Source organism: Coturnix japonica, chromosome 1, assembly GCF_054131305.1.
Source record: "Coturnix japonica strain WE chromosome 1, WE-NBRP24, whole genome shotgun sequence".
NCBI classification, from domain to species: Eukaryota; Metazoa; Chordata; class Aves; order Galliformes; family Phasianidae; genus Coturnix; species Coturnix japonica.
This window is the reverse complement of record NC_140663.1, coordinates 52,487,346-52,904,243: the sequence shown is the minus strand read 5'-3', so window position 1 is coordinate 52,904,243 and position 416,898 is coordinate 52,487,346. Positions and strand designations below refer to the sequence as shown.

The 416,898-nt window shown below is 40.5% G+C and overlaps 5 protein-coding genes and 1 pseudogene across 37 annotated transcripts; 2 read left to right on the top strand and 4 right to left on the bottom strand.

The window, feature by feature from the left end:
• Positions 1 to 7,833: 7,833 nt before the first annotated feature.
• BPGM (bisphosphoglycerate mutase) lies at positions 7,834 to 25,673 on the top strand. 5 transcript variants are annotated; one of them, XM_085520352.1, is made up of 6 exons: positions 7,834 to 7,917; positions 8,187 to 8,244; positions 8,704 to 8,796; positions 12,839 to 13,056; positions 14,478 to 15,130; positions 22,566 to 25,673. In XM_085520352.1, exons 4-6 carry the CDS (start codon positions 13,016 to 13,018, stop codon positions 22,742 to 22,744), a joined length of 873 nt encoding a protein of 290 aa, XP_085376478.1. In that variant the 5' UTR covers positions 7,834 to 7,917; positions 8,187 to 8,244; positions 8,704 to 8,796; positions 12,839 to 13,015; the 3' UTR covers positions 22,745 to 25,673. The 5 variants fall into 5 exon arrangements, with proteins under 5 accessions (XP_085376478.1, XP_085376481.1, XP_085376497.1 ...); XM_085520355.1 differs by lacking the exon at positions 12,839 to 13,056 and adding an exon at positions 11,426 to 11,919; XM_085520371.1 differs by lacking the exon at positions 12,839 to 13,056 and adding an exon at positions 10,047 to 10,161.
• A 2,348-nt stretch (positions 25,674 to 28,021) lies between these two features.
• CALD1 (caldesmon 1) lies at positions 28,022 to 272,843 on the top strand. 29 transcript variants are annotated; one of them, XM_085520186.1, is made up of 17 exons: positions 98,642 to 98,760; positions 107,436 to 107,510; positions 165,061 to 165,152; positions 186,464 to 186,575; positions 243,347 to 243,493; positions 244,667 to 245,645; positions 246,286 to 246,366; positions 251,126 to 251,274; positions 255,577 to 255,760; positions 257,561 to 257,701; positions 264,857 to 264,900; positions 264,999 to 265,077; positions 266,486 to 266,623; positions 267,568 to 267,660; positions 269,609 to 269,692; positions 270,026 to 270,059; positions 271,168 to 272,843. In XM_085520186.1, exons 4-17 carry the CDS (start codon positions 186,505 to 186,507, stop codon positions 271,197 to 271,199), a joined length of 2,256 nt encoding a protein of 751 aa, XP_085376312.1. In that variant the 5' UTR covers positions 98,642 to 98,760; positions 107,436 to 107,510; positions 165,061 to 165,152; positions 186,464 to 186,504; the 3' UTR covers positions 271,200 to 272,843. The 29 variants fall into 29 exon arrangements, with proteins under 29 accessions (XP_085376374.1, XP_085376326.1, XP_085376312.1 ...); XM_085520248.1 differs by lacking the exons at positions 98,642 to 98,760; positions 107,436 to 107,510; positions 246,286 to 246,366 and adding exons at positions 28,022 to 28,159; positions 52,712 to 52,828 and having other exon boundaries at positions 244,667 to 245,045; XM_085520200.1 differs by lacking the exons at positions 98,642 to 98,760; positions 107,436 to 107,510 and adding an exon at positions 52,717 to 52,828.
• A 1,240-nt stretch (positions 272,844 to 274,083) lies between these two features.
• On the bottom strand, positions 274,084 to 282,080 carry LOC107314935 (aldo-keto reductase family 1 member B10-like). The gene is made up of 10 exons (XM_015864786.3): positions 281,975 to 282,080; positions 281,147 to 281,314; positions 280,018 to 280,134; positions 279,251 to 279,328; positions 278,770 to 278,892; positions 277,373 to 277,479; positions 277,116 to 277,197; positions 275,929 to 276,012; positions 274,927 to 275,009; positions 274,084 to 274,585 (listed from the first exon to the last, which is right to left on the bottom strand). Exons 1-10 carry the CDS (start codon positions 282,041 to 282,043, stop codon positions 274,543 to 274,545), a joined length of 954 nt encoding a protein of 317 aa, XP_015720272.1. The 5' UTR covers positions 282,044 to 282,080; the 3' UTR covers positions 274,084 to 274,542.
• Positions 282,081 to 294,220: 12,140 nt separating this feature from the next.
• On the bottom strand, positions 294,221 to 296,032 carry LOC146762419 (uncharacterized; annotated as a pseudogene).
• Positions 295,803 to 296,984, bottom strand: LOC146762418 (uncharacterized; the record flags this gene model as incomplete). The annotated part of the gene is made up of 1 exon (XM_085536779.1): positions 295,803 to 296,984. A coding segment is annotated over one exon (762 nt), but the record flags the coding sequence as incomplete, so codon positions are not given.
• Positions 296,985 to 303,225: 6,241 nt separating this feature from the next.
• On the bottom strand, positions 303,226 to 315,586 carry LOC146762417 (uncharacterized). Its single transcript, XM_085514810.1, has 2 exons — positions 315,533 to 315,586; positions 303,226 to 304,606 (listed from the first exon to the last, which is right to left on the bottom strand). The coding sequence occupies exons 1-2, from the start codon at positions 315,584 to 315,586 to the stop codon at positions 303,299 to 303,301; spliced, it is 1,362 nt and encodes a 453-aa protein (XP_085370936.1). The 3' UTR covers positions 303,226 to 303,298.
• Between the last annotated feature and the right edge of the window lie 101,312 nt (positions 315,587 to 416,898).

The following is a 416,898-nucleotide window of genomic DNA, read 5'->3' as shown; positions in this document are numbered from 1 at the left end:
CCTACCGTGACTCAGCAAACTGGAGTTCCAAGGCATGGCAGGAAACTACTCACAGAGCCATTGCACGCTTCTGCCCTCCTAGCTGGGAGGGTTGGCGGGATGCAGGGCCTACCCAATTCCCTAGAGCCTGCAGCCCCAGTGTTGACCTGAGTTGACCTGGCAGAGCCCAGTATCTGCGTATGGGTGTAGATGGATGGTGAGAGACACAGGGGAAATCTCTACAGATGCAGACATCCCCATGGGCGAGAGGTGGTTTAATGCACAGTTCTGAGTGGGAACTGAGGCACCGATCAACCATGGCTGCTGAAGCTCATGCAGGGCATGCATGGTAAAGCTGAGAAGACAAAGGAGGTCCCCATTTTTATTTTTTCCAGTCTTGAGAGGACCATCATATAAACTGTGTGGAAAACTGCCTGTTCTTTTCACTTGTCATTCTTCCCAGTTTATTGGTACAGGCTACAGGCAAGTGGCCAGTGCATTCTTTGGTGAAAAAAGGTGACCAGTAGCAACATGATGCAGATGTCATTTAATTGGTATCACGGAGTAATGCATCCTTTTTGCTCAAAAGTTGCTCAGAACCCAGACGATGGACCAGGTGGTGTATTTTAATGTTTGTACACACGGGGGCAGAATTAAACCTGTGTGTGACAGCATCACTGCTATGGAATTTCCTCACCGATCTCTTAGCAGATTGAATTGTATTCTGAAGAGCTTATGGTGTGGCGAAGCTGAAAATCTTTCTTCCTACTGCCTTTTGCTAAAAAGAAAATAAACAGAAGATGGCTTCTGACTGTAATGAAGGTAAGGGATCAAAATTTTCTGTTACAGTATCAAGAGATATGGTGTGAATTTTGAAGAGGAAACTAGCAAAAAATTGCTAATTAACAGTTAACAAACTGATTTTCTGAAATGCCTGATTCCTTAATTGAGGGCACTAAAAACCTGTCATTTTTCCCTTTTGCCATTGGCACTGAGAATTAAGACATGTTTTCCTGATTGATCTCACTGGAATATCTGAAGGATGTTCTCAAACCAGACATTCTAAGAATTGTTACGTTTGAGACAGAAATCAGCTCTGTTTTCCACCTCCTGGTAGCCTGGCACTTAAACTATAACATCCCAGGGGAATGTTGTGTATCCCAGAGAAACACAGAGCCTGTTCAAAATGTGGAAGGGATGGATTTATCATAATTGATAGCACAGGAATGTGGTCAGGACCTCCTGCTTGTTTTGACAGTACCAATCAGTGGGCACTGTGGGCTGCCTGTGTATGGTGGAAAGCAGTGTGAGCAGTATGGAGTTGGGGTGTCAAGTACACGTTAGCAGCCAGAATCTACTTGCATTGGGATGTTTGCTATTGGTTCAGTGGGATTGGAGGAAGGTTTTCATTAAAAATTCCACCAACAGTGTCATTTATCTCTTTCTCCAGCCAGTGTAATGCCAGACTCTGTATTATTTTGCATATTATCCGTGGAGTCCTCAGAGTAGCTGGATGTCAGGATTTCTGCTGTGTGTTTATTTTCCATTGCTTTGTCCCCATACATACCCTTAGCACTTGAAGTACATGCATATTGCTTTAACTTAAATGCATTCCTACCTACTTCATTTGTAAATACAGAAGGCAGTCTCAAGTAAAATGATATCTTTCCTCCCACAGTGTTAGCATTAATTTTATAGCATCAGTTTTTGAAAAATTTTAATTAAACTGCAATTTCCTTGTGCAGGTTAGGACTGGTTTCTGTGGAAGCCAAGCATATCAACATCTTGCATGTCTTCTCTGAAGCTCCTAAGAAAAAACCTCCTGAGAATAGATTGGAGAGGTGGATTAATGCAAGACTGGCAGATTCATTGCTGGATTTTCTCTAGGTCAAGGCCTGTGAAAAGAGCAGGTGCTGAAGCAGCAGCAGAGCCGTGTATTCTCAGTTATTTTTGTGGAAGAGTGGGCTTTGTAGCGGAGGAAGTAAGCAACTGAAATCAAAGAAGGACACCATAGCCAGCCTCCAACCCAGCTCACGTGCATACTGAAAATTTGATCATTCCAGATGTATGTAACTGTCCACTAAGTGTCTGTGAGTATGCATAGTTATCAAAGGAAAAAGGTTTTCCTCTCTCATGTACACAGACAGGTTTTCCAAAGCTCATCACTACTAAGAACAGTGTTCTATTTTCTTTGCCAAGTGGAGGGTATTGTTCTCACGGAAAGATATTTTTGTGCTCTTTTTCAAGTTTTAGCAATTGGCTGTGTCTAGTTTTGACAAGAAAAGGAATGCTTAGAATGCCTTAAGAGTGTGGGAAGTTATGTTTTCCATTTGTGAAACGTGAAAGCGTTGACAGTATTTTCCTCATGTCTGATAAACAAAATAAAATGAAGCACTCAGTAAAAACAAGTTTATCTTGATTAGGGACAATATGAAAGATATCACTGTGTACTCCGTGCAGAGAGAGCTGAAAGGAAATTGCTATATAAGCCAAACTCACTGATAACGGGGGAGCCCAACTGTTTTAACTAAATTATACAGGCTTTGTGAATGCAAGGGCAGAGCCTCATGTGGTCTTTCTGCTGCCACACAGCAGGATCCATGAATGCTATGAACCTTTAGTGGAGGCTTGTGAGGTCGTCATGTCCCAGACCAGAACATATCTGTAACTTGAAGGGCTGAGTAGAGGTGGTGGCCACAGGTGGGTTGATGCAGAAGCCAGATATATTAATTTGGGCTGCATGTACTTCCAGCTGCCCTGATAATCTAGATGTAACCCAGCTGCCATAGGAACTGACTTCTCTGTGTCTAAAGTTTATGAAAACATGTATGTTTAAAAGTAGAGGAGGTGTTGGTCTGAGAGCACAGACCTCATTTTGCAGTATTCTTCTGGAGGTACTACAACAATGACAACAACAAACAGAGATAACAGCGCCTTATCAGATACATGTTACTTTTGCAAATGCCACTTTAGAAAGGGCAGCACCGTATTGCCTATGCGATATTCTCACAGATCCACTGAGCTGAGCTGAGCTGAGTAATTTATTTGGTACACTGTAGATGTGCTCCTGCACAGAAAAGGTAGAGGTGGCAGTACTTAATATTTAAAGAAGAAATTGACCTATTCAAAGTGTCAAATGCTAGCTAGTACCTAGTGTCTTTGGGAAGCAGAAAAGTTTGTCCTTTTGTTCTAATACAAAAGGGAGATGCTGAAATACAGGAAAAATGCTGAAATACGAGAAAAATATTTTTTCATCTGTGGGCAGCTAGAGCTGATGTAAATAGAGTAATTCCAAAGCAAAAAAGAATAAAAATCAGACACTGAGTGATTTAACTGAGTAGATTTCCATGTGAATAAAACAGGTATCACAGAATCACAGAATTGTAGGGGTTGGAAGGTACCTCTAGAGATCATCGAGTCCAACCCCCCTGCCAAAGCAGGCTCCCTACACCACGTCACACAGGTAGGCGTCCAGTCGGGTCTTGAATATCTCCAGAGGAGACTCCACCACCCCCCTGGGCAGCCTGTTCCAGTGCTCCGTCACCCTCACTGTAAAGAAGTTCTTGCACACATTCATGCGGAACTTCCTATGCTGAAGTTTCATCCCATTACACCTAGTCCTATCCCCACGCACTACTGAAGAGACCAGCCTCACCACTATGGCCCCCACACCTCAAGTATTTATAAATCTAGATCAAATCCCCTCTCAGCCTTCTTTTCTCAAGGCTAAAGATGAGATGAAAATTGGACTTAAAAATTCTATGAAGTTGGTTATCCTGCCTCCCCATCCAAGCATGATTTGTTTGCATGAAAGGCAAGTCTTGGCTGCCTTTCCACTCATGCAGCTTTTTCATAATAGAAATGGAGTGGGGGGGGGTTGGTAAAGACTTAATGAACTTGTGATGTACAGCTGTTGATTTAGGGACTTAACTCCCGAGGTTGCCTGGGAAACAGTCCTGTAGAAGAAAAGCATGATTTTTTTTGGCTTTTGTAAGTCAGGGGCAACACCACTGCATTCCTACAAGTTGCAGTAAGGTAGAACACTGTGACTCCGTTCTGTTCTTTATCCAACCATGGTCTCTGCAAGAGAGCCTCATACCATGGAAATTAAAGCAGCACTGAACAAATCTTTGATTTTTAGAGCAATTGTGAGAAAACAGACATACTAAACGTAGATGGAGGTAGCTCTCCATGAACACATCAGCAAGTTTCTGGTTAACCTACACTGTAACAAGGAAGGAAAATGTCTTAAGCAGCTCTTTAGAGATGAACCATTCAGTTTAATTGAAGGACATTAGCACAAGCAAACTTGAACATGTCTGTTGTGTGCTTGTTGTTCTTGCCATTCTCTAAAATACTGGACTTCCCTTTATTATTATTGCTGTTGGTTGTATTTGCTCAGATTCGCACGTACCATAGCCATGCTGTAGTATCAGCTCTGTGCAGTCTGTTTTTTACCTAACTTATCGTGCCCTGACTAGACACCACCCGGCTGCTTGCTTTTTTTAGAGGAGTCACTTTTGAATTATCTCTTCCTAGACAGTTTCTTACTGACGTCTGATGTCTGTGACACTTTGTTTATCATGGGGGGAGAAAAAAAGGGAGATTCATCATGAGATTTCCCTACTTTTGATATTGTTACAATAAATTAATCTGTACTTAAGTGAGCTTCCTCAATCTTCGGAATGTGTTTCTTGGTTTAAAAAGTGAGAACTGGTTGTGAGAAATTGTATTTTCTCAGCTGTTGGAATCTTGTAGAACTTATTTTAGAGTTCTTTTGGGATTAGGACTGTAAGGTGGGCTAGGAAAGTTGCAGGAATGTCCTCAGCCTTGGACTCCATGCACCTTCCTGTAGTGTCTAGGCACCTGTTGTGGTGCAGTGTTTAGCTAAAGGTGGCTCAGAGCTGTTTCCATATACTACTGTAATGGTTTTGAGGGCATGGAGAATGAAAGGTTTTCCTTGTGTATGTTTTTCCATATGTATGTTTTCAGCTTAAGATATGCAGAAATTTTTTTTAAGTTAACATTTCAGAAAAACAGATTATTATTATTATTTTCCAGAAAGTGTTCCAGGTCATATCCAGAAACTTCTTTCTTTCCTCAAAGCAAAACCAATTACTACTTCAGAATAAAATTACCAGGATCTAGTAATAGGGACTATATAAATTGGTTTCCTGGCTTGTCTTTGGAGTGCGATGCCCCCCATAGTGGCTTCCCTCTATCTGCTTTGCATACAATGAAATGACAGCTGTGTTGTGTTTTTCCTCTTTTCAGTCTTATTTAGAACTAATGATAAAGAACATTTACTTAACTGAAGCTATATTACTGGTGACCAACTCAAGCTTAGTTTAAGTGCTTAAACACTCCCCTTTTATTTGAATAGATTTTCCTCCTAAGCAATGGAGTTAAAGTGAAGCAAAGCAAAACAAAACAAATAGAATACTTTGCCTTCCACATGGCTTTATGCTTTTGGTTTTGACTAAATGAGAAAGAACTCAGTGGGGTGAAGCTATTTGTTTCCTCCATACCCAAACAGGATGAAAGCTTCACTGTATTTACAAAAGAAAGCATGATTGCATAGGGGACTCATTAAACAAAAGGTGAAAGAGGCCCTATGCAGAGAAGCTTAAAGACTAATTGGTGCATGAAGGAAGACTCACTACTCTGTAAGGTTTACCCCCAAGTTTTAGTTAATAACAGGCTTGGTTCAAGATGTGGTTGTGTGATATACTGGCAAATGGGTAGGTGTGTGATGAAAAATTACTGACGCATAGGTATGTTTGAGCCAAGAAAATGTTGAGAACCACTTGTCTGATGAATGCAAGATGCAGTGAGTGGCTGTAACAAAAAGACAGGTGTAAGACTGGTATGTCCTTACCCAATAAGCGCTCTCTGAGCTCTGGTGGAGCCTTATAGTGCTTGTGTTACAGACCAAAGCTCCTTGTGTGGGAGATGCATGAAGGAGTTCAGGCAAACAGGACTGTGCCGTTGTTTCAGGGACAAGGCAAACAGCTTCCAGTGTGTTAATGCATGTACATTTGCATGGGACTCAGCTAAACAAGTGGGTTTAGAGATCAGGCTTGGATGAAAATGTATTGATATCTTGTGGACTTGCAGCCTTTCTAGGATGGAAAAAAAAATGAGGGTGATTGAGATGGCAGCGACTAAAGTGGTCATTTAAACCAGATTAACTGAGTAAACTGAGGCATGAAGGCAAGGAGACTGAAGGCGTGGATGAATTCGATGGCTGTGGTATTTCAAGAGAGATATCCCTCTTGGACAGCACTGTCCTGACAATAGGGAAGTCAACACATGGTGTCTATCTGTCCTCCCTACAGCTGATTTCATCATGAAATGATGCTTGTGTTTCATTTGCACTGGGGGTGGTGGGCAGGGAAGTCGATGTAGCCAAAGTGACTTTAGGAGGCAATAGTTTGGAGTCCTCCAGGGGAAATAAGGGTGTATTTATCTCTTTGTATGGAGTACGTTGTACTCCCATACCTCTCTCAGTACAAATCTGGCCTTGAATGGAAGATAACCATCAGATAAGCAGCACAGAAGTGATTCAGCCCTAGAAATGTGGGAGAACAATAGTGTGGATAAATGCCTCAGAGAAGAGAGCATCTAGAACTTTTGTAGAGGAAAAACAGTCAGAGTGTTGAAAACAGCCTGAGTGTACATGCATCCAAAAACAAGGGAGGGGTTTCCTTGGCCACACATTAGTGGGGCAGAAGGAGTGGGCATGTTCCTGGCAGAAAACAAGGGTGGTAGGGAGGGGCACAGCTAAGGAGGGAATACACAAATTCATGCGGTATAGGAAAACACCTAAGAGGAAGTTTCGGAGAGGTTTCAGTGTTATTAAAAAGTATGAGGATTTTGATTACAGGAGCTTCTTTTGAAGGTGGAATTACTAAGGAAGACAGCTCGTATATCAAGTAGTGCTAAGCAATGAGCTCAGGACGTTCTGGAAATTACTAGGGTTTTGTGGCAAATACTGGATCTAGCTTTGAACAAAGGAACTATTGTAAGAAAATGTACCAAGGGCATAGAGCATCATCAGCAGAGAATGCTCCCGTTGGCCACAGTTCTCATCAGTCATTAATTTGCCTTTCCTCCCTCCATTCTGTTTTCTTTCGTGCTGCCTTGCTCAGCTTCTGGTCGTCCTTTGGAGTGATGCAGTTGCTTTGCTGCCCAAGCAGAAGCTGAGGTGCTGAGGGAGTTTCCTAGACCGCTTCAACTATAAACATTCCAGCTTAAAAGCATCTGCTACAGCCTGGAAGGGTTCCAGAGCAGAGACCCTGACAAACACTGCCAGCTGGCCTGCTAGATAATAGCTGCCAGAGGAGTGGAGCTGTCTGCAAGAGCCCTGAACAGGATGCAGCTTGGACTTGGAGCTTGAAATCATGTTGTTTGGCTGCTTTTGCCACGCTAATGAAATGAGCTTCGTTGAGGACTATTGGAGATAATTCTATCGACTGGCTGAGGCTCAGGTTGCAGCCTGGTGACCCGTGCTTGTGACTGCATCTGAGCACGTAAGAGGTGCTGGTAGTGCTGACTTTGGAGCTGCCGTTTGTGGTGGCTCTGGTTCTCCCACCATACGGACGAGCCCCACGCTCATCACCACCACACATCCCTGAAGCACGAAGCAAAAGAACCCCCCCGCCCTCCGACCTGCCCCTGCTTCCGGCCGACGCCAAGCTGCTGTGCCCGCCCACTCTCCCGCAACCGCAATTCCACTGGCTCCCGGCGGTGCCCATCCTCCGTGCCGGCCAGTCACATCCTCAGCTTCGGCCCAGGCGTCACGGGCGCGCGGACGCCGGGGGTTTATTAGGCGGCTCGGGGGACACTGGCTTTCCGGCGGCGGGGTGGGGTGACGGGTCGTGTTCGGAGCGCGGTTGTGGCGTTGCGGACTGGCCGCAGCCCGTTGCTGCTATCCGGGTGAGGCTGCTGGGACTGCGGCCGCCGATGTGATGGAGCCGCAGGGAGAGGGCGGGTAACGGTTGTGCGGTGGGGGCAGCTCGGGGAGTTCAACCAGCGGGAGGGGTTTAGGGCCCGGCCACCCCAAGGCGGGGTGAGGGGTGCGGAGATGGCCGGCTTGGCTGTGATGGGGAGCGGGGTCTGTGAGGGACGGTGGGGGCTGCGAGAGGGAGGCGGTGAGGCACGGTGTGCGCGGGGAGCGACGCTCTGGTGACCCTGTCTTTCCTTAGGGGAGGCCCGGAGGCAGCTGCATCACAACGGGGTGGCTTTGGTGGAGCATCGAGCCAGGTGAGCTTGTCGTGGAAGCTAAACCTTAAAGCCTTGCTGGGCTGATCGCTCTGCCGAGATAAGAGGTCATCCTGAGCAGCTATCTCTGATGTGCAGAGCTAGGTCTCCATAATGCCTCTGTGTTATGTTTGGCCCCGTTCTGCTGTCTGCATCCTTCAGCAAGTCCTGGAGTTTCTAGTAGTTTTCAGCACGGCAGAGCTGCAGTAATTGCAGTCTAAACGAATCTTGGGGAGCAAATGATGTCCTGCGGCATTAGGAGACAAATAACTTTCCTTTGTTGGAATAGCAGGAGTTGTTCATTTGCATCTTTTTGGGAGAGGGAAATGGGTAGCTTTCCCAGCCCATACAAGGGGTTTGTGCTCTGCTTTCTTCTAGCTCTGGAAGCAAATTGTGATTAGCGTAACATTTGCACTTGTGTTGTTTCTATGTGAGCATTGGCTGTTTGTTCCCTTTCTGCAGGTAGCTAACAGAGCTCCTGGTGCTCTGTGTGGAAAGAGTAGCTTGCAAGTCTCTGCTGGGATTTGTGCAGGTTATTCCTTTGCTATAGGAAAGGTGAGTAGGATTATTTCCATGTGTTGTTGCTCTGAGGCTTTTCATTTAAATGCTTCCATAAGTAGCCTGATATTTAAACAACCTGGTGTCTGCCAGTTCTCTCTAAACTTGTTTCAGAGTGGTGGTTTTGCTTAATTTTTTTTGTACAGCTGAACTGGAGTTTATTGTCCCCAGATGATCTTAAGCTTTAGGCTGAAGTACCCAAATAGGAGCATATGTGAACAGGTGCACCTCTATTGTTGGATCTTGTTTTTTTGCCTTGGGTCTGAAGGTGGCCTTGTGAAATGTACAAAGGATTTCATCTGAGATGCTGCTGCTTGTGTGAGATCACAGAAGATTGTCTGTAGTATTTACTAGTTGTTTGCATGCAGGTGAAACTGTGGCAGTCCTCAGAGGTTTTGTAAAGCTAAGCTGTAGTGGTGGTCAGAAGTTAGAGCTGTGGGAGCTGTTGCATTGTGTCATTGTGAGAATCTTCTTTCACATGGCAAGGCATCCTGTTCTGGAGCTGGTCAGTTTGCTAAGCAATGGACTGTGGTGTGTAGAGTGGTTTCCTGAGCTGTGTGAGCCCCAGGATAGCAGTGAGGACTGCCAGAAGCTGCCAGCTCTTGCAAGAAACTGATGAGGCTTGGGTAGCCAACACCAACCCTAGAAAAGGCAGCTCTGGGAAGTGCTTGTGATGGCAAACAGGGACAAGAAGGGTGTGAAGGTTTGTGTATCCTGTTTGTTTGCTGCAGTTTGTGTGGTTGTCATTGCCTAGATGGGATATTGGACTTAAAGGCTACAGCTCCAACTGGGTTGTTTCTTCCACCTACCAAACATGCCTGCAAAAGGTGTGCCCTGGTGGAGGACTGGCTGCAGGAAGTGGTAATAGGTCTGTTGCTGTCAGGAAAGATGAGGAGAGAGGCAGGTGGTTCCATATGTGTTCTGCCATGAACTCACAGCCAGAAACTTCCCCTCAAGATCTTACAGAAGAGAGTAAAGCTGAAAACACAAATTACAGTAAGGATCAACAGGAGCAAGAGGCTTTCTGCAATGTATGAGGTGCCCCTTAACTGCTGGACTCTAGGAGAAGGACCTGTTGTGTTGGGGAGAAGTAGGTGTTGACTAAGTCAGCTTGATCTGTTCCCCATATAATGACCTGTCCAAACAAGAAACAGCAATGGGTGGTAACAGTAGGGGACTTTATCCTGTGGAGATAAGAGGTGCCCTTTTGCTAACCTAGCCTGTTAGATTTTTATTTTATACTTTAGGGCTCTGATAAACCTGCTGGAATTGATGGGGTCTGTCCCTCAGAGGAGAGGAAGAGCATCTCTGCTTACAGGCTTGTCAAACTGATGAAGAGGACTTTAAACTAAAGCTGCTAAGGTGGGGGAACTTCAGTCCACTGGGCTGATTGGTTTGATGCCAGTGCCAGCAGCAGGTGCCCAGGGCTGGGAGGGTGGTCAGTGTCTTCAGGGAAACACCTGCAACACAAAGTAATTCCAGCTACTTCATCCAACAAAATATTTTCATTGGGAACCCAGCTTATGTGCCTCTACACAAATCATATGACTTGGGGGGGAAAAAAAGACTGGATATCATAGTTAAATCTCAGGGCTATGATATAATTGGCCTCATTGAGACATGGTGGAATGACTCGTATGCCTGTAGTGCTGGGATAGCACTCTTGAAGAGATTTAGGGAAGGAGATGAGGTGGGGTAGCCCTATGTGTTAGGGATTACTTCCACTGTATGAAGTGAGTGATGCTGATGTAAGGCTGATATTATGGTGAGGGTCTATCATAGACCATCTAGGTAAGATGGAGAGGTAGGTGTGATGTTATGTAAGCAAGTAAAAGTCTTACGATTGCTAGCCCTTGTTGTCGTGACTGCTGGAAGTGAAATACAAGGGAGAAGATCTCAGGGATTCTTGGTATGTGTGGATGATGCAGGTGATGAGTGAGCTCACTAGGGAAGTCACCTGCTGTTTGGGAGCAAGGAAGGACTGATGTGATGGTTGGAGGCTGCCTCAGGTGCAGCAATCATGAAATGATCCTTGGTGAAGAAAGATGGTTAGCAGAACTCTCACACTGAATTTCTACAGGGTACTTTTCAGCCTGTTTGGAGACCTGGCTGACAGAAGTCCTTTGAAAGTGGTTTTGAAAGGTAAAGTGCAGAAGCAGGCGATCTCAGGTGCTCTGAAAGTCAAGCTGGTGGGAGGGAAGTCTGGCCTAGCTGAGTAGGACTTATTTGGGAATTCAGGGTGGAAAATTCTATGAACTGTGGAAGAAGGAGCAGGAAACATAGGATGATACAGCTGTTGTCAAGCTGTGCAGAGATGAAATTGTAAGGGCCAAAGCCCAGCTAGAATTCAATTTGACTAGTGCAGTTAAAGAAGATTAAGTGATTCTGTAAATATATCATCAGCAAAAGGAAGATTAAAGAGAATCTTGACTACTTATTGGATGTGAGAGGCAATGCAGTGATGAAATATAAGGTTGGGATACTTAACGCGTTTGTTGCCTCAGTATTTTTAAGATCAGTTGTTTGCAGGGTACCCAGCCCCCTGAGTTGAAAAACTGACAGGGAATGAAATGAAGTCCCTGTTATACAAAGGGGTGACCTACTGTATCTTTTGTATGTTCTTAAGTCTCCAGGTCTGGATGGCATTCCAACTGAAGGGGCTGGTAGAGGTGCTCCACAAAGTATGCGCAGTAATTTACCTTTGGTCCTGGGTAGCTGGGGAGGTCCCAGCTGACTGGATGTTGGTTAATGTAACTGATCTGCAAGAAGTGTGGGAAGAAGGATCCAGGCAATTGCAGACCTGTCAGTCTGGCCTCAGTACCAGGGGAGATTATGGAACAGATCATTTTGAATGCCATCACATGGCATGTGTGGGACAACTTAGTGATCAGAAGCAGTCAGTGTAGATTTAGGAAGAGCAGGTCCTGCCTGACTAACCTGATCTCCTTCCATGACAAGGTGACCTGCTTAGTAGATGAGGTAAAGGCTGCTGATGTTTACCTGGATTGTAGTATAGTGTTGGACACCATTTGCCTCAGTATTTTCCTGGAGAAACTGTCTGCTCATGGCAGGTGAACAGGCTGCTGGGTGAAGAACTGACTGAATGGCTAGGCCCAAAGGGTAAGTGGAGTTAAAATCCAATTAGTGGCTGATCATCAGTGGTGTTCACTAGAGATCAGTCTTGGGGCTGATTTTGTTTAACACTCTTATCACTGATCTGAATGGAGGGTATTGAGTGCATGTCTGCTAAGCTTGTGGTCAATACTAAGGCAGGACTGTTGATCTGACTTGTGGAGGGGTTCTGTGTAGGCTGGATAAAAGGACTGCAAGTAGGCATGTGAAATTGAGCAAGCGTAAGCGGTGGATCCTGCATGGGTCATAACTTCGTGCTGTGGTATAGACTAGGGGAAGGTAGATGGAATATTGCCCCTAGCAGATGACCTGGGAATGCTGATTGACAGCCAATGGAACATGAGCCTGTGGTGTGTTTGACTGAGAAGGCTGATTATATCCTGGCCTGCATCAAAAATAGTGTGGCCAGCAAGACAGGGCCAGTAACTTTTTCACTTCTGTACTTGAGAGACCACACCTTGAAGTGTTCAGTTCTGTGCTTCTCACCACAAAGGAGCGTAGTAGTGAGTTTGGATGTATGCAGAGAAGACCAGTGAAGCTGGTGAGAGGATCAGGAAATGAGATTTAATAAGGGCTGGTGAAGGAATCTAGGGGTTAGTTATTTTGGAGAAGATGAAGTTGAGACCTCATTCCTGGGAGAGAGAATGGGGGTGGCAGATTTGAGAAGGTGAGGTGGCTGACTCTCAATGAGTTCTTTTCCCAGGCTATAGACACATCTGGGATTGCTCTGATCCAAGTGTGGTGCTTTGTGCTTGATCTCAAGCCCCATCAGGTTTACATAAATCCACTTCTCAAGCTTGTTCAGGTCCCTTTGGATGGCATCCCTTCCTTCTGTTGCATCAGCTGCAGCACTCAGCTTAATGTCATCTGCAAACTTGCTGAGGGTACACTCGATCTCACTGTCTAGGTCTTTGATAAAGATGGTAAAAGCACCGGTCCCATGGCTGTTCCCTGGGGGACACCACTCATCACCGGCCTCCACCTGGATGTAGAGATGCTGACCACAATCTCCTGGCTGTAACCATCTGACCAATTCCTTACCCACTGAGTAGTCCAAACTTCTCTCTCCAGTTTAGAGACAAGGATGTGGTGTGGGACCATATCAAAGGCTTTGCAGAAATCCAGGTAGATAACATCAGTTGCTCTACCTTTGTCTACATCTCTCCACTGTAGGCTACCAGCATGGTGAGGCATGGCCAGCCCTTAGTGAAGCTGTGCTTGCTATCTCAGATCCCCTCATCTTGCATGTGCTTTAACATAGCTTCCAGGAGGATCTGTTCCATGATCTTCCTAGACACAGAGGTGGAATATATACTCCTGAAAAGTCCATGCTTTTAAATAAATGTCCATGTTGTAAGGATGAGTGCTGATGTTGTGGTGGATGCTTCCCAAAACCTGTGTTGTGTAACCTGTACTACAGATCTCATATTTAGGGGGACCAAATTTGAGACACTTGGAGTGGGATTGAAGCATCTCCAACTGATTTCAGATAATGGAAGTTCCAATAGACATTTAATTTCTGGAAATACTAAGTTCTATATACAGAAATTAGTCCTTAGACTGGTTTTGAGACTAGACTCTTAAAGGTTGGAAAAGACCACTAGGATCATCTTGTCCAACTGTCTAATCTAGTACCCAGTGATAATACTACAGTCTTCTGGTGAGAGCAGTGTTGAGTTTTTCCTCTCTCTTTCTGTCCTTTCCTTTATATTCTGTGATATCCTGGGTCAGGGTGAACACATGGGGCTTCCAGGACTGTAGTGCTCTTAGATTTCTCAGATGTAACACAGTTGACTAGAATATGTTTGGCTACACTGGAAGAGTTTGAGTGTTTAGTCCAGTGCACACTGAGGACAACCCAGAGCTCATTTTTCCATCTTCCACTGGTGTAGATGCTGCCTAACCTTAAAAATGCATAGCTGTATTTAATGAGTTCAGAAAGTATGCCATGTGCAGCTGCAGCAAATGTAATAACATTAATCCTAGTTTATAAGGAGGGGAAAAAAAGGGAAAATGGCTTTAAAGTCTACTTGGTTACTGGCTTGTGCCTGCATTCCATCAGAGGTGGTGTGGGGCTGGGCATCTGTTACAAGCTTGGCAGCTCTGTATCTTTACCTCTAATGCCGTAATGAGTTACCACTACAAGTGAGGTTTGCTTTGTTGGTTGGGAACCACTGATTTGAGTGAGGTTCTCCTTAAGTGCTCAAAGGAAATCTGTAGGCAGGAATAGCTTGTGTGGATTAAGGTTGGGCTGGATGATCTCCAGAGGTCCCTTCCAGCCACTGGGATTCTGCAGTTTTGTGCTGTTTACCACTAATTAATTGGTTAGGTGGGCATGTCCCAACCAGCTAGGTGGAGAATGGTGTTTTCTGTATGTTTGAGGATGGAGAGAAATTCAAATCCAGGAGACCTCTCAGGTGAAAACATTTAGCAGAATCAGGCTGCTTTGGTTGTTTTGATCCTGATAGCAGTCTGCTTTTTGCTGTCATAATGCATTACAAGCAGTAATATATGTGGGTTGTGTTTGTATGTCTCCTTTATCCCAGATGCCTCATTGTTAGATGCCAGACCAGTCACCTGTGCCAAGCTGCAACCAAAATGACTAAGTACAAGCTTGTTCTCCTGAGGCATGGGGAAGGAGCCTGGAACAAGGAGAATCGCTTCTGCAGTTGGGTGGACCAGAAGCTGAGCAGTGATGGAATAAAGGAAGCTCGAAACTGTGGCAGACAGCTTAAAGCTCTGGGCTTTGAGTTTGACCTTGTCTTCACCTCTGTACTCAGCCGCTCCATCCACACTGCATGGCTGATCCTGGAAGAGATGGGCCAGGAGTGGGTCCCCATCCAGAGTTCTTGGAGACTGAATGAACGCCACTATGGTGCGTTGATTGGTCTCAACAGAGCAGAAATGGCTCTGAATCATGGAGAAGAGCAAGTGAAAATATGGAGGAGAAGCTATGATGTTACTCCACCTCCCATAACTGAGTCGCATCCCTACTATGAAGAGATATACAATGACCGTCGATACAAATGCAGTGATGTGTCTCAGGATAACCTTCCGAAGGCTGAAAGTCTAAAAGATGTGCTTGATAGACTCCTTCCCTATTGGAATGAAAAGATAGTGCCAGAACTCAAAAGTGGTAAAATGATCCTTATATCTGCTCATGGCAACAGCAGCAGGGCGCTGCTCAAGCATTTGGAAGGTAAGGCTCTTCCTCATCTTCTTACTCACCTGTGTGTAGTTTTGCATCTTGCTCTATGGCATGTGTTGCTCATCTGGACAGTGTAATGTTAAATGTCTGTGGCCTACAAAGAAGTGTTGGGCTGTTGGAGCAGAAATCAAACTGGGGTGAAGGGGATGAGGAACAATCAGTTGGTTTATTGTAGCTGAGGAACACTGCATTTGGTCCCTTAGCTTTCCAGTGTTCATTTTAAACAAGTGTATTCAAGCTAAATTTTCTAGTTAGTCTAGGTACAGCCTCTTTCATTGTGTAGGTTGTTTTTGCTTTTACTCAGCTGTTTTGTCAGAAGGGTTGAAGTCGCAGTCTGTTTATTAAACAAGCAGTGCTGTAATGCTGTAGAAGAATAAACTGTCATGGGTTGTGGGAGACATTTGTGACTACATTTGAGGCTTCATTGCTGATTCTTTACTTAAAAAAGCTGCTGTGACATAAAGTTCTGTAGAGGGTAGGTACTTACTAAAGCTTATGTTATTTCTGAATATAGAAGATGCCTACCAGTAACAGCTGAGCTAGTTGGTTGATTATCTGGGACCTGGAAAAGATGCAGCTTGCTGTTAAGTCATTATGAGTCTTCCTTCCCTCCCACCTCTTTATAATCATAGAATCATAGAATTAACCAGGTTAAAAAAGACCTGGAAGATAATAAAGTCCAACCACAGCCAAACCATAGTACCCTAATGAAATGACATCTAAAATAAGCAATTCTGAACTAGGAGACAGGCTACAGTAACTTCTTCATTGGTAGAACAGAGTTTAGTGACTGCACATGTACAAGAACAGCCTGTTAAAAATACAGTTGCAAGACTGGATTGTGCCCATTCAGTTTTTCCTAATCCTTTGTGTACCTCTATAGCTGTGACTGCCATGCACTTTTTGCGTTCAGGCATTGCTAGAACAGTCAGTGCTGCTGATGCTCTAGTAGGATTCAGAAGCCCAGAGAATGAGAAACCTAGCTGGTTTCTGGAACCCCAGAGGCAATGACATTAGGATGCAGATGACTTGGATGCTGGAGGAAGGCTGTTTCAGCCAGTTTTGATTGCAGTCAGCTACTCTGGAGCTGGTCCTGATGTAAGAGTGCTCAAAGCTTGTTAGCTTGTTGTTATTGTAACACCCACTGTGAACTGGGCTTTACTTTGCATGAACTTTCCATGATACACTTAATATGTGCTATCCTTAAGGGTAGCATCTCAGTTCCTGTGTCTCAGCTGGAGCTGTGGTATTTCTGTGAGAGATTTCAGTGAGAAAACAGGCTTCAGATGCCTTGAACATCATTCCTAAATGAGTGATTGGGTTGCCTTACTACTAAGTTAATAATTGAAACTGTAGCTCAAATTTTAATGTTTTCTTTCTACTTGACTTGATGAAATAACTGCAGTGTTTATGGAATGAAACTTCTCTCAGATTTCTCAGGTTATCCTTGAAGTTCCTGTTTCGGGGACTTTTCTTTTGAAACAGGCCTGCGGTTCTCTGAATCTGAATGTTCTCCTTGTTAATTGGTAAAAAGAGCTTGAATTATGGTGGTTTTCCACTTGCACACACACAAAAAAACCAGAGCGGCAGAATGTCAGGCTAACAAGGGTTTGATTGTAGGTTTGGATTTTGTTTTTCTCAGTGCTCAGAGTAGAACTCAACAGGATAAATGTAGGATCTGTCTGTAGGATGTCACAGTTTGTCTGTGAGATGATTTAGAAGGGAAACTGCAATGGTTTTGCTGTAAACAGTATTTAACCCAAACTGCATGGTACTGTTGTGTGCTCAGATGAGAAACAGCAGCTGCTGAGAGCTTGCTCTTTGGTTCCTTTGCTGAGTGGAGCTTTCAGAGCACTTTGCTTTATCTCCAGGTGATCTATGCAATGTTAGAGCTCACTGGCACAATTAAAAGCTGGTAAAGCCAAGAAATGGCTTTCACTTCATGCTGTCAGGGATGGAAAAGTTCTTTACAACATGTTCTTCCTCTGAGAGTTGTCTGTTTGCCAGTGCAAGTGTCAGGTCTCAGTAACTTTTTGTTCTGTGACACTGCGAGCACTGACTGACCTGTAACTTGCTTCTTACACAGTGCATTTTTCTTTCATGACATACCATGTATTTGCACTGAAAGAGCACTGGCAACAAGAAGTCAGTGAGGACGTGTAAAATAACAGCGTCAGACTCATTTGGTTAACATCATTTCTGAGTGCTAGACTTCCTACTGATTGTGAAAATACCAGTTGCTAGAATCTACTAAATAAGCTTCTTGGATGCGTGGTCTGTGTACAGGTGATTCTTATATGTTATTTGATACCTTCCGAGACCCTCGTAGCTGGCTCTCCTTGTGCAGACAGCATTAGTGTAAACGCTGTGCCCAGCTTGCCTTGTAAGACAGCAGTATAATGGGTGCTTGGCAAAATGCTGTGCTGTCCTTTGGTTTAGTTTTTCTTCCATTCTGACTATTTATCTCTGGGGTTGGTATTGAGTACCTCCAGATGGGGTCTTGTAGAAGACCCAATTGTTGCATTCCCTTCCTGCTGAAGTGATGCCATCTCTTGGATGTGGTGTGGTGGTCACTGAGCCTTGTCATGCAATCATTCAGGGGAAAACAGTTGTTCAGGAGGGTAGGGGTTATCTATCTGAGGAAAGATGTGGCTGCCTTGTGTTTGGCTGTTTGAGGTCACAGATAGGACAGCTCTGCAGCTGTGCTTGTGGGCAGGCTGATGAATGGGAAGATGAGCAGGGAGAGCAGTGCCCTCAAGGACTTTGCTTTTTTGCTCTACTGTGGGTCCATTAGTTTAAGTGCTGGAGCTGTGCATTGTGATTCCTGGGGCAGGCTTGAGTCCTCGAGGACTACCTAGTAAGGTTATTTTGCTGATGTTTGCAGGCTGATGTTCTTAAGGAAATGCTGCTTATGTGATTGTGGTACCCAGGGGCAGTTAAGAGAAATCAACTTGTTATGATCCATCAGTTCTGCTGAAAGATGTACTTGTATCTTCCTCTAACTCATCCTGTTCTCTGTCCTGTTTCTGCTGTTTTTCTTGAGCTTGAGCATTTGTATGAGCAAACTTGGCCTCTACTTTGGTGAAAACAGCAATAAATAGTTAAACAGCTATGGAAGTACAGCCTGAATCTCTGCTGAAGACTTCTGGGCATTTTTTGCCCTAGCTGTATAGGTGACAGGTAATGTTGGTAGTAGCAGATCTGATGTCTCTTTCAGCATGTTAAATCTTCAGGAGTTTATGGCAGGCTGTGATTTCTTGGCTGCATCAGAGTACTTTAGATCCATCGTTTGTTTTCCTACACAATCTCATTTGGGAGTGGTCTCAGTAATGACCACTGTAAAATTCAGGCCACGATCAAGATCAGTTCATGTAATGATACAGGAGGGAAGCTTGGCAGGCATAAGGGTGAAACAGATGTGGATAATATTCTGCAGCTGTGGCAGTAGCCCACCAGTCTTCCTTCTTGCCTTCAAATGTGCACAGTGACTTTAAATGCTGTAGAGTTCAAGAGCTGAATTGTAACACTTTGCCTATTTCCATGTTACTGAAGCAGGTCCTCTGCCAGCTTGCAAGCAGCTGGTATCCATTTAAGGAGGGCAGAATCTGGTCCGGGTTGTTTAACTTAATGAAAATACTGATGCTTTAGTCCGAGTTTGTGGGAGGGATACAAGGAACTGATTTGGATCCCAACCACAGAGTGGCAGTTCTAGACTGAGCCCTTTGTGACTGAATTTTAGATGTATGATCCCATGTGTTTTGTGAGATGAATCAAGTGTAGTTGACATGAAAGGGAGGAAGGGTGTAGCTGTTCTCAATAGCTGTTTGCAGGATGGCTGAAGTTGGAGTTGCCCTCTGGGTCCATCTGGTTCAAGCCATACTCAGAGCCCATGTCCAGATGGACTTTGAAGATCTCCAAGGAAGAGACTCTGTAACATCTGAGCTACCTGTGTCAGTGCTCCACACAGCATAGAAGTGCTGCCTTGTTTTCAGGGGGATCCTACTGTGTGCTTCACTTTGTGCCCACTGCATCTTGCCCTGGGATTGGGTATCACTGAAAGGAGCCTGGCTCTGTCTTTGCACCTTCCCTTCAGGTATTTATAGACAAAGATTCTCTGAGCCTTCTGTTATCCAGACTACAGTCCCAGCTCTTTCCTCCTTTCATTAGAGGAGAGATGAAATGCTTCAGCCCCTCAACTGTATCTGCTGCCCTTTGTTGGACTCTTTCCAGTCTGTCCATGTCTCTTATACTAGGTAACCTGGCAGCAGATGCAGGATTCTAGATGAAGCCTCACCACCTGTGTAGAGGGGAAGGATCACCTCTTGACCTGCTGGCAGTGCTTTACCTAATGCAGTCCAGGATACCCTTAGCCTTCTAGCATCAAGAACACATTGTGGCTTATGCTCAACTTGGTGTCCACCAGGACCACAGTTCCTTTTTGTAGAGCTGCTTCCTAGCTTGATACTCCCCATCATGCCCTGGTGCTTGGGGCTGTTTTTCCCCAAGTGCAGGATTTTGCACTTCGTGTTGAACTTGGTGACTGTTGACCTGTTTCTCCAGCCTGCTTGAGATCCCTTTGAATGGCTTCAAGGCCTTCTCGTACATCAGCCTCCCACTTTCCTCACTTTCACAGCTAGTGAGGTTATGCTCTGCTCCATCATCTATATCGCTAATGTTAGACAGGCCTGGATCCAGCCGCTGGGATATGCTGCTTGTTACTGGCCTTCAGTTTGTCCTTAGACCATTGATTGCCACACTCAAGGCTCTGCTATATAGCCAAGTTTTCAATCAAGAATTTAATCCAGCTCTTCAGAATATAGTTGTTTTTGTGTTCCTCAGATTGTAAAAACAGAAAGAAAACTTAAGAACAGGTGAGAAGGAGATAGATGCTGAACCAACTCTTGCAAGAAATGGCTTTGTGTGCTCATTATTAAACCTAATAGGGTTTGCCTGTTTAGGGCTTTGCAGAGTGCAAGTATTTCAGAGCACTGAATGGGCAAACAGAGGTGGATTTCTCAAGCTTGTAGAGTGTCGTGGAGAAATGTACTTCATAATAAATCTGATCAGTTAATCCTAAAAGATTGTCTACAAGTAAAAGTCTCTCCATTGTGTATTTCACACCTTTTTACAAAGAAGTAGCCTGTGATTTATCATCTGGTTCAATGAAATGAAGCTGGAAAGAATTAAATGAGTTAATTAAATCAATTAAATGAGCTGGGAAAGCTGGGAACATGACTTTGAAAGCACTTCTCTGTGAATTGTCTAAGATCCTTATAATGATCATGTATGTAATTGCTTCCTGCTGTACAGATGCTGTTAAGGAACGATGTTTAAAAGGTGCTCAAGAGATAACGTGGGAAGTATCTGCTTAAAGAATGGGTTGACTGGTTTGGTGTCCTGAAGGAGACTCCCTGAATGCTTTGGCAGTGTGTATTCTTGTAATTTTAAGTAGGCAGGACTTTAGTTTTAAACCTTCTCAGGAGAAGACTGATTCTAGCGGCCTACTTATCCTTCTTCCCATGTGAGATGTAATGTGGTTGTGACACTGTCCAGGTCAGGTGAAGTGCAAGAAAAGGTCACTGTGCTATAGTTACAGCTCATGAAGTAACTGGATAGCAGTTTAGCTTGCTCTTGGAATGACCAGAGTGGTAAGAAGTGATCTCCTTACTGTCTTCTTAGGCTGTTAGGGAGTGTTCTCTGGGCATTTTTCCTGCAACTGAGGAGTTTGTATGGCAAGTCTGATGGACGTTTTGTTTCCTGAGGAAAAGTGCTCTGCAAATACAAATTCAAGGGAGAAAAACCAAGTGCTTGCTGCAACTTGTTTATCCCAGGCTGTACTCCTGCTTTGTACATCAACACTAGTTGACATTGTTGTGGTCACTGTGTTCTGTATAAAGGGTAAAATGTCTCTGAAACCATCCAGCAACAGCTACTTCTTTAATCCAGCTTTAGAGCAAACCTTTAAATATCCTGCCTGCTGACCACATTCTGTGGTTAGCCTAAGTTCTCCTGTGTGACTTCATCTGTTTTGTTTAAATCTCTATGGTTTAGTCTGGGAGGCTGAATTTCAGAGGTGGGCAGAACACTTCCTAGGGCCAGATTCCCTGTGGGTACATGATGACATTTGAATGATAAAATCTGTGTTTAAGAATCCTGGAAATAAGAACTTGGACAGCTTTGGCTGCTTGTTCCATAAACCAAATTTCTTGAGGAAAAAATGCTTGTGCCCTGGTGAATGGATTCTGTTTTCCTCATTGACTTCTGTATAGTTCTAAACTTGATAGGCTCCTTTAATGCTTTTATGTAGGTCTGTGATTCTATTCATAGATGAATTATTTACCGTTTTATATAGATTGATTAGACTGGCAGAGTATGTGACTTGTTTTGGTACTGATAGCTCAATACAAAACAAGATATAAACATCTTGCAAGGTTTATCTGTTTTTCTTGCTCCCTTCTGAAATGAAGTGCTGATTTGCAGCTAAACTGATTTCTCAGTCCAACCAAAACAGGAATAGGTCACTGCAAAAGGTTTGTTTGTGTAGTCTTGTAGCAGCAGCATAAAATTACTGTCACCTCATGATTACTTTTGTTTTTGACCTGATGTCATACCACTGTGGCTAAGTGGCTAGACTTTGTTTTTCTATGTATGTGTTGGCTCTGCTTTTTCTCCTTGATGTGAAAATCAGTGGTAAGTTTACACTCCTGTTCTGAGAGCCACCTGTTTTGTCAGCTGGCTTGAGAGACTTTTTTTCTTGTTTTTAAGTCTAGTTCATGTGGAGTTGTAGTTTTAGAAGCTTAATAGTGCACTTTTTCTGAGTTATTGAAGCTTCTCTATTACACAACAGCAGACTTTCACTTTGGGAAATAAACTTTGGTCATTATTTCTTAAAAGTTAAGAGGAAAAATTAACCTTAGTATCCTGTATCTTTAAAGAAGATGTTTGTATTGACTGCTCCTGTTTGGCCTTTTTATGTTGGGATAATACATGTTGACTCTAGTCCTCTTGAATTTTGTGTGTATTATTTGAGAAGATGTAGAAAATCTATGCTTAAATTGTCCTATATTTAAAAATAGATATATCTATTATAATATATATATATATATATATATATATATATATATATATATATATATATATACACTCTCCAGGGCAGTCTCCCCCTCTTCAGTTCATGTGTATACCAGTGAGGAAGAAACTGTCTTCAGGTTGTTGGAAATTCCCTCCTATAGCTGTTCTTAGAGCACTAACCAAGTTGTATCTAGCTGGGAATGGGAACTGATCCTTGAATAGCTGCTGTTGCTGAAGGAGGCTGGAAGTACGTTCTTAACTGCTTTAAGACTGGTTAATCTCAGAAATAAGGCTGAACAAATAAGCAATTTGGAAGTTGTTGACTGGTGTAACTCTTGGTTTTTATTTTTGGCAGGCATCTCCGACAAGGACATCATCAATGTTACTCTCCCCACTGGTGTGCCCATACTTCTTGAACTTGATGAGAATCTGCGTCCTCTGGGCCCTCACCAGTTTCTGGGTGATCAGGAAGCTATCCAGGCTGCCATCAAAAAAGTGGAAGATCAAGGGAAAGTAAAATCTGCTGAGAAGTAAAATCCCACTGACTAACAAAGTTACTTTCCAAGTGTGTGGTAGTTAAGTGATTTATTTATAACTGCTAGGTTGCACTGTGTGGAAAAAATCTCAATTTCAAGCACTAATTAGAAGGGACAGTTGAGTCTGTTTGGCGAGTGAACCCTCTGTCTTTCAAAAACTGGAATTCAAATCTCAGCATGAGGTTATGGATACTGAAAAAGGAAATAACATCATTCAGGTAATGGAAACTTGTAGGGCAGTTTCACTCAGATCTAGGTTTTATGGTGGCCTGGGAGGGGAAATAAAGAGGTATGTTGTTACCATCTACTAGACCTGATCTGTTAGTGGAGGAAAAAGCACTGTACAGCACCATCTTACTGTGTTACTAATCCCAGGTAGTTACAGGTACTAACACTGTTTATCTCTGATAGACTGACATGAATTTTCTATCAATTGCCAAGCCAACTTTTTTCTGTATAAATTCCTTCAGTCTTTCCAAACACTTTCTATTATATCTACCCTTCTTTCTACTTTCTGTTATTTAAAGGTTCCTCGAGGCCAGCTCATGGTCCAGAGGTGAATTTTATAGAGATGCTTGGACTGTTAGAGCTACTACAATCTTTTACTACGCTATCATTCAGTTTTTAAGGAACCTAGAAGGTATCCCTCTTCCTGCACCATCTTTGCAAACCATTGCACAACTGTGTTTTGTTGGTTTGCAGTAGTGGGATTTAACTCAAACTTTAGCTGGAAACTAAGTACAAGTTTTCTTGCTCAGTGAGCAACCTTAACAGTTCTGGAACATAAATAGCATGTCCTGGAGATTTGAGAAACTTGTTAGAATTGTGTTTTTTTTTTTTTTTTTAACCTCAATGAAACTGGAAATATGAAGCCCCTCTCTAAGCTTTTCTGAGTTGCAAAGAACAGACAAATCTGTTTTACAGTAATAATGCTGTGGCACTGTTGGTAGACCTCTCTATTGGACAGAAATGCTGCACAGGACATGTAAGGTATATTACTAAATGCAGCTCATGTAGCTATCAAGCTTAGCAGTGATGGATGTTTTACAGCATCTGAAAGTGGTTTCCTATAAAGCTCTCCTCATGGTCATAGCTTGATTCCTGTTGAGTGTGACTGTAGTGCTTTGGGTACTAAGCTTGAACTGTGGGTGTACTGTAGTGTGTTCCAGTGTCAAGATAGTCCCAAATTCACTCTCTAATCTGAAACCATTGTTACTTTAATTCTAAATATGACTCAGTGATTCAACATTTGACCTTAATTGCCATTATCAGTATTTGAGCTGAATCAGTATGTTTTCAGCATAGCCCAGCTACAAATCTCAATAAGCTAATAAGTTTCCTTGGTATGATAGTATATATACTCTCTAGAAACCTTAGAATAACTCCTGTTTGCTGTGAGCAGTTTGGTAGCTAATTTTAAGTGTGAAGATGGCTTTTCCTTTGAGGAGAGCAGTGTGACAAGTTATGCTTCTGACACAAACTCTAGAGAGTCTTTCCAGGTCAGATACCAACTCATGCTAATGTGGCAGGAGCTCCATGAAAGATGTCTTTACTTAATAGTACTTTCTCTGACATGAACAATGCTTGGGCTTTTCTTGGGTTTTGTTTTAGTTGCCCTCGCAATAGGGTCAAAGTTACTTGTTTGTTTTTCTTAAGAATAAAGCTGGTAGTAAACATAAAGCTGGTAGTTTTCTTTTTCCTTTGTACAAGCCAGGATATCCATCTGTTTTTCTCTGAAACCCTGTTAGCGCCTTTCCTACTACTATATTTGTGATACTGCTTGACTTTCTATGTTTTTAGTTTTTTCTGTATAGTGACTCAAAATCTTAGTCGATAATTGGTGTTGAGTTGCACTGTTGATGACAAAACATACTTGTCAATGCAGTGAGGGAGGACTGCTGGCACTGGTCAGATTTTTTTTCACTAAACATTCAATTATGTTTATTACCCAGAAAAAAAATGACTTCAGATTCATTAACAAGACAACCCTAGCCACGTGTCACCAGTAGGAGCAGCATGTGTCAGGATGTGGGCTGAGGGCGTGATCACGTGCCTATATCCTTTTGGTGGTGTGGTATTACGATGTTGGACTTCTTGAGGACATGAGGCAAAGGTGGAATCCATGTGGAAACAAATCCAGCTGAACTGGGGGATGCCTTCTGTCAGAAGAAGAGCACTGATATCTGATCTCTTCTGGGCTGGCAATGGGGAATAGAAAGGTGGATAAGTGTAAAGAACATTCATGTTTCGTTTTGCAGCTGAAGTGATGCAATTGACTGAAAAAAGCGTTTCAGAGCCTTGGATGGTCGAAAAAGAGTAATGCGATGCTTTCAGGTGGCACTGTTTCTGTAGTGCTTCTTGAGGCAGGAATGGGGCTAGTGCCCTGGGGGGTTGGGCTTCATTTGCTTTCACTGTGACTCCAAAGATGACAGGATTTGGCATGCACATCTGGCAGCAATACCAACTCATTAAAGTATTGGATGGAACCAGCTGGAGACTTTCATCTTCAAGATGAATTCCAACACCTTGCACTACTTGTTTCTAAATAATTTTATAATTATCTGTGTTTTATGAATTAAATTTATATTGAAAATAAACCAGCTTTTAGCAGTTGTATTAGGAAGAATGCCTGGCTTTCGGGTATAACTATATTAGAGGAAAAGAGGACCTTGCTGTTGGTAGCTTTACAAATCAGTGGGTGGAAGACAATTTTCTCCATGTTCGAATATGCATTGGTGCCTCCAAGTCTTGTAAGGGTAGCCAGCATCTCTACAGTTGACATGAGGGATGTGGTTGATTTGGATTTTCTTACACATTTTAACTTATGGTTCAGTAGCAAGTAGCTCTAGAATTCTCTTGAAAACCTTTTGTAAATATGGTGGAGCTGACAGGTTCTTTATAATTCAATAAATGCCTCTGAAATGGAATTTAACTTGGTCTTTTGTCTTTCTTCCTTCTGCTGCCTTCCACTTTGTTCCCTTTCTAGGGCTGATAGGTAAATAAAGCTGTGACCTTCAGTGTTCTGGAGCTCATATCAAGCAGTCCTTGATCACATATCATGCGGTCAGATGGTTAAAAATAGAGCAAATACTGTCTCATCTTTGCATGCATGGAAACTGCTGAAAAAGAACAAGTACCTGTTTAAAATAGGGGCTTTTACTTAGGAGCAGCAAGTTAAGCATACTCAGTTTCAGAACACAAGCTAAACAAATGTTCTCTGTTGTACATTTGCTTTTTTTTGTAATAAGTGCTGTTTGATGTGTTTAAAACTGAGGCTTCTGAATGTGAAGCCAACTAAACTCTCTGGTGTCAGGCCTGCTGGGGGCTGTTTCTTACTATTCATCTTTATGTGGAAGACTTCAGATGATGTGTTGGGAGGCAGTGAAGGCCTTAAAGGTGGAGTGTTTGGATGGAAGGAGGGAAGAAGCAGCTGTATAGCTGAAATGAAAAGCATACTGAAGAAACGCATTTTAAAAGCTGGTCTTGTGATGGTATTGAGTCATTCCCATGCTGCTATTGAATGTTGTTTTAGTTACTGTGGAAGTGCTGCTAGCTATCTGAAGGTGTATTCCTACTCCCTTGCCTCCCACACAAATCAGCTTTTTTACTTTGCTCTGCCTTGCTTAAAATTTGTCTTTGCCAGTTGGCAAAGTTAATAGCGTGTGCCAGTTGCTGTCTTTGTTGTGTTGGCTACAGTCTTTCCTCAGCCTGAAATTGTCAGCAGCAAATAAAGTAGGTATGGTTGCAATGCTGCTGCTCAAGAAACCTCTGAGCTGTGGTGGAAGCAAACTCAAATTCAAGTGAGAACTGCAGAGGTTTGGGGAGGAACTAGCTGCCTTGTTATCTGTGCAAAACAGGGGCTGCTGCCTTTTCCTCCTGTTACCGTGGCCAAAAGTTGTAGGGCTGAATACAAAAGGGAATTTGCCTTTAACTTGGCACAGAACTTCATTCTCCTTTGGGCAGGCTGGCAATGACAGGAATGAAGTGCTTCCCCTTCCTACTGCCTTGTTAACCACCTCCTGGGTCTTCGTGGGGGTAGTCCAGCAGAATCTAGCAATCCTGTTGTGCCCTCGCTCCATAGAAGGTAGAGGTTCTGTTCTTGCTCTTCAAATTACGCTGACGGAGCAGGGGAGGGCAGCAGACACCAGGCTGTGGATATCACTGTGCCCAGAAGTCAAGCTTAGCTCAACCGAATAGCCTGAAGGTCCCCTCAGATCACTGTTTTTGAAGGGGAGAGGGGAAGCGACCTGCCAGTGACAATGTAGGTACAGCTGCTGTGAGTAGGACCCCCTGACATTAGAGGTGCTATCTGTCAGGTTGCTCTTAAACCGCAGTCATAGATGTGCAGAAATGTAAGTGGACAACAGATGGAGCACGTGCATTGTTGTAAGTGTGTGTAAGAAAGCAAGAGCGATCTTACACTCCAGTGTTCTTGCAGGGGGAGCAAGACGTTCAGTCTCTTCTTGAAAGGTAACGTATTCTAGATGAGCTGGCACAGCACTGTAGTGTTTCAAATGGTGCAGGTGTGGCTTAGATCAAATGTGGAATAAACTGCAGTCATCATCTAGGTTGCTTGTCAAAATTGATGATTAGTCTGGCTTTCTTCTTGCATCGTTAGCTACACGGGGCTAGGGAAATCAACAAGAGCAAGACTAGGCTGTTAGCAGGCACCTGGAGACTGGAACCACAATCCCAGTCAGTGACTGCACGTTAGTATCTCTGCATGTGTCAGTAGAGGTAGGGGGAAGTTGGTGTTGCATGAGAAGGGAACCTCAGCAATGAACCTTAAAAGTGAACCTTAAATTCCCTTCAAAAGTCCCATGCTTTAAATAAAAATTAGCAAGTGCCACATGGGACTTCATTTCAGCCACTCATATTCACTTCCCAAAGGACCACATTGGAGCACTTGACCTACCTAAGCAGAGCGAGTCAGTAAGTGTAGCTGTTAGAGAAAGACTTCTGCAAAGCTAATTCCCAGTCTTGTGCTGCAGTCCCTGGTGCCACTGCCTTTCCTAACATGTTGATATGGAAAAATGAATGTTAGTGTGATGTAAAACACATGGTTTTTGTTTTTGGCATTTGCTGTATACTTCAAACCATGCTGAGAAGTGCTTGCTTTGCTTTCTTATGCACAAATAAACTCCAGATTTAACAAGCTTTTCTAGCAACTAATACTCAATTTTCATTAGGCAATAATAAAGCAAACTTTCACAGGTTTACTTTCCTAGTTGAAAACCTTAAGAGATGTACTGACGTGAGAAGTCTTGTCTTTCAGTACTGCAAATCTTGTTCTGTACTTCGTCTTCCACGTGGTTGGCTCAAGTGATTTCCCCAGCAAGCAGCTAGGGATACCTTCTGTGAGCTGTAAATCCTCTCCACAAGCTGCTGATACATAGTTCCTGAGAAGATGAGAGTGAGCATCACCTTATCGCTGCATTGTGGATAACTGAAGTATCTGCACAGAGTGATAATTAAAATTATAAGATCATATTCCTCTTTGTTAAGAACTGCGTGCTTACACTTACAAGTAAGTTTTGTTTGTCTCTTCAGTCCTTGCTATGTTACATAGTTTTAGTTCTCCCTGATTCCAGTATGTGCTTGATCTCAACTCAATTACAGGTTAGCAAATAGAGTAGGCAAATGACTTTTATTAATATTGAGTAGCATACACTGGCAATACCAGACGCAAATATAGGCAAATAATGATTACGAAAATGCATGACTATTTTTATCCATATATAAATTAGAGGATAGATTGTTTTTCAGTATTTTACTAAACTTTTAAAGTATAATTTACATTATTAGTCATGTGTTTTGTTTGTGTCACAGTATTAAGCAGGTTGCATGCTAGCATGAATTATTAGGAGCCTTTACTAGGTGTTTTGGTATTTAATGTTATAAATTGTAGTTATTGTAATGTTATAAATTGCCTCATCACAGGCAAGTCCCTGATTTCTCCCATCTGTGAAAGAGGGGCATTCAGAACTTGCTGCCTTGTGGGGCTATTCTGCTTCCATTTGGAGTTGAGATTCTGCAGTGTATAAGTGGACTCATTTGGTAGGATGTAGAAGTTCCAGCTTGGGATTTGCTTCAGTACTTTGGCTCTTGTTTCAATGCATACGTGTGAATGAAGCTCTGTTAAATCTTTCTGCTCTTTGGAAGCACTTGCCTACAAGTGTATAGTAATGTCAGTGCTAAGCCTTTTTGTCCTCAGAAGGAATCTGACAGTCTGTGGCAGAAATCTGCCACTTCCACGGCTGTGCTACTGTTGTATTTCTGTCAGTTCATAATGATGTTGGTAAATCCAAACTTTCCCTACATTTGGAATAATACAGTAGTTTTCAGATGTGCTCAAACTGACAAATAACGCAGAATCATTAAGATTGGAAAAGACCTCTAAGATCATCTGGTCCAACCATTGCCAATATTGCCCACTAAATCATGTTCGTTAGTACCACATCTATCCTTTCCCTAAACGTCTCCAGGGACAGTAACTCCATCACCTCCTTGGGCAGCATTATCACTCTTTCAAGGAAATTATTCCTGATGTCCAACCTAAACTTTCTCCTCTTCTCCTGACTGAACAATCCCAGTTTTCTCAGCAGCTTCCTCCAATACTTGTGCTCCAGCTCCTTCACAGCTTTGCTGCCTGTCAACAAGCAAGGCTCCAGGGCCTCACTTTCTTGCTCTGAGGGACCCAAAAGTGAACACAGTACTTGAGGTGCAGCGTCACTACTGCCAAGATAGTCATCTCCCCAGTCCATCCTGACAAGCCAGGATGATGTTGACCTTCTTGGCCACCTGGGCACACTGCTGGCTGAGTGTCTACCAATGCCCACAGGTCCTTTTTGTCCATGCAGCTTTACAGCCACTCTGCCCCAAGCCTGTAGTGTTGCATGCAGTTGTGACCAAAATGCAAGACCCAGCACTTAGTCTTGGCCCCCAGAATCCTCTGTAGGGCATTCCTACTCTCAGGAAGGTTGTCAGTTCCTCACAATTTGGTGTCATCTGCAAACTTACTGAGGATGCACTCAATCCCCTCATCCAATTATTAAACAGGATGGGCCCTGATACTGATGCTGGGGAACACTGCTTGTGACTGGTTGCTGGCTGGATTTAACTCCATTCACCATCACTCTCTGGGCTTGGCTCTCCAGTCAGTTCTTTACCCTTACCTTTACCTTTCTTCCATCCTAGAGCTTTCCTCAGCAGCTCTGTGCATCACACCCCCATAGCACTTTCCTCAGCATTATGCCCCATTTATTTCAGAGCTGCTTGAATCGGTGCTTAGGTGGGAAGATACAGGAGGGAGTGCAGAAAGCATTTGAAAGGGACACGTATTCAAAAACTCCTGGGAGATGCTGTACTGTGGTATGGGTTTCCAACTGGATAACGTTTTGCATTTTATGGTCCTGTCTGCATTCCTGTGCTGCATTGGGGAAAACGAGGAATTTTTTGTATTTAAGTGGAAAAAGCCACCCATGTGAGAGAAACATTAGATGATCCATTCTTCTCTTAACTTCTCTCAGCTCATTTTGCTCTTTGAGTTACTCCAGTGAATCTCTCTGTCCCACAAGCAGCCATTCATGCACAGCAGTTTTCCAGAGTTGACAGTAGATCCTACTTGTGTAGCAGGACCAGTTGGATGTAGGGGGAGGGTGTAATGACCTGATGGATGTTGCAACGCATTTCAGCTGTGCATGAGCTCAGCAGCGCTACATGACAAATGGTTTTTACTGCTCTGGCTTGCCAAAGACTTCAGTTTGTGCCTCCACCACCACTGCAGAGATTTGTGGTTGCTCACCACCTCATGGATCAGGTCTTTTGTTAATGATGTCTCTGAGAACTTGTCATGCTTGCTTACGGACACTGCTTTATGTTAATTCCATCAGGACTCAAGGATAGCATGCTAGGAATGAAGAGGAATTGGTTGAGTTAACAAAGGGAAAAGTCACTAGCAGCAATATTAGTGGTGCTATACTAGGTATGCCTGTACTCCCAAAAGGCTAAGCTAAGGGCTGCTGAAACACAGTGCAATCTATTTTCCACTTTTACATACATTTGCATTTTGTTTTCATGGAAAGAAGGGAAGGAAAGGTTTCACAAAGCCTAGTTGTTTGCTCTTGGTTCAGGCAATGCTTGGTAGGTTTGCCTCCAATGTCTTTAAGTGCTGCACACAATAATTTCCACTGAAGTCAGCATTTCTGGAAATCCAGGTCACTTAAGTTGTCTGACAGGGTGTGGAGCCTGACTACGTGACCTGCCGCAGCAATCCAGGACAGTGTGGGAGGGAAGGATGAGGCCAGGAAGGGCCTTTCTCATGCAGGTCCTGCTGCTAAACAAACAGATCACGTGGCTTTCGTGTTTCCACTGATGACAACGGAACTCCTGACTAGAAATACAATGGCAGATTTTGTGCTTTGTGCTCATGTTTTGCTGTGTTTACCTTGGTTCTTGTAACCTGGGATCCGGATCCTTCTTGCAGGAAATGGTAGAAGCCCCACTGACAGCAGTGGGAGAGGATGAGGTTCCCCACGTTTTTTTTCTGCTGGATACAGAAATAAAGCAGCAGACTTTAAAATACAGCTACTACAGTTTGTCAGGGTGTTTCTTTTCGTATTCCTGTACCCTTCATGAGAGCATCCTCTGATGGACAGGCAGGAAGAGGGCCATATGTCATAGTGTGAGTAATCATCAGTTCTAGCTTGTTCAATCACATATGCAGTGAAGTTTAAGAAGGCATGAGGTTTCTGTTCCACCTTCTCTTTTGTATGGGTCCTGGTGGAAAAGTGGGTAACTCCAGAAGCATCTCGGTGATGTATGCATAGCTGGCCGTTCTACAAAACTGGATCTGGAGGAAGAGCTGTCTGCTGATCACAGAATCACAAGGCTGGAAGGGACCTACAAGATCATCTAGTCCAACTGTCCTCCCATTACCGTAGCTACAGCAAACCACTAAACCATATCTCAGAGCTCCTCATCCAGACAATCTTGGAGCTCCAATCCAGACATACTGATGCAGCACTTCAGGTCGTGTTCCTGATAACTCTGTTTCCTTTACTGATGGGACAGGCTTCCATTCTCCTCCTTGTTGGTGTCTGCGGTATAAGAATCCTTGCCTGAGTGAGGCCCTCCCTTGTCTCCTTTTATTGGCAGCAGAGTAACAGGCCTCAGGATGTGAATCATTGGACTTCTTTGTAACATTGCATTGAGGTGAAATTAGTGGTGTCTACCCTCCAGTGACTAAGGGAGCTCCAGTGTGACTAGGTTTAATGTAGCATCTGCTGTACAGAAGCCTACAGCTGCTCAGAGGAATCCCTCTTGCCTGATTATAACTGCTTTCTTTGCTGCAGGGTTGATTTTGGTGATGCATATCCATGCAAATAAAGCGGATGGGTACAAATATGCTCAGTTTGCCCTAAAGTTGGATTTGCTGTCTGTAAAGATGACCCTGCAAACTTGTTCTCTTGTATGGACTGATGATTTTGAATCTCTATTCCAACATTGATGTTTATATGGCTACTGCCCTTCTACCCTGTGCATGGTCATGGGACAGCACCAGCGTGCTTGGCAGGTTCATACGATGCCCAAAAATACCCATGGGGATGTATGCAGGCTCCCTTCTGGACTCACACCTCAGTTGCAGCATGAGCATGCCCACGGTGTCAAAAGATGCCTCGGGGACATGATGCTCCTCCTATTTTCAGGCTGTGAGTGTGTGAGTTGGAAGAATTACACTGGGTTAAGTGACTCAAGAGAGCAACGTGTCCGCATTTCTTCTTAGGAAGTAAAGTGTTTTACAGAATGACATTGTTCACATAGGGCAGTCCCCTTCTAGGGGGCACTGCACTCTCTTCCCTCTTTATCAAAGCGCTACGTGTTTTAAAAGTTCTTGTGTTGAAAGCTGCAGTCTGAGTAATGGAGGAAAAAGTTTGGGACTGCATACTTAGCTTCCAGAAAATGCCCACATGAATGTCTCTGATTAAAACAGAGCAACCACAAGGGAAATTCTCAGGACAGATGACTTCAAATTCAAAATAAAAATGTAGCAGGAAATTAAAAAAGAAAGACCTATGACCAATACCCATGAAGAATCATTTGACCAGTGTCTAGAATTCAGCTGCATAACAAATCGAGGCAAACCACCAAGAAATATGCATTTGTTATGGTTTTTCAGTTACATTTCTCAAGCCTAAACCACATTAAGTAAATAAAGCTGATTCAGGGAATTAGTGTATTAAGGTTTTCATTGGTGTAATTGTAACTGCAAAACATATTTTACAGTATTAATGTCAGCATTCAATCATTGCTTTAACTCTGCGCTCGGTATAATTGGATGCACCTGATAATTAAAAGCTCAATCCTGATTCCTTGATGCTTTCAGAACTTCCCTGGGCCTGTCAGTGACTGTCTGTATTTGATGTGTGAACAGCTAATAGAGATTTGAAAGCCGAAAACTCAAATTGTTCTGACGGAGATGTCTCTTTTGTGTCTGTGGGGAGATGGTGAATACCTACCTGTCATGAATAAGCAACAAGTCACAAACTGCCCCGTTTCAAGCAATGGCATGACTCAGAAATAATTTCTTAGGAACTGGGAGGTGAATCTTCTCCATTGGGTCACTGGTACGTTTGATCTTTTGTGTTTATGAAAGCTGTGTGGCACTGCTGGGTGCAGAAGCACACTGCTGCCACATGCAAAGTGCTACTCGGTGGGGCATCTGGTCACTGAAAAATGCAGAGGGGAAAATGATACTTGGTTCTCTTTATAAGCCTGAGAGAACAAATAATGCAATTGCAAGCCCAGCACCTTCCTCTGCTTCCTCTTCTCAGCTACAGGGAGCAGTGTGGTCACCTCTCAGCCTCCTCTTCTCCAGGCTGGGCAACCCAAGTGTCCTCACTTCTCCTTACAGGACATGCCTTCCAGCCCTCCTACTGGCTTTGGTGTCCTCCTCTGGATACTTCCACACAATATTTAAGGTGAGGCTGCACCAATGCTAAATAGAGTGAGAGAATCGCCTCTTGTGATTAGTTAGCCATGCTGCGTGTGTTTTGCTGGATGAAAATCTGGACGTGAGCTAACAGTACTGTATACTTGCAGCCCAGAAGGCCAAGAGTATCCTGGGCTGCATCAACAGAGGGCTGGCAGCAAAGAGAAGGAGGTGATTGTCCCCCTCTACTCTGCCCTGTGAGGCCCCAGTACTGCGTCCAGACCTGGGGCCTCCAGCACAGGAAAGATGTGGAGCTGTGCCCTTGTAGATGGGTGTAACGTTGGCTCTGTGGGGACCTGCCCAGGTGGCCAAGACTGTTGGAAAGGTGTTTAGAGGGATCCAGTTAAATGTTTGCTGATTTCTTTTCCAAATGGGATTTCCAGATATATTCAATGTTAGAAAATGTTTGTGATATTGAAAATTGAAGTTTATGGTATATGAGTGCACATATGCATTAAAAACATAATTTTGTGTATGTGACAATATAGCACCGGTTTTAATGGAAAATCATACATCTTGAGTACGCTATCATTACTCCATTAAAATTGCCTGCTTTGGTGTGTTTGTTGTTTGCACATAACAGCTTAGTCTTTTAAGTGATAAAGGATAACTTTGTTGTTTTCTTTTTTAAATGAAAGCTTTTTAGTACTTACCATCTCCCCACCCCAACAGCCAGAGATGAGTTGAATTTCTCAGAACTCAGGGTTCTTTTGTTTCCTGTAGGCTAAGAACAAGCATGAAAAACATCAAGTGAGGTGATTGTATACATGTATATAGCAATATGTGCATTTCCCCACCTTGCATAAGCTCCCAGTTTGACAGTATAGGGCTTCAAAGGCCTGTATAATGCCAGCATAGCAGTAACACCCATTGCTTCTTTATGCGGTGTTGCCAAGATTTTATTCAATTACTGAACATGTAAGAACTCCGCTGCTGGGCTGGTCCTCCTCCCCTAGAGCCCTATGTTTCTAGGGCCCTGGGGCTACTTCACTCAAAGTTAAGAGCTCAAGATCACAAGTAATAAAGCCCAAGTTTTGAATTGTCAGCTCTCGCAGGTTCAAAATGTATCAGAGGCAACAGGCCTGGAGTAGGACTGACAATTGTGCTTTCCTCATGAAACAAGGGAAGAGATAAAAAGGAGTAGGCAGAGATAAAAAGCAGTTCCCCAGAGACCAGAAGATAATGAATAAATGTACCCCTTCCCCTTGCATCACTCTAAAGGCAGTATAAAGTTTGCCAGTGAGAATCCAACCAAACACGAGTCGGAAACCCCGTCTCGTATTTGTTCAGATACTTATTGAGATAAAAGAGATCATAAAGCGGTTTGATGCTGCAGCAAGAGCGATCCTTTCCTACCATCTCCTGAGTGACTTGGAATGCTCTCAGCAAGCCCAGCTGTGCTTAGCTCTATAAAAAGCAGTCAGGAGCAGCATATTTAAAGAAAAACCAGCATGTGCTACTATTGTCAAGAGCTGATTAAGTTTTTTTGTTCCCCTTAGAGCATTTCAGAAGACCAAAGTGTTTTTTTCGTGGAGAAAAGAAATGAAATGAGAAACCGCAACTTTGGGGTAAAAATATTTTGTTTATGAAAACTGGAAATGATTTTGGGAAGTGGTTTTTAAAGATTCTTCTTTTAAATAGAAAATGGTTTCAAGAAAACAGGAGAAAACTCAGTTTTAAGACCAGGCTTCTTTGTCCGAAAGGAAAGAATTTTGTGAGGGGAAAAAAGAGGAAAAAATGATTTTGTAATCTCCTACAAAAATGCTTGGCCTTTTATTTTTATTTTTTATTTTTTTTTGGCATTTCTTTGCCTTTGTTTGCATCTTTTTCTGCATCTTAATTGGCGTAGTTCAGCCTTCCCAAGATGCATTGTTGTTTATCAAGGAATTGTGTTAAATACGTCATTCTTTCTGAGGAAGGTGGCAAAGAGGAACGTTGCTGTTGCAAAACAGCATTCCTGGGTGCAAGTCGATCTGCTAAAGCTCCCTGCAAGGCAGATAAATATACTATAGAATATTTTCATCCCACAAAGAATGTCTGCAATGAGTTGTCTTTTCCTTTCTTAAAAGTACACCACAGAAGTCATTGGGCCAAAACATTGTTCTCAGATCAACTGCTTTCTGCCTTTAGAAACTCTGTGTCTCTGTAAAATTTCGGATCTCCAAAGGCAACTGAAAGTTTGGATGATGCTGGACAGCAGGGTGGAATAAGCTGCTTTTCCTACACATGGTTGTGTTCTGGGCAGAAAGGTGACTTTTTCTCCTTACGCATCACCAAAGACTCACCCTGATTCTGGGTTATCAGATACTGGGGAGAAATGCAATTTATTTTGAAGACGAGACAGTCTCTCTTGGGTTTTATAACTTTCTGCACTAGTAGAGCCCAGCACTGCCCAGCTCTCTCTGAGCTGACATGACTCCATGCTGAACCCTTGGGGTTGGTAATAGCCAGCAGGACTTTATTTAATGACTGAAAATACTATTCCTGCAAGGGAGAACCACCCATACTTATTCAGAGGTTCCTATCATGCCTTCAGGTAAAATCCAAGGCAGCGTGTGAGGTGCACATGTACCACCGATGACTAAAAAAGGGAGAATGCCCTGCACAGCAGGGCTGCTCTGAAGAAGTGCTTTCACCACTGAAAATTACAGTTCCTCAGGAAACAAAGTTTGTGCGAACATGAGTTATAAAGGTCACTTGAAGCTCCTCATAATAGACGCTGTGACAGGAGGTTGTGGCAAGGTGGCAGTCAGCCTCTTCTCCCAGATGACAGTGACAGGATGAGAGATCATAGACTTAAGCAGAAGAGGTTCAAGCTGGATATTAGGAAATGTTTCTTTTCCAAAAGGGCAGTGCTGCAGTGGCACAGGCTGCCCAGGGAGGTGGTGAAGCCACTGTCCCTGGAGGTGTTCAAGAACTGTGTGGATGTGGCTCTGAGGGATGTGATCAGTGGACTTGGTGATCTTAGAGTTCTTTTTCAACCATAATGATTCTATGAATTCTATGATTCTAACAGCGTTCTTGAGAATGGAGACTAAGAAATAAACGAGTGGCAAGAGTCCTACCTAAAGCAAATATCTTTACTATACAGGTATTACCCAGGGAATCCCCCCAGTTATCAAACATCACTCAGCTACTTCAGCGTGACAATGGTGTTGCTGGAATAAACCTCAGAAAGAAGAACAAACACAACCTGTGGTTTTCTGAGTCTTGCAGATGAAGTTTCATGGTCCCACTGCTGAGATTCATCTTATAATGCTTGGCATGCCTTCTACTATCTAGATACTTGTGCTCCATCTAGTGAATAAATTTATTGCTCATCCTGGATCAGCTTTGGCTGTGGAGATGGCCTGGGGAAAAGAGATGCAATTTATGGATTCGACCTATGCAAAAATGGGAATTACCCAGGAAGATTCTAAGTTTGATTTTACTGGAAGGGTAAGAATGACAGTGATTGTAGCTTCCAGCTGCTCATTGACATGTCTTTAAATTCTTCTTAAAAGACTTGAGGGTTTTTCTTAATGAAGTTTCCCACAAAAATCTATTTGTGTTTATACTCAGTAGGTGGATTTACTTGTTATGTGAAGCAAATGAGGGGGAAGAGGTAAAATGAGAAAAGCTGGTTCAAGTACATTATCTGTATCTGTTACTGCCCATCTTTACTGTTCTTGTTCAGCAGCCAAAACACATTCCTCTTTTATAAAAGAAGGAACACAGGGGCACCAGCTCACAGCTCTTTAATGCAATAAAGTTGTCTGGAGATGTATGTGAGGGGCCCCATGCTGCTGGGCACTGATGAGAGGAGAGTCACAGTGTGCCAGCATGGAGACATTCCAGACCTGCTCTGGTGCCTGCTGAAGACCCCAAGAGGCTCAGAGAGGTCTGGGTTTGCTCCTTCCTTCTTTCTTCCTGCTGTCTTTCTGCCTCTCAGCCTGCTTTGCCTAACCTTTGCCAGACATCTCTTAGAATCACAGAATTGTTTGAATTGGAATGGTCCCTTGAAGACCATCTGATTCAAAGCTCTGCAGTGACCAAGGATACCCACAAGTAGATCAGGTTGCTCAGAGCCTAATCCAGCCTGACCTTGGTTGACTCCAGTGATGGGGCATCCACCACCTCTCTGGGTAACCTGCTCCAGTGCCTCACCAACCTTACTGTAAAAAACTTCACCCTTATATCCAATCTAAACCTTCCCTCCCTTAGTCTGAAACCACCTCCCCTTGTCATATTACAGCAGACCTTGCTAAAGAATCTGCCTCCTTCCTTCTTAAAACCTCCCTTTAGGTACTGAAAGTTCACTACCAAGTCTCCCCAGAACCTTCTGTTCTCTAGGTGGAACAGTTTGTTATCACATGCCACGTTCCATCTTTTCTTTTTCTCTGTTTCCACACTGAAACTGAGTGGGAAGTTGAAACAAGGGGACATGAAAGGAAAAGCCATGGTATTTTTTGCTGAGAATATGCTTTTGGGGTCCTGTTTGATACTCATGAAATAAAACAGCTCTTTCCCGTTTTCCAACTCTGGGCCAGACCCAGGAGCTTGCAGACCCCATAGTTGTACCCCATAGCCTGATCTACACTGGACACCTTTCTCTTGCTGCCACTTTTACTTTAAACCAGGCTCTTATGTCACAGAATCACAGAATCACAGAATTGTAGGGGTTGGAAGGGACCTCTAGAGATCATCGAGTCCAACCCCCCTGCCAAAGCAGGCTCCCTACACCATGTCACACAGGTAGGCGTCCAGGCGGGTCTTAAATATCTCCAGAGAAGGAGACTCCACCACCTCCCTGTGCAGCCTGTTCCAGTGCTCCGTCACCCTCACTGTAAAGAAGTTCTTCCGCACATTCGTGTGGAACTTCCTATGCTGTACTTTCATCCCATTACCCCTAGTCCTATCCCCACGCACTACTGAAAAGAGACCAGCCTCACCACTATGGCTCCCACACCTCAGGTACTTATAAACCTGGATCAAGTCCCCTCTCAGCCTTCTTTTTTCAAGGCTAAACAGACCCAGTTCCCTAAGTCTCTCCTCATAGGGGAGATGCTCCAGGCCCTTCACCATCTTAGTGGCCCTCTGCTGGACTCTTTCCAAGAGATCCCCGTCTTTTCTGTACTGGGGAGCCCAGAACTGGACACAATATTCCAGATGAGGCCTCACCAGGGCAGAGTAGAAGGGGAGGATCACCTCCTTCGACCTGCTGGACACGCTCTTTTTAATACACCCCAGTATGCCATTGGCTTTTTTGGCTACAAGGGCACACTGCTGGCTCATGGTCAATCTGTCCAGGTCCCTCTCTGCAGAGCTCCTCTTCAGCAGGTCTTCCCCCAGCCTGTACTGGTGCATGCAATTATTTCTACCCAGGTGCAAGACTTTACACTTGCTTTTGTTAAACCTCATCCGGTTTCTTACTGCCCAGCTCTCCAGCCTGTCCAAGTCTTGCTGAATGGCAGCACAGCCTTCAGGCGTGTCAGCCAATCCTCTCAACTTCGTGTCATCAGCAAACTTGCTGAGGGTGGTCACTATCCCCTCATCAAGGTCGTTGATGAAGATGTTGAACAAGACCGGACCCAGTACAGACCCCTGGGGGATGCCGCTAGTTACAGGCCTCCAGCCAGACACCGCACCGCCAACAACAACCCTCTGCACTCTGCCAGTCAGCCAATTCTCGACCCACTTCACCGTCCACTCATCTATCCCATACTTCCTCAGCTTTGTTATAAGGATGTCATGGGGGACATGGTCCTGCTGGGTGTTGAAGCCTTCTGTCTGCCCCCATGGCCCAGGCTGATGGCCTTGGTTGGTGAGGTGGCTGGTGGGTGCCCAAAAGTGCTATGGGGCTCACCCTCCACCACCTCTCTCCTTAGTTCCTGGCTGGAAGCAGCAGAACTGAGAGCCATTTGCTCTAAGTGTGCACGTGTTTTATGGCGTGGTGACAACATGATCTGCACATTTCAACCAGATGTGATGGCTGTGTATCATAGTAGCTGCAAGGACGATCGACTGAACAGTAAGAGCCATTTTCTTTGGGTAGAAGTATCCTGATTTTATTTGAAAACTCCTGTTATTAGTTCTGAGTTTGCTTAAGCTCATGTAAGAGATATATAAACATATATATATCTCTTAAATATATTAAAAAACACCAAAAAACACACACACATAAACTATTTTGCAAGTATATGGCTTAAATACATAGGGCTTCCATGGCTGATGGGATTTCTGCTTTCAAGTGAAAAAAATAATAATTAAAAAACAGACTTTTATGTTGAAAAAAGGTTTATTAAGGAAAATTCCCTTCTCCTCAGAAGAAGCACAGAAAGATATCAGTCTTGTTTTGTGTATCTTATGGCCAAAGTTATATAGGGCTTACAGAGACTAGATGACTGCTTTTGCAGGGCATCTGCTGCTCTGTTTATTGGTCTAGCAATAAATGCCGTAAGAACAGTATCTGTGTGGTGCTCCATGTTGTTAAATATCCTTAGAGCAATTACTTTCCTCAGTACCAGTCCCCCATTTTTTTTTAACAGTAAGAATTTGTGTTATGAATTCTGGGGTGCAGGGACTGGAAGCAGTGGCACAGGAAGTCTGGTCTCATATTTACCTTTCCCTGCAGCTATGTCCCGGGGTAAGGAGGATGGAGTTGGGCCACTCCCACACTGAGCTAAAGGAAGCTAGTCAGGGCACAATTTTGTGTCTTCTTTATCTCTATTGACTCTGACTGGGTGCTATAACCCTGCTTTCCATAGCAGTGATGACAATATGATCTCAATAATAAATGCTGTGTGACGTTTACTGCCTTTTTGTGCCTACCCTTAGTCAAGTTTCAGGCCAGGCTGTTGGTTTCTCCTGCTCGCAGCTTTAGACTGATGCTGCTTCTTGGGTTCTCCCATTTTAGACAGTTTTTGTTATTAGTTGCTGTTAGGTTACTTTACAGCTCTGTGCATGAGGTGGCTTAGTTCATTTGTCAGCAATATCGTCCCTATGGACATTACAGTGGAAAAAAAAAGTAGGTAATTACTTACTACTTCTAAGGATCACGGGTTTTTCAGTTACTTCTGTGGTTTGGTGACTTGCACAACCTTCACAGTGCACAGTGAAAACATTATGTTCTTATTGTATGTATCCCTCATATGTGTGAGCCTGATTGAGAGGTTCCATAATCTTACCGATGGACTTTCATGAACTCCATGGTCTTCAACACTGACATTAAGAACTCTGCACTTGCACTCCTGATCTAGCGACCAGAAAAGCATTCGCAGGTAAAAAGATAAAAGTCAGAAATCTGCCTAAAGGAAATCAGAAATTCTGCTCAGGATCTACATCTCTGAGATAAGGAATCAATAGGGAAAAATAGAGGGAAATACACGTGGGGAAAAGTTTGAGATGAATCAGAAATTGTGGATATCTGCCTATGAAACGATAGTTTTACTATGATGCAATGCTAAATGCATTCAGACTGCAAAAGACAGGCAGCTTAAAACAGTACAGGAGCTGACTGCTGATTTTTTTGACCCTGCAGAAGAGCAATGAACATGCTTTGGTGAAGAGCAGCAAGGAGAAGCCCTCAGAGGAGAAGAAGCCATAAAATTAGCTGACTGCCTGAGCCTTCAGCTGAAGCACAGGAGCTCGTGTGGAGTCCACAAAGATCTGTGCCATTCCTGATCACTGCTGGCTCTGGCTGGTGCTTGAATACTTTAATAGGGTTAAGACAGAGGCTAGAGATACTTGGATTGGGAAGCAGTGTCAGGAGAGGATTAGCTGGGTGTTAGGAAAAGTTCTTATCCAGAGTGTGGTTGGGTTCTGGAACAGGCTCCCCAGGGAGCCTGACCCCAAGCTGCTGGAATTCTTGGACAGATGATCCTGGGATCAAATCTGCCCTGCAGACTAGTCAAGAGCATTTTCACTGGTATTTTCCGTGGGAATGGAAGTGCTGAGGGGCTGTTGAGGCTGTTCACAAGGCTGTTCATATGGTGTGTTCTGCTTGGGCTAGGCTGAAAATATCAGACAAATAAAAATAATTCAGGAAGAGATAATAGGTCAGATGTCCTGAAATGCAAGTCCTGCTGGGGGGAACTGAATCAGGACACATTCCTCTTGCCATGAAATATCTGAGGGAATCTTTGCAGACCACAAGCTCCATCTTTATTGTCATGTGAAAGACCCAGCCTCTGGCCACAAGAAGCAATCCAGTCTTCTGATCCAGACTGCCTGGGAAAAGCCAGTAGCTCTGCCAGGGCTTGGTTTCCCCTTGGGAGGCCTTTCAGCTGGGCTCCATCCTGCTCTCTCCGACCATGGCTGAGATGACAAACTCATCGCCCAAACTGTCTACGACAAATGAGTTGCTGGCAGAACCCTGTTTCATTCAGCATGCTTAAAAGAAGGAAAAAAAACCCATGTATTTTGATTTTCTCTTTTAGTATCCTAAACATTCCTTTTATGAAGACTAGATATCTAAAGACATTTCCTTATAAGTTCAAAGAAACTTTATGGAGTCCACATGTGATCTGAGTTGTGAAAAAAGTGCTATTTCTTAAAATACCATCAGGAGGGAAAATGCCCAGCAAGCTGACTCTGGAAGTGACTGATTCCAAGTGCCTCCTCCTCCAGCCTGCATGGCCACTGCTGCAGACAAAACTGTCCATGCTGTGGTTCATATTCATACTTACTCATATTTTGGATATCCTGATCTGAGGCTTATATTTCAATTTCTTTTCAGGAACAACATGACTGGAACCCAGAGTGTCTGGGAATTCAAAGATCATAACAACACCTCTGAATATACAGGGATGAGGAGGCGGAATTCCTTCATATTAGCAAAATCAGCTTGATAACACCCTTTCTTCCAGTTACTTGCCCATCTCTCTCTTTCCTGGCTGGATCTTGGCCCAATGTTGCAAGTTGCATCTCCAGCTCCATTTCAGTCTTCTGGTTCTCTCTGATGGGACCTCTTGGATGGACCTGAATTTTATTGATCTCTTGCCCTGTCTGGGGCTGTTGATGGATCCTGTTACCAGCCCCTCACCCTGCCCACAGTTTCAGCCCCCTTGGGAGGGCGCAGCCCGCATGGGGCTGGCTTCAGCTTCATCCCCACTTTGGAAGCAGCCTCAAGCTTGTTGCTCCCTGAGATCAAATTAGTGCCAGGACGATCATTTAGAACATGAAGAGCTAGTATTATTGGTACTTGGTTTTTATGCTTGAGAACATAGAGTGGATGGCTTTATTTTTCCACACTGTTTCTAAACTGTTAAACTTGGTTCTACATTTTTATTCAAGTGTTTTACTCTTTCAAAGAACTGAGTAGTGCAATTAGGCTCGGGATATTTGAAAGCAGTAGAAAATACAAATACTATTGGCAGCCTCTTGTTGTTATTTTTGCAATTTATTTAATTAGTAACTAAATTTAAATATAATTTTCCCACTCTGTTTTTTAATCCAAATCTTTAATGTTCTCCAGATCCACTCCAGGTTCACTAGACTGGGTAGAAATTAAGGCATTATTTTGGTCCAGGGGAAAATGCCATGTCGATTTAGGGCATTCCTTATTTACTTACTTTTGCTTTTTTTTATTTTTAGCTATATTTTGCACTGCATTTCAGTGTAGTCGTGTGTGTGTATTTTAAAATTATTTTAGACTTTTAATATTTATGTGGCATTGATTCTTGGCACTGAAGTTAAAGGCTGGAGTTGAGCAAGCTATGACATTACTGCATCAGCACAGCCACTTGAAAGTCTCTGCCATGTACTGAGCTCTGCATTTGTCAAAGCTCTCTTCAAACTCTCTACAGGATCCTACAAAATATGTTCAACAGTTGGGCATGAGGGAGAAAGAAAGAGTGGTGAGAATACCACTCACTCATTTACCTGGCTAGCTGTGGTCCAGAGTTTCCCTACTGAAATGCCAAGAGTTCAAAACTGTTCCCTGTAAGGGAAACTTCAAGGTGGCATCATGATTAGTAAACACGAAAAGCAAAAAATGTTCTTTTCAGTATGTTGTAGACCAAAGGGGCACCCTGCAAGAAATCTATTTTACTAAGTTGAAGTGCAAAAGGAATGATTGCCGCTGCTTTGTTCAGACATGCGCTTCCCTCCATGCTGCCCAACAAGTGCAAGTTTCTGGCTGGGAGGGAAACATGGAGGGAAAGTCTACATGCATTGGAAATGGAGATCCTTGCATTTCCCAGTTGGACTCTTTGTGCATTGAGAAGACATTCCAATCATCCTTAAAGTGGCGATGTTCTTGTTTCAAGGTGTTGTAGGTCCCAGGCAGTGGTGTCTCTTAGCTGAATGCCTTTGCTGATGTTGATACACTCTTCTCAGGTAAGACCCATGATCACTAGAGGGTTTTTACAGCAAAATGAAGGCCTGCTTGTAGCTCTGGTGGTCCCCATGAGATGCAACCATGGAAAAGAATGGAGGCCTGAGCTGTCTCTGTTCTTCTAGGGGCTTACAACAGAGGGTAGTCTTTGTGCATTAGGAGCCACAGTCTGCTGGCTGGACCTCACTGCTGTGGTGAGGCCATTGACGCAACTTAATGTCCTGGGTTACTGCACAGGCAGAAGAGCTGTAACTCTTTTGGATTCCACCAGAAAATGATGATCAGAGGGCTGGAGCACCTCTTTTATGAAGGAAGGTTGAGGGAACTGGGCTTGTTTAGCTTGGAGAAGAGAAGGTTCTGGGGAGACCTCATTGTAGCCTTCCACTGTTTGTATACTCTCTTTAAGGGAGCACATAAACAGGAGGGGGAATGGCTGTTTACAAGGATGGATAGTGATAGGACAAGGGGGAGTGTTTTTAAACTGAGACTGGGAAGGTTTAGGTTAGATATTAGGAGGAAGTTTTTCACCCAGAGGGTGGTGATGCACTGGAACAGGTTGCCCAAGGAGGTTGTGGATGCCCCATCCCTGGAAGCATTCAAGGCCAGGCTGGATGTGTCTCTAGGCAGCCTGGTCTGCTGGTTGGTGACCCTGCCTATGGAAGGGGGGTTGAAACTGGATGATCTTTGAGGTCCTTTTCAACCCAGACCAGTCAATTATATGAGAAAACTGATGTACATGGGGAAAAATGACAACTGTGCTTCCCAATTCCTTTCCACTACAAACCATGACACTCTTACTGATCTGGAGCAGAGTAAGGAGGGTGAGAAGCCCTGGTGGCACAGTAGGTAGCTGGCAATGCATGTTCACAGAATGGGACGTCTTTCTTGTTATTAAATTAATGCACAATGAAGTATTATAGATATTCCTTCTACATCTTAACCACATTTAGAGGGCTTGCATTATTAATGCCAAATATAATAAAAATGTTTTCTAATCTTGATTGAGTTTCTGGTTCTCATTTGTTCCCTGGCATCTTATGTTTCACTGCCTCTTTCCTTCGCCCATGTCTGTATTACTGTTCTTCCTTGTGTGTCTCTGACTACAGACACATGGGCTCTGTCCCTTTCAATAATTTTCTTTAGATTTTCTTCTCTTCTGGCGATTAAAAAATGTATTTTGAATTTTTGCTCTTCCTTTCCTTCTTGAACATGTTAGTTTATTTGCTGGTGGAGGGACACTGGAGGAGTATGTGGGGAGGATCTTTGGTTCCTCCTTCTGCTTTAATTGTCCATCCATCACATCCTATCACTTCCTCTTTTCTGTACTGTGGGAATCTGCACTGTGTTAAATACAGCACAATGTAGCTGATGCCAGGTTGTATTAGTCTGTGTCCTTTGCTTTTGGCTCACTGCAAAGATGGAGAATAACATGAGCCTTGCAGATTACTGGATCTACAAAACTCTAAGGCAGTAAAATATGTAGGAAGATCACGCGGTCTGAAAACATTTTTACTGAACTTCTTAAGGGAAATCTCCCTGACAATTTTTTGTTGTTGCTGCTGACTGCTGAGGTTTTACCCATGTAGTAACACTGTGTGTCAGCACAGGACCATGCCCTTACCTCACGAGAGATCCCTCAGTGCTTTTCAGGCCATATATAGGGATGGTTCTCTTACCTCTTGGGCAGAAGGCCATGCCAGCTGCACTTCATTGCAAACCTGGCGAGGAACAGGAGCACTCGTTTTTCCTCTTGAATGACAATGGAAACTCTTATGCTTGTAGAAATGTGGTTACCTCAGACATAATTCACGGGGCTCCCTCTTGGAAAAGCAACAGGCTGGTGAATGTTTAATAGCCAGAAATGTTCAGGGTGTCTGTCAAATGTTTTGGCTACAGGGCAGGCAATGTTTTCTTCCCTGTCCCTGAGAGGCCACTGGGGGGGTTGATTTAAACTAGCAATAAGCACACTGCAGGGCAGGAAAAGGACAGTGAGCTTCACAGCTGTTTGCCAAAGTATTTTATTCATTGGATGAGCATTTCTGACCCTTGGCTGATGTGCTGATGGTCACTTTAAATGCTGCCTTGTGGGTCAGAAGGGCTGAGACACTGGAGGTAATGCCGGTATTAAGTCTTACTCACTAACCATCTGCCTTTCATAATCAGTACCTTCCTGATGATTTTCTGTCCCTGGTCCTACTTTATCTCAATCAAAACTGAGTGTTTCAAAAGTTAAAGGAAGGTATTTGAGGACAAAATAAAAAATAACGAATTAAAAAGATAGGTTAATGATAGAATAATAGGACTGTAGAATCACCAAGGTTGGAAGAGACCTCCAAGGTCACCTCTTACAAATGTATATCAATTACCCATATTTCTCCACTAATACATATATTGCATGGAGTTGGGCACAAGCCAGAAGAGGTGGAGGACTGAGGTCTTCCTGTGACCAGGGTCACAGATCATGTCCCTGTGAAGATAGGCTTTGGTAGAGCCCCAGCAGCCCCAAGGGCTGTGCAGCATCTCCTCCAGCAGAAGGTGACAATGAGTGTCTGTATTAAGTGGTCTTGGTGGGAATAAGGCCTTCCAGTGCTTTCTGTTCCTTTACTGAATCCAGTACTCGGTGGTGGGCAAGCTTCTGAACAGAGAAGTGTGACCAATGGCATGTACCTTAGAGGTCTGAGGGCCCACCAGCTCTGCTCCATCATCAAACCCAGCTGGGGTTCTGCAGAGAGATGTTTCCTAGAAAGGGCTGAGAGTGTTTTGGTGGTGGTTGTGGATCAGGAGAGTGTTAAGTGGTGAACTGAGGACAGGACTGGGAGAAGCAGCGTGAAGAAAGGTCTCTGTTGTCTGTTTTGGTTAGGAAAATACTTTTGTGTTTGGAAGATGATCCAAGCCCTGAGGAGAAGGACCTGATCCAGGCTCTGTGGGTGGTGTCAGCCTTCCCTGGTTGCAGAGATGGGCCAACAGTTCACAACAGAGTGCATTTTTTTTGTGTGCTTGGTCTACTACAAAGTGCTTTTTCTTTTAAACCTTGACGTGTGCTTTACCCTGTGGGAATAATGATGTTTGAGCTGTTTTGATCGGCTCAAAATAGAAAACCAAACACGACTGAACTTGAGTGTAAAACACAGTGGTGAGCGCTGGCTGCACTGTGCTGGCCTCGTGATGCAGATCAGGCAGACAGAAGAAGTGGATTTGGTTCTATTTTACAACACGTGTTTAAGACAAAAGGAACATATGGTGTGTGCATTCACGGATTTGGGGTTCTACGTACTGGCAGATGCAAACTGTGTGAAACTGTTCCCTCATTGGCGAACAATGTGGCAGGTAAAGGGAGCCTTTAGGAGAGAGAAGCACTCACTGCATACTCACAATGCATCAGAGGCCCTCTTCTTTGCATTTATCTGCCAGCAGCCTAATTCCACAGAAACGACGTGTGTTAGCATCAGGCTGTCCATGTAAGTGTTTGGTCAGCCTCCCCAGTGGTGGTTCTGCAGAATTTGGGGGGCACCAGGATGCTTTTCACCATCCTGTTGAGCACAACACCTGCTGACAGGCCAAGGACAGCGGTCTGCTTGATTGAAAGGGGTCTTTAAATGGGGAATGCCAGCCCATGGTGTTTTGCATTTTCTCCCATAATGACTCAATTTTTCTGCTTACATTATGATGAATAGCAATTTGTTAGTTTGCCAGCCTTGGTGTAATACATCCTTGAATTAATGTGACAGGGGTTCCTGGTTTGTTTTTGTGTGTATGTAATTTTTAACTGCAGCTGGCAGAGTGGTAACTGGTTACTTCAAGTCAGTAAACTCAATAGTCTGCAGTATGATTTTCTCCATTCTTTCTTAAAGTGGTCTTGGACAGATATGTGAAGTTGCACTTTCAGAATGTCTGCTGGTCTGTGCTTCTCTGTGACAGCAACTTGATCTACTAGAGACTTAGTAGAGTGAGTACTGTAGTTATATAACTTAAATGAAAAGACGATGAACAATTTACTTCATCCTCCATAACCAGGAGATGATGATGATCAGCAGCTATACTAAAAAGGTAAGTTGGACTTCAACTCCTTTTGCTGCTGGTTGTAGACTTGCCAAGCCCATTCCAATCTGGAAATAGCTTGTTGTTTTTGTTGGCAATTTAGTGACCTAGTCAGTTCTAGACATCTGGCTGCTGTGTAATACCAGACCAATCTTTGCACCTACAATAGCTAGTCACGTCCAGGTTGGAGAGGTGGCTGCTGTGCATCATGAGGATCACAGCAAAGACTCATTTGTCTGTGCATGAACAGGCTGGTCCTTCATGTTGGTATCTGTCCTCCTTGACACTGACAGGCTTGCACTGTGCAGGCATAGTCAAAAGTTGGACTTGACAGTTCTTATGGGCCCCTTCCAACTCAGAATATTCCATGATTCCATGATTCCAGGATTTGTGCAGTAACATTTTGTGCACCTTGTGCATTGCTGAGGGTTGCAGCTGATGGAGTGGAAGTTCAAGGTACATCAATATGGGTAATGCTGGATTATGTTCAACCAACACTATGGGGTTTTGTCACTCATCTGCAGCTTTGAGTGTAGGTGAATGGTGGCCCAGAGCTTGTTTATCCTCCATTACACCAAATGAAAACTGTACAAATATTGTCCTTCATAGAAATGTCAGATGCATTTCCTGATGAGATCTCACAGGACAGGACAAACACAGTTGTTTGTACCTGACAAAGTTAAGAGATAGGAACTTTTTAACATCTATACTGCTTAGGTTCAAAAATAAATGCTAGTCTCCAGAGCGTGATGTGCTATCATTTTAAAGCTGTGAGTTAGTATTTCCATCCATTGTGTTGAAAACCTGTTGCTCTGCGGGGACAAAAACCCACAACTTTCTGTGCTCAGAGTGAAGAACAATACTCAAACAAAGACACAGCTTTTTCTTTTTCTTTTTTAACTTATGTTATCCAGACCCACCATGTAAAACATTTAAGAAATTCAGCTGAATAGAGAGCATAATGGGTGTTCATGTTGTGCTCTATCACTTTAAAATGCCAAATACCCTTGGCAGCCTTATTTTAGGTCATGTCACTGGGGAGAAGTTGACATCTAAGCAGGGAGGACCCAGCTTGTCGTCTGACGTGTTGCAGTATGGATAAAGCAAATAGTCATGAGTCCCCATGTAGCAGTCCTCCTTTATGGAGCTGGCAAGAAATGCTTCCTCTGCAAGTACCAGCTAAAGAGCTCAGTGTTGTTGTGGGAATTTCTCTCTTGTTTTATATTCCCCAAATCCACTTTTGGCACCTCCAGCAACTACAGTGTTGAAGGGATAAATGCAGCTCATCAGCAGCCTAATCCAAAACCCACGGATGTCACTATGACTTTGTGCCAGCTCTGGGACTTGGGTTTAGCAATGAGCCATCATCTTCTCTCCATGTGTATGCATACCTGTGATTTAACTCTTGGGTAGTACTACTATCTGCACCTTCTCCAAGGAGCACAACAGGGTTCAAAGCAGTGGGTTTTACCTCCCCCTCTCATGAGGACCCATCCTTTGTTTTCCTCTGTACTTATTAGCCAAAAATATATCATCTAAAGTGAAAACACATTCAATTATCTTAGTTTTATTCTGTGCAATGTTATGACACATCCCTTGGATATCTGCTTTGTTAGCTGTCCTCAAATTAGTGTCCTCTCAGCCCCAGACTGAATGCTCATGGGTCCTCCTGGCCCTGCTAGATACAAAGATCAGCACTGTGCATCCAGCCAAAACTGCAGCTCAGGGAATGCTTCCCTTCCCAACCTTCTGCCCCACGACTCATCTTCTCAGCATCTCAATAGTGGGTCAGTATCCCTGCAGCTAGGAGAGCTTCCTCTCCTTCTCTACTGCAGGAGAAGTGACTGGCACCAAATTTACTCAGTTTTAGCAGCAGAACATGGGGCCAAAAATATTGGGTCCAGGCTTGAAATGACTTGTCTATCCCTCCCAACCAAATCTGCTTTAGATGCTTTACCAAGTTAGATGCAGGTCTTCAATGTTATCAACTGGACTGAAGTTATGGTATGACAAGAGTCTGAACATGTTTTGCCCCAGTGGGCTGGCCACATCCTTCTCTCCGGATCTCAGAATCACTAAGGTTGGAAAAGACCACAAAGGTCATCCAGTCCAACCACCAACCTATCCCCACCATGCCTGCTAGCCAAGTCCCTCTGTGCCACATCCACATCTTTCTTGATCACCTCCAGGAATGGTGACTCCACCACCTCCCTGGGCAGCTTATTCCAATACCTTACTATCCTTTCTGAGAAGAAATTTTTTCTGATTCCCAACTTTGCTTTCCAATTTTACTCACTCCTGGATAAACAACGTCTCTTTAGTAGACCTGATGCCACCACAGGCTGAGCAAAGATGCTGCAGAAGGTGACTGTGTTCTGTTTCATGACCAGCATCAAAGAGCTGCATCTCTGCCATGGTCAGTAAACACGTGTGTGAGTGACTGAGTGTCCAAGGCCTGCTCTCAGGATTTACATCAGTGTGAGAGATACCAGGGTACAGCTCCTTGTGATCTGGGGATTTATGGAGCGGTTATTTTAATCACATGATTAGCATTTAGATAAACAGTCAGTGAGTAACCAAGGCATGTCCCCCAACTGTAGTGGGTCAGACACACCATTTAAGGGAAATGAGAGGGGAATAGCCTCATTCCAGCTCCAGGCTTATCCCAGAAGCGTTCCAGTGCTTGGCCTGAGGCACTGGCAGGGAGTGGAGACTTGCAAAACTCTTCACACATTTCTTCAGCAAGATAATTATGCAACTTCATTGTTATAGCACCATCTACCAAGCCTCACCTTTACAATACGCCAATGCAGTTTTCTCCAGTAACTCCTGTACATGCCTATGGACAATCAATATTCACATTAGTTATGCATGGAAGCTCTATCTTCTACTTTGTGCAGAAGAATGTAATCAGCTAAATTTGGCTTTGAAAGAAATCCTCATACTTTTCTCACTTAGATATTTGCATTTCAGAAACAGATGTTCCTTTCTTTCTTTTTTGCGGTCTCCAAGCAATCAGACTAATTATGACAGTGCAACAAAGTGAGTGAGTGAAGGGGAACTTTTGCATGCCTGTCAGTCAACTCTGCTCTCATGCCTGATCTAACTCTATTTCTGCACCCTGACATTTCTTTTCTATGCTTCAAGGTATAAAAGGTAAATGCAGGGTGAATTTAGGCATGGAGAGAATGGATTTTTGGTATCGTGATGCCAGTCTTGTCTCTTAATGCATGGAAATTGCTGCCTGGTCTCCTGTGAAGTCAGTTTATGTGAAGGTCAAAGTCTCACAAATATTCAATTAGGAGACCAGTCAAGTATGCGGGATTAAGTTGTTTATATAACTGTTTGCAGAACCACAGTATGAGTTCACAGTCAGGCATGGGAGCCTTGATTTCCCAGCTGATCCATAAAAAGGGTCAAACACAGTATACTGATAACCCCAGTACACTGACAAACTGACTACTCCCAGTCCAGTTGTGACTGGAGCTTCCAGTTCCAATTCCCTGTTGTTTCTCAAGCTTAAGCTGGAGGCTGATGAGTCTGTGGTATGTGTCACGTAAAAAAAATCAGACACTTCACCAGGTCCCACTGCACAGCTCTGTGCATACGTAGGCAGTTGGGTATGTATGAGCAGATTCTGCTTCTAGTGATCCATGAGCTCTGCCAGGGAGCAGTGTGGTGTGGGCTGAGAGAGCTGGTGAGAGTGGAAAGAGGCCCCATAGAATAAGATCTGAAAATAGGAGTAGCATCATCCTCAGAGTTTCCTGACATCCCTTTTCTTTGTTTCTACTTCTGGCACCAAACTCCTGGTGGAAGCTGGGGATAGCGCCTGGCATCAGTGAGCCAATAGGACTGTACCCAGCCCCAGTGTGCCAGAAGGAGTGGCTGCACTGAGCTTAGTAGTTTCTCTATGGGTAGCTAGCATGGCAGGGTAGGGAAGTCCCTCATGCTCTTGTATTTCTTAGAAAAGCTGCTTTGGACAGCTCATGGTTGTGCTGTTGAGAGTATGTGACTGTTGTCTTTTAAGGTGAGAGATGCTGCGTCAGTGCAATATATTACTTTTGTTGCTGTGCTTCAATTTGTTTTTAAGCAGAGGTATCCATACTGGAGATATTAATAGACTGAGTTGTCAAAGCGGGGATTCTTTGCTGCTCCTGCTGCAAAATGCTTACTGTATTCCTGTTGCTGCAGCGTGTACAGATATGTTACAGCCAGTACAGTCTGTTTTTCACTAAATGCATCAGTGAACAATGTTTAAACAGAGTTAAAAAAAAAAAAAAAGAAGGACTGGCAACAAAGAAATGACTTATCATTTGCAACTTTAAAAAGGAGCCTGCAGCTATACGAATCTGGAAATAATATAAACTTAACCCACAGGACTGTTGCATTGGTTTTAGAAGAGCTTACTTTAAAGCTGGTATGTGGGCTCGCTAAGAGACTGAGTAGTTGGCAAGGATGCTAACGATTTATGGAATGTGTCTTTGGAAAGGATTAAAGCATAAAACATGTTGCTTCTTACCAGCTCTGAGCTAGGAATATAGCTCTAAGGGGCAAGTGTTAAATTTTAAGAATTCAGTATGTAAAACTTTTAAAGAATGATTTTTTTTCTTCCCTTGTCCTAGTGCTTGGGATCAAATTCAGTCCAGACCGGATAGACTAAAAATCATTCCCATTTGACGTCCAGGAAAAGGTCAAGAGTTAAAGAAGTACTGGCAGTGGTGCAGCAGTTCCCAGCTTGCGTAAGTACTATTTGTGATCTGCCCAAGACAACAGTCAGCATTTTAGCTCCAAATGTCCCAAGTCTCATATAACTGTGTCTCTTCATTTTCTCCCTCTGAGATGCTTTTAAAAACTGCATTCTACCAAGTGAAAACACAATTAAAACTGAAGCTTGAGAAGTAGGTTAGAAATCTAAAAGCCCTATGAATTGGTCGGGAAACTTTTTATTTCCTATGTTCATTTGCCCTGTAATGACTCTGTCTAGATACTCACGCTCCAGTCCCTCACTGTGTCATCCTCTTCCTGTGCCATGCTCTGTCCTAGGCTCTGTTTGAAATGTCAGCAACACATCTCTCTAATTGGCACCATCTTTCTCTAAGAGAGATGCCCTATTACTAATGAAAATAACTCCATATTTTTCCCTGTGCGTGCAAGTGGATGTGTTGTTGCATCTGTGTGTGTTTGTGAAAAGCACCAAAAGAGGACTTGCTGCCAAACCTCACTTTCTACCCAGGAGAGAGGAGAGGCACGGTGCTGTTCTCAGCCCTAAGATCGGCCCTCAAGTGCTGTCACCCTCTGTGAAGATGGATCCACATGGGTGTGCAGAGGGAGTGGTCCATCAGCAGCACAGCTGATCCCATTATAGGCTTTGGACATCAGACAGATGCTGTAACTTATGCTTGATTCAAATTGCATAGATTTTGCCCGACAATGTGAGCTGCATTGGGCTGTGTCATATCTAAGTGCAGGGGTAGATCCAGAAAGCTGTGAAGCAGAATCTTCCTTTTCATCATGGAGCATAATCAAGCCAGCTGCTGCTAGCAGCATGGGAGCTGTGGTTATAGGGCATTTCACAGTACTGGTAGCCCTAAATGTTTGCAAAACTGCAGCCTCTTGCTCAGTGTGAGGGTAGATACTATTGGAAATGTGTCCTTAAATCCGGTTTGTGATATTTTACTTTTTTTTTTTTTTTAATTTTATTTGAGAGTATGTAGTATCTTTTGAGCAATTCTTTCAAATTGATTTGAAATGTTATGAATAACAAAATTCCCTATGTGAAGGCAGTAATGGATAGGCAGAAGGCTGCAGCCTGATGCCACATGTGATTAGGTTGAAAGGGAATCTGTGCCTTTAGTGAGTGACAGTTTGGGTTGAGTTTGTATGAAAATTGGTTAGCTTTTTTGGGTGTTTATTTTATGTCATATATGAAGTAAAAAGTGCGATCTGCTGAGTCTGGGCCATTACAGCATAAAGAGTATAAGTAAAGAGGTAGAATGAAGAAGCAGGCCAGGAGGTGTGGTGAGAGAAACAAAGGGAAAAAACTTGCCTTGGCTTACAGCAAGTGTATGGGAAATCACAGCTTGAACCTCTGATTAATCAGCTGAGGCAAGTGTTGGGTCAGCTGTGGGAGCACAGGTGAGAGTAATCTAGCTGTGCTCCTGGAAGTGGTGGACCTTGACTCCATCTCCTCTGAGACCTCATTTAAGGGCTGACCATCACTGAGGCAGCATGACTTGGTGACTGCTTCCTAGTGGAGACTGCCTCAGCTTTCTGGTCAAGGCATTGACATTGTTGAGTTTTCCTTTGCTAATAACCTTTGACTATTTACCACCATCTTGGTTAACATCCTTATATTAGCCACCCTTACAGCAGGATAAAATAATCATTTTACTTACACAAGTAACTTACTGAGGCAGTGTTATGATTCTTTTTTTTTTTCTCTTACCAGCAGATTCTACTGTTCTATTGCAGCAATCTCCTTTCTTCTGACATCTCTATGCAGCATAATGCTTTTCCTAGACACTTCTGTCATAGCATGTAGACATACTAAACATCTGTGTGCTATTTTTACTGTAGCATGTTAATGAACAAATAAAAATTGTTCTTAATGGAAATATAATTTTTGATCTACTGAGGAGAGTATGGTCTAGGGTTAGCATGATAGACATATTGTCTACTGGAGGTGGTGCTGTCATCTGGCAGAAATGACTGTGGCCCTCAGTATGGCTGCAAGGGTGTTGGGTGGTATGAAGAAAAAAGTTAGGTTTAAGTTCTTGAATCTTTCAAGCGTCTCTGTGTTGGTGGAGTTTTAACCAGCTATGATAGCTGAGAGTTCAGTGAGTGTTTATAAACACCTGAAAAAGTACTGGATGCGCAACTGTGGCAAGGGAAAGCTCTTTGAAACAGCGAACACCTGGACTGCACCAAAAGGCAGATGAAGGTGAAGATAATGCAATGTATTTGTGATACCTTAAGTGTTAATGTCTGCCTTCCTGCCTTCTGCATGAGGGATCCTGGCCTTGTAGAAATGTGGGCTACTGCGGCGGTGCTGACTGCATGCCCAGGATGGCTTGTGGAATATGCTCTTTGTGGCCTTGTTTAGACCTTTTTAGAAGGGACAACATTGGCAGGCTGAGCTGCTTCATGTGAAGCTATGGGTATGAGAACCAAACTGTCCTTTCTTCTGTAGAATTTATGGCTCCTATGACCCCTGGGCTCTCTGGAAAAGCTAATTAAAAGGGTCATTTTTGTGGTGTTTAATGGGAAATGGGATTGCTTCACATTTACATAAACAGAGGTCTGGCAGCAACTGTAATTCACTTAAACATAAGTTCTGAAATACAGCTCAGAAGGAGGTAATTTGTCTAAGATGAGGGCTTACAGATCTATGTGCTTAGATACAGAATATGTACCTTAACACAATGCTGAGTCACCAATTGAGTTGCTCAATTCCAGTACTTAATTTTCAAAGCTGTGTAAGGACAAATAATCTTTAATATGCCATTACTCTGCCTCTCTTATTGCTGTACAACTAATAATGTGAAATTAAATTAATTAGGTGATATCATTACCTCAGAAAATGGTTACTACTGTGCCTTTTCTAATATGATCTAATTATGGGTATTCTGGTTTATTTTGGCTAATGTTTGGGTTTGAGACAGTTATATTTAATGTAAAGAAATCATAAGTTTTATTGCAAAATCTGCTGCAAATAACTAAGTTACTTACCTGTGAAGGGATTTTGTTTATTCACTTGAGATAGCTGATATCTGCATGGTGGACGTGATCAAATTTGATCATTGCTGGACTTCTGGGTTCAAGAACCAAATCTAGATCTGAATGTTCAGGCTAAAAGATAAGAAATGGTAAGTGTGTCATTGAGCTTTTCCAATACTGACAGCACTCTACATTCCAGTATTTTGAGTAAGGCTCCATCTGTATTTTGTACTTGGCTTAAGCCAATGAGATTTAATATTTTTAATATTTAGTATTTTAAGTTGTCTGCTGTTGCTTCCCTATTCAGCTATGAACCCTTAGAACTATGTTTAGATTCTATTTTTTTCCCTACAACAGTAAGGTCACTTTTTTTTCCCCCCCAAGGAAATCGATAGTTCTCCAATGAGCTTTTGTCTCCAGGTGCTCTCAAAATATTGCCAATTATTGAGGAAACTGGAAGTAAAATGTTATTAGGCCTTCTGATTTCTAAGTTAGGACAATAGACCTGTTAAAGTATTTGTAGTTCCTATGGGAATAGTTGATATAGCCTAGAAGCCTGTGGGAATTGGGTATGAGGGTCTCATTTAGATCTTTTTATTTCATACATTAATTTTGGCTTTTTGAGTAAGCCGTGATTGCTGCAAAATGGGGAGTGTGGATTATGTCTGATGTTTCTCTATAGAACTGTCTTAATTTGTATTTTTGGGCAATATGGAAACACCATTTCTCCATTTAGTGTAGAGTGCATGTGATGGTCTGCTGACTACTGTCTTGATGTTTGGTCCTGCCTGTCTTCATGCGCTTTGTGCCACTGTGTCCTCTTCAGCACTCTTATTTTTTCTGTCCTGTGACACCTGAGAGCATCATGAATTCCCCACTGTTCAGTGTTCTGTGAGCATAAGAAGTACTGATTTCAAATCAGAGAGAGAACGTAGTGTTCTCAAATAGCTGAGGTGCTTGCCCAGGTCATGCAGGAAGATTTTTTTTTTTTTTTCCAAAAGCAGGAGTACATTATTGGAATCCTGGTTTTCAGGGCTCATTTACCCTGGGTATATTTTGCAGTCAGTTATAGAAGCATTCTAAAAATTGTTGAAGGCTTTCCTAAACTGCTTATGAAAACTGCCCATAGACTCTGTTTGCACTTAAGCTTTTTAGTCGTCTTTTGGCAGCTGCTCTCACTCCAATACAAAATATTCTTGGAAATTCAATATCTTGTTTTTCTGTTATTTAAATTATGTCTCGCCTTGTAGTTCGGTGGATTTAATTAAAGCATTTCCTTACACATGTGTTGTCCATGTGGACAGGGAATGAAAACTTAAACTAGGCATGTGTAATAATTACAACAGAAGATTGCTCCTTATTACATTCTTCAGATAAGATTAATGTTTATATTACCTGGAGGAAGACATAATCACATGATCTGGCTTTAAACACTTAGGTAACAAATAATGAACAAACATATCATGAGGAAGTTATGACCTAGTTTGAAAGTTTAGTAGTAAGAAAAAAATGGAGATAACCAGATATCTTGACTATTGTATAGAAACACTGTCAAGCAGTGTCAAAATATGGGATGTAGGCAACCACTTCCAGAACCAGTGATGATGGGTGCTACTTTTCAGGTGAAGTTCATCACCTCTACATCTGTTGGCTGGGATGACTGCTTCAGTGAAGTGCATCAGGTTGGTTTAAACGTGGCAATAGCTCTGCTTTGATAATGAAAGGCTCCCCTGAACTGCAGTTGGTCAGGGAGTGGTGTTAGGAAATGCGGAGGGAACTCTCCTGCATGGACAGAGATGGACTGAAAAGTTGATTCACAGCTTTTGACTACCTGCCCCTAGTCATCTTATTTTATTGTAAGATGTGAACACATAAAGAACCTTTCAAAGAAGTAGAATGCAGTGTGAATGGCAGCCAGCTGTGAAACCAGACTGGCCTGAGTTGCTTCCCTGCACTAGCAGTGCCTGAGCTGTTGCTATGTCTTCTCTGAGTTGTTTGCTCTGCACAGAGGTCTCTAACAGTGTCTCCAGGACTGGGCTATTAACCTAGTTAGGAAAGAACAACCTTCAAGGGATGTTTTTGATCTAACCCATTTTCTTTAATTATAGGGTTTTCTGTGTTCCTCTCTCTTGCTTGTTTAGGAGTCTTTAGCAACGTGGTTTTCATGCCAGCACTTTTCCAACTGCTAGCACAGCAGCTGCAATGCTTTGGTGGTGTTTTTCTGCCCCAAATCCAGCTGAAATGGATAGATTCCTTTCAATCTTGGGTCTTTTGATCAAGCTCTTCAGAAACTGAAAGCTCCTGCCTTGGGTGGGAGGCTTGGGGATGGTAGTGGGTACTCTTGTGGTCCTGATGTCATATTGTCTGTAGGTCAGGTCCTTGTGGATGAGAGCTGCTAAGACTGCAGCCTACCCTTGTGGAGCCAGAATTCCCTCAGGTGGGCTGGATTGTTTTATAGGCAAGGGGAAGTATATCTGTAAGTAAAACAAGCAAGGGTTGATTTTAGATATCTAGGGCTGAAGAGGCTCAAAATACTTTGGTGAGGCTGGGAAGGGAAGTTCTAAGGCTATAATCCACAAATAGCACTACTGAAAGTCAGCTCTTTCTTATGGGGAAACTCATCTTGTTTCCGAAGGAGTGTATGTGTTATCAGTATAGATGGCACTAGTGGTCTGTCTAGACTGCTAGCATCTCTTCAAATGGCCAGTATTGTATACATCAAGAGAAAGCTGCAAACAGAAGTTGTGGAATAGCTGCTTAGGATTAAGAAGTGACTGCTGTAAGTCAAATCTTTTCCCATCCTTGAATACAGATTTGTGTTGCTGCTGCCATCCAAGTAGCAGGAACTGCACTTGCAGGAATGTGTGACTATTTGAGATGTCTGAATCTTCCTCCAGTCAGAAACTAACCCTGTGACTCCATAGTGGATTTTGCCCTTCTGTTGGGTCTGGGGTGTTTAACTTTCTTCTTTTGCTCTCCATTCTGTGTGCTCTCTTAGAAAAATTACTAAGAAAAGGCAAAACAAGCCTTCACATGCTTAAGGTAAGACAAGTAAACAGTTATAATAAATCCAGTAGGAAAGTTGCAGTGGCATTCAACATACAGTCAAGAAAACTTGAAAACTGTGTAGCATGCTAGTTCAATTCGGTTTATGCTCTCTGTGAGCTGTGTAATGAGCCTTAAAATGTAATTCTGTATATTCTTCCTTCATTTCTAGCTCCAATTGTGAATATGGAAATTTGATGCTTCACATTGAGAAGTAAAAAATGGTTTACCTAAGGTTGAGAGTAACTTCTTCCTCAACTAGCTTAATACTTTCATCTCTACTTGAAATATAGTGCCAATCAGACCATTATTATTATTTACTTTTTTCTGCCCTTCCATAGTATCAGCGCAAACAAGTACATTACAAGCTGCACGGGGTACAAACAGATCCCAGTTAAATCTGGCAAGAATTTTGAGGGTAGAAAAAGTTGGAAGAACCTGTTCTATGCAACTGTGTTAGACTTTTGAAAACTGGGTTTCTGAATGCTTTGGACATTAAAAAAATAAATTGGTGGGGACATGAAAAGGAGCCTATTCACACAGAGGAGGATGTTGTTCACTTGGTATTTTGTGACTGTTGTATCCTTAGGTGACCAAACATACTTGAAACTCTCCTGTACTGTGAATATGAACAGAAAGGGTTTTTTTCTGTATGTAATTCTTGTCTCTGAGGGGGATATGATAGTGGTGATTCCCAGGGAGGCTGGCATCGCTCAGCTCTGGTTGCTTTGCTGGTGATTTCCATCAAGGAGTCATTTCACCTTTCTGGAAGGGAGCATCACTTCTGAAAGTGACTTTCTTGAAGTGTTTTCATTTTAAAAACTTTGGAGAATTTGCAGGGAGAGGATGCTGTCATTGCTGTGTAAGCTTTCCCAGCTTGAGTAACAGCTAAAACTGGTTCAGCTGACTCAAACTGCATGAAAAAGCAGAAGAATAATTGCCAGTATTTTTCCTAAGCCAATAAGTGAAAGTTGGCTTGATATCCAGAGGTGTTAAGTGACCCTCAATCCAATCTTATTCAGTATTTAGACACTTATCTTACAGGTGCATACCACATTCTTCTCACTGTTCTTACGTATATTTTTAATTCTTCCTGGTGTGACTGAATTACTGGGGAAGCATGTGATTTCTTGTAGGTGTTGTAGTTATATCAAGTACTTTTATGTCATGTGCAGCTCTGTCTGGTTTCCAGTTGCATTGATGGCACTAGATGATTTAACTCTCATCACTGAAATGAATGTGATTTATTTGTGATCTGAGGTAAGCATGTTATATGGTATTGGAAATCTTTCTCTTTCAGTAGTGGTGAGAAATAAGAAATAAATGCTGCCACTTTCTCATTAATACAATTACCATGTGCCATTAAACATGTGCTGATATATTTGAGAGACTTATATTATTCATTATGCAGATGCATTCATTAGTGCAGTCATCATAAAAATAAACAGAGGAGTGTCCAGTACAGGGAAAATTTCAGGGAACAAGAGCTCATATTATACAAGGTTATGATAAATGTCTCTTGTGGCATAATTCTAACTATTACCATCTGTAATTCCTTGTTGCTATAGCAACTTAAAGTAAATATTAAAAATAGTCTGAAACAAGGAAAAGGGGAGTGTCTGTCCTGAAAGAAAACAAGCCCTCAATGTGACCAAGCAATGGCAGCGAACAGGACTGGGGAGAACTTCAGGAATTTTAGCTCAGAATTTTCAATCTACAGAGATGGGTGGGAGAAGGATATCCATATAGTGTTTGTAAGCAGTTTTAGTTGTGCTACCAAAACCTTATCATATGCTCAGTGCTGTACTTGTCACCTCTTTTCAGTGGTAAACTAGAAGTAACAGTACTTTAACTTGTAGGAGATTTGTGTGTATAAATATAAACAAGGTTTTTACATTTTTGACAGATGTGGTTTTGTTTTTGTTGAGCTAGGGATGAACAAACCTTTGTGATGCAGTTCTTAAGTTACAAGCATTGCAGTTGTGTTCAAATGTTACTGTTAAATAGTATTACGGGTGAGTGGTTAGGCCAAGGAGAAGGCTTAAAATGAGTCCGCACTTTCATGTCAGGTCTGCTGTGTGACTGCTTAAGTTATTTAGTGTTGGAAAATGGCTGAATGCTCAAAAAAAAACCATTAACTTTGCTCTTTTATGCTTAAGTTGACTGGGGAAGCCCTACCTCTCTGAGTGAAGAAAAAAGCTTTGCATGGAAAGAGAAGCTCTGCTGAAGGGAACTGGTTGTTCAGGATGTGTCTTTGCTTTAGTTTAATTGGAAAGAAGATTTGTTTCACTTCCTTGGTGAGCGTTTCTACTCCTGTATGCTTATTAGCATTCCCTTTTCAGTTGACAGTCACTTCATGAGAAAACAACTTAAGATGTGATAGTAGGCAGTAGCAGGGAAACCTAGAGATAGCTGCTGCTGCATAATGTTCTGCAAAGTTCTATACACAGTACATATACCATGGTGAATTTGGTGCAGAAGATCTGTTTGGAGCTTGCTAACCAACACAGACCAGTACAGAAAACAGCCTGGGAATCCAGGCGCCAACAGCACAAAATGAGGGCTCTGTGGCTGCACTTATGGTACGTGAGACCAGAGGAACACAAGTCAGAAGTTTTGAGCGTAATGTCACTGATATGATAGGCAGGTTTTTATCTCCAGTCCTGTTTTTTGCTCTAAGACAGCAATAATGAATGTGAATTCTAAGAGACAGTGAATTGTAAAAGCTTGGATTTTTAGGAAGGCTCAGACCTATCAGAATTTTAACTTTTTGAGGTGTCCTTTGAGTTCCAGTTATGGCTACTGTATTGCTGAGTTTTTCTAGGCATGTTTCCCTCTGCCTTCTGAAACCCGGTGTAATCTGAGAGCTCTCTATATTTGGCCAAATTTTCTGATCAGTGCTGCCCTCGGCCTGCTGTGTATCTGGAAGTTGTGGACACTTCTATGGCACAAAACCAGGCTGACTGCACAGCTTCTGTGTGATGAGTCAGCGGCTCTGGAAGTACTACACATTGTTGACTATGCTCAAGGTAGCTGTTGTGTATGCTACAAGCCTGAGACATCTTAAACAGCAGGCTCACTGCCCAAACCACCCATACGAGTCACTTGGTAAGTCCAAGCCTTATCATTTGGCTGTGTGTTTTTTCCATTCAGCTGATCATGAGAAATGTGGCACTGTGTATGGTGCTGTGGTATGATCTAAGAAGTCTCTTCCAGTCTTCTCGGATTTGGAGAACTGTACCACTTTATCTTATCTGATGCAGCTTTTTCCAGGCTTGCAGTCCTAGTCCAGAGTAAAGGGGGAAAATGCTCAAAGGATTTCTTTTCTGAGGCTTTTGTCTTACTCATGGTTGATTCCCATGCCAGCCTCACACAGAGATCCCCAAATGCTATCTGACCCTACTTCAGCCATTAAAATAGCTTATTCAAATCTTCATCCACTTTACCTGGGTTGCAAGTACACCTTGTGCCAAAGGGCCTCTTTATAGGAGTTAGAACACTGTTCATCCTTGTGAGCTGCACTCCTGCAGTCTTTATCTTCCCCCCATTCAGCTTGCTTAGTTTGTGGGGAATCCATGCTCATGCTGAAGTACTTTCTGGCATGTTGCAGGATGGAAGAGTTTTCCAGGAGTTCAGGGAACAAGCCAACTGCTTGGAAGTTCTGATGGGAACGCTTGTTGGAAGGTGCATAGAGAATAAAACTTTCATGTATCTGTTTTAAATGGGCCATTATTCAATAGTATAGCTAGCTGAATGTGTTGGAGATGCATATATTAGCCTGCTTCCTTTGACTGTGCTCACTGCATGCATTAGCACAGGCTGCGTTCTTGGCTATCTCCTATTACTGAAGATATAATTTACAGCCTGCATGGATGCTTCAAGAAGACAGAAGGCTGCATAGCAGCCTGAGATGGAAGAGTTCACTTGGGGAATTTTATCTCTTTTTCATGATGGTGATGATATTTTTAGTTCAAGGAATAGGTCTTATGCTGATGTATTTTAAGCTTTTATGCCAATATCTTTATGTATTATTTTAGACAGTCCCTGCTGTAAAGGTTTCCAGTATCAACCACGTTAAGATTTTTGATCTCTCTGCTTCCCAAAAATTCCAGCGTTGTCAAATGTGTGCAGGAAGCTGATGGGAAGTTAAGCAATGTGCAGAAGACTTGACATAACTTCATCAGGATTTATAGCATTGGTATGTAGCTAGCTGATTATGTTTTTTTGGCTGAAACACCATCATAACTGAGATCAGCAGTCAGCAACACATATTCTCTATGCATCTAGAGAATTCAAATTATTGTTTTATGGGGGAAGTGATGGCTGTGCAGTTAGGTGTTTCCATCTGTGCAGTCCTCTATATGAGCACAGTGGTAAACACATAGCGTTAAACATGTTTAGTGCAGATGTGGGAGGTGAGTTAAAGTAAATCTTATTGTGTTTATGGTTCTGTTGTAAAATTTTAGTTCTTTGGAAACTTTGCAGAATTTTACAGAACTTGCAAATATCTGCTTCCTGGAGCTGTGCCTTGTTTTTATTGTAGCTGAGTGTTTAGACAGTCCAGAAGTTGCCCAACTCCCTGTTTGCATTGGAGCCTAACATCAATTAGCTATGAACTAGTGCAGTCCCCTTAATTGGAAGTCCTTACAGTGTCTTGTCACAGATAAGGGTTTTGCAACGTACATGTTTTTGAGCAAACTTAAGCCCTGTTTTGCATGAGCTGAAATTTATTCTGAAGCCAGTTAAAACCTCCTTGCAGTCCACATGCCTGGCTACATAGAATATATATGGTTCTGTGTGTACTTGAAAAACTCAAACAGAACTTAGTTTTTCTTACTGAGTTTGGTTTTGCAGTTAGAAGCTCAGTTATACTGTCTTTCCTCTGTGTTATTATTATTAAATTGAAACTGAAAGATGTAAATAACTACTTCCAAGTTCCAAAAGGCATTTCCTTCCTTATTACATCCCCTTAACTTTCCATCTTGTACAGACTGCAATAGTTTCCATGCTCATTCTTCAAGATCCCATGAATCTGGAGAGCTCATGGCAACTCTCATTTTATTCTGCTGAGTACTTTAAAAGTTGTAATGAGACTGTGGTGAAGTTAATGGGGCCTCCTGGTTATTCTCACAGTACTTGTAAAATTACTTGGTGTCATGACTTCATATCCAGATGATTGTATAAAATTAGGGATACTCTTAATGTCAGTTCTTGGAGATGGATGTTTTAATTCATTGGTGCTGTGAAAATACAATCATTTTATCAGAGAGATAACCCAGAGTTTTTTCAAATGCTGATGAATGCCATGCCAAGTCTTTTCTGTGTTCAGTAAGAAAGTTCAAGGCATAATGCGCTGGACACATGGGAAAAGATTATTCCTTGCTTATAGGTGATTGATGTACTGACACTACTATTATTTTTATTTTTTCCAGTATTCTTGGGGTGGAAAAAGCCCCAAACATTTCAAAACATAAATTAAGATCCTAACTAGGTAGAATGATTCAAAGTTCTATCAATTAAAGTTCATGAAAAGTATACATTGTACCTCTTGCAGAATATATATATAAACTTGAGCTCAGATAATGCTGACCACCGTAACTATTAGTTTCTGATCTATAATAGTGCTATATATAAGTAGCATTTCTGTTGCATTTTATATATAATATATATTAATATATATATTAATCAATAGGGAGGGGAGGAAGTGAAAAGTTAGCATGGTTTTAATAAGAAATGTTTTTGTTTTTACAGATATTTACTGCTTGCAGAACTAGGCAGCATTATACTGTTTTATCAGTGAGGCAACTTCAGATAACTTTTTATGGCCTAAGATTATCATTGAAACATACTCCAATTGTTCATGAACCACAGAACTGAAGGATGTGACCATAATCAGTGTTTTTGTACTCACTTCCAGTATTTCTTTCCTCTTGGCATGGGTGACCAACACTTTTATTTGCCTGGGCCACACTGAGTGAAGACAATTTGCCTTCAGTCACATCTGTGTAGGCTGCTCTGAAAGCAACCCTATTTTTTTTCCCCCATGGTAACTACAACAGGCACAGTGAGCACAGTAACTGATAAAGCAAATTCTTGACTACAAAAAACATTTTTTTCAACATAGTCACTGCTATCAGCTGTGCATTTGACCAGAAATGAACAAGCATGCTGTACTTGTCAAAACCTGCTCCAGCAGAGGGGTCCTGCAGTTGCCACTGCTGAGGTGCACCATCCACTATCTTGCTGGGCTGGTCTATGTAAATATTTCGTTAGCACTGATGAGTATCAATGGACTTAACTTTTTTGGCATGCAGAAATTTAACTATGCATGTTTGCTTCACAGGTGCCTCTGTGTCAGATGTCACTCTATCAGACTACATTTCTGCTGCCACCTGTTGCACGGCAACTAGGTGTTACAGGATACTGGTGGTATGGCAGAAGAGACTGAAGCTTCCCATCAACATACCCCTCTGACACTGTGGGCCAACATAATAAAATAGGAAGCTGTTGCAATTGAACAGATCAAACACCCCTTCTGGTTGCACAGGTGAATTGCTTTTGCTCTTAGGGCTGACTGGGTCCTTTCCCCAGGTGCTCATCAGTGGCTCAAGCTGTGACTCAACATTTCCCATACAAAGGCATTACTTTCAGAGCGGATCATCTATTAACTCATCCATTTATCAGTCACTTGTAATCAGAGGCAAATGTCATGTGGTCTCAGTAAAATGCTGGTCTAGTTTATCTCCATTGTAAGAGGCTACTGAAGTTGGGGTCCTTTTTGTACTTCTTGGGTTCATCCCAGGATGAGTATTTGGTACTGAAACATCATTAACAACCTCAGGTAAATAAAAGATTGCCTGGTACTGGCTAGAGATGAACACCTTGTAGATAGTGGTAATGGTATATTTTTAGACGTATGATGAGTAGGCACATAAACATTACAAGATGCATGTCTGTCAACAACTGATCTGTATGTATGCAACATGAATTCCTTGGACTGTAATAGATTCATCATAAGTCCCTAGTCAGAATATAGTTGTCAGTGCTGTCATACCCAGTATTAACAGGACTGAACTTCTAGCAGCAGACCTCCTGGCAATGAGCATTTTGACTCAGTATGACATATGCCACTGTCATCTAGCACATGCCCAATGTTGATCACTGTGCCAAGTCAGGACAGTGTGTCTGACCAAATGCATCTAATATATGGTCATGAAATAATAATTATTATTATTTCTGAGAGAGGAATGTGGGTTTTTTGAAAGGAAATTTTTGTACCTTTGTATTCTTTCATATTATTCAGGGTTGCCATACTGGCCCAGAAGAAACAAGTACACTGTCCATGTCTGGGCAGCGTTAGCTTCTCTGGGAAAGTGGATAGTGCTCAGTCTCTAATAGAAGCTGTAGAGTTGTTTGGCACCTTGATTGCCTAGTGAGGACCAGGATTTATTTTCCATGAAAAATAAGCTTAATAGCAAGTGGGTTAGGCTTAACATGTCCACACATTAATTGGAAAGTGAATGAGCTCTTAAAAATAAGTTTTTTAGATGTTAGGAAACTGTAGCTATAACTAAAACTAAGTACTATTGCAACAGGTTGTAACAGTTCTCTAATAAAAAGTATTGGCCATATTTCAAAACTATCTTTGGTTGTTGATGGTACCAGAGAATTACTGTGAAAAAGTAAATCCCTTAAAAATTCCTTAAAATGGCAAAGAATAAATGGTATTTAAAAATGTCTGACTTTTCTTCTTTATCTGAAATCCTAGATAGTGTTCTTAATCTTAAAGTTCTATTATGAGATAAGAAAAATATGTAGCTTTTAGCCCTGAAATGCAGACCATAGGAAAACTATTTCATAAGCTCCAGATTTATGCTAATTGTTAATTTGGCATGATTATCAACACCATGAGAGAAGTGGCAAGGTGGTCTCTTCCACCTGTGTATATGTTTAAACCCTTAAGATATCTGAGGCTGCTTTCTCAGAAGAACTCCCTTTTTTATTTTCTAATAAACTGTCAAGGAATTAGACAGCAGTACTTCTATGTAGCATGTACAGTAATTAAATCTGGAGCTCAAGGCTAACGTGGTCTAAGGAGATTGAATTAAGTTGATTAGTAGGAAAACGAACTATAATTTACAGAACTGATGTCCCCTACAGTATTTGAGTATTTAAATACAAGATTTTAGGAGAAGTCCATTTTCTTATATTCTCAATAATTTATCATTTTAACTGACACATTTGAAACCCAGTACAATTCTAGGTTGAAGAAAAAGGAAGTGGGATATTAAAAGATCTGATAGGCTGGATCCAAGCTTTGCGTGAATCTTTCTCTACAGGCTTTCATGAAATGTGGCCCATTGTAGAAATAGTTCTCCAATTCTCTTCATTGGGAATGCTGACAATAATTAATATGCTCCTATAGTGAAACGGACTTGGAAACCAAACTGAACTCAGCCTCTTATAATTGTTGAAGCCAAATGAAGAGTGGAAGATAAACAAATACTAGAAGAACGTAAGAGAATATTTATGCTTTTTTCTATTTTTTAAATGCTTCAAAGCATGAATAACAGAGATGAGGTAATAGTGGTGAGCAGATTCATTAATACTCCTTTAAATATGTTTGATAGTTGGTCTAGTAACCAGTCATGCTTTGTACTGCATCCTAGTGTGTGAGGACAAAGGAATCAGGAGGTTGAGTATCTCTTGTTGAAGTAGCAGTGCTAAACAAAACAGAAGTCTAAAAGTGCACCGTGAAGTAGCTTTTTTTTTTTTTTTTTTTGAAAGCTGAGCATATTTCTCTTTCATCAAGATTCAAATTCATTTGGAGTTGTTTCCACTGGAAGTATGTAGTGACATGATTTTGTAGTGTTATTGCAAATGGCCATTGTCAAGATACAAAAACAAGACTCTGGAAGTTGTCCTGGAAGACATCATGAAAAGATGTTGTCTTTCTGTATTATTTAACTGCAGTGATTCAAGTGATGCTGAATCCCTGCTTGCAGGCTGACTTTTGTAACCTTCTTTTAGCTTAATTTTTTTTCTTTTTTGGTAAAATATTGCTGTGGGGAATGTCTACTGCCCAAGCTGAGAATAGTTTTGTTGCTGACATAGTGGTGCCAGTCAATGATAATCCAACCCAGGACAGTTTTTCTATGGAAAAAGTACTGTTCTTGGTGGACTGTGTTAAGTACCTAAGGATAATCGTGTCCCAGGAGCAAAACAGCTTTGAGAAACTTGCTTTTCAAAATGTGATGGTGGGAGTTTACATAGATTATTTCTTTTTAGAACTTGATTTTTGGGCTTTGTAGGTGAATCCTTTTTTTTTTTTTTTTTTTTTTTTTTTTCATAGTGAAGGATGCCAGAAAACTTCTGTTCTGAACTCTTCTCCAGCTGTGATTTGCAGTGAAAAGCATGGAGTCCAGAACTCAGAACAGGTGAAGCCCCCACAGGCACAGAAGTCCCTGGTAGGTAACGTGCACTGAGAGCTGTCAGTGCAGAATGCTGTTGAAGCACTGGAAATAGTTTCTGGACAAACACCAAAAATCCTGAGTGTTTAAGTCAAGGAAAATCCCATTTACCTTGCAAGCAGCTTGCAGGAATAAAATGTAGAATCAGATCTGTGTTAAATCACTCTACTTATTGCAGTACACCCTGGGTAGGAAGAGGAACGTATTATCCAATCCTTCAGTGTATACATTCCAGAAAAACGTTTGTTGAATTTATTTATAGGCACTTGAATGGTGCTCACCATTGCAGTATCATTTTATTGCTTTCAGGGCATTCGTGCCTTTAATGGAAAAGGACAGATGTTTTGCCTCAGTTTTGCAAGTGAGGGCACATCACTGAAATTCCAGTCAGGCAAAAATGTTTTTCTAAAACAATTTATTTTTCTCCAAAGAATGCCCACTGTTCTGCAGCAGCTTTTGACAGCTTCCTCAAATGAAATGAAGTAAATGGTGATAAATTTCTGCTATATGTGGATTCTTCTCTTTGAAGTACTGTTTCTCTAGGTCTTTATTGATCCTGTGAAGGGCCGTGTGTGGTGGGAAGTTCATCTGGTTGGAAAATGTTAACTGCTGATGGCAGTGAAAATAGCATTTGAGAGAATTCTTTTGGTTTGTGAAGTTGAGGTGAAGATATTTTTAATAAATAGTTGATGGAAATAATGAAAATGACACACAAAAATTCTAAATACAACTTAATTGTAACCCTTGTCCCCTGTATTCTTAGAATTTACTGCTATTTTTTTGTTAGTTGGGCTACATCATAAGAAGCCCGAGTGTGCTGAGAAACTTGGCCTCTAGAGTGAGATTGCCTCTCAAGACTTCTAGGACAATTGTTTCAGTATCTTCATATTTTGGAAGAGGATGATTTTTCAGATGTAATACTTATTTCACTTGTTTTTGTGATTGTTCTGGTGTGAGATGTTAGCAGTTCTCAATGGAAAACATGATTTTAATGGAAAAATATTGCTGAAAGCCCATTCTTTCTAAATCAAGTTTTCTAACTGGTTGTTGTGGTTTAACCCGGTAGGCAGCTGAGTACCACACAGCCATTTGTTCAGTTCTCCCTCCTAGTGGGATGGGGAGAGAGTGAGAGTGGTGGAGGGAATAAATAGAACTTGTAAGTTGAGATAAAAATAATTTACTAAGATAGAAAGGGAAGAGAGAAATAACAGTAATGATAATAAAATACATATTTACAAAACAAGTGATTCACAGTGCAATTGCTCACCAATGTTTACAGTTGCTGCTAAGCAGTGTTGTACAGAGCCAAGGCTACTCCCAGCAAAGGGCCCAAGGAGCTGGGAGGAGAGAGTTTGGACAGCTGATTGAAACTGGCCAAAGGGATATTCCACACAATATTACATCATGCGGAAGGAGATTTGAAAGGGGTGGGAGTCATCTCTCTCCTGCTGCTTCGGGGGCTAGCAGAGTATTGGTCAGAGCATGGTGAACAGTTGTTTTTGCATCACTTGTTATATACATTTATGTGTGTAACTGTAACTATTATCCTTTTCTCTTTCTTTATCTCAACCCACAAGTTCCACTTTTTTTTTTCTTCCCAATTTTCTACTTCATTCCACTAGGAAGGACAGGAGTGAGTGAACAACTGTGTGATGCTGAGCCACCTGCCAGGTTAAACCGCAACAGTGTTTTAAATTATATTCTCTATTTATTTGGGCCAAAATTATATCTGGAATATGATTAAAAATGAGAACAGGAAAATCATTTAGGAAAAAAACAACACTTTTGCTGTTAAGTTTTTCATCTACATTTATTAGTATGCCATGTGTGGTCTCTGATAATTTAAAGGCCAACTGAAAGCTTTGACTCTCATAAAGCATGTACAGTGAGTGTGTCTTCTGATATATTTCTTGTAAAGTTTTGCCAGCTTTGAAAATGTTGCATCTTGCTTAAGAGCCTGAAGCTAGAAAGAATGTGTTAAGTAAATGATGCAATGGAAATTCAGAGAGACTTGTGGGAAGAGAAGGAATCTGATCTTGGGGAGCTTTCTGGTAATCCAGTCTGAGAAGAAGAATGACTTCTCAAAGCCATATTTTTTTAGAAATTCTAAAGTGAAATTCCAATTACCAAGGGTGGGGGGAAAAAAAAGGATGATAACTGACGGTGGAAGGAACACTTTATGGTCAGTGAGGGACAAAGCTTGCACTGGTTCTGCTGTGCTGTTGTGGGGTGCTGGCTGTTGTGTCTGCTCTGGTGGTAACTGGTGTTACTCGTATATACTCCTTGAAACTACCTACAAGAAGTATGACACTAAGTTGGGAGGGAGTGTTGATCTACCTGAGGGGAGAAGGGCACTACAGAGGGACCTGGATAGACTTGATTGATGGGCCAAGGTTAACAGCATGAGTTTCAATAGGGCCAAGTGTCGGGTCCTGCATTTTGGTCACAATAACCCCAGGCAACCCTACAGGCTTGGGGAGGTTTGGCTGGAAAGCTCCCAGACAGAAAGGGACCTTGGTGTGCTGATGGACAGCTGGCTGAACATGAGCCAGCAGTGTGCCCAGGTGGCCAAAAGGGCCAATGGCATCCTGGCTTGTATCAGGAATGGTGTGGTGAGCAGGACTAGGGAACGCATCCTGCCCCTGTATTCAGCATTGGTGAGGCCTCACCTTGAGTACTGTGTTCAGTTTTGGGCACCTCAGCACAGGAAAGACATGGAGGTGCTGGAGCAGGTCCAGAGAAGGGCAACGAGGCTTGTGAAGGGCTTGGAGAATCAGCCCTACGAGGAGAGGCTGAGGGAGCTGGGGCTGTTTAGTCTGGGGAAAAGGAGGCTGAGGGGAGACCTTATCACCCTCTTCCAGTATCTGAAAGGTTCTTACAGTGAGAGTGGGGCAGGTCTCTTCTCACTAGTGACAAGTGACAGGACGAGGGGAAATGGCCTCAAGTTGCACCACGGCAAGTTTAGGTTGGATATTAGGAAGAACTTCTTCACAGAAAGGGTGGTTAGGTACTGAAATAGGCTCCCCAGGGAGGTGGTTGAATTGCCATCCCTGGTTGTGTTTAAGAGCTGTTTGGATGTGGTACTCAGGGATATGATTTAGTGTAGCGTTTTTAGAGATAGGGTTCTGGTTAGGCTGTGGTTGGAGTTGATGATCTTCAAGGTCTTTTCCAACCTGGGTAATTCTATGATTCTAAGTAGTTTGTAAAGCAAAATCTGATTAGAATAGGGAGTCATGTATGTTCTTCAGCAGCTAACATCTTCCTCCTCACTGCATTCAGTGTTTTACTGTTCAGATAGATTTGAACAGTAACTTTTGTTCCTTGTCCTCCAAACACATTTTCTGCTAAGAGGTAGTGATGTGCCCCGTTACGTACACTGTAGTTAAATTTTGGTCATTATTTCATTTTGGACTGCTTGCAGAGACCTCAACCAAGAAAGTCAGCTGTAACAGACGTGCCTAGTAGTTTTGCCAGCTCATCTCATGTTGGTCATCAAGTGACTTCCAAAGTATTCACTGCTTTGGACTGGTTTTGAACTGTTTGCTTAAGATGGAAATATTTCATATCCTATTACTAATCCCCTGAGCCAGCTGGTCTTGTACCTCTGTGGTCATTATTTTTTAAGGAAAAATCATTTAAGTGCAGAAACATCATTCTTTGTTCTTTCATTTAGTTCCCCAACATTCTGTGCTATGCCAGAGAGCCTTTATGAAGTCTGGGGTAAAAAATGCAAAATTGGGAGACTGCAAAGATGTGAAGGTTGCTTTTCTTTCTAAACTGCAGAAATACACCACCACCAAGATAGAAAACCCAATGTATCTTCCAAACATATCTAATGTTGCATGCTAATTACAACTTCCTCCATGCTTCTGGAGTTCTGTAGTTTGTCTCCAGACTTGCTGTGCTTTTTGTCTTCAGGTTTTCCTGTTTTGCTTTTCACTTTTGTTAGTGCAAAAAGTGTGCTCCTCTGCAGCTGGGTGTGTGTAAAGCAGTACATTAGCTTCCTTTGAATTTCATAGGGAGCACGACAAATGCTTGTCAAAGGATATGGATGTCTCATCATCACAAAATGTGGGCTTCAGTAAGATTGACAGAGTGTTTCTGGTGAAAACAAAATTGCTGAAGAATGATTTAATGGTTGGGATAAGTTGCCCAGTGCTTGGAAAGTTCTTAATCTGTTCAGTGTTCTGCAGTGTTCAATGTTGCCTTATCTGTTCAATGTTGCCTTATCGCTTGAGCCTGGAGTGTAACTGTGTACTTGCCTTTAGCAATTTTACTTCAGAAGGTATGTATTTGTGGCAGTTGCAGTCTTTTCAGAGATAAGTGGGTTTCTGACAAACAACACATACATATATACACTGAGTCTAACTGCTACTTCAGTCTTCTCAGTAAAGATCATTAAGCTGGTACTTAGTTCAGTGTTTTGGGTAGCTACATCCTTGAGGGAGCTAAGAGGAACTACATAAGAGTGGAACAATATTATGGGAACTTGACATAACTGTCTGGAAAACATGTCTGGAAAGCTGCGGGTTTCTTTTTCCTCATATGCCTCTGTGTGAATCTGCTTTATTGCAATGCCAATAAATAATTTAAGCCATTTATATTAGACACTCAAAATCCTATTCATTAGGCTACTTTTTGTTGTACTGGTAGAAGTTGTGTTTTTTCTACATAAGGCTCTTATAAGATCTGAGTAGAGCTTCTCTAAGTGTCATGGTCTGTAATGGAAGAGATGAGTGATCTTATTGCCATGATACATAAGTTAGGGCAGTGGTAGCTTGTTCCCTGTTCTATTAAAGACTTTAGGAGTCATCTTTAAGCTTGTCCCATACCTAAAGCTCTTTATTTATTAAATAGGTATAGGACCTTGAACTTCTTGAGTAAATAGGAAACCTTTCTGGAGAGGGATTTCGAAACAGTTCCAAAACTAATTTGCATTTGAGAATCTCTTCTGAAAATCGTTATATCAATATAAAGTAAAAGATACTGCACTATCACTTAAAAAAAAAAAAAAAATAAAAAACAAATGGATCTTCTAGTATTTTGTGACTATTTTTGCCTTTTTGGTAATCTTTTAAGTTGTGATGACAATATTATCCACAGCAAATGGGTTTTTTTTCTGTAGCATTTGTAAGAGTACAAAACCAATGGTTCTCCACTAGTCTTTTTTCTTTTTTTTTAGCAGTGAATAAGTGGTGGGTTTATTATAATTGCTGCTTATATAAAAGTATATATAAAGTGCAAACTTTACATAGAAAGGGGTATCTAACTGTCCAATGAATGGTTTAATTTGTTATGACAGATCTTATATTTCTATCCAAACTGCAATTTTACTGTTTCCTCCCCCACTCCCATTTCATACACTCAGATCAATGCATGCAGTTCTCATTTGTCTATATACATCTGTCAGGTTTGTTCTACTACTATATTTGTCATAGTTGTCATCTCTGGAAACACTGGGACAATCTGTTCTGGGTCTGGAATGTGAGGAAAGGGGATCTTTATTTGCTCTTTTGAGTGAGAGACAATGCATCAAAGTCGTGTTGTGACAATAAAAATGTGTTAGAATTCCTGATGTCTCTAGCGATGTCTAAATATAGCTTAAAAGCCCAGGCAACATTTGTGGGGAGCTAATTAAAGACAGTATGGTGGAAAGTGCTAAAAAGCTGCCAATTCTAATTAAAAGAAAGTTATCTCAACAATATTCTTTAGTACTCCCAATTACTGCTTAACTGTTAATTACAGTAATTAGTGACTTATTTGTATTCCTAAAGACTTCCTCTAGGGCCTAACCTCTCTAAGTTTTGTGTAAGCTGGTGGATGGTATTACTTCTCACAGTTTCTCTCAAGGCTACAGGCTTACTGACCATCAAACAAGTCCATTGGGGTTTTTCTCTCTGCTTGGGCAAGTTCTGAAAGATCATTGCTCTGCTATCCTGATTTAAAAGTGATTTTGTATTCTTAGATAAGCTTTTGTTTGTTATACCTTCTGGACGTGTTGAAGTGCAAGTATGTCCTCTTCCCTCCAGTGAAATATTGTCTGGAATAACTTCTTGTTGTCTCTGTTAAGTATTCAGACCTCTTACTCATTTTTTTAATTGAGCAGGACAGTAGCTAAAATGTGACTGTACCTGTGACTTCATAAACTATGTTGCAGTACATCTGGAATTGAAAAAGGGATGTGAAGGCAGCTGTGATCTCATAGACTGTTCCAAATATTGAACAGAAGAATTTTTAATCTTTAATCAGCTTCTGTCATGGGAGCAACATACAGAAAATTACAGCTGCTTTTGAGAGCAAAACCTCTTCTGCAAAGAGGGTATTTCTAAGTTTCTTCCTAGTTTTATCCGAAATACTAAAAAATCAGAATACCTAGGGGTACTGATTCTCTACTCAAGGCAATATGTGAATGAAATGGAAAGAAAAGTTGTGTTTTCATGTGGAACTGCTCTGATGACTACATCTGTTTTCCATGGTCTCTTTTCACCTTCAGGCTTTTCTTGCATGTGATCAGAGGTGAGCCGGTTCTAGTTAGCTTTGTGAGGAGGCAGTAGGAAAAGCTGCAGCCTGACTTTTCGAAAGCATGTAGTTCTGTCACTTGTCAGCAGCTTCCTTTCCTCTGATACCCTATCCCTCTCAATCCTAGAAAGCCTCTTCCTGAATACATGATAGTATCTGTTCTCTCTCAAGCAAATGTCAGAAGTCCTGAAAGGCAGATGATCCTGTCTGTTGCCCTGATGGTCTGTTGGGATAAATGCAGGGAGTAGCTTAGAAGTCACTGTGGCTTTGCTGATTTACATGCAAGTAATATTTTCGTAGACTGTTTCCATTTCATGTCTGGGAAAGACAATGATTAATGTCTTGTATTTCCTGCTGATATGTGCTGACTTGATCTCTACTGTTTGTTCTAGTTCTATTAATCTACCCCCTGCAAGACTAAGCCATTGTAATAATTTCCCCTTCTAAATATTTCTCAGCTGTAATGATCATCCACAGCAGAGACATCTTCATCAGAACTATGAAAACCCTTATTCCCCAGACTTTTTCTTCCAGAAGCTGCTATTTTTGTTACTTCTTTCCCTGTTTCCTCTTCTCTACTTTCTTTATGCTTGCCAAATCCCACTTTGTGCTAATGTCATGAAACAACTGAAAATGTCTGTCCTCAAAATCATCAGTGTCTGACTGAATTAAAGTCTTTCAGAATACTTGAAACAAACTGAGAAATTTTTTGGTTGATATTTTATTTCTCTGGGTACCGCAGCCATCACTACTTTGGCTGATGTTCATCCTGCTTGAGTTCCTAAAGAAGTGTCTAGACTGACCTTTCTGTAGTGAGCAGATAGAACTTCCATTGGAAGTCTTCAGCTCAAAGTAGGTTGAATCATGGTCAGGAAGTGCTCATCTTTCACTTAAACAAAAATATCTAGGACAGCACACTGTGAGAGTGGGAGAGAAGGGCACATGCCTGGGATTTCACAGGGTAGATAAATCCTGCAAGAGCTGTGGCAACTGGAAATGAGTTTAAGGCCATAGAGTGGATCAGAATGCACAAAGCATTCTGCTTTTGAGTAGTAAAGTATCAAGCTGAGGCACTTCATAATTTATGGAAGGAGTTTATAAAGTTTCTCTGGATACGGGGATTCATGCTGCTTTGCATGTATTTTTATTTACAATAAAGATAATTGCAAGGGGAAGCCACTCTGATTATATACTCTATAGTTACGACATGCTCTGGGTGCAGAATATTTGAGTTTCCTTGCTCTCTGTGAGGCAGAAGCATTGTTGGCTCTCATGGCCACAGGGTGTTACTGTATTTGAACAGAGCATGCAGTGTGAATAATTGTGGGAAATTAGGAACAAAGAACATTTGAACTTCTGATAAGCAGTTCAGCTATGCACCAAAATGTAAACATTTGGCAAAACTGTCTGGCACACATGTTTCATATTTCAGAAGTTGAGTTGCAGTTTCTAAAAAGCTTAATGGCTTTGATGTTCTCCAGTTCCTCCAGGATCTTAAATGAATCTGAGGAATGAACTTTCTCTTCTAAGAACTTAGGAAGTATTTTTGGATTCTTACTTTCATCTTTACTAAAGCAAAGTGGCAGAGTGCTGGGATGGGTGAAATAGAAGAAACTGAAATACACAGAGACTGTTCAGTTTAAGGCTTACTAAAAGCTCTGGATTCTTGTCTGAAGACTGTTTCCATGCAAGCATATTAAAATTAAAGTAAATATGAACTGTCCAGGATCATTGGTCCTTATTCAAGTATAACCACATGTAAAACAATTTTGCTGACTAAGTTATGCATGCATCAAGCCCTTGCTGTACTTCTTCAGTTATGTTTACTCAGTACTTGTGTAAAAAAGCACAACATAATGAAACATCAGTTATTTTCTACATGAGAAAGCACTAACAACTAAACAAACAAAGTCTGACTCTACTGCTGAGCTATTACGAAAGAGTATTTCCAGGAAAGAACTGGCAAGTAAATGTGGGCAGCTTCTGCTCTACCAGCACAGGAGACCTGCTGTCTTGCTTAAAGCAATCAAACAAAAAAGTAACTTTGAGCTGGGCTCCTTTCTCAGTTTGTCAAACCTCACCTCAAGGAAGAGACCTGAGAGGAAGGAAATTTTCACTGCTGTTTGCTAGTGCAAACTCTTTCCTTCACTATATTGTTAAAAATAGATCAGTTTGATTTTGTGTCCGGAAGACTGACAGCTTTCCTGAATCCACAAAGTGCTTAAGTCTATGGAGGGTCAGCCCAGAATGATTGACATGCGAAAGGAGATATCTACAAATAAGTCCAGATACTTCAAATGCATTTTTAACGTAATAGGTGTGTTGTCTTAGATTTCCAGTGTTATATGTGGAGGAAATTCCAAGTAACAGCATATAGATGTTCTTGTATGAGTTATGTGAAATAATAATTAAGAGAGTCTTTCTCTAAATTGCTCTTTTGTTTGGGAAGCATTTGTAAGTGGAACCTCTAATATTTAGTCCGTTTTGACTCATCAACTTAGCAGCAGTGTCCTCTGGCCACAGACCAGGCTCACTTTGTGGGCTTGGCTACAGGAGCAAATTCCGGAAAATTAGTTCAGCATGTCAGTTCACCATGGACTTCCAGACTTCGGGGGGAGGAATGAATGGTGGCACAGTTCTTGTTAGGCCATGTGGATTCAAAACTGCCCTCTCATTTACACACATGCTGCGCTCAGGGGAGCTGCACAGGTGTATGTGAAGGCAGAAACAGGCTCTTTTCTGTTTGTTTTAAAAGCAGTGCAGATCTGGACTGTGCAGCCAAATCTGGACTGCTCAGCCACATGCTTTATGTCCAACCAGTAGCTAACTTCATACCTGAGGCTAGATTACAGAATATGTTGTTAGTTCAAAGTGTCTTTGTACTGCTGCCAAACAAGGAACTGGATGGTTGCTTATTCTCCAAATCAAAAATATATTGTAAAAAGAAACATAATGTAGAATTAGGATTGCATGGTTTAAACATTAAACAGCAGAAGAAAAAGTAAAGATCTCTGCAGTAGTGTAAACCAGACTATTTCTGTTACTGTTTTTCCAGGTAGGCCTGTAGTTTACTACTTGCTCTTGATGAAGTTGTTAGTGACTTTTTTTGTGTGATAGCAGGGAAATGGAACCTTAAAGTGGGCTAATATGAGTCAGTTCCAGTTTGTGACTGCAAACCCCACCAGTGCATCTGGTTTAGATTGAGGTTTCAACTGACCTGAAACAATCTCATGAAATGAAGGAATCTCTAGAGACTGTGTTTACCCTAAATGGCTAGGCCCAGTGGCCACAGCTTTGTTTTCTTCATGTGAAACATAGGAGGATGATGCTTGTAGTATCTTAATGACTATGAGCCTAAGAAATGCATAAGTCTGGAAGCTAAAGAAACTTTTCTTTTTTGTTTTTCTTTTTTTCCTTTTTTTAAAGTGGAGAGGTAGTTTGGAGGTATTGAAATGCAGTAAGTTTGTCTTCCTGTTAATGACAGTTGCATTTTGAGCCCAACCCTGCCTGTTTCTTCTTTGTGAGCCAGATAGCTGGGCTGACTTGGACAACTAGTTTGATTGGAGCCTAGCTAAAGCCAGGCTGGCTGGAACATTGACTGTTGTTCACACCCAAGAAAGGTCATAAATGAACTTCAGGACCTCCCATGAGTTGAATTGCACTAGTGCATATTAACACAATTTGAGGCACTGGCAGTTTTTTTTAAGTATGTTGGGCTCTTATCTATTAATGTCTTTCTGCCCATGCCATAAGTTGTTTAACATGCTTCTGACATGTGTGCTTTAGAAATTAGTTGGAGAAGTGTCAGCCCACAGACTGTTGTTGTACCTCAAGCAGTTGTAAATGCGTTTTGAAATATACAAAGCTATAGGTTGGCAGCCCTGTTGCTGCAGCCAAAATGGTCTTGAAAATTGGTCAAGAAGAACAAGAACAAATAACTACATTTGGCAAACTGTATTTGCAGATCTTATTCCAGACTATGGATTTGACAAACTCATTATTTAAGATTCCTGATTAACAGTCCAAGAAATGAAGTTTATGGTTTTTGTTTGTTTGTTTGTTTGTTTTTGTTTTGTTTTTTTCTTGCCATTCTGCTCCATGCTGCTTTATTTTCATTTGGAACAGATTTTTGACTCCTGAGGAGGAAAAAAGAAAAATTTGGGAAGAGTGATGACTTAAGCTCATGCAGCTGCTGTTGGATAGGGGTGACAAGACTCCTGAGTGGGTGGTGTAAAGGCCTTCAGGAAGCCAGCAGATTGTGGCCCCATGACTGCATATGGATCTCCATTCTTCCTGTTTATTTCTTATGCTGCATGTATTGGTATACAGGCACTTTATTGAAGCAGAGGGTGTGAGTATCTCCAGAGGGATGCAAGGATGCAAGAAGGCTTAAGCTGAGCTACTGTTATCTTCTCTGAGAAGTCCTCACAGGATCCCATTGGACAAATGAGAGACTTTTCTACAAAGTTTACTAAAAAGACAGAGTTGCCATGTCCCTCTCTGTCACAAAGAGCTCCATCCCCTTCCCCTATGAAATCTAGTTTGAAGCTCTGGTAATCAGTGTAGTCATCTTGCTCCCAAAAACACTTTTGCTAGTATCTGTTCAGTAGCATTCCATCTGACACCCACAAACCCTGTCTCTCCAAGGCCTGTGCAAGAACATTGTACTCAAAACCCTGAGGGACAGATGAGAACATTACTTGTGCTCCTGATCCTTTTAACATCTTTCCAAGGGGTGCAGAGTCCCTTTTAACGTTTTTTAGTTTCCTTACTGTATCCTCTTGTGACCCCTACTTGAGTGGCAACAAGCGGATAGTGGTAAAATGGCAGCTCTGACTCCCTGACATTTTAAGTCAGTGCAAATACTCTGAAAGAATAATTTATACTTTTAACCTCCAGAAATACGATGACAGACTTTACACAGCCCAGTTTTCTAGACTAGCAGTCTGCATCTTTAGCCTCTTTAGCACTTACATGTGAATCCCAAGAAAGAAGTGGGGAAAAATAAATAATCCAGGGCTTAGAAATCTCAGAACCATTCTGCTTTCCCTTCAGCAACACCGTGCATTATTGAATCATAGAATAGAATTGGTTGTCTGGGGAAGAAACAGCAAAAGAGCAGTTGTTAAAGAGGAAAAAGGGATCCTGAGAAAGTCCAAATGGGCTGTCGGCTGCCCTGCTTCTCTTTCTTTTGCCTCTTCACCACAGAAGATAATGTATTTTCTCTAGAAAGTGAGACAGTGGCCATTTCTCCAGCATGGTTCCTCCTGGACATGTTTATACATTTGTTTGAAAACTTGTAAAGGTTCCTTTACTTTTCTAATTAGGCAGTAAAAAAAGTTTCTTTGGAAGGGTCAAAAGACTTAAGCCTTTTAGGCAATTATTTTCATGGTGCAGTACTACCCATAATTTTGAAATGAAAATTGAAGCCCAAGAGAGAAAGACCCCAATAACTGGTTTAATATGAAAAAGAAGGGCAAGAGCCTGTAAGATCTGAATGCAACTTTTGTATTAATTCCTCACACCAGAGTAAAAAACATTCTGAACAGTAAGGAAGAGTTCGAAAAAATAGTTCTCCGGCCACTTCACTTTAGTGCAAAGTGAATAGTAGGAGCTGCGTGTCCACTTAAGAGAACACAGTGTGGCTTGGCAGAAACTGTTGTGCTCCAAAATCTGTAAATGTTTGAGCCTGGAAAATTTTGCAGTCACCTCTCTTGAGCAGATCCCCTGAGTTCAGTAGAGCTCAAAATCCTCTTGGGGGATTTCACATCTTTACTAATATGCTCTCTCTTAGATTGCTGTTCACAGTACTATACAATCAAGGTATTATAATAAGATGCCCTGATATTTGATTCTTTGATGCAGTGGAAGGTTGTGAAAGAGCTAACAATGTTGGTGTTCAGCAGAAGAAATAGCAGAAGAAATTTGATTTTATTAACTGAGTACATAACAATAATTAAAAGAATTGGGATTTGCTAACTTGGATGGAAGCTGCATTTGGTTTTCTATCTTTGCAGTCTCAAAGTATAGACACTATTTCCAGTGAGAGAGCCATGCTCTGAACTCTGTGAGTCCTGAATGCTGCCCTGGAGAGGTTTAAATTCATAGTGGAGTCTTGCTAGCTCTGTGCTTTCTAACTCTGTCACCTCCGTGTGCAGTGGGGAGTCTGGTTGGAGTTTGCACTAAATATAATGAGGCCTGAGTGTGACAGAGAAAAAACAAGGCAAGTGAAATGATGAAAAATAACGTCTCAAACACAATAAAATTGGAGGCCTTTAGAGAGCTGATCTTTGCCTTTCCTGGGCAGAATACATCTTTCTTCTCTTTAGAAGGCAAAAAAAATTCAGTGTGGCTGATGTCTACATGGGAGACCACCTGAGAAGTCCTATAAATCATGGAGAGTCATCCAAATGAGTTTCAGAAATGAATCAGCTTGAAAATCTACATATGCTGTTGATTTAACAGGAAGAGGATATTGTATCTAGAGAATTAGTCTGTCTATTCTTAGTTGTCACATTTGCGTGCATGTTTTATGAGGAAAGAGTCAAAGCTGAAAATAATCCCAGGAAACTCCATGCATGGGGGTGAGGGAAAACAAAAGTCCAGCTTTCCTTTGCTGAGGAGTATTCTACACCTTCAGAAGAGGGAATAGAAATATCTTAGTACAACAGGGAAAGAGTTCAGCCAGTTCCTCAGAGTTATAAAATCCTTCATCACTCACTACTGTCCCTCTTGATTTACACTTAAGGCAAGCCAGCCTCATTCAAGTGCTATGATAGCCAAATGTGTAACAATAAAAAGCCAAAAAACTCATAAAAGTTGTACACAGAGGATGTAACCAGCATAAACAGCTCTCTGTCTAACTCACAGAAGAGGTGTTTGGGGCTGAGCAATCAGCATATGTGGAGCAAGAAAATATATATTGTTTTAAGTAAGTAAATTATAAGCTATGCTACTCAATCTAAATACATAATTGCACTGTCCTCGGTGGCCCCCTACCCCTGATTTGTACTGGTCTCTGGTAGCACATGACAATTTTGACTAAAACTTTGGAGTGTTTCTATTTTGGCAAAAGGTACTGTTTTGGGCAGACAAGCTGGGTTGCTAAGGTACAAGGACATGGGAGAGACTGGCTCAAGTCTCTGCTCTCCTGCTTCAGGACACAGCTTTTCCTCCCAGGCTTTTCCAGGGACTGGACTCGGTTCATCTACACCTCTGCTTGGTGCCAGGAGACCTAGACTTCTGCTGCAACACAGAGGAAACACAATAGCATTAATTTGAAATGTAAATTTAAGCTTTGCTGACTGAAGTAATAATTCACCTGAGAGTTGCCCTTTTGTGCATATTCCCACTGAAATATACTGTTAGCAACCCTTCGCCCCTTGGATGCTGCTTGCTATAGGTGAACTACTGTTGAGTATCTTGGGGGAGCACAAAGACTTGTGGGAGAATTAAGAATGCTAGAGAAGTGGATTTACTTGACTGAGCAGAGCCTGCTGGCAGGAGGATCTGCTGTTATTCTCTAAATTAAAAATATTGGTAGATATGGTTTGCTTAGGCATACAGTCTGAAGTTCTTGACACAGTGCTAAAGGCTGCAATGATTAAGGAAATGTATCTGAGGCATTGCTCTTCCTACATCTTTCTCTACAGTGTTATTTGTACTGTTTGGGTAGAAAGACTCTCATGTGCTCACTGTTGTCCAGAGGAAGTGTGAAACAATCAAGAAGAAGAGCTATGGGTTTTGGTTTTTTTGAAGTGTTTATGTAGAGGATCTGCGCTCCTATGGAAAGACACAGAGTAGCTTAGTTTAGTAGCTATAAAACCTGGAACAAAATATTTTTAATAAGCACAGTTCCAATGTTTTAAAAAGGTGAGAGTCTGGAGATTGTCTGACTTGTCTGATTTATTCCTACTAAGCGTGAGATCTGAAAGATATGCTTTTATTTGTAAACATGCTCTTGTACCCACTGAAGACATGACAACACTACATTATATTGCTAGTTAGCTCTCAGCAACTGAGCTACAATGTTAATGGATCTCTTCCTGCTGATCTTTAAACTAGCTGATTCTGTGCGTTATGTTGGCCCATGATGTCAGAGGTGGATGTTGGTGGTATGGCAGTAGAGGTTGAACCTTCCCAACAATATTCTGTTACGTTTTGTTGCTGTGTGACAGATGACAGAAGAGGGGTAGTCTGACAGAATGGAGACTGACATGGAAGTGCGTATGAAGCAAAGATGTGTCATTGAATTCCTTCATGTGGAAAAAATGACACCCACCGATGTTCACTGATGTTTTCTGAATGTTTATGGAGACCAAACAGTGAATGCGAGTCCAGTGAAGTGGTGGGTGGTGTATTTCAGCAGTGGTGACAGCAGATCACTTCCACTGATGCAGACTGTTACAAGTACAGCATGCAAGCTCTTGTTCATCACTAGTGAAAATGCACAGCTAATGGTTGTGACGGTTAAAAGAGAGTGTTTTGTAGCTGAGAATTTGCTCAATTAAATAACATTATTGTGCTCTTTATATTGGTTGTGGCTTCTATGGAAATAAATAGGAGGCATTACTTTTGGAGCAGCCTCTGTAGATGTGGACCAACAATTCCTCTTCACTCATTGCAGCCCAGGAAAGCCCAAAGGTTAGACATCAATACTGTAGTGGTTTCTCTTCCGAGAGACATTATATGACTCTTTTCTTCCCTCTTGTCTACCCTGGGAATCAACTACATAACTTGATATAACTTGCACCTCTTTGCCATTACTGAGTCAAGGATCAGCAGTTTCCTTGAGTTAGGTTGGAAGTGGCCTTAAAGACCACCCAGGTCCAACCACCCTGTGTGGGCAGGGCTGCAACCCATCAGATCAGGCTGCCCAGGGTCCCATCCAACCTGGCCTTGAATGGGATGGGCCATCTATCATCTCTCTAGGCAGCCTGTGACAGAGCCTCATCACCCTCTGAGTAAAGGATTTCCTACTGATATCTAATCTAAATCTCCCCTCTTTTATTTCCAAACCATTCCCTCTTGTCCTGTTACTATCTGTCTATGTAAAATATTGGTCTCCTTCCTGTTTGCAAGCTGCCTTTAAGAACTAGAAGGCTACGATGAAGTCTCCCTGGAGTCTTCTCCACCTCCCTCAGCCTGTGTTCATAGGAAAGGCATTCCAGTCCTCTGATCATCTTTGTGGTCCTCCTCTGGACCCACTTCAACAGCTCCACATCTTTTTTGTGCTGGGATCCCTGGGTCTGGGCACAGAACTCCAGATTTGGCCTTAGGAGAGCAGAGCAAAGAGAGACAATCACCTCCATTTCTTTGCTGGCCACCTCTTTTTTGCTGCAGCCTAGGATACAGTTGGCCTTTCGGGCCACAAGGTCATCCCGTTGGCTTGTGTCAAGATTCTCATCCAGCAAAACTTCCAAGTCTTTATTTACAGGGCACCTCCCAGTGATTTCTCCCTGTCTGCATGCATAACTGGAACTGCTTTGACCCAAGTGCAGCACCTTGCACTTGGTCTTTTAAACCTTATTAGGTTCACGTAGGTCCACTTTTTGAGCTTCTTCAGGTCTCTTTGGGTGACATCCCTTCCTCCTTTTATATCTGCACTGCACTGCTCAGTTTAGTGTCATCGGCAAACTTGCTGAAGGTGCTCTCAGTCTCTCTATGTCATTGCTAAAGATCTTACAGACCACCAAGACGGACCCCTCTGGTTGCAGCCATCCAATCAATTCCTATTGACTGAATATTCCACTCTTAGGGATAAAGATATGGTGCTGGACCATGTCAAAGACCTTGCAGAAAACCAGGTAGATGACATTAGTTGTTCTTCCTTTTTCTACTGAAGCCATCACTCCATCACGGAATGCCACCAGATCTACCCTTGGTGAAGCTGTGCTGACTATAATCACCTCATCACCTTGTATGTACTTTCACATAGCTTTCAGCAAGATCTTTTCTGTGATCTTCCCAGATGTGAGGCTTACCAGCTTGTAGTTCCCCAGACCTTCCTTTCTGCCTTTCTTAAAAATCAGAACGAAGTTTCCCTTTTTCTAGTCACTGTGATTCTGCCTGACAGCTGTGACTTTTCAGCTATGTTGGAGGGTGACTTGGCAACCACATCAGCAGTTTCCTTCAGGACCATGGGATGTGTGTCATCCAGCGCTATAGACTTGCACACATTAAATCTCATTGAGTGATCTTGAACTTGCTATTTTCTTCACAGTAAGGATGATGAAACACTGGAACAGGCTGCTCAGGGAGATCGTGGATTCTCCTTCTCTGGAGATATTCAAGACCTGCTTGGACACTTACCTGTGTAGCTGGCTGCAGGAGGTCTGCTTTCCAGGAAGTTTGGACTTGATGATCTCTAGACGTCTTTTTCAGCCACTACAATTCTTTGATTCTGTGATTCTATTATAGTAGGAGGGACTTTGATCCCCCAACCTTTGCCAAGAGGTTTGATAGATTAGATGTCTTCTGCGGCTTTAGCAGATTTTGTACATGTCTTTTTTCATCTATGCACCTCCTAGTCATATTATATACAAACTTAATATTCCTGGTTGCCATACAGGCTAAACAAAGATTAGGAATAATTCATGTTGATAGCAACCCCGGTGTTCCTGTCTCCATAGAGTGGTTGTTTGAGAGTGGAATATTTACAGGCTATAAAGCCAGGAAAGATACCAGAGAAAGATGAATGAAAACTCAGTTTAGAGAGCATATCTGTGGGTGTGCAGATGGTTGCAACTGTGGTATATAGTTTGGGGAAGTTTTTTCCAGGAAAAAAGTACATACAAAACAAAACCGTAATGATGTTTGTTGGACAGAAGTGCTATGCATAAATTCTCACCATTGTTTAGATATGGGTAGGGCAAACCTGTGCATCAGAACAGATAGTTATGGGTAAGGCATTGCTTATGGCATGTAGTCATGGACCAAAGTTATTACTGAGTCAAAATTCTGTCTCCTTCCTTAACCATACAACAGGCCTTCAACCTGTGTTTGATCAGGTCTGCCCAGAGCTCGAATCTGAACTTGCAGCGGTGAGGTAGGGAAAGGGTGCTTGCAAAGACGCATTGCTTTAAACAGGAAGGACATACTGAAGCTGAGTGAAGGTCAAGTGACACTGGAAGCCAGAATGGTTATTATTAGGGGATACTGTGAGAAATGTAGACTGTTTTCATACTTTCTAAAAGCATTCATTGGTTTTTTTTGTTTTTTTTTTCAATCAGAGGGTATAAAATGTAGCTCAAATAAACAGTTATATACTAACATAAAAATCTATGTAGCAAGACACAGAAAATTCAGAAATGACTGACTGACTGTCTGTGCACCTGGTTGAGCCCAAGAAACTGCATTTTCTGCCCTTATACATTCCTGTATCTAATATTCATCTGTTATAGGCAAACAGAAAACAGAGGCTGGGGAAAAAAACTTGTGAGTTTTTCTTTGAGATTTCCTGCAGATTTCACATAAATTTATTTGTAGAAAATTAAGAGGAAAACATGATTTTTGATTAAAAAAGAAAATAAAATAGTATCAGTGGAAAGATTTTATGAAAGACGAACATTCTTAAAATATCCAATCTAAAATGTTTTCTGTGTGGGAAAGGGCCTCTCTCTGATGGTTTTGCCTTGTAACCGGGGGAAGCACAGCCAGCTGGGTTGTTTTTGTTTTGTTTGTCTGTTTTCACCAGTCTCTCATATGATGTATTCTGAGAACTGCCAAGCCCTCTCAGATCTTGGGTGGCCTGGGCCTGAAACAATAAGCGATCCCAGTTTCCCATACTGTTGTACTACGTAACTGCAAATATATAGTTTTTTTTTCCAGAGAGATTATAAAAATGTTCTCTCCCCTAGGAAAAAAAAAGAATCAAAATGTCTTTTTCTACTCCTTATGAGCATATGAAGTTCATATCTATAAACCAGAATTCGTACCAGATGATTTTTATAATCAGTAATAACTAAGCAATGGGGAAATTGATCACTGTACCAATTTAGTTAAACCCTTTCCTGGATACTAGTGAATGCTTATTCATATATCCTCCGTGATTTCAAAAAGAAGCTGTAGGAAACAATAAATTATTAATATTACTGTAGGAGCAAAATCTTTTAAAATAGATTTCTTGAGTTGTGTGTGAGTGTATTTCACAGGAATAAATTTCATCTTTTGTCTAAATATTATTGAGGAAGTTGTGTAATTAAGTATAACACATTTCTTTGGTATTAATCTATTTATTGTCTAATTTTGTATAAAGCTTAGTAAGGAGTTAGAAAGGATGTCACTTTCATATGACAGTAATTTCAATTTTTTATTTAATTGGATTTTTTTGGTCTTGTTTCCAAGTAAATTATTACATCAAGTATACTCCTGAAATGTTGGAATTCCCCATGAGGTAGAGGTCTGGGACTTTGACCAGGGTAGAGAATTATTTGCATAGCATTACCCATTCATAACATGGAACAAATATAGTTTTAGACTACCATGTGCTTCATTGGTGTAGGTAGGGAATGGAACAGTTTGCATCTGGTAAGAGGGGGAGTATGATTTCTTTACTTAAATCGCATTTGTTGGTATTCACAGCAGCTATTCACATCTTCAGATGGACACTGAGCACAGTGAATGCCTCTGGGATTCTGCAGCTGAGTGCAGTGCAAACTGAGGAGTAAGCACCGGTTATATGGGTTGACAAGAATAAACAAATCTTACTGACTTTATGAGTTCCTGACATATACTGAAGGCAATAGAGATTGAAAAACAGAGCTGTACATTCTGCTGAGTTTGGCTATCCCATGTCTGGTCATGCAACCAGAAACTTAATTGTTTTATTGTCTGCTTCAAGTTCTGTCAGAGGTGGATCTGGTGTCTATCCAATCTACCTAGACTTCACCAAAGCCTTTGACATAGTCACCTGCAGAGTTCTCTTGGGGAAGCTGGTAGCCCATGGCTTGGACAGTGCACTCTTTGCTGCGTAAATGCTGGCTGGGGAGCTGGGCCCAGGGAGTGTTGGTAGCTGGAGTTAAATCCAGCTGGCAACTGGTCATGAGTGGTGTCCCCCAGGGGTCAGTACTGGGACCTGTCCTCTTTAATATCTTTATTGATGACCTGGATGAGGGTTTGAATGCACTCTCAGTAAGTTTGCAGATGACACCAAGTTGGGAGAAACTGTTGATCTGTCTGTAAGGCCCTACAGAGGGATCTGGATAGACTGGATCACTGGACTGAGACCAATGGGATGAAGTTCAACAAGGCCAAGTATCAAGTCCTGTGCTTTGGTCATAACAACCCCATGCATTGTTACAGAGTTGGGGCACAGTCATTGGGAACCTGTGTGGAGGAAAAAGACCCGGGGTTGTTGGTCAGCACTTGGCTAAACACAAGCCAACAGAGTTCCCAGCTATCCAAGAAGGCCAACAGCATCCTGGCTTGTATCAGAAATAGTGCAGCCAGCAGACGCAGGGAGGTGATCGTCCCCCTGTGCTCAGTATCTTGTGTATAGTGACCAGTTTTGGGCCCCTCACTACATAAAGACATCGAGGCCATGGACTGTGTTCAGAGAAGGGCAATGAAGCTCTGAAGGGTCTGGAGCACGAGTCATCTGCAGAGTGACTGTGGGAACTGGGATTGTTTAGTCGGGAGAAGAGGAACTTGGGGAGATCTTACTGCCTCCTACAAGTCTCTGACAGAACGTTATGACAAGGTGGGTGTCAGCCTCTTCTCCCAGGTAGCTAATGAGAGGACAAGAGGGAATAACCTCGAGCTGTGACAGGGGACGTTCATGCTTGAGTATCTGAGATCTGCTTTGAACTAAAAGATCACAGCTAAATGCATCAACATGTTTCTGTTCCATGTTCAGATGTGAAAACCTCTTTAAAAACAAAGGCCACTTAGGAAACTAATCAACTGACTTTTTCTTGTGGTGTTATAGCGTGTTAAGTCCTGGAAAATGTCAAAGGCATGTGATACTTAGAATGATTGCAAACAATAGCTGTTAGTTAGGAATGCTTCCACACATTCTGATGCTCAGAAGCAGCTTTGTGTTGTGGCACGTGCATGTTTATCTTAAGGGTTAGAATATCATATGTGGTAGATGCTGGCAAGGAGGTTCCTTTTCTTTACCCTAAAGCATTTAACAGCAATGAAAAGACTTTTGTAACAGCAAGCATAATTCTTTATTTGTGCTGAAAGTTCATCGATTATTTTTTGTTTATGGAAGATATCTTTGTGGCTGAAAATAATAGAGATATTAACCATAACCCATTGGTGACTGGTTTATGTCATCAGTGTCTAAACTTGCAGCACTGGGAATCTCTCCTAATAGTGTGTGAAACTGAGCATTAGCAATGAGAAGAATGTGGTAATGGTGCTAACTTTGTAAAGAGCAGCATCTGTGTAATCCAGAGTTTCATGGAAGAATAAGTTATTTTGTTTACAGGAAAACTTACTGCTCTGCAAAATGTTCTTAAAGATGCATCTTTTTGTTGTTGTTGTTGTTGTTTGTTTTTAATAAGAGTGCAAGCTTTCAAATACTGCTTATTTTTTTTTTAGCTCTGCATGCTATCTAAAAACCCCATTTTGTTCAGCTAAGATGCTTTGAGAGGGATACTCTGAATATGTGAATCATGTGGGCATCCCCATGGTAATCTTTTGTGGTAAAATATAAAACTGAGCATGTGTGATGGTGAAGAACATGCTTTATATGTATAAAAATCATGTGACTTACTTACATTGCCATGGTCACACTGCAGTTGCTAAAGAAGATAAACAGCTCTTCCTTACAGCTGTTATTCAAGCTATCTGGGAGTAATCCTTGTGTCTACCATTATCACTGCAAAAAGGCACAGGAGCATTGCAGTGTTCCTTGACATTATATGCCTTGTCTGAGGAAGTGGTATCTGATGAGATACCAGTACCTAGCAAAGAAGAATTCCAGAAACCTGCTGAGAACATCTATTGGGGTGGACTGGCTGGAAGACTGCATAGAGGAAATGGACCTTGGGGTACTGATTGATGCTCGGCTGAACATGAGCCAACAGTGTGCACATGTGGCCAAGAAGGCCAAGGGCATCCTGGCTTGCATCAGAAACAGCATTGCCAGCAAGAACAGAGAGGTAATTGTCCCCCTGTACTCAGCTCTGGTGAGGCTGCACCTCAAGTACTGTGTCCAGTTTTGGGCCCCTCATTGCATGAAAGACATCGAGGCCCTGGAACATGTTCAGAGGAGGGCAACAAAGTTGGTGAGGGGTCTGGAGCACAGGCCATATGAGGAGAGGCTGAGGGAGCTGGGAATGTTCAGCCTGGAGAAGAGGAGGCTCAGGGGAGACCTTATTGCTCTCTATAACTTCCTGAAGGGGGGTTGTAGTAAGCTGGGGGTTGGCCTCTTTCATGTCATTAGTGATAGGACCAGAAGGAGTGGTTTCAAGCTACGGCAGGGGAGATTCAGGCTGGACATTAGGAAGTATTACTTCTCAGAAAGGGTGCTCAGGCACTGGAATGGACTGCCCAGGGAGATGGTGGAGTCACCGACCCTTGGGGTGTTCAAGGAACGATTGGATGTTGTGTTGAGGGACATGGTTTAGTGGGAGATATTGGTGATAGGTGAATGGTTGGACTGGATGATCTTTTAGGTCTTTTCCAACCTTGGTGATTCTGTGATTGTATGATTTCCACTGCACCTAAAAACAGAACTGGTGGAAGATAATTATGAGTACTTAAAAAAGGGCTAGAAACATAAATTTCAAGGGCTGAATGGAAATTGTTCTCCTAGCATATATGGTATTTCTAACTGATATCTATGCATTCCATACAGCTGCCAGTGCTCATTGGCTGTGAATTAGTCTTGAAAGAACAAGTAATGGAAAAATGGACTTTTTGTGATTTTGACCTTAAAGAATAGGAAAAAAATTATAGGACATTTACACTGGATGTTCATGGGTCAGTGTGTTGAGAATTACACTAATCTCTAGGAGTTCACAGAGTGCCATAGAAGGTGAACCTGGGCCATTCTGGAAAGGGAAGGGCCAAAGGGAAATTGAAGCCATTCAGGAGGTCAACTATTTTAATAAGTATTTGAGGAATTCTGATTAGAGGAGAGCCATAAGGTCACAGTGTAATTTTTCAGGTAACTGTGACCCCTGCCTAGAGATTTAAACCTAGTACTTTCAGTTCCATATTCTGACCAAGGAGCAGACCAAAGCAGATTTGCTTAAAACAACAAGCCACATTATCCATCAACCCCAACTATAGGATAAACTATGTCTATACCACTTGCCCAGCCAAGTGTAGAGTTTTAATCTCATGGAAGGAAAGTCATTTTGAAGCATACAGGAACTAGAGACCAGAACTGTAAGAAACATATGAGCTGTTACTACTCTTTCCTATATACTTCTGTAATTACCTCATCATGTGGTCTGCCAGGACTTGACTTACACAGATAATCAGCATAGCTATCTGCAGTTCAAAACCTCAGCTGCCCTTTGATAATTTCCTTTGAGAAATTCTGTTGTGCTTATTTGTCAGTGCAGACAATTGAAACATATTGGGAAAATTAAGGGTAGAAAATGCATGATGAAATATAAGTTCAAAATACAAAGCAGGAAAGCTCCTGTACCTGTCCCATTTTTTTATTATTTCATATTTAATTTTAATTTAAATGAAGATTTTACAGGAAATTGTCTGACAGAGGACATAACCCAGCACTCTAAAAGGGAAGCTGGGTGCGTCATCCAGGTTTGGAGAGGAGCAAATGTCATGCTGAATAATTAACACAAAACTGCAATCCCTCTTTCAAGACGACAAAGGAGCAGGGAAAGGCATTCCACTACACCACATTCTTCAGAGAAACTCATGCTAGGTTTCAAACCTTCCTAGGGTTGCAGGAGTGGAGCCATTCGTGTGAAAGAACATTTGTGTAGCTGGGGATCCCAACTGTGCTCCCACATCCTTGTGCTGTGGCGCAAACAGTGGGATCACTGCATGGAAAGCTGGCTCCCAGCTGAGATTATCAGGCAAAACTGTAATAGGAATAGTTATTGTTTTAGTGATCTCTTTCACAGCTTTGTGATGAGTTGGCTTGGCAGTCTGTCTTGCTGGATGAATGTTAGGGATTCACTGCACTCCTATATCCAAATCTTAGATTTGATTCCTAATATTACATACGCCATACTAATATGCTAATGTTTCTTCACTTGCCTCCTCTTCTTTCCACTTCTTTAATTTCTCTTGAGGCAGATGTTGCAGTTCTCCGTCTTTCCACTGGATAAATCTAAGGGCAGATGGAGCTTTTGGCTAGGTGGAATGCTTGTGACTGCTGTTGATGCTCTCTCTGTGCCTGCTCCTCTTTCCTATAGATTCCTTGTCAGCAGTGATGACAGAAATTTGGCTTTTCCTAGGAAGTGGCAAAGGCTTGCTCTGTCCAGAGGGACTATGTGGCTGGAAGATTGAAGGAGGGCTGTATTCTGACTGACACGTGTAACTCCATCTACAGAACCACTGTGCTGTTTTGGCACAGCTACAGTCGGCTTCAGTTGGCTTCCTATCGTGGCTCTGCTGTTGTACTCCACAAGCTAAGAGGGTGTGATGGAGGTCACTAGAGATTTCATTTTAAACAAGTTCATTGTTTTTTGTTCTCTCGTGCAGAACTTGCACAACATATGTGTGCTTAGAGTATGGCACAGAGCTGCAACTGGTTATTTCTGAGGTCAGACAGTGCAGCTCTGCCACACTGCTCATAATAGCAATGGGAGTGTGAAAATTTGGTCTCGGTGCTCTTGTGCCCTCCAATCTTCACTCTTTCTGCTTAGTGCTCTGCCTGCTGATATATCTGACAAGTCCTTTCTTCTTACAAATGGCATAAATAAGAGTTGAATATTTGAACAACTATATTGACTATATTCAATATATTGAATATTGAAGGGCCCATTTCTCACATTGTAACAATGGGTTATGTCAGAGAATATTGATTTTATTAGGGTGACGTTTGCATTACCCTAGTCTAAGTGAGAGCAGAATCAAGGCCAAGGAATATGCCTCACCCTCAAAATGCCCGTACCAGCAACTGTGCAATTTGCAGCTTGGCTGTGAAAGTAAGCAATGGCACCATCTTTTCTGCATGGAAAACAATACTCAAACTAAAGCCAGTCTTGCAAAGAAGGAGTGTATGCAGTGCCATTGTTTTAGAGCAGACGTACGGATTTTTTCTCAAATCAAAACAGTTTGAGAATGTGCACAATTTTTCTGAACACTGTTAATATCATTGCACATAATTTTTCATGTTTGGCAACAATGGAAAACAAGGGTGTTTGGGGAAAAAGATACACATCTGTTGTTCATAGCTTATGTAAGAGAAGTGGGCATGCCCTTCAGGAAAAGAAGTGTCCCTGAGGGCAGAGTTCTCTTACCATATGTTAGCCTACAGAAAAAGTGTATAAATGTCCTGCTTCCCAAAGCAGTCCAGAAGAGCTCTTTTTTTCCCCCTTTCCATTCACAAGCAAAAGTGCTGTGAGGTCTCTGTTCTTTGGGGGGCACTGTGTGCTTGTAGCTATGCTTATTTTTATACTGGAAATGTGCAGGTATTCTGTTTTCTTTGGAACATGGGCCACTATGCTGCTTGTTTTGTTTCTAGAAAGGTAAAGTCACAGTGTCCGTGATTAATTCTTCTTGCTGTGGGTAAGAATGTTACTTTCCAAAAGGTTTCAAATGCCTTTTTTGTTTTGATTATTCCTTTTAGTACATAAATATGCTATGCTTGGCTAAACCAAGAGAAACAGAATACCACACCAAGCAGAAATGGGCAGATACTCCACAGCAACATGAATGGGAATTACACAGAATTATATGCTTACAGTTTCATTTCTTTAACACAAGGTGAGGGAGGGCTGTTGGAAACTTTGGAGTGGTCCCTATTTTCATGGTGCAACACCTTCCCTATACAAGCAGCGTCTTCTCTTTCCTGGTGCATTTGTGCAAGCTGAAACCGGTACCACCTTCTGCCCTGCATTCCTTGCTTGGTTATCATGACATGATGCTTGATTCCTGCATCTTGAACAGGATTCACTGGTGTTTTCATGTACTGCTTATGTTAGGACACAGAAGACTTACACCTTTCAATAAGGAAAGAGAATGAATGCAGTCTGCACTGCCTGTAGGGGATTTGTGGCATTTTAGACAGAGGGGCTTCATACCTTGAGTTTTCTATTTATCAGTGGATCTCCTGAATCTGCCAACATATGTGATGTGAATAGCCCTTTGGAAAGATTTGTCTCTTCCATGGAACTTAAAAGAGCCCTAGGGAGACAGGCTGGCATTTGCGTTAAGAAAGATCCAAATCCCTTTCTTATATACACAGTGTAGTCCTTGTTACCATGTCTAAGCAGCATTACCCTTTTATTTCTGACTGATTTTATATAGCCCTGCCTTTGGAGAAACACTCATATTCCTCTGCTCTCTTTTGCAGTAGCTTTTTCACTTGCTTTCAATGCACTCGTGTCTTTGAAGTCTTACAGATTGTGCTATTCCAGACCAAAATATATTGCCTGAAGCAACACGTGTAAAATTTTCCTAAAAAGTTACCCCTGTTTCTCTAATATAGAAGAAGCCTGTCTGTGCCCAGGAGGTAACCATAAGGATGACCAAATCTGTTCACGGTGTGTGGGCCTCTCCCTCACGTACTTCGAGGCAGTCCCCCAGACAGACCTGCCAGCTGGGTGGCTTGCTCACAAATCAGCTTACTCACCTTCGTGTCAGAAACATGCAGCTGTGAGTGCTGCCATCTGGGCTATATCCTCTGTGTATAAGGTTCGACTGACTTCAGATGGGCTGTGGAAACAGCACAGCCATAGCATAATTTAGAATTCAGCTGTTGGGACTGGGCTAACCCACACTGTGCTCTCTATGTTATTGAGGGGATATGAGAAGATGTATGGTGGGGACAATTCATGCTCTTCACTATAGACTGCAGCAAGAGGAGAGGCGTGAGCTAGGCGGGATGTACAGCATGTTGCCTTGATGACTTGTTCAAGGCCATGTTGGATGGGGCCCTGGCCAACCTGGTCTAGTATTAAATGGGGAGGTTGGTGGCCTTGCCTATGGCAGGCGGGTTGGAGTTTCGTGATCCATGAGTTCCCTTCCAACCTGGGATGTTCTGTGGTTCTGTGACTGCTGTATTGTACTGAGGGAGGAAAAAAGCCAGATCTGATACAGAGTGTGCCCCTGCCTCTTGTACTGCATTGACCAGGGTGTGGAGACCATGGAGTGTAGGTTGATATCAAGCTTGGCTGCTCCTAGTGCTGACAGTTCTCTGAGTTTGCTTCCCATCTGACCCAGTCCCTAGGGCAGACGTGTCCTTCTGGGGACCAGAGTAGCTTGCCCATGTCTGTCACTGTTCTAGGGGTCATTTACTCCAGCACAGACCTCAGTGCTATGCTTCTAAGCCAGCCTTGGTCTTCCAGCCTAAACACAGAGCATCTGTGTTAGTTACAGTATGGAAGCTTGTTCCTAAAGGTAACTATTTTTGTGCTGTGAGCACTAGGACAGTTAGATCCACTGTTAGCTGTGGCAGCCACCCAAACATGAGATTGTGGGGATATGAGGTAATGGCCTAAGGGGCTGGGAACAGACTGGAAGAATTGTCCCCTCCATGGCATATTTGATGTTCCATATGTATCTTGCAGTATTGTGGGAATGTGCAGGAGTGGAGATATACCTACCTGGCTTTTTGTTTCTGGATTCCAAAATGGCAGCTGCACATGCTGCGGTGACAGTGGTTGTCTGGGACTCAGTGGTACTCAGCAACAGTTATGTATGCCAAGGCAAATAAATAAATAAAAATAAAAAACCAAGAAGTTCAAGAACAAAATGGGTCTTCATTTTACAAAAGCAAAAAGATATACTTCCCAAAAACCCTACATACTTCCCAGATAGAGAGAACAGATCTGTCTGCACAGCTGCTTCGGCAAGAGGGCACTCTGGCAGTCCCACCCTTGCCCTGAGTTATCATCTCAAGAGCTGAGCCATGAACACTGCAGGGCCTTTTCTGCCCATGATAGGAGCAGTTCTAATACTGATGCCTCGTTTTGGGGGCTTTCTACACTTGCTATTTCTTTTTCTTTTTTCCTTTTTTTTTTTTTTTTTTGTTTTACATCAGCAGTCATAAATAAGTAGTTGGATTCTGCAGACACAGAAAGGTTTTCAGCCTTGTGCTATTTTCAGCACATTGTGCTGTGGCACAAACAGTTTGATCCTCAGGGTCAAAGTAGAGGGGATAGGAAACTGTGGCTTGAGTGGCAATCTTGCCAGTGAGGGCAAGGACTACCAGGTTAGTTCCCTAATTTGTTGTTGATTTAGGCATATTATAGCTGTGTATTTACTGCAGGCATCTGCAGGTTGTTCCTGGTCATAGGATGCCATGGGACATCCACTAGAAATTTAGCTCAGCATTCTTAGTAGCTCAGATTTTCAAGAATATCCCCTGAATATCTGTGTTAGCTCATTGGTTTGGAATTTTTAAGGCTTGAAATCCAAAATTTCCCCAGGTGAAATTCAGCTGAGCTAGAAGGATGAAAACTTTGCTCTTCATGATGCCATTTCCTCAGGGCAAAATCAGACTTTTTGCAAGATTTTGATGGGGAAGTGACCTAGAATACAGAAGTCAGTGATGCTTTGACAGGGGAGCATCAAAACTCATGGCAAGCCTCTTTCAAAACACGCAGCTGCTTTCAGCCTTTAGTAGTTTATACCTACAAGCTCCCTGTTATAGTGGACACTGAGGCTGCAGCAGTTCAGTGGATGGTTATACAGGAGCAATAACCTTGAGGTACATCTAATATAGAATCACAGAATCATCTGAGTTGGAAGGGACATTTAAGAACCATCTGGTTCAACGCTTCTACAATGCATTCAATTCTGAGGGACACCCACAGGTAGATCAGGCTGTTCAGAGCCCCTTCCAGCCTGACCTCGAGTGTCTCCAGGGATGGGACATCCACATCCAGATTTCTGCTCTGCCCATTAGCATCCCTTAAACCTATTTACTCTTTAGCCTGGATTTTTGAATGTTTTGCTTTCTAAAATTCTAGGAAGATGGTAGGATCCAGTATGAATTTGTCGTTTCTTTCTAAGTAACGTTATTTCCTTTTTTCATTTGGTCATCAACACATAGGCTAATAATTTCTGTAATTAATAGAATGACAGAGTATATAGTTCTCCATAGTTTAGTAAATCCTGCAAACCAAGCTATATATGTACTATATGTATTATTCTTAATATTTAAAGCCATCACATTCACATAATGGGAGACATCTGGTATTACAAAATTTCCAAACGGTTATTGGAAAAAAAAGTGCCTTCTAAAAAACAGCACCTCTTTTTTGTTGTGAAATTTAAAATGATACTGTAAAATTGGAATTGCCTAGTGTAAATCCACAGAGCTTTGGCTCTTTAAATATTTTTTTGTGTTGTAAAGATTAGTTTACTGTCTGCGGACTGAATCCTTCTTGCATTACACATGTGACTAAATCCATGGGGCCCAGTGACCAGAAATAAAGACCCAGAAAGGCATTAAAATAGTTTAGCCTGCTCAGCTGCAAAGTCATCTTACACATATTTTCCCCCTAACTGGTTTTGTGTATGTTATTGTCAAATATGAATCTGCAGAATATCTCCTGGTCTGGAATCCTGTCCTCTGGAGCAGTCAGCACTTCTCTTTCAGCCTTGCTTAGCGGCTGGTACATGTGTTAGGGTCCGTGCACTGCAATAATTTTCACATTTCTTTTCACGCTCTCCTAATTTATGTAGCTCATTTCTTTCCCGCATCAGTCTGCATCTGTTCTTTCATTTTAAGCTGTCTGTGTAATTTGGAAAGTTATCAATAATGATCACAAAAGAAAAAAAAAAAAAAAGAAAGAAAAAGAAAATAGGATAAAAAATGATTCTAAGCTTCCTCTATTGACGCTAATGAAAGATACTGAAAAGTGTCATGGAGGATATAAAGATGTAAGGCTGCCCTCATAGTAAGTGAACCTGTTTAAATGTATAGAGAAATAACTGTATGTCTGGAAACGAAATCCCTTCATCCAACTACCAAGATTCATTGTCATAACTCTGAATCCCTTTTAAAGTTGCTTTTCAGAGCAGGGATATATTCTATATGTAACTTCTGTTGCACTGTTTGAAATGGAAGCAGGCTGTGGAGCTGCAAACCCATCTTTCATGTGTCTCTCCCACTGGTGTGTCTTAGCAGAATCAAGCTTGCACAGCAGAGAGTTTCTGTGTTCCCTCTTACATGTGGTGTTTGTTAAAAAATAAAATAAAAAAATCAACAATAAAGTTTTGCTATAGTGGGGAATTATTTATTTGATTTTTAAAAACCTAGTTCAGAAAGTAAATATGTTTACTGTGCTCCTTTCCATTCACTGTACTTCCTTTTTTTTAAGCTCCGTTTGTATTCAACAAGACAGCCTCTTTCTCCAAGATTAACATTTCTTATGATTGTTCCTGACAGAGGATTTACTTTCAGAGGCCCTGCTAAGGATAACCAAAAAAGGGCATGTAGCAAGACAGTTTTGGCAGCTTGCATGAATTTTCGGAGCTTTTTAGGTCTTGGTTTTCTGATGAGTGGCTTCCTGAGCATGCCTAGGGAATGACAGGCATCTCTGCAGGCAGGCTGAACCCACCTTGGCTTGTGCGTAGCCATTGGCTGCCTATTAGAATAAATTGAGGACAATGCATACCGCTGCCTGCCAATTGTAAACATAAGGGATATGTATTCACTTAGCATTGACTTTTGGGAGGGGCCAAAGCAAGGCTGTAGTTTTATTGAATAGGGCTGTGTGTGAGGCTGCTGGTGTGCCTTTCTTGCTGTGCTCCTGCCCAAGCAGCCAGTTATTCATTTCCTTCCTACTAGTTGAAAACTTTCCACCGCAGAGGTAAGGGCTTACCATACGTATTTGTTGGGGAGCGAGCCGGTCTGACTGTGTTTGCGTCGTGGCTAGATAAGAAGCATGCAAAACCTGACGAGTCGTGGAAACGCTCTGAGGTGCTCAGATACCCTTTTCCCTCTCCTCCTCTCCCTATTGCCCCTCTGTCTAGATGCTCACAGGGAGCCAAGGGGGCAGCTCTGCTGGGCTGTGCAGGGCTGCTCACTCTCTCACTGGTGGACTCCAACATGGGGCAAGGTGCCGGGAGCAGGGCAGGGTCCCGCTCTGCATGGGATCCTGCAGTGGGACTGTCAGTGGGGCAATAGCCTATCCTTTCTTTATTTTTAATTTACATATAAGAACGGAATTGCAACAGGAAGGTCTTTGGTGTGGTAATAGTGAATTGCTTTTATTTTGCAGCTTAATACCTGGGCTTGCAGACTGCAAAAGCAGCCTCCCTCTGTAACTGATAGAGTAAAGCTCTGGTTAGTGTAACCGATCCGATGCTTGCTGCAGCAGATGTCTGTCATGGAAGCCTTTCACAGAAATATTGTTGACAATAGACAGCATCCATTTTTGTTTTCAGCCTCCAGCCTGCACAGCAGCATGTTGCCAGAAATTTTATGTGAAACTCTCTTTCCTGCTAAAAGGGGGAGAAAAAAAATGTGCTTGGGTGGGACCAGAGCTCTTAAAAGTACTGCTCTGTGCTGGTGTCAGTCAGATCTCAGCTTGAGGAGCCGGTGAGCAGGCTGCTCTCCCTTCCAGCTCCTTTGCCATGGGTAATATGCAGCAAGTTGTGCAAGGCTGGCTAGCATGGTGCTCTCTGCAGCAGGGAACTTCTTAGGGAGAGGGCTGGGAAAAAGAAAGAAGGAATGATGCTAGTTGCAGATTGATACTTAGGAGAGACAGACATTGACCAAACTGCCAACCTAGCCAGCACTACAATTGGTTCTTCTCATATGTCATATGATATATCATATGGAAAACTGAACAGGAGAACTTTTAAAATGACTTTTTGTGGAATATTTATTGTCAGAGTATGCAGCTTTTATATAATTTTGCCTATCTGTGAACCCCGCTCTTGCTGAGTCATATAGGAGAACAATCTGTGAAAATAACCCATTCCCTCCTTGGCTGCAGCTCAAAGAAAACAGGCAGGCAGAGTGTTTTTTCTGTGAAAAATATGTACTTACAATAAGTCGTCTATTTTAGATACCATGCTGTGAATGATTGTGTTTGAATGGATTGCCATCAAAGAACTCTGAGACCCTGCATCCATTCTTTCTCAGTCTCGTTAAATATAGCAGTAGGCTGCTGTGTGAGCATCTCCAGATGAATGTCATACCCTTCTCTCCTGCCATCAAGAGAGACAGGGTCTTAAAGCTACATACACCCAAACTAATCAAGCAGACTGTTCTAACCTAAATTAAAAAAATGCAGCGATGCTTCAAGGAAGTAAGTAGTCCATTTGCCAAATTAAGTTGCCTTTAAAGTAAAGCAGGGCTGAGCTGTTCTCAAGTATCTTGAGAAAGTGCGGGTCTGCCTTTAGGAGGCTTTCTGATAGGTAGGTATCTTTGATAACAAGCCTTCAACTGTTAACATAATAGCTAAATCACTGCGCTGGGGGAGAAATACTTCATGTTTCCCTGTGAACAGGATACGAAATTGAAATAATATATACTTTCTGAAGAGTCCTCTTTGTTGCAGCATGTGATGACAAGTAGATCGATTCCACATCTTTCATTCACTAGATTAGTCTTGGTGAAATCAATACCTTCATTAACGAATGCAGGCTCTGATGCTAAGCGGGTCCTGTGTTGTTTGAATGCTCTCTGACAATGAGAAACTAAAGGGTGCATTAGGAGAGTAAGGGATTTTCTGCAATTGCCAATTTAGATGCTCACAACAGTTTTCTGACATGGGGCAGCCTAAGAAAAGAGTAACTTTGCTTGTGCTTTTCTTTCTTGCCTGGCACTGACAGACCATACAATCACGTCACTGAAAACTAAGTGATTTGAAAGGAAAGAGTGCCTCTGAGTGACACTAGAGGGAAAATTGAGGTCCATTGAAACATGATTCCAGGGCCATACATACACAGCAGGGAGACATGCTGGTCAGCAACCATTTGAACCTAGTGTTATTATCAGTGCTGTTGATTCCATGTGGTGAGACCAGAAGGGTGTGGCAAGGCTCCTCTAGCTGCCTGCTGGGTGGTAGCTTATGTTGCATGAGGAGAAAGATGCCAGGAAGTGTCTATCAAGAGCCATGCAAGGAGCCCTCTTTGTTTTGCCCTTCCCTGTGTGCAGCACTGGCCCATAGGGCAATCACTGCAGAGCCAGACACTGCCACACAGTAGAAGGGTTGGAGGACCATTTTTGTTGTGTGTGCTCAAATGACAACCAAAGCATAAATAAAATAAAATAAAATAAGAAATTAAAGAAAATTCACCCTGAATTATGTGCTTTGAAGCACCTCTTGATTGATGTGACCGTGGTTTTCCAGGCTTTGGATGACATGTGCAGGTGGAAGAGGGCAGTGCAACCCATATCCCTGTGGTGATGCTGACATTGGTTCAGCTTTTTGTTTTTTGTTTTTGTTTGTCAGGCAGGGATGATGGTGTACATAGGCTCTGTGTGCAGCTGCTGTACATGTCAGTCTGCATTGTCACATGTAAAAAACACTCCTTGCTCTTACGGATTGCCCTGGAGAAGTTTTGCATCCTAAGGGGAAGGTGAGCCTTTGCTCTCTTCCTTCCTTTGTGCAAGACAGATAGGATTTAAATGCCTTGGGACTGCTTAAATACTTTGATTTCTCAGTCGTTTCTCACATGAAACCCATCACATGGGGACCTCATGTTCTAATTTTTATTAGAGACCAGTGGAGTTGTTAACCTGAATCTGCTAAGGCAGCATCTTGGTGCATTCTGATTACTACATGTGAACAAAGAGGGACAGGAAACCATATATGCATAAGAAAGAGAGGGCCATACAGCAGCATTAGCTGTCCATCTGCATGGCTTGTCTGGACTCTCCTGGGTAGCTGAGAAAGCACCAAAAAAGGTAACTGGGCAGAATGTGAAGCATAGTCTTGTGAGACTCTCATTGCCTTTGCAGGGAGCTTTATGGGAACTTGCAGAATTGAACTCCAGTTATGCAAAGCTTGAGGCAGACAGGCCTGTGGTTGCAAAGTGTAGGAGTCCATGTTCAAAGAAAATGTCCATTCTTTACAAATTGACTCCTCTTAATAACTATCTCCTGGAAGCTCAAAACAGAAAAACTGTTCCTTGCTCGATTGCTTACCTGTAGAAGTGTTCATAAGCAAGGGTTGTCTTGCTGTTTTTTTTCCTAGTTCTTGTGTGGTTTGAAATGCTAGGACTGCTGAAAATGGATTTGGGGCACAACTGTGCTGGAAACAAGTCACCCATCTACACATCAGCACCTCTCCTCGGATGCTGGTACTCTCTGGGAGGCTGTGGCTGTTGCGTGCCTCCAAATGGTTTGTCAGCTGAGGCTGAAATTTGACTCAAAGGCATTTGAAGATCAGATTAGGTTTGACCTTTTGGGATGGAACACTGAGGTCATAGGATGGTTGAACTATATAACTATTTCTCTGTGCTTTTCCTAAAGCTCTGGTACATTTCAGCTAGCCCAGCGGGGAAGGACACACAGTATGTTGTAATTTGGGATCCCTCCCACCCCCAGGGGAGCTTGTTCTTACTTTTCTTGAAACGGATTAGATTAACAAGAAAGATTAGGGCATGTAACACTGTCAGCTAGCTGCTAGCCCTGCTACACTAGCAGTACTGTTTATTTCCAGAGTAGGAAACTACTTCATTTTTCTCCTTTGGAACTGTGCTTAGTGGTGATAAGTGGTGGGCTGGTAGCTGAGCTGCCAAGCAGATAGTAGCATTAGCAATCCCTCTTCTCAAGCATTGCTAACCAGAACCTCCCTATCAGAAGATCCTGCCTACAGAAGTGTTTAGGGGGTCTGTGCTGAAGCCAGGATGAAGTGCTCACTGTGTCTGTTCTGCTGACTTGCAGTAGCAAATAACTGGGGAAATGAGGGAAGGAGGGAAAGCAAAAAGAAGGCCAGAGCTCAAACTGCTGCAGTCATTTGATTTTTTTTTTTTTTCCTTTAGTCATAAATACCTGGTGAGTCACCTAATGGCTGTGTGTCTGTTTTTGAGTCTTCAAGCACAAGAAGATCCATGCCATTTTCTATGTAGCTCGTGAGGCTACCGAGCATTTCTAAAAAATTTCTAATCCCGTAATCCAAATTTAAGCACTTATTTTTGATTGATTTCAATTTTGATTGATTGAAATACCTTATTTTTAATTTATTAGTTAGAACGCACACATTTTGGCTTGTTTGCACAGTTACATATTCCTCTAGAACTGTTTTTTTCTGGCCTGCAAGCATAGAAACCCAGAAACACAGTGAAAGCAGTGGAAAGTGGGCCAAGCTCAGTTCCGTGAAACTGAGCTGAAATGCCTGGATGGGATTTCTCCAGTATTTGCAGATACGAGAGCACTTGCTGCATCTGAGAGCATCCTGTTTTCCTGTGAAGTTGTTGCGTAGACAGCAGAGTTGCAGGATGACAGATTTTGCTGGCAGCCTTGTTAGAGTGTCATTAGCTTGGAAGAGAAAATCTTGGCCATGCTGCTAAGCTTTACCTGCTTGCTCAGCTTCATGCTATGGGAGCGCTCAATGCTGTACCTCCTAGGGGTGGACTGCAGTGGGGAAAATGTGAAGGAAGGTTTCAGGCAATGGAAATCATTGCGTGTTTCCACACCCTCTTGTGTACAGAACACAAATAAAGAACGTTTCCCTTGAGACTTGCTGTGGAGGGTGTGAGGAGAAGTGTTACCCACCCGTTTGCACATTTTCTGGTTCATGTCCTTAAATGGGGGAAAAAAAAATAAAAATCCTTGGAATTTAGCTCATAGAAGGGTTATAAATAGATTTGTGGAGATAAGGTTTTGCTGGAAATACTCTGGCTTGGGATCTAGTCAGGAAAGTGACACTCTAGGCTGACAAATGCAAGGGAAAGGAGGGCTCTTGCTGGTGACTGCAAGATAGGCACATCCCCTGTCCACACTGGAAACCATTCTTCCTCCATTCATGTGGGGATCCGAGTGGCACGGCTAACTGTGCACCCCTAGGAGCTGAGTAACTCAGTGAGGGAGAGTTGCCATTTGTGATCCCCTCATGTCTGCAGGTCTCAGGATGTGCAGGAAGTTCGCTTCGCCTCCCACCCCAAAGCAGCAGTGGCTGCAGGGCCAGGCCGGGCCCTGTGGCCTGGCACAAGTTGCTGCCAGCAGGCTTCAAAGGGATCTGTGCCTATGTGGAGGGGCTGAGATTGATCCCTGTTTGTTTCTTATTTGCAGGGCTTTGATGTTCCCCTTCTCTTTCTGTGACTGCCACAGGGCATGTTACTAGCCTCTTCCCGCTTCATTCTTTTCTTTGACAGGGAGCTCTCTAATGGTGAAATGGTCCTCCTCCCTTCACCATTTTTTTTCTTCAGCTGCAGCGTTCACACCAGTAAAACCTCACTCTGATCCACAAGCAAAGGCAGGACTTTTCTAATCCTTTACCTTTCCAGAGCACATAGCAGAGCTTGTTGCATAGCCCAAATTATCACTGTCCAGTACAAAGCACTTGTATGAAGAACAGTTTCTGTCTGCATCTTTCCCCTAAAATAATGACCTGGTGATAACTTGTTTTCTCTCAGCAGTTTCAAATCCAGGGGGAGAATCTGGCTTCATTCCTGTCTAGTTAAAGCCCACAAGTTTGAGAAAGATTTCTTCAGGCTTGGCCACAAACTGTGGAAACGGGAGGTAGCTGTGTTAGCTCTGAGCTCAGGGGAAATGTTTGGCCAGCTCTCATTTACCTGTAGAGCTGAGCCTCTCTGCTGCTGGTGCTACAGGAAGTCATCCTGCACAGGGGCTGTGCTGTAGCTTTTGGTCCTGAGGGGAGAAGAGGGGAGAGAAAAGGGTTTGCTGCTGCTCTTCAGGGCTCTGGGAACAACAAAGCCCTATACATATGGTCACATCCTGCTATGGAAATTAGGGATTTCAAGCTAATTCAACCCACTTCAAATAAACTGGATTATAAAGACCGAAGTGCAACATTTTAATTGCTGTAAATATGAATAGGAGTTCTTAGGAAATTCTGATGATGGAGCTAAGCATTTCTGTGGCTTATGTATATTGCATTAACAAAAGCAGGCCAGCTGCAGAGTTCTGTTCTGCTACTCCCAGTAACTTAACACATGGGTTGTTTGAGTTCTGCTTTCACTGCACTGCTGAAAAGGAGGGAGATGTTTTAACCTGGGCATTGGCTAGTCTGATTCTAATCTTACTTCAGCAGCTGTGTGGTGATGTAAACCTTATTTCAGTTTTTAGAAATACATATTGGGTCTAATCTTAGTTATCATAATCTAAATCATGTCAGTTATTACAGTATAAATCAGAGTTAGTTTCAGAATCCATCTTTCTTTGTTTTGCTTTCTGTACATCCCCTGAAGGATGCTAGCAGCAGGGAACTGGTCAGAATTGTGGTAAGGAGAGTTCATTAGGAAATGATATTTCATAAAAGAGAGAATGCTGGTAAACCAGTAAGCCAGTGCAAATTCCACTGCTCATTTTCTCCCTGGTGATTAAAAGGCCTGCTGTAAATGATAAAGGCTGGACATTAGTTTGTTGCAGCCACAGTAGTAAATGTCTTATTCACTGGACACAGTATACAGTCAAGGAGCAAGGGCCTGGGACAATAAAAAGGAAAAGCAGCAACTGTTGTTTGCAGTTTGTTTGCTGTTTTCTCCACTGTGTGTTACGAAAAAGCACACTGTTGTTGTTGTTCCTTTATTTAGATCCATGCAAACAGCAGTAGGTTTGTTTTGCCACTTAATCTTCCCTCCATAAAACCAGACACACGAGCCTATTTCCTCTCCTTCCCCCTACACAACCCAAACAAGAAAAAGACATTTCCTCTACCAGTATAAATAAATGTTACTCTTCTGTATTCAGCGTATCTCTTGTGGGTTTTTATGACTATGGGCTGGGATTAGCAGACAAAATCTTATTCTCACCCCAGGTATAAAACAAGAACGTTAACAAAAGCAGTGATTAAATGCCAGTGTTTCAGAAACAGTAGTAGGATCACAGGAGTGCAGCAAATAGGAAACGTGTGTGCATGAACAGAAATGAGTCTGGGGGGAGGGCAGGAGCAGCGTGCTTTGAATGGGAGTTGCAGAAGGGCTCCCAAGTGATGTGTGCACCCTGTGGGATTTTCCTCCCAGCACATCAATTCCTGCAGTGAAACCCTATGCAGATGACATTAAGATGCAAAGTTGTTAGAACACAGTTGTATTTACATTCTTGCTTCTCAGTTTGTTTTCTTTACAGTTTAGTACTTACTCTGACATCAAAATCAAAGGGAGAAAATAGCCTAGTTGCTTTTCATTTCCCAAGGAGGATAGATAAGTAACTACAACAATGAAACTATACAGTGTCTCCTCCTTGCTGAAGATGAGTCTTACAAATACAATGCTTGTGTCATATTGATATATTTAGAGGTTATAGATGGGATCCTTTAAGCTGCTGACATTTTGATGTAAACCCATAAGGGTTTTCATTGTTGGCATCATCCAGTTACTTGTATTTTGAGTATGTTTCAGCTGTTGTGATTGACTCTTCAGATGATGTAGTTGGTCACAGGACACTTGGCTAGATTTGAATTCATTCTTCTGCTCCTCAAAATTTTTATTCCTGGTCTCAAGAAATACCATGGACCTGCAACAGATCTGTGGTTCACCTTCTGTTTTCATACACATCTGGGCTTCTGCAGCTTCTAGTGAGTATGATTGATAATAAGACTTTGTCAGTGTTGATAAAGTAGACATACTTTCAGCTATGATGCTTTGTTTTTTGTTCTAAGAGAAAAACAATGTTGATAATACACTGATGTCTATCAGTTTGTCAGTTTATCAGTTCATCCCACTGGGAAGGCAGGGGGAGTGAGGGAAAGACTGTGTGGTGCTCAGCCACCTGCTAGCTTAAATCACCACAAACAGTCCTTTGTGATAGTTTCTGATACCTTCTTTCACTGAAAAGGTATTTGTTTTTTTTTGTTGTTGTTGTTGGTTTTTTTGTTTATTTTTTCTCTTCAGTGTATTGCTTTCTTAGAGATGAAACCAGTGCCCTCAACTTCATGAAAAGGATCATGATATTTTATGTCAGAGAGCTGGAGGGTACTAATTAGACCTACTCTGAGATGGCGTTGCTTTTCAACTCTGAATGGCAGTACTTCTGAAGAGAGTGTTATCATGGAGCTGTGGTTTATAAAGCTGATACCCACTGAGGAACCTTAATGTGGCTAAAAGAAGCCCTGACTGGTTTTAGCAGCCCAGTATTGTGATAATAATACAGATTACTGCTTCTGTTTTCTGGCTATTGAAAGGATCTGGAGAAAACCAATTTGGAGACCGGAATAACCAAATATCTGGTCTCTGTCATATTTCTTCATCCAGGATTTGGACTGGATTTGCCTTCTTTTATATTGGCTTGTAAATACCACCTAAATTAGGTGCATTATTAGAAGCTAATAATGGTTAATAAGAAAACAGAGAGCAATAAATATTCTAGTTGAAGAAATTTTTATTTCTTTTTTTTTTTTTTTTTTAGCATCTTCAGTCTTCTTGAACCCAAAAATAAGATGTGAGGCTACTTGGTTTTCCTTTTTTCTCTTTTAAGAGGCAGGTAAATTATGCATGCTTTGGAGTCATTTCCTTTCCTCTAGGAGATTTGTGGCTGAGTTTCATGTTTGTGCAGTCTTATACTGGCTGCCATGGAGAAGCTTTGCAGAAGTTAAACTCTGCTGCTCTGCATTGTACATGGCTGGGAGTTCTTAACTTGTAGGTGTCTTTTAGTATAGACTTTCAAAGATGTCATTTTCCAAGAAAATCTTTTTATTTACATTTGTTTATTAGAAGAATACTCTTCCCTGTGAATTGGCTTAAGATTTTTCAGTCTGTTGTCCAGCAAAGAATTTCCATTGTTAGTAATGATGCTTGCTTCATCTGTCAAACCAGAAAGCTACTGTCCTTCCTAGACCATCTGCTCCTACAACCCAAAAGGTGTTAGAAAATAAGCAGTAGATATTTTTCTGTTTTCTGTAACAGACATGAACTCCTTTTGTGGAGTCTATATATAGACAATTTAATTCTAATACAAGGGGGATGTTTTCCTTCTGCATCAGTGTCTGATAAATATCACCTCATGTTAGTAAGAAATGAAAGGAATTTACTATACGTGTGGGAAATAGGTTTTGTTATGATGAACAGATTGAAATGGTGACAGACTGTGAATCTGACTTATATGACAAAACAGTTACACAGTTGTGAAAACCTAGAAACAGTATGGTGAGCTGGAGAAAACATTATAATCTAACTATGTTATTTCTGTCTCTCCTGTGACCCTGCATGGCAATGGAAAGGCACTGATGGAAAGTCTGCTGGCATTAGAAGGCACAGAAGTGGTTTCATCGATCCTTGGTTCAGTGCTTAAATATGGCTGAGCCTGAATCTAAACCTTTAAATTCAAGGTTTTTCCCCATTTTAAAATTAAATACCAGAGGCATTTAAAATAAATAAATAAATGAATGAATGGATAAATAAATACATAAAATAAAATAAAAAGGAAATCCCAAACTGAAAACATGGGAAAGACATATTAGGTCATTTTGTCCCTTTCCCTGTACAGTGTGAGATGACTCCCTAAAGTATATTCACACGTGTTTTGTCCATAAACACCTCTGTTTATTAACAAAATACAATAAGCTGTAGTTTCTCAGTGAGGATTGGGATAGTTTGCTACACTTTCTAGTTTTTAGCAAGCGGAAATAGCTATCATTCTAAAATGTGTTTCTTGGCCTATGGATATTGCTTATATGAATTCAAGCAAAAAATACCTAATGAATGGAAACTCATAGAATAGTTAACGGCAGCTGGTTTTATTATGGACCTCTGACATGATCTCACACTAGTTTAATACAAATGTTACCTCACTGACTTCTATGGAACTGGTTTTCATTTGCAAGGGAGTAAATGGGGCCAAATTCAGTCAAAGACCTAGGGAGAGTCTCTGGGAGAAGGTTTTAGTTTGGGGAATGTACTTTACATCCACATAAAATATATGGGCATATCTGCACATTGTAGTCAATGCATCAGGCCACCTGGGAGATGCTTTGAATATCACCTGTGCAAATCCAAAATGAAAGGAAGGGATAACTTGCCAGGAAGGGCCAGAGAAGTATTTCATTTTTCTGAATGCTGGGCTTCCTGCTTACTGGATTTCTAATGTTGTGTTGTTTATTGTCAGTCCAGTTCAGACAAAAGCACCAGCTGTACAATTACTATGCCTTGAAGCTATCAAAGAAAGCAATGAAATAATAATCATATGTTTTAGTCAAACCTTTCTCCAGAATGGCACAATATTCTCCTAGCTTAGCTGAATCTTGCAAAAGTGTCAAAGGCATCTGTGCCCTGTTGTAACGAAGGAAAGCTTCAGAACTTCCCAAATCCAGCAGAGACGTTACTTTGCAGGCTAGGTACTAAACACCAGTTTACAACTAAGAGATGAGCATTACATTTGTGTAGTGTGTGAGGAAACATGGCTAAAGAAGTGACGGAAGTTGATTAAGAGTGGAGAAAGGCCAGGGACCTTGTTTCTTGCTGCTCAAGTTTTGGTGGTCCTGTTCCCTGCTTCCCAGCATAGCAGCACCTGAAGTTCTAATGCATGCAGAACCATGGTTTGCAACCTCTTTGTGCATACTTTGAAATATGTTTTAAGGTTTAGCACAGCTCCCTGGACTGTAGCAGGATTTCCCAGCAGCATAATCACTGGTTACAGATGATTTTTGCTTTACTCACTTTTTGAAATGGTTAAGTTTACAGGTGTGTGACAGAAAGATTCATTGTAATGTGGTCATAGTTTGGCTTGGGGCACTCCTGCTGACAGAGCAACACCATTTTAGGACTGTAGAGTTATGTAGTGTTAACTGTGTTAATTTTCATTTTTATTTTACTGAAGAAGCAGAATGATCATAATTAAGCAATGTATTGGCCAAAACTGGTGGGGGAGGAGTCAGTGGAGGATGTGAAATGCTTTAAATAGTCCTATCCACTTCTTTAAAAGTGAGCTCTTACAGAGAGTGGTTGGAAGTTATTTCTCAGCCTGTTACTGAGTTCTTGATGTTCCCTACCTGAGCTGAAGCTAGTGACATTGTCCACAAGAAGTGCAACAGCAGCTAGCACCCCCATGACTTCACACAGCATACTGGTGCGCCGTGAGACAGAAATGACTTCCAGCTGCGTTGCTCTGCCACATTCACAGTGGTAAGTTTGAAGGAAAGGCCCTTTACTTGGGAACATTTTAGTCTTCTCTGGATGTTCCTCCTGATCAAATTAGGTGCTGATGACAGAAATTTATAGGAGAGCTCTTGTTTAAATAGATTATATGCAAGTTTTATCCTGCTTTCTTCCAGTGTGCTTCTGTCCTTGAAGTAAACAAAGCCAACCTCCACATTTCCATTGCTGTTTCAGTACTCTTTAGTTGAACAGAGCTTGCCAAGTCTGCTCTGACCTGAGTACACCAAATGATACCATTTACATTGTAAGTACTTTCTTTGGATTAAAATGGCAGTTGTTATGTGGAAAGTCAAAGAAAGAGCTGGTGCTGCAGACTAGGACTTCTGATTACTACACCATAATGCATAGGTGTAAACTAGGAAGTGGTGCAGTCACCATCCCTGGAGGAATTTAAGGAAAGGGCAGATATTGTACTTAGTCACATGGTTTAGTGTGCAGTATTGGTGATGGGCAGACAGTTGGACTAGATGATCTCAAAGGTCTTTTCCAACCTTAAAGATTCTATGCTGTCATACCAAGGCATACTCACAGACCTGTTTACTAAACCTTTTCTCATAGCTCTTTGGACTGTTTGCTGGGACAGCCATATTAACCACAAAGGAAGAGATAAGTAAACAGGAAAATTATTCTGTGAAGTATGGTTAGAATTTAATAACATCTTAAATGTATTTATAAGCAGTAAAATGAAAGAAGAAGAATAAAAGCTTAGGGTATTGAATACAGGTTTATCTGTTGAACATTCTCCTGTGTGAAAGTTTTTATTGGCAAAAGATCTAGATAGATGTGGTCTAGTGACTTGGAAGTTATGAGGTGATGTCTTTTATTAGAAGCTGAATTCCCCCTTTGCTACTTAGTTAAATCCAAGGTTAGAATGTAGTGTTATGGTATTCCATCCAAGTAGTCTGGCCACCCTTGATAGGTTTTATTTTTGATTAGTAAAAATACATGGCAAAAGGTGTTGAACCACTTGCTGGAAACTTGCTGCTGCCAGAGACACTAACATGGTCTACATCTGCGGAGAGATTTTCTTTGCTTAATATACTGGAGATATACTTAGCAAATGCCCAATGGACTGAGCTGGCAGTATATCTGGTTTCAGAATGCAAATATGGTACAAAGTCTGAAAACCTGGACTTCAGCAAAGAACAGAAATCATGGATGGAGACATAGCAGAAGCTCAGATAGATGATTTTGCACCTTTTTTTTTTCTTTTTTTTTTTTTTTTTTTTTTCTTTTTTTCTTTAAAGTATTGCTTTATGGGTGTCAGGAATGAAGAATTACAATTTCATGTCGATATATGCCTGAAGCTGAGAAGAACAGTAGGATATATGGGAATAGTTGTACATCATGCAGCACTGGTGCCACCTGCTCCAAAGGGAACATAAACCTATCTCTGAAATATTAGAAAGAAAACTTTATGTACCACATGTGATTTTGCATTTATACAGGTGCAACTGGCTTCAGCTGAAGGGCTGTTTTGATGAGAGACGAAATGTCTCATTTATATCATTGATATAAATTACTTCTTGACATTTACGTGAGTGGTAGAAAACAAACACGCTCCACTTGTGTTGGTGTTCTTGTTGTGTGCATAAAAGAAGACCTGTCCTTACCCATGTGCATTTTCTGTAAGGATATAATGCCCCTATTCAGTATTCATAAAAGAAGGCAGTGGCTGCCCAGCTTGACTGCTTGATGAAGAGGCAGTTGCAGAATTCCACCCGGCTGAAATTGCTGATTTTTGCAAATGGAAATTGTTTATACATTTTTCTTCATTTAATAGAAATGTAATTAGTGGTTTGCAATGTTTATGTGGGTAGCATCAGCTGAATCTTGTTCCAATCCACTGAATGCTTTTTTAACATGACCTGCAATACACATCATGCAAAAATCTATCCACGATGTCCAAAGTTAAGTGCAAATTCCCAATGTAAATATGAAGTTTTGCCAAGCTGAATTAAGCTCCTTAGGTGGTATCAGGAAGGGCTTTGTTGGATTGTTTACTTTTTGCAGGGGGTAGGGGATAGAGGAGCCTATAAATAGAAATAAAATGCTATTCCACAACTGAGGGATTAAGTCTTGAATTAGACTGTTGTATAAAATCTAAAGACTGAAATAAAATCACTGCCCAACACTCACTTTTTCAATTTAGCAATCTCTAGAAACTCTCTCGGGGTACCAGCTGCACTCTCAGCAAATTATTAGAACAAGACAAGAGTGTCCAGCCAAAACTTTGGGGGTGTACAGCAGCACTAACAGCGCATCAGGTCTCAAACATGCTGTTTTGTACAGCAGCGGGTCCCAACATTATCCCAGATTTCTTCCTCTGTTACCCGATTGTCTTATTTTGTATGTGTTTTGCTTCACTCCCACTTAATTGATCAGATATTAATTCTTTTTTAATAGTTTCATAACTTTATAAAGCTTCTGGACAATTTATTTAAACTGTTGTGCTATTGTGCTGCAGTGTTTTACTGTTAATTGCATTTTAAGCCCCCACAGTCTCAGGAAATATTTACCACAGTTGAAGCTAATTTCTAACCACTTGTGATAGTACAGAATACATTTCTGGAAGTGACATAGAATGAGCAATTATTCCCCCGTCTGTCAAGATGAAAACTAAGTTCTTGTGTTTAGTAGAGTAGTAAAATGAGAGTTTAATTGAGAGAAAAGGGTACAACATAAGACCATTCCCTCTTGCCCTATTACCTGGGAGAAGAGGCTGACCACCATCTTGCTACCACCCCTTCAGAGAGTTGCAGAGAGTGACTCCTAAGCCTCTTCTCCAGACTAACAGTCCCAGTTTCCTCAGCTACTTATAAGACTGGTGCTCCAGATTCTTCATCAGCTTTGTTGCCCTTCTTTGGACACAAGAAGTGATAGGTACTCTCTGATTTATACTCTGAAGCATGGTGTTTCTGACAGCCTTTAGAAGTAATTATTCCCATACTGGACACACATACAATAAAATCTGAGATGCCTCAATATGACGCTTTTAGGAATTTTCAAGTGTCAGAGTTTGGACTGTGAGTTCTTTGTTGGCATTTTTATCAATGCCAGTTAAATTCTGTTTCAGTATTTCTACAAACAGCTGATGCAGACTTACCAAAGAAATGCATGCTTGGCATTCATTTTTACCTATCTGCATGTGGCCAGTTTCTTATAGTACCTGGTTCATAGTTGAGCTCATCCCTGGCAGCTGAAGGGAAGAGGACTTGAAACTTCACTTTGAATGCTTCTTTGCCATCAAGCAGTTTATCTGCTGCTGAACTGTATTGACAGAGGTACCAGATTTTGTTAAGAACCTCAGCTGTTGGCTCAGAATATTGTTGCTTGCGCATAAAATTATTTGTCTTGAAAAATGATGCAGCTCCTTCAATTAAAGGAGCCCACACATTTGTATGCTTAGGTAACTGCTGTGTAATTGTCCTGATATTGTTAATGTGATGAGGAAAAAGTGAAAACAAGACAAGGTTCTGTGAGCTAGCAGGTAAGATTCTGTAGTACAACTACAATATAGATATATATTTTTAAAGTGCATATGGTTAGCAGCTTTAAGCATGGTATGCTGTCTTTGATTATAACAGTGCTGAGCTTTATCTGAAAAGTTGAAACCTCTGATTCTCGAGTACATCAGTAAGTGAAACCTAAGCACATGTAATCTGTAAAAATAAATGTAATTACTTTAGCAAATGTATTACAGCTGGCCAGGTCTAATGTTAAGATACCTGTTTCTTATAGCTCACTGGTGTCAAAAGACAGAGGTGATGGCTTGAGCTGTGCTGCATAGACAGGATGGAGGAGAAAAAATATTGCTTGCATTCTTCTGAGCGCACAGTAAAATGGATTAAAGTGAGCTGTGGTTCTGGCCTTTGACATTTCTTCCCACTATTTTCTTCTGTTTAAATCATTTTGTTAAGAGTAGCTTTTTATTTTTTTTCCTGGTAAAACTGTAGCTAAATGATGCTTCAAAATTGAACACTAGATAATATCTTCAAGAATGCCTAAGGCCTCTGAAAGCCTTCAGTGACCTCCTTTAAGGTGATAGCGTTGCTATAGCGGAAACAAGAACTCTGCACTCCATTTTTCGTGCTGCTTTAGTTTTGCTGTATGACTTTAACAGACTTTTTGGCCTTGTCTTGTTTACTTATCTTTAAAAAACACGTTTCAGATTTCCATAGGAGTACAGGGTGAAAGACTGACTGCAGCAGAGCACTTCAGTATAGGTCAGTGACTGATGTGGTGATAACGATAAGTTCATGAAAGGCTGTGGAAGATCTCCATCTGGTCAGACCACTGGCATGAAGTGTGACTTATATGGGTGTAGCTCTCCATTATTCTGCACATTCTTCCCAGCAAACTTAAGAGCTGCTTCCTAGAATAGGTAGGACCTTACTCATCTGCTGCAACAATAGGCAAAAGTATACTTGTTCCTGGTCTTTGGAAATCTCAGAAGGTGGAAATCCTGTTTCTCACAGGAGAGTGGTGACTGGAGCCTTAATTAGCATCTACAAAGTGGTTAGATGTCCTTTTGCAGAAATGTGCCCTGGAAAGTGATAAGTGCATTGTGATATTGTTGACGGAAGTAATGGACACAAGAAGCAGGGGAAAGATAACACTGTCATCAGCCGCTAAGCTTCGTAGTTCCCGCTCTTTGATCCTGTGGGTTTCTAATTTATCTATTTATTTATTTTTTTTTCAGTATAGTTTTAAGTTCCTCTTTGCAAAGAACGTGCATTTCTGAAGTGATGCAGGCTAATTGAATTTGTGTGATTAATCCAAACAATTGGAATAAATTATTAGGTCTGATATTTGAATCCTAACTTACAGCACAAACTTCTCTTAGAACTGCACTTAGGGAGACTGAATAACATTTTAGAAGTTACTGCTACTTGAAGCAGAGTAGGTGACAGGGACAAAACTAGTAATAAAATAACAAGTTATTTAGCCCACTGAGCAATTAAATGACTTCCCTCCTCTTGGAAATACAATGCTATGTTTAGAATAGCCAAGGATTCTGGCATTACAAGCCAGCCCAGCAGAGGTGTGACAGCTACAGGAAAAGTGGGCTCAGAGAGACCTCCTATGCATTTCAGAGCTCTGTAAGAACCAGCTGTAACCTTAGCATTTGTGCTCCTGCAGACAGATGTCATCATCTCTCAGCACTGCACCAGGCATCACTCTCAGTGTGTGGTCTGTACTGAGAATGGGATGCAAGGAGTTGCAGCCAGTCCATCTCCTACCTCTGCAGTAATACTGTTCCCTGAGAAGGCTGTGGTGGCAGCAGCATAAACAATAACAGTAATTAAGGGTCCCCTGGCTTTTGCTGGGACTACGCTGAATCCTCTGATTCAGGTTGCTGCCTCTGTTTGCTACAGCCTTGGCTCTGGGACTAGGATGAACTTGACCTCTGCTGTGTTGGGGTTGAATACATGTCTTGTCCCTTTTGGGCCAGCTCCATGGGAAGTTCGTACAGGGAGAGCAAAACAGGACCTTTCTTGAGAGGTGGTCTCATTCTTGTGCTGACACAGCCTGGTCTCTCTAAGTGGTGTTTTTCTCCTGTGAAATGCTGCTTTGTGTGTTTTGGGGAGTTAGTAGTGACTCTGTGGCTGTCTTATAATCTCTTGGCCTCTTAAGCAGAGTCTGGAAAGAAAAGCTCCAGTAGAGGTCTAAACATGGTGGTGTTTTGTTTTGTGCTTTATTTATTTATTTATTTAAAGAAGAATAAATGTAGTTTTTGAGTAACCTACAGACAGGGCAACATCCCCGTTCTAAATGGTTCCCAGGGCATTCTGCATCTTATATGGTCCCTAAGTACAAACAACTTAGAATTTTTGTTTGCTTTCATGAGAAAATTAATATATCATGATGGGCAATGCATGGCACAAAAGCCAAACTACGCAAACAGCTGAGGATTTTTGTGTTCTTCTATCCGTTCATAGATTATATTTAGAAAACAAAGTCCTTTGAAAACCTTAAGGAATTTTGGCTGCCTTTCAGAAATGGTAGAGTTAAGTCAATAAAATGCTCAGAAGAGATTTTATGTCCCAAAGCATATTTTATCTTGACAGGTTATATGCTATTGAGAACTGTAGCCATGACTTGAAGCCAAGTTAGGAAAAGAACACTTCTGTTATAGAGCTGTGTTTGATGGGAATCTGAGGAGGAAAAAGGAGAGAATAGTGTGTGCTCTGAGAATGCCAAGTGCAGAAAGCTTCTCTAGGTTGAATTCCTGCGTTGATATTAATCACTGCAACTTCTTTGGCTTCAATAGGACCTTACTGATTTACATCCACTGGGCATCTGGTTGTTCTTGATTTTACACAATTGCTCTGGATCCATGAAACATGGGTTTTAATAGATGACTAATAGCTTGAAGTCTAAGATTTCTAATCTGTATTATTTATGTTTAAAAAAAAATGGGCAAATGAGGTAATGCCTACTGTCTGGTACTTCTGCCTTAGCTGCCTTACTCTGTTTCTTTGTACTGATGTGGTTTTTATGGATGTTTGCCCATCAAAGAGCTTGCTTTTATGCTATGCTTTTATGACTGAGAACAATAGGCCTTTTCTAGATAGGAGTTGTGTCCAGTCTACTGACATTAGAAAGATGTTTTATTGCCTTTTGTGTCCTTCCATCTGAAAGGAACATGGAGAGATAGTTCTGATTTGGGGGAAGAGAAAAATCTGCCTCTGTGATACCTGTTGAAAGAATCTACACATATCCAGGAACAAGGTTAAATAACTCTTTTTTTTTTTGAAGTGAAAATTGAAGTGGATTTGGGTTTTAAATGAAAGAATTACAGGGAATTTAATTTCATTCCTTAGTCATTCCATATATGTAAGTACTGGCAACACTTTTAAGAGGGGGTATAAGTAGTCTGATTTTAAGAGACTGCACCTATAAAACCCTTAGATGCTTTGGGAAAATCTTTAGTATTTTAGGGTAAGAAAACTGGATGGACCATTGGTAGCTGCTGACTTCTAGTTTTGCCTGTCCCCTCAGAAGTCTCACGTTTACAAGACCCAACACTTCTAATGCACAGAGGAGCTATTCTGTCAATATTTGTCAGGCAGCACCATAAATAGAAGTGTGACGACGAGTCACAGAACAGTTGGTACTCTTCCAAACCCTCATTGGATTATATGGAAAAGACTGGAATAAAAAACGAGTCAGACTTTGCATGTGTGAATTGCATCAGCATGGGCTGAATTGGTGTTCATTCATAGAAATACTTTGAAAAGATATAATTTTGTCTTTCTACTGTAAAATAAAATAACTTTGACTGTTATACTTCCTACATTAAAAAAAAAAAAAAGAAAAAAAAAGTATAAATTAGAGGGATGTTTATTTTTTGGTCCTCTGGAGTTTTGTCCTTGAAGCAATGAACAATGACTTGAAGTTGATAAAGGATTCAGCTGAAAATACAGCTGTTGACTGCAGCCTGGACGCAGCTGTTCAGAATTTAAAAACTTGAGGGCTGGCACTGTAGCTGGCATAAGTTGTCATTAGAATTGTTGGCTTTGTAGTAAAAGTCCAATTCTCAGTGGAAATCCATGTATTTCCAATTCTCTCCTATTTTCACTTGAATTTATCTTGTGATTTAAATATTTGCAGGGATTTAGTCACTTTGGAAATCCTTTTGTTTGCTGGAAGTTTCCCATGAAGTGACAGGACAAAATTCTATCTCACCCTTCTTCACCATGGCTGTGTACATTGGGCTTGAAGAAGGTTTCATCTTTCTCTAGATGCTTCCTTTTATCCACTTATGTTTGGTCAGATAAATTACGTTTGGTGAGAGGATGCATGGGTTTGTGTGGAGAAGAAATCTGCACATAAATGGAGATTGGCCACTGTTAAAGCATTTCTTCCCTATCCAAGAGGAGAAAGCAAAATATGCCTTCTGAATGTATCTGAATTAAAACAATACCTCTGCAATCTTTATGTTTAGTGTGTACTCAAAGCCTGTACTGAGGTTAATTACAGGGAAATTTTGGCAGGATTCAGAGGTATTCATTTCTAAAACTTCTACTGAATCTTCATCTTTCTTTGCTCTGATGTCTTGGGATCTTGAAAAAAATTTCATTGAGCTGGATAATTGAAAAATATTATAACATACCAGGTTCTTGTAATTTCAGGCTCCCACTGAGATGTGTTCATGACCTCTAGCTGGATGGCTCGTTTTTAGAGATATCCGTTGAATTAGACTGCATGATCTGAAGTGCTGGGACTGCATGGCAAAGAACATGATGCAGAATTGTAAGGCCAGATCAAGCTGATATCAGAGAAAATACCAAAAGCTGTTGCTGTCTGACAGCTTTTCTGTGACTTAAGGCACACACAACAGTATGTTCCAGCAGTTTTCAAGAAATATTTTTCAGTTGGGTTACTAGGACATATTCTTCCCTTACACCCACTTAAGTCATTCTAATCATTAGTAAATTACAGCTCAGGATTTAGTTACATCTTTAGGGAAGTATTATGAAATCTGCATTGTTTGGCCTCTGCAAAACTTATAACTAGAGGACTTCTCCTTCAGGTCTGTCTGTCTAACATCTTTCATCAGCATTGAATTCACTTAGTTTGTCATCCTTCAGTAACCTCTTAAGCATGCATGTTCAGTGAGGTTCTTTTCAGTGTTCCATTGAAAGTGAAACCTGTGGTGTTGTGGAAAAAAAAAAAAAAGGCACAAAGTCAGACAGGTTCCACAGGGAAGAAAGTGTTTATACTTATGCATATACTTAAATGGATGTGGTTATGGTTGTATAGGACATGACTGGCTTTTTATCTTTTGAAGCAACTTGCTGATTTTTGTGCCATTTGAAATTTCTCTAAATGCAGAACCTTCTATTGTTGGATTAAATTTTGCCCTGTGCTAAAAGTGTCTGGATAGTGTTATAACCTGTTATTCTTTTCTTTAAATCTTTGAAGTTGCAGAACTTGCACAATAGTATTGGCAGGTTAGAGAAAATCCAAAGCAAAAAAGATGCACAGAAAGCTGAAATATGATCAGTATAGATTTGTACAGGTGAAAGTTGCCACTGCTAGCAGATGAACGTGCTGCCTATATTTCTGTAAGTACCACTAAAATCATGAACAGATTTAAGTGAAGTGACATTCTGGGTGTGGAATTAGGGTTTGTCAGAAGCCACACCTCACCAGAAGCAGACATTCTTTTCTTGCTTTCACTGGTAGAGATCCAGATGTATGTTTTAAAATACAGTTTACTCTGGTCTGTACTCAAATAATCAAAGGCAGAGTATTTCTCCAGATGGGGATTCTTGAATCACCAGAACATATCTTCATTTCTACTTTTTGTTGTCTTTCCTCTGAAATCCTTGTCACTCAAGAAAGTTTCTCAATGTTATTATTTGGAATATTTTCTTAAAACAATACCTGTGAAGTTATTTTAGAGTGCTGATTCACTGCAGTCCTTCCTAGTGTTTTTAACTTTTCAGTCCCTTCTACAATAGTTCTTGATGTTGTCAAGCTCAAGGCAGTAATAAAATGAAGCAGTGAGAATATTGCTCAATACTTGATTGTCTTCTATTCTCTGATTTTCTTCATGGCAGACATGGCATTGGTAAGATACCCAGGTACTTAGTGTTGTTGCTCATATCGCATTTCTTTTAAAATATAATTCCATGCAAGCCTGCTTATGAAGAATGTTAGATGAATTGTGTTGACGTGAAGTTCATTTTCTGTCTAGGAAAAGATAGCCCAAACAGAGGCTTTTATCAGACTTCCCTCCCACTCTGAAAGAGTTCAGCTGTTAGGAAGAAGTAAGGACTACACACAGATTTTACACTTATGCAGCCACTGGACTTTTCTAGGGAGGCTGCTAGTGGGGCTACTTGTTTATAACCAATATAGTTTGGGGTTTTTTTTGGTAAAGTAAAAAACTGTCAGGGACATGTGTAAGGGGATTGTGTTCCACTGGCACAAGGCATTATCAGGTGTCCTCAGGTAGATCAGAAAAAATAACTCTGCAGATCTTTCTGGTAATTTAGCCCCTGCCTGCTTTTGGAAAAATACTAAAAATACTCAAAATACACACATAGTTGGATTTTCCTTCAAAATCCGAAACAACAACGGGTCTATCTAAAGCCTCGTTAATGGAAAATGATTCCCAAGGGAATAGAGTTTCTGGTTCTTTTCCAATAACTAAAAAGTTAACACTGAAACAGGAAGCACGTATCAATATCTACTCAGCAAATATGCTACACATTCATATAGCTAAGAGTGTCCAGTTGGCAGTTGGAATGCTCCAGGTTTTCCAGGTTCACAGTTTCATTATTGTGATTGAAACCTTAGGGAAAAACATAAGTACTTATCAAATATTTGTATTATCCACCCACTTGCAAATCATTTGCAAGAATGATACATTAAAGTTTTCATTGGGCTTACTTAGTGGTTGTGGAACCTGTGGTCTGTCCCTGTTTCGTATCTACAGTTTTTGGGGTTTGCTTTGTAATTGCTTCATAAATTTCCAAATTAATGTCTTCGATAAAGAAAAGTTAACACACTGGAACTAATGTGGAGCAATGTCCTTACTATGTCCCTTACTGAAAAAAGATCAGAAGGCTCTTACAGACTGGGGAAGAAGTAGGCCTTGGGAGATTTCTGCATAGAATCAATGGTGGGATATGTTCCAAGGTCAACAAAATACTCTGTGGATCTACTTTTGTAACCCATAACTCCCATAAACACTCCTTTCTGATATGGAAAGCACAACAGCTCCATTGGGATTATTGAAGTGAAATGAGTTAGTAAAGGACGGTTGGCTCTTACTGACAGCAGTTCTGTTCAGTAACCTTAAAGCACATGGCCCCTCTCGAATTCAGACGTGATTTTGGGAAACGTATCAGACACACTGGTCTCCCTTGAAGAGTTGTGATAACACACCAGAACTGAAAACCTCAGAAAAAGGAGCAAGAAGCAAAAGTTAAGGAGCGCTACTACTGGGAAATACTACAGCTGCTACTACTTATGATTCAGATAAAACACACAGATGATGCAAAGATCAGGATGGCGGGGGATAGTGAACAGTGATGAAGATAAGGCAGCTGTACAGTGCAATCTGTATCACTCAATAAAGGGATTCCATTCAGATAAATTGTTGTAATGCAGCCAAACACAAAATCATACATCCAGGAACAGGAAAAACAGAATGAGGGATTGTATCTTCTGTGTATGAACCATGTAGAAGACTAATAAAAACTGAATATTTGGTATGTCCTCAGGGAGAAATATTGGCTACTAAAAGACTGTATGATTCTACCAGAGAAAATCCTATCTAGTAGCTGGAACCTGAAGCCAGACAAGTAAATTAGACACACATTTTTACACTCGGGGTGGTGAATGACTGTAGGAATAAAGTTTGGTTGATTCTTCATCTCTTGATGCTGTTAACAAAATGTGACCCTGCTTTCACGTTCCAGTATCCTAATGTTTTTCTTCTTTCTGTTAGCTCAGTAGTCCCCTCAAGCGTGCTACATAAAAACTCACCTGGGGACTATGTGTGCACTAGGCTCATGAGTCCTGCTAGACATATTAGAATGATCATGATGGAAGCTTGAGTGTGTTGTAACAAAGGTACTGAGCTTGTATAATTAAAACCCCAATAGGAATACTTTCTTACAGTGATTCATAAACTGTGTGGTAGTCTCTGTCTGGAGGAGTTCTTACAAAAATGTTTCTAGAATTGTCTGGTAAGGTAAGAAACACAGAACAGAGTGCAAGGAAATAATGAATTCTTAAGAAAGAAACAAGAATATGGTGGCTGCAAAGTGGTTTGATGATTCTTGACATTAGGGAGCCAAAGACTGGATAAGCAATGTACCCAGTGGAGGGCTTTCTGAATGGACGCCTTCAGGGGAATGTTTAGGCTGAAATTTATGTTAGGTTTAACTGCCACATGAATGACTCACTAGCATATATTGGAGAAAGATAACATCACGTGAGAGATTTGTAGCTTTGCTACATCTCCAGTAAAAGAGCATGCCATTTTAATAACCGCTAATGATATAATCTCTAATTACAAAATGTTTCGGTAGGCACTAGGTACCTCATTGACATTGAACAAGAAAACATTATGTAATACTCACTTTAATCTACAGCTTATGAAGAACAGAAGAAAAAAAAAAGAAAAGAAAAGAAAAGAAAAAAACCCCACAAAAACACCACTTTGAGCTGTCTCTACATTTTATATTCTGCATTTAGAATTGTAGACATAGAGTATCATCACTGAGCGTTATGTATTTATCACTAGGCTCAATTAGTGACTGATGACTAACTGTTCCAAAGCCATGTGCAGATATGACTTAAAGCCCTTTAATGTTCTAACTTTTCTGTAGAAGTCAGTGCAGATGCATTTTAGTGTATTTTTCTTACCTGTCTTAAGATATCTCCTCAGTTAGTTGCCTTGAGGGTCCTTTTACATAATCAGGGTAAAGAAACTATCAGCTTAAGTCCCCACAGTTCACATCCTATATCCTAGATATAGCTAACATCACTTTTCATTTTTGTCTGCAGAATCTGCATGACTGACTCAGAGGGTCACATCAGTGTTTGATCAGAGAAATTGCTGTGTTTCCTTGTTTTCCTCTTTATGGAAATGGGTGAGGGAGCTTGGTGGGCTGAGTATATTGTATGGTGATACATCAAGAAGACTGAAGTGAAGTATAGGGGACTGCCAGATGAAAAAACAAAACAGCTTTAATTCTCTGTCAGGTAGAGATGGAAAGTCTGTGAAAGGTTTAAATGAGTGCATGTGATGTGGTAAGAAAATGGGGAGGATAAAGAAACATTTTTGCTGTGATGTTTATAATCCCAAGTGGTGTGGAAGGTTGCAAAGAAAAGCAACTACAGAGGTGAATCAACAGAGATTACCTTTTAAATTTATATTTATGCTCCTGTGGAGAGGACTGAAATAACAGAAATGTGAGAAAATAGTGGAATTTAGCAAAAGGGTGTAGAATTTGAGAGGAAAGATGAGAAAGGATGAAGATAGCATTGGAGCCCAAACTTTGCAGAGAGACAAGGAGAAGCTATAGGGAGTGACAATGAGGAAAGGCAAAGACGAAGATGGGTACTTTTTTAAAGAACCAGACTGAACTAGGGCCATGGCAAACACTAGGAAGTAACAAACAGTAGATGAGCTGAAAACTGAGATGGTAGATAAGCAGCTGAGATCAGAAAACTGAGGTTATAAAACACCTTCAGATTTTGAAGGTTGTTGTACTTCCGTTTGGATGTGATAATACTAGACTAGGTTTTTTGGTTTTTTTTAGTATATATATATATATATTTAATTTAAACATAATTTTCACCTGATGAAAAATGTGTTTTTAATTTTTAACATTAACTCTTCACATATCTGTTGGTAGAAAGTGATTAAGGGAGGAAAAAAAATAATCCAGTGTGTTGTAATGGAAAAAAAAGCAAGTAATAATGCTTTCTAATAGTGGAAAAAATACTGCAAATCACTTGTATGATGTTAGATGTGTTTTTAATGTAACTTTCCAGCTCCGTTCTCAAAAGTAGGATAAAGTAACAGAAAGTAGATTTGCCATCACCTGTAACTTCATAAGTAAGCTTTTATTAATAATTGTTAGTTAACTGAAAGGAGATGGGCCCATGTGTAATGTAGGAATTTGTCATCTTGTCTGTATCTTTGGAATTTTACTTCCATTCTTTACCCAAGAATTGGATGAGACTTAACTTCTTAATAAAACTCTGCAACATATTTTAAATCATCCTCATTTGACTTGAAGATATATTTTAAAACAAGCACTTGCATAAGCTTCTCTACTGCATCTTTTATCACCTCTTCTTGATGTCTTCCTGTAAATATCAAGCACTTAATCAGCTCTATGACTCTATGCACCTCCATGCAGGGCTGGTAACCCCATGAGTTTGTGAATATCTTGTCAATGACAGCTATGCTTTGGACTGTGCATTGTAGTATATATTACAAATATATACCTTTCCCAACTTTGTATGCTGATAGGAGCAATAACATGAAGCTGATTTGTTTTGGTGGTTTGGATTGGGTGTAATGAATGAGGACTGATCACATGAGGTGATGTTCTTCCCTCCATACTGTCAGCCAGATTTGTCAGTGTAGACTCAATTTTAAGTGGTAGACAAATCTTTTTCTGGAATTGTAGTGGGTGTTTGACACAGCAGTGGACATGGCTCGACAGTGAAAGAGACCTCCATTTATAATGAATATTTAATTCTAAGGGATGAAATGGAGAAAATAATAAACGTAGAAGAGGTGATTTCTTTCTGCTGTACTGTTTTTCAGTTCACATCGGGCTGTACGTGATACTTATTAGTGTTAAAGCTGGATTAAACATTGGATACCAACCGCAGTCCACACACATGGAAACAGAGAAGTGAATTCCTTCTTGATAGCTGACTTTAGTAAAAATGCCTTTTTGTTGAAGTACTACATGCATTTTACAAAGTTCATGTACCTCTGCAGTTTATTTTAAAAGATCTGAATTTATTTGGTGTAGATTTATTTCAATTATCTAATCAGAAGCAGACACACAACTTCTTAGGCTGTCAAAGGTATTCAAGAATGTATGACAATCTTCAAAGGAATGCATAAGATCTCGCTACACATCTTACCGTACATTTTTATAGAAAAGAGTTAATTAAATTTTCTTTCTGCCCAGAAATTATTTTTAGACTAAATTAAGTACATGGCTTTTGAGTAAGGCTATTGAGTATTCTCTTTTTCTGCTTTAGCTTTGTGACTGATTTAACAGCCAAATGCTTATCTGGATCAAAGAAATATTAATCAAAGGGGCATCCTTAGGCCTGTTATCAGCTGAAAACAATCTTAACTGCTAAGCATCTGAGTTTTAAAGCACAAGCACAACTGAATGTTCAATACTTTTTTAAATTTGCAGTGAAGAAACTTCAAGGAGGAAAAGAACACTGTTTTCTTATGTATGTTTCTACAGGCCTGGGTTTGCTGGGGAATGAGGTGACCATGCCACTGTTGTGAGCTCTGCCTTGAATGGCATGTGGTCCCAGTCAAATGAGGAATGAATTTCTTTATTATGGTACATCCTATTTCCCTACCTCCAAATTGGAACTGAAGCTTATTCCTGGATTAGTTCCTGTGGAGACTTAATTTATGTTCACTCTCTGGGAGGGGAGGGAAAAATGAGTGCTAGTTATCTGAATATACAGCATTCAAGTATGTTTTGCAGGGACGATATTTCAAGTTATTAGTCTCAGCAATTTAGATAAGAATGTGTACTTTACTATGAAAGACGAGGCACGGTATCTTAACATTAATACATGACACAGAGTAACCCTATGTGATAAAGTACCTAGATAGATAGCTCAACAAAGAGTAAATTAGAAATGCCTGGGAAGATATATGATGCCATTAGTGAAACATACAAATTTTTTTTGTGACACTAACATCTCTGCAGCAGCAGAAGCAAAACTGTACTTCCAAAGCTTTGTAAATGCTTTTCCTCCCCTCCTTGAGAAAGAACAACAAAGCACTGCGAGATCTCAGTGTTTCTGAATGGATAAAGTACTGCCTACAGTTAGGCATAATTGCCTTTCCCTTCAAGTTTTCTTCTGAATCCTATGACATATGGCTAAGAGCCACATTTTTGAAAAACACCTCTGATGTCAATGATAATAGTGGCAATTTGGGTGTTGGATTGCTCTTTGTTAATGTTTAGACATCTCTAGGTACCTGAGGACATTGCCTATATATTGAATGGGCAGAGTTAAGCAGAGAGGATAGCCTCTGAAGAAGACCTGCCAACAGCCAACATTAAGCATAGAGGTCTTCTAAAGTACATGTCTCCTTGACCACTTGTTTACAGAAGTATTGCCATTGTCTTCCGATTCAGAACCTGAGATCTTCTCTTTTGTAGGAGGCATCCACTCTTCTGCTGGAAAGACCATGCGAAAGGTGAATGACTTATCAGACAGCTTAGTGGCTTGCACATTTGGGGAATCAACTGAATCTCAGGCTAATAGCGATCACTGTGCAGGACAATTTTGCTTTGAGAGGCTGCAGACTTGTAGAGTGGGGCTTGCAATATCACAGGAGAAAGCAAATGTTCACAGAAGAAAGGAAGAAAGTACAAAATAAGGAAAGGCTCTGTTAGTTAGATTAGCTGACCAGGGGGGAAGCAGGCATGTGAATGATAAGGTTGGTGCTAGACACCTTAGCAGCAAATATCCTCTCTAATGGCTTCAGAATTAGAGGGATGGGAGAGCGACTGTCCTCTATGACTGAGCCTTTGCTTACTGCATTTATTACTATTGCTGTGACTAACTCCATTTCTTTCTTTTTTTTTTTTGTCATGCCCAATCAGGTTCTGTTTTGCATGCATATAAATTTAAGTTTGGGTCAGCATTCAGCTATGGAACATTCCTGGACCTCCCACCAATGTAGATGTTTTATTGTCTCATATTCATTATAATATAGAGATACGCAACTCCCATGGCCCTGGAGTTTGAAAATATTCTCCCTCACTATATGCCATATACTATATTTTGAATGTCTGGTACCCCAGGCTACTGAATGTCATGCAGACTCTGTTAGCATGCTTTGTCCTTGTGTGCTGAGTGTTTTCATTGCGTGTTCATTTTGCCACATGCTTCAGATTCATTCCAACTGAATGCAAAGTCAAACAGTGCAGTTGAGAATAATTCTAATGCAGAAATATTTCAGACCTACTTATTTTGACTTGTCATTGCTGGCAGATTTGAGAACTCTGCAGAGAAACTGTGATGGTTTAATCAAGTCGCCATTCCTCCTAAGTAAAATGAACTAGTTACAAGAAAAACCCCAAAACAACAAACATACAAATCTTGACCCTGCCAGTCTGAGTGTGTGTGCATAATTTAAAGTTCCCAAAGAGTCTTTTAAATTCACATTTTATACTGTCACAGTCATACGATGTAGAACAATAGTCTGGCTCTTGTGATCGGTCAAAGTTCTGTTTACGCTTTCATATTTCTCCTTACTTAATCTGGCAAATGGACACTCTTTCTGTCAAAGAAAAGAGGCCAAAACAAAGGGCAGTTTATTTTCCAAGCTGTTTTTGAAATGCCTTGATTCTTGGATGTCCAATTAGGATATTTTAGACCTGACTGTCATTATGCTGAAAATCAAATGCCATTACAATGGCTTAACACAGCCAAATAACTTAAGAGCTTTTGAAAAACTTCATCTAAACCTACTCATTTTTTGTTTGACTTCACAGAACAGCAAGGTCCTAATAAAAACCCTAAAACACGTTAATGTATTTTTTCTTACTTCTCCATTCTAACTAGAAAGAAAAAAATATGACCTTTAAAAAGCTGAAGATGAGATCACAGAATCACAGAATTTTTAAGATTGGAAAAGACCTAGAAGATCATCCAGTCCAACCATCACCAATACTTCCCAGCTAAAGATCCACTTTATTGTCCTTCTTGCTGTCCTCCATACACCTTTTTCTGTACCAGAAGCCAGATTCTGTGCTCAGCTTACATCCTTTTTTATGTGTGTATATCTATAATAAGCCAAATTCTGAAGAGTGGTGCACTATGCTTCTGTGATATCCACTTCAATCGGGAGTTGAATTCAGTGGGAGTCTGAGCTGCAGGATTTGGATCACTGTATCAGTGTGGGCTGTGTACTTCCCTCTCCCCCCTGGCTCAGTAATGAGGAGAATATCTCAGGGTAAAGAACTGTATTTTGTGAAAATCTAGGTAGCATTGTCAGGACCATAGTGCAGGAAACAGCTATGAGAATCGGTCTGCCTGATACTTCCAAAATCACTGGAGTGTGGAGCAGGGGGAGACCCATGGACTGAGTGCAAAGGATGAGACTTTGAGCAGCTTATTCATTTTTTTTTTCTTAATTATTATTTTTATTCTTATTTTTTGTTGATTCTCAAATATCAGCCTAGGATTACTCATGACTTATCACAGTTCTGACAACATAGTTCCACCCCACATTTTAAAGCAACAGTTATTCTTTGAGTTTATTGTTCCACTGATATTTTTCCTCAGTATTTCTATATTGTTTTGCTTTATTTTTCTGCCCTTGACATAATATTATGAACGGTGCTTTTTGGTCAACGGTATTGGTGAGGGCCTGACGAAACAATAATGTGAGATGCTAATGTCTCTTTTAGTCCCAAGTTAAGAGTCTTGTTACAGTGGATGTCTTTGGGTTTAGAATATTCCCTATCCAGAAAAGCCAGCTGATTGTGCTTTGAGCTCTGATAGGTCTTTCCCAGACTTGGGTTATCCACCTGTGAAGAATGGACAGTTAGTTTCAGTTACTTTCATCTCATGTGAGCCTACTTCACTGAAATGTTAACTAACTTCCTTTTAAATTACTTTTAAAGAAATCTTTAAAGGAAACCTTCCTTCTGTCAGGTAAAATAACAATGTGATCTGGCCGTTTGGCATCTCTTCTCATGTGTTGATCTCAGAGTTCTTTAGAAAGGAGCTTAGTGGTTTTTTTCCCCTTTTGTCGGTCTGAAAAACTGAAGCACAAAAAAGAAAAATGACTTCATCAACAGCGCAAGGCTGGAACAGATGCCAGCCAACTGCTTTGTCTGCTCTGCCACATTGTGCTTGGAAGGGTAATGGTCAGACACTCCAAGTAGTACCAAATATGCTACTAAAGCCATTGAGAGTTTATTCATCAAGGAGCTGGATGGGATGTGAATACAGGAAAAATACTTCTTACAATAATAAATCAGAAGCAGAGCAGTAGCAAAAATCCAGTAAAGGGCAGAATAAGATTAATTTTTAGAAAAGATTCAAGAAATAGCATAACTTGTGCTCTTTCATATGACATCTTAGCACGCACAACTGAGTCAGACAACCATGTTATTCTAAGCCACATTCAACATTCCTATCAGTAAATCTGCACAAAGGGCCCCATATCCATATCTTGCACAGTTCTATCATGAAATCTCTTTTCTTTCTTTCCTTTTTTTTTTTTTTTTGCTACTGCCTGGAATTTCATTATGAACCATTATTGATGTAATACTAAACCTATGGAATCTTAAACATGTCTTAAAATCTGTGGAATAAAGTAGACTCCTAACAGATAAAAAACGTAGTACCAACAGCAAACGCTGCATCTTTTTCACATGTTCATTTCGCTTTTCTTCTCCCCCCAACAATTTTTAGATCAAAATATCTCAAAACAAACTTTCTTCAGTAGATCCCTTTTCCAGTAAATGCTATTTTTCTTTTTTTTTCCCCTCTCCTGTTTCCAAGTCAGTATTTGCTTGTTCATTTAAATCCAGAATGTCTGTTATATGCTGCCCTCTTTTGCATGAACAGTGTTTTAGTTGCTTCTGGATGTTGCTGCTGTAGGCTCTTGCCTTTGTATTTTTCCTGGAGTTGAGGGATTCTGTGAGAGAGACTTTCTCACCTTTATGTTCTGAGATGTGATGCATTTTCATTAATATGTTGTGAACTGTACCAGTCTGAAGAAAAGAGTGAAATCTGTGTCTTTCAGAGGTGCCTGAATTGATAAAGGAGTGTATGATTTATTCTGCAGCCACTGGTGTGACTTAAATAGCTTTAAACTACAAAAATATACATTGAATTACTTGGGATGTGATTCAGGGATATTCTGGCTCCTCTGTGAAATTATTAGCTAATGCAAAATCATGCTTCTGTCAGAAACAGGAGTAAACGTTAAAGGATGTTCTTGCAAAGTAGCAGATCTTTGGCAGCCAAACAAGGAAAGAGCTGCCTGCCTCTGGTCTTCTGTAGCCTAAAGAAAGGCATGTGGGTATGTGCATGTGTTTTCTGTAAGTGCTATGGGGGTTATCCTGTTGGAGTTGTTGTTTAGCACAGAATCAGAGCTAGACAGAGGTATGAAGGCAGGATGTGGATTTGCACAGGGGTTGCCATGGTCCTGCTGTCTTGTGGGCCTTCCTTATCTTGGGCAAGGATGTGAAAAAGCATGGATCCAGAAGGCAAGAAAGCGTGTCCTGAATTCTCATGTGTGCCTGACTGCTAGGATCGATCAGGAGCTGTGCTAAGGAAAAATGACTCACTGTTGGCTCCCTTGCTGTAATGTGTGGGAATGAGCAGAGGCCAGGGCGGTCTCAGCCAGAGTGTGAACATCCATTAATGCTCACCAGTGTTCTCACTGCCATGGCCACTTGTCTAGTGGTTCTCACCCTTAAGCAACAAGCTGCAAGGCTTTGCCACTAATTTGCTGCCTTATCTCTGGATGTGCTTTAATCTCTACATGCATATGGCAGCGGTATGCCTCCATGTTACTGACACAACCCTCAGTCTCATCCAGCTCATAGCCTGTGCTGGATGCCTGCTGTCAACACAGCATTTGTTAAAGTCGAGTACTTGATGCTCAGTGCATTCTCTACTTGCAGAACTGCAGTTGTCCTGTCAGATGACCCTTGCTTTAAAAACCTAGTATCTTTGTGCACAAAGGCTAAGTTTCAGTGGTGTGGCAAAATTTTCTTAGGCAAAATGCTGGCAAAATTTTCATAGGCAAAATGATGTGTGGTTTGTATTATATACTTAACATCAGCATAGGCTGAAACTCCAGAGAATTAAGTTAAGCAAACAAAAGCAAATAAAAAGTTTTACATGTTTTATAATATAGATTACCAGCAGTCAGTTTAAATGTGCAGAGAGCAGTGATTAGATGTAAAACTATGACCCAAGGTGGAATACCCATAGAGCCAAGACTGAGAGAAGGGATGAGGAGTTCTGCATTGTGTGACTGAGTGCTAGAGATCCCTCAGAGCAGATGTAGCTTTAAATTCCACTCTTCCTTTATGAGTCTGATGACAAACTCGTCAAAAGCAGCTTTGCAGATTTAAACAACGAAACCAAACAAAACCTCCCTCCCACAAACCCCTGTCTCTTCAGAATTTTCTTTCCTTTGAGCTATAAATTCACTGCTGATATTGGCTTAGGAATTGGCTGTCTGCCTGGTACATTTGTCCCACAAAAATGTACAGAATCTCTATCTTTCTGTCTCCTACAAAGAAAAATACGAAACAAAGATGTCAGGGGAAAAATGTGTAAAACAGGACATGACCTTCTGTGAAGTAAAGACATAAAAGAATTAAAGGATATTCAACAAAAAGAAAAAGCCATTCCGTTCTAAAATGCAAATGTTTGTTGTTAACTGATTCCATAATTGACAGTGGCAGTTGGATAGGCAGATGCATGGTAGGAGTTTTAATCAGAAATGTCTGATTAGACTGTTAAGCAGGGTTCTGTCCATGCTTGCAGAATCCATGCATACACTTTTTCTTTGTAGATTGACAAGGAAATAAAACACAACCTGCTGCTTTCCCATCGTTCCGTAATTGCACATGGCATATTGTTTTCATCAAATAATTGTCCTGTAAACAAAAATTGTCAGAAATCCAGCTTCATTTTTGAGTTAGGAGGGGGATTAAGAGCTCTGCTTTGAGCTAGGTTATTGCTAACTGTACCTTTTCACATCAGCGGTGAAAAATATGGGAGAAAAATGAATGCTACTCTTGTTTAGGTAATAAACAACTCTGCTTCAGGTATCTTTAAATGCTGTAGAGAAGCAATTAAAGGATTTATTTTAATAGGTAAGGTAAGAGTGCAGAAAGAAGATACATAGCTGTGGTAGATTAAATTACAGTTTTCTTATTTTAATTATGTTTTTTCATAATATAAATCTTGTGAAAAATGATATCTTGATGGGAAATCTTCAAAAACACCTGAGAAAATCTATCAGTTGTAACCTATTTCACCTTTGTCACTGTTCTACCTTCAGCCTGGACAGATGTCAGAGTTGGGACTTTGCATATAAGAATGACTGACTTACTGAGAATTTCAAATGCACTTGTGTGTATATAAGATTCTGCAGTGTGGGTTGCTTGCTATTAGGACATAAAAGATGGGACCTCTGTCTGTGATGGATGCTGGATTTATTGTCCTCTCTTCGGGTGATCATAAGTGGAAGATGGTGTTGCTGACTGCACTGGAAGATATTTTTGTAATTTGTCTAATTTTAAATGTCTGTAGCCTAAATCCTCTTAGGTTACTGAAGTCTTTTGAGCTGTATAAAACCAGTACAACAAATTCCCAGGGCAGTCAAAATTGCTGGAAAGAGGATTGATTCGGTACATATAGCATTTTCCTCTGAATTTATGTCATACCTGATGTGGTTCTGATGAGCTGCTTGGCTGCTGTTCATGCTGCCTGCTTTAGTAGCTCCAAACCAGGGCTCCAAGGAGGTTCAGAAATTCAAGTTCAATTTCTATTGGTATTAAAATGCTTCTACCATAATGGGTGGAGTTGTCCTTAGTGTTTTGGCCGAGCTAAACATCAAAGGGTATGGCATTTCACGGGTGTGGCAGTGCAGGTTCTACAGTTTAGGTGGTAGAAAAGATCAGTTCACTCCTTGAATAAAGGACTTGAGCAGTTCTTGGTGTTATCTTACCATCTAAGTGTCCATATGATTAAAACCACAGAACAGGCCCAGTGGGATTTCTGTTCTGTGAGAGACTACAGTGCCTCAACCCACTTTCCAATCGGCACATAGCATCTTAATGCTATCACATACCACTGGGAAGAGGCCAGTCCATAGGCCCCAGTGTTAGTGATATAGGATGCGTGCGAATCCCTGCAGCTCATCTTTATAATAGCCTGAGCCTGATTCTGAAGATCCTGTAGTCACGCAAGTGAGGTGAGTACTGATAGGAGATAAGAAGCAGTGTAGCAGTGAATTGAGATGCTGTCTTCACTCATGTTGCCCAAGTGGCCTAAATCATTAAAATATACGCTCTAATACAATCTGGACAACCAGTAGGCATGGTACATGGTATAAAGCGCTACTAAAGTGTATTGGCAAGTAGGTGAACTATTTCTCTGCATCTTTTACTGCCTTGTCGTTAGCGTAAGCTTGTTTGCAGAGTCTTTCAGGAGAAAATTCAAGTTTTATTAGCTTTGACAGCGCAAATACAGACTACAGACTTTATGAATTGAAAATTTAATCATAGTTAGGAAATAAATGATGTAAAATATATTAACTTTGTCACGGAGCTTCACTGAAGAATTCCTGAACATGTGACATAATGAATTTTTTTTTCTTTTTTTTTTTTTCTTTTCTTTTCTTTTTTTTTTTGCTACTGTGCTTTGGACTAACGAACAAAAATGGCTCATGGAAGAAAAAACATGTACTTGGATGAGCATTTGTATGTATATCTTGGCTCTGACTCAGCAAATACATGCCTAAATTTAAGTAGGAGAATAATCTTGTTTCCTTTGTTAGGAGCATGCTTAAGTACCTTGTGAATTTGGGCACTTTAAGAAAGATGTATTGATGTTCATGTACCACAGGAAAGGAGCCAAAATGAAAGCCATGTAAGTAGTAGGATGTTCTTCTTGGACCAAGAAAGGTGCTTCTTTCTCTTTTTTCTTTTTTCGTTTTTCTTTTTTTTTTCTTTTTTTTTTTTTTCTTTCTTAAAACAATAGGGCACAACTTGTGTTCAGCCATGGTAGAGCACAGTGCTATGCAGCTTTTAATGTGGAGACTTTGATTCCTCATCCTCACATCACTGACATGCTACCTTAATAAAACCTCAATTGGCAGGCCTTGTAGAGTTGTAGTAGAAAAAGTCCTCAAAATTCCCTGCCCTCCCTGGCACCTCCCTCCCCGACCCTCCCCCCCTCAAAAAAAGCACTGTTTAGAGATTAAGAAGAAATGATGCAAAAATGAAAATGGCATCATCTATTTTCCAGAGTAATTTGTCAGATGTTAGTCAAATCTTCTGCTCAACCTAGTTAATCTTATACCCTCAAATATATAATCTAATTATGCTGATTAGGTGGAGAATAAGAAACATAAACTTTCTATTTTTGTCTAATTAAAAGCTGCTTGTGAAGTCAGCGCACTTTTCAGAGATCTTGCTTCACCTGGTTTAACAGAAAAACAAAATTTCTCTATACCTTGAAGTAGCTGCTTTTTGGGTGTACAGACATTTGGAAGTTTTCTCTTTTTGCCACCTTCATAGGTGAAAGCGAGTAGGAACCCCCAGAGGCCATGCGTAGTTTCCCTGCTGCCTTACCTCACTCCAGGTGGGATTTCTATGTCTCTTTCCCAGGCAACTCCCTCCAGTACTCCTGCTGAAGCATCTCTCAGGGGCAATTTCCAGTCTTACCATGCACACAGCTCAAGCTGTTATCATTTATTCTGGCTGTTACTTGGAGATGGCTGCTCTATTACTTCAACAGTCACGAAGTGGCTAAGTGTCTATAAACACAATCAACCTGCCACCAAAGACTGTAAGTGCACTCCAGCAATGATGAAGAAATAGACAAACATTTTTGCATTTTTGACTGGAGGCAGCCAGCAATCAAGGGACTGTGCTGGTCTGCAGCCAAAGCAAATAGGGAATTCCCTCAGATATTTTTTGTAAAATTAATCATGGGGCCATAATCAGGCTTGGCTCTGTATTAATCATTGCAGTTGGCCTATTAAAATTCTCAGCTTTGAGGCTGATGCTTCCCAAGCTGTTCTCAGGATTGCATTACATTGTGATTGGGTTACAGTCATGGCAGCAGGATCAGGTGAATGGAGTTGTTTTTCCTGCCACTCTTTTCCCTTAATTGGACTGAAGATTCATGGTGCAGAATTTACCAGAACTGCCCTTTCCCATTTGGGATTTCATTCAATCTCATGGAGAAGTTGCTGGAGAAGTAAAAGAGCTACAAGTCAGTTTAGTCAGTGGCACAACAGTGCCTAGTAACTGCAGCAAGGCCAAGATTTGTTTTCTGCTTTTTGAATCATCTTTAATTTAAATTTCCACAAAAACTAAAGATCGAGTGTGGAAAGAGACCATTCTGAGCTAGTAATTAACTGGCTTAATTTAAACATCAGAAAGATATTTTATGGTAGTTTTTAGTTGATTATCAGAAACTGGTTGACTATACGAAACTGCTGGATCAATTCCTTTAGATAGAATCTTAGGATTCTACGTATTATCTTTCAGAAGCAAAAGAGAAATTCACCTTCTTATGGCTCTTGTGGTCCCTAGATACCACCTTTAATTTGGGAAGGGTCATTTCTTCTCTTGATAAGGCCTAATTCTCATTTGTTTTTGTCATTAAACCTAGATATAATCATCTTTGTACACAAGCATCTGTTGTCCATGTAGGTGATTATTTCAGCTCAACAGCTATAATTGTCTTTATTCTAATGAAAGGTTGTGAATATGGAAACTATTATATGTCATTAAGGTAATATTGCTGAATATTTTAGCAAAGATGATGACTGTATTCCCTAAGTGTCCTGGTTTTAGTTTGATAGGGAGATGTAAAATATTTCTCCTTACCAGGTGGGAGGAAATTTGCCTTTCAGAAGATTGTTGCTTCAGCGTTTGATAGAAGACTTGCTAATGATAAACATTCTCAGGCTATGCTTATTTTATAATTGCTATTTAGTGCAAATTGCTCTGAATGGGGGAATTCTATTGTTCTAACAACATGTGAAAGTTATGATGCCGTGTGTAGCAAATGTTATTACCACGCTGATCCAAAAGGAAAGGACATTTATATAAAACAGTCATACAGTGCAGAGTTACAATGGTGACCACTAAGAAAAAACATTTAAAGATGTTTGAAACTTAAGTGAAGAAGCCAGCCTTGATGATGAATGGACTTGCATTGAATGCTTTGTCTGTCTTATAATGAAATTTTAAGACACCTTTGAAATGGCAGGCTTCCATCAAGGACTGGTTTTGGCTGAGACCTGATCTAGATGTTTTCTTTCCAGTTTTTCCCATGAGGGCAAGGCTTTGTGTGTCCCACTAAGTTAGATGATACACATGGTGGAGCTGGTGGCTGTCTACATTAGGTTTCAAAGAGTGAAGAGCAGACAAAACCTTGCCTTTCAATTATGTCACCTTTCAGTGCCATTATTCTAGATAGCTCTTTGCGATGACTAGAGTTCATCACAGCCCTCTTCCACCCTCACTCTGTCAAAGTCCTTAAAGCAATGCTGAGTTGATGTGGTTAGCTGTAACTTGCCTGTTCTTCTGAGCTCTGGCTATCACAGCTTGTGTTAGGAAATGAGGGCAAGGGAAGATGGTGAGCTAGGCTAATACCAGGTGTAATAGAAACCTAAAAGTGATAGTTGGACAGTGTAGTATCCCAAACCCTACTTATTTGCATCTAGTAAAGGCTTCAGTTTCAGTCTTCAGGAATAATTTAACCTTAAGCAATGGGAAACAATGCAATATTCTGTTAGTGAGTTGTCCTAGTGAAGATACATATGTGGAATTATATGTGGACTAACAGAGAGTTGGTTAATTTTGTAAGGATCATGTTTTGGGCAAATTCCCAGCCTTCAAATGCCTGCAGGCAGACTTGTCCATATTTGTGGTATATTTGAGGACTGGTGTGCCTCTTTGGGCCATATATTTTAAGAGGAAATGTTAATGGAAGGAAATTTTGCAGAGTAACAATCCTTTCTGAAAGGCTGAAAGTCTTGTTTTTTCAGGGCAAGAGATGAGAATCCTTCTAACATTTACTCAGTTATAAATAGCGATGGGCAAAGCTCTAAGGACGGATTCCTGGGAGATTGCATCAGGGCTTATTATTCCCAAAGCTGAATGCAGGCAATGATTTTCTTTAATTGTAGCATCTATTTTGGCATAGAGCTTTCCTTAAGTAGACAGCCAATAACTGTGATGTATTGTGATTTTTTCATTCCCTAGGTGCCTCTTATTTCTCTTCCTTCCCAAGAGAGAAGATGTGTTTTTCTTCTAATAGTAAATGGCAGTTTGACACTAGGGGAAAATTTATTCTGAATGTTTTGATTCTACAGCCACAGCAGTGATAATGTAGGTTATATCTACATTTGACCTGTACAGATGCAAGGAAAAACAGCGGCCTTGTGTAGGGGGAAGCATTTAATGGGGTGCAGTAGACTTTGCTGTTAAAAAACTAACTGGTCTTGGGCAAAAAAATGCGTTTGTCCATAGCTCTCTTTCCCCTCTTTCAATATAGGAGAAGAATGTTACTTTTTGTTGAGAGTAGTTGTTTGGGGAAAGAAAAATATTACATTACTCTCAGCTAATTACAAAATCTGATGATATCAGTGCTGTTAAATAGGTTAATTTCAGCTAGTTTACTTAACAGATGAATCTGCCTCCTACAGTGAAATTCAGCATCTTGCAGATGCTGTCTTTAAAAAACTCAACATGCAACTTATGTAGCACCAAAGAATTAACATGGAACAGAATGGATGCATAAGCCCTGTACTACCTCAGTAAAGAGTCTGAAAGGCAGAACCTTAGCAATACCTATATTTATAGACTCAAGGGTCAGCCTCTCCCTGCACACTGACAGGGCAATAATAGTCAGATGTGAAATTTAGAAAATAATTTAAAAAAAAAAACCACAGCATTTATTGTTAGAGAAGTATAGTCACTGATTTCCTTTCTTTCCATATCAGAAAAGAATGGTAATTAAAATATATTTAGTACTAAATCTGTTGACTAAGATCTCAACTTGTACAAAAAGAAATCTTTTTCATACATTGACGATGTGATTTTGTATAGGTACATGTTTTTCTCTTACTGTTTATTGTAGAGAAAACAAATCAAAATAAGCCTCTAGTAGTTATCAGGTGTCGTTCCAAAATCCTGTAGTGTGGCACATTCCTTTTTTCAACTTCTGTAAGACAGCTAATTAACTACTTACAAAGTTGGGGCTGAACTCTATAAAGTGCCCTAAAGCTGAGGGAACCAACTAAATATCCCACGGTAGTTAAGACTACCATGTTATTTACTGATGTACCCCTTTATTTCCCCCTGAATTTTATTCTTATTTCTAATAATATACTACGCCTGCATTTTGAACTGGATGCGGCCCACACCTAAACCCTGTAATTATTAGCCAGTATTAAAGAAAAAAGAATTAAAAAATCACAGGGACTGAATGACTGATTTGCTACTTTTTTGTTCATTGTTAGTGCTATGATGTATGCTATACTCCTTCCAACCAAGGGCATGTGGCAGTACTGGAATCTGATGTACAGTCACTTCTTGGGAAGAGCTGATGCCTTATTAATATAATCCATAAAAGGCTTCCAAACTTCCTGAAGCCAGTCCCCTCTGTTTCCAAGTCTGCATATGATCTCATAGGAAATGATGTGGGAGAGGCCGGCTAGCTCTTTTGCGTAATCAAGGTGGCATTGTTCTTCTAATCCCTAAAGTGACTCATTTGGCTTATATAAGCTCGGGGATCCAGTTTTTGTCTGTCGACAAATCCCTGTTATCAGAATTCACAATGATTTCAGTGGTGTTAGGCTTGAGAGTGAGAGGACTGAAGTGTGACTTAAAGACTTTGATCATGTTCTTCATTTGTGTTGTCATCTGTTTTTGTCTCATCTGTTTAAAAAAACCTAAACTTTGCTGCTCAGCTGAATTTGAAAGAGGGAAATGCAAACACGTAACACAAGTGGACAAGGTTTATTTTGCTGTGGGTTCACATGGAGGCGGATAAACAATCTGCACTGTGCCAAATCTCATAAATGGTGACAGTAGCAAAAAATGTTCATATAGATTGGATACTGCTGAAGCTGTAGTGTGTCCATTAACTGTGGATATAGCGAAAGTGTTTTCTTGCATCAGAGCAAGAGAATTGTGTAAACATCCTCTTTCTGCTGTGTTTACCTAAACACCAGAGTGCCTCATACTGTGCATGTTCTTTTATATCCTTGGGAAACCCAGGATTTCCTTAGTGTATCAAGCCCAAGAAGGGAAACACTCCAAGGTACTTCCATCTCTGAAAGCCTTGTATGGCAGCTAGCTTTAATCTTCATTGGCTGGAAAGAGAGAGCAAAAGTGTTCTGTGTTTTGTAGCTGTGTAGAAGTACAATTATGGTCTAGTTCATGTGAGTAGGTAGTAACTGCACCAGACTGAAATTACAGTGAGGCTAAACAGAGGGCTCTGTGGCACTCTGCTTACTGCAGAGTTGTTAAGTTTGGCAGTCAGCTCTGGGCTGCAGTCAAACGTTTTCTTAACCATATTAGGCTATATGGAAATTGGCCAACTAGCTACAGGCTTTTGATGTACTTATTGTTTGTGTGCACATATTTCATGTAGTAGACAGCCAGTGCTTTTAAGAAATTGCAGGTTTAATAAAATTTGTCAAATGGAACCCTTTAAATATTGCCATTAAATTTTGATAGTAAAAAGGGGCATTTCATAGGACAAGAGAACCAAAAGTTGACATTATTATAGCAGAAGTGCGTGACTCCCTTATGCTTTTCATCCAGATATCTTCATCACTCTGTAAATCAGATCTCAATAAAAGTGTAATAGTTAAATTTTAGGCTGTTGTTCAGGTGAAAAATGAGAGTGCAGTGAACCCGACTGACTGAGGCACAAGCAGACCTGTTCCCTTTGGCTGACTCATCAAGGCAGAGTGAACAAGTGGATCGGTAGCTCTTTAAACAGTTGCAGCATTTTCTCAGGTTTGGAAAATGGATCTTTTTCCATCTGAATGGGCTGTCCGCAAGGTCTACTGCTGCACTATTTTCTCGAGAAAATGGGGGCAAAAAGAAGAGTTTTTTAGTTTCCTTATCCCAAATAAGTTCTGACACGGGATCTAACATGTATTTTCATAATTATTCTTTGGGATAGTTAGAAGGGAGAGGATTCATTCACAAATGTCCCAGTGTGGTACGTGCTCATTAGTACACAACAGGATGGTTTACTAGTTGGAATGATCCTAATCAAAACTGATACTTGTACCAGGAGCAGAACAAAAGCAGTGAACTGGACATGTCTGTAATGCCTCGGGGTTATGGATGTCTGAAATCCCTCCAACTGGGGAAAACATTTTTTCTTGGGAAATTTCAAAACTTCTTTTTGACTAAAAGCATCAAAATTGTTCCCCCCCCCCCAACACACACACATCATTTAGCTGACAATTTTTTGGTTCTTAAGGGACTAAAATTCAAAAAAAGGAAATATTGATTAATACTATATCAAGTCTACATCCATAATATAGTATGTTTTGCTATTAAAATGATTTTTTGATCAATGTTTTCCTAATTTTCTAACATGATTCTACTATGTGTGATGTAATTTTTCACTTTTGCTTTACTAAGATGATTCTTTGTTCTAATGCTCTTCTAATATGTGCAGACAGTTGTCACATCTACTACTCAGGATTAAGTCAGGCGATGCATCCTTAGGTCTTTCTGATCTCTCTCTGTAGATTAGTCCCTCTCTGCTTGCTTAGCATTTTTATGGCTCTCCTGTGATCTTCCACGGGATTGTTGTTATCATTCAGGAAATGAGTTCTACAGAACTGAGCGCAGTATTCCAGGTGTGAACACCACAGAGCTGTTAGGACTATTACCTTTCTGCCCTGTGAGGTTGCCTTTATATTTAATACTAATACAAATATATTTAATATTGCTTGTTCTCTTTCTGCTTACCATTTTTGCACTGATTTGATATGTACTCTGGAGAACCTGAAATATACAAGTCTAGCTTTAAACCTTTTGAGAATTTTGATGGCAAAAGTTGACAACATTAAAAGATGCAGAAATGGCTGGAATGTGCCCCGAATTTGTAGCTAAAGTCAGGGCTATGCTGTTAGGAGGCTGGAATCATCGTGTGAGTTCTGGTCCTGTTTTGTGTCAATGGTGTGTGATCTTATACACGTCATTTAACTTCTTGCCCCCTGTGTCCATATGTGCTAGAAGATAACATAATAGTAGCTTCATTTTGTGGAGTTGCTGTAAGGGTCAGCTTAAGTTTGTATGTGGTCTGGAAAATGCAAAGAACTGGAGATGTAAAATATTTAGGCAAAAGGCTGCTACAAACCACATTTCTTTACCTGTAAGCTTAAGTTGTTCAGATTCGAGGAAACTGAGGAGTGCTATTCTATTCATGAATAATCATTTAGCAGCTTGTTTGCTAAAATAATAGAAAAAAATAAAACAAATGAAGATGATGAATGTTTAGAGGCCCGTCAAGAATATGGTTTAGCATATCCAAATTTGCTTTGTTAATTTGCCCAGTTGTTGCTTTTTATTTTGAGAGGTCTGCACAACACATACAACAATCAAGTGAAAATCTTGGAAAAGGACGCAAGCCTGTCTTTTGTTTAGGTGTGGTTCTATCAGTGCAATATTGTAAAAAATAAAAATAAAATGACAGAGCAAGGAATTGGAACATACATAGAATAAAATGTTAATTTTACACGTACTCTGAAATCGTATCAATGATGATATGTCACTAATGCTGCTTCTGAGCCTAGGCTGATAATCCATTCCCTGGCGCAGCATCTGGTTTTACTGGATTAGAAAAAACTGTGACATAACTCTGCTCTATGAAGCAGACACAGCCAAAAGAAAGATGAATGTTTTGAGATGAATAAGGATACGTCACACAGGGGGGAAAAAAGAGTTTCCTTAGAGATGCTTCAGGTGTGTATTGCTGCTTATAGTCCGGAGACTCAAAGATTACAAAACTAGCTGTGTGAATGTTAGTGCCCAAGTGTTTTTTGCTGTAGACTGGAGTCCTAAGTGAGGACTGAGAGGTGTCTGAAAGAATTGAAAATTCAAGGAGGATGTGTTAATTGCATCAGCTCTTAGGAGAGCAAGGAGGCTACCAGTGACAGTTCTGCTGCATTCCCCACAACACATCAGATTAAGACAAAATAGATAGAAGTGCTGCCTCAGTTCTGAATTCACTCCTAGGAAATAGGGAGGAAATGGAGATGATAGAAACATTTCTGTTAGTTCCTGTTTTATTTCTAGTAGAGAAAGGAGCTCCCCTGCTAAAGGATTTACCTATATGAAGTGAACACATCTGTGACAGCAGAAAGATGAGGTAGCTTGCCCACAGAGAATTCAGGTCTGTTCTAAGCCTGCATACAAGTTTGGATGATCTGGCTACAGCATAAACCCAATCTTCAGAGGCAACAAAACAGCAGGATATTTGAGGGTTTTATTTGTTTTTCTAGAGGTGAGCCAGCATTACAGATCTAAGATCTGGGTGTGTTTTGGAACCAACCTCTAATTTTATGTGTATAAAATGCTGATAGTTTGAATTGAATCTGGCTCACTTATGTTCTCCTTGGGACAGAATTACGGTGTTGCTTTGATAGTTTTTGTCTGAAAACCTTCTTTCATGGGTCTCACTGTGTCATGTAAAGTAAAGTGAACTGAAGAGTTACTAACATTTACATTGTGTTCAGGGGGAGGTCTTCCTAATGCTGTATTTTTTTCCCTCTATCTCTTCCAGAATTTTAGTTTATCAAATTCTTGGCAATGTTATTAGTGTCTTGGATATAAAAGATTTTGTTTTATGACTTAAAAAAAATGCGTAGGGGTGCCTGTGAAGTTAAGGGTGAGCAGATCTCCTACTCCAGAGTGTAAGCTGAATGCTGAGGGATTTGGAGAATAATTCACCTGTCTTATCCTGCTTGTTACTGCAGAATCGGATAGGTGAATCATGGCTTTATCTTCTGAATATTTCATAGCCACTGTTGGGATCAGGATACTCAGGTTGGTAAGGTAGCTGCTACAGTTGATATCTCTGGTGTTACTCTTGTGATCCAAACAAAACAAACAAACACAAAAGCCTGAAAAGGAATACTATAAATTAAGTATGCACACAAGTATGCAGTAAATTAAGTATATCCTCCTGTAAGTTTCCAAGACACTCAGATGAATACTAAAGAAAATGACAACTCTTATCAAATACACCACCTAAAGCAGTAAGCTGACAAGTGTGCTTGTAGCAATGAAATTGTCAGTTCCTAAAATCCCTTTGTCTTGGTGTGAATAGGCTGAATTTAGAATCACAACCTTGTATTGGAAGGTTCACGTGTACTCTTTAACTATTCATTCAAATGAAACCAAGTTTTTCTACTTTCTAGAAGAAAGGATGAAAAAAAAAAGTATAATTATAACTAAACAGTAGAGAAAAAAAATCTCTAGAAATACAAAACTAAGGAAACAGACTTGGAATTTTTTTGTAAAGAAACATAAATGTCAGAGTTCACAACATGTTTCTATAATCAAGCAAATTCTGTTTTGAAGGAAAAAAAGGTTTTAGCATTATTTGCCCAGGTGTGACTGTAACTGATGGGAACAAATAATCTGTGGTGCAACTATTGTACTAGGCTCTGTGTGGTTCAAGCTGATGTACTGAGAATAAGAGGCCTACTAAATGGATAAGCTTTTTTTTCACATTGGTAGCTTCCTATCTACAGTATTTACCTTTAAAAATATCAAACTTTACTTCTAAGGGTGGTAACTGATGCCCTGTAGACCTTCACTGTGCTCGGAAGAAGAAATAAATGATATTTTAAACTTTCCTATGCACTGATTCAGGACATCTGTTTTTATGTTCACCACCTTGTCTTTCTTTTTCAAAACATGCATTAAGTTTTCCATCTGAAATTAGGAATGTCTTGTGCACATTGCATAAGTAGACCATTTGAGCTTTTACAAACTGTTAATTGAAAACCATGGAAATGTGAAATAGGCTTCAAATTAGGTTTTATGTCAGGATCTCTATTATAATAAAGACACTGGAAACTATCAGTTTTATAAAGGTAAATACTTGTTTTCCTCTTCACAGTCTAACAGGAGCATACACACATAAAATATTTGCTTAATAATGTAATATCTTATTTGTATAGACTTAAGAAAATAAATCATATGCTTTCCTTTTCCTTTCCCACCCTTTCCTCTGGGGCATTGTTATTTTGTGTGCATATTTGATCTGAACCAAACCCAGGGAACTGAAACTCTTTTTTTTCCACTGGCTGGATAGGTTTTGGTCATTTCCCCAAGTCTCAGGCATGTCAGCCCTGTCACTTTTCTTTCCTCGGAACTGTCTTTTAATTCTTGTCACTGTTAGGAAGTCATAATGGATATTCAAGGAACATTTAGACAACACTAGAAGTTGAAGTCCCCTTTACTAGTAGGTTATGGTTCAGTGATGAAGTAAATTGTACATTAGTGCACCTAATAACTGGTAAGAAATATTGTAGTTGGATGGTATAATGCAGCTCTGGTATAAACTCTCTACTGGTTGAAACTGCTAGCAAGCAAACTGACAAGTTAATTTTATGCTGGCAAGATTTTTGGTGGATTGAGTATTGCCTATGTTTGCAAAGCTTAGATCTTGTATAAAAGTGTAATGCTCTGCAGACAAAAGGACAAAAATATGATCACAGATGTCTGAGTTTACAGTTTTTGATACATTTGTGCATAAACCTACTGATTTTGAAACCTGAGTCTTGGGTATCTAGTCAGCCACAGTTATGAACTTTATCTACTGCCTCCAGAATTATTGGTGAATTAGTGTATTCTCAAGAAAAAGTACGTGAATGATATAAACCATTCTCAGTTTTCATCTTGTATGAAGAATGGTTTCATCTCTGCACTTCAAGCATGTAAACACACATTAAAACCTTGGCGTATGTCGTTGATAGAATATTTGTAATACTCATTTGGTTATGCGGCATCTGTCTACTTATGAAATCTGTTCAGAATGAGGAAAATACACATGGAAAAAGGAGAATCACTTCAGGTGTTTTTTGACCAAAAAGAAGACCTCAGATACTAGTATTTTTTAGTCTGTGGTCTTGAATTTCATAGATATACCTGCTAGGTTAGTACTTCAGTGTTAACAGAAGTCACTACTTGTTTGTGCTTGCAATAACAACAGTGATGCTGGGAAAAAATGAGTTTTCTAATGGGATTTAGATAAAGTTGACTTTAGAGTTGAATGGTATGGCTCCTGTAGATGTGTCTCGGCCACAGGTTTTTTCCTTATTCTCTAAATATAAGTAAAGTGATGAAGTCTGCTAAAACTCACTGCCACTTAAAAAATTTCTGTGATGGGGTACAACTTGGCAAGTAGAGAGCTGGACTGCATCTTAGAAGATCGAGGTTATCTTGGACAAGTCACTTTCTCTTGGTTTTGGACCTTTTCACTCTCTTATGTGGGAGTTGAATAGCTTGTGTTAATTCCCTGAGATTTGTTCCTGTATTGTCTCGCTGAGGCTGAGCACACGGCAGCAGAAGGAGTGTTTCAGCATGTTGTTACTGAGCTCTTCATTGCTAGGTGGATTGCAGAGTGCTGGCTCGATTCATTCTGAAGCTTATATAGCAATGAGGCTGCCTTTTGGCTAGTACATTGGATACTGCCTATTTCATGGTTGGTTAGCTGGATTCGTACAGCTTTCTGTAAAACATGCAATTCTAGAAATTTATGGGTTTGAATGAATAACCAGTTACACAGGGCAAATGGTGCTGTCTCCGATTACTGTATGAAGGGAAGTTTGGGTTTACCACTAATTGCAGATAAAAATTAATATTTGCAAAGGAGACACATATGATTTATTTGTGTTTTCTGTTTCCATAATGAAATTTCCTTCAGGTTTCTGTACAGTCATTTGGAGGAAAAAGTGTAGGTCTGTGGCTCATTAGTTTCTGGTGGTTGTCACAAACCATTAATCAATTGCCCCTTTTACCAACATAGGCCTTAATTCAGCAAAGCATTTAGGCATATGCTTAACTGCAAGCATGTGTTTCAAAGCTCTTTGCTAAATCATGGCTTTAATGTGGTTCGATCTTGCCACATTTCCTTCCAAGTCTAAGGTTACCTTGAAATGACAGCTAAGGTGCCATGTACCTTCCTCTCACCTGTTTTTCTAGAAAGTGACAAGCAAAAGAAAAAGTGGGTAAAGTTTCCCAGTACCCCTTTTCCTCCATTCCCTTCAAATCATACCTCAATCAGAGGCTTCTGTACTTTATAGTACGGAGTGTGAAATGGTATCAAACCAGGAGCATGGAGGGCAAAATAAGGGGAAAGTAGTTTCTGCCTGATGGTTTTGAACTCTCTGATTTTGCTAAAACCCACTATGTAGAGGAAAGGAAAAGGTAGCACAGCTCTGTTCTGCTGTAACCGAGTGGTACCTGGTATGCAGACTTGCTGTTATAAGTCTAGATAGTACATCTTAGTCTATAGAGTATTTGTTTGACAGGTCAGAGTGGTTCTTTTTTTTCCCCTCTTGCATCACAAAGACACGGTCTTTGTTGAATCATCAGCGTCACAGTTTGATGGGCATAATTTTCCTTTGGATTTCCTCTGGAAAAAGGTTGATTGGTGCCACTCAAACTTGTTTTGCTTGTGAAAAACCTGACATCATCTCAGCCTAAGGTAGTATGTGGGAAGGAAAATGACTTCATTGATTTGTATTTCTACTTTCTTCCCTCTTAATTTGACAGCAACAAGAGCACATGATGGAAACCTGCCATGTAAGGCCTTGCCATGTACATGACACAGATGGAAATGGCAGCAGAGTTTTGCCTTTCACACTGAAGCAAAGTCTCCACTGCTCATAATGGACCTTTTTCATGACTCTAACATGCAGTCACTAGTTCAGCATAAAAAATTTTGCTTGCTTCCTTTATGTCGGTATTTTCTTTAAATTTATTCTGGAGAAAAGAATCTGAAATGCTACAATATCTTTATTGAGTTCATAGTTTTATACTCCACATTTGAAGAACTGAAGAACTGTTAATAATGAAAAACATTCCTGGACTTCAGACTTAACATCAGACCAGATAAAAGTCATAGGGCAGCAGGGGAGAAGGACAGAGGAAAATCCCGAGATCCCCACCCCTGATCTCATTACAAACCCTTTCCCAAATTACATGGTGGAGCTTGGCAGAGAAGTCTTCTCTTGAGTCTCAGCATACAGCTTTCTTTTGTTGGTAATAAAAGAATGTCTTTCAAAAGGATGTCTTTCAGAGGCTCTTCTGCAGCTTTAGTAATAATGCTTGCAGTGACTGTCTCCTTAGCTTGCTGTTCCTCTGGACCCTTAATGAAACTGTTAGTCTACCAGTGGTGGAAACTATCTGACAGAGACCTCTGTTGCTCCTCTAGCACTTGTTCCTGAGGCAGGAAAAAACAGACGATCTCTGTGGTGATTTCTTCAGTTTGGAATGTCTTCCTTTGGATTTAATTTTGGAAAGTTCATAAACAATGCTAATGGAAGTTCTAATGATTCTCAGTTTTCTTTCACAGCTTGATAATGTTGCTTGAAATTCCTAGTTTTTTTGTTTGTTTGCTTGTTTTCTTTTTTATTGTAGAAGAGGAGATTTCATATATGATGTCTCTGTTCTATGGTTTGTTGAGTACCAAATATTTGTGCTCCTGTCAGGATCAAAAGCTGGAGGCCTGGAGGCTTTGTGTAAGGAAAAGCCAGTCCTTTAGCCTCTTTGTATACCACTTTGAAATAGACATGTACTTTGAAGGAGACTGGTGACAAATGGTGTCCCTCAGTGGTCCATACTGAGACCATTGCTTTTTAACATCTTAATTAATGACACTGGCACTGAATGCACCCTCAGCAAATTTGTGGATGACACCAAGCTATGTGGTGTCGTTGACACGCCCAAGAGATGGGATGCTACCCAAAGAGACCTAAACAGGCTCAAGCAGTGGGCCAGGAGAACCTCATGAAGTTCGATAAATCCAACTGCAAGGTCTAGTGCCTGGACTGCAGCAACCCTCATTATCAGTACAATATGGGGGGGTATAAAGAAGGAGCACAATCCTTCAGAAAAGGACTTGGGGGTACTGGTGGAAGGGAAGCTGGACATGAGCCAGAAATATGCCCTCACAGCCCAGAAAGCCAACTGTATCCTGGGTTGCATCAAAAGAAGCATGGCCAGCAGGTCAGGGAGGTGATCATACCCCTCTGCTCTGTGCTGGTGAGACCTCACCTGTGTGCAGATGTGGACCTGTTGGAGTGTGACCAGAGGAGGGTCACAAAAATGATTCCAGAGATGGAACACCTCCCCTACAAAGACAGGCTGAGAGAGCTGGGGTTGTTCAGTCTGAAGAAGAAAAGGCTCCAGGGAGACCTTAAAATGGCCTTTCAGTATCTAAAGGGGGGTATAAGAAAGAAGAAGGCAGACTCTTTAGCAAGGTCTCATGTGACAGGACAAAGGGAAATGGTTTCAAATTAAAAGAGGGAAGATTTAGACCAGATGTAAGGAAAAGATTTCTTATGATGAGGTTGATGAGGCACTGGAATAAGGAGCCCAGAGAGAAGGGTACCCTGTCCCTGGAGACACTCAAGGCAGGCTGGATGAGGTTCTGAGTAATCTGATCTAGCTGTGGGTGTCCCTGTTCATTGCAGAGGAGTTGGATCATATGGCATTTAAGAGTACCTCATAACTAACACAATTCTATGACTCTGTGATACTTTGCTACTTAAGAATCCTTGCTCTAGTGAAAGCAGCGCCTCTGAAGAAAGGGATTATTAGTAGCAAATTGTTTATTGATTTGTTGAGATAAACTATACAGATCTATGAGGTGCTGATCATTTGCTGATGGTCCTGGAAACAGTGACTCCTTGGTTATCCATAGAGATCTATTGTTGTCTATGATGACATTATGCAGTGATGAAGGGGATCTGTACTGTGATTTATTTTCCTCAACTTTAAAGTAGTGGAGCTCTAAAAATGACTAATGAACCCTTCAAGGTTCATATCTATGACCTAATTCATATGTTTAGAAATCTTGTCTTCCTCTTAACTATAGCAGAAAGTTGAGGGTTGCTGATCCAGAGAGCATTAGAGGCCAAAGCAGAGACTCTGGACAAGATCCAGCACAAATAGCTGCATTCCAGTGAAAACAGAAATCAGATGTACAGTGCATATGATAGTTTAATTGGCCAATGCTATTTACCATATGTTAATTGCAAGTTGTATTGTAAATTATGAGGTTGATTATAGCAATAATTAGAACAGATTTGTGTAAGATGCTGAGCAGTTTAAAAAAAAAAAAAAGAAGAAGAAGATCTGGTAGAAACATTTTTATCTCAGTACTATTGAATTTACTCTTTACAACAAAACTTTATTAATGTGCACAGTCCATGTCCTCAGCTGCCGCAAACTGTAAATACAGGACTATTTTCCAATAGATAGATAGGTTATAAACTAAAGAACTGACCTGTTCTACTTTGATACTGCAGAAGACGATACGTTTTCTATGTTTGCATGCTATGTTTATGTGCAGCATATATTGCAAGATGTATCTGTGTATAGTTATCACAGAGCAATCATAACCTGAAGGGAACTGAGGAGATTTTGTAGTCCAATGCCCTTGCTCAAAGTAGGATCAGCTAGAATAGGTTGCATAGGCTTGTGTCCAGATGGGTGTTGAGCGTCTCCAAAGACGAAGACTCCAGAACCTCCCTTGTTAAAATTCAGAAAGTTTATTTTGGTCTATTTCTTCAGCTTGTCAAGGTTCCTCTGAAGAGCAACACAGCCATTTGGGGTATAAGGCAGTGCTTCTAGTTTTATACTGTCTGCAAACTTGCTGAAGGTGGGCTCAGTTCTACCATCCATGTCATTGGGGAAGATATATTGCACAGTATTTGTCTCAGTGTTGAGCTCAACCTCCAGTTGGACTTACCACAACCTAGTTTTCAATTCACCTCTGTCAAAGGGTTGTTATACAGTATAAGAGAAGTATCAAAAGCCTTACTAATACTGAGATAAACAACATCTGCTACTTTGCCAATCGCAGAAAAGTCTAGCAAAAATAAATTAGACTAATTTGTCCATGCTTGGAGTGGTATGTTGCCTTTAAATGAAAATGAGTGTAACAAAGTAAAAATTAGGATGTCTATACCAAGGATGATTTTTGTAGTTTGAAAGTGATAAAATTTTGCTAAATAATTTTTCCAAAATACAGGATAAATGTATCTCATTAAATTCTACGAGGCTTGGACATGTAACTGTCATTGGCAGTGCAGAATCCGGTTGGAGACCTATAACTAGCAGTGTTCCCCAGAGGACAGTGCTGGATCTGGTCTTGTTCAACATCTTCATTAATGACCTTGTCGAGAGGATAGGGGTCACCCTCAGGAAGTCTACTGATGATATGAAGTTGGGAGGATTGGCTGACACACATGAAGGCTGTGCTGCCATTCAGCGAGACCTGGACAGGCTGGAGAGCTGGGCAGTAAGAAACCGGATGAGGTTTAACAAGAGCAAGTGTAGAGACTTGTACCTAGGGTAGAATAACAGCATGCACCAATACAGGTTGGGGGATGTCCTGCTGGAGAGGAGCTCTGCAGAGAGGGACCTGGGTGTCCTGGTGGATGACAGATTGGCCGTGAGCCAGCAGTGTGCCCTTGTAGCCAAAAAGGCCAATGGCATACTGGGGTGTATTTAAAAGAGCGTGTCCAGCAGGTCGAGGGAGGTGATCCTCCCCCTCTACTCTGCCCTGGTAAGGCCTCACCTGGAATACTGTGTCCAGTTCTGGGCTCCCCAGTACAAAAAAGACAGGGATCTCTTGGAAAGAGTCTCCCCTATGAGGAGAGACTAAGTGAACTGGGCCTGTGTAGCCTTGAGAAAAGAAGACTGAGAGGGGACCTGATCTGAGTCTATAAATATCGGAGGTGTGGGGGGCAAAGTGTCGAGGCCAGACTCTTTTCAGCAGTGTGTGGAGACAGGACAAGCGGAAATGGGCAGAAATTGGAGAACAGGAAGTTCTGCATGAATGTGTGTAGGAACTTCTTTATGGTGAGGGTGACAGAGCACTGGAACAGGCTGCCCAGGGGAGTTGTGGAGTCTCCTTCTCTGTAAATATTCAAAACCCACCTGGACACCTACCTGTGTGACCTGGTGTAGGGAAGTTGCTTTGGCAGGGGGGTTGGACTCGATGATTTCTGGAGGTCCGTTCCAACCCTACAATTCTGTGATTCTGTGATTTATTTCTTCAGAAATCTATATTTTTGTTTCTACCAAGTAAGCTGTGTACTGACCAAGCCAAGTTCTTGCCTGTCAAACTCATTTTGGAGCATAAGAGCAAGGCATGGGTGGTCTGTGAAACTAAATAAAATCTTCCACAATTTCATGATCAAGGCTTTTCAATTAAGCCCCATTTAGTACCTTATTTTACTTTATAAGGGGCTAATAAGTGATCACTGGAAGTAAGAGTCAAGTTACCGAAATGACTGATATATCTTATGGATACCAGTGGAAAATAACATTGCTCATTAGTAATAACAAGCAAACCATTAACATGCTGATTTCTATTTAAAAATATATTCTAGCCCATTATAAATCATTTATGACTAGAACCTTGATAACTCTTTGTAGCTTGTTTATTCATATTTAATATTAATGTTATCTCTGTTTTGTCTTTTGTTACTTCACACCAAGGGTAGTACTGCTAGCATATTAATGGAGTCAGTTATTCTTAACAAGATATTGAAAATGCTACTCCTGGTGCATGCTAGCGGGCACAAGAGTTCTTGACGTTTGTCACCACACTTCCCTTCTACCACAGTACTGAGGATTCCTTTTGTGTTTAAATTGGAAAGAAGATGACATTCTGTGCATGTTTTACAGCCAGGCAGTCACCCAATGCCATGTGATAGTAACAAGCCTTCTAGAAGTACCAGCAGATATGCAGATATGGAAAAAAAAAAAAAAAAAAGAAAAAAGAGAAAAGAAAAGAAAAGAAAAGAAAAGAAAAGAAAAGAAAAGAAAAGAAAAGAAAAGAAAAGAAAAGAAAAGAAAAGAAAAGAAAAGAAAAGAAAAGAAAAGAAAAGAAAAGAAAAGAAAAGAAAAAAAGAAAAGAAGAGTATTTCATACAATCCAGTGGACAGCACAGGTTGCACTGAGAGACTGATTTATCTCCCTTCTCTTAAAGTGGAAGGAACTTGAAGCAGGGGAAATTGCTATGTTGAAGAGGCAAATTTGATTTATGTCATCTTCCAAGTGTTTGGACTTTTGGTCACACTCTGAGCTCTCAAACTGAAATAATGATGTCTCCCCAGGGATTTGTAAGGGCTTAGGTGCATCTGTTCAGAATTGTACCTCTCATTGAAGTAGTTCAACAATCCCTTCCTAGAAGAGACTGTTTGCATACCAAGTAAAAGCTGCATGTGTAAGGGCTAGCTTGAACTGGTTAGACTTTCCATGCTGTTTTTCATCTTTCTGGTCTAGGAAGGAAGCATACATAGATGGTGTGGACCACAGGCAGCCAGCTGTGGAGATGGTACCAGGGAGAACAGTCACAGGGCATCTGAAAAGAAAAAGCACTATCATGCCTGTTAAGAATAACCAGCTTGTCTCTGAATTGGGGCAGACATTTGAAAATGGTGACAAATCAATCTACAGGAAAATTTGCACCTATGGGAATAGGAATAAGAATTCTTTTCAAAATTGTTTGTCGTAAAACTAGGAGAGCTTGGTTTGCAATTGATCTGTCTCCTTCTGAATCTTAGGCAGATCTCATAGAAAAAGTGCAAATTGTTCAAGAATTGAGATTTCATGTCATAATGTAAATACAAATACCATTTACCACTTCTGAAGGTACTTGGGAAATATTTTCCTCTTCAAAAGAAAGAAGAAATTAAATAAATATCTACTTTTGAATGCTGTGTCTTGATTTCAAGAATTCCAGTGCAGTGACAGCCTTTAAGACTATGGCACATGTGGAAATATTATAAATTTTTCAGCTTTCTCATTGATGTTTAGATTCATCTTGAAGTGAGAATGTTGCACAGTTTGGGAGGCTCTACAGCAAGTAAATAGGTTTTTAACCATATATGATCTTCAAACATTTGGTGAAATTGCAGGTGATCCTACTTGCAGTTTTAATAGAGCACTAATGATAGTCTTGGGGCTTGTCTGAAGGTTCTGCTCTTTTTTCCTTTCTTCTCCCCCCCCGCCCCCCACCCATTATTTTAATTGTTTGTATGTAATTTATGGATGGATAAACAGTCTATTCAATCTCTATAAAGAGTGTGCTTTGTTTGTGGTTTAAAAAAGGAAGTTATCGGGAACAGGATTGTTATTTCTAGCATAGACAGCAGTTTATCAACTTCTGTCACATTTGTCACTGCTCTCTCTCCCTTTTCAGAGAATACCCCTGAGAGAATTTGGCATAAACCAATTTTGTGTTTCTAAGAAGTGATGCATTTTTGTTTGGTAGAAAGAAAGTTGCAATTTATTTCTGTTAAAAAGAAAAAAAAATTAGTAAAAAAATAGCTGGTTCACTATTTGACACACTAGGAGGCCTCCATGTAAGTTCTTCATTCATAAAACAAGTCTGAGACTATGTACAAATTATTTATTCTTCCTTTGTTACAATCAACCTATTGTAAAATAAAAATAGAAGCTATTCCTTTCTTCACAGGGCTGTTCCAAAACTGAAAGCTGTGCATCACTCTGTGTTGCAATGGACATCATATGTATGTCATTGACTGAAACTCACAATTTATGGTGGTTGAATGTTGACTGAAGTTGATGAGTGAGATATTTGTGAGTCTGAGTTGCAAGAATACATACAAACAGCCAGGGGAAGAGATGATGTATCACCTAAAACCTAATTTGTGTGGAATTTCAATTACGTTCCATTCAAGCCGGGATGCAGAGAGCAATGCTAGGTATGGAAGAAGTGGTTTGCTACAGTCTACATCTACTGCCCTGCTCTGGAACTCTGGATGGAAAATGCAGGGAGTTAAGATCAGTTCAGTCTGTTTCTAATGGGGCTGGCATAGCTGCCATTGCCATTACCACTACTAGATCAGCTTTGTAGACCAGTGGAAGATTTTGTTCTATGAGTCTAATAACCCAATCTCAACATTAAATTCACTTGGGAAAACTCATAGTTACTCGTTCAGTTGCCCCTCACCCCTTCCTCCACAAATGCGTTCTAGAAATAGATAATCACTCAGATGGGAGCATGTTATTAGCTTTTAGTCTTGCTGCCAAATGACTGAATTTGATATGTCACATAGTAGGGTAATTTCTGCAGCACAGAGTCGGCATGCTAGGCATTTCACTGCAATATCAAAGTCTATGGGAAAAAGCTGAGAAGCACTGTCTGGAGGAATTATGTTGGCCATTCCAAATTCCAGCTAAGGTATCCCTAGATAATAATTATTCAGAAAGTTTCTGCTCTCTAGTGGGTAAAAGTCAAAATAAGAAAAATATTTGAGATGATGAATGGCTTGGAGGAGAACAATCTAATTGTTTTGACGAAAGCTGTTTTGTCGATTACGCTCAGAGCTACAACACCGGCAGTATATCTGACAGTAAATCTGCTTGAATTCCTTCCCTGTTAGCATGTGGGCCTCTTTTCTAGATGCAAAATCAAACTATAGAGATAATCTGACCTTGTTGTTTGTAGAGGAGACAAGCAACACTGAGGATACAAAAAAAATAAGAATAATGTAGTAATATCATCAGTGTAACTCCATGCAGTTCAGCCAGCCTTAGTCTGTAAGATCTGTTTTGAGTCTCCAGTATGATGGCTCAGCTCTAGTTTATTGTTAAGCTCCTACCTGCTAGCTTGTTCTCACATTGGTCTCATTCTCTCTGTGCCAACTGTTCTTCCCACTATTTTCATCTTTGATGCTTCTGTATCCCTGCCATTCTTCCTCTGCTTTCTTCACATTCTGTTTCCCAATACCTTAGTTTTCCACTTTCACTACATTGTGTGTTTTGAGTGCATTGTTTTCCAAGCATTGGGCAGACTTCTCTCTGTAACTTTACCTCCTGTTCGCTTTTTTACTCATCTATGACTGAGAAAATTATTGCTAGTCTGCATAAAGTAGATGCAATTTGTGATAGGTGGGTTGGTCATCTAGGTAAACCACTGGGATGACAGAGAAGTTTCCTTTCTACAAATTGTGTTGTATCAAAACAGATGAAGCTCTACTGGTGACAACTTAATGTCAGTGTCACCATGTGACATTCTGGCAGTGTAGGTCTCTGCTGTTCTCCTCTGAGAAATCGTAACTTGGCATTCTCTGAACATGTGAAGCGAGGCATTGCTTTGTATGTGAAATACTTCAGTCCCATATTTCCATTTGGACTGCAATGTGAAGATGGAACATATTCAAATGGGAATAATATTCTTTGAAATGTGGTTTTGTTATATTATGTGGTAGGAGAAGTGAGTGGAGTGGGAGGGTATTGTTTGATTTGATATATTTCTACAACTTAAAGATCAAGGAAATCCTGAGGCTGACAGGAGGGTTCTGTTTTAAAGTAAGAAATACATAAAATTTAAGCATTGGTTCTCTTGAATTTCACTTAGTGAATGAACCATGATGTCAAATACTTGACTGTTTATTGGTCTAATGCAACCCTTATAGAAAGCTTTCTTTGCACAAATGGCATCAAGAAATAAGATTAATAAACTCTCTCTGAGTGTTGTTAACAATGAGAGCTGACAATAGAAAACATCAACTGGTTTCCCATGAGAAAAAAAGAAATATCAAAGGGCTGTAAATAGCATTCAATTTTCTGTTTGCCAGATGAAGATGGGACATGTGGATGGTTTTAAATGTTTTATCCATTTTGGCACATGCTTGCATTTTCAATGGCCTAACTTCTTGGCCTGAGACTTAAAAGAAATAGCAATTACAAGAAGAGCCTCCCACTCATTTAAAACTCAGCAGAATCATTGTCTGATATATCTGTTGTATCAGTGATATAACCACTCTTCTTAAAAAGGCCAACAGCATTTCTAAGTAACTTTATTACACATCTTTCCTCCTGGACAGATCTCTTATCTTTCATTCATATTTTTGAGTTTCTCTGTCCCCTGTTGTCTTCAGTATTTGTGTGTTTGTATCATGTGCCATTATATAGACAATAAAATAATCTTTCAAAGCTTTTGGTTTTTGAGATGTCACAGATCATAAAGAAAAGTAAAAATACAGTAGGAAGGATAGTGGAATCCTCTTCGGTAGTCAGAATAAAGATGTTGCTATTTTGGTAGTCAAATAATCACCCTATCGGGAAGAGTTTAACTGAGAAGCTCTTCTCTCACATCTCTGCTTTCATGCAGAGCTGCAAGTGACCCTCTGAAAGACAAAACTCTCCTTAAAATCATGTTTAATTCAGCTAAATTCTACTCTTACATGGAAATTGGTGTAAAACTCAAGGAGCCTGAAACACACTGTGTTTAGGTTCTGACACCTTTCTCTTATGTTTCGTTGCTGAATCCAATGTTGTGTTACTGCAAAAGATAACTAATTTTCGCAGAATTAGTCTCATCTCTACTTCAGTGTTTAATTACACAGAAAATATATATATATATCATTTTCTTTTGAATAATGCTGGTCACTAAACTGTTAAATTATTTTCATGTGCTTGTAACATGGAATAACATTTGAGTTCCAAGGCCATATAAATATAGCTATATGGTTTGTGTAACGGCAACTTGAACTCTCACTAGTTGCAGCAACATTTCTTTGTGAGTCAGTGTCCTTGAGACAAGACAAATATATTGCTCATCCTAATATGGTTTTCTTTCTGCTTCCAAAAAAGAATCCAAATCATAAAGGAAACTCTTTTGCAACCCAGTATCATCTCTCTCCTGTGCCTACTGTTACATTGCAAATAATGCGCATTATGCCACTTGGTTAGAAAAACCTCACATTTTGTGATGAACCCCAGATTTTGTCTGGAGTTATTGGAATCTGGTTGTGAGTTGGCAGATAATGACCATAGCTTCATAAAAAAATTATTTCTATCATCTTAGTTTTTGCCAATTCAGAATCTTTCCAGAGGTGCAATGGAATGCATAAAGACTTCATTGGGTACAAAAGCAGAGTCTCTTTCAGAGCCTCATCATTTTTCTTCTTTGGAGATTGAAGTTGTTTTCATCCAGATCTCTTCTGAGAACCTCTCAGAACTGAATAAAAAAATAAAGTATTATATTTCCTTTGTCAATTGAGTGTTTAAAAATGTGAATGAGTGATTCCAGCTAGATGCAAGCAAGTCCTACTCCAGAACAACAACTAGTCTGGTGATTTGCTATGCATTTTTCTATCCATTATAATGGTGCTTCTTTGATTCAACAAGTACCTCGGTTCAACTGAATCACAGAATGACTGAGGGTGGAAGGGACCATTGATCTGTCTGCTCTGACTCCTGCTCAAGCAGGGACACCCAGAGCACAAAGTTTCCAAGGAGAGTCCACAGCCTTTCTGGGCAATCTGTGCCAGTGCTTCAGACATGAGCAAATTGCATAAAAATGGGACAAACTCCAGATCAGGCCTGAATAAATTATGTGTTATTATTTGATCAAACTGGACTTGGAAGGGTCTGCTGAAACCTTCATTAAAAGTGCTGCCCAAAGACAGCCTTTATCAGTTACACACGTGCAGTCTTAGAGCAGTCATGAATGCTTGTATCGCTGGCAGTGTCAGTGCTGGTTAAAAATGATATTCTCTGATGATCAAGAAAGCAATAATATGAGAGAATGAGAATGCCTTAAAATTAGATAGCGCTGTGTGGTGCTGCATACTGACCTAAATTTCACAACATTTTTTTTCCTGCAGAATCTATAAATACTTTGGGAGGGAAGTAGGAGGGGCAGGAGAGGGAGGGAGGGAAGGATGGGAATGAGAATGAAATAAAATAACATTCCTGTTTTTCCCCTTCTTCTTCTTTTTTAAATGGAATGCTAACCAATCCCTTGGCAACAAAACCCATGTTTATTTTTAATTAAAAAATAACATAGCTGGGTTAACTTCAGTTTTCCCAGCTGCTATTCTTCCATCACAACAGCTCTCTGGCTTGTTTTCCCTTGCTGATTTCTTTCATCGTTTGCACTTAGCTTGTATGTGTTACATGGACTTTACGTAATATTTCCTACCATTGAAAATAAAGCTAGCAGTCTAAACAAGTAGCTGGAGCTCAGTTATCTTGATTCTCATCTACAGTACCTGAGCATGCCCTTCCTTTTGGAAAAGTAACAGGTGTGACCAGGATAACAACTTTTTTTTCTTTTTTTCCCCCCTTTTTAAATGCACACATTCCATTCTGTTTTATATGGCTGCCAAGTGAGGAAAGATTTAAACTGCATACTGAATTTATGAGTTGTAGTTCATTAAAATAAATGACTTGGGTTTGGAAAATTTCAGGTATCACTGAGCACACAGGTAGTGTTTGAAGACTGACGAGCAGCCTTGGTGGCTTTTGTTTAGGTGAGTGATTGCAAACAGCCAGTTTTTGTGTTTAAGCATTAGTTGGAAAGGTAGAAAATAGGCATAATTACCAGGCCTCATCCAAAAACTTAATCTCTTCCTCATGTCAGGCAGAACAGGAAGAAGTCGGGATGACAATCCATTTCTCAGCATGTAACAACAGAGCTGATGGCTTGTATAGTGAAAGTGCTGTCTCTCTGTAAAGATCATTCCAATTTTCTTGAGTGAATTAAAATCTAAGGTTTCTGTGGACATTTAGAGGTATCTGAGTATTTAGGAGTATCTGTTTTTTCCTTTGAGTTCAGATAGTTAAAGCTGAGATGGTAATGCTGTAGCATTAAAGGTTCACACTGGAGTGCCAGCAGCAAAGGGAGCTGACAGCATCAAAGCTACAGTTATTCCCAAACAGAAATCTGGCTGCTGGAAAAAAAGCTTGTTGGGTCACTGAAACCAAATCATGGAAGAAGACATAACTACATGTATTTATTGCCAACAGTGTTTTCTGTCAGAACTGTGTTTACAATGCATAATTTGCATCCTTTCCATATATAATATAGCCATTTAAAAGAAAAAGTTATTTGCACTGGTTGTTCTAGAGTAAGTGGCAGGATTCTGATGTACTTTATTTTTCTGTGAGCTCTGCTCATCTTGCCATAGTTAGAATCCGGAAAGGCAAGGATGAATGTGAATAATCCTAACCTGAAGAAATACTGCTACCCACACATTTTGAAGGTCCCAAGAGAAGCGAGATGGGAGATTTCTGGAAAAGGCAGCATTTGCTAATTTCCAGTTTATTGTTTTGGCATGTAATGCATTTGCCCTTCTAAAAGATGGTTTACTTTGGGTTAGCATTTAAAGATCTGATAGTAATCAAATAAAATGCCAGGTTGTGGTCAGATGAATGATTTGTCCCAAGTTCTTTATCATGGATCAGAGTAGTAGTGAAATCACATGTTTTGGGCTGACTCCTACTAGAATACTAGAAAATTATCTTAGGACAAAGGTGGAACTGGAACTGGAAAAACGAAAGTAAAAGGTATCCAACACAAACCCAAGACTTTCCCGAAGCACAGAAAGTAGAACCATATGTTCCCCTCCACAAAGTTTGGGAACATTCATTCTTTGAGTTTCATTTTGGCTCATTATAGAAATGTTCCCCGAGGACTAACCTAGAAAACTTGAATCAATTCTTCTGCACTCCAGGGGGACCATCCTCCAGGGACTCTGTTATCCCATCTCCAGTGAAAAACCCATGTGAAGGGAAGCCACAGAAAGAGGTTCACATGAACTTTCCCTGCTGAGGGAATGCCTTCATTTGCACAAAGCTCTTTTCTAAACTGCTTTATTTTTATGGGAGCTATGAGCTCCAGGATCCCCAAATAGTAACTTTTAGTGCTGGCACTAATCCTGTCAATCAGGATTCTTCTCAGAAATGCCATTAATTAGAATTCTCTGAAAAGTTCACAACTTGAGGAATGATCCCTGTGACTCCCTCTCTCCTGACGCCCATCCCAGCAGTATGTTCATTTTTGATAAATTAAAAAGACATAAAAGTGAAGAAAATTGGAGCTTTTGCAAGAGACAGCCTTTTTGTTATTACAGATATTTTTTAGCTGTAGTTCTGCAGTTCTTTTTTTTTTTTTTTTTTTTTTTAGCAAATTCCTTCATTTTTCATGTTGAATGATGCTAGCAGCTGTCAAAATATGCTTTAAATCAGTCAGTTTCCATTTGCTGCCTGTTGCAGTATTATATTCTGAATTATTGTGCGGTGATTTTTGTGAATTATTAATATTTGGATCCGAGATCTAGGCTTGCTGCAAACCTTTTCTAACTGGGACAATGAATCCCACTCTTCTTGCAGTTCTTATGAGAGCTGATAGCAGACACTTCAAAAGCTTTGCAGCAGCCGGCTGAGTGTATATCTCAGGAGATGTAGATTTGTAGGGAATCTGAGATTTCTTATTATCAGGAAATGTTTTCCTTTGACAGCATGTTATGTAGCAGATACGCCTGTGTGAACTGCCAGTGATGCAGGGGAGCTCATGTTCAATCTCCAGATGATCAGAAAGGAACATGGCAGGCTTTGATTTTTAAATTTAAAAATGCTCGTCCTTCCAGATCAAACTGAAAGAGAAAAACCTTCCCTGAATCAGGTTTTCTCTTCTGCACATGTTGCTGCTTTGTTGGTGGGACAGGCTTATGTGAGAACAAATGTTCTGGAACAGATTTGATCTATTCCTGCTGCCATTGATGTCTGTGTGACAGTGGACCCTGTGTTAAACAAGTAAAGAGCATAACCCTCTATTTATTCCTGTGCACAGAAAGTGCTGAACAAAGTAGAATGAGACGAGGATTCTGGTTTTCTGCTCACGTGGATGCCACTGCATTTGGTTAGCATGCACATGGCCAAAGAAGGAAGCAGGTGCTATATATGTGTGGCAGAGGATGATGTTCCAGCCTACATTTGCTCAGATGTATACATACTTTGCTTATTTGTTAGTTTCTACTTTCAGGAATAACTATGCAAAGAACTTGAAGTTTACTTACACAAGTTATGAGCTATATCTAGTCCTGCCTTTTGGTCACGTTTAACCTCAGTACTTGTCTTTCCAGTCTCATGCCAGGCTATGTAGAACAAAAGTCTAAATATCCATATATATCATTTTATCTAAAAGTTGCTTGCTTACACTGAGAAAGTAGTATTGTGTGTGGAACTGTGATTGTTCACCAGACTCTTAGGATGTTCTACTGCTGTGATCAGTGTAAGGAAAACTAGAATTTTAAGATGGTAGACAAGAAATATGCTATTTCCTGAAGCCACGTATATCAGATGAGTTGCTGTTGAAAGGATGTTAGCAGCTTGGCTGAAGGGAAAAGATTAATCTTTCTCCTTCACAGACTTTCTCACCTAATGTATGTGTCTGTCTGGCATTGTTTTAAAAAAACAATCATGATTATAAGCTCTGATTCAAACTGTAATTGAGAACATTCATTGTGCAGCTTTCCCAGTGGGATGCAATGTGCTCAGGTTCTCCCAGAGCCCTCTTCTGGCAAACAATTGTGTGTGCTGCTATGCCTGTAATGTCTGGAGTGGATTGTAAAGTGTTCAAGAAGTTGAACTGCAAAGAGCAAGTGAATGTTGGACATGGAATTCTTTCCCCCCTGCTATTCAGATATCTGATATATTCTCCAGTTAGACTGAAAGAGGCACTGCTCTGATTTTCCTCTTCTCTGACCTCCAGAGGTTATGATTGCACTTGAACTCTAAACTTCTTTAATAATATACTAATAAAATAATGTTATATTAAGTTCTCCAAGAAAACTATTGGATCATAAACTTCTAATGTGTAGTTTTGTCCCACCTGTACTTGGATTATAAACCCTTTGAAAGTAAGAAGTACCTTTTTGTCCTGTTGTCTGTATAGTACCCAGAAAGTTGGGGCTTGGCAATACTATTGCAGTTACGGTCCTTTGACTGACAGGGAAACTGATAACTTGAGGGTTTCTGCTGCTTTCTGGGAAGTGGAGATCAGATACAGAAAAATGCCTGCATTCAGAACATCTAAGTGTGTACTTTGCCTGAAGACAATCAGCCTTGAGCATGACTTTAAACTCTCACTTAAGTGTCTTGCTGCATGAGACTTGCTAGGTGTTTTTCTTTACTTTGCTGATGTCACGTACTGATAAGTTGCTTAGTGGTTAGGTGAGCTGTTCACAGGAGACAACGCATCTCATTTTATCTCTTCCTGGAAAACAAATTCCTGGGGTGCCTATTTGCATAGTAATGGATGTGTATGAGATTTCTTTTGCCCCTCTTCTGTTGACAATACTTATTTGGCAAAAACTCTAATGAAATTCCACCTTTTTGCACTTGTATATAATTCCCTCTGTGATGTCTTCATAAGAAAATAAACTATCTGTCAATCCTGAAATAAAAACTAAAAGGAGAAAAGGAGATCTGGAAGGAATGGATAAGCAAAGAAATACCTCATCTATACCATTTATTTAAACATGGTTTGCGCAAGAGCCAATGCTGTAGTCTATGGATGAAGATTACTGCTGTAACTGCATTGAAATTCACATTTAACAGCTGCTTTCTGCCTTTTCGAGGGGATGAGAAGGGATGGCAAAACTGATGAAACTAGATTATTCTCAGTGATGCGCGGTGACAGACTGTAGTGAATGGGATGCAAATTAAAAAGCAGAAGGTAACATTTAAACTTAATACATATATATAACTTCAAATGATAAAAACTGGAAGAATTTGCCCATAGAGGCTGTGGAGTCTCTGTCCTTTGAGATATTCAAAACCCAACTGGACATGAATCCAGGCAAGCTACTCAGAACAAGGAGTTGGACAAAGTGATCTCCAGAGGTGCCTTGCAACCTGGACTGATGAAATACTATTTTTAAAGACCAAAGGATCTTATCTAATTGATTGCTAATGCATAGCCCATTAGAATGGGTTACTTCCTTTGTTCAAAGAAATTTTGGAGCCCACTCTAACAACACTGAATAGTTATTTTTAAGGTTCTTCAACTCCCTCCAACTGATATTATTTCACTTTACTAAATGATTAAATATGTGATTGGGACTGAAACCCAGATGTGTTATTTCCATAACAGCTTCTTAACTATGTTGCTATTGGGTAATTTAGGATTGCTCCATTATATGTGGTACAATGACGAATGCTTCCTATTTGCATACCACACCTAGCTGTGCATTAGGTGAGTGAACCTTCAACTGAGCCTAAGTGTCACTCTGGAGGTTTAATTACATGTCCAAAGTGAACTATATCTTCACATAGCACATAATTATGTTGTGGGACACTCTGCAATGGGATTTTGCTGAATGTTTGCAGCTACTGGAAATAATAATGGAAAAAAGCTGCCATGGAGATCACTAAATACACAAATTCCACCTTTGACTCAAACACTTTGTAAGTTGCCAGTTGAAAGCTGGTGGAATATTTGTGGGAATCATTATTCTATGTTTTCCCCGTTCTTATGCTATACCCTAAAGATTTGCTATGGGCCACTATCAGAGACAGGATACTGAGCTGATTTGACCTTTACTATGTTACAGCTTCTCTTGTACTCTTAACACTCGTGTTGACAGGAAAGGACTGGGCTGTACATCCAAGTGCTAAAGTGTTCTTTAGGAAGATCTAGGCTAAAATCCATCCTGCAAGAGATTTGGTTCAAACCCTTCTGTAGCTCTAACCATTGAGCCTTTGGAGAAAGTGGAGCACCTGAAGAATGTATTTTTGGTAACTGAGCTCTGTACCTTCATTTCTATTCAAAGATTCCTGGTGAAAAGGAACTGATTTTCATCAGTAGAATAGAGAGGAATGAACACAAAGGTATAGCACAGTGTTTATTATTGGAGGAATTTTGAGGACTGAAAAAAAATTGCTATAAAGAACAAAAATATGCCATTTTTACCACAGAAAATTACAGTCCCAAGCATGTCTAAATCCTAGTGATACCTCTTGGATTGGAGGGCTTAGATTAATGAAGTCTGTTTTTTTACCTCAACTTGAGTTTCCTTCATGCTTAAAATCTATGGAAAGGTCTTGAATCCTGCTGAGCTTAATTCAGAAAAATGATGCTTTAGGACAGAACAAGTTAAAAAAAAATAACAGAAGAAGTCTTGATGACTGTAAGAAAAATTGTACATAAGCTGTCTCCATATTCTTTTTATTTTGTTTATTTTTAATCTTGAAATGTTTAGAAGAAAGCAAACAGTCTGTAGCCAAAATGCCTGTTATAACCAGGAGCACATGTAATGTATACCTTCACAACATTCAGACCACATCTGATATCTTGCAATGCATGAGGTGATGCATACTAAAAAAACAGAAATGGGCAAGAGTCAATTTTGCTAGTTGGTGAAAAAAGTGCAAGTGAATTCAGTGACTTGGAAGGGTTTTATGCTATACATAACCCTATTAGAACCCCGTAAGCTGATATAACTCATGCATTCTCCTGCTTACAAGCAGGATTAACCAGTGAGATGGTGGTGATTTGGAGCTCTTGGAGCTCTTCTCAGGTCTTGAGGTCTAGACATGTGCTCTTATCATGCTGTGTTCTGCTGTGAGATACATGCATTATAACAGTAAGCATCACAAGGGGATTGTGGTCTTTTTGATTCTAAGATGGAAATTTTAAATGAAATGAATCAAAATCTTGCTTTTGATCAACCTCAACATTTTCAGTAATATATATCACAGACATGTGCCTATAAAGCTTATGTAAAACCATTTTTTTTTTTAAATTACTGAATAGCTATTTACATCAAGAGTCCCACAAAGTCTGTGTTTCCTGTAATTAACCAGAAATTAATATGGTCCCACACTGTGACCTTAAATTGGCACCTCCTAACTCCACCACTTCTCTGGGCAGCTGTTCCAATGCCTAGGGTAGTCCACTGGAAACCTTTATCTGTTGTGGCATCTCACCACTAGTGTGGTGCTTTGCTTTGTCTCTTATTTGTCACAAAAGATTGTTCTGCTTAGCCTATATCAGCTTCACTTCTTCAAGAGGTTTTAGTGACATTGAGTGCTTTTGGGAAATCAGTCTGATTTGTCAATTTGTAGCATATAGATCTGTTGATACTGCGTTTCATCTATTTTGCAGAATTTTTTCCATTTTCTTCTATTTTCTCCTATTTTTATTTTATTCTACATATATTTAAAAAAAAAAAGAAAAAAGAAAAAAACATTTTTTAGGGTTTTACTGAGGAAGACTTTACAAGAGATATATATATTTTTTTCATATCTGCAATATGCTCAATGACACTCTTTGCTTTCGTTTCTCTACAGTGATCACCCCCAGTTTCTCGAGTCGGCGTTTTGATTTCGTCAGCATCTGGTTCTTTACTGAAAGGTTCAGAATATTTCCTGATTGCTTTCCTGTGAGTATGATTAAACTACTTACCTCAGACTTCCTTAGCAGAGGAAATTCAATAGTATTTCAGCACTTTTTTTTTATACTATTTTAAAACTTTTCTCTATTTTTTTCCCCTTGTGTGCTTATCTGCTTTTTCAGGGGCTAATCCAAAGCCAGTAGGCAGGTCTTGAATATTTATTCGTTTGGGGCCACTGTCGCCACAATCTGTTTTCAGAGTAGATGCTACAGGATTTTATTTTGAATTTTATCTTCAAATCCGAATCTTTGAATTTTATAATAATCACTTTGTAGGCATTTGGCTGTTCTTCTAGTAGCTATTTTTATTTCTTTGTTGGATTTCAGAAGGTTTTCTGCTTGCTGTGAGAGTCTTACATTGTATTCAAATCAAACTTGTCTTTTTGGAGCAAGCTTTGAGGGGTCCTGAGATTCCAGGAAACCATGTTTTCTGACTATTCCCAATATGTGTATCTTAGCTCTATTTCTTTTTCTTCTTTATGTGTTTATGATGTACATAAACTTCATCCCCTTGAATATATGGAAATTTTAGACTGAAGACATACAGACGATTGGCTCCAGGTCTAAGTCGTGCCAGTGACAGCAACCTGGTTGGGTCACAGATGATAGACAGTGCACCAGGTCAAGGCAACTCCCTTAGGTACCACCATCTTTGTTAATTCAGGGTACAGCAAACTTATTATTCTCTCTGCTGGGTGCCCATGCTCTCCATTTGCCAGTTCCACTTTACCTCTGCTCTGTTCCTCCTTTTTTTGGTAAGGGTAGCGAAAAGTAGGAGAGAAGCATGGCTGAAGACTGAAGACTTGTTGTGTTTCCTTTAATCTCCATTAGCCTCCCTTGATCAGGAATACTGGGCCTTAAGATAGTTGTTTTGTTCTACTTGGGGAAGCAAATTTAAGTTTGCATATGCTTCAGAGAAAGTTTGTGCAAGTGCTGAATTGTTGCTCTGCTCTGATTCTGTTTTGGTTTTGAGGCTTGTGAAGGTATTTAATGCTGAAGTCAGACATAAATTGGGCTTAACAGTTTGTCAAAAGTTTTGATATCACAGGTTGAGAAACTCTAATTGAAGACTGGCATAAATGTTCTAAAATTTCTCAGGAAACATTTCATCCAGTGAGATCACTGAACTTACATTCACATGTCCCAAGAGACAGAGACTCTTTAGCAGGGTCTGTGATGATAGAACAAGGGGAAATGGCTTCAAGCTTAAAGAGGGTAGATTTAGGTTGGACATAAGGGGAAAAGTCTTTTACGGTGAGGGCAGTGAGGCACTGGAACAGGTTGTGTAGTGATGTGGTGGATGCCCTGTCCCTGGAGATTTTCAAGGTGAGGCTAAATCATGCCCTGAACAACATGATTTTGTGGTGCATGTCCCTGTTCATTGCAGGGGATTTGGACTAGATGACCTTTAAAGGTCTCTGCCAACTCTAAGGATTTTATGATTCTATGATTCTATTCTATGTGCTTTCTTGGGTGGTGCATTCATAAGTTATCTAAATTCCTTAAAAATTTGATCCAAGGACATAGAAGCCATAGTTTCCACCCTCCAGAGTTTTTCTTCCAGCTCAGCAGCTGGAGTTGTGTTTGTAGACACCTGAGCATGAAGACTGTGGTGCTGAAACAAGCACTTCAGTTGTTCAAAACTGAGGCTTGCTCTTCAGTATATTTCTGACCAGGTGTCTTATTTTGATGCTTAAGTTTCATCTGAAAATATACTGTGCTTCAGTGATCGATTAATCTGGTCCAAGTGGAGGACACAAGAGGAGCCTGATCTGTTGATGCCAAAATCCCACAGCATTTTCACTGAACTTGTTAAAGTGTTTGAAGAATTCTGTCAAGAATAAAAAGCCAAACCTGATAGAAACTTCCACCCTTTACCTTCTTTTCCAAATTGCAAATCTGGCCAAATGGAAGGATAATCTCCAGGAGACATGGAAAATACCACAAAAATACCAGTAGTTGCCTTTAGAAAAATCATTGATGAAGATGGTGTAGACCATTACAATAATTAGGAAAAGCAAAAACAAGTATTATCTCAATCTGGAAATGTTTTTGTGCAGCACTGCATTTTTGAGAAAACAATAATGCCAATGGTTTGGAGTTTTACTTGTTTTAATACCAGGCAATCAAGTCTGGGGAGTAATAGTGTCCTTTTCTTCCTGATGCAGTTCACAGACCCATGATAATCTGCTGGCTGCCCTTCAGTGGCTGCTGAGTTAAATTTGTGGGTATCATTTTCTACAAGTCTTATCACTTGGAAGAAACTTGTAGCTAAGAGGCAGCTGAAAGAAAACCAGAGCATCATTTTGATGTTAAAAAGTCACGCTGCATTTCAGATTGAATCAAAACAAGTAAACCTGCTGCGACTTATCCAAGAAAGAACATTTTTTATTCTCCAGGAATTACACCACCTAAGAATTGTAAAACTGACACACTGAGTAGCAGAAGAAAAATCTGCTTCTAATAAACTTGCCAGACAGAGGTTTAAGAACAGAAGAAAGAAACAAACTGAACAAGCTCAAGGACTGTATGTAGGGGCAGATTCACTGCTGCGCTTGAAGTGAAGGGAGTGGAGTTGATTATCTGCATCTTCCCAGTAGGTAGGGAGCAGATATAGCTCGCTGGAGAGGATGTGGCAAGAGCATGCTGTGCTTTGGCTCTGTTAGCTGGCAAGGAGTCCATCAGAAACCTGTGCCAAGCACAGCTTAGGCGCAGCAGAAGCTGTATCTTACTGTCTTCTGTGCAATATTAACCTTCTAAGGCAGGAAATGCATGCACTGAAGGAAAGATAGGCTGGGAGCTGGGATTCCTCACTCTTCAACAACTACCCTTTCTCAGCTCAGTCACAGTAAGATCTCCTGCCAATTTTAAACTGCATTACAGGTGCTGCTGCTATGAAATTCCCAGGGATGTTGTTTGCTACAAGTACTTAGATGGGTCCTCTACATAAACTTTATCTCAGATACCAGGAGCCAATTGTTTGGAACCCAGATACTGGTACTACTGATCAGCATTAGGAAAGAAAACTTCCAAAACAGTATTTCTCTCTTCCAAGGATGAATCACAGAATCACAGAAGCACAGAATGACCCGGGTTGGAAGGGACCTCAAGTATCATGTAGTTCCAACCCCCCTGCCTGGCAGGGCCACCAAACATACACCTTTACTAGATCAGGTTGCCCAGGGCCCCGTCCAACCTGGTCTTGAACACCTCCAAGGACAGGGCATCCACAACCTCCCTGGGCAGCCTGTTCCAGGGCCTAACCACTCTTGTAGTGAAGAACTTCCCTCTAACATCCAACCTAAATCTTCCCTCTTTTAACTTAAAACCATTTCCCCGTGTCCTGCTGTTGTCAGCCCTTTCGAAGAGTTTACTCCCCTCCTGGGAGTAAGTTCCCTTCAGGTACTGAAAGGCTGCAATGAGGTCACCCCGCAACCTTCTCTTCTCCAGGCTGAACAAACCCAACTCCCTCAGCCTGTCCTCATAGGGGAGGTGCTCCAGCGCCCTGATCATCTTTGTGGCCCTCCTCTGGACCCTTTCCAAAATCTCCATGTCTTTTTTGTACTGAGGGCTCCACACCTGGACACAGTACTCCAGATGGGGCCTCACAAGAGCAGAGTAGAGAGGGACGATCACCTCCCTATCCCTGCTGACCACCCCTCTCCTGATGGAGTCCAGGATCCCATTTGCTTTCCGGGCTGCCAGAGCGCACTGCTGGCTCATGTTAAGTTTCTCATCTATCAGGACCCTTAGGTCTTTTTCTGCCGAGCTGCTCTCAAGGACAACTCCTCCCAGCCTGTACAGGTGCCTGGGGTTCTTCCGGCCCAAGTGCAAAACCTTGCACTTTGCCGTGTTGAACCTCATTAGGTTCACCCGAGCCCAGCTTTCCAGCCTGTCGAGGTTCCTCTGAATGGCATCCGTTCCCTCCACCGTATCGACCGCACCACTCAGCTTGGTGTCGTCAGCAAACTTACTGAGGGTGCACTCAATTCCCTCATCGATGTCATTAATAAAGATGTTAAAGAGCACCGGTCCCAAGACAGACCCTTGAGGGACACCGCTCGTTACCAGCCTTCACCTGGACATAGAGCCATTGAACACCACCCTCTGTCTGCGGCCTTTCAACCAACTGCTTATCCATCTAGTTGTCCACCCATCAAATCCACTTCCCTCCAATTTGGAGATAAGGATGTGATGGGGGACCATGTCAAAGGCCTTGCTCAGGTCCAGGTAAATAACATCGGTTGCCTTCCCTTCGTCCACCAACGCCGTCACTCCATCATAGAAGGCCACAAGATTAATGTGCTAAGGATGCTGTGAGATTTTTCTTGTATACATTTTGATGGTGTTTTTCCATCATGGGAGGAAAGAGGTTTGGTCCAGTTATTCTAGGTCACTGGGAAGCAGGAAGTATCTGAAGCTTCAGGAGAGTATCCTGTCTAAAGAAAATGTTGTAGTCTCAGGTGCTGAGGAGGGTAGCCTCAGGAGTGCCCCAGTGCTGTTAGATGTTGATCTGAACTGAGCTTGAACTCCTTGTGTCTGGAAGCTCCTCTATGTCTGTTTTCCAAGAAGAGTCTGATCTTTGCAGCTCTTTCTTACATAAGCACTGCAGACTCGTAGCTGTGAAGAGCCTGAATCTCCCTTTCACATGAGTCCCTTTATACAGCTCAGGCATTCTGCTTTGGCGATCTTAAAATGAGAGTAGGTGACATTTAAAAGCTCAAATGAGAAACAGGTCCCTTTAAAAGAAACAAAACAAAACAAAAACAAGGAAAAGAGAAAGAGAAAGAGAAAGAGAAAGAGAAAGAGAAAGAGAAAGAGAAAGAGAAAGAGAAAGAGAAAGAGAAAGAGAAAGAGAAAGAGAAAGAGAAAGAGAAAGAAAAAGAGAAAGAAAAAGAAAAAGAAAAAGAAGAAGATAAAGAAAAAGGAAAAGAAAAAGAAAAAGAAAAAGGAAAAAAAAGAAAAAGAAAATTGGCCTTTCCTGAATTGTTGAGTGCTGACCTTGAAAAGTCTCTGCAGGCAGACTGAAAGATTTTTAGGACAACAGATGCCCCAAACACAAGAGATTACCTGAGGCAAGGTATTTATTTTCTTAAAGAGATGTTTTTCCCCACTTTTTTCCACTCCGCTTGGTACCCACGTGACTGTCTTAGGCTCTATTTATATGTCACAGACCTGCAGAACCACTGTTGTTGTAATCTTCACACTCTTCAGGAATTTTGACTTAAACTTTTTTTTTTCTTTTTTTTTTTTTTTTTTTCCATTATGTGTAATGTAAAAGATTTCCATTTGTATTTTGAGAATTGGGGGGTTTTACGAGGGGTGGTGTTTAAATATGTTTTGAGAAAGGGGAAGGCGAGAAAAGCTGTCATCCATCAACTGGTATTAAGTCTTAACTTTGAAAGTTTGATACAAACTGAATCTGACTGTTAGCACAGACATGATACAAATTAGCTGTGACTTTATGATACCAGCTGTTTCTCTGTCAGGGTAAAAGGGCACATAACTAGAACAGCATCTTTTGTTGAAAGCAGTGTTTCCCTTTGTTAAACGTGGGAGCCTCAGGCTAAACATTGTAGTCCTTAGTTATGTGACATGTGCAGCCTGCAACATGTTCGTGGAGCTCTTTGCTGATGTTTTTCAAAGGCAGGGTTATCATAAGCGTTCTATTTTTGCTAGCTTTATCACCGAGAGATAAATCTCTGTCCAGTTTTTTCCTTGTGTTAAAAAGCGAGACAATCTAAGTGCTGTTTTCTTTCCAAGCACAAAGAAAACATTGAACAGGAAAAACCAGGAAAAGTCTGAAAAAAAAAAAAAAGAAAGAAATCACAAATCTTAAAGTCATATTGAGTTTCATTAATTACTTTCTATTCTTCATTTCCCACCAGTAATTTTTAACTTACCAGAATTTTCAGGATTTGTTGTTTCATTATAAACTAAGCCTACATACAGAATTCTTTAACAAGCTAACAACCAACAGCTGGTTATTTGATAGCAAGGGCACCAGAGCCAGCTCTGCACAGACACATCTTGGGTCTTAACTTATTTCTGGTGCTTAGTGGCTGCATGTAGCCTTCCTTGCATGTCCAGAGTCCAAGTAGGGTGGCTGCTGGGGAGCCTAGAGGATGGGAATGCAGAACTGAGGGGCTCCGTGTGGAAGCAGCCTGGGGTTTCCCTTGTTACCAGCACTCATAAAGCCCATTCATAAACCAAAACAGCTCTGAGCAAAAGCGCTTGTGTGATTTCACATCACCGTACATCTGTGTCCCTGCTGTGTATCTCTGTATGACCTTTACATATCCTCTGAATACTTCAGGCAACATAAAATTGGCTGTAGTGCAGTAACTAAACTGAAATTCTGTGATTTATGAAGCGTCTGAATTAATCTCACTTCTGCCACTTGACTAAGAGCCAGTAAATCATTGGTAAGAGTTCAAAATGTAGTATTACAGATAGCAGACATGCTCCATTTGAATGAATACGAATGAATATCAAGAAGGGAGGTAGGATATCAGTATACTGGTGTCTAATTAGGAGTATTAAGAAGGAAAACAGTTAGACTAGAATTACTAGGAGAAGCAAAATTTGTCAGAATATCTTATGGACATTCTTGGACTGATGGTTACTAATGCTGGTGTTACATTGTAACTTTAGGCCTACCAGCAACATGAAGGAAATTGCTCATTCCAAATTTTGAGTGGTTCTCCTTAAATAAAAGATGCTGCTGCTGAGGGGAAAATGGAGAATATAGAGAATAATTTCAGGTGCATGTTAGAATGATTTGATGGTATTTTGTCTGTGGCAGAAATTATCACACAAGTTCTGTACGAGCAGAGAAGCCTTTGCATAACTCCTACATGAGATAGAACAGAGGACAAATGCAAATGCTACCAAATTAGCAGTGAAAATATGATCTTTGGACATAGAATCGTAGCAGACATGAATGAAAAGGTAGAATTAAAGGTGTTGCAAAATAGTTTTACCAATAAACCTATTGGAATAAGCTTGAATACATTTCAAAAGGAAAGCTTAGGATGTAATGGCTGTTGTATTATTCATGCATCACTGGTGATAAATTGAAGCAGAAAATTGAAAATTCCAAGTGCTAGTAAAGAGGTCTTAGCCATTTCTGTTCCAAACGTGTACTTTTACTATAAAGCATATGTTTCTGAAATTATATAAAGTATTTATTTAAAATCTGCTTTACCGAGATAGTCTACTCTACCAGAGAACATCTTATTTTCATGAATGTGTAGAGTGGTAGGTCAACAAAGGTCCATCCATGACATTCAAATAACAAAACCCATCCATGAGAAGTTCTACATCCTGAATTGATTTTTTATGAGCTGAGTACAACACTGGGAGCACAGTGTTGGTTATGGAAACAGTCAAAATAAAAATGGGCAGGAGATGCTGAAGAACTCGTTTGTCAGTCATGTGCTGGGACAGTTCGTAGGAAAAAGTACTGTGTGGAAACTTTAAACCAGTGGCATTGTAGCAAGCAAATGATGTGCTAATGTCTGATAGCTGCAGAAGCCTTCATTGCTGTTGAGTTTTATACTTATGATGTCAGAACCATCATGGCACCTTTTACAATGTCATATTCAGACCATCTAATACTAGCTGCAATAAGATGCTAACCTTCAGCTCCCAGGATTTAAAATAACATTTTACTCTGTTAATAAATTGTTTGTAATAAACTAGAATTTTAGCCTCATTTTATACTCTGAGCTGTTGAGTTTTATTGTTTTGAACTTCAACAAAGCTGCCATATTTCACTGCAAGGTGGTCACATTCTGTAGTGAATGATGTCACTCAAGGATGACTTGGCCTACAAGAGTCCACTTTTGATTCAAATGGCAGATATAAGAGTATTCTTCATGCACAGTTCATGGTAAGGAAGGTTCCACTATGTGCCCACTGTTTTGCAGAAGCTAATCATGCAAAATGACTCACAATGTGTTCCATGCTGTTATTCCTTCGGGTAGCTCACTGCTACCCTCATTTGTATCTTACCTAAATTAACTCAGATGGGTCAGAAACTCTATTTTTCATGGTTGTTCAGTACTCCACTCTGTGATTTGTCTCTTTGGAAGCCTCTGCAAGCAAAAAAGGGTAAATTTAATCCCTGAAAAGGTAAATTTGATCCTTGAAAATGAATAAATGCTAAGGATTTGATTCTTCCACACGTACTGGTGCTTTAAACACTAGATTAATCCTTATGTGGCCAAGATCATAATACATGTCCTTTTTTTCCACCTCTTTTCCTTTCACTTTCCTTCTTCCACCAAAACCAAAACAAAATCTTCCTATCCTTCTAATTCAAAAACAAAATTATATTAAAAAAGAAAACAACCCTAAAAAAATCCCCCAACCAATCAAACTGAGAAAAAACCTGAAACTCCCTCCACAAAAAAATAAGGAAGAATAACATTTGGACTCCCTACTCAAACACAGCGCACATTGGTGGAAGAAACTGTGCTTAAAACCAATGATCTTGGACAGAGTATGGAAGCAGGCTCCAGAACCTACCATATCTAACCATATCTAACCTTGTTTCTGCTTTAATACCTTGCTTGAGGAAGCCAGCATCTATTCAGTGACTTCATTTTCAAGCAATATGAATCATAGAGCAACTGCACAAGCTCTGGTTAGGATATATTGTTCATATGCTTGGTCTTTATGCAGTGAGAAGAGAATGAAGAGAAGAAAACTGGAGGTCATTTGAGTTACAGCTACTTTGGGGGATTTTTTTTTAAACATTCCTTCTAACAAATGCAGTTTAAATGGGTTTGTTTATGTGGCGTGGAATTGGAAAGGCCCAAACTAACCAGGCTTTACACAATGTGGCCTTCTTCCAAATTAATCTAAAATATTTTAATCCCTCTGGAGTTTCTTTATCCTCCGCATCTGTGCTGTAGTGGAGACACATTTTTAACATTTCTATGAGGAAAATTACCTTTCTTTCCCTCCAACTGTATTCAGCAAGGTCAATGGAGCACTGTTATATGCTATTTAAACATCTGAGATTCATCATATCTCTGCACACCAGAAAGAATCATTATGAAAGGTCTAATGAATCCCGACTGCTAGCCAAGCAAGGGAGTCCCCTTAAGGATACTGGGCATTAGGAACAAAGAATACATACAAAATACAGTTTTTACATTTTATACAATTTAGAATTAAGTTGCCCCCAAAGAAGGGGGCAAGGAATATTTCTGACCTCTGAAACACTTTCAGTAAATCAAACTGTCTGAGCCAAATTCTGAAGTCGGTATATAGGCTAGGATCATTGCTGGGTGTTGAGGGGACTGCTCACCCTGTGGGACCAGCAGCTCCTCAATTGTGGAGGGGGAGATGTTTGGACTCCAAACCTGACCATCTCATTCTCTGGCTGTGTGCCTGTACTCGGTTTTAAGGCCTTTTGTTTTCTAGTTCAGTAGCAAGTTTACAGGACTGAACTCATTTCAATACCTAGGAGTAGAAATTCTGAAGTACTTGTGGATGTGTGGTGGTTATTATTAATTTTTTTTTCTCCTTAATTACAATTTAATGAAAAGTATTTTCCAGGCACTTCTTCAAAAGCCAGTGCTCTCCTTTCAGCTGCCAGTAGTCCCAATAATTTTGTAGTGCCCATAGTAAACAGATACAACTCTGACCTTTTGAAGGTTTTCTCTGAAATGCTCTTATGGAGGGTGTTTTTAGCTGAAATATTATGTAACTTATACTGTGCAGATTATACTAGGGCAGGTCTAATACCACAGTTTATTGTAGAATCATTCTTCCCATGAATACTGCTAGGTCACGAAGTTCAGATCGTTCCAACAAAGTTCAAATAAGCATTCAAACATCTGAAGGAAAAACGATATGTGGAAGGCCGCAGTTCTGAGAATTCACAGGGTTTTACTACAGATTTATTCACAGCACTGAGGCCTTGCGGGGTCTGCAGAGAAACTGGATCTTCTCTGCCATCCTGCTGGAGGTTCATGTTGGCTTTGTCCTTAGCCTGAGAGTGCCCTGCTTTTCCCAACTGTAACACACGGGTAATAGGGCAGGGTTTGGGTTGTAAGGAGGCACACCTGGATAATGATGGTACAAACAGAATCATACATTCAGATCATCACCTCAGGCTGTCCCTGCTTTTGAATGAAGAACCATACCTACTCCAAACACACTTTTCCCATCTTTTCATATAGTTAGAGGTATTTTGGGACCACTGCAAGCCATACAGTAATGGAATAAATTCCAAGTGCAGCAGGAGACCACATTGGAGGAAAAACTCTCCAAGTGCCAAGGGCATTTCTTTTACTTTTCTTACTGGGACTGGAAAATATTCCCTAAATAATACATCTGGATGTAGGGGAATGGAGAGGGAAAAGATGAAAAACAATCCTTTAAATTCAGTAGGAGCCTAGTTTAATGGCTTGTTTAATCTGCCAGCTGGCACACTGTTGACTTCTTGCTACACATACTTTAAGGAGACCTATGTAGTTCTTGGAACCAAGTTCATATTAAGTTGTAGAAACTTAAATATTAATCAATTGGCACGACTGCTTTTTTGGTACTTAATAGAAATCAAGAAACTGCTTAGCCATCTCCAGAGATATTTGTCTCCCTTTTTAAAATGTAAATGCTGTAATAAAGACATAAAGCAGGAGTTTAGCTAGTGAAAGTTCAGATCTGCCTCCAATATGTGCCCTCTCTGAAGTAAGTGTACATCCTTCAGACATTGTGGTCACATGTATTCCCTATACAACACTTCACTTTGGGCAATTTTCCTAATATCCTTTGTCACACCATTTGGTTTGAAAGAAATACATTATGAGTTTGAGCAAAGGAGCCTTGGCCAGGAGTACTGGTGCCATCTTTGTGTGGATTTTCATTTTCAGTATCTTGCAAGTGATAACATTTAACAGCTTTAAGGTATATTGTACATGTATTTTATGGGCCTATAAATGTTCATGCATTTGTTTTTAACCTTGCTTTGCGTGACTAAATATGAGGTTACGGAGTTGTGAAAGACAATGTGCTTAATAAACACAAGCTTTCCTACTTGTAGAACATTTGTGACAGTTTGGAAGTTGTCTTCCCTTCAATTTTACCCTTGTTTTTTTGGTTTTGGATAACACTTTGTACACATACTATCTGGCCTTGTGTCTTGGCGGTGAAAAAGGTGCCTTGCATGCCTTCAGTGCTTGGAACTGAGACTGTGACTGATCATGTGTGCTCTGTCTCTCATTCATTACTGGAAGGGCCTAACACTGCAATGAGAGGGGCTGGAAGAGCCACACAGGGTTTTTAATTCCTATGACAGAGATCTTAAGGAAATGTAGCAGATTGTGCATATACAGAGATTTTTTTTTCATTATTATTATTATTATTTTTAATAAAAATTAAACATTTTCCTTTCTGGACCACACAGATATGGTATGAAGCATAAAAAAAAAATAAATAAAAAATGAAGCAACTGTAAAATTTATTGGCTTGATATAGGGCTCAGGCATAACTTTCCTTCATCACATTCCTACAAAATAAGTGTATATGTCTGTCTGCTCCCAGCATTAAGTGTACAGGGTACTGTCAAGCCTCACTTGTCTTGTTTAATTGACTCAGAGCCAGCTTCTATTGAAAGTTTTGCCGATGCTATTTCCCTGAGAAGCAATGCACAGTTGCACAAAACATTAGTGATGTGTCAATGTTCTGCTGTCACCATACTTGCTGGCAACAAGCATCTATGCATAAATGTCTAGATAGCAGTCAGATTATTGTCAAGATTATTTAGCAGCTTCTCTGTACAAGTCTTACAAGGAGAACTGGAAATATTGTAATTATGTTGTGATGGATTTTATTCTGGTTTATGCACAGCATGTGGGTGTCATCTTGCCCATCAGTTTTCTGTTGTACCGAAGTCTCAGTGCTGTTGGCTCTTCTGGCTTGGTGGTGATGTTATGTCATTGTTCCCTGGCTTTCGGCTAAACTCAGTATGAAGATGGGTCTATCATATAAATACTGCATGCGTGAAATGTTTTGATGCGCTTCTATTTAGTGGTACCTTGTTTGACTTGTCCTGTTGAAAGACTTCGCATTTTTTGCTGCCTCTTTAAAGCTGGTGCTGACATCATGCCTCAGCTGTTAACTGAAATGACACAGAATTGCTGCTTATTAGAGATAAATTACTGTAGTTACTTGGCTGGAGCAATCCGTGTTTCATTTGTTAAGATGACTTTGAAAGTGTGAGCTGGAAAAGCCCACTAGAAAGTGTTGCAGCTGGATTAATTCCTAGTGGAGTTTCACAAATCTCCATGATGTTCTGCCATTGAATAGCTTCACTTTTGGCTGCATTGTATCCACCATGGGGGTACGTGCTATGTCTTTGCAAAGTAAATGTATAGAAATCAGGAGGGAAGATTAATTAATTAAAAAGAGCAACAGACAGAGGACATTCAGTATTTATCTTTCATTTTTTCCAAGGAACTGTTTGGGTTCCAAATGCTTAGTATCACTGAAGGGGTAACAAATAAGATCAGCAAACCAAAGAACTGAAGGAGTATTTCTTTTTTTTTCTTTTTCATTTAAAATTGCAGGGTTGACAACTAAGCCTTGGTATTGCTGGTTCAGTAAACCAAGAAACAGAGTCCTCAACTCTCATTAGAGTTTGCGATGCACAGCACTAGGCAGAGCTGAGCTCTAGGGTTGCATGTTTTAACAGGAAAAGTACTTGAAAAAAGCAAAACTAAAGCCACAGTAAGCTGGCTATATTGTATCTCCATACTATTTTCTATTACATTTTTATGACTGGCTGCGTAGCCTAATATATTGTGATTTTGTATTTTAAAGCGTTCCAGAAAACATGCAGAGTTTGCAGTCTGGCTGAGTGAATGTTGCTGTTGGAGCTTTACCTTAGACTTAGTTGGATATTTTATTATTTTTAACGACATTACTTTAGCTTCTAATTCAGGATCTGAGAGATGCAGAGAAAGACTATGAACAGAACGCTGAAGTGCTCATGAAACATACTTGGACACAAATACACAGTGTATTGTTGAAATACTGCATGTGGAGATGAAGGTCAGCAGAGGCGGCACAAGGGTGGCACGTGAGAAAAGTATAAATGAGAATGACAGAAGCAGAGTGGGAGATGTCAGGGAGGTGGAGGCAGGTCATTCTCAGTGCTACTGGTTGTTGGCCCAGATCATCTCCTTGCATGGGAAGGTATAACCTGTCTTTCTAGCAGAAAAGTGCACAGAGAGCTACACTCCTACTGCTGGCTTCCATACCAGGTCTGGTGTGGTAGAAATTCTCCTGCACTTGGATGGAGCAGCATCCTCCCTGGCTGATGCCTGACCAGCTACTAGTCCAGGCCCTCTGTGTACTGCCATTGCATTTTCCATCTTCCATGTAGCCTTGTCCACTTGAGCTGGGCCTAATCCGTCTCTTGGTGATGTTTGTCAGTTGTTTCCTGTTATTAAAAGACAAAATGGTTCTGGATGGAAGGTGTGGCTTTGGCACTGATTTTCTGCTCTTAGAGATTTCAGTGGGAGATGGAGGTTTCATCAGTCAGACCACAGATTTGTGGAAGAGGCTTCAGAAAAGGACAATACATGACGTGAGCATTTTTGTGATTATATTAACACAATGAAACTGAATGTCTTTGCTGATAAGAGAAGCTGAAAGATAAGGGTAGCTAGTGAATGACAATCCTCGAACCCATTTCCCAGTGTTTAAATGCAGAGAAGCAGTGAATATAAGTCTGAGTTTTTCTTGGATCTAAGCACTTTTACAAACTGTTTTGTAGATGTAAAATCTCTCCCATTTTAGAGTGCTCTGTCCTTCTGGATTTGGTCTCATTATCATTCCTAGGGTATCTTACTTATCATTAAACAGTAGGAAAGGTCAATGCACTTTTAAGCTGCCCTTTGTATCCTGTAGCACAGGATATTTCCTCAGTGATGACAGTATGAATAAAAATAATATTTTCTCACAAGTAAGCTTTGCAAGAGTAAAAGAAAATCTGCCTCTGTATGCACTGCACAAGTGCACAAGAAGACAAAATAGCCTGTATTGGCACAATTTGAGAGTACACCAGCCTCCAACATGCAAGGAAAGCTCACTGATTTTTTCTAACATATTACTGATAAACTTGGCCTGCTAGGATGGAATCCCGTCCTGACTGAGGTCTCTGGGAAATGTGCCAGGGACAGGACTGGGATTTCAACTCTAATCTGTATATGAATAATATTTCAGTATCTTCTGATCTTTGGGGACAACATATTTGAAATATTTTGGAGGATGCTTGATGGGGAGAGTCAAGGGTCAGTTCTTCTAACGTGAGAACCAGTGGTTATGCCAGTAGCTTCCAGCTAAGTGTTGTTTTTTTCCTTTGTCTGCTAGTGGGAAATGATAGACAAATGTCACTGAGGATTGGGGTGGAACCTGTGTATGCAAATCTAGATGTCAGGGGAAAGCTCTGCCTGGCCCTTATGTCAAAGTGCAGTAGGAGAAGGACAAGGGAGGAAGCAGAAGGAGTGGAAATGGCATATCCACTCTCAATCTGCCTAAGAGAGTAAAGACAAATGGACACTTTCCATTGCTACTGACCGACTCTGCATCTGCAAGAGTGTTGGTGTAGTGCAATGTTAGCAGCAGCAAGATAGATGTTTGCTAGCACTTCCAGGACTGCACAGCTCTCTAGCTTTCCTTTTGCAGTGCAGTGCAGTGTGGATATGAGATATGGACCTAAACATGTATCTAAGTCTTTAAAGATTGTCTCAATGGTACCTGACCAGATGTGTTTAAAGACATAAGTCTTTTATCTGCAGCTCCAAATAGTGAACTCTGTGGCAGGGATAATGTCCTATAAAAAGCTTAATGACAGCACTTCCATATGGCTCACTCTGCAGCAGCAGGAACTGACACTAGCAGAGATCAAGGGCCTGGATTGCAATGTGGTCTTGTGGGCTATCTGGACTTCCACCTAGTGTTCTTCAGACATAAAAAACATGGTCAGATGAAACAAAACACAGAATCGATTGGGATAAAACTGTATTCAATCAATTGAACTCTACCTTTTGACTTCAGTGAAGTTGTGCTTGCTGCTGAAATATCTGAGTAGCACTGAATACTCCTAATACAAAATTAAAAGGGGAGTGGGGAAAATCATTTCCAAATGCTTTCTGACAGATATTCATAGAAAACAGATTTAGTTGTTTTGACTGAACAGAGATTAAGGAACTTTAACTCTCTCAGATATGGCAATAGAATATTTGTCATACCTGCATTTCATGAATGCCAGATTAAACAAGTTGCACTTGGGCAATGAATGTTGCTCTTTGAGTTGCTCTCAGCTACAAAAAGGGCAATAAAAATTCTGTTTTCATATTTGTGACAAGGGACGCAGGAAAAAGAGGGCAGTGACTGTCCTGGAGACAGTGGATGTCATGGCATGTATCCAGCTGAAGCAACATACTCTTTGTATGGATCTAGGACAATTGAAATGGATACAGATAGGAAAATAGGATATTTGACTTAATGGGGTGCAACTCAAAAAGCTGTTTGCAGTCTCAAGTTCATGTAGAGATTTTATGAGACACTTGACCCTTTTTGTAAGAATACCAAAAAGACAGAGGGTGATATAGTGTAACTGTGTTTTGTGTAGCCACCTGATCCTGCAGTGAAGACAGGTTGGAAGTCAGAATCTCAGCTGCATGCACACAGAAAAACTGTGTAGCTGGGCCAGAATCTCTCCCTTTCTTAACCATCTGTAGGAAGGACCTAGAAAGAATTTCCCTTTATCTGTAGGGTGTGGATTTTCCAGTGCTATCTTTACAGTTATCTTTATCAGTTACACTGATAAACTTTATCAGTTACACTTCTGTAACAAAAAAAGGGCCTGTTTGTACTTTAAGGAATTATAGAATCTTAGAGGTTGGAAGGGACCTCAAGTCCAACCCCTTGCTACAGGTGCTTCCCTACAGTGCAGGTTGCACATGAAAGTGTCTGGTTTTATCTTAAGTATTGCTAGAGAAGAAGACTCCACAACGTGTGTTGGGCTGTGGAAGGGAGGTGGATCCATGTGGTATAGAAGAGAAGGGAAAGTTAGCAGAAAATCTTTCCTGTTATAAAGGAACCTATGGCCAAATCCCCTTGGTCCTCTCCACCAATAAAGCTGTATTCTGCTCTCGTTTTAATGAAGAATATGACAACCTGCTGAGAGGGAATTCCAGCGAGAGCACTGGACCATGAGCTCTCACATAGACTGTAGTCACTTTTCCATCTGCCTAGCAGCTGTCTGTATGAAGGGTACTCTGGGCTGTCACAATGGCAGACCAATGAGAAGGATCCTGCTGTGAGGTATGAGGCATGACTTTCAGGCAGTTTGTGCCTGAAGGCAAGAGGAAACCTACAGACGTTTCTTTGTGCTGGGAGAGAAGCAAGATGGCATGCGATTGCACAGCTCTGTCACCAGACAAGGCCAGCTTAACAGCCCAGTGCAATAAGCAGACACACTATATTAGGGAATGTGTTCTGGCTTGATGTTTCTTGGCTCTGCTAGGTTGAAGCTGGTGCACAGGCTTGGCATTAGTATCGTGGGTTGAGCACTAATTCAGTGTAATGGAAAGGTGTGTGGCAGATCTTCAAAGAAAGGCCTCTCCATTGGCTAAAGACCTGAGTAGCAGTCTGCATTTTCACTTCTTGTTAGGAGCCTGACTTATCCGTTTTTGTGGCCTGCTGAAGGCTGGGTTGTCTGCATCACCAGTGCTGGGGAGAGAGGGTGAGGACAGTATTACACTTTGGCCAGAGCAAGAGGTTATTTATCTCACCATACTGGCATTACACGGCTGTGTGGTAGTGTATGTATTTCCAGTTAGCCAAATTACGGCTTGCCTTCAAAATGTACTCTCCTGATAATTATCACTGAAGTATTTTGTCATATATTTTACAGTTACTGTGCATTCCTCTGATTTTCCACCTTGCTGAAAGCTGCAAGAAGACAATATTTTAAACTGAGTCATGAGATGAGACACAAAGGGGAGATGGATTTGCATGTGCGTGTTTTGTACCAAAGAGGATTGAGTGCCTGTCCTCAAAGGAAGCACGCTTCAGCAAGACAGTGAAAAACTCAATACATTTTAGTAATAAACACTAGTCAAATGAATATCAAAGGCAATATGTGAAACACACAGATGAAAAGGAGAGACTGGTATTGGTTTGGAGGAGTGCTTATGAATGGAGATGGTATTATTTGCATGGCACACACTTTGTTGTGAATCTGATTCAAGTGATGTGGCAATAGTGGTAAATATTGTAGGTAAGACACTTCTTTTTTCTGCCCCTTTTCAGTTTTCTCATCTCTTCAGGAAGACCACAGGCTTCATCAAATGTCCTGTGTTTCAGTCTCAGAATCAAAAGACGGGGACTCTGAAGAGACCCATTTATGTGAGAGTATGGAAAATCTGAAATCCTGGGCAAGAATTATGTTCAGTAGCTTCTGGGAGGTATTATATATATATATATATATATATATATATATATATATGGAAAAGATCAACATTTGTAGTATTTTTCCATAAGTACTTTCTGAGTCTGGTGGTGGAGAACTCGTAAGAGACTCCTTCAGTACTAATTCAATTGTGTAAAGGGTGAAATAGTGCTGAGGGTTTTGTTTTGATGTAGGTGCAGCAAAATGACAGTTTTTGTGGTGCACCCTTTTACTATGTGAGTGGCCTGTATTCTGGCGGTTTGTGTATGTATGTATCAGCGGAATGGAACTGATGATGGAACAGGTGAAACAGTTTCAGATGTCCCTTTCTATTTGCTGTAAAAAGATATCATTAAAATTTGATGGCTTCATGTTGAATTTGGAAACAAATCAGAGGAAAAAACAGGCAATATCAAAATATTTTCCATCATACTTCTGAAAATAAAATTTATACATTTACAGTGAAAACAAAGTACTATTTTCTTAGGGACAGGTTTCCTCTTGTGAGAAAGATGAAACATTTTTTGTCTGATACCAAATGATTAAAAAAGTGTAATAGAAGAAAAAATGGATATAAAGAATAATAATAAAAAATATCTTTGCATACCTTTATTGGGACATGTGAGGCCTGTTGCTGTTTTTGTTCCAATACACTCTCTATATTTGGGAAGATTAGACAGAGATGTTTTCACATTTGTGTCTGTAGGCAGGCCCTGGAGCTGTGTGGAATGCTGTGTTTTGACCCAGGATGTTTTCACTCATGACCAATTTTCTATTAAAAAAAGGAAAGAAAAAGCATCAAAATGTGTGCATTCCTCAAAATGGTTTGTAGGAAATACTTCAAATAATTGGTACATCCATCTATAAGCAAAGTGATTTTTTAATTTTCTGAGAGGCTAGAACACTTTGAGAAACTATGAAACTGTTTAAGAAACTATACTCCTTTTCAGCGGATACAGGAAATGTTTTTAGAGAGATTAATTGAGATGAAGTTATTGTCTAGTAATTTACAAAGGCTGAAAGATAAAAAATCATTTTGGGGATGACAGTGAACAGCACTGAGTAGCTGACTTCTTCCAGGGGACCATATGTCTATCTGATGACTCATCTCACACTGATATGGCTTTGCTAGCTGAAGGTTGGGCTGTTGACCTGACCTTAGTCTCCTGTGTATCTTCCTCATTTCCGAAAAAGTGATTTGGCTTGCGAGCCTGAATGCAACGAAGAGGTCCTCAGTCCTTGGAGAGAAGGAAGCACACTTTAACAAACCTGAGATGAACCAAGAGGTTTATTGATCTGAACTGTGTCAAAAAACAGGAAAGTGCTCAGAAGATGGAGGAAGTTCATTGCACCAAAGATCATTACCCTGTGCAATCTCTCTTGCACCCCTGGGAATAGAAGAGAATTAATTGAAACAGTTTTGTGTTGTTGCTTGTCTTCCTCAAGTTTCTTTGTGAGGAAGACACCTTGAGCTTTTGGAAATGAGAGCTGATGCTGAGGCCATGTGGAAAGGGTCAGAAGTGTTTTGGGCAGGGACACTTGAGGAAAGAATGGGGAGGGAACTGGGTACACAGTGCTGCACATTTGGAGAGAGAAGGAACATATCCTGGTCAGGAGAGGTGGAGAAAGGGCCATACCTCACTGAGTTAGAAAGGATGAAGGTGCACATAAGTTAGATGACAATGTATGTCTGCTTCGGCAACAGAGAGAGGAAGAAAAGTTTGGAACTCTCAGTGAGGCGCCAGCCTAGCAGTCAGCTCTGTTTTAAGGCCCCAATAGTGACTACCCTCCACAGAGCAAACACTGCTGCCTGATGCAGGCCCACCTCCTGCAGGCTGACCTCTATGCACAGAAACCAGGGCCCTGCCTGGAACTTGCTGTCTGCCATGTTCCATCCCCCCTCTGATCCTCCCCTTCCAGCTGGGAGAACCACATCGCTTCTTCAACATGTGTCCCTCTAGCAAGGGCACTGGGGCAGGATTTAGCTGCATGGATAGGCTGAGATGAAATGAGAGAATGACAGATTTGGTGTTCCTTGCTCTTCAAGGTGTCCAGGGTGCTAAGAGTAAACAAACACAGCATTAAAAGAAAGTCTTGTTGCAACCTGCTTTTTACATATATTGTATAATTGTTTATTAAAAATAAAATAAGAAGAGGTGCAGCCATTGTAAAGCCAGTATCAGATTTGCAAAATTAACATTCCCTTTGAACTTCTGCAGAATAACCCTGGCCAACCAAACACATAGAAAGTAACAACAACAACATTTTAAATCCCCCAATCCAGGAACAAATGAGAAAGAAAAACACCCCCAGGAAAAGTAAACTAATAAAATAATCTTCGCAAAACCCCAGCCCTCAGCAATGTTTTCATCTGGAAAAGGGGGACAGAGAAAGCCACAGATTCCCTTAAGTCATGGGAGGCTTCGCTATTGCCAGTGGTGGTTTTACGGGGAGGGCGCTTGGACGCTGCACGGCTGGGCAGGGTTCGAAAGCCGCAAGTCAGATCTGTATCTGCAAACAGAGCGCTTCAAATAGTTCCCAAACGCACCTTGGCTTTGTCTCCCTGTAAAGTGCAAGCAGTTATTAAGACCCCTTTGAAGGTTGGCCTGCATCTGCAAGCTGGCTGTGCAGCATTCTGGCCAGCCCCACACTGCTGGGCTGGAAAATGGTGGTGGTGGGGGGGGGGTAGAAGGGGGGCATGGGGGGTGAGTGCAGCGTGGAGGCTAGGATTGCAGAGGAAGCTGAGGCCTCCAGCCCTGCACAGGAAGCAATCTTAGAGCAGGCCTTAAATGCCAGATTCCAGGCAGAGTTTAACTAACCACTGACAGCTCTGTAAACAAAGCAGGGACAAAAAGAGAACAGCTTTCCCTTTTCTGGTAGTCATTTTTGGTTTGGGGGCTGCAGGGGAATTCTGTAATACTCCGCTTGATGGGATATAAACCAAGGCTGAAAAGGCTTTGTATATGAAGAACTGTAAAGGGGAAAATATTTCATGGACTAAATCATAAAGAAGAAGGTAGGGCATGGGGAAAACGCGTGGATTAAACTACAAAAAGATATTGCTACTTTTGTTTTTTTGAGCAAGATTTATATATAGCTTGGCTCCTCCTGGGTGGTATTTAAAAGCTCCGGCTTTCTTTCTTTTCTCTTTTATTTTCCTCCTTTTTTCTATTGCCCCAGCAACCACTTCCCCTCCCAATTTTCTCATTTTTCCTCTTTTTCTTTTTTTTCCCTATTTTTCTTTTTCTTTTCCTTTTTTCTTTTCCTTTTCTCTTCTTTTTCCTTTCCCTTTTCTCTTCTTTTTCCTTTCCCTTTTTCTCTTCTCCTTTTTCTTTCTTTTTCCTTTTTCTTTTTAGAAGGGGGGATGGGGACAAATGGACGGGAGCTAGCTTTTGCAAAACTTTTCATTATCTGTGCAATTAGAGAAAACAAGCAATCTCTTGTGCAGCATTTTTACTGCTTCCAGTAAAAACTGGAAGCTAGAAGTTAAGATCCTGCTGAATTGTTGCTTTTGTTTGTAGGAAAGGACCTGTGACGTTACAAATAGCTAGTCTGCGGCTAGCAGATGTATACAGTCTTTACTTAAAGCATGTTGATTTAATTTTAACTAGGAAACTGAGCTCAGGCATGGGCTATGTTTATCCTACAAGGCATTTCATTAATCTTGTTTATCTCAACAATACCGAGGAAGTTAAATTTTTGATAGAAAAGGAAAATTGTTACAGTGAAGTTCAGAAAGCAAAACAAAACCAAATGAACTCAGTTGTATAAATGCATCCATTGTGCTTTCTCTCTGATCTGAGCGATCATCTCCCTTTTAGATTTGGATCGTTTCAGAGCTCTGAACACTTGAACGCCCATCATGGATGACTTTGAACGCCGTAGAGAACTCAGGAGGCAAAAGCGTGAGGAAATGCGCCTTGAAGCAGAGAGGTGAGGTTGTGTGGAAAATGATGTTGGTGACTTGACTTTTATTAGCAATGGCTTTGAGAACTTTTCTTTTACATTCAAAAGTTTGCTGCCGCTAACTGAAGAGTCCTTGATAAAAACATGTGCCATAAAATGCCTTTATTTAATATCATAGGAGAAGCTGGACGTCAGTGGTGTCTGTTACCTATATCCCTCTGGGCATTATAAACTGGCTCCCAGTTATTTTGCTGAACGTGAACAGTGAAGGTGAACTATGGTAATGTGAAACTACTGATAGGAAAACTCAGACTCAGATGCTATGTGAGGGAGTGTTTGCTTTATGGAACAGATTTTATGTTTTTAGATGCTGAGCTAAAATTGCATGTTTTCAGTTGAAAGCTGAGATACCCTTGGTGGATGTGGTATAGCATATCTGTGACTTGTGTGCCACTGCTTTGCAATTGATATTATGTTTGTTGTGCCTGTCATTATTTATTTACAGCCACTTCAAGTGGGCAATATGGGCAGCATTTCCTATCAGTTATTACAGATTACAGCTTTACTTTGGTGCCGTTGAGAACAGAACTTCACACAGGCAGATGATGTCTATTTATGAAAAGAAGTGGCATGAAAATATTAAGAATGATATTTGTTGAACTTCCATTTCATATTTTTACAGATCCATTTGCTTTAATAATATTTCCTGTGTTTTACAATGGAGTGAGTAGAGAGAAAGTCAGGCTCTATTTTTGTAATATTTATTTTGATGTAAAGATTTAATGCAGTTTGTTAGCACTATAGTGATTTAAAAAAAAAAAGGGACTTAGATTTAAGCATATTTTTTTTTCTCACTTATGTGTTTGATTTTGCATATGGACTTCATTTTTCTTTTTTCTTGACTTTTCCATTCACTAACAAAACTATGGTGATTCAGGTTCAGTGTGCTTCAGACAAAATACTTTTTTTCCTAAGCATTTTAAAGTGAAATCAGAAGTCAGCAGAATGCAATACCAAATGTATTTTGTATGTTTGCACTGAGACTTTTAATAAAGTCTTGCTTACATAGCAGAGATCTCTGATGGACCCTGATAGTATCTAGGGTGAACTCCCAGACAGATGAGATGGAATAGTGACCTTCTTTTGAAAGCAAATGTTGCCCTGCAGAACTGGGCTTCTGAACTCTTATCAGGCTATAAGCAGAATCCATGAGCTCTGGAAGACAGCAGTGCTGCCGGCAGGTAAAGAAACTTACATGAGGCATGGTTACCAAAGGGAAATGAGGTAGTCTTCCTATGCAAAGCAGCATCACCTGGTTCCTAACTAATTCCGAAAAAAAGAGAAGAAAATGTGCCGTGTCACAAAGTGACCTTTTTATCCCAGAGGGTTCTTCTTCAGGCCAGTAGTAATATATTTTGGTTGGACAGAGTGGGAAGAATTTCAGAGCCTATGCCAGTGTAAGCCTGGCCTGCTGGTTAAGCAGAGCTTCTGCTTCCAGTGGTATCTGGCTTGCACTTCCCTTTGCAGCATTAATTTAGGCAGAAATGAGATGAAATGAAGGAAGGTGTGTGATGTTGCTGTTGATGCGGGCATAAATCCTGGGCACAGACACTAACTGGAAAAGAAGTCTGCTGTTTATCCAAGAAGTCAAAAATGCTCAGATGTATTGCATGCTGGAAGTCTGGTCTGAGACCCATTTACACTGAATGTACATTTACTGCATGTACATTCATTTCAGCAGATTTTTAACAGCACTGTATAATGAGAATATATTATATACTTCTATTACACTTCTACTCTACAAAAAACAACATGCTTTTAAAAGAAAGGCTAAAATTTTAAAGTTTATTGATAACTGCAACTGCTAATAGTTACTCAGATGCTGTTGAGGATTTTGAGATATGTAGTCAAAAAGGTATTTTCTCCCTTACATGAAAAGGAAGTTGAGAGGTGGGATAAAGTCCCAACTTACCCACCCATGTATCCTTTTGGGAAGTGTTTTTTGCAGTGGTTGGGGCATCTGTGCAGTTTTGTTGTTGTTGTTGTTGTGGGATTTTTTGTTATTTTTATTTTTATTTTTTTCTTTTTTGGTGTGTGTGGTAACTTTTGTGGAGGAGACAAAATTGTTGCAAGACTGACTGGAGGAGTAGGGTCTGTTTCCCTGATTTCTGCTCAGTCGCTGCAGAAGCACTCCATGCCCTTTCCCACATGTTTGAAGACTTTTAGCAATAAATTGCTGTAAGCTAAATCTTGCTGCACTCCCTCTGCTGCTGCCAACTTCAAGCATTCAAGTATTATGAGTCAGACCCCTTGAAAGTCACAAGACTGCTTTAAAAAATCTTGAGGTCTTAAAAATAATTTAGTCTGGCCTTTTTATTTTGGGTTTGCCATAACAATAACACGGCCTGACTCTGAAGTTTGGATGTGACTCTCAGAGCTGGGACTTCACGAAACCCACCCCAGCAGAGGCAAGGTTAGGGAGGATCTGAACATTGGTCCTTTTTGCACAGCAAATGGAACTGAGGGCCAGCAGGATTTAGGCGTTTATTAGCAAATGAATATGAAACTCTGAGTTATGCTTGGTGAATTCACATTTTAGGGATTTGTGGATCATTCTCACCTTGAAAAATATGACTACAGCATGTTGTGTACATGTCTATTCTTCTACCTTAAACCACAGCAATCTGCTGGCCAGACCTTCATCAGTCGGAACACATTTGGCTGTTTTGTCAAGTGAGAATAGTGTATTCCTGAAAAGCAGCACGAGGGCTGAAAATGCAGTGTTTGCTCTGAGCATCAGCACATGATGTGTAGGCTGTAACTTATTTCCTAGGTCTCCCAGAAAGTGTTTAGCCTTCTTTGAGTCAAACAGTAAATGCAGAAATGAAAGCACCATATCTAACAACAGTATTTGTAATTCAGTCAGCCGCAGTGACGCATTTTATCATTTCCTGGGTTAAAGGCACACAGAGGGTTTACCTTCTCAACCTGACAACCTGACAACCACAACCTCCAGAGATGGAGGGATGTAGATGGCTTAAAGTCTGTAAGGCCTCATAGACAGCATACTAGAGGGGGGGTGCCTTGACTGCTGCCTCTTCTGCAGGGCCCAGAGGCTGCCTAAGTCCTGGTCAGGGTAAATGTACCATCAAGTTCCCAAGTGACCATCATGCTAGAGCCACTGATGCCCAGAAACATATGCCTGATTTCTTGAGATGCTTATGGAGAATCCAGTCCACGTGGGCTAATGTTAGTCTTCGTTGTTGCTGTTGTTCCCCTTCCTTGCTAGAAAGCTGATGAAAATGATGGTGCTTTGTTGTGGTGTGTAGCCCTGGCATTATGGATTGGTCTGCTCAGGAGTGATGATGAGGAAGCTACCTTTGGCTTTTAAAGACCAACAGAATGGTTCACCCTTGGCATGTGCTTCCACTGTTAGTTTGTGCAATGGCAGCTCAGATATAAATTGCTACCAGTCCAGAAATCGTGTTTTCTTAGCATTTTACACTCTTCTCATTTCAAGATATCCTCCATCTCCTGGATTTCCCATATACAGGCTTGCCATTCCCACCCAGAATTATCCTCCAGCTGGATTTTTTTTGCTTTTTGTTTTTACGTGTTGTCTCTGGAGCTTCATCTTATTTGAAGTAACAGCGCAGACCGGTCTAGGGGCATGTGTCCTAAAACGGGACTGGAACCTGCCCCCAGTGTGTCAGATTTACTGCATGTGCTCGGGCTGCCAGGACTCTGCAAGACTTTCTAGACACAGACTGGGACAAAGTACATCACTGTTAACTGCTCCAGTCTGATAGCATTTTGTGTGTGGTTCCTACTACACAGCTGTGAGGGCAGGGGGAGTCAGACTTTACCAGCTATTTGGGTGACCTCTGGACCTGTTGTGTGGTAGAGCTGAGGCTTTATCCTGATCTTTGGTGGCAGAGAGAGAGAGACCTGCGCATGGGCCCACACTGGCTGAAGTCACTTGGAAGCTTTCCATTTATTTCGCTGGGCTCTGGGCTAGGCCCTACCTGAGTTATTCCAGCCAGATGATTTATGAGGCAATCTCAGCAGCAGCCCTGAAGGAGCTGGATGAACACACTGCCTCCCAGTCACAGGGTACATACCGTGCTGCACAGGCAAGGCTGTCACAGCAATGGTTTGTGCTTACAGACGAAAAAAAATCCCATCTGTAGCTGAAGAGAGAGGGGCTGGCTTTTCTCAGCAAATGCCACCTTCTTTTTGTGCCTCTTCCTGGGCAATAAAAGATGTTCTATGGCCATCGGGTTTTGTCATTTTGATATTCTTGTAGCTGACACTGGAAGAATTCAACCTGGAGTTGGCTAGAGTGTGCGTGTGTGAATCTGCAGTGAAGTACTGAGGCGAAACATTTCTTTTAGTGGGAGAAGACCTACTCCTATGACTTGCCCCTTGAATTCTCTGCAGAATAGCTCTCAGGTTAATCTATGTAGCACATAAGCCATGAATTTATAATTGGCTGACTTACCAATTCCCCAGCAAAGTATCTTCGCCTTTCCCTGGTATCAGGACTCTTTTAAACACTATACTAGCAAGCTGGTTGAATTTGCTTTCTTGCCACACCATCACCACTGCAGAATTCCACAAAGTCAGAGGGTCAGTGTCAGACTGGTCTCTGTTTAGATAACAACTGAATTTGAACCACTGCTTTGCTCTGTGTAATGCTCTTCCCAAAGGACTGTAGGTGGTTTCACAGTGAAGGAGAGATATGGGTCATCCTAGTATATAAATACAGAGTAGACAATTGGCTATCTAGCAGCAAATCTCAAGCCAGTAAAAAGGTTCTCTTTAACCATGATGTTGAGTGCTATGTTGGACCTCCTGACAGGAGCTAAAGGACTCATTTCCTTGCAGATCAATAAAGTATTAATAAACATATGCTAAAAAAGAGAAATTCACGTGTTATCTGCATTTACGCTGTAAATAACTACAAATGGAAGAGCATTTCATGCCATTCAATGCATTTGTTTTATCTCTTATTGTACTTGAATTAGTATTTATATCACACTGACTGTAGCAGGAAGCTGTGGTTAGGGTATACAGAGAAAGGTTACCATTAAGCTTAATGGTTCATTATGGCATTAATAACTAAATTTAGTAGGTAAGGATTTTTTTCTTTTTAATTATTTTTTTTTTTTTTACAATACGCAACAGTTCAATTGCAGACTCTCTCCAGCCTTTTTCGTAAGGCAATGAGGTTCCCATTTGTGAACACAGGTTAGGCAAAGTTCATAGAAATAACCTGCCTTGTGGATTGTGGATAGAGGCAGCTTGTAGCAAGCCAAAAGTCTCCTGGAGTGCTCCTATTGGCTTAGGTGAAGATGAGTATTAATATTAGATCAACACCGGATGACCACAAGCAGCTTTTGAGACTGCTCCTTCTTGTTGAAAGAACTATCTCTGGGATAGGGCATTTACTGAGGACAAATGTTAAACATTGTTGGAAGTTTAAAAATGAGCATAAATGGATACTTTTAAATTGTCTGCTACTTATTGAAACAGTAGGGGTTGACTAAGCCTGGATGCATTTTCATTGATGGTTTTCAGAGATTTTGCTTTGATTCAGACTTTTGTAACTGAATGAAGAGAATGATCTAAACAAGAGTTTACAAGGAGTGCATGCTTATGCATATGTAAGGCTGACTGCATATACTTAACAAAGAATTTCCCAATGTTCATGATTTATTTCAGAACAGTACTTCCAAAAATGTCACCCTCTGTCTTCCATAGGGCTGTGCTTTGTTTAGTTCAGCCATCTTTTGGTACTAAAACACAAGCTACAGTGACTTTATCACTTCGTGTTCTCTTCATATATCCTGAAGTTTCAAGTTCAAGGGGAATTGCTTGTCTTTCCATAAAATACCTTCTGCAATAGCTGAGACATGACATATTCTGCCCAGAAGTTAAATATTTTAAAAAATGAGTAAATAAGATTAGAAGTGCATGAGGATTGACTACAAATTGAGACAAAATAGTTCAGCTGTTAATCTGTTTTCCCAGCTACCTTACATTTCAGGACTGACAGAAAATATTTGTCAAGGTGAATTTGGCCTTGTGCATTATACTGATCACTGTTCCTGGAATTCTTGGAGCTCATTCTTAACACAGGTGAAAAAACCATAATTGATTCAGTGCCTCCTTAAAGCATGCCATACTGTTGTCACTCTGAAGTGAGAGTGAATATTAGACATATCTTTGCTATGGTGGCATTTCAGATGCCCTGGAGATAATAACCAAACATACACAAACCTGAGCAGAGCACTACCACTTAATTTTACAGTGACTGTGCATTTTGCAGGTTGTATTTTCTTTAAGTGTCCTAATAGAGAAGTGTTTTATAAAAGAAGCCTTGTTCTTCCAAATAGCTAGACATGAAGAATATAGACTTAACTGAACTAACCCCCCCGCCCCCCACCCTCACAGTTCCTAAGCAGACAACAAAATGGGCTCCTTAATATTTCAGATATTAATCCCATATGTATGTTAAGATTATTCTGTAATCTCTGTACTACATCTACCATAGCAGCTAGGCTTTTAGGAGGAGAGCATCCAGACAGCTGGCAAAATGCCACTTCTTTCACCTCTTTCAGCAAAGTGGCAAGTTTGCTTTAGAATCACTAAGGAGTGTTAGAAATTCTTGGGCGAAAAGCCCCCCCTTCCCATCCTGTAGCCAGCCAGCCCACCTACCCCCAAAAGAAGTCTATCCTTCTGTTTTCTACCATGTTTTTATTAGCTTAACTAGTTTAAAGCCTTTGATGAACTGGATCTTATTTAAATGCCTACTAAATGTGGGCATCAAGCCATGGGTTTTGGTGCTTGTTACTGACAATTTTTAGTATGCATATTTAAAAGGGTACCAGGAGTCATAGGACAGTATGGTATTTCTTCATGGTTTTAAGAATTACTGAGGCATAGGCACTGCATAAAGGAAAACATGAGGCTGAAGGAATGTAGCTGGCATTGTACATATACGTCAATGGCTGTCCTGTCACATTTATGTGAAAAATCTCTTTAGTATCTTATGTGCAGATCAACAGTACGTAGTCAATTAAGCTAAGAGAGACTGTAGTGTTCTTGCAGCTCTGTGCATCTGCCATTGTTTCTTCAGACACTGTAAATCATAACTAGCATCAGAATTTGCTCATACAGATGACTTCAGAAACTGAAAATGCAAAAAGCTACATTAACTCAATGTTTGCCTGAGGTTTGTGAAGGCTCAGAGACTTTGACCTTTCTGTAGCAGCCACAGACGAGCTGTGAGGTGCCTTTGACTATCTCTTTCCCTAGTATGCAGGCTGGCACCCTAGTGCCCCTGGCAGCATTTCCCATCCTTTGGCAAGGAATCATAGAATCACATAAATGTATCAGAATGCATCAGCCCATCATGGAGGTCACCTTCTACAAAAGCTTGGTTAACCCAGTATGGCAGAGACTGTGGCTACTGTACTTAAAAGAAAAAAAAAAAAAAAAAAAAAAGGCCAGAATAAAGGACATTCAGTTATTGATCTGGATCTACTTTCTGTCAGAGTCTTTATCAGATAGGGAAGTCCCCCATCTTCATTCATCTAGACACTCAGCGTCAATTGGCAAATGAGCCTGCAAGAGCCATTGCTAATGTTAATTAGATCCCTGGGCTTACTCCTGTTCATAAATAAAACAATTGATCTGTCTTTTTGTTCTAGACAGTAAGTATATGATCAAGCTCTCAGCTGTGTGGTCACTTCCCACATGTCCAGTGTCTGTAACCACCAAAGTGGAAGGGTAAATTTAGTTCACCACCACGCCATAGGATTGTGACTATCTTATTGCACAAATACATACACTTACAAGCAAGTTGGCCAAAAACACCCTGTGCATGTGGTGACACATGAAGAGGTGTTGAGTATAGGCTGCTGTGGATGGAGAGTGATGTTTAGTTTGCACTTTTGCTCTAAGCAGAAGAGAATAACTGAAAACCAGTCTCCAAAACTTAAAATTTCCAGACTTAGTGTACAAACGATCTCTTAGCTGTTACATCACAACACCTTCTTTTTAGTGAATGAGAACATTGTTATACTTGTTGCTTTATTGTATCACTATTCTTCCAGGCATACTGGGCTCAGAAAAGGAAAATAATTAAGACACAAAAGAAACTGCTGTTACTTCCCAACTATGATGGTCTTTCAAGAGCGACGTGAATATGAGTTTAGCCAGTGGGTTTCTAGGAGCATCTGCTTCTCAGTGTGACTTAACATTTTATTAACAGCTTTATGAACTGATATCTGAAATTAAACCAGAAAATTGGATTTCATTTTAAAAAGCTGAAGATAATAGAAGTCAAATGCTTCACGTGAATGGGCATCATATACAAGCACTGGTAGCTTGGGCACATTTACCTTTTTACTGTTCACTGCAAAGAACTATAGGGGGAAAATGTGATGTGTAAATAATACTCCAAATTGATTTCAGCTTGCAGAAGCATCACATTTGGTCAATTAGATCCTGCATTTTGGCTTTGTGCCTTTAAACAAAATTTTTGGTACTGAAGAGAAATGCTTATAAGCAGCTTTATTTCTCTCATGATAACCTACTTACTAGCTCACACTAAACAAAGGAAATCCTCCATGCCAGCAGACTGTCTTTGTGTGATCAAGCTCTTTCATGAGACATCAGGTGTGTGCACTTCTTGAGCAACTTAATTTATCTGCACACAGTTGCAGAAATATTCCTGCCAGAAATAAGGTCAGTGGGCAACTGCCTCACAGAAAAGATGTCTGCACAGTCTCCATGGATCCTGGCACACTGATGGACCAGGGACTGGTAACAGAAGTGGTACAGCTACACACGAGAAAGACAGTAGCTTTGTCAGCCTTGTGGTGGGGTCCTTCTCCTCCTGGGAAGCCGTGGGGGTGATGAGAAGTGGAGAAGTAAGCAGGATGTTTTCCTGTTTGTTTACTGGAAAGCATAAACCAGTGGGTTGTGTATGTGGCAGTTAAAGGTCAGTCTCATTGAGAATGACATTAAGAAAGTATAAATGGATGCTGTTTTTCTCTCTTTCATGTCAAAACCTGTTGGTGAGACTAAAACATGCATATTAATAATCTTTGTTGGATGGAACTTTGTTGGATAGTCCATTGAAAAATGGCAAGCAAAATTTGATGTAGAAAATCAAGGGAAGACTGTAACTCAATAGCTAGTTGTGACATTTTGCTTAAAAATGAACAAACGAACAGCAGTTCTGCCAGTATGAGACAGCATCTTGTCTACTGGTGTTTAAAGAAATTCACTCGAACAAGTAATCCTTCTGTGAGAGCTCTTTGTATGATATAAGCCTGATGCATATCATGGTAAATTTTTAAGTCAATTGAGTGCACACAGTGGAGAGTAACCACATGAATGTGGCTCAGGTTACTGCTTGTCATCCAAGCCTCTTGCAAGGGAGGTATCTTATTGTGAAACGATGTGGAAGAGTGAGCTCTTTTCTGTTTAGACAAATTTAATTCACTTGAAGTAAACTTCTGCAACTTCTATGTACAGACAAGGCCTTCGTGACTGCGGAGAGGCATGCTGGTATTGCAGTCCTCAATGAGGAACTTGTGCTGATCCTCAGGGTTGGTATTTTCCATGCAGATCTGTCTCCTAGCATAGTTGCTTTTGTCTGCTGGTGACATGAAGCTGCAGAGAAGTGGGAGGTATGTGTTATGGATGTGGAGGCTCAGATAACTGACCTTCTTCAACCCCTTTCAAGAGAAGGCTGGTATGAGATGGGTGAATGAGGTTTTATGCATATCTGCCAATTGCTGCTGACCTCATGTCAAGAAAGGCATCTCCAAGACTTGCTGTAAGCCTCTGTGGAGTTTGCAAATGGCTACAACTATTTCTGGTCCTGCAGCAGGCTTCTTGCAGTAGCTTGGACTGTTATTTCTAGCTGTTTCAGATGGGTATCCTGCAAAGATGGAGATTGAAATTAGAAAGAGAAATCACAGTTTTGCTTTTAAAGTGAGAAAAGCAGTGCAGGACTCTTGGAGAACGCATGCACCCACTTCCGCCTCTTACCACAAAAGGATTTCCTTTGCATAATAGCTTAATTCTTAGAAACATCATTTTTATATATTTACTTATTTTTCATGGAAGGAGAGATGCTTTTGTTAAGCAAAACCTTGACTTCACTGAGTAGACAGTGCTTCACAGGAGAAAACTGTTTTCATTTATAACATTGCCCTCTAGTAATAAGGACAAAATCACATGCTCTGTGTACCAATCCTGGGTATTTCTGAAAAGCATTATTAGAACACAATAGCAGAAAAGATACAGGGTTGGAAGCCATCTGTAGAGCAGAACTGCTTCCTGATATAGAAAACAACTCTTTATGGTGGTTATTCCATTGCATTTGTATGGCACATCATGCAATCCCTTGAGGTGAAATTCTCAACTCCCAGTCTAGTTTTCTCTCTTTTTTCCCTGAAGAAAACAATTCTGACAAAAAAATTGAAAGGAAAAAAGTTGTGTGTGCCTTTACAGATAAAATGGCTGGACAGATATTTTTACAAGAGCATGGAGTCCTCAGGAATAGCATTGCTACGGTTTGTTTGGAATAGGTTTCTTTTTACTAACCTGCACCTGCTAAACTGAACAGTTCTTTCTGCTTTACAAGTTCATTGTCAGCCCATACAAAATGACAAGCTTTTTTAGGCACGATTGCTCAGAACATTCCCAAGATTCTCCAGCTGGCTATTAGTTCACTGTCTTAATAAGGCAGCGCAATAGCCACAGAAGAAAAGGGGATGACTTTTCTAAACACTGGCTACACATGGATTCCTTTTATGGTCCAGCTTATGCAGTAGGGTATTCCGCTGAAGGTCAGCGACATGGATAACAAAGTGCTTCCCACTGCAGCTTGCCTTTTGAGCGCAATCATAACAGTGCCACAGCCTGATCTGAGATGGAGAGAAAGAAAAAGTTGGTAGGGAAATGTAGAAAAAGGGCAAAAGGACTGTGGAATGCTGTGTATTTTGTATGGATGCTATTGCTGCGTTTACCGTGGCTGCAGGATGAAGTTGAAAATGCCATGTGCAGAAGAAACGTGCATGTGCTGGGCTGGTATTTTGTACCAAAAGAAAAAAAAAGAAAAAAAAAAAGAAAGCCCCCCTGAAAAATTTCTCAGTATGGTTTCAGAGTTCAGGTCATCCCTCAGAATCACCAAGGGCAAATTTTTATGTCATGCTCATGAATATGGCTTTTCATTCTTGCAACAATATGGGATAGCGTGCTAATGACCTTTTCAAACCAGTGAGTTATGATGGCTGGAGGGGTTGTCTGTGCTGCAATGCCACAAGATGAATTAATTTAAGCAAAAGGGTTGTTTTTTCTTTTTAATTTTTATTATTTCCCTTCCTACTGCTTTCTCTCCATACAATCTAGTGAGTCTTTTCCCTTGTTAGCATGTAATCGTCTCACACTGGAAAGTTGAATAAGATCCTTCAGGGCTGTTGTCTTATTTCTTACAAAAATATTTCAGGGAATGAGTGAGTCATTTCAATATTTCTGAAGAGAAAGGATATATAGGCTATTAATTTAATATGAGAAATCCCCTACTAAGTAATGAAAATGTATCTCATCTTGTTTTGTCAGGCCTGAATGTATGCACAGGATATATATAAATTGGATGAAGAAAATATATCTTCAAGGCAAAACAGAAATGTTTAGGCATATTCAAGAGATCTGTAATCTAATTTCTCTTCTACTGATTATTGTCAGATGGGCTAATACAATACCTAGTAAACCACGCCAATGAAAGACTTTAATTGTGTCACCAGCTCTGACACTGAGAAAGAAGAAGCACTTGAAGGTGTTTCGGTGACTCACCTCTTAGAAGTTGAACTTTCTTCATCTGTTTTGCTGTTGCTTCACTGGCTCCATCCTGATTTTACCTATCACACTCTCATTATCTTTACAATGAAATCCTGATGCAGTGACTTTGATATCATCATAGGTCTTGCATGTTGATCCTTATGCTGGGTTTGAAGGGGATGTGATTTCTCAATTTGTTGGCTGTTTTATAGATATAATAATGGTTTTACTCAATACAAAATCTCACTTTGAGAACATAATGGCATAAAAAAAATGGTGGAGCAAAGATCACAAGACATGCATTTTGGTTAACGAGAGCTCCTGAACTCCTGTCAATGTCTGTTGATAACAGAAGAAATCTGAAATAGAAGTGATCATTAAATAATACTTTTTAAGGCAGAAAAGAGCTAGGTTGGCCCTCAGTTAAACTCAGAGGGTGAATTTAGTAGGCTGCATCTTTCCTTCATAGCTGTTCCATGTTATACTGCATTCACTATTTTAAAACTTGCTCTCACATGTTTCAGTCTGAATCGTGTTTTCAGAGATTGAGAGTGTTTAGCAATTACTCTGAATTTAAGGAATTGGTACAATGGAGAACAGAGATCATTTGTCCTGTCGTCATTGTACTGCTGGAAGAGAAAATATTGGTAAGATGTCTTGGTGACTAGGAATGACTTTTCCGTCACCAACCTGTCTTCCTTTATTTATTGGTTGTTCTTTCCTCTTGGGGAAGAACTTGGGCTGTACCCTGTCATCAATTTTTAAGCCAAATTCTTTATGGAAGTCAACAGGGAGTCCTACGCAAAGGGAAATGACATAATGTTGCCCTTTAGTCCTACCTACCGAGAAGCAGACGTGGGAAACATACACATTTTCCTAATTACTGAGCACTGAATTTACAGCATATGTTCATTTTCTATCGACATCCGGCAGCTACCCAACATATTGTAAATTGGCCCATTTGTATTCAAGACAATTGTTTTTAATAAAAATATTCTGAATGTTGTCCTTATTTGGATTACATATGGTAAATATTGAGGTCTTCACTGTTCTGAGGTGAAGAATGAGCCATTTTTATGAGAGACATTGACTGTTCTTAGCTAAAATGTCTCCTTGTCCTACTGGAATACATGATGAGTTAGTAGGCAGCCACACTTTACTCCAGCAATAAATGCATTTTGCTGGAATGTGTCTCTGTAGTTTGCAGTACACTTTTCATATGAAAGTGTGAATATAAGTTGATATCATCTGAACTGTCAACTTCTACAGGAGAGATGCTGCAGGTTCTGTGCCTAATGGCCTACTTTTACAGTGATGTTAAGTCGCTCCTCTGCAGGGCAGGATGAATAGAATTGCAGAAGGGTTTTAAAATTGAGACTTTTAAAATAAGATAATCAGTTTACTAGTTAAAATTCAGACTCTTAAAGTGCTTAAGAAGATGAAGGAAGTCTGTAAGCATAAAGAATAAAGATGAAATGCAGCCAGAGGGAAGGCTTCAAAGATAGCTAGAGGAGACTCCTTATTTCGGGAACGGTAAAACCATTAAAAATATTTTTACCCCTTCCATTTAACACTGGATTGTGTTTGTTATAGCAAAAGCTTTTTGTATATACTTCATATTCTTACTAACTGAGATGTAGACAGGTGTTTTCATCATCCAGGTAACATGATAATGCAATTCACTTAGCTTTGCTGATAGGGAGCTAAGAGCGATTCATTGACACAGCCAAAAACCCAGCAGATGGGATGGCCAAAACCTTTATTCTTGCCTATTTATCTATTAGATTTTTCTCCAACTTAAAGCTGCAGAATTTTGAGATTTTGGAGAATCACCCAAACCAGAATTTTCAGCATCAGCATTTTGGGATTGGTCATTTTTAGAAGAAGTCATGAAATACCATCTCTCATAGTATGCTGCAGTAATCCAACTCCGTAAGTTTTATGGTCGTTAGATTGCAGGGTGGCCTGCATCTGTTGATTACATTTACATAAAAATTCATGCACAGTTTTTGGCGTGGAAAGTTAGTTGCAGACCCTCTGTTTATCTCCTCCACTCACAGCCTGTTGCCTTCTGTGTGTTGATATGGAGATGTTACAGTGCATGTGGTGGTGATTTCCTGGGCTCAAAGTCTGATAATGCAAGACTTGTTAGATGTTGGGTGCTGGGCACTGAGGCAGCATGGGCTGCTTTGCACAGCCCTGCTCTTAATCTGCTAAATACTTATGGAGGCTGGAGATGAGAAACAGCATCTCCTATTAGCCCTTTTCCTCTGGATTTTATGAGTTTTCATGTGATATGGCTTTTGTTTAAGGCACTCGGAAGTATCTTTCAAGTTCCTGCAAGCTTACGGGGCACATCTTGAAAGGCCAGTTGATAGGGTACTTTAATGCATTACTGATTTGTCTGTGTGAGAGAACGATGTGGAAGGCATCTGCAGACTTGTTCTGGCCAAGACCAACAAACACAATGCTGATTTTTTTTGTGTGAAAGTAATCAGAATATAGGGCAGAAATCATACCAGACCCTTTAACTGAAAGTACTTTTGTGCCATTTGTGGACTGGATTCACCATTTGGGTTAGCAGCAATGGTCATATCAGATTATTATTTTTTCTCTGTTTTTGTCTCACTCTTTTTTTTTTTTTCCCCCTTAAACCAGAACCATGTCCTTGTTTCCTGTAAATGTGCCTTTGTCAGCACGGGTTTAGGCTGTCATAACACATTTTTCCTTGAGCTCCATCTTTAATCACTTACTTAGTGGCAGACCTGGGAATAGAAGCCATGCCTTAGCCACAAGACCATCATCTCAGTGAGGCAGAGAACAGCTGTGAGCTTTCCTACAGGGCAGCCTGGTCTTCACTTTGCCTGCAAGCTGCATTTCCAGCATCTCATAAACTAGGACAAAGACAGCTTCACCTTTTAGTATACAGAAGTGTGTCTCAGAATGCACAGAACTGCTTGCAGAGAAAGGGAACATGGCAGTTGAGCTTGTATATTTTTTGAACATTGTGAACAAATAATAAATTAAGACTTATAGGAAAAAAATAAGTCACTTATGTAACTCAACTCCCTTTGCTAGACTTCCTTCTCCCTAGCCATGCTCCCTATTATTTATCAATTAAATATGCTAGGAGTATTGAGCTACTGACCACAGAATTGGGGAGGGGGTGGAATAATGGTTATTATACTGTTCTAAAAGCCATAATACTGAATACCAGAAAGAATGAGAGTCAGATGTAGATGATGCTGTTGAGTTGCCATTGGTAGAACAGAATGTACTGTACTATCCAGCAATGGTTGCTGCGTTGTCTAAAACCATATACTATGACTGAAATGTCATGTCAGTCTGTAGTGTTTGTGTGGTTTATAGGCTCCTCATTACGTCGCTAAGATGTGTGCAATAGATTAAACTGCCATTAAAATTCCATGTCTCAAAACAGTTTATTTTGCTATGCTAACTTCCCTCTGCTTCCACAGAAGGTTACGTGTAAGTGAAGACTCTTAGCATTCGGGCAAAGGTTTCTGTTTGTTATTCCTTCTATGGACAAAATGCTTATTGATTTTGTCCTTAAATATATATATATATAAATGAATAAGAAAGAAAGAAAGAAAGAAAGAAAGAAAGAAAGAAAGAAAGAAAGAAAGAAAGAAAGAAAGAAAGAAAGAAAGAAAGAAAGAAAGAAAGAAAGAAAGAAAAAGGAAGTATATTGTTTTTTCATTGAGCCGTGTAATAGTAGGAGATCTTGGTGTCTGGGAGATAGAAAAATGTACTGAAAACTGGAAAAGCTACCTCAAACCTTTTTTTACAAATGAAAACAGGGGAGGAGGGAGTTCTCCACTTCCTGCAAGGTAACAATGAGCAACTCCAGTTTTCTTCAGGTGGAGAAAACTCTCTGAATTGGTAAATTGTTCCATTAAGAAATATGGGTAGAGCATGTCCTGAGACAGGGCAGAATGCTCTTTTTCTGGAGGAGAGGACAGGGATGATGTTATCACTATGAAATATGTGCTACTGCAACATGAATCTCTTCAGTGCTTGGGTTCTCTCTGTATTAATTAAATCATCCTTAGCAACCCTTCTTCTTCTGCTATACTTAACTTTAGATCAGTGGTGTTTCATTACTATCTGGAATCACAAATTAGAAACCAGCACCAGAGATTTGAACTGAATCTGAACTTAAAATTAGTTTAAGCTGTTATTCTTTTCTTGAAATGAAACTCAGTCCAAACCATTAATTTAAAATGTCTCTTTTTAATTCAAATCTTAACTTGAATTGAAGGAAGCAGAACCAAGCCAAACCAAAGCTGAGCTTAAAAATATACATAACTTGAACTTCATGATCAGTACTATACCCTAAATTCCTTTATGCATAGACAGTGAATAGAAGGCCTCTTGTCTGAAATTCTTGGAGAGTGAGTATGGCTGACTGAGAAGTGCTGAACATTCAGTAAGAGTGAGGCAATTACAAGTAACAACTCAGCTAATTGGCTATGGAGTCATTAGCATGTGTGATCCAGGCACATTAAGAGATGGATTTCATAGGGAGATCTAAGGAGGGAGAAAACAGTATCTCTGACAGGATACTGTTCCCCCCAAGATACAGCTGCTGGCCTAAGACAGGAGGTAGAAATAAAAGATGTAATTGGGAGAGTGTGCAGTGGGCTGTTGGTCACCCTCTTAGACCCATCTGATGGGACACGTACACATGTATAGGTGGTGAGGACACCAGCCTTTTCCTCCATTCATGTCACAGGTCTACTCTGCCCTAGAAAGAGCTTGGCAGTACCTACTCTCTGATACCATGAGGTATCTCTGCAAAATCTTCCATGGCTTTCAACAGTATATCTTCAAATTAATCACTTTTTTAAAAGTGTTTAGACTAGTTCAAATCTGGAGGCAAGCAAGACAATAGGGATATATACTGGTAATTACTGAAAGTGATCAGCCCTTCTTTCTTTCAAGTGTTGCATGTTAACCCTATCTGCTTTGTTCCTCTCTGTTCCCATTCTATTCTGAGTGCCAAATGCCTCAAAACTATCCATGTGTGCCAGCAGATGCTTACTTACTGCAGGTGTCTTTCACTCTCTGAAGATGGATGGTCCTTTGTGTTCCATTTTCTTTTAAATTTGAACAGGTTCCCCAGTTTCCCAGTCATTCCAAAAGGCCAAAACTAGTGGGAAAAAAAGCCCAAAATGCCAAAGAAAGGAAACTGAATACGTTTTTAAAGATTCTCCTATTTGATGGGTTCCCAGCAAATGCTGCCCACGTCACTCTACTCTGGGTGGTTTCCTAGCATTATGGGATTATACTCATGGCGCATGGCTTGACTGAGGGTCTCAGCATGGTCCCCTCCTGGCTTGTCCCAGGCACTATTTACACGGAAGTGCTGAGTAGCTTGAGTGCTCTTTATTTCAGTTCAGCTTTGCAGGAACTCTGACACTGGCCTTTATGACAATGGGTCTTTGTCTTGTGATAAATACTATTTTTTTTGTTTTCCTTTCCCTCTCCTTAGTATTTAATGGTCAGTTGTCAGAATCCAGGAAAGCTGTATTTAGATGGCATTGGTAACAGGTACCAATCTGGTTAGCTGACGCAAGAGTGGTTTATTTTCCATTTTAATAGTTCTTTAAACAGGTCGTGCATTGGTATACAGCTCCTTTGTTGGAATAAAAATCTTTGTCATAGGCTACAAGACAGCTAAAAATAGCTGTGGGGAGTATTTATGCTGAGGATAATCTCAAGAGAAGGTATTTTTAACTTTGCTTGCTGTTTAGAATAGGAAATTCTTTTAATGCCCACATTTTCCATTCCCAGTGCCATTAGCTTTTCCCCACCCCCTCTTGTGATGTGGGCCTTGCAATTTCTTTCTCCCTTTCATTTCTTGAGTTTAATATTATTTTTTAAAGAAAATGCTAACTTTGGCCTTTTGCAACTGTATGGGAATTCAGTTCATTTCATGGGGCTATCAGAATGTAAACGAGATATCTCACTAAGCTGTCACCGCAAATTGGGTAATGAATGAACACTTTATTTCTCTAGCACATGGAACTAATGTGCTTGTTAGAATAACAGTGGCCAATCTATTTTATACTCCCATGGAAAGTATTCCACTTTTTTTTTGGCAAGTTTGTATGAGCTGCTACTTATACCAATATTCAAGCTAATGCAGAGGGAGAGAGAGAAAAAAAAAGTACTGTCAGGCTGAACCATACATGTAACTTTAAAATATGGCTCCCAGCAAAACCCAATCTTACATGACTCAATAAATAATGGTGACCTACCTAACAGTCAAATGTTGTGTTGAGAGAAAGTGTTGGGTAGACTGTGGGCCAAATTCAATGCAGGTATAGGTTGACACAACTTAATGTGTAGCCTTTGAGAGGGGCTCATAGCTGACCTGTGAGCAGTTGTGAAGCCAAGATAGACTATTCTATTTTTTTTTTTTCCTTTAAAAGAAAATATATATATTGTTTTTTATCTTAAAAGAGACTAGAGCCTCACAGTTAATGGAAGTTAGGGAGCTTTGCAAGTGATGTATGAATTTTCAGCTAATTACACATTTCATGCTTGTAGTCAGATGAGACGTATCCTGTCCAGACAGGCAGACTTTTAAAGGTATTTCAATAGAAATTAGAGGTATTTCAATAGAAATAGAAAATAACATAGAAAGATAGAACTGCCTTGTGATATTCTCTGAGACCTCTGCTGATCTCTGCAGGGCCTTTGCAGAAGTAGATCTTCATATGCTCCTGACAGTGTCACCCATGCTCCCTTCTACTGCTGTCAGCCGCAGAGCATTTTTTTTGGCCTCTAGTGATTTTAAAGGTGAAAAATATATGTTTCAAGGCTCTCCTCCTATGTAGAGGTTACGAGGATAGGTAGGATCTGTGACCTATGAGCCACCTGCCCTTTTTGACAGCAGTGCTGGTATCTTTGTGGAAACTGTGCTTTTGACAGCTCATGTTACTGTCAGGTTAGGATACTGTGTATTTGTTGCATCAGTATGTAGGTAGATGTGTGCACATGCCCTGCAGTTCTGGAACTATGATACCCCTGACAACAGGGATGGCAGACACACAGCCTGCCTGCAGTGCTGACAATGAGAGACAGAGAGAAGAAACTTGGAGGATGGAAGAGCTTTTTAGTGAAGGCTGTACCTTGGCTTGAAAGGCTTGCCAAGTGAGCAATGTGACCTTCACAAAGGTCAAGGTTTCATTTCCCGTGTGTTAAGCTGTTTCCCAGAAGATAAGAGGTTATTAAACATTACTGCTAAATAGAAAGTATAACCTTCAAAACACTTGTAAATGTTAGGGAAACAAGCTGTCTACTTCCTGACTGGATAGAAGTTGGGTGCTCAGATAGGCCTTGCTGGAGAAACTGTGGTAAACATCAAGTAGTCAGGCCAAAGGACTGAGGTCTCCTGCCCAGGGGGAGCTGATGACCTAACACAGGCAGGTTTCTGTAGTCCTGGGGATGCCTTTGCTGAAAGCCATCAACAAGCCACATGGGGAAGAACCTAGGGAGTAAAGCTGATGACTGTGCTGTAAGCTCAGCTACCCTGGGAGGCTCTTGCCCTGGGTGGGCAAAACCTGTGGGGAGCAGCAACCAGTGGGATGCAGGACACAGCTTTGTTTCTTGCTCCAGAATCAGCACTGGCCACGATATTCCAGCAGCAATGCCAGAAACTGTCAGAATCAGCACAGAGAAAGCTGGTGGATTGCAGCCACGCTGAATTCTCTCAAGAAAAAGGCATAGGGAGCCTCATGAAATTTTTCTGCATGTGCCACAGTCTTGACAGAGAGGCAGCTTTGCTGAGTTAGCTGTCAGGGGTGCCAGGTGTAATGTGTCCACTAAAATCTGGCTGGAGACCACCACATTTCTCGCATTCTCATTTTATGGGATTTAGTCAGATTATTTCTTTTGCAGTTACCTTGCCTTTCTTATCTGATGAAACTGCGGCTACGTGAAATTTTAGGATTTTACTCCTTTCTCTGTTGTCTAGAATGTGACAAGATCAAATTTCCCCCTTCTGTCATGAACATTTAGTAGCTTAATTTATTTTTTACATGAAGTTTTTTCAACATAATATCCCTCCCAGGCTGCAGTTACGTAATATTCAAGGTCACAGTAATCATAACAGAATCCATCTCACTTAGTAGTATTGCACTCATGGAAATGAAAATACCCCAGCAGGACTTTTTTCTTTTTCTTTTTTTTTTTCTGGATTTTGCTGATGCACACATAATTTGTAAGACCTGATCTATGAATGACGAGGCTATTTTTAGGCCCATTGCACTGAGTTGTTTGTATCATCAATTTTCTTTTTTACTAGCAAGATGGAAGCAAAAGGCATGTTGTTTTAAGGCAACAGACAATAATGTAATGGCAGAATTTCTCTAATGTTACTGTTTTGCACACATACTTAGGGACTTTTAAACCAAAGTATCATGGAATTAAGAAGTAGCATGTCTACAAGTGTATAGGGCATAGGGTCTTCTGAGATGTTCTGTACTTTCATTTCATGTGCTCCCTCTATTTCTTCTGTCTCAGCAGCCTGGTCCTACACCTATAGTTTTCAGCCTTTATACCAGGAGTTCTGCTACAAGTCTTCCACTGCTGCTCGTGATCCAAACTGAACCTTCTACTCTTGTAAAAATACCAGCATTTTAATAGCAGTAGACATGTGCATCTTTGGATTGCAGCGTGTTGTAAAATGACAATATCATCACCACACTTTCCTTAGTTAAGAATGACTTCAAAATTTCTGTGGCAGCTTCCAGCTGACTTAGTGGGTTATAGCAATTGAATGGCTGTCCACAGGATTAAAGTGGGGTTTTGAAGAGCTTTTCTATGATGGAGGCTGAGTAGGTCTGTAATGTCCCCTTGCATTTCTGCAAGAAATCTGCAGAAGATTAGAGTTAAATCTTAGCATGTTTAGCCTGTTTTGATCAAACTTATCACAGTTTTAATTCCACTAATGCAACTATAGGAGTCATATACGTCATACTTATATGAAGAAAGGTTGAGGGAACTGGGCTTGTTTAGCTTAGAGGAGGCTCCAGGGAGACCTCATTGTAGCCTTGCAATTTTTGAGAGGAGTGTACAAACAGGAGGGGGAACAATTGTTTACAAGGGTGGTTAGTGATAGGACAAGGGGGAATGGTTTTAAAGTGAGACAGGGGAGGTTTAGATTAGATGTTAGGAGGAAATTTTTCACACAGAGGGTGGTGATGCACTGGAACAGGTTGCCCAAGGAGGTTGTGGATGCCCCATCCTGGAGGCATTCAAGGCCAGGCTGGATGTGGCTCTGGGCAGCCTGGTCTGGTGCTTGGTGACCCTGCACATAGCAGGGAGCAGTGCGGTCCTTTTCAACCCAGGCCATTCTATGATTCTATGATTCTATATGATTTCTAGCATTGAATGTATATGCCAGAAGGGGTGTGGAGAATGTTCTCTGTAGTACAGCAAGGTGATTGCATGCTGCGAGATGGATGGAAGCTGATGGAATAGAAACACAGACAAAGAAAAAGAGACTTTACTGACTGGTCTGTGTTGATGACAGCTGTGCCATCTGAATGCACAGGGGAGAGACTGCAAATTTCTGAAAATTCTGTGTTAAGTTCTGATAATTCTCCCTTTGAAACTTTTGGATAGCTCATGACTTTAAAATCCAGTGCAGGATCTTATAGATGCATATCATAGATGCAGACAAAGGTAAAGCACAGTAGAGCATCACAGTAACAGACTATAGCTATAATGGTTAATTTTGAAGGAAGCATTAATTTCCTTTTCCTGTTTTTCAAGTTTTTTTGTTTGTTTTTTTTTTTTTGTTTGTTTGTTTGTTTGTTTTAATGTGTAGGAGAAATGCTTCTGCTGCATAAACATTTTTAAAATAATGGCTTTAAGGGACATGACTGAGAGCCCGAATCCAAATGTTTTGCTAAGTACTTTGTTTAACTCTTGCTTCCTTATTTTTTTTTTTTCTTACTTTTTTTTCCCCCTTTTTTTTCTCCCATGCTATAATATGTCTGGAATAAAAATCAATATAGGGCAGATGCTGGCAAAAAACAAGGATAAAATAATATCTGCCTGTCCATCGTAAACTGTTCAGTTTGTCTGGCTAGTATTTTAGCCAAAAAGAGAACAAAAATGACAAGGGGGAGGGCATAGTGGTTTCTGTTCTGCTTTGTGTATTGTCAATACAATACACAATTAAATACAACTGAATGTTGAGCCTGATTTTAAATAACCTGGCTGAATTGAATGAAAATAATTTTCTGAATTCATATGACATGTCTTGGTCTCTTATGAGAAAACCAATGGAGTGGTTCTTAACAAATGGTACCAAAGATATGTCTGATTACACTTACTGTTTAAAACTTGGTCCTGTTTGTTTTAATCCTGCTTCAGCTGCACAATTACCACAGCTGAGGACCCTCAAGTAATGCTTAAATTACCTACTCAATGCAGGAAATTGCCTGTAGAGTTCTCTGCTTGACTTTGATCGTACGCACCCAAGATCTTTGTTTAGATGGATTCAAAAGATGGGACCAAATAATGGCTTTTCTCATAAGGAGTTCCTAGTTACCTTACTTGGAGATTAAATGCTGCTGATTTAGGGTAACTTCTGTGAAAGAGCTGCCCTACAGGACACTGCCATAGAAAGACAATGTATAGAGAATAGGTCTGTGCCAATGAATTTCCGTTATTGTGATTCTTCTCAGTCCATTATGCTGCTTACATCTGGATTTACCAGGTCACAAAGGACTGTAATGCACAGGCTCAAGACAGCAGAATGAAGGGTGCAATGGGAATCTGATATTGTCTTGCTGAAGCTCTATTCTTATTATAACATGCTTTTCTCCATCACTCTATGCTTAATACTTGTAGACAGATGTGGAATGGCATATTGCAGATTGACACAGAGTAATATGGATTCAGTGTACATGGGATAGTATTAGAAGCATGAATCATGTACGTGTGTGGGCAAAGAGTTTGTTATTTCTCTAGCAGGCCACGCTATGGAATTGTTTCTGATCTGCTTTATAGTTTCACATGCAAATTGCCCAGTCTAGTTTTTACCTCCTGAGTGGAGTTTCTACAGTGAGCCTTAATGTTGGTGAGCATTTTGACTGTGAGCCTCAACATTGGTGAGTCTTTCCTATACAACCTCTGGCTATCCATCTACTTTACCTTTGTATAATTACAACTGTACAGGGAGGTTAGTGCTTTTGGAGAATTTCACACAGGCAATTATCCTATTATATACTGGAGATAATAGGAGAGAAAGCTGGAAGTAACTTGTTGGAAGTGATGTAGGTAGTGTGTGGTGTGGGTTAGCAATAAATCGTAGTCCTCTCTATAATCCCTTCAGCTACTGTTTACTTTTTATGATAATGTTTGCTCTTCCTTTTATTGTGGAATTCTGGTGCATTGTAGGGGTGGGGACCGCAATAATCACTACTTAATTTAGTAGGTTTAGGTTATAAATGGTAGCTTATAAGGTGATAGGGTAGAAAATGTAGATTGTTGGTCCAATCCTCACTGGATTAGGGAACTCCTGAGAACATAGCAATGGACCACTGCCTCTTTGATGTCGAGCATGTGGTTGGGATACTGCCTGGTTTCTACATAGAACATGCAAGATTAGGCAAGGCTCTGTACACCCACTTCTTTAACTGTGCTTTTAAGGAAGGATCAAGAAGCATCTGGCCCTCAGCTAAAAAGTCAGAACTCAGGAAATGCCTTTGCATGTAGCCTTTGCCAACTGTGGTTTCTGGTATGTTGGTGGGTGGGTTCTAAACACGGCCATCTTGATAAGAAAATGCCTAAAGCCAGTCCCTGTTCATCAAAGGATCATTTTCTTTATCTTTCATTTCAATTAAATGTAGAGTTTCTAAAAACAAAAATGCACTGTGCTCCTCTGAGAATTGCATTTAACCTCTTAAGCTTTGTCATCTGCATCGTGAGTAGCCAGGTCACAGTCAAGGATCAAGTTTATCTTCCAAGATGAATCAATTTCTCTTGACTTTCTCTGAATAATTTTTTATCCCTGAAATTTTGAATGTCACATTTTAATGGTTTTTTTTTGTTTGTTTTGTTTTGTTTTGTTTTTCCTGAAAGATTTTAGAGGAAAAAATAAAAAAACAAAACAGAAGAGATTATAATGTTTCAAATATCATTCCTATTTTGATTTTGTAAATTCTAACAATGTAAATATAAAAATATTCTTAATTCTGGGAATTATTATGGCTTATATTTTCCTATGGAAGAATGGAGAAAGACAGTATAACTCTCAAATAAAATAATACAGATTATGTGATATTTTCCAAGTTTTGTTTTTTGAAAATTGCTTTTTCAAAAAATGTGCTTGGGATTCAAATATAGAAATGAGGACAAAGCTGGGTTCTGGGAAGGAATGGTGTTTAAGAGGAACATGTGTTTAAATAATACTGATAAGGATAAAATACTGGTAATGGATCACATGAAGTTTTGGTTTGTTTGTTGTTTTTTCTTGCATTCTCTCCCAGAAGTCTGATGTTTACTATTATTAACTTGTGAGGGGTCTGGAGCACAAATCTTATGAGGAACAGCTCAGGATGCTGGGATTGTTTAGCCTGGAGAAGAGGAGGCTCAGGGGAGACCTCATTGCACTCTACAACTTTCTGAAGGGAGGCTGTGAGGAGGCTGTGATGAGGTGGGTCTCGGCCTCTTCTCTCAGGCAACAAAGGACACAAGGAAATAGCCAAAAGTTCTATCAGGTGAGGTTTAGACTGAACATAAGAAGAAACTGCCCAGGGAGGTGGTGGAGTCACCATCCCTGACAGTGTTCAAGAGGCATCTGGATAGGGAGCTAGGAGATATGGTTTAGTGGTTTTCTGTAGGTATGGTGAAGGGAGGACGGTTGGACTAGATGATCTTGTAGGTCCTTCCCAACCTTGTGATTCTATGATTCTATTTGCATTCAAGTCTAGATTGGGCCAGCTGTTTTATTTATAGGATTCCTGGTGTTGTTGTTGTTCATTTAAATCCTTTTAAGTGATGCTGAAAGAGTCTTTGCACATGACGATGTTAGCATGTTTGCTGTTGGTCCCTTCCAAAATGATGGCTCCACCAGGTTATGCTCAAGTCCAGTGGAGACATGGCACAGGAAAAGAAGCCTATACAGCCACACATTTCCCATTTATCTTGGTTGTATAAATGCTGTGCTTCCCTTATGAGGGCTTGATGCATTGTTTTCCTGCTGCTTGGGCTGCATGTGCCACTGCCAGATCCTCCTTGCATGTACAGAAGGGTGGCTGGGATGCATGGTGGGTGAGGAGGAAGGGAGCAGGGTGTCCTTTGGGCTGCATCTCTTACTATGACCAACTCAGGCAGGCTGCCAGGGGAGAGCCACACAGGGTGAAGGAGCAACTTTCCTGTTCTGAACCCAGTGCCAAGGCGGGAACCCATTAAGCACCCACCCAAGAGCTGTTTGGCTTTGATTATGCAGTGCACTTTGCACAAGTATTGGTATTCTTCATGGTTTTAATGAGCATATCAGTAGTATGTATCTTGGCTCCCCTTCCTTTTTCTAAATACATTGGGGAAGCCCAAAGATCCTTGATTGGTTTCAGAGCACTTTGGAGGTTTTAGAAGCCCTTGCTGAGATAGCATCTAGCTTATTAGAATCTTAAACAGTCTTTTCAAGACATACAACATTAAAAATGATTTAAGTTTTCTTGCAGGACATCTTATCAATAGTTAATTATCTTACTTGTTGGCAGAGTGTGACAAATTCAGCTTAATGCTTCCATTTGAATTTTAAGTTCTAGTTTGGCATTTGAAGCTGATGGAATTTTCTGCTTTCTGTTTGACCAAATCCTGAAGTCTTCTTTTGGTTTTAAGATCAGAGTTTCACATTTTCAGAGCAAACAAATTAATGCTGATGGAAAATCTGCAAACTCTTTTTTTGTGTGTGTGAAAATAAGGTTGTTCTTAAGTATTAGAGATGTTTGAAACTCTGCCAAGTTTCTGAAAATACTTCTGATTTCTCTCTTCCGTGTTCTCCTGAGATGTTTAGTGGAAAAATGATTTTAATAGTTCTCAAGAGCTTTAGGGAGCTAAAATTCCTAGTGGCCATTTTAGAGCAATTTGGTAATGGTCTCTCTATGAAGATCTTTAAATGTCAGTCAAGCTTCTTTCAAGATGCTTTTTTTTTAAGCACAAGATTGTCAATTCTGCTATTTTTTTCTCATTTTGATGAAGATGTTTTTTGTTTGGAACATTGGCACCAGCTCAGTTGTATTTAAAACTGAAGTTTTGTCCCTTTGTAAATGCAAAGATGGTACTCTATGAACTGATTTGTCTCCACTTGTCTGTGCTTTGAAGTGATAGAAAATGTTCACTTTCAGAATGGATGTTGTTTAGACTGGAAGTGTATGTTCCTGCTATAATTACTCATTTCAGAAAAGAGGTAATGGTACTGCATGTGCGTTAATCCCTACAGAACATATAAACCCCGTAAGAACCCATGGAAAAGGAGATCCTGGAATCCTTCCCATCCCATAAAGTTTATTCATAAAACGTGATGTTCTGAAGCCATCTCTAAGTGCACAGAACATCGCTGTGAAGCTATAACTACAGCTCTAGAATAAGGTTGCAGCTTTTTTCAGATCTGAAGGAATATTTGCAATTAGAAAATGATCACGAGTCCTCTTTGTGGCTAGTGACTGACATTTCTTCCTGCAAGCTCTACTCTTGAATTTACTACTAAGGACTCTTTTGATAGCTGTTACTGAAATCTCCTTGAAAACAAATTTGTCAGCTGTTTCAGAGAATATGTTAAGTTTCTGTTTTGTCACTTTTAGACAATTTTTCCATCTTAATATCAGGAACAGAACAGGAAAGGGAGAGTACTGGTTAGTGGCAGGCTTCTTAGGATGTAAAACTGTCCCATCCAGCAGGGACTGCCAAGGGATTCCCTAGTTATAGTAATAGCAAAGGGAAGATGTTTTGCACTGTCTAGTGAAGGTACAGTTGAGATCCATTTTCCACTTTCTTGTTGAAAAAAACTTCTCTGGCTAGTGTAAGTTTGTGGACGGTGTCTTATCATACACGATTAATGCTGTGCTGCAAGTGCTACGAAACATAGAATAACACATTTGCTTTCCCTGCTCTCAGATCTCTGAGCCTTTTCTCATTTCATTACTTAGCTTCCTGCAAAACTGCTTGGATTTTTAACTAGGCATGTGGTAAGCTTGTGTGAAACACCCACTGAAGAGAAGAGGTGGGAATGTTGTCACCCCATTGTGGCTCGAGTGTTTCCAAGGCTACCCTCATTGTATGACCTCAATTTCAGCAGATCTCTTGAGTGTTGAGTTGATGGTTAGACTCTGAAGGATGGGATGTGACCCTTCTGTGTCAGGGAAATATGCTCACGTTGCAGTCCTGCAGATAAGGGACTTTGCCTGTTACCTGCACAGTGTTGCTTCATACCTTAACTGTGAGCACTGGACTGGAGGAGAAGCTTGCCTAAGTCTGTAAGCAAAGGTAAAGAATTGAGACAACCTCTATCTTAAGAGTACTGCCCAGATGTTTGTTTACAAATGCATTTCTTCATGGATGCCTTAACTTTTTACAAATGAAAAGCAAAACAGACATAGAAAATTAAGAAAAAAAGCCCTGTAGAGCATGAGGGATTACAGCAGCCCCTCTTTTTCCTTCATATGGGCCTACCTATTGTGTGGATCACCATTTCAGGCTGTCAGGGGAAGCCAAGGCTATGTATACGTGCCAGAGGCTCCAGTGGACCGAGTAGATCAGAACTGTGTGGCTTTCCTTGTGCTCTGCTACCTGACTGGCAAACAGCTCAGATACTAAAGGATTTAGGTCTGTTTTCCAGCACTTCCCATCCATGGTGCTGACGGGCAATGACGTGCTGGGTGGTGCTGAGGAAAATACGCTTTTTTTATTATTATTATACTGGACTTATTTAAGTCCCCAGATCATTATGTCCCTATGTGCATGCTGTGATGCAAATACTGAATGTTATGATGATTTCATTTTAGCTGCTTAGTGCCTTTTTATGTGTATTACCCTGCAACAAATTAGTTGTTTTTATTTTTATTGTTGAAGTCTCTGGAGTGCATGTGGCAGAGCCCCAGCTGCCTGTCTGCAGGAGGCACAGAGGAATTTTGCTGCACAGGGCAAGCTTTGCTCAGTGGGCCAGGTGCAGTGTGATTTGCTTTTTCTTTTCCCACTGCTTTCCTCTAAAACATTAGGCATGAGCCATAGCTGGAGGCAAGAATCCAGCCTTGATGGAGTGCTGTCCTGACTTGATATGACAGGCCTTGTGGAAGTGTTCAGCCTTGACCCTTTATTGCTTTCAAGAGGGAAATCCCATTAGATAACAACTGTACTGATGAAACTGGAAGCATTTGTATAGGTTTCCTAAGACCTGAAGACAGTGAAGAATTAAGTTTTTTTTTCTTTTTTACTCAACTCCTAAAAAAAAAAAAAAAAAAAAAAAAGAATTGTTGGAAAGATGGATGCTGTATGTATTTTGTTTCTTGAATAGTCTGCAAAGTGTTATACTTCTAACGTTTCATTTCCTATTTGATTCCTTCCTGGAAGAAGATGGGAAGGCTTGCTGCACTGGGAGAATACGTTTCATGAGTTGCTGGGTCATATTGGAAAGTGAAAATGGACTGGGACAGGAGAGCTTATGAGGTTTATCAGACAGCAGGAGCTGTGTGTGAGTCAGTCTGAAAGTTAGCCTTGAGAAACCTCTTGTGAACCACAGCAGTCAATGGATAACAGGGATGGTTCAAATCCACTCCTTGCCAGTTTGCTGAGGCGGATTTGAATGGAATGTAATGTATAACTAGCCCCTAATTTCCAAAGCATTTTTGTATGGATTTAGCAATCTGATTATTGTCAAACCCAATGACTGTCATATTGACGCAAATACCAGGCAGTATTTAGAAAATTTGGGAAAGGTATTTTGCCAAGCAAGGGAAAAAAAAAAAAAACCCTCTCTTTTAACATTCCTATAGGAGTCAGAAATACAGAAGAGGAAAAAAACCATACTGACGTATTGGCCATTCTAACAAAAATCATACTGCACTGGTCTTTTTTGGGAATGTTTTTTGAAGTTTTCCACTGGCTGGAGGCTTTTGAATGAAAGAAAAGAGACATCTTCTGTCTTCAATTAACTTTGTTAATGATTAACAGAGCAGTGCAGTATGTGTGGTGCGTTTTAATTAAATCAGAGGAGACATGATTTGGACAAGATTTTGGTTTCACTTTGAAAGTTATTAAATAAACTGACACTGTTTGCTCTCTGAGGGTTCCTGGGAGCATCCGGTTAGTCGGTAATCCCCGTGCAGCTAGTGAAATAAAGTTCATTCCAAAACACCTAAGGGCCATTACCAGATATTAAAAATGAACAAGCCATCCAGCCAGGAATTTAACTGATCGTTAATCTCTGTGAAGCACAGCCCTGGTCTGCGGCTTCAACTTAATACATTTAAACTAAGTTCAGGGACAAGGAAGGCCTGGGCCTTTTTGAGTTTAAGTTTTTCATTTTGAATGCCTCTGAGTTCAAGTGGCATAAGTGGTTGAACAGTCAGTGGCTACAGTGGATAGCTTTGCTAGCAGAGTTTATTGGGTTGTTTGTGAAGCTGAGGTTTGGACCAGGTCTTGGATGTGTTCACTGGTAAAATTTAGAGAATAATAAAACAGGAGCTCTTGATACAGGAATGTCTCCATAAATTGGCCCAGCAGGAAATGCTCTTCCCTTTCCAGAGCTGTGTGTGTGTCTGCCTGTGCACTCTTTATATAAACTATTCCAGCAAAGAAGGACCAAAGCCTGGACTCAGACCATGGCTTCAGTCTGAAGTGAGACAACAGATACCCTCACTGATTGTGGTGACATGCAAGGGCGAACAGGTCCTGTGCTTCACCTCTCCCAGCTTTCCTGTTGTTTATTGGGACATCTGCTAAAGCATGGGCATCAACCCATCCCCACTCAGAAGAAGAGTCAAAGCTGTAAATTCCTTCAGTTAAACACATGGATACAGTGTATTCTGTATGCCTGCATCTCACCTACCACATTGTGGCTCTTTCTGGCCTTTGTGGCTAACAAGCAATTAACACTGTTCAGAGCATGACTGTAAGTATGCTAGGTGAATAATTTTATATACAACCTGTTGCTGAAAGTGTTATTGAAATTAACTATTGCCCAAAACAGTTGAGTTGGAGAGATCTTGTACTGACACTACTGGACAGCTATTTCAACTTTCTGTTTTATGGGCTCTGCGAGTATTATGATGCATGGCTGCAAGCAGAAGGTCCTGCAAGACCACTCACAAGTTTCTGAGATTTGAATATTGCCCTTCTCCCTGTGAAAGCTGAAATTTATTAATAGCAGTTACTGTTCCAAGCACGCTACAGTTCAGGTATAAATGAAAGCCAGCAAGTTTTAAAATTTGCCAGCCAAAATAACGTATTGCTTTTTATCTCTGTGAGAACTGGCAGGCTTCCCTGAAACTTTGTAAAGCACAATGATATGGACAAGGAAGTGAGTGGGGAAATGGGCCCTGCCTTGTGTTGCTGCTCGAAGCTGGAGAGAAAAGGGTTCCTCTGAAGGGTGGCTAAGGGCTAGGAGACAGAGCCTGTCACTCAGGAGTGACGGTGTGGGAGCACGAGGACAACTTAAAGACAGCCTTGTGAATGCTTCCCTCACATGGGCTCTAGATGGGTCTTCAGTGCCTGAAAGTATATGATTCCAAGTGTTTAACATCTCAGAGGCTTCAGGCCCTCACATTATGATGTTCAGGTTTATGATTCCAATCCTGTTGAATTTGCCTATGCAAATAGTTCTATTGCCTGCTAAGTCATTAGCTACACGGTAATGTGTCTATGTAAGCATGCAAACTCTGTATGCATATGCTTCCATGATTTGCACCTGCATATACCCAAAACCAAGACTACATGTTACAATTTGAGTATGCATTTGAATATATATATATATATATATATATATATATATATATATATATAAAATGGATATATATATATATATATATCCATTTTTTGTGGCTAGGTTAAATATTAGTTGCAGGTTTCACTAAGGACATTCAAATTTCTGGCATTGCTGCAGTTTACATAAGCATCCAGGTAGAAATAGCTATGACTTACCATTTAAAGAAAAAAAAGGAGAAATAGATGTCATAGCTGCAGTATGGCTTCTTAATACTGAACTCTGTAAGACTGGAGAAGTCTTCCCACTGAGAAATGCTGATTCTTCATTACTTGAGATATTTAAAACTGGACCAGAATAAATGACTGTAAGGAGACAATTAAGCATTATTTGATAATGAAGTGCATAGTTTTATTTTTGAGTACTCAATATTTCCTCCAAGACCTTATGTATGGGTTGCCAGACTGTACCTACTGCCCGTGAGTTAATATGCCAAGTACTGTCCATTTGTTAAATTAAGTCCCTGCTTACAAGCCAGTGTTCTGATGTGAGGTCTTAGAGGAGGATGAATACAGATGCTTTTTGCCCTGTGAGATGCATTCACGGAGTTCCCTGCCGTAAACTGTTTGGGCATTTCAGAACAGACCTTAAAAGGGCAGACATTTTTTTTTTGCTCCATGAGAGCATGAAAGACACTGTGGCATCTTGCATTCTCCCAGAGAGGGAACAGTTAAAAATATTCTTTAAACAAGGAGCAGATGTTGATGTCATTAGAATGGATTTTCATGAAAAACAGAGTTCTGTTTCTCTTGCAAAATGCCAGTAGCTTTGCAAAGATCTCTACAAGTCTACCTACTTATTTCAGACTAGTGTCACGAAAGGAGAGATGTGCATGGTAAGCTGTTTACTGTCTCTGAAACAAATCAGGTATATTTTTGTAAGTTGTTTGCCTTCCTGTTTTAAAACTGCTTTGACTTGTGGAAAAACTAACAAAGAGCTACAGAAACCTGGGAGTATGAGATACAGAGCAAGAATAGTGGGCAGAGCATCGAAAGACAGAATCCACTGTCAATAAACAGTTGCATAGAGGAATAAGCTACATATGGGAAGTCATGATCTGGGCTGTGCATGTGCCTTTGTCAGATTCTAAATACACTCTAGTCTCAGAAGGGTTATTGAGATCAGCCCACTGAAAATTCTGCCTCACATACAGGAATGGTTAAAGTAAGAATAACAAACAAAATGTGAAGTGGCTCTCTGGATGACCTCTAGACATTCCTATTGTTAGTATGAGGAGACTTTGGAACTTCCCAGTAATAATTTCCTTTTGGAAAGCTCTCACGTCTCCTTCCTCCTCCTCATTTTGCTGTACTTAATGTTGACAAGCTATGAAAGGCCCTGTAGTTTCCCTCTTTGTTGTAATAGATGAGCCAAGACTCTCATAGAGCTGTTCGACTTGAATTCATTGGTGTGAATGACTTCTTTCAAATGCCTTAGTTTTGTTAGCGTTTGCCTTTTTCTTTCTGTTTTTCTTGCTCAAGGATCTTGGTGTTGTAGAGCAAATAGAAACATACAAAGAAAACAGCTTGTAAAACATGCATGCCCCATCACCATCGTTTTTTATCCATTAGATGCCCATGTAAATATTCAGAATGTTCTAGGGGAAGGTAATTTGCCTCTTGCTGCTCCATATGCAACATCTTCACCTCAGGGCCACAGAAGAGATTATACAGCCCTCTCTGTTAAGTTACTGAAGAAAGTAAATAACAAATATTTGACTTTAATATAATGTAATCATTAAGTGCAAGGATCAGCTCCTCCACCCCTTCTTTTAAAGGTGTTTGCAAGCATGGAATAATCTTGGTTTAAGAAGATGTCCTTGTTAAAACAGTGATGTTCCTCAGCTAAAAAGGGCCTTATGTCTTAAACAATGAGCACAACTCAAAGAACAGCTGAAATATCTTGGCCTCACACCAGTGCAGTGTTATGCCACTAAGCACAGGTTATCCCGGCCCCATTTGACAGCATGCTCATTGCCTCTATGCAGTAGACTTACCAGATCTGTGTCTAGAATTGCACATTGGGTCTTTAGACCTCGCACATGTGATACGTCTTGCTTATTGAAATCAACACTAGTGCTGTTGAATTCAAAAGCAATACTTGGTATGCAAACCTGCAGAGCTTTTCAAGCAGTTGCTGACAAGAGCACTTTTTACAAATGAATGCTACAGCCAATTGGGCAGAGTGACTGCCACTGTTTGGGACTGGAGCTTTTCTCACCTTATTTATCTTCAGTTCTGCAAAGCAGGCTCATGAGTTGAGGATACACTTGTGTGGTCAACGTTGATGACTGCTTAAGAATTCAATAGACAAAAGCTACCAGTTCTCAATAGCACTGTACAGATAGAAACTATAAGCAAAAAGATTCAATTTGGTGTCACAAGTCTTGCTTCAAGTAAAAAATAGACTGTGTAAATTACTTTGATTCATCTAGGCAGGAAGCACTCGTCCAGACTTTTCTAATTCAGAACATTATTTGTGATTTTAATTGGGATTCTTCTGTCTGTTCTAGTTTAACGAGAGTAGTTTAAAAACATTCTGGGGTTTGCTACAAGTGCTGAAGGCTTCTCCTGCTCATAATGACCCAATAAATAGGTTGGATTTGCTACACATAACCAGAATTTGCATGGCAATAGTGCCAGTGAGACTTTAAGAAGAAGTATCTGGAACTCTTCACACAATCACATTGGTCAAGCTAGGGAGGGACTCCTGGAGGCCACCTGGTCCAACCCCTGCTCAGTCAGGGCCACCAGGAGAAGGTTATTCAGGCTTATGTCCAGTCAGGGAATATTTCTTTGAAGAAGTACTGTAAGATATTTTAGAAAATAATCAGTTTGCTCTTATTTCTATCCCATGTGGAAGCTGTTTTGTTTGTGAGCCATGTGCAATAACCCCAGTAATGCAGAATGGATTGGAAAGTGTTTAGAACCCACTAAAAAATAAATAAAAAATCTGTTTCCATGACATGTTAAATAGATCTGTAAATACAAACCTCTAGTAGAAATCTGTAGGGCTGCTTTGGAGCCCAATCTGCAGCTTTATAAATATCATCTCTTGGATCTGGCATCTGATTAAAATGTATATTTTTGCAGAACAGTGATACAATCTCTGTTTAACTAATGAACTTCCAGAGGGAAGAATTTTGCTTCTGTAATTCCCCAATCATGAAATGCCTTTTCCAGGAGTCTTCTCAGGAGAATCCCTTCTCACCAGCATCTTACAAGAACTGTACACTTTTACATTGCCTTACATGCCCTACTTCGCTTATGGATAAGGTAAAAGAATTGGAGAAGGACTGCCTGCTGTAATCTCGTTTGCAGATCTCTTCACCATTACAGAAATAAAATTCATATTTTTCTCCATTTTCATTCAGTAGTGTATGCCTTTTCTTGCTTCTGCCCAGAGTTCCTCTGGGTTTTATACACTGAAAGACAGATAAAGCAAACTTTATTTTTAAACATACTCTAGAACAAGGATCTGAGTCTTCGGATAGTGCACATGAAAATATAGCTGTTTCTTGGAGTAGTGCAAACCTGTTCCTAAAGTGTGTGGAAAAAGCTGAGCCTTTGCACGAGAATCCTTCGCTTATTTGTGAAGCACAAAACTTCCTTTTTTCAACAGAAGTAATTGCTGGGAAATTGCAGAGAAGTTTTTTTGTTTTTTGGGGTGTTTTTTTTGGAAAAAGAGAAAAAAAAAACTAAAAATAAATTGGCTGCAGTATTTGAGCATCAGTGCCCTGTGCCAAGTGCAGCTGTAGGTTTCTTGCACAGAAACCTTCCATCCTCCATAGACTCTGGAAGAGAGCTGCCTCAGCTCACTCCAAGAGAAGAGTGCCACCTACTGAGCCCGCTCACTCTCTCCAACAGAAGGGCAAGCTTACAGGACAGATTTCCCTTTGGAGAATTAATCCATCCACACCCACCCCTGTAATTTATGAGGTTTAACGAGATCACAGCCTGGGGTGGAATGGCTGTGGGACTGCACAGTAAGCTGTTTCAGTTTACTCGCAATATGAGGGCTTGAAGAGGTATGAGAGCCAAGCATGTGAAATCACGGGAACTGACGGTGCCTCCATTTAAATTACTCTGTTTGCATTTCTGTTTTCTGCTTCATTCCCTGGATTAGATGGAAGAACAATGAGGAGAGTCTGTTACGATTGATTTGGCTCCAGACCTGTTTTTAATCCCATTGCTAAAGTCGAGATGGTTTTATCCTAACTGCCGTTGAGCTTGCAGCTACTTCCCACTTCCCTGGATTTGTTCCTGCTTGGCAGTCACCCTCTTGTCTTTTGAGCTACCTTATCCAGTGTGACCTTTCACAAGTCAGACTGGATGCAACTGCCTGCAATATGTTCGAGCAATGATTTATGATTGAAAAGGGAGGACTGTTTCCTGGACCATTGTTTTATATTCGGGTCCTCTCCCCTCATCATTTCTCCTCAGGCTGGAATGCAGTTTCCCTACAAGCAAATACTTGTGAAGGCAGCTCTGCGCAGCTCTCAGGCTGCTCCATGCTTGGACTGACTTACTGAAACAGAAGCACTTTTTTTGTGTGTGTGAAAGTTGGATGGGGAGCATGCACTGGTCGATCAAGTTGAGCAGCTGAGAAATCTGCCGGAATTTCTGTAACTGGACGTTCAGCCAAAGAGCATCTATTAGAGAGAATACAGCACAAAAGCTAATAATCATATGATCTTGGAGCAGAGGGGGGTGAGGAAGGGGAGGAGGATACAGGATAGATAATGAGCCTCACAATAGGCAAATAGAGAGTGTCATTACAGGAGCGGCAGGACCGGCCAAATGGTTAACCTGTGGGGTGGAAAGAGCATCCAATGAGTCTCGCATGCCTGAAAGGATAATGGCATTTTTATTATCTCATTCCACGCCCTGATCATCTGTCCATTTTCTCCCTGGAGCTGGCAGCAGTTTGCACTGATTCATTCGCTACAGACATGATCAGCAGATCATACTGCAGGCAGAACTTGTCAAGTCTTTCCAAGTGAGTTGTCAATTTATTTTGCTATCTGTATGGATTTAGCTTTTTAGAGTTGCGTAAGAAATGCTGGACAATGGTGATGGCAAAGGCATGTAAAAGCTGGAAGTTGGTTGAACCGGGGAGTAAGTGTTTGATGTAGACTGGGTTCTTTCGCTACTCTTTTTGCTTTGTGGTCTGAAAGAAAAGGCTTTGCATATGTGCATCGTTTTTTATCTCAGCTGCAGAATTTAAATTGCTTTATTCAGTGGCAGAAGAATGGGTTGGAAAGACTGGTTGCTAATTGGAATTGCTTAATGGGAAATTTACAGAAGTTTTGTAGCTTGTGTGAAAACTTTCTCGTAACTCAGATTGCTTAATTCACCGAGTAAATAATGTCCTCATAGCACATTCATTCCTGAATGTGGGAGGGAAGCAAGAGACAAAAATCAATTAGCCTGTGCGATGTTACCAAATAAATTATCTAGTTTATTTGGGTCTTGTTGTGCTGTTTTGTTTGTCTGCTCCCTCTGTTGTTGAGAGGGAAACAGGGCACTACTATCTTTACAAGATACCTTGATTTGTACAGTGCTGTTGTTTAACACTGGGGAGTAGTTTTCAAAACTGACTGAGATTTCTGGGTGCTACTTTTTGGGGATTCCAACATCAAATCTTGTGCTATTGGAGAGAGCTCAGAGATTTCTGAAACTCAGCCCCTTTCCCCCCTAACCCCCCCCCCCCGAAGAAGTCCCTTCCAGGAATCTGAACTCCTTTGTTATGATGTCAGAGTAATAAATAACAATTTAGCTTAAGAGCATGTCAAATAAATTTGTTTTTTGTTGGTCCATAGTGGAACACAGCCACAGGCTGCAGCAGCCAGCCCTCCTATACTGCTAAATGGGTGCAGAGAGTTGCCCAGGCAGAGATCTGTTTCCACCACCATGTACATGAGGGTGAAGCAAAGGAATGATTTTGGCATTGTGAGGCTGGTATGGCTGATGGAAGCCAGAACTCTTGGTATCTGATGTGAGGAACTGGATTCTCTGAGATAACCTTCAGACCCTTTCCACTGGCCTATTTTGCAGTCAGATTAGCTAAATCAGTCAGGGTCTGGCTGTTTTGCTTTAAAACCACTGCAATAACAACAAACAACAAGAGTATTTGGATATCCTTGCTGAGGAGATTCTTCTCCATTCTTCCCATGGGTGAGAGAGGGAACCAGCAATGAGCTGGCTCTGTGCCTTGCATGTCTCTGAAGCAAATGCTGGGAGGAATGTCTCAATGTGAGCCTGCTTTATCACCCGCAATTATGTTCTGTGAAGTGAATTCACTGAAGTCAGTGAAATTATATCTGAAGACAATTCAGTCTTTTTCTCATTAAACGTGACTAGCTACTATACCTTGTGTCTTGGGAGACTTGTATCCTGTAGTGGCTTCTAAACAAGAGCAGACACCTGACAACCAGGCATGGAGTTTCTTTTGTCAAGACTTCCAGTAGCATATCTGAAGAAGAACAGCAAATCTCGTTTGGGGAGAGGGCTTTCAAAAGAAATGAAATGCGTGGCCAAAATTTGGAAACTAATTTATTCCCTTTTAATAAGTATGCCCATGACCTCAGGCCAGAAGTGGGGAAGACACCTTTAACATTACCCAAAAAGGCTTCTTCAAAGCATAGCTCAGTGAAATACATGATGAAATACTGCCCTTCCCAGGTGGAGGCATAATGTAATCATTCCAAGTGCTCATGCCTTCTCAGGAGATTGCAATGCAAAAGAAAAGAAATGTAAAATTTCTTATAAGTTAACTCCCTGGAGACTCTCTAGGGAAAGGCAGGAGGCTGTTATTATACTGCTGTGAATGAGGCACAGTAGGTTTTCTAACTAACTTCTTGCAAATGTCCGGTAATGGCCCCTCTATGTGATAGTTTCAGCTGCATCATTCAAAGGTACTTTCTACACTCTTGGTGTGCTTGTAGAAAATCCTGTAATTGCTAAATAGTTGATTATAATCCTGTTAACATTTGATACACTGGAAATTAAAAGCAGAAGCTCTCATCAGTAGCCAAGAAATCATTCAGGTTGGCATGAAAATATAAAGACTAAGTGAATGTATAGGAATTGACTTGGCTATCTTTACTGGACACTAAAATAAGTACTTGCTGTGCAAGTTTCTAAAGAAAGCAGAAGTATTCTTTGCCAACAGGTCGAATGCTTTCTTCCAACCAGTGTAACTTTTGTCTAAACTTCACAGATTGTTTTTGTTGACAGTTGGGAAGTTGACCTTCACAGCATTTTCTGATTGGTTCCTCATATTCTATGTTCAAATATGTAATTCCCATTTTTTTTTTCTGTTTCTGGGCTAGATGGAGAGGAAAGATAGTTGACTAGTTGACTTTATTTTTAAGGAGAAGAGAAGGGTTGAGGAAGTTGGCGAGTTCTGCTCTGAAAACTGGTGCTGTTCATTTTCACTCAGAGCCATCTTTCTCTTTCTTCCTGATCTTTTCTGGTTTTGCATCTCATTTCTGTTCCTTAGTGGGGAAATAACCACAGTCCTTAATTTTTTAAAGCCTTTTTAAATATTACTGAGGAAAAAGAAGATGGGCATCATGTGGCTAAACACCAGATGTACTAAAATGCTAGCCTGTAGCAAAGCCTCTTCATCTCCATCTTAAAAACTGAGAACAGAAGTTTGTCTCTGAATGTGGCTCATCCCTCTACACCATCCTGTTCATTTTGAAGCTGTACAGATTATTTATATCCAGGTTGCATACCAGTGCCTGATGCTTAAGAATGAATTCAAAACATGTAGAATAACAGGTGAGTGCTTTTGATGCAAATACATTTATTTGCCTGCACCATATTTATGTTAAATGCTCTGGTAACAACAGTGTTTGTATACAGAGCATTAATTGTCACTGCCAAAGTGAGATACCTAGACTTCAGTGTGTGGTTTACACATAATCAGGGACATTGGCTGCTGAAGGCTGAATGTCCGTTCTAAGGTCTTGTTGATGGATTTAGGAACTTTCCTCACAGAGTGTCAGAAGAAAATTTCAACAACAGCTGAAACATTTCTGAATGACATTATCCTTTACAGCAGAGGAAACGTTAGGACAGAGAAAGGACAGTTAGGTCAGAAAACTCTTGATTTTGGCGGTGCTTTCTCCAGCACAAGAAAGGCATTGGGGGACTAGTGTGTGGATTTGGATTAATCTATGTGGTGTTTTAGGCACTTATCTGAGATTGAGCTCAAGATTTAAGCCAGGACAGTGCTGAGAGGTGTCAGACTTGACTTGATGCTGCTCTCTGGAAATCTAAGTGCCTGAGATGTGCTATGAGAGTTGTTTTTCATGCACACTAAATTTAGCAAAACCAAGAAAAATGTGGAGAGTACCAAGCAGAGCAGAACTGGTTGGGAATGGATCAGGTTCCCAGACTCGCTTTATCTAAATGGAACCAAGAGGAAATATATTTTTTATTAAAAATTACACTTTTGTCACTTTCCAAAGTGCAAATTATTGAGTTGCCTCTTTGCAAGTTTTTGGAAGAAAAGATTCTTATCTTTCAATTACAAACTGACCTAACCAACCTACATTTGGAAGAAAAAATAAATGAAAGATTTGCTACCTTCTTTTAGACTGAATTAAAATAAAACGAACCTGAACATTTTCCATATTGCTTTGCTCTGACAAGGGTTGTTTTTTTTCTTTCTTTTTTTCTTTTCTGCTTCAGTAAAACTAGAGAATTCAGTGCTAGTGTAGGTCTTAAATCCACATAGCTTCTCCACAGCCATCGTGTTGAGATAGGTGTGCCAGTGTGGGATGGGGGACAGCAGACATTCATCTTGCTGCTTCCTACCCCTGCTTCCTTCCATGCAGAACGTGCAGACCCATGCCTCTTCCTCCACCCTTTTCACATTTGGAACAAAACAAGAAGGTCCAGAAAGACCAGGGAGAAAGTATGCACTGATTATTTCAGGCTCTTTCTGCCCTTCTTTCCAATGTGAGTAGTGCAATAAATGCACTAGGGAATAGATACAGTAAACTAGATGATACAGACTCTTACAGTGAAATATCCAATCAAGCAAAATACCTCAAGCTGAATAATACTCAGCTAAAATTTTGTAACTTTTCACTCCTTTTGATTTTATTTTGTTAAAGAAAATGCAAAAACTTCCTTTCTCTTAATATTGTAATTTTCTAACGGTTGAATTGCTTTGAGCTTTGTAAGCGTTGAAGTTTATAAAGAGTTTTCTCTGACTTCAGTAAGGCTGCTTACATGTATAAGTCGCTGCAGGGCCAAGATTATAATTACATGTCTGTATAATGTTAGCCTTCATGCATTTATCCTTTCCAATTTTAATTCTCTTTTTTTATAAAATCTATGATCAAATTTTGGAGCCCAAACTAAGCTGATGTCGTCTCTTTTAATTTAGGACTCAGCCCTTTTATTCTCCTCCTGTGTTTCATTTTTATTAGTTGCTTTCTTTTTGTGCTGATGTGCAGCATATATTGTTAAAGCCACTCATTAGAGCCAGAATTTTATGGCATGGAGAATGTCCTAATAAGGGAAAAAAACTAGCTCTTTATTGGTGAGGTAAGAGAAATCAGGCAGCGGATAATTTTTTTGCTGATTGAGAAGGATAAGGTGCGGTTTGGCAGGTACTGCATTGGTTTGGCATTTGCTGACATGGTTCCTCTTTTCTGCAGCTCAAATCCTTTGCAGAGCAGACAGTCAGAGAGGGCTTCCCCCCTTCCCTCTTCCTTCTTCTTTTCACACAGTCGTGCTGTAAAATCTCTCTGTGACACACAAACTGGAGGTGCTAGTGATAAGCTTTTGCAAGCCTGACAACATAACATACCATAGTCACCTCTGAGCAAGATGCAGGCATGGTGAAGTATAGGTTTCTATGGAGTTTGTTATACATCTGAAGCATCTAAATGGTTTATGAAGTTGTTAAAAAAACACACTTTGGTCGAAGGTGTTAAAATCCAGCTTCCCACTTCTCAGACATCCATCATTGGAGGACAGTAAAAATTACAAGAGTTTGTTGACACTTTCAATTGCTCTGCTGTTTTTCTTTCAAACTTCTTTGAAGGCTCACATTAAATTCCAGGGATAAGCAATGCATCTCAGGCTTAAATAGAGGCTTCAGCACAGATCTGAACTCAATAGAACTCCTCAGGTTTTCAGCTGAGTTACATTGAGCAAAGCTGCAAGCAAGGACAGAAGCTGGTATTGAAATTCTTTCCTTCCTCAGTCTCTCTGTGTCTCTTGGTAAATGAAAGCCAAGTGCTGACTATGCTGGAATTCACTCTACTGCATCAGGAAGCCAAAACTGATGCAAAGTGGCTGTCCCTTCCTACATGGTGACCCTTGCGTGGCTCCTGGACTACAGGAGGAATAAAGATTTACCTACTAACTAACTCTCCAGATTTCTGTCACTCATTTATTTTTATCAGAGTATTATGAGTTTGATGCTACCCTTTGTGAAACATTTTTTCCTATTTTTTTTTTCTCTCAACATAATAATTTGAGAATACATTTCCTGTTATTGCTGAAGTTATTCACTGTAGGCAAAACATGTGAAAGATAACTTTAATGATAATAACGCAGAAAAGTAAACAGCGTTTGTAGCAGGGATTGGATGAAACAGATCATGTTAAACAAAATGTGCAGATATGCTGTTAGAAGTAGGTCATGCCCAAAAGGTTGTTGCACAACCATTTCATTTTTGGGTGTACATATATGTAATTTTGTCTGATATCTATTTGTGCTCAGACCCTTCCTCCTCAGTCAGAATCTCTTTTGAAGATCAGGGATTTGGTTGATTTTGCTGCCATCTTTTTTCTTTTTAATTAGCATCCATATTTTCCTGTATGTTGGCTAAGCATTACTGAGAAATACTTAGATTCTCATGGGGGAAAAAAAAATGACTCTAGGAAAACTTAGCATGCTAACCTGTAAAGATTAATTCTGCCTAAGCAGTTTAGATTCTGAACTCTGAGTCTCTTTCAGATCACTTTTGCTCTGCTTTCTATTTTTGTTCAGGAGACTCAGTCCTGGTGTGGAACCTCCATGTAATAGTTGCTGTATTGCACAACAAACAAAAAAAGGATTCCAATTATGCGTAAGAAAACGTCTCCTGACATCTTTGCTGTCCATTTTGAAAATTTGAGCAAGTCACTCTTGCAGAAGCAGTTTGTGTGCACTTCCTTCCTGGGTACTCTAAGAAATGTGGAGATCTGTTCTAGAGATGTATCCCTGGGACCAGCACAACTGTCACTACAGGATGTGAGATCTTGGCTTCCATTTGTCTTGTCATAGCCAAATTGCCTGCAAGTTTTTTAATCATAAAAAATATATTACATGTTTCTGAACAAGAGATTATTGGCTTGCCAAATTCCATCTGCAGTACATTCAGTGCTGGATTTGCTTCACTATAATTAAAGATGTACTTTCTAGCATCACACACACACACACACACACACACACACACACACACATATGTATATTTTGGTGTCCTGGAACCATCCTTACTACATCTTTTTTTGTGTAATTGAGGCGGGGAGTCAAGAAGTTTGTAACTGAGCAGTAGGACTGTGGGATGGATGAGCCTCACAAGGTACAGTTCTGTAGGTTTAAGTATCTCCAAATGACTCAGACCATCACCATACGCTGAAATGGCCATAAGAGAACCTTTGTAAATTTTGTTCATATTCAAGTGGTCTCTGGCTTTCCAGCTCACAGGATCTACAGTCGCCTGTCCTTTGCCATGTGTTTCCTTTCCCTTTCTCTTTAATTCTTACCTTTCAGCACTCTTTCTACTGTATGACATGATGTTTTGCAAAACCTGAATAAAATGTGCCCCATTCTTAAATTACTCTCAAGGAATAGCCTCACACATTTTCTGCTACAGCATTTTTCCTCTGTAAAGCAGGAAATTTTTAGGATCGTGCTTCCCAAGAAAGGAAATGACTGGCATGGATTCTGGGTGTGTATGATGGAGAGGTGCATCTTGGCCTTAGTCATCTGTCTCCTCCTGGAACAGGAGTGGTCAAACATAACATGTCAGCAGTTTTATTTCCTAGGGTTTTGAAAAGCCTCAAAGCCTAATTAACAGAGGTAACATCTGTTTCCAAAGTCAGCTAAGCTTTTACTTTAGTTAGAAAGATTAAGGCCGAGAAGTGTTTTTCTTTTTGTTTCTCTATGATTTACCTTAAAGCCTACAGTAACATAGCTTGGAAGTTCTCTGCAAACGCAACTTTTCCACAAGACTTGTTAACTTGCTAAAAAGCTACTGTAGTAATGCTATCTTGATTCTCTTGCCAGTCCTTATCAATATTGTCACGAAATCTTTCCACTGACAGCATATGCATTAGCAATAATACGAAGCCCATTCAGTTGACAAATATTTCTTTTTTTGCATATCTGATAGCTTCATTTGATTCTTTGTCATTTAGAGATAGCCATCGGGTTAATTCCTTGCTTGATTTCTTGGATTCTTCCCTTTTAGCCTCACCCAACACCCTAAGGAGTGATCAGGTGAGAGACAAAGTCCAGCTTTATTATATCCCATCTAGCTACATGCTTGTAGTCCTTGAATGAGAAGGATGAATGCTCTGAATGCATAAAACAGTGCTTGTTTCTGTTCTGTGTATGCTTCTTGTTGCTTGTGCAGTTCTGCTCTGGAAATACTACCAATCTGTTTTCTCAGCCCAGAAAGGATATGATTGTGTTCTTGAAGACACTAGAGCAAGCAGAGATTTTGTTGTTTAATGCCTAGCTTTTGGTTCTTTCCAGCACTTCTCAAGATGCATGACAAGTTCAGTGTGATCTTGAGTCCTGAAAAGAATAAAATAGAGTAGCTCATTTGGAATGGACCTTCAAAGATCATCTAGTCCAAATGCCTGACCTCTTCAAGTTAAAGCATGTTATTAAAGACATTGTCTAAATGCCTCTTGAGTATGAAACGCATGGAACATGAACCACTTTTCTAGGAAGCCTATTCCAGTGTTTGGCCACCCTCACAGTAGAGAAATACTTTAAAATGCCCAGCTTCCTTCATGCAGTTTTGTGCTCTTCCACACATCTTATCATCAGTATTTGGAGCAAAGCTTGGCAACTCCTTTTGCTTTCCCTCTGCAGGTCACCTCTTGGCATTTTTCCATTTTTTTTTGAGTATCATCCAAAGCTGATAGTGCTGCAAGGGTATGAGGTTGGGATGTTCAGGCTCGGGAGAATTTAAGGCAGGGCTCACAGGTGTGGAGGAAGAAGATGGAGACACCCTTTAAAGTGCCATTAGGTGCGAAGTGACACAATCTGCTTGGAATGTGCGAAGAAATTGGAAAAGGAACTGGAAAAGCTTCTGGGGAGCTGAAACGGAGGAGAAGACCCTTTGGGAGTTTTCTCTCTAAAGTACAAAAGTAGGTATTGGGGCTGCCCTTGAAATTCCTAAATATTTGGCAATTTTGTGGGAATATTTTGATCTAACTATTGGCGAAGGTCTGGAAAAATTATTGGTATACATTCATAGCTATACACTAACAATGACAATAGTTCTGTTTCAGATTTGTTTTAAGATGGCAGAAGCAACCATAAATACACCCGAGATTTGTCCAACTGGCAGACAAATGCCGATGTTTGTGTCTAGTTTTATGCCTATGTTTGTATTAGACTGATTGGTCTTATAATACCTTATTGGTGTAGGTAATATCCATCATGCCAACTTCTGAATCTCCAGAATGGATGATTTTTTTCACTGAACGCTGCTGTAGTCAAATGGGAACTGATGCACAAGTGGGTTTAAACATCTCATTTTTATTTATTCAGTAATCTCAATGAACTGAGTTATCGCAACAGGTTAGATCATGCTCTGAGAGCAGCAATTCAATTTTTCTTATTCTTGTCCCAATTCTGGTGCCAAATATTCTCCAGTTTATACTGCTATATCCTCATTAATCATATGTTTTATTCTCACAAAAGAGTATTAAACATAGACTTGCTATCCAGCGCTTGTTTCCTTGGCTCCTTCCAGTGCCTTTCAGGACACATAACTGAAATTCAGTAAGGACTTTCAGGGAAGGATAAAGCGGATTGCATCTCACTTGCAGTTAGCTTGATGTACATGCATGAATAGCTACTACAGACTGCTGGGAAGGAGATACTAGGATGAATCACAGCACATCTGAGTCAAGCTTAAGGCCTGTTCTCTGGTGGTATTATTCTGAAGGCTCCTTATGTTGTGTGAATACCCTTCCACTAGGAGCTCCAGTGACTCCCTAAAATGCTCTTCCCTCTTGTGGTTCGACAGAAAATGTTGCCCTTGAACCAAGAGGTAGTTTGGTAAGGGTTGCTGTTGATGACCCTGGCTCACATTCAGGTCAGTTCCATCTATTGTGTGGCACTGGAGATGGTGTAGTGAGAGCTACTGTGCACAGAACCTTTCTCATGTGATGTCTTAAGAGTTTCTGCATAACTAAAATCTCTAGGGTTAGGGCAGGTGTTTTCTCCCTAATCACCTTCTGGGAATTCCAACTCAACAAGCTGGCTTTTTGTACCACTTGAAGAGTGAGAAGCAAAAAGGATTGGCAGGAAACTCAGTGGTAGGCAGGTGATCTGCACCCCATTTTCCATATTTGCAGGCTCTGAAGTGTATCTTAGTTCACAGCTTGGTGGTTCAAGGGGCTGTCAGGCTGTGCGGAGGCACACTGTCCCATGCATGAAGCCTGAAGCTCTTTTGCAGTGGCATGGCTGCAAGTTTCCCTTAGGTAAAGAAGCGTTCTGGGCTTCCTTTCCCATTTTTCACCAGGCAAATCTATTTTAAAAAGGAAACTACTGATTTGGATGTGCCTGGAAACTGAAAGCACTGCACAGAGAAGGGACAGGCTGCCACTTGCTCAGCGGGAGCTCAGGGGAGGATGTTTCTTTGTTCTGTATGCCAGCAAAAATTGTCCCAGGATAATCAGTTCTGCCTGTGGCTTTCACACACTTCTGGGTGCAGCGATGGAAGTTGGCAAGACGTAGCTGTCAGTAATGGGCCTGGGAGGAAGAGGTAGGCCTACCTGTAGCAATGGCCTTTGGAAGCTGCTAGAAAGGCTCCCGATAACTTCTGCAGGGTTTGGACGAGGACTGAGGTATTGCAGTCAATGCACAAATCTTACCTGCTATGGGATTGAGACTGAAACAAGTACACTTGTCTATGTATGTCCCTATTTTTCCATTTCATAAACCAGCTTTATCGTACTAATAATAACCAGCATGCAGCAGTCAAAAGGGGTTGTGAGGATTAATTAACATTTGTAAAGTATGTTGGAACCTTTTAATGGAAAGAATTTGGTGAATGCCAAGTGCTAATATGATGAGGAAAGGAAAATAGGTATCAGTTTGTGTTCACTCCCGGAATGTAAAGGATTATCCCAGAAGCCTTGGCTCAAACATTATTTTTGTGTATTTAATGATGAATTTTTCAATTATTCTTTCCTTAAAAATGTCAATTTAGTCTCCAAAAAAACCTTCTTGGTGATGAAAACTTAATTTCTCTTGTTCTCTCATCTTTGGAACTAGATTGGCTTTACTTGAAGTCTTCTCACTTTCTTGCCACAGCAGCCCTTTGCAATCCTCTTCCCTGGGCTCACCTGGAATTTCTTTTAGCAAAATAATGAGAAGCAGCTAAAAGAATTGCATGACATCAAATTGATACTTTTGGGACTGGCACTTTGATTACAGAATGTTGTGGCAAAGGATATCATAACATGAAATGATTCTGTGGAAGCATCCCAGCACCCATAGGTAAAGGCCTGGCAGGTGCTGCTTAACCTCTCCTGCAAACCAGTGCCAGTCAGTGGTGGAGGAGTGTGAAGGTTGGTGTCTAATGGACGAACTAGAGTTGGGACGGGGACTGGAATCTCAGGGACAGGTTTTATATCTGATGAACACAAAGCAAAGAAGACTGACTGGGGCAAAGAACAGCTGTTTGGTCGTGGAAATCCTGTTAAATAGCAAACAGGACTTGATCAGTAACTTGCTGTGTAACTGGCAGTACCACTCAGCTCCCCCATGTTCCTGCAGAACTTATCTGTGTGGGGATATTTCAGCGTGAAGCATTTTGCAGTCGCTATTACAGCCTGGATCTGTATATGGAACTGCCGTTCCAGACTGAAAAATAAATGCGTACCTTAATAGTTGCTGTGATTTGTGAGCATGCTATATACTGTGGAAAAAGACTCTTGTACTTGTATGGTATCTTTGTAGGGTAATTTATGTGAGCTATTTGCACCCATGTGCCTTGAACATCTGCATGTATTCCATTGGAAGTCTATAGACCACAAGCACAGTCAGGACAAGAAAATTGTTATTTTCTTGTTTCCCAATTTTTTTTAATCGGGATATTTCCTATGAATAACTCATAATGCATAAATGATTTGTTAGTGAGTATTTTTAATGGGAGAGGTTTTTGTTGAGCTATAGAGTTCCATGAGGAGGTGTTCGTTTGTTTTTTTGTTGTTGATCTGTTTTTGTTTTTAACTTGTTTGCTTGTTTGTTTGTTTACCCTTTTTGAAGCACTGTGGCTTCTATGTTTATATTTCCAGTGTGGATGGCCACCTGTCACGACTTCAGCTTTACACAGACTTTCTCTAATGTTTTACAATGAATTGTTTGCTTGTTTCTTGTAAGTAAACTTTCCTGGAATAAGGATCACAGTGGAGCAGTGCAAGGGGAAACAGGCACATCTAAGGGAATGCTAATTGAAAGAATAAAGCCAGGATATTTTATAGTGTTTATGCGTGTATAGTTGCAATGGATACATGTCAAATTTCCAGCTGTCTAAATTGCGCAAGGCTGGTATACGATGTCTGCAAATCATTGTGACATTAATGTGCTGTTCAAAGTGCTGTACGTGACCTTACATATCTGTACAGGCCTGTTTTATGGAAGGGTTTTGTTCTTTTTTTTTTACCTTTCATGAAGGTGAAAGACAGATCAGGATTAACGTTCAGAGAGATGCATGGAATGTATCTAGCCCTAATCTTGTTAGCAAATGACAGGATCTGCGCTCATAATTCCTCCTCTGTCTCACAGAAAATGTCTCCTAATCACCTAAGTTGTTGACAGTAGGTTTCTTAAGTATCTGAGAAAGAGATAGATGCTTGTCCACGTTAAAAGTGAACAGTCATGAATTTCCCTTGAAACCTAATCTGCACCTGCACAGCATCCATGGATTGTGAGTATAGGGAATCAGTACTAGAAAACTTAAAGACATCTGATTTTAATTATTTTTTTTCCCTGTTTGCCATATGCTGTAGCGATGAACGTATTTGCAATGCTGTATCCCCCCTAAAGTGGTTTATTCCAGTTAGTATACAGCTTCACAGTCTGTTCTGTTTCAGTGCAAGTCTTTCTCTTGCATTTCAGCTTCTTTTCCGTTTGCAAGTGTTTGTTTCAATATTTAGTTTGCTGAGGTACGTTAAAGCTGTGCCCTCCTCTTGCATATTTTATATCAGGAAGAGTGAATGGAAAAAAGCTTATTCTGTGATTATCTGTGTGATTATCTGGTAAAATTACTTTTCCAGGCTCCTCGTGTGCCTTGTACCTTGTTCATGCAGTGTTCATGCAGCATGGATTTTGCTGCATATCTAAAAGCTACAGCAGAGATCTTCAGGGACCTCTTTGACCCTGAGCAGTAGTAAGTTAGTTACAATCTTGAATCCCCTGGGAAATATACATAGGAGTTTTGATGCTTCATGGAGCACAGACTAGTGCTAACACCCACACTTCTGATGAATCGAGCAATAAAAATAGCTATCTCTGATCATTTATAGTCATTTCAGATTATGCAAAGATGAGGGAGTAAACAGATAACATATAGGTAACTAGGTAACTAGGTAACTGTGACTTGCTGTCCTACCATTTCAATTCTCTCAAGCATGGTGGAATTTGGCTTTCCAGGTCCTTATGCATCATAGGCTAAGAAGCCATGGAAAAGGTTCAGTACTTTGACATCAGAGTTACTCACTCAGCTTTGGTGCTTTCACTGTCCCTGCTACCTCCTAGCAGATCTCTTTCCTTTTCCCTTCCTCTTCTTCCCAGTCCCCTGAGTATTTCTCCATCAAGCTTTATCTGCTTTCCGTTACCCAGGCTCCTCATCAAATCATTAAGCTGGAAAAGACCTCAGGGATCTCCTAGTCACCCACTGCTGCTGGCTGGCTCTCCCCAGCCCAGGGAGGCATATCATTCCAGTCCCCTTCCTACAGCCATATTCCCTATATGATCCCTGCTTCCATCTTCCCTGCCCAGCTGGCTCCCTGTCCTAGCTTTCTAGAGTCTCAGCTATAGAGTACTTGCTGACCTGCCCTAGGCACAGCTGCATTTCCATGAAGGATGAAATAATTCCTTTTGAGTTGGGTTCAGTGCTATTGGTAGGTGTTGTCCCTGATATCCATCAACATGCACTTTGTTTCCCTCAGGATTTACCTAAATGTAGTGTCCTGGCCCTTGGTTCTTATTTATGCCCTGCAAAACCTGGCAGGGAAAAAATGCCAAAAGAGATTCTGCTCTTTGAGAAGATTTGTCATCTTAGAAAAAAAGACATATTTCTTTTCAAATTTCATGTCTTGTTTTGACAGGATGGGTGGTGAATGGAAGTGTGCTGGAAGTTGATTGTGAGTAGGTTGGGCAACGTGATGGAACATTAGAGTAATATGCTATTTTTCTTTTCCTTGCCCTCATTTAAAGATCTCTGATAGATACTGAAGAGGATAACATGAATTTTGAAGGGATTAAAATGATTCTTGAAAGGAATGCAGAACTTTGTAGTTTGAGCATGACACATTGTAGGCACTGCTTAAAGGCGCCGTAAAAAAAAGTAAATTTCATTCCTCAAAACTTACATATTTTCTAAAAAGACCATAATACCCTACAAAAGAATGTAGGGGATCTTTTAAAAGTTGCAAGTCTTGATTTCTTTCTTCATTTTAATTCCTTCTGTCTTTAGTGAACTTTTCTATCACATTGGTTGAAGCTTTGCTTGCAATTCAATACAAAAGAGGAGGAGTTAGTCCTTAATTTTGTATACATTTAGTATGCTAGCAATTTGAGGGTATAAAAGTGCCTTGAAAGCCTTACTGAATACAGGGACCCAAAACCACAAGAAAGTAAATTTACGATTTGGCTTTGTAGCAATTGTGGATTGTATGTTCTGGGGTGAGTCCTGTCACTCCTTACTTATGCCTCAGCTAGGCAACATGCCCACTATTTTCAACAGGGAGATGCCTGAAATATTACTGGGTAAGGATGTGGCACAAGTGATACTGGATTTTATATGCAATAAAGCACTAGAAAATGGAGGTGGTGGCAGCAAGCAGCAAGCAATTTGCTACAGTGGCAGCAAATACCACATCAACCACAGTGGTACTCACAGCTTCCACATTTTTAAGCTGGAAGAAGTAAACTTGTTTTGTACGCTTCTTTATATTCAGAGAGACAGATTTCTGTGTGAATTCCACTAAGTGTCAAGAAAAGCAATAAAGAAGTGATAGTTATCAGCTAGAAGGAGGTTAGCCAATTACTTTTCTATCCAGTTACTTTTTTTTTTTTTTTTTTTTTTTTTTTTTTGCTGTTTCTGTGAAACTCCTAAATTAAAATGGGTTAAATACACTGGATATTTTCCTGACTGGTCAATGTCAAATCTATCGCGGTTGAAGGAAAACTGCTAAATATTACAGACTTCACATATTGAGAGAATTACATGCTTTTCCCTAGGACATTTCCAGCAAGCTCTTTTATCTAAATATAATATGTGTTGGAAGCAAATTTAACATTGTTTCGGTAGCAGAAGGTTTTTACCCTTCATGTTAGCGGTCCTGCATGCAATTTATGCTGAGGTATTCAGAGGCGATTTAGCAGAGTTATTTGGATGTGGTTGGAGAATCTGCTTGCATTTCACTTTATGAAACAGATCATCAGTTTTCAGCTATGAGGGAAAAAAAAAAGGCGCGTGCATGAGTCATTCTGCCTTTGTGCAGAACCATGCGGTGATATTTCAGACTGGCTCAAACTACAAGGCCCAGGTTTTAGGACCTGAATCTAAAACCAAAGCAGCAGTATTATCATAAAGAGAAGGCAGCAAGAAATGAGACAGAGCATTGGAAATCCTAGGCTGCAAATGAACTGAAACATACATTTTCAACAGAAACCAGTAATTCGGGAAGCCAGAATCTGTCCTGAAAGCTTCAGTGGCATCTTCAGCAGCGAAATAAATTCCCTGGTTACTTTTGGCATGAACTACTTGGTAATTTTTTCATCAGTTTGGAGTCATTTTCACTTGTGGTTATTGGCTTACAAATCACTTTTTATGTTTCTTTCTTTCTTTCTTTTTTTTTTTTTTTTCTCCTGGGGAAATTAGTTGAAAGGAGAAATTAGTTGAAGGGAGATGTGCACCTTTTCTTCCCTTAGCTGTGAACAAAACTAAGTATCAAATATTACCAAGTGAAAGAAACCACAAAGAAGAATACATGGAAGAATCCCGTTCCATTCCCATACTTAGCTCTTCTGTCATACAAACAAAGCAATAATCTTACAGTCAGATCCTTAACCAGTGTAGATCATCTGAAGATTCTGCATAGATGAAACAATAGTTTAGTTGTTAAAATACACGTTGTGTTATGTTTTAGACATTTTAGATCAAGGGTTATGTAGGATAAAGTAGGCTGGTAAAGGCATAGTAGGAAAATATGGATGCCAGATCCAATGGAAAGAAAATCCTGCTAACCCACTGAAAAGACAGTTACTCAGAGGGGGGAAAAATCCCTTAAACTTTTTGGAGCTATTAAAAAAACAAAGGATACTAGAAGCTGGCAATATGAAAATGATGTAAACGAGAAGGGACTACATTGAAAGGTGTGTCAGTCTATTTTTCCAAGAGAACATGTGCATACATTCTGTGGGTAACATGCCAAGTCAGGAATATTGGCTGCGTAGCTCTGGAGAATGCGTGGGTGAAAAGAGTAAAATTATTTGTGAGACAGAGATGAGTTGTGAAGTGAATGAGAAGACACGTATGTTCTGTAAGTGGAAGACAATTTTTAAGTCCAGCATAAGCCACAGTATCGTCTAGCCTGATTTTTGATACATAAGAGGTAATGGAAATTCACCAAGTTGTGTCTGTAATGAGCCCAAGAATTAGTACTTTACTGCAGTATCACTTCCAAAAAAGCATTCATCTTAAGATGAATATTCCATCATTTCTTGTATATTTAATCAACCTCACTGTTAGAAACATGTGCTTCATTTCCAGTTTAAATTTGTCTGAGTTTAATTTCCATCCATTGGTTAATTTTATCCATTTGCTGCTCCGATGTTCAAAGTGAAAAAAATGGTGCATGTCTAATTAAGAAATATGTGAAAAATATGGGTGTTAATAAGAGCATTCGTACACAACATTGCGCTCAGAACTGCGGTGGCATGTATGCATGTCTCCAGCATAATCCCCTGTTTTCACTCACTACATCTTTCTGAAACATGAGCATTTTGGATTGAAATTCTGCTTGCTCCATCATAAAAAAGAATCTTCTTGATCAGATCTTAGCAGAATGCTGGCAGCTCTCTTTGGACTATGGAGAAATTACTAGAAGAAATGGTTTTCCCCACAACTTCTCCCCCACTATTCACCGTATTTTTAGATGCAGCTTGAACAAAATACAGCTAACCTATGACATGCAAAGCTTGATAGAAATTTAATATCTTGAAAGCATGTGCATTTGTTGTCTTTTGGACGTAAAGATTGATCAGTTGTTTATGTTCGCATTTTGAAGCATGCCTATGATAACACAAATTAAATGAACAATAAAAAAATTAAAAACACATGGAATCATAAATAAAACTTGACCAAATATTGGCAGTGACATAAAAAGAACTCTCCAGAGTGTGTTATAACAGAGCCCATCCTCACCCCACCCATACTTACAGGAAGAGCCTGGGTAAATAGATAGGCTTTCTAAAAGTGCAGGAGACTAACAAATTCAGCTGCTATAGACCAAATCTGGCAGTGAAATTTGTCATCAAAGATATTTTACTGATATCTTCCCTCTACTGTCAATTAGGAGACACACAAGTGCAAAGATGTCAGCGCTGTGGTGTTAGGTAATGAAGGGTGACGTTCATAAAAAGAGGTTGAGTTTCATTTGGAGGTGAAGTAGTTTGATTTGGGATGAGTGATCCTATCTAGTGGGATGGACCACAGAGAAAATCAATCTGTAGCATATATGCAGGGTGAACCATAATTGCTCCCAGGTAACAAAAGTGTGAGGGAAAGAACTTGCCAAATAAACACAGTTACATCTAATTGAACAACACACTGGTCATTTGTTCTATGAATGCAAGGTGGTTTTGCAGATAATTGCAAAGAATGATTGGCATTTGAGTGAGTCATGGGAGAAAGATGAGACAGACTCGAGCTGTTTAAGTTAAAAATCTATGCTCTAAGGCTTTTGTTCTGTTTGAAATTTCCCCAAAGCTCAGATCCACAGTTTTCTTTTTCCCAGTCTCTTCTAGAACTGAACAGTTTAACCCTTCTTAAATTAGCATTGTAATAGGAAAGATTAATCAGGTTTAGCTTATGGCTCATTGAGGGTAGGTGCTGTTTCAAATAATTATATTTTTCTTCTATCAGTATCACACACTGTTTAGAACAGGGACCAAATTTTCCCCTACCTTCATAAATGCCTACTATAACAGGCCTTCAAGCTTGATCAGGAAATTTCAGTGCTGTCCTAACTCAGACAATAATAATAATGTAGTAGTGCTGGCAAGAAACTCTAAAACCAAAGTGCCTCAGATAATGTTTGAGCTGATTGGTGGTTTTAAATGGAAACTAGTAGAAGCTGGATTGTATGAAATGGTTTCAGCCTCACAGTCATAGAATCATAGAATGGGTGGGGCTGGAAAGGACCTCAAAAGCCCACACAATCTCAACTCCCCTATTGTGGGCAGGGCTGCTGCCCACCAGACCAGGCTGCCCAGGGTCCCATCCAACCTGGCCTTGAAACACTTCCAGAGATGGGGCATCCACAGCTTTTCTGGATAGCCTGTTCCTGTGCCTCACCGCTCTCTGAGTAAAAATGTCCTGCTAACATCTAAATTAATTCTCCCCTCTGCCAGTTTATCCCTTACATATCTTACCCTTGTCCTATCACTGTCAGACCATGTAAAAGGCGGTTCTCCAAAGGTGCACAGGCCAGCATGGATCATTTGATTTCCATGTGTTTGATACAGAAGACTGAGGTCCTGGCTTCATGCTTGGTTATTTGTTTACTCTTGGTCTGGGAAGACTTGTGATGCGGAGTCAGGGAGAGCTGTAGCAGTAGGAAAGGAAACCTCAGTCTTCTTGTGATCTAAAATATATAGTGGAGGGTACATGAATTTATATGCCTGCCTGTGTTTTACTCTCTTCATGAAATTAGCTTGTCACTCTAGGGAGAAGGGGAGTTAGCTAATTAAGGAAAGGTGAGCGATGTGCCAGCCAGCGTAGGGTGAATGACCTCAGTGCACAAAGACTAAGAGATCAGTGGGAGGAGCACTGTCATCAGATACCTGTGTTTTTCACGGGAAGAAGTGGTAGGTGTTGAGCTTGTATCATCCATTTGCTTTGACTGAGTTTCTCATGGAAAGTCAGTTGCAGTTCAGGTGACTGCTGAGTCTCTTCATAATTGATCGCTTTATGAGTTTGCTCATGGCATACTCATGAGCCTGCTAAGGCTGACCTCGGCCTACAGTTTCAGCTTGTTCTACTGTCAGTCTGTGATGGCTGTTCCCTATTTCCATGTTATTGAGAATGTTTTGTGTGTCCATGCTGATGAACAGGATTGGATGCTGTGATCCTTAAAAATGGAGCCCCTATCTCTGCTCTCCTCCTCCAGGAGAACACCCAGTTACACAATGAGGCAGTGTATATACAAGGATATTGAGGGAGATTGTCAGCTTTCTTAACAGGTGATCTATGTGATGTGTCCAAGGACAGGAAATACATATCTGCTTTCATTTGACATATTTAATGAGTACCATTTGGTGAACGTTGTTTGTTCAGAGTATTTTTTTTTTTCTTTCCTTTCTTAGTGTTCTGAGGAACTGGTGGTTTCAAAAAGGCATTTTAAAGAGGGTTTTTAAAATGGTTTTTCTCCTCACTATCTAGGAGGATTCTGTGTGGGTCCATAGAGTAGGATAAACACTTCATTCTCTTGTGGTCTCTCTGCAAAGATAGCTTCTGAGCCACTGGCACTGGGAACTGACTCAGTCACAGCCATTACCCAGCTGCCACAGGCTAGAAGCAAGGGTCTTGTGTCTTTATGCTGGCAGTTCATCACTAAACAGGTCATAGGCTTCTTGTAGACAGAAAATCTTTCTAGTGAATTGGCCTTCTGTGGTCACTTTGCCAGTACAGTTTTATTCTTTTTCTGTCCAAGACCTTAAGGAAATATTGAACCCTTTTGAAATCACTTATAAGCAACAGAAAGTATTTTCCCTTGCTTTCTCTACCTCATCTCTTTTTAATTCTTCTTCTCTCTTTCTTCCCCTTTCCACTAATGTAACCCTTCACAGCTCCTGGTTTTCACCTTCTTTGAAAGGAGCTCTTTTGCACAAAGAGAGAGTTGCAAGCTCTTGAAGTTGAGCATGAAAGTAACAACTGAAATCCTTCAGCGCTCTAAGGCCAAAGAAAGTTGTGCTGGATAAAATTGCTGTTCAAGGTCTGGCAAATAACTCATCCATGTTGGGCTTCCATTTTAAAGCAAGATTAGACTAACTGAATCTCTGCAGAAACTGTATTTCTTTGAGGAGAGAAAAAACAGTACTACAGCAAGGCAGTGGGAGAGGCTTGGACCTGTAGATTCTGATTCATGACTTAATCAAAATATTTTCATTTACTTTTAATGTTAAAGTATTCTTTCAATTGCAACTGTGGTTGTTTCGGCTCTGTGCAAGCAATTATTTTTTCTGTATTTGCATTGTAGAGCTGTTTAAGTGAACAACTACATAATTAAGGGTGTCTTAACCGTCATATCTCTCTTCTAGATGCAAAGTAAATGAATGCTCTGATTGGGTCTGGCACATGTTAGCTTCCTATTTCACTTTCATTGCACTAAAAGATAACAGGAATGCAGGCCTTTCACTTTATCTCGCGCAGTGATAATGCACTTTGCCAAAGATTTGAATGGGTCATAGGATTATTGGGATTGTAATGTCTTGCTTTCTTTTTCAAGTGGGATGAAACTAATTGTAATCATCTGTTGGGTTAGAAGAACACAATGAGTTCTCAGCCATAGCCTTTTATCCCAGCAGAGATCTTGAATGATTTAGCCTGGCAGGGCTCTGGGCTCACAAAAGTTTTGTAGGTGTCAGATGTTTGGCATTCAGAACTGAGCACTAAGAATTGTCATGCTTGTGTCTCCCCATTTTCTAGTCTCTCAGCTTTAGAATATTGTCAGAGTTTAAAACATGTTGTTATAGATTCTATGACTCTTAGTTAAGAGGGGTCTAATGAAAAGCTAATCCAATTTTAGTTATGGGACCCTGAGTGATAATCTGCTCAAACTGTTGAGTGCATCCTGGCAGGATCAGGATGAAGTCCAGCAGGATGTCTACTTAGCTATCAGGCTGCGGTCTTATGGTTTTGATGTGTTCTAGGAGCAAGCTGAAAGTGTGGTGAGGCTGCTGCCTTCACTATTGCCACTTTGTCATTTTTGTTTCTGAAAAAGAACACAAAACCAAGCCTTGAAATGAGAAAATTAGAAAATAAACTCAACAATTTATTTTCTAAACACCGTATGAAGCATCCACAGCAAGCCATACTTGCTGTGCTCCATTCAGCTGCTTTTGTGTGATTTTTTTCAGTCATGCAGTTCTACGTGCTACAGTCCCTTTATTCCCCTCTCTCTCCTGCTTTGTTGCAGGCTGTCCTACCAGAGAAATGATGATGATGATGAAGAAGCTGCCAGAGAACGTCGTCGACGAGCTCGACAGGAAAGGCTGCGGCAAAAGGAAGAAGGAGATGTATCAGGGGATGTAACAGAGAAATCAGAAGTTAATGCCCAGAACAGGTAAATGGTTAGGGTGTGACACGTTCCCAGAGCATCCTCAGGGCATCTATGGGGTAACTCATCTGGAGCTTAAAGAGGAAAATGCCTCCAATACATTCTGCTCTCATCAAAAGCTGATGGAGTTAGCTCTGCTTCTTACAAACTGAGATGGCAGTGTTGGCCTTCCAGTCTCATAACTTCCAGTTGGTTTAGTCTCACATACTAACAAATAATACATCCAGATTTCTATTACCTATAACACAACTGATAGAAGAGACCAGAAATATATCTTGTGATAGCAAACTAATAGATACTAAGCTCAAGCAGCATTTTGTTAAATAAAATGAGGTAAGAAAATGGTAACATACCTGATTACAGGTTAATTTTTTTTGAGAATAAAATAAATGAACAGAAACAACTAGAAAGAAGGAACAAATATGCATATAGGAGAATTAAAGAGCTGAATTTTGAAGAAGTCAAAAAGCCTCCAGGCGCTGAGAGTGAGATCCAGTCCTGATAGCTATAGGTGCTGAATGGCAAAGCTTAAATTAAGATCTGTGCTCATTCCGATCTCTAAGAAATTTATGTCCCTGAACAAATGATCACAGCTGCACTGCACCCTAAACTGCCAGGTTATCACATTATAGATTGTGCCTGTGGATTTTGCTGCTGAAAGAGATTAACCAGTTTCTCATAGAGAATGTCACTGAAGTAAGAAGGTATCTCGATTGTGTAGCATCTTCCAAAATCTAGTCTGTGCATGACAAGGAGTTCTCATGTATGCCTCTGGCCAAGCTGAAGGGGTGGGTTAAAGATAGATGATATCTATCATGTATTCTGCAGTAGGGTGCAGAGTGGGAGGATGAATTTTTCAAGGTTGTTTATACTTCATCTGTTCCAAGCATCAGGTCAGAAAGGTCAGTTAGATTTCTGGGGACTGCCGGTGCGGCTGTCAGAGGTTGCCTAGAAGGAAACCTTTCCAGTCTCTGACATTGTGAAATGCCACATTCCTATACGTGTAGAAATGTCAAAATTAATTCCCTGAACCATTTTGTTAAAATTTGAATTAGGCAACCTGCTGTGTTTTCAAACCATGGAATGATCTTACAGTGATATTATTTTTTTTCTAGAAACAGCTAAGTGCACGCATTGTTAGAAAACTTTTTTTAATGACAAGTTGTCGCTTTTGTGTAGTGTGGCAGAAGAAGAAACAAAGCGCAGTTTAGATGATGAAGCTGCATTGTTGGAGAGACTGGCAAGACGGGAAGAGAGACGCCAAAAACGTCTACAGGAAGCCCTGGAACGTCAAAAGGAATTTGACCCAACGATCACAGATGGGAGCTTGTCAGTGCCCAGCAGGAGAGAAGTAAACAATGTGGAAGAAAACGAGACCACAGGGAAAGAGGAAAAGGTTGAAACACGCCAAGGACGCTGTGAGGTCGAGGAAACAGAAACAGTTACCAAATCGTACCAAAGAAACAATTGGAGGCAAGATGGAGAAGAAGAGGGAAAAAAAGAAGAAAAAGATGCAGAAGAGGAGAAACCAAAGGAGGTACCCACAGAGGAAAATCAGGTAGAAAAGTCCACAGATAAAGAAGAGGTGGTAGAAACAAAAGCTCTAGCTGTAAATGCAGAGAATGATACAAATGCTGTGCTGGAAGGGGAGCAGAGTATAACTGATGCTGCAGATAAGGAGAAGGAAGAGGCTGAGAAAGAGAGAGAGAAACTTGAGGCAGAAGAAAAGGAGAGGTTAAAAGCAGAAGAAGAAAAGAAAGCAGCTGAAGAAAAACAGAAAGCAGAGGAGGAAAAGAGGGCAGCTGAGGAAAGAGAGCGGGCTAAAGCAGAAGAGGAGAAGAGAGCTGCTGAGGAAAGAGAGAGGGCTAAGGCAGAAGAGGAAAAAAGGGCAGCTGAGGAAAGAGAGCGTGCTAAGGCAGAAGAGGAGAGGAAAGCAGCTGAGGAGAGGGCAAAGGCAGAAAAAGAGAGGAAAGCAGCTGAGGAGAGGGCCAAGGCAGAAGAGGAGAGGAAAGCAGCCGAGGAGAGAGAGAGGGCTAAGGCAGAAGAGGAAAAGAGGGCAGCTGAAGAAAAGGCTAGGTTAGAGGCAGAAAAAAAGAAAAAGATGGAAGAGAAGAAAGCACAAGAGGAAAAAGCTCAAGCAGATTTGCTAAGAAAACAGGTACAGTAAACATTCTGCACCAAATTAAGACACCTGTGGTTTGTGAGAAATGTAATGCAAGAAAAAAATTTGAATTGAAATTTGCTCACAGATTTGTTCCTGCTTTTAAACAACTAACTCTCTTTGTCTTTTTGTTTTAAAATAAAACTCTTTGCTTCTGCTTAACACTAATGAGATGCATAACATGCCTGTCCTCACTCCGTTGTTCAGAGCAAACCTTGCACGTTCAGAGCTTTGCATGTTCTTTGCTGCCTTTTTTTTCTCAGTTGCTATAAGCAGACCTGATGAAGTAAGACAGAAGGTTGAGGCAGACACAACTCAGCACAAAATATTATCAGCACCTGGTAAACTGTGTGAGGAATGTGTGTGTTAAATGCAGTCACAAGAAAGGGCTCTCTGCTGGAACACGTGAGCATGATGCCATGCAAGTGAGAAAATCCCAGATGGGGGAATGGGAACATTTGGAGAGGGAGGAGGGAGCACGGCTGTACACGCAGATGTGGGCACAACAGCACATGAAGAACAGGTGGCTGCGCACAGGACTGGTACTTGAGCACAGTGTGGAGAAACAAAAGTGCTTGTAGAATGATGTTTTCATACTGTATTTAAAACAAAAATTATTGAAAAATCCATAACAAAGGAGGAAGACAAAGCGGTTAAAGCAGAAGCTAAAAAGGAAAGCTTACCAGAGAAGGTTCAACCTACCTCCAAAAAAGATCAGGTAATTTATAAACTATTGATTTAGTTGTTGTAGGGAAACTTGAGTTAAAAAAAAAAAGGGACCTGTAACTGAATATTGCTTGTTCAGCAAAGTACTCAAACATGTGCTTTACATCAAGAACATGAGCGATCCTGCTGAAATAAATAGATGAAGCTACCTATGTGCTTAACATTCAGTATATGCTTAAGTATTTGGTTCTTCTGTGTCTTTAGAACCAAGTTCTGTTTGTCTTAGAACAAATACTTCAGTCAAACTCACTTTTGTCAATAATGCAAGAATGGCTTGCACCTTAGGGATGAATTTTTCAGGACTGTATCAACTAGTCATCCTTCCCTGGTTTCCTCTCACTTTACTGTGAACTTTTCCCCTGTGGCTGAGAACTACTCTTAAAATAGTAATAATAATAATCTAGGCCCTTTGGCCACTTGAATATCTTAACTAATCATTTTCCCCAAAGCTGCAATAATAAAAAAACATGATATAAACTGTGCATACCCAAGATTCTTCTTTTGTTTTAAAGAGAAAATCCACAAAAATTACTGCATTGCATTTCCACTGTAAACACAGGAGCTGGTGCCATGGTGTTTTACTGTATGGTAAGTAATTAAGATTTGGGAACCATTTACACTTCAGGTTACAGCTGACAAACAGGGAACCATATTCAGTGTGTTTTTGGGTCAATGCAGAAGATACCAGAATAGCCTCTGATCCTGATCAGACATTGAGACCAATCAGGTTCTTACAGGTTTGCACAGGTATGGGTTCAAACTGGTTCCCGGGGTTCTTTAAGAGTTGCAACACTGTCTGCCTGTGAGTGCTGAGGGATTCAGAAGATCTTCTCTGTTGTCCTTGGTTGCTGGAAATAAACTTGATAGATTCAGAGCATGCTCTAGAAGCTTAGGTCCCCATCAGAGAGAGGTGAAGACAAATAATGTCACAGGGTTCTAAGTCCAGTTACCTGACATTTTGTCCATATTTTTAGTAGAATGCAGGTGAGATTGAAAAGATAATGTTATGAAGATGATTGGAAGAAAGGTTCCAAAGTGAGAGAGACTGGCAGTGTGCTAAAATAACTTAGTCAAGAAAGGGAAAGTGTTCAATGAGAGCTGTGAGATGCATCAAAACAGTGCTTTAGAAAAACTTAACAGTCACTGTACCCCAAATAACCAATTGTGAAACAAGAGGAACTGTGAAAAAATAAGGATTACATAAAAAATTGTTCATATGACAGAACCAGCCTGTAATATTCACTGATGCACATAATCTTTGAATATTACAATTCACTGTATAAAGAGGGCTCTAAACATTTGACCAAAGCTGTTGATTTTGGGGGTGGGAAGGGCCTGAGACAGAACGTCCTACCTGAGTTTGCCTGGAGCTCACTCAGCTGTCAGTGAGACTCCCATCATCCCTTTAAAACATGTCCATAAGATTGGATTTTCCAGGGAATCATCATGACATTTGAAAGTGACTTGTGATTTTAGTGCTTCCATTTTTGGATGCTCAAGTTGAGACAATTTAAGGGAATCTCCCTTCTGGTGCAGGGCTGCATGACCATCCACTGAAAGGTGAAACTTGTGCTGAACTTTTGAAATATCCTGCTCAGTTTTGAATATCTCAGTTGTTGCTTCTTAGCTTGTGAAGAAAAACTGACAATTTCAGACTCCGAACAAAGTAATGATCGGGTTCCTATCTCTACTCCTTCCCCTCATGCAAAGAGTAAAATTCAATGAGACTCATTTTAGACACATATATGCAATTAAGAGGATGGTGGTATGTTGCAAACAAGATCCCAGAAGGATTACTTTCTTCACATAACCAGATTTTGCTTCTGTAACTGTGCAACATGAGCACATATCTATTCATAATGTGACTACAGTCTGGCCCTCAAATGTCAGATTTAGATCAAACTAGCAAAAATAATAATAAAAAAACCTGTCTCCTTCTCTGAACTGCCCCACGATTTTGGGTTCTCAAAACTATCCTGGAAAGCTCGTAAGAACAAGCTTTCTCATGATGTGAGACTCCTGGTATTTCCTGCTTCTAGTTTGGCTAGACGTGCTGCAACAGTTGCTTTCCTCATGGTATTTGGGTCTAGCAGTTCACTCCAAATGGAAGCCCTAGACCCAGATGCCCTCAGCTTTTAAGACACTAAGAAACTGAGTGCAAGTAAGAGCTCAGTGTGCCGAATGGTTCCAACCTCAATAATCAATCCAGTGCAGTGTGATGTTGTTCAAGCTCTAGACTTAGAAATCTTGACACTCAAATGCTAGCGTAAGAGCCTAACAGGGAAGACTTAGTATGGAGGAAGATTAAAAAATAAATAATTTGTGTTGAAAATTAGCTAAGCAAAGCATGGTTTTGGCCATGTTATTTCTTGACTTGAGGCTCGAGATTTGAGGGAGAGTGTGAATTGTTTTCGGTTCAGGTAGCACCACACGCTCACTCCAAGTAGAATCAGAACAGTCCTTTTCACTAAATTCAGCAGAAACTGAATTGGCCTGTAATTCAGGAAAGAACCGAGACAAGGGAAAATACTTTATCTGATGTCTTCCTCTGGAGTGGGACATAATGGTTTTTTGTTCCTGTGCTAATCAATCACAGTTTTGGCACTAAAATTAGTAGGAGAATTATTGGACCTGAAAGCTGTGAAATATTTCTTTAATATCTTGTTCTATCATCTTTTTGAATAAGGGAGCCAAGCTGCATTAATGGTTTTCTCAAATGTGTGCACATTACCAAAAATCCTGCTAGCTTCTGAAATGCTATTTCCTAACCTATTATTTTTTAAACTTTATTGTTTTAAATATATAAAATATATGTATATTTTAAACTATATTGTTTTAATATTAGTTTTCTCAGCAATTTCAATTAAGATGTAAGAGATATGACTCTCCCCAGTGGACTTCAATACATCAGGCAACTGGAAGTATCAGCTTTTTAATGAGACTGAGAAAGGTCTTGATGAAAATCTCAGCAAAGGAAATCCTACGCTCTCAAAGTCCCAACACAGACATCCTGGCATTTGAGATCTTACAACAGTCAGTACTGCTGTTCTTGGTATCTCCCTGAGCTAACAGGCAGCAGAGTTTTTATTGCTGTGAACATGTCACAAGCTAGAATCTTGTTCACATTTGGGAGCACCCAAAAGTCATAGCTGTCCAGCAGCATACGCTAGACTCAATGAATAGCACTGGTTGTCTCAGCTCCTAGAAAACAGGAAACCTTTTCTTGGGGCAGCTAGCAATAATGTCCTTGCTTGCTAGCAGTCACAGCATCACAGACAAAAAAGCATGGCTATGGAAACTGAGCTCCCCTCCTGTCTGTTAAGCTGGTGATGCCAGGTTGCAGCTACAGCCCATTGGCGGGAGCTTGTAGGGAATGTCTGTGCCACTGCTGCCTGATCTCAGGACAGAGCAGATGTCTCTGTGGGTTGTGTCTGACATCCCTCATCAGCAGCAAGCTCACTGGAGCAGCGTAACTGCTCAGTACTGACGCGCAGCATGTGCCGCCTCAGCGTGGTCTGCTGTAGGTTTTTATTTCCTGATGCCACATGGAATGCCATAAAAGCAGTTGTGCTGCAGACAGGACTCTTATGGAAATTATTTTTGCTTTTTAATTAGCAAATGGGATGGCAAGAGATGAGAGTATTTTTTTCCTTTTCTTTCCTTTCTTGCTGGCTTCCTCCAACGCTGTAGAGCCAGGGAAAAGAGATATTTTTGGGATAAAGTTTTCCTCTGCTGCTGTTGAAAGTTTATTTAGGCTGCTAGTTCAGCTAATTTTCATCGTGGGAATAATTCTGCCTGAGGACAAAAGACTTAAGTCAATCTGTATACTCCGCTTCTTCTCAGCATCCAGCCATGAGCATGCTGAGATCAGGCTGTTTCTGGTAAATACTTCTAGCCCATAACTATAGGGGGATACTGAAAAATGAAATTCATGCAGTAAATATACTTGATTGCTCTTAAAAATTATAGGGTAAAAAATTGTAAGGATAGGGAGAATTTTTACTTTAGTGTTTCTGGAGAGAATATTTGAGAGAACATTTGCTTTTACATAGGTTTAAATATTTGAGCCTGATAACACTATTGACCATCCCCTGACTGTCCTTTTTGTCAGAGTGACTTATACTTCGATACAAAGATCAGCTTTTTATCTTTGTCATTATTCCTGTAGTACTGAGGCATCCACCTGCTGTGATGCAGGACATGCTAGCTCTGTGCTGTTGGCACTCCCTTGCTGTGCTGCAGAACAACCTGCCTACACCCAAATAGCATGAGCTTTGTTTAAGCGAAATGAAGGTTATAAATGATTTCTATTGCTCCAGTGCTCTTAACCAAGAACATATGAACAAGCCTAGCCCCAGAGAGTGTGCAGCCCAGGATCTTTATAGTCAGCACGTGAATGATGCTGCAGTAGAAGAGAGGACTGAAGAGACTAAGGAAGGTGCAATTACAGAAAGATGTAGCAGCCCAAGCCCCATGCTACCACTTGGGTAGCTGCAATAAACTTTCACAGAAGACTGGTTATTTTAGGTGTTTTCATTGTGAATTTGGATCAGAAAGGCAGGGTGATGGATGTTTGTATTTCTAAACTGTAAAGCTAAAAAGTCTACTTTTGGCTTACAGCACGTGATCATTTTGAAGACAGCTGCTGAGTTAATCACTTGTTCAAGGAATTCTTGTTCCTTAATTGATAATGGTAAAGCCTCGCTGTGACATCTTTTTTTCCCCTGTGATTTACGGTATCTTCTGAGCAGGTAAAAGACAACAAGGATAAAGAAAAAGCACCCAAGGAGGAAATGAAAAGTGTCTGGGATCGTAAAAAGGGAGTTCCAGAACAAAAGGCACAGAATGGAGAACGTGAACTCACTGCCCCCAAACTTAAATCTACTGAAAATGCTTTTGGGTAAGTTCCAGCTAAGCACACTGGTCTTTGTTAGTGTTAGAGCAGAGCAGGGGGATTTCTTGGGGTCTCCAGTGAATAGCCTTGTAGCAGCTGTGCGCAAGACTTAGGTTAGCACCATCAGAGGAGGCTCTAATGTTCACTTGAGTGCTTAGGTCTGATTTAAGGCTGTTGGTCAGTTTCCTAGCAGGCTGCCCTCACATTGTTACAGTGATAAAACAAAGTACAGAAAGCAGATGTAAATAGAACCTTGCTTCCTCAGTAGAAATGAGTGACTTATTTTTCTTTGCTGGACTTTTCCTCCTTGGGGGACATTTCATTCCACTGTCTGCATCTGTCAGATCTCAATAATTTTTAGTTACTCACTTGCTTTGAGTCAGAATGCAGATCAGTACGCAGCACAATTCAGTTGGTACCTCTTAATGGGTAAAGATTCTGTCTTGATTTCAAAGCAAACTTTGTAGTTAATGTTTTTTGCTACAAAAGTAATATTTTTCAGTTAGATGAAAAAATGCTTTTATGATTTTTTTGTTTTTTTGTTTGGAATCTTTTTTTTTTTTTTTTCCTATGCAGCTTTCTTTCTCTTGTACATTGGCAGAGGCAAAGAACAGGTTAAGCTTTCCATGCACAGTTAGAAATCTGTGTGGGGCAGATGGATTTTGCTGTTGTATCTCAGCACTCCCCTTGTGATTCTTCCTGGAAAATCAAACTTTCTCAAAATAAAATGCAGTTCAAAAGACCCTGGGGACACCCTGACCTAAGGCCAAAGGACAGCGAGAGTCAGGCAGCATGGAGATGGAGTAGCAGGAAATGGTCCTTCCTTAGAACTATCCTACATCGTGACTGGGGTCACATCATCAATAACATGAGAAAAGATGTCTGAAAGTATTTTTGTTGTGTTTTCATTTGTTTCACTTCCTGTGGGAGACGGGCTTTGGTGGCAACATGGAGATTTGAGTTTCCATTCCTTTTTTTTTTTTTTTTTTTCCCCTTTTTTCCTTCTTTTTCTGTTTTTCTTTCACGATTTCCAAATGTGTGAAGAAGGATGTCTAACGCAAGGCTTTGTTTAGAGCTTCCTTCTTGTTTTTGCATGAACACATCAGATACTCGTTAAGTAGCATTGTAACTTGGCTAACTCTCAGTGGTGATGACTGAGAACAAAATAGGGTAGTGGAGGCTAAAGGAAAATGTTATCTGCATCTCATTTGTTCATGTCAGTCAGAAAATTGCAGGGGGAAAAAAAAAAAAAAGGCTTTTTAGATCTTTCATTTCTCATCTCCCCTCCCACTTGCCTTCCTCTGCATTCTCACACAGGAATGCAAAAGTGCTAAATATGAAGCAATGCCTTTTTTTTCGTGTTATTCTGACATTTTTGGTTCCCACAAACCACTTCTTTCCTTTTCCTCCTTGTCTGAAAGCCGGCAACTGTCTTCATTTCTTAGCACCAAGGAGGTACTTACGAAATTCTTCCTCCACCCAGCATCTCAGTACTAATTTTTCATTGTTGACAGTAAGGAATGGAGATTCCCAGAATCCATTGAGAATGGAGGATTTTGGGGAGGTGGAGGAAAATAAGGAGAATTACTGCCAGTTTATTGTTTCCTGTTTCAGATTACGCAAAACCAGAAGCAAAAGGCTCCATGAGAATAAAATTAGCTAGAAAGCTGAAGTGTTCTCCTTTGTAAGGAGGACTCTTGAGGTCTCCAAACAAAAATCCTAAGACTTGATTCTACCTTTGTTTTTTCATGAATTAAAAGTAGAGAGTAGCTGCTGATTTCTTTGAGGCTGTCTGCACTGAAGTCACTAAACATTAACCTTTCTTGTGTACTGGTATAAAACAGAGTAGTTATTTGTTAAGAGAAACGGGGTAAATGTTATCTTCTCACCTCTTTTGAGTGTGAAGTGTTTGCCCTTGCAACCGATTCCTTTGTCATAGAATCATAGAATATCCTGAGCTGGGAGGGACCCATAAGGATCACTGAGTCCAACAACAGGCTTCACACCCAAAAATTGGATCATTCCGTCTACTAGAAGTGACTTGTTGGGTTTTTGGTGATCTGAAACTTGCAGGTCTGGCTGGGACAATGCAGACTTCAGATAGCAAGAACAACTAATTAATTAATATATTATGTTCCTGAGATGTTTGTTACAAAAGTTGCAACCATGAAATGAAGCAGGAAAACGTTAAAAAAAAAAAAAAAAAGTTTCTTAATGGCCCAGGCAGGATAGATGAATTGGATCTTTATAAACACCTTGTGCCCCATTAAGATTTGTGACTTTTTGTTATCTATGCAAATGACATTAGAAATATTTCAGGCCTAACCACCCAAAACCATACCTCAAACCACAGGAGCTGGCCCTCACTTTGTTCTCTGAGCAGCCTAAGTGAAAATTCAAACAGTCTACAGTGTTTTCTCTTGGTGCTTTACTTTTATGTATTTATGGTTTTTTAATTAAAAATGGACTTGAGTTCCTTACTCTAATTATACAGCACTATCTGATGCAAACCCTTATTAGTAACTACTCACAGCTACACGATGCTTTTGATGGAGGGTGATTTTATGGCTCCATTTCAATGAATGAAGTAATTCCATGGCAAAAACATGTTCCGGATTAGGAGCTAGAGCAGAAAAGGATTGTGATAAGGTGATTTTAGGGAAATATATACTATGTAGCTATAACTCTGGAAAATCGGGTGTGAGAATGTCCCGGGGATACAAAAGTTCACATACCTCTGGGAATTCTTTCCCTTTAGCTTTGCTTTGTGTTGTTATACATAGAAAAGACTTTCTAAAACCAAATAAACACATTGCAAAATAAATGTCAGGTCTTACCACATTGGTGTTGAACTTTCACAGATGAAGCACAACAGCTGATATTCACATCAGGATGTCGGTTTGGTTATGCTGTTTTACCATATGTTCTTTTAGTAATATAGTTTCCAAATAATACATTCTGCCCTGCTGCAGCTGAGTTTTTTCCCAGTCGGGTAATACCATGTGAGGGCAGAGTAATCTGTGTTAGCAGATCCTATTGCGATATTGAAACCACAGATAATTCAGCTCTGATCCTACAGTCTGTTTTATATGGCTAACCCCATCTAGATGAGAGATCTATTTGAATGGAGAGTGCCTTTGCAGGACTGGGTGTGATTCAGCAGACTGCAAATTTATGTATTTGTTCTTCATGTTGTCATCTCTAATCTCATCATCTCTAAGTTATTGTTATTGTTGGAACACTTGATTTGTTCCGTCTTCTGGCATTTGATTCCACAACACTCTGGTTCCATTAATGAAGTCATTAATATCCAACTTCTCTAAATGTCAACAGAACAGAACAGAAAGATCTTTTAAAAAAAATGAAAATAAAAAAAAAATCAGTAAGTACATTCCTTTTCTGTCCCTTATGGATAGCACACTGATACCTCTGTGGTACCTCTCCTTGTCAACAGTAACTCTAAACATACTCAGGGAGTAGACGTTTGACTAAACACTGTTGTGGTAATTGTTTAATTAGGTGATACTATCTGACTCTGTTGAAAGTATGCACTTCACCTATACAAATACTCTTCTCCCACCCCTCACTCCTTGTATTCTTTCTGTCTCTCATACTAGAGTTGGTTGGAAAACTTCTGGTTTTCTCCTGTGGAAAGTTGCCATTAATAAATAATTTCCACCTCCTTAATTAAAGTCATATTTTCCCTGGAAAATGTCAGCAAAAGTTCTGATGAATCTTTCTATTCATACAAGCTTGCAGAATCCAAGTGATAGGTGCTTTAAGTTACATAGGAACATTTTTAGGCTTTTAAAAAGGTTTTAGGTTTTGAAACTGTACTAGTCTCACCACTCTGTTTCCTTCTGTATCTGGTTTGGTCACTCTGACATTGTAGGCCAACATCTTAAAATAGGAGGCATTACTTTCAGAGCAGCCCTCATATCTCCTCATGAAGATGCTGATAAGATGCATCTTGCTGATGTTACCCGAGCTGTTAAATATGTAAAGCTTAGTTGTTGAGCTGTGATGTAAATGGAGGTGGCCTGAGATCTCACGCAGGGTGGTCTAGCCCCTGTTTCAAGTGCATGAGCCTGCTTCCTCACTAACAGTGGAAGGGAGACATGCTCCTCCAAGTGTCCCGACCTACCTGACACCTACCCCAAATGCTTTGAGTTTGACGGAGTTTGTAAGGAGCAAAAGAGCTTACAAAGAGTATCTCTGTGTTGCTGGTGAATGTGGGGCATTGGGGTTGGCTCTGGCCAGGATGGGAAAACTTACAGTGCATTACCTTGTCTTTCCTTTCTTTCCCAGCCGCTCCAATTTGAAAGGAGCTGGAAATGCTGAGGCTGACTCCGAGAAGCTGAAGGAGAAACAGCAGGAGGCAGCTGCGGAGCTGGATGAGCTGAAGAAAAGGCGGGAGGAGCGCCGGAAAATCATGGAGGAAGAGGAGCAGAAGAAGAAACAGGAGGAGGCTGAGAGAAAAATCAGAGAGGAGGTAAGTGTAAAGGACTAAGTATTGCTCTCTTAATTCCTCATAGGAACTCCTTTGCTTCCACTCATCTCAGATTAGATGGTTACTCTTTACAACAGTATCTGTACAATAATGACACCTCTAGACAAAGAAGTTAGTGAGGCTGGACATGGATGAATCTGCATTTAGCAAAAGGGGAAAATGATACCATGGGAAAGTTGCATGTAGGTGAGGAAGGAGTATGTGACAATGAAAGCAAGACCAAACTCAAACAGGCATACAGGGCAAACTGTGCTTCTCCTTTGTGAACCCAATACTGCCTGAGGTCTATGTGGGGATTTGCTGCTAGACTTTGCTTCATGTTTTGTCCTTTGTTTGAGCCTTATGTTTGGATCGTGTGCTCTTCCAGAATGGCTGTTTCTTTGCCTGTGTCAGGAGATGGTCTATCACAATGGATAGACTGTATCTCAGATATGCCATTGGCATTAAAATTACCCCATTCCTCTAACCTACAGATTTAACTGCAGGCGTGCTGTATTTTGTATCAGTCAACCACATCACATAGATTTCCAGTGAGAACCCAAGGTAAAACATTCAGGATACCAAGAAAAACTGCAGTTCTAGCCTCAAGGAAGACAAGGCTCTAATAATGTCTTAATTAGTCAGGATGCCATCTACAGCAGCTGCATATTTATACGCTTTTTGGGTAACATTTTGGAGGCTCTTATAGCCACAGACTTCTTAATTTATTTTCAGTGTCTCTTTGATGTTGCACAACTCAAATTAGAAAGGATGTGGCAAAAATTCATCTGCCGCAGATGAACTGGAATTCTAATGTTATATACAGTTGTGATGGGCAAGATCTCATTAGGAAGATATTTTTGCCTGTTTAAATATTGAGTACCCAAGCACATCTGTTTGCTTGTGCTTCCTTTGCCAAGAGACTTTATAAATAGAATCTTAAAATCTCTGGTGCATCATTAAGGAATCTTACTTGTTTGGAAAACAAATGGTGGAAGAATAATAATAGTGCTTGTAGATAAATGCCAATTGCTTTAACATGCTATGCTTTTTACAGTAGGATTAAATACATGCTGAATTGCACAGTGACTTAACTGTGTGAAAGACTCCGCTAACCAGCACTCACAATGGTTGTGCTTCAACTTGCAACTCTGAAAGTAAAAACTCGTTTTCTCTGTGGAGGGAAAACTATAAGCATTTCATCTTCATTTTTGGGGCATCTTATCAATTTTTTCCCACGTGAAATATTAACCTTGGTACAATTGCTAGAGAAGACTGAGAGAGAAACAATACAAAGGTGAAGCTTGAGGGTACAGAGAAACTGAATTTGGGAAGCAAAATGAGACCATGAGATTTTTTGGTTCTTACACCAGTTTAGACAAATAGCAATCTGTACAAGCTGGTTGACTAGTTCACTCGAAAACCTGTTTGCAGGTTTTTTCAGTTCAGCTGAGTGTTCTTCAGAAATATTTTTAAATACAAATACCTAAGTTTCTGACCTTGAGTTCTTAATGAAATCATGTTTTTATAAATGTGCTTTGTTCTCTGTAAGTGACACTGTTTGGCGGTAAATCTGCTGACATCGCTGTGAGGAGACATTAAAGGAGTATGGAGTAATTGTCTTCTTCACTTGCTACTGTGATGTATTGTCACCAGTATGTTACTAGCATTCAGATAGCATTCACTGAACTGTTTTAGCTAGCATAAAAAATCTATTCTTCGATAGTCTGACAAATTTTTGCAGGACAGCAAAGTCTTGTAATGGTGATGAAGTTTCTGAAAGAATGAATTAATACTTTTTAGGAGGAAAAGAAAAGGATGAAGGAAGAAATTGAAAGGAGAAGAGCTGAAGCTGCTGAGAAACGTCAGAAAGTGCCAGAAGATGGCGTATCTGAAGAAAAGAAGCCATTTAAATGTTTCGGTCCTAAAGGTTCATCTCTCAAGGTAACCTCCCTGCTATCTTCTGTTTAGTACCAAAAAATTAATGGGTGTTTTAGTCCAAAGCAACTACCCAACACCAAAGCACTGTGTAAATTACTTGATATCATACCTGGGCCAATGCTTTGAAATAGGTCTTAGCCTAAAACCTACAGCTTAAAGACTTAATTCATTGACGTGATTGAGGATTAGAGATGCTTTCTAAAAATTGTCTAGCCTGAGAGTTACTCAGCAATGTCAATAATGTCCAAAATGCTTCATCACCTTCAAGAGGAATTATTTTGGGAACTCAGAGTTGTGTTGCTACTCCAATTTCTCAATTTATTATAGAACTGATTTGTGAGCTGGGGCAGAAAAGATCACAGATGTTCTTTGTCGTTTTCCATATCCATGATTACTTTCTCCATTGCCATATTACTTTGTCTTTTAAGTATATTCAGCCTAAGTATCATTAGTTGAAAGTGTCTCATATGGGAGGTCTATGTTATGCCTAATCCCTCTGAAACAATATCTGGAAATACTGTGCTCAATTTCATTTTCTTACATAATATTTAAAAACAAAACAAAGTGTTCCCTTGCTGCAGGAATTTCTAAGTGGTCTTCTGTGGCCTGTATTATTTTGCATGTCAGATAAATCATTGAAATGATCTTTCAGCATAGAAGAGAAATCTTGGACCCAGTGAAATTATTGGGAATTTTGTTTTGGTATTTTTTCTAGTCTCTTTCTCAGCTCAGGTTCAAACTACAGTTCTGTTTATCATTTTGACCTATCTTTTTTTTTTTTTTTTTTTTTCTTTTTTTCCAATTTGAGGTATTAGTCAAATAAAAATCCAAAATGTCTGACAAAAAGGACCACTTAGGCCCAAGGAGGAAAATGAACTCGGCATGAGGTTGTCAGTTAGAAGCTTGCATCAGATCATAAATTAGATCTGCATGGGATGAAGAAATGCCATTCATGAGTGGCAAAGCTGCATTTTGTCAGAATGACATTTCTGCTTACAAAGTTCACTCCTCAAACTGATGTGGAGCTTCAGCCCCATATGGTTTTGGGTTCTGTTCCAGAAAATACAGTGGCCAGATACTTTTGACTCCTCAGGAACATCTGAACCTGAAATTTGAGGGCAGAACACATACAGCTGTAAATGAAGGTTGCCAAGCTTCACAACTCTATCCTATTAGATAAACCTGGTCTTGCAATTTTGGTTGCAAAAGGCTGTGTCAGGAATGGACACTGTAATTGCACAGCTTCTTCCCAGTCCTCCTGAGAGGGCTTTTTTCCCATCCTTCTGTTTATTAAGATGCCTTTTATGACATACGTTTGGAGCTTTAGTTCACAGATGACTCATAAGAGAGAAAATTATACTTGAAAACACATAATAGCAAGATACAGATCATAATTTTGGGGAGAGTGGGACAAAACAGTGGATTTGGCAGGAGGTTCACAGCTTTCAGAGAACTTTTGGATTGATGCTACTAAAAGTATTTTTAGAGGAAAGCTGGGATATTCATAACGTTAAGCATTTGAGGTTCTTTTTTATTTATTTATTTATTTATTTTTACCAATGGTAATTGCTGATGTTTTTATAGCCTGGTAGGTAGAAGATGTTTTGTTTTGTTTTGTTTTGTTTTGTTTTGTTACAAAAGCTGATATACGCAACTCTGTACACGCTTTTCTTTCAGTTTCTCTGGAAATTGGTGATCCTGTACATATTTCAGTCTGGTGTCTGTGGGTGGCCAGAATATGTATGTAATACTCTTGATCCTCATGCCCAAAACTGCTCCTTGGCCTTCTGTGGTCAGTAGCTGAGCAGAAAATAATCTAGTTTTAATTACTGAATGCCAAACTCCAGTTTTTAGAGAAAAGTGACTGTCATCACCTTTTGTTTCAACAGACTTCTCCAGCTGGCCTAACCTAGTCGGTGTACAGCCTTTTCATTTGGTTGTTATACACTGACCAAGTTATCTTTTGAGTGGTAAAGCATCTGGCACATATTTTCTCCCTTGATAAATGTATCGTCTGTGTTGTGAATCATGTGAGAGCCATAAATGCTCAATTGTGGGTGGGCCATTGGAATTAAGAAAGAAAAAAAAAAAAAAAAAGAGGTTCAGTATTAGAAGACTGAATGATGCATCTGCACATTCTGTCTTCTCCTAGATATTTTTCTCCTGTGTTCTTTCTGATGTTGTGAACTTTAGGGAAGAAAAAGAAGTTCCTAGAAATGACTTAGATGAAGAGAGCAGAATGTGTTTTTTACAAGGTGGTCCACTAGAACAAAGGGAGGAAGAGAGAAAGGCTGAAAATAGTATGGTGCATTATCATCTATGGATGGGGCATTAATCCATCAAGCAAGGCATGGAGTATCTTGATGAGCAGACTCAGAATTTAGAGACCAAGATATACAGCTCATCTCCATGTATTGCATAGCTCGTGGATGCAGATGTGTAAAGATACAAACATGGACTTAATAAAAATACATGTATTTAGAAAGTACTAATGTGATTATCTAGTTTGTCCATAACAGATAATGGTCTACAAGGTGCTGAACAACTCCTGTTGTTTTAACTGTTAAATACTTCCCTAAAAGCCTAGATGCTGTTTCAGCAGGACCACAGAGTGCACCACAGATGGTTGCTGTCATGATCAAAATGGGAGTCTGAGATGTCGGATGGAATTGAGCTCTGTTGTACCTAGAAGCTAGGTGACTGCATTTGAAGTAAACAGAATAGGAAAGGAGAGGTAATACTGACTGACATGGTACCTTCAGGGACTTTGACAGTTAATTTTAGGGGAGTTGCAAGTGCTGGAGCCTGTGCAGCATGGAGTCTTTCTAGAGAGGGCACAGGGGCTGAGTTTTTTCAGAGGGGACAGTAAGAAGGAAGGATGCAAAGTAAATATAGGCTAGATTCATTTGTAGCTTAGGGACAGAGCAGCTTGAATTTATTAAGGCTGTGGGTTCCCCAGGGGTTCTAGCTGCAGTACCAAACCTCTGTGCTGCCTCTGCTCTCTCTCTCTCTCTCTTTCTCTCTTTTTCTTTCTTCTTTTTTTAGTCTTCATAAGAACAGAGTCTCTGGAACCGCCTTTGCTGCTCTCCCATCCCGCTGTACCTGATACTCTCTCTAGTTTAGTTCTTGCAAATGGTGCTGCAGTAGAAGAATAAGATTTCCTGCCTACTCGTTGTGTTCCTTTAAGTTTTAGAGAGGTTAATTTCTCATGCTTTCTTTTGGAAAGAGCATTATTGGCATCTTGTTCTCTAGTTTAATCTGGAGAGAACAGGATATTTCAGTACTGATTCTCATTTGGTGATGGTGAGAAGCTTCATTGACACTACAGAAATGCAGAAGCAGTTAGGTGCTAAGTGGAGGAAGCAGCAGGAGGACACAAGGGCACTGGGGATATCTCCTGCTTTTGCTGCAGACATCTCCAGCCATGCATGGGCTGATGTGGCAGCCAGCTTTCCACAGGGCAGCACTGGCAACTAAGTAAGAAACAGAAATTTTCAGGCTTGAGATTATTTTATTTTTTTTAAAGACCCATCTGCTCATATCTCATTGTTGCTCAATATCTGAGAACTGGAGCACTGACCAGAAAGAATTAGACTCTGCTCAATCAGTGCTTTCGAGGAGATGATCTGTTCTTGGGACAGGAAAACAGGAGGGCAAGGGCAGGATTTGTGATGCTTGCTTTTTCCCTTCTTTGCTGCTGATAGTAACACTGTGGCCTTTCAGGTAGACTGGAGTAATAGTAGTAATAGTAATAGTCTTGTGCGGGTTGGAAGGGACCTTAGAGATCATCAAGTCCAACCCCCGGGATTCGAGCCTCTGTGCTGCAGAGCGGCACTTCTACCACTTGCGCCACAGGGGATTCAAACAACCGAGCCCCTGTGTTGCAACGCGGCATTTCTACCACTGCGCCACCAGGTCACACAAGTTGGCTTATTCTGCACAGATGCTGCTGAAAGCGGGAAAAAAGCCCAGCAAAAGAGAATGGGAGGCAAGGCTAAGGAGAAGCTATTTACTCCCAGAGACTACCAGCTATCACACAGAGTAAATTTCCACCAGGTTCTTCTACCTCTGAGACATGAGATGAAATTATAAGAAAGTGATTTCTGTTTTTATGTGTGTTTCCTCTTCCCTCTCTTTCTCAACACATAATTTTTTCAGTCTGTCCGTTTACAAGAAATCTTGTTGCATAGCATCCAATACGAAATTTTAAATTCCTAATAATCATTTAAAAACTATGCATCAAACAAACATTACTGGAAATATTTAGATGGTACGTGTTTCCCATGTCATTGGCTCAAACTGTGTATTAACTCATTCCTTTTTCATTCAGTTTCTGTTCTTGGAGGATGTACAGATGGAATAGAGCACACTTTGACTCCCACATTTAAACTGGATTTTTAATAATTGAGCAAATTCTTGCACGATCAGAGATTAAAATGCATCTATAAAATATTTAATATGTATAAATGCATTCCTATATTGTTGTGTAACATCTTGCTTAATTTATTTCTTGCCACCTGTGTGTGCTATCCCTGTTGAGAAAGGCCCCAGTCAACTGTAGAACTGTTTGTTTTACATTTATGTCATTGGTGGCTACTGCCATGATAAGGGCACCTCAAAGCACTGAGTAGAATGGGAACCATGGTGCAAGTCACTGCTTTGTAGTGATAACTGTAGAAATACAGTTAAATGGCTGGGTGCTTTTGTTGACACACAGCTATCATCAGGCTTTAGGCAGGAGCTAGTTCCTAGAGGGTTTAATTTCATCCAGATTTACCAGCAGAAGAGAAGGTGTCCATCTAGGTGTCTTTGTTGACCAGTCTAGGCTTACTTGGCAGTTGATAGAGTGAGGAGTCAGCACTGTTGGACAAGCAGGTCCGTCTTCCTCAGGGTGAGGTGAGATCTTCGATCTCTCCACTGACTATAGAGGGTAAAATGAGTAGTTTGGACTAAATGCTAAACTTTCAAGCAACTGAGGTTGGGTGGGAGAGATGTTTCAGGAGATCCCAGGTTCTTTTTCTCTGCTCATAGTTTAATTAGAGACTGGCAGATTGACTTTTCAGACTATGTGTGTTTTGTGCTAGAGGTATGGAAAGTATTCCACGGTGACAGAACATAGTTCCAAAGTGTTTAACAAGATTCTTTTTATTTCTTGATCTCAAATTGAGGAAATAACTTACATTTTGTGATAATCACCTTGTGTTCCCTGTTTGTCTTGCAGATCTATTTCGTAATATTGTTCACTGTATGTGTCAAACATTTAAAATTATTTGCATGGAGTTTGTGTGCTGTGCAGTAGTACATAACCTTTAGATATTGCTGTGCAGTCTGAATGTATTTGAGCTGTATGCTGAGTGAATTTGTGTGCACAGCTGTGTTTGCAATATATTCTTCTGTGCATGGCATGCAGAGCTTTAAGGCAAATGTTCTATAAAAGAAGCCCTTATATGAATGTGCAGAAAATGTGTTAGCCATCCACACAAGGCGTGTTCTTCCTCAGAAAGAGGATCATGTCCAGCTCTCACGACGACTTTCTGAGTACTCTCCTGTTTCCCTCTATTTCAAGTTTCCTTCCCCATCCTCCTGTTTCGAGCAGTTCCCACCCTATTTTTGATACCACAAAAAAATGCTCAGATCATTGTTGTTACCAGAGGGTAAGGAATAATTCCGCGTCTTTTTACTACAACCTCAGTAATTCATGTCCCTCTTCTCCATAGGCACAGGCTGTTCTCCTAATGCCTGTGCTAGCTGGGTTTTCCTGCTGTATAGAAATGTCTTTCCTTTATGAACATAAGAAGTTTCCATAGACTCTGGTGTTTAGCTTATTTTAAAAAACTTGTAAGATCTGTCCCCTTTGTAAGACTTCAAGTGGAATCTGAGTTGATCTGAACTAGAAGATGCTGTAAGTGATTTATAGTGTAGTTAACCGGAGCTCTGGTTCTTTGGGATATTCCTTACCACTCTTCCTACAAACAAGTGTTTCACTGATGCAGCTGGGGGATTTACTCCTGCATTCATCCAGACAACAGGAAAAACCAACAGCTCTGGTTGATACAACGCATATTTTGGTTACTGCTGTTTATGGCCCAGAAATCAGTGCTTTGGGAAACTTCGTACTATACCATAATTGCGGTGAGGCGATGTGTTTTAACATCGTAAATCCATCTAGTTGCTTTAAATCAAATTATTTACTTGCTTTATTGCAACGCTGACTGTGTTTCCCTTGGGAAAAACTAAGTTGCTCACTGTGAGGATGGAAGGGGAAGGGCGGCCGACCTGCATCCCTGTGTGTGTGCATGAGTGCTGCTGTGCTCTGCAGTTCCTCTCTGGTGTATTGCTGCCATCTAGTGAGAGTGAGGTGAAACAGCTGGTGCAAGCTCAGGCAAAAGCCCATCATTCTGCATCAGACTGCTTTGAGATGTTTTATTGGTAACTAAAATTCTATAAATTACTCTATAAATTGTATGCATTCATTAAACTCTAGAGGTGCTTTCGAGATTGATGTGACACTATCTGGAGAGTTCTTCTGGTTGTCTTCTTGGGCAAATTCTACACTGATGTGAAGAACATTAGCTTTTGCTTATATGATCTAAAGAAGGAAAACGTGTATGCCCTTTGATGGGATTGGTGTATGACTGGCGCATCTCATACAGCCTTAATGCTAAAGTGCACCGAGGAGAACCTTATAAAGGAAGGGCTCTTATTGCCTTACCTTGAAGGCAGAAGTGCTGCAGGAGTCATTGTTAAAGTGATTTGAGAATGGGCAATGGATGCTGAGAACAGGGAATCCCTAGGAGTATGACAAGGCTGATGAACAGTCATTTCTATCCCCTGGAGTAGCGTGTTTTTTCACTGTTAAGTGAAAGTATAGAGCCTGAGACAAGACATAGAACTACATGATGTGGAAGAGACGTGAAGAAGTTGATTGTTTAAAGTATTTCTGACCCAAAATGCAAATACATTCTTCTATATCTACTCCTAATGCATCTGTTGAGGCTCCTAATTACAAACCTCAGTGTGTGTCTGTGGTGATTTCTCTTGGAACTCATCGCTTTTAGACTGATCTTTTGTCATTTAAAATGGTGTTATATCCCAGCCTTGTACAAGTTGTCTGTCTATAACCTTTAAATTTGTAACTCTTGTTTCTTTCTCTTCTAGATAGAAGAACGAGCAGAATTTTTGAATAAATCCGCTCAGAAGAGGTAAAAAAAAAAACCACACCAACAAACATATTGTATATTCAGCCAAAATGTTTAATCATAGTAAGTAACAATTTCTTTCTCTTTTCTGCTCCCTGAAGTGGTGCAAAACCTGCCCACACAACAGCAGTTGTCTCAAAGATTGACAGTAGACTTGAGCAATACACTAGCGCAGTTGTGGTAAGTTAATTACAGGTCACAATGACTTTATTTACTAATGGCTTTTGGGCTTTAATAATCATCCTATATTTTACTGTTTAAAAATATCTTTTTTTTTTTTTGTCTGTTTCTTTGATTGCTTTTTTGTTTGTTTTCTCAAAGGTTCTTTTTAAAGAGACTCCAAAATAAAATGCTTGAGGCATGCCAATAATATGCCATATATATACAATTAAACATAGTCTTTGATTCACTTCTTCCCTTCTGGGCTACAAAACTTATTGCCTACTTTGTAAGCTTGGAGAAGCACTTGAAGGATTCAGTCAGCATCTCTTGAGTGACATCTGTATCCTGTCTCTTAGCAGACAGATGATAGTCATCCTGAGCTAATTTGCTTAGTGTCACTTAATAGCTTATAAGAGAGCAAGGAATTGGGACTGTTTTGCTTACTCTGCCACTTCAGAGTGAAAATCCTGGGCAGAACGAGAAACTTGAGTGAATTAGGGAGATATGAAGTGACAAAGAAGAAGCAGGATAATAATTATAAAGACAAGTAGAATTCAACCCCAGGTGTTTTCAGCAAAGAACAGCCAATAATGTTCTTTTAAAACAGAACTTGGGTGTTTTTGTTTGTTTGTTTTTTTCCCCTGCTCATAGTTCAAGAAAATGTAGTTTTTTATGTGCTTGTTTATGAAACACTTTTGTGAGTCAGTGAGTGCAGGTAATGTGTAAGCCATCGGTTAATGCAGCAGACCTGAGGAATTAAGTATAATGGGAATAAGAAGATTATTAAAAGGGATATTATCCTGGTAGCTCACGTAGGTTTCTCCTCCTCTCAAGACTGTACTGTGTAAAATGTACGAGGATTTTGAAGGGGAGGAGGAGACTATGTTTGGCCCACTTCTTTTGGTAACCATGCAAAAGCAAACTGCCAAAAAACCCTAAATTGGCACCCACCCCACCCCTCTCCTAAAAAGCCGACATAATTCCAAATATAATGTAATGACTTAAATTTGCCTCTAGAATTGCAGGCTGTGAGGTTATCTTGTTTGGGGCAGGTAAAGCAAATCTGATGACAGATGACAAAGTCACCTCTGCATTATAATTTCCCTAGCGATGTTAGTGAAAGAGGCATACTGATATTATGTCAGTATTTGAGTGGTGTGACTCAAAAGAAGACAAATCAAAACCTTGGATCAGTTGCATTCAGAGCAGTGCTTTTCTACAACCTTTAGAAGTGTAAATAATGCAAAAATGTGCATGACTGTAGTTTTCAAAGCCTCTTGCGTCAACAGTGCCTGAACAGTGGCAAATCAGAAAGAATCTCAATGGCATCTTTCAGCAGGGTCCCTTCTCTCCATCTTTGTGTGGTCATTGCTAGAACTTACTGCAAGTTTGGTTCTTAATGCCAACTGCCTCAATTCTTTTGCAGGGCAACAAGGCTGCAAAACCAGCCAAACCAGCAGCCTCTGACCTTCCTGTTCCAGCTGAGGGTGTCCGTAATATCAAGAGCATGTGGGAGAAAGGGAATGTTTTTTCATCACCTGGGGGAGCAGGAACACCAAATAAAGTATGTATTTAATTTCACATGGTGATTATACAGAATTATATCACGGGCTTTATCTTGTAGTTCGTGTCAAGTAAGCCCGTCTGCTCCTCTTGGTATCACTAGTGAAGAATTTCACAAAGGATCTTGAAAGCCTCAGAAGTCCACAGAATGATATTGCTGCAGTATTGACTGTAATGGAAGAATTTAGTAACACACTGTGATACTTCTGGATACTTATGGATAGTTCAAGCTGGGTACGAAGAAGTTCTTTGTGTTAGGAATGATTTTTTTAGGGACAGAGTAGGATTTAACAGACAAGCTACTGATGTTTTATAGATCATGGAGAGAAGCATTTGTGGGGCATTTATCTACTCTACATAAACTCTTAAGGCCAGATTTCCTTTCTATAAATTTATGTGAGCTGATGAGGATTCCTCTCAGCTGAAAAGCCAAGCCATAGACTAGGAATAAAGGAGGATACTTATAAAGAGCCAAGAACTTTTGGTAATTGGTTCTAATCTTTTAAGATTTCTTTAAATGATAGTAATTTTAGGCCAGTTAGCTCCTCTATCATATGTTTCTAGGAAAAAAAATTGTTTGACAAACAAAAATGTAGACCAAATAACTTGTTGGTGTCCCTTCTTCTTTAGGCTGTATTTTTTTTTCTCCTTAGAAGCTGAAGTTATTATGGAAATAGGATATTTGTGTCTAAGGTTTGTTTTTGGATTAGCACTAAAATGAAAATGATTCTGTCAGACCACATTTACCTTTAATGAAAACTAGGGGGAAGCAGTACTGTGTAGTTCATAGCGTCAGTGTCTTCAGAGTAGGCTGGATGACTCAGCCATTACTTCAGTGAGGATTTCTACTTTAAAGGGGTTTGACTTTGCTTTTAAATCCAAACCATTAAAAATATATCAAAACCTACTCTGAAAGTCTTCTGATAAGATTTTACTATTTTGTAGGAAACTGCTGGCCTGAAAGTTGGTGTCTCCAGTCGTATCAATGAATGGCTAACCAAGACCCCAGATAATAAATCGCCTGCTCCAAAACCTTCTGTAAGTTAACCTGCAACAATCTCTTCCATGGGTGGGTTCTCTCCTGGGACAGAGTTGGTGATGGTGCTTCCTTAATTGACTAATGTTGTTTAGAGGAACATGACTGCCCATCCTCTCCTGGAAGCTCACAGAGACCCTCCTGCTGTTAATTCTTGGACAGTCAGAAAAGAGGATAGGGAACAGGGCAATTCTCATCTTAAAACTGAAGTGTGCTTTAGAGAGACAGTGCTCCCTTAGCAGAGAAGGACATTTCTGTCTGTGAAGGCCTTGTTAATTCAGAAGTTACCAGATATAGACTTTGAATGGAACGCTTGTGCTTTGGCCTCTGCCCCATAAAAATTGTCTGAGTAATTTTGTAGACATAGTTGAAATTCTGTAATCCTTTTAGGGCATAAATGTCATTCTTAATGAAGGCTCCTTAGCCTGCCTATTTCTTCAGCAAGAAGCAGAGCAGAAAATGTGAACAAATTAGCTAAGTAAGAAAATGAGAAGCAGCAGTGTAGACAAGGAAAGGAGCAGAAACAGGTAATTGTTGGGTAGGTAAGGGCAGAGGTGAGGAACTGAGGCACTGGGTGTACAATTCCCCAAGGGGAACGGAAAGACATAATTCATTGTGTTAATGATTTAGCTTTGGTGTTTAATTAAATAAGCGGTTTCTTCCCATATCCTTGTGTAGTTTGTTTCTGCTAGTTCACATGCCCCTTATAAGAGATGTAGCTTGACATACACTTTCTTTATTCATGTGCTTATTTGTACCAAAGAACTTGCAAGTTGTGGTGTTGTCCCGCAAGTTCATATTTACTGATTGCTGCATAGAGAAAAGAAGTCATTATGGTGGCTCTATTTAATTACAACTGCTGAAAAACAGTACACAATTTGCCTCCAGATTTTCTTCTAAGTTTCAACTTTTAAATAACACAAAATTAACCTTTAGTTTTCTTCTCTGACAACTGTTTCTATCTGTGTCTTCATTTCCCTCTTTCTCAATAGATTGTTCTTTCTTCTTTCAATATCTCTGCTTGAAGAAACCTGCAGTCCTCCTCCTCTTCTTTGTGGGTCTCTTTTCTAAGTTGGTCAGGTAAAACTATCTGTAACTGACCTTGAAGAATGGAATCTGTGTCGTTTTTATTTTTTATGAGGCTAAATCTAAGGGAAACCTACAATTCCATAGTTACTAAATAACTCCCCGCCCCATTCCCTCACAATAAATAAATATTTTGAAGTATTTGAGAGCAGACATGCAGACAGTCCACTGCAGTTTTGCTATCTTGTTCTCCCTCTGTTACCGAACTCACTTTCTGGGGTACAGAATAGGCTTCAGGTCTTAACTGTATCTGATTAATCTGTAACTTCACTGCTGGGTTTAAATGCCTCTTTCAGAGATTTTTGTACATCACTAAGCGTTTTTCTATGCTAAGTTAGAAATCCTCGCGTGCAGAAAACTCAATGGACATTGCACAATGTAAATTCAGATGGACATGAATGACTAAGTTGTTAAATCTTGAAATATTTATTTAAGAATGCAGAGAAGTATCTGCTGTATTAAAACCTATTTTTAAACTCTTATTTTAATGAAATGTCTTGATTCTGATTGAACATACCTGAGAAAAACGTCCTTAGAATTCCTCCTTAACTGAAATATTATTTTTGAAGAATTATATTTTCCTTTAAAAAGTAGCTTTTCATGGTTCTGCCTGGGATGAAAGTAATACATTATAGCCTGTCTGTGAAAAAACAAATAGATGCAGCAGGACTGGACTTTGTTTTTAAGCATGTATACGTGAGGAGAGATTTATACTTGATGAACAATATAATATTGACCATTTGTAGATGCTCCTCTATTCTTCTTATGAGCAAGTCCCATTCAAACTTTTCCTCTATCAAATTAAGATAAACCTGAACTGAAGCTTTTTTGTTGTTGTTCTCTGACATTGATTTAAATATACAGGATTTAAGACCAGGAGATGTATCCGGCAAACGTAATCTCTGGGAGAAGCAGTCAGTTGATAAGCCAGCTGCTTCTTCTTCAAAGGTAACGTGAAATGCATATGGTTAAAATGTTGATACCTCTGTGTGAGGGTTTCTTTTGTGGGGTTGGGGGAGGCAATGTTTGCCATACTGTCAGACAGTTGGAATTAGACTTCTACACGTCTTGTGTTATTAATGTACCTTTTTATCTATAAAAGTGAAGTGCAGTGAGGCACTCTAAGCCATAGATAGCACGTAATTTTTATACTTCTATTTGGAAGAACTGAGTTGTGCTTGGAACTATGCCTTTAGCATCGAGATGATTTTACCCCTTATTATAAGTAACTACATTTTTCCACATTCAACTTTAATAAGGTGTTATTATTTTTTCAAACAGGTAACAGCTACAGGGAAAAAATCAGAGACTAATGGTAAGTAATTCTAATAATTCACCTGCCTATTAAAAAGAAACAAAATGTTGGCACATTTTTGTACAGACACTACAGTTCCAAGTTTTTAAAATGCTACAACTTCTTAAGGCTGATGGAAAAAAAACCCACCTTTTTCTCCTTTGCCAAAAAGGGGGGGGAAAGGCTCCATTGCAATATCACCAAAATATGGCTACTATTTTGAGAAATAAGCCTGAAATGTCAGGGAGGGCTGAGGACAAGAAGCTGTCCAGCCATGTTTGCAAGCATTGTGAGGGTGACATGGTATCAAGTTTGCTATAGTTGCAGAGCATCATTAAACTGAGAGGTCTGATGAACTGGATGGTCATTTAACTAATTGCAGCAAATACCAGGCATCTGGGAAAGGCTCTTTTAAAGGCTGCAAAGAGGATGGATATGTTTTTCACAAGTGGAAAGGGAGAACCCAAAGAGCACAGCTGTATTATTTCAGCCAAAATGGAAGATCTCAGCACTGCTGAGAGCAAGCCCTACATCTGATTTTCAGGACTGCTACACGGCAGTAGTGAAGCCTGCGGAAAACTCCACAGTGTTAGTGTTCAGAGGGTTTTTTCAGGCTGGCTTAGTGCTAGTGCAGCTCCGTCCCCATGGTTGTGCCATTGAGCCCTGCAGGAGCATCCCAGCTGAGCAGAAACAGCAATGCGAAGCTCTTCTCTAAGGTTGAGATGAGGGCTTCAGCAGAGGAATAGCAGCAGAAGGCTTTCAACTGTTGGATTTCTGTTTTACTGCGGACTCATAGTGTGTGTGCCCAGCACTGTAGCTTTTTATGGTAGCCACATACTCATGGCTTGGGAGCAGTAATGTGCTGGGTGCAGCATGCACTGCCTTTGTGGTGGGAAGCTCTTGGGCTGTTTCCCAGGGCTGCTGGAGATGAGGGAGGCATCACAGTGAAATCCTGCTTGCCTTCTTGGAGACCATCTCTGAGAGAGCCCAGTACCCAAGCACAGCAACATCCCAATCATGTCCTGCCTTCTGCCATGCTATGCTGTGCATTAACTTAGAGTCATGCCCTCTCTAGTTCAGAGATACGTTTGGGTTATTTCAGGTCATCTTTAATCTTTCTTTCTCTCAGCAGGTTTGAGACAATTTGAGAAAGAACCGTAGAAGGCTACTAAAGACGCTGGACCAATCAGTTGGGGAAAAAAAAAGAAAGAAAAAGTGCTAAATTGTTCTTTTTATATTTATGTTTATTTACCAAAATGTCTTTTTGCATTATCCCAGTTAAAACCATGTATATTAGCACTATATTTAATAGTCAGTCTAGACATTCATCATAATAGTACTGCCTTTGCACAAGAACCTTTATTCCTAAAGAAACCCATGCTGTGAAATATACAGACTCTCCTACTGACAGTCATAACTATGGATCAGAACAGTGATTTCAGCTGGCATAAGAGGTCAACCCAAAGTGCATTTAAAGTGAAGTTGATCAAGAAAGGTGTGCAGTAAACCTATGAAAACAATGGTTACTTTTGGAATACAGAAGTCTTTCCTTCTGCACTTTAGACTGTGGCATGGAATAAATATCCTTAGTTGACAATGTAATGTTTTCTGTAAGTTGCCCATGTCATGAGAAATACTGCATCAATAACTTGTTTAATTTTTTGTTTTATACTTTTTTTTAAAGTATCAATTTTTCCATTCTAGTTTAAGTTAATGCATAAATTTGGATGATTATCTTAGCTGACAGCGGTACTGATATTTCTTTTTGTTGTTAGTGACTAGTAATTGATTGCAACTTAGAATATATACACACATAGCTTCACAAAGTTTAGCCTAAAGGCACTACTAACAGTAGAATGCTTTAATACATGCTAGAGTATTATATTTAGTAATAAACGTACATAATTAGCCAATATCACAGCTTAAAAAAGATAAAGACAAAATCACACACTTTCTTATAGTAAGATTTCATAATTGCCATTAGAGGTATGGCAAGATAAGTATTAAAAGATTTAAATGTCAATTGCCCAGGAATGGGTAATTGAAAAGAAAGTTATAGTTATTAAAAGAGGAAAAGGTAAGGGTATAGAGGGTCAAAAATAGGTCACTTGTATAAAACATTGTAGTTTAATTTATATAAAACTACCATAATTAAAAAGTAAAATACAGAAAAGCACAGTTGGAGCTTGTTTCAAATGACTGTACACTAAATCTTGCCATTCATCAGTGCCGTACACCAGGTCCACCTAAATGAAGTAAACCTCTATCTTTGTAGTGCTTCTTTTTAACTCTCTCTCCCAAATATCTTCTTTACAGATGTTTTGATTTGTATATAGTAAACACATGGCTATAAGATGTCAGCTTGGTTTGAATGTACATGCCATACAGCTTAGCATTGACATCCTACAGTGTATGGATGGCAAAAACTGAGCAGCTGAAGTAGCCCCCCAAGTACATTGTTAACAGCTTTGTTGTGCATCAAAACTACCGGGTTCTCCCTTTCACCACTTCCATCTCTTACAGCATCTGACTTTTTCCTAATGGAGAGGAATGTTATATTTTAACCCAAAGATGAGCTCCCCTGCTTGGCTGAAACATCTTGTTTACATAGAGATGCGTGTAGTTATCTGTAGGGGGTGAAACTATGCCTGACATTGTCTATGAGTTGTCATGTTTTTTGTTTGGGGGTTTTGTAAACACTCTTCTGAGTCTTTCAAATACATTTGATAGCTGCAATAAAAATGATTTGTTCAAACGATGTATTCTGAAACCGCATTCACAATAAATGGAATATTTCCATCAGCAGCACCCTGTTTGTTAATGAGTAGGAATTGAAACAGTTGTGATGGAGATAGGAATCTCCTCCAAGGCCGTGTGAAACAAGGTGTCATTGCCACGAAGTTCAAGGGATGCATTTCCTGATGTACCACCGTGTACTGAGATCAGCAGCTTTGCCGTATGTATTCTTAAAGGGAGAAAAATAAAAGTCTCAATTATCACACTTGTCAGTGAGAAATGACATCCAGAAGTCAACATGCCCAGCAAATCAGGTACTTGACCTCATGGCATGACATCTGCGTCATGAAACGTTCTCTGTGTTTGTAGTCTTTCTCCTGCTTCCCTGGGCGAGGCAGCTCAGGGGGATATGTGCTTCCAAGCCTGGGCTGGGGTGATGCTTTTCCTTATTGCTGGGAAATTTGCTCCCATTTAATGTGGGGTTTTTAATTATTATTATTGTTTTTGTGAGAGCATGGAAGTGTGCTGGGCACAGTCAGTTTTGCTCTTAGGAAAACATTGTCATACAAGTGATTCCTGGCTTGTCCCCTGAACAGGCACCATGTCCCCATGGCATCTGCTGCAGAGAAATTCCTGTGATGGGTCAGTGGTACTGTGTGTTGTGTTGGCATTTTGATGTTATGGTGAAGAGATGCTTTTTGAGGCATCACCCAACTGGCACCTTAACTGTTGCCTTTCTGCAGCTCACCTGGCATCCTAGTCAGACTTTCTGTCATCAGTGTGCTGAATGCCACAGAATAGTCTTTTAAATCCAGCCTTTGCTTTGGTCTAGTATCATCTATCTGAAAATATTTAAAGCAATTTTGAGTCTACTTCAGTGCTTGCATTGGTGCCTTTAAATAATATATATATATTTTTGTATTTATCTTAAAGCTAGATCCTGTCTGGATTTATTGCTTGCTGAATGCTACCAACAGAACTGCAAAAATTTAATTTTGTTTGAGATTTCCAGAACTTGTGTTCTGCTGGATGTGTTTTCTTGTGAGTTATCACTGCTTATGTTTCTGTCTTTGCTTTTTCCACCTTTAATTGTACAAAACGTTGATTTCTGGTTGTTCAGAGGAAGTTTTAGGTACAGCTGTAGCCTGTTTGATACCTAAGTCCCAAATTAGGTTCCTGGGACAGGAGCCATAGGAGCCTTTCCTTCTTGTATTGAAATTTGAAAACCAGACTTCAGGCGTTTTTATCATGAACTTACATGGCAAGTCTAAGTGTCACACTGATGAAGTTTTGTGGATATTAAGACTTCTTTTTTTTGTTTGCTTTCATTCAATCTTTATTCATATAAAACTTTAAAGCATTAATTATTCATGCTGTAAAAATCACAACTACATAAAAAGCAAAGTAAATAAGCACCGCATTCCTCAACAGCCACTCGTGAGCCAGTAAGACTTGCCGCAGTGAAAACAACATTAAAAAAAATCTGGTTGCTTACAAGGGCTTTTTTCATTTGCTAAACATGTTTTCAGTTAAGCAAGAGAAGGAAAAACAGAAATGAGATGTTGATTTAAAAAAAGAAGTAAAACCAGATTTCAGCTAACCCTCTCAACAAAAGACCCATTGCCGTTGATGTGTTCTTTCACCAGCTAGCAGCATCCTCCTGAAAAAGGAGGACAAGTAACTGCTCTCAATGACTGTAGAGTACAGAAGAAGAAGTCAGGACTCAGCTGTAGAGGACATCTAATTTGGAAGGAGGTACGTGGAGGTGTTAATACTCTGCTTTGAATGGGTAGTCCTTGTGATTGGCAGACCTAAGAAGAGAAAGAACTTGGTTATTTAGGTAAAGTGTTAGACCGGGTGAATTCAGCTGCATTTCCCTACTGTCGTCTCCATTCTTCACTGCCAACATACTGAAGACTTGCAGCTGGTATCTGCCATTAGTTGGAGCACAAGCTTAAGAACAAGCATGTGCAAGGAAGGCCCTGAATGACTCTTCCTCCCGATGTTCATTCCAGCAAATGTCTTGTTACCTGACCTCTAGAGTTTTACATGAGGGCCCTCTCGTTTTTGTCATGTATGCTTTCAAGATACAGGGTATGAAAACACAGAGACAGACAGCCCTGGTGGTTAATAAAGACAATAAGGAACATACTGCGGCACTGGAATCGCTCTCCAGTTCCTGTTAAAGCTGAGGATGACATCCATCTCCTTTGCAGACAGCTCAAAGTCAAACACCTAGCAGAAAAAGAAAGAAAACAAGAAAACGCTCTTTTTACTTAGGTAAAGTAGTTCATAAACTAATCTACTTTATAAACTATCCAACTACTTCATAAGTAGTTGGATTCTATGTGCATCCTTCATTTGTTGCAACTTCAGTTGGGAATATACTGCACGCACAGTATGGGTAGTTGGAAAATCCTCTTATTTCTCAGCCAAACACCAATTTACCAATTAGTCCTTCCTCTCTAAAGTACTGTTCATAGCAGTGTCTCATTGTTGTAGGTGACTGAATGCAAACATCACTTTCATTTGCACTGTAATACATCAACAGAGAATTTAGGTGCTAAGTGCAGATTGTTCCATGCGTCACAAATACTGGAGCTGTCACTAAATATTTCTTCTGTAACAGAGGACTCCTGGGTACCAACTGCAGATCATTCTCTCACAGTTACTGTCATCTAAGGATTACTGCTGATGGTTAATAGGAGAAATGAGTCAAAATTTTGAAGCACAAACTGAAAGTAACCGAGATACCATCTTAAGATGTCAGATCTTCAGAGCAAGCATCCAGCTGACTCTGCCCACCAGGAGGAACCACAATCTCAAAATGAGACAAACAGTTACTGGGTCTGGTGGTTACAGTTAGATCCTTTTTGCCCCAGAAAAGTGGGCTCGCTAAGGGCCTGGGAGGGCAAGCTACAAACTCGGATTCCACTTCCAGCACTGTAGATCTCCAGCCTCTCTGTTGTAACCTATTTCTCTTTTGACATGAACAAGATGCTTTTCCCCCAGAAAAAAAGAATTATGCCTGGTTAGGTAGTACTAGGCCCCAATCTCTACATTTCTGTGCTCCCCTTTCGATGCTTCTCAAGTGCCACTCAGAAACATGCAGGAGCAATGGCTGTGGTTGCAGTAGTCCCAATGGAAGCCTCACCTGCATGTTTTCCCTAATGCGCTGCTCTTTGTCAGACTTGGGAATGACAGCCAAGTTCCTCTGGATAATGAACCGGATCAGAACCTAGAAAAGAACAAGAAGGATTATGAGCACAGAGTAGCCAAGGAAGCTATTCCAGTTTGTGTATTTTCTCTCTTTTCCTCCCACTTCTTTCCCCCTTTATTCACAAACAGATTCCTCTTTCTACACCTATGTTCACTTTTTGGAAGACTGTGAATCTGCACAGGACAGTTATGATGACCCAGCATTTATTTATGGTCTAATGAGAAAATTATCCCTTGTTTCTGGCTTATGCTGTTTCTACATCTTTGCTCCTCAAGAATTTTTCTTTTTTTGGGGGGTTGTGGAGGGAAGAAAACATATGCCTTCCCCCCTTATTGGGAAATTGTTGGATACATTTTTTTCCTGAACTGCCTGTCTTAAAATATGACTATGGTTGATTGCCTGTAAACATAAAGGATTTGTCCGAAGTGCAGTTCCTGTCCACCACTGGCAAGAACTCTCTGGTGGGACTAGCAATGAAGAAGAAAAATCACCTTGCATAAACGAGCAGTTTTCAACAATTCTTTGTGAAGATGAGCAAACAGCAAACAGTCAAATAGGCCAGCAAGATTTTTACTCAGAGGGTGGTGAGGCCCAGGCACAGCTGCCCAGAGAATCTGTGGTGCCCCATGTCTGGAGGCATTCAAGGCCAAGTTGGATGGGGCCCTAGGCAGCCTGAGCTGCTGGGTGGCAGCCCTGCCCATGGCAGGGGGTTGGGACTGTGTGGGCTTTGATGTCCCTTCCAGCCCAAGCCATTCTGTGATTCTATGAATAACTTGCTAAAGTAGCTGTAGAAAAGAGTAATGGATTGATGATTTGTAAGTAAAGCTTACAGGAGCAAAGGGGTTCTCAGAAGAAGCAGCACTTCTCTCTGGGAACAGAAGGAATCTTCCTAGGAAAGGGGACACCTGAGGTAAGTTCGCATCATTACAGATCAGCTCACCCAGGCTGAGTACTCAAGATCTCATAGAAAAGACATGGTAATACATATGAATGTCAGCAAGAATAGGGTCAGTACAAAGAGTCAAGTGCAGTTCAACCCCATTATAATGTATCCCTAGAGAAGGCAGCACCTGCAAGGACACTAAGGATGAGGAACAGTTTGCTCTGTCAACACCTCTTACCTGGGCAGGGGTTTTATGATGTCTTGCTGCAATCTCTTTAATCTTAGGATCCTCCAGTAGCATAGGTTCCCCTGGCTTGGCCCTATTAAGAACACAAGACAGGATACTGAAGGTATTAGGTTCTCTGCAGGAAGAAAGGATTTGAAACAAAGCAAAAGTAGATTTCTCACTGTAGCTGCATCATTTACATATTTTGTTGCAAAGATTCCAGTTGCAAGTGGCAGTTTTCTGTGTGGAGAGGCTGCCTGCTTTCTTACCATGGCCGATTAGGAGAGCCCAGAGGGCTGTATGCAGTCACGGCGATCCCTTTAGAGTGACAGTACTTGATCAGCTTCTCCTGGGTCAGGTATGGATGACATTCAATCTGCAAGCACAGCAACATGGTGGTTGGCATGGAGGCAGGCAGCACTGGCCTCCAGAGCATAACATTTGAGTCACAAGTGTGAAAAGACTCCCAGTTTTGTGATTAAAGCAGATCTTTTAAAGAAGTCATTCACAGCAGTGTGTGACAAAAATTAGGCAAATCAGTCTTCCTGAACTAGACAGCAGAACAGGACTGCATCTCCAGAGGGGCAGCTCAGAACAACTAAAGTTTCTGCTCTGGGTCATCCAACATCTCCTCAGGGAGTCGGTCTCATTCCTGAAGAAGCCAGGGGGCATGAGTTTCCCTAGCTTAGCCTTTCTGGATGTTTTCTAGACAACGTGCTGAATACAGAAACAAGCACAGGGCCTTGTGTGCTGCTTTGCTGTGGGCTCTCTGACCTTCAGAAAGTTGCTGCAGTCGGCTCCTTGGCTCCTGAAATTCCTACTCAAACACGAAGCCAGGATGTTCTTGCTTATCCCTTCTTAAAGAAGCATGATACAAAGTTTAATAACATTTCACAGGTGCATTATCTTTCCTGTTTTCCTCAGTGTGCAGCCAGTGCTTTAAAAACAGCATATTTGCACAGTGCTACTAGAATATTTTCCCATGTAAAAAAGGACTTTTGAATTTGTTGAATCTGTGAGCACGATATAAATGTTTGCTTCAAGCCTGCTTTTTTAAAATCAAGTTAGGTGAAGTGTTTTATGTTGGAAAAATAAATAAATGTAGTGAATGTGTGAAGGAATTCCTGTACATCACCACACTTGTGCAGTACCTTGGAGATTTGGAGTACTGGAGATTTGGCTGGTTATCCCCAAGCTGGCAGAATTGGGTCTGTGACAACTTGAGCTGTGATATGAGCAGTACTTGGCAGCGTGAAAGGGGATGCGCAGCAGAAAATTGTGAGGACTTACACAAGACCAGATCTATTTTCACTGTTTCCTGATGTTTCATAATGAAATATTCTCATCTGTTTCCTATTACTGCAGTATGAATAAGCCAAACTGTTCATGTTTTATATGGTATCATTCTCAGATGTCTACAGCATTACACACATGCAAATCTACAAGAAAAGCCCTTTCTTTCAAGACCTTTGTCAGGTAAAAGCCATTAGCACTGGTACTGTAGTGAAGCCCTGCGTATTTCAGGCAGCCTTCAGACAGCAAAAGGTGCCTTACTGCTTTGTGAGATTTTCCATGGCACCAAACTATTTAAAAGTTATGGCAGAAAACAGCTTTAAGAGCTGAAATGTAGCTTGAATATATTTAGGAATGAAAATCAAAGTTTTACCTGGTTAACTACAGGTTTGTATTTCAATCCTGGCTTGTTCAAGAGTCTTTCAATCTGCTCATGGTTAAAGTTTGAGATTCCAATGGCTTTTGCCTTGCCACAGTTCACCAGCTCTTCCATGGCCTAAAGGAAGGACGACAAACTTATGAGGTGGTATTAACTGTCTACCATGATATTTTATTTCAGTAATGCTATTGAGAAACCAACAAGCAACTCATAATAGATTAAGCAATGTTGCATTCAATTTAAAATTGAATCTTCGGTGCTGATAGGTTTCTCCTATTTATTTATAGTAAAGACATACCCTTCTTGCTCTTCAAAACTAGAAGAGGAAGCAGCTGTTTCTTTTCCTGGTTATAAAATATAATACTGTCTGACTACCCTCTGTGCCCAAACCTATTCCTTACTTCCACTATGTATCCACATCTCCGCTGTATTTAGTTTAGAAACCCACACAGAAAAAGAACAAACATTAACTTACCTCCCATGTGTCCAGAAAATCTGTATCACTGGGAATAATCATACCCTTGCCATCTTCAGGCAGCAGTTCTTCACCAGCCTGTAATTTCAAGGCCAAAGTCACAGAGATGTTGTGTTGAATTTTCAACCACATGCTTGATTTTTGACTGGAATTACAGGTCAGTTTCTTTAAACATATCAGATAACTAAAAATTATTCATACTCATCAATATTCTCTTGGATGAGAGCCATACTTCCACAAAGAGGGATTAGCAGTAAACATCTTTATGACTTAAGCAGGTCTGTTGAGAAGGGAACAGACACACCTCTACCTTTATTCCATAGTTTCTGTTTATTTTACGCTGGTGCAGACTGGGTGCAAAAAAACACCTTCTTTCTGAGTAATGTGTATTTTTTCACGGTTGGTTACTCCAATTCAAGCCAACACCTCTAGCTGAGATTTCACACAGATCTGGCCCAGTAGAAGGTTGTGATCCCAAACTGCACCTCATACACTGGTTACAATTTCCCTGAAGACCTGAGGTCATTAGCAGGGCTTCTAATCACAGCTATCTCACTCTAACAGAAATGGACAGCCAGACCCACAGTCTCAAACATACTGCTGCCTAGTTACTAACTGAATGCTTGCTCCTGTCGGGTTTAGGAAGGAGCAAAATGAACTGTAGCACATCCAAGCTGTGTAATGAAGTAAACCACAGCATAATAGAGAGAACTAACGAACTAATTCTACCCAGGCAAGGAGAAAAGAGGAATGTAGAGCATGACTACCTTGAATCCCATAGGGTAGTGCATTAGGTAGAGGTCAACATAGTCCAGTTGCAGAGCAGCAAGGCTCCTTTTGCACCCTTCCTTTACCAAGGACTTCTCGTGAAATGTGTTCCACAGCTGTGGGGAGAAACCAAGCTCAATTGTGACCCTACAGCTCTCACAGTCCAGATCAGAGAACAAGAACTCCCTTGCTGGTCAGGGAAGACAACTGCCTTCCCACCTGCTGAGTGCTCACTGAAGACAAGGATACTAATATTTTAGTGGTAGGATATGACAAATATAACACAAGTAAAGAAGTTAGTAGTGAAGACGGACAATCAAGAAACTCTCAGAACCAAATGCAAAAGTGTATTTGACACAGCAAGATTTCCACCAGTACAGATTATTAATATACACTTATTTTTTTACAGACCAAATTTCATGAGCATCATATGGCTACCCTCCTTCTGTCCCTTTGATCTGGCCACTGTGAAGACTGCTCTGAACTTTACTTAATTACTTTTGAAATGAAAATTTAAGTAGAACTTGCAAGTATTATTCAAATTAAAAACTGTTCTTTAACAAAAATAAAGAGTATGTGGAACAGCTTATCTATGCTCAACGTTTTACAGTTTTGTGCTATAAAACTAGAAACTGGGAGTTTTTTAGTTGATGTGTCCTCATTTTGTGGTAAGTCAGCATTGCTGAGACAAGGGAATGAGAAGAGGAATAAGAATACAAACACAAACTACTTCATATTTAAATTCCATACTGTAACTTTTGTTTACTTTCAGGCCTACATTTTCTGCTTGACATAATTCTCAGATGCCTTGCACACCAATAAGTAGTACAGAGTCTTTGAATTCAAACATCTGATTTGTCTTGTTTTCCCTGTCTTCCTAGAGAGCATACATATGAACCCTCAATAGGTGCAATAAAATTGTTATGATGATGGCAACAGCCATCTTATTTTTCCAAAGTTTTCACCAGTTCCTAGTAAAATTCAGTCAAAACTGAAATAAAGAATTGAATTCATAGCCCACAATCGTGAAATAAACACTAGAGAAGGGAACTTAGGTTACTTTATATATGAAACAAAGGCTTATCTTAGAGAAAATGTAAATGCACCAACATTCCTGCATCCTTATACCTTAGTGACAATAAAGAGGTCTTCCCGCTTCACAACCCCCTCCTTGATCTTCTGCTTGATTGCGTTCCCTATTTCATGCTCATTCTGGTAGAAATAGGCACAGTCGATGTGGCGGTAGCCAGCATCAATAGCGTGTTTCACCACCTCTTCCACCTTTCCTGGAGGAGCCTGAAAACAAGCACAACCATACCATGAAACCTCCCTTTGCCACTGGCCAGAACCCACTGTGACAGCTCTCCAAAGTTACCCTGTACAGCTGCTGCTCCCTGTCACTGGCATTTAAACTGAATTTTAACTTCCCCTTTTTGTAGGGCAAGGACTGCAGCGCATGGAGTGGAGCAGAAAGAAGTTAGTTTCTGCCAGACATTAGCAAATGGATTGAATTTGGTGATCTGCAGTGGTCCCTTCCAGCCCCTTTGAGTTCTATGATTGTGACCCCGCCCTTTCTCGTAGGCTAACACACTACCATTTCCCCCCCAGTGTGACCCAAGGAATTTTGTCACTTGCAGCCCTAACACACTAAGCAGCCAGCACTGGGACAGGCAGCCTTTTGCAAGCCACATTTTTCCCCCCTCCCAGCCCCTCCCTTTTACATGGACTTTCTCCTACTCTCGTTTTACTTTTTTGCCATCTTTCTTCACTTTCCCCCCTCTTGCCCCATGCCTGCTGCCTGACAGCCCATCTGTCCAGTTACGCCAGTGACGCAGCCCTCCAGAACCCGATTTTTTATATTTTGTCACTCCAACCCTCCCCTGCAGCCTTCCCCCCCCCCCCTCTCCTTTCTCCTTTTAACCCCTGCAGCACCCACAAGAACCATGGCACCACTACCTGCCAGGTGCCCAGCCCCAGGACAGGCATCTTCATCTTGTTGTTCAGCTCCATGCAAGGCACCGCCATCCTGTCCCCAGCTGTCTGCCTTGGCTCTACATGCCCATTGCCACCGCCACGCACTTAAAAAAGCCTGTCCAGGCTGGCCCCCGCCTTTCTCTCCGCCTCCTCCAGGGTTTCGTAAGGCGTGGGGCCCATGATGTTGAGGTTTTGGTTGGCTGCCAAGGATTTTTCTATTCATGTATGTTTTCTGTTGAAGTGGAAATGCCTTATTCATGGTGAACTCAGTGCTTTGCGTGACTACTCCTGAAGTGCTGTGGGCCTGAATAATGTTGGGAGAACTACTGCAGGAGGTGTCTTGCACAGATAGGCTCAGTTACTAGCAGAGACAAACGGTCTGGAACCTCCGTATTTTATTACTAGAAAAGATCCGATTCACACACTGTTCAGAAGAATTCATTAAAAGGGAGCATGAGCCTCTCTTTACCCAGTTTATGTGTTCCCTCTCTTTGCAGGATGGGCTCCTGAGTCACTCCCTGTGGGACCACTGGGGGATGTTCAAAGCAGTGGGTTCCCTGCACTCAGCTGAAATGTTGGCTAGCATCAGCAGGATGCCAGGGGCTGCAAAAATGGGGCTGTGATCACAGGTTGCCTGCAGGCATGCTTCAGTCTGATCAACCCACCTGATGTGGGGTCAGTACGCACTCAGAGTGCTGTCATGTGAAGGCTGCGGGGAGCATCCTACAACCACTGTACCTCAGTACAAGAGGCAGGGGTCTTAGAGGGCCAGGGTACGCAGCTGTCAGACAGATCCAGCAAAGGGCTACTTTACATAATGGCTGAGGTGAAACCCATCAAATTCAGTGGGAGGGTTGCCAAAGGAGAAATAGCAAGGGTTCACCTTGGTCCTTGCTTTTATGGCTCCAGATAGTTTGTTTCCTGTACTGTGCTTGTCACTATGGTATCTGAATGCATTTCAACAGCTGCTATGTGTGCTGACCACTTCCAAGAGTGATGTAATTTATTTATGGATTTTAATATGGGTTCAGAGACTTCATGTTAAGCATCAAAGCCTGGCTCCAAGTTTGCAGTGGGTTTTTATCTCCCTAGGCGTGCAGGAGGCCCCTGCCTCTTGGACTCTAGGGACTTTCAGCACCTAATTGAACCATAACTTTATCACATTTCTCAGAACAGATTTTCTAATCACCTATAAAATTGCATGCATTTTTGCTGCGTCTTCTAAATACTTCCCACCATAATTCTATATTATGGATTGAATTATTTCCCACATGTTCCTTTCACTTTCCCACATGTTCCTATTCAACGTGTTGGCACAACCACAGAGTCCAACTACCTCTCAGCATAAGTCCTTTCAACTTTTTCTAAATGCTCTGTGTTTGAGCAAGAACAAAAACAGACATAAATTCAGACACCAGACATGCATTTTAGTTGAAAAAGAAATAACCTCCTGAGGCTATTAACAAGGCAGTATCCATTTGCCTGGCCCCTTTCTTGCTGTGTGACCCCAGGCAGCTGTGTGTGGCATTCTTTCTCTGGTCAGCAGTGCAAGAAGCTGCTGTGGAAAACTGGATACTTCTGGCGATAGGTTCCATTCCTTGCCACAACGCTATTCTGCTCTAGCCTAGGCTACAGCCTCTCTCCTTACATTTGGGCAAATTAACCCACCTATCTAGTTCAGAAAGCTGATCCTACTGCCCTGTACCTTTACCTGTGTATTTACCTTTGGTAATGTTTCATTGCTGATTTTTACAAAAAAACCACATGGATATCTGTGGAAAGTACTATAAATGTGATATCATGTCAGTGCCTTACCTTAGGCATCTTGTACCTCTGCTTATCTTGCTATAGCCTCCTTGCTCAGTGTTGATCCCTGCCTACTTACCACCTCAGTCAATGACGCTCGGTCTAATTTGGCTAGCAATGATATCTCATCTGATATAATATGTTCAGAACTCAGCATACCCTCTGTGACACACTGTGTGGGTTATCAGTGATGGAACATAGATTATGGGCTTACCTGTGGTGGGGCTGTTGATGTCAACATATTTTGGGACTGCTAATACTTTGTTGCCTCTGGAGAAAACAGCCTCTTACACCAACTCTATGGAGATGGATCAAAAGGGAGTCAAAAGACTCCAGGCACTACTCAACAACAGGAGCTATGTCTTGCTGACCCTACTGTAAGCGGTGAAATAAGTCGAACAGAAAGGATCATGACTGTGTAATCATTTGAGGATCTATCTCCTAGATACTGTTTGCAAGACTACAACACTACCAACAAGCACTGCCCAGAAATCTACAGATTGTAAATGGTATGTCCATTTGGAAGTCATCGATGAAATAATGCTTATTACAAAAGATAGAGTATCTAGATTGCAGAAAGATACAGAAAGATAACACTTTGCTATTTCAAATGCTGTCAAGCAAACTGTTTCTGATTCAGGAAGCACCTACTCTGAGAAAAAGCAATAATTAATGGGGATATGGTTCACCAATGTAACATCCTACAGGCAAAACAGCAACTGGAATTATTAAACTGTGGCATGGGAAGTGTCTACAGGAGACACAAATTTTAACATAAAATCTGTCAGTCATATTACGAGTGAGCATTTTCTCTTTGTACTTTATAGAGAAACTGGTGCTAAGAACCTGTACCTGGGATGATGGTTTATCTACACTGAGCCAGAGCATCCTCAAGGACTGTTGATATTTATAGTTGAAGTTACTGTGTTATCGATATTGATGAAAATTTAGAAACCAAAATTTTAGCATGGTGACTGGTATAATATGCAAACAACTGACTGGTGCATTGAGTGGAATGGGACTGCTGGATTCCTGGATGACTCCATACAGATCAATATATAATACGCAAACTTCAATATTTACCAGTCAGATAGACCCAAATGCCATAATTTGAATTGTACTAATGGTCATAATTGTAAAAGCTGAAAGATTGAAATGTAGAGATTGAGATTGAGATTAGAGAATTGAATCTGGTTTGAACAGGAATATGATTTAACTAACATGCTTATCTTGCACTGGTCATGAGCCAACACAGCAGTTAAGTAATTTGCTTATCTTGCCAAAGCACTTGACAGATGTGGAGGTGTGCAGTTTAATGCTCAGATAAGGCCCAGAGGCTACAGTGACTGAGTGACATCTGGGATGAGGTGGAGGCCTCACAGCCTTATGTTGTTTCAGTAAAGATGAGTGGTTATACACATTATCCTTAGACAAAAAAGCCTCTGACCAAGTCTGGGACTAGGACTGGACCTGGTCCACCTAGACTGCTTTCTGAGGAGGAGTTTATAAAGCGAAAGGGTCCTTTCTGAGCCTTCCAACTCAGCAGAAGAGCTTCCCTTATTAGCCATGCATTAGATTCATACCCTTAATGTGACAACTATGTGTGCACTTTCTTCTTAAGATAAGTCTGGATACACTAAGATATGAGCACAGGAGTAATTCTCACGCTACGTCCTGTTTAACATTTGGACTAGTTGTGTCCTGGCCAAGAACAGCCTTGTTGGTACAAGCAGCCTGTGGAAGAGCAGTCATGGACATGGGTGTCACATTTCCTTCTGCTCCCCAGCTGTGCCTCCTGCTGTAATAAGGGCTGAACTCGGTGCATATTGGGGGGCTTTCCATGAAAAGGCAGTGACAACTGTAAGTGTCTGGGTCACCCAGGGGCTACCTGGATGAAGAGCACACATGGTTATTGCCTCTAGAGAGAAGCAAGGTGTGGCTAGCAGTCGGTAGGCTCTCAAGGGGTTGGAGTGAAATTTCTGGGGGCAAGGGTGGAGCAGGGAGAGGTTTTGGCAGCTCAGGAGCCCACATGGGTCTGGCTGGGAAGATCCGCTGGAAGTATGTGGTTACATGTCTAGGCTTTTCTGCTTAGGCTTTTCTGTTCTGTTTAACTTCATTGCTTTATTTGTACGGATAAAGATAACTGTCATCACCTGCAGCATTTTAAAACCTACCTTGAAAAGCCTTCAACTCTTTTTTCTTTTTCTTTTTGGCTGTGCTGGGTATGGTTGAACAATGAGACCCAATTACTTCAATCTTTCAGCTGAGTCATGGTGTTTGTGCTTCCTGAAAAACCTGGCAGCTCTCCTGGAACAACCTGCCATGTCATTCTGTGATTTGTAGTGTGTGAATGCAGGACATGAATCACCAGTAACCTTGTGAAGTGGGGCCATAGCTTTCAAGGCATTGTTGTCTCCTCACTGGATGTTCATTTGTGTTTGATTTTGAGTTATGTTGAGTAATGCTACTCCTGTAGAGTAACATTCAGGGTTGGCCTTTGACAAAACACTAAATGGAGTGGGCTAGCTTTCTTGATTGCAATAGATCTGTTGCATCAACAATGAAACAGCAAGTATGAAATAACAGTAAGAGGGTAATCATCACCGTTAATATTTTAATCAAATTTGTTATTTTCTGGGAGTCTAAAAGCCTTCTGGGCACCTTTGCAGAACTCAGCATAGGGGCACAGACACAGTCACAGGACGGTTGGGGTTGGAAGGCATTTTTGAAGGACACCTGGTCCAAACCCCACTTAAGAGGGGTACCCAGAACAGAGTGCCGAAGCTCATGTCCATGTAACTTTTGAAGACCTCCAAGGAGGAAGACTCCAAACCCTCTTTAAGTGACCTGTGCTGGTGCTCCACCACTCTCACAGCACAGAAGTGTGCTTCCTAATGTTCAGACAGAGCCTCCTGTATTCCAATTTTTCCCCATGGCCTCCTGTCCTGGCAAAGGGCACCACTGAAAACAATCTACTGCTGACATTTTTACACCTCCCTTTTAGGTATTTACAGACACTGATGAGGTTCCCCATGAGCTTTGTCTTATCCGGGCTTAACAGTCCCTTCTACCTCAGCTTTCACTCACCTAAGATGTGTTCTGGTCCCAAACATTCACCTGAAATCACTGTAGCTGAGCCACAGCCCTGTTAAGCCCTGGAAGGCCTCCAGTAGTGTCTGGACATGTTAATACTCAGTTTGCAACATGTAGGTGCAGGAGGGAACTTGACTACAGGAATTGTTAAGTATGACTGTGGTTTTCAAAGTGTGGCCAGCACCTGACTGGGTGTTTATCTGGTTTTGAATTTGTTCTACTGCAGAATGGCTGCTGTGGTCACTCCTATCTGTTGCTTAGCTGTCAGTCTGGCAAGCTTGTGTTTTGTGCTTGTTTGAAGATGATGAATGCCCTTTGCCACACTGACAACCAGTAGTCTGTTGTAAATCTCCACTCTGGGCGGGGAGGCAAAGAGAAGTGCCAAAGTTTCAGCCTTAGCTGTGCTGGAGAAAGGTGGGGTTTTCAGTGGGTCTGGACCTGTCACTCCACATTAAGTCAGGCTCCTCTGTGCATGACTGTTTTCCACTTTGTGATGAGACTTTTCAGGACACCACCTTTTCAGAAAGAAAGTTACTGGGAGATCTGCCAGCTTTTCTGGCTTGGTAGCACAGCAGAAAGAGGCTCTTTGGTATTTGTCTTTTCTATTGGTTTGGTGAGTTCTGGAAGACCTGATTCTGGGTTTTGAGCCCAGTGCACAGACTGCCAGGCCAAGGCAGTCTAAGTTGCCAGGCTCCCCAGCCCAGTGGGTTTCTTCATCCAAGCACTTTTTCCATGTGTGGTAGCAGAAGAAAACAGCAAAAGTGTACCATGTTACTGTGGAGCTTGAAGCCTTTTGGTTGGTTCATGCTCCATTTTGCTTTTTGATTACACCATTTTTTGACTATTCTACCTTTTCAACTATCTTTTTTTTACTAAACCCTGCAACATGGGTGGCAGGGAATTCTTCCTACCCTTTGGGATCTGCAGCAAAAAGTCTTTCCAAGTGCACGGAAGGCCAAGTGCTGATCAGGTTTAGAGATAAGTGGAAGTACTCAAGGCTGTCAGCGTTTTTTATGTTTATTTGCCTTTACAATCTCTTGACTATTTGTTGGTGCCAATTTAATGCAAACATCTGTTAGTCCATGCTAAGAAAAATTACTTCTTCATAGAAGGAGTCTGTTGCAGATAGATAGTCTTTTGTTTTGCTTCAGTTGAAGCGACTGAATTTGTCAATGGTGAGGCAGCTCCATGACAATAGAAGATAAGGCATGGGTAGTAGTGGTGATTACTTGAAATCATCTCACAAATACCTTCCTGATCTGAATGCCAGCACTCATGGAGAGATGCCTGCAGCAAGCACAAGCCAAAATAGCCTGGGAAGAGGAGGAGGCTGGGCTGCTGATTTTACATCTACATGTTCCTATATCAGGCCACAGACTAGGGTTTGCTTGAGAGAGAGATGGCCATTAGGAAGTACCTGGGTTCCAGGCTTTCAGAACAGAAATGATCCAGCAAATGGATTTCTCTGTAACAAACTTGCTTTCATTGAGAAATGTGAGTGGGTGGACTTCTCCTTGCTGTGAATCCTTTTTCGTCCCCATAGGACACCCACACACTATGGGACAAAGTTCATTTTGCTACTGTCCTGAACTAATGTATTTATCATACTTCTTTGTGCAGTTTCTTATCTTAAGATAAGTCTATTACCACAGATATGTAATACTCTACTTTCTGCTTGTTAAATATTTGGACAGGTGTGTCCTGCCTTAGAGTAGCCTTAAGATAGCCTTAGAGAATACCCCAAGTTGGAAAGAACACACAAAGATCAAGGATTCCAATTTCTGGCTCTGCAGTGCACCATATAAAATCCAAGCCCTATGTCTGAGAGCACTGTTAAGATGCTTCTTGAACTCTGGCACTTGTCGTCATGCCAACTGCCCTGGGCAGCCTGTTCCATGCCCACTGCCCTCTGATGCAGAAACTGTCCCTAAGCCCCCCTGATCAGCACCATGCCATTCCCTCAGGCCCTGTCATCAGAGAGCAGAGCTCAGCGCTGCCTCTCCTTGTCCAGAGGCCCTCTGGACTTCACCATCTTTGTAAGCCCTCCTTTGCATGCTCTCTCATAGCTGTTTGTCCTTCTGATATTGTGGCTCCAAACTGTATCCAGTGCTTGAGGTGAGGCTGTACGATGCATAGCAGAGCAGGACAATACCTTCCCTCACTCATTAGGCTGGGCCTAATGAACTCCAGAGTAGGTTTGGCCCTTTTGGCTGCCAGGGTACACTGCTGACTTGTGTTCAACTTACTGTCAAACAAAATCCCTAGTCTTTCTGCAGAGCTGCTCTCCAGCCTCTTGTCTCCCACTCTGTACATGTAGCCAGGGCTGCCCCATCTAAGTCGAAGAATCCAGCACTTGCTCTTATTAAACCTCATGGATGGTCATTGCCCAGTCCTCCAATTTGTCAAGATCTCTCTCAGCCCTTGAAGGAATCAGCAGCTCCTCCTAATTTAGTGTCACCTGCAAACCTTATATTGAGTTTTATATCCAGTTGATTGATGGAAACATTATAGAGAATTGGCCCTAAGGTGAACCCTCCTGGAATCCTACTAGTGACTGGCCAACAGCTATTTACCAAACAATTTTGGAACTGACTCATAATCCAACAGTTGTTTACCCAATGTCATTGTAGTTTTGTCTAGCTGTATGCTGGACATTTCACCCAGTAGCATACTCCAAGAAATAGTATTCAATGCTTTCCTGAAATCATTTTTGTTAATACTAAAACAAGGAGCCCAGGGAGGAACAGCCATGGACTTGAAGAGAATCTGTTCCCTGCTGCACCCCAGCCATGCCTCTGGCATTGGAGTTGTAATAGATAATGAGTTCTTTCCTGTGCTTCCTGAGGGCTTTCTGCAAACAGCAGTACAACCAGGTGTATGGAGAGTATCTTGAAAGCAATAACTGGTGAATGGAGTTTTCTACTTTTTCATGTCAAATAGCATCTTCTCTTTCTGGTGTTTGTTCAGAGCTAAAGAAAGTCAGCTTTTGACTATGGCAGAGTTAGATATTTATTTTATTGAGTAGTTCTGGGCATCTGTCGTTTTGCTGTAAGAAGAGCCTGAGTTGAGAGGTGGCAGGTGGAGCTGTTTTGTCCCTGATATTGGTTTGGTGCCTTTCCAGTCGCAATGGGCTAAAATGGGCTGCAACTCAGTACACTGCACTATGACATACCATTGATGGGAATATTGCAGTAAAATTAACTTGGGGGGAGGCAGGGGGGTGGTGGGGGAGAAAGGGTCTGGCTTGCATCTAGCATGGCCTTGAGTTTGGTGGAAGGTATTTCCTAGGGATGAAGGGGCAGACTGATCTAGCTCAGAAAGCTACCGAGTTCACAGGGAGTAGTAGTTAATAAAGTCTTCATGCTTCTGTTTTACCTAATGGTCTTATCTCTGTAGTAAAAAAGAAAAAAGGTAAATACTGTTGTAAATGCTCTAATAAAATCTCTTTTATTTTATGAGCGTCTAAAAGCCTTCCAGGCTTTTTTTTCAGTGCTCATTATGAATGAAGATCAAGGCACATTCACCCCAGTGCTATAGCTGAGTCACAGCTTGGAAGTCCTGCCAGGGCACTTGGCTGCACGCATCCTCAAACTGAAGTGTTGGGACTCACCCTCAGGAGCAATGACTCCATTGTCATAGCTCTAACTTCCATAGCATATACTATGGAATATATAGCAATGACTTCCAAAGCACAACTGTCACCTCACTGGCTGCTCACCTGCCACTGGTTTCTAAGTGCGTTTCCTGTAGGACAGTGGTGGCAGTCAGCAAACCTTTATTTCTTATTCTATTTTATTCTTTTGTTCTTTTAATATATGATCCATAGTTTAATATTATACATGCCAACACTCCTACTCTTTGGTGTGTTTTAGAATTGCTGTATTTTTTAAACATTTCTTTAAAAATGAAAGTAAACAAACCATAAGAACTTCTAGCAGGAAATATCTGCTTGTATGGAGACGTAACTTCTATCAGTCTTCTTTGCACCATGTTGTGCTTATGGATCTTGCAATGTCAATATAAAGCAGCTTGTCAGCAGTGATGAAAGTTGGTTATCTAAAAAGTTTTGACTCATTTTTGCCTTCTTGAATAAGGTGGACAAAACACAAATTTAGCGGTATGTCATGGATTCTTCTATGCTTAACAACATCTTTTACTTAAAGAAGCTGCCTTTGGGGTACCTCTAATTTGGTGTTTTACCAAGACCAAAATGGAAATTTTCACCAAACCCTGAAGACCAAGGTTAGAAATTCTTTAACATAAATCACCAGAGCTCCAATGAATCCAAAGCCAAGAATATGTCATGTTTCTCCATAAATGTGTACTTTAATCATGGAAAAGAGAAGCGTTCACTTCTATGAAGACTTTCTTCAGTTCAACAATTGTGCAGTTTGTTTGCTATTATGATTTCCTTACTGTTAGGGCACTTTATCACTTGTAAAACTTGAATAATCTATAAAAAGGGAATGGCAGTGCCTGGTCGTGGAAGAGTTTTGGGAAGCTGCTATGTGGGAGGAAATGTGCTTGCACAGCAGTGATTCAGATCTGTGCACTCTGAAACATGAACAGTGATTGTCAGACACGTCAGCTCAAGCTAGCACAGTTATTTTTGAATATGAATGGGTAGATATGACTGAGAGGATCCATACACTTGCCTGAGAAGATACTTGTTCACTTTCAGTATATTGTTACACGCGTAACCTAAATTTCTGATTTCTTTTAGGTCTACAGACCTAGCCTGCTGCACTCTTGTTTCTTGTCACATCCCTGTAGATGGAGGCCAGAACTGTTGCCCCAGGCTTCATTTGGTTTCAGTTTTCACAACTTTTTTTCCACGCAACCATTAATGCCAAAACCTTTTTCAGTAGGGCAAGCAATGTGAAACAAAACAAAAATACCTCTGAGACTGTACCTCAATCTTATCCCAGGGCTGCAGGCATAGAGACAGATTGGTCCCCAGAGTGCAGGAACTCAGGAAGTACAACTCAAGGCAAGGAGCCCTGCCACGCATAAAAAAATATTTGATTTTCTGTAGTCTTTCCCATGTGCAGCCTGCATGCCCTCAACTCTTTCACAGATTTTTGCAACAGATAATTCAGTTCCATTTACTTATGGTTCATTTGCAGTTCTTTTCAGTACTGAATTATGGAATTGTTCCTTTTAATACTGCCAGGAAAGTTAATAATATCTGAGACCTCAAATTAAGAATTAAATATGGGTATAACATTATATTACTCTGATAAATATCCATGTGCAGTAAGTACAAATTCAGATTTTTTTTTCTGGAAAGAAATGGAGGAAGATATGTAGGCATCTTTCTTATTTTATGCCAAAGTAAAAGTTCCAAATGTAGTTTTATGTGGGCAAATAGATATTATTTCTGATGGTGTTGGAATGATGATTTTCAAATGTGATGGAATGGTGTTTTTTGAAATATGTCACTGTTTCTTTCTTTTTAGTTTACATTTCCTTGCTTGAGAACTTCAAACAGGCAAGTCTATAAATCAAATGAACAGCTGGGATCCAGAGCAGGACATATTACTGCAATCTTGTGCATGTCATGAGCCCAGAAAATTTTCCTATTCAGTAAGGAATTTTCAACTTCTTCACAAATACTTTCCAATATTGCAGATTTAAAGAAATCATTATTGTTAACTTTACGTTTATTTTCCTCTGCAAACACACTTTAAGAATGAATAGTTACTTTCGTGATGCCATGATAAAACGAAGTATTCTGAAGACTCAAAGGGACCATTGTGTCCCAACCAAGATCACAGGGTGGCATGTGTCAGGGGCCCAAAAGGCCCCAGACAGAAGAATGATCCTAGGATAAAACAAAGTATTATGACAGTTTTAAGGGAAGTGATATTTGTGGGTGCAGCTGCAAATATCTTCTTTTGTAGAGAGATATGACCTTGGTAGTTTATCTTAGCTGAGGTGCATCTACACTAATGCATGCAGCATGGGCAACAAACAAGAAGAGTTGGAAGCCATTGTACAGCAGGCAAACTATGACCTAGTTGCTTGGATGCTACAAACTCTTCAGGAAGGATAGGCAAGGAAGGAGGGGTGGCGGTGTGGCTCTCTATGCTAGGGAATGCTTTCATGCTACTGAGATTGTGACTGAGGACAATAAGGTTGAATCCCTATAGGTAAAGATCAGAGGAAGGGCTGACAAGGCAGACATCCTGGTGGGCGTCTGTTATAGACCTCCAAACCAGGATGAAGAGACAGATGAGGTATTCTATAAGCAGCTGGCACAAGATGCACGGTTGCCAGCCCTTGTCCTCATGGAGGATTTCAACTTCCTTGACATATGCTGGGAGTACAGCATAGCGCAGAAGAAACAGTCTAGGAGGTTTCTGTAATGCATAGAGGATAAATTCCTGATGCAGCTGGTGAGAGAGCCCACGAGAGGAGCTGCCTCGCTAGAGGCAAACAGGGAAGGTCTGGTGGGAGATGTGGAGGTTGGGGGCTGTCTTGGACAGTGACCATGAAATGGTAGATTTCTCGATTCTTGCTGGAGCCTGGAGGGGGAATAGCAAGACTGCTACCTTGGACTTCTGGAGGGCGGACTTTGAATTGTTCAAGAGACTAGTAGGGGGAGTCCCCTGGCATTCAGTCTCAGCTAGTAAAGGGGTCCAAAATAGCTGGTTGCTCTTCAAGGAGGAAGTCTTAAGGGTTCAGGAGCAGGTGGTCCCCCTGAACTGCAGAATGAGTCAATGGGGAAGAAGACTGGCGTGGATGAATAGGGAGCTATTCTTGAGGCTCCGGGAGAAAAAGAGAATCTACCACCTGTGGAAGGAGGGACGGGCAACTCAGAATGAATACAAAGAAGTTGTTAAGATGTGTAGAGGGAAAATCAGAAAGGCAAAAGACCAGCTTGAATTTAACCTGGCCACTGGGGTAAAAAGGAACAAGAAACTCTTTTATAGATACATCAACAGCAAGAGGAGGACAAAGAATATCCACTCTGCTGGATGATGCTGGGAATGTGACCACTGAGGATAAGGAAAAGGTGGAGGTTCTGAATGCCTTCTTTATGTCTGTCTTTAAAAGTCAGACCACTTATCCTCAGGGTACCCTGCACTCTGACCTGGTAGTCTTGGCTGGGGAGCAAACTAACCCCCCTGTGATACTGGAAGAAATGGTCAGAGACTTACTACTCCAAATGGACTGCAACAAGTCCATCGGGCCGGTTGAGATCCACCTGAGAGTGCTGAGGGAACTGGCAGAGGTGATAGCCGAGCCGCTTTCCATCATCTATCAACGCTCCTTCTTAACTAGTGAGGTCACACAAGACTGAAGGCTTGCTAGTGTGACTCCCATTTACAAGAAAGGTTATAAGGAGGATCTGGGGAACTACAGGCCTGTTAGCCTGACCTCAGTGCCAGGGAAGGTTATGGAGCAGATTGTCTTGAGGGAGATCACATAGCATATGTGGGACTACCGGAAGATCAGGCCTACCCAGCATGGGTTCATGAAGGGCAGGTCCTGTTTGACCAACCTGATCTTTTTCTACGATCTAGTGACCCATCTGCTGGATGAGGGAAAGGCTGTTGATGTGGTCTACCTAGACTTCAGCAAAACCTTTGACACTGTCTCCTACAGTATTCTCCTGCAGAAGCTGGCAGCCCGTGGATTGGATGGGTACACTCTCGGCTGGGTAAGGAGCTGGCTGGAGGGCCAGACTCAGAGAGTGGTGGTGAATTTAGTTAAATCCGGCGGGCGACCTATCTCGAGTGGTGTTCCCTAGGGGTTGGTGCTGGGGCCTGTCCTCTTCAATATCTTTATTGTTGACCTAGATGAAGGCATCTAATGCACCCTCAGTAAGTTCGCAGATGACACCAAATTGGCTGGGAGTGTGGATCTGCCTGGGGGTGTTGAGGCCCTATAGAGGGATCTGGACAGGCTGGAGAGCTGGGCAGAAGCCAATGGGATGAGGTTCAACAACACCAAATGCCGTGTCCTGCACTTCAGCTACAACAACCCCGGTCGATGCTACAGGCTTGGGGCGGAGTGACTGGAAGACTGCATAGAGGAAATGGACCTGAAGGTATTGATTGATGCTCAGCTGAACATGAGCCAGCAGTGTGCCCAGGTGGCCAAGAAGGCCAACCACATGCTGGCTTGCATCAGAAACAGTGTTGCCAGCAGGAGCAGAGAGGTGATTGTCCCCCTGTACTCAGCACTGGTGAGGCCACATCTTCAGTACTGTGTCCATTTTTGGGCCCCTCACTGCAAGAGGCCCTGGAACATGTTCAAAGGAGGGCAACAAAGCTGTGAGGGGTCTGGAGCACAGGCCATATGAGGAGAGGCTGAAGGAGCTGGAAATGTTCAGCCTGGAGGAGGCTCAGAGGAGACCTAGGGGTCAGCCTATTCTCTCATTAGTGATAGGAATAGAGGGAATGGTTTCAAGCTGAGGCAGGGGAGATTCAGTTTGGAGATTAGGAAATATTACTTCTCAGAAAGGGTGGTGAGGCACTGGAATGGACTGCCCAGGGAGGTGGTGGAATCACCAATCCTGGGGGCGTTCAAGGAGCGACTGGCTATTGTGTTGAGGAACATGGTTTAGTGGGAGCTATTGGTAATAGGTGAATGGTTGGACTGGGTGATCTCTTAGGTCTTTTCCAACCTTGGTGATTCTATGATTATATGATTCTTGTATTTGCTAGGACTTCTTTGGCAGGAAGGTTGGGATATGTATTATACATTGGCCAATGGGGTACAAGATGCAAATGGAAAATGGAAGAAACCCTACAGACCCTGTAGACCATTGACATTATAAGGAAGCCATGACCTAGTTAAAATTAAATTTTGGATGAGAGATTATACCTTGCATCAAGCCCCCTGTCATCAGTATGACACTATAGTAGCGATTTTGAACAATCTGATGGCTGGAGAGGCAGTTGTCCACTAGAAAGGCATGACCAAGGGTGGTGAACAAGAGATTATAGAAACCTACTGGAAATGACCATTTTAGAAGAGTTGAGGTTGATAGAACAAGGCCAATGGATATAGATTAGATGTGATGGGAAGTTGTTTTACTGAGAGGGTGGTGAGGTGCTGGAACAGGTGGCCCAGAGAAAGTGTAGGTGCCTCATCCCTGGAGGTGTTCAAGTCAATGAGGGATGGGGCCATGAGCAAATAGATACAGCAAGTGATGTAGTGCAGGGCAACCTTGCCAGTAGTGGCAGAGTTGGAACTTGATGACCCTTGAGGTCCTTTCCAAACCAAGTCATGCTATGGTAAAAGAAAGAAAATGCAGTACAGTTTTGTAAAACAAAAGTCTATTGCAAATTTAATGGGGAGAAGCAGGTAGTGTACTCTGTTACAAGGTGAGCCAGGTGATGTACTCTATTCCCAAGAGAGCCAGGCAGTGCGGTGTATTCCAGAGAGAGCCAGTTGGTCTGGTATTCTCCAAACAGAGCAAAGAGGCATAGTATGCTCCAAGGAGAGCCAGCCTGCGCAGTATACGCCAAGGAGAGCCAGCCTGCGTGGCATATTCCAAGGAGAGGCAGCCTGCGTGGTACATTCCAATGAGAGCCAGCCTGCATGGGATGTTACAAAGAGAGCCGGGTAGTGTGGTATACTCCAAAAGGAGCCAGGCCGTGTGGTGTATTCCAAAAGGAGGCAAGCACCTTCTTATATTCCATAAACGAGGCTGTATAATCCATGAACGAAAGAGGTAGCATAGTCTATTATACACCAGTGCCAGGCGGCGTTGTCTCTTCCGTAGCACACGCAGGAGGCGTAGTGTGTGCCATAGCAGAACCAGGCGACGTTGAATTTTCCACAGAAGGCACAGGTGGGGTAGTATTTTCCATAAAAGAGGTAGGTTGCATAGTATATTCCAGGAGGAGACAGATAGCATAGTATATTTCAAGTACAAGAGGACAGAGCTGTATAGCCCAAGAATGGGCTGGCGGCACAGTATAGTCCATGAAAAGGCAGATGGCATCATGTACTCCAAGAAGGTGCGGGTGGTGTAGTATATTCCAAAAAGAGGCAGGCGGCGTAATATACTCCAAAGTAGATGCAGGCGGTATAGTGTATTCCATATACGAGGCAGTTGGCGTAGGGTATTCCAAAGAAGATGGAAGTGTGTTCATCTGCACACAAATTGTGTTTCTTCACAACACAATCCAACCTTACCTACCCTAATTTACCCCTCAGCCGGAACAGTGTTGAGTCATAAACTTTTATTTAATTAAACACTTGTTAATTGTAAAAAGAGGCAAGTGCATCTTCGCAAGCTGTGTCACAGTGGGTTAGAGGCACAGGAGCCCTCTCACAGTGGCAGGTGGTGCAGCAGCAGCCACCATGTCGCTGCTGTGTCACGGTGTAAGAGGTGCAGTGGTGGCAGCCATGTGGGTGCAGTGTCACTATTGTTCCATGGCAGGCACCATTACTCTAAGACAGGGGAGCTCATGGCAGCTGCCTGCCACAGAACGAAACTCTTGATGCTCCATCCTGTTGTCTGTGTTTCCTCAGACAGTGATTAAAAATAAAGTCAGAAGCAAAGGGGCTATTTTGGCCAACTGCACAGACTCTATTACTGATCCAGTGGTGAAAATCATACTCTGATAAGAGGCGGAGGCAGGGAGGAAGTGCATTGGTTACACCTACATAAAGGGGAGAGACCTCGATTCCACTTGGAATTGAAAATTAACCAAATACAGGATAAATATTTGGGATTTAGATGATCGTCCAATCAGCTCCTGTGCACAAGAAAGGTGTGGAGCTGTTGGTGTGAGTTAGAAAAGTCGGGAAATAAAAGGAAGAAGTCTGTAGAAAGCAAGAGAGAGATAGTCAACTTCACAGATTCCAGCATTGCTCATAGGTCAGACGTTGATCTTCAGTAGTGGTGGGTTTTGGGGCATTGTTGTTCGGTTGACAATGACGATGACTGTGGTGACCCTTTCCAATGGCAGTACAAACTTCTTTATGGGAAAGAGCTCCAAAGAAAAGCTTTCAAATGTAAAACTGTCCATACAGTGATGCCGAACACCACACGGTAATACCCACGTCTCATCTCCTAGATAAGTAACAGTCTTATCGCAAGAAATGCCTTGGAAAGCAGGCTTTGAGCCAAAAACAAAGAACGAAAGAACGGTTCAGAAACCCATCCCTGGAGGTGTTTGAGACTCAATTGGATGGGGCAGCCTGATCTGGTGGGTGGCAGACCTGCCTGAAACAGAGGGGTAGGAGCTTGATGGTCTTTAGGGTCCTTTCCAACCCTAGCCTTTCTATGTCCCTGTGATACTGTAAACTTAATTGAATTTCAGGTTACAGGGAAAAATGACCTTTGCATCCCTGTTCCCTGGTGAGAATTCCTGGTGGCAGAATTCATACTCTCCCACCCATTGTCACTTCTCCCTGGGCACTGGCTTGGATGATCCTCCATGCTCTTCAGCAATGGTCTCCAAGCTGTTTTGACTGAACACCCTGGAAAAGCACTACTGTTTAGAGATGCATGTCTTGTTGAGATAAGGGGAGGCTATTGTTGTTACTCAGGAAGGGTGAGGTTGCATCGGAACGTAAAAAGGAGATTTGGTGATCTGTAGTATAGTTTTCCAGTTGTGCTTATTGTGTCACTTACCTAGTATTTGAAACCACTGATGGATTTTGAGTGCACAACTCCCATTAATGTTAAAGGAACTGAGTATGCAGCTCATAATCATTAATTACTGCCACCAGTAAGGTGGCAGCACTCAAGGTGGAGGTTGAGAGGTTAAGGAGTATCAGAGAGTATGAGCAGAAGATAGATTTGTGATGTAACTCTCTGTGAAAAAGATGTTGTGGTGATACTCCTGAGACAGAGGTGGACCCACTGCCCTGCCATTGCTGATTAGAGGGGTGGAAAAAGGTCCAGGCTCAGCCATGTAGGCAACCACCATCACGACCAACCTCAGTTCCCCAGGAGCCTCTATGAAGTAGGTTTGAGGCCCTGGAACTCGAGGGAAAGGGGAGCGAGGGTGTGGTTGGAGGTTTGCCTGTATGGTTGTCTTGAATGAAGCAGTCGACTCCATGCCTCAAGACTGCCTCCACCCAGAAGAAAAAGGTTATTGTTGTAGGCAACTCCCTGCTGAGAGGAACAGAAGGCCCGATATGTTGGCCTGACCCTACCAGCAGGGAAATGTGCTGCCTCCCCAGGGCACAGGTCAAGGATATTTCTAGGAGATGTCCTGGTCTGCTTTGCCCCCTGATTATTATCCCTTATTGATAGTTAAGGCTGGCAGTGATGAAGTCGCTGAGAAAAGCCTGAGGGCTATCAAAATAGACAGACAAAGAATTTTGAATCTTTTTGTCCACAGGGCAATTTACCAGGCACCTAGCATGATGTCTGCAGATGGAACATGCCTGTTTCCAAGAGGTTAGAGGATCCCAGCCCAGGAACTGCTGGGACTCATTGAAAGGTCTTTATGAAGGGGGAAGCAGACAAAATGAGGGCCACTGGGGCAGAGCGGGTAGTTTGAGGGTTCATACCTGTCGCACTCCAATTTATAGGAGAGAGGCAAGGTTCTTTGATATATGTATACCCAGCGTGAGATTAAGAAACAATGGCTCAAATGTTGGTCCAGCCACTTTGTTACAAATAATAATCAACCGAGATGATTTAGGGTGACAGGGAAGGGAAGGCAGGCAATAGGAAGTTAGAAAGAGGCAAGAATTGTGTAAAGTGGGGTTAGTCACTTACAGGATCCAGCAGAAGTCCTATTGCACAACGTTCCGATGGTCTGAAGCAAAAACACAGGGGAGGAGAGCAGCAGCAGCAGCGTGGCTGGCCACAAGCAGCAAGTGAGTAGAAGGAAGAAGCCACAGGGCAAGTCCAGGAGCAGGCAGCAGGATTCAGGTAGCAGGTCCAGGGGAGTCCATTGGCAGCAGCAGAGCAGCAGCAAGGGATCTGAAGCCAGATAACTTTCTTGTTCTTCAGCATTAAGGGATCTTCTTCAGCATGCAAGTGTCAGGTTGTGAGGAATCTGATGTCAGAAACACCTCCTGTTCATGTTGTAAGGAATATGATGTGAGAAAACCTATCTTCATGGTTGCTGATCCCACTTGTAACTTCTCACTTCTCCTGCCTACCTAACATTCCTGTGTGCTTGGGTAAGAGTCATGTGGACCATCCCCTGAGATGGCCATCTTCCTTGAGATAGCCCACACAAAAGACCACTTCACGGCCATTTATCTGCAGTTTCTCTCTCTGTTGCCCCTGGCCTTGTCCATCTGTGTCCCTCAGACAAAGGATTTCTCAACCCTTTCCCAGGACTACCTGGACTTGTCCATCCTCAGCAGACTTTGCGGCAATAGTGCAAAGGCATGGCCTCTTAAAATACCAAACGTGATGGGTGAAGAGGGTGAAGTACAAAGGGATGGAAGAGGGCAGGGGGATGCTGTTGCTCTAGGACATCCTAGATCCCCTGGAAAGGTAGTGAGACAGAAAGCCCAGATAAAGCGAATTGATACCAATGCACGCAGCATGGGAAATCAGCAGGAGGACTTGGCAGCTGTGATGCACTTGGAAAATTTGGATCTTGTTGCTACCACAGAAACATGGTGGGATGACTGCCATAACAGGGAAACCACCACTGAGGGGTATCGGCTCCTTAGAAGTGATAGGCAAGGTAGGAAGAGTGGTGGAGTTGCCATCTATGTCAAAGAGAGAATAGAGTGTGAAGAGCTCCTTCTGAGAAACAGTCAGGAACAGGTTGAAAGTCTGAGTTAAAATTTGGGATGGGACAATTAAAGGACAGCTGGTGAAAGGGGTATGCTACGGGACACCTGGTCAAGGGGAGACTCCTGAAGAAGCCTTCTTGCTTTGGCAGCAGGAGGCATCCTGCAGAAGAGGCAGGAAACCAGCATGGCTTAGAAAGGACCTTCTGTGTTAAGTGAGGACAAAGAAAAGTACATACAGGCTTTGGGAACAAGGGCTTGTCACCTGTGAAGAACACAGGGATGCCATCCGGACTTGCAGACATTGACACAATGGAAGGAAGGGATGCCATCGAGAGGGATCTCCACAGACTCAAAAGGTGGTCCCATCTGAGTTTAATGAGGTTCAACACAGCCAGGTGCAAGGGACTGCACTTGAGCCGGAGGAATCCCAGGCATATGTACAGACTGGGAGGAGCACTCCTTGAGAGTAGGCCTGCAGAGAAGGACCTAGGGGTCCTGGTGGATGAAAAACCTAACATGAGCCAGCAGTGTGCTCTTACAGCTTGAAAAGTGAATGGTATTCTGTGCTCCATCAGAAGAGGGGTGGCCAGCAGGGAGAGGGAGGTGACTGTCCCTGTCTACTCTGTCCTTGTGAGGCCCCATCTGCAGTACTGTGTCCAGGTCGGGGGACCCAGTATAAGAAAGACAGGCAGATGTTAGAGAGGGTCCAGAGGAGGGTCACAAAGATGATCAGAGGTCTGGCACACCTCCCCTGTGAAGACAGGCTTAAGGGAGCTGGGCTTGTTCAGCTTGGAGAACAGAAAGCTGCATGGTAACATCACTGCAGCCTTCCAGTACCTAAAAGGAGCCTAGAAACAGGAGGGGAGCCAACTCTTTACAAGGGTAGATAATGGCAGGACAAGGGGGAATGGATTTAAGTTGCAGGAGGGAAAATTTTGGTTGGATATCAGGGAAGTTCTTTACCAAGAGAGTGGTGAGGTGCTGGAACAGGCTGCCCAAAGAGATTGTGGATGCCCCATCCCTGGAACTGTTCAAGGCCAGGCTGGATGGGGCCCTGGGCATCCTGTTTTACAATTAGATACAGAAGCTGGTGGCCCTGCCTGAGGCGGGTGGGGGGTCGGGGGTGAAGTTTGATGATTCATGAGGTCCCTTCCAACCCTAGCTGTTCTATGATTCTGTGATTCTTTAAACAACCGAATCGTGTATTATTAAATTTATGACAGCAGCTTAATGCCAATCAATGTTTTAAGCCCATCCCAACAAGAAGGGAAAGCAAACGAACGAATAGAGCAAGTTCTCATCCTTCCACGGAAATTAGATTGTCTTGGAACCTGCAATGTGAAGGCAGCTGCCTCAGGCGGCCCACCTAGCTGCTGCTGAGGCTTCTTCAAAACAAGATCCGTGTCTAGCTACACTGATGGCATGAAATAAGGGCCAAGGCCGTCTTACTGTTTGGGTCTCCTTGGGGGACCAGAGGCCATACATTGGACGAGCAGTGTATCAGTCCAAAAAGAATATAGAACAGGTCATGGATGTAAAAGATACTGGAGCCATAACATCTAAAACAATCCATCACGATTTCCAGGCATGTGTACTGTTATAGGAGGGTTTGGAGGGAAATTGATTCCAGTAACCCAAACTTCGTTGAAGTTAAGTGTTGGGCCCCAGTGCCCCAGCCCCCCAACGCCAACAAGGACTATAGCGTTTCTATAGCCCTGGTTCAGGAATATATATGGACAGAGTAGCCAGTGGGCTGAGTTATGAGCAATGTGAATGGTTATAACCCAAGAAGAGGCAGGTAATAGTGAGCTTTGCCTAGACAGCTGGGCGGTCTTCCAAGGGCTTCACACTTTGGGTTGCACAATAGGCCACTCAGGACTGGACTATCCATGCCCAAGCAATCTGAGGCTGAGACACACGGACTGATCTATGGAATGTGGTTTCTTTGCATCTTTGTGAGAAGAATCCTTAGAGAGTACCGCTGCTGAGAAGGACTGAGGGCTCCTGGTTAATGAAAAACTTCCATGAGCCAGCAGTGTGTGCTTGCAGCCCAGAATGGCTGTTGTGTCCTGGGCTGCATCAGAAGAGGGGAAGCCAGCAGGGCGAGGGAGGGGATTGTCCCCCTCTACTTGGGGGACAATTGTGAGGCCCCATCTGGAGGACTGTGTCCAAGCCTGGGGCCAGCAACTCAGAGAAATTATGGAGCTTTTGGAGAGGGTCCAGAGGAAGACTGTGAGGATGATTACAGGTCTGGAGCAGCTGTCTTATGAAGAAATATTGAGGGAGTTGGGCTTGTTCAGCATGGAAAGGGCAGACCTCATTATGACCTTCCAAAATTTAGAAGAGGTTTTAGAAACACATGGGAAAGCAACATTTTAGAAGAGTTGAGGTTGATAGAACAAGGTCAATGGATATAGATTAGATGTGAGGGGAAGTTGTTTTACTGAGAGGGTGGTGTGGTGCTGGAACAGGTGGCCCAGAGAAAGTGTAGGTGCCTCATCCCTGGAGGTGTTCAAGTCAATGAGGGATGGGGCCATGAGCAAATAGACACAGCAAGTGATGTAGTGCAGGGCAGCCTTGCCTGTAGTGGCGGAGTTGGAACTTGGATGACCCTTGAGGTCCTTTCCAAACCAAGTCATGCTATGGTAAAAGAAAGAAAATGCAGTACAGTTTTGTAAACAAAAGTCTATTGCAAATTTAATGGGGAGAAGCAGGTGGTGTACTCTGTTACAAGGTGAGCCAGGTGATGTACTCTATTCCCAAGAGAGCCAGGCAGTGCGGTGTATTCCAAAGAGAGCCAGTTAATTTGGTATACTCCAAACAGAGCAAAGTGGCATAGTATACTCCAAGGAGAGCCAGCCTGCGCAGTATACGCCAAGGAGAGCCAGCCTGCATGGCATATTCCAAGGAGAGGCAGCCTGCGTGGTACATTCCAAGGAGAGCCAGCCTGCATGGGATGTTACAAAGAGAGCCGGGTAGTGTGGTATACTCCAAAAAGAGCCAGGTCGTGTGGTGTATTCCAAAAGGAGACAAGCACCTTCTTATATTCCATAAACGAGGCTGTATAATCCATGAACGAAACAGGTAGCATAGTCTATTATACACCAGTGCCAGGCGGCGTTGTCTCTTCCGTAGCACACGCAGGAGGCGTAGTGTGTGCCATAGCAGAACCAGGCGACGTTGAATTTTCCACAGAAGGCGCAGGTGGGGTAGTATTTTCCATAAAAGAGGTAGGTTGCATAGTATATTCCAGGAGGAGACAGATAGCATAGTATATTTCAAGTACAAGAGGACAGAGCTGTATAGCCCAAGAATGGGCAGGCGGCATAGTATAGTCCATGAAGAGGCAGATGGCATCATGTATTCCAAGAAGGTGCGGGTGGTGTAGTATATTCCAAAAAGAGGCAGGCGGCGTAATGTACTCCAAAGTAGATGCAGGCGGTATAGTGTATTCCATATACGAGGCAGTTGGCGTAGGGTATTCCAAAGAAGATGCAGGCGGCATAAGATATTCCAAAGAACCTGCAGGTGGTGTAATTTATTCCACAGAAGCTGCAGGCAGTATAGTATATTCCTCAGATGCTGCAGGCACAGTACTACAAACAAAAGAAGCTTCAGGCAGCATAGCGCTTTCCAAGCAGAGACAGGTGATGTAATGGAGTCCACGAAGCGGTGGGCAGAACAGTATATTCCAACAATGAGGCCGGCAGCGTAGAATAATCCAAAAAAGAGGCAGGCAGCATAGTAGATTCCAGAAAAGAGACAGACAGCGCAGTAGATCCCGAAATAGAGGTGAGCAATGTAGTAGATTTCAAAAGCCAGGCAGCGCAGTCGTCTCCAAGAAGATCCAGGTGGTGTAGACAATTGCAGGAAGAGGCAGGCAACGTAGTAGGTTACAAGAAGAGGCAGGCAGCGTAGTAGATGCCAAGAAGAGGCAAGTGGCATCGTAGACTGCCAGAAGAGCCAGGCGGCAGGCAGCAGCCCTGTCACAATATCAAGCGTTGCTTGAGCATCTACCACATCACTGCTGTGTCTCTATATTCACAGAACAGGCAGTAGTATTGCAATAGAGCCATGCTCAGGGCAGCCGCCCTTGAGAGGGCAAGCTCAGGGGGGAGCCTATTTCTAGTGTTTGTTTCCAAAACCACACAGAAATAAAGCGAGAAGCAAAAGGCCATAGAAGGACCTTTTTAGACCCCAGTGCTGTATCCATTACTTATCCACAGGTGAAAATGTGTCATGGTTTTGTAATTTTGCTATCAGTATTGCACATCATAACATCATGTAAAGCATGTGTGTAACGAATGTGCAGCTCACAGAAGAAGACTACATATCCCAGAGAACATCACGGTCAGGGATATGTCATGGGACACTATATAATCTCACTTTGGGGCTGGACTCGCTCTCTTGAATCCTCGGAGCCAGGGGGGAGTGTGTGGGAGCTTTCCAGCCATTTTGCCTAGAACTACAGTAGGCCTCTCAGTTTTGGGACTCACTCTCCTATTTTGCTTGATTTGTTAGCCTTAATTTCGATTGTATTATATTTATTAATTTATATTTATTAATTTTGATTGTATTATATTGTGTTATCCTGTCTTTCGATATAGTATTTAGTAAATAAGCGTGCCCCCTTAGATCGTTGCCACTGTTTTCTAATTTCCCTTTTTTTTCCCTTTCCTTTTGGACCAGCAGCCCTGCGGGCCAGCTAGACCACTGTCACGGGCACAGGTAGATTTTTGATTAACCCATGACAAAATGATGCTCTGATAGGGCTCATAGGGAAAGGAGCTGGGGGGAAATGCACTGGTTACCCTGACATATAGGGGAGAGAAAGAGACATTTTGTTTTTACTTGGACATAAATTTGAACAAAGTTTTGGACAAATTGTTGGGACTTCCTTCAAAATTATCATCCCAGAGCAGGGATGATGGTAAGTTTTGTACTCAGTCTTCAATCGTGCCGTACGCTACTGCAATACACGATGGATCCTTGCAATTGAAGGTTTTACTGGAGGGGTTATTTTCTCTTTTAAGAAACTACCTGGCAGTACAAAGATGCATACCGCCTCCGCCTCTAACGGTTGGGCCAGAGAAAAACCTTGTTTTGCATTGCCCTCACTTTCCTACATACAAGGACTCTCAAAGGAACAGAGGCTGGGCTCCACTGGCTCATTTCGGCTCAGAAGCACACAACCCTTTCCTCTGGCTCCTCAGATGTGATGAAAGAGGAAAAGGGAAAAAGAGACCCCATGGTCTGACATATGAACTATTTCCCACAAAAGAGGAGGAAAATGGTGACTACAACACAACTACTCACCAGTCACATGCTGATGTACAGCCATAAATACTGCTGATCAAGGCCCAGAGAAAGCACAGAGACCAAGCAGCAGCACCAACTTCTGTCCGGCAGATCCAACTGCTGTCCAGCGGATCTGACTACGATCCAGTAGCTCCAACTGCAGACCAGCAGCTCCAGCTGCTATCCAGCAGATCCAACTACTGTCCAGCAGATCCAGATGCTAACCAGCAGATCCAATTGCAGACCAGCAGCTCCAGCTGCTATCCAGCAGATCCAACTACTGTCCAGCAGATCCAGATGCTAACCAACAGATCCAACTGCAGACCAGCAGCTCCAGATGCTATCCAGCAGATCCAACTACTGTCCAGCAGATCCAGATGCTAACCTGCAGATCCAACTGCAGACCAGCAGCTCCAGATGCTATCCAGCAGATCCAACTACTGTCCAGCAGATCCAGATGCTAACCTGCAGATACAGCTGCTAACCAGCAGATCCAACTGCAAACAAGAAAATCCAACTGCTAACCAGCAGATCCAACAGCAGACCAGCAGATCCGACTGCAGACCAGCAAGTCCAAGTGCTAAACAGCTGCGCACTGTGCTCAGCATTATGGTATCGCGTGACATAACAGGGTACGGAACAGCCCCGGCCCAATGGCGGCACTGCCCTGGCTCAGCCCCAGCCTTGCTCCACAGTGCTCCCCTTCACAGCAGCAGCTCCAACCCACCCAGTTGTGGTTTGTTTGCCCCTCTTCCGCTAAATCCAGGACCCTGCCTTCCCCCTCAGCCTGTCTCAGGGCCTTTGACCAGCACTGCTTGCTTCAGCAGTGCTCCCCGGTTGCGGGATGAAAGCAGGTTGGGATGGCAGCATTAAAAACATTCTGTTAGCATCCATCTGCTGCTTTGTGGTCTTCACCAATGGACCTGTGCCTCTGACGGGTGTTAGGCAGTAATTCAGCCTGCTTGAGAGGCTAACAGGCATGCCTGAGCCATGTGGGGGGCAAGGAATGCCGCGCCCCTTGGCCTGAGGAGCTCTATCCCTCATCCCTGCTCTGCAGAGCATTTGCTCTGTGCCAGGGTTCAACAGTTTGGCTGCTCTCAGCCTTTCCTCACATCTGTTGGCGTTCTGATCATTTTCTGACACACGAGGACACTAGAGGTTGGGCACCAGTGGGCTCTATGGTGTGGTGTGACCCAGCAGCCTCTCAGGCCCGCGTCATCCTTTGATGAGGGATGAGGGAGAGAACTGGAAATGAAACTGTATGAGTGGGAAGAAATAAAAAGCACCTGCAAAGACAGAAGACAAAAAAGGAAACCAAAACACAATGATTACACTATGTGGAGCCCCAGTGCACTTACTCAGCTCTGTTCATCTGCACACGTCAATAAATTGTGTTTCTTCACAACACAATCCAACCTGACCTACCCTAATTTACCCCTCAGCCGGAACAGTGTTGAGTCATAAACTTTTATTTAATTAATCACTTGTTAATTGCAAAAAGAGGCAAGTGCATCTTCGCAAGCTGTGTCACAGTGGGTTAGAGGCACAGGAGCCCTCTCACAGTGGCAGGTGGTGCAGCAGCAGCCACCATGTCGCTGCTGTGTCACGGTGTAAGAGGTGCAGTGGTGGCAGCCATGTGGGTGCAGTGTCACTATTGTTCCACGGCAGACACCATTACTCTAAGACAGGGGAGCTCATGGCAGCTGCCTGCCACAGAACGAAACTCTTGATGCTCCATCCTGTTGTCTGTGTTTCCTCAGACAGTGAGCAAAAATTAAGTCAGAAGCAAAGGGGCTATTTTGGCCAACTGCACAGACTCTATTACTGATCCAGTGGTGAAAATCATACTCTGATAAGGCTCTTACAGAGGCGGAGGCAGGGAGGAAGTGCATTGGTTGCACCTACATAAAGGGGAGAGACCTCGATTCCACTTGGAATTGAAAATTAACCAAATACAGGATAAATATGTGGGATTTAGATGATTGTCCAATCAGCTCCTGTGCACAAGAAAGGTGTGGAGCAGTTGGTGTGAGTTAGAAAAGTCAGGAAATAAAAGGAAGAAGTCTGTAGAAAGCAAGAGAGAGATAGTCAACTTCACAGATTCCAGCATTGCTCATAGGTCAGACGTTGATCTTCAGTAGTGGTGGGTTTTGGGGCATTGTTGTTCGGTTGACAATGACGATGACTGTGGTGACCCTTTCCAATGGCAGTACAAACTTCTTTATGGGAAAGAGCTCCAAAGAAAAGCTTTCAAATGTAAAACTGTCCATACAGTGATGCCGAACGCCACACGGTAATACCCACGTCTCATCTCCTAGATAAGTAACAGTCTTATCGCAAGAAATGCCTTGGAAAGCAAGCTTTGAGCCAAAAACAAAGAACGAAAGAACGGTTCAGAAACCCATCCCTGGAGGTGTTTGAGACTCGATTGGATGGGGCAGCCTGATCTGGTGGGTGGCAGACCTGCCTGAAACAGAGGGGTAGGAGCTTGATGGTCTTTAGGGTCCTTTCCAACCCTAGCCTTTCTATGTCCCTGTGATACTGTAAACTTAATTGAATTTCAGGTTACAGGGAAAAATGACCTTTGCATCCCTGTTCCCTGGTGAGAATTCCTGGTGGCAGAATTCATACTCTCCCACCCATTGTCACTTCTCCCTGGGCACTGGCTTGGATGATCCTCCATGCTCTTCAGCAATGGTCTCCAAGCTGTTTTGACTGAACACCCTGGAAAAGCACTACTGTTTAGAGATGCATGTCTTGTTGAGATGAGGGGAGGCTGTTGTTGTTACTCATGTTTTAGTAACGTAAGACCAAATATTAGGAATCAGTAAAGACAGAAGCCCTTACATTGTCTGTGAACCATTAATTAGGCAGTGGTGAGAAAGTGTTTAATTGGGGTACTTCAAACCCAGAAAGCTGTTGCCACGGTAGAAAATGTTCAGGGGAGGATGACAGAGTGAGTAGAATTCTGAGGAGACTGACTCGTGAAGATCAGGATGTGGATGTGTGTTTGACCAGCAAGGTGACTGCTGCATGGAGAGGCCCAGGAACTACAACTAGCAGGAACAGAACCATGTGAAGCGCAGGAAGGGTGAGGTTACATTGGAACGTAAAATGAGATTTGGTGATCTGTGGTATAGTTTTCCAGTTGTGCTGATTGTTTCACTTAGTGTCTGAAACTTCTGATGAATTTTGAGTGCACAGCTCCCATTAATGATAAAGAAACTGGGTGTCTAGCTCCAAATGACAGCTTTGTAACATTTATTTCTTTAGCGATCATTTCAAGTCAGGCTTATTGAATTTCTTGAAGGTGCTAAGGAGGTTACTCTCTGACTGTTGTGGGTAGGTGACCATGTCAGGAATTCTTCCGCATTTCAGGGTGTGCTAGCCTATGAATAGCCTTTCAGCTTTCTATGAAGTGTTTATGCATGTAGTTAGCTCTACACACCTGAATATTATTCCTGTAGGTATATCAATCACAAATGGGAGTAAAACTGGATGGAGTGTGTTGCAGTTAGTTTAATTTCATGGTTTGTTTCCTGATCCAGGTTAACCACTTGTAGTGTGAGCTGTGTGAAAGTTGTCTGTTTTGCATGATCCTGATTTGTCCCATCTGCTAAAACTTGATTTGTCTTTTTCTGGATTGCTCTGATATTCTGCAGAGCTCAGTCCCCTCTATCCATTCTTCTTGTTTAATGGACATGGAGTAGCTGGAGACAGAAGAGGAACTGGCATCTATCAGCTGGGGTTGCTGGTGGCATCAGGGGTTGTGTTCATGTGATCAAATGTTGTGGACAAGTAGAAGCCAGTCTGTAGAGCAAAACCCGTTGTGTTGAGGGCCTGCCATTCACCCTGTATGTATTTCAATGGCAATTTTGTTTGCTGTAGCTCTGGGCTGGCTCAGCCGAACCATGAACTGTACAGCACAGGTCCTTTTGGGGTATGAAACTTCCAAGGTGTGCCCCGGTGGCGCAGTGGTAGGAACGCCACTTTGCAACACTGGAGGCCCGGGTTCAAATCTCCCCTGTGGCGCAAGTGGTAGAAGTGCCGCTGTGCTTCACAGGAGGCTCAGATCCCAGGGGTTGGACTCAATGATCTCTAAGGTCCCTTCCAAACCGCACGAGACTGTGAAACTGTGAAACTGTGAAGCCCGCTCATGCTCAGCACTGCGTTGCTGAAAGTGTTGGATTCCAGGTGGAAGTTCTTTATTTAGAGGGTGGTAAGGCATTGGCACTTTCTGCCCAGTGAAGCTGTGGATGCCGCAGCTCTGGAGGTGTTCAAGGATGGGTAGGATGGAGCCCTGGGCAGCTGGATCTGGTGGGTGGCAGTCCTGCCTGCAGTAGAAAGTTTGAAATGTGTGGTCTTTAAGTTTCCTTTGAACTCAAACCATTCTGCAGTTCTATGATTCTATGTGGTTTCTATCTATACGCCAATTTGCAGCAAAAATGCTTGAGATGTGACTCTGGAGAACATTTTCTGGGTCTGTTACATTCAAGAGGAATCCAGCTTGTTTCCTCAACATTGCTTCACATTGTGAGTCTGAGTGCTGTGTTCATAGACAGGGGCAACCCCATTGCATGGGGACTCCCTTCAGACGCAGAGAGCTGACAACATGCACTCAGTAACACCAGTGTTACTCCTGGCTGCCAAAGGGAATTTGCCAGCAGCTGGGGGAACTGCACACCGTCCTCTCTGCTGCATTCCTGTCTCTTGTCACATCCCTGCACACTGAGGTGAGCACTCTTACCAGAAGCTTCATTTGGTTTCAGTTTTCAAGTTTTTGGGTTTTTTTGTCCTTTCAACCATTAAAGCAAACAATGTGAAACTAAACAAAAACACCCCTGAGACTGTAACACAGATCTGCAGATCTGTCCCTGGAGTGGGGGAACTCAAGGCAGAACTCAAGGCAAAGATGTCCTCCGCACACTAAATATATCTGGCTTTCTATAAGCTTTCACATGCAGCACGCATACGCTCAGTCTCTCTCAGATCTTTGCAAAAGATAATCCAGTTCTATTTACTTGTGGTTCATTTGCAGTTCTTTTCAGTACTAAATATGGAATTATTCTTTTTAACACTGTCAGGGAAGTTAATAAAATCCAAGATCTTAGATAAAACTTTAAGTATGGGTGTCACTGTGGTAATACAAGAAAAACTATTCTGAGCAGCAGCTGTAGAGCAAGATAAACAGCATGAGAACCAAGGACACCTTTAGAAGAGAAAAAGCAAAAGGAATGGCTCATGGCTCTGGTTGGATAGGTGTCCTCATGCATGGTTAAGGAGCGTTTGGAGAATACTGCATTGACATGTAAAAGTGCATGGGAAAGTTTTAAGGGTGGATGGGAAAGACAAAAAAGGAAAACTGTGAATGTATATAAGGGATGTTGAGAACTTGTAATAAACAATTTGGTTCGTTCACATCTGAGTCCATGCATCAGATGCTGAACATCACCATTATTTTCCTCTGATAAATATTCATATGCAGTACATACTAATGCAGAATTTCTCCAGAAAAGAGTAGAGAAAGATATGTAGGCATCATTCTTTCTTTATTACTGAGAAAAAAATTAGAAGTGCTTTAGAGAGATTTCAATGTGTGCATTGATGTTATTACCGATTGAGATAGAATTGATGATATTCAAATTTGTGATGGAATGATGATTTTGAAACACATCACTACTCTGCTTTTTTTTTTTTCTTTTTTTTCTTTTTTAGTCTTTCTTTCCTTCCTTGAAAACTATTAACATCAAGCTTGTAAATGGCATGAGAAGCTGAGGTCCAGAGCAGTATCTATAACTGCAGTCTTCTGTTTGTCCTGACCCAAGAAAGCTCCCCTAAGTACTCTTCCACTTGTTCATAGATGCTTTCTAATATTGGAGACGTACAGAATTCAATATTGTTAATGTTGCATTTATTTTTGTCTTAGAACAGAAGTATTCAGGTTTGACAACTAAAACAAGGGCCTTTGCACTATATTTTGCCCACTGGCTGATACTTGGTCCTTTTGGTTTTCTTAAGGGTCTACTTCAACTCTCATGAGGATGTATAAATATTTCTTGGATGATTTAAATAGTCTCATATAATCAATTTGCCATGTAGGTCACAAAGCTTTCCCTTTTCTCATTGGCATTTTGTTGTTTTGCTTCTCTGTATTCTAAGTTAGCTAATAGGCAGTCATGCTGCTGCCACTGTTTCCCATCTCTCCCCCACTTCACATCTTTAGGGAGCAAAACTGTAGAAGTGTAGTGTGTGCAGTATAAACAGTGTGGGTGAGTAAGATAATTTGTTGTTTTCCAGATTCTCTGTAACTTCAGAAATTCCACCATGTGTTGCGTCAGGAATTGGGTATTGTGGCACATGAGTAATTTCTGCATTAGGAGTACAAGGGCCAGGCAAAAACCCAGATTACAGCCTTCTTGTTTCTAGGGGGTTGGGATCAATGTTTGAACCAAACAACCAGGCACCTAGGTCATCTGTTTAAAACAATGAAGCCAGAGGGAGCCAAAAGTAAGCTTTGGCAATTTGGCACACAATGCTTTGTTTTGTTTCCATTGGTAATCTTAACTCTTTGCGTCTGAGTTGCTTTCTTAGCCTCTCAGAACCTAGGAGTGTTAACATAAAACAACGAGAAATAATGCAAAAATAAAGTGCAAGAATTCTGGCAGAATTATACGTCATGGCAAAATGTAGATTATAACTTGGCATGTCAAACAATAGAGAAGCTGCAGTTCTTCCACTTAAACTAAATACGGAATGTGCAGAAGTGTGTGTGCTGTTTGTAGACAGCAAAAATTTAATGTGCATGAGTAGTAAATGCGGTAAATCAATGCAGAAGGCAGTATGCACATACTTTTAATTTTTTCCTTTTTATATATTTTGTAGGTTCTTCTTCACAGGCGTTCCTTTGTGGGTGGAACACACGCTGCAGCAGCTGTATCATTGCCATGACTTTAAAAATAAATAACGAAAAGCACAGTTGCTCTTAGAACTTGCCATATTTTATCACATCTTTTCCTGACATTGTTTTCTTGTTGACATTAATAGAAGTTTCAAGATCAATTGAAAGCAGCTGTATATTTTAAACACATATTGAAGTCATCAGGAGAGTAGTACACAGTATTTTCCTGTAATATACTTGGTACTAGTCCAGTGCATCTTTACATCACAGAATTATATCATCAGTAACTGACTTTGTTTATATTTGCTGCAGTGTTATGTGTTAGTGGGGCAGATGTATCAGATTAAAGGTGCACTTCGATATAAAATTGGTTTTACCAAATTCATCAACCTTTCAACCTAAATACCCTATTTGTGTTACTCTTTTGTCAGCTGTAATCGAGTGTTTCCTCTTTTAATGTTTTAAATAATTTCTCTCTTATGAGGAAAAATTTTAAACCCCACTGGCTTAATTTCCTGTATCGTTTTAAGTTGATGTTTGTGTTAGTGTCTTACAGTGAATAATTTCTACACAACAAATTTTCATTGCATTATTACACTGATATATTTTGTTTGGTTTTCCATCTTGTTTTCTTTTTTACACTAAGAATATATTATTGTGTAAAGCTTAAAATCCTCTCCAGACTGACACTGAGAAAATGTGACCTTAACCTGAAATCATCTTACCTCTATGAGAAACTGTACCATTACTGCTATTGTTTTTTCCAGTCTTAAATTATCAAAAACATCTCATACTGAGAAGCATTAAGAATATAAAATAGTACCTGGTGAAGAAGGCCCTTCCAACAATACATGATTAAGAGCAAGGTGATTACATTTAGATGAGGGTGAACATGCTGTAGGCTTTGGTTATAGAAAACACTTTTAATATTTCCAACTAGTGAATGTAAGAACTGGAGAAGGCTTGTGGCTACTGTCACATTGCCCAGAAAAAGTAAGTGCCCTGAACTAAGTTTGCAGAACAGTGCTTGTATACTCAGCTAAAGAATAAAGAAATCCTCAAAATCTTTTATATATACATATTTATATATACATATGTATACACACACACACATATATATAAATACATGGATTAATTCTTGCTGGAGAGTACTCAAGAAGGTCTAACAGCCTTTCATCCAGAAATACATAAAGGCTGCATTCAAAAAAATCCACACAAAATATTCTTGCTGGAATGGGAAATTATTCACACAGCTGTTGTATTTTATTATTATATTTTATTATTTATTATTATATTTTATTATTTGATTATTATCTGTAGTGTATTTATATCTTCCTGAACCTGCAGATGGTGCAAAATCTCCACATAACATAGCTCATAACATGCTGACTGCTACTGTATTTTTCTTGTATGTTTTGCTTTTTTGATAACTTAAGAGGAATACTTCACTTGCTGAACAGTTAATAGTAGAAGAAAACAGAGATAAAAGCATTTATTGTTGTAAGCAAGGCAGTTGCTATTTCACTTACAGTGCTCTTTTATTCTTTGACATCTAAGCCTAGCCCCATGCCTGGCTATTCTGTCCCTTTCAATCTCATCTCACTGTGTAGTAATACAATTTCCTCTATATTAGTTACTCCAGACTTTTATTTTAATCTCTCTACTTTTTTTTTCTGTAACTATTTCAATTTGTAAGCTCATTTGTAGCTCAGAGCTGTCTTATTCTCTCATGATCACAGTGGTATATAAAATAGTGGAAGAAGCATCCCGGATGTTATTGTGATTTCACTTTTTTTATTTTCACCAGTTAAGCAGTGGACTTCAGCGTGAGAGTGTGTGAAGCCCATGACTGGGAAAAAAGCTTTTTCTTCTGAACTCCTGAGGATTCTGGAATAAAGCCTTTCTGCTATCCCAAAAGCCACTTTATTCTGAAAACCAAATCACATGCTTTATTGCTATTAAATTAGAGCAGTATTACTAGGCAAACCTCTTTAAACTTAATATACCTGGGAGGGGAGGTGCAGGAATGTTTTAGAATATGGTGGTAAAACTTGTCTAATATGTCTAATTTTCCATTTTTAAACAAGTGTTCAGAGTGGTGTTTTTTTCTTCCTTTATGGTTGGCTCCATTCCAGCTTAAAAAGGGTTGGGTTTCAATATGTTTAGACACACAGAAAACTTGCAGATTTGTAAGATCCATGATGTAATGAATCTTTGTATAAGACTGGATAGGTACTTAAGTGCTGGTCTCCATGTCTGGTCAAAGAGATAAGTTGTTTGTTTTAAGGAAGTCGCATTGGTTTTCAGATGTTAGTAATAACTTTTTCAGTGATCAGGTTTCAGTGATTCAGTAGTTGTCAAGACACAAATAGGGTATTGTTGCATTAAAGTCCTGTTTTGTTCCTCATGGTCAGTGTGACTGTGGATGATGGTGATACCAGAGAGAAGAGGAAAACTTCCTTGAAGGTATTCCTGATTGCGCTGGGAAAAAAAAAAAAAAAATCTGGTTTGGCGCATTTAAGGGATAGAGTTTCACAAACTGGTTATTATAGGAAAATGCTGGGAGACGGGCAAAGACATTTTTGTCTGTTTTATACAGTAAGGTTGGTTAACAGTTGCTTGATGCGTGCTTGGCATGTATCCTATAGAGAGCAGTTAAGAGATGTTTTGGAGCATTACTAAACAAAGATGTACAAGTACCTGGTGGTATCAGTTTCTATTGTAAGGCCTGAGAAAGAATTCATTGCATTCAAGTGATTATTTACCTGCGAACAAATAAAATTCATTTCTGTATTCTCTTGGAAAGGCTGGTAGCCCATGGCTCGGAACTGGCTGGAGGGCCAGACTCAGAGAGTAATGGTGGAGTTAAATCCAGCTGCTAACTGTCATGAGTGGTGTTTCCCAGGGGTTGGTGCTGGGGCCTGTCCTCTTCAGTATTTTTACTGGTGACCTGAATGAAGGCATTGAGTGCACCCTCAGTAAGTTTGCAGATGTCACCAAGTTGGCAAGAAGTGTTGATCTGCCTGGGGGTAGCAAGGCCCTACTGAAGGATCTGGACAGGCTGGATCACTGGGCTGAAGCCAATGGGATGAGGTTCAATAAAACCAAATGCTAAGGCCTGCACTTTGGCCACAACAACCCCAGGCAACTCTACAGGCTTGAGGCATAGCAGCTGGAAGACTGAGTAGACCTGGGGGTATTGGTTAATGCTGGGCTGAACATGAGCCAGCATTGTGCCCAGGTGGCTGAGAAGGCCATTGGCATCCTGGTTTATATGAGAAATAGTGTTGCCAGCAGGGGTAGGGAAGTAATTGTCCTTCTGCACTCAGCTCTGGTGAGGCCGCACCTCCAGGACTGTGTCCAGTTTTGGGTCCCTTCCTGCAAGAAAGACAACAAGGCCCTGGAGCATGTTCAGAGGAGGGCAACAAAGCTGGTGAGGGATATAGAGCACAGGCAATATGAGGAGTGGCTAAAGGAGCCAGGAATTTTCAGTTTGGAGGAGGCTCAGGGGAGACCTTATCACTTTAAAACAGTGTCTTTAGGTTTGCTGACATGCTGAGGTGATTGCAGAATCAGCTCCCTAGGCAGCTAGTCTGCCTGATTCTGGTCTGTATCCAAAGTAAGTGCTGGTCGACCTGAAGAGAAGAGAGCTTGAGGAGACTTTCTAAAGGACAGGCTGAACAGGGCGGGGAATGGTTGAGTGTGTGATTATTTAAACAGTGTATTAACTAATACTTTATTAAACTGAGAGTGGTAAGAAGGAACTCATAAGCATTGTTTTATCCCTTGGGAAATTTTCTCTATATCTAAGAGAACTGTTAATGTTTTTAGAAATCTGTTAGGTTTTTCCCATGTATCTAAGTGCATAAAAAGTGATTAAAGTTATTGCCAGGAAATAAAGTCACAGCATTTATTTTCTTTTTACTTATGTCTTTTATTCTTTCATTTCTGTGTTATAAACTTGCCATTTTAGTAAACATGGTGTTAGAGCTTCATATTAGTTTGTCAGCCTGACATCCATTAGAAACTGAATTAGTTACAGGGATAAAGAATTCTAAAATAAAAATGGGTATGTATCAGGGCATCCTGAAGAAAGATAGAGGAAAATAAAGGATGTAAAAGTAATTTTCAATCCATTCCAAACTTACTGCCTCCAAGGATCTTAATAATGTAAGCAACAGAAGTCTTATCACAAGAAATTATGTGTAAAAGCAGCAAGGTTTCCAATACTTTGAGTCATATTTGCCATTTGTAGAAACAGCCATTGTTTCACACTTACTTGGGTCTATGAAGGAGAAATGATGGGGAAGGGCCCTGAAAAGGCAACGTTATGGTAAGGTATGGTATGGACAGGTATTGCTGCTACTGAAACCCTGGTGTTGTTAATGGCAGCTGTAAGCACAGGTGTGTAAAAAACCCTTCCCTGCAGAGGGAGCATTAGGAACATCTTAGATTCAAGATTTTTAACAGATTTCTTGCCTGCATGGTTTGTAATACAGCAGAAAAGACCCTAATCTGTGAAATCCATTTCCAGAACTGGATGATCGTTAGTATTTCTGGGACTCAGGCTGGTAGGTAAAAAGCAAAAGAACTGGACAAAGTTTTAAATCCTGCATTTTTCTGATACTTGGCATTGTTGAGAACTCTCTACCTTTTGTGTTTTTCTTCCTGTGTAAACTATTCATTGCTCCATGTAGGCTCTTTTCTTTATGCAGATAAGGAAGTTGAATAGAGTCATCAGAGAGCTAAGGAGTACAGATCAATCTCTTGTAGTTCACAGATCCGAGTTTTGATGTACATCAAGCGTAACCAAAGAGAAAGTGTCGATGTGCATTTTGGCATCTCCAATTTCCTACAATGGATCCACAACTTCTTTCTGTCCTTCATACTGGAATAAGATTTCTACAATGAATGGACCAAGAAGAGGTAAAAGTGCTGCCCAGCCTTATTTTGTTTGGGAACTTAATACATAAAAAACATAGCTCTTTTGGAGATTGAATGTACCCTCAGCAAATTTGCTGATTACACTAAGCTGGGTGGTACAGCTGACACAATGAAAGGGAGAGATGCTATCCAGACTGACTTGGACAAGCACAAAAAGTGTGATCACATGAACCTAATGAGGTTCAGTAAGGCCAAGGTATTGCACCTGAATAGAAGCAATCCCAGATATGTGTACAAACTGGGAGAACTCACTGAAAGCAGCCTTGCAGAGAAGGATTTGGGGATCCCGATGGATGAAAAGATGGACATGAGCCAGCAATGTGTGCTTGCATCCTGGAAAGCCAACAGTAACCTGGGCTGCATCAAAAGGGGGGTGGCCAGCAGGGAGCAGATCGTCCTCCTCTATTCTGCCATTGTGAGGCCCCATCTGGAGTACTGTATACATGTCTGGAGCCCTCAGAACAAGAAGGATGCAGAGCTGTTGAGCAGGTCCAAAGGGCAGTCACAAAGATTATCAAAAGGCTGGAGTGCCTCTCCTATGAAGAAAGGCTGAGAGAGTTTGTATTGTTTAGCTTGGAGAAGAGAAAGCTCTGGGGAGACCTCGTGCAACTTTCCAATACTTGAAGAGAGATTTTAAGCAGGAGGGGGAGAGAGTTTTTTACGCAGGTAAATTGTAATAGGACAAAGAGGAATGGCTTTAAATTAAACCTGGGGAATGGGTTAGATGGATGTTAGGAGGAAATTATTTACACAGAAGGTGATGGGACACTGACACAGGCTGCCCGAAGAGGCTGTGGGTGCCTCATTTCTGGAGATGCTCAAGGCCAGGTTGGATGGGACCCTTGGCAGCCTGAGCTGCTGGGTGGCAGCTCTGCCCATGGCAAGGGCCTGGAGCTTGACAATCTTTAAGATCCCTTCTAAGCCAAGCCATTCTGTGATTCTAGATTCTACGATCCTTTCATGTGTTTTCTGTTTTTGTTGTTGTTTTGTTTTTGTTTCTTTGTTTGGTTTGTTTGGTTTGGTTTTCCTGATAATCACTGAGTCACTGCCTTTCTGCAGTTCTTTGCAAACAGATACAAGATCTTCAGTCAAATTCTCATTCAAGTTGGCAACATCTTCAATCAAAAAGTATTGGTCCTTTCTGCAGGAAAGAAACAAGTGTAGAGAATGACCAAACTTCTCATTAATCTATATAGACGGACAGGAAGACAAAGAAATGAGAAATTTATTTTTTCCAAATGCAGAATCCTTGCCTGGCCATGTAAGTCCTTATAAAGAGAAGTTCAGTCCCCTGTAAGGTGTCTCAGGCACAACAGCCTACAAATTTTAATAATATTAGGATATACAAATCTTCATGAAATGAAAAAAGGAATTAAGTGGGGTTTCTCATCAGAGCTACAATAATATTTTTCAAAACTTTCATTTTTATTCAACTTCAGAATCCAGATGTTCCCTGAACCACTTCTTGAAAAAAAGATTTGTAGGTACCTGAAACTGAAATAAACAACCCTTAACACCAGCATTGCATTTGCTATCTGGCTTATTTGAGATTGAGCTACGGTTTTCCCTGGGCCTGGATGAATGAATATGGAAAACAGAGTATATTTTTCTACTGAGTTGTATGTGGTTTGGATCAGGTACAGACTGGTGCTTACTGGTTGATTGTGCCATCAAAGATGGTTATTATGTGGCTTGAACCAGTGTAGTGCTGTGGCAGTCTGGTCTTTAATCTGCAATTTATTCCTTTACTTACTGTGAAAAAGTATATCACTGCTGAGTTACATCGTGGTACCTCTACTGCCTGTGATGTGCCAAACACATAGAGTACAATTTGAATTTATAGGAAAATTTTGGAGAGATTAGTATCAAAATTAAAGCTTTTATGAGGCATCAATACCTTTTCTCCAGCTGAACACTTTAAACTTTATTATCTCAGTTCTCTTCTTCTTTGGTGACTGCTGGTTGACCTTCTGCTATGTGGTTTGTGCTCAGTGGTACAACTTAGCTTTAAAGGAATGAATAAAATCTATGATGCGTGAGGTGTTTTCATTGAAGCTTGTGGGAGTATTAATGGCATTGCAAAGCATCGTAAGTCTCTAACTGGAACACTGCATACAGATTACTCAACAGTGATTAGAAAGGTGGAGTCTTAAGTGGGATTATGTTGAAACAGGTATCAGGAAGGGCAGCTTGTATTACTAGAGGAGATTAAAAAAGGCCTGTCTTTTCAAAACAAGCCAAAGAAAGTTAAATAAAATTGACAGATATGGCAGGGAGGGGGGAAGAGCTATTCCTTTACAGTTCACTTGAGGACAACTTTTGAACAAAGTACATTTTTTAATCTTTTTTCAACAGCTAATTCAAAATGGAAGCCACCCAAAGATGTCAGTCCAGTTCAAATGATCAGCTGGACCGAAGCACGCACACAAATATACTAACCATTAGTTGTCTGACACACTTGGCAGAATGAAAGTATAATGAATTAGAGCAGAGTGACAGATCTCTCTTGAATGAGAAAAACCTAATGAAAAAAAATTACTTGAGAATGTTTGGGTGATAAAATTTCATACAGCTCAGGTGTTAGTTTTCATAGGCTGTGAAGGAGTCAAGAGAAACTTCCACCCTCTTTATAGATTTTATCCTAATTAAATAGCTTACATAGAAACAACACAGGCTTTACTTTTCACAGATATTTTACATCAAATTAGCTAACTTTTATGCCCTCATGAACATAAACTCTCTGTAGTGCCTTCATAGAAGGATATGGCATGCTTATTTTTAACGTTCACATAAAATAATGTTTGCTCCAGTAGAAGCAACTACTAGCATCAACTGAGTTGATTTTTTTCCTTCTAAAAATCAGTGCAAAAACCACAGCTACTGAAGCAAATGAATGGCAGAGCTCAGTTGTGTGTATGAGCATTGGCAAGCCTCAGAATAATTTGTGGAATCTGTGGAACTCCTGCCCTAGGATGGCACTACAAGAACTCTGTGATGGCTTTTTGTCTATGACCTTGCCTTGGTAGTGAAGCCAGCAGCTTCATCAATACTAGCATCTTTTTCAGACTTCCACTTTGCTATTAACATCTTATATCAATTGAAAATAATAATAATAATAATCATTTTCATTCCTCCTTACTGCTGAGAATCTAATGACTGTGAAAAATTGCTGGTTAACATTCCAGTAAGTTAAAGGAAATTACACTAATGTTAATGTTTTATCAGAGCATTACAAATGCTGTCATGCTGAATTCTTGTGAAGAAGCTTGTCTGTCTTTTCCATAAATAATTAGTTTCCTCAAATGCTGGATGCAGTTTTGTTAAAGCTTTGTTATCCTGTCTCTTTTATTTCACACTAACTGATTTTATGTGTGGAATTCATTTCCTGTATGCTACTGCAGATAAGCAAACAAAACGGATTGCTAATTTGACATGTACAAGCAAACTGGAAACAGAGCTGATATGAAATACTCAACTGTTTTTCTGTACAGGCTAGAAAATATACATAGAGTAAGTGTTTATCATAGACTAGTTTTTTGTTTAGGAAATAGAGCCTCTTTTAATATGATTCTGAAGCACTGATCACACCAACAGAATTGTGCTTATTATTTTTCTGTTGTAACTTAGCTGCAGTGTATGTATTATATTTTCCATTCCACTGACTTTCCATGGCAAGCTGACTCATAGTCACATGAAAATGTGCAGACAAGTACTTTTTAATTTTTAATTTTACTGACATCTTTGAAACTATGTTTCTTACCTTTCTTTCCAGTCATTCTCATGGTCTTACTAATTTTAAATACTTGCCATGTCACTATTAGTCCCAAATCTACTCTCTTCACTAATCCACACGTCCCTGTTCTTCATATATGCAATGACTCATAGTATCATTTTATAAGATTTATGTAGTCTGTCTTACAATGATCACCTTCAGAATGATTCCTTTAATGCTAACCTTCTGTCCCTTGAAAATCATGGCAGTTACTTCAGTACTGCTCTAAGAGCTTATACTATGTGCCAGCATGCGATTATGATCATTTTTTCAGGCTGGTCCAAATCTTCTTAAGCTACAATCAGGCACAAGGAAAGTAGAAAAATGTGTTCATTTTCTTTTCTGATGATAGTAACATCAACTGTACTATCCATCAGGATCACCAGCTCTGTGCAGTGATCATGACTGTTGGTATGGTAGGTAAGGAAGATGAAACAGCACATGGTTCTTTAGCTAGTTGCAGTCAGTCAGTGCCTTGACCTCTAGATCCATGGTACTGTAGCTGTGGTTGTAGCCACTTGCATTCAAAGCATTTTTCTTTCATGCTGAGGAGTCCATCAAACCTATTCAAATTTCTTTATTTGGAGTGAGAACTGACTGAAGGATATTTGTGATCAGTGGATCAGTGTCATCGCTTGATCGACTAGAAATACAAACCTTCTTCTTGCCACTCTAAATAGCTTATTTTCATCCTGTTTGTTAGTGCCATTTTTTTTTCTCTTGATTCTTTCCACTGTTTAATATTCTTAATTATAAACTGCTGGGAAGATTATGCAGTGAAGTAATATGGAATGATCTGTTATTTGTGCAATCCATGGGAATGCTGTAATTGTTATGAGGGTTTGTATCAAGTGCTGGATGAAATATTACTGTAGTTTGCTAATGATAACAAAGGATATTGTTCTACCTTGTTGTCTTAATTATTTCACATAAATACCACACTCAAACCTGTAAACCCTTGTGTTGGCCTTGCTGGCCTTGTGTGGCAAGCCACAGCTGTGTGGGATTCTTTATTTTACTTTCCACTCTTTCCCATTTCTTTGATGCTCTTTTGAAAGCTTCCCCAGATACAACCGCAAAAGGTCTTTCAGCCAACGGACCTTTCTGTGTAGATGATTTCACAAGAGAACACCTGAAAAAACAGTGAAATCTGCGGCCCCATCTGCTTTGCTTCTTCAGCTTTTCTGCCCTGTGTTCACCTGGCATTTCTTTAGAAGCATAATGAAATACAGATAAAAGAATGTATAGGTTGCATGGCATCAAGCAGTGCTTTGATAATCAAGTAACTTTTGTGTTCCTACTCACACTGGAAATCTATCACTGTCATAAGCTGTTCCCCTGGTCTAATTAAAAGCAGCAGCAGCAAAACTAGATAGCACATTTTTGTTTGTTTCCCCCTTTACTTTCTGCTGTTATTTTCTCCTTTCCAGTTATGAGCTCTTAAGGAAGTCTAGCATGCACCAATTTGAAAAATAACAGGGGTGAGATGGCCATATTGTGAGCCTGGCTGTGGTAGTGAGTGAGCTTACATAACTTGAGTTATGTTGAGGTGAATTCTTTTGTCTTGCTGCTCAAAGTTGCCAGTGACTTTTCTTCTTTTTCTTGAATCTTTTCTGTCTCCTGAATCCTGAAAACACCTGACAAATTAATCATTTTCTAGATCAAATTTACTTGAAACTCTGAGTGTTTTCTAAGATTAATTACTGGCTTGAGTCTCTAGTAGGCATCATTTTCTTTTATTTCTCTAAAAATTTAGATTATCTCAACATATGCATCATTTACAATCTAAGTTATAAGTCACCAGAGCTGAAAAATCAACATAGCTTTTATCATGGGTGGTTTTGTTTAGGCATCACAATTAAAAAATATGTTAGCATACACATTATGCTAACAAACATAATTAACATAAAAATACAGCAGCACTCACACTCCTACAGCAAAAGATCACATGTGCTCATCTGCTGCACCACAGAGTGAACTGACTGTTTCAGAAATATGAGGCAACACATCACTCATTCATATGTAGTCTTCTTAGGATAAGCCAGATGAGATGTGAACATCGGGGCACTTTGGGCACAAATAAGCTGTAATGGCTTTGGTGAGCCCCACCTGGAGCCTTTCCCACAGATCTGCCCATTTTAGCATGTGGCAGTGAGGACTGCAAGCACTGTGAGGATATCCTGGAAGTTCAGGTAAGTATCTCTTTGTTTCTCCCTCCAAGCCTTCTAATAAGATTCTAAAATAGCTGTACCTTTTTCCATACTATGTGTTAACTTTGTTAAAATTAAGTATATAAAATCTGTTGCACATTACAGGTTTTGTGGATGACTTAAATGCTGAGTCTTTGCAGCTATAGTGGCAAAAATCCTGTACCAGAGAACAGACTACTCTTTTCAATTTATAGTAGATAATTAGTAGATTAGCTTTTTAATTGGGGTGCAGAGTGGTGAAGCATGGGAACAGGTTGCCCAAGGACGCTGTGGATGCCCATCCCTGAAGGCATTTAAGGCCAGGCTGGATGTGGCTCTGGGCAGCCTGGTCTGGTTGTTGGTGCCCCTGCACATAGCACGGGGGTTGAAACTGAGTGGTCATTGAGGTCCTTTTCAACCCAGGCTATTCTATGATTCTATGAAGATGGAATACATAGGAAGATAGATTTCTTTCCTAGTTAATGTTATTTCTGACCTCTATTCTTAAAGCAGATTTGTATGTATCTTTGTTATGTACCGCATGTTGGAACAGATTTATGAGAACACAGGTTAATATTACAAGAATATTTAACATTAGCAGTTCAGAGCTATCAACAGCAAATGTAACACCCTTCAATTTATCTGCATTGAACTTTAGTTTTAGAATGATATGTAAGATATAGTGTCACACCCACAAATAGGCTTTTCTTTACATTTCACATTCTGTGATTATTTTGGCTATTTAGTATGTTGCCCTAATGATAACATGATTTTGTTTCCTCACTCTTCTTCATAACTTTCCCTACTAGACTTTGAAGTGCAGACATTAAGAAGTTTGGGAATTGAGACTTCTTTTTGCTTTTCTCTTCCATCCTCTGGCCAAGCATGTTGAAGAGGGCATTTTCTTCCCAGTTTTTATTTAAAACAATGCAAAGGATAGAAAGAGAGGATTAAGTCTGTGTTCCACAAATAGGTTGGGCTGGAGAAAGAGATCCTAATGCAAACTGTTCGTTGTTCCCACTGTAGTTTTTGCTCATTTAGTTGTCTTACAGTAATGGGATGACCAAGACTCAATGGGGATGTGTGGAACATGTATTATATGTAATGTGTCAGAGACTCAAAAAAGGTCTCTGTGATTTTGCCCATGCTTTAATCATGCTGTAATGCTGATACGACATCATTAGCTGCTTACTAGCTACAGAGTTGTATGCCTCTAAGTTAGCCAATGTATACCTGTTTTGTGGTGGCTCTGTGTTAAATGATTGATAGCAGTAGTGGTTGTCCAAGCAGGTTTGCTGCTCTAACACATTTTCATCGTTATTTTTCTCATGTTTTATCAGCTCTTCTCCTCTGAGCGCTCATGCAGCTTGAGAAAATGACAGACAGTAGAACTATCTGCCTTGTCAGATGCTGCTAGGAAAAATAAATATAAATAGACATTTGGAGTTCACTTCTTTGTGTGTGTGTCTCTATCCCATCTCCCATCAGTTGCTCTTCCAGTTTTGTGCCTCTCATTTTCCCTCCTAAATCTGTAAGTATGTATGTTGTGCTATTTATAGCAGTAATAACTGTAATGTAACCATTAGAAAGAATCAGTTTCCAAGATAAATTTCTAGTCTGGTCAGTTCTTTAGTTGGGCACATCTGAAATTAAATTTGAACTGTTAATTTCATTTAGCTTAGAGTTACCTGCAGCTTTTCTTACTAATATTTGTTGGTTTGTACTACTGTCACTGCTAGTAGAGTTGGATAGGGTCTAAAGTAGTGATATTTTCCAAGGTAAGATGCTGCAAAAAGGATTTTTCTTTATGATAATGTAAATCAACTTTGAGCACAGCTTTGATCACAAACACAAGTGAGAGGCTTAAATAAATAAATAAAGCTGAATCTTTTCCTGCGGGGGGGAGCCATAAATAGGGGACCAAATTTTGTTCCCGACTTTGCTGCTGGCCTGAAGTCAGAACAGCTCCTGCTTTCACAGTCACTGTGTTGTGTTTCATAATGCCTATTATGAACTTGATGTTCAAGTGCCACAGTCCCTGTCTGTGGGTCTGGAACTAGATTATATTTAAGATCAAAAACATACTACGGTTGTAAATTGTATGCAAGTATTTGGATCACAAAGCTTCTTGCTGTTTATCTTTCTCCACAGCTGCTGCTCTGAATAGCTTTTCTTGTATTCCCACAGCTTCTCTCTGTCATTGGCTAGTTCAGTTAGTTTTTATTAACTGATACTCCTAACTTATCAGATTTCCTTTTTTAAATAGAAAGTGTATATATATATATATATATATGTCTATATATATATATATATATATATATTCCTTTTTTATTTGTCTTACACTTGGCTTCAAAATTATTTATTGTGATGATTCTTCAGGGAAGAAGGGGAAAGAATAAAAGGAAAACAGTTTGCCAAATATCACAGTGGAACATCTCAGTTCTAGCACTATTGATAACAAAAGGACTTGCTGGCCATCAAGGCCATGTAGGCCACCATCCCATAACAGAGCCAGTAATTTAAATGGTGCTGCTGACCCTAGGGCTAGGGCTGTGGCTGGGGAGCGTGGGAGTTTTCTCTCCTTCCAGGGCTCACTGTGCAAGGCTGGAAGGGAGTGTGCACCCCCTCTTGTGTGAGGAGAGCAAAGAGCTGGGGTCAGTGCTTCTGCTCCTCTGTGTTCATATGTATTCTCCAACTGATATTAAAAACTTAATCACATAGATTCAAGAGGGAAAAGACATATTAGATAATATTGTTCATTGCATTGGAGCCAGCGTAAGATTGTTTCCTATAAAATTACTCACTGACTTCAGGGGAGTTGAGGTCTATAAGAAATGTGTGGGTTCAGGCTTTTATTGAAAGGCTGCAAGGCTTGTATATACATCTTTATTAAAACCTTTATTAAAAACAAACAAACAATAATGGAAAGGCATTTCCATGCCCACCTGATCTTGCAGATTTCACCACTGCTACTTTATTTATCTATGTTAAAAGCATGTTTATTAGTTTTGTGTGCTCAAAGATAAATCGGAAACAACAATAATAAAAGAGATTGGAAATGAGGCGGCACTTGGCCTTATTAAATCAGACGAAGCCTTCAGATGGCCCAGAGTTTCACCTGAACACTAGTGTTTTTTTCCAGTCTTATTTCAGTGGGGCATAATATCTGTAAAAGATACTTTCTTTGTCAATCTTATTTATAAAGAGGTGGAATATGATCAGCAGATGCCTCTTTTTTTTCAAGATCTATGAATCTTCACAGTCATTTCTAACATGAGGTTTCAAGCTCCCAGTTATATCAAGGAACAAAAGATGCTTGTTGTCTCAAAGTCTTCCAGCATGATGGCTTTTTTTTGCTGTTATTAAGCTACAAATCTTCAGGAAATGCACCGTGATTTCCATTGTCAGCCACAGTATGAGCTCTGATACTGTAATACACTGTTTTTATAGTAAATATTACAGTGCATGTTATCTGAGAGCTTGCTGATGTGGAACTGCACAGAGTCTGTGATATTTTCATCACACTAGACTGAAAAATATACTCAAATCCCTGTTGGGTCCAGGCAGCCCCAGCTGTTCTTTCTAGATGTTGTTTTTGCATTTAACTGCTCTTAGGTAGTATAGATGCTACGCAGTGTTAGAATGCAGCATCAAGATGGTGTTAAGGTTTCTGTATAGCCATTGTTTCCAATTAATCTCTGGCCTAGAATAGTGAGATGCTTCTTTTCTCCAGATCAAATTGCAGAAAATTACTTCCACCTAGTTGCTAGACAAAGCCAGCAAGCTAGAAGACAGTTCATCCCTCCAAGAGTATTATTGTGGCTGGGATCCACAGGTTTTCACAGTGTTTTCAGGTTAAATAATAGTGTGGTTAAATGCTGCCTCTGACTGTAGTGAGGCTACCCTTAAAACTAGCGGTAGATAGACTAAGGACTCTGATCCTCTCGATACGATACAATTTGTTTTATGGGCTCCCCCAATTTCCTTCATACCACAGGACCAAAGAAGACCTGTGACTCTCCTATGCAATTGGAATTGATCTCTTTTCATCTTGGCTGCTGGTGGAGAGGGCTCACTTGGAACAGCAGCAGCTTGTTAACTTGTAGTAAGAAGCTTCCTCTCCTAATCATCAGTTTGATAGGAAAGTTAAAAATAATAACCTCTGCTTTGCACAGCAATGAAGAACTGCACCAGAATGACTTGGCACATGCAAGCACTTAATTTACTATGCATTAAAGGTGAGCTAAGGCTTAGAAATCAAGTTTATTAGCTGAGTGTGCTTATCTTATTAACTGGAACACTTCTTGCAGCCTGACAAACCAAAAATATCATGATGAAGCAAGGTTTCCTGACCTCTATAATTTGCTGTCACTGTGTGAAATTAGTAACTCTGGTACATGTAAAGCAATAGAATTAGTGTGAGAGTTTTGTTCCCTATTCTTTCCAATATCTTGAATATCTGAAATAATTAGAGGAGCCTGATGATTCAAATCCATTTTCAGGTTGTGTACACAAGTAGAAATTAGAAATTACTGCTATTAGAGGAATTCGGAATTTTTCAGCTTGCTTCAGTAGTCTTTGTGAAATGTGGCCTGAAAAAGTTAATTCTGGAGACCAGTACAATAGTTAGTATCTTACTTGGCTTGTCAGGTTTTCTTTCATAAATATGTTGAAGTACTTTTTATAGTGATGTGTAGGATTAGACAGATGTGTAAGAATCTTATTTTATTGTTAACCTTCTCTATGAAATGTCACACTGCAAGGAATGTAATGATCATGGCTGCACACCGCTATGTCAGCTGAAGAAATGCTGGATTGAGTCTGCTGTAGTGATGGAAACCACAGTGTTGCCCTCTGATTATGCCATGGGAAATTGTTGAAGCCGTTGATGGCAACCCTGTCTTGACTCACTGTTTTCTGCTTGGTTGTTTTACACTTCTGCCAAGGGTAAATCTCAGCTGTAAATTCTGTTTATGGGAGCTGAGGCTTCAGACTGTACATCCCAAAGTGGCAACAAGCCTCACATTATCACTTAAGGTTTAACCATGATCTTAATGTTTTACATGAAAAGATGGATCACAAATCAGTTCAGGATAAGTCTTATTTCTGAACTGCTGTCTTTTGGATTGCCTTGGAAACTTAAAAATAGAGTGAAGAAAATTAATTTTAGATCCATGTGATTTTAAATGGTTGAATAAATTCCACTTTAAAAATATCAGAATAGAGCCATTTGGGAAACTGCCGTGAAAATAATCATGTGAACTCTGCAGTAGCATGTCTTCTAGGTACCTTAAGGTGCTAAACTCCTGACCAAACTCCAGCACACTTCTGTTCCTTGCATGGTGCTCAGTCAGTAGGATGGGTTGACTGGGGCATTGACAAACCCATGCAGCCCAGTCTGATTGTGTGAACCGCATCTTTCTTAAATAATCATAGAATACTTTTGTCTTTTGAGTACAACATCTAAAAGGCTTGAGTCTAAGCGATACTATAACAGCAACTAATAATAATAGAAGAAAGTTGTTTAGAAAGAATGACAATGTGACTGCACAATGATAAAAAACTCAGAAGGCAAAACCAACCAGAACTGATTCCTCCAGATGCATGCTATAATTTACACTCTGCAGGATTTGTTTACATATTTAACAGCCTATGTTGATATTTAAGTAAATACACATGCATGCACATACCAATTTACATATATTAATTTAGAACTGCAGGCAGACTTTCACTATGTAGTGTAGTCAAGATAGTCACGTGCTAGTAATCAAACTCTAAAACTCTTGATACTCGAAAGTAAACCAGGAAACCGAAATCTGTAAGACTCATGACAACCTGGAGCTTCTTTTGAATTACCTTTAAGACAAAACCTGCAGATGTGGTGAGATTAGTGTTGTATAGCATCTGGCTTTTTCAGGTTTTGATTTTTGTTGCTATTGTTCTGAATGTGCATGAAAAGACAGAAAAACAGCATGTTCTCGGAAGTAAAAAAATAAAAATTATTTTTTGGAGAGCCAGAGGGATCTTCTGAAGTTCCAGGCTAACAAAGGAGACCATGAATTTGCTGCATACCTGCCTTACTGGTTAGTCAGTGTTTGTTTTTGTTTTGTTTTTTCACTAAGATATTACACTGAAGATTTGTTTGGATGTGGTGTTGAGGAATATGATTTAGCCGGGAAGTATTGGTAATGGTTGGACTAGATGATCTTCTAGGTCTTTTCCAACCTTGATAATTCTGTGATTCTGTGATTCACTGAAGCAAGAGCTTAAGCAGGCCAAAGATGTGGGAAGCTCATTGCTTGTGAAATGTGTAGCCAGGAAGCCAAAGATTCTAGAAGAAAGTATGCTTTTGCCTCAAGCTATAAGCCGTTTTCTGTTACGCAGATCTGACAGAATTAAGATAAAGCTTGAATACTTTCATTCCTTTGTGCCGTCTGAAAATGAAGAAATAATTGGATGGAACTAGATTTGAATTCATTGCCCTTAGAAGAGTACCAGGATTTTTGCATGTGTTTGTTTTACAGCGACTTCATACCACCAGTCAGCTTTCTTCCTAACCATAAATTATTTTCAGAAGAATGTACATTGCAGGATTCATTCTAAGCCTTAAGATGCTGGCTGTAAATAGGCCATAACAGTTTAGAGCTGGCACTGAGGCATGCTGATTCTGCCACCTTATATTTTTAGATCTTTCAGATTTTCCATGATATTAGCGGTAGACATTTTGCTGCATAGTATTCCAATGGAACATTCTTATTGGTTTCTCTGAAGGAATAAAGTATTACTTTTATCTCTATGAAATCTGTTGCTTTATTCAGGAAAACAGTTATCTATTTCTCAATAGGCTGCAGAAGCTGTTTCACATTTTCAAAGGTTGAATACATGGGCCTTTATTTTTTAATGGCTTTTGAAGTGTCGAAGAGAGAAAAACTTCAACAATTAGAGTTCAGTCACAGATCAGATAATGTTGATGCACCTTAAACATTTGAACTTGAAAGTACAGGTGTTCAAAGGTATGAATGGCAGTTTGTTTTTTAGTTGGTACTGAATGACGAAACATTATGCAGCTTCTAATGCATTGAAATTTTAAGTCACACGTACTGCAATGTTATGGCTTCTTCCATGCATTCACACTCACTAGAGTTTAACTTTGAAAAATATAATTACTGGTCTCAATTAATTGGCAGGCACAGTCATGTGTGAGATCCCAAGCGGACAAATGACTAAGAATAAATGAAGGGTATATGACAAACAGAACATGAGGGGGAAATTTTGGATCAGTTTCTTCCAGCTCCTCTCCCCTGATTAGAATAAAGAAGTGTGGAGTAGGATATTCAAATCTGAAATGCTTGAGGTGAAACAGGGCACTCCCTGCTGGTAGCTGCAAGATGAGCACCTGTGTTATTGATACACAGGCTTGAAAGAAAACTGTATATATGCATATATAACTGAAGGTACAGTGGCAATTACCTTACACCTTGCCAAGTACTGGCCATAGTGTTTCAAGGAAAGTATTTTCTGCACGGATGTGCTGTTTTTACCTCAGCGAACAGATTCTGAAGGATATTCAGCCTCAATTTAACAGATAAGCATGTAGCATTAGTGACTACTGACTACTCTCTGTGAGCTCTTAGGGCCAGTATAGGTGTGTAGTATAATGCTTTATCTATACTCGCCCTTATAGATATTTCCAAATTCCCTCTAATTTAGATCTTACGATTTCCAGACATAGTCAGTCCCCAGTAGTATGGAGACTGGTGTGACATCTCAACACCTTGCAGGAAATATGGTAAAGGCTTCAGGAGAGCTTTGCAAGTGCTATCGGTTTTCACAAGCTCCTGGACCTCAGTGACCTATGGCGGTTTGTCACTGACCATAAGCCTCTTGTTATTAGACTTTGCAGCTACACTTTAAAGACACCATAAGGAGAATATCCTGTGTCACTATTATAATTGGCTTAGTAGCAAAATAGTTGAGCAAGAGAAAATATCAAGGTCACATTTGTGATCAAATTTCTATGCTACTAGCATGAAATGTAAATAAAAATGATTATAAAATACACCACTTTTTCAAAGACTGGGCAAAGATTTGCTTTCCAGCTCGCATAATTTGGTCTAAAGTTACAGGCGTGGAAGTAATAGGCAGCTGGTTTCATTTGGGAGTCACACGATACAGTTTTTCTTCAGCTTTTTCCCTGCCACAAATTTAGGAAAGCTTTGCATGAAACAGGAATAATACTTGCACTGTGCTTTTGAAAATATTATGGGCGAAGCCAAGAGAGCTGGAGTGGAACAGGAGAGCCAAAGGATAGCACAAAGCAATAATGAAAGCAACATGGGATATCATCTGTCCAGAGAAAGATGAGAACAGTGGTGGGATTTGATGGTTCATTTTAAAAAACCCCTTGCAAAGAAAGGAATGTGTTCTGGAATTAGGACTGGGTCCTAGGAATTAAGAAAATTGGGCTTCATTTCTTACCTCGTCATATCACATCTCTGTGATTGTCTCTCTGTGCCTCAGTTTCCCAGTCCACATAACCTCTCCCTTTAAAACTGTTCTGTAGACTCCACCTTTGAGGCTTTAGCCTCTTTGTTGAGCTCAGCTAAAAAGATGAGTGAAAAGATATCATTATCTTAATTGAGTGTTAAGTGTTAATTGTTTAAGATTTAAAACTAAAAATTGTAGTAGAGTGAGAATTCTGAAGCAGCCATTGAAGTAAGGAGAAGAAAAAACACTTCTCCACGTTTCAAATATATTCCATGTTCAAGAGGTCCTTTCTGATCATGTCTAGTTCAAACACCTTTGATGAGCTTTAAACACTCTTAAAGCTTGATATCTGTAGACAAGTGTGTCAAGAATGGATTCTGTCAGATCCCTTTAACACAGATAATGTGGCATCTGAAATAATTGCTCATGTTATTGCTATGTCTTCACATCAGCACTCTGCTACTTTTAGGGCTTCTCATGGAACTGAGGTCTTTCTTTTGGCCTTGAGGTTGGGAGGAAGAAAGGAGCAGGAAGAACAGAAGAAGAAACCATTACATCTGTAGTGGTTTAGAGGATAAGATCTAGTAGTGAAAGGATTAAAAGCATCTGGCAAAGAAGCTGTTAAAGTCTGGCAGTGTATGCAAAGATTTTCCTTACGTTTTAGGGGAAGATGAACATACTTCTAGCAACAAAGGGCAGTGCCATGGTTTTGAAACCAACCTAATAATTGTTCAGAAGTTGGGATAAAGACTGAAGGTCAAAGTATTTCTTCTGTGAAGAAAATTGGATATTGAAACCACTTTTTTCTGGCTGCTCTGTATTGTGTCATTCCCAGTGTTTCAATATTGAAGTTCATCTTTAAATAATGTTTCCAGAGCAAATTTCACCTTAAAAACCCAACACTAGATCCTGAAGGCTTTGAGAAGTCTTCTTGAAGGCTGTGGGAAAGGAGGGTCATTTTTTGTTACTTTGATGAAATTTTAAGAAATATTAGGAAAGGGCTTAGAAGTTCTTGCAAAGGACAAAGAATGGATGAAGTTGTTACACATAATTGTAGAGCAATTTGCTTTGGAAGGGACCTTGAAGATAATCTATTTCCAACACCTTGCCATGGGCAAGGACCTCTCCCACCAGCTAGGGCTGCCCAGGGCCCCATCCAACCTGGCCTTGAATGTCTCCAGGGATGTGGCATCTACAGCTTCTCAGGGTGGCCTGTACCAGGGCCTCATCACCCTCTGAGTAAAAGAGTTTCTTCAGAATATCTTGTCTAAATCTACCCAATTTTACTTTAAAACCTGTTCTTCTCACCACAAACCCTAGTAAAAAGCCTCTTTCTGTTTTTCTTATAAACTCCTTTCAGGTTCTGGAAGGCTACAATGAGATTTCCCTTGTGCCTTCTCTAAGCTGAACAAGGTCTACTTTGACACAACAAAGGGAAATGATTTCAAACTAAAAGAGGAGTGATTTAGACTGGATATAAGGAAGAAGTTTTTTTTATAATAAGGGAGGTTAAGTATTGGAAAAGATTGCCCAGAGAGGTGGTGAATGCCTCATCCCTGGAAACATTCAAGGTCAGGCTTACTGGGCTCTGGTCACTGGATTAGATGACATTTAAAGATCCCTTCCAAGACAAATGATGTTGTTCTATGATGCTATGAACAAGCATATCTTCCTCAACCTTTCTTCATAGCAGAAATGCTCCAGCCCTTTGATCATCCTTATTGCCCTCTTCTGGACCTGTTCTGGAAGATCCACATCCTTCTTGTTCTGGGGTCCCTAACCTTGGATGCAGTCCTCCACATGGAGACTCACAAGGGCGGAGCAGAGGTGGAGAATCGCATCCCCTGTCCTGTTGGCCACCCTTCTTTTGATGCAGCCCTGGATACTGTTGGCCTTCTGGGCTGCAAATAAGCATTTCCAGGTCATGTAAAGCTTTTCATCCACCAACACCCCTGAATCCTTCTCCTTAGGGCTTCTCTCAATCCACTTATTGTCCAGCCTTTATTCATGTTTGGGATTCCTCTGATGCAGGTGCAATACCTTGTGCTGGCCTTGCTGATCTTCATGATGTTAGCATGGGCCCACTTCTCAATCGTGTTCAGAGATCTCTATGGATGACATCTCTTCCCCCCAGTATTTCTTCACCTTCAAAGAGTTTATATTTCTCATTACAAAGTGTGAGCTACACGAAAGTGCTGCTGGTTTGCTCTTTCCCACCTTTCCTGAGTGAGAGCCTGGGAGGCACAATTTATAATACAAATTCTTCTTTTACAGCCATCGTTCAGTTCTTGAGCATTCTGGAGGGGGAAATGTTTCGTTCACAAAGCCACCGCTAGAGGCCACCACAAACCTCAAGAAAGAGCCAAACCTCCTTTAATTTATAATACAATGTACATTTACAGAAAGAAACCAGAAGCAAGGCCATAACCTGTGTCCCACATGAGCTTATGTTTTATGTGCTCCATAATGAAAGAAAGTGTTTCTGAGCCTATATTGAGCTTGCTTATCCACTAAGTTTCTATTTTTATTTATTTTCATTTTTCCTAAATATTGACTGGGAGGAGGGATTAGGAATGGAAAATATATTTTTTTTTTCATTATTGTAATGATCTTTGCAAAGCTAATACATACTATCTCTGCTTTATATAAGGGAAATATTAGGTTCAGAGAGGTTAAAAGAGCTGCCCAGGGCATTAGGTATTTTTATTAATTCTTGCAGTAGAAGCATAATCTGCTCTGGACCATAGATTCTTTATAGTATTCTTGTTTGCTTGGCTCAGATATCAGATGTTGTAATAAAAAAAAAAAATAATGGACCACAGTCCTAAAATTCAGTACTTGTTTAATACAGTCAATAGGTTTGCACTGAAGTGCTGACTTTTCTAAACATTACTGCTGGCACCACTGTGAATAAAATAAGTCTAATACATTTCCTAATATTCTGTGCTCTTGCAAACCATGGTACCCTTTAACACTGCAGCTGTAGGATTAGAAAGCCTGCTACAGAATTTTTCATGGCTGAATGCAGGAATTTGACTCAGCCAGAATAAAGAACATTATTTAATAAATACTAAACTGGAAGCATGTCTTAAGGGAAGCCCATTTCACCTTCATTTTCCATTTAGGATTTTTTCCAGTGCAACATATTTTGCTGTGTTGGATAAGAAGAAACATAATTTTCAAGTTTGTGGAAAATTGTTTCGTGTAAAGTTGGATTTTTTCCTTAGAAAGGCATCTCCTACTTCTGCAAAAGTATTGGCAGAGGCTACCCAAAGTTGTCATGTCAGCTTTTCACATTTCCTTGCAGTGGATCCTAGGACACATAACCCAGTAGAGCTCCAGTCCAGATTTGTACTACATTCACTAGTAGTGAGCAGCCTAGGCACAATCACGCATCAATACCGTGCTAGGTAGGCACAGATTCTTACTAAAAAGTAAGTAACACTGGTGGTCTGAATAAGTAATGCATGTTTTTGATGCTAGTAGTAATCATTTCTTCTTCTCATTCTCCATGTTTGACATTTCTTGTGGGACATTCTGAATATACAAATCCTTCACTGGCAACTCAGTTGACAAAGGCCTGTAGAAGTGATGATTTGGGAGGTACTTCTGCAATCAGAAAGGGAGTTATGTGGTAGAAAATACCAAAAGGAGGTAATGATCTCTAAGGTCCCTTCCAACCCGCACGAGACTATGATACTATGACCAATGATATAACAATTGTACCGGATAGCAAAATGGTTAGTTGATGGACAGAGAAAGAAGTTGTTGACTTCAGCATATTTGGCCTATTTTTTTTCACTCCCATCTCTGCTGTTGTTGCTGAAACTCCCACTGACTTGAGTGTTTAAGGTTGAAACAACCTTCTCCAAACAGATTGATGTCTTTTCCTATTGTTAAGGGGAGATGTTGCAACTTTTCCATGTCACTACCTGGATAAAAGTCCATCAGATGAATGACGTGGCATAGGAATGGCTTGTAGTCAGATAGCGTTACAGTTGGTAAGAGGGGATAAGGGTCTGGTACTAATGAAAATCTTTCAGTTTGTTGGACTTGTCTGAAGTGAAGAGTCTGGTGTTTGACATTTTAGAGCAAAGGGGAAGATTGTGTAGAAATTCATATCAGTGGGGAAATATTTTCTGAACAGTAGTAATGAGAACGGGATCGGTATCGGTGCTACAGATCTTTTCTTCTTTTCATGATGAAGGCAACACAAAGTTTGGAGTTTGATGTTCCTTACTGAATATGTCCTCCTGTTTGTGAAAACATGCATTTTAAACTAACTGAAATATTTCAGGTCTAAGCTGTCTATCTTGGGAGAGAAAGTAATTCTACCTCTTCCCATAGCATGCAGAAATGGAGATCCGCTAGGTTAAACATGGTGCAGGGCTTCTTTATGTTTCTTCTCTGATTACACATGGGAGAAAATCAGAGACGGGCACTTTCTCTTGGTCCTCTGGTCTGATGCGCTCTGGTAAATTCTCTGTGTGTGCCAAATAATAACAACCAACTTGTGCTTTTTTCCAGCTTTCCCCTATGAGCTTTTTGTTTTGGTTTCCTTTTAGAAAGGTTTTGTTGGGACTGAGGCAGATTCTTTGTATTACAAAATAATTGCATTACAAAATTGTATTACATAATTGTATTACAAAATCTTTTGTAAATACAAAGCCCTTATCAAACATTCTTTAAGAAAGGGCTCAAGATCTGTGTCTTGTGAAGACATGGCTTGCATATTGTTATTGCCTTGTGCCCCACTTCATTCCCACTGAAAAGATACGCCTGTCAGCTATAGCACCTACCCAGGGCTGCTGTTCACAGCTCCTTGACCTTCATAAACCATGTCAATCACATAAAGCCAGCAGGATTCTCCAGGGCCATCTGATGTGCTAGAAAATCTGACAAAGGAGGGCAGCTTTCTCTGTTCTCCAGTTGCATCTCCCTCTGTAATATCTTGGCCGTTATCCTTTGATAGACAGTTGCTCTGTTGCTGTGCAAAGTCACTCCAAGCAGGTGAAAATCAGAGGAAAACTTTTCAAATGTGCTATAGGGGAAAGGTATTTAAAGGTACTTAATGACCAACTTCCAGTGAATTTGGTGGGAATTGGCTACCTGAAGTGCCACCATGGGGCCTAAAAGCCTTTTTTCAAGAACAACCTGTCCATAGAAGCACCTTAGGTGCACTGATTCTCTATAAATGATAGGTTCTGTAGGCCTGCATTCATCTTGTCCAACTTTAGGTACATAATTGATGTACTTCATTTAGGAGCATAATTGTCCTAAGTCTTCACTGTAATCAGAAAAGGAGAAAAGTTGTTCGTACCACTAAGATCTCAACTGCTGTCAGCAGGTACCTCATTATCTCCTAGGATACGTGAGAGTAACTCTAGCTAAATGCTTTAAATTAGCTCACAGGGAGCTGGGACTACCTGTCTGTAAATCACTTTTAAGATTGCAGTGGGATGGTTTTGAAAGGTAACTAGTTAACTTGAAAACATTTATTTCCAATAGCAGCTAGGGTGATTTTTAAACTAAGAAAGAGACAGATCAAATTCTTCTTGCAGCAGATACTCAGCTTCTGAGTATAAAGCTAAAGAAATATGAAAGCTAAAGAAATATGAAGGTCTTAGATTGTAGGTGCTTGTTGAATTATGACTATGATAATCTGGGCTCCACACCAAGAAGATCTAGTGCTATAAGGTGTTCTTTCCACTTTGGTACACGTTGCTTCTTTTTGTTTCCCTGTTAGGTTTTACATCCCTCTGAAAAGGGTGCTGCTGTAACCACATTTCAGGCAAATCCTTTCAAGAAGATGTGAAATTTGTACTACAGGAGAGTAGTTTTCTGAACATCCAGTGAAATATCAGGCCATGGTGCAATGCTGTGGGTAGTCTGGTGAATTAATTTACATCTTATTTGGAAAATCGTTAGTTGGGATCTTCCGTCTAAAAATAATTTGGTATTGAATGTAAAGGGTATAAAGTAAGATGCTCTTTTGGGTTGCAAGCTCTTTTATTTTCTCCTTCTGGTTTACAGCATGCACCAAAATGCCTCTACTCTTATTACACCCCTTGGCAGACACAAACACAGAACCTCAGTGGCAGTCTGTCTTGGATTAAAAGGTTTATCTCAAAAAACAGCCTGGCTGATGCTGAAGAATGGTTGGTTGATAGCACAAACAAAAACAGTCAGATATGAATAACATGATTTCTTTCTTGATTTTCTTTTCTACATATAATTTGCTTTCACACCAACTCATTACTATTGTATACTCAAGAAATGTCTTGACAATAATTTACTTAATAAATTCTGGCACTTACTCTGTATTACGAACAAACATATGTTTGAGTGGGCTGAGGTTCATTAGGCATAGCTTTTTCTCACCCACTGTTGTTATAGATTTTAAACACTTAGATTGGAACTATACTTGCTCTGAGTTAACGGTATGACAATGTTAAGATCTTTTAAATGGTTCCTGATAGGCTTCTTTTCAATTCTTAACACCAGTGTGAACAAATTAGCAGCAAGATCATGAAGAACTGCAAACTCAAATGGTTAAGTGGCTTAAATTAACAGGGACATCATATTGCCCTACAGCAACGAGTATATGAGCCTCTAATCTGCATCCTATAGAATTTTCTGCATAATCACAAAAGTTGAAGAACGAGAGTTCTTCTTGAGCTTGTTTATTCTGAGTGGTATTTTAAGCCATGTTAAGGCCACATGTTTATTCCTTCTCCTTAAGTAAGGAAGGGTGCATTTGGTGCAGTAGCAGCAGATACGTCCCATTGCCATCTACTGTAACAATGGCTGCAAAGTCTCTGAAGATTAAGTAGAAAGGAGGTAAATAAGTCTTTCTTTTAGTGGGAAGAGACCTTTATAGATCGTTAAAATTCATACTTAGCTTAAAATGTGGCTTCCAGCTCCAACAAATTGCCTTATAAAAGATCTAGCTGCTTGGTAGGGTTAGTTGTGCTTGAGGAAATTCTGCAGTGTTACATGGAGCAGTGCACGGGCACAGGAATTTGCAGGTAAAGTTATGTACTGCAGCACTGTATGCTTGGGCTTTTAAGAACAGACTTTTTATGAATGTGCATCAGTATTCAGTTCCTTGTGTTAAGAGAAACAAAACCAACCAAATTAAAAAAAACCCTGTTAAGAGACAGGGTAGGCTGAATTCCTCATCTGTATAACATTTCTGGAAGCCACAAGAGTTACTCCAGAGTAATCCTACAAAAGAAACATAAAACAGCTCTCCCACGAAGTAAGACTTATTAATTTTGAGAACATCCCACGCTTACAAATACTGATGCATAAAATACTCTGCAGGACCAAGATAGCTTTGTGCAGAGCAGGATTAGAACTGTGAATGCTGCACATTGCTGATTGCAAGATGATGATGGTCTAATTAAAGGTTAAGTTGTGAGGTTCTTAATCAGTGTTTAATCAGTGCATTAAAATGAGTAGGAGTGTTGCCTAACAACAGCAGGACATGTAAGTGAGACGGTTGTTCTCCCTTCCAACAATGGACTCTGGAGCTGTGAGTGAGGAGGAAGTGGGGTGCCTTGGCAGCCCAGATCCTTTTCCTTGTCCTGAACTTATGATTTTATCCATCCTTATAACCCAAGTTTTGCATTTGAGTTAAATGTGGGTTTTGTTGTTGTTGTTGTTTGTTATTTTAAGTGAAGAAAAAAGACAAACTAAAGGCAATTTTCTGATTCCAGCATCAGTGAACCTCAGGGTCACCAATAGGTGAATTTCCAATGGGTGTCTGAGGGTACAAACAGAAAGGCACTGTTGCTCTTGATACTGTTGCTCTTGATGGCATGTGATTTCTCTGGACCCTGTTAATCTGAGCAGGAGGGGCTTTGAGTATCCTGTTTACTTCAGTCTAGGAGATATATGTTTCGTTATTTCTTGTCTCTCTACTGTATGGTTCTTCAGCACCTCATCATTTGAGAGATGAGGCTTGTTTTTGTGGACCCTATTTGCTCACCTAGAGTAAGATTTCTGTGGACAAAGTCACAGAATCACAGAATCACAGAATTACCCGGGTTGGAAGGGACCTCAAGGATCATGTAGTTCCAACCCCCCTGCCTAGCAGGGCCATCAAACATACACCTTTACTAGATCAGGTTGCCCAGGGCCCCGTCCAACCTGGCCTTGAACACCTCCAAGGACGGGGCATCCACAACCTCACTTGGCAGCCCGAAGTCTCCCAGCTAATCTTAGGATTTAAAAAGTAGGAATTCCTCAGAATTGTCTCTTATCTTGTCCTTCTAGCCTTTGGCTGCTTGCAGTGTTTGACATCTCATTTGTATTAGTAACTGTGATAGAGTTTTGGACTCGCATTGACTGTGACCAACTCTTCTGGTCTGATGTTCGAGTTATACTGAATGTCCTTTTCATTTCTAATGTTAATTTCTTCAAAACATTTAGAACAGCTGAACATGAAGAAGGAAAAGAAAAAGCAAAATAAAATGAATTGCTCTCATATCTAAAGCAAACATGAGGCCAACTAGACTAAAATTCACATTTTTTGAAGTCATGCTGGTTTGCTTTAGATCCATCCTCTGTCCTTGAATATTTTGTTGTTGTTTTGTCTTCTTACTTTCCCCCCAGAACAATGCAGGCCAAAGTTTCTTAAAAATTTTGGATGTTGCCAACAAATTCAGTCTCTCATAACATTTATCAGCCAAGCTAATGGAAATATTACAATGTCATGCAAATGTGAATTAGTTGGCAGAACATCTTGTTGCAGACAGGGAAAAAAACCCTGCATACTGAGTGGCATATTTATACTTTTCCAGGGCCTACTTATTGGTTAAAACAGAACACATGTAGCTGTACTTTGTAAAGTAATGAAGCCATGGGTATGAAATACCTAGGCTTCTCCAGTTTTCAAACACTCTTTCAGATCAACAAGTTGAAAAGGTTTTCAGGATTCTCTTGTGACTTTGTGCATAAGAGATGAAAACATTCAAAGCACTGTGCATAAATATACCACCTGATATGTGAAGCACTAGAATGTGCTCTAAGCTTAGAAAATAAGGCCAGTACAGAAACAGCCTTGAATGAGGTTTAACATTCATTGTTCCCTACAGAATTGATTGACAATTCTTTTCCAACTGTGTAATTTTTAAAAGAGCTACAAGAATTGTTCAATCCAGCTTCGTTTATATCTTGAAATAAGGCTTTGTGTGATTTTATTCATCATGGCAAGCATAGAAAAAAATACCAGCACTTATCTGATCCTGGCTTTACATAATGCAGCATCAGTCAACAAAGTTTTACCTACATTCCTCCTGTAGGTTACTGGGTCAAATACTGAAAGTCATTACCATTTCATGGCTGCTTGGTATCTTGTTTTAAAAGAAGCTGAAGAGCTCAGCTTTGCTCCTGACAGGCCAACAGAGCTGTACTAGAGATGTGTAGGCTGTTTTGGACAAAACAAGAACAAACTTTAAATAAAAAATAAATAAATAAATAAAAAGAAAGCTAAACCCCAGCTTTAGGCTGCACTCCAGCAATGAGTTCCATTGACGTTTCCATGGAGCTCTTTGCAGGATAAGCCACAGTTGTTTTTTAAAAAATCTTCTCATGAGACCACACTGTTTCCTGTCTTTCTGGGAGCATGAGATGAAGAACAGTCATTTTGTGTTATTTTGGCACATCTTCATGCATTTCAGGGGTGTACAGAGTAGAGGCAAGTACAAAAAGCAGATATATTGATTGTTTCTTGTATTTATTTTAAACCCAGACATTATCAGACTTGCAGTAAGCTGTGAAGAAAGTTTTGAAACAATGTGTTGAAAGGTTTCTTTAGGGAGAAGAATGCCTTGTGTCTTTTCGTATCTTTTTCTCCCCAAGAATTATGGATCAAAGATATCCCCAGACAGAAGAAAGATGTCTTCAAAGAAGAGCTTTTCCTTATGCTTACCCCCAACCTGAAGCATATAGTGAAACACTTCCAGAACTCTGCAACCTTTCCTCTCAGGAAGGTTGTCAAAGCATTAAATAAATTCAATATGTTCATACAAACACTCTTTGCTCTTTTCTCAAAGCTCACGAACAGCTTTTGAGTGGGGAATGATGTTGCACCAGCTCCTGAGAGGAGGGGTGTTATTTTAAGCCTGCTTTAGTTCTGTATTTCTGCAGTTCACAGCTACACTTGTTGGCTGGAGTGGGATCTGGCTCCTGGCCCTGAACAGGAAAACAAAAGTCCTACATATGCTGGCTATTCATGCTGCTGATACCGCTCAATTACTGCACAGATTAACAGTACACAATGGTGCTCCTGGTTTTGAGACATCACACATGTCACCTGCTAATACAGACTTCTGCAAGCAAAGGCACGATGAGTGACTCAACCCACCCAAGTGCAGGTGCCTGGACACTGTCCTGCAGGTAAAGCCCTGTGCAAGTTTGTTCCTCTCTGGTCCTTAAATGGAGTCAAAGCTACTAAGATCTTTACAGGTGTAGTCAGGTAAGGTGAATTCTCTTTTTCCATCTGTATACATCTCACTTTGCAAAGAGATCCTGCAAAAAGTGTGACGGAATATTAACTTTTTATCAGAAAGTCATCTAGAGTAACCAGTTTGCCAAACGAATACTATTAGTTTGGTTCAAAATGATTTCTCGGCTTTCTGGGATCTTTCTCTTTAAGGTTTTTGTGTGCTCTGTAGCATTTATTGTCCATACACCTCTTTTTTTTTTTTTTTTTTTTTTTTTTAACTTCTTTGCCCACAGTCCTGATGCTGTTTGGTACTTTAGGTATTCTTTAAGTGTTCACAGTTTAGATTGACACTTAATCACTATACTAAAATTTAAAATTGCTTTCTTCCTTTCCCCAGCTTAGATCTTTAATTCAACATTCAACATGTTTTGACTTCCTCTCTTTCAAGATTTTTTTTCCCATCTTACCTTTCTGCAAAAGCTTTAAAGTTAATACACTGTCTGAGCATCCTTGAATGTCATTCTGTAAGTCAAATTCTGAATCCAGAGATGCTTTTATTTCAAGAACGTTGAGCAGATCAAATAATCTTCTTTCTTTTTGCATTTGGTTACTACCATATATACACGAAGAAACATTTATGTTTTTCTGTGTCTTGTTCTCCTGCATGCATCCTCTTGTACAGTGTTACAGGTGTTGGTAGATTCTTCTTTGGGTTCCACAGAAATGTGTGCTAATGAAGCAGTGCCCAGCCATGGAGGGTTAAAACGCAGGTCTCACCTGAAACATGAAGATTTGTATGCTTTAGTTTTAATCAAATAACCAAAAGAATGACAAGGGATACTTCAGTGTTGTGCAACTGCCCTGTATGAACAACAGTTTTTCTCAAAGATGGGAGTTTTTTAGTACCACTCAGAACTGTTTGCGTTGGGAATATTAAAATTGTTGTAGTTAATGTTTTATCTTACATTTTATATTTGACATGTTTGGGTGTCTCTAGAGAATGTACAGTTTACCCCACTTTGTTCACGAGTTAGAATAAACATCTAAGAAAACTTGGCTGTCTTCCTTCTCTTTTTAGCTCATTGTTCTGCAGAACTTCAAAGAAAGTACCACTGTAATTTTTTAAAACACACGTATATTGTGTTGGTTTTTATTTCCCCGGGGAAACACAGAACTTTTCATTTTATCTTTTCCAAAGGACTGAGTGTTTTTGTTTCAGTCAGGGATGGGTAAAGAACATAGAGAAAATAAGAAGTTTTTCACATACCAGGAGATAGAGAGATACAGAGACATCACGCATCTTGTGATGAAATGATGAAATTTGTTAATTTGTGTTTTACTGAAAAGGGCAGTTTTATGGAAGGTTCTTTTGTGATGGAAATTTTGAGAAGAATCCTGTTAGGTACTTCATGGGTGGCTGAAGAGCTGGTGTGGGAGATTTTACAGTCCTAAGCTTCTCAGAGCTGCTCTGGATTGACTCTGCTCTTAATCTGTAAACTGAGGAAGAGAAGGCCTTATATCCAGAATTCCTTACCTGTCACTATTTACTCAGACTGTCTGTGGCATTTAGCACTGTAACAAGCACAAGAGCCTGTTTGTCTGTCTTCTGACATCATGATGCTAGGAAATAAATCCTGGACACTGCCAAGCTTTACCCTCTATTCATCTGCTTCTGTGTGAGTGGGAGGACCAGGAGTAGCTATAAGCCACCCGGCATGTGTGATGTTCCTTGTTGTCAGAAGAAGCTCCTTCTGTGTTTCTGTGAGTGGTCTGAAAGAAGCAAAAGGTGCCACATAGGCTAACATTGCTCTTCCATTCTTGTATGGATGAGACCTGATCACAAGTTCTTCAGATTAATTTCTCTAAGTATTTAAGTACTGCTGATAAAGCATTATCACAGCAGCCAGAGGAGGACAGAATGGAATAGAAAATCTTGTCATTTTATTTCAGTGTTCTAATATCTGATGATTTTCTATAGCTTGTAGTACTTGCAAGTAATTAAAGAAAGCCATACCCATACAGTAATGGAGACAGACCATGAACAAAGTTAATATGCAGGCTGAATATCTACATGGCAAAATATAAGTTCCAGAATACACGTTCTTTCTTCTTCCTTCTATTCTTCTACAACTTCAAGTCTCTCTATATTATTTTTGAGCACCACTAAAGATAATCAACCATGCTGAAAAGCTGAGTTGCCTGGAGATTTCTTTCATCTCTTTGCCTCATGATTCAAGTCTCCCTAAACTAGGTAGGTATTCTGACTTTCAAAATGCCCAGGAGATTATGCCTGTGTCAGGGTTGGCAGGAGGTGGGGATTGGCTTTGGTACATAGAACTTCTTGTAAAATGCAGAGGAAATAGTGAAAAAAGGAAGGGTATAACACTGGTCCATGCTCCCTGTGATTTAAAGTATGGAAGAACATTCTTGCAAGATTTCAACTCTTCTCCATCATCAACAATTACAGGTTTTGTCATGTTTGCCACTGTGACACAAAGCCAAATGCTTCTTAACCATTTGGACAGTTTCCTCGTTTTCTGAAGTATCTGTTCTTCCACCAACTCCAAATATAGTTACTGTTATCTTAAGTAGTTTTTAATGTATGTATAAAAAAAAAAAATAAATCCTAGGATAAATGTCTAACAGCGTAATTACTGATAATATTCTAAATTCAGATGGTTTGGCTTCTGGAACAAAGCCAGCTTGTTTCAAACCATATTTAGAAGCTGAAGGAGCAGTTGTGGGAGACCCTCTTATCTCACGCTGCTACAGGATTCTGGAAACATCTCCGTGGTGAGGTGATGTACTCCTGGAAAACCCTGGTGCACTTGGAGCAAATCCCTGGAGTTCAAGGCTGTTGGCAAGAACTTTGCAGTCTCCACCCAAGTAATGCAGGCTGTGGGAAAAGAGAACTTGCTTGTCCAGAACAAACCCTCTGCATCCAAAAGGCAGAAGATGAAAAGAGGAACTGGGCAGTCACAGAGAGGAATAACATCTAAGTTTGTGCATCATTTGTCTCAACTCAACTGCTGTTCTGTAAAAAGATGTTATCGTTGATGGCACTCCATATCAGTTAAATGAAGGTCTTGCAGCAGCTTCAGTTTAACTTAACCCTGGAGCACTTTCACATAGCTAACATGATGCACTGGGTGATTCATGCTATTTTTCTTTTGTATTTATGTTGTTCCTACATTTCCTGGTACTTAGAATACTTTGGAATAACTGCCAGCACATAATTACATGGTACTGTTTGTCAAAAAATGTAGTTCTGAGTTTGGCGTTTTGGATTTTGGAGGCCAAGATACCACCAGAGAAAGTTTGGATTGCAAAAATGCTGAATGATAGTAATAGTAATAAAGTATATTCATCTATATATAATCTCTTCAGAATTCCTCAGTGCTGAGGTAAATAGTGAAGTGGAGTTCTTTGATTTGGATATGCTCTGTTTTTGGAGAGTTGTTCTGGTAAATACAGATACCATAAAATTAACTTTTCAACAAAATCTTAGGACCTGAAGCACCTTTGATATGGGCATACAGCAGTGCTGTACAGCTCTGGCACTACACGCTGGCAATTAAAAGAAGTGTCAACAGAGATCACACATGGCTACTTGGTAATACTTGATCTGCATATGCATGTCATTTGCTGTGGTCTGTGGCTGATTACAGATGCTGCTTACAGACGGTCATTTTAGATTCTGCTCAGAAATGTACTTTTTCATTGAATTTACAATGGAGCCAGGCTGTATTCAAATGGGATTTTGTTTCCATTGTTTACACTGATATCTTCCAACCCTCCCCCCCCAGAATGAAATGAAAGGAATTGGAAGGTGATAATTTCCTCTGTGAGACCCAATGGGCCTCTTTCTTACACTGTCTCTACTGTCCTTCCTCCAGTTTTCACCATTAGAAAGTGGTTGCAAATAGTGCTGAGCTGACGTTACTGAAGTGAAGCAATCTGGCTTGCTTTGTTGCAGAGGCCAATGTTGCCCTTATGCATCCCCTGTTCTACATCTCTGGGAGCAGCTGTTCAGGTATAGTAGAGCTACGGGGAGCATGTGTGGTGTGTGCATACTTCTGAATTACTAGAAATCCCCTGACAATATTAAAAAAAGAACCATTCAGACAAGGCCGGGGTGAAGGAATGGAGGGAATAAGAAATGAGCTGACTGTGATGGCATCTGGAAACTGCATCAGTGATTGAAAGATGCGTTCACCAGAATTAAAGTAGCAGCCATGCCATGTGGTTTTACGATGTCTGCGCATAGTATGACCTGCTTGTAGCATAAACTCTGTAATCACTATTCCAATGCTTTATCTCTGAGCTAGCATTTGGAGCAAAGTATCTGTGACTATTAGATTTCAGATAGAGTAACCCGGTTTATAAATCTACCCAGAGTATTGAAATACATCTTGCATATTTCTAAGGATTCAAATTTAATAATGCATGTCCTGTGCAAAGAAAACCAAACAACCTCCCTTCCAGCGCCCTCCTCCCTCTTCTTTCAACCGTTCATGTATTTCCAAGTTATGGATTACTGTTGACCTCTGATCTAGCTGTGCAAAGAAAACAGCCCTATGTTTCACTCTGTCCAGGCATTTTATAATTACCCTGTGCTGTGAATATTTTTATGGCAGATCTCAAACATTTCCTCTTAAGGGGAATAATCTTTTAAAGGCCAAATGGAGCATGGACAGATTATGTTATACTTGCTGTTTGTACTACAAAACTCCTGAAATAAAATAAACTGAAAAAATTGATGCAGCTACAATATTAAAATACTGATGTCATCACTGTAACATGGCACACACATTAACTTTTAGAAAGTAGTTTTTATACATGTTTTGTTGTTTTATTTCTTTTACAGCATATTCTTTATGATTTGTAACATACCACTTTATATGAATATTAAAGAAACCCATGTCATATTTCACAAACTTAATCTGATATGAGGAGAGTCTGCATTCAGCTCATCCTGCTAATGGCTGGGTGGGAGTCTCAGGATAGACCCAGTATATGTATTTCTGCTGAAAGTAAAAGTGATGCTCAGCACCCTCAGCATCTCAGAGTAGAACACTGAGTCAAGCTCTATCTTGTAGTTAAGCTGAACTCTGTGAACATTCCAAATCGCAACAGATCTGAAGCTGGGACTGTAGTTTCCCATCTTATGACTGAGAAAAATGAAAAATAGCAATGATGCGGCCCGACCAGCAACAGCTGAGGTCTTGGAGTTCTCATTTTCAATCAACATCTAGACTCTTTGCATCACGACATTTCACAGTAAAGCATCCGTGTCATTCTCTAAGATGTTTTATTTTGGGGAATATATCTGTAACTACAAAGAAAGCAGCCAAACTTTTTTACTCTTCTAAAAACAGGACTGACGGCAAAAATGTATTTTAAAAGAAAGAAAGGGAAAAAAAGAAGTCCATTTTCTTGGTGAGTCAGTGATGAAGCTCCTCTTTTTTCTAAGTGATGAATACTCTTGTTGCCAGCATCTCATCCATTCCTGATTACCACCTGTGTCTGCTCAGGATCTCAGTAGGTGGGAGACCAGGCAAAGGACAGCACCTGAGTCAACAGCTGCAGCACATTACTCAAAGAAAACTTTTGCAGACTTTGAGATAGCCCGGTTCCTGTGAATGCTACTCCTAGGAAACAATGTCAGAATAGATATTTCTGGAGTGCTTTCAGGAAGCTGGCACAGATTCTCCATCAGTGTCATATGTTGTTTTTTTGAGGGTGCATGTTTGTAATGAATGTTGTTGGTTATTTCTAAACAACAAAGTCCATTAGTAAATATCACTGACTCCAGCCAGATTCATACAAGTATTTCAGGTGCTTAAATCAAGACCCACAGGATAAACAGGGGGAAACAGGGCCTGCAAGATGATGTGTATTAAAGGAGGACAGATAATTGTATTTATTTTTTCCTCTTGCAAAAAAGCAGCAGGCAAGATGAGATTTCAGTTTGATACTCCCATAAAAACCTGGTGTTCTCAGGAGTCCTTATTACTTTCAGCTAAGTTGTTCCCTCCGTGCACCTGTTTATCATGCAAATATCATTATGTCTCTTCTCCACAATACACTGCATTAGCTTCTAGTCCAGTCATCACATTGCTTTTATGCACAGCAACTCTGAAATCCTAAAATTAACACCAGAGAGCTTTCCAACTATAAAGAGTTTTGCTGGAATCAACCAGTTCCATTTGGATGTTTTCCATAATCCAAATCCTCATCTGCCTGTGGCTGATTAAAACAGTTGTTTCAAGCCATTGCAGTTTTCTTCAGTATTTCCAGTAGAGGTTAAACTTATGGTAAAGTAGTTACTCAGTTGCCTGATATTTATGTGAGCCAGAATAAAACATAACAATAGGCTAGAACACATCTGAGGTTAGCTCTGATCTCTAAATTATGGGAATGCTGGGGCTCAACTGTGCAAGGAGCAGCTTGATATGTCTCTAGATGAACATCATCACATTGCTTTTCTTTCTGTCCTGGGCACTAATTGAAAAGGCATTGCTACACAGAAAGACATTTGCAGATGTTTTAGTCTTTGCTCATTTAATGATTTGTATTTGATGTTAGTAGCTCCGCAATAAATTGTTTAAAATTAATTCAAATTTGTTATTGCATTTTGCAGGAATGGCAACACATGGCTCAGAAGTTTCTCAGTTTACTACTCTATTAAGAGTTTAACCATTGGTCTACAGGGGCTGAGGGAGGGGAAGTACCAATTCATCAGAAGCATATACTTCAGTCCCTTTTTAAGATGCACAAGTCTATAAAGCCATTAAGCATTTCTTCTTTTACACAAGAACATTCCATCAGCTTTATTTTCTTCAGACTATTGATCCCCTTTTATTCTATCCTCCTTCTATTTATCCTTAACTAATCTTTGCTCAGTTACTTCCCTTTAGCTATTAAGGTGATTCTTAATTTATTTTTAAACAATAAATAGTTCATTCTTCTCATCCAAAACTGTGCTGTGTCCTGCTATCCAGTAGCTCTTTCCTTATCACTGTGAGAAAGACCTGTTTTGCAACTTCCTCTTTTCACAGCTTTCATGGAATAATATTATTTCCCAAGCTCAGAGGTTTTCTGACTGGTTCAGAGAAATTACAGAGAAGGGACCTTATTTTTCATTCATTCTGAGCTGCTGTGCATGTGACAATATTCTTCCCAGTACCTCATCCCAGGGTCACGTAAGCATTCATCGCATTCTCCCTTCTTTAACTTCAAACTTGTCTAGAGTTATTTCACTCTTCTTTCAGCTTATTTCTGAATAGCAACCGAGGTTCTTGGAATTGAACACTTAGCGCCAAGTTTGTCTATAACAGTCATGTCTCAAAGTCTTACAATAGCATCTGTGGGAGCATACCATTGCCTGTGCTTGCAGTCTGCCATAGAGTGATAGAACCACCAAAGTTGGAAAAGATCTCTAAGATCATGGAGTCCAACCATCCACCTATCACTGATAGTTCTCACATATTCAGAAAGATTTCCCACAGAGCAGGCCATTTGGCTGGAGCTTGCTGGAAAAACTGTGATAAATGACCTTTGTTCTTCTGCCCCCTCCCTCTATTCCTTGTAGCCAAAGCACCAAACACTCTTAAACTGCACTGATGTTTTTATTGTCTCTCATTGCAGATTCACAAAATGCATACGCTAGTTTGTTCTGTCATCTTTTCCTGTGTTAGGCAGATTTTCTCAGGTTGATTGCTACATAATCTGATGTTCTGTTTCTTCTGGGTTTCTTTTGTGTGCTGGCGATGTCTGAACTACATGAATTCTTGATCCTGGTGACCCCTGAAAGAGGTGATATTCAAATCAGCAAAAGTAATTCTTCTTTATGAATGTAAGGTGTAGCATTTGAGTTGAGGAGTCCTGGAAGCAGGAACTTTTAGAGGCTGTTTCTGCAGGAGGCTTTCATCAGATTTTCTTTAAAAATATTCTTTTCTACACAATGACAATCTCTCTGCTCAGACTTGCTAATTAAGATTTGAAGAATGTACAAATGGGTGAGTTATAGTTATCCTATAAAGATGCTGTTTCTGGAGCCCTTTTAAAATTAAAACTGTGTTGTTATACTGCTTTGGTATTTACTGTTCTGGGGATAAAGATACAAGCAGTAACTGCCTACTGTTGCAGTGGATCAAGCCAGTGCTCTTTGTGACAGAAACTGAGCTGCTGAGGTACAAGAAATTACACCAAAGGGATCCAACGTAATCTACCTTGTCTCATTCTGTAAACTTCACTATAATGTACAAAGGAAAATAGAGAAGAAAAATCTGACATCCAGAGGAAACATGCTGAAAAGGTTATTTCTTCTGTTCACCCATCCTATTTTGGAAAAGTGCTCATACACAGTCTCTTCACTTCTCTTTGAAAAACTTTAATTTCTATATTCAGCTTTTCTTCATACTCTGTTTAGAAAAAGGTTGTCAGAGATCTCCTCTAAGACAGAATCTTTGACTCATGGGACTGAAGGTAATGGAAGTCTCAAAGTCATGTCAGCAGACTGGTTCGCTTCCCAAGTGAGCAGTTTGAGAGCGTTGCAGATTCACAGCTTAATGCAGTACCTTGCAGCAGGAAAAAATGCAGCTTTGTTACTGCAATTGGAAGGGAAAATTACAAAATACTAATTTTACTTGTAAGCTTTCATATCGTCATTTATTTGAAATTTACCTCTCAAAGGGGAGATTAAGTGTTGTTGATGGGCTATTTATTAAGGAATCCAATGGGTGAATTATTTAATTATTTGTGACTTATGAAGAAAAACACATTAAAATAATGTGAAGAACTCCGTAGGGATAAATGTATACTAAATACTGTTGTAAAAAGATGGAAGCAGGTGAGGGAACCAAAATGAGCATTACTGGGGATTTATAAGTTTGGTTTGCTCTGCCCTTTGAACAAGGGCTTTGAGAAGTATGAATTAATTTATAATCTTTCAATTCATGGGTCCCAGATCACCTCTGGATCCTTGACTCCCCCCAGTAATAAGCGTCAGCCCTCTTGTGACCTTGTGTAGGTTCTGGCATGCTGGGAGTTCAAGGGAGACAAAAGAATGGTCATTACCTGTGCAGAAATTGCTGAAGGAACAGAAATGAGCTGACCTACCTTTAGAATTACCAACAAATATTTCACAATATAAGAGTAAGATACTAACTAGAATGGTGAAAACATGCAGACAAGTGTATGTCATAGTTGAAATGTTGTTATAGGAAATAATCAAAGAACGAACTTGTGTATACTTTACTATATGCAGCTTCAAACTGGGTTTTTTTGTTTGTTTTTCTTTAAATGTGTTTTATAGTCATTGTCCTGTTTCCATTAACTTCATTCTAGAGTTCAAATGGAGTAGATTTCTAGAAATTAAACGTGCAGATTAGCATACATAGGCTGAAATCAAATACCAAAAAACTTGAAATTCAACAGTTCACTCAGAACACAGAACTATGCTGGGTCAAGATCACTTTATGTAAATCATCCAAAGTACTGACAACTGAAGTTCTCCAATAGGCAGGGGAAAATCAAGGTTTGTTTGTTGTTGTCGTTGTTGTTTTCTTTCTTTTTAACATAACCACAAAACAAAATACTTCAGATAAGATTCCATGGTAACATCAGGTAAATTAACAGTGAGATGTTTTCTTCTGCCCTTTCAATATTGTTGTGTAAAAAAAAGTTATAAAAATCAGAAAAATAAAGAAACACATTCCAACTAATAAAACTAAAACATTTGCTTCAGAAGATTTATTAAATGAATTTCTTACTTCTCTTGAAAGATGTGGGAAAAAATATTCCTCACCACAAACCTGGTAAAAAAATAGTGTGGGAATATATTTTTGAGAAGTGTTTCACCCTGAACAGATACATGTTCCCAGGGGAAAATTCAACCAGCATATATTATTTAACAGTCTACCCTGTAATCTCAATGCATTTATTCTCATACTCCCTGGGGTGCTCAGCTTATAGTATCTTCAGACCTTCTAGTGGATAAACCTTTTTCGCTCACAGGTAGTTACTGCTAGTAATGTAAAACCAATCTTAAATACAGAATGTTCCTCTTCGCATTCTTCCATTGATATGAGTATATTGTTTAGTTTTTCTTCCTTCCCTAACTGTTTACTGCTAGTATTGAATTTTGGGGGGATTAACATGTTTTGTTCCTCAACCACTTCCTCAACCTATTTCCTTTTCAAAATACTTAACAGATTACTTGCAGAGCCAACTTGCAGAGCCAACTATGCATACTGAACCACAAAACCTTATGATGCCTTGGATATTCTGATAAGGACTTGGGTGCCATTTAATTCTTTGGGGCTTATGGAACGTGTCAACTGTGCAGAGAACTAAATTAGGAAAGATGATGTTGCTTTGGGACCATACTTCCATGGAGTTCTAAAATACTTATTAAAACTGCTTTATAAATAAAACATGAGAGCTCTTGACATTTAAAAGCTCCGAGACATGCCCTACACCTTAATGCAGATCGTTTACATAAGTCATCTGCTAATCCTGCTCTTTCTTCTTTCGGTACACACTTTCACAAAAGAAAATGAGAACATGGTACTGAGTGGTAATCAGACACGGCAAGCAGCAGTGAATGGTGTTGTTTAATGCTGATTCTCCTCCTCATAGAAATACACCTTCTTAGCAAAATACCACTTCATTTGTACAGGGGTGTGAAATTTAACCTTTTCTGTAAATTGAATGATACTTCAAACTGGTGCTTGTCCCAAAAAACAATAAACTAATTCTGGTTTGTACCCTAGCCCACCTTGCAGGACAAAAGAGTAGTTAATTATTTCAAACAGAAAAACATCTCCTCTCATTCTTTGTCTTCTGCATTACAGCAACGTTACACCCTTTGCTCTGGGAGGAAGAAAAAAACAGCAGAAAAGAACACCAGACCAAGGACAGAAAGAAGGAGACAGGTTAGAAATCAATTCCTTTAAAAGTATTTAGTGCATTTGCCTGTTTTTATCTCCCATGTATTTTGTCTCAGAGCTGTTTATTTTTATTCCCTCCAAGGGAAAGGTCTTGCAGCCAATAGTATCCCATCTCTACTGACTCTTTGCCCCCACAGCATTATTGGTACCTGCTTGCTTTGCAGTTGCCTTTAGCCTTATGTGTGTCTGTATTTCCAGTGTTAATATTGTCTGCAAAACTGATCACACATGAATTACACCAGGAAAACACATACTGGTCCTTACTCCTGACTGGGTATGGGATTTGGTTAATTAAAAAAAAGTCCCTGGAAACAGTGGAATAGACATCTGATGAGCTACAAATAACAGGAAGTATCACAGCTTGAATACTGACCCCAACTGTTTGGAACTACTATTTTCTTAACCACAGAGGATGAAGACTATCAGGAGAAGAAACAGTTCTTCGTAAACTGCAAGTTGCTGTATGCATTAACAACAGAGCACATAGTATAGCAGAAGCTCTGCTTTTGCTTAACCAAAAAAAGGGCCAAAGTATAAAAGTATGAACGCATCTGAAAGAATGAGTACTATCAGGCATGTTTAAAATCTGATTATCATTATTATTATCATCATCATTAAGATCTGATCGCAAACTTTATCCCTTTATGTATTTCTCACTGGGTATTTCACTGTTGTTAACAGCTGTGCTTTCTCAGCCTTTGCTTTGCCTAACGATTTAATAATTGTACACAGTACATTTACTGGTGGCATTTGTTAAAATCTGGGTCTGAAAAGGTCACTTCTCTGACTGTCAGGAAGATCATGACTTGAATAGTTTATAAACATCATCTTGTAAAAGGTTAGATGTACCAATAATTTTCAAATGCTATGGAGAGAAACTTTAGTTGTACAATATCTGTGCCAACTTTGCGGTATGCTATAGAAGTACAAATATTTGTCATTTAAAACCATACTTTTAGTTTCATAAAACAATGCCTATGATTTCATGTAATCTTAAGATTCCTTTGGTTAGAAGTCTGGTTTCTTTAGTACATATTTTCCTTTAGCACAAGGAAAACATTAGTTTTCCATCAGAATGGTTATTTAAACCCATCAATTTTTAATTCAATATCTATATGACCCCATGGTATCCCAGACCTCACGAGACTGAAGGTTAATGCTTCCTCTAGGTGAGAGCTGGCCAAAACTGCATCACTTGGATTGCAGTCCAGATTTTCCCAAAGCTCCAGAAGACTCACATCCAAGTTTTTGTTTTGCTTAGGGGAAGACCAGATGCAGGAGGTTGTTTCACTCGTTTGTTTGTATGTTTGTTTTCCTTCTTATCTACAGTTAACTGAATCCTCTAAATGAGAAGATGCAGCAGTACAATTGTCAAACAGTTACAGGTTTAGTACTTATTTGAGATTTTGATCTAAAGTACAAAAGCCTGGGCTTTATTTTACACGGGTCCAAAAGCTGGGTCTCTTGGCCCCTAGATCCTCCTGTCCTCCCCTCCACCCATCTACCCTTCATGCATTCAGAGGATTTACAGTGACCTTTTTGAAGTATCTGGGGCAGTGCTTTGCAACATGGTACTTGGCTCTGGAAGATACAGGACTTAAGCCCTCAGTTTTATAGGATACTAGAATCACTGTGCTTTGACAGGTTAGCATAGACTGATGGAAACTGCAAGAGTCATGCTGGATGTAGAGCAGTAAATCAGTCACCAAGCCCAGGGAAGCTCAATGGTGGTTTTTTTTTTCTATTCTAGGGATAGTTTTGAAGCTGTATGAACAGGCTTCAATCTCATGGCATGGCATGGGACATAGGAGCTGTTTCCCTGAAAAGAACATCCATTTTCCAACACATTATAAAAGCTTCATTACTTTCTTTTTTTTTTTTCTTTTTTTTTTTTCTGCTTTTAAGCACACAGAGAACTATAATGTCTGTGATGCTGGAATCCACTGTTACATCTCATAGAAGCAGGCTCCAGCCTCAGCAAACAATAGAGCTTTTTAACTTCCTTGACAATTCTCATACTCTCTTTTTTTGTTGTTTTATTTTTGTGTGTGTGTGTGGTTTTTTTTGGTTTGGTTTGGTTTGGTTTTTTTGTTTTGTTTTTTTTTGGTGAGTAAAAAGAATTGTGCTATCATAATTGAAATGTTCGGTAGTCTGTGTACCAATAATCTGGTAACTTTACTTATTTTTGACATTCTTCCCTACTATGAGATTAATAGTTTCTAAGCCAGTGCAATTCTTGCACTGAAGATAAAGAAAATAATTCTGTAATGCCTGCCTTTTTTCCCCAATAAAATTAAAAGGGTATCATATTGGAGCCACAGATTCAAGTTACTAAAGGTAATCTAGGAAATGTTAACTATTACTGACTGATAAGAGAAGGAAATGAAAAACAAAACAGAACAACAACAAAAGCACAAGATGCTCTAATATTACTTAGCTAGGGACCTTCCTATGGGCTGATAGCTCTTCAATAGATGATGTATCTTCCAGAGTATCTTGCTAGAAGTATGCTAGCTGATCATCACAGGAATATGGCTGGGGATACCTGACTCTGCTTCTCAGTTAAGGCTTACCCATGCTGAAGTTTTATTGTACTTACACCTGCTTTGAAACAAACAAACAAAAAAAACCACAAAACAGCTAAGATTGGAAGGGACCTCTACAAATCATCTTAACCAACTCTCCCACTCATGCAATGTCATCTAGGGCAGATGTGCTCAAGTATAGCTCAGATGCCTGTTAGGGTATGATGATCTGGTGATGAGAACAGCAGGAATCAAGAAAGGATAATGTTTCTTCTGTGCCTGCTTCATTTTGTCTCTTTTGTCTGCTTATTGTCAAGGAATGAAGGAGCACTTGAAGGCTAAAAGACACTCAAGCAGTAATAGGGGAGTTTTTATGCTAGAAAGGACAGTTGTGTATACAGGAATTTGAGCAGATGGATTATGGGATGATGATGGATTTTTCAGAGATAAGATCAGAGTACCCTGCCATGGGGGCTGAATTACTTGCTAGAAACAGATATGGGAGACCTTGAACTGATACTGAGTGAGTCCTATGGCTCTTGGGACTTTTCTTGTGTGCTGCTGTTCTTTAGGGTACAGGGAAAAGCTGTTTCAAAGGATTTTCATTTAGCTTCTCTACATGAGTTTTTTCTCTGCCTACATTTCAATGCTTGGCAGCTGAGCTTTTACAAGTTTTCAGAGCCATTAATCAGAGCAATGCTTTGAGAAAATTTTGCAATGTATATTTGAGAATTTGTGTGGCACTGGTTTAAATTAAAAGTTAAGGCTTGCTTTTGAGGCTGCTTTTGGCCTCTTTCCTGAAAGCATGAAGCTATGTATTATTGTTCTAGGAACCCATAATTAGTAGCAAATGTTTGCAAAATGCTAAATGTTCTTGCTAGGGTGCTCCTTCAGACTGGGATGCGTGAGGGATGATTAAATCTTAGATCTATTTCAAACACTGTTTTCTTAAACAGTAAGTATGGATCATTTCAACAAAGTGCAGTATATTCTGACTTTTCAAATGGGCAGCATAAATAAAAGCATTTCTTCAGGAATATGCATGGCCTTTTATAAGCAAAAATTAAGTCCCTATTCTCTGAAGTAATTTACCAGTGAGTTAGGTGTGAGATAGGAATTAGGATTTCTAAACAGTGAGGTTATATTTATTTTCTGTATAGATCTGTTGGTTCATTTGACTGGAATCTCTCAGATTCAACATATACTGTCAACCTTCAATTCAAAGAAGAACCAGAGGAATGTTTACCTGTTTTGAAGGAATGTGAAAAGTTTCCTAAGCTGACAGTGAAAAAAATTGCTTGAGAAACAGTAAAATTAAAATATGACCTCCCCCATTGAAGCAGTGTCTGCACCCTGTCGAATTAGGTTTGACAGTAGCCTTTGGGATGTAGTGCCGTTACATCCATGCTACCCAAGGACACCTGATCAGCCATCATCACATTGGTCAAACTGTGGCCCAGATAGAGGCAGTGGTGTCAGGGGACCCACGACAGAGCTGTGGTGCTAGCAGAGATTGGAACGTGGAGGGCTGGAGGAAGGTGGCAGGAACTGCTGTGGGAGCAGGACCTGAGGAGGGTGTTAACAGGGATGGTCCTGTAAATAGAGGTGAGGTTGTTTGTCTTCCTTCTGTATCATTGCTCCTTGGAAGGAGGAGTTTGTGAACTGTTTAAAGTTATTCTGATTTTACTGTTGAAATTAAGATCAGGATCTGACTCCATAATAGCAATTTTATACTGTAATTCACTGCAGGATGTGTATTCTTTCTTTTACCTAATCTCACTAATTGGCTAATCAAACTGTACCCAATATTTCCCCTCTCACTTCTAATTATGAATGACTATTACTGTCTTCTATCAAGACAGACCTCAGTGGCTTCCACTGACTCTGAGGGCAGGAGAAGCAAATAGCCACATCCTGTAGGGGATGAGGCTCAGCCCCAGCACTCTGGTTTGCACTGGCAATTCCTAACAAGTCAAATACAGAATATTTTAAATATTGCTTCTGAAACGAGCTCCAAATGGAAGAAAGTTGAGCATATATTTTAAGCTATCCACTTAGCAGAAAGCAGGCATCAGCTATTAGCTCCTATGAAGACCCAGTAACTGACTCTAGCAGACAAACTGTCCAGTCATGTGGACTATTTGCAGAACCTGGAGGAGCATGTTTTTTCATCCTGGTCTTTTCTAAAGACTTGTCAGGTACATGATGGATAGGTGGACGTGTGTTTGGTTATTGCTCTGGAAATACACTAATATCTTCTAGTGGCCTAAGATAATACCATTTCACACCATCCTTTCCTTTTCCCAGATACTGCAATGGGATATTGTTTTGCTCTGCCTAGCTGGACAACTTGAAGGGAGTGAATGGTCTCCATCAGCTCTGTCTGTCACTTTGTTTCCTATAAATAAATTGCAAGTGCTCATATATCAAATCTGTGTTTGTTTGATCAACAGAAGGTGGAGAGGCCATGAGTGAAATGCCACTGATGCTCAGCCAGTTCTAAGTTCTAATAAATCTAATTGCAAAGAGAACTGGATTAAAGAAGCTGCCAACTGTGGAAAAATGATGCCTAACTCACATTACAGTATCTTCCTTCAGCCCACAATGAAGTTCTGGGATTTCACTGAAGATTTTGTACTTTGGGAATATTTATAGCATTTCCATCACTGAATGTCGTTTGATTGCATCAATCTAGGTAATTAACAGGTTGAATAAAATCACCTTCAGTTTGAAAGAGTAATCCATGCCAGCACATCATTGCATTTTGTTACTCCCTGTTGGCCTGGCCACTTTAATAATCCCTGAGTCTGCTTTAGCCTTTGTGTAAAGCAAAGTAGGTCTTTAACTCTGCAGGGTTGTGAGCTCACAGATGGTGGGGGAGGGCTGGAAATATCCTGGGGCTTCAGTACACCTTGCTTCCATTACAGGCAATGGGCAAATGGTACTGTTGCAGCTAAACTTCATTCTATGCATGATTTCTTTTTTCCACTTGAATTTCTTTCTAAATTTGTTTTTATATTCAGTCTAAATTTGACATTGTTGCATTCCTGGAATTCAGGCATCTTCATTGTGTGCCTATCATAACCTACCTCTCTTCGCTGGTTGGTTCATTATGAGGGGGTGCCAGGGCCAAGTTATCGGGTCTCTTTTACCACCTTGCTTCTAATTCTCTCATCTGCCAACAAAATCTTTAGCATTTAGCATTTCATTTAGCATTGTCTTATGGTTTAGGACCAAAGCCTTCACAGCTTGTCCACATTTGGAAGTAGATTTGTCTTTACTCTAAGCTCACGAATCAAGGCAGTACAATTATACCCATTTTGATAGTGGAACACAGAGAAATAGAGAAGTGGAAATTTCCCAGAGTACATATGATATGACAGTATATGACCTGTTTGTGAATAATGAATACAAACTTATCACTCATTGCTTTGTTGTCATTTTGATTATTTATTCTGCTTCTTTTTCCTGGAAAAGCACTAAGACCTCTAATTTGTTTCTGTATTCTTTATTTTTTCTCAAGTCTTTCCTACTTCCCCTTTAACTCCAACACCTTTGACTTTAATGAAAGATCAAGGGTGAAAGATCCAAAAATTATGGTGCATTTCCTTCTTTAAAAATAATCTTCTCTAAACGTGTATATGATGAAAGGAGATTATACAGCTTGTGCCCTTACTTGGTGGTACTGTGCCCTTGCAGTTAAGGCTGCAGAATATTATTTCAGCTTCCCTTTTTAATCTGTTTCATCTATGCTATAAGATGAACTCTACTGAACAAGAAATGTATGTAGCATCCTTTGAGAATGCAGGACAGATGCAACAGATGAGTGCTCTTTCTTGCACTTACTGCATGCACAGGCCAGACAGTAGTATTAACCTGCTGACTCTTTGTCCTGCACTAAGAAGTGTTTTCCTGCTATGGTTTTCTTGTTATGTGTAAATAAATTAATATCTTTAATTACCATAGCAATTTGTTGTTGAGTTTCTAGTCTTACCAGACTTCCAGGATGTGGAATATATTAAGACACAATTGTCTGTAAAAACAGCATTATAGTTTAGGTAGTATAATAGAATCATAGGATCACCAACGTTGGAAATCACCATCCTCCAAGATCATCAAGTCCAACTGTCCACATATCATCAATATTTCCCAGTAAAACCATGTCCTTCAGTACAATATCTAATCAGTACATATCTATTCAGTGTACAGTTCAAGGGCAGAGGCTTCTAGCTGCTGTTGCCCAGCTGTGACTTGGCCAGCACTGAAATGTTTCTACAATGTGGATATAAACTGAATCTGATTTATATGGCAGTAGACTGTCCATCCCTTTCTGAGGATACTCAGTTGCTTGTGTTACCATGGAAATTGAGTACAGTTTAGCTTTCATCAAGCTAAACAGGAGAACTTTCCAGTTCATCAGCTAAGAACTGACAAGGTAATTTCCTTCACTTTGTTGACAGCAATTATGCAAATTAAATGCTGTAACTGGAAGTTTACTCTTAAAATACTACTTCTGGTAGTGGCTATGATTCAGTTTATATTTTAACATGGCTTTTAACTTTTGCATTTTGCTGTCCTTTGGGAGGAAATAAACATTACCTCTGTATGGTGAGATACTATTTAAATTCTATAGGCTAACTGCAACTAATCTCCTTGTCTGAGGGAATCTAGATGGTGCTCTAAGGCTCTGTGTTGGACCCTCATAGCAGGTGCTGTAAAGATGGTGGGCCATTCCTGTAACAGTTTTAGTTTGACAAGGGGATGTCTTTATAGAGGGAAAGATAATACTATCATCTCATTTTTTTCAGCCAATCCCAATATGGATTCAGTAAAAGAGGCCATTCACCTTCACGGACTTTAATCATGATCAAAAAAAAACCTGCTTCCAGCTCAGATAATAATAATCTCTTTTGAGGTTGAATGCTGCTACTGAAAATGTATATATACCCAAATGATGGATTAAAATATGTCTTCTGGTAACCGTTTTCCCTTAGACACAAATGCCTTCAGTTTTGCATGATGCCAGTGAATGTATCAGGTGGTAGAAACTAGTAGCCTCTAAATTATTAGGTAAACTATTAGTAGCATTTAAGCAGATAAACTTCTCAGGCCATTTTCCCCTGAAACTTAAACATGCATGTTATTAAAGCAAACAGCACTTTACTGTTAAGTAGGCTCTATTTAACTCCCCTTTTTGTGCCTTTACATGGAGGTGCCTTCACTCTCACCTGAGTTTTAGACCCTTTCTGCTAGAAAAATTGGAAATTCAAGGGCAGGACTAACATGACAAAATATCCTGGAACCTCTTCATCTGTCTGAAGAAGATAGGAGCATCTCTACAAGCCTCCCTCTTTTGAAGAGTAACCGATAATGTTTTTTTTTAAGAATGAAAAAAATCACTGTAACTTCTTTACTGCTGTCTGTGATAAAATGTCACTTTCCTTGATACAGCAAATTACATATAAATATAGCTTATGGGTAGCATAAGGAAGGTTGGCTACTAGCCTTCCTGATGCGATTAGATTCAATAACCATAATGACAAGCACCAGAATACAGCTGAAGTATGGGTGCCTTGTGTCTCCTCTAAGGAAAGCTTTCAGGATGTAACTGGGAGGGAATTTTTACCAAGAAGCGGTGTTTCCCTAGAGGAAGATGTGTGTTTTGGAGAGAACTGTTAGAACATTATAGAAAAACTAGGTCAGTACACAAGCTCTTCTACTGTTATAACTCAGGCTGTAATATACCATCCTTCACTGAGACTTGAATGGAAATTCATTACACTTTCAAATGTACTAGAGTAATCTGTTTGTTGGGAAAAGAAAACAAACTTTTTCAAAACCATCTGTTCTGAGCTTCACATGCATCCCAATTTGCATTAATCTCAGCAAAAGCAGAACTCTATATACCCTCTAACACACCTAAAATATGCCTGAGAAAAACATACGCAGCTAGCCCATTCATATCTGCTGTTTTATGATAGCATATGTATCTATAGAGATACTATTGGCACTCCCTGATTCTGTATCTGCCCTTTCAAGAATGTGCCTGTAAGGGAAACTGTTAGGTCACAGCTTGAATCAGTGATCAAGCACCTGCTGAAGGGGCATCCAGGGAGCACAGACAAACTGTTTGCATCTGTGTTTCCTACATGACCAGAACCGGTGTAGTCACCCTGGGCTCATACCTGTAAATACTGGTATTGTTGGGGGTCTGTCAGAAATAATTGTCCATTGTGTTGAAGGGCATGGTTTAGTGAGAACTACTGGTGATGGGTGGAGTGTTGGACTGGATCCTGTGGGTCTTTTCCAGTCTTAGTGATTTTATGATTTTATAAATTCTGCACTTGTAGTGATTGTGAAGCAGAGAAATGGTTCTGCAGTAGAATGAACTCTTAAGGATGTTATGTAAAAGGCAAGGATGCCTATTAACCGTGAGTAAACATTTTATAAAAAGCAATTGATTTTTCTGGTTCTTAATGGCCTGAAGTTGTGTTAGGGTGGTTCGGGTTGGATATGAGGAAAAAAACATTTCTCAGAAAGAGTGGTAAGATGTTAGAACAGGCTGTACAGGGAGGTGGTGGAGTCACCAGGAGGCATTCAAGAAGTGCGTGGTTGTGGTACTGAGTTACATGGTCTACAGCAGCCACAGGCAGGGGTTGATGGTTGGACTGGATGATCTCAGTGTCTTTCCAACATTAATGATTCTATGATTCTAATCCCCAGACCTGTAGGCCCATTACTATAAAAACATCCAAGGATAAACCTAGAAACTAAAACTCATGATGCTAATGGATGCCAGCAATATAAACTCAGTTTATGACACATTTGAGTTTATGTGGCCCACAGGAGATACATTATTTTTCATTGTGTCCAGTCACAAATTCAGTTGTTCTCTCAAGGGTGAAGTTTCCTTTTCAGTTCTGTCTTACTCACCATCTTCACTTTATTACTCTGTTCACAAAACAACAATACCACACAAAAACAACACCTTATGGTTATCTTTCTAGCTAAACACAGAGCAATACATTTCTCTGCTTGCATTTAGCTTTAAACGCTGCTCCTCATGTTTTGCAAAAGAAGCAAGGCTTGTTGCATACCTGGAAACTTGAATATTTTTTCCACTTATATGTTGCCTTTTTTCAGTAACAATTAGTCCTTTAAACTACAAGTATTGTCCTGCCTCTGGTTTTGACCAAACTTATTAACTTAAGAATAAATCACTGAGCTTAAATACAACTGTCCATGTGGAATCTCACTGGCAATTTTTAAGTAGTCTTACTTTGCATTAGGTACAATTCCACAGCTTCTTCTGGTGACCTCCGATTTAGTTTTTTTCCTATGAAACTTGATAGATAATTCTGTTTCCTTTAAAGTATGAGCATTAATTTCTGCCTATGATTAGACATGCATCCAGGCAAACCATTGCAGAGCAATCACCTTCAAAATCACCTAGGTTGTGTAGAGTTGGGTTAAAGGTTAAGCAGGATTACACTAAGGTATCATGCCGAGCGTGACTTATACTCTGTATTTCTGCCTGGTTACAAATAGTTCCTATGACTCAGTCATTATTTGCAAGTGCCTGAATTGTGACAGGTCATCGTTAGTTGTAAATCATGGAAAGCAGTTCACCTAGGATATTATTCAATGCTGCTCCATCAGTGTCTGCTGTTTGTAAGACACCAGGATAAACTACAAATTAGCAAGCATTTCTTAGTATGTAGTTACGTATACTGTGTATATAGGCAATACAGCAGGACATCAGCATGATTTAGATGAATGTAGGACTTCTGGAAATCAGTTTGAGCTGGACAAGTGTTAAGTCATGTGAGGAGTTAATGCTTTTTTATTTACTCCTCCAGTCTCTGGGATTTTTGCCTGTCAATCCCTCAGCTCATCTTGTTGGTATGCTGTTATTTCAGTACTTCCATCTTCTTTCCTTTTTCTTTTTTTTTTTTTAATTCCCATTTTTCTCTTATTATTCTCAAAATGGCATTTCTATAAAATATCATGACTCTCCTTGTTGTCTCAGTGTTTTACACTGAGTTCATCTGTCAGCAGTGGATTTCACCATGTTAAATTTGTAATTAAAGGGGCTGTTATATTTGGCTTTCATAACAAGAACCACTTGAGCAGTTTCCTTATTTAGTATACATGTAATTGACAGTGTGTTGGGGGGATACTGGTCTTTTTTTGTGTGTGTGTGAAAAGGGTGTAAAATGTTTATTCTCCTCATTTCTGCAGCTGCAAAAAAAACCCAGAACCCTCTAAACTTGGAGTGAAAAGGTTACTACTATGCTCTGGGAACTGTGGTTGTGCAAGAGAAGGAGAAATCTGCACTGCTGAGCAAGCTGCTCCCTGGGTTGCTTTGCTTTGTGGTGTTCACCATATATCAGGTGGTGTGTGCCATAAATTTAGAGAAAAGACTGAAAAAATCCAAGTGAAGATTGATATTTGTTCTGTATCTTATTCAAATATCCATCTCAATCATATGCGTTTCAAATCAGTTGGATACCTGTGTAAAACCTTTCTGACAGCCTAATTTGGACCAGGGAGGGATTTGCTTTCTGCAGATGATATAATAACTAGAGTGCTGCTTCAGTATGCTTCTGCTGCTGTTTGATTTGTAAGGTGTAGAATGCTGTTGTTTGTTTTGCTATTTGATCTTCTGCTTTTTAATCTTGTCTTTCAGATGCATCTTCCTATATCTTTGCAGTGGAGTAAAAAATGGAAGTAGATTGTTACTGAAGCCTAAGGATCATGTGAGGGTAAAAGATAACAATCTGAACTGCTGGGTGTCATCTAGACTGGATGTTGCTGTACTCAGTGTTAACACTTTAGCAAAAATCATTCCAGGCACATGCTGTTTATTGGTGCTGTCATGGCCTCAGGACTAACCACTTGGGGACTGGATGTATCGAATGGTTTCAACAAGTTCGTTTTGCAGTAGAGTAGAATGAATCCAAATCTGTTACACAGATGTACAAAATAGAACTGCACTGAAATGTCCAGTGGAGGCACCTATAAAAATGTTGCATGATGTGACAGCTTTTGTCTTTGGAACCCCCCATAGGAGACTTGGTGAAATAGACTTACTCATGTAGTGCTTGAGTTTGAGATGTTGCTCAAAGTAAATGACACTTTGTCATGAAAATTACTGAGCAAATGTTGAAAGGCAGACACTTGTTGATGCAAATGAAATACAGTGGTTGCTAAGAAAATGTGACACTGAGTCAAATTTAAGCAAAAATATTGAGTCAAGTTAATGCGGAGTAATTGGAGGCTGCAGTTAGCTTAGCTTCTTGCTTGAATACCTCCAGCAACATGGACTGAATGCCATGGTCAGCTGTGACACCCTTACTTAGCTCTCTTTACAGTCAACAGAAAGATACCAACTTTGTTAAAGGACTGATTTTGAGAATCCTGTGGTCTAGCCTAAGTCAGATAATCTTCTGGCATAGCTGTGGATAGTCTTTCTCATAGTCTTTACTCCTGAGAGTAGATCCAGGCTTACAAATGTGAGAGAGAATGTACTTACATTTACTTTGTCTTTTTCTCTTCCCTCATTCCTTCACTCTCTCCAACAGCTCTATTGTTATTGCAATATTAAAAAATAAAATAAAATTCTGATGTTTCAGAGGAGAAAATTGAAAGAAAAAATATAGTTGAACTTCTTTAAATCCTTGCCTGTTCTTGGTTTAGACTTGGACTATACACCAAGGTGCTGGGAATGAGAGATTTTTTCAAGTTCAGAATTGTCGGTGTGAGTCTACTACTGGGATAAAAAGGAGAAAATGTTTTTGGAGGGGGAAAAAAAAAGCTTTGAGTGTTCACTGAAGTGAAGAAGTACATAGTCCCTGTGTTCTTAGCAAATTTCCTGGTATAAGGAAACATTAAATAAATCTTGGCATTCTGATATTTTTAAATCTTAGTATTTAAGATAAAATATTTTTTTCCCTTCACACGCTCACTCAGAGTTGAAGATGTTCTGTCTTTGAAGATACAAAAGAGCTTTGACAATAATGCAGAAAATGAGTCATGAAGGCTATTTCACTGTTTAAATGCTGTTAACACCCTTCAGTCAGCCCTGACTTAGGTTTTCTACCATTTTTGTTCACAACATATCATTCACTTGGAACAACTCTCAGAACTCTCATCATCATCCCTCTGTTTTTCAATGACCTGAGCTGATCTACTTTGCTGCAGCTAAATCAGCTTCACTTGAACTTGAACCTCTAATATGGAAACCAGGGAAGAGTGTGGGATTTTGTGTGAATGTTGCCATAAAGAAGAAGGATGGTGCGTACTGCCTTCCACATAGAAAATATGTCTGCTGGACAGGAGAGCCTTGACATTCCTCCTTCTTGTAAAGTAGGCATAAATGCCAGCGTAACTACTATTTCCCTCTTCAGTTACCTGTTAAGATTCTAAACAAAAAAAGATGTTGTTATCTCTTAGCTAAGAGTGAGGTTGAACTGAAGAGATACTTTGCAAATGGAGAAGAATTGTGGGGATAGCAGTGGCAGGGTAGTTTTTTCTTGTAGTTTTATTGTACAGCTATGGTAGCAATTAGTTCTGATAGGAAAGAAGAGAGACTTGCTTTCAGAAAAAGGAAGGAGAGGTCATTACTTATAACCTTAATGAACAGAAATACATTCAGTGCAGAACTGACAACATGCAGTAAAATATTTTGGTTTTGGATAGGTAAGATTTCTTCTCTTTCAACTGAAGTTAGAAGTGTGACCTTGAATGCTCCTGTCCTAATGCTGTTTGATCTTTGTGCTCTGAGATACCTGCAGTAATTTCCTGCTATGCATGGAGAATATGATTAAGTAGCACAGATTTATTTAGGCTCAAAGAAGGCTTTAAGTGGCCAGCAATTGAAAAAAGCCAGCCTGAGTTTATGCTGTTTTTATTAAGATTGGATGCAATATGAGATGAAGTTCCACTACTATTCAGGACTAATTTTCCATTCAGTTAAAATACAATGTAACAAATTGAGGTTCGACCTTTTTTTTTTTTTTTTTTTTTTTTTTCATGCAAAATAGTGCTTTGAAAGGCAAAGAACTGAAACACGGGGGCTGAGAAATTTGAATGTCATCAAAGAGGTGACTGCCAGCTTCAAACTGTTAATTTGCAGTGCTTCTCAGCACAAAAACTTTGTCATTTATTTTTTTCTATACAATCATCCTTCTATTTTTGAGAGAAAATATATGACATGCCTGTGCACATGAAGCCCTACACAGTTACATTCTGATGTGACTCTCTGAATACCTTCTTTTATTTGCTATCCCAGGTTAATGGAGAGCTTTAAAGTCAGTCTACTAATCCTATCTGCAAACAGACAGGGTTTCTATTGTACTCTTCAAAACAACAAATAATAATACTAATAATCCAGCTATGGACATACCAGGCTTGTAAGCAGCAGAAGGACATCTGGGATTTCAGAGCTGTCTTCTGCAGGAAGGTCCTATAGCTGTCAGGTGCAAAGCCACGGTACCTCAAATACTCAGTTTGGCGATAGTGCTTCTAGGTGAAATAGCTACTCTTGAGCCATACCAGCGACATATTTGCTCTGACCTTTGCACCATGGCAGCCAGAGCAAGCTTACTTTCTGAAGAAGACATAACTGGTGCCAAAGCCATATCTGTTTTGTTGCCCCTAGCAGGTTACTACTCTTTGTAGAATCAACCTTGTCTATATCTGCAGCAGATCTTGTTGCTTATATAGAGGAGGAAAAAAAAAAAAAAAAAACAAATAACAAATCTGTTTTTAAGATGTGCTTTATCAGAAGCCGAATCTCAATAACCAGAGCAAGCAGACTTAACTTACCTGCACTATTTTCAATGTATTTCTGATGAAACAATGACAACTTGAATTATTGCAACCTATCAGTTAATACCTAGTTCCTCTGTGTGGTGTTTCCTTGTGCTCTTCTATTGAATTTAAGTAGCTATGTTGTTCGTGATCATGATTACTATATATATATGTATATAGTAATAATTTAAAAAGCTGTTGGTAAATGTTACTTGTACTTCTTTAATTCACTTCTTTTTGCAAACTCCTTTGGACTGACTTGCATCAGTATCTATACTAATGCATGGTTATGCTCTAGGGGACAAAATGCAGGGAAGAAGAGTCATGTTTTTAACATTACAAGAATACATATTGCCATCTGTTGTCCATCAATTCCCTTGAGGCTCTTCAAGTGAATTGATACAGTGTATTAGAATCTGTGTTCTCAAGTTTACTTCCTCCAAGGGGTTTGAAATTAATCGTTAATCTATTTTCTTGTAGAGATGCTTCATCTTACCTTCCTTGCTGTGTGCTTACAGGGCAGCCTGGCCATCACATTGTCTAGCAGGGTGTGGGAATTGGCTCCCTTCCTGGCCAGCCAGGAGCAAGGCACCAAGAGCCTTTGCTGCACAGCCGGTGTTGTGCTGCTGCCAGTGGATCCATCAGCTTCCTCCCATCATGGAGTGTGTGCTTGAGCCAAATCCCTGTGTGGGCAGCAGGTCACCCTCAGCAGGGACAGCTTTGCAAAGGTAAACGTATCAACACAAAGATTTTTTATAAATGAAACAAATCTGCAGAAGAGTGACTGTGTGGTGCAGCAGGAATAGCTAATGGATACAGCTCACCATCTCCATGGCACTGCTGCCAGTATGGTGCGCTCAACTAAGTCCCAGTTGACCATACTCTGGGCAGGCAAGGGGCTCATGTTTCCTGAAGTGATCTTGTTCTTGCTCCTGCTCTATAGCAGGAAGATGTTTGGTGTGGCTTGTCCAACCTGCCACAGCCTTAGAAGCATCTGCTGAGGAGATGGCCGAGGCAGCAGGTAAACTGGCATTTCCGAGGAAGGGCTTAACCTTGTGTATGAAACAATGTGAGGAGGGAAGCAGAGCAGTTTCTTGCTGTGCAAGATTAAAAGAGGCTTCTCTTGTTGCTGTTAAACTACCTGCCATTATTAACCTGGAGTTATTATACTCCTGGCTTTTATTAGCCAAGAAATGCTACCTGGATCTCCCTCCTCTTCTGTGAAACGTGGGAGTTTTGATGAATTACCACCAAGACTTCAGATGGAAAAGTCAACTCCTTACATGCTGTTTTTCTCTATAGTTTTCTCTATAGGTTACTGTCTGGTAAAACATGAATAAAATGGTTATGCTGAGATAATCAGGAAGCAAATCTCAGAAGACTTTTCATCTAGGTAACATCTCCACCAAATGAGAGTAAACGGTCTTATTTCATTTGGTATCTGTTTGAAACAACTTAAATGTGATGGAACATCTATTGAGTTCAGATTATGTAATGAGTAGAGTGATGGTAGATGCCCTAAGGAGTAAGTGATGGGGAGCTGTGGTTCCAGCAGCTCCAGTCATTCCCATGTGGTTTCTGAAAGAGAAGAAGGTGACTTAACCATGGCCTTCTTCCAGCCATACTGTCAAGCCACAGCATGGTGAGAAGGCATCTCTCTCCTATTAGTTTGATTTATTACCCTCGATCCCTTTTATTTATATGTTATCTTCATTAGTCCTTTAATTATCTCATGTTCCTTTACCATTTCTAGTAAATTCTTTTCTTGTTATTTCAATCAAGCTTCTCCTTCCCACTTCTTTCTCTGCTAGTTTCCTGCAGAGGAAAGGTTGGAAGCAAGACCTACCTTCCTCCTCCTGCCCTCCCCAATCACATAACAGAAGACCCTCAACACAGGGTTAAACCCACTGTTTCTCCACCTTGTTGTGCTGTCTTTTTTCTTTTTTCCTTCCTTTTTTTTTTTCTTTTTTCCTTTCTTTTTTTCTTTCTTTTTTTCCTTTCTTTTTCCCTTTCTTTTTCCCTTTCTTTTTCCTTTATTTTTTCCCCTTTTGCCAGTGACTGATTAAGTGTCAAGCAGAGATTTGGGCACCAGGCAACACGTTGTCACTTGTAGATGAGCTGGAAGAAAGTGGGAGGCAAGTAGAGCAGGTGCAAAAGCAGGAACAGAAATGAGATCTGCATGTGTGTGAGGTATTAGATGGGTGGTGATGTCAGGGCCTGAATGGTATGCTGTCTTCTCTGTATGAGACAGACAAGACGACTGTGGCACTTCCTAGAATAAACCATGAAGGGGCTTTTATTCCAGAAAATAAAGATTTACAGCGTGATTATCCTCTGAACAACATGTTCAGTATGATTCAGGAGCCAGACTAGAGCTACTCTGAAGTAAATCTTCTGAGATACACACAGTGTACTATGTATTGTTGTTGACACTAGTGACATTTATCTCCTAATTAACAACTAATGTGCTAACACAAATTTAACTAAGGATCACAGAATCATAGAATGGTCAGGGTTGAGAAGGACCTCAAAGATCACCTAATTCCAACCCCCCTGCCATGGGCTGGGTTGCCAGCCACCAGACCAGGGTGCCCAGAGCCACATCTAGCCTGGCCTTGAATGCTTCCAGGGATGAGGCATCCCCAGCCTTCTTGGGCAACCCATTTCAGTGCATCACCACCCTCTGTGTGAAAAGCTTCTTCCTAATATACAACCTAAATGTTCTCTGTCTCAGTTTAAAACCATTCCCCCTTGTCCTGTCACTATCCACCCTCGTAAACAACCCCCTCCTGTTTGTATGTTCCCTTTGAGTACTGTAAGGCCACAATAAGGTCTCCCTGGAGCCTTCTCCAAGATAAACAAGCCCAATTCCCTCAAGCTGTTTCCATAGGAGAGGTGCTCCAGCCCTCTGATCATCGATCTTAGTGGACCTCCTCTGGACCCATTCTAAGAGCAATTTGTTCTTCTTATGCTGGGGGCCGGCAGGCCTTGACACAGTATTCCAGATGGGGCCACACAAGAGCTGAGTAGAAGTGGACAATCACCTCCTTCTCCCTGCTGGCCCACCCATCTTTTAAGGCAGCCCAGAATATACTTAGCCCTTTTGGCTGCAAGTGCACTCTGCTGGCTTATGTCCAGCTTTTTGTCCATGAAGACCTTCAAGTCCTTCTTCACAGGGCTGCTTTTATGGAGATCTTCTCCCAATCTGTATAAATACCTGAGACTGCCATGGCCCAACTGCAACTCCTTGCGCTTGGCCTTGTTGAACCTTTTTCAGTGCTCATTCAGTTTTCTGATCAGACCCAGATATTGGCTCATCAAGTTGCTCATTCCAAAATACCTCAGTGAATGCTTTTGATGGTGATTTGTTAGTACTCAAAATAAGCGGAATTATGACAGTACTTTCAAAACTGCTGCCTTTCTCCCCTCTCTGTCTCTCCAAATAATTCAAAATTTTGTGGCACTATTGAAAAACACCCAAGAGTAGAGATGCCATGGGAATGAGGCCTTTAAAGGGCAAACACTTTGCTGTCCTGGAGGAAAAAAAAAGACATATGGCTAAAGCAATGGAGAGAAATACCATTCACAACTCCCACATCTTTTTTTTTTCCTCTGACATGGAGAAAAATTCCCTATTTTAATTTCTCTGCAGAAAAAAAAGTCCACCTCTTTGTCCCTCCTAGTTTTTATTTCAATAAGCAAAAACATTTTCCTATGTTGGATGTAGATCTCCTGTTGCTCCCTTTTCCAGTCTAATTTTCTTTCCCCTGATGCTGGATCGCAGCAGGGTATCAGTTTGCAGAGTCACTGCTATAGCTAATTCTCTCTTTCTTTTTTTTTCTTTTCTTCCACAGCTGACTGTTCATATTTGCAGACCTTATAATCTCACCACCAAAACCTAGGCATGCTTTGGAGCATAGCTGAAGAAGTAAGACAGACCTCAAAAATGTCACCGAGATCAGAACTCTCAAAACAAAACTCTGTCCATGCTTAAACAGGATGCCACTAGGGATCTGGGCCACATTAAAGGCAAAGAACATTCTTTGTATTAAGCAGTTCATGAAGTGCTTTGGGTTTTTCACAGCTAGACAAAGAGAACGTTAAAAAAGACCTGTTAATATTTTTTTTTGAAGCCAATAATGCATGCCACTAATTGTCTTGAAGTAATTATTTTCCTCTTGCCCTTTTCTCTTCCACTTTCATTGCTCTCCAAGTAAGTGCTGAGCTGAGTGCCTAGTGCTGTGTAACAAGGCACTGTGTTCCTGTGATGCTACCTACAGTTGAAATACCAAATTTAACTTGTAGATGGCAGACTGATTAGAATATTCTCCCTGATTTCTTTTCAGCACCACTAACCAGCTTTTATCAATTTGTATTGCTCCAGGAGCATTAAAGTTAATACAGATTTGAACTGAATAAAGATCTGCACTCACTCTTTAATTTTCAAATAGATCTCCAAATTAAATGCTCTTACCTGAAATTTAAGTCCAGGCAGAAACTTTTCTAAACATGCAGATTTTTTTAGATAGGCATTTTAGAGGGAAAAAAATTGTCTGTTAGTGAATGGATTTCATGATCAAAGCTTATACTGATTTCCCGCTGGGATATTCCCTACAAGTGGAGTACAAGAGCTGTTTTTACTGCAGAAAGAAACAGGAATAAACAGGGGAAACATTTAAGGTCTCATTTTGCAGAAAGCAAAGTGAAGGGAAACAAAATGTTAGCAAAGTCCAGTGATGTTAGCATGGCAGGATACAAATCAGAGCTTAGCAGATAGGCAGTGATGACCTCTGTAAGCAAGAAGGATTGGAACACAGTTGTAGAAACTCCTTGCCACCAATAACACCATGTGCTTCCTTTGTATTGAATTGAGGTCTTGGTCACTAGCATAAGAGCATCTCCTTCAAGAGAAAGCCAGTCCAGTCCCTTACATCCTGATCTGGGGAGTGCTGTAAATCTGCCCCACAGTTGTTTTTATTTACTAGAAATGGATACAATAGCACAGTAAGTTCCTCTTCTGTTTCCTATCCAGACGTGTATCTCCGAGCTTCTTTACTTGGCCAGTTATTTTAAATGGGAATGACATTTTTTCTGTATGATGCTGAACTTGGAAAGATTTGTGTTCATTGCTACTATTTTGTAGAAAGAAAAGTATAAGTAGATCTTTAAGAATGAGAGACGGGAAAATACAAAGTAAGCTTTAATCTCAGGTGTAGTTGTCATCAGTAGGACAGAGCCTTATGCTGAATCCTTATAATTCCCTATTTTCAGTCTATTTTTAGAGATACAAATGTGCTTTTACTAGGAAAGAGTCGGGTACTATTCCTGTAATTTATATATCCCCAATGGCTACAAAGCTCTTTCCTTCCTTTTCATTATCCTCTACTGCCTTTCTTCTTGGTATTGCTCAGATCTCTTGTACCACTTGTAAGTAGTTGGTGCAGACTTGCTTTCTGACATTGCACATAAAGTGGAAAATATTGCATGAAAATGCATAATGTTTAATTAAAAATCATACGCATCAAAGTTGAGTCTAAGTGAGATTAAATAATCTTTAACCTGAAGATGTAAGACCTCAAACATATGCTAACTTCAGTTGGCTGCGATTTTTGTAATGAATTGGAACCAAATTCAGAACAAGTTTTTAGAAAACCTTTCCAGAAGCTGAGAATCAGGCTTTCAGTAGTGGAAACAGATAAGCAAATTTCCACGACCTTTAGTAGGGCGATACACTATTATAATAGATTGGTGTGTGAAATGTCGGTGTTTGAGCTGCTTTTGTGTTTGAAGTATGCAAGAAATGGCAAACCAACACCATCATGATTTTTGCTGGTCAGTATCCTAAAGGATTTACAAACATTCTTCTGTTTAAAATACCCGCTTGTGATTCTTCATATTTCTCAACATTAATCTCTAGAAATGTTTTTCTTCACTGTGTCATCTCTCAGTAGGGATAACACTACTGAAAATGTGAAGTCTGTATTTCTGGGAAGGAATAGCTTGGTATTTCCCTTTAAATAAGGAAATTTTCAGGGACAGTTTTCTAACTGATTGCATCTTATGTGGATAAAAACTTTTCAGGAGCTGGGAAACAGAAAAACAGATTCTAGAATGCTGTACATTTGGCACTTTCAATACAGTGTGATTGTCCTCTACGTCTTCTTTAAATGAAGCACAAACTATTACCCTATTCTAGGAATAAAAGCCATGCCAGTTGTACTAATATTCAAAACCAACAACACTTGTTCCAATCCCCCCATCTCCCATGAAATGGGAATATCTGAATGTTGAGTGAATGTTTAGTGTTTCAGACAAGTAATACACTCCTTATATTATGGCTTTCTCCAACCTGAGGCTGTAAATTTAAGGAGAGAAAAAAAAAGTAAACTGCCTGCCTCCTATGCAGCATCCATTAAAGAACAGAGAACTACATGAGGAATTAGCAGTTGAAACAAATGAATGCTGGGCCCTGCTTTTTAGTCTGCTCCTTATTTTGCAGTTCAGGGAGACCATATTTGTGCATTGCCTTAGGTGGATATATTACTAAATCCTGAAGAGCACCATTCATGACCAGTCACTAGCTGGATTTATCTCCATTCACCACCACTCTCTGGATCCTGCCATTCAGGTTTTTATCCAGTACACCTGTCCAAGCTACCTTCTTTTCCAGGAGAATTCTGTGGGAGAGAGTCAAAGGCTTTACAAAAGTCCAGGCAGATTATGTCCTCAGCCTTTCCCTCATCAGTCAGGCTAGTCACCCTTCTGATAGAAGGAAATCATGTTGGTTAAGCAGGACCTGTCTTTCATGAACCCATGCTGGCTGGGTCTGATCCTCTGGTGCTCCCATATGTCCCATACACTGTGTGATTATGCTCAGAGTGATCTGCTCCATAACCTTCCCCAGTACAGCCGTGAGTCTAACAGACCGGTAGTTTCCTAGAGCTTCCTTCTGACCTGTCTTGCAGTGTGGTGTCACAGTCATCTGGGGCCTCCCTGGTTGACAAGGGCTGCTGATAAATGATGGAAAGCGGCTTGGTGACCACTTCTCCTAGCTCCCAAAGCACCCTTGGGTGGATCCCTTGTAGCTGCATGGACTTGTGACTGTCCAGGTGGAGTAGCTGTGGCCTCCTGAATTATAGAGGATTTATTGAGCTCCCCATCCCTGTCTTCCAGCTCAGGGGGATGAGTACCCTGTTCTATCTATTAAAGACAGAATAAAAGGCATTGAGAGCCTTAATCTTTTCCTCCTCCATTGTAATATGTACCCCACTGCATCCAGTCAGGGATGGAGATTCTTCTTGGCCACCCTTTTGTTGCCCAGTTCTTGGGCAAATCGCAGTTGTAGTATGTCACTTCATGCTTTCAATTACCAGAACCTTTTAACCTCACACTTAGTAGGCAGTACTAATTCCATTCTGCTGCTATTTAACATAAGCATCCTTCAGCTTTTTGGAGCTGTTCATCAGATTTCAATTGAGCCTTATCATGGTTTCTCTCACAGTATGGGGCAGGAAAAGCCAATAGCTTCTTTGACCCTACAAACTGTCTGCACACCAGCCTGATATCTGATTGTTGCAGGGTTTTTATCTCAGAAGGCCTATGGATTTGGCTTTGTTCAGCTTGTCTCTTTCATGTTAATTTTATGGTCAGATACTTCCTTTTCCAACAACATGTTTTATATTTTTAGCTCCAAATTGTTTTCAGAATTTGACAATATTCCACCAGAGGTTATAATTCATCCTCTCCTGATGCTCTTCAGAAGATATGTTTTCAGAACCTTAAAAATGCAAATACAGAAGTGTAGAGACAGGCCATATCATGGTGCCATCTTCTAAGAGAAAAATGTGTTCTCCAGTGACACTAGTTATCATAGCAGAAGTTTAAAGAAAGACTTTCCATTGTTATATTCTTCCGAGGAATGTTGAAATACCACAAGATGTGGGGACAAAATCAGTGTGGTTTGAGTACTTACCAGGTAATTTATGATGCACAATTATTTCTGAAGTTTTTAATTTTGAACATTGTTTTCACTTTTTTTAGAACTTATGACAGATTTTGATTCCCAACTCCTTAAAAACAATTGCAAATTCACCTCACTATGTCTTGGAGCAAATTCAGTTACAGATGAGCTTGTGTCAGACATTAAGCCCCAGGAGAGTATAGAAATTACTTTTTGCAGCTCATGGCAATTGCACACGCCACAGAAAGGCCTCCAAACTGAAGTACATAAGTCACACAGTATGTTCCAGAAGTCACAGGGAAGAAAATCCCTTGCCTACAAACTTTCACCAAGCAAAAGGGCATTTTACCCCATCCTTGTGAAGTGTTTCCATAGGGATGTTGTTCACTAATGGCAATAATTCTGCGCACATTCCTTTACATTTTTATTTGTGAAATTCCCCATTATGTGCCTCAAAACACCCTTTTTAAAAACTAATCTCAGTAAGCATTCCCTCTGCAAATATTTCTTCCTGGTCTAATGAAGTATGTATTAATTTTTCACAAAGAAAGGAGTTAGTGAAATAAAAGAGATAATGAATGCTAGTTTCCCAAGTCACAGACACCACCTGTGTGTACATTAACTCAATCTGTGTCACTGCCTGTTCCAGAAGCTGTTAAGTGCAAAGTGCCTGCACATCATGCATAATTTTTAATGTCAGAAAAGGGTATTATTTCCTATAAGTGAATAGCAAGCTGGATAGAAAAGGAATTCTAGTTAACTTTGCCCTTTTGTCAGGCTTAACGTATAACATACAGTGGGCCTTACTACTTCTTGAAACAGTCTTAAGCATCAGCAGGAAGATGGAGCTGCCGGTAAGGGAGGAGGGCAGTGAAGGCATCAGCAGGGGCTCCTGCTGCAAGAGATGTCAGAACCAGTGGCTGTAGCTCTGGGAAGGGTTTTCTGAGAAGAGCAAATTCAGACAAAGCCAAAGAATAATGTAGAATCATAGAATATCCCAAGCTAGAATGGGCCCATAAGGATCATTGAGTCCAACTCTTGGTTCCCCACAGGACAGCCCCAAAATCAGACTGTGTGTCCAAACACTTAGGGAATTCCAGCTAGATCAGTGCCATGCCCACCACCTTTTCCTAATTCCCACCTGCCTCTCATTGTTTCAGGTTTGTATTAAGCATCTCTAGAACTTTTTACCTACAGTCGGAGGCATTTTTCTCTCCTCCCACTTTCAAACTAAAACTAAAGCAGTTTCCTCAGGAAAAAGGCAGCAGACATTCAGGCTGCTGATCACACATCTCGAGCAGCTGACACTTAGTATGCAAAGTAATTCTCACAGTAACTACTCATGAGAAACTCCTTCCTGGCGCAAAGCTCCTTAGCAGAAGATTAGCACCATGCTGACCTGGTGCTAAATGGGAGTGCTCTCTAATAAAGTTAAATAAAATAACTGCGTCTCTCAGGCACAGCAGCCAGAAGTTATGTATAAAATAATGGCCTGCACAGATTGTGTTCTTGTGAGAAAGACTGAATTTAAATATGTCTATAAAAAAAGTTGAGCCGATTTTTCAAAGCCATTTTGAATTAAATTCAAAAATGGAGGAGAAGGAAAAAGGAGAATGTATCACATCTAGGTGCCCTGTAGTTTTCTCCTCTTAATAGTTTTAGAAGACTTGTTACCACTTTTACATAACTGAAGATTTTAGAGTAAAAACAATAACAACAAAAGCAATCTGCATCAGCCTCACTACGTCTGTGATTTGGTAGTTTTAAATCAGGCTATATTTGACAAGATCTCACTGGAAAATGAAAAAAAAAAAAAGAAAAAAAAAATTGTCAAAATTAAGAAGTCTTGTTCATCTACCTTATTTGTTTTGACTGTCAAGATGTAGAAGCTTATTCTTAGACCTCTCCTAAAGGTTGCTTTTAAAAGGTACTAAGTATCTCACCAGTTCTCTGATTTAAATAGTTTACTGTGTTGAGCAGGAGACAAGAATAGCTGAGATTTATAATTTAAAGAGAAAAAAAAAAAAAAAAAACGAAACACCCATATATGTATATATTTAATTATTCATAGCAACTGATGAAAATATATGTTGGGAATATCTACAGGTATGTTAGAGATGATTTCTCTACAACATGTGCCTTAGATGAGTCTGTTTAAGTTAAGCATGAACTGGCTTTATATTCCTATATAGGTGCACGATCCCCTGTCAAAGTGCCATCCTTATTTAGTTTCTTATTTGGGATCCATGTGGGAGTTTGTGTTCCAGATTGGTTGATAATAGAGGAGACACCAAGCTCACTTATTACTGGGCTTACAAGTTTTCAGTATCATTTATTTTTCATCTATAGGAATCTCTATCCTCTTCCAAGTTCAGAAGGGAAAGGAAATTCCACAGAGCAGAGAAGTGAGATGAGGCTGTGGTGGAGGGCTGCAGGAATCTCTAATTAGCTCTTTTGCATGTACCATGCTGCTGCTGGGTTCTCTGAGTCAAATCTAAGGTAGTTTATGTCTCTGTTTGCATTTACATATGGATTTTAGATTGTCCATGCAGCTTAAAATGCGAAATAACTGTTCTTTTCTTGTAAAATAGTAAGAACTCAAATAAATTTTGCATAACTTCAACTTTGCCCTTTTGTTACAAGTAAAGAGAAGTTGGAAGTTATATTTTACTGTTTGGCAAGCTGTTTTTGGCCACCCTCGATAGTTCTGACATATGCATAGTAAAATATCACAAATCGTGGTTACTATATCCAACTCTACTCTTATGTGATGCTTTGCTTGCTTAAGACTATCAAACTTGTGCGAGGAGTTGAACTTAAGATTCCAGAAATGTCTGGGCCTTCATAGAAGAATATAAACTTACAGACTGAGTAATGTTTTATGCTCAAGGTAACTAAACAAAAAACTGCCAGAGAAGGTCATGCAAATTTTACATTTTCACCTGTTTAAGAAGAAATGTTTCTGCTTAGAGAAACACTTCTCTTTAGATGAACTGAGAGCTGTTCTTTCTTACATGCAAAAATAAATAAATCAAAAGCTGAATAGTTTCTTTGAGTAATTCCTCTTGAGATTTTGTAGGAATTAAGGAAATTAAGAAAAAAGGTCTGCATTTATTCTGGCAGTGGTAACCAAAACAGTTGGCATTTAGTTCTGTGGGAAGCTAATGCATATACTGAAGGACGGCTTGTGCATTAGGAGCAACGTAACCCCCAGTGCACTATGAGTAATACATCTGAATTGTGAACTCTGTTATGCATATTTGTAGAGCTGAGTAATAAGACAATATTAAGCAGTCCCTTGAAAACTATGTGCACTCAATCTAAAGGGTTTTGTCTGGAAGGAATTATACTTCTGGTTTCAGGTTTTCCATGAGATAGAACTGGTAGCTGGCTACTTGTCTGTCAGACTTGACCAGAAATAATATGCACTGATGATTTGCAGTAGGGTTCCTTGATGTGGACTCAGGTTTCTAGTAAAAGTGTTCTTCCAACAAATGTAGTGTCAGGCTTGCAGCTCCTATTTTATTTCATTTTAAGGGTGTTGGCATCACCATCATAGATCTCTCTCTCTCTAGAGCACAGATGGCTAGTTATATTTGTTCAGATACTTCTGACAAAGAAGGAGCTTTTTGATTTTTGCTCTTGAAAAGAGGAACTATTAAACTATAACTATAATAACATGGAAATTAATGTTAATTAATATTTATCCTAGAATGAATTGAATATTAATAATAGACCTCATTGTTGTAGATTGATTCCTCTGAGGAAGGCATTCCAAAGGCCAAACCTTAAATGTTTCCCTATCGTTTTGTTTGAGACAATCAGTAAAGAGTTTCTCTCAAATATTTCCCCTCAGCATCATTCCTAATAAAATCTAATTTTGATTTCAGACACCGCAGAGTGACTTGCATTTAAACAGTGCTTTTCACTGAAGTCTTAAAAACCTGTTTATAGATAGAGTGAGGTCATGACTTTCATTATACTCCTATGTGGTTAGAAAATATTACTTGTTCTTTTCTATAGATGGGGAAAGTTGGCAAAGGTCAGAAAAATGGTAAAGAGCTGAGATGGTCCCTGCTTAGTCATCTGGCTGTCTAGCAGAATGTGTAGTCCAGAATTAAGTATGAAGAATTCCCACAAATCAGAATTAGATGTTTCAGATTCTTTAATGCATTAGAACATTGGTTATTTATTAAAAGAAACTACGTAGGGTTGGTTTTAGTATGTGTGTGTGTGTTGTGTGTTTTCTTAAAAGATTTTTGAGAAGGTTAGGGCTTTTTTATTTCCCCTCATTCCTTTCCTTTTCTCTTCCCTTTCCCGTGTTCTCTTGGATTTGGGTAGGTTTCTTTAAAAAAAAATTAAAAAATAAAATAAAATAAAATAAAATAAAATAAAATAAAATAAAATAAAATAAAATAAAATAAAATAAAAGAAGAAGAAATAGTTCTACAGAAGGGTTAGAGAAATGATTTCTTTTTTGTATTTCTCTTAGTAGCCATGAGAAAAATAATTGAATTTCTGTTTTGCTTGAGTGATTCTCTCAGAGTTCTGGTGCTGCTATTTTGTGACAATTATTCAGTGAAACAAGAAACTACAGCACAGCTCTCCTCTGTGCCAAGCAAGTTTTCTAAACACAGGATAAGAGTTCTGTTCATTCTCTCCTTTAGGTCAACAAATACTGGGAAAAAATGTGCTGAGATAAAAAGCCTTAAAAGAAGGTAATGAATTTCCCCTCTCTTTTTGGGATGAGAGGGAGAATATTAAGTTTTCCCTGTTCCCAAAACTAGTTGGATAACAACTCACTCTCTTTTTGTGTGTTCTTCAAAAACCAGTGGGGTACCAGGCAAATGGGTGGAAGAAAACCTGTTCTACACATGCCAACGTGGTTTTTACATGTGTGGGTACAAACTAAGCAGACAAAATGCCTTTGGGAAGGCACAGAGCTTTTAGCTTAAAGAATCGCATTTCCACAGCATTAGGCAACAGTTGAGGGAATGGTATGCATAAACTGATAGTAGTTAATAGCAATATCAGAAAGAGGAGCCAAGGGAACAGTAGCACTTTTGAAAGGCTGTACTACACTGAAAAAACGAAGTCTCTCCTTGCAGTATTTAAAGACATTTATAGTCAAAACACACAAATAATTGTTCGGTTTGAGATTTTCACAGCGGCTATCCATCTTTCCTCACTGCTGCTGCTGTGATGGATCTGCTCACGAAGCTGTGTCACAAGGTGGCAGTGTACAGCAGCTTTGCATGGGGCAATTACAAATCCAAACTCCGGTCACCCCATAGCGTGTGACTTCTGACTGCCTTTTCAGGTGCTAGGTTTCCTTCAGAATTAATCTGAATTGAAAGGCTTCAGAACTGCTTGCAGTTACAGCCTGAAGTTATGTTTTCTTGAAAGGATTATTATGCAAGTCTATTAAAATAAATAAATAGATAAATGTAATAGGTAATATTTTACAGATACAATGAAGGTTGAAAAACAAACCCCAGAATTCAGCAGTAGTGGCAGTAGAAAATAAATGGGGTCAATAACACCACAGAGTAGGCAAATAGGTCCCTGAATCAATTTACTGCATCAGATTTAGCAACTGAACTTCGTTTCTCTGGAGCTGCATCATGGACTGGCATTAAAATGATGAGATTTAACATCAGTGGATCCAGACAGCTGAAAACTAAGGGGTATGAAGAGAAGTTTAAGAAAGTCTTGTATCTGTATTGCCCCACGGGGATGGAGATCTCTGGATGATGAGACAGAAGAATTTCTGGAGCAAAGAGTATAACAGAAATAGCAGTTGTTATTTGGATTTCTGTGTGCAAGGTAACAGAATTCTGGTTGGAAAATTCCTGCCCTTGCTCAGAGGAAGGAAGGACAGAATCAGCTTTGCTATTAGCTGCAGACCTGGCTCTGTCAGAAGCATTCAGAACAACAGAATGAAAACAATAATTCAAGCTCACTAAGAATAAGATTGATGGCTTTGGTAAGGGACCCTTAATGATAGACCCTTAACAACCCTTAGTGAGCCCCTTAATGATAGATAGTCTCACCAACTGATTTCCCTGAGCTCAAAGGTGACATCCTCTAACAGCACGTTTGCATTCAAACTTTGGCTCCTTTCTCTGCTTGCCACAGCTGGCGACACAGATGACTGGCAGGGAATAGCAGGGGAGGAAAGAGCATATGCAACATACCGTAGGTGCATGCTTCCAAAGCTTCTTCCTTTGCATTTAAAGTAATGCCAACAGATCCCACCAGTTACCCAAACTCCCTGCTCTGTTTCCTCTCTGCTCCAGCTGTGTCACAGGAGATCCATGGCAGAGTTTGATTGTAGTGTGTGCCAGCCAGTATTGTTGTAAATGACACTGTCAGTTTGCTAATTTGTGACATTTATGATGCTCAAGAGCTACACTCTTGGGCACATATTGACATTTAACTAACGAAATTAATGCATTGGCAAGACCTAAATATCAGTTTATTAAGATAGTACATGGATCATTTATCACGTAATGTATGTTCCACACTGAATTAAATAATAATAATATATGCTCCTAAAATGGGGGAGCAGCCATATGGCCAGCAACTGCAACATAACAGAATAACAATAGTTAATGTTTCCAGGCAATAATGTGTTAGAGTATCCTTAAATGGATAACATTCAGATCTCTGCTATCTTTGTATGGATTTCCCTTCACACATTCCTCTACTTAATGTTATTTTGGATGCTGAATCCAAAGTCCAAAGACTTTAGAATGGCTCAGCTCTAACAAAATAAACCTATTTAGGAGTGTTACATAAAGCTTGGCAAATCACTGTGTCTATTTGCTATACACCCAGTTGAGCTCATCAGTTCAACATGTGTCCAAGCTATTTTCACTAAATAAGGGCAAAATTCTCCACACCGTACAGCACTGTGTTTTTAGTGCATGTCCTGACATCAGTAGAAACCCTCTTTATGTTGCAGCCATAGACTTTGCAACTGATATTTCTCTGACTGAACTGCAGACTTTTTCAGTGGGAAAGAAATGTCATCTACTAGAGACAGCTCAGATGCTGGTTTATGTTGCACAATGTATCCAGGCAATGTGGTACTCAAGCTGGCATTAGTAGAAGGGTCAGGAAAGTAGAAAAATGTAGCAAAGCAAAAGCCGGATAGTTTAGGCCGAATGCCTACTGAACAGCTTTCTTGTGGTTGTGGTGGTCTATATAAGCAAAGAAAACTGCTTAAGTGCTGCTCTCTGGGGGTCAGACCATTTAGAAAATGTGATGCTGGCAAGAGTTGAGAGCTTCAGTGTGTTGAGCTCAAGTACCACATAAAATTGAGCTGACAGTAACAGTTTTTAGGTAGCTACAGAGTCTACTAATCTCCACCAAAAACCCTGTCCTTCGGATGCTTTAGCTAGTGTTGTAGAGCAAGAAAATGATTCCTTTCACGTAATTACTCAGAGGTCTTCTTGCTTATCTCAACTACAGCTGCATCTGCAGAACTGGTTTGGAAATTCCAGAGGCCATACTTTTAAGTAGATTTCAGATACTTTCCTTTTCTAGACAGGTTGGAAAGGTGAGAACGTCCTACCCTTGTTTCTGGTCCACTGCCAAGAAATAAAAGATGCACGTGAAAATGGCAGTGGTGCATGGAGGGATAATGAAGTCCCTGTTAACAAACCATGAAGTGTCATCTTGGAGTTAATGAAAGAGGTGAAAAAAACAATGGATCAATTGTGGATTTATCTTGTTAGGTTCACCCATTCCTAAGACCTTGCTAAATCTTCACGTTTATTATCTTTTTGGTAGCAGATGGCTGCTTCTTCTAGCTGCAATGTCAGCTGAACCGGTAAGCGTAACACAGAACGTAAATAGGCACTTGGGCTTAGGACAGACTGAGGATATTAATACTATCTGGAAGGAATCTAGCCAAGATAAAATTATTGATGGATTTTGTAGAGGCCATCTAGTCTACAAAGAGATCTGTAACCAACAAGATGATCTATATGCAGAGAGTTAATCTTATGTCTGTATGTTATGTAAAGCTACCTGGGAACTTCAGGTGAAAGAGGGTTTAGAGATTTTCTGTTTTGGCACACAACTAATCCTATGTAAGAATTGAGCAAGCAAGCTCAATTTGATTTAAATTGGCAGCATGAATTGCTAAAATATGCATAGCCACTGAAGGATATTGTATCTAATTGCATCTGCACAGCTAATGCCAAGAATGGTAATAACATTTCCCTTTTTTGATTCCAGTTTGTCAGTGTACAGAGCTTAGCTACTGTCCGCTTAATTTCCCTATCTGTCTGGTTGTTCTATCTGGGAAAGGCATTCCCCCAAAAGAAAGAGAAGACTGTATGTCTTTCTCAAAGCAACGGAATGAATGAAGTCTTCATTCTCCTCCTAAGAATTGTGTTTGATTATCTGTGGTTCCATCTGGCACAACATCCACCATCACCTTTGCACATAAAAGGCATTCTTCTTCTCCCTCAGTCTTTAGTAAATTTTGTTCAACTTGAGAAATCTGTTTAACAGGCAATAGCTGGCATAGAAAACAGAGAAGAACAGCAAGAAGAGTTTTTCCTTTAGAAATGTTCGTAAAGTGAATCCATTCTCCTGACAGCTCACGCAAAGCTTTTTTTTTTTTCTCAGATTTGAGACCCAACTGAAAAAAAAAGAGTTGTTTGTGTTTGTCAGCCAAATGATTCTGCTGGATCCAAAGGCATTACAAATAGTAACATTTCCACTCCTAACTTTGCCCCATGCCTCCTTCAATCAGCAGCTCTTTTTGAAGAAGGAAATGTACCCGGTGGTGTAAATTTTAGTAATAAATTTTCTCTTGCTGGTTGTCATCATAAGATTTAGCAAAATCAAAATCAGATGCAAGATACTGAAAACACACTGCTATATGCTTTGACTTTGGGCAAGAAGTGTTTTATTACACACTTGGCAAAACAAAATAAATGGCTGGCTATGTCTTTATGCTGTTATAAATTTCATAATCTGAAGCCATTCTATGCATGCAAAGGATTTGAAAGGAGGGTCTTTTGCAAAAGAAATCACAAAGATTACCTGGGATATTAGTTTAAAGTTGAGTGACATTAATTAGTAAGTGCAGCATCTGGAGTAAATTGGAATGGGAGCAAGAAAGTTTGCTCGCTGCTCTCCCAGCATTGCAGGTGGAGGGATGCATTTTTCACTCCCATAATGAAACAAGTCTCTTAATAAAGTCAGGGAGCTGGTTGTCAAGATTTTTTGGTCCAGAAAGCTGAATTTAATTGATTTTTACCCAATCTGAATCTGGTTATTTAAATTAAATAAAAATAAATAAAAATTAAAATTAAAATTAAAAAATCAGCTGAACTACACCAAGTCTTAATTTTCCTTTGCTCTGTAAAGCTTGGCTTGCTGCTTTTAGCAGCATTTTGCACTGCTTGGTTCTTCCTCCAGAGTTTCCTATACTTCTTCTGGATGGAAAAGAATGTGTATATTGCATGCATTAAGGCTCCAAATTCTATTTTATTCCCTCAGTAGCACAACTGCCATGCAAAATGATGCTGCTGACGCTACATAATGGTAGCCAGTGACTCCCAGGTGCCCCCTTCCAAAGTTTTTGACACTGTATTTGCACCTACTCCCAAAATTCCTTGCTATGTTGTACTTGACAGAAAAAATAAGGAATACAGCTACTAACAGTAAAGGTTGCTATCAATTATTGCAGGTTAGAGTTTGAATCTGGAATGTGCCTGGTTTCTGTCAGTTTTCCTGAGATACAGAGCATCTTGCAAAAACTTCTCCTGCCTTCCAAATTCTGGTTATTCCTGAAGGACTAAATACCAAAATCCATCTCTAGTATTGGAGTTAGACCTGAGAGCAGCCCTGGACTGGCTCAGATCCTCCCAAGGAAGGGAAAGTGCAGGTACAACCCGCAAACCAGTATACAGGCACCATCTTCTCCATGCTGTTAGCATTGCATGCCACACAGAGCTTAATGCAATAGTAAGAATAACATTTGTGGGTCTTGAGTTGTGAGCCAAGAGCTCTGCTTCCCAAAAATGCTATGCAATCACTACAGGGATGATACAAATCAGATTACTTCACTGACATGGATTGGCATACCCACAATGTATACGGTTGTTGGATTTCACTCAGTAGAAGAAAGTCAGTCCCGGATATTTGTGGTCTTTGGAAGGGGAAAAGGGGAATTAGATATTATATGTTGTTTTGTAGAGTTTTTCTTTTAAGGCCAAAAGTGGCCATTATAATAATTTAATCAGATCCTCCGCATAGCTCAAGCCAAAGAATCCAGCCACTAATCATGGCATCTGACTCAGCTTCTGTTTGAGTTATGTTACAGAAAGGCATCCAGAAAGAACGATATGTTTTTTGGGAATGGCAGATTGGAATTCGTTTGGAATCTCAAGTTGGGAGGACAGCATGTGTTAGGAAGGAATAGATGAAAGGAGTAGTTTACTCAAAAAAATCCAACAACAAACAACAATCCAAAGTTTAGATGCAGATAGCCAAGTGACTGTTTTGGAGATGAGCTGAGTGCTACATTTATAAATCAAACAAGATGTATGAGAGCTGTGGATCTAGGGAGAACTGTGTTACAGAGGTGAAGAGGATGTGTCTAAGAGATTCTCTGAGTGAGCACGTGCTACATGCCATGGCAGGAACAGCAATAGTGCTGCTGTTCTGCCTAGTTTTTTATCTATCTGTCTATTTCTATTTATACATAAAAATTTCTGTTTATACATATGCATTAACAGCTAGATAACTCCTATTTGCTCTGCTCACTCCCAAAAATGTCTAAATACCAAAACATTTGGGGGGCAAGAAGAAATGAAGGCATATGTATTTGCATGCAACTGCTCTTGCACTCTCTATCACACACGCAGAGTTATAAACAGTGGTTACTGAAGTAAGAAATGCTAAAGACATGGTAGGATGAGTTTCACCTATGCAATGATTGGTGAAGTATGTGACCTCCAGAAACAGGTAGAACTCGGGGTATTGTATTCATTTCAATTTATTAAAAGAGCTCAATTTGGTGATGTATTTCCCCCTTTCATTCAAGAACCAAAAGTACTAAATTATTCTAGAATAAAAATGAATAGAAATTAAAATCTGATGTTTTGACTCATACTGCTGTAGCTTTAAGAAAATATTATATTATATATATTATATTTTATTTTATATATTATAATATATATATATTATATTATATTATATTATATTATATTATATTATATTATATTATATTATATTATATTACATTATATTATATTATATTATATTATATTATATTATTGTACATAAATATTGTATACACTATAATATTTCAAGAGGACAACATGTGAGAAAGCATTTAGTGTTCAATATGTTACAGACTGCAGTCTCAGAAGCATCTAAGAGAGACAACAGAGAGTATTAGTGCCACATTTTGGGTAAATCAGTGTATTTGTTAATATCTTGTGTAGAAATTCTGCTTGGAAACAGCTTGCAGAAGCTGTTCCCTGTACGTTTATGGCAAGTGCATCACTTTTTTGTTTAATGGATTTAGGGCTGATTGCTGTTGAGCATTTCTAAGTGTTTTAATTTGTGATGACCTCCAAGGAACTCCACCTATCAGGAACACAGTATTCATGTCAGCTGTAACATGCATTTTTTTAGGGGTTCTGTTGTTCTCTGGAAAGTCAGTGACATTCTTTCCCTGGTCTGTGTTTGAAGCACAAGTGAACACTAAAGTTTGTAGCTGCCTAGTTAAAGAAATCACTGCTGACCACAGTGGTAAAGGTCTGCAGCTGAAAAGAATACCATTCTCACCCTAGCTGTGCAAATCTAGCAGCTCTGAAGTGACTACTTTGTAGAAGTCCTTCCTTCCTTCCTTGTGCTCTCTAAAAAAGAGTATGAGTGGATGCATGAAACATAAAGTGGAATTATTCACAGGGTTGCTACTATGTCATGCTCTGGTTATTGGAAAGGGTAAAAATGGAAGAACATGACTTTTTTGTTGTTGTTTGTTTTACATACTGCTTTGGTTTTAACTCTCCAAATAGAGGTCTTAAAATATTCTTGTAAAATGACTTACATGTAGTTTCATAACATTTAACTCCTAGTGTGAAAGATTCTTACTTCACTGGGATGACTGTGCAGCTGCGCTCACCTTCCCTGCTATAGCATGGAGATTAAATTTTTAGTGCCAGTTCAGCTTGTTACTTGAAGGCATTCTACAAAATTGGTTATTCTGCTAATATGCTCAGCACACACAATGTAAATACCCTGGGCAGTTTAATATATTGATTCATCATTCTTCTCTGCAGCAGTTACTGTCTCCTGGAAATGGTTGATAGTATAACTTGGTTTGTATTGAAAGAAAATCAAACTGAATTTATTTATGTGATTTCTGGTGAAAGAATAGTCAGTGAAATATAGGCAAGCAACCTATTTGAAATTCAACAAAGGCTTCTGTGGGGGTCCTGGTGGACAACAAGATAACCTTGAGCTCCAGGAAGGCTAAACACTAGTCAAGAAGAAGCTTTAGAGGCACAGGAGCAGACTATACCCTTGTGCTGTAAGATGAGCCAGCAGGGAAGAAGACCAGCATGGATGAATAGAAAACTTCAGAATCCAGGAACTACAGGCCTGTCAACCTGACCTCAGTGCCAGGAGAGGTTATGGAACCAATCATCTTGAATGAGATAACACAGTGTGTGTGGTACAGCTGGAGGATTGGGCCCAGCCAGCACTGATTCATGAAAGGCAGGTCCTGATCAACCAACCTGATCTCCTTCTGTGATTGAGTGACCCACTTGGTAGACGAGGGAAAGACACTTGACACCATCTCCCATAGTCTTCTCTTGGAGGAGCTGGCAGCCCATGGCTTGGACAGATAGCACTCTTTGATAGGTAAAGAACTAGCTGGATAGCTTGGCCCAGAAAGTGGCAATGAATAGAGATAAATCCACCTGGTGACCAGTCACAAATTGTGTTCCCCAGGGGTCAGTATTGGTGGTTGATCCTGATGATATCTTTATTGATGATGTGCACAAATGGATTAGGTGCACCTTCAACAAGTTTGCAGGTAACTCCTAGCTGGGGTGAAGTGTTGATCTGCATGAGGTTGGGAAGGACCATCAGGGCAATCTGGACAGACCTGATTTCTGGTCTGAGGCCAGTGGGATGAAGTTCAACAAGACCAAGGGCCAAGTCCTATACTTTGGCCACAATAACCCTGGGCAACACTACAGGCTTGGGGCAGATTGGCTGGAAAACTGTGGAGAAATAGAACCTGGGGCTGCTGGTCCACAGTCAGCTAAACGGGAGCCAGCAGTGTAGACAAAAAAGAACAATGACATCCCGGCTTGTTTAAGAAATAACGTTGCCAGTAGGAATCTAGCAGGGAAGTGATCATACTCAGACCAGTGAGGCTTCACCTTGAGTACTGTGTTTGGTTTTAGGCCCCTCACAACAGGAAAGACAAAGAGGTATCTGTATCCAGAGAAGGGCAACAAAACTAGTGAGAGATCTGGAGCACAGGGCTTATGGAGAGTGGCTGAGGAACCTGGGATTGTTCAGTTTGGAGAAGAGGAGCTCAGAGAAGACCTTATTGCCCACTAAAAATGCCTGAAAGATTGTGGTCTCAAAATGCATCAGGGGAGGTTCAGTTTGGTAAAATTTACTCTCCAAAAGAGTTCAGGTGTTAGAATGGGCTTCTCACATAGGTGGTTGAGTCACAATCCCTGGAGATGTTCAAGAAACATTTAGATGAGTTACTGAGGGATGTGGTTTGGTGGGGAAATATTGGAGGTAGGTGGACAGTTAAACTAGATGACCTTGGAGGTATTTTCCAAACTTGATGTTTCTGTGATTCTTTTCTGCTGAGGCATCACCTGGACTGCTGGGTCCAGTGTAGGGTTCCCTAGAACAAGAGAGACATAGAGCTCCTGGAGTGAGTCCAAGTGAAGGGCTACCAAAATGATTAAGCAATTGGAGCATCTTTGGTATAGGAGAGGGAGAAGGGAGCTGGGCATGTTCATACTGGAAAGGAAAAGACTCAAGGGGGATCTGGGATCTAATCAGTGTGTTCAAGTATCTGAAGGGATAAAAGATAGAAACAGACTCTTCTCAGCTATGTCCAGCAACAGGACAAGTGGGAGCAGGCACAAACTGCAACACGGAAAGTTACGTGTGAATGTGAAGAGAATTTTTTTTATTTACTTTGAGAGTGACTGACCACTGGAACACGTTCCCCAAGATGTGGAGTCTCCTTCCCTGGAGGTTCACAGAAGCAGTCTAGACACACTCCTGGATAATGTGCTCTAGGGGACCTGCTTGAGCAGGGAGGGTGGACCAGATTTTCAGAGGTCCCTTCCAACCTCAAAGACTGTGTGATATGAGTATGTATATACTTTCAAACAATAGGTGTAGAAAGGATTATTTTCCTGGCCCTACCAGTACTCCTTGGCTACTATATCTCTTAATGGCCCTGTTTTGGACTGTCCCACTTAGCACTATTGCAGATAACTCTATGGTACAGTGGATTCACCCTGCACAGAATGAGTGGAAGTCAGAAAGTTCTTCTTTGTCTTTCTTCAGTCCATGATCATGCCATATTTAGCAGCTTATTTATAGACACTGTCCTAAGAATTGAACCTAGGCAAGTATCAGGTTGGAGCTAAATTCCGCACTGACTGCTACAGCTTTCCTAAGGAAACTAGAACACAAACCAACAGTGATACAATAGTATTTAAGAAATTAAAATAGCAGTTCTTTTTCCATAAAAAGAAAAAAAGGCAAGTTTATAAAAATGCTGGCTTGTGACTTCTCCTGTAAAGGTAAGAATTATTTTGTCTCAAGGCATTTATATAAAAAAGGTGTATTGGGCTATTAAGAAATTCAACTGACCCAATTACTTTTTCCCTTTTTCAACTGAGGGTTTAAGTAGCCTAAGTTTTAACAACAAAATTCAGTTTACCAGTCATTGGTTCTGTATCATAGTATTAAATTTAAAATCTATTCCTACTTACCAGTTTATTTCCTTGTTCTAAAATAGCTTTTCAGTGAAGGAAACTATAGTTAATCTGTAAAACTTTATGAGGTTAGTATACTGCTTGTAATCCTAAAGTCATGTTAATATATACTTTTTCAACATTCAAGTGCTGCTTTTTTTTAAAAAAAAGAACCTACATGAAAGTAAATAGCTGGCAGTCACAATGAACTCAGAAGTGGGTTTCTTACTAATTTGATTCTCAGCAAGAAGAACCCTTTCTTATTTCTCAACCTCATTACTGTCAGCATACAAACAACTTACAAAAAGCGTGTACTTCTAAGCTTCATTAGAAGGGCAAGCTATGGGATATGCTTATATTTTTGGCATCAGTATTTTTGTCAGGTTGAAAAGCAAGCTTAGGTAGGAACAGTTGCTAGCTGAATTGTGGCTGATTAGCCTCAGGTGCCAGCAAAAATGTGGGTTGTGGGCTATGTCTGGGGCCAATATAGAGTACATAACTATTGTGCTTGGAGACTCAGGCACTGAGACTGGGACAGTGATCAGTAACTATTGGATCCAGCAAACAGGAGCTCACTGTCTAGTACAGTCTCTGGTGGATTGATGAATTTTGGAAGCTCATACTGTGGGCTATAGGGTTTTCCATAAGTTCTTTGTTTTTGTGGACTGGATTTGGGTATGCCCTGCTTTAGTAATCTTTATGCATATATGCAGGCAGCCTGGCTTGTGCGTTCAAATCAGTAAACTGAGGCAAAAATCCCACGAGCTTTCTCCCTGAAGGGTTTGTGTGGAAGGTTTGCTTGTTGTAATTGTGTTGGTTTGGAACACTGAAGAGCAAAAAGCAGTTTATGAATACCATGCAAATTATGTCATACAATAGTGACTAGTAACTTGATGATTCACTACAAATGGATTGGTTTTGTCTATTTTCTCTTCCAGCTGAGCCGAGAAAAGGTTTATTGTAGGAGTCTGAGAATTGCTCATATCTAAGTAGTTTTGGGATCATGTCTGCTTTTCCAAGAAAGAAAGTGTAGTGCTGGAGGAGGAAACCAAGGCATTCCATCTCCCAAGAGCTGTTCACATTTCTGTTACTGCATCCTTCTTGTTGTGGCCCATTCATTCAACATATCATTTATCCTCATGATGACGGACAAATTCATCATTACTGGCTACAGATTCAGTGAGGAAAGGGAGGGAAAGAAAAGGTGGGTAATTTTCATGTTTACTGTTCCTTTGCCATACTGATAACAAAGTATACGGGTCAAACTGAAGATTGCCTTTTTCTTCTCACATCAGAGAAGATGGGGTTATGCATAGGCTTTTGGAGTGTCTCTCCAGTGGCTAACTCCCCATGTACCTACACCTCTCTACTCCTATGCTTTCTTGGTTACCTCTAGTACCAGAGATGAAGCAGTGATCCCATCATAGTGGCAGTTTCCTGCCCTCCCTTTTCTCCCTGTTCACATGCCATTACTTTGGATGGTGGCATGTGTCTTGATCGGCTGACATGGGGGGAAAATCTCTGGGCAGCCTGGCCTAGTGGTTGGTGACCTTGCAAATAGCAAGGGAATTGAAACTAAATGATGATTAGGGTCCTTTTCAACCCAGGCCATTCTATGATTCCTTGAGAATAGCAGAGCAGGATGAGGGAAGGTAAATGATATTAAGCTCTCTGTAGCACTGCAGGTACTGATGACATTACCTCTGGCAGCCATGTGGTACAGCCTGTGTATTCAATATGAGATGCTGTGATGGATGAATCTCTTCTGTATTCCAGTGAGCACTGAACAATACTGACACAATTGAGACCATGTTAGCAACATCCACAGCAGAGCAGGGTATGAGGATTTTAAGAAAAATTGTGATCAGGGCTTTTATACTTCCTGCTTTTCTCTCTCATGTTCCCCTTCAGTGTTATGTTCACAAGGCCTTAAGTTTCTCTCCCTTCAGGGACATTGCTGTTGATCTGGGAAGGTTGGGCAGAAAATCATATTGCCTCGTGTTACTGTTGCTTGCAGATACCAGTCTTAGCTGCAACAGGTCAGCACCACAGGGTCTTCACATTCTTCTTTCCAGGACCTTTTCTACTTTCCGACACCACTGCTTCTATGTGGGAATTCTTGACAGACTTCTTTCTGAAACCATAAGAAACCTAATTTTGCCAATCTAAATAATGTCTGTGAAGAATCAATCATAACCTCTGATCAACCTTCCAGTTGGTGGTTCTGTTTCATGCCTCTTCCTTAATTGATGGATATGCAACATGCCACTTTCATTTATAACAGGTGTTTTCAAAACATACAACCAGTCTGCATCCTTAGCAAGTAGCAGGCTTCTGCTGGAGAATTCAAAAGTTCACTGTTGGATGTTCACCCATCTACCCACCTACACAAACCCATCTACTGCCTCTTAGCATTCACAACTTAAGCTTTTTTTAACATATAAAAATTATTCATTTAGTCTTGTATCCAACATTATCTCCTCACAAATGCAGTAAGAGTATGTGAAAAGTTAGTGAAGATGGGCAGGGAGAAGGATGGAGAGATCACCGATGATCTCTAGAGGTCCCTCCCAAGCCCTACTATTCCATGATTCTTTGATTTATCACGGGCTCTTCATCAGTGTGACCTGATTTGGCATATGAGTACAAAATTAAGTTGTGCAAAAACTGCAGAGAGAGATCTTTGTCATATATCACGACTGTTAAGTCCTACCTAGCATCTACATATTTTAGAGATTCTAAACATACACCGTTCTAATATTAAAACCAGTTCCCTCTGTCAGCTGGATTTGTTGGCTGCAGCATGTTTTAGTAACATGCATGGTCAGACTGCTTAGGTGTTTTATTTCTGCCATGGTGGCATGAGTGAAAATTTGAATCAGAAAATTAATTTATTTTTTCTTTACACTTAGTGGTTTGGTGGTTGATTGTTCTGTTTACAGGAAAAGAAACATGTTCCTGAGGGGAGATTGATGTTTGCATGGTTTAGGCTGGGTTCTGGCAGCAACTGCTGTTGAAGTAGTAATGCTTCTGAAGGAAGAAGAGAAACCCACAGATTGAACCATATATAGAACCTTAGTAATTGCTGTTGCAAGCCACTGACGTATTTAGTCCTTGAATCTGAAATTATATAAGTGGCATATTACATGAAGAACAAAGTTTACCATTATCTTTTAACCATAATGGTAATTTGCAGACAAACTATAGGATTTCACGTGGCATTGTGGTGAAATACAACTTCATTTTTGGCTTTGCCTGGGTACTTAAGTGACTGATGTAAGAGTCATCAAGGTTGCTCAGCAATGCTTACTCTGTCTTAATACCAGTTTAATTCTTTATGCCAGAGTTTGTTTGCGCAGAAGGGCATTTTATTATTTTCACATCTCTGATTATTTATGTTGTCAGTCTTTGTAAGTCTAGCAATAATCTTTCCATCTCATTTCAAAGTAAGCTTTTCTTTTCCCTCAGCAGGAGCTTCATTTCTTTGGATGTTCATTCTGGCCTTTATCTTACTGAAGTTAGGCAAGTGATAAAAATGTCTTATTTCTATCTATTCTGTATGAAATGCATTAAAGCTCCTTTTTGTGATTTCGGTAGCAGTGCAGTAGTAGAGATTCCATGGGGAAATTCATGGAACTGTTCCATTGTGCTCTGGGCAGATGGGATGGATATATGTATGAGAAAAAAATCCTGTCCCTGTTCAGCACCTGCTGTACCTGGAGGATAAAGGTTTCTCTGCTAGTAACTGGAAGGAATGACTTTATCAACCAGCTTTTTAAATTGCATTTTTCTCCTCATAAACTCCCTTTAGAGAGCATGCAGAGTAAATAATTAGAATTGCTTCTTCTTAGCAGGTTCCTTGGAGAGCCTCTTATAATTAAGATGACACACAGTGAGTCGTGGCATTTAGTGTATAAAAGAGGCCATTGATTTTCTACTGACCTGATCGAAACACAGTTCTGGCATGAGCAGAAAACAAAGTCTGAAATTATCTTGGGTCAGGCAGAGTTGGGACCAACCACAAGAACTGCAGGAAGCGCTATCTTTGCTGCTGAGTGACAGCAATGGTCTGGGCTTTAATGAAAAAGAGTGCCCCTGAGATTTTGTGTTTCTAACCCATGTTGAATGCCACAGGTGCTTAAAAAGTTAAGAATATCAGGAATTCAGAACATAACGTCCCTTAACCTTGAGTGGGAACAGACTATGATTCCCATGTTTCTTAAACTGTCTGCATCAATTTCAGTGAAACTTGGATCGATCTTTTCAGGGCCATTTTGACTCCACTACTATTCTGTCAGGTAGCATTACACAGCCTGGTCTACCTAGATGTGGCCCCTCCTGTGACAAATAATATGTATAGGTGACTTTGAAAATAATCAGATTTCCCTGATGCTATCTCACTACCTGATGCTCCAGACATGGTCAAACTGCAAAATTATTGAACAGTTTTTGACTGGGAACATTATTCCAGAGATGCCAATATTTGCAAATATTTTTATCCCTATTCCTTTCCTACCTGGAGGAGCTGAGGAGGAGGAGGTGCACTGAAAGCTGATGTGACAATACAGTGGATGTGATCCTTTGCAACACGCTTGGGATAGATCAAAACAATAGTTTTATCTATGCTGTACATTTAATTTCAGAACATATACCAAACATTTGGTTTCAAATTCTAAGGAAGAATGGTAGCCTTGTTTAAAACAAAGTAGTAATATTTTCTATCCAAAGAAGAATTAGGCATTTTTTTCTGGTAGTTATGCTGATAGTATTGGAAACTGTGACCAGTCTCAGAATAAAATCTGGAAGCCCCCAGCCACCAACAGACCTGTTCTTCTGCACAAGATCCAGTGTTTTAGCTCTTTCAGCCTGATGTCACTAATAGCAATCATTGAGTGTGATAAGGCTTGCATTATATATTATGCAGAAAATGCTGATGAAAGTAAAATGGTGTGGCAGGCTTGGCTATGCTGGGAATCTGAATTAAATGCTAATAAATAAGAGAGCATGAGATATTCATTTTAGTATGTTCTTCTATTTATTGCATAGTTTGGGTGAGTGATCAGTCTAAACCCCTCAGTGAACTACCAAGACTTCATTACAGCAGCAGCTGTTACATTTGAACAGATTCCCAGGATACACAGTAGGCGGCTTATTTCTCCAGGTTATAGGGGATATCTCCTGGTAGCAGCAAGCTTTATGGGATTCACATTGTACTTCCAAGCCCATTTGAGGCTGGATCACTGCTTATGTGGAGCAATTAGTGCTTCATCAAGGACTCTGTAAAGCTGTTCTGGACATTTCTTACTGTCAGTTCAGTACTCTTGCTGCTGACTGCCAAAAGGCAGCAGCAAAGGCACCCAGAAAGCGTTTTAATTTCTTAAGTGCTTTATTTTTCATTCAGGGACAGAAGTCACCAACCACCAAGCTCTATTGTGGCTCCTTACAGTTCATCCTTGGTACTAGCACAAATGTTCAGATTAGAGAAGACACTTCTTTCTCTCCATTCTTCACACCAACAAGAAGCTGTTAATATAGCAGTTTTGGATACTTGGGTCTGGAGCTGTAGTTCAGACTTGGTGTGGAACAAATTCTAAAACCCTCACACAGTCTTTTTTTAAATACCTTTTTTTTCTTTCTGAAAGTGTTGTTGCTCTGAGCCAGAAGTTAAAGGCAGGTTGTTACTTAAAATGCCTTCAGGGCTTAGCAGCTACTTTGCTCTAATATTTACTTCTGTTGAATATATGAATAAATGCTACTGTGTGTGTGTATATATATATATATATATATATGTATGTATGTATGTATATGTATATAAAGTATTCTCAAATGACTCCTATTTAGTTTTGCTTGGATGGTTTCCACTTGACTCTATCACAGAGCTGCTTCAGTCTAGGAGGGTTATCTAGGATTCACTTGAAATGTTTTATGGAAATTACTCTTAGGAAGCATTTCCCCTGGTGAGATAAACATACCAGCTACACTGCTTTCAGAAAAACAACCTCTGGTCTAACAGACCTCTTTCTGTCTGCTGGATGAAAGCAGTCTTGGGGCTGCAGCTCAAGAGGAAGTGATAAACTGAGGTGGTCATAAAAAGCGGAGGTGGTCTTGAATGGTGCTTTGATATCTGGGAGGGATGTGAGGGTGTGGGAAGACAAGAGACAGGAAGAAGGTAGGATAGATAAGAGATGCAGGGGAAGAAGATTCTAGAGGGGAAGCCAACAACTTATAGAAGTACAGACTGAGGCATGATGTTGCTGAAACTGGTAGTTCAGTGTGCAGGAAGCCTGTGTGCAACTGGATTCCCCTACTGAGTGAAGAGGCTGATCTCCTCCCGAGCAACTTCAGAGCAGTGGAAGCCTGGTATCTGCAGCCAGCTATGAAGCACTGGCTTCACTTGTTTAAATCCAGGTTAGCATATGGTCATGTCATTGTGAAGCTGCTGCTTGGTCAGATAGTTATGAATTATGACCAATAATATGTATTTATTAGTCTTATCCTCTCTGCCAGGATCATTTGTCCCTGTTGCCAGTTCTGCAGACACCTTCCCAAAAGCTGAGTTTCCCCAGCAACTTTGTTCAGATTCCCAGACATTTTGCAGAAGAAATTTGGTTTTACTTTAACTTCATAGTTCTTTCATTTCAAATGAGGATGTAATCTAAAAACACAACCACTGATTTTCCAGTCATGACATCTGTGAACACCAGAGTGGTAATGGGTTGATTTAATATTCCTGGTGCCAGTGCCCAGCTCAAGTTCTTAAAATCAAGAGTTATATTAAGAAATATAAAGTTATTTTAGAATATCTGGGAAGATGTAACATTTTGGGACTGATTAAATGGAAAATACATGACAAAAGCAGAAAGAGTGGGAGATGGGAAAGCTTCTGAACAGCTGAGAATACAGGAAATACAGAGGTTCTCATACTTTGGGCAATCCATGTGTGCTTACTTAACAATTTGCTTTTAACAGTTGCTTGACACAGGTTTAGCCTTTATGTTAAGATTTCATTTTGAGACCCTGTTCACAGACTGAACTGCTTCAGATCTCGGCTCAGAGAAGAATACAATATACACGCTCCCTTGTACACATGCATTCTTCTGTTCTATTAGTCATCTCAGGGAGAGGGGAGAGGGAAGTGGCTAGTTTGTTTCGTTCTTTCATAGGCAACACACTCTGTGGTTGAAGCACTTAGTCTTTAACTCCAGCTATGCTTTATTAAGGGTAAAGAAATCAACGTTTTGTTTCATGGAGAGATCTCATTCTGAGTCTTGGCTTCTCATATTTCAATAGTTCCAATCTCACTGGGAAGCTCCAAGTAGTGTATAATGGTTTAGGGCACCCAGATGACTCAAGTCAAAAGTACAACAAAAGAGCCAATGAACCCCTGTGGAGAAGGACTTGGGGGTCCTGGTAGCTGAGAAGCTGGACATGAACCAGAAGTGTGTGCTTGCAGCCCAGAAGGCCAACTGTGTTCTGGGCTGCATTAAAAGATGAGTGGCCAGCAGGGAAAAGGAGGTGATTGTCCCCCTCTACTCAGCTCTTGTGAGGCCCCATCTGGAGCACTGAGTCCAGGCCTAGGGACTCCAGCTCAAGATGGATGTGGAGTTCTTGGAACAGGTCCAGAGGAGGGCTGCTAAGGTGATCAGAGGGCTGGAGCACCTCTCCTATGAGGAAAGGCTGAAGGAACTGGGATTGTTAAGCTTGGAGAAGAGAAGGCTCCAGGGGGACCTTATTGAAGGGAACATATAAACAGGAGTGGCAATGGTTGTTTACGAGGCTGGATAGTAATAAGATAAGGGGGAATGGTTTTAAACAACGACGGCAGATTTTTCACTCAGAGGATGGTGATGCACTGGAACAGGTTGACCAAGGAGGTTGTGGATGCCCCATCCCTGGAGACATTCAAGGCCAGGCTAGATGTGGCTCTGGTCAACCTGGTCTGGTGCTTGGCAACCCTGCACATAGCAGTGGGGTTGAAACTAGATGGTCATTATGGCCCTTTTCAACCCAGGCCTTTCTATGATTCTGTGATTCTATGGCCCTAGTGTAGGGTTAATGCTGAGAGCAGTCATCATTTTCTTTTTCTTTTGGTTCTGACCCTATTCTCTGTATTTGTTGGAAGATGTTGTATGGTGCTGCACCCAACCTAATCCTTTTCTGGGACAAAAATAACTTTGAAGATGCTGCAGAACATGTTTGGACTGTATGTAATTACAGACTGTCTTGGACAGAAAATGTTGGATTTCTCCTTAAAGGGAGTCCTCGGTAGGAGTAGATAAATAAATCTGTTCATGTTCAGGCTGAAATTACAGATGATGTGTTTTAGAAAGGAAATCTGACTTTTCCACAGTGTCTGGGAAACAGGATGGGAGCTCCCTTAGATCAGGGCTGTTCTTCTCAAGTACGTAACAGAGGTGGTGATTAAGACAAAATCTGAGAAAACAGAAGAGAGGACTGAGGTGGTCTTGAAGGGTGGGCCTTCACATGGTGGCATGAAGCATAGAAAAAAGGTGAATGGAGAGTGATGTCGAGAAACTGATTCCAAACAGAAATGATGGAATTGCTTCTTGCTTGAGTCATTTGATGACAGAGCTTGCTGCTGCCCGCTTTGTGAAGGCAGAAAATTGGTGTCTGTCTATATGGAGGTGAGTCATTCAAGGATGGTTGATTTGCTCAATATTTCATTAGAATTTGTCCAAAACAAAATAATTGTAGGTATTATATAGCTTCTATCTCTTCCCATAAAAGATGTTATTTCAGAAATGCACAATACTTGTGGAATAAAGATGACTGTCTATTTTAGACTAATATTTGCAAGAGATGTTATGAAAGTCATGGAAGCTATATGTTGTGTGAGGCAGGAGCTGTAACTGGACTCATGCTCAGCCCTCCACTCACATATTCCTTGACCTGTTTTACATGCACAGTGCAGCAGACAAAAGGGGAGGAGTGGAGGATGATGCTGTTTTTACTGGCCTGGTGTGACTGCTGCTCATGTAGTGAGTTGATCTCCTCCTGCACAGATGATTCCTCGTTCTCTCATCCCTCTTTAGCTTGACTTGAGCTCTTGAGGCATGATAAAACTGCTGAAGAACATTTGGCTTTGTTTCCCACATAGTATTTCTTTAACAACTTGACAATGACCCAGTGTCAGGACACACAGGGACTGAAGTTATTCTATATCATCTGGGCTGCACAATTAGGGTTGAACTAACAAAGTCTGGCTTTGTACGTAACTACATGCAGCAGGTAGGTGCTTCTAGCTCTGCATGATTTCTCCATCTAACATCCACAGGTTACAAATACATAAATAAATAAAGGGCTTTTGTTGCTTTGCATTTTTTCTTTAATACAGTTGGAGATACAGCACAAGCAATCTTGTGTAAAAAGCTGCTTATTTTTCTTTTAGCCAGAGTTAAGCTGACTCCCCAGTGATTCCTTTTCTCAAAATGAATCAAGTATATTGCTGTTATAATGGTACTTTAATCTTCATTAATTTTATATATATGAAAAATTTTCCATAGTTGGACTTGCCTGTCCTTTTTTTTAGGAGAAGCAGAGTTTTTTTTTCCTAATATTCCTTGTATGGGTGTTTTTGTGTATAAACTCATTTGTATGTATGTATGTATCTGTAAGTAGAAATGCAAAAAAAAAAAAGAAAAATTACATCTATATTAAAGCACTACGTAAAGTGGTTGCATGTCAGGATTACTTAGCGATGCTCCCTTGTTCTTCTGTTTTTCAGTTGTTTAGTTCTGCAGCATTTTCTCCCTGCAGTCTGCCTTCTGAATGGGAGTTCATTGGGACCCACTTTGTTGATTTTCCTATAATCCCCATACATTGGAAGAGCACAACTGAATTACAGAACTGCAGAGCATTACTGGCCAGAAGTCAGACTGTACTTCAGGAGAATTCATCATGCCTTATAAGGTAGCAGAGGGCTGGTTCAATCCACAACTGGAAGGTAAAACCTCTGATGTGCTGGGAAAAAAAGTGGATTTGATCATCTAACGTGTCTTTCTATGCTCAGAGCTGAGTCTGCTTGGTGTGCTAGCTATTCTGTTCCTTAGTAAAAACTAAACTGTTTCTTCTAGCATGTGCTTCTAGCTGAAATAGATTTGGTTCTCTGAAGGCAATCCACAGCCAAAGCCTCTGAAGCAAAACAAGTAGATAATGCTTTTTGTAAGAGGCTGAACTATGCAGCTAAAAAATGGTGAGGTATTCAGTTTCTTCCTTTATATTAAGGGCACAGAATGAGGATGAGCTGCATCCACAATATCAGTATCCCAGGGTATCTATCTGCAGACTGTATTGCAGCTATATTCCTGGGTCTCTGCTTTATATATGGGATTTGCACCACTTGAATTCACTGATTATCTTCTGCTATCCTCATTTACTTTCTAGCATTTATCATGCTTCACTGAAACAGCTTCACAAAAGCAAGCAGAGATATTTGCATGTATGAGAGAGTGTTTTGATAGCAAAAGATTGATGAGCCTGACTTCTTATTTTGTAGATGTGTGGCAACCCTTCATTTAACCAGTTTTGTCACTGTTCCTCAACTCTCCAGAGAGTGTTTCATTAGACTGTCTTCTCAGCAGAACTACTTTCTGAGCTCTTCATACAGTAGGAACTGTGGAGTAAAATGTGTCTGTTAAGACACAGACTGCGGATGTGCAGTATAAACTATGGATATGAAAGGGAAAAGCCTGGAAAAGTAGCTGCCCTTCTTGAGGATGCCAAGAGAAAAAGGCAGACTGCTGTTTGACCCCTCATCTCAGTCACTAGCCCTCTTGAGATCTGCTAGAAAGTAGCCTCTACTGTATATTTCCCAACATAAAGTAAGTTACAGAAGCTTCATCCCTTTTCTTCACTAGCTTATTTTATTCACACACTGACTAGACATGACCTCAATTATCATTTGGATACTGCTGAGATCATGGAATCACCAAGGCTGAAAAAGCCCACCAAGGTCATCTAGTCCAACTATCCACCTACCACCAATATTTCCCCACTAAACCATGTCTCTCAGTACTACATCTAAACATTTATTGAACACCTCTGGGGATGGTGGCTATCTAGACAGCCCATTCCAGCACCCAATCACTCTTTTGGAGAAGAAGTTTCTCCTGATACTCAACCTGAACCTCCTCTGGTGTAACTTGTGGTCATTCCCTCTCATCTTCTTGCTTCTTACGCGGGAGAAGATGCTGATCCCTACTTCACCACAACCTTATTAAGGTAGCTGTAGAGATAGATAGATAAAGTCTCACCTGAACTCCTCCAGACTGAACAAATCCCAGTTACCTCAGCCTCCATAAGGCTTGTGGTCCAGGTCCCTCACAGCTTTGTTGCCCTTCTCTGGACTGATTCCAGGGCTTCAATGTCTTTCTTCTAGTGAAGAAAGGGCCCCAAACTGAACTCGGTAGTCAAGGTGTGGCCTCAACAGAGCTAGGTACAGAGAGACTATCACTTCTCCTGCTGACCACACTGTTTCACAGCAGGATGCCATTGGCCTTATTGGCTACTTGGGCACTCTGCTGGTTCATGTTCAACTGAGCATTGACTAACAGCCTCAGTTCTGTTTCTCCTTCAAGCTTAGGTTATGTCCTGCTGCTCAGTTTATTTCAACTACCTCAGCTCATTTTTTCTGCTACTCTTGTTTCTTGTTGGTTGCAACTTGACATTACTGGCCCTTGTTGCCAGCACTGGAATAAATTCTTTCTGTAACTCCCATATCCTCTTGATTGCTCTCTGAATTACTCGTGGGACTATTTCTCTTGTCTGTCTTATCCTATAGTGACCAGTTCTAGGATATCTGACATACTTTTGGCAAAATGTGAGTCTTAGTCTTATTGTTTGTGCGTGTTATGTCACAGACTATCAGTCTTCTGAGTTGCTTAAACCCAACAAAAAAAATGTGTTTAACTAGTCCATAGTGCCCTTGAAAAGGGAACAGCTAATTCTGCTGTGCTCTGAAACTAACTCAGTCTCATGACCTGTAGTCTTATAGAGAGCCTCCATCATGCAGAACTTCTTCATTGCTAGGTATGTGGGAAACTGTGTTACAAAGGAGAAAACTTGTCTTGGGGGAAAGAAATACAGTCATAAGGTTGGATCTTAGAAAAGATAGTAGAAATGGCAACAGAAGATAAATAGAATTCAATTGTATGCATTACTTCGCTCCATCTATAATACTTCTAGCAGCAGACTATCATACTTCTTTCCCCCTTTTTAGTGAGGATGTCTCACTGGCAACAGTCCCTTGCAGGGTGTCACCTCACACATGGGACTAGCCTTTCTTGGGTTAGTTAGAATCATCAGGGTGCCATTAATCTCAGATTTGTTTGCAATTTGGGCTTCATTGCCTTTGTATAGTTTGGGTAGTGAATTCCCCCATCTAAGTCTTTCTTGCTGAAGTTGTATACCTATTTAGAAAGGTGCGCAAGTTTTGTGGAGAGTTACAGAAAGCTCTGTAATTACATTTCCTTTGGTAGCATGGTAAGGTGTCTTCTGGGTACCCCAAAATGTGACAACATCATTGAGGGGAGCATTTGGTCTGTGAGATTTTGGTGGCTGGCCACCTCTAGGGAAGGCTGTGCCACTAGGTGGTAGTGCTGCTCAGCCCTGCTCGCGGGTGCTGACAGCCATTGGCAAGGGGGTAGCAAAGAGTCAATTTTACATTCAGAAGCATTTTGAAGCTGGAAACTGATCTGAAAAAATCAAGTAATGTAACCCTGTCTTCTTGTTCCATCCACTGTAGGAACGAGTCTGTGGGAAACCCGCTCAAATGTATGTTTGGTGAACATTATGTCACACTTGTACATTTGTTTTTTACACATTTTTTGAACAAAAGAAACTCTCTTTAATACAGCACAAATGTACTTTGCCCCAGAAATATGTGGACATAAAACCATATGTTTTATGGTTTTATATTTTGGAAGCCCAATGAAATTTTGCAGTGATATTTTGAACCTTCAAAATGTATATCTAGTGAAATGTAAGTAGATATATATGCCTTCTCAGACACCATAACATAAGAAACAATTGATACAAAACATTACTCTGTCCCCCAGTTTTATTTTATGATTTGTACTAAGTTTAGTTATTTATATGTCCAGGAGCTATGCTGGCAAGTATTCAAATATTTGTTGAGAGAATCTACATCTAAGCTGAAGGGTGATCTTTCCTCTGTTTCCATTTTCTCTAATAAAAACCCTTTCACATATTTCAGATTACACAAAATGGAAAATTTTTCTTCTTTTGGGTTGTTTTATTGACTTCTTTGGGTGCATACCGGAGAAAGATTGTTCCAATCAATTCTTCACTGAGAACCAGCTCTGAAGGGAGAAGCTACAGGACATTTGCATGGGTTTTCTACATATTTTCCAAAATTAATCTTGTAGGGAAATGGATTGCATCTTTTGGCTAAACAAACAAACAAAAACCAAAACCAAGGGCATCTTAAGGCTTGAGTTCATTTATCAAAAAATGTAAAATTTGTATTTCATTTCTAAACACTGTCTAGAAGGCTTAACTGTTCTCCATTCTGTTTGCATTCAGTGCAGTGCTTCATTGTCTCTTGTTCCTAATGTTCATGTACTGTGATATCTTATTTCCAGAAAGTAGCAGGTTTTGAATTTATATGGCCTGCTAACCTCCATTGTGATTTACTACATAAGATGACCTCCTCCATTGCAAGCAGGCTGTTAAGCCACCTTCCTCCTTCTCATGGTTCACTCTCCCCTAGTTCCAGTGGTTTTCTTCCCAGAGGGCAGCTGTGGAGCTTCATGATCCAAAGACAGTAGGAGTCTCCGGGGCAGCCAGCAAAGTCTCTGCAACTGAGGTCCCAAAGGGAAAATCATTTCAGGTTGTTCCCACAATCCAGTATAAATGTTTTTATTTGACTAATTATTTTCTTTGGGACTTGCCTTTTCTGCACTCCTTCTATAGCCTTTTTTTAAAAATCAGGAATAATCCCATTGACCCTAACCATGATTCTTTTATCTCTCTGTACTTCAGCAGGATGTAAAACCCTTCAGAGTTTCTCAAAGAGAAGGGAGTTGCTTATGTTGGGACTGTGGAAATTTTCTGACCTGGACTTCGAACTCAGCTTAGTTTACATGTTTACTGTCACGTGAATCTAGACATCAGTATAGCTCAGTCTGGATCTTACTACATAATGCAAGTCTGAATAACATCCAAATTAGAGAGATACGTAGACCTAGTGTTTCAGATCAGCTTGTGGGAAATATATGTTCCAGCTGTGAAGTTTGGAACTTATATTCCACTTTCTTTCCACAATTTTGAACCTTTTTCTAACAATAATCAAATAGAAGTTTTGGAACAGAATCATTATAATCTCTAGATCCCTTTATTTCTTTAGGCACCTTGCTACCAGATAAGCAGAAGAATACTCTGTACATAGTCCTTGCACTGATGGAAAACCAAAAACTTCTCTAAGTCACTAACCCATGCGTTGTTCAATGTTTGCGGCCAAATTCTGAATATTCAGCACGCTGGACCTCAGTGCATTTACAACAAGGAGAATGCTGTCCCCAAAGACTCTGTTCATTGTTCTCATGAGATTCAAGAGCTATGGCTGATTGTGCCAGCATCTTCTTCAAGCCATAGTTCTTCCTACTGTTTCCTTTAGAAAAAATTCAACATAGAAATTCTTCTAAATTTTGTTTCACCACATATCAAAGCATTAGCCATGTTAGTCTACTATCTTAAAAATGTAATCATAGTAAAACTAGCTATGAGAAAAATTCTGCACCAAGAAGTGCCAAGGTCATAGGGACTTTTTGGGGTGAGTATCTTAAATTCAGATTATTCAATTTAAAATGGCATCATAAAATGAAAATTTTCTAGAAAAACATCTGGCAGACAAGATCTTATGTGGAAAAGCAGATTTCTGAAGTTGTCATTCTTCTAGTTATAATCCACCATTTCTCTTTGGCATAGTTCTTGTCTTTGCTGTGTTGCTCTGATCAGTGCTTCTAACCTGTCATTAAATGCATTTCACATTTGAATCTCAAAAAGTAAATATGTCATTTCTCCCATTTACAAAGAAAAGACAGGCTCAGGGAATGCTGAAGTGACTTTACTGAAGTCAAATTGTAGGAAAAAGACTCCAGAACTCAACTGTAGAGTGTCTAGAACACACGCACAGCAATGCATTGGTTTTCATTTCTTCTTTCCCCCTTATTAGCTAGTTATCTCCTATTAATGATCCAAAAATGTCACTGTATTTTCACATTCATAATAGAAGGGAGGGAGGAAATAATACACAGGGAGGAAAAGCAAGTGGGGAGACAAGTTTATGGTAGAGTTTTCTGTGGGATTTAATTAGTTAAGAAAGCTCAACTTTGAAGAGTAAGAGGAAGGAACTATGTTTATCTTTCTTTTATTGTCTAACAAAATTTTCAAGGCCTTGTGTACTGCAAAGAGCTGCCAGAGTAACTACAACACAGACACATTTACCTTCACCTCTGGTGACCTAGCTCTGTGGTTGAGAAGCACCGCAGCAAACCATTCTGTCTCCAGTTATGGTTTCTTCATTCTAACAGTCTGGATCTGTTTGAGTAGTCTCTTTTCAACTATAATAAAGTGTAATAACTATGTAGACTCAGCTGTCCAGGGTAAAATTCCCTGGATGGAAAGAGTCCATTTCCAATAAATAGCAGAAGATGTCATAGGATGTGATTGAGGTGTACATGAAACAAGCGAGTGAGTTCCATTAATAAATTAAGGCTTAGGAATCCTGATGGGGTCAATAAGCATTGCAGCCTTTTCTCTTCAAATGAGCAATCAGAGCCTGATGCCAGGATTTTTCTAGCAGAGCCCAAAGCAAATTTTCAATCCTTATGTTCAGCTCTTAATGTTTCTGTGTGGGTTTAGATGAATTTGAATAGAGGTCCATTCCCTTCCACTGAAATATTGTCCCTGCAAACCATTACTGGCATAGTTCCTGTACTAGATCATACTATATCTGCAAACTTTAAAAAAAGAAAGAAAGAAAGAGGAAACATCAGGCATTGTGTAGGAAAAAAAAGCCATCACTGTACTCACTCATGCTTTCATAAATAGGTGAATTTGTGGACCCAGTTCAAGACAACTTCCACCACTGCCAACTAGTACAAAGAAATGATAGCAGCCCCTGGGTGTATTTTCTGTTCTGTGTGCGCATCATGTCTGGGAGAAGATTTCTAGAGTAAACATCCAGGACAGGAAAAACAAAACAAAACACTGGAACAACTGTGAACTCAATGAGAAAGCTACAAAGCTTACATTCAGAATACTATATATTAAAATGGAATTGTCATGCACTCATCTCATCACCAGTTAATTATTTTTTTTCCCCAAAGTATAAAATAAGTTAGTATCAGTGTGAAATCATATTAAACATAATATAACGTGATCCTTAAAGAAAGGATAACTGATTTCCTATTGACAAGAAACAATGGCAGGAGAAGTAGTAAAGTTAATTGCTGTGTCCAATGAGGTCTTCATGCTTTTACCTTTCCCATTTACCAGCAACAGCTGACATTATAAGTATAATTTCCCTTTTCTATCTACTGAAACTTTTCCAACTTATACTGCTAAAAAGATGCTCACTGTGGCACTTTTTCTTAAGTCTTTTCTGTCATAAATTCTCCTTGTGAGTGAAAATAAGAAAAGTCCTTATGTAATGATGCAAATTCATGCATCACTGTACTACCATCATAGGAAAATTCTCCATATGAAAAGTGAAGTAACAACTGACAGGGAGATTTTATTTTAGAATTTTCTCTGCATGAAAGCCAAAATGTGAAGTATGCCAAGTATCACTACTCTAATCCTATCTGGTGTTAACAAATTGCTTGGCACTGGCCAGGATATATGGAAGAAAAAGTAAATCTCTCATCTCCAAAGATTAAGTAACATACTTTGAACTCTTCTGGTAAGTATCTTGTAAATAAATGTTGTCATCTTGGCAAAGAAGGTGTTTTTTTACTGAACTGAAAAGGAGAAGTTACCTACACAGAGGGGTAGAGGAAGAAAGTAAACAGGCCTCAGATGGTGTCATTAGTTGAGTTAGAAGAGTGCAAGATGGGTTGATGGACCCAAGATGGCAGCAGACTTTGGGGAAGAGTGGCTCAACATGAGCCATCGAAGCCTTTGAAAGCAGTGTTGGTAACTTCTGTTGTTTTACTTGTTTAAAAGTTTACAAATGAGTTTTAAAAAAGAATGTGATTGGTCTGAAGGAATGGCTGAGCACGGCATTTTTAGTTCCTAATCTGCTGTGCCTGAAAGCTAGAAATGTCTGCAGTGTGGATTTGTCTTTGGGATGTTTGAACAAGGAAGAACAAATGCAAGAAGTTTTGTTTATGTTTTTGTTGTGTTTTGTTGTTGTGGGGTTTTTTATTAAATCTTTAATGACTTAACACATCTCTCCTCTCACTTTTCCTCCCCTCCCCCCCCCCCAAATAATCTCGCATTGTTGTTAATGATATTGAAAACTTTTAGTCAACAAAATTGGAGGAAATTTGTGGTTACTTCCGAACAAGCATCTTCACAGAAGTTATTCACTCTGTTAGGGAGAGTATGCACACAGGATCTGTGTGAGAAGAGTTACGCAAATAATTCTTTAAAATTTCTTGTTGAACTAAGAGAGAACTTGTGCTGGATAGGACCTGTCTATGTTATCTGTCCTTTTCAGAGGAGGATGAGCTAAGATAACATTCCTGAAAAGGAAGTTCCTTGCGCTACAAGCTAACTTTATTCAAGAAATACTTCAGTCATGAAAACTAAAGGAACCGGTTTAAAATGTCTTACCAGCTACTGCTTCTGTCTCTATGTGTTTAAATGATGCAACACTGCCATTTTATGTGGTGAGAAGTGGTGGCGTACAAAATTCAAGATTTATTCTCAAGTTCTGAAACTACATCTCTACCTGAAATGAATCGCTAAATTTTAGTGTGTCCTGCAAATATCAGTATTGGGTATCAGGAAAAATTTCTTCTCCAAAAGAGTGGCTGGCTGCTGGAACATGCTGCCCAGGGAGATGGTGGAGTCACTCTCCCTGGAGATGTTCAAGAAGTTCTTAAGTGTTGTACTGAGGGACATGGTTTAGTGGGAAATATTCATTATAGGTGAATAGTTGGACTGGATGATCTTAGAGGTCTTTTCCAACCTTGTAATTGTATGAATCACCTTGACAGTTTTATTGTGTGGTTTCATGGAAATGTATATTATCTCCTTCTCTCTCTCTGAGTTAAAGCTTCTGATAATGAAAGATTTATCTTTAAGTATTACTTTTTTTACATCCAGGAAATGAGTGGTGTCAGGAAGAATGCTGTCCCACTGCTGTCATGGGAATGATAGGAAACTGTTCTTGTATGGACTTAGTGACAACTTTGGCAAATCCCTGCCTATCCATTAATAATATAAAGCCAGCAATTCTTTTAAGACAGTGGAGCAGTAAGATAGCATGTATCATGACTAGTCTGCCAGATGTGGAGTTCAGGTTCTCACTGTGCCAGTAGCTAAGTGTGTATTCACCATGGTATGCCATAGAAATATTGAAAGGGATATTAGGAATCAGCTTATTTGTCACTTGTACCCAGTTAAGGGAACTGTGAGGATAAAGATTCACATCCCAAAGTTCCTGAAAATGTAGAGAATGCTTTTTGTTGACTTAACTGAACTCTGAAACAGTTCTTACCTAGTTTACTCAGCATCAAAAAAGGGCAGTCTGAAAACCATACTTCGTTTTGGTGCTGGTCCTTATGTGCTGCTGTGTGTTCTAGTCCTGCCCAGATGTATATCTTTGAGAGAAAAAAAAATCAGAAAAAATGCTTCTCAGCAGTCTTAATTGTACACTTACTGTTCTCTGGGAGTTTCTGAAAACTCCTTGAGTACTACTGAAGTTTGTCATCAATGCACATTCGGTTCACATAATTATAAGCAGCTTATTTCATTCTTGGAGCTTCACAGACGCAATAATTGCATGTTGAAAACACCACACTTTGGGCTTTTTGTGTTCAAAGTTCGGATTGGGTCACAGAAGCAACTGGATCAATTCCACGAAGAGCCATGTGCGAAAAGTGCAGAGCCTTTCTGCCTCTAAGCTGAAACACATGCTGTGGCTGTAAATCGAGTACAGATGATAGATGAAGAGTCATCATCTGCAGCTGGAGTTGTTGGTCAGCTGAATGGTGTGGCCAATGTCTCATCAAGCCACATGAAAGTCCTGGGTTTGCTGTGAATCTGAGGCTTGCAGACCCCTCCTAGGTGGTGTGTTGCTTCTCAGAAAGTGTTTCCATCAGGGATTTTTCCATGAGGCAGAACCAGGGACTGGTTCTGTGAAGTGTCTTTCAGTAGCCTCAAGGTGCTGTTCCACTTCCCTCTCCATGACAAGTGACGTGGGGAGCCCAGCCTTGGAGCAGAAACAAGAAAACACTGGGTATGCTGAGAAGGGTGATGGAGAGGTCAGCAGTGAACTTTCCCTGCTGGATCCCCAAGTAAGGAGAGGGTGAGACAGAGCCCTAAGGATCTCTATGCCACCTAAATGAGAAACAGGCATTTGAATCCGTGAATGGATGTAAATGAGATTTGGACAATATAGACATTATTTTCTGACTGAAGACCTGGGCCTAGACAGGCAGAAGTAACAGCCTAGGGAACCTAAAGCATATGACACTTTTTCGTCTGAAATATACTGACTATTTTGGAAGTGTGTCTGCCCTCTCTTCAGTTCCTCATCACCGTGAGAATGGTAGAAGCTGTCAGAGTATTATGTTGGCTTTAACCTCTGCATTTCACTTAGTCTTCCTGCAAGTTAAATTACACACATTCTACAAGTCTCCATAGCCATCTTTACCTTAAAGGAGTTGTTTCAGGGTAATAAGGGAAAAAATGTTAATCCTCAGGCTCTTAAACAAAAAATAATGTTAATAATGTTTTGAATTGTTTTTGCCTTGATTTGAGAACTGTTGTTCCTTTTACTCATCCTTAAATCTAGACAACTGAGAGAACTGGCAGTTACTAACCTCAAACGACTCGCACAATCTCTGTGAGACTATGACGTGCTCTATGCAACTATTTTAATAAAGCAACTTACGTTAATAAAAATATATTGGAGTTCATGAGAATTTCTGAGAAAAAGAGTTCTACTGAACAAAAGTTTGGGAGAAGCTGGATTAAATCCCATCATTTTCCCTCTACTTGCATATTGTCTCTGGCAGCAACCTAGCACTACAGCATGAAAACCTAGACTGACATACTTAATTGTAAAAGAAACACATAGTAAGTCTTGCAGAGGATTTGGGACAGAGTCATTAATAAGATAATTTAGTCATTGAAGGAAGGCACAGACCAAGCCAGGCATTGACAGAAGCTATGGAAGAGTTTTACATAGACATGAGGCGAGGGAGGAAGCAAGAACAAGCCTGACAAGAGAATAGGAGGTCTGGTAATGAGGCTAGACAAGAGATTTCAGGAGGGAGGAATTGTGCATACCAGTGCAAAGCAAGGGGACTAGCAGGAGCTAGATGCTGCAGTATTAATGTTTCTCAGCAAAGTATAGAGAGTACCTCCCACAGACCCCATGGTTTGTGGCCTCTGAGCAAGAGAACACAGGGCACACTGAATGAGCTCAGAGGAAGGGTCAGAATGGCTGTCCTGTACATATTTTCTTTTCAACATGTTTGTGAGAAATAGCAGTCTTAGACAGCTATTTAGGTATTTTCACTGAGCTCATGACAGTAATACCTGAAGTAAAATGTGGTGGGATTGCTCTTTCTAAATGTTTTCTAAATGTTTCAGTTAAAAAGTAGAAAACACTCAGCAGTCATTAACTTTTTGCATCAGATACTTGTTGGAAGATTTTTGCTAAAAAAGGAGGAAGACCTGGTGAAAATTTGGGCCAACATGTGGGCAAAGTGTAGCAGAACATCCTTATTGTCATGTTACTGATGTGTTTGGTAACTTACAGTTTTCTGTCCTGGGCCACTGCTAAAAGATCCCCAAATGCTAAAAAGCTATGAAGGTAAATTTGGAATCATGGAATCATAGAATATCCTGAGTTGGAAGGGACCCACAAGGGTCATTTCATCTCACTGTGATCTTTCAGTTGTAAGCGCTGTTTTCTATTCACATCAGTGTGAAAAATGTGGAGTGGCACTGGTTGTCATTGGGAAAATTCTGGTGCCAGTCTGATAACTAACCTTTTGCTTCAGAACAATAACATAGCCTGGAAGTGAACACCTGATAGCTTGCTACTCAGAACATCCTATCTCATACATCTCTTTTCTTCCTGCAGTAATAATTATTTCAAAAGAATCTGAGATTAAATAGCATCTCATCACTATGAATAAATGTCAGAACCCTTCAGGGAGCTTTAATTAGCTTCTTTTCTAGGAAGTCTGAAGATCTTACCCTTACCTTCGTCATTCTCTAAAATTACTTTTTGTAATACTATTCCTAAAATGCTTCTCGTTGTGTTTGTTAGTGATATTTTAGCTGCACACAGAAGAAGTGATGTCCTTCAGAGAAAGTCCCAAAGGAAGCTGCAGGCTTTTCACATTTATTATGGTTATTTCAAATAATGAAAAACAGAGAAAAGGAGAAAAGGCAACTCACGTGGCTAAAAAAGATAAAGTATTTGTAGAACCTTTCCACCGTATGTTTGCTTTTAGCAGATCACATAGACTTATCATTATTTTATTTACAGATTTGTGTTAAATATAGAATCATAGAATCGTAGAATTACTCAGGTTGGAAAAGACCTCGAAGATCATCAAGTCCAACCACAATGTAACCATAGTACCCTAACTCTAACAACCGTCTGCTAAATCATATCTCTGAGCACCACATCCAAACACAACCAGGGATGGTGATTCAATCACCTCCCTGGGGAGCCTATTCCAGTGCTTAACTACCCATTCTGTAAAGAAGTTTTTCTAATGTCCAACCTAAACTTACCTTGGTGCATCTTGAGGCCATTTCCCCTCATCCTGTCACCTGTCACCAGTGAGAAGAGACTTGCCCTGCTCTCACTGTAAGCACCTTCCAGGTACTGGAAGAGAGCAATAAGGTCTCCCCTCAGCCTCCTTTTCCCCAGACTAAACAGCCCCAGCTCCCTCAGCCTCTCCTCGTAGGGCTGATTTTCCAAGCCTTTCACAAGCCTTGTTGCCCTTCTCTGGACCTGCTCCAGCACCTCCATGTCTTTTTTGTGATGAGATGCTCAAAACCGAACACAGTACTCGAGGTGAGGCCTCACCAATGCTGAATACAGGGGCAGGATGACTTCCCTAGTCCTGCTCACCACACCATTCTTGATACAAGCCAGGATGCCATCAGCCTTCCTGGCCACTTGGGCACACTGCTGGCTCATATTCAGCCAACTGTCCATTAGCACACCAAGGTCCCTTTCCATCAGGCAGCTTTCCAGCCTCACCTCCCCAAGCCTGTAGGGTTGCCTGGGGTTGTTGTGAACAAAATGCAGGACCCAACACTTGGTCCTATTGGTACATATATATTTTGGTACAACAAAACGATGTGTATCGAATACTGTTAATAGCACTCACTGCTCTGGTTTGAATAGTACTCCAACAAGGAGAAATATACACCAGTTTTGGAGCATGAAAATGAAATAATTGGGAGTAGATATAAACTTCTGTCTCAGACTTGCACTAAACCGAGTGGAATCCTTCTTATAAATCTGGTTGATATTATGTGTATCCTTATGAGGTGCAAGATTTTTAGATATCATTTGTATATCCTCAGTGTACAATCAAAGGCTTTTGTGTGGAACTGCGGATCCTTGTCTGCCTTTTCCTACCAGGCAAAGAGATCTCTATAACTTCAAGTCAGAAGGATAGATTTGGAGTTATCTGTGGGATGACATTAAATAGATAAAGCTCAGCACAGAGAAACCCTAAGAAAAAAAAGAAACATATTGGTTTTATTTTTAAAGCTGCTTTCTGCTTGTTTGTTTCTCTCTAAGCAGAAACTGAATGGAAATTAAAGCTCCAAATGAATTTTCTGAGTTTTTGAAAGCAGAAATGGAAGACTGAGCTGCTGTGTTTTGTCACTGGCATTTTACAAGCAATCATGATGGCTTCAGACTATTGATTCACTTTTTCTATGGCCAATTTCCTCCTTTATTGAAAAGAAAAAGCAGTTTAGAAGATATAATTTTTATGTTTTCTCTGCTTGTTACAAAACCTTTCTCACTGCTCTACTGCTGCTCTTGGCAGTTGAGGAATGGGTACTGTGAGAGATTTTTGGGTTAACAACTGATTTTCTTGGGCGTCAGATTAAGCTCATAATTATGCAGTTCTCACCTGTTAAAGTGAGGAGCAGCACAAAACTAAGTGAATAAAATGGAATGTTGATATAGCATGCCAGGTCTGTGTGTAGGAGACATCACATCTTGCAGCAGTAAATGCTCTCAGTGACTGAACTTCTTATTGACATTAGAAAATAACACTTGTTTAATTATTACTTTGAACGTACACGCTCTTCACTCTGACAATCCTGAGATCTTATTCTCAGATGTAATTTTGGGGGGAAATATTGTAGTGACAGCACAGATGTTCTTCGATGGCTTACCCAGAGTTTGAGAGCTTCTTGGTCCAATATTTATCTTGCACAACTCAGTATATTCTCTTATCATGCTTCACTTGTTAAGATTTCAGAAAAGATTGTGCTTCCAAATTTCTCAAAAACAAAATTGTAAATCTATGTTTGCAGCTGATTGTGTTGAAAGTGAATCATGAATAAGACAGCAATAGCATTACTGAATAAAGTTATTTAGAGCTGTTATATTTCCCATAGCTTATAAACTAACTGAAATAGTGAACAATCCTGAAACTTTATTAAAATAAAGCAGGATATCGAAAACCTGGCATTAATTGCAAATTCCAGACTTAATAATGTCTGTTACATCATAATAAGTTTAACTTCTTTCCAGTTAGACTTGCAAATATAAAAGAAAATCTAAAACTCAGTCACCTATTTTATTACAGTGTTAGTGTACTAAATCTATGTATGTAAGTATCTATATAGAATTATTTGAATTTATATAATTGAAAAAAAAATAATGTATAGATTGTATCATAGAATCATCATAGAATCAGAGAATAGCCCAGGTTGGAAGGGACCTTAAAGATCATGAAGCTTCAACCCCCCTGCAACAGGCAGGGCTGCCAACCTTCATATCTAATACTAGATCAGGCTGACCAGGGCCCCATCCAGCCTGGCCTTCAACAGCTCCAGGGACAGGGCATCCACAGCTTCTCTGGGCAGCCTGTTCCAGCACCTCATCATCTCTGTGACACCTAAATGGGAAACAGATCTGAGATATATAATTTGAGATCTGCTATTCCTATGCAGCTTAATATTTAATGATGGAAGGTAAAGATCCTCATGATGCAGAATGTTTCTGTCAGGATTAGGACCGTCATAGCTGATAAACAGGTCTATACTTTATCTACAAGACAAATCCTATAAAAACAGCTTTCCATCTCTTCAGAACAGCTGTGTTCAGCTTTAAGAATTCACATCCAGAGGTATTTGTAAATATTGCATTCCTGAACAGAAACCTCTGAGCTGTTACACAGCCTCTTTGTCTGTACAACATCCCCGAATACCAAAGTAAATGGACACCTACCATATAAAAAAATCTTGTATTAGGACGATGACATTGGAAAAACAAAACAGAACTACTTCTGCTTTGGAAAATATAGCAGAGGTGAAAGAGACCAGTCTGAAAAAGTTAGAAGATCAATTTCCATCCTATTCTCTGATTTATTAAATGTCTGTCAGCAGTGTGAACTTATCTCTAAATTTCCTATCACTGTACAGTGGACTAGAAATGGAGGAGACATTTTTCAAGTGCAGGGGCCAGCCTGGCTGTGCTTTCTCCATGTGCTGGCCACTAAGGCTGTGAACCAAAGTCCTGACTTATCCATGGTTTCAGTCACTAGCGTCACTGGGGTCCTGCCCCAGGAACTTGGACTGTCTCTGATGTGAGCTGTGCTAATGGCTTTTCTCCTGTGCAAATGTGTTTACAGAAAGCAGGCTGAACCAGCTTCACACAGACCATCATTATCGCCTCCTGGTAACCTTGCAAAGTAAGGGGTGACAAACTGCTTCTCTGTATTGTCATAACCCTGCAGTAATTAGTGCCTTGCATCTGTAATGGAACCAAAGTGAGTAACATCAGAGTTTCTAAGATGACACTGTTTTCATCATATATATCATTTTTCAAAGAACATAAAGGCAGATGCATCAAACTGCCAAGGAACTCTTTAATTAAAGCCTCCATTTTTCTTTTCTTGTCAAGATATGCAAATAGTTTGAGACATTAAAACTAAGATAAAAGGAATCCCAAGCACTGTTTATATATAGCCATTGTGACTGCATCTACTTCGCATTACTTTAACTGTAGCAAGTTACAGGGCAGACTGACATAACTCAGAGCTGCTCTGCAGTGCCACTGAGACTAAGAATGGAAAAATGCCTTACCTAGCTTGGGAAGCCTTTACCTTAATGCATAGATCCTGCATCTGGATATCACACACTGCTCTGTCAGAGGTGGCATGCTTACATCCTCACTGACATTCACCTATTCAAGATCAAGCTTGGGATTACTTCATTGGCCCAGGTTTGGAGGAAAATAAGGAAGTGATTTACTGCTAATTATCCATAGCTGTGATGAGGCTTTCTCCACTATAGCCTAGAACCAAACTGTGTGTGATCAATTACTATACTTTGTATAAGCTACTTATAATGTACCTTCTCTTCAGAATCACAAGAGATTGTGCATGTCCTTGGAAAATGAACATAGCTGTTGGCAGGTGTTTGGCTGCACCCAAATCTGTGGCATAAATCTCCGAGACCACTCACCCTGGGATTTTACCTGAGAAGCCTGGGATAAAGACCCATGTTATGAAGTCAGCAGGAGTCTGAAAGGTTTCCACTGTGCTTCACTGAGGTCATTCAGTAACTGTGGCACTGTGGAACTTTTGATCAGC

Coding starts and splice junctions, on each gene's coding strand:
- BPGM (XM_085520352.1), top strand. CDS start 13,016: ATGTGGTGTGGGACCATATCAAAGGCTTTGCAGAAATCCAG. Junction 13,057..14,477: donor AAGGCTTTGCAGAAATCCAG/GTAGATAACATC, acceptor CCTTTATCCCAG/ATGCCTCATTGTTAGATGCC. Junction 15,131..22,565: donor GCTGCTCAAGCATTTGGAAG/GTAAGGCTCTTC, acceptor TATTTTTGGCAG/GCATCTCCGACAAGGACATC.
- CALD1 (XM_085520200.1), top strand. CDS start 186,505: ATGGATGACTTTGAACGCCGTAGAGAACTCAGGAGGCAAAAGCGTGAG. Junction 186,576..243,346: donor ATGCGCCTTGAAGCAGAGAG/GTGAGGTTGTGT, acceptor GCTTTGTTGCAG/GCTGTCCTACCAGAGAAATG. Junction 264,901..264,998: donor AATAAATCCGCTCAGAAGAG/GTAAAAAAAAAA, acceptor TGCTCCCTGAAG/TGGTGCAAAACCTGCCCACA.
- LOC107314935 (XM_015864786.3), bottom strand. CDS start 282,043: ATGGCGGTGCCTTGCATGGAGCTGAACAACAAGATGAAGATGCCTGTC. Junction 280,135..281,146: donor ACCTCTTTATTGTCACTAAG/GTATAAGGATGC, acceptor TTCTCCCCACAG/CTGTGGAACACATTTCACGA. Junction 278,893..279,250: donor ATTTTCTGGACACATGGGAG/GTAAGTTAATGT, acceptor TCCTTCCTTTAG/GCCATGGAAGAGCTGGTGAA.
- LOC146762417 (XM_085514810.1), bottom strand. CDS start 315,586: ATGGGCTACCAGCCTTTCCAAGAGAATACAGAAATGAATTTTATTTGT. Junction 304,607..315,532: donor TGAATTTTATTTGTTCGCAG/GTAAATAATCAC, acceptor CTGTGAATATAG/AGACACAGCAGTGATGTGGT.